The 491,056-nt window shown below is 40.9% G+C and overlaps 5 protein-coding genes across 6 annotated transcripts; 2 read left to right on the top strand and 3 right to left on the bottom strand.

Moving 5' to 3' along the window:
* Positions 1-8,282: 8,282 nt before the first annotated feature.
* On the bottom strand, positions 8,283-22,001 carry LTV1 (LTV1 ribosome biogenesis factor). The gene is made up of 11 exons (XM_087425171.1): positions 21,839-22,001; positions 20,683-20,814; positions 19,362-19,532; positions 14,675-14,762; positions 13,067-13,205; positions 12,445-12,703; positions 11,092-11,219; positions 10,016-10,155; positions 9,686-9,738; positions 9,292-9,492; positions 8,283-9,174 (listed from the first exon to the last, which is right to left on the bottom strand). The coding sequence occupies exons 1-11, from the start codon at positions 21,839-21,841 to the stop codon at positions 9,064-9,066; spliced, it is 1,425 nt and encodes a 474-aa protein (XP_087281297.1). The 5' UTR covers positions 21,842-22,001; the 3' UTR covers positions 8,283-9,063.
* A 12,614-nt stretch (positions 22,002-34,615) lies between these two features.
* Positions 34,616-294,661, bottom strand: PHACTR2 (phosphatase and actin regulator 2). The gene is made up of 14 exons (XM_087424964.1): positions 294,558-294,661; positions 292,605-293,266; positions 127,520-127,687; positions 98,564-98,644; positions 93,449-93,607; positions 87,472-87,711; positions 83,152-83,686; positions 77,555-77,760; positions 75,693-75,849; positions 71,858-71,913; positions 66,433-66,494; positions 63,632-63,769; positions 52,291-52,367; positions 34,616-41,533 (listed from the first exon to the last, which is right to left on the bottom strand). The coding sequence occupies exons 1-14, from the start codon at positions 294,659-294,661 to the stop codon at positions 41,518-41,520; spliced, it is 2,661 nt and encodes an 886-aa protein (XP_087281090.1). The 3' UTR covers positions 34,616-41,517.
* A 17,481-nt stretch (positions 294,662-312,142) lies between these two features.
* FUCA2 (alpha-L-fucosidase 2) lies at positions 312,143-331,834 on the top strand. Of its 2 annotated transcripts, none has more exons than XM_004440969.3 (7): positions 312,143-312,380; positions 316,905-317,092; positions 320,350-320,689; positions 322,767-322,977; positions 323,206-323,396; positions 328,567-328,675; positions 330,487-331,834. In XM_004440969.3, the coding sequence occupies exons 1-7, from the start codon at positions 312,169-312,171 to the stop codon at positions 330,625-330,627; spliced, it is 1,392 nt and encodes a 463-aa protein (XP_004441026.1). In that variant the 5' UTR covers positions 312,143-312,168; the 3' UTR covers positions 330,628-331,834. The 2 variants fall into 2 exon arrangements, with proteins under 2 accessions (XP_004441026.1, XP_087281296.1); XM_087425170.1 differs by lacking the exon at positions 312,143-312,380 and adding an exon at positions 312,420-312,550.
* Positions 331,835-335,327: 3,493 nt separating this feature from the next.
* Positions 335,328-376,165, bottom strand: PEX3 (peroxisomal biogenesis factor 3). Its single transcript, XM_004440970.3, has 12 exons — positions 375,954-376,165; positions 367,481-367,612; positions 363,166-363,247; positions 358,133-358,176; positions 356,733-356,857; positions 356,227-356,293; positions 356,066-356,120; positions 355,305-355,473; positions 353,600-353,670; positions 351,361-351,483; positions 338,794-338,890; positions 335,328-336,164 (listed from the first exon to the last, which is right to left on the bottom strand). The coding sequence occupies exons 1-12, from the start codon at positions 376,024-376,026 to the stop codon at positions 336,081-336,083; spliced, it is 1,122 nt and encodes a 373-aa protein (XP_004441027.1). The 5' UTR covers positions 376,027-376,165; the 3' UTR covers positions 335,328-336,080.
* Positions 376,166-376,325: 160 nt separating this feature from the next.
* On the top strand, positions 376,326-407,747 carry ADAT2 (adenosine deaminase tRNA specific 2). Its single transcript, XM_004440971.3, has 6 exons — positions 376,326-376,421; positions 397,360-397,464; positions 400,030-400,180; positions 401,411-401,517; positions 405,972-406,044; positions 406,159-407,747. Exons 1-6 carry the CDS (start codon positions 376,338-376,340, stop codon positions 406,200-406,202), a joined length of 564 nt encoding a protein of 187 aa, XP_004441028.1. The 5' UTR covers positions 376,326-376,337; the 3' UTR covers positions 406,203-407,747.
* The last annotated feature ends 83,309 nt before the right edge of the window (positions 407,748-491,056 follow it).

The raw sequence follows: 491,056 nt of genomic DNA, 5'->3' as shown, positions 1-491,056 counted from the left end.
GAGCGCCCCCGCTGTGGGCATTTTGTGGACCCAGCACAATCGACACCAGTGGCATAATATCTGACCTTGCCTGCTACTAAAGCATTGGGGAGCACCCCCAGAAAACCCGGTTCACAAAGAAACTAAAACTGGCTCTTAAAGGGCCCGCACAAACTCATCCGTTCCAGAAAGCATCCTAAAATCACCAGAAAGAAAGGTGCACACTGCTTTGGTGACAAGAGACTCACCTAATAGGCCCTGAGTGCATCTCGGTGAGGGGTGAGACCTCTCCAGGGACTGGGACATTGGCGGCGGCCATTGTTGTGGCCTGGTGTGAGCGTGCTGACACAGACGCCATTGGAGTTTTCCCTGAGACCTGCTAGCCCAGGGTCTGCTCCACCCGCTAGAGCACCGATTTAATCCAGCTCAGCCATGGCAGGCAGCCCACCCTAGAGACTGGCCCCACCTAACAACAAGCCCTCAGGCAACGTGTGGACCTGCATAGATTGGTGACTGGATTTTCTGCAGCCAGGCAACTGAGCTGACTTGAGCGGGGCAGGGTGTGCACAAGGAGCGGGTGGAGAGTGTGGGGTGGTGGCGGAGTGTGTGGGGCTCCCGCCGTGGAGAGACTGGGTCCGCTTGGGGAGGTCGGGGCGCTCACACGGGGCAGGACTGTGTTGACTGTGTGTGTGGACCTCTGGGCGGCAGGGCTTGTCAGCTGCAGAAGACTTGTGCTTCTCAAAGACCCACATAGGAGGTTTGCCCCACCTTCCAAAGCCTGAAACAATTGGGTGCTCCTGTGCCTGAGGCCAGCCCCACCCAGCTGCAATCCTCAGAGAGCTAACAAGAGACCTAATAGGCTAGAGGTTTACAGCAATTCTAAGGCCCTGAGCCTAACAACCTGCCACACAGGGGGCCTACTCACTTAAAAGAAATACTGCAACACAAATGTGGTATTAGAACTTACAGCCAACTGTGCTGGGGCTCCCCACACCTGATAAAGAGACTGAAGGGCCAACAACAACTACAAGCAGCTGAGCATTACAACAGCTGGCCAGGAGCATAACTCAGCCTCCCTGGGCGCCTATAGGGAGAGCTAACAGGCCACAATAGAAGGACACACGTAGCCCACATAGGGGCCACCCCTGGAACATTGAGAACTGAGGGAAGCACACTGGAAGCCTCCTAAGCCATCACTTACATAAGGTCACCTATCCAAGAGCAGGAGACGTAGCTGACCTACCTAATACGTAGACACAAGCACAGGGAAAGAGGCAAAATGAGGAGGCAAAAGAATACATTCCAAGTAAGGGAACAGGACAAAACCCCAGAAAAGGAACTAAGTGAAACAGAAATGAGCAACCTACCTGACAGAGAGTTCAAACTAAGAGTGTTAAGGATGCTCACTGATCTGGGGAGAAGAATAGATGAACTCAGTGAGAATGTCAACAAAGAAATGGAAGATATAAAAAAGAACCAATCAGAAATGAAGAATACAATACTGGAAATGAAAAACTCATTAGAGGGACTCAAAAGCAGAGTAGAGGATACAGAAGAACGGATCAGTGAGCTGGAAGAAAGACTAGAAGAAATTACCCAAGGTGAACAGGTAAAAGAGAAAAGAATTAAAAAGAGTGAGGACAGTCTAAGGGACCTCTGGGACAACATCAAGCGCACTAACATCCGTGTTATAGGTGTCCCGGAAGGAGAAGAGCGAGACAAGGGGGCAGAGAATCTATTTCAAGAAATAATAGATGAAAACTTCCCTAACCTAAGGAAGGAAACAGACATCCAGGTACAGGAGGCACAGAGAGCCCCAAACAAGATAAACCCAAAGAGGCCGACACCAAGACACATCATAATCAAAATGTCCAGAATTAAAGATAAAGAGAGAATCCTAAAAGCCGCAAGAGAATGTCAAGTTACATACAAAGGAAACCCCATAAGGCTATCAGCTGACTTCTCAGCAGAAACCTTACAGGCTAGAAGAGAATGGCACGATATATTTAAAGTGCTAAAAGGAAAAAACTTACAGCCAAGAATACTCTACCCAGCAAGGTTATCGTTCAAAATGGAAGGAGAGATCAAAATTTTCCCAGATAAGCAAAAATTAAAGGAGTTTGTCACCAAGAAACCAGTGTTACAAGAAATGTTAAAGGGACTGATTTAAGGGGAAAAGAGAAGACCACAAATAGGAAAAATTATCTATTTCCACGATTAGAACGTAATGGATACAAATGCACAAAAAGAGGTTAGATATGATATCAAAAACATAAAAGGAGGGAGGAGGGTAGTTAAAGAGTACAGCTTTCAGACAGAGGTCAAACTAAAGTGACCATCAATTCTGTATAGAAGAAGTAAGAAACAGAGAAGGACTACTTAAACACTGAGGAAAAAAAAAAAAATAAAAAGTTAAAAAATGGCAGTAAGTACATACTTATCAATAGCTACTTTAAACGTCAATGGACTAAATGCCCCAAGTAAAAGGCATAGGGTGGCTGACTGGATAAAAACAAGACCCATATATATGCTGCATACAAGAGACACACTTCAGACCTAAAGACACTCACAAACTGAAAGTGAAGGGATGGAAAAAGATACTCCACGCAAATGGCAATGAAAAGAAAGCTGGGGTAGCAGTACTCATATCAGACAAAATAGACTTTAAAACAAAAACTGTAAAAAGAGACAAAGAAGGGCATTACATAATGATCAAGGGAACAATCCAACAAGAGGATATAACACTTGTAAATATCTACGCACTCCAATGTAGGTGCACCTAAATATATAAAGCAATTATTAACAGACATAAAAACAGAAATAGACAGTAACACAATAATAGTAGGGGACTTTAACACTCCACTTACACCAACAGATAGATCATCCAAACAGAAGATCAATAAGGAAACATTGGCCTTAAACGACACCTTAGAACAGATGGACCTAGTAGATATATACAGAGCATTCCATCCAAAAACCGAAGAATACACGTTCTTTTCAAATGCACATGGAACATTCTCCAAGATTGATCACATATTAGGCCACAAAACAAGTCTCCATAAATTTAAGAAGATTGAAATAATACCAAGCATCTTTTCTGACCACAACGGTTTGAAACTAGAAATCAACTATAGGAAGAAAATCAGAAAAGCCACAAATACATGGAGATTAAACAAAATGCTACTGAACAACGACTGGGTTAACGAAGAAATCAAAGAAGAAATCAAAAAATACCTGGAGACAAATGAAAATGAAAATACGACATGCCAGAATTTATGGGATACAGCAAAAGTGGTTCTAAGAGGGAAGTTTATAGCAATACAGGCCTATCTCAACAAACAAGAAAAATCTCAAATAAACAATCTAAAAATGCACCTAAAGGAACTGGAAAAAGAAGAACAAACAAAGCCCAAAATCAGTAGAAGAAGGGAAATAATAAAAATCAGAGCAGAAATAAATGAAATAGAGACCAAAAAACAATAGAAAAAATTAATAAAACCAAGAGCTGGTTCTTTGAAAAGATCAACAAAATAGACAAACCTTTAGCTAGACTCACCAAGAAAAAAGAGAGAAGGCACAAATAAGTAAAATCAGAAATGAAAGAGGAGAGGTTACAACAGACACCTCAGAAATACAAAAGATTATAAGAGAATACTATGAAAAACTATATGCCAACCAATTCGACAATCTGGAAGAAATGGATAAATTCTTAGAATCATACAACCTTCCAAAACTGGAGCAAGAAGAAGTGGAGAATTTGAATAGACCAATCACCAGTAAGGAGATCGAAACAGTAATCAAAAACCTCCCCAAAAATAAAAGTCCAGGACCAGACGGCTTCCCTGGTGAATTCTACCAAACATTCAAAGAAGACTTAATACCTATCCTTCTCAAACTCTTCCAAAAATTGAGGGGGGGAAGCTCCCTAACTCATTCTACGAAGCTGACATTACCCTGATACCAAAACCAGACAAGGACAACACAAAAAAAGAAAATTACAGGCCAATATCACTGATGAACATAGATGCGAAAATCCTCAACAAAATACTAGCAAATCGCATACAACAATACGTTAAAAAGATTATACACCACGATCAAGTGGGATTTATTCCAGGTATGCAGGGATGGTTTAACATTCGCAAATCAATCAACGTAATACAGCACATTAATAAAATGAAGAACAAAAATCACATGATCATCTCAATAGATGCAGAGAAAGCATTTGACAAGATCCAGCATCCATTTATGATAAAAACTCTGAATAAAATGGGTATAGAAGGAAAGTACCTCAACATAATAAAGACCATATATGAGAAACCCACAGCTAATATCATCCTCAATGGTGAAAAACTGAAAGCTATCCCTCTAAGAACAGGAACCAGACAAGGATGCCCACTCTCACCACTCCTATTTAACATAGTACTGGAAGTCCTAGCCAGAGCAATCAGGCAAGAGAAAGAAATAAAAGGGATCCAACTTGGAAAGGAAGAAGTGAAACTGTCACTATTTGCAGATGACATGATTTTATATATAGAAAACCCTAAAGAATCCACCAGAAAACTTTTAGAAGTAATAAACGAATATGGTAAAGTTGCAGGATACAAAATCAACATACAAAAATCAGTTGCATTTCTGTACACTAACAACGAAGTAGCAGAAAGAGAAATTAAGAATACCATCCCATTTACAATTGCAACAAAAAGAATAAAATACCTAGGAATAAATTTAACCAAAGAGGTGAAAAATCTGTACACCGAAAACTATAAAACATTTCTGAAAGAAATTGAAGAAGACACAAAGAAATGGAAAGATATTCCGTGCTCTTGGATTGGAAGAATTAACATAGTTAAGATGTCCATACTTCCTAAAGCCATCTATAGATTCAATGCAATCCCTATCAAAGTTCCAACAACATTTTTCACAGAAATAGAACAAAGAATCCTAAAATTCATATGGAACAACAAAAGACCCCGAATAGCTAAAGGAATCCTGAGAAAAAAGAACAAAGCTGGAGGTATCACACTCCCTGATATCAAAATATACTACAAAGCTATAGTAACGAAAACAGCATGGTACTGGCACAAAAACAGACACACAGATCAATGGAATAGAATCGAAAGCCCAGAAATAAACCCACACATCTATGGACAGCTAATCTTTGACAAAGGAGCCAAGAACATACAATGGGGAAAAGAAAGTCTCTTCAACAAATGGTGTTGGGAAAACTGGATAGCCATATGCAAAAATGAAAGTAGACCCTTACCTTACACCATACACAAAAATTAACTCCAAATGGATTAAAGACTTGAATGTAAGACCTGAAACTGTGAAAGTTCTAGAAGAAAACATAGGCAGTACGCTCTTCGACATCGGTCTTAGCAACATCTTTTCTAACACCACATCTGACCGGGCAAGAGAAACAATAGAAAAAATAAACAAATGGGACTACATCAAACTAAAAGCTTCTGCACAGCAAAGGAAACCATCAACAAAACGAAAAGACAACCTAACAATTGGGAGAAGATATTTTCAAACCATACGTCTGATAAGGGCTTAATCTCCAAAATATATAAAGAACTCATGCATCTCAACAACAAAAAAACTACCAACCCAATTAAAAAATGGGCAAAAGACCTGAACAGACATTTCTCCAAAGAAGATATACGGATGGCCAACAGACACATGAAAAGATGTTCAAAATCACTAACTATCAGGGAAATGCAAATCAAAACTACAATGAGATATCACCTCACGCCTGTCAGAATGGCTATAATTAACAAGACAGGAAACAACATGTGTTGGACAGGATGTGGAGAGAAGGGAACTCTCATACACTGCTGGTGGGAGTGCAAACTGGTGCAGCCACTATGGAAAACAGTATGGAGATTCCTCAAAAAATCAAGGATAGAACTACCATATGATCCAGCTATTCCACTGTTGGGTATTTATCCAAAGAACTTGAAAACACCAATTTGCAAAGGTACATGCACCCCTGTGTTCATTGCAGCCTTATTCACAATAGCCAAGACTTGGAAGCAACCTAAGTGCCCATCAAGGGACGAATGGATAAAGAAGCTGTGGTATATATACACAATGGAATACTACTCAGCCATAAGAAACGCATTTAAATCCAGCCATTTGTGACAACATGGATGGACATTGAGGGTATAATGCAAAGTGAAATAAGTCAGAGGGAGAAGGCCAAATACCGTATGATTCCCTTCATTAAGTAGTAGATAATAACAACAATAAACAAACACATAGGGACAGAGATTGGATTGGTGGTTACCAGAGGGGAAGGGGGGAGGGTGGAGGGTGAAAGGGATAATTCGGTACATGTGTGTGGTGATGGGTTGTAATTAGTATTTTGGTGGTGAACATGATGTAGTCCATGCAGAAATAGAAGTACAATGATGTACACCTGAAATTTTTGCAATGTTATAAACCAATGTTACTGCAATAAAAAAAAAAAAAAAAAGAAAAGAATTTTTACCTTCTCCTGACCTTTAACTGAACAAACAAGCTGGGTAAAATATACTAATATCAACACACAGGAAGAAGTAACACAAAAGTACTGATGATGTAACAGTCAAGTTATAAGATAGCTAGAGTTCTGCCCTTCACCTGAGCTGATCTGATGACATCACAATGGAGGTGTGGATACAATGCGTCACAGATAATATACACAAATGGTAATAGCTTTTGATACTTAGTTTGACCGGTAAAATGACAGCAGTTCCAAAATATCTGAAAAAGTGATGTTCTACCAACCATGGACAGTGCTTAAACTAAACAGGTCCTTAAGATACAACAGGCACATTCTTCATGATTTTGCCTCCTACCTGGGATGCCTTGGGCCTTCTTTCTCCTTGCTAACATTGAGTCTAGGTCATGTTGTTCCCTCCAAGTTTAAGCAATTCTTTTCTGAAATGTTTTCCCCAACTACCTATGCATTTATTGACTACTTACTGATCATTTAACAAATGCCAGGCACTGTTCTAGACCCTGGGGATAAAGCAATGAACAAAAGTTCCCTGCCCTGTTTATTCTAGTGAGAGGAGACTGAAAACAAGATCTATCTCAGATGCCAGTAGGTGCTATGGAGAACATAAAGCAGGAAGGGAGCATAAAGAATGCAGGGGAGGGATGTGTGTGCTACTTTTAAATGTATGGTCAGGGAATAGTTTATGGGGGAAGTGACAATTGAGAACCAACCCTGAGGAAGGTTTATTTGCAGTAAGAGTACTTCAGGGGGAACAGCAAGTACCAAGATCCTCATTTCAAGTGGTACTTATCACAGTGACTTGGCGTTGCTAGTTATATTTTGCTGCACACATCCAGCCTCCTCAGATGATGCAGCCCTTGAAGGCAAAAACCTCCTGTCGCCTTGGAGTCTCAACCTTAGCATGGAACTTATGTTACGTTCTCAACTATTATTTAGAGATGACTCCAATCATAAATATTCCAAAATGGCATGAAATAATTCAAAATATTGTGTAAAACTTTGGATAATCAGCCTAAATCACCATATGCTTCACCAAGACTTGTGCCTTATAGTCACATTCTCTTAACTGCAAAATACATAATGTGCTGATTTAAACCCTCTGGGTTAGGTGCAGTAAAATTAGAAGCTCATAAAACGGAATTTGAATAGTACCAAGTCAAAGTAATATTCCATGTCTATAAGATCCTTGCTGGTTTTGAGAACCTTCAATTGAGAAAGCTACCAAAATAAATGGTCAATCCTTTCAGGATTTAGTACCTTCCCAATACTAGCCTAAGCCATCAACCTGACCCTTTGCTTCTGTGGGTTGGCATTTAAATATACACTCTCCAGTCTTCTACTCTGTAACAACAAGCTCTTCATCAACTTTTTTGATGAACGTTGGTAGAGTACCTAATACTATTGTTATTCACAACTCTTTTAAAAACCTTACAATAACTATTTAGATTTAGAATTGATAACACAGAATAAGATAACATCTACCAGCTCTGGAAAAGCCATAATCAAATTAATTACAGATAAAGACATTTTCTAGTAATTTAGATATCAAATGCAGCTCACCTGCCAAAAATGGTTCTGCCCCAGCCATTCTGTTCCCCTCAGACCCACAGTATCCACAGATTTTTTTTTTTCCAGAACAGTCTAGATAACACACTAGTCATGGACACATGAAGAAGGGTCACTAACAACTTGTTTGTTGCAAGGAAGTCACAGTTTACCAAATAATTAACAATTGTGATGGTGTCACTGCCTGAGCCTTGAAAAAGTTTAAAGAAAAAGGACAAAACTCATCAAAAAATAGGGAAAGTTTTCAACTATGTATTTTAATCAAGTATGAACAGTTCCAAGCATTAAATAATGTTGAAAAGACAAACTTTCTAGTTTAAACTGAAGTAAATATTTCTGATTTTGAGCCAGGTACTCGCTGAAGCCAAGGAAGTTTTCTTGATTATTTCTTCTGTTTCCTGTCTTCACTGTTCCTAAATTCCAAAAGCAAGTCACCCAGTAATTGAGTCCCAACAACCTTAATACTCAGTTTTACCATCCTTTTTAAATAACTTTGCATACAGCAAGGGGAAACTTAGCTTCCTACCAGTGGAACCTTCTCAGGAAAACTCTTGTTACCACTCAGCATTTCAAAATCGAGTTTAACTGGGTCATACATACAGTAAATTAAACCTCTTAATCCCTGAAAAAGCATGGAGAGCTTTCAAAGAAATATTTGTGAACATCTGCAAAAGACAACTGGGACAACCATACAAATAAAGAAGAACACAACAATTCCATTTAAGTCATGAAGACATTTTCCTTTAATTTATCCAAACATTTCATCTTCATGAAGTCACTGATTTCAGAGCAAATCTAAGCTTATAATATTAAGTTTAAAAATATTACAATATTTACAAGACGGTGGACAGAGAAAACTTGCTGGTATAAATGACAAATATTGTACTGTTCTCTTTGCAATACCTGCCGGTAAAAATGGCAGATCAACCAGTTTGTCTCTGTGAAGACCCTTGTTCATTAGTGAACCTCATGGGGGCCCGACAGGGAAGGGGCGTTATCCTAAATGTTCACTGTCATAGCTTTAGACCCTCGACATTCCTCTTCAGGTTCAGCAGCTCCTTTTCCTGCCTTCTCTTCTCCAGTCTGAAGGCTAATCTGTTAGCTTTCTTCTCCGCTCTCCGTTCCTGTACAAGAACACACTGGTGTTATTCAAGTCTTCAAACTGGTGCAGACCACCCTTACAGCAGGAAAATCCTCCCGGCAGCTCTCTGGGAGGCTCCCATCTGAGGAACGTACTTTACCTTGCGCTCTTCTCTGACAGCTCGCTTTCTCGCTCTCTTATCTTCTTTGCTTTCATTTTCACAACGCGGTTGGGGTGGCACCTTAGGCAGATCGCCGCCATCAATCAGCTGCATTCGCTCCACTTGCCTTGCTGTGAGCCCCTTCTTAGGTAAGACATTGAGAGGCATCCCTGTTTTAGAAGACAGTCGGATTTGTTTGGGCTGAAATGAAGATACAATGGCATTAGGCTTATTTCCCATGCCTATTAAAAAATAGCTCAATAACGCCACGTTGTTCTTGCTTTTCCTAATGGTGTTGCCAGCCACAAAAGGACACAGTTACTGTGAGAAAATAATTTGCACACTCCATTTCCTGCAGTGCATATTTCAAATAGCTCAGGACACTAGGATTTACCTTTGGTTGATACTTGATAAGGTGCGGATGGTTATATAAATTTGAGTATGTACCTGAAAAAAAAAAAATCACGTATCAATAAGTATACTTTCAGTTCGGCAAAACATTATTGAGTTCCAACAATATCCCAAAATTTGGTGTTTTCACAGTTCAAAATAACACTGGAGTCTCTCTTATAAATGTTTTTAAATTGTTATAATTTGGTAATAGAAATATTACTGTTTCTAAATCATTTTCACAAAATATGTACTTTTCCAAAAAGCTGATGTACTTAATACTTTAAAATTACTAAAATACTTTTAGCAGTAAAATAGACATTAAGATACTTACTACAAATGGATTCACAATCCCACTTCTCTTTGGCTTCTTCAAGAACTACAGTAACAATCTCTTCTTCCTCAGACCCATCAAGTTCATTCATTGGCAGCTCCTGATCCTCGAAGGATTCAAGAGTATTCAATTTTACACAACTTTTGGTCGAGTTTTCAAAAATGAAGACAGAAGAGGGGGAAAAAACACCACCACACATTATTATACTATATGTTACTAAAACTGCACTTAGCTATGAAAACAACAGCATTTTTAAAAATCCACATACTCATGTGCCCTGTCTATTACTTGCTGTCAAAGTGAGTTCTACCCAGCCCTGCCTCTCCCCTCCCGATTTTGGACATTCTGTTGAGAGGAAGGAAAGATCTACCTGCATCTTTGCAAGGTTATAAATTAAACAAGATGGCAGCTTTCCTAAAACATGGTGTTTTTTAAAGCCTTAAAAAGCATTATTAGTCCATGTGTCTCTCCAAAGTACTTAAATAATTCACTCAAAGTATGCAGCCCTTGACCTGCTGTAGGATCTGCATACGATAGTGATCATGGAACATCAGACCTTTCTAGCAAATGTAAACACCTCATTAGTTTCTCTCAGACAAATCACCTTGATACGAATGCTGATTCACCAAATATTTGGCTGGAAAGTTACGCTAATCCATCTGTAGAGACAAATTCTTATCTTTCCATAAGCCATAAATATCTACTTCTCAGAATACCTGGCATTTCAGGAAGATGAAAAGAAGGGCGTATATACTTAGAAGTCAGAATAATTGCTCAGCCAAAGAGGCTCAAGGCACCACCTCATTCTCCAAGTGGAATGTGACCTTGTACTTCCCAGTCTAACCCTCACTTATTCCATCATGACTCTTAGGTCAAAGCTACAGTAGTTCTCAGTATGTTCCCACTACTGTTACCTTCAGCTTCAGAACTCTTAATATCAAGATGTGAGCCAAAGGTCACAGAAAACATACCATTTTCTTCACATGGATTCTGACTGGGTGCTTTTCTAGATTCAGCCGTACAACTACAGACTTTATTTAAAATGAAAAAAGCAGGTAAACAGGAAGTCACCATACTTCTCTGCCTTCTCTTTATAGTAGTCGTTCAAAACTTCCTCTAAGCGACTGCTGTCCACTTGAATGGAACCTTCCAATTCAGCATTATCCAGAGCTCCAATTTCATCATCATCATATTGCTCATAAAACTTGAATATAAAGAGAGGGGATACCATGAAAACTGAATGTATTAAGACTATAGCATTTAAACATTTCTACATTAAATTTTTTTGTGTGTGTGAGGCAGATTAGCCCTGAGCTAACATCTGATGCCAATCTCCTCTTTTTTGCTAAAGACTGGTCTTGGGCTAACATCCGTGCCCATCTTCCTCTACTTTATATGGGACGCTGCCACAGCATGGCTTGACAAGCGGTGTGTCGGTGCACACCTGGGATCCGAACCTGCAAACCCTGGGCCGCTACAGCAGAGCATGCACACTTAACTGCTGCACCACCAGGCCGGCCCCCTCTACATTAATTTGATTCCTACACAATATTTTAGCACTACCATGGGGTCACAACTACTGTTACAATGTTAGCAGGGACTCAGCACCATAACAATGTGATGTGGAAGATATTCTACCCAACACTTGAAGACTTACATTTAGACTGAAATGGGCTGCCATTTAACACGACAGTGAAAGGCAGTTACTCTGTTCAGCTTGGAGAGCAAAATGCTAGGCAGAAATCTTTACCTCAGAATATTTTACAGATACTTTCAAATTCACTGATTATACAAACCGAAAGGTCAGGTCACTAAACAGCCTCCTTTTAATGTTCAAATTTCATTCTCCTTTAGATGATGTTTACTGTATTATTCAAATGCTGTTAGGCTCTGTAGAAGGGTAAGCCGGGGGTGATATAACTCCTGCACAGTGAAGTTATGTGTGGTAACGGTTTGCCTATCTCTTGGAGAGAAGAGGGAAATAGTACCTAGTGAAAAGGCAGTGAAGTGAGAACCTTCATCTTAGATTCACCGTGAAGGAAACCATTCATTCATCCACTCATCATTTACTGAACAGTGTGAACTCCTACCACATGCCAGATACCACTTTAGGCCTTGGGATACATGAATGAGCAAAACACAAAAAAACTCTGAGAGAATTTTGTTTACGTTCAGGCCAATGCTTGAGGACAATAGCATGACTTTGGAGACTGTGGTCGGGAGGCTCAGAATCAAAATCTAGGTGTGATCAGCCATCTTGGGACCTGTATGCATTCTTTACAGAATTAAAACTAGGGTGGCTTTATGGGCTGTTTTAATAAAAGACATAGAGGCTCTTTCTAATGCTGAAAGTGCTAGTTTTGGGATTCAACGTCATATAAAATTTACCATGGACTAGTATTAAAAAGCCTCTCATTTGGGAACCTCACCTTCTCAAATCTCTCATCGTGTAGGGTCAGCTGCTCATTTCTCCTCATGACTGAAGATGTCATAGAATAATCAGTAAAGCGACTCTTTGTTTCCTCTTCCCAGAAGAAGTGGTTTTCTCTAGCCCCAGGAGGTTTTCCAGGAGCAGACACAGCCTCATCTGATAATGAGCCCGCAGAGTCAGAGTAATCCTCATCACTACCTCCTTCCTTCTCATCATCCACATCTTCCCACTCACTGCCATCTTCAGCCTCAGATTTCCTAAAATCAGAGCCATAAATTAACTGTCAAAACAACTTGAAAAACAACAGAACCAAATGCCTTCACACAAGTAAAAGCCGAGGGTCTTTCCGGGAGCATTCTCGTTTGGGCAGGAACAGCTGTGCTGCTTGACCCGTCTGGCTCGGCTGGGAAAGCGAGGAAGCAGCCTCAGGCAACCTGGACTTTAGCCCCACCTATCGATGGCTTCTACAGCCCTCAAGTCTCACATTTTCTGCTCTGAAATACAGCAGTCTCAGACTACACCCTCTCAAAGGTCTCTTCCATCTAGAACATTCCACGGTTACCACCCTACTGAGGAAGCAGGAGAGAGGCCATCCCTGCTTCAAAACAAACCACACATACCGTACGTCCATTCCCTCCTCCTCTGTCGGCTTATTGGCCTGAAGAATAAAGTCATCTTCAAGCAGATTATCCGGATTATCAAAGTCAAAATCATCATCAAGAGCTGCAGCAATGTCAGGATCAAAGTCCAGCCGAGGTCCTAGAAGAAACACAAAAACTGAGCAATAACTCCCAAGAAAGCAGGATTCCTTCACCTACTAACATAATCTGAGTACTTCCTATTTGCCAGATTCTATCTATGTACTGAGGATAAAAGGATGATTAAGAACTTGAAGAAGTTCAGTCTAATGGTGAATAGAGAGGGATGACTGCAAGAAAGTGAAAAAGGGAAAAACAATCCCTCTGGTTTCAATACGCACTGGTAAAAACTCTTCCATTACAGATCTACAACATTAAACTGTGTCTATCTAGCAAAATGCAAAGCTCTCACCTGCGGAAAGAAACTGGGTAAATTCATCTGTTAGATGGAACTCAAATTAAGCATTTGTAGCCTCTTAAACTTTGTTTTCAGACTGAGATTTTAATAAATTCCAAAGCTGTTTCTTAGCTATGTTCTTCTATATGTAAAAATACCACTTAAAAAAAAAACGTTCAAGCTCACACTGGTAAACTGACATGGCTTCCAACACTCTTCACAGATGGCCACTGCTCGACCCTCCAGGCTCATTTCATATTAATCCTTACCTGTCGTTCCAGGCATGCTAAAACGTGTGTGGTGTCCTATATCCATGTGTTCTTGCTTTTGCACACACAGTTTCCTCTGTCTGGAATATCCTCTCCTCCCCATCCCACCCTCCTTCATCCACCTGCCTAACTTCTACCTAAGAAATCAACCTAGACATCATTTCTTCTATGATGCCTTGCCCAACTCTCCAAGGCTGGAGACATTTATTCATTTGTACTGTAATTGTAATTTCCCATTTATGGTCTATCTTTCCAAACGGATGGTAAATTCCTTGAGGTGAGGGATTATGCTTCATTCTGATTTAACCCAAGACCCTGTCACATATTGGCAACTCAAAAACCTATAGAATGATTAATGAATGAATGCTACACAGCAAGTGTCAGTCAATAATTAAGGCAATTTAGGCAAAAATACCGAACACCACTTCTGTGGACTTCTGTGTTTTATCTAAAAATACAATGTTGGTACTGCAAAAAAACCAAACATTATGATAATTTCTCAGTGTATCCGGAATAAATGGTAAAATGGACTTCTATAAAATACTTCTATACTCTTGGGAGAAATTCTGAAAGTTAACAGATTAAGTATTTTCAAGACTGCATTATATGTATGTAAGGCTAACTGAATATCACCGTTCCCTTTGTAATATGTTAGGTCAAGGTTAAAATTCCTCTACTAGATCACCAAAAATAACTTTCCCACTTTCCTCTCCAAATAGAAACTTCAAAGACAAGGAATTTGATGGCAATACAAGAAAAGGACACTGATCACATTCATCTCTCCCTAATGATCTCTAATCTGAACGTGGACACATCTCAATTATTTCAACACTTTATTAGGGACACAAAATCTATCATTACTATATGTTTCTTCTTGTAAAACACAGCTCTAGCCATTTGAAAAGTTAAAAAAATTAAACACACCTGAAACAGGAGCGGCTTTATTTAACAATCCAACGTCTTCCTCAAACTCTGATGCAAATACTGATGAAGGCAACTGAATTCCAGTGGTCTTGGGAAAGAAATTACACCATGGTTAGGTTTGTTTAGAAATACCTCTGAACTACCACACTGGGTTGACAAGTGTCACCCCAAAATTCACGTCCACCCAGCTCAGAATGTGACCTTATTTTAAAACAGGATCCTTGCAGATGTAATTAGTTAAGAAGAGGCGATAGTGGATTACGGTGGGCCTTAGTCCAATGGCTGGTGTCTTGATAAGAAGGCCACGTGAAGACACGCCGGGGAGAATGCCACGTGAAGACGGAGGAAGGCTGGAGCGATGCATCTACCAGCCAAGGACCACTAGGGACTGCCGCGACCCCCAGAAGCTAGGAGATACGCAGGGAACAGATTCTTCCTGAGCCCGCAAGAAGGAACCAGCCCTGCCGAAAGCGTGATTTTAGCCCTCCGGCCTCCAGAACCGTGAGAATCAACTTCTGCTGTTCTCAGCCCGAGTGGTAAACGGTGGTAGTTTGTTACGGCTGTGCTAGGAAACTAAGACACCCACACTCTGCGTTCTCTCTCTCTCGTGCTCCAGTTATCTATTTTAAACATGTATATTCCGTCGTCATCTCAAAGCAACTTCCCAGCAGTACTTCACAGAGCTTTCTCCAGGATGTGATTCCACTTAATCCTCACAACCCCGCGAGGTTATCAGCGTGTTTTAGTGAACAAAAGCTAAGCAAGGTTCAATGGCACGCCTGCCTGCAACCGGCTGTTAAATTCTGGGACTCAAATCCAAGTCTGGTGACTCCACTCTCCATAAGTTTCAAAACGAAATTAATCTTTTTCCTCTTAAACCAGAGATAATGTTCCAATCTCTAGTAATGGCTCTGCCTTTCTCTGAACTGGCTGTCTTAAAGCCTAGGATGGTCATAAATCTTTTCTATCCCGAGATCCCTTTGGACTCTCCTGTGTACAGTGACTTCACACCCATGTTCTGGGCACCATCTTACTCACGGTTCACCAACAGAGAGATCACTGCAACTGGTGCTTCGCTGGTCTACACCTGCTCCAACCTTTACATCACTGCCAAATGCAACTCCTGTAACGTTTCATCATGTGACCTTCCTAAGCTTATAATAGGTTTTGATTTTTCACGCCTGATCTTCAAGGCTCTGTCAAAGCAAAGCCTACTCTATGTATCAACATTTCTTACTGTTACTCAATAATATGACTTCCATGTAAATCCTCACATCGTGGAACAATTCAAAGTAATTTATGGAGCACACATGGGCTGGACGTTATGATCCACGATACTACTTTATGTCCCTTCTTTCTGACTGGAATGTTCCTCCCTCTCTCAATAAAACTGACCTTTAGTGGCCAGCTCACTTCCTCCCTCCTCCAGGAAGCCCTCCTTGATTACTGTCCTAGAACTTTCCTGTGTGTGAAATCCCCTCATTCTTCACACCATACAATCTACTTCAACACACGTTGGCACATATTTCCTGACTGGTCCTTCTGCTTTAGTGTCATCTTTTCAACCAAGCGGTTAATAATGGGAGGGTCACCACCACGTTATCTCCCTTTCTGTGCCTCACCACCCACCCTGTCCTCAGCCTGGTAGCAGGCACGAGGCTGAGATATACATCCTCACTGGCTCACAGATAGAGCACAGTGAACTAGAAGCCTCCAAGGAGCAGGACTGAAGTCTACATACAGTAGTGCACAGCTAGCAAGCTGTTACAGCTTCCAAAATCAGTTTCTCAGCGGCATAAACATGGGCAAAGATCTGAGTTCCTGCTGTAGAGTCTTTTTTTTTTTTTTTTGTGAGGAAGATCGGCCCTGGGCTAACATCTGTGCCCATCTTCCTCTATTTTGTATGTGGGACACCACCACAGCAGGGCTTGATGAGTGGTGTGTAGGTGCATGCCCAGGAACCGGGCCTGTGAACGCTGGGACGCTGAAGCAGAGCACACGAACTTAACCACTACGCCCCCTGGCCAGCCCCTATAGAGTCATCTTTTTAAAACTGCTTTACTGAGATACAATTCACATACCATACAATTCAGCCACTTAAAGTGCACAATTTAATGACTTTTGGTATATTACATCAACTTTTAAAAATTGTGGTAAAATATATATGTGGGTTTTTTTTTTTGTTTTTTTTGTTTTTTTTTTTTGGTAAGGAAGATGGGCCCTGGGCTCACATTTGTTGCCAATCCTCCTCTTTTTGCTGAGGAAAATTAGCCCTAAGCTAACATCCATGCCCATCCTCCTCTATTTTGTATGTGGGATGCCACCACAGCATGGCTTGATGAGCAGTGAGTAGGTCCACGCCCGGGATCCAAACCTGCAAACCCCGGGACGCCAAAGCGGAGCACGTGAACTTAACCACCATGCCACCAGGCCAGCCCTTATATGTGGTATTTTTCCTAAAAAATATACTCTTGTGATTATGTATCTTTGGAATTAGGGGTTTAAAAAAAGGAAGATCAGCTTGTGTTGGGGCCGGGCCAGTGGCATAGTGGTTAAGTTTGTGCACTCCGCTTCAGTGGCCTGGGGTTCACAGGTTGAAATCTCAGGTGAGGACCTATGCAATGCTTATCAAGCCATGCTGTGGCGGCTTCCGACACATAAAGCAGAGGAAGATGGGCACAGATGTTAGCCTGGGGCCAATCTTCTTCAGCAAAAAAGAGGAGGACTGCAACAGATGTTACCTCAGGGCTGATCTTCCTCAAAAAAAAAAAAGGAAGATCAGCTTGTGTTCAGTGAATTTACCTTTCAAGATATTTTTCAAATCTTGAAAAACAGTCAAAGAATCATATATACAATCACAATTTATTTGGTGATTACTGTTTTTTAGAGGTGTGTAATTGTTTATTGGTTGCAGTGGGTCCCAGCTACACCAAGTCCCACCATGACAGCACCTGCTTTCCTTCCTGTGAGAATCAGGGGCTGCTCCAGCATCACTGATGTCTGTATTGCCGCTCTGCACTGCCTTACTTTGTTTTTTAGGGCTTACTCAGCATTTCTGGTTTATTCAATTTTGGTGGTTTGTTACAAATTACTTTAAAGTCAAAAAAAGTACACACGACTCATCCGTAACTTTGCTACAGAAAACCAACGGCACTTTTGTTTTAAACATAATTCAGTTATCCTTGTAAACATCACTGAAGCGTCCACTGAAAAGCCTTATTCTGTTAAAAGCCAATTAGATAGTGATTACTTTTACCCCAAGTGAATCAAAGATTAAAAGCTAACCTTATACTGGTCAATACAATTCTGCCAGAAGACTGTTAGGACTTTATTAAAACTTTTCCCCATCAATAAAATGAAGAAGTTGAGCCACTAGCGGAGCCCGCTCTCCTCCCTCAAAGGGTCACAGAAGGAAGAGAGCCGGGCCGGCCCTGTGGCTTGGTGGTTAAGTGCGCGCGCTGCAATGCTGGTGGCCCAGGTTCGGATCCCGGGTGCGCATCGAGGCACCACTTCTCCGTCCATCCTGAGGCCAAGTCCCACATACAGCAACTAGAAGGATGTGCAGCTATGACATACAACTGTCTACTGGGGCTTTGGGGGGAAAAAATAAAAAAATAAATAAATAAAATCTTTAAAAAAAAAAAAGAAGGAAGAGAGCCAATAAGAGAAGTACCCTACTACTGATATACCAGCCTTGGGGGAGGAGGAGGAGAGAAGTCGGTTCTGTTATGATAGAGATGTGGCAGAGGGGTGTGCGGCCTCACAAGAGACCTCCAACCTAGCGAGTGAATGAAGAGCTGCGTTATTACCTCTTTCTCTGGGATGATACCCTGAAACCTAACCCACTGCGACTCTCCTTAAGCAGCAAGCTATGGACTGGAGGAGCTACGATCACATCTTCCCTGAGGAAAAGAATACCTAGACCATGACAGGGTTAGAGGATGAGAAGCAGGGGAAATTGGTGCTCTTTTTATCACTTCCCTTTTGTCCATAAACCCAATAAATGAATGTCTCTTTTTAACTGCCAAGTGACATAAAAGTTTCACAGAGAAATTTATAATAAAACTAAATAAAAAATAACAAAAGCATGCAACATGGGCATCCTTAACATAAACAAGGGGAAAAACTGAACCTAAACTAGTAGCACTAATTTCATATAAATATGTGCTCTCATTTGTATTTAAAAGATAAAGTACTAAACTGGACTGCATTTTTGTTGAAAAGACTAACAGGAATTTCATTACAATCTATTGCCTCTATTCTTTCTTACGGTTAGCCTATAGTTTTTTACAAGTGCGAAAGATCTGAACGTTCCATGAGAGTTAAGTTCTATCTTAGAACACAGTTTATGATGCTGTAACACTTAAGTTGTTAACATATAGAACGTCAGCTGGTTTTCTTCTATTAAAAGTGCTAACATGCCCATGTCTATCAATCAAAAGTTCTAACTCTGTCAAAGGCTGTTACTTTTGACAGCTGCCACCAGAGAACAGGCGGGCTACTCTGTCCTCAAAGTCCACATGTGCACACACACATACACAATTTTAAGTGAGGGCACGGCTTGTCTTTGTGCTCTTCAGACTGACACCACTTCTTGCCCCAAACAGTTATCTTGATTTAAAAATGGTGGTTTCTTCACTCACCCCCACTCTCTCTCTCTCACACTTAAATTGCTGAAAAGTCTTACGGAAATTACTGAAGTGTCTTCTTCGTCTCTCCTGTTGCGTGCACTGGAGGCACTTGTGGGAATCAGCTCTGAGGGCCCAGACGGTTCCTTCAGATGCTGCAGGTAGTCGTAGTCATCATCAAAGAACACGCCGTACTTCCTCTGTTCTGCTCGCCTTTCCTCATCATTTATCTAGCGTAACAAACAAAATGGAGTTAGCACCTCTTCCAAGGGTAAGGCATAGGAACCTTCCAATGAGCACAGCTTTCAGACTAGGAGGCAGATGGCACACGAACACTTTGGCTGAAAGAAATGAGACAAAGAATTCTGGACAAACTCAGGAAACACAAAGCTTCTAAACGCGAGTGCCATATAAAATTAAAATGGAATGAAAACAATCCTCCTTCCACTAGACAGTTCTCTGCAACAATTCAAGCTAAGAAACACACACACTCTTTGTTTTATCATGTACTTGGGGGGTTAGAAGACTAGAGGGCCTTGAAATGTAAGTACAATTTCTTATAATTATATGCCAAGAAGCTTCTCAACATACACCACAAACTGGCTTTACTGAAAAGCTAAATAGCCCAACGTTTCCCAACACTGCCCTTCACATTACCCACACTTAACAAGTATACTCTAGAGCTGGCCCTGTGCCGTAACGGTTATGTGCATGCGCTCCATTACTGGCAGCCCGGGTTCAGATCCCGGGTGTGCACCGATGTGCCACTTGTCAAGCCATGCTGTGGCGGCGTCCCATATAAAGTGGAGGAAGATGGGCACAGATGTTAGCCCACGGCCACTCTTCCTCAGCAAAAAAAGAAGGATTGGCATGGATGTTAGCTCAGAGCTGGTCTTCCTCACAAGAAAAAAAAACAAACAAGTATACTCTGACTGATAATTACCAAATCAACCTTTTAAAGGCTCCCCGGCATTTTCTAAAGCTAACTCATGAGTTTCGATGTTGTACATTTCAGGAAATGGGCGACCAGGAGGCAAAGTGCAGTTTGTGGTTACGAAATGGCAGGATCTTAGAGAAAGCAGAGACTGAACACATTTGTGCCCTAAATAACACCATGCAGCATTGTAGCTGATGGTTTAGTAAATATTTACCATTACTTTATAAGATTTGTTCATTTAAACATCTCAAATAAAGATGTTTTATCCTCTCAACCAAAAAAAAAATGCATCCTGTAAAAATCAGCAAGTTTACCGAAAATTAAGTCATAGATTTGCTTCCCGGAAGATCACAGGTATCTGAGAAGAGCAGCTGGCTAACATAATTTATTAAAAATCACCAACAGTCCACCTACAGACTTTTTGGCTAAAACACAGGCCTTACTTTCTGTGTCGGCAACAGAACCCTCTGAGGTGCAGTCTCATCCGCCGCTAAAGGATCACGTTGGCTCCGGTGCACCAGGTGAAAAGACACAGCTTTCTTCTTTTCTATGAAGGGCTTTTTCTTTCTGTGAGGCTTCAAAGGAACAGAATCAGAACAAGCCATTAAAACAAAACAAAACAAAACAAAACAGTGAACAGTATCATAGTCCAAATAGGTGTCTTTAATAAGTAAAGGATCAACAGATTTTTTAAAACTTCACTTCTAGAGCAGACAACATCACCTATGTTCTACAAAAACTATACTTACCTTCCTTCCACAAACATTTGTGGGCACCTACTCTGTGCCAGACCTTGTTACGGGTGCTGGGAATACAGCGATGGGAAAGTCAGACCAAGTCCCCATTCTTAGCAAGCAAATGGTCAAGAAAATGATTTCAGATAAAGAGAAAAACACAAAACAGTGACGTGCAAATGACTTAGGAGCTACTTTAGACTGGGTGCTCAGAGCAGGGTCCCTGACAGGTTGAACCAGAATGACAAGGAGGCTGCCACAAGAAAATCTGGGGACGACAGGTCCAAGCAGGGTACGCACTTCAAGTACCAACTGTCAAATGAAACCAGGACACAAGAGCTAAAGCTCGGTAAGACTCATCAGCCCCGTCTACGTTCTTATTTCGCTACGCAATGCTGCTCTCCTAAACTGAGAAAGCATCGTCCCAGCGGAGGAAGCCATCTTGCTTTGGGACCAACCTGAGACTCTCCCCCAAGTTTCCTTTCCCCGGAGCAAAGGGACGGGCAGACACCTGTCACTCCCAGGTCTGGAGAGACCATTAACTCCCTCTCCACCCGACCCAATGAAGCACAGGGGGGCGTGTCTGTGTCCCATGTCACAGGTTGTCAGGCCCCTCGAGCAAAGGGGAGGCCATCCTCTTCTGCCCACTACCCAGAGAGGCTTGTCCGTGGGAGACCCACTCTGAACCGCAGTCCTCCCGGGGTGCGAGGGTGACCCACACGGGGACACTGTGCCGCAGGCCGCCCCCCGCGCCCCCGGACAGCCCCCCCAGGCCCAGGCGGCAGAGGCCAGCGGCGCCGGCGGAACCAGCATGGCCTCTGCCAAACCCGAGCGCCCCGCCCCCGCGACAACGACACTTGCTCACCATGCTGCAGCCGCACGGCGCTCACCCCACAGAAGGGCCACCACTGCACCCTCCGAGTCCCGGGAGAAGCCACACGCACGTCCCGGACGCCGCCGACACCCAGCTCGCAGCCCCCGGTCTGCAGGCCTCTCCACACGTGCAACCCCGGAAGCCGGACCGGAAGTCCCGCAGCAGGCCGCGGAAATGGACCAATCGCCGAAGAGCCGGGGCGTCGCGGCCGGAAGTTACGCATAGCTCGCTCCGTCGCGACGATCGCGAGAAGCTATGAGGAGGTGGGGCCGTTCCTACCCCGGGGGGGCGGGGCTTTCTCGGCCGGAATTCAGTTCGCGCGGGAAGCGAGTCGCCGACGCCGTGGTGGCGGTGAGGGCGCAAGGCGGATGCTGTTTAAGCGCGAGCTGGCTTTTCTGGCGCCCTCTACCGGTTACACAGGGGACGAATGTAGCAGCCCCGTGGACATGTGTGTTCACTGCGCGTTCCCCACCGTGGAAAACAAAACAAACCCGTGTTCACGGAAGGAAGGTGGCCGCCCTCCCGGGGACCGAGGTTTCAGGTTCCCTCTCCGCTGGCCGGCGTCCAGTCGGTTGCCTTAGCAACGGAGGATCGCGGCCTCGCTACTCCGGGCTGAGCCGGGCCTTGCTTTTCCATCGTTTAATGGACCGCGTTCAAAGGTCCAGTTAGCAAAACCCCCGCGACTCTGTTGACAGCAGAGGCATTTGAGCTAATCACATAGGCGATCTCTTTGGTGTTTGCATACCTTATAAGGGGGGAACTACTGTTTATTCCCTTCCAGGTCGTTCCTCAAGTGTGTTAACGTGCTTTAAGCAAACAGGCTATAAGCATCCCTTCTTAGGAAGGTTTCAGGCGGGTGCCGGCGCCCTCTCGTAGCTTTTCCCGGGCGCGAGAAGGTGGGAATGCCTTCCAAGTGTTATCAGCCGACCTTTTCTCAAATTCGTGTTTCCCCCTCCCCATTTCTGGTGTCTTGCCAACGTCTGAGTTATCTTGGATTGTATCTTTAGGTCCCAGCTATTACCACTATAAATATTTATGGAAAATTATTCTTTTACTACGATAAAAATTATAGAAACAATTTAAACTAGGGCCAGAGAACTCGTCTTGGGATCGTGCTTTGTAACAGAGGTAATACATAACACAACACTGCTATGTGCCAGGCATTCATTATAATTAAGCTCCGGGAGGGTAGGTTTTGTTTCGTTTTGATCTGTTTTATTTACTATTGTGTCTTTGCTCAGGGCCTAGAATAGTGCCTGGCACCTATACCCAATAAATGTTTGTTTATATGAATTAATGTTCTGGCACTTTACCTGAATTATCTCGTATCTTCCTTACCATTAACACTATGAGACAGGTGCTATTATCTTCTACTATCTTACAAATTCTAAACTGAGGCCTAGGAAAGTTAAGTAGCTTTCTCAAGGTGACACAGCCAGTACATGGCCGAGCAGGGATTTTAAACTGGAGTCTGACTAGAGCCTCACAACTTAACCACATTACTTGCTTTTTTTTCTTTTGAGTAATAGTCTGTTACTTTATATATTTACTGGGCTAACGCTAACACTAAACACACTGTGCTACCCAATTTATATGCATTATATCATTGAATTCCTTCGATAAGCCTGTAAAGTACACTTAGATAACACCAAGCTAATCTTATAGAAGGAGAGCTTGAGGTTCAGAGAACTGAAGTGACTCGCCTAAGTCACACAGTAAATGGAAGGGCTTAAATATGTAGCCCATCAGTCTGGTTAGGAAGGCCACACCTTTAACCGTATGCTAGACTATCTTGGGAAGGCAGCCAGCCAGCAAATTCTGTCCATTCTATCTTCTATATATCCAAATGTATCACCTCATTACCCCTTTTATCAAATTTATCATTTTTAATACTCTAGTCCAATCATGTCATTTTTCTGTATAAAACCTTTCAGTGTCTACCCTCCAGCCTCAGCATAAAGTCCACTCTTTTGCATGGCAGCCAAGACTTTATATTATCTGGTTTCTACCCATCAATTTAGCATCATGTCCCCTCAATCCCTGACATACCACTCTATGACCCAGCTCTATCAAACTGTTTGTGGTTCCCAAAGACACCTAAAAGAGATTGGCTTTCTCATGCCCAGCTAAAAGGCTCTTCCTCTCTTCTCCCTGTTCTTCAAATGTTAGCTTAGCCATTTCTGCCTCTAGGAAGTCTTACAGTCTTCAAAATTAGGGTCCATCCCACATGTGTTCACTGTATCCTATGATTATACTGTTCTACCACTTACACTAAAATTGTAACCCCTTATTATTTTTGTTACCGCACAAAGGGCACGATCTGCTCGCTGTGAGACAAAAGACAATGATCAAGAGGCAAGATGGTGGCAGAGAAAGGGTAGTTTATTACAGCTTGCTAGCAAGGGGGAAGAGGGCCGACTAATGTCTCAAAGAACCATCTTACAGAACAAAGACTACAGGCCAGTTATATACAGGGCTGGTCTCCAAGTAGGGGAGGCATCTGATCCCAGGGTGGGGGCTCAGGAGTCATCACGTTCCTCAGGAACTCAAAAGAACAAAGTTATCAACTTATAGAGGCTGGGAGGGGCCATGAAATCCAGAGTAAGTCAGAGGTCATTCTAAGCTACAATATGGTTTCTTTTCTACAATATGGCTTCCCTTATGTCAACCTTATATTGAATCGGTATCATTTTCATCTGTCTTTATAGAACCAGACTGCAGTAACCCACTCGAGGGCAAGGGTTTTTGTCACGCCAACTTTACCTCCCCAGGGCATAGCGTCGTTAGGACTCAATAATAATTGCACTGTTCAAATCGAAGCACTTTACATATATTTACTCATTAAATTTTTACAAAAGGATTTAAGGAGATATACTATTATCTTTTTTTTTTTCTTTCTTTACATTAGAGATTGAGGAACAAAAAGTAAGTGACTTTTGCCTAAGGGCACGAAGCCATAAGTGATGAAGCCAAAATGCAAACCCAGGTGTAGCTTGAGAGTCACACCCTTAACCATTACAATGTAGCCTATTTCAAAAAGCCAATACATGTGCTGAGCTTCCATGTGTCAGAGACTGTTCTGGGTGCAGTATATATATTAGCTCATTTAATATTTGTTGAATACGATACCTAGCACAATGCATTCATTAAAATGGTACATAAACAAAACGCTGGCTTGTTCTAACACAGAAAAATGTTATTTCCTACCATTAAAATCACCCATAATTGAAATATTATAGTAATGATAATAAATCCAAACCATACTTCTCTTACCCCCTTATTAGTATGCTCTGAATAATGGCATCCATTTCAAAATGATTAAACAGAATTTCTGGTTTAGTCTAGGCCTTGGAAAAATTCTTATTTTTTCATGTGAAATTAACTTGCCTACTGAAATTGTGTTTATCAACTTAGCCCCATTTACATCACATTCAGCAGTGGTTTTCCATCAGCATAACCCAAGGATCCCCAAGCACTAGGAAACTAATGTACACAAAGCGGGGAGAACTTGCTTGAGTATAGCCAAACTACCTAGACACTCAAGCAGTAACTTTAGAAATTATAAATTACATGCTTGATAATATTAACAGAGCTTATGGAGGTACTTAACTTATAAAAAGGGAAGTGCATCAAGATGGATGTACCAGGGCCAGCCCCGTGGCTTAGCAGTTAAGTGCACGTGCTCCGCTACTGCCGGCCCGGGGTTCGGATCCTGGGCGCGCACCGACGCACCCCTTGTCCAGCCATGCTGAGGCCACGTCCCACATACAGCAACTAGAAGGATGTGCAACTATGACATACAACTATCTACTGGGGCTTTGGGGAAGAAAAAAAGGAGGAGGATTGGCAATAGATGTTAGCTCAGAGCCGGTCTTCCTCAGCAAAAAGAGGACGATTAGCACAGATGTTAGCTCAGGGCTGATCTCACACACACACACACACACACACACACACACACAAAAAGATGGATGTACCATATTCAATGTCATTCCTATCAAAATTTCAATGGCATTTTTCACAGAACTAGAAAAAATAATTCTAAAATTTGTATGGAACCACAAAAAATCCCAAATAGCCAAAGCAATCTTAAGAAAGAAGAACAAAGCTGGAGATATCATGCTCCCTGATTTCAAACTATACTACAAAAGTATAGTAATCAAAACAGTATGGCATTGGCATAAAAACAGACATACAGATCAATGGAATAGAATAGAGAGCCCAGAAATAAACACACGCATATAGAGACAATTAATTTATGACAAAGGAGCCAAGAACATACAACGGGGAAAGGGCAGTCTCTTCAATAAATGGTGTTGAGAAAACTGGACAGCCACATGTGAAAGAATTAAAATAGACCACTATCTTTCACCATACAGAAAAATTAACTCAAAATAGATTAAAGACTTGAATGTAAGGCCTGAAACATAAAATTCCTAGAAAACATAAAGGGTAAGCTGCTTGACGTCAGTCTTAGCAATGTTTTCTTTGATCTGAATCCAAAGGCAAGGGAAACAAAAGCCAAAATGAACAATGGGGATTACATTGAACTAAAAAGCTTCTGCACAGCGAAGGAAACCATCATCAAAACAAAAAGGCAACCTACTTTGGGAATGGGAGAAGATATTTGCAAATCATAAATCCGATAAGGGATTAACATCCAAAATATATAAAGAACTCACACAACTCAACAAAAAAAACCAAACACCCCAATTAAAAAATGGTCAGAGGATCTGAATAGACATTTTTCCGAAGACATACAAATGGCACATGAAAAATGTTGAACATCACTAATTATCATAAAAATGCAAATCCAAACCACAGTGAGATACCACCTCTGTTATCACACGTGTTAGAATGTGTATTATCAAAAAGAGAAAAAATAATAAGTGTTGGAGAGGATATGGAGAAAAAGGAACCCTCATACACTGTTGGTGGGAATGTAAACTGGTGCAGCCACTATGGAAGACAGTATGGAGATCCCTCAAAAAATTAAGATTAGAAGTACCATATGATCCAGCTATTCTACTGCTAGGTATTTATCCAAAGAACACAAAAACACTAATTTGAAAAATTATGTGAACCCCTATGTTCATTGCAGCATTATTTACAATAGCCAAGATATGGCAACAACCTATGTGTCCATCAATGGATGAATGGATAACGAAGATGTGGAATACTACCCAACCATAAAAAAAGAAGAAAATCTTGCCATTTATGACAACATGGATGGAACTTGAGAGTATTATGCTAAGTGAAAAAAGTCAGACAAAGTCAAATACCATATGATCTCACTTATATGCGGAATCTAAAAAACAAAACAACAGAACAAACAAAACAAAACAAAAACAAACTCATAGATACAGAGAACAGATTGGTGGTTACCAGAGGGCAAGGGGGTTGGAGGGAAGGTGAAATGGGTGAAGGGGATCAATTGTATGGTGATAGATGGTAACTAGACTTAAGGTGGTGATCACTTTGTAGTGTATACAAGGATTGAATTATAATATTGTACACCAGAAAGCTATGTAATGTTAAATACCAAGTTTATCTCAACAACAGCAAAAAAAGATGGATGTACCAGGATGTTCACTGGAGCACTATTTGTAATAGAGAAAAATAAAACAACTAAAATTCCATTAGTAAAGGATTAACTGAAAAAAAAAACCAACATTCATACCATGGTCCATTGTGGAAGAGGCAAATCGACAAGGACAGCCACTTATTCAGTCTGAAAAATGCAGATTGCAAAACACCATGGTAGATGGCAATTTTTGTTAAAAAATTATAAATAGAAAAACATTTTACACAGAAATATCAAAGCGCAAAGCATAGGAAAACATCTCGTTGACTATGCATCAGACTGCCCACAGCAACGGTCCGTGAGGAGCTGAAACTGCAGGGAACTTTCAATTTCTATTTTAGATATTTCTTCATTGTTTACATGTTTGCCGTGAGGATTTAAAGTATTACAGGTGGTGTATAAAAAAAGTAAAAAGACATTTAAAAATAAAAACCAAAGCGGGGGAAGGTTGGATACCAATATAATCTGGTTCAATAAATATTGTCAAAGGATAACTTTTTTAATGGTAAAATCATGACTCTCATACATATATATAAAGTGAAGACATGTTAAAGACTTTATATAACACATTGTTGATGAGGGAACCGGTAAGATGTTACAGTTAGTTCAGAGGACGATCCAAAGAACAGAAACATTTATAGAGCAGGAATATGGAGAAGAATGTGCAAATGGAGACAAAACCGGCTTCCTCCCCAGCGGCCTAGGGAAGACAGTGGCACCTCCACTGGACAGAATTTATATACGTGTCTAGGGACAAGAATTATTCTATGTTATTGTCAGCTTTCTACAAAGTTGTAAAACAGCTCAAAGGAAAAGAGCAATGTGAACCCCACATAATGTCAGAATAGGAAGGGTGTGCTTGTCTAAGAAATGCATCACTTTCCACTGAAGCACAAATTTTTCCCCAGAATATTAAAGGATAACAGTGGCCTGCTTGGTATACTAGCTGAAATTAGTTTCTGGTCTTTGTTTCACTCTTACTGTGTAACCTGGGGCAAGTGGGCTTCCGTTTACTCACCTGAATGTAAAATAGGAGTGATGATGTTATTAATACTTACCTCACTGAGATGTTGGATTGCATAGAAACTGCGGGTTAAACGCTTGGACCTGTGCCTGGCTTGTGAGCAGTGCATGAGGGTGAGCACTGTCTTCTTCTCAGTTGAGTATAGTTATCCACCTAACTTCGTCGCTGCACAGGATGGCCATCTCCTGAAGCCGGGGCCTCCAGCCTCTGGGATTTGTCAGGGAACACGTGCTTTGCCTCAAATCAGATCCACATCATGGGACTCTGTTAGCTGGCATCTTGACCCAACTTGTCAGCTTCCCCAGATCCTAATCCTTTCACTTTCCCTCAATTTCTGGTACCTTTCAGGTCCTTTATATTACATACTTCGACTCTTTTACTTGTTGCTGGTCCCTAGTAATTGTTTGTTCTTTAAAATTCATTTTAACTGCACCAACTCTTGATATTCCATGGCTTTCTGTTTCCTGACTCCTGTTTTTAGAGTCAAAAATACATACATTTCATTCATTGGTGAATACACGTTGCAAATATTAATCCAAATTAATTTTCTTTACTGTGCCTTTCTAATTGTAAAATGAATTTTGAGTTTTCTTTGGTATGTTTTGGTTGTGCTCATTCAGGCTCTAGGCTGTATAAAGCTCACACATCATTATTAGTCCCTTTTTTTTGAGTGACAAAGACACTATTGAAACTGATGAAAACTTTCTAAAATTATGGGGTAATTAGATCAGGCATGCATTTAACTTATGAATTTAATTCTATGCTTTCAGCAAATGAGCCAGAAATAAGATTACCATCGTTACTCTTGAGTGATTCTGCCTGTCCCCATCAATGAGCACGTACTCGGAATGCAGGCAAACTGAGACATTTACCTACTTTTCCTCCATCGTTCTGTTCGTTGTGCTTATAGTGTGAGCATCTCACTGGGCTGTGTGTAATTCTTATGCTTAAAGGTAATAAGATTTTTTTTTTTAACACAATATAGCACCTAAATATAAACTAATCCCTTCATCTGTGGCTGAAGTAAAGAACCAGCCACACGTTCCAATGTTGAAGTAAAAATAGGCTGTCTTGGACTTACTGAGATAGTATGTCTGTATATTGTATTGGATGCAATATAAGATATTTTCAAATGTAATTTTTGCTTTTCAACTTAACTCCCTGTGTAAGTGCTACTCCATTTTATTTAAAATTAAGCTAACCAGTTAAACCTAGTTAAATTAAAAAAATATATCATCCAAAGCACTCAAGTGATGTATAAATGAAATGATTTTATGTATGGTCTTGGAGACAAAGTCAGGCAATGAAAAAATAGTTTATTAAATTTTCATTGTAGTAGTTTCTTCACAGTCTTAAGCTACATTGCCTGTTGCAGAGGTTTATCTGTTTCCACAGCTTCTATTACATTTGCTGTTGATTTTCAACTTCCTCTCTGTAGCCCAGACCTTTTCCCTGACCTTCAGACTCATATATCCAATTGGCTACTGTACATCCATACACAGAGCATATCATATGAAACACTGGGCTGGATACAGACGAAGGAGGAGTGAAAATTGGTAGAAGAAACATCAACCGTCTAAGACATTCAGATGACACCATCTTACTGGCAGAAAGGAGCAATGACTTGAAAATACTTCTGATGAAAGTGGAAAAAGAAAAGTGCCAAAGCAGGGCTGCATTTGAACATCAAGAAGCAAAAATCATGACCACAGAAGAACTACCCAACTTGAATGCAAGAATAAACTAGACATTGAAATTGTTAAAGATTTGGTTTACCTTGGTTCAGTTGTCAACTTAAATGGAGACTGCAGCCAAGAAATCAAGAGAAGACTGAGACTTGGAAGGGCAGCAATGAAAGAATTAAGAAAGATCATTGAGTGTAAGGAAGGGTCATGAGAGAATAAAGCCGAGATCATCTACACCCTCGTATTCCCAATTACTACGTATGGGTGTTAAAGCTGGACCGTGAAGGAGACTGACAGGGAAAAAACTGATTCATTTGAAATATGGTGTTGGACGAGAGCTCTACAGACACCCTCGAATACCAGAAAGAGGAACAAGTGGGTCCCAGAGCAAATTAAGCCTGAACGATCGCTGGAGGCAGAAATGATAAAACTGAGGCTGTCCTACTTTGGGCAAAGCATGAGAAGGCGGGATTCTTGGGAAAAGACAATAATGCTGGAGAAAGTAGAAGGAAAAGGGGAAGACCAACTATGACATGGATTGACTCCAAAAGGGAAGCCACAGGCCTGAGTCTACAGGAGCTGAGCACGGCTGTTGAGGACAGGACATCGTGGACACCGCTCATTCATAGGGTCACCAGCAGTCAGAGCCCACTTGACAGCACGTAACAACAACTATACATCCATCCACATGTGGATGTCCCAACAGGCAGGCAATTCAAACAAATTGAATTTTGCGTCCAAAATTGAATGCCTCACCTCTCCATACTTCCTACCCTCTCTTCCTCCTCTCCCTGCCCCCCACTCCAATCTTACAACAGCCTTACTTTTTTTGTGTGTGTGTGTGAGGAAGATCAGCCCTGAGCTAACATCCGTGCTAATCCTCCTCTTTTTGCTGAGGAAGACCGGCTCTGAGCTAACATCTATTGCCAATCCTCCTCCTTTTTTTTCCCCAAAGCCCCAGTAGATAGTTGTATGTCATAGTTGCCCATCCTTCTAGTTGCTGTATGTGGGACGTGGCCTCAGCATGGCCGGAGAAGCGGTGCATCTGTGCACACCCGGGACCCGAACACCGGCCGCCAGTAGTGGAGCGTGTGCACTTAACCGCTAAGCCACGGGGCCAGCCCGACAACAGCCTTACTTCTGCTGTTTTCTGTTTCAGCCAATGGCATCACCACTACCCACCTAGTTGCCTAAGCCAGAAACATAGCTATAGTCTACTTTTCCCTCTCCCTCATTTCCCGTTGCAAAAATCACTTCTACCTCTCAACTGTCCTCTGAATTCGTTATGTCTCTTCATTCCAGTAGTTAATACCTTGATTGAGGCCACTACCAGCTCCCAACCAGATTATGGCACTAGTAACGCTCTCCATGCTTCCCACATTGCCTCCTCTAACCCAGTCTCTCCATTGCGGCCAGTGTGATTAGGGAGAATCTGAGGATGTATTACCCCCCAGCCCCCGGCTTAAAATACTTTAGTGGAACCCTCTTGTCTTAAGGATAAATTCCATACTCCTTTAGGTTTACAAGGACTTTCCAGATTTAACCATTTTTAAGCTCTTTAGTCTTCCATCCCTTTAGCTTCCATCTTCAGCTCAGTTCTCATGCTTAATTGCACCATCCTGAGTACAGCTATAGAGTTCTGGCCTCAGGGACAAACTAGATGTTGGTATGGGACGAATGCAGAATCTAATTGGATGTCATTAAATGAGTTGTGTCTAGTGAGAGAAAAAAACTGCAAAATTTCAAGCAGGACAGTAAAAGATTATGGAAGAGAATTAACTGGAACTCAGGAGTACAGACTTCCTTCTACCCATCACACCAAAGAATTATTAGGATGTAGTTTGAATCTGGTTTAACAAAGCCAATCCTTTCTAAAGGCTGTGGATTTGGAGACCCCTAAAGTTATAGGGATTAAAAAATGGTTCTGAATATGTCTCTGTGGTTCAAGTAGATTCTCACCAGAAGTATGAAGCCCCTAGGATACATTTCTCAGTCATAATTTTTTGACCATTAAGCAAACAACAAATCATCAGTACAGTAATTTCAGCTTGCCTAAGGTTTATAAACCTGCTTTTCTGAGTGTCTAAGTGTTTCTACAAGCCTAGGAAGGTTTAGAATTAAATGTGGACATTAAATCAAAGCCAAAAGTAGTATTTTTTTGTTACATTTATGTTTGATAATTATTGGGACAATGTAGTATATGTACTTGGTATTAAAGTATTTGTAATTTTTTAAAAAAATTGAAATATTGTAGAATCGCCATGCAATTCCAACTTAAACTATACAGCTAATTTTAGACTTGTAAAGTTGAAAAGTATAAGAATATTTTTACATTTGTAAATAATACTGGAATGTTTAAGAAAATTTGATTTACTACATTTATAAACAATGTATTAGATTTGAAAGTGTTGTTAAAACGCTTATTATCACCACATTTGGGCATTTGAAGTGCTTATAAAGAAAATTGAATCTGTAAACGTATATATGCTGTTTAACACTTTGAAGAAACTATAATGCAATAGTTGGAGAAGACATTTGAATCTTCCTAGAAGGATGGGTGACATGTTACTAAGTAGAAGAGAATTCTAGTTGGAGGGAATGGTGTAAACAAAGTTGTGATCCTGGAAGAATGTATGACGTATTTGGGGAACAATGAGTTTCATTCGATTTGGCCCAAGTGAGGAATATAAGGAGAGTAATCTGGAACTGTGGTCTGCGGTGAAACTACAGAAGGTTTGAGGGCTAGATTAAGTACCTGGGAGTTATTCAGTAGGCAGAGGGGACTCACTGGAAAATTCTGAGTAGGAATAATACAAGAGCTGTTCTTTAAGAAGACTAATGTGGTAGCAGGATTAAGAATGGATTGGTTGTGGAAGACTTAGGTAATGACCAAGATTTCAGAGGTAATCAGGGTACCAGACTTAAACTGACTATGGGAAAAGATGACTTATAGCTTACATTTGAACTGCTGAGTACACCTACGTGAACACTTAGACGCAAATACTTCCCAGTGTGGAGCGCTCCCCACTCCAGATTGTCTGATCTGGGCCAACGAAGGTCAAAAGTCCATCCAGGAACAAATCCTCGGGTCAACAAGCACTGAAAATGCCAGTTCCCTTCTCTTCAGGATATTTATCTAATTATGAAAAGTTAGCACCTACAGCTTCTTTTCCTTAAAATCTCTAGAAATGGTACCTGTTTTTAGCAAAAGAGCAAAAAACATTCACACAAACTTTAAGTTCTTGGCCTTTCCCTAGAGTTTTATGTATTCTACTCTTAATGACCACCTCTTAAAGGGCAAAGAGTTCAACACTCATAAACCGAGCAATGACTTGGCTTGTCTGTCGACGGCACTGCAGTAGCAGCAACTCTGTACAGATGTCTGAGTTGAGGTGCACTGAGGAGTTCAATCACAATAAATCCGATGACATCAAAGCATTGTGTAAAATGAAAAAGTTGTCCATTTCTTACCTCCCTTGGGTTTTAGAAAGTAATGTTTCAATGTAGAACCTGCTTTACTGTGAGAAAAAGGGAAGTAGTTGTTGAACTATTACATCTACCTTGGCGATGTACCGCTAATTTTTAATAGCATTTAACAATTTTCTTTTCTTTTTTTTTTTTTTGTGAAGAAGACTAGCCTTGAGCTAACATCCATTACCAATCCTCCTCTTTTTTGCTGAGGAAGATTGGCCCTGGGCTGACAACCGTGCCTATCCTCCTCTACCCTCTATGTGGGAGGCCGCCACAGCATGGCTTGGTAAATGGTGCATAGGTCCGCGCCCGGGATCTGAACCCACGAACCTCAGGCCACCGAAGCAGAGCATGTGAACTTAACCACTATGCCACCAGGCCGTCCCCAGCATTTAATAATTTTTAACTGGGGCCAATTATTCAAACCTTTTTAATTTTTTGGCCCCAATCTTCTGTCTTATACATCTTCTGTCTGGGATAGTGGTACACAAACTGCTTTTCCACTTTCTTCTCATATGTTTGCCCTTGTTCTGGGGTTAAGGGAGGCTAAGTTACAATTTGTAACCACTGCCGGAAAACATGAAAAGTATATTCCAATTCCTTTTCTGTTCAAAATGTGTTCCCAACCTCTCTCCTTGCTTGTAATACATTAAATAATAAGCATAATGAGGAAGTTTATTCTCTATATTATAAACTCTAAAGGGACTATCTTTTATTTTTACATATTATCATGTCAATAAAAACATCCATATCAAATATCCTCAAATATAAAAAGACAGCAAGTTTTAAAAACATACTGTAACTTGCTGCTTAAAGCAGTAATTCTTTAGACAGATACTTTAAATAAAAAGCACAAATCATGAGGCCTTACATAAAAAAATTTTAAGTTAGGTGCAGTTGAAATAACAGGCAATTAGAAAAGGTTTACAGGTGAGGACTCGGTGAGCTTTTGATTTTAAAAGACTGAGAACTCTCTGAATACAATAGAAATTGGAACCAACTAAAGCTGGGGTTTTCCCAATGATTTTATTGAGGTCACTTTTCCCAATTTTATACATATATGCATTTATATATACTTAAGAAAGCTAAACAATGTTCTAAGGCACTTAGAATTGTGCACGGCAACGTATCCTATAATATGATACAACTAAATAGAGCATAATTCTGCTTTTTAAATAACACAAACACCAGTACGGAATAAACAAAGATAACACATAGTCTTTCAGGTTACAGTAGTGGAATACATATACATATGTGTGTATACCTGTAGATGTTTATACCCACGTACTATAATACAGTACAGACCAAGAGCAACGAAAAGAGAGACTGTCACGTTAATCAGTGCCCAATGCCAGTTATTTACACTCACAGATATTATACCTGTGGAATATGCAGAATTAGATCACTCACTGGAAATCAGAAATCATTCAGTCTGATAACGATCACAGCTTACCACTCTTATCACTTTCGCCAAAGCTTGAAATAACAAAAGAATGCCTATGGTTCTTTATTTAAAAATCACTGTTACACAGAAAAAAAAAAAACGACTCGCTTGAGTTTTTGGTAGGTACTCAATCTGGTGAAATTGGTGCAGAATGTTTTTAGCACCTTGGCACATTTCTAAGCCACAGAAGAAATATTTAAAAAAATAAAAATAAAAATTAGTGCCTATATTTTAAGTAATGAAAGTGGTTTGATCCGAGATTCATTCCAGTTGTGTTCAAACGCTAGTTAACATTGCAATGGCGACTTCTCCTTGTGGAAGCTCTCTAAGCAATGTAATGATACAAACTATAACAAAAGCATCCAGTAAGGGAAAAGCCCCCCAAATTAGCAAGTGGCACAAATATTATTGGCATTTTAATACACCATAAAATTCACCTGAGGGTGGAGTGGCATTCTGCTTCATTTACTCCCTTCAATTTACTCTTAAAAAATATATACTGGTATTTAACAAGATGAGAATTCTTAAGCACCATCTAAAAGTTCACAATATAATCACCTTGATCGACTTTGAATAGCTCTGTCTCAAAAAAGATATTTAGAAACTTTAATATTTTAAAAAATTTTGGTGGCTAAATTAATTGCATCCTATTAGCCAGCATTCTTCCAAATCATTTCAAGACATATTTAGCATTCAGTTTGGGTGACAAAAAAGCAACAAAGAGAATGAGTATGTTTATGTATTGTTAGCATAGTTTAATGTTTCACCTAGGTAAATCTCATCTTCTTTTGTGTATGACCATCACTGAAGAATGAACAATATGCATGCAATCCACAGTTAATCCACGTTTCCTTCATAATGCAGTACGCACAAATCTTGGAAAAGATGAACCACATGACTATATTTACACAGGGGGAATTTAAGCATTTGCATGTGGATTAAATGCTTTTTTAACAGGATAAACAAGTGATTGTTTTGGAACTCATGGGATGCAGCTCACCAGGTGGAATCTAATGGTGGTTTTCACAGACTACCGGTTTTGTTGATGTGGGTTGTTAGTCGCTGTGCTTACGGTTAAGCCATGCAACAATCCTCATAACACTAATGATTATGACCCACAGTGTAGTTCTGAAGTATAATTGTGAGGTTTAAAAAAAAAGGAAAAGTCTGTTTCACGTGAAATCTCTCCTTTAAGTACTTACAGGGTCTAACCAAGTGACTATGCCCACTAGAACTACCAAAGCTGCCCAGTAATGTCCTCTCTGAAGAACTGGCCGATTAAAGCTGCATCGAAACAGAAGCATGGAAAAATGAAGGGGGAAGAAACTATTCAGAGCCCAAAGAAATACAAGGCAGTCGAGCTGATGTTTTGAGATAGGCACTTTTTCCCGTGTGTCCTCAAATTGCAGTAGACAGTGGTAGTCAAGGGAGGTGGTACCGTACCATCCTCCTTGGAGGGCATGTGAACATGGGGGAGAGCTTTTTACTTTTGTTTTTTACAAAGACTGGGCACGCCACTGCCATTTAGTCAGCAGGGGCCTGGGATACTAAACATCTTGCAATGTGTGGGACATTTCTGTACAACAAAGACTGCACAGCTCCATATGCCAATAGGACCCCCACTGAGAAACATTGATCAACAGTGCTTTGCTCATATGTGTTGCTGTGCTAGCAATGTGACAAGCTAAATGACATTTTTGTGCAGCAAATCCTAGCATGGCTAAAAACAATCTATGCCTGTAGGGTTTGCTTTTGGCGGGAACAGCTGCCACAGAATTTTCCATTTTTTTTCCAGAATTTTTTTTTTTTTTTGTGAGGAAGATCAGCCCTGTGCTAACATCTGCCAATCCTCCTTTTTTTTTTTTTTTTTTTTGCTGAGGAAGACTGGCCCTGGGCTAACATCCGTGCCCATCTTCCATCCACTTTATATGGGACGCCGCCACAGCATGGCTTGCCAAGCGGTGCGTCGGTGTGTGCCCTGGATCCAAACTGGCGAATCCTGGGCCGCCGCAGCAGAGCGCGCGCACTTAACCACTTGCACCGCCGGGCCGGCCCCTTTGCCAGAAATCTTATAGCATATACAATGGGATTTCTTAATTTGGAATGAAAAAGCATAAATGGACTATGTTTTGGTTGTTGTCTATAAATGCTAATGGTGGTTCGCATTTCCATACAGAGCTTAAGCTTAATGATTACAAAGAAAAAAAAGAGAGAACGGTTTGGGAGCATTCAACCTTCGTCCCCACCACCCTTTGGTCACTGCCAAATTATAGCAGAGCCTCATGAGCCTCTTTGAAACTTGGGTTTGAACCAGCTAGAGTTATGCTTTCTCTCAGACTGATAGTCCTATTAATTTGATGATTACTTTTGCCATTGCATTCCCCTCTAGGACATATTTCAGTTCTAGAAGTTCATTCTGCTCTGCCAAGTAAAACAATGTAATACAGCCTACCAATAAGTAGAGAGCAAATATTCAATAGTGGAATAGTGGGATAGCTGAAGCTATTTCAAGACGCCAAGGGATAACTTTGTCAATAAATTGCATCTTAGCGGTTCTTTGGTTCTCACAACATACTCTAACGATGTGAAGAAATTAATTCTTGTCTCAAAGCATATACTTTTACTAGTCAGGTTAGACTTAATAATATGACTGGAATTTAGGAATGTTTCAGCTACCACAGTGATGAAATGACATAGATTTATGTATCTCGTTCTAGCGTGATTCCATTTCACTTGCTCCGAGGGAGATTTCTCACTCTGTGTGAAATGTTCTGCTGGGACCACTTACAAAGTAATAAGACACTGAGGAAATTTTTGAGCAAGAAAGGAGGAAAAGAAAGCTTTCACTGTTTACATATGGATATACTACTACATGCTAGTCAAGACTGCCTTTTTCTGATGTGAACACAGTATAATTTTTGAAAGTTGCGTCTTCCTGATCCTATTAAGAAAAAATACATCTGTTAGGTGTTGGACATGCAGTGTTAATGCAGATTTTTTTCTCTTTTAAGTGTAAGCTACTGCATTTTTCAAAAGTATCAATGCAGCACTGAATTGCAGGGTTTTAAGGAATTCTCTCTCATTTTCAACATTTGATGATTTTTGAAGGACGTGTGCAATCCCTGAACTTCCTTAAACAGATTTTCACTTACATTTCAGACCTTTCTGTGAACAGAATATATTTACTAACATGAGAGAAAGATAAGTGACTACAATCGCTATGCTAACAAAGGATACGAAATGAAACCAGGAAGTCAGTTTTTCCGGGTAAATCAGAGAGATACATGAGTTTGCTTTTTCCTCTATTTAAAGTAGCTATTCAAATACCCAAAATTGTTCTCTGAATATTATAATTTCATTTAAATAATTTAAGGAATTAACATAAAGGGAAACTACATGAAACATAAGAAATGCAAGACACTTCACATACACAGGAAATTATCAGGCAGGGCTGCCTTAAATTAACGCTGATCACCAGAGAACTAATTTTGTCAGACTGATTGGTAGGGCCCTGAAGACGCTGGATCAAGCCATAGCATCCTCTTACCACCTTAATGTTAAGGTTCTTTTTCTCTATTTTAAGAAAGATGAAAATGGCCACTTTGGTTTTTACAGTCTGTCTAGTTCTTTCCTGCCTGGCCCTTCCTGGAGATGGGTTTGTTTTCTTCCTTAATCATATCCTGGGGACTCAGGAAAACCCACTCATTTCCTCTATGTCGGCCTAATGTTTAAATAGGGAAAACCTGGTGGTATGTTACAAAACCCAATTCACATACACATTTATTTTTGTTATAGAATTGCAGCTTATTGCATGGACTGCAGAAATGCTGGCATTGGGCAGAGGCCTAATTATATGGAAGGTGGTCCACACCTTTGCATTCTTTTAGGGCAGCCAGGCAAGAAACCTCTGGATGGGCTGCTGGTGTGGACAGGCATTGTTTCTGCCTTTTAAAATGAGCTATTAAAATAGAGCCTTATTCTGCAAAATATCGCTTAGCTCATAATCCTTTGATTCTTTCCACAGCTTTTTACTTAGAGAATCATTCTAATGAAATAATTGGTGGGTCCGATTCTTAAATATTAGACTGGCGGTGGTTAATTTTTTTGACTTTTTAACTTTCTCTAACTTTTAAACTTTTCTCTAAACATGTCATCAGTAGGAAGAGAAAGTGTGGGTAGTTCACACATCGGACATCTCATACAAGGTAAACACTATATTGAGGTACCAGACTCTCATTTTTGTAGTAGGCATATCTCATTGTAGGGAATAAAAACTGTATCACATCTACCACGAGTGGGAAAAAATTGTTCCTTTTATCAACCAAATAGACTTTCTAAGACATGTATCTTGAATGATAAAATGGTGATAATGTCTTATATTTACCATTTTTAGAGAGGCCTTGTGATTAGAAATTAAGACAATGTTTAACGATTGTAAGTATATAAAATTAAAATAACATTACATTCCTTGGTATTATTCCCAAGGCACTAAAATGATACTAAACTATGATAAGAAAAAGGGTGACTTCAGCCAAAAAATTACAACAAAGTTAACGTCTATGGCTGGATTTAAACACGAAGAGATGGATAGAACCTCAGCCAGAAAAAGACACTTGGATGTGCAGAAAAATTTTTTCAAAACAAAAACACGTCTTATCCTATTAATGAAATGACAACAGTGCAGAAATCTAGGTTTATTTTATTAATGCACATAGTTGAGTTCAGCAAGAGGTGTAACAACGCTGGTTACTTTTCTTAGTTATAAAATGGTCCTGGCTTTTTGTAATAGGCCGACTGAGGGCAAAATTTTTTATTTTTAAGCAAAATCTTCCAATTTCAAGTGGTTCTTTAAAATATAAATGAATGGCAGGATCCACATTTATCCACCAGATTAAATACTTGCTTTTTGGTTGAAATAAAAAATTACAGTCTTCCATATTATGAAGCAGAATCATTTCAGAAAATTCTAGTCCGAGCTCTGAGAATAAAATAAAGTCTATTTAGGTCTTGTCTTGTTATCATACATCTCATGTGTTTTTAATAAAAGGGGCAAAAAACAATCGTGAAGGAACAATTAAATGCCAGGTAGTATCTATACAGGGTCATTTGTATTTGGGAGCAGAAGCCATGCTGTGCACGTGATTCCATGGAAAATAGCAAGATGGCAATAGAGGTCTCTTAATGTAAACAATACTGACTGTAAGCTCATAGGGAAACCTAATCTCACTGATTGTTTTGCACTGAACGTCAACGCTATATTTATGGATGCAATCTGTAGACCTGAAACACAAAATGAGGTTCTCCTCACTTGCAACCTAACAGAAATTTTCTGTGTTCTTTTAAGCCATTGGGTGAGTATTTTTTTGATCCGTGAGCTTTATTTTTTCAATAGCAGCAATCCAACTTAATGCAGCACTGAAAAGAAGTAGTCCTTTGCATCCCCAGTCAGAGCTAACTGCTGGCAGAACACTTGCATTTTGCTTCAGGTTTAACTTTGGATTGGGATTTTTTTTTTAAAGGTATAGTGACTGTCGATATTATCTTCCTTAGATCAAGTAAGGTGATTTCGACTTTGGAGATAATCAAGCTAGGGAAAAGCCAAAAGATTTATTTCTAAAGCTTGCTACAGATTTATAGGGTCATATTACATCTGACTTTATTCCCAGTCCTGTTATCCTTGTGGACGGATGGTATGTTAGGTAAGGAGTATTAAAAAAACGTAAAGAGTGTATAGCTATGCTACTTAAAGCATGCAACAAAATTCAGGTAAGCATGCTCGTTAAGAGTCAGTGAAAGCCTCTTGCATTTAAGAAAAAGATGCATGAAAACAGACTTACTTCTGGCAATTGGATTCACTGGCACGACATAAAATAATGGTACTACACTGTACCAACATAATGGTCAAACAAGAATATTCTTGTAGCATCAGTCCTTTAAGGAATCCACGTTGGGTGATTAGATTCCCAAATTCATTAATAAGTTCTCAGCTACCAAAAGCCTGCTTGAAAAATACATTTATGCTTCAATTTTCTCTTTTCTTCATTAACATAATGAAATATTTCTCTTTCTTTCTGATTTTCAACCCCCACCCCTTTCCAGGGCCCAGCAATTGCGTTCCCCATTTTTCTTTTACCCGCGCTCTAAAATGTGGCTTTCTGGTAACAGGGAGTCAGCGATTATCTTCTGCTCATCTTCTTTGATGAACACTCCTGATAAACAGTAACTGGCATAACCATGGTGTCCCTTACCATCAATACACGTGCTGGACAGCAAGGTCACTGCACCCTTCCCTTTGCTTGTGGCCCAGCTGGGCTGTCCAGATGAGGAGCACTTTCCATACGCTTCCTTCACCATGAGTCCAACGGAAACACACACATTCAAATCCCAGTGCAATATCAGGTTTTCAGGAAGCGAGGCTTCCCCCAAAGATGATCAGTCTATGTTTCCAATGAGTCTTGCACTTCATTATGGACGATGAAACCTGAAAGAAGACACAGGAACGCTGTGAGTCTGTGGTACAGAAGCACAGTCTGCATTCGGTGAACTGAGTAAGGTATGGTCATGTTTATGATTAAAGGCAGCGCTAGTCACCCCCCAACTGAATGACTGTTATCAACTCCTGTCACAACAGAATACTGTTATAAATCTTATGTTAAAGTAGAGACAGCCCCGATGCAGAAGATGCTGGTTCTAGCATCCAGGATATAGAGCAATCAATACACAAAACATCACTCTTCTTGAGGGTCATGTTCTGACCTGCATTGAGCAGAGTGAGATATTTCACAAAGGATTTGCTTTCACCTGGTTTGTAGTTATTAAAGGAAAACATCAGCAAATAGTCACTATTTCATTAGCTTCAGCCTCTCATCACCTCTGCTGATGAATCCAAATCTACTTTCTACGCCTGAATTTCCAAATGCCTGCCGGGCTTTTCCTTCCAAATGTTCCACAGGCTACACACTAGCATGTGCACAACAATATAAATAATCTTTTCTTGTAAACCTGTCCTTGTACTTTCTATCTTGTTAAACGTTCTAGGTTTTTAGTCTAGAAACCTCAGATTTGCAGCTCATTTCTCTCCTTCACCCTCCATATCCCATTAGTCACCAAGCCCTGCCTCGGTTGTCTGTCTTTGAATTTGTTAAAGCCCTCACCATCTTTTGCTGACACTACTTTAACAGCATGCTAGCCAGGTAGCTGGCTTCATATCCCCCCATGTGAGTTCTGGAACATTCCTTGGGTTTTTGTAGCCCTGTGCTTTTGAACATGCTGTACCTTAATAACTGCAATCCCCTTTCTTCATTTTCCATCAATTTCCTTGAATTTTCATATTCAAGATCACGGTCAGGAGCCATCTTCCCCACTGAGCCTTATCTGACCCACCTCTTCAGCCTACTTCTGTGATGTCACCTTCATGTTCCATCCAGCATTTCATGTGTCTCGTATAATCTAATGTTCATCTGCCCTAGGAAACCAGTCTTCCAATTAGTTTCCCTGTCCCTGTCATAGATCTGGCAATCAAATCTATGCTCCACACTGTCGCTAGCATCATCATCATAAAATACGGATCTGATCATTCCAGTTCTTCGTTAACATTGTATTGTTCCCCATTCCCTACAAAATAAAATTTAAATTTCTTAGAGTGGCGACTGAGACTTCTCAGGATGTGGCCCAACCCACGTTTCAAGCTATATCTCCATCACTACTCCCCAAATGCTGTAAGTTCCAATCATTCGCCCCAAAATGCTCTCCATTTTTGTGCTCATGCTCTTTCCTTCGTCCTTATCTTCCTCCAGCTCCTACAATCTCATTCTGTGAGCTCCCCAAAGTCCCCTTTCTCCACCTCTCAGGGAAGCAATAATTGCCTTCTCTTCTGTGTTCACATAACACTTGGTTTGTACCAGTTATTTATCACAGTATGCAATCTTTGTACAGGTGGCGTCTGCTCTTAGCTCGTGAGACATTGACGAAAGATTCGTGCTTATTCACTTTTATATACTCAGAGAATGCAATATCCGGCACATGGTATTACTTGATAAATGTTGTTGTGTGGAATCAAAGCACTAAAATGGAAAATTAAAGACATAAGAACGATGAACAAGATGAGCCGTAAGTTGATAACTGGAGAAGCTGCGTGATGGATGTGTGGGGCTTCTTACATTACTTCTGCATGTTTGACTTTCCAAAAGTGAAAATAAAAATCAGACATACCAAGCTTTCCAAACATGCTGCGAGTAAAGTAGGCATGTGTCTTTGAGTTCAATTCTTAACTCTACCCTTGACCGTAATCTTGGGCAGGTACGTGAACTTCCAGGCTCTACGTTCGTTGTACAGAGGTAATATGACTGTTTCAGTCACTTGGGCCGTCTTTCTGCCCTCTGATCATGCATAATTCTTTCTCAGCTCAGGCCCTTTGCACTAGCTCTTCCCTCCACATTAACTGACCCTCTGCAGGCGTGGAATGTTTTCCTCTTTCCCGACAACGTTTTTGATAGCTCCCTTTTTTCATTTAAATCACAGAATAAGTTTTATTTCCTCGAGACCCCTTTCCTGGCCATCCTATCTATACCTACCCTTGTCCCTCCCACCGCATCCTGTTATAGTTTCCTTAAGGTACTTGGCACGATCTGAAATTATCATGTTTATTTATTTGTTTACTTGCTAATGGTTTGTCTCCCTCATTAGAACATAACCGTGTGACAGCGAGGACCTTCTCTGTCATGTTCTAAATTCCCAGGGTCCAGAACAGAGTCTGGCTCACCCTATGAGCTCAATAAAAATTTGTTGAATGCACAAACAACTGAATATATATATACAGGGGCACTTAGAAGTCTATTTGATGGGGCCAGTCTGGTGGCTTAGCGGTTAAGTTCCCACGCTCCACTTCAGCGGCCCCAGGTTTGCTGGTTCGGATCCTGGGCGCAGGCCTACTTACTGCTCATCGAGCCATGCTGAGGCGGCGTCCCATATAGAAGAGTTACAACCCTACAACTATGATACACAACTACGTACTGGGGCTTTGGGGAGAAAAATGAAAAAGAAGAAGATTGGCAACAGATGCTAGTGCAGGGCCAATCTTCCTCAAAAAAAAAAATTAATTAATTAAAAAAAGAAGGCTATTTGATGACTCTTTCTATAAATAATTCTATGTAACTGAAGAGCCCAAACATGAGACCCCTAAAATTAATTACAATTAAATGTATACTAGACTATGATAACCCATCTGATAGGACATTCCATCATGCTTTCTAGGAAGAGTCAACTATAACCTGAAGAAAAATATGAAAAGTCTATAAAAATATTTCAAAGGGGTAATTGAAAACCTCTTTAATCAAACTTTTTACATAAAATGTGAAAGAAAGAGAGGCAGATAATAATGATAGCTAACATATACTAAATTTTACCATGTGTCTGGCACAAGTCCACATGCTATACATATATTACTTCATTTAATCCTCAAAACAAGCCTATGAGGTAGGAACTCCTGTATCCCTTTTGTACTGATGTGGAAACTGAGGCACAGGGATTCTAAGTCAGGGACTCAAGGCAGAGAGCTGGTAAGTGGAGACTCCAGGCTTCAGACTCTGTATTCCTAACCCACACTGGACTATGAGACCAAAACATGCCTTCATTCATACTTTCATCCAGATGGTTTTTTTGGTGCCTTCTGGGTAGAATGGAATGGAAAAGGTGATCAGTTGGATTTCTACGTCTGTGAGTTAGTGTTGAGATCAATTTTGACCAGAGAAAAGTCCTGTTCCACATCCCCCGGCTATACTTTGATGGCTACAGTTGCCTCCAAAACACCTGCCTTTTCCCACAAAGGGAACTAGATGAGAACGGGCTCAGCAGCAAACTTTTTGCAATTACTAGCAAAGCGAGTTCAGTGATGTCTTTGGGGTGGAAACGAGCAGCATCGCCTCCCTCTGGGCAGGATATACGAGAACCATCCACACCACACGGAGGGAGCAGGAGCCCTGGAGGCCCTGACAATACAGACTAATAGATTGCACCTGCAGAATCTTCACACCGTGAGCTACCAAAGGTCCCTCTCTGTTCTCGTCTTCTCTAGGAATTAAATTCAAACTCATCTAGTTTAGCAATCTTTTAGACCTCTCCAAATTTGCTAGGCTTTGCACACCAAACATTCCATAATGTCTCAATCTTCATTTGATCCTGGAATCAAAGGATAAGTGTGGGGACACCTGACATGGGAGCTTTGTCCTCCCATCAGTAACACCTGTGGGATGAAGAAGGTAAATTAAGAATTGAATTGGGCAATAAAGTGAGTAGTCAGTGGACCAGAAGAGATTTGGAACCTTCAAAAGCCCAGCATTTTCCTGGAAAGCGTCCTGCTTTTAATTTCCTAAAATTAGTGGGACACTGTAAGATTTTTTTTTTTAAGGTGAGGAAGATTGACCCTGAGCTAACATCTGTTGCCAATCTTCCTCTTTTTTTTTTTGCTTGAGGAAGATTGTTCCTGAGCTCACATCTGTGCCAATCTTCCTCTATTTTGTATGTGGGACGCCACCATAGCACCGCTTGATGAGCGGTGTGTAGGTTTGCGCCCAGGATCTGAACCTCTGAACCCCAGGCCGCCCACAGCAGACGGTGTGCAAATTTAACCATTACACCACCGGGCCAGCCCCAACGGTAAGATTTTTTAATTTTTTTTCTGCGGACACTATTTGCTCACGAATCCCATCAGAGAGTGAGTTCTACAGTCTGGATTGTGTTGGAAGGTCAGGCCATCAGCGCAGCTTCAAAGGCCACTAAGAGAAGAAAGTGATCAACTGATACTGTGAATGTAATCATATGCCGACAAAGCCAGGGGTCAGACATGTAACCTCTCTTCATATGGACTCCCAGATCCAGCAAAAAAAAACCCCATATATTTTCGTGCGCTATCCAATCAGAAAAGGACATTTATATCCTGTTTAAATTGGGCACCTTATCTTCAAATTCAGCTCTAAAATTTTATGGTTAGAGGTACTGAAAATGCAAACAGTTCTTAAGTTTGTTAGTACTCAGCGGTTTGCATTCATTTTGAAACAGGAGAAGTTCAGCTTTACCTCCTGAGAAGTCTGCCTACCTGACAGAATGACAGTTTTGGCTTTAGGCTTCAAGTTGATAGAGCAATAAATAGATTTACTGTGCGCTAAGGATACTTAAGCTTTTCATCCACCCTTTTCTTCAGAACTTTCCTGAGGCTCAAATTTGAAGTTATTTATATTTTCTTCCTCTTGTTAAAACCGCAATAAATTTTTCTTATTTTCATACCGTTGAGAGGGAGTGAATAGGGGAAAAAGCTATTTTTAAGTCATGGAATTCAGGTAAAGATCATTCTTTTCCATAAAGATGGTTCCTCTACAAATTAATATACAAAAATTTACTCACCTTCCTGTAAATTCCTTCAGATAAGATAAAACATAAAATTACTCACAAATGTGAAATGTTATTTCCTATACTTCCCTATTTGATATATACAGAAATCCAGAATAATACATTTCTCCTTTATTTAAAAGGGTTTAATTGTCACGGCATATACACCTATGTTAAACAAATAGGAGAGTCTCTTAAACCACAGCTCCTTGTTCTACCTGAGAAGCCAGACCACAGGGTGGACAGGACTTTATTATTTCCCATACTGAGCCACGCTTTCAACTCTAGTGGTGAAAGTAGCATTTTGCAACTCTTTTTTGTTTCTGTCCAGTTGTCCAGTAAACGGAGCACCCGTGAAAGAGAATGCCACCGCAAAAGCGGCCTTCCCATTCCTCCGTGGAGGACCCTTGATTTATTTTTATTGCGATCCCACGTGTAGTTCCTGCCATGTCACATCGTGATAAGCAAATCTAGAAGCTGAAAAAGTGGTTTACTTTATCTGTAAATCCACATAGGAGAGTAAAACCTCACGATGGTATAGAATGAGATAATTGCTTTAAATACACACCCACACACACATAAACACACACTTTTCAACATAACCACACTATGAAAATTTGAAAAATAGAGAAAAGAAAAAAAACTATAACCGCACTCTATAACAAACTATTAAGAGTTTTTTGATGCTATTTCCTAATCTTTTTTTCTATGCATCTGAATTTTACATAAAACATACCACTGCCATATATATCTTTAGTCAGTATCCTGCTTTTTCCACTTAACATTATGCTAGTGATCTCAAGGCCCATTTTGAGCGTCAATTCAATGATTCTGTGCTTAATATAATAAGCCAACAATCTATAAACTAATAAAGTTAGATATATGAAAGTACTACGTTGCACATGCCAAAAGATGTTATTTACAAAATTCAAAGTTTATTTTTTAAAAGTAATATTCTCTCTTGATTATAAATCTGATAACGTGCTGACACTTAAAAAAAATTTTGGAAAACAGAAGAAGATTACAATTACCCATAATTTTACCACTCCACTGTAAACCCATTTTAAAGTTTAGTTTTTAAATAAAATCTGACCCTTCGTACAATTTGTCTTTATAATTTAGAGAATTATTTTGTAGAAACCCCATTTACTCTGGAAAAGGACATGGCTTTTCTTGGCCATGGTGATCTTGTTCCAAATGCAACGATCCTATTTAATAATACACCGCCCTTCAAGTGGTCTTTTGGGTTTTGAACAGCAGGCTGGGTCCGCAGCTGCTGGGAGCAGAGAACGCAGCATGTGGCCGGACAAGCAGGAAGTGTCCAAAAGAACCGAGGTTAGAGCTCGGTACCTCTCAGGCCACAGGATGAATTCTCCTGGGGACCCTTTGGCCTCACCCTTCTTATGTGGCCCAGGAATATATTCCAATTCCAGAGAGCTATCTGGAAAATACCCAAGAAACTGGGGGAAGTAGACGAGAGGGTGGGTCACCACAATTCTTCCCCATCACAGATCAAACACGTCACAGAATGTATCCTGTGATGGAGGGTCCAGAGGTGTCTTCTTGCTACACCAAGAGCAAAGTGTCACCGTTCATACCAGTGCCAGCACATTCTTCAAGAAAAGCCATCATGATGGACTCTTCATTTACAGCAAGAGGACTTAGGGAATGAATCCTTTGTTTTTTCTTGTAAATGTGTGTTTTTGACATATTTATAAGGTTAAAAATTCTCATGTTTCAAAAATCCCAAAGGTTCAAAAGGGTGAGAAGTACAAAGTCCCCCTCCCATGCCGGCCCCTGGCCACCAATTCCCCCGCCCCCCAGAGGCAACCAATGTTGTCAGCTTTTTGTAGATCTCTGCAGAGATACAGAAGCAAAGGAAGCTATATTTGGGAATGGATCCTTCCAGTGTTGCCTGATCCATCACTGTAGGGGAGATTATCTCTGGACAAAGAGGAGCCTGGGCAGAGGGAGCAGGGCTGTCTCAGCCCTGTTATTAACCATTCCAAATCCGCAGGGAGTTAACAGATTTAGGTTTTGAAGGGAAGGCTTACCTGATATAAGGAGATAACGTCTGGTGCTAAGAAGAAGAGCTAATAAGTGAGCTGCTCTATACCTAGATTGCATTTAAAGGGCTGGGTAACGATCCACAGCATGTTTATTTTCTCCAAGGGTGGCTGGTGCCAAGGGCACTACTATCTTCTACATGAGCAATTTTCTAAATGTATAACATTATCATATTTTTGTTTAATTTGATTAGTCTCAGTGTGTTTACTAAACCTTTTTCCTCTTAAAAGAAATACTGAAAACAATTTGAAAATCATAAGCATGATTTTTATCAGTCTCAGAGCCAAAATATTTCTCTTCTGGAACACAACTCTAATGATGTAATACAAATTAATGGAAAAATAGCAGGAGACATTTGCTTTCCCGCCAAGTTTTAAAGAATACTTCAGCAAGACATATTTATCTTAGTGACATGAATATTTCATTTTTCCTTATCTGGAAAGACATTTTAAAGAGTGTTAATCAATATAGTTTTTGGAAAACTTTTAAAGCTCACCCTTGATATCAGCTGTTACCCACCTCCCCCCCAAAAAGCCTATAATTTTCTCTTGAAATGCAGCTCATCCCCATTTGCATCTACTGATATTTACTTAAACAATGAAGATATCAATAGACTAGTTTATGGAATACAACAAGCATACTCTAAATTTCTGTAGATGGGTAAACATAGAAAAATAGCCAATAGAATTTTGAAGGTGAAAAAAATACCCCATCAGATATGAAAACATACTACAAATCTATTCTAATTAAACATTGTGACACAGAGTAAGGATAGATAACAGCTCATAATTAAGAATCCAGAAAGTGACCCATGTGTATATTAAAAGAAGAATTTCACCTCGAGGAGAAATAAATGGGATTGGGACAATTGACTATTGATTCAGAAGAATGCAAATTTAGTTTAGTCTCTTGAATCACACACGTAGATAAATGCCCAACGGATGAAAGATCTGTGTGTAAAAAAAGAAAAGCATATATAAAAATTGAGGATGATAGTTTTATAATCTTGGCCTTCCTCCATAAGACACAAAACAATGAGGTAAAAAAGTATAATATAGACAAATTTGAATATGCAAAAATTTAAACAAAAGACCATAAAAAAGTTTAAAAGGTTAACAAAAGATTGGGGGAAAGTATTGTGACACTTGTCATAAAGGGCCAATGTCCACCATACCTAAGGAGTTTTTACTAATCCATATGAAAATGACAAACAACTCAAAAAAAAAATTGGTCAAAGCAAATCAAAGAATAAAAAATAAATGGTCAATAAAGATATATGTAAAGACATCCAACCTCATATAAATAAAGGAAATAGGATATTATTTTTCATTCTTAAGAATATAGGCTCCTTACTACCACCACCCCCCTGTCCCCACCAAATGCTGATGAGGGCAGGTAGACCAGGCAAGCTCATAAACTGTAGATCAGAGAATAATATCTTTCAAAATGTAAAAAATACATACCCAGTGACCTAGCAAATCCACTTATGGGACTACTACAGAAATTCTGGTATGTGTGCACAAAGATATATTTATAAAGAAAGTCAAGGCAGCATTGTTTTAATAATGAAAAACTGAAAATTCCATAAGCACTAATAAATAGAATAATTGATCAATAACTTATGGTATATTATCTATGAAATGCCATAGTCATTCAAATGAATGATATATATACTAACTTGGAAAGATTTTCTAGATGTTGTTTTGTGTGTGACTGAGAGGGTATACATAAAGGCATGTGTACATATATACATATATCATACACATATATATATGCATGTTTGTAAATGCATAGACAAATGTCTAGAAGGACCTACACCGAACTTTTACCAGTGGTTACCTGTGAGAACGGGAATGAAGTCGAGGAAGGAGCGAGGGGAGTTTTCATTTTTACTCGACAGATTTTTGTACTGTTTGAGCATTTAATTAGAATATTTTATTTGTGTACATAAAAAATAGATAGATAAAAAAGAAACAACCTTACTTCTCTCTGCATCCTACTTTTTCTTTACTTGGTCATAATGTACAACAGAAGAGAAAGAATTTCTTTCAGTATAAAGGTTTATTATTTATTTATTTATTTATTTTAATAATTTTTTATTTATTTATTTTTCCCCCAAAGCCCCAGTAGATAGTTGTATGTCATAGCTGCACATCCTTCTAGTTGCTGTGTGTGGGACGCGGCCGGAGAAGCGGTGCGGCGGCGTGCACTGGGGATCCGAACCCTGGGCCACTAGTAGCGGAGCGTGCGCACTTAACTGCTAAGCCACGGGGCCAGCCCCCTATATATATAAAGGTTTATTTTTCATAAAATGAGAACTCCCATAAAAACACATTTTTAAAATTTATTTTCTATTGTAGTTTATTCTTCATATAATGCTACCGAATGAAAATGAGGTTATCACATACTATGATTTCTAGAAAACTATCTGAATGATAATGACTGGGTTGAGCGTAGTCACTACATCTCAGGGGTCAGGACTCAACGGCACAAACACATGTCATCTTCCCAGTTGCTCCCGGGTCAGTTGCCCAGAGGGCCCAGCCAGCTCGATGTCAACATAAATATCCAGCCACCTTATTATGATCAACTCTATTGGAGAAGTATGACCTCAGGTGTCAGATATTCACATGAACTTTTCCTGACCCCAGAAGTAGAAGCGAGACAAGGAGGAGACAAATAGGTCTGGCTCGATGTGGGCATGGGACGGGTCTAAGAGTAGATTAGGATAAGATAAAGCCTTCAAATAGAGAAAAATCCTATACATTCAGGATGTCTGAAAGTCCTACATGCATTTACAAATAAACATGATATAGGAGGCAACAAAGCAAAGAAAGAAGAGATATCCCCAGGAGAAAGGGGAGTTTCTTCTGCATACCAGACATTATGATAGGAACAACAGCTACAGAGCAAGTCAGGTCCCCATGAACTTCTGGGAAGGGGTTTGCCATTAAATTATGAGGTTATACCACTGCTTCCTTTATCATGTGACCTGCTCCCCAGCATGGAACACCACCACCAACAGGAACCACTGCAGAAACAGTAGCACCATGATGTGTGGCTGCCCTGCAGAGGCTGTTTCTAGCCTAAGGGATGAGTATTTGTTTTCCGGAAAGACCTGCTGTGGTCTTCTTCATGTAATCTTCTGTGCTGGTATGTTTTTTAAGAATTCAATTTTTAAAGATTTGATTGGCATGTAAATTTTTAGGAACACATCTGTTATATAAAGCAAAGCACGTCAACCCACGAGAGAGAAATTAACAGAACACCTGTGAAGTGTGCGGTCAGATCACATGATCACTCAGGTCCCTTCCGGTGCTGGCAGCCTATGAAACTGAAGGGTGTTGGGAGGAAAATGGTAGTACTGTAGCGATCTTCTGTGGCATCAGTAAAAATTGGATTCCTATTCTAAGTTATGTCTTCTGAAAATCGAGTTTCTATCCTAAGTTATGTCTACTGAGAGCCCAAAGCAGATACATATGTGCCCACACTGGCTCTCACCAGCATCTGTTTTGGGCATAAAACCTCAACTGAGTCTCTTTAAGAGCAGAATAAATGACGCTTATCCCTGGCCCAGAAAATAAAACCAAGAAAGAAACCAAAACGTAGTCCTTTAGAATGATTCAGACTTCTTTGAAAGAAAAAAAAGGACTTAATTTTAGAAATGTTCATTAGATGTTGTTACATTAAACTGTATTTTAAAAAAATGTTAATTGTGGTAAAATACACATAACATACAATTTACCATCTTGGTCATTTTAATATGCTAATTGCATTTTTTCTACCTACCTTGTAAACTGTCGACTTTCTTCATGAACTTCCATTTCCGTGCTTTTAAATTCATTTAGTTCTTTCCTTATTGCTGCCTAAATAGGAAAAAACAGATGAACAGAATTGTTACTTAGGCCACATATTTCCTCAGCATAGACAGCATCAACAAAGCAGACATCCTTTTAAGAAACGTCGGGCTGGGCCCCGTGGCTGAATGGTTCAAGCTCCGCGTGCTCTGCTTCAGCGGCCCGGGTTTGCGGGTTTGGATCCCGGGTGCAGACCTACTCCACTCACCAGCCACACTGTGGCGGAGACCCACACACAAACTAGAGGAAGACTGGCACGGATGTTAGCTCAGGGCTAATCTTCCTCAAAAAAAAAAAAGAAATGTCTTAGAGAAAGGGATTCCTAGTTTCTCTGATAAAGGTACCATGTGGTGGTCTAGTGGTTAAGATTCGGCACTCTCATTGCCATGGCCCAGGTTCGTTTCCCAGCCAGGGAACCACACCACCTGTCTGTTGGTTGTCATATTGTGACAGCTGTGTGTTGCTGTGATGCTGAAAGCTATGCTACCAGTATTTCAAATACCAGCAGGGTCACCCATGGTGGACAGGTTTCAGCGGAGCTTCCAGACTAAGACAGACTAGGAAGAAGGACCTGGCCACCCACTTCTGAAAAAAATGGTCATGAAAACCCCATCTATAGCAGTGGAGCATTGTCTGTTACAGCACCGGAAGATGAGAGGATGGTGTAAAAAGACCAGGCAGGGTTCCGCTCTGCTGTCCACAGGGTCACTGGGAGTTGGAATTGACTTGATGGCACTAATAACAAAAGGTGTGATAAATGTAATATCATACTAGAGCTAAACTAAAACCAGAATAGATTCCCTTCAAGTGTCATTGACAAGGCAGAGAAGCAGGGGGCTTTCTAAACGCCTCCTGGGACCTGATCTACGGGTCACATAGGACATCTCCCACTTTAGATGACCACAAGGTCATGACCACAGGTCATGAGATTTTCTGAGAAAAAACATCATTTTCCTGTGAAAGTTCTGCATTCAAGACTACCCACAACAACACGGCTTTGACTAGCTGCCACGGAGCTCCTGAGAAGGCATTTGCTATTTATTCTTTAATATTGAAAGTTTAGGCAAATAGAATTAAAAATTTAAGCACAGCACTTAAAGCCACTCAAAAAAAAAATCAAATAGAATGCTATTACTATTACTATTTAAAGAACACTTAATCCACGCCATGTAAATGTTGGGGTTTGACAAGATGATTACGTCATTCAGGTTGAAAAGCTGAGATACTCATCAAAATGTTAACATGAGTTATCTGTTAACCACAGTGGGTGGATCATGGAGGGTTTCTGGTTTCAACTTTGTGCTTCTCTTTATTTCCTAATTTTTCTACAAAGAACATTTTCCTCATGCAAATAAAAAAATACTAATAAAAACATCCCCATAACCTCTGTGAAAAATCAACTCTTCAGTTAAAACATACAATGACATTACAAAAAAAGAAGAAAACCCTGAGGCCTCTTTGGCTTTCTCCCATCACTAACTGTCACTCTGCAATATACAAGCTTTTCCCCCACTGCCCCTTTCAATGCTATATTTAAATCCTGTTGTCACAGATTGTCTCATCTTCTCGAATATACTCCTCAGCCCCTGTAGTTTCTATGGGGAGCCTGTGGCTGGGAACTGTGGCAATAATTCTTGCTACTCATTTTTGGAAAGGATGAAGCAAGCAGAGAGATATCTGTGAGCCTGAGTCCCCTGTGATAAGACTATACAGCTTGGCTCACAATGAGACGAAGAATGAAGATATCTTGTTTACTCACTGTAAAAATTGATATCTAGAACCAGGAGATGAAATAGTGAAGGTGCTCTATACTATGCCAATGAACATCTATCAAAAAGTCTTCCTTGAAAGGAGATAATTTAATATGGATAGTGGCAGAGAATCCTGCCTCTAAGTTCATTTTGAATTTCTCCTTTAAAGGTCAGGTTTCAGTAGAGGAAGTGGAAAGTAGTACACCGCGGTCAGAAGTCACGCACTCTAGTCTTATCTTTGCCTTCTATAGCAGGGGACCCTCAGCAAGTGACTTTGCTCCAAAACCTATTTTCCCATCTGGAAAAGGAGGATGAGAATTCCTCACAATATTATGAGAACTAATTAAGAGTGTATTTGAAAGTGCTTTGTACACTGTAAGTACTCAATAAAATGTCATTATTGTGAGGCTTTTGGAAAATGAATTAAATTTTAATTTGTGATTGTAACCATTCTTTCATTGTTATTCATAGAGAGTATACTATGGGCAAGAAGATAATGTCACTGAGGAAGACTCGAAGACGAATAAGGCAAAGTCCTTATTCTCAATAGTAGGTTGGCTACTGATCTGAGTCTGGCAAAAATCAATGAAAGCATCCTTTGAGAATCAATTGGGATATGGAATCGACAAAAAAAACTACTCTACTGTTTATTTTTAATTGTAACTTGTGTGCTACACCTCCTTTATATTAGTAACATTTATAATTTATTTATGACCATACGCACACTTTTTTTTCTGAGAGACCCAGTTCAGTATTAATGGGCATATCCCACACGCCCATCTGCAACGTGACCTTGCCATTCCCACATCAAGAGGTGGAGTCTCTCTCCAGCCTTGAATCTGGGTGAGTCCTGTAACTGCTTTGAACAACAGAACCCAGCAGACGTGAGGCTGTGCCAGTCTGGGATGTAGCCCGTAACCGGCCAGGCATCTTTTGCTTCCTTCTTCTTGGAAGTCAGCTGCCATGTAAAAAATGTGACTGCTCTCAGGAAACCACACTGTGAGCAACCCAAGGTACAAGCAGAGGTCCTGGGGGATGAGATGCCAAGACAGACAGATAAGAGAGGCCAAGGGGCAAGAAGGCACAGATGTGTTAGTGAAGAAGCCCTCTTGGAAGTGGCAAGCAAAATAAGATGGTTGTTTTAAGTCACTAAGTTTTGGGGTGGTTTGTTACAAAGTAGTTGATAACCCAAATGCTATTCCAAGACTTTCCTCATACAGATGATAAAATGGAGGCCAAGAGAGGCTGAGTGGCTTGCTAGATATCAAACTGGCATTAAGGGACAAAGATGGGGCTCATATGTAGGCCTTCTTATTTCAAGTCCCACACTCCTTCCAACAAAATGAGCTTCAGAGCCTAAGTCATCCAGATAATTGCCTGGATGGGCTCCATGTTGTGTGGGCTGGTTTGTAATTAGACATGATGAGTCAGTTATAGGCAATGAATGTGATGTGAAATTATAGGGACTGGTGGTTTGAAATATCTATCAGCAAGATGTGACTACAGGCAATTAAGAAATGCAGTACTCATTTAAAAAATTTACTGAAGGGGCCGGCCCCGTGGCTTAGCGGTTAAGTGCGTGCGCTCTGATGCAGGCTGCCCGGGTTCGGGTCCCGGGCGCGCACAGACGCACTGCTTCTCCGGCCATGCTGAGGCCGCGTCCCACATACAGCAACTAGAAGAATGTGCAACTATGACATACAACTATCGCCTGGGGCTTTAGGGGAAAAAAAAAAAAAAAATTTACTGAAGAATGACCACAGTTTTATTCCAAGAGTTACTTCCTCTTACTATTTAAAGAGAAGGTTTCCTGAGAGGGTTATGAGGGGGAAAAAAGTAATTAAAGACTCTTTATGTTAGGGAAAGACATGTGCAATAATCTTAACTCCCTTCTATGCAAATAAGATCAGAGTTTAGGCCTAATAACTCTTCACATAAGTGTAAATGGGACTGATTTTGTTGAAAGGTATGGGATAGAAAGAGGCAGGCTGATGTAGAGGGATTTGGAGCCCAAATGGTGCCGAGTTGGATCAACAATGGGAAGTCACTGAGCTGAAACTAGGTATTCCTAAGATTGAAACAAAACAAGCCCCCAGGAGATGGCACTGAGACCAAGTATGTAGTACAATCATGTGTTGCATAATGATGGGGATATGTTCTAAGAAATGCATCATTAGGTGATTTCATTGTGTGAACATCATAGAACGTACTTACACAAACCTAGCCTACTACACACCTAGGCTATATGGTACTAATCTTATGGGACCACCATCGTATATGCAGTCCGTCATTGACCGAAACGTCATTATGAATTTTGGTCAAAATAACCAAAAATGACTGAAACTAAGTTTAAAATTGACTAGTGATGACTGGTGATGGAAGGTCTGTCAATCTCTCCCAGTCAGCTCAGGCGTCAGCTTGGCCAGAAGCAACAGGTGATCTGCTGAAAATATGGACCCTGTTGCCTTCCCAAGATTAACTAGAACTCCCATCATTTTGATGTCTTTTGCTTATTTCTTTGATAAAAATCTGCTATGGAGCATGGAGGAGATTTCTTGACTACTCATCAAGCTCAATGCCTTGGGTAGGTAAGTATGCTCTCCTATGCTGCCAGGGCAGCGATGGACAGGGCAAAGGATATCTCAGCCTTTCCTAGGACCTGTTTACACAGTGCATTCCTGGAAGGATAGTATGTTCAATTCATCTTTACATCCCCAGTATCTAGGACAATACTTAATATATTGTAAGAGTTTTAATAAATGATTACCGAGTAACTTGTTAAACAAATCCACGTATCTGAAAAATTTCGGATTCTTTTTCACTGGATAACTTTAAACTAGATTGTAAATTGAGGCTTCAATGAATGTGAAAATGTCACCAGTGGGGAACAAAGCTTAGATTATCAAGCCTGATCGTGAATGTAATACTGGTAAGAGCTGTCACTTATTGATGAGCTGGAACTCTATAGATATTCTACCTGATTCTCAAGACGGATAAAATTGGCTCTACTTGACAAGTGAGGAAACCCAAGTTAAATGACATGGCCAAGGTGAAACATTGACCAAGTGGCCAGGTCAGAAATCAAACCCATAAGTGCCCAGCTCTTCCCAGCCTGCCTCCCCTGTCTGCCATGGAGCGTCCATAGCCCACCCCAGGGACATGGCAACTGCCATGTGAGCCTTGGTCTTCAAGTCAACTTGGGGGCCTTCTCTGTCTCTACTGCTCATCTTACAGCTCCTTTATCCACTTTGGCACAGATATAGATATAGGCTATCCATAGCTGACTGCAGGCCTATCTGTTTCTAGAGCTCTACCCAAGCACATATACCGTAAAATTGAAAATTTTATTTTAGAGGTGGATTAAGCTCAATCAAGTTCACAATTAATAAGGCATTTCTCCCACCACTTCTCTTTCCCAATTTGGGCAGCTTAACGAGACTACCAGATTAGTGAATTTCCCTACTACTCCCAGCACGGTGTTTTCACAGAATGGGCATCGACTGGTTATTGACCGATTGGCTACTGATCCCTTTTCATTTTTTTTTTTTTTTTTTTGTGAGGAAGATCAGCCCTGAGCTAACATCCATGCCAATCCTCCTCTTTTTCCCTGGGCTAACATCTGTTGCCAATCCTCCTCTTTTCGCTGAGGAAGACTGGCCCTGGGCTAGCATCGGTGCCTATCTTCCTGCTAACATCTGTGCCCATCTTCCTCCACTTTATATGAGACGCCACCACAGCATGGCCTCACAAGCGGTGCATCAGTGCGCACCCGGGATCCCAACCAGGGCCGCCAGCAGCAGAGTGAGCGCACTTAACCACTACGCCATGGGGCCGGCCCCCTGATCCCTTTTCTTTATACTTGAAGTTCAAAGATTTTTTAAAATGCAAAGCTGTATCTTAGTGGGTCTAAGAGAATGGTACTAAGAAAAGAGAGAGAAGGGATGGCTCCTTTAGGCTGGCAAGAAGTTCAGTGTTTGTTTTGAGAGCAGAGGTGGAAATATTTACTTTCATATATTTTTTTTTCTTTAAATGGGATACATAGTTCAAAAGTTAAAAAAGTAAAACTCTTTTTTAATATGAAAGTTAAATTACAGATTTTTTTATACCAATTAACTTGTTGAATAAAATACATTATTTTTAATCTGATCGTTATATATTATGAAGTGTTTTATTTTAAGATAAAAAGCAACAGAAATCCAGAAGTGCTTATTACAATAATGATGATCAGCATGTGTTATTTTCATTCTAAAATAAAATATACACTAAGGCCATTAATAGTTTTAGTATCTCTGGGCAATAAGTAACATTTCATTACACTCATCTCAACATCTAGAGGAAACAAGTAACTTTATTTTTTTCAGTGTAGGTAGAAAACAATATTATTAGAAATTCTTAAAAATACCATGCATTGATGTGCATTATAACTGTTATTTCTTCTTTTTTGTATTTTTGAATATTCTGATTTTTGCCAGTGAACACAAGTCACTTGTGTATACACAACATAATATACATTAACGGCATTTTAAATTGTTGCATTTTTTCTATTTTCTATCTTTAAAAAGTACATATTTTTTTCTATCTAAAAGAAATCATTCTTACTTTTTTCCGAGGGGAAAAAAAAACTACAATACAAACCCAGTTCTAAAAACGCTGTCCGTTAGACCTTCAAAATTCTCGGAAGAAATGAGAGTGATAATGTCAGAGGGAGAGAATGAGCCTCACATGTGAGTAGAGAGGACCTCTGGCTGTGCTCTGGGGCTCAAAGTTCGATCTGCAGGGGAGATGCGAAAGTCATGTGCCTTCAAAGGACTTGTGCACAGACACTGACCCTGCAAAAGAAAACCTGACCAAGTACATCTCCCCTGCTGCCTGGAAGTCCAGCACAAAAATCTATTCTTGCTTCAACACAAAATCAAAAAGAAAAGTCCTCTCTGTTATAGCTAAAGATGGACGAGTTTTACCTTCCAACAACAGACGAGAGTTAGAAAGGACTATATCTAGGGAATGAAAAATTTAGTTTCCACACGAGGGTGGTTAATTATTTAGACTCTCACTGCTTGCACACTTTGCACCTGCTGTGATTTTTACGCATTTACCTGGCCACCCCCACCTGCCTTTCTGAAATTCAGCATTTGAGTAATAACATAGCTGGGGATGGTGGATGTGGCCAACTGTATTTTCCAAAGATGGCGGCAATAATACCTCCAGCCTACATGTTCTTCTGCAATATGACTTTACCACTGTCCCATTGAGAAGTAGAGCTAATTCCCCTCTCCTTGAATCTGTGCTGACCTTTTGATCTGCCTGTAACTAATAGGACATGGTGGAAGTGAGGCTGGGTGCCTTCTAAAGCTGGGTCAGATAATGCCATGCAGCGTCTACCTGGTTCTCTTGGGACACTTGCTCTGGGGAAAGCTGGCCACCATGTAAAAAATCTGACAACTCGAGGCAACTATGCTGAAGAGGCCACATGTACGTGCTTTGGTGGACGGCCCCAGCTGAGCCCAGCCTTGAAGCCATCCTCACCAAGACACCAGGCATGTAAAGGACCCATCTTGGACCCTCCAGAGCAGCCCACCTGTCAGCTGAGTAACACTGAGTGACCTGAATCAACCTCATGAAGAGCAGAAGAATCAGCCAGCTGAGCTCTGACTAAATCCCCAACCTACAAAATCTGTCAGATATAACAAAAGAGTTGTGGTTTTCAGCCACTAAGTTTTGGGATAGTTCATTGCACAGAAATGGTGACTGGAACAGAGTCAACTAGGAATCACTAAATGAGAGGCGAGTGACTAAAAGCCCATAACTAAAAGGAGAGGAGAACGGAAGAAAACTTGTCAAAGGTGTATACCATTTCTTGCAAAACAACGGTCCAGGTGCCTTGACTAGCCCTTCTATCGAAAAACAACTAAAATGCTGAACATAACATTTATTTATTTTTTTTGTGAGGAAGATCAGCCCTGAGCTAACATCCATGCCAATCCTCCTCTTTTTGCTGAGGAAGACCAGCTCTGAGCTAACATCTATCGCCAATCTTTTTCTCCCCAAAGCCCCAGTAGATAGTTGTATGTCATAGTTGCACATGCTGTATGTGGGACGCCGTCTCAGCATGGCCGGAGAAGCGGTGTGTCGGTGCGCGCCCGGGATCCGAACCCGGGCTGCCAGAGGCGCAGCGCGCGCACTTAACCGCTAAGCCACGGGGCCGGCCCCTGAACATAACATTTAAAAATTATCTTCAATGTACCGATTAGCTGGTAAGAGAGTAGAAAATACTTTTTAAGATGAAGGCTGGGGAAATGAGGTGAGCAGGGCACTGAAACTGGCTTTGACCTCGAGGGCATTTGCTATGTTAAATCTGGTGACTTCGAGCAGTCATTTTCATAGCCTGGCGAGATGTTGAAGACCAGAGATGAAACCCGCCCAAGGTGGCGAGTCTGATAAATGATCCTCCTGCCATAAAGTGGGGCCCATGTGGCATTCCCTCCATGTGAGGGTGAACTAGAATTTCTGACTCCCAGAGAGCAGCTAGTGAAGTTTCATGTTGGTGCTTAGTGGGTGAGGCAGGGAGGACGAAATCATAGACTACAGCTTGTAAACCTAAAATCTGGAAACTAACTAATCCTCAACAATTGAATGAATAATTACTTTGTGACTTATACATACAACAAAACACTATATTTCCGTGCAAGAGAATGAACTATCACCAATGCACCAACCCAGATTCTCTGGTGTTGACTGAATGATGCCAATACCCAGAAGAATGTTGTATGATTCCAATCACGTAGACTCCCAAACCGGCAAAACCAAGAAATATGTATGTATTGTTTAGGGATTTATACAAAGGTGGTTAAACTACTGGAAAAAAAAAAAAAAAAAAAGAAAGGGAATGATTAACACAAAAGTCAGGGTGGTGGCTGTTTCTTTACAGATGGAAGGGGAGTGCAATTGAGGAGGAGCATGCAGGGGCCCGTTCAGGTCCTAGTAATGCCTTAGTAAAGTTCTTAACCTGGGAGGTAGGGATTAATTAAACAGCTGTCTTCTTTTTATTATTTACATGGTACATTTGTTTCACACATTCTTTGCCATATATGATATAATTCACAACTAAAAAAATAAAAGAAAACAAATGCCAGAAGAATGTATAAGACAAGACCCGAGACAGGGTTAGTGTTGAGAAAGAAATGTTACCCATTGTTAACACTCATCGTAGAGACTGCATCTGACCTAAAGCCTTGTGTTTCTTTGTGGGGTGTCAGATACCACGTGGGATCATAAGAAAGTCTATTGCTGCTGAACAGTGAGGAGAAAGTGCAGGAAGGAATGGCAATAAAGCAGTGGAAACCACTCACAATTAAGTGTGAGGTAGGAAAGGGAAAAGCAGAGGGCTGCTGGTCGAGGGTTGTGATTAAGACAAAATACACTCAAGGCTCTTAGCTGTGTTTCACTCAGCCCGAGAGAGGGCTCCCAGAGGGAGACATGTTTTCACACCCCATGACTAGCTGCTGGAGACCTGGGTGGGCAGAGGGGAGCGGTGGGTGCAGGCGGCTTCTGCAGTCCACGCGTCCTTAATGAGATGACTTCGAGGGTGGGAGGGCTTGCCTCAAAATCCTCCCCCTCCACACTCACTCTCCATACACTCGGTCACTCATTGCATTTGTGTACATGACTACGTCCTCTGACCAGACCACAGGGCCCTCAAGGTAGGCACTCCTCCTCTTCGTAACCCAGGGAATGGCACGGGGCTGGACTTTACACGGGGAGCTGCAGGCATGAGGCAAGAAACCACAGTAAGTAGTTTCCAGGCAATTCTTGGTGACCCATAAACTTGACATTTCCTTCAGGAAACATGGCATCAATTGACGGGGAGCTTGATACAGGACCTGAGTATCAGAGTCTTCTTTATGGCTGCCCTCAATCTGGGTGATTTTACCTGCCTGGGGAAGCCTCCTCCTTTTGGGCACATTCCTCAGCCCGTGCTGTCCGTCTCATCCTCACGGGTCTCCTCCTCACCTTTTCTGTATCAGCATTGACCAGCTGCTCCATTAATCACGCCCTACTCTGTCAGTTACTGCCTTTTTCTCCTATACAGTCAACCTTTCCCTTTCTTTCGGCTCCTTCCTCATGGCATAAAAGATTGCTCAGGTATTTCCCATATATTTAAAAAAAATCACTCCCTTGATACTCTTACTTTCCAAATCTACTCACCTAAGCCTGCAACCTCCACAATCATCACCCCGCAAGTGGCTACCTCATCGTACCTCTTCTCCTTCACAGCCAACACTCTTGGGGTTGTGTTTTATTCTCATTGCCTGCACCACAGTCAGGCTTCCACCCATCTGTCCACTAAAATGCCCCCTCTTGCCACGTTGCTGACCACCATGACCTGACACTCTTTCCTAGGCTTCCGGGCTATATCTTCTCCTCTTTCCCCACATCGTTCCTTCTCCGTGTTCTTCTGCTGCCTCTTCATAAACGTTGGTCCCGTGGGTGCTATTCTCAGCCTCCTTCTATTCTTATTTGGAACATTCTTCCTTTGTGATCTCTTACTCCTTCCTAGTTTTCATTTCTCCTTATGCGCTAATGACTTCTGAATCTATATCTCCAATACATGCTTGACGCATAGTGGGTACTTGACAGAATGAAAGCTCCTATTAAAAAGCATCATCACAGAGTGTAATTAAATATCTAGTTTTAGCATTAAGACTGAGTATGGCGAGAGTTTATTCAATACCAAATTTTGCTTACAGACAAAAGTTAGAAATCATTATTCAGGATATTAAGCAAATCCTAAAGTGAAGAATTTAAAAACAAATGGTTGGCAGAGTTTTTTGGCTATGGAATCACAGTACTCATAAAATAATAAGTCTTTCTCCACGATGGAATCCTTTACATATTTCAGTATTTCTGAACTGTGAGCCATAGTACAGATTAGGGGTTGGTAAACCATGGCCCGCAGGCCAAATCTGGCCCACCATCTGTTTTTGTAAATAAAGTTTTATTGGAACATACATACATCTACTAACTTACCTATTGTCTACAGCTGCTTTCTTGCTATAATAGCAGAGCTGAGCCATTGCAACAAAGACTGGATGGCCCCCCAAGCCTAAAATATTTACTCTCTGGCCGTTTATAGAAAAAGTGTGCCAGCCTTGACATAGATCAGTATCTTTTCCACTGTTAACACAACCCTTTAAAACGATAATTTGTATAAGTTATATTTTCTAAGACTAAGGATTAGTCACGGCTGTGGGAAAGGCTGCCCCATCCCGGTTTGAAAGCAGGCAAGTTCCAGGGTAACTAAGAACTAGTTTTTTCTGAGACTTAGTTGAAAGAACTACATTGACGTTACTAAGTATATCACCTAAGTGGCTTAAATAATCAAAGGCAGAAAATTGTTAGGATATTTGGTAATATCTAGCCTTCTAGGATGATTAACTGGGGGTAAGTGGGCTTTGGACCTTTTAGAAAAGCAATAAAATCATAAATAAATAAAATCATGGCTAAAGCCACTGAGGTTCTTGCCTTGTCTGCAGGTGTCAACCTGGCCCAGGGCTTGTCTGCCCGGCGATCATAGTCAGGAGAATCGGTGACTTCGACATACTCATTAAACCGCAGGATCCTTCGAGCTTGTAGCTCTGCCACTGTGGGTCTCAGGCTGAGCTGCAGGAGGACAGGGAAAAAAGGACGAGTTCGGTAAACCATTTATAGCCTCACGGTGGCGAGTTTTCTATAAAGAACTTCAAAGTTATGGTTAAATAAGGTCACTTTCAGATATCCAACAAAAAAAAAGACAGCAGCATCTTGGGAATTTCTAATGAGAACTAGAAAGCAGTGTGCCCTAATTTTTGAGACTATAAAAATCATCACTGTCAGAGAGGTCACAGTCGTCAGCAGCCATCTGCCTTATGCTACTTTCCCCAACTTGCCTGGCACTGTGATAAAGGCACCTGTCATCCCTGCCACAAGGAACATGGAGCGACACAGACGCATCAGTAACCCAGCTACGGGATGGCTGGTTTGAGGGCTGGATTATCAAGACAAAAGCCCTGCAGCTTTTAGAAATGAGAATAAAAATCTCTGTTCCTATTCTAGCAACCTTATCTACTCAGAAATGCACAAAGTTACGACCAAGAAATGGTGCAGTGAAGGGTGTGCCTATGGCAGTGTTCTGTGACAGACTAGGGACCCAGGCTCCGATCCGACATTTACCCTCGGCCAGAAGAGCAGATGTGCAGGAACGAGGGTGGGTGGGGGGGTCACTGGAGAGCTGACTTCAGTGGGGCCATGACTGCTTAAACCAGCTGCAGCCCTTAAGACACTTCTAATAACTTGGATTCCAAATTGTGGTCTGTGTCAAATTCAAATTTACAGTTATATTTAATCTATCCAGTCCTGTGTGGATCTGCTTTCCTCTCTTGGTCCTTTCTCAAGCCCAAGAATAAGAAAGAAATGGTTCTGACAGACTAAAGAAACCTGGCAGCCAGGCTGACATTATCTGCTCTCTGCTATTGAGGTTCATGCTTTCGTGGTCTTTCTCAGTTGGACAGGTAGACTCGGGCCCGTTTTACCCACGGGGTCCATTTTCAGTACGTTTCTCTCTTACATGTCATCCATATATTATGGCCGGACTATCCATTGTCTAAGTGGTCCTCTTTGGAGGTCTTCTTTATTTGCATAGGCTCAATTTTTGGAAAAATTAAGCACTATCATAAAAAAAAGTTAATGTTCTTTGTGGTCAAAAACATCTCCTTAGGGTCTTGGTTTCCTCTTGAGTAAAACCTGAGGCTGAACTAAGTCAATGCTCTAATATTCAGGGCATTCAAGGACTCTTAGAAGGTCTGGGTCTACATCCTGAGCCCACTTGAGCTGGGATATGGTAACTGCAGCTCTTTCTATCTTCCTCACGCCCTGGTAGACAATGGAAAAGGAAGGAATAATCTAAGTGGTTCTGTTATACTCTCACTTGCTGTCCAATCTGTATTGCTAGCTCCTTACTGCCTCTCCAGGGTGGATGGGTTAAGAAGGTAGAGAAACCCTTGCCTCTGGAGACTGCCCAAAAGGCAAGGGACCAGTGGCCACACAGGTCAGAAAGTGTCCATCCAGTCTTGCCCTTCAGGACTGTGCCAGTCTTGGGGTAGCTATGAGTGCTACGGGCTGTCCTGCACCTACGGCAGGGAGCTCTGCATGGTGGAGGCAACTGGGGGCAAAGCAGGTAGGCGCTGGCTCTGTTGCCTCCTGGAAGGGCCCAAGTGGACTGAGAAAAGACCATATGCATGGCAGGGGTGAGCCTGGAGCAATGAGGAAGCGCTGTTACTTATCTGTAGTTGGTAACTTAACAGCCACTAAATGCCGTAAGAGCCATCTCTAGAAATTCAGTTTACAGAGTCTTTTTCAGCTTGATCATGATTTGACATTTAGGGTCTTTGAGAAAAAAAAGTGATGAATTAAGGATCTTCTTCCCTAAAAACAAAAACTCTCAAAGTACTGTCTATAACTTTTCCATGGGAAGAGCGTTTCTTCTACCTGCCTTAGAATGCTTTTGCTGCGGACTCCCCAGCCAGCCCAGATAAATGTGGGTCAGGTCACAGACTTCACTGCCTTATCAGCACTATTCATCCTGCCTTTCCAGGTGTGAAAGGTACAGCTGAAGAATTACTGAACAAGGATTTATAATGAAATATAAACTCTGATAGTGCTTAATTTTTCCAAAGACTATTATTATTTTAATACTTACAGAAAAAAGCGATGGCCCTGGTATCAGATTTATATTTTCATAAATGGGTGGAAACAATTCTCTGAGTTTTGAAGGTAAGCCATTTGTCAGTTTGGGGGAACACTGCAGCAGGCAGGCTGGATGATCGAGTTCATTTAATAAATTACCCAGCTCAGATCTGGAATAGTGGCAAATTTTCCATAGTAACAAAATATTTGCTTAATATTTCCAAGACTACACGGAAAGTGTGAGCATTTTTTAAAACTATACATTGAAATGGGTTGTCTCTGAACGGAAGACTTTTGTGTGATTTTCTTTTCTTTTTTGCATTTAAAAAATTTTCACACAGGTATGTTATTTTTATAATCAATAAATGCAATTTAACATTGTTGACTGTTGACCTTTCGAAATTAACATATCATGGTATTATCAATATAAAACAATTCACATTGAATGCACTACATTGATTTTCACGTCCATGATCAGTTAGTAGGCTAACAGGAACAAATATTCCTAAATATCAGATTTATATGTGGAGAGCTGATTTGTATTTCAAAAATGAAATAGATCTCAAAACACACGTGCTCATTAACAGTCACGGTTTCCTCACCTTTCTGCTGAGTCTGCGTTTAAGTTCCATTTTTGCTTCTTGCTCTTCCTCTTCATTTTTTTCTGTTTATTAAGGGGAGGGGAAGGCATGAAGACTTAGTTACTATAAATGATTTTATAATGAGAAAAGTAGATTAGGTCACAATTATTTGACTCTAACAGATATTGCTCAAACACTCCATTAACACTTCTAAAAAGCTGTGAAAAGATTTTGCAGAAAGATCAATCATTAATTTACATATATATATATATTTTTCCTTCTAGGACTGGTTTATTTACTATTTGTAAACCTTTTTGCTTCCTGCCTTCTTGTTCCATTCTAAAAAAAAACCACAAGAGTTCCCATACTTTGGTGAAGGCCTTTCATTGTTGATCATCTCATGGGCTTATAAGCACAATTTATCAGAATTCAGATAAAAATTTACTTCTGGATCTGGCCTTCACGTGAAAATCTAAGACACATCAAAAGAACGAATTAGAACCATCTGATGAATATACGAATTGCTAATTTCCATTCAAATCCAACCAAAAGACTTGATTTATTTGCTTTGTTCTCCATAGAAGCAGAATGTAATCATTTCTTCAGACTTTGCTTTCACACCAGAATGTTCTGAATATGGTTATGGTGTACTGTTGATGGAGATGATTTATTTTCCTGGGACTTGGACTTTCCAAAGCCTTGTCTTTCTCTAGTGTTTCACCAAGTAGTACAATTTTATGGCCAACTTAAACGAATGCTGTTCAAGAGATGGGATTAAGGGGAAAATGTCTAGAATTTTAAAAGAAATAAATACCCTTCAGGTTTTAATAGTTGCTTATTTGATGAACTTCTCTCTGTTGCTTCCTGTAGCTCCTCATTTGTTTGATAAGTGAGCACAGATTTTACTCATTGGGTACCAATGCTTACGAAAGATTATCTTTTAGAAAGTGCTGATATGAACTCTATTGAAGGAAAATCACACTGTATAAAGGCTCAACCAAAAGGTTGAAAAAGAAAAGTCTCCTCTGTGAAAAGATAATTATATTTATTTTTAAAATTCAAATAGACTTCTTACCACTAAGATTATTTTTATCATGAATAAAATATCAGCATTCAATATTTGCAACATCTGTATTTGTTAGCTGAACATGCTAAATCTCTATTAATTTTCCCTATCTGGACAAGGAAAAGTTTCTACATTCTTCTGAAATACTAATTTTAATTCACAAGAAAGAGGACGATCAGTCTTGTTATTTACACAAAGAGTGAACATAGACTGAAATCATCCTGCAAGACAAGAAACGACTAGTCAGGATGCTTTCTGTAAGTGCCTATGTGTGTCAAACAAATTTGGTTATAATTCAGCTCTCTTCCTATGAAAATGCTACAGGTTTTTCTAATTGCTTCGAAAAATTATATCCTTTGATATCTTAAAACACATCTTTGGGGTCCCATAATTATCTTATATAAGTCAGATAAGGCATGTGGATTGTAAATTATACATAATATACAAACGCCAAACCTGTGGCTCATGGGATTCAAACTAGGGCTTCCCAAGGTCAGGCTTTTGATGATATGATTAATAAAAAGAAAAATATAATCCTTAAAACATTTCAGTCAATTCTTCCTGTCTAGTGATTTGCTACATTTTTAAATCTCCTTTTTATTTTATTATTATTATTATTATTATTATTTTTGTGAGGAAGATTGGCCCTGAGCTAACATCTGCCAATCCTCCTCTTTTTGCTGAGGAAGACTGGCCCTGGGCTAACATCCATGCCCATCTTCCTCCACTTTATATGGGACTCCGCCACAGCATGGCTTGACAAGCAGTGCGTCGGTGCGCACCCGGGATCCGAACTGGCAAACCCTGGGCTGCCACAGCGGAGCGCGTGCACTTAACTGCTTGTGCCACTGGGCCGGCCCCTAAAGGTCCTTTTTAAAGACAAACAGTTGGATATCTAATATGACTCAAAGCTAACAAATACTCCAATTTTCATGAAATACACAAAATGTCATTTCCTTGAGGGGAATATTAGATAATTTTGCCTTACTAAGCATATTGTACATCTAGATGACTGCCAGTAATGTTTAAAAAAGGAAGAGCCAATTGCAGTAGATAAAAAACCAGGATTCTGCGGAATTGTTTTTTAACACCAGGAACTGACTTCCTTATATTTCCCATATTTGACATCATGTTTCTAAAGAAGTTTGAGGAAGAGGGTAAGAGGCGGAGGGAAGCCAGGGTGACCATTCTGCTGAACCTCATTAAATAGTCATTGTAAAATCCCTTACAAAGAGTCAAGGTGAAAACTTAAACTTAGTTTTAAAAAATTCACCGAGCTTTTTGAATGGTTCCTTCTTTTTTTTGATTTATTAGAGGGCTAATTATAAAGTAGGATGTAAACCTTTCTGGTCACTTTAAACAGAGTGCAGGAATATTCATGAAGGAAGTGACATGGCTCATTGACAAATCTTGCCCTGGGTAACTCTTTCAGAGCAGAGAGGGGTGGATATTTCAGAACAGCCACAGGAAGCCTTTGCCATAAACACATTAACAATACACGTGGTTTAACAGCGGTGGGCACTACAGGAAACCCGCCTGGCTGGCAAGTGTTGCCCAGAACATCTTGCCGATGAGCTAAAAGGAGAAGAAAAAAAGGCACTGAAATATCAGCAACTGGAGTATAATATTCTTGGGTCATCAATTCAAATAAAATGGGTTAAAAAAAGCCAAACATTTTTTTGTGGGTTTGTTTCTCTTCTTGTTGGTTTACATGTTTCTATATGGGTGTTTTTGATAAAGGAAAATAACATTTATAAACCTACTTTGAAATGCATCAAAAAAAAAAATAAGATGGATCAATGGATGAACAGATACATGATAAAGCAAAATGTGATAAAGTAAGATGTTAATGGTAAAATAGATATGGGTGTTTACTGTAAAATTCTTCCAACGTTTCTGTATGGTTAAAAAATTTCATAATAAAATGTTGGGGAAAAATGCATGCAGAACTCAGTGGCCTAATACATTTTTTCCCTATAGAAGGTACAGCTGGAATTATAGTCACAGCTAAATAGTAGGAGAGGATCTGTATCTTTTATTTTTGCCCTGAGAAAGTTGTTCCAAATATGTCACTTTTCCTGATAAGCAAAAGTCGACCTTTCAAGCACCAAAACTTACTCTCTATTTTAACAATTTTAAGGAACTGGTTCTAAAATGTACAACTAAATATGACTTAATATATATATGTTTTAAAACCCTAGATGCACTAAAAGAGGAAAGAAATTAAATAAGGTGTGATCCTGGGAATGATACTAAGAAATAAAATTTGTCCTGTGGTCTCCAGTTAAAGCTATCAGCAGTGACTGCCGTCTGACTCCTGTTTATTAAACTAGTGATGCGCTTGGATTTAAGAACTGCTGAATGTTTCATGCTGTGAATTAGTTCCCTAATCTGTCAAGAAAAAATGACCTGGTTAAAATAAGTGTCCTTCAGAACCACACCACGTCATACAGAGACTTTTCTTCAAATAGACAATCATATTGCCTTTGAGCAAAAGCTGGAAATGGAACAAAACAACAAGAGCAATCTATGTGGAAGAATCCAGAGGCAAACAGAGGCTGAATAAAGTGACATAAGCTGTGCCATTCAGTTCCCTGGGAATGCTCAGCGGAATGTTCTGGATGACCTCCACCAGTTCTCTTTTCTGCTTCGCTTGGCCATATGATATTATGTCAGGAGATCCTAAGCCAGTTATCAGCCTCTCCAGACTGGAAACGTGTCTTTTGTTTCCAGAATAAGTATGCTTAGACCAACCAAGAAGAAGTAAGAAAGTGCTGGACTCAAATCTAAAGTTGACTTTGGCGTCTCCCTCTTTCCCGAACATCCAGGAAAATGGGGTATAAAAGCCAACACAGCACCTAAGATCAACGTGCGATAAACTTCTAGATCTATGAAACAGTTCCTCAAACAACCAAACACCAACGTGGTTTGGCACTACTTGTCACACAGGAGCAGGAAAGAATTACCCAGAATTCGCTCTTCATTTTTTTCTAGGTATCGCGTCAGGCAGCCAATAATAAATAATCTGTGTTTTAGGAGCTTATGGTCTGCATTTGAGCTTATCTGAAATTTAGGGCAACAACTATTTTCCAGGAACCTATAATCAAAAGCCATGAGCCTTTTTGGTTTGGTTTTGTTGTCAAAATTGGATGCTGCTTTCGTCCTTCCTCAGGAAGCTAAAACACAATTTTTTTTCTTTTCTAGCCATGACTTTTTCCTTCTCCAAACTGGCTCTTGTGCACACTGATGGTCACTTAAATCCTTTCTTGGGTTTCTATTCCAGTTCCACTCACAAACAGCCAGAAAAAAACATTCCAAGCAAAAAATCCCATAGACTGGCAATTCTCTCACTGCTCAGTCTTCTTTGTTGGGTTGTCTTAGTAATAGCAACCGTAGTATAAATATGCTATTAAAATCTTTCTTTCCTTCAGGAAAGAAAACAACTCAGATTGGAGACTGGGGACCATCCAGACAGGCCAACTTGATCCTAAAAGCCTGGTTGAAAAAGATTTCCCGCACGCCAGCGGCTCATTACCATTGTAGTACTGTCTGGAGGCTTGCCCATCCCTGCACTTTGCTATTTCGTAAAATAAAAAGCTCTTTGGAAACTGGGTTAGTAATATATAAAACTACAGTTAGGCTCAATTTAAAAATATCCATTACTTAACTCTCTGCGGTTAGACACTACATTGATGCACTAGACCATGACAAACTACAATTCTATTTGGTTTTTTAGCTTTAACACGCAAACTCCAGTAACTTAAATACTACTGGACGGGGGAGTAAAAAGTAAAGTCAAAGAAAATAGAGAGGAGAATGGGAAAATAAAACAGGAAAATGAATGAAGAACTCCTTAAGTGCTGAGAAGTTATAAATAAGAGGGAAACAGAGTTGTCATAACAAAGGAAAATGAAATAGGTTGAAAAATCCCTTTTACCATAATTCTGTTTTAAATTGAGTCATTTGTTAAACCTGGCAACAAACTGTGTTATTCATAATAATATAGGAATGTTTGATTTATTTCCTTGTGAAGTCTTTGGCCTTTTCTTTGACATTTATTTGCAAGCCCACTAGAGTATTTTCTTCTATTTAATATTTGGGTGAAAAAATACATGGAATATATTTCATCTTTCTTAAAAACAATTGTCGCAACCATGACTGCTCTGGGGGATATTAAGCGTAAAGCCATAAAATGAAATGCAAACTTCAAGAAATTATTTTTTTAATTATATAAACAATTATATAAAAATGTGATATAAGTGGGCCATTTCAATCATTTGTGAATAAAATATTAAGGTTTCCTATCGATAAATGGACTGTCTCTAGAGGGAGGTTTTTAACGGGTACAAAAAGAATCACCGTATCATACAGAATACTCACGTTTTAGGATATTTCTTTGCTCTAATTCCTCAGTTGTGGGCCTCTGGCTAAGTCTCCTACGATGACAAAAAGGATATATCGCAGATTACAAACAAGGGCCCCTGAGCGGGAGACGCAAAATAAAACAAACGACAAAGCTCTATTTTTTCCTGTTTTGAGAAACAAAAATCCATTATTAAACCTATGAAATAAAAATCTCCTTTCCGTTAGTTTGGAGACTAGAGATTGTGGCTAAGACTACTCACAACCTCCCATTCTCCATTCTCCCTTCTTCCCTTTAGAAACAGAACCCTCTGAATTTGAGCTGTAGCCCCTAGTGGAATCCTGCCCCCTGGCAGCGAGTCCTTGCAATGGGATGTGAGCAGAAGCGGTGTTTATAACATCTGCTTTTCACCCTTAAAATGACGAGGTGTGTGCTCCCTTCTCTCTTTTCCTTCTTCCACAGACTAGAACTTAACCATGGTTGTGTGAGCCAGCTTGGACCACGCCGATAAGAATATCTATGCGGATGGAAGAACAAGACAGAAGGAAGCTGGGTGCCTGGCTGACTTCAAGGAGCAGAGCTACCCACGCTGGACCACCCACTACCTCTGGACTATTATGTAAAAAAGAAATAAACATGCGAAAATGCGTTATTTGGACCATTGTACTTTTTGGTCTCTGTTGGAGCAGCTTAGCCTCTGCCCTAATTAATAGACAGACCATCAGGATCTAAGCGAGCCTGCTGCTCATGAGTTCATACCAACTCAGGAGATGCTCAATCTACACCGCACAGTGTTTTAAGTGAAATGCTGCTCTCATGACCTCAAGTGGATTCACAATACATATAAAGTTGTCTTGAGATATAGAGTCCCTCTCATCTGCTTTCAAGGAAAACCAGGCTCATTTGAGATTAGTAGCAAACTATTTGTACACAAGAGCTGAATGTCCTAATAACCCCTTATAACTTTGTTCTTGGTCTTATTTATATTATTAATTTGTTGTTAATCACAGAAAAAAACTTCCTCTGGATGTAGGTTGAGTTTGTGCAAATTGAACTAATATACATAAAAGGTAATCTTAATATAAAATACTATCAATTCTAAATGTTTATGGCTATGACAGAAATGGCATGAAGAAGTGAAATCAATGATATTTTGAATATCTCATTAAAAATTTTAATATTTACTCTTCATTATAGAAACCTTGAAATTAACTAAATTAACTTAAGTAATTGAGCCTATAAAAGAACGCAGTGAACATCTATGTCAGCCAGATTTTGTGCCATCCGCGTACCCATGGATCCTGTACTACATATCTGTCCCACAGCATCCCCCAAGGACATCATCCTTCTTCTGTTTATGGAGTGTCCTCCTTCTGGAATGCCCTTCTCTCCTCTATCTACTGAAATCTTATATATGATTAAAATAGTTCCTTGAAGGTGGGTGTTTGATCTGTCCTGCCAGTAAGAATTAAAAGCTCCTGGTTCTTTGCCCCTATGCAGTGGTCATACACAGATTATACATCTATTAAAGCACTTTCTCATACAAATAATAACAAAGATAAAATAATAATCATAGCTCTCATTAGTTCATACTTTTAAAGTCCCAGGTGCTAGGTGCTTAACTTACATTATCTTGAATCCTCAAAATAATTCAGCAAGGTAGCAGCCAGTTTCCATTTTACAAATGAGGAAATGAGAGATCAATTCACTTGCCTAAGATGAGATACTAGTGAATGTTAGAGCCAGGACTCATACCTGGTCTTCTTGATTTAGATGTTTGTGCTTTTCACATGACCCCATCATGCAATATATAACTCTGTCTCTTTCACTACACATGGAGTTCCCTAAGGTAGGAACTATGGGTGATTTTTATTTGAACAAGAGTGGTTAGATGTGCTGTCCTCATAGAAAAACAATTCTGTAAAATTTACACATTTATAACACTAAGAACCCTACTCTGATAAAATTTTTTATAGATATGGTCTATGTGTGTAATTACAGAGGCTTGCAAACTTTTGGGGGTTGGGGTGGAATCCTTATATAAAACAGACACAAAAGGTGCTGTTCTGTTGGACAGTTAAACCTGGGATGAAGGAGTCCCCTCCCATCCCACCCCAAAACACACCCAATACTTCCATGGCTCCCCACACAGAAGCCTGAGTATCCTTTGGAGTATTCTCTCCAAGAACTCTTGATGAAACAGAAAACCACTGTTCTATGGTTATTTCTCAGTGTCAACTTCTCACAATGTTCTTCATCAGTCCTGTTTTTGAGCATTTGGTTTAATTTGTCACTACTGTAAATAGCCTTGAAATAAACATATTTGTAAAATATAGGTTTCTTTTTCCCTTCTGAATTATTACTTTCTTGTATAGTCTCCCAAATGGAATTACCATGTAAAGAAACAGACTGCTTTATAATTCTTTTTTCATTTTGTTAAGTTGTTCTTCAAAGTACTGAACAAGAGCGATATACATAGCATTTTCTCATAAAGTTGCCAACAGTGAGTTTAATTTTTAAAAGTATTTTACTAATTTAAGAGATATATAATAATTTAAATTAATAATAAAAAACATTTGATTTTATTAAGTGCTTGCTATGCTCCAGGCACTAAAGTGCCTTCAATGTATCATCTTGTTTAATCTTTACAAGCCCTCCTTGGCCCCAGCTGTAAAACAGATAATGGCCTCCGGAAACCCCAAATGCCAACCCTGGAGGTATACTGCAGTTATAGAAGTCTCCCACTTCCAAGCAAGGAGAGGAATTTCCTCTCACCTCCAAATCCTGCTCTGGTATTCCAGACTGTTCCCTTCTCCAAATTTATGCACCCTGTTGTTTATACAGAGTGAGACAAGTCAGCAAAATAACTAATACTTAAATATTCTTAAAGTGATAATAAAAAGTGAGAACCTTAGAGGCCGGCCCAGTGGCGTAGTGGTTAGGTTCGCGAGCTCCACTTTGGTGGCCCAGGGTTCCTGGGTTTGGATCCCGGGCATGGACCTACACACCACTTATGAAGCCATGCTGTGGCAGCCATCCCACATATAAAGTAGAGGAAGATGGGCATGGATGTTAGCCCAGGGCCAATCTTCCTCAGCAAAAAGAGGAGAATTGGCAATAGATGTTAGCTCAGGGCTAATCTTCCTCAAAAAACAAAAAAAAAGTGAGAAGTTCAGCACTCCACTTCTATTAAAACTGCCAGTTACATGGAATTCCAAAGCTACTAGGGCAAAAGTGGAAATCCTACAACAACTGGAGACAGGAAAAGTCAGACGATCATTTACTTGAAGTCGAAAGGCGGAAGTTTAGATGTGGGGGCTACGGTTACCAGACTTGGATGGAGCTAGCCATTGAGGCTAACTAGTATTTTTACAGTCTCATAGTCCACAGGGAAGAACTTCACGGCCATCACAAGAATGCTGGTGAGTCCATGAGTTAGGCCCCCTGCCTGTGCTGGTGAATAAAGTTTTATTGGAACACAGCCGCACGCGTTTGTTTACGTGTTGTCTATGGCTGCTTTCGTGCTACAATAGCACAGCTGAGCCGCTGCAACAGAGACCTTGCGGTCAGCAAAGCCTAAAGCATTGACTCTTTACAGAAGAGTCCATCGGCTCTTGATAGCAAAAGTCTGTCAACCCTTGGATCAAGCTTTGGTGACCTCAAAGCCACAGACTAGCTGGACCCAAGGGCAGGTTCTCTGAGTGGTTCACCATCCAGGACCAACTCTAAAAGACCAGACGGGCCAGGCATGCCGTGACACAAGGAATTCACCACGATCTCAGTTAGGCAGGAAACTGCAGGAGGGAGAAAAGGATGAGTTAGGCAGGGCTGTACTAAAATTTCAGCAATTACCTGACCAGCTTGGTTCCAATCTGTTGCCGGATTTCCTGTCTCTCTTCTTCAGACGTTCGCTGCAAGATGTTTTTGTCCTCTAATTCTTTCTTAGATGGTCTGTTGCCAAGTTTGATAGCAAGAGTATCCCTTCGTCGTATTTTACTTGCCAAAGCACCTGAGGTTTGCAAAAGGCGGAAACGCAAAGAAAGAGGCTTTCAGCAAATGGCACTCAGGTTACACGTGGCATGGACTTTAAACACAGTCCAGACCAAACTTTTTTTTTGTTAAGTTCTAATATTTTATTTATACCAAAACCAGAATTTATTATACTTTAGCTTTCCTGGCTTTAAAAAAGCTAACTTGGGCCGGCCCGGTGGCATAGCGGTTAAGTTTGTGTGCTCTGCTGCAGCGGCCCAGGGTTCGCAGGTTCGGATCCCGGGCATGGACCAATGCACCACTTGTCAAGCCATGTGTGGCGGCGTCCCATATAAAGTAGAGGAAGATGGGCACGGATGTTAGCCCAGGGCCAATCTTCCTCAGCAAAAAAGAGGAGGATTGTCAACAGATGTTAGCTCAGGGCTAATCTTCCTCAAAAAAAAGCTAACATCAATAATATTTTAATATACTCTTTTTAGCTTATCTCATTTTCTATTCTTTTTCTTTTTGTTGAGGTAACATTGTGTACAGGGACTGATGGAAACTAGACTTTTGGTGGTGAAGACGATGCAGTCTATCCAGACCAAATTCTTTATCCACACGCAAGAGTGGAATTTTAACTAACCTCAGGAAAAAAAAAGTTTTGAGTTGGATATAGTCCATTTTGGAAAACTGAAGAACTATTTTTAAAAATGTTCTGAAAAATCTTGGGGCACCATGAAAAACCTTGCAAGTATCACCTCATCATTTGGAAAGTGATATTTGAAGTTCATTTTGTTGAGATGGCATATCACGGAAATTACTGATTGCATAATGCCTTTTCTTTTTCAAGTCTTAAAAATGGAGCCCCTTTACTTATTCTGTATAGTCAATCCTCGTCTTCCCTTTTCTTCTACTCAGAAACCACACTGAAGTCTACCTTTGATATCAGTGTTTTAATCCTAAATTATCCAGAAATCGCTATCGCAACAGAGGATAGTTAATACCAGAGGGATAACAATGATTTTTGTCGTTGTTCAGTACAAACTAGAAGGAATTTGACAAACTGCTGTTTTAACCATTAATATACTATTAGCTCTTCATAATCTGTAAATTCAATTCCATAGTGAATCCCTCCCAAGTCATCCTGCTCAGAAGTTTAAGAAAAAAATAGCACTTTCCAGTTCCCTACATTATACATACATGGTTGGCTTTACCCACTTTACTATCATTCCTTCTTAGAAGGCATACTATCCTACTCGTTGTGGATGAGTGTTTTTAATTCTTAAAAGGTATTTGTCATTTTTGACTCCTTCCTCCCTCCCCTCTCATTAAACCCCAGTATAAAACTGAGTGAAACTCTCCAACACCTCCAATGAGTAATCCAGTGAATCCTGCATTGATGCTCTTTATTCAAGAAAGGTCCCAGGCTGGCAGGGCCATCTTGTGATAGATCTGAGAAAGGCCTCTGTCATTAGAAAGCTTTGACTCTTTGTACAAATACAAAGATGCGTATCTGCCTCATAGACAAGGGCCTGACCCCCGCCATCATGAAGTCAGCTTCCAGAAAGCCCTGTCATCAAAAGCTAAACCTTAGAATACACACATTTCTAATTTGAGAAAGGAAGATAAGAGGAAAGAAAACATCAAGTGTCTCGTTCCCGATGAGGCCTTTGTTCTTTACAAAACACAGCTGCTTCTGTCCACCATCCATTTTCCTCCCTATCTCATGAAAAGAATCTTACTTTCTCCACTGCCATCCTCATCCTCATCCTCTTCATCATCATCGTCATCGGTGTACAAGACAGGCCCATCAGAGTCAGAGTCATTGGCCTGGTATTCCCTGTGGCCTTCATCTTCTGGGGCACTGAAGGATTCTGAGGATTCTCCCATCAGCCCAGGAGTCAGTAGCTGAGGTGCTGCCTTTCCCAGCTCGTCTTTGGTCGTGAAACTGTTAAAGGCACAAAAACACAGGGGTGGTGTGAAGCTCAGAGCAACCCTCATGGATGATGCCAACACCATTGAGAAGGAACTCTGGTCTCACGAGCATCCTTCAGGCTGGTGAAAAGAGAAGGCAGACACAGGCTGGCTCTTGCTGAAGGCAAGAGCAGTACTGTATTACTCAATTCTCAAGGTTTTAGACTCTTCATCTGTAAAATGAAATGGAGTGACTAGATGGTGTCCAATATATTTAGTACATAAATATGGTAAAACTCTACTTTGCAAATTTATTTTTCCCTAGCAATGGGGGTTCAGTGGAAATAGGCTAGAAGCTCCTGGATATTTGACTTTGTCCCTACTTTTTCTTTGACCTGTAACATCTACTTATCCTTCAAGTCTCAGTTAAAGCCTCAGCAACTTCAGGAATCTGTCATTGGCCTTCAGTGGAGTTCCTTGGCCTGCCTCCCTGCTCCCAGGGTGACCTGAAGACACCCCCACCGGCACACTTAGCAAGCTACACCTCAACCACCATCTACTTGTTTACCTTTCTAACCCCCAAAGTTCCTTGACAACTGGGACTCATACTGTTCTGCAGCCCAGTACCTAGAAGGATAGTGACATAGAAAAGTACATCTTCTTGAATTGACATATGACTTAATCCTCTTTTCATCACAGCCAGTGTGTCAACAGTCAAAAATCATGCATCCTCTCTGTGCTTTAGTTTCTCCATTTATAAAACTGCCTCTCATAGGACTAAACTAATAATGTGAGATGGAAAATGTGCAAGTTAAATGGACTCTTTAGAAGAAAGGTGGTAAGGATGCAATAATTTTCTATTATTTAGCTTGGTAAGAGTCTCTGGTTTAAAGTTATTGTAAATATACAGAGCTTGCCAATTTCAGAGACTAGAATAAAAAAATATAATTTCACATCAAAAACATATACCAAAAACAATGGAATCTTCATTTTAAGATACAGAAGATCCCCAAATTGCTTTCTGATATAAATAGAAGAATCCAAATTTGGATGTCACATTTCTCAAAGACCGTTTAGTGCAAAACATGTGCTTGCTGCTCTCACTAACTAAAAAAACCAAAAAACAGGTCTTTGAATAAAAAAACAGGTAAACTTTGTCAGAATCTGAGGAATTGAAAATTCTACTTTGTGGTTATAAGCCTAAACGTTCTCAAAATTCTCTATTTTTTTCACTTACTAGAAAAATCCAACAGCCAAAATTCTTGTTTTCAAAGGGGGAAATACAAAATTTCATTTTTTTATTTTGTAAAATATACATAACATAAAATTTACCATTTGAGCGTTTTTTAAGTGTACAGTTCAGTGGAATTAAGTACATTCACATTGTTGGGCAACCATCACCACCATCTATCTTCAGAACTTTTCATCTTCCCAAACTGAAACTCTGTACCATTAAACACGAACTCCCCGACCCTCCTCCCCTAGCCCCTGACAACCATCTTTTTACTTTCTGTCTCTATGAATTTTATTATTGTAGGTGCTTCATATAAGTGAAATTATTTGTCCTTTTGTGTCTGACTCACTCCACTTAGCATGTCTTCAAGGTTCATCCATGTTGTAGCACATGTCAGAATTTCCTTCCTTTTTAAGGCTGAACACTATTCCATTGTATATATATGCCACATTTTGTGGATCTGTTCATCAGTCGATGGACATTTGGGTTGTTTCTACCTTTCGGTTGTTGTGGCTACTGCTGCTCTAGATGCTGGTGTACAAACATCTGTTCAAGGACTTGCTTTCCTTATTTTTGGCTACACACACAGAAGTGGAATAGCTGGATCATATGGTAATTCTGTATTTAATTTTTTGAGGAACCACTATACTGTTTCTACAGGATGAAATCTCATTTTAAATAAGAGAAGATCTGTTTTATGGGAAAACTTCTCCACAGTCTGGATTTCTAGTTGATTGCCACTGGAGGCCATTCTTGTTGAACAGTCTGCCACTGTGGATGACCACATGACGTTTAAAAGATACACCAATTAATTACATTCTGAAGAGGAGAACGAAAGATACTTCAGGATGGAGCACTGGTATCATGGTTCACGTCATTGTTCACTAATTTTTCACGATATCAGTTTGTATTTTATAACGTTTTGCAGTTTTCAAAGACTTCTGCGTACATTTACAGCTTACAACTGTTCTATAGTATAATGAGGGCAGATAATTTATAGCTCATGGAACCCAGGAAGGCCATGAGTGACTTGCCCAATCAAGGTAGCAAGTCCAGTCTAGAACTCAGACTTAAGACTCTTAGTCTACCTATTAAATGTTATGTTATATTGTAAGATACAAGTTATACTGACATTGTTATAGATTACATTGAATGTTAAATATTATACTCTAAATTTGTATCAATCAATTCATGATGCGGCTCTCATTTTATCCCCTAAGGTTCCTGGGCACGTTGGACAATGCAGTGTACTTTATAAAGGTTTGTGGAAATAGACTAAACATAGTCAGGTCCCTTTTGGATATGAGTCCAGATGGGCTTATCAGTTTATGCCTTAAATTATACCAGACATGTATGTTACTGATGAACCTGACAATGAATAGAAATCTACAAGATCGTTACTACTCCATAATATGTGAATAGAGGTGGATATTTTTACATATGGCCACTTATCTTCTTTAAAGCTTTGATATTTGTGTTCCAAACAGAAGCCTCTTCATAAGATGACAGGATTTTCACACATTCGTTGACTAAACATAACCGAGGGCGAGTTCTAAGTAAAGCAAGTGACTAAGAGCCAGAAATTCTAATTTAAATACCCACTTAAGAACGGAAGACAGAATTTGGAAGGAAATTTGAGAGATTACTTATTCCAGGCTCATTAACTCAAGAGCAAACACAAACACCTGTGGGATAAATTGTAATTCACATTTTTAACTTTGAAGAATATACAGAGAAGAACATCTCTATGCCCTCTTCTAGGAAAGCATTATAGTTACCCTGAATACAGGAAAATCCATTATAAATACCTCAATAGTCTAATGATGTCCTGAGTTCACTCTCTCTGATCGTAGTCTCAGTGGAAATGGAGCACAGACACTCACCTCTTTTGTCTGACAATCCCGCACATATTTGGGCTGAAGAGTGATATTAAGCCCCCAGCACGCAGTGTGGCACCTAGCACAATATAGCACTCTCCCTAAATGTTTGTGGAAGTGGACTGGGCAGAGCGTCACCTTTGGATATGGGTTCTCTGGGTGCTTATGACTATCTAAGGAATCACTTTATACGTTACACCTTATTTTTCAGTGTATTGAATAATAACCCATATACTCAATCTATTTTCCTAAATTCAGAACTTGTCTTAAACATTTATACTTCCTGGCCCTCTTGGATGTTATTTTGGTAAAAACTAATCCTGGGGGCCGCCCAATGGCGTAGCAGGTAAGTTCGCGCACTCCACTTTGGCGGCCTGGGGTTCGCAGGTTCGGATCCCAGATGCAAACCTAATGTACTGCTTATCAAGCCATGCTGTGGTGGCATCCCATATAAAGGAGAGGAAGATGGGCATGGATGTTAGTCCAGGGCCAGTCTTCCTCAGCAAAAAGAGGAGGATTGGCAACAGTTGTTAGCTCAGGGCTAATCTTCCTCACACACAAAAAAACCAAAAGACAAACTAATCCTAACTATAATGTCTTGCTCACTTTGTATCTTTGGTGATTAGTACACTGCCCAGCACATAGAAGGTAGGCAAAAAATATACACTGAAAGAAGACTGTTCAGGTGTAAAGGTTGGAATTGACTGCGATGATGGAAAACATTCACTATAATTAAATGAAGATATTGGCTGTGTGCTGGAAGTATTAAGGATACCACAACCATTCATCTCAATATCTTCTTTTCCCATATCGTTTATTAAAATGTCAAACAAATGAAATAAACTAATTTGCAATTTAACTTTTATTTATCTTTCCTTGGCTTTCCTTCGAACAATGGTGCTCAAGATGATAAAAATAAACAAAAAACGAGAAATAAACACAAAATAAATAGCATTAAGAGGTAGAAGCAACTGCTTTGGAAACGTATAAACTTACTTAAGAGCACGGAATTTGGTGTGCAACCCTGTCTTGCATTCCGGCTCTGCCACTTACACACGGGGTAACCTTGGGCAAGCTATTTCACCTCCCTCAGCATCTGTTTTCTCATCTACTAAACAGAAATATTTCAGGGAAGACTTCTGTGAATTAAATAACTGACAGTTCCTGACATTAAATAAGTATTCAATAAATTAAGGTTATTATTATCAGCAATTGAATAATTAAAGTTGATATTTTAGTCTCTTGATCCAAATCAACTTAAAAAATATACTCAATTTTTTTTAAGTCCAACATGCCAAAGATTTTTTTGAAAGAGGCAATATTAAATTAAATGATTTGAAGAGTGAGCTTTCGTTTTATTCTTAGAAACCGGAGAGAAGAGGCTGGATTTAAGACTGCTAAGCCTTCCCTAGACAGAACTGGTCATGGCATCTACTATACCCTGACAGCCCTCCCTTCACACCTGGGGGACAGCAGAGCTAACATGTCCTCTTTACCCTTAGGTAGAACATTTATAGGACTTTTCAAGTGATTAGATGCAGGGAACGAAGGAGAATGAGGACCCTAGGATGCTAGGGACCCTAGGAAGTCCACGTTTCTGGCTTGGGCAACTAGATGATAGCACACCTATGGTATACCAGATTCTGTAGTGATTGCTGTGGATGTAGAGGTAAATAGACCTGTTGGTTAGTTTGGTCCCATAGGTAAGCAAAAAGGCTGTCAGAGCGTAGTAGAGACAATAACCAATTCTGTCTAGAGGAGTATTGAAAGGCTTCACAGAGGAAAAAACATTTGAGCTGGGTAGCAAATTGAGGATCAAGAAACGGAGCCACTCCAAGATTGGGGGAAAAGGAGTTGGAATTTGAAAGGGTGCTTTCCTGATGCTCTTTATTTTCTTGGAGAGGATAAGACTAAATAACTTGTTGAAATGAAGGTAGGCAGGAGTGGGTGAGCAACGGTCAAGATTTAAAATAACCACTGTAAGGAAAGAGAAGGAACTGTCTAGGGAAAAGAAAAAGGATGGCTGAGCAGTGATGAAGCAGGTTCTAAGATGACTTGAAAGCCACAGGTCTGAAGCCGTATCGGTCTGCAGGACCAAGCTCATTTTCTTCAGCATTCCTGGCATTCCTGGGGCAGGGCTATGAAAAACCAATGGCTGGGTTACATGTGTGTTTACGTAATATTCACTAGATTAAATGATAAAAGAAAACAAAATAGGCTCCTTTCACTTCAACAGAGTGGTTCAGTGATCCTTAGGATTCAGCTTCACAGGGAAAGCACATGGAATATGGGGTTGGTGCCCGCCCCGACTCACCATTTTGCATTTTCTCTGCTAACACTTAAGCCAGTGCCTGAGTGGACAGTGGTTCTGTTTGTTGCCTCTTCAGTCCAGAGAAGCTGACTTGGGTCTAAGGCAGGGACGGGCAGGTCGGCTCCATTGCTGATCAGGACAATAGGAGTGTCCGAGGCAACGATGCACTGCTCCTCCAGAGGAAGAGGAGGGGCTGGAGGAGGCGGCGGTGGAGCCCCAGGGGGTGGAGGGACTGCAGACTTGGCTTTGCCTGTGGTCTGCTCCTCGGTCCCAGGGACAGTCTGCTCGGGTTTGAGACTCTCCACCCTGGTCTCCGAAGGCTCTCCTTTAAGATCGGACGTGCCAGAAGTGTCTGCATCTGAGGACGGTCGAGACGTTGGCTGCTTGCCAGTTTTTTCCTTGCCTTTTGTGACTCCCACTGTCCCTGTCTTGCTGGAAACTGTCTGCTTTGAAGCTTTGGGACGAGATGAGGTGGAGGAAGTAGATGGTGAAGCTGACGTTTTGGAGCCAGTTGTTTTTTTTGAATGAGAGGAACCAGCTAAAATAGAGAGATTTTGCATTAAAAGTCAAAGACGACAAGGCTTTTTAAATAAACTAACCGGGTTGCAATTGTCAACGGCAATGGTTCCCTTTAAAATTATTTGTCAAATAAACGAATAAAAGAAAATAGGCTAATGATGATAATGGTTTTGTTTTCTGTCCCTCCCTGTCTCCAGTCTAGGAGGGAGCAAGTGATGCTTGAGGCAAAACCCTAAGGGACAGGAGTCCTCTGTCCTCTTCCTCATCTAGTCTTTAGCTGGCCAGCCAAGGGGAAATCCTCAGCTCCTTGTCCCGTGGGTTACCTGAAAAAGTCCCTGTATGCTCCAAAGAAGGGACATTATGGAGTGTAGAGGACAGACACCAGCAGCTGTCTGGGTATAAGACAAGGTTGGGCTCAGCACAAATTATACATGTTCTCCAATGTCTTTCTGGGAATGGAGTGGCCTTCTCAGAAGAAGCTGGGTATATACCACCAGCTCCTTTCCGGGCCAGAAACAAATTTACTCATCTTATTGCTAAAAGATGAACTCCAAACCAGCTATCTCCATGGCTCAGAGAGAGAAGCCTGCTAGACTCGCCAGTATCCCCATCTGCAGTGGCAACAGGGCAGAGTGAAAACGCACGGCCACATATGAAAGACTAGTTGCCTTCAAAACATCAAAAGGCAGAAAAAATAATTTTTTACAAAAAGTGTCTAAATGGGTAGTGTTTGAATAATTTGAAGGGAAAGAGTATCATTCTCAGATCTTCTGACAACTGCTTATGCTCCCAGAGGGTCTTCATCAGAGGACGGCTGTGGCGTATTTGCCTACTTCTGGATAGGACTGCCTTCAACCAAACCACTTTCAGGAAAAAAACGCTAACTCTCCTTGACTTTATATCATCTTAGGAGATACATTTTAACTCCTGTGAGAATAATCTTTTGTTTCATGAACTTTATGATCTATAAATTTCTCCCAATTGCTTCTTGTTATAATGTAATATGTTCCTTCTTTTTCATAGGGAGTTAAACTATTCCACAGAACTATTAAAAATATCTTGTTAGTATTGTGGAGCCAACCCACACTACATACAGGCATGACTGTAACTTACCTCTGGTTATAACTTTACTGGAGTCAATGGGGAGGGTCAGGAGATGAAGAACAAATAAAGAACAATGAGACGTAAGACTCACCAACTCTGATATGCTGAAAAGAGCCAGTCTCACTTGGTGACAAGATCTAGGCTTAAAAGAGGTCTCTATGGCTTGGGGGCTTCATTAGTTTAGATATACATAATAACTAGAATTCCCCTCCCCCAAATCTGGGCCTGCGAATACTACTTCTTTCAAGTTAAAAACCTTCGCTTGCTTATAAGACAAATATATTACGAATACTCCTACAATCTAACTCCCTTCTAAATTTATTTTTCCCAACAAAGATGCTAAGAATTAGCTGTCTAAACATGTCCAATTATTTTCTTAGGTATTTTCTTATTTCTTAGGTAAGTTGAACAGAATCCCTTCCACATATCAATTCTAATAATTCTTTTTTAGAAAATTCTTTCTTTTCTAACGGCAAAGTTAACTGTAGCCTGGCTTAAGGAAAAAGACAACTTTTTTCAATGCCTGCCATGCAAATTCAAGCCATGTTATCCTATTTGTCTTTAAGTATCTTCTAAAATGACAGGACTGAGCTGAAATCAACCATGTCGCTTAAGGTACCTTGAATTTAGGCCATGACTAAAAAAGAAATGCCACCTCTCTTCAGTTAAGTACTTTTCTTGTTAATACAGTGTGCAACAATGACAAAGAAAAAACATGGGAGACTTCACCTTACTTCACTGGCAAAGCAGCTGAATGAGCTAAGCCCGCATCTGGTTATCTGGAGAGCTATGCTAACTGAGAGAGGAAGAATCTTAACTGATAGCTTTCTTAAGAGCTTAAAACATCTGACTGAAGATCAAGAGCTGCATTTGAAGTAACTTTTCCAGAAGGTCAGCATTATTCAAATAAAGCAAGGGCACCGTGTAGGAAGTTCTACATGGTTACAAATGGAATATGAGCAGGATGCTGAAGGAGTACTATCAATATGTGATAAAGGGATCCTTGCACGATGGGCTTGCTCGTCTACTTCAATGCGACTCCTGCTTCTTTGTGACAGACCTGAGACTAGCAACATTCTTATTTACACTAAGGGCCAGTGGTGCCTCTTTTAATACAATGGAGAACGTGACTATAGTTTCCTCTTAGCAACATCATGAGTCCATAAATAAATCTTCAAGTAGAATATCTGGAAATAACTCAGAATCTCTCATGAAAGCTGTCCCCTGCTCTGACATTAATCACCAGCTTTCTTCTGAGAGAAGTAAGAGAGAGTCAAGTCCAGTCAACAGTGAGCTGCTGCCATTGGGGCAGAGGAAGTGGGAAAGTCTGTGCAAGGCAGGGTCTTAATTCCCAAGGAAGGGCGATCGTTTGGGGCTTTTCTTTAAGAAGTGGATCAGCGTCTGCCTCACTTCAAGACCTGTTCCCAGGGTGTGCCAGGCAGTCTGGGAAACACACAGATGCCAACAAGAAAGGACGCTGAGGCGTGAGGGCAGCTGGTCCCTGAGGAATTGGTCCACAGGCACTGTTGGCACACATTCTGAGACACTGCACTTGAGAGGTTATTAGAAGAGACTCAGACACTCGATGCCAAAGGCAAGGAGAGGAGCACGGGGAAAGAGACATCCATTTGCATTTGGAGGTCTGCTACACTGTCAACTAAGCCATTCTCTGAATTTGAGCATTATGGGTATAAATTACAAGGGGAAAAAGATCAATACCAGAGCAAATCCTGGTAGCCAACTGCAAGACAGTTGCTGCTGATTTTAAGGAAAATAAGGTTTGCTTTAGCACAGGAGAATTTTTATGCACGTGTTAATAGGAAAAAGCCACTCAGCCTGTGTACTTTGATTAATGTCCTTTTAAAAGCTGGATGACAGGACAGGCTTCTTTATTCCACTTCACTAGAAGAACGGGAGCCCCACCTTGCATTAAGCATATCCGATTTGAAAGGGAAGCTGGATACACATTACCTGAAGTTATTGTAGGTCACCAAAACATCCTCTGCTGATGTGCAATAGTGACTTAGTAACCACACTATGAGGATGCTTTTCCTTAAAACACACTGAAGTCTAATGGGGGTGGGCTGGGGGCAGAAGCACTGAGCACGTAACTTTCAACTCTGCCCAAGTAGTTGCGACTCCAGGCAAGAGTGGTGGGGTGGAGCTGAACCGAGTGACATGAACACTTTGTCATTTATCAGGAGAGAAAGGACTATGTGTGCAGAAAGATTTAAGACATTAAGATTCAGCAAATATGTCAAAGACCCAAGCGTCATGTTTTTATGTGCAAACTTAAGATATTTTGAAAGAAAACCCAAGCCACAAAGCCACCCATAAATTCAAATAGGCAGAAGGCCAGTCGATGTCTAACTAATGTCATATCAGAGCACCACCATTCACCAGGCACACCACTCCCTGTCTCCTTCACTGGGTCTCAGGCAGATAGTGGATACTCAGGATGAGAGAGGTCTATTCACCCAAACACTAATGAGATCAACTATCACCTGGTTGACTTTCCTTTAGTAGAGATACCAACAAAGGAATCTCCTGGGCATTCTGTGTCAAAGCTGAATCCACTGGTGTTGTATCCTAAGCCAAAAATGCCATCCTTCCCAGAAGAAGTGACTGGCCCACCCCAGAGCAGAGCACTCTAGACTCAACCCCACCAGGGTCATACTTGTTACCAGGTAACATACTCACCAGCCTCTCGGGTCGTGTTTCGGCTCGTTGGCTTGGGTGGAGGGACGGGGGCCTGCTTACCAGGAACCTTGGTATTTTTTTTAACAGGAGGGACTTCATCACCCTTGGGGCTGGCCCCAGCAGTGCCCCCTTTCGGAGGCCCAGGTGGTTTTTTGGGTTTAGGTTTGGATTTAGGCTTAGGAAGAGCTGGAGGAGGTAGAGCAGGAGCTGCCGGTGTTTCAAAGTGGTTTTCAGTGTTCTCTACAAATGAAAGAGTGAACAGAAGCAGACTGATACAGACACACTCCACATAAACAGCAGGAGCAAGACATGCGGCGACAGGGATACAAACAGTGTGCGGCTGCTTGGCCCTTGGGAACCAGTGTGGAGGTCTGCACGAGAAGGAGCCACGTTTGGGGTAAAAAGGATCCACAGGGCAAACTGGGGTGTGTTCCCCAGGTGCATTAATCACTCCTGTGATAAACAGGGTTGCACAAGTCACTTTGATGAAGTGATATTGAGGACGAGTGTAAATGTCACCGTCAGGGGCCGACACCAGCCTTGAAGCGGCGGTTGCTGAATGATGATGTGGGCACGGGTGCTAAATTTAAATGTAACAAAACTGAAGAGCCCCCGAGAGTGGCAGATCAGCAAGTTACACACACCACCATGCCGGGAGGACCGACCGTGTGGCAATGACTAGACTCTCAGTTACCTTCGTCCTCCCCTCTAAGGGACTTTCTCTCTCTTAGGAGAACTCAAGCCCCATCAACCTGAAAGAGATGTGGGCTCTGTCTCATTGTGGTCAAAAATCAATTATTTTCTAAGCTAAGGGAGACTCTGTAGAATCTTTCACAGGAAGCACAATGCACTGATGAATAAACTATTTTCTACTCTTAAAATTTTCTCAAGCTCTCCCAGTGCACTGGGGCAGCTTCCTGTTTTACAATAACTTCCTCTGACCTTTTTAGTGTCTCAACTATAGGTACAGAGGGTGCCTAACCCAAAGAAGTATCAAATTTGTCTTGCAATGTAAATACTAATGATTATTTTGAAAAGACAGAGGTTAAAATTCATTAAAAAAAAATCATAGCTAAGAACAGAAGCTTCTCACAGGTTGTGCATAACTGGAGGAGAAACGGTATTAGCCTCTCATTATTGAAAGTGGAGATGCTGAACATTCATTCATACATTCATATCCATGTTTTTTCTAATAATGACTGATTGAAATGAAAATAAATTAAAATACAGTTCTGGTCCAAAGAGCTAAGCAGCATTTCTTTAAGAATGGAGAACAATAAAAAATGTAAGAGAGTGTGAAGACAAGACTGAGCCTTTACTGAATTTGTCCTCCCACAGTTGAATGACCAAGAAATGGTTTTAATATTGGAATGTATCACACTTTATTATTATTTCTTCTGTTTCATTTCTCATCATAGAGAGTGGGAAGTGAGGACATCGCATCTTTTTTAAACTACCATAAAAATGAGTTTAAGTTATGGTAGGTAACCAATAAAACTTTTCTTTAATCCTCTCTCAGCCATGAAACCCACCCCCATCACTGCAGCTGAAATGGACTCTCCTGCCTCTGAGCTTAATCGTACTTATTGTCTGAGCTATTGATTCAACATTTATCAGAGGCTACTTTCTGTTTACACAGCTTGTCTCCTCAACTAAGCTGCTTATCTCTAATACAGCAGGGGCTCCCCTAACCTACCTGGTCTGAACCAGGAGCCCACTTCATCACAAAAGTCAGTCAGGGTTGAGAACAATACAAAACATTTTATTTTAACGTACAACAGAAATATACCTTGACTCACCAGTCTTTTGAAGTAGGGCAGAGGCCTATTCTTTAAACACAGCTTTGTAACCTAGCCCCTAGCATAACACCATGCATGGAGATCATGCCCAGGTACAGTGTCCATGGCGAGAGCCAGTCAAACTGATCTGCATCACTTGGTTATCTTCATTCTCTTTCACACTACAAACCCTCACACGTCTCATCCTCTGCCTTCATGGCATATCACTGAGGGATCTTTTTTCTTTCTGCCTCAGGTTTTAAATTCTAAAGTTATACCCCAAAGAATCTGGGTTCTGGGTTTGAGAAGGAGGAGCCGGTTTGCTCTCTGACAGTTGGGAAGCACAATCCCTACTTGGGTTGAAAATGAACACACTACACACAGACTCACGCTGGGTCTTGCAGAAGTGCGGTCCACTCCTTCCTCTGCGAACTGCACCAGCTATCTGCGTGTGTCTGCCATATGGCCGATGGCTACGTTTACTCCGGGGTGATGCCTAAGGGGTGTGTGCGTGCATATGCCCATGTATGCACGCACACACAGACACTTTTCTGATCACATTATGAACTCCTTTTGTCTGAAGTTTTACATCCCGTCAAACACAATGCTCTAAACATGATGTCTATTCAATGAACGTGACTGATTGGCTGACAGTCATCAACACATGTTAGTAGAAAACAATCTCTTGTATCTGGGAGATAATGAATTGAGTCAAGTTGCCTTTTTTACAATGACCACGTGATCTGAAGACATGATATAAATTGATGGAGTAGAGGATTATCTTCTCAAGAGGAGATTAAGAAAGGGCTGCCTATTCACTCTGGCTTGATAACGATTCTTTGTTCCACAGTAGTCTGGAGGATGGCTGTTTACTACCCTTCCAGGTTTGGCCCCTTCCACGACATGGAGCATTTAGTTCAACAACACTTAGAGCAAACCTGAGAACCGCATGCGTCTTGATCTTGCCTACAATGCACTTCTGCCCCCATTCCCCTCCTTCACCTGGCCGCCTCCTTCTTGTCCCCTTCAGGCCCCAGTCTGGAAATATCTTCCTCTAAGAACCAATTTTGGCCCCCATTGCAAGCTCCCTGGCCTGCACTCAGGCCTTCCAGAGGATTCTGCATCTTGTATTGCAATTCTCATCCACCACCCCCAGTCGAGTCTTACCTACGGTAGACCGTCATTAGTATGTGTGGAACAAATTCATATAAGTCACTTGTTACTTCACTGAAAGCCCTCTATAATAACTCAACAGAAATAATATCAAATACTTTCCAGATTTCACATATTGAATATCAAGCTATAGTTAACAGATTGCAGATCAGTTTTTCTGCCTCTTACATATTAAAGGATACTTACTGAGACAGAATAATGGGAGACTAAGAGCCCTAAAGGCCTTAAAGGAAAAGTCTCCCATGTTAGGCAGTGGAGACCCAAGACCACTGTACCAACTCTAGAATCAGGTGCCTTCCGAAGCCCCAGGAACACCCACACATTCTAAGTGGAACCTACCCACAGGGAGGTGCGAAGGCCACTTACCATTTGTTTTGTTTTCTTTGACACTGATGTTTCAAATATTAAAGTACTGACATATTGTCTTGAAAAGAGATACAAGCATCTGGGACTTTAAAGGCATGTGATGTGGTTTTGCAAATATAACCAATTAATAGATAAAATAATGCTCTTGGATAAGTTGGCTTAATGCAAAAGAGAAGGGAGCATTGCACCCCAAAATAAGGGTGAATTAAGAATATGGGATGGTGGGGGCCAGCCTGGCGGCATAGTGGTTAAGTTCGTGCACTCCTTTTCGGTGGCCCGGGGTTCGCAGGTTTGGATCCTGGGTGTGGACCTACACACCGCTCTTCAAGCCGTGCTGTGGCAGGCGTCCCACATATAAAGTAGAGGAGATGGGCACGGATGTTAGCCCAGGGCCGACCTTCCTCAGCAAAAAGAGGAGGATTGGCAATGGATGTTAGCTCAGAGCTAATCCTCCTCACCAAAAAAAAAAAAAAACAAAAAAATAGAATATGGGATGGTGAATTTGCATAGCAGTGAGCTCAAACAAGAAGTGAGATCAGAAGAGGAGCAGAGGTCAAGGTGGATCTTGGGCAGTGTTTTAGAATTAAACAGTGTCTTTCCACAGAAATGGAAGGGATGGTTACCTTTGCTTATAAGGTGTTTTCTATTTAACGTAATACTATGTGATGTTACTTATGAGGGACATTCTTTTTACTCTCAGGAAGTGGCTTCCATACTTCCATACCGAATGCTTCCCCTCACTCTCAGTGTGGCTCTGGTCGGTGCACCATCCACAAAGCGAGAAAGGTGTTACTCTGTCTTATTAGTGGTGTGGCAGCACGTCCAGCATTTCCATTTCCTTATGTACAGACTGGCCAAGCACGATGCTATCTTGGACCTTATTTGACCAAAAAGAACCGAATGTTCTAATTCCAAGTAAAGAAGAAGAAAACAAAAACATCTCTCAAATATCCATGGACCTATGAGGTCTGTCATCCTCTTTTTAGAACATCAAGGCCTGCTGGCTTAATTAACATAAAACTGTCAGCAACTTTTATTAGGTTGATGAGGGAAACACTTCCTTTGAAGTCTGGCCAGTCCACTGACTGACACCCCACATGGACCAGGCAAGCACGAGAGATGGCACTGTTACATAACGAAGGATGTGATTCTTGAATGGGAAAAGGCAATACCAGGGACAAACCACAGATGGGTTTGAAATTTAACAGTCTGGTGAGACAGGACAGTTGGACTAAAAAAATAAAAATAAAAAAAGAAATCACTGCTAGCATTAATACTTTCAATTGAATCCCCTTGAAATCTATTTAGATCTGTTTTCTCTTTATGTTCCAGGAAAATTATCATTCAAAATAGTCAATTTTTCAAAATCATTATTTATAAGCTTAATCAGAGTCCTTCAATGGAACAAGACTAAGTAAAGCCCCATGAATACTATACTTCATACTGAATAAAGCAAAATAATAAATTTGCAACAGATTATTAGTAGAGGCTTCTAAAATTTTTAAAGGCTAATTTATATGCAAATAATAAGGGATTATGGACTTCCAGAGAAGATGATTTTAAGTTGCAATGTTTGTCAAATGCTCTTTTGTTCCCATTGGAGGATGCTCTTTGGAGGATCTGGGTCAAGAATAGAGGAAGAGAAGTTTGCTTCCAGCAGTTTCTAAGAGTTCTCAAAATGCCTATGGAACCCAAACTAGATTTGACAAATTTTTGCCATCCAACTCAGTGGCAGACATTATAGAACAGGAAATAGCCTATTTCCTGAAGATTCATTTCTATGCTGCAGAGAATCATCTAGAATCTCCCAACATAGCCTTATCTTGTAGGAGTTTCAGTTCAGGTTTGCATAAGTATGAGGTTTGGAGTTTCCTGCATATGACAGCAGTGGTATTGGGGATGTAATCAATCAGTGACCAGGAACTTGTGAATGTTCCGGGGGGTTCTTAAGAGACATGAATTTTGCAGTTATGCAATCTACCATAGCTTATTTGCTCTAGAAACCAAGGTTTCTAAAGAAGCCTTCAGGGAACGGCATAATTGGCTCTGGCATATTTTGAAATTTCCATTTGCACAAGACAAATCATGGGGCAGAGCCTATGGCCAGGATAGCAACCAAAATCCCTGGCATGTCTGGGAATTATTTCCAAGTCTCTCTCAGAAATGTATAGGACCTAAACTAGAGCCTACAATTTTGGGTGTGTGGATGCCAAGCTCCCACTACTGGAGAGACAGTACTGGGCTGAAGGAGCCACCCTGTTTTGATTCCTCCATGCTGAGCTGCTCACAGGGGCCAGTTCTAAGCAACAGAGAAAGATGTTCAGACTGCTGGCATGTTTTATTAAAGAAGATACTGAGAAAAAGCTCCTGAGGAAAGGATAATATTCCCAGACATCTCTAATGATTGAAGAGCCCACCCCTTCTGATTCTTACTGCTAATTAGCCCTCTTTCATAAAAAATTAAATGATGTGCTTATAAAACGGATGCATCTACCTACGGAAATCATCCAATTTCTCTTTGCGGATTATCATTTCTCTCCTCTTTGTATTTGCAAACCTCCTCTCTACTGGTCTTAGGTCCCTTTTTGGAGTCGAAGACCTGATTCTCGACATTGAGCTGTAGTGAAGTAAAAAAAATATGGGGTTTCTCTTGATTTTACCTTTCTTATCTTCCGCCTTTTCCTCCAGAGGTGGCGCTTTTTCAGCTACAAGGTCATTACCTTCTTCAGATTTTACTACATTTTCCTCTCGGGTAGGCTCCTCTCCGATGGGTATCATGTGCCCGTTTGAATTTTCAAAGTTAACTGTTACATCTCCATCTAAAATGGGGAAAGAAACACCTAGATGTCTAACTTGATGGCTTTCTTAAAACCCAGTTTTCCACTTACTAGGACTGTAGGGTTCAGGTTCAGCTTTCAGGCCCTGGGCACCAAATACATCCTGTTCTGTTTCACCAAGTTAAAGGAAAGCGCTGGAAAATCCTTAGTCTTGGGGGACAGCAGCTATGGAGGGAATTTCCAGGTGCTAATTCAAGACGGTAGGAACAATTATCCTAATTATAAAACATGCCCGGGCAGCAGAGTCCCTCTCTTCTTGTGCTTAGGTTTCCTTGAAGTCAATACTTAAGAGTTTCTTTGCCTTTCAGAAACTGAACGGTAAAAGGAGTAATCTGAAAAATGGAATAAACATTTTAACAAGCACCAAAGACACAGGTGAATGCAAATACACAGCTAACATGAAATGGAATTACACACAAACAATTAGTGGGAGAATATGAAAATTTCCAAGTACCACTATCTCCGGAATATTAAAGCTATGATAAGTCAACGTCACACAGTAAGATAACAGCTACTCTATATTCAGCGAAAGATAGTAAGGCTAACTGTATTTTCATTTTCTTATTTATGGAAATATTAAAAGGTACTCAGGCAATTGTTATGTATAACTAACCAAAAAATCTTCAAGTTGGCTTAATAATAATTTGAAAACATTAGGGAAAAAAAACACGTAGGAAAAAAGTAATTTCAGAGGATTTTTTAAAAATCACAACCGAGGGGCCAGCCCCATGGCATAGTGGTTAGGTGCGCGCACTCTGCTGCTGGCGGCCCGGGTTCGGATCCCCGGGCGCGCACTGACGCACCGCTTGTCAGGCCATGCAGTGGTGGTGTCCCATATAAAGTGGAGGAAGATGGGCACGGATGTTAGCCCAGGGCCAGTCTTCCTCAGCAAAAAGAGGAGGATTGGCATGGATGTTAGCTCAGGGCTGATCTTCCTCATCAAAAAAAAAAAAAAAAATCACAACAAAATAAAATTTCTAATGTTATCTAAATCATAAATAACTAATTTTAACCCCTGAACTTTCATAATTCCTAGGAGTTTCTGAAGTGAAAGAGATTTTGCAGAAACTCTTAATTCAGTGATGCTTGAAAAGATTAACTCTAGTTCATATCTGGCAAATTTTAAGAAACTTTGCTACAATTGTAAAAAAAAATTAATGAATTGAAGATTTTTACTTAGCAAACTTGAAGAAATGCAAGATTAGAGCTGTTTTTGTGCAATTTTTGATTAACCTTAGTTTGACAATCATTATAAAACAGAGACCATCTCCCAAATTCTCATTAAATATGATTGAATTGCTTGGGCTCAACAATAAAATCCACTGGTTTTCTTGACAAAAACAAGCATAACGTTTTAATACATAAAACACATAACATGGAATTATGTCATGCTCAAAATGAAAAAACAATTGTTGCTTAGTCATATAACTTCCAAGTATCTATAATCTGATTTCCGTATAAAACTAAAAGAGACAAGAACTGAAGGCAATACCATTGCAAGTAAATCTTAACTATTTCGATAAAATTAAGGTGATAATTTTCTAAAGAGTATATGTCAAACCAAAAAGAAACCAAAAGATTCTTAGTTCTTATTACTGAATCTCAAGAAATTTGCTATTAAAAAAAGAGGAGAGACCCAATATAATGTCCAGATATTAGACTCAGGAAAAATAAAAACTAATGTAAGAATGGAAAATTCTAAACAAAATAAAAAACCTCTTCTTTATATAAAAATTCTCAGTTTTTAGGTCTCCCAAATATGTTTATCTTTGTTTTCTATGACTTTAGTTGGTAATAAAAACACGTTGAAGTCATGTTGATGACAATTTAATTCTATTTTAACCATTATTATATTAAAATTCTTTAGTAGGTTAAATAACTGATTTTTAAAATTCAGACCAAAAAAGCTAGAGAGAAAATTAAATAGTTGTAGTACAAGAAGAAACTGGATTATCACATGATAGAGAGAAATAATCAACAATGTGGAAAGATACTTACTTTGAGGTATGAAATAAAGCGAGTGCATATGAAAATAACTGTAGAAAAAGGAGACATGTTTGTAATAAACACAGAATTCAAGGATAATACAAAGGAGAAGTGAAGTTATTAATAATCAGTGTGCGTATTGAAAAGGTTTTCTTGCTTTGTGTATTATTTTAGAATTAACATAAGTTAATTCCTTGATATAGTTTATGTAGGTAAGTAAAATAGAAGCTTGGTGAAGGAAGGCAAGAGCAGATGCTGAGCCAGACCGCAGGTTACAGTAAGAGGCTCACGCCAAGTCTCATAGGACCATCTGTATGCAAAAGAAAGAGAGAATTCAGAACAAGAGTCATAAGCTTCAAGTAAACCAAGAGATAAAGCGCACACAGAAAGAAGCAGTTAAATAAGGAACATGAGAGCGTTTGCAGAGTTTCCCTCTTTCTGGTGTTTAGGTGTATTTGGGGTATAGTTAAAAGGGGAACAGAGGCGAGGAAAAAATCATGTTTGAACAAAAGGTGAGAGACTCATTAGAAGGTTAAAAAGTACACCACGGGAGAAAGAAAGGAGCTGCCAGTACAGGCCCTCGTGTTAGAGCTAAGGGAAAAGATGGAAGGACAGAACCGGAAGACAAGGACTGAGCTTTGCACTGGACCATGCACTTCTCAGGGAGAGAAGACCACTTGCTGCACTTTTAGATTGAAGTTAGATCTTAGTGTAAAAAAAGATAATTTAAGAGGAATAATAATAGTTGGGAGTGAGGGTATGGGGTGGGATGGGATGAGGTCAAACCCAGGGTAGCTGGAGGGATTTAAAAAGTCTATGGGGCTCGCTAAATATAGGGCATAGTTGACAAGCTAAGGCAAAGTCAAGATCAAGGCAAAGAATGAACCTTCATCAGCAGAAGACAGGAGGTTGTCCCCAAGCACACCAGCTTCCAGTCTCTGGCTAGGGCTGAAAACAGACTGCAATTCTCAAGATAATTGTTTTTGGAAAAATGACAGAAAACTATTTTCTCCAGCCCTTGGCTGAAAAAGAGGAAGGAGTCTATTTACAATAGGCATCATCAGGAACTTCCAAGTATTAGGGAATTTCTAGAGTTCTATATGGGGACTATGCAAAAGGTGGAAAGTAAAACTCAGTAATTTATGACTTCCTAAACATTCAACCTATTACTTTATGTTTAGCTTAAAAATTGTTTTGTTCTTTTACATTCTAAAACTTTTCAATGTTCAGTCTACAAAAGTTAAATAAAAAGGTCAAATAGAGTCAGATTTCTGGGAAATAAGTATATGAAATTGTAATTCACCATGCAAACAGTTTAACAGATCAGGCAGAATTAAAACCAAGCAATACTAAGCATTTCTTTGAATTGACCATTGATACTTTTTTTAGAAAAACTCCTTTCTAGCCATAACTGGATAAAAAAGAGGCCTTTAATCTATATCTTTAATACTTATTAACAGTTTCAGTCATGAATTTTTCCACCTTTTTTCTTTCTTTAAGATATTTCCAAAAGATAATATAAAAGTGCATTGGCCCACCCCCCACAGGTGATTGCCCTGTGTTCAGTTTTCAGTGGACGTGTAATTACTCTACTGCCTCCAGAGAGATTAGACAGGAGACAAATTTTGATACTGCAAGTCCACCTTCAAGTAAAAAAAAGTTAGAGATGTGCATTTTTTTATTGTTAAAAGTCCCAGACAGGAAATAAACGGCCTCAAGGTAACAGAAAAATTAGGGAAGACATAAAGTTCACTCATAAAATGGAGTGAGAAAAGTATAATAGGCCAGAAATTGAAGTAAAGTACCTAAAACTGTGGGAGCTCAAGAAAAATGATATTATTCACTCCAGACTTCTCTATTTTCTTGGAAGCAGGAGTAAAATAGTAAAGCATTTCCTAGCCCCATTCTGGAATTATTCAGATGTTGGAAAAAAGTGTCATTTGGATTTATAGACAGCAATGGCCAAAAGATGTTTAGTTCTTTGCAAGGAACATATATCAGGAAAAAAGAAGTATTTTATTATTTCAATTCCAAATTAATAGTATTTCATTTGTTCCCATAAAAGTATAACAATAATACTTTTCCCCAGTAAACGTTTGGGGGTGGGCTGGGGGAAGGCAAGAATAAATCAACAATGTTGCAACAAAAATTTCTTTTATTTTTAATAGTAGTGGAAGCAATGAAAATTATTCAGTAGTATTTATTTGGAGAAATAGCCAATTTTGGTGTTTTTTTTTGAGAGTCTTTCTCAGTTTCTATCTAATCCTTGTCTTTTTGAGTAAGATTCTCCCTCAGGAGGATAGAGAAAAAAAAAGGGAAGAAGATTAGGAAAAGAAATGCTTGGAAATAATTGTTAGTGATTCAAAGATTCAAAGAAATGAAAAGAGAATAATCCTGGGAAACTTGCTGGAGAGATCGTGTAAAGCAGATTAATCTAATTTGCCCATTCATGCCTTATTGATTGCACATCTGAGTGTGTTATAGAGTAGAAAGGACAAGAGGTACATTTATCATCTCTTTTCTCTCTCTTTTCTTTTACTGGTTGACTTAAGAAACCAAAAGGCATGAGCCAAGCTGAAACTCTGCATTTATTCCAACAATTGAGTTAACTTGTATAGAAAGACTGAAGTTCAAGAACAGAGAAGAGAAGGAGTCATATAAGCATTTGTATCTTATCTGTATCTCCAGCCACAGTGTACCTTTGTGGAGATTTAGGTTTAGAGTGACATATGGCGAAGGACTCACCAAAGAGGTCATTGAATTTCTTTTCTAGAATACCTTAGATTCTCTGCAGCCCACAAAGGCATTGTGAATTAAAGCAAGATTCTCAGGTGTGGTACTCACTGCTTTCTCCTCCAAAGACCAGGATCATCTTAAATTTCAAAAGAAAATGAAAGAAAGGCCAAAGAAGGAAGGATCAAATTATTTTAAAGGTATCATTAATTTCCTCACCTTGATCAGGCAATTCCTTAAGAACTCCCCTTCTTATCAGCTCCTCTCTACTTTGTCTTGTGGATATCTTCCTTTCTAATACTTTTAAAAAGAATAAGCACAAGTAAGAATCAAGTCATTGCTTACAATAATTTTGAAAAACATTCCAAGTAGAATTAAGCACATTAATTCTGTTCATTTGAGGGCTCAAACCCCAGTTTTTCAAGGTGCCTAGCAAAATATGTGACTGGAGTCAACATAATTCAGATGAGAGCAATGACTCCAGCCCATGATCTGAAACCCAGCCACTGTGCCTGGTCTTTGCAACGATGATGTTTGGCCAAGAATCCAGACACATTATTTCACATCAACTATAGAGCACAAAGGCTACGTCTCACTTTGAAATATTCCTTTCTTTAGTCATGATGCATTCTAAAACATAGGCTTCTATGAATATGCAGTGTATGTGGAGGATATGTATGCTTACATTAAAAACAAACGAACTTTCAGTAAATATTCAGGTAACTCATCCAAATCCCAGAGGGAAGGGACTCTTTTTCCAGTGTTTTCTCTCTCACACCATCCATTACAAAAGTCCAACATATCAGATTTCTGTAACTCTTTTCCTTGCCATACTCAAAAGTTCTAGAGTGTTCTAGCATATTCCTTGACAAAACCCAAGTCCTAGGAGGATGGAGTCAATTCATACTTTCACAGGCACGTAAAGGGATGGGAATTAAATCTCAACACTGCTTCTTCCTTCTTCCGGAAGAATCTAAATTCCTGGTACAACTTTAGAATGGAGTTTAGGAGCTCAGGGTGGGACCTCAATAGTATTTACCATAGATGTGTATAATATTCGTTCCTGAATCCTACACGTCTATGTAACTGCTAACTTCATTCCCCACTTTCAGGGCACAAGAAGGTGTGTAAAATTAATACAGGGTCATCATGTCATCTACTAATCCTTTGGGCCAACATTCCCCAAAGTGTGTTCTGCACAACTCTCTTCCCTCGGACGCCCTATTCCAAAAAGCACCTTGACACAGCAAAAAAGGGCCAGAGAAGGGGCCTAGGGTTCTTTGGGGAAAAAGAAAGGTACAGTGGTGGAGACTGGGTAGCCACAGCAGAAGTCGCTTCTGACCCTCCCCAAAATTCCTATTCCTGACCTCATCATCTGTAAATCCTAGAGCCACCCTGGACAACATAATTTTGAGACCTAAACTAAACCCCATTACCCAAAGCCATGCCTTGACACATACAAACAGAGCTCATGATAACTAAAAACACGTTTTTGGGGGGTGTTCCAGGTGGTCTGGAGCAAAGACACTTTGAAGAGAGGGCGGGAGGGAGGGGCATGCCTCTGGGCGGGGAGCTTTGTATTAAGCACCTGCAAGTCCTCACTAAGTGCTTAGGAGCGGCATGAGCCCCAGAATAGCAACACTTTGTCTCTCTTGAAGAAACTGGAATTCTTTTCCTTTTCTGAGAACTAGGAATCGTGTGCTCCTTTTTTATCCTGGTTAAGGTCAGAGTAAAACTTGATATTTAACACAGATTTCATATGACAATTCATGGATGAAATCTGTTTCCTCCTTCTCAGCGACCTGACTTCATTTATATTTTATTTATAGCACGTGTGCTCTTTGTTCTAGGTTTTATCAAATGTTTTTTTGGGATACGATCAGAATGTAAACAAACAAGAAAACGAATGAATGGTCAAAAGAGTGATAATTAACGTCTTGTTGGTCCAAATCAGGACGCACACAGAACCCTCCCCATTTCCCTTAGATTACCCACTCATCCCCACCCCCCATCCTCCTTTCCAGAAGCAAATATCAACAGCCCACTTAAATGTTGGTGATTTCAATGGACCAAGTTAACTGGGTGTAGGCGCCAGCAGGAGCTGTTCTTTTACGGGGGTTCTTTTACGTAAAAAGAGGGCTGTTATTTAAATACAGCTTCGATTTGTTCAGGCTTTTGTCAAAGAGAAGAGAACGCCTGTCGGCACAGGAAGCCAACCACCACCACAATGACACTGGGGGACACTGCTGAGATTCTGCAGGCGGTTGAGAAGGACCCTGACCACTGCCATCTCCCAAGGATTGTACAAACCCACTCAGGCTTGACTGGGGCTCTGAGGGGAGCCAGGCCCCTGAAGACCTCTTGCAGACTCCTGTGGGTGGGCCCAGAGGTTCCAGGCTGTGCTGCACGAAGCTTGAGGATGCAGGTGAGAACCGCAGGAACAAGTGCCACTGGGCCCGGGGATCAGGCCACATTCTGGGAAACCAAACGCACTGTCGATTCAGAGTACAGTCACCGTGGCTGTGTGCCCTGGCCCTTAGGAAGCAGAACTTTTAATTGTTTGCTGCTTCTGCAAAGGGCCTAAAACACAAAATGATTGTCAAGAGTCCTGGATTCTAGTCTCAGATCTTCCACACTGACTTGTGTAATGTTGGGCAGGCTTTTTAAGTTCCAGGGCCTCTGATCCGTTATCTGTAAATTGAGGGATGAGATTCCACAATCGCTAAATGACATCTCGTCCAGCTCAAATGTTGTGTGATCCTAGATCATTAATCAAGGCCATTCTTTTTTTTTTTTTTTTTTTTTTTACTTTTTTTGTTTGAGGAAGATGAGCCCTGAGCTAACATCTGTGCCAGTCTTCCTCCACTTTGTATGTGGGTCGCCACCACAGCATGGCTGACGAGTGGTGTAGGTCCACACCCGGGATCTGAACCCACGAACCCGGGCCGCCAAAGCGGTGCGCACTGAACTTAACCCCTCGGCCACGGGGCCGGCCCCTAATCAAGGCCATTCTGCAATCTCCGCTTTAGGTGCCTTTAAAATCTTTCATTCTTGCACTTAAATCTCACCTGAGAGCCCAGAACATATCCCGCTTTTGTTTCTGCCTTTCCATTTCGGATCCCAGAGTATGCTTTACATATTAGTTTTTAAGTTTTCTGTTGCTTTAATTCTAACAAATCTCGGCTAAAAATCCCTCCTTATAAATTCTGGAGCTTTGAAGCAGCAGCATGGCTTCCTGCCAAGAATCAAAACTGACAGCTTTGTTCTTTGGCTCTACCTCCAAAAACGGGCCCTGATAGGAAAATGCCTTTGGCTATTTGTTTGGTCTCTGGCCGAGCGCATTTTTAACACATAATGCAGATAACTGCGTATGGGGCCAATGAGAACCAACTGCAGGCGACCGAGTGCGGAAGGTATGTCACTGGGGCACAAAGTTCCGACCACTGCTCTCCCAGAAGAACAAGTATCTCACTCTTCATCTTCAAAAATATGCGCCTCGTGTTTATATAGCGTCCGTATGTTTGCAGAGCACATTCACTGGACACTTTTCCACAGGTTCAGAGTGTTTTGCATCGGAACGCCTCTGAGAGGTCATTCTAGTCCAACGTGCCGCCCAGAGCAGGCGTTATTTCTAGAACATTCCGGAGATATGCTCACCTGCCTGAAAACCTTCAGAGGCAGGATGGTCCCTTTATGGCAGAGACCACCTCGTGATCCATCCCCCTCATTTTTAGGAAGGTATTCCTCCTAAGGAGTCAAAACCACACTCCTGTAACTTTGGCACCAACACACGCTCCCCGCAGCTCTAGACTAGAGCTGGTCATTTGTGAGTGGAAAATAGCATGAGTTAGCGCTGCGTTCATTGACCGCAAAGTGGGTTATTGACACCTCCTAGAATCTGATCCCAAGCATCCCCCCAGCTGCTCCACTCATCTGTGCAACAACTGCAGTAATGTTGGGGGCCTTACTCCCAGCTGTGGCATAACCAAAATATTGCCAGGGAAGAGACTCCGCAGGGCACAGATCACTGGATGTAGTAGCTAGGTCTCTCCAAGCAAAGTATGGTCACCAGTTGAGTAAATGGCTCGTGGTTATTCACTTTCATCTCGATTGAAAAAGCCTGAGAGATTTTTACACCAAGATCAAGCAAACCGTGCTTCCTGTTTCACTCCCTGCACTGGGTGAGTTAACGTTCCTCTAGGCTGGGCCTCCCCCCATCTGATCCTCCCCTAACACCCCCTCCTGCTTCTCTCTGCTCCAGCCCCTCCAGCCCCTGCTGGTTCTCCCCTGAGGCAGGTCCCTGCATGGTGGCCTCTGTCCTTCTGGGAGGAGATTTCCCCAGACCCCCACCTGGCTCATTCCCTCACTTCCTTCAAGTCTTTGCTCAAAGGTCACCTTATTAGAAATCCCTTCCCTGCACACCCGATGTAGAATAGCTGTTTCCCCTTCCCATCTTTATCCATCTTCCTACTCTGCAAAATATGTCACCACCTCCTGACATGGGACATGGGACCTACTACTTTGTCTAAGTGTAGTCTCGACGAGAGCTGACACTGTTTTGTTTACTGCTGTATCCTCGACAACGCCTTGCAGCTTGTTGGCACTCAGAAAATCTGGGTATTGGTTGAATAAATGAATAAAAGAAAATAGGCTAATAATGATAATGGTCTTGTTTTCTGCTCCTTCCCCACCTCCCATCTAAGAGAAAGCAAGTGGCTTCTGGCGAAACTCTAAGAACAAGAGTCTTCTGTCTTCTCCCCTCTCTACCGCTTGGCTGGACCAGCCAAAGGGAAAATCCTCAGCTCTCTGTCTGACGGCTCATCTGAAAAAGTCACTGTATGCTCTGAAGAAAGGAGGTCATAGTGTATAGAGGACAGACAGCAGCGAACTAGCTGGGTGTAGCACACGACTGGGCTCATCGTAAATTATAGGTGATTTATGATGTCCTTCTGGGCATGGAGCTTGCATGCAGGGGAGGAGGCTGGGGCACATGCCACCAGCTCCTTTCTACAAATGCCTGGCCAGGATTTTGTATTACTCTGGAAGTATCTGGGAGAGTAAATGTTGCAATCAACAGGCCACTTGTGTTTTCTTTTGGCGAGGAAAGAGAGTCCTAATTCTCAATTCTAATGCCGTTTAATGATGCAACAAAATAGAAAAGCACATAGACTATTAAATAAGTGTACCATGTTATCGTCTTGGTTCTGAGCACTGAATGGCCTTACTGTAAAACGGTGACAGAAACAAAGAATTCCCTGTCTTGTGCTGAAAGTGTTCTATAAGAGGCTGGCGTTACTTTATCTCTCTCCTCAATAGTAGTTACAGAAAACAGAATGTTAAGAAATGGTGTCCTTTTTAAAAGACCCTTGACTCCGGCGTAGCTAAGTCATTGAAAGAAACAAGCACCCAAATGCCACTCAACAGGACATTTCCAAAACCTCCCAAAACATCTCAAGAATGTCAGGCAGAGAAATAAAGGCAGCACCCCCACCTAAAAACACTCAGGGGTCTGGCCACGTTCCTGTTGATCCATCCCACTCCCCTACTCAAAAATCCTACAGACTACAGAACGAGTCGAACTCCTCAGAACAGCAGCCAAGCTTTAGAACTGGTCCCAATGAACCATTCTTCTTGTTTTTTCATCCCACTTTTTCACAAGCTTGTGCAAGTCAAACTTGACTTCTTGCCATTTCCTAAACACTTCCTGCACCTCCTCAGCTCCGTTCCTTCATGGGTTTCTTCCTCCTAGAGTCAGACTCATTCCCTGACCCTTTCTGGTGAAATCCTCCTAGAATTTTAAGTCGTCTTCAAACAGCACCCCCTGCACGGCGATCTCACTATTCTGGCTGGCTAGAATTAATACCACCACTCAATGCTCCTAAAGCGCTTGAAGGAATTTCTCTGTGCGTCAGGTTTCTCATCTACAGAATGGGATAGCAGCTGCTACCTTTCTGGTTCTTTTGGAGATTAAATGAGTTAAAACAAGTGAAGTGCTTAGGTCAGTACCTAGAATGTAGAAAGCACTGAGTAAATGTTGGCTGTTACTACGATTTCTGTTATGGCACTTACTACCTGTGTACATGGCTGCATATTCCATGACTCTGTGTAAGCCCTATGAGGAATGTCTTGTTTATCATTTCATCCCCATAATGCCAAAAATAATACTGCATAGAGCAGATATTGTGCACTTAAGTTTTTGTTTTTTGTTTTGTTTTGCAAGGAGGGAGGGAAGGCATAGCTACACCCTTTTCCACTTACTTTAGAAACAGCCCTCCTGATATTCAGCCTTTGAGGAACCACCCTCTCCCTCTCTTCATCCATGTTATTTGTGTGAGTCTAACCCCATCCCTGGGCTTTAGGGCTCCCAAGCTTATCCACTCAGAACCCAGGATCTTCCTGGCATTGATGAATGGTTCAGAGAGGGGCTGTGCCCAAGTTGCACCACTGAGATCCAGGCCCAAGAATTTTGCTGGCACAACAAGAAAGGAAGGCTTTCTCTTTTCTTCCAGATCTGTTAAAACTAGCTGAACAGGAGCCTAGAGCTGCTAGTAGACACTTTGCCTCCACAAAAGGAGAGCCTAACTGGAAAAAAAAAGAAAGCCAGTACAGAGAAACATAGACTCAAAAGAAGGAGACAGATTTCTAATCTTAGCTTCTAAGCACCTGGATCGAACCATGCCTGAAGATTGATTGCCCCTGGGCTTTTCAGTTACATGAACCAATAATTACCCTGTTTGCTTAAGCCTGTTATTATTCATTAGCAGTGAAGAGCTCTGACTAATCAAGAATGGTATTAAATAGATGCTTTTTTCAATTGAATTTTCTTCCAGCAGAGGCCAAAGATTCTCTAGGTTTTCAAGGCAGAAATACAAAAGAAGAACTACACAGACTCTCTTTTTGCCCCTCACAGGTTTGAAACTTGACCAGGCCTTAAGAAAGAGGAAGATGGGGAGATCTATGTCCCTTCCTCCTCTTGGGAAATCAGTGTCACAACTTCCTCCAGAAATCCGATAGTAATCATCCATTTATTTGGTGCTTAGATAGCATTTTTATATGTATTTTCTCATCAATCCTCCCAGTATTCCTGAAAGACAGGCTAAGTAAGCAATTATTTTTATTTTCCTCGAATAGATAAGGATATCGAACAGATAAAGAGGCTAAACACATTTTCCAGTCACAGACTTAGAATCTGGTTGAACCAAAAGTCCACTGCATGCATTCTCCAATCTGAGTTGATAATTACAAAGATTTCAACTTTCTCATGAGAAGTACATTGCTTTCCAATCTTCCTTCAGGACGTGAGACAGAAAAACAATTTTTTTCTTTATGAGGAAGATTGGCCCTGGGCTAACATCCGTGCCCATCCTCCTCTTTTTGCCAAGGAAGACTGGCCCTGGGCTGACATCCGTGCCCATCTTCCTCCACTTTGTATGGGACGCCTCCACAGCATGGCTTGATAAGTGGTGCCTAGGTCTGCGCCCAGGATCGGAACCGGTGAAACCCGGGCCACCGAAGGGACTGGGCAAACTTAACGGCTATGCCACCAGGCTGGCCCCAAAAAACAATTTTTTAAAGTTAATAGTAAACAGGCAAATTTTAGATGGCAGTACCTTCTCATAACTCAAATTATAAAAGGATACAGTAAAAATTTTCACTCTCACCCTGCCCCCACCTATCCAAATTGAACCCCGCCCTCACTCCACAAGCAAATAACCACTTTTAAGCATCTTGCGTATCCTTCCAGACCTTCTTAGGCAAATTTAAATATTCATTTCAATTTTTCCTTTTTTTACATAAAGGGTAGGATGTTTTACAAACCGTTCAGCCTCATGCTTTTCATTGAACAATGTATGTAGTACTTTTAAACTTTCAGGTGACGGAAAAAGTTGACGTGGGAGGAGAAAAGAGGTGATGGTCTTTGCCCCGTGCAAAGAGCAGCAGCTGGAGTCACTGCTGTTTCCAGAAAGGGGGAGCCGGGAACAGCCACGCAGATCAACCCAAGGAGACTCATGGTTTTTATTCCCAAGGGATAAAGGTTCAGGACTAGAACAATGAGCAAAGCCCTCGCTCGCAGATGGGCCAGGAAGTACAAGTACTCTCAGGAGGGTAATCAGAGGCCGGGATTTGGGAGCTACGCGAAACACAGCTTGTCCTTCCTCTTGCAGTCTGACTCTCACGAACGCCTGAGAAACACAAATGCATAAGGCAGGTGTTTTTGGATGCACTGAGTTCAACGAAAAATTCGTGTGTTTCCATTTCTTGTTTCTTCACGTAAAACAACAGTAAACCCAAGACGCAGTGAGACCACAAAATGGAGAGATGATTGAAATAAGGATAATGATAATCATCCCCAGAATAATTAAATTTTAACTTCACACTAAGAAGAACAAGCTAGAGAACTGATATAAAAATGAATCTCAGGGCCGGCCCAGTGGCGTAATGGTTAAGTTCGTGCGCTCCGCTTCGGCAGCCTGGGTCCGTGGGTTTGGATCCCAGGTGCGGACCTACACACGGCTCATCAAGCTATGCTGTGGAGGCATCTCATATACAAAATAGAGGAAGATGGGCATGGATGTTAGCTCAGGGACAATCTTCTTTACCAACATCAATCAATCAATCAATCTTAGCTCTAAATGGTGAAGAGGTTTTTCAAACTAGAAGATCAGAAACAATATCCATAGCAAAGAGGCTCCTAGGGAGCCTGAACTTACTAGTTCCAATATTCTTCCCCTTCATCTGCTCCAGGACAGTCTACACATTTCAGGGACTCAACAACTTTAATTGAGATGGGATAATGTCTCATTTTGCCATTTATCAGGCAAGCAAGAGGGACAGGAAAGAGATCTTAGTGATACTAAACATCCTAAATTAAGACATTCCTGCTAGTTTAAACATCTAATTCTATTGCTCAGGATTAAAGACATCTGCAAGTATTCATATCTAGGGCCAAATGTTTTTGAGAAGGTTAACACATAATCCTTAACAGCCTGTTTTTATTTAGTTAATCTATGAACAATACATATTAAAACATCAACTCAAACTAATAGGTGTATAACCAGCCTAAGTAAGAAGATTGAGTAGGAATTCTCCAAAATCCATATTTATTATTTTCATATACATATCTAATCGGATCAGGTTTCTTTAGAGGATTAAAAGATTGTTTACTTGAGCACCTTAAACATTGCCTTCCTCTACCTACCATCTTGCCAACACAACAGAATGTACAGTATGTGTAAAAAACAGTATTTCTTTGGCAAAACTGGTCCAGGACTAGACTAAACCAGGAGAAATGAATGACACCTGATTCTTGCTCGACTCTGCAGTGACAGGACCAAGGGTAACTTCAACTCAAGTTTTTATTTTCCAAGACAAAACACCAAAAAATGTTTGGGGAAATGTACCTTTTCACTGCAGCTGAAACTATAATGTTTCAAGTTTGATAGCAATTCTAATTTTCCACTTTGACACAATGCTTCCTTCCAGTAGTCTCCCTTTCCACCCTCTGCTTCAAAATTTCTGATTATTAAGGTGATACAGATTAATTATTCTCATCATTCTTGAAGACTGAAAAAGCTAGAAAATAGAAATTGGACCAGGAAGTATACATTCTAGCCCTTTTAAGAATATATCTTGGGGGCAGGCCCAGTGGTGTAGCAGTTAAGTTCATGCATTTCACTCTGGTGGCCTGGGGTTCGCTGGTTTGGACCCTGGGCATGGACCTACTCACAGCTCATCAAGCCATGCTGAGGCGGCATCCCATATAGAAGAGCTACAACCCTACAACTATGATACACAATCACGTACTGGGGCTTTGGGGAGAAAAAAAAAGGAGGAAAATTGGCAACAGATGTTAGCACAGGCCAATCTTCCTCAAAAATAAAAAATTAAAAAGAAAAAGAATACACCTTGAGTTCAAACACAGACCTTGCAACTTATTAGCAGGTGATCACGGGCAAGCTTCTAAACTACTCCATGCCTTTGTTTCTGCATATGAAAACAGAGGGGGTAAAACCAAGCTGGATGGACATTAGGATGATTAACACACCTTGTGAAGTGTTTGATACAAAGTAGGGACCAGGTAGATATTGGTTTTTTCCTCCCTTACTTTCTATTTCTCCTGTATACATATGTATATCCCTTTGATAATATTCCACTGATATTTTTACCTTGATACGCTTATTGATCTAGAATGCAGCATAGTACAAGGGTTAAGAATGAAGACTCAAGCCAGGCTTCTGAGGTTCCAATACGGGCTAGGCTACTCACAAGCCCTTGAATCCAAGGCAAGTTATTTAACTTCCCCGTGCCTCAGTTTATCCATTAGTGAAATGGGGATTATAATAGCAACCTACCTCATAGAGTAATTGGGAAGATGACAAGTATTTAAAACAGCATCTGGCACACAGTAAAAACTCGCCAAGGGTTAGTTATCATTACTATTAATATTCAATATCTTGTTTCTACTTTAATACCAAACAAAACTTCAAATAAGTAACAGAAATGAAAGTATTTTTACTTAGTTTTTAAAAAAACACTTTACTTCAGATGCTGCACATGTAACAAATTATAGAAATTATTCAAAGGGAATATTTTTCAAACCTCATGGGAGAGTAACTAAATTGAACTTTTAACATTGAATTGAGAAACTCAGCAAAAAGAAAGGACTACATAATGCCAGCAATATATCAACATCAGATTTAAATAGGTGGTTAAGTTTTAGTCGGTGTCACTAATGTTTTAAACTTGATTCATCTAAGGTTTTCTTTAAAAACAAATTACAGGGACTGGTGGGGAGGGGAAATGGGGAACTGTTGTTTAATAGGTAGAGAGAGAGTTGAAGTTTTGCAAGATGGAAAAGTTCTGGAGATCTGTTGCATAACAATGTAACTACACTTGACACTACTGAACTGTACACTTAAAAATGGTTAAGGTGGTAAATTTTTATGTTATGTGTTTCCTACCACAATTTAAAAAATAAATTAAATTGTGAGACATTTTTGGACTACATTAATGTTGAGAACCATATATCTGAGAAGAAAAGTGGATCACAAGGAATTCTCAAAGAATTTTAACCACGCTGATGTATAATGTGTTTGCTGTTTTCCAGTATCCAATCTTCTCTCCAATCTCGCTTCTTATTCTTACATTTCTCGCATAGCCTCTCATGCCCTGTCTTATAATATATACTAAGTAAACACTTATATGTTGGAATAAAGAAAACTTCAAGAGGATCCATTTCAAAACCTAGAGAGTCTGGGTTTGGGAAATCAGTTGAAGAAAACTCAGAAAAAAAATGTTATAAGCCTAGATGAGCAAACTCCTTTCACCTAACAAAAAGAAATAAGAATTAAAGCTACAATTTATATTCCAAGTGGGAAACAAATCAGGAAAACATATAAGCCAAAAAACAGTCACTTTCCAGGACTTAGCCCTTAGTGATAAAGACCAGATTCGTATCACAGGATGAAAAAAAAAACAAAACAAAACCACAAAGGGAAATAATATGCAAAGGAAATAAAATAATGGACTTTCCTGACATGAGTTCTCTAAGCCACGCCAGAGGAGTTCTGTAGTACCTCTAAAAGTATTTAAAAGTGGCACCACTCCAAAGGAAAATGAAATTAGGAAATTATCCACCCAAGTAAGGCATATAAACAATCAGATCCTCCCTTAAAACAATAGAAACTCACTATGTCTCATCCTAATGGAAGCCTTTTTTATTAAGAGATGGATGAGAACATCGCTCCTTTCCTCCACATCCCCCTTAGGAATTAAACGTGGCAAAGAGAAAAATAAATGCAAGTTAACAATTCTACGTTGCACTTTAGTGGGCGTGATTCTTTAGAAAATGTCCTTTATACTCAGAAATCAACAATATATGTAGCATCCACGGCTCCTTGGAGAATGTTTTCACAGAATTAAATGCTTTGCTTATCTGAATTCACTTGCCCTAGAGGAACTTAACTCCCCTTGGGAAAAACTGGAGGCCTGAGATACTAGTCAGCTCTATGGCTCAACAAATTTAAACCTAAAGCTCAGCGTGGGTTATATCAACAATATCACATCTTGTAGAACGTACAGGAAGCAAGGGAGTTTCCTCAACTCCATTTAGAAATAAGATTTTATGGTTTATATTTATCTGTAGAACATGCGCCCTGATGGTTTAGCGATTCATTGTGCAGCTGGCTACTTTAAATCCACGATGGAAGGTTTTCCTATTTATGGAACCACAAATTTCACTTATGACAAATATACCTAATGTTAGCACTCATGTTATATTACTCTTTCCCATAAACGGGTTTTACCCCTAGAATAGACCTATAATGAATAATAAATGCTCCATAAATAAAAAGGCGGGGCTATAATGATTCTTTCCATCCACTTATGTGTAAAAAGACTGAACCAGGAAAAAATTCATTCTACTGGGAGAAAAAAATGAAGAGGAATATTTAGTCTCCTTCAGATCACATGTAATAGATACAGAGAAAAATTTGTTTGAATATCATCATATATCTTTAGGAAATCAGAATAAAAAAATTTCAAGAAAGTATGTATGGTAAAATTATTATATGTGGTCTCTCTTATCCACAGAATTTCTAACGCTCATTGGGTCTGATTAGGTTCAGTTATAAAATACACAAGTACACAGGGGCCAGCTGGGGTTCGCCTGTTCAGATCCCGGGCGCGCACCCACGCAGTGCTTGTCAGGCCATTCTGTGGTGGCGTCCCATATAAAGTGGAGGAAGATGGGCATAGATGTTAGCCCAGGGCCAGTCTTCCTCAGCAAAAAAAGAGGAGGATTGGCAGATGTTAGCACAGGGCTGATCTCCTCACAAAATAAATAAATAAATAAATAATAAATAAATAAAAATACACAAGGACACAAATGGTTGAACTAAAGCACTACCCCCACCTCACTTTTTTATGTCATTGATGCCCCCACCATGACCTTTAACAGGCTGCTGACACACAGAGCAGATGGTAACAGTTACATAAGGCCATTATCCATTCATGAGGGAATGGGCCCCCACTGGGTCCATTAAATTGGGTGAAATATTCATTTTGTTTATTTTGGTTTTTCAAGACTCCTTAAGGTGCTTACACAGCTCTCAATGATGTGAACACTAAGGAAGAGCTGAAAATAGGTATAATTCCCCCCAAATTCCAGCAACTTCCAAATCACAAACATTCACTTACAAACACCTCATATATGGGACGGGATAAGGCCCATCCAGAGCCTTTCATTCATTCATTCATTCATTCAACAAACATTTACTAAATGCTTAACATAAGCCAGGTACTATTCTAGTTGCTTTGGGATTTTATCAGAGAAGAAAATAAAAATCCCCATCCTTATGGACTTTATTATCCAGTGGGAAGGGGGACAGATAATAAACAATAGAAGTAATTTATAAATGTTAGAAGGTAAAATGTGCTATGGAAAATGAAAAGAGAGGCAGAAAAAGAGGAACCAAGAGTGCCAGGGGCCCTAGTTTACACCCACCAGGACAGCAATAATAAAGAGAGAGATAATAACAAATGTTGCCCAGAGTGTGGAGAGATGGGAACCCTCACACACTGCTGGCAGGAATGTAAAACGGAGCAGCTGCTTTGGAAAACAGTCTTGGCAGTTCCTCAAAATGTTAAACATTGAATTACCATATGACTCAGCAATTCCATTTCTAGGTATATAACCAAGTGAAGGGAAAACATGTGTCCACACAAAAACTTGTACCCAAATGCTCATAGCAGCATTATTCATAATAGCCCAAAGTAGAAACAACTCATATATGTCCATTAATTGATGGATGGATAAATAAAGTGTAGTACATTCATACAATGGAATATTATTTGACTATAAAAAGAAATCAAGTACTGATACATGTTACAACATGGATGAACCTTGAAAACATTATGCTAAGGGAAAGGAGCCAGTCACAAAAGACCACATATTTTTTATATGATTCCGTTTATATGAAACATCAAGAATAGGCAAACCTATAGAGACAGAAAATACAGCTGAGGGTTTTGGGGGAAAATGGGGAGTGACTGCTAATGGGATGGGGTTTCTTTTTAGGATGATGAAAATGTTTAAAGTTGATTGTGGTGATGGTTTCATAGCTTGTGAATATTACTTAAAACCATTGAATTACACACATTAAGTGAGTGAATTGTACGGTAGATGAATTATATGTTAACAAAGCTGTCAAAAAAAGAGTGCTGGGGAAGAAGAGAGATTCAATATAGGATGATCAAGATAGACTTCACTGAGAAGTCAGCATTTAAACCTCATAGAAGGTGATGAGGTGGTTGGTTAACCATAAAGAAATTTGGAAGAAGAGTCTCTTCGTTTTCCATTTCAAAGCACCAGTGGTCCTACAAAAGTCACCCAAGATAAAAGAGATAGCCTGAATGGTCCTATAACTGTTAAAGAAATAATCTGCAGTTTAAAATCCTTTTAAAAAAGAAATCTTCAGGCCCAGATGGTTTCACTGGTAAATTCCATCAAACATTCAAAGAAGAAATAGCACTAATTCTACACAATCTTTTCCAGGAATAGAAGAAGAGGGAACACTTCTCAACTCATTTTATGGGACCAGCATTACCCTGATACCAAAACAAGACAAAGATAGTACAAGAAAAGAAAACTACAGAGCAATATTACGAATCTTCAACAAAATAGTACAAAAAATATCCAGCAACATATAAAAAGCATAATACACCACAACTCAGTGGGGTTTATCCCAAGAATGCAAAATTGGCTCATTATGCAAAAATCTATCAGTGTAATCAATCATAATGATAATCTAAAGAAGAAAAACCACATGATCCTATCAATTGATACAGAAAAACCATTTGAGAAATTCGACACCTATTCAAATAAATACTCTCAGAAAATCAGGAGTAAAAGGGAACCTTCAATCCAATAAAGTGCATCTACAAAAACCCTTCAGCTAACATCACACCTAATGAATGCTTTCTCCTAAGAATGGGAACAAGGCAAGGATGTCCCCTTTTACCACTTCTATTTACTATTGTACTGGAAGTCCTAGCTGGTGCAAAAAGGCAAGAAAAGAAATAAAACGCATACAGACTGGAAAGGAAGAAAGAAAACCATCCCTATTCACAGACCATATAATTGTCTACATAGAAAATCCTAAGGAGTCTTCACTAGAACTACTAAAACTTATAAGTAAGTTTAGCAAGGTAGCATGATACAATTGTATCTCTATAAACTGGCCATGAACAATTGAAGAAAGAAATTTTTAAAAATATATATCATTTGCAATAGTCAAAAAAAAAAAAAAAAGAAACAAAGACTAGGAAAGAAATACTTAGGAACAAACCTAATACTATTTTCTAAAAACTTCAAAAAACTAATGAAAGAAACAGAAGAGCTAATTAAATGGAGAGATATACCAGTTCATAGATTAGAAGATTCAACATAGTAAAGACATCAATTCTACCCAAACTGTAGTATAGATTTAATGTAATTCCAATAAAAATCCCAGCAGAAAATTTTTGAGAATATAAATAAGCAGATTCTAAAGTTCATCCAAGGCAAAGAAACTAGATTAGTTAAAAAAATTTTAAAAACGAAGAATAAAGTTGGAGAAATCACAGTATCTAATTTCCAGACTTATAAAGCTATAGTAATCAGTTCAGCATGGTATTAGCAAAGGAATAGACACACAAATTAGGAGAACAGAATCATGAGTCCAGAAATAGACCCACACAAATATGGATCCTAATATTTGATAAAGATCATGTGGCCAATTAATTTTTGATAAAGATGCAAAGGCAATTCAATGGAGAAAGGATAGTCTTTTCAATAAATGCTCTTGAGAGTTCTTACACATGACACCAAAAGTACAATCCTAAAAGAAAGAAGTGATAAATTGTACTTCATCAAAATTAAGACTTTTGCTCTGTAAAAGACACTATTAAAGAATGAAAAGACAAGCTACAGTCTGGGAGAAAATATCCTTAACAATATGTCTGACAAAGGCATTGCATCTCGACTATATACAGTACTCTCAACACTCAACATTAAGAAAATAAAAAACCCAATAAAAATTTGTCAGAAGACTTGAACAGACCTTTACCAAAGAGGAGTATATAGAAGAAAAATATGCTTATTAATTTCTAAAGTGGTGCAAAGGCAATTTAATAGGGAAAGGATAGTCTTTTCAACAAATGTTATTGAAATAACTGAACATTTATACACAAAAAAAATGAACCTTAAACTAAACCCCACACTTTAATATTTTTATTAGTACTCTGGGTTAATAAAAACTAACCCAAAATTGATCATTTACTTATAAATGTAAAACATACAACTCTAAAACATTTAGAAGAAAATATAGGAGAAAATCTTTGTGATGTGGGGTTAGGCAAAGAATTTGAGACACCACATGAAAAATATGATCTATAACAAAAAAATTGACAAAGTGAACTTCATCAAAATTAAAAAGTTTTGCTCTGCAAAAGACATTGTTAAGAGAATTGAAGATAAGCTACAAACTGGGAGAAAATATTTGCAAATGACTTATGTAACAAACAACTTGTGTCCAGCATATATAAAGAACTCTTAAAATTCAATAGGAAGAAAGCAAATAATCCAATTAAAAATTAGGCAAAACACTTGAACAGTGCGCCAGCCCTGACAGCCTAGTGGTTAAAGCTTGGCACGCTCCACTTCGGCGGCCCAGGTTCATTTCCTGGGCACAGAACCACACCACTTGTCTGTCAGTAGCCATGCTGTGGTAGCGGCTCACACAGAAGAACTAGAAAGACTTACAACGGGAATATACAACTATGTACTGGGGCTTTGGGGAGGAAAAACAAAGAGGAAGATTGGCAACAGATGTTAGCTCAGAGCCAATCTTTCCCAGAAAAAACAACAAAAACAAACAAAAAAAACACTTGAACAGAAACTTCACCAGAGAGGAAATATGGATGGCAGATAAGTACATGAAAAGTAGAACATTACTAGCCATTAGGGAAATGCAAATTAAAACTATGACAAAATACCAGTACATATGTACTAGAATAACGAAAATAAAAAATAATAACACATTCATGTTCACAGTAGCACCACCCACAACATTCAAGAGGTGGAAACAACCCAAATGTCCACTGAAAGATGAATGGATGAACAAAATGTGACATTTACATACAATAGAATACCATGCAATCTTAAAAAGGAAGGAAATGCCGTCACACGCTTCAACATGAATGAATCTTGAGGCTATTACACTAAGTGAAATAAACCAGTCATAATAGGGCAACTACTGCAGTATCTAAAATAGACAAATGCGGGGCCGGCCCCGTGGCTTAGTGGTTAAGTGCGCGCGCTCCGCTACTGGCAGCCCGGGGTTCGGATCCCGGGCGCGCACCGACGCACCGCTTCTCCGGCCGTGCTGAGGCCACGTCCCACGTACAGCAACTAGAAGGATGTACAGCTATGACATACAACTATCTACTGGGGCTTTGGTGGAAAAATAAATAAATAAAATTAAAAAATAAAATAAAATAAAATAGACAAATGCATAAAGACAAAAAGTAGAATGGTGATTACCAGGGGTTGGAGAGAGGGGTAAAGGGGAGTTGTTTAATAGGTATAGAGTTTCAGTTCTGCAAGAGAAAAAAGTTCCGGAGATCTGTTCCACAACAATGTAAGTATACTTTACCCTACTGACCTGTACATTTAAATATGGTTAAGACAGTAAATTTTATGATTTCTGCCTCCCACATAAGCCAACCACAGCTATTTCTAAGAAAATTCCAGGAATCCACCATCAGAGTTGTCAGGAAGAATAAGTATATCTTCCTGTGGACTACAGGCTCATTGGCCCAGGGCCACAGTCAGAAAGAGAGGTAAGCCAGGGAAAAGTCTTCAAAAAATCAAAAACCTATTTGTGTCTCCTGAAAGGGCTCAGGTTTGACACAGCAGCACAAACCAGTGCAGTGAAAGCGTCATGCCTAGGGGCCCAGTTTGCTGGGGGAAGTTTACAGGAAATGGTTCCAAGAGGGGCTGCCAACAACTATAGGTAACCTTGAGACCCCGAGGTCTGGACGGTCAGAAGCCATCCCACTGGTCTCTCAGCTGACCTCTGCTTTTCTTCTTTGGAGAGGAGCCACCAATAGGCTAGTAAGAAATATAAACCAGTTTTCACACTAAAAGGGAAGACAAAAGAAGATGGAGAACATCTCCCTTTGCTCTGGTCTGGAAAAGGTGAAAGATGCCTAGAAGGAATGGAAAAATAATACCATTAAGGAAGTTACAAAGAGAAATGTTTTGAGGAAGAAAGGAGGAATCAAAACTACAGTTAAGAGGTTGACAGGAGGAAAAAGGTGACACAAAAAAGAGGGGAAAAGCTGATGCGCTGTATGGATCTGGAGCTGGACAACAGGTAAGACAGACAGGTGAGAACAGTGGTCCACCAGAGATACCAACAAAAGAGCAAGGACAAAGTTCATGATGGGCTGGCCTGGCGGCATAGCAGTTAAGTTCGCACACTCTGCTTCAGCAGCCCAGCGTTCGTGGGTTTGGATCCCGGGCACACACCTACACATCACTCATCAAGCCATGCTGTGGCGGCATCCCACATACAAAATAGAGGAAGGCTGGCACAGATGTTAGCTCAGGCACCATCTTCCTCATCAAAAAAAAAAAGGTTCATGAGCTGGGGAACTTTCCCCCTTTGTTATCTACTGTATCCCTTATGCCTGGAACAGATGTGGGCTCATGGTAGGAGATCAGTGAACATTTGCTGTATGAATGAACAACAAGTAAGATTCTTCAGAGCCAGCAGGAAGAGTCAAACAGTGGTCACCGAAGAGCTTTTATTGATGTGTGTGACTTGTATGGGTCATCAGAAGGAATGCCATCTTCTCATAATGTGTTTCTTAGGACATGAAGGAGGACACAACAAGTCACCTCAAACTCTCCTCTATGGATTGTTTTTTTGTGTGTGTGAGAAAGATTAGCCCTGAGCTAACATCTGTTGCCAATCCTCCTGTTTTTTGCTGAGCAAGATTGGCTCTGAGCTAACATCCGTGACCATCTTTCTCTATTTTGTATATGGGTCGCTGCCACAGCATGGCTTGATGAGCAGTGTGTAGGTCTGCGCCCAGGATCTGAACCTTGGAACCCTGGGCTGCCAAAGTGGAGCACACGAACTTAACCACTATGCCACCGGGCCAGCTCCTCTACTGATTTTTTTTAAAACAGGAGTAATTGTCTTCCCTCGAAGCAGCCAGACAGCCCACCCAGTCAGCAGCCCTGAGTAGGAAACAGAAAGGCGTGGAAGGGTGGGTGTAGTTTTCTTCTCTTCTCGCTGAAGATCATGATACCCAAAAAGAGTAGAAAAAGAAAGTGAATAACTGTTTGAACTGATGGTGCCAAAGACAAGGTCTGATTTTCTGGACCACCACATTTGTACAATCATGCTCAGCCTGTCAAGACATGGGGTCTCTTCCATGAAAATAGAAATGATATGCTGGGTGGAGACTGGCTGAATTGGCCTATTGAAGAGAACCTTAAAGTTGAATTAAGGAGGGAGGAAAACACCCAATAATAATATAAAATCAGGTATCACGGAGGATAGCAGCTAGAACAGAAAAAACAGCAGTGAAGATTTCTGGTGCTTTCGGAGAAAACACATCCAAGAAGTGCGGGCGCAATATGATCGGGTGCAGAAACAGAAGAAGAAGAAATAAACGAGATCTGAGGTGTCAACACAAGAAAGTAACTCGTTGAGACATGGTGGGACAGTTTCCTGACAACTCAGAAGAGACACACCTGATACAAAGGGGAAGTCTAATGTTGGGAGGGAGCATGCCTGGCTGGACACTACCAGGAAGGCACATGCCTGCAGGAGAACGCAGATCTGAGGCAGGACACATGCTAGACAATATTTAGAAGCCAGTACATAGAAAGAACACACAACATATTATCATAAAGGGTAAAACCAATCACCGAGCTGGGGGGTTTGGGTGATGTCTTTCTATATATAGAACGTTAAATGAGCAGAAATGTAATATAGACGGTCAATGGAGAACTCTCAATTCCCTAGACATTTACAAGATACTTAATTCTTACCGATAAATTATTTTAATAACAAGATGATGTGATTTTTTTTTTTTGTGAGGGAGATCAGGCCTGAGCTAACATCCATGCTAATCCTCCTCTTTTTGCTGAGGAAGACTGGCTCTGAGCTAACATCTATTGCCAATCCTCCTCTTTTTTTCCCCAAAGCCACAGTAGATAGTTGTATGTCATAGCTGCACATCCTTCTAGTTGCTGTATGTGGGACGCGGCCTCAGCATGGCCAGAGAAGCGGTGCGTCAGTGTGCGCCCGGGATCCGAACCTGGGCCGCCAGTAGCACAGTGTGCGTACTTAACCCCTAAGCCACGGGGCTGGCCCTGGATGTGATTCTAAATAGTAAAAATGTGGTTGGTGAAGTGCAATAATAAGAATTTTTGAGAAAGTCACCTTGTTCTCTTTGCATTAAAAATAGCCAAGAAAGGGAACATGAAGTATAGCCAGTCCCACGGGCTACCCTGTGACTCCATGAGAGCAGAGACCTTGTCAGGCTTATTCATCACTGTGTCCCCAGCACACGCTGCCTTGGGCCTGATACTCAATAAAAACTAACTGAATAATCTAGACAATTTATTATGCTCCCATGATGAGAAACTCTGAATTGAAAATAGATCAAGAACTTTAAGAAAAGATGGAAGGATCATGATGTAACAATGTGATTAGGAGATAACTATCTACCTATCTATATATATGGATTAGTGCCAGGGGATAGTTAGAAATAATTGGAAAGAATTTGTTTCAGGTCCGTATAAAAGGAAATTTCCACAATAATTAGAGCTCCAAATTAGGAGCTCAGGAAGAAGCTAAATGACTATATGGAGACGGAGGAGATTCTTGCCCTGGAGACAGAACTAGATGACTGGTTAGGTCCTGTACAACCCTAAAATTCTCAATTTCAATTGAAAACTCAGAAAGTGTTTTAGCATAGTCATAATAAATAGTGTTTAGCTGTATTTGGACGAGTCTTAACGAGGCTTCAGGTGTATCGGGGATTAAACTGAATTTTGTAAATTAACTTGGGAACATACTAGTCATTCCAAGAATTCTACCAAAGCAGTATTGGGAACACCACTAGCATGGAAGTCAGGGACCGTGAGAAGACAGAGGCAATAATGCACTCTTATTTCAACCTACACAGGCATTCATTCTCTTTAAGACGATACTGGGATCCACCTAAAAACACCAACATATGAGGGCTTCTAAACTTGGGCTCCATGAGGCTGGCTTTCTGACGGCCTGTCAGAATCTGGCTCTTGGATTTGAATTTAAGCAAGGAAGCCATAACAGAATGTTTGTATTACAGAGTTTAATCCCTTCCCTGGATCCCTGCTCCTCTTCTTGTAGAACTGTATAGGGGAAAATGACGTGGTCTGTTAGGAGCCAGGGTGCCCACAACAGTTACCAAGATTCACAACCACCAAGTCCATGACTGTGAGGCATTTTAATTGTTAAATAACTGGATAGAGTAGAAGTTTATAATGGACTGCACTCACGGTGTATTAACACCATCAATAGAGAGAAGGAAATGCATGCTGTCTCTAACTCACATGATTACTTAACAGGATTTCTGAGAGCTCTTCCTTCCCTTCTTCTCTTTGCTCAAACGTTGCCTTCCCGATAAAGTTTCCCTGACCACCGTATTTCAAACTGTTACTTCTGTGCCGGCCCTGTGGCTTAGTGGTTAAGGGCGCGTGCCCCGCTACTGGCGGCCCGGGTTTGGATCCCGGGCGCGCACCAACATGCCGCTTCTCCGGCCATGCTGAGGCCGCATCCCACATACAGCAACTAGAAGGATGTGCAACTATGACATACAGCTACCTACTGGGGCTTTGGGGGAAAAAATTTAAAAAAAAACAATTAAACTGTTACTTCCTTCCCACATTCCCTATGCCTTGCTTTATTTTTTCTTGTCTCACTTTCTAATATATTCTCTAACTTATTGGGTTTACTTTCTATCTCCTACCCCTACCCTCTACCCCACCTACCCCTATCAGAACGCAAGCTCCATACGGGAGGTCAGTTTTGTTTCTTTTGTTCCCTGCTGTATCTCTAGAGTCTATAAAAGAGCCTGACATACTGTAGATGTCGATGCTCAATAAACACTTGAGAGAGCAAATGAGTGTTGTCTAACATAGAAGCAAGGAGCCCTCTGTGGCCCTGGATGTGTTGTGTGGCCTTTGGCTGGTTATGTATCTTCTCTCTGCTACATAAATTGGGGAAAGGGAGAGATTCTCTTCTCTTCCTCCAATATGGTGTGAGGGTGAATGATACATGAAAGCATTTCCATCTTCTTAGTGGAACAAGAGAAATAAAATCAAAATGATGTCATTTATTAATGCAACCAGACCAGTCCTTAACAAATATTATCCTGGGTGAATCCTCTAACTCTCCTATACTTTCTAAATATACAAAATAAACAAAAGCAGCAATATTATGCCTCTATGGTTACATCGAACAGTATCTTTAATAAGACCAAACGTAACTGTCATCCTCGCCAACCATTTTCCTAAGTGTACACTGATGAAGCCAGGCCAGTCAAGTAGAACCAAAATAATTCTTCAGACCAAATCTTTCTTACAGCAAAAATTCTAGTATATGAAGCAAACTCATGTATTAGGGTCACCTTTCAACGTTCAGTCCTTACTGATCTGGGTATGAAGTTATCTTCCAGAGATGCAACATAATGTAGGGGTCAAAAGTATTGGCTATGGCGCCATATTGCTTGGGTTCAAATATTGCCTTTGTCTCTTACCAGGTATATTTCCTCAGGCAAGGCGTTTGAATTTTCTGGCCTTAGTATCTTCATGAGTAAAAACTGGGATAACAGTACGACTTAAACTTCATATGCTTTGATGATTAAATAAGTAAAGGAGAATCAAGCTCTTGGAGCAGGACCTGGCACATAATAGCATTCAATAAAAATAGCCATTATTATGAGCAGGGAATGCAGAGTACCTTCAGTAAATTAGTGTTTACCAGATTACTCTCGACAAGCTACTCTGATTCCTAGAATGCTGATAACTTATAACAATGTTATCTAAAAATCTCAACAGGCATTCCTTCCCCATTACTAACAAAACAAAACAAAGTCACCATCTTAATGAAGAAAGCTGTCTTGATTTTCTTTATTTAGGAGTATAACTTACTTTGAAAATAAAAGCAAAAGATAGGAAAGAGAAATTTTCCCTAATTATTTTATTGGCTTCTTAACAGTTGTACATGGTTGTAATTGTGAGTATAGATGTTTTTGGTTAGTATTTTAATTTACAATCTTTCTCTTCTCCATTATGATTTTTCAATCTTCAATTTCTTTGATAAAGTCCTAAAGCACGCAGTGCTGTATTTTTAGTTATAGTGGAGATTCAATAATTTTATTTATTTATTTTCTCCCCCAAAGCCCCAGTAGATAGTTGTATGTCATAGCTGCACATCCTTCTAGTTGCTGTATGTGGGACGCGGCCTCAGCATGGCCGGAGAAGTGGTGCGCCGGTGCGCGCCCGGGATCCGAACCCCAGGACGCCAGCAGCGGAGCGTGCGCACCTAACCGCTAAGCCACTGGGCCGGCCCTGGAGATTCAATAAATAAGCAATTCAAGGCACATTTGAGAGTACATACCAGGTACAAATTACTAAAAAAGCACCTGACGTGGGCAAAGATGAGCGAGAGAGTCTCTGCCCTTCAGTACTTTACATAGTGAATTAGGAGCGGACACACAAACCAGAAAAGAAGTCAAAATATTCATGTCGTCACAAGAGTACAGGCAAAGGAGGGAGCTTCCTGCTCAGCTGATATAGAGTCAAGGGCGGGCATATCTTCAGGAAAGAAGAGACACGTGATGACCCTTGCGTGACTGATGGTATTCCACCAGGTGTAGCTGTGGGGAGAAGATGCTCAGAGGAAGAGGGACGAGCAAGAGGACAGGCCTGGGGCGAGAAGGCTTGGAGCATGCTCAGTGAGTGACTTTCTGTGACTGAAGTCCAAGGCATGTGACTAATAAGATCAGACATGAGAAGTCAGTTTGGGTTACACTGAGGAGAGCCGAGGGGTCAGGAATTCATCGAGGACACAACGTGAGGTCGGTCACACTTTGTGAGCAAGGAGCGACAGGACCAAAGTTCCGCCTGTGGAAGATTCCCTCTTGGCGGTATCCGGGATGATCTGGAGGGGAGCGGGTACAGAGCGGTGCTCTGCCCACCTATTTCCCCAAATCCACAATGACCCCTGCTCTCTCCAGCCACCCGGCTTTTGGGCTGTGCCATTGTAGCAACAGCAGCTCCAGCACCTGAGGTCTGGGGTCTGAGGAGGCCACTCCCCAAAACGCATCCCCTGTGTTCCACTTTATACAGCGAGTTTCTGCCCTGAATCCTTTGGTAACTTCCTGTCCTAGTTACCAGCTCTATTCCCTGGTTCCTTAAAAAAAGGCTGGGGGGCCTGTTTGAGTCTTTCTGATTTCCTAAACTAGGCCCCATCTGCCCATGAATACTACCACCTAAGTAAAGAACGTCCTGGCTACTAAGGCCTGCCTGGATTTCCCAATCTCTCTTCACCTGGATGCTCTGTTATTCTACCCTACAGTGGAACATATGCCATTTTGGTGTAAAGTACCCATTGCTCCACTGGCCTAGCCTGAGAGTTGGAATGTTGTTATCTTTGTTACTCTGGGGTTCCTGACAGCCCGTGCCATCCTGAACCTTCTCTGTCAGCCTCATCAGCTCAGTCAGGTTCCCCTCGTAGGCAGGCTCACAGCCAGAACCCAGCCTCTCTCTGCCTTCTCTAACATTCTCTAGCTTTCTATTGCTAGTACCGCTAATACCTAAGTATAGCAGAGAGGCTACCTGCAAATATCAAGACATAGACTGATAAGGACCAGACAATGGAGACAGAGAGGAAAGGCTGATGCTAGAGACCTGGCACCAGGAGGAGATAAATGAAAGGTTTAGGAACTAGCAGAATGTAGAAGATGGTAAAAGGCAAGGAAGAGTCAAATAACTCCATGGTTCAAAGTCTGGAGGCCAAAGAAAGCCATGACCACAACAGCAAGGGAAACTGGGGTTGACCAGGGATCTGTTTTGGTTTGGAACGTATTTATACATAGTACCTTCCCACTCCCACTTTCCTCACTCTCTGTGCTCATTCACAGCCTTTATCAGTACCTTACCTCTCTAGAATGAAGCCTCCACGAGGGGCAGGAACATTGCTTGCTTATTCCCTGCAGAATCTCAGGCTCTAGAACAGTGCCTGGCATGCACCACGTTTTCCATGCAGATACATGTAGACCATATGAATAGATTCTGAGTTAACATGCAGTCCTCAGGAAGTGCTGCCCTTCAGATGCTTGGGCAGAAGCACTTGGGTCTTGGTTGGAGCCTGGCTTTGAGGATGTGGGTACTGAGAAGAGAGGATGTGATGAGGAAGGGCATGTTCAAAGAAAGGGAAGGGTTGAGACACGTAGCAAACCTCCCTCAAAAGTTTAGGGAGATGAGAAGTGGAAGAGAGGGGAAGAAAGAGAGGAAGAAAGTCAAAGATAACCAAGACAACAACGCCTTCTGTAAATCAAGGAAGGACTAATCGGTAACGGCAAATGTTGTAAAGGTTGCCATGGATGAAAATGAGAGAGTAACTCTCGATTTCATGATCAGGAGGCTTGGCGTAGCCTCAGTGGAGTGTTGGATGCAGGGGATTGCAATGGGAAACGGATGAGTGTGGAGGGAACATGGAAGCATCAGATCCAGGCTGGATTTAAGACGTTTGGTCTTCATTGTAACAGGCTGTGCAGAAGTCAGAGGAACAACTGTGTTCAGATAGGCTGTTCGTATTCTTAGCTTTGGGGAGACAAAAGCATATTTAAAGACCTAGAGGGAGGAACCTTAGCCACCGCTCCCCCTAAAAAAAAACAAAAAAAAACAAGAAAAAATGATATATAGGAAAAAAAGTGTAAATGACATTTTGAGTTCTAAAGATAGGGAAAGGAGAGAATCCAGAGCTTAGGTGGGACCAAAGGAGGCCCTTCTCACTCAGGAGATGAAAAGTGAAGGAGAGAGGCATCTGGGAAAGTAAATGGAAAAGAGGGCTCTTCTCCTGCCCTAGCACCTAACAGCTTATGGACCAGTCTAAATAGACTTCAAGATACAGGTAACTTTCTGCTTTAAAACAACACGTTTCTGCAGAGAACGTGAAGTCAGGGCACAGGCCCTGCCTGCCCTACAGGACAAGATGGGCTTCCAAAACACAGGGACTCAAGGACCACCAAAGCAGGCAGGACCCTTCTCAATTCCCACCACCACAGTCAACTTGTGATTACAACGGCAGTATTACAAGGGCATTAATAAATCCGTGTTGCATCCTATCTGCCATCAATTAAAAATTCCTACAACAGAAACCCAGACCAGGAAAAACGATATTAATCACGGTGGAGGGGAACACAGAAAGATTCACGTCCATGTGTATACGAAGCCAGGAGTTTAAGAGAAGGAAAAACAGAGAAGAGTTACTCTTCTTGGAAGGAATTCATCTTCTTTCATACCCCAAGATACTGTGGGCCTTGCCTAAGGTCTACCTTACAGTTTGCCAGACTGCACACGGCCTTGGTCATATCCAAACAGCTAGTTTTCCCTGTTTCTGACATAATTTATTAAAGAAGAAAACACCTTTCTCTTGGTTATTTCCAACTGCTTTTCCTCTGGATGTGACATCTTTCCTCAGTGTGAAAAGAAACATGATCTACGATTCTGTGCTTCCCTGTATTTCAGGCTTCACTGATACATTCCACAGAATGTATGCATACAATCAGCAGAAATTTAAGCCTTAAAATAAACATACGTAGAAGGTAACAATAAAATACTTGATAATGGGACACTTGATAACATCTTCTGAAACTCAAGTAAAACATTACTAATAATATGGGTTTAAAAAGAAATCAGGCAAGTAAACGCAGCAGACAAATGCGCAAAGAATTGTTAACACATCTACTTGGCTTTTTATTCTATTATGTTACAATTTTGATGCCAAAAAAAAAAAAAAAACCACCCAATGAAGTATCTAATAACTTTTTCAGGTTTCTAATGTGGTTTGGTAGTCTTTAGGAACCAGGAATATAGCATCTACAAACAACTTCTTGGAGCTAAACTTATATAAAATCCCGTGTGAATCTGGAAAGGAAATAGAGAATACAAACACAGTCAGGCTATCCTCAGTAAATATGGGATGACATAAAATAACACAATGCTGTTTTAAATGACTTCTCTTAACTATTCAGGGTTGATGGAAATGTTACAGCCTCCCTGCTATTAAAATAATTAAAAATAGGTGACAAGGAAAGACCAAGGAGAAGTTCTTTGTAGCTGTCTCTTCTACTTTAGGGGAAGAGAAGTCAGTAGCCAGATTCAGGCAACAGGCAAGAGAGAGACTTCCATACTCTCTTCTCAATATCTTCTTAATGCTACTGTCTGGAGCCCTACTTCCATCTTGGGTAGCCATGGCAACCTGAAGAGCCAGATTCTCCCAGTGCTTAGGGAAAGGTGAGAGTGAGGCCCTTAAGAAGGCCAGTGTAGTTCCAGTCACAGCTGAATAGCAGGGGAGAAGAAGGCGCCCAGCAGGGGTTGGAAGGAGTCAAGGACTGAGAACAGAACTGAAAACACCTTAGAATTCAACCCATTCAGCTCCAATCTGACTCACTCAAGGTCACACAGCACCGTGGTGGCAAGGATACTACTAGAACCCAGGTGTCCTCAACCAGCACAGCACTCTGCCCATCACCTCCCACTGCCTCCTAATCCAAGAAGCCAATTGGGAACTAAAGAGGATTCAATAACCAAGCTATCTTTATTTCCCCCCAAGCCAAGGCTCTAATCTTTTTCTATCTTTTTATTATGGAAAATTTCCAATATCTACAAGTAGGGAGATGAGAATAATAAACCCCATGTACCCATTGCCCAGCTTAAACCATTACCAACTCATGGCCAATCTTCTTTCATCTATACTCACTCCTCCTCCAGGATTATAATGAAACCAATCCCAGATAGTGTATCATTAGTTCTTTTTAAATATTAAATGCTCAAAGAAATTATATAGCTGCAAATGCATTAGAGATGATTTTCTTTAGGGAGTTTGGTGTCCCTATTCCATATCCTTGTGCTATGTGGGGCATTTTCTATTTTATTTCACAGCTCTTATCCCAGCACAGATCAGGAAGATAAGCTCTGTGACTGCGAACATACACTGACAATATTAGACTGGGGTACAATGAGGAGTTTTGATGAAGGGATTGTTTTGGACAATAACATGGAGAAAGACGAACCTATATCAAGAGATACACACCTTTCTACCTTAAACAAAACTCCATCAATACTGGACACCTGTTTAAATCAGGCTTAATTCTGAGATTTAAAGCCAACTTCCCCCATGAGTCCATATGAAAGGTACTAAATAATGGAATTCTCAAGCTTCAACAAATCCACAGAATAAAATAATAATAAAAAATTTTCATACCAATAAGGTTCTGACTCCCCTAGGATAGAGTCTATTCATTTGTCCTAAGGACATGATGGAAATTTAAAATTAAACAAGAAATACAGCAACACTTTTCTTTCATACAGCCATTTACATTTTGCCCACAGAAAAAATACATTCAAAAAAACATTTACAAAATTTTAAATTACCAAACAGGATTGTGCTACTGGAACTAAGTAGATACATAACAGAGAATGTGAGTGTGTTTGTGTGTGTGTGTGTGTGTGTGTGTGTGTGTATCAATGGATACTTGCAGCTACAATGCAGACAAATAACCTTTTCACCTCTAATTTTCCATTTCACCTCTCCCTTCCTATACGTCAGCTTTTTATATGAATTTTACAAGTATATATTTAAAAACAAGAATATAGGAAAGCCAAAGTGAGTAGAAAAAGAAGGCAAATGAGAATTCTAAGTTGTTTCATCCTTAAATGAAATAATTTCATTTCAAATATGGATTAATTTTTCTGTAAAAAACACCCTGCAAGACACAATTTTAGACCTTTTGAAAAATTTAAATTTGTCTTCTCTTCTAACAAAGTTATGATATTCATACCTGCTGAGGTTTCTCTAAATTTGTCACTGGTCTTCTTTTTCCTCCATTTCCAAGGCTTAAAGATTTTACCGATGGTGGAGAGTTTCCCCTTTCTCTTGAAGGGAGGTGTCTGGGAACCTGCTGTGGGGCCATCTGAGTTTGCTATAGAAGCTTTGTCCAGTCCATCAACTGTATAAAGAAAAATAAAGTCAGAGCAAGGCTGTAATAAAAGTTTTAAACAACATCATGTATTTCTCCCTGTGCTGTTGATACGAATCATGCCCACTTTAATTGGAATCTCACATAATGTTTATTTTGCCCCATTTCCCAGCTGGCAGAACTCCCCTGATTATCAGTCAGTAAATCAATCCATCAGAAATTATAGTCCCCTTAGATAACCATTTTGGGGAAACAGAAAAGCAGCAAGCAACTTACATAATAGGTAGGGCCAGACAAATAAGATCTGTGAAACATAGCTGAATGCATCTGCAGCAACTACATCAATATTTTGTGCAGGAATAGAGTATTCTAAGTATTTCTAAAATAGGATCTTCCTCCAGAGGCTAGCTTGGCATTCTCAGTAATGAATATTACAGCTATGGTGTAGTTAAAAGCATGGTTTCTCCTTCACAAAATAAAATTCAGTGCCAAGAAGCTAAATTCTAATTTTTACAATACTTAAAACTACCTTTTGCTTCTATTACAAAAACAGTTTTCAGCTTCAAAGAAACTGATAACTATCACTAACATCAAGAAATTGGTGGAAAACATGGGATTGTGTGTGATAAAACATATCTTTATGTGCCTTAAACATTTTATTAATCAGAAGAAGTGTCTAAAACTTTAAGTTGCCTTGCAATATGTTCATAACAGAAGGAACACAGTGATGACTTACATTATCCCAACTATCAAATTTTAATGGGAAAAACTGGAAACAGTCCAGAATGGATAAACTATAGTATTATTCATACAATAAAAAAAAATGAGCCATTGATATATACAACATGAATGCACGTCAAGAATATTGGATATATATAGGTTAATATCCAAAATATATAAAGAACTCATACAACTCAACAACAACAAAAAAAGCCAAACAACTCAATTAAAAAATGGGCAGAAGATCTGAACAGACATCTTTCCAAAGAAGATACACAGATGGCCAACAAGCACATGAAAACATGTTCCACATCACTAATTATTAGGGAAATGCAAATCAAAACTACAATGAAATATCGCCTCACGCCCATCAGAATGGCTATTACTAAAAAGACAAGAAATAACAAGTGTGGGAGAGGATGTGGAGAAAAGGGAACCCTCGTACACTGTTGGTGGGAAAGTAAATTGATGCAGCCACTATGGAAAATAGTATGGAGATTCCTCAAAAAATTAAGACTATAACTACCATATGATCCAGCTATTCTACTTCTGGGTATTTATTCAAAGAACACAAAAACACTAATTTGAAAAGATATTTCCAGCCCTATGTTCATTGCAGCATTATTCATAGCAGCCAGGACTTGCAGACAACCTAAGTGCCCATCAGTGGATGAATGGATAGGGAATATGTGGTGTGTGTATATATACACTTATCTAATGGAATATTACTCAGCCATAAAAGATGAAATCTTGTCATTTGCAACAACACGGATGGACCTTGAGGTTATTATGCTAAGTGAAATAAGCCAGACGGAGAAAGTCAAATACCATATGATTTCACTCATATGTGGAAGATAAACACAACAACAACAAACACACAGATACAGAGAATAGACTGGTGGTTACCAGAGGGGAAGGGTGAAGGGGTAAAAGGGCACATGTGTACAGTGATGGATGGAAACTAGACTTTGGGTGGTGAACACAATGTAATCTACACAGAAGTCAAAATATAATGATGTACACCTGAAATTTATATAATGCTATAAACCAATGTACCTCAAAAAAAAATTGTGCTAAAAAAAGTGACACACAAAGGAGCACATACTGTGTGTTTTTATTTATATGAAGTTCTAAAAGAGGCAAAACAAATTTATGGCAAAAAAAAAAAAGGGGGGCTGGCCCCGTGGCTTAGCGGTTAAGTGCGCGTGCTCCGCTACTGGTGGCCTGGGTTCGGATCCCGGGCGCGCACCAACGCATCGCTTGTCCAGCCATGCTGAGGTGGTGTCCCACATACAGCAACTAGTGGATGTGCAACTATACATACAACTATCTACTGGGGCTTTGGGGAGAAAAAGGGGAAAAAAGGAGGAGGATTGGCAATAGATGTTAGCTCAGAGCCGGTCTTCCTCAGCAAAAAGAGGAGGATTGGCATGGATGTTAGCTCAGGGCTGATCTTCCTCACAAGAAAAATAAAGAAAGAAAGAAAGAAAGAAAGAAGAAAGAAGGAAAATCAGAACAGTAGTTGCTTCTTTGAGTGAGATGGAGGTAGGAATTAACTGAGAAAAGTCTCAAGGGAACTTCCTGGGGTGACGGAAATTATCTCAATAAGGGATGGATTATACAAAACGCATCAAATGGTATTTATGATTGTGCACATCAGTTTATGTAAAATTTACCTTTAAAAAAACCCTAAATAAATAATGAAGTCCAATTAATGATATGCATGCTGTCGTGTTTAGAGGTAAAGTATATTAATGTCCATCAAAAATAATAAATAGATAAATAGATAGAATGGACAGAGGGATAAATATACAATAAAGGAAAATATAGCAAAATGTTAAGGGTGGAATCTAGGTGGTGGGTAAGCAGTGGTTAAATGTATAATTCTTTCATCTTCAAAACTTTCATAACAAAATATCAGGAAAAACAAAACAAATAAAACAAAAATTGAATGGCAAAGACTTCTGCTTCCAGGAAGATGGAGTAGATTACTTTTTCCTATTCCTCCTGCTAAGTACAACTAAAAAAACCCCAAATATTATATATAAAACAAACATAAGAAGACTCTGCAAGGTGAAAATAAAGTAGACCAGCCTGGGACCTCAGGACCCAAGAAACAACATGAAGGTAAGATCTCTGGGTTTTCTTTTTGTCTCTCACATACCAGACTTGCAGCCGAAGCAGTCACCAACCTGGAAACACCAATGGGCACAGACCAAAAAAGCCTCAACAAAAGCCTGCTCTCTTTAGCCAACGAAGCAGGAAAGGGACAGCCTAGCAAGACAGAAAACTTTTAACAACTGCTCTACTCCAGCTAAACACCACAGAAGAAACTGTGACCATCCATGTTAGCAAAGGCTGAGTGGGGAGACTAGACTTCTACCTTTACGAAGCTCTAACAAGAGCCCCGACATCCCTGTCAGAGGGGCGTCAGAGAAGACCAAGCAGGGAGCCAGGACCTTCATGCCTGCCAGCTGGTAATGAAGCATCCTCTACAGTGTCAGTGGAGACCATGTGGGAGCCTGGACTGCCACCCCTACCTAGCAGTAACGAAGTGTCTCTCCTCCTGCCTCCCCCCAATATTGGGGTGATTTCGAACCATTGCCCAGTGGGAACAAGACCACCCCCACCCACTATGGTGTCAGTGGAGGACGTGAGGATCTGGAAATCCCACCATGCCCAACAGTAATGAGGATCCTCCCCCCCCGCAATTGCTGCCATCAGTTATCAACAGAGGATAAGTGGAGAACCTGGATTTTTACCCCTACCTAGCAGTAAATGAGACAGCACCCCTGGTTTACCTTGCTGGAGAGGTGTCAGACAAAGGTAGTTAAAACAAAAGGTTTCAATAAGATTTAGAGTCTTGGGGCTGGCCCCACGGCCTAGTGGTTAAGTTTGGCGTGCTCCACGTCAGCGGCCTGGGTTCGGTTCCCGGGCATGGACCTACACCACTCATCAGCAGCCATGCTGTGGCAGCAACCCACATACAAAATAGAGGAAGACCGGCACAGATGTTAGCTCAGGGTGAATCTTCGTCAGGGAGAAAAAAAAAAAAAACTCAACCAAAGATTTAGAGCCTTATTACATAATACAAAAATGTCTAAGTTTCAATCAAAAATCACTTGACATACCAAAAACCAGGAAAATCTTAAACTGAATGAAAAAAGACAATCAATACATGCCAACACCTAAATCCTAATGAGTTCTCCTTCCAAACAAGAATGATAAATCCCATTCTTCCCCTTCATGAAGTCTCCTCTAGTTTCAGGGAGAAATGCAAGTCCTACAGTGACTGATTCTTCTGCGCATGGTTCCTAACCCTACTTTACCCACCTATGTTGGCCATAGTGCAATAGGCAGAAACAGATATGGAATAAGACTGACTTTGAAATTAAGTTCGAGTCAAACAGTAAAATCCTTATTTCACTTTCACTCCTGTCCAATTGCCTTCCTTGAACTAGGGGCAAAGCCAAGGAGGAACTGAGTGTGTGGTATTTCTTCTTCTTTGACGCTTTATGCTGAAGGGCTTAATTTTGAACAATTGAAATGTTGTGAAATATAAAAGGAAAGGCTATTGCAAACACAGGAACTTAAGTTTCCCTCTCAAATTCACCTCTGTGGCTACAGACACATCTCCTTCTCATTTTCTCTCAACCCAGACATCCAGTTTCTTGACACTCCATAAAAATTCTGCTTTTGATCTGAACCACTGAACAATAGTCTATTTTTTCTCCTGAAAACAAAAGTAAACAAAAACAAAAATGAAATAATTTCCTAGGTGACAGAACCTGATAGAGAAGGAGACTGAGTGAGTGAGGTAGTTGAGTGAAAAACGAAAGTCTTAATGTCAATGTCATAGCTGCTTAAGAAATTAACTGCCATTATCTTTCTTTTTTATGCATTTACAGTTCTGGTCTTAATCTCTACTCTGGAAGGGGCCTGGGCCAGTGTCAATGACCACACCAGTGCAAACACACACATACCTTTTTCCTGATTGAATGAATCCACCTGTAATTTTGTAATTGTTGGGCTATTACAGTCAACCCACACTTGCAATTAGGAATCATCCATCGGCACAGTTGGCCACACTGCCATTGTACTTTTCTTAAATCACAAACACGAAGGGGATTGTCACCTTCTTTTGAGAGTTATGAACAGAACATGAACTCTCTTCTTTCCTCCAAACACCTAGGATACTCAGTGCCATTGATGTTTCTATAATTTTTCTTTTGGACCAATATATCAATAAAATCAATTTGAAACTTCCTAAAAATTTTTTCACAACAGACCTAGTGAATTTTGCATTTACACACAGATAAGAACAAATTGCCAGGTAAATCCCAGATGAATGTCTGAATTTCCTGTTCTAAATGTTCATTTTGATCCACTTTCATGTTATGAAGACTGGCCTGTCATTCAACAGAACTTTCTTTTTCACACTTGAGATCAACATTTTAAAATATTTTACATACTACTTACATATTTAAATATTTCAAAATACAGTCAGCTGTTCGAATGCAGACATTTGAAATGATGCAGCTCAGTCCTATCTTCCCATGGAAACAAGCTCACACCTAACAGGACGTCCCCACCCCACCAACTGGTAAGAATTCAGAGAATGCATGCAGGTTTTATTTTTCATTTAAACAGAAATTTATCAACTGGGCAGTCCCAGTGCAAATGTGACCTTGGAAGCCAAAAATAAATGAGGCTAGATAATTATCAGATAAAATAAATGATAGGTTTGGATAGCCTTCCCTTTGAGATCTGAGAACTGAATGACAAGGATTCTTAGAAAAACTAAATCTAATTAATGTTAGAGTTTGCAGTATTTTTATCATATTGAGTAGTTATGTGCTATTCTAAATATTTAAAATTTTTCTCCACTCGTAATTATTTTAGTCACTAAGAAAGTGAAACAGAGGTGGCAGAATATTCCACCTCGCAAATTTTGTAGGTGAAAGACCATTTAGAAAGAACCTCAATAAAAGAACTGGTACCGGGCCGGCTCCGTGGCTTAGCGGTTAAGTGCGCGCGCTCTGATGCTGGCGGCCCGGGTTCGGATCCCGGGCGCGCCCCGAGGCACCGCTTCTCCGTCCAACGTGAGGCCGGGTCCCACGTACAGCAACTAGAAGGATGTGAACCTATGACATACAACTGTCTACTGGGGCTTTGGGGGGAAAAACTGAATAAAAAAAAAAAAAAAAAAAAAATCTTTAAAAGAACTGGTACCGATTCTGCAGAAACTGATACCCACTCTGTGAAAAAAAGGAGGCAGCAAAGATGGCCTCAATTTTCCTCTAAATATCCTAACTATCTGAAGGTTAATGAAAATACATTTCTGAAGCCCAATAATAACAAAAACAACTAAAGAAAAATCATATGTGGTAAAAAAAAAAAATGCTTTGATAAAACTCTGCTGTACTAAGTACACGCTTACAATATTACTCATAGTGATTTTATTGTACCAAAGAATATGCTGATTAAAAGGGCATCGTACAAAAACATCTGACATTTAAAAACCAAGAACTGAAAGGAAGTAAAAAACCAAGCAAACCAATCTTTACTTCCTTAAAATATGGTTTCTAGACTATTTTCTTTGTGCCTGTATAATTTATTATGTTTACATAATATTGTCACTATATTTTTTTATTTCTATTACAGTTTTTAAATGTTTCCATGATTATTCCACCACTGTTCTCTTTAAAGGCCACAGAACATATGGCAAAGAAACATTAGAGCAGCATTCAGGGAAGATTTAACTTTATTTCCTACACCTGCGTGAGGTCTCTCCCTTAACTGAAACAGTCACTGAGAATATGTGCTGTCATACACAGGGACTGGCACACAATTTCTGGGCACAGAACCAAGTAGACAACAAGGTCAGAGTGAACTGTGCCATGAGCCACCGCAGATGAGACCGCATAATGGTTTCCAGGAAGCCAAGTGGCTATCCTTGTCTTGAGTTGTGTAAAGGAGAGCCTTACCTTCTTGCTCATCAGAGTTTACACTGGGCTGGACTAACTCTCTTCCTTTTCGGGAGTAAGATGAATGACCAGTGGAAGGGAATTGAAAAGGAACAGAAGAATTTAAACGCGTGACATTACATGGGGGTATGAGTTAACAATTCTGAAACTGCTATCCACGTATACCGGGATGGAACAAACAAGTAAGTAGAAGACGGATGTTGGGAGCCAGGTTTCTCACTGTTGGAAGGGGAGGTTACAGATAAGCAAAGGCAGAAGCTGGAATGATCCATGTGGCACTGGATTAGAGTCGGGGACATCAGAATGAACTCATGTTTGGCCAGACAGATAGATAAATAGATGATAGAAGGATAGATAAATAGACAGAGAAATAACAGATATGTGTGTATATATGGCTTAGTATACACACATGTATTTCCTGCTCTATTCATTCATAGGGCCTAGAAGCAACGATACCCCAATGAGCACACCGAGCACTCAAGTCTTCATTTCTAATAGCACCCTCCAATAAAATGAATCAGATCTCTTTACAGAAATGGCTGCTTTCAGGGCTAGGACAAGGACAATACTAGATGAGCCTGGAGCATCTTAAGAGCACCAGAAAGTAAGCAAGTGCTCAAAAAACATACTGATGGGAGCATGTTAAAGTCACACAGGAGCCAACTGAAGAGTCCCAAAGGCCAAAGGACAATTTGAGCAACAAATTAAATAATGTAGTATTATAGTCCAAAGTATAAAACAAATATCCATGAGTCCATACTGATATAGATAAATACTGAATACAGGGCCGGCTCTGTGGCTTAGCGGTTAAGTGCGCGCGCTCTGATGCTGGCGGCCCGGGTTCGGATCCCGGGAGCGCCCGGAGGCACCACTTCTCCGTCCAACGCGAGGCCGAGTCCCGCGTACAGCAACTAGAAGGATGTGAACCTATGACATACAACTATCTACTGGGGCTTTGGGGGGAAAAAAGCTGAATAAATAAAATCTTTAAAAAAAAAAATACTGAATACATAAATAAATGTGGGAGAACAGACAAATCTGTACAGAAGAATGACAAATAATTTACATAAACATTCCCCTCTCAAGGAGGTGGATCTTATCCCCCCACTCCTTAAATGTGGGCTACACACAGTGACTTCCTTCCAGAGACTGCAGTATGGAACGAGGGGAAAGGAGTGACTTTACAGTAGAGATACCTGACAAACAGGACCTCAGCTAAGTGATGGATGGTAACTTCATCAGTGATATATGTTGATAGCATGGACTCTTGAGATGATGGATGAGAATCATATTCAAACCCCAAAACTGTAACCATGAGAAAAAACATCAGACAAACCAAACTGAGGGGCATTTACAAAATACCTGACCAATACACCTCAAAATTGTCATTAAAGGAAAGGTCATTAAAGACCAGGAAAGTCTGGGAAACTGTCACAGACCAGAGGAGGCCTAGGAGACATGATGAATAAGTGTAATGTTGTATCCTGGATGGAATCTTGGAACAAAAAAAGGACATTAGGGAAAAACTGGTACAATCCCAATAAACTGTGGAGTTGAGTTAATATAATAGTAAGGCACCAATGCTCTGTTCCTTGGTTGTAACACATGTATCATCCTCACATAAGAGAGGATCACCAGAAGAAACTAAGTTGGGGGTATATGAGAACTGTCTGGGCTATCTTTGCAACTTTTCTGCAAATCTAAAATTATTCTAAAATAAAGGTTCATTTTTAAAAGTGTGATATTAGCTAACATGGAGGTAAATGAGGATGAGGATTTAGGAGATTCTTAGGGGAGAGGATCTCAGCAATAAAGAGATCTCAGGGGATACTGTCATCTACCAATAGTAAAGATATCTGCTCCAACAAGTTTTAGGAAGTAATAAGCTTTAGAATTGCCCATCTTTCTCTCCCAAATCTCTCTTTATGAATATTTTCAATTCCCAGTATTTTATCACTGAGAGAATATGTACAGGTCATCAAATTGCTGTTTCAACACTTTTTAGCACATGATGAACCAACTAAGGAAGTGGTATTCAACATTTTGCAAAAGGGTAGACAATGGGCCCAGTTACAGAATGGAGGCAGAAAGTACTTATCGACAATTACTGTGAAACCACAGAAAGAGGAGATCTAAATGTACCCCCAACACACACACACACACACACACACACACACACACACTATATTGGGATCAGTATCATGTACTGCTAACATAGAATGACAAATCTGGGAATAATATAGAATGACAAATCTGGAAATAAAAATTAAAGTTCCCTGTGCTTTATTTTTAAATCATTGAAGCTGAACTGTTTTCAATAAGAAAATTTTATTTGAGAATCAAAAGTAAATTTAAAGGACTGAAATTGATTTCATGACAATTGAGGATACATTTTCTAGCTCATCAATTTTTTCCCTGGACCCACGGGGATAGAAGAGCGGCACAATTCAGCAACAGAAACCCCACAGCTCATGCTGGTGTGAGAAGTCTGATGGGCAGCAGTCACCAATAAACTAGCCACTGATCCATCCTGGGATGCATTCTCTTCTGAAAGTGGAAATTAGTGAGCACTTCATTGATGGCAGAATTAATAATCACTAACATTTATTGAGTCTTTACTGTGTGCCAGGCACTGTGCTAAGTACTTTACCTGCATTAGCTCATGCTAATTCTCCCAATAGCTCGTAGTCGCATTTTTGTGATGAAAAAATAAGATTCACAAAGACTAAGCGTCTGGTTCAGTATTGGGGATACTGTGTGTGTGTGTGTTTATATTCATATAGAGAAAGGTTAAGTGAAGACTGATGGACTAAATTATATGACTAGATATTGAGTAAATAGGTATCTTCCTCAAGTGACACACTGAGTAGGTGGCAGAGCTTAGATTAGAAGTCAGGTCTGTCTGCCTCCAGAGATGGCCTTCTTTTTTTTTTTGTGAGGAAGATCAGCCCTGAGCTAACATCTGCCAATCTTCCTCTTTTTTTTGCTGAGGAAGACTGGACCTGGGCTAACATCCATGCCCATCTTCCTCCACTTTATATGGGACGCCGCCACAGCATGGCTTGCCAAGCAGTGTGTCGGTGCGCGCCCGGGATCCGAACCGGCGAACCCTGGGGCCACCGCAGCGGAGCTCGCGCACTTAACCACCCGCGCCACCGGGCCAGCCCCGAGATGGCCTTCTTAACCATGGTCCCAGAAGGCCTGCTTTAACTCGGTGCCATGAACTCACCCTGTAATGTCCAGGGTGACCACAGAGAGCAGGACAGCATTCTTGCTCATAATGAGCTTGTAGTATAGCTGGGGAAACAGACATGATCAGAGGTGAATGATGCCAGCCAACTGGGGAGGTGCTGGAACGGAAGTGTGAACCAGAGAGGCCCAGGGAAGGGGACAGAAAACTGACCGGGTAACTTGGGACTATTCCACAGGGAGTGGGAGACTTGAACTGGGACCACAAAGACGAGTACCCCGTCTGGTGGAAACCAAGGAGGAAATGGCCTGAAAGAGAACAAATCAAGGATGGCTGACCTTTGAAAGTAATGCCAAGAAAAACGTTCTCATTACACAATGCCGTGCTTGTAATAGACGTAGGATACATATTTATGGAAAAAAATAAAACCAAATTTATGAAGCCATGTCCTTGAACATGTAAAATGGTTAAATGTGAAATTTTTAAAAAGGAATTAAAGAATCTTTGAACTTTCTATATACAAACGTATACACTTAAAAATGTATATACTTTCTCTATATAAATGTACTACTTCAAAATCTGAGAATAGAATTTTAGAGTTAGAAAAGATCTTAGTTGGCGCAGAAGAAAATTGCTTTTCATCAGCTGATAGTTCCTTGAAAAAATAATCAGCATTAAGGTAATAATCATGGCTAAAAATATTTTGAAAATTATTTAGTAACACTCTTTTTAAATCCAGCAAGAGTAAAAAGAAAAGAATGTAAACAAGAAATTAAACTTAAAGAAAGAAAATAGGATGTGAAAAACATTGCTATATTAGAGTAAAATGAAGGAATTTTAGTCCCCCGGGAGGAAGACTGCTCTTATAACTTGTCTTCAAATTTGCCAATTTCCATTCCTCTGTCACTTGAAACAAACTATACAGTTATCTAAAGGGACTTGGGATAAGATCAGTATTTCCATTGTCATTTAAATTAATACTATGCAGTTTTTTCAAGATAATTTTTGAGGTATAACATATACACAGAAAGTAAATGATTTTGTACATGCAATCACCTTCCAGGTCTAGATCATTTCCAGGCCCACAAAGCTTCCCGGTGCGTCTTCCCAGTCAACATCCATCCTCTCTCACCCATTCTCCCAAACAACCGCTGTTTTGACTCGCATCACCAGTGATTTGTTTTACCTTTTCTTGAACTTCAACTTAGTAGAATTATACAGCATACTGTTTTGTGTCTGTCCTCTTTTACTGATCATTATGTTTGTGAGATTCATCTGAATACATGAGCACTGCAAAGCAAAGCTACCTAATTACAAGATAGAAAAAATACGCTATCTTAGCAAGACCTCAGATGATAGAGTACTTAAAAATGATGAGCCTTATGCACAGCTTGTCTTTCTAGAAAGGATATCATTACGACTTTCTTTATCTGGAAAATGTAAATAATCTCCTTTTTCCCATACTAGGTTTCTGGTATCTACCTCATCTACCTTTCTACCATCTTTTGAGGTTGCTCGGAAGCTGTGCTAAATTAAAAGATCATGTAAGCAAGTTCACAGGTAGGGAAGCAGTTTATTTTCTGTAAATAATGACGGCTTTATGCATATTAAAGCAGGCAGCAGTTCTGAGCAATGCAATTCACAGAACCACCGAGGACAACATTATCCACGACGGGAACAACAACCATGTTTAATACAGGAGTTCTACATAATCCTACATATATTAAAGCTGAATCTACGAGGAAACTGAGACCCAAGAAGACTACGTGGTTTCCCAAATAGTTAAGTAGTGGCAGAGACATAGTCGGGTCATCCGATTCCTGATCAGAGCTTTCTTCCCACTCTACGAGGCTGTTCTCATTGGAATATGATAACTAAACTCATGGCGCCTCCTCATATCTCTAAGAGTGCTCCTTTAGAGATATGAGGAGGCGCCATTGTAGGGCAAAAAGCAAAGACGACATTGCACAATCAGGAGAGGCAATAAATCTCAGTTCATGTTCTGGGTTTTGACCACCCAAGTGGGATGGTTCACTGTAAGCCATGAAGACGGCTGAGTCCCAGACCAACTCTGCTACTTAACTAGCCCTGTGACCTTGAGCCAAGACCTCAATATTTCATTGCTGAAATTAGGAGCCTAGGTTAAAGGATCTCTAGCCTCCTTTCCAACGGAAAAAATTCTTTGATTCTCATACTGCTTTGTGTTGAGTCCATCATCTTAGAGATCACATAAAGACCTGTTCTAAGCGCTTTATGAATATCGCCTCGTTAACCAACACAACCCTATGAAGTAGGTGCTATTAGTGTTCCCGTTTTATAAATGAGGAAGTTGAAGCCCAGAGAGACCAAGCAACTTGCCCAAGGGCACACAGCTGGTAAGTGGGATTTAAACTCAATAGTTTGCCTCCTGAGTGTTCTTTGTATAAAATGGGTCAGAGGGTTGTTGGCGGGAATAGGGCTCTATTTTAAGAGAAGGCAAGACATAAACCCTAATGAATAAAAACTCAATTCTATCCCCAACCACTTCCTTGGACTAATCCAAAGAGTTAGGGCAGGTACTGTTTTGCTCTCTAAAACAATGCCCAGGGTCATCACCGTTAAGTTCATGCTGGTTACAGCTAGAGTGTCCTCTTCACTTATATTAACTATGGTCATTTGATTGCACAGAATCCTTATTTACCATGGTATTAATTTTAGAAATTTGATACCATCAGTTTTTTAACTTGTTTTTCTAATGGAGGCAGCCATTATTTTTAAACCCCCAAAGGGAAAAGCTGCTAAAGATTTCCATCTGTCTGCAGCAATGACAGAGAATTTCAAAGTTTAAACTTGTGGCCGATAGGCCTGCAGAAGGACTATGTTTGTGCAGCTGTATGACATCCTGATGCACTGACATGAACAATATCCCCTAGACTTGCTGCAGGATATTTAGCAGATTAAATAATGTCACTCTTATTTCGGGTTTAAAGAAACTCTGACTGCGTAGGAAAAGAGTCGCTTTGCAAAAGGAAAATCAATTTTAATGTAAACAAAGGCATTTTAAGTTTTGAATTACTTATCACTATAAGCAAAGGGTTCTATGAACAGATATGATGGCTGTGCTTAGAAACAGCAAGAAGTTTGCTACAGAGATGAAAAATAAGAACGGAAACAACCAACTTTCTACCTTCCTTCCCTTACGTAACAAGCAATCTCCTACAATAATTCCCAGAGTCTAGGGTGGGAGCAGGTCATGGTGCATGGAGGGTGTGCTGAGTTTATGAAAAGGAAGAAAACGTCGACACATTTCCAGTGGACAAACTACCAAGTGAGAGAGAATTTCACCTCCTCTATGTTAGGATAATGACCACTTGGTTTATGCTGAGCATATGCATTGGGATGAAATTTTAGGGGAGAAGCTGGCAGACCTTATATATAAACTGTAAAATAAAATCAGGGCCGGCCCTGTGGCTTGGTGGTTAAGTGCGCGCGCTGCGATGCTGGTGGCCCGGGTTCGGATCCCGGGTGTGCATCGAGGCACCACTTCTCCGTCCATCCTGAGGCCGAGTCCCACATACAGCAACTAGAAGGATGTGCAGCTATGACATACAACTATCTACTGGGGCTTTGGGGGGAAAAAATAAAATAAATAAAATCTTAAAAAAAAAAAAATAAATAAAATAAAATAAAATAAAATGAAGTTTCAGATTGTTAAGTGGCTAAATTTTGCCTCAGACAAAATTATGAAAAATCTCCCATAGAGGATGAATGTAACAGAAGCATTATTAGAATAACACATTACATCTGGACCAATATCTTTACATCAAAAGGCTGATGGATAAATAAGATCCCGAGAAGCTACATATAATGTGACTCTAGTCCAACAGCTCCCTGGCAGTCACAGCAAGATCTATGAAGAGACTGGGGGCCACACGTAGAATTCTGGACTATCTACACAAAGCAGAAATGAAACCTACAGGCTTACGCAATGGAAAGCAAGACACTGGGAGATGCATGCTCCAGCCTTATACAACGGAAAACAGGATGCTGAGAGGAGAATTTATGTCAACTCATCATAGAGTCCCCAAGGCACTCAGTTTTATATCCTTGTCGGTCCGTTAAGAGGCGACTGCAAAAACTCAGGCATCTGAACTTGGACAGGAGCACTGAAAACGGATTGGAAATGATGAATGGATCCAAGGGACATTGAGGAGGGAGAAGCGAGGAGGCTGAGGAACTGCCTGGAGAAGTCACAGAAAACTCCATGGCCAGAATCTCTCTGAGGACATGGGATGTCAAGGGGAGAAAAAGACTTGGAGAAAAGACCTATGGCTTGTGTTCAGGTACCATGAACTTCAGGTGCTGGAAGGACATCCAGGGGAAGATGTCCAGCAGAGAGTCAGAAATGCGTTATTGGCACACTAGCAAGAAGTCAACATTGAAATTATTTGGAAGAGTCTTCCAAACAACAGTGGCAGTTGAGGCCAACGGTACACTCTTAGGGAATGATTACCTTTAGGAGGCAGTAGCTTGACGCAATAAAGAACTCGGGACTTCTTTTGTACTGAGAACCTTCAGGTAGAGGAACAAGTTTCATTTATTTATTTGTTTTAAAGTCACAAAGTGTGGGGGATACTCAAGGGCTGAGGGGAGAGAGCCTGAAGGGAGGGAGAGAGTGAAGATCCAAGAGAGAACAGACTAGCCACGTGGAGACTGAATTTCCTTAGGATAACAGCAAGATTTCGAGTGCAGAAGGAGAGCCTGAACTTCATCTGGTGAATATGAGGAAGGGACCAGGTAATCAGGAGATGATGACAGCAGCAAAGAGATGTGAAGAGAAACTCAGGAGCATGGCATGTACTTCAAATGAGAATACACACAATACTGGAACAATATAGGCAGGAATGGCCATGGGGAGTGGATTGAATGTCAACAATGAGGGGTCAAGGAGAAGGGAGCTACCAATACAGAGAGTCACCAGGGAAGAGTTGCCAAGGAGAGGTGGGTTCCAGACAAAATGAAGAACAGGAGGAAGGAGAAGTCCACAAAAAAATGAGGATGTAGAAAATCTATTTATGGTGGAATGGAGCCATTCATTCCTAATTAATTTACTGAGCAACTATTATACACAAGGTAATTTACTGAGCAACTATTATACACAAGGTAATGCCATAATGGTGAGCACAAATGGATTGGATCTCTGCCCATAGGTGGCTTACAGTCTATGAGGGAGACTGACATTATTCAAGCAACCATCCATTCCAATACAGAAATACAGCATGTAGTGCGAGCACAGGGGGCCTGGGGGTCTGGCGGGCTCTCATGGTGGCAGTTGAGTATTAGTTCCAGTGACAGGCATGGCATGAAATGGTCTCCGAGTTCTGAGTTGAAATTCAGGGTAAAATTGTTTGAGTGTTACAGAGGTTTAGTCTAGTTTCATAACGTTGCTTAAAAGGTAGAAATACCCTGTCCAAATGAAGCAGGAAACCACTTAAAAGTCACTGAAAAGCAATGGATTAACATTCCTTAGTTTGTACACTTAATTCTCTAGAGAGAGAGGGAGGGAGGGAGGGAGAGGGCGAGAGAGAGAGAAACAATTCCATTAGTTGTTTTTAAAAAAAATAATTTTATAATAATGATGCCTTTAGGGTTGATTTTAATTTTTTTCTCCAATATAGTCACTAAGGATATCCCACTTACAAGATGTTCTATTTTGATTTCTTTCTTTAAAATGGCAAGTGTGTTAGGCAAGCATTCCAGAGAACGAGTTGTACCAGCAGGACTTGGGTATAAGACCACACAGAAGCCTCTGAATCCAATTAGTGCTCCATCAAACCAACCAGATTATTCCAAAATTCTTTCCTGATATAATTTTTATTAAGATTTTCAATACTAGCCTGAAGGAATGTTGAATGTGTACTAGAATGATGAAAAAAGTCCATAGCTTGAACTTCAGAAGTAACTAGTTGCAATTCACTGATTTTTCCAGAAGTCATAAAATAATTTTTAATTGTTGTGATTAAGTGAGTAGGGAAAGAAAAAGATTGCCTTTTCAAGGGGCAAGTATATGAAGGAAAAGTAATATTCCGTCCTTCTAGATCAGGAGTCCATAAGGACAAGGGCCAAAAGGGTTTTATTCTTGGTGGTGCCCCCACCTTGTGCCTAGGCCACTGAAGGTACTTAGTAAATATTCACAAAATGAACAACTAAATCATGGACAAATGTTTGGCAATAATGTACAAGGCCTGGCCTAACTAGGCTATGATTTATTTTAGCAGGTCTTTAGATTTTTTCACACAGAGGAAATTGTTTCCAACAGTGCCTTCCTGTAGAATTCCAAATATTTTGAAAGATAATATAACAAATGCTAAAGTTTGAAATTGAGAAAATAGCAAAGCCAGCAGGAAGGATGATTAACACTCATAAGAATGGTACAGACATAGCTGACAAATTTTTCAGGTGAACAAAGGCTTAATTGCTGCTTACTATGTAATTTTAAAAAGACAATCCATCAGAGACAAGTTGGAATAATTTATATGTGAAGTAATCCGTTAAGAACTTTCTATTTTCACACAGTGATGAGTGGTGAGAATTCATTTTTTCAAGAGCTACCCCTCCACGCACCCCACATGGACATTCCCTTCTTCCTTCTCTGAACACTCTACACACATTAGGCATCTCAGAGTTTTCTTCAGTCTTGACCTTCTGTGTCCTAACTGGGGAAGTCAGGAAGGCAATTTCCTGTCATAGTAAAGAAACTAGGTGACGTAAATCATCTAACTCAATTGGAACTGAATCCACATTGCTTTGGTTTTTCCATTCTTTTTAGGCATTACACGTGAGAATTTGAATCTCTTGGAAAACTATAAAACCGTATTTTTAGGAAATCCAATTCTTTCATAATATAACATTATTATGGATATTTAGCTCCGTATTGATGCTTTAGACTTCTGCTTCACTAAATACATAGAAACTGGTAGAATTACAAGGCCCTTTACACAGTGGTCCAGTGTCATGGTGGCAAATATCTGACTATATAATGTGACATGCTCAATTATTAGGCATCATTCTTTAAGACTGGCAACGAGCAGCAAGTTTTTGCTTCAATCTAAACAGAAAACATCTCCTCTCCTATCTCAACACTCAACTGAGAATCGAGTATCTCCCTTTATACCAGTATCTTAAGGGGAGTAAACACAGAGGGAGAGATGATTGACACTTGCGTTGCTCTATATTAAAACTTCCAGAGAAGAAAGAAAATGTTTTGTTTTGTTTAATTCTTTAGCTTATTTGGCACCTTGGTAACACTCTGTATATGCTTAAAAAAACAGAAAAAATTAGTCATTTTAAGTGTAAACACAGACCTGTGAGTACCGTAGAGGAGAAACACATGCTTTGGGGCCAGAAAGACTTGAATTTAATAATCTCTTCCTCCACATCCTAGCTGGTAACCTTGGGCAAGTCATTCAACCTTTTGGAGTCTTTTCCTCATCCGTAGAACGGAACAGTCTAACTTAGCATTTGGGTTGTTGCTAGGGTTAACAGAGATGACGTACGTAAAGGGTCATACTGCCCACCAACATTCAAGAAAGGTCAATTCTTTCCACTTCTACTCCCCACCCATGCAAGCGCAAAGGGGGCTGTTAAGAGGTTTAGAAAGTAATAAATGATAGAAGTGGATTATTTATGATCTGGAGCAACTGGGGCAGTGAAATTTCTTTGAAAGGTATTTCCCTGGTCTTCTAGAGGTCTCACGAAAACAAAAACACAGCACCCCCCAAGGTAGACTCTTGCACAGAGCCAACTGTGTTCTCCACTGGTCTCAAGACAATTGCTGGGAGCTGCTGAGACCAAGTAGCACTCCAGGGAAATCTCCATTATCCTATAGCAGAAATGCCCTGGGCTAAGGAAAGGAACAAAGCAAGCAGGCTGACATCACCTACAAGAATAGGAGAGAGTAGCTAGAACCGGACATGGCTCTCTTTTGCACCAGCTGGAAAGTCGCACAATTTATTTTTACACTTGCACCCACAAAAAATAAAAAAATTAAGTAAAAAAAAACAACAACTATTTTATTCAAAAGATTGGTTGCTTACTTGGTTAACGCAACACTTAGTGAATCATGTTGAAAATCCAGTTATGGAACTGTCTACTTCTAGTTGGGCTATAAGTTGTTGCTTTAGGTTTTTAGAAAAGCCTGAACTCTATGCGTTGCCATAGCTGCCAAACACAGGAAGTTGCATTTTACCCGTTTCCAAATATGCTTAATGTCAAAATCTAAAGAAAAAATAGTTCCGTTTCATGATTCAGTTAACTTTAGAGCCTTTATAGTTACGGCCATCTTTAAATTCAAAGTAAATACCTGAGTCCTGAAGGACTCCTATTTACTGAGAATTGTTATCTGCTAGACTGCCTAAGAAATCATTATAGACGGGGCCTCTGTTTATTCTGCACCATCACTTTTTGAGATCTAACGGGAACTTTGCACTCTTTCTCTTTGCCCCCAGAACTGGAGTACCCAGCAATAAAAATAAGGTTGGACTGGCACTGAAAAATGACAATTATTAATTAAATCCTTATCAGTTATTTCCATTGTACATAGTAAGACTTCATTTTCAGACCTTAGGAAATCGAATTTTGAATCTGAAATATCAAAGTTGGATCCAAGTCAAGCGCCATCACTGGAAAGAACACCAATGTTCTGTGACTTATAACCCTCCTTGGTTTACGTGTTCAGCAGATTCTACGCTGCAAAATGCCTTAAAAGACTAAAGTGACAGAGTCACCACTAATGGGTGTGGAGGCTTGGCTAAGAGTTCCTGCACGCCGCCCCTGCCCACCCCATCACTATTTGGATTCAGATCAGGGCCCAGAAGAACTGGGTCTTGCATATGCAGCTTTTTGGCAATGTTTTCTATCTCAGCCATCTTCAGATCTAACTTACTTCTAGGAAACTCCTGGTCCAAAAGATGCCTAATAAATTACATAATTTCTGAGGTTACTGGGAAGTTTTAAATCCTCTTAAAAGAGGCTACAGGGGCCAGCCCAGTGGTGTAGAGGTGAAGTTGGCGCACTCCGCTTTGGCGGCCTGGGGTTTGCAGGTTCGAATCCTTGGCGCGCACGTACTCACTGCTCATCAAGCCATGTGTGGTGCCGTCCCGTATACAAAATAGAGGAAGATGGGCACAGATGTTAGCTCAAGGCTAATCTTCCTCACAAAAAAAAAGAAAAGAAAAAAAGAGGATACAGGATTGCTAGATTCTGACACACCCAAATCTTACTTGTGTGCTTAAATGGCTTGAGGGACCTGTTCCATTTAAACAAAGAAATTTTGAGCCTCAAAGAGGTGAGTGTGTTTCTGAAGCACTATCTTCATGTCCTGTGAGAGGATGAGCAAGTCCATCCAAACTGTCCATCCCAGTGAAGAGTTTCCTGTGAAATTTAACACGAGGTAGGAAGGCATCATCGAAAGCCGGCTAGGTGTTTTGCAATGTGTATAGGATAAAATACAAATGTGTTTAGTTACACATGAATCATCTTTGAATTAACAGCCTGATTCATCAAGAGCTGCTGTATTTTCTGGCAAGAACATGCGTGTTCTGGCTTTACTTTGACAGGTATTTAAATACTATCTTTCTTTAGCATCTCTATTCATTTTCTTTCTTCTCTTACCAGCTTTTTGTGAAGAGACAAGTCACTCTGCTGAATATCAAACACATCTCATACAATGAAAGCATACAGAGTAAGGAAAATCAAACACAGAAAAGAAAAAATATCTATGTGGTGACATTTGGGAACAAAACATTTCTCTAAATAGAATGCTTCATATGCAGCGACCTCAAAGATTTTAAAACCAGTCAGGTGATACATATACAGTTGCTGACTACACTGGGATTAGAATCTGGCTAAGCAGTTTTGAATTTGTTTTTCTCAGAATTACTCAATCAATATGGTGCTCCGATCACAAGATCCTGGTGATTATTTCTTACACAATTATGGCAAAAATATAATGATCACACAGACCATTTCCTACCGTTACCCCATATACTCTTTACATTCTATGCTTCACCTCTTAAGTGGCGCTGCCTAGTAACATCGGTTGATTCCCATTACTGAAAACCACCTTCAGTGCATCATCTTACTCGAGAGGAATATGCAGCATTGTTGGAGGTGAGCAGGGAAGGGGCTGTAACCTGTTAAGGCGTGGAATTCAAAAAACCAGAAAAAGACAACGGACTCAATGTGTTTATGGGCCATTGTGAATGGATCCCAGTTTGTAAACTGGTTTTAAGGACGTTGTTATGGGCTGAACCGTGTCCCTCAAAATTCATATGTTGAAGTCTTAACCCCAAGTACCTCAGAATGTGACTGTATTTGGATATAAGGCCCGTAAAGAGGTAATGAAGGTAAAATGAGGTCATACAGATGGGCTTTAATCCACTACAACTGGTGTCCCCTCATAAGAAGATAAAGTTTGGACACAGACACATGCGTGCACAGGGGAAAGACCATATGAGGACACAGGCGACAGGCAGCCATCTGCAAATCACGGACAGAGGCCTCTGAAAAAAATCAAAGCTTAATCTTGGACTTCTAAATTCTAAGTCCTAAGTTCTTGGACTCCAAAACTGTGAGAAAATAAATTTTTGTTGTTTAAGCCATCCAGTCTGTGGTAATTTCTTATGGTAGCCCCAGCCAACTAATATAGACATTTACCATTGTCTGGAAAGCTATTTGCTCCTACATTGAAGGTAGACTGAACATGTCACCTGGTTTTCAGCCTCACTTCCACCTATCTCCACCAAAAAGAGGGGAAAACAAGGGTTCTTTAAAGCTTCTGGCATGATTACTTGATAATAGCTTTATAAATTAAAACATCATCGTTTGAAAAATGAGGTATACGTGTGTTCTGACACTCTGTGGTTGGACGAGTCAAGAGGATTCAGTTGTTAAAAAGTGTACAGTTCTAGATTTTTTTTTTTAATTTCAAGTTTGATTTTATTCTTTTCATGTTTTCTTTAAAAAATTGGCAGCCAAGTACTTTCCAAGCGACGGAACACGAGCGGTGCACATATGTATACAATTCCGTTTTAGAAGACTTTAGGAAAATGAAACACAGCTCAGTTAGGCCCACAGGAACATTTGACATGAGCTCAGTTTTAACTCCTTCTAGCTTATTCCAAGTTTCCATCCACAGCCAGCCCGGCAGGTCAGCGCAAGTGAACTTACAGAGGTAGGAGAAATTTTGCAAAAACACAAAATCCCTTTAAATAGATGAAATGGGCAAGAGCAATTCTGAATCACGCTGTCAGGTTGCCCTTCTCAGTCCTGTGGGTTTCCCAGCTGTTGTCAGAAACGTTTTTATTCTGGAAGGAAGGTCCAAGGCAATGCTCAGCAGGCCCTCCTCAGAACACCTTAGACAAACAACAGCGGCCTTCCTCCAGAGGCTCAGAAACTCCTTAGAAAAAGCTTTTAAGAGATCCCAATTAAGACTGACTGGAATTTACTTCACATTGGGCAATGCAAAGTACTACAAATAGGCACCATGCTAAAACGAAAGACCCCTGAAGGACAGAGGCAAAAATAAAAAGCCAAACGTTTCCAAAAAGGAACATAGCACAAGAATTTTTATGTAAATGATTGCTTCCCTTTGGAGTTTTCAGAATTCACTGCCCACATTTCTAAAAGAGAAAAGGGCTCGGCCTGCTGTTTAGAAATACATTTTATTAAAATCTTTCTTGCAGTCCCTCCCACTCATTATTAAACAGCTGTTTTCATCAGCGCCCTGTTCTTTGACTTTGGTTCCTAGTGAAGTAATTAGCAGGCGGCTACCTCAGATGAAGTTCCCAGGGGTCTTCCTGAAAAGCACAGAGTTGAAATTCTGTGTTCTTTCTTTAAACAGTAATTGCCATGCTGCTGATAACCTCTTTCCCTTCTAAGGTAACTACATTTAGCTCAAATCTGACTATTGTGGGAAATGAATTTTTTTGCAGCTTATACTAACAAAATGTACGTAAGAGCAAAAAAATTGCTGGCAATGAGATTTTGCCAAAATTGTACATGACAATAGGAACACTTGCTCATGAATAGGACATATTCCTGACCAAATTCATCCAGGCACTGGGTACAGAACATCAGTTTTTTTGAACTGGACATTTTGTAACTCCTACCTCAAGCCAAGAGAAGAGATACATTGTCAGTGAAGAGAAATTTTCATCTGAAGCCCCCTTTTAGATACTACTGCTAATCTCCAAAGGACGCCTTGCACCTTAAGAATCTTCTGGAATGTCTATTGAAAACCTAGATTCTGAGACCCTTCTCCAAAAGATTATGATTTTGCTGGCCTAGAATATGGAGCCCAGAAATTAGTATTTTTACCAAGCATAATAGGTAATTCTCACAATCGAGCAAGTCTGTGAAATACCAACCTTCAGTTTGTAATACCCTAGCATTTTGTCAGGACTAGTACCCACAAAGGATGATGCATCCTTAAAACAAAACACACAAAAATACAGGAAAACTACAATTATTCTATATAGACCTCAAATGTGAATCTTTTCAAAAATATAGCAGATTATTATCATAGTAAACATATTTCTAAATTAGTCAACTCAGCTATAAAACTTTTAAACTTTCATAAAATATTTTTTAGACCATCACCACAAAAGCAGGTGGAAGGTAAGTTCTTATGTGACAAGCATCCAACAAAGTCATTGAAATTAATTAAAAGCCATATGCTAAAGACTAAGAATTAGTCTTCTACATAAAGGGAAATGTTCATTGTGATTTATTATAAGTGATGGTGGTGTTTGTGCCTATTACAGCAAGTGTGCTTTACTATCTTATGATCCAGCCAAATTATCAACCAAGTAGGAAGCCAGAATAAAAACCCTTTCTAATACAGGGTCTCAAAACATGCTCCATAAGCTCTTCTCAAGAAGCTATCTGTGTGCTTTGCCAAAATAAAGAAACAGATCCAGAAAAAAATAAGACGTGGATCCAGCTGTCTGGAAATCCAACACAAGAGGGAAGTGGAAGGAGTCCCTGGGATGATGAGAGAGATCCCAGGGTAACGGCTGGGCAGTAGGCTTAGAGGAAACCCAGTCCAAATTGGAGTAGGGCAAAGACTACAGACAGACGTCTTAGAGACGAGCTTGAAAAATAACGAAAGTGTTTGAACATATTGAGAAGAGATTTACACGACTAGGGAAAGGTTTGGGCATGAAGATATAGGACCCTTAGCAAGCAAACAGAAACAGAAGGAACAAGTAATCATGGTTTACCACAAGGCTTAGCTGTTGTTAGCTTTTACGTAGTTGTACGGAATACTGATGGAATCAGAAGCACCAAAGACGAATGCTGGAAAGATGAGAACACTGGAGGATGGGAAATGTGTGATGGGGCAGGGGCAGGGCTCTGAGGGGGTCTCAAAAGGGAGCTATATCTTCAATTTCCATACTGTGGGGTCAGTAATAATGTGTCAAGCTGAACAACCAACAAATAGCCATGTTTTGTTGTTAGTGCCGTCCAGTGGATTCTGACTCCTAGCGCCCTGTGGACAGCAGAGCAGAACCCTGCCCGGTCTTTTTGCACCATCTTCTCCCCTTCCAGCACTCTATCAGACAATAATTACCAAAGTCAGTACGCTATTCGGAGACTGGAAGTAAATATTAAAGAATCAGTTTAAACAACTCTAGGTTTCTTGGATGCCACTTAACTTTCCACTCAGTTCCTATGGCTCTACTAATACGCAACCTGGCCAAACAGAGCTATTCATCGTTTTGACAAATAGTTTTTGTGTCAGGCATATATCTAGGAAGAAGACAGTGGGGAACAAGACAGATAAGTCCCTTAGCTCCCGGAGCTCAGGTTCTAGTGAAGGGAGACAATGAACAAACAAAACGAACAAGATAATCTGAGTGATCAGGACAAGGGAAGAGCAGAGAACTGACTGAGGGGTGGGCAGACTATTCTGGAGAGGGGTGGGCAGGAAAGGTCTCTGGGAACGGGTGATGCTGGGGCTGAAACACGGAGCCAGCTTTGTAATGAGCCGGGGGAGAGTGTCCCAGAGGTCCTGGAGAAACAGGGAGCACAACTGCCAAGGTCACAGGTAAGAGTGAGCCTTGTGAGATGACTGAAGAAGGCAGCGAAGCCGTGGCATGGGGGTGGGGGCGGGTTGAGGGAAAGAGGTGGGAGATCAAGTCAGAGAGGTGGGCAGGGATCAGGAACCAACCACACAGGATCACGTACGCCTCGAGGACCGTAGTGTGAAATCTGCATTTCATTCTAAATGCAATGGGAAGACATAGGAAGGTTTTGAGTAGGGAAGCAACTTGATTTATGTTTGTAAAAATGACTTCAGGAGGCCAGCCCAGTAGCACAGTGCTTAAGTTTGCACGCTCTGCTTCACTGGCTCAGGGTTTGCAGGTTCGGATCCCGGGCGTGGACCTACACCACTCATCAAGCCTTGCTGTGGTGGCGTCCTGCATACGAAATAGAGGAAGACTGGCACAGATGTTGGCTCAGGGCGAGTCTTCCTGAAGCAAAAAGAGGAAGACTGGCAACAGGTGTTAGCTCAGGGCTGATCTTCCTCACCAAAAAAAAAAAAAAAAGACTTTAGCTGTTGCATGGAAAATGAATTGCAGAAGGTTGATAACAGAAGCTGGACACCAGCTCGAGTCCACTGCAGCTGTCCATGCGATGGACGGCCAGGGCTTGGATGGTGGCAGTAGGGAGGGAGAGGAATGAGTGGACTTGAGATACATTTTGAAAGAAAAAAGGAAAGGGGATGCTGATGGATCAATGTGGAGAGGAAAGGGAAAACCGAAGGATGACTCCTAGATTCTGGCTAGAATGAGTGAGTGGTTGGAGGTATCATTTGGTGAAATGTAGAAAGTCAAGGGAAGAACCGGTTTGGAGGGCAAAGTCAGCCTTCTGTGTAGACCTGCTTCCTGTGCTATACGTGATACATATTTGAGCCCGGAGCATGAGGAGAGGCAGAGATGCAGATACAAATTTGGGTATCGCCCTCCTCCCATTTCTCCAGCCACCCCCCAGGTCAGGCGTTCACTTCACCTTGCTGGATTACTGAGCCTACCTCTTGGTCCCACCTTCAGTCTCCCCCACGAAGTCAATACTGCAGGCAGCAGGCAGATTTACCCCATCGAAGCAAAGCTCTATCATTTCTCTCATTTGATAAAGAACCTTCAGTGGTTCCCACCACCTGTGTCTTGCAGTCTTGCCTTCCACCCGTCTCCATCTCAGCCTGAATTCTGGTCCCCCTTCTGTACTTTTCAGTCTTCCTAACTTGCCCTCTCATTTCTCTGGGGGTCCCTTCTTTCCCCCCCTCATTTCTGTACATCTCCACTAAGTACGCTCTACCTAGGCTCGGACCCTTGTGGGCAGGGTCTGTATACGATTTATCTTTGAATCTTCCCCCTACAGCCTTACACAGTGCCTGACACACAATTACTTCAGTTCAGGAACTGTTTATGAGATGCAAGTGCTACTCTTTTCTCCTTAATATCTCCTCACAGAATGAGCTGATCTGCCAGAATATACCTGCCAAGCACACACAAGCACAGCTTTCTAGGATCTTCTTAAACAAAATACCTCTTCAGTCCTTCCTTTGTCAACCTGAGTGTTAAGTGTTGGAATGTTATACTTGCCAGAAGGTTTATATGCATAAAAACATCCAGCCCCTTGAAATGAAAATAAATGGAGAAGTAGTTTACAACTATAAATAATAATGGTTGGACCCAACTTTTAAGCAATGTTATTTGCCCATTCCCTTCTGAGGAACAAAAACTGTTGTTTTTGGGTTTTGTTGGCCTGCTTCAGATGGGAGTGGGGGGGGGGGGAAGCAAGAAATATTTATTTTCTTAAGACTCTTTCAACCTCAATATTACTTTACATAAGTTTTACTTGAGTCCTCACTAATACGAATCTTTACTCCCAAGAATAGAGACTCACAGCCTGTTACACTAAAGTCCCCCAAGACAAGAAAACACCATGTTGGAACTTTTCTTCTATTCAAATTAAAGAGGCTTAATTAGAGAATCAACAATCCCAGTTGCTTATCTCCTTCCCTTCTGCAGTAAGTAGGCAAAAGGTGAAGTCTGACTCGCCCATTGGTGGTGAACCTTTCAGACTGCTGAAGAGAAAATAAATTTAAGCTAAAAATGTTTGGGATCTTACTCATTGACCGACCTGAGGAGCTATGGACCAAAGAGAAGTAGTTGAGGTTTGAACTTTTGCTCATTTTCTTTCTCTCCAAGTGAGTGACATTTGCATCGATCAAACAGACTAAGAAGAAAGTTAAACCTCAAAGAAGATGGCTACATCAGGACCTACATTTTTGCTTTCATCATTGAAGTCACAAGGAAAAAAAATAAAACTGGTTGAAAAACAGCCATTGAAATTAAAGCTGAGTCAGAGTCCACGACAGCTAGAGAAAAACTAATGCAGTTGTGGGTCAGCTCACGGCTTTAACTCTGGTGGCGGTCCAGGTGGACACTGGATATGGAACCCCGGGCTCTGATCAGGTCCAAAGCAGGGGACAGCTGTGACGTCCACACTACGTGAATTTCCTCTCTCTCTCTGTCCACATAGATTTTTCTTTATGTACTTTTTTTTTGGTGAGGAAGATTAGCCTTGAGCTAACATCTGTTACCAACCCTCCTCTTTTTTGCTGAGGAAGATTGGCCCTGGGCTAACATCCATGCCCATCTTCCTCTACTTTATATGGGACACCGCCACGGCATGGCATGATGAGCGTTGTGTAGGTCCACACCCAGGATCCGAACCTGCGAATCCCAGGCCGCCAAAGTGGAGCTCAAGAACTTCACCACCACGCCACCGGGCTGGCTCCTTTATGCACAAATTTTAAAAATAGAATCATATTACTTTAAAGCCTGCCTTTTCCCATTTTTTATTTACTATGAAAATCACTTTTCAAAAATGTTTTTACATAATTTTTAAATGGCTTATTCTATTATATGCCTATATCCCAATTAACTCAACAAATCTCTTTGTTGTTTAACTATTAGTCATTTCCAACTTTTGGCTTTGATAAACATTGCTCCAGTGAGCAAGTAATTGTTTCCTTTACAATACACTTCCAGAAGTGAATCTGCTGGGTCTGACTGTATGCACCTTTAAAAATTTTTTTTTTTAATTTTTTTCTTTTTTCATGAGGAAGATAGGTCCTGAGCTAACATCTGTTGCCAATCTTCCTCTTTTTGCTTGAGGAAGATTGTCCCTTGACTTAACACCCGTGCTGATCTTCCTCTATTTTGTATGTGGGACACCACCACAGCATGGCATGAGCAATGCATAGGTCCACACCTGGGATCCAAATACAGGAACCTGGGCCGCCAAAGTGGAGTCCACGAACTTGACCACTACACCACCAGGCTGGCTCCTGTATGCCCATTTCAAGGTTTTTAGTACATACATTACCAAGTTGCTTGCCTGTAAATTGTACCAATTTCAACTACCACAAGACAATCATTTCCTGGGAATCATTCTTTTTAATGTTTGTTAAATTCACAGGTGAGCAATGGCATTCATTTTTTTTTCCATTTAATTGCTTCAACTTTATTTCATACACCGATAGGTCCGTCACTTAACATTTCTTCTTTAGTCAAGTAACGTGGGCAAGTTACTTAATTCTTGGGCTTCAGTTTTCCTTATCTGTAAAATGCGGATATTAACAGTAGTTGCCCTATATGGGTGTTGTGAGGATTAAAAAGTTAATTCAGGGCCAGCCTGTTGGCGTAGCGGTTAAGTGCACGCACTCCACTTTGGCAGCCAGGGGTTCGCAGGTTCGGATCCCGGGCGCAGACCAATGCACCACTTGTCAAGCCATGCTGTGGCGGCGTCCTATATAAAGTAGAGGAAGATGGGCACAGATGTTAGCTCAAGACCAAGCTTCCTCAGCAAAAAGAGGAAGATTGGCATCAGATGTTAGCTCAGGGCGGATCTACCTCATAAAAAATAAAAGAAAAATTAATTCAAGCAAAGCACTTAGAACAGTTCCTGACCCGTAGTGAGTTCACAATTATAGCCATTAGATATTTTGAAAAATGCCTGTTCATATTCTTTGCTCATTTTTTAATTTGAGCGTTTACCTTTCTCTTATTGATTTCTTTTTCTTACTGATTTTTAAAAGGTCTTAGTACATTAAGATACTAATCATTTTCCATAAACAATGCAAATGTTTTGTCAACTTTATGATTTCCTTTTGCAATTTGCTGATGATGGATTTTTTGCTAAGCAGAAGTTTAAAACTTTAATATCATTAAATTGTTCACTTTAAATCAGAATAAATTACAGAGATCAAACATTCAAATACGAGAAAAACAGCAAAGGAAAGCATGCTTCTTAATAACTCTAGTTTGTCACAAAGAAAAAGATTGATAGATTTGACTCCATAAAAATGTAGAGTTTTTATATTAAAAAACCATAAATAAACAGAAGAGGTAAGAAAAACACAGATAAATATTTACAATATATGATAGACATAAGGCTCATCTCCTTAACATACAAATCTGTAAGAAAAGAAAACATAAAATAACAAAAGGCTATAAATAGGTAATTCAGAGAAAAAGAAATTCAAATGGCCTACTTTATTCATAATCAAAATGAGATTACGTTTTTACAAATAGATTTACAAAGGTTTTTAAAAGTTAATTACACACAACATTGTGGTCATGTACAGTTATGCAGAGTGTTCACTGCACAAGGACATCTAGGCAAAGGAGAGTTGGGACTCAATTCCTGCTAATATTCCATTTGTTAAACCATGTGCCTGCAGGGCTGCCTCACCCAGAGAGAGGAACTTGTGTTTCTCACAAAACATGATATGGTCTAAGAGAGACCCTGATACGCAGTGTTGGTCAGAGAGCATAGAAAAAGGAATTCTCATATAGTGAGCAGATATACTGATACAGCCTCTCTGAGAGTAATTTAAGCCTATCAAAATAAAATATACAAATCTTTTGATCCAGCAATTCCACTGCTAGGATTTTACTGGTACATGTAGTTCAGGATGTTTAGATAAGGATGTTCATTTCAGCATTGTTCATAATAGCACACACACAAAAAGAACCCAGAAACAATATAAAAATACAAACATAAAATACAAAAACATAATAGATTCTTTTAAAGGAAATTATGATATATCTACATATTATAATATTGTTTATAGGATTAAAGAGATCAACACAGAATATTTTCAAGTTATATTACACGAAAAACTCAAAGTCTAGAGCAGAAAGTATAATATCTCTTGCTTGTGTTTTGATAAAGATATATATATGAATGAAAACTGGTGTGAAAAAAAAATTGTTCATGCTGGGTTATAATTGGGAAGGGACTGGGGGTCTGGGAGGGAGTAAAACTCACTTTTATCCTGAACTATCTTATAAAGTTTGACTTTTGACCATGAGCATATTATTTTCATTAAGGAAAATAAACTCTATCCATTTCCACTTTTATATATTTCTTCTTATACTGGATTTACAAGGAAATGGGTCAATATCCAAGGCAGGACAAATCTAAGGCCCTGACCAAAATGTGGAAACCCAGAAACACACATAGATGCAGGTTCTATCATGGCCCAGGTGTGATTCTGCATACTTTATTCACTTGCTCCCTTGTCTCCCAGAAAATGAGAGGAGTGGCTTTGTCTGCCCTTTGTCTACTAAGGCAAAGCAGCCACGAGCTGGTCTGTGGCACAGTGGAGGTGGGGTGCGGCTGAAGAAGACTGGAAGAAATAGCTACTAGATTCAGATACCACCCTTCAGACAACAGAGCCAAAGTAACATGCAATTCTTGAAGTAAAAAAGAATAAAAATAATATATATCTCTCATTCATATAATCACTGGCTTAAAGTGATCAGGCTGTTCATTGAGAATATTTGTTGATTCACTCATTTGGTCAACAAACATTTATTGTGCCCAATCTACCATTCCCTGTACCTGGCAATGGGAATATTAGAAGTCTCAAGCCTTCTCGGGCATGATGCCAGAAGCAGTGAAACAACTCTATTTGGGGTTTTACCTGTTTAGCCTGTGCTTAGAAATAATGGATCTAATCCTCAACAAAATACTAGCAAACCAAATCCAGCAACGTATAAAAGGATTCTACACTATACCCAAGTAGGCTTTATCCCAGGAATGCAAGGTTGGTTTAACATCCAAAATCAATTAATGTAATATGCCACATTAAGGGAAAGAAGGACAAACCATATGATCATCTCATGGAGGGAAAAAAGCCTTTGACAAAATCCAACATGCTTTCATGATAAAGACGTTCACAAACTAGGAAGAGAAGAGAACTTTTTGATAAATGGCACCTATGAAAAACTCACAGCTAATATGACACTTAATGGTGAAAGACTGATTGCTTTCCCACTTAGATCAGGAACAAGACAAGAATGTTCACTCTTGCCACTTCTATTTAACATTATACTGTATAAGGAGTGAGGGCAACTAGACAAGGAAAAGAAATAACAGGCATTCAGATTGGAAAAGAAGCAAAATTATCTCTATTTGCACATGACCTTGTATACAGTACGATCCTATATACAGAAATCCTAAAGAATCCACTAAAAATAACCAGGACTAAAAAGTGAGTTCAGCAAGTTTTCAGGGCAAGACCAATATACAAAAATCAATTTATATATATCTATACACTAGCAAAGGACATTCTGAAAATGAAATAAGAATACAATTTGACTTACAATAGCATCAAAAATAACAAAATATTAGGGATAAGCTTAACAAAGGAAGAGCAAGACATACACTGAAAACTACAAAACATTGTGGAAAGAAATCAAGGAAGATCTAAATAAATGGAAAGATAATTGTGTTTATGGAGTGAAAGACTTCCTATTGTTAAGAGAGCAATATTATTCAAATTGATCTACAAGTTCAACACAGTCCCTATCAAAGTCCCAGCTGGCTTTTTTGCTGAAATTGACAAGCTTATTGTGAAATTCATATGAAAATTCATGGGGACCAGAATAGCCAAAAGATTCTTGGAAAAGAAGAACGAAGTTAGAAGACTCACACTTTTCTGTTTCAAAACGTACTACAGAGGTACAGTAATCCAGCCAGTGTGGCATATAATAGACATATAGATCAATGGAACAGAATTGAGAGTTCAGAAATAAACCCTTATATATACAGTCAATTGACTTTTGACAAGGGCACCAAGACAATTCGATAGTGAAAGAATCATCTTTTCAACAAATGGTATTGGACAATTGGATATCTACCTGCAAAAGAATGAAATAGGAATCCTATATCACACTGTGCATAAAAATTAATTTAAAATGTATGGCAGACCTAAATGTAAGAGCTAAAACTATAAAACTCTTAGAAGAAAACATAGGTGTAAATCTTCTTGATGTGGGTTAGGCAATGGGTTTCTTAGATATGACACCAAAAATACAAACAAAAGAAAAAAATAGATAAACTAGAAATAATCAAAATTTTAAAATTCTGAGTTGCAAACCATAATATCAAGAAAGTGAAAAGACAATCCAGAGAACGGCAGAAGTATTTGCAAATCATGTATCTGATAAGGGTCTTATATCCAGTACATAAAGAACTCTTATAACCCAATAATAGAAAGTCAAATTACCCAGTTAAAATTGGGCAAAGGATCTGAAGAGACAATTCTCCAAAGAAGTCATACAAATGGCCAATAAGCACATGAAAAGATGCTCAATGTCCTCAGTAACTAGGGAAATGGAAATCAAAACTACCATGAGATACAACTTCACATTTACTAGGATGGCTATAATCAAAAACATAATAATAAGTGTTGATGAGGATGTGGAGAAACTGGAATCTTTACACATTGCTGGAGGGAATGCAAAATGGTATAGCAGCTTTGGAAAACTGTTTGGCAGTTGCTGAAAACATAATATAATATCAACACAGAGTTACCATATGTCCCAGCAATTCCACCTCTAGATACATACTCAAGAGGAATGAAAACATATGTTCACCAATGACTTGTATGTTAAGTTCATAGCAGCACTATTCATAAAGCCAAAAAGCAGAAATAACCCAAATGTCCATCAACTGATGGATGGATAAATAAAATGTGGTATATTCATACAACAGAACATTCTTTGCAAATACAAAGAAACAAAATATCATGCTACATGCTATAAGATACATGCTACAACGTGGATGACCCTTGAAAACATTATGCTAAGTGAAAAAAGCCAGTCACAAAAGGCCATGTGTTGTATGATTCCATTTATATGAAATGTTCATGATAAGCCAATCTACAGAGACAGAGAGTAGATCAGTGGTTAATTGGGGCTGAGGGAGGGGATTGAGAAGGATGGGACTAGGGACTGATGGTGGCACAACACTGTGAATATACTAAAAAACAATGAATTGTACACTTTCCATGGGTGAATTTCATGGCATGTTAATTATTTGTCAATAAAGCTGATTTAAAATATAGAAAAAATGGGTCGGACTGCATGTTTTCAGAAATAATTACTGTCTTCCTAGAGCCCAGAGAAATAGACGCAGCCCTAAGCTGAAAGGTTCAAAAGAACCTGAAATCAAGAGAGTGAAAAGCAAGCTAACTGGTCGTCTATAATGATGATTTTTACAAAAGCCCAACTTGAGTCATGAGTATGAACTATTAAACTCTGTGCTATTGATTTCTTAGACTCAAACAGATTGTCTCCCACTAAGCATTGGATGAGAATGATCTTCCTCACTGTAATCCCTAGCAGCTACTCGAGGCTTCAACAACTAGTAGATGGCTGAGATCAAACAGAACAAGGATCTTCACACCATCTGTAAAGCCCGAGTTAAACAGTTAACAAGGAGGGAGCAGAGGGCTTGACCTTCTCAGATTCCAACGTGAGTCTAAAACTTAGATATGACAACCAAATGTTCTTTTGCTGTCTTTTTCATTTTCATTTAGACTCTGGTGGCAAAACTTCAGGAAAACGGAGTAATGGTAACAGACTTAGAGAACCTAAGTGGACATCACGAGAAAATTGCTCCACTCTTAGAATCCCAAACCTTCAGTCATAACCACTACCATCCCTGAACCGACAAAACAAAACCGAAAAACCCTTTACTCATGGTGTCTGCACTGGTTGCTTCAGTATATACAAACTTTTAATCAACTAAACAGAGGGCCTGCAATTTAAGTATAACACCATGCCACGAGATATTTCTTGGAAATATCTTTCATGGTCAAGCATAACTTTTTGTTTAAATTATTTTGTATAAATAAACTGCACAATATCTCGACACATTCATTTTATTAGGAATTATAGCAATCCGGGTATTTTCTGCTGTACCGGCTAAGAGCCAGGACAGTCACATTTTAGGATTCTATTCTGCCTCTTAGTCATCATTTATGTAATATTCCTCGATATTTACAAAGGAAAATTTCACTTTTCTAATAGTAACCCTAATAATATTTTGTGGCAAAACGACTAAATGCAGGGTAGTACTTTCTGTATACCTGTTGTATTGGAGTATTGACTTAATGCTATGCTTTGCCAGTGCAGAAATTTGAAAATATAACTCTTCCTTGGAATGAAAGGAAAGAAGTCACACTGCTCTAAAGTAAAACAAAGGAAACTAAACCATATTTGCACAAAATAGTTTACTAAATATAAGATCCTAATCAACACCCCCCCAAAATCCCCAAAAAGCCACCAACTTGAAGTCTCTATGTTCTAGAGCTCTGTTCAACCTTGCCATTAACAGAAAGGGAAGGTGTGAATTTTTTTGGATTCTCATTTCTCTCCTTTGCAGAGAGTTCATTCTCCTGGGGCATTCACATAAGCCCCAGCAAAGGTTATGATATTTCAGGGAGTGAAGCTCTGCAATATCAACAAACCCATGTGGGGGGAGGTGGGAAGGAGAGAATGCTATCTAGCTGGAGACATCCTGGAGCTGATTAAAAAAACCTTCATCTGTGCCCTGTCATTTCCTTTCAGCAAGATCCTGTTGATGTTTACACAATTTAAGAAGTGTATCGAATATCTCAAGGAATAACGTAAACAGCCCCCTTGAGGTTTTTTTTAATTGTGGATGGAAAAATATCAAAATGGTACCTTTTTAAGTTTATTTCATTATCCAATCACAAGTAACACCACCAAAAAGTTGTTTATCCCTACACTGCTGGAGAAATGCCAGACGGACCTTCCTTCCCTTTTTTTAAGAAAATGGAAAAAAGAAACTTTAAAACAGGGTATTATGACTCAGAAACGTTACACATGTTTCCATAAAACGAGCTTTAGCCCTCAACAACTGAGTTCATGAGACATATTTCCTTAAATTTTATAGCTTATGTGTCTAACATAAACAAGACAAGTATCCTTTGAAACAATTACGCATATATATATATATTTTTTTTTTTTTTTGGTTAGTTATTAAGTATTCAGCATTCTGCCAGGATAAGAGAAAGCAATCAGCACTTCTACTCCGAAAAAACAAACCATAAATCAGTTGATGACAAGCTTGAAAGAATTCAGTTGTAGTCTGTTCGGAAGCCAAGCGTAAATACAGAAAAACCTGTTGGCGCGTGTATCTTGCTCTCTAAGTTTCGCGTTGTGAAAACACAGTAAATACACGCGAATGGCGTTTCTCGTCAATTTCAGGCTCAGAAGTAATTCCGATCAACACCCCCGCGAGGCATCTCGTCCAGAAAATGGAGCCTGTGCCTTTAAGGTGAAGTCGGCTGGATCCCAAAAGGCATTCCACTACTCCCCGACAAAGAGTTCGGGGGAGCGCCACCTCTCGGGTTCCTCCGAGGGACTGGCGGGGTCGGGGAGCCCGACTGGTCGGGGAGCCCCGGGCTGTCCGGCTGCCCCGGGCAAGCCCCGCGCCCGGCGCGCGGCGGGAGCGCACCGCGCGCGCCCCGGACTCACCGCTGCTAGGCTGCGGGGACAGCGTGGACACCGAGGTCTGGCCCATGTCTGGGGTCGCAGGGCCAGCTCCGGCGATCACGCGGCTCTCCTGCTCCTTCGAGCATGGATCCGCTCGCAGACACTCTTCCCAGCGCTCATTTCCCGGCCTGTGCGCAGCGGCCCGCCGGGTCCCCTCTCCTTCTCCCCCGCGCGGGTCTCCCAGCCCGGCCGGCCGCAGCCGGCGCGGCGGAGCCTGCCCAGCGGATGCCTGTCATTCCTCTATGCAGATTAGCTGGGGTCAGGGGTCACGGGGGCGGCGGGAGGGGGAGAGGGCGAGAGGGAGGGGAGGAGGGGGATGGGGGTGGGGGGCGCAGAGGTGGGGAGGGGAGAGGCCCGGGCTGGTCCAGCCGCGTCCGCGGGGGCTGTGAGACCTGCACCCCCCCAGCGTAGTAGAGAGTTCAGGCGACTCCCGACTCCCGTTCAATTTAAAAGGTTCAATGTCAAATGATCCTTTAGGACTGGAAGAAAAGAAATTAAAGTACTTAGTCACGGTACTTAATTTAAGAAAATTTGTGTCTTTAAAGTTACTGCCTCACATTCTATTGGCAGTATTGCGGCACTCTTAGATGTCTGTTATGGGTGCATTTTTTCTCGTTTGAAAAATTACCTTCCTTGTAACACACAAATCGAAATACAATGATGTACACCTGAAATGTACATAATGTTATAAACCAGTGTTTCCTCAATTAAAAAAAGTTATCTTTCTTTTCACAAATATAATTAAAAAAAAAAAGTAGTGGCCGCAGTCAGGTTGGACAATAAATCTGAATGATGGATATCTGTGTGAGATCAACAAAGTATCCACTTTGCTCTCTACCACCTCAAACTCTAGGATGCTCATCTCCTATATTTCAAAACAATCACTGTGAATACTATGAATGGTAAGGTGTTTAAAATATACAAAAGGTGAAAACAACAGTAATTTATTTTAGAAGCTAATATTCCCTAAAAGTTGAATTAAATTCTACTATAATATCCTATTAAATCTGTCTTCTTAAAAATATGAATAGAAATAAATACTCGGTATTTACAATTGGTGATTAGTACGATGAATAATCTAGATTTATATATTGCATTAGACTGGATGTTGGTTACATAAATGTGTTCACTTTATGAAAATTCATTGAGCTGAATACTCTGCACTTTTCTGAATGTATATATTTCATTAAACAGTAAAAAAAAAAAGTGCAATATATTTAGGTCACTTGCCACAGCTTTCACTTTCTAGGTTATCCTAGACATTCGACTCTAAACTATTAAAAAGCTATATAGTATATATATTTTATAAAATAATAATCTAAGTTATTTAATACTTTAAACATGAAAGTCTTTTTTTCCTAAAGTTTGTATTATTAAGAACATGCAGAGGCTTGCTTTATTTTTTGAAGGACGTTGGCTTGTCTGTTTCATCATAGTTAAGTAAATTGCCCTATTTATTCACATCCAAATAGCTCACCCTCTATCGTAGAGAAGATGTTTTTCCCTAGAATAGTGGGAACAATTATCTACTTCCCTTTGCCCAATTCACTCTTAAGAAACCCTGATCTTTTAATGAAATTGAGGATACACCAAGATGTGAATTCTAATTAGGACAGTGAAATTAATCCTAACTAAATTTCCTTGAAAGTGCAAAAATATTGTGTTTTGGGAACACATCCCACCTGGGAGGGATTCAGCAGTGAGAGTAACCAATTATAATGGCTTTTCCATTTCTTTGCTTTAAGTCGCCTTAAAACAACCACCACAAAAAACCCCAGGTTGTGTTCTCTCAACCTAAATTGAGAAGGGAACTTCTCACTCTTCTCCATTGATAGAGTCTAATTGATAAGGGAGGTCACTGATTAGAGGAAATACACGGTAAATTTTGCACGTTAAAAATATGCAACTGTAATGATTTTTAAAAACTGACAAAAGTTAAACTTTGAGGTACAATATTTTTGCTATCATTACGTCTTTTCCTCAAGAAACAGCAATGTGTTTCTTTTTATTTCTTCTACAAATTCTTATTTCAAACATCAAAGGGGTACTCGCTAGTTCTAGTCTTTCAGGATTTGCTTAATCCATCTATATTTACCTTATTCAAAACCATTCATGATTTGCTAGTTAATATAATCTTAGCCTAGTCTGGGATTGCTATAATCCCCGGATCAGGTTACACACTTTTCTCTGAAATTTTTCCTGTTCCATTACATTATCCTTGAAGCATGTCAACCAAAACTGCAGCAAGTGTGTACTAGGTTTCTTTATAAGGGTGGGACAGTTATTCTATTTCATTTCCAGAGCTTCTGATGGGTCTCGGCATTTGAGTGGCCTTTTTATCACAGCTAACAAATTATACTAATGAACATGGAAAAAAGACTACAGAAATCCCTCAATTTCATTTCTAGGTCATAACATAAAAGTTAGAATGTACCATCTAACAAGGGTATTTTAAGATAATTTCCCCCCCAAATTGCCTTCCTCTTGTCTTATTAGGGCTCATCTGCTGTTATTCAGTCAACTCACAGTTTTTGAAGAGTTCCAGCTATTAATCCAACTGGTTTATAGTTTAACTGTAGAAACATTTAATGTCATCTGAAAATATGGACATTTATCTCTCTGTTACCTCTTTCCAGGGAATTTATGAAAATGCTAAGCAAGATTAGTGCCAACATCTAACTCTGAGGAAGCCATCTATTTATAATTCTTCAGCATGTATCCCATTGGTCCTGCTCTTTGGTCTATATTTCTAAACCACTCTCTTATCCCGTGATGTCCTGTTAAATGCTTCACTGCTTTTGTCTGGGGCTGGGGGACAAGGCTGATTTGTGATTTGTAGTGTTTGCTGGTTTCCATAATGTAAATACTCTTACAATGGCCACTTCAACAAGCGGTCGACTGGCCAGCAAAATTTATGTCAACTGGTTCGCAAAATTCCTGGAAATTTAACAACTGGTTTGTATGAGCTGCCTTCAGCATACTGTTACTTTCATCTTTTATAATATGCTGTCATCAAATCATAACATGACTGAATTTGAGGAATAATTTATGTTAAACCTTCCTAAAAATATAGAGTGATGGCACCTACTGATTTATCATACAGTCTAAATATTTTTCGTCCCCTGAAAGAACCTCTGTGATTTATTTATTTCCTTCCAGAAAGAAATTAAATTGAGTAGATTAGTTAGAATTTCCCGTTCCTGAAACTGGTTTGCCTTTTGACAAAGAGGTTGTACTTATTGAGATTTTTCAAGCATTCTACCCTATAACACAGATTTCACTGGCTTGTATGATGTAGGACTTATTAAGCTCACCCATCTGGGCTACCCAAAGTTACACTTGCACTCCTAACGGATGGAAATCACTGTATCTATTAGATGGAAGTTAAAAGTAGACATAAACGTAAACTTTGGCATCTTTTGTGGGAAACTCCTTTCCTACTAGGTCAAAGTCCAAATGGCAGCCAAATCATTTGGTGACTAGAGAAGATGGTTTACAATACTACAGTCACCACTACTAAATCCTATAACTTTGGTCACTACCAGCCAGATTTTTCTAGGTGGCCAAATCTAAGCTCAGAGTGGGAGAAAGAGTGAGATCTTCCTTCCTCAGAGCACAGTGCTATGAATACACAGCCTGCTTTGTCCAGATGCCACCAGCTATGCCGGGACCCATGTTGAGATACCAGCAGTTGGGAGAGAGAGAAGGTTAGGTAGAGTCCCAGGAGATGAGATGGTTGATCAGAGCCGTGGTGGCCACGGAAGCAACAGTGGCTGGTGGTGGCCATGTACAAGTAGATGAAGATTCTCTTAATTGGCACCCTTATTCCTGGACTTGGCCATGAAGATCCCGAGAATTACTGGCATTTCTGTGAGTAGTGGGAATTGTAGTCACAGAAAACCCTTTCTTAGTGGGAAGGAAATGAGACTTAGTACTAAAACTTACCAGTTTTCCAAATAGGATTTTTAAAAACGTATTTGTTTTCTAGATACAATGGTCAGAAGAAACAACAGAAACTCACAGATCATCTAAAAGCATTGTTTTAGCCAATTATTTTCTTTCTACCTACCATTATCAGATTTATTAAAAAGCAGAAAACTGTCTTTTCTCCCTTCCTCTGATGGAGGTGCTAGAGGGCAATTTTTCAAGTTAGAAGGCTATTTTAACACAAGAGCTTCTAAAAATCAGGTAAAAGACTATATAACTCAGAAACTAAAAACTGATATGCAAAAATTTTTAAGTATTAAGGTAGTTTTTTACTGGAATATCTGCTGGTTTTTAAAAACTTTGTGTTACTCTAAAACTTGGCTACATTTGTGAAAGGCAGCTTACTTAGAAAAATATAACTACTAAAAAGCAAATAAAAGTTTTACTGAGTCTTATAATTTCAGTGAAACTATGTGTATGTAACTGTTTACTTATTAAAATGTTATTCTATAGCAATTGCAACCAAATGCTTCCTATGCTTTTTATTTTGACAATTCTGAGAGTTTTAGTTTTAACATGATAATATAAACAGACAAAGGAGACTTTTGGTCGAGAAAAGAGTTACAGCTTTGGACATTCTAGTTATATTCAGTAGGAGAGAAAAACCACATTCCACAAGTATTAGAACAGGAAACAAACCTGTAAGACAGGCTTTTCTTTCCTATTGTTCTCATATTTTTATATGATTTATTTCCTGAGTTTTCCTTCCACTGCTTGCTCAAGCTAAAAGGATTAACAAAATACCTTGCCCCCGCCTTGCCCTGTGTGTGTTCTGCAGAAGGCGTAGTGGGGCTCACGTGAGCTCAGTTAGTGATTGAGCTGGTCAGTTGGAAGATTTACTCTGGAAAATAAAGACCTCAGTGGTGCAGGAATTTCCTTTTCCAAAAACATTCCCCCACCCCAGGAGAAAAAGTGTGTAATTTGCTGTACTTCGTTTCATAAGAAAAGCAAATTACTCATCCACGGTATTTAAAACTCTGACAACTGCTATAAAAATTAATAATCTTTAATTTACTGACCCAAATCTAAAACACTGCCCAAATTACACAAAATAATTGCTTAAAGTAAGGTCCAAATCATGGCTTTATTAACCATCACAGCCATCCCTAAAATCTAAGAAAATGTCTGGCAGATAGAGGGCATTTAATACAAATGTGATAAATAAAAGAATAAACATTTATGTTATTTCCTTAACTATAGCAATTTGAAGTATGGATGGAAAAAAAGTCCATCTAGGAATATATGTATGCAGTAATAATATGCAGACTCCACCGCAAGATAATACCAAGTCTGTCAATGACTGTAAATTTCCTTTCATATGCCATTCTATTAATGATCATCTAGTCATTCAACCAGCATTGACTGAGGACTTCCCATGGGCCCAGCACCTCTAGTGCATGGGACATGAGGATAAATGAGGAACAGACCCTACCCTGGTGGAATTCATAGTATATACATGGTGGAGGGGGGTGTTGTGGCTTACAGATAAATGATTGTAACAGTGACTACTGTGATAAAGGTTTGTTCCACCAAGAGGTAAGGATGAACAATGGGCTGCTACAGGGAAGGCTTTGAACTTTATAAATTGCTAAATCCACATCTTTCCAACACAGAGTCAGTATTTCATTCTGGAATGTTTCAAGATTGTGAAATGCTTCCTAAATCAAAGAAAGATTAAATTCTGATAGTATGTGGTTAGTATTAACCACATTTGTTTGTTTATTCATTGCTCACAGCTTTTTGAGGAATAATTTACAAACCCTAAAATCTACCATTTTAAAGTAAACAGTTGAATGAGTTTTGGTAAATTTGTAGTGCAACCACTACCACAATCAAGTCTTGGAAAACTGTGAGAACCATAAAGAGTTCCATCAGGTCTTCTGTAGTTAATCCCTGTCCGACTCCTGGCATCAGGCAACTGCTGACCTACTTTCCATCCCTATCGTTTTGACTTTCCTAAAATTTCATATAAATGGAATAACACCATATGCAGTTTTTTTTTTTATATGTGGCTTCTCTCACTTAATGTTTTTGATATTCATCCATGTTGTTGTACGTATCGGTATTTTGTTCCCTTTTGTTCTGAGTACTGTTCCATTGTATGGCTATCCCAAAGTTTGTTTATCCATTCACCAGTTAATGAGCATTTGGGTTGTGACTGTATTTCATTGTATTCCTATTCTATGAAAATACATAAGATCTATATTATATCATTCATATGATAGTTCTGTATAAATAAGAATTCATTTATTAGTTCATCATTCAACCAACAAATATTTATCATTCATCTTCTTTGTACCAGGCTCTGTTCTAGGTACTTGACATAGAGAATTAAACAAAAAGTAAAAATACCTGCACTCATAGAGCTTACATTTTAGTGAAACGATGGAAAATAGGTAATGAAAATAATAAATCAGTAAATTTTGTAGCACTTTAGAAGATGAAAAGTGCTATGAAATAAATATAGAAAGGTAGGAGAGACTGGATTGGCGTCTGATGGTCACAGTAGTCCTCACTGAAAAGGTGACACCTGAGCACAGACTCAAAGGAGGTGATGGAGTTAGCCACATGGTTATCTGGGGAGGAGTGTTCCAGGCAGAAAGACCAGTTAACATAAAGATATGAGCATGTTCTATTTTCAAGGAACAGTAAGGGGCCAGTGTGGTTGGAGCAGAGTAAGGGAGGGGGAGATGAGAAGGGGATTAGAAGCCATGTAGGTCCACAGTTGACCATAAGGACTTGGCTTTTACTACTAGTGAGATGGGGAAGGAATGACATGATCTGTCATATTTTAAGATCACTATGGCTTCTGAATAAAGGATAGAGGAGACAAGGTTGGAAGCAGAGAGACCAGGAGAGACAACAGGAATAATCCAGGCTAGAAATGATAGTGGCTTAGACAGTGGCAGCAGTGGGAATGGTGAAATGGCTCTGGATTCTGGATACATTTTAAGGTAGAATCAAATTTCTTCATGAGTTGAATGTGGGGTGTGGGAGAAAAGCGATGAACCAAGGATGACCTCAAAATTTTGTCTGAGCATGGGAAGCATGGAGTTGTCATTCATTAAAACTGGGACAACAGTGAGTGGAGTGAATTTGGAGTGGAAAATTAGAAGTTGAATTTTGAGATCTTCAGTAGACACCCAAGTGGAGAATGAAAACAATCCTATGTGTCGCTAAGGAAAAAAATCAATCTATTCCTAGATACATCCCAGTGAAATTGAGTATCAATTGAATATCAAGAATAAAGAGAAAATCAAAAAAGGAGTAGAAAAGACAGATGCTACTTTAAGGAATCACAATAGATCTAAGAAGACAATACAATTATATTTTCTTGATGTTATGGGGAAATAATGGTCAACTTAGAATTCTATACCCAAGTCAATAATCATCCACTAAACCAAACAGTCACTCACTAAAAGTGGTTAATCCCTAAAGGAACTTCTCCAGAATATTCCTCAGCAAGAAGGAAAATGAACACAGATTAAGGGTGGAATGCAAGAAATAACAGTGAGCACAGAAACTGATAAAATGATGGTGAATTTAATAAACTATTAGTGGTGCAAAATGGAGAGATGGTCAGTGAATTTTTAACATATATTAAGGTCGTGACTTTGACAAGAAGGAGGATAAACAACCTAAGTAAATTTTGACTTTGTTAAAAAATTTATTGTTTTAAATGGTAAGAAAAATATAATAAGCTTCCAAGTCAGTAAATAAAAGAAAAAGGGATTTAAAAAGTTTCATTAATCCAAATAATTAGAAAATAAAGTGACAGCAAAAATTGAAAAAGAACATGATAAAAAAGATGACAGAGATTAAGATGGTCAATGTAGGTTGAAATCAGTAATTGCAATACATATGAAAGGAATATTCTTATCTAACGACAGGGACTAAAAGATTGGAGGGAGCAGAAATACGATACATCTCCCTATCTGCCAATTTAGGAGATAGACCCAAAACAGCAAAAGCTGAAAATGAAAGTATGAAAAATACATATCAAGCAAACACTTTCCAAAGGGAAATTGGTATATCAATATTAATAATAGATGAATTAAAATGGAAGTCACAAAACAACATAGAGGAACATATTATATAATGATAAAAAGAATAATCTAACAATTAGATAGAGGCACAGGGCCGGCCCCATGGCTTAGCGGTTAAGTGTGCATGCTCCGCTACTGGCGGCCGGGGTTCGGATCCCGGGCGCGCACCAATGCACCACTTCTCTGGCCATGCTGAGGCCGCGTCCCGCATATAGCAACTAGAAGGATGTGCAACTATGACATACAACTATCTACTGGGCTTTGGGGGGAAAAAAGGAGGAAGATCGGCAATAGATGTTAGCTCAGAGCTGGTCTTCCTCAGCAAAAAAAGAGGAGGATTAGCACAGATGTTAGCTCAGGGCTGATCTTCCTCACCAAAAAAATAAAAATAAATATAAAGATAGAGGCACAAATTATCAGTTTGTATGCCCCTACCATCAGAACCTTGAAATATAAAAAGCAAAAACTAACAGAATTACCAGAATAAACTGATAAAGCCACAATAATATGGAGAGATTTTAACATATCATCAAAAAGTAAAAAGATCAAGCAGACAAAACATCTTTAAGCTTATGGATTTGGACAATCCAATTGATTAGCTTGATATAATACATACATATAGAGACCTGCACTCGAGAAACAGCAACTATCCATTGAGTAAACACTGGATCATATGAGAAATCTCAATAAATTTTAAAGAATTCGTATTATATAATCTACAGTCTCTGACCATACTGTGATTAAACATATTGATTTCTAAGAAATCAGTAAGAAAAACAGTTAAAAAAAGAAACAAAATGTATTGATTTCTTAGAAATCAATAAGAAAAACACTTAAAAAAAAGAAAGGGTTCCCACACACTTCTGGAAACTAAAACAAAATGCACTCCTAAGTAACACATGGAAATCATATTGTAACTTATAAAACGTTTAGAACTAAACCACAATGAAGTACTACAGAACGTGTGGGATGATGCTAATGTGGTAATGAGAGGTATATTTAAAGCTTTAATTGCATTTATTAAAAAAACAATAAAATGAGGGGCCGGCCCAGTGGCATAGTGGTTAAGTTCGCGTGCTCTGCTTTGGCGGCCCAGTGTTCACCGGTTCGGATCCCAGACGCAGACCTACACACTGCTTATCAAGCCATGCTGTGGCAGGTGTCCCACATATAAAGTAGAGGAAGATGGGCACGGATGTTAGCCCAGGACCAATCTTCCTCAGCAAAAAGAGGAGGATTGGCAACAGATGTTAGCTCAGGGCTAATCTTCCTCACCAAAAATAATAATAATAATAAAGAAAGATTTATTCAGGGAGAAATAATATACTCACACAAATAAATATTAGGTAAGTATTAAACTGATGAAGCTAAAAAAGAAAAGAACAGAGTGAGAAAGGGAATAACAAAAATAAAGTTGCAAATGAAATAACTAAAAATCAGGAAAAGTGATTCACTGCTTTGGTATATCAGTATCTTCATTCATCCATGTGAAAAGCAGGGATTGACCCAATAAATTAAGAGAATGCTCTGCATTTTTGCATGGAAAAAGTAATTGGAAGGTAGGTGAAGACAATTCAAGATGAAAAACAACTACCTGTTGGTTACAAGAACTGAAACATCACTAGTAGGAAGGTGAATTTAAAACTTAAACCATTTTGCGTTCAGGGAAAAATACATTTTTAGTGTTATTTAAACCACTTCCATTATTAAATAGCTCAGCATTCTATAACTAAAAACAGATGAAGAACTCCTGTCCACTGCTTATGTTTGTTTCCTTAGAGTAAATATCTCTGTAATATTTTTCATTTGTAGTACAATGGTTACTTTTAACTCCAAATGACAACTTTAGGGAATCACAAAATAAGTAGTTTCCCATATTTAACAGGCTTAGCTTCAACTGTTTACTTTTATGCTTCTGGTATTTTAAAACAGAAAAAACAAAAAGCTGTAAGGTTAGTTCCTAAAAATATATTTATCTTTATTAGAACGTAAATCCGTTTAGATATGCCTCCAAGTAAAACAGCCCTCCAGGGAAAGTTGTACATATTGAAGAGGCTTTATAATATAAAATAGGCTTCAGTAACTGCAAATTACTTCTCAATTAAGGAAAGTTGATGCATTTCTCCAAACAGGTGCTAAAGATGGGGGCCGGGAACAGGGACGAGGCCACTTGCAGGTGTTGAGACTTAATCTTCCATCAAAACAAGACTTATTCAGGGAGAAATCATATAATCACACAATTAAGAAGCAGACATACAAAATGGGCTTGGAATATTGCCATTTTAAATCTATACACCGCTCTCCAAAGCAATGAGGCTCTTTTGCTGAAGGGTTTTCGTTGCTCATCTTCTCTAAGCAGAGAGCTTTCAATTATGAGAATGCACAAGGGGAATTTTTACAAGGGAGAGATGGGCCCAACAGACAATGAGAAGCAATCTTTACCTAAAGATTTATTGTTATACTTTAAAAGAGTATTGTTATACTTTATATATGTATATATACATATTTACTTAGCAGGAGAAAATGCTGTGGATTTTACTTTGCCATATAAATATTTCAAAACCCACATAAAGCCCCAAAGATTTCAGTTTCTTCAGATTATTTGATTTCTTCTTTATAGATGGGTATATAGTATTGTTTTGTGAACCAATGACACATACAGTGATTTGTTTCTGTGAACCAATGGTGAATATAATATTCTGCTGCATTTATTAATAAAAGAGTCAACATTAATATATATTTCCCACTTGAGTCTGTGATTTTTAGGGTGATAATTTTTGCTTTGTTTCCAAGTTAAATATTATCCTATTTCACCTAGAGTTTTTCATTTTATGCAAAAGCACTATGAATATTTAGTTGTATCCCATTGTTTATGTCAATATAGAAATATCTAATACCTTATTCTGAAAACTGATATTACCATCTAAAGAGTGAGACTTTCTTTCACAGCCTGCCAACACTGCAGTTACTAAATATTCATGGCTTATTTTCTTCCCATCTTCTTTCTAGGTTTACCTAAAGCCTTGGTTCTCAAACTTCTGATATTAATATCTAGAGAACTCATCCTCCCTCAGGTTTAGTTTTTCTATGTCTGCTTGGGTTGATTGATTCTCAATATCTGGCCTCCAATTCTCCTATAATTTTATGTTCTAAGACACATGTTGGCTTAGATGTCAAATCCTCTGGGACCTTAATCTATATATTTCCATAGCAACCTCCCCCATGGAATTTATCCCAAGCCTGTCTCCTGCACAGGACTGAGTGTCATTTGGAGGCCATATCTTGTTACCGTTATAATACCAGCACAGAGCCAGCACATGGGTAAATGCTCAGTGAGTATGTATTTTTTATATATATATATATAAATATATATATATACACACATGAATAAATGAATGAATCTGATCTGTATCAACACCATTTAGATCTGTGGGTACCAGGGGCAATAGGAAAAGGAAATTGAGGATGCAGTAAAAGTATTGTGGGGTTTACTGTCAGGACCAGCAGTAAACAGTAGTGTCAACAGAATACCATTTACAGATGAGTATTTATGTTTTTTGATTCAGTAACTGAGAAAACATAGAACCTGCATATTGCCATAATCACATTAACATGCATCTATTAAATACATACATTTACATTTTCAATATCCTCAATTAAAGCTTTGTTCCATTTCTCCTCTAAGATTACTGGCCTACGTATTGTTAAAAATTGATTTGGTTGAAATATAGCAGTGCTAAAGCTAAACAGGAATGTTCATTAACTCACAAATCACTGTATACAAGTTAATGAACTGGAGAGAGGGTTCTAGTTTACTCTGCTCGTGCAGGAAGGAAACATTCGACTGAGGTAATACAAGAAATGTTGCTTAACATTGGGGGTGTGGTGGACAGACACTACAGTGGCCCTCTGGTACTCACACCATTGTGTAAGCCCCTTCCCTTGAGGGTGGACGGGATCTGTGACTTTCTTCTAACCAATAGACTTTGGCAAGGATGCATGCAATTATGCGTGTGTGATTACGTTATGTAAGATTGTAACATTGGTCTTGCTAGGAGTCACTCACTTCCTGGCTTTGAAGAAGCAAGATGCCATGTGGAGAGGGCCATGAGAGAAGAAGCAGAGGGCAATCTCTGGTTCACAGCCAGCAAGAAACTGAGGCCCTCAGTCTGGCATTCTGCAAGGAATGGAATGCTGCCAGCAGCCACATGAGCTTGGAAGTACATCCTTCCCCAGTCGAGCCTTAGATGAGACCACAGCCCTGGCTGACACCTTGATCGCAGCTTTGTCAGATTCTGAGACTCTAAGGAGAGGACCCCGTTAAGCTGTGTCCTAACTCCTGAAACACAAAAACTGAGAGATGATATGTGTTGTTTTAAGATGCTCTATTTGTGGCAATATTGTTATGCAGCAATAGATAACTAACACGGGTATGAATACAGATTACTTTGAAAGGAAGATCTATTCAGTATAAATGGAGCACAAGAAGAAGTAGGATATATGAGAAGTTTAATTGGGGAGAGAGGTGTATGGAATAGGAAAAAGAGACCTTAGCAGCTGAGAAAGGCAGATGTTAAGCTAACACATTCCCTTCTGATGAGTTCAGACAGGGCCAGAGGCAGAAAAATGGACCATAGATAATAGTTGAGGCGAAATGTAGTTTGTATATCAAAATATGTGGCTTTTATGAACCTAGATCATATTTCATTCAAAAATATTATATGGGCGTAGCTGACCTGTCCACCCCACCCAGCATATCCGGATTGCAGAAGCAATTCCTAGGAAGTTACTTAAATCAGTTACAGCCCAAAGAGTCAGTCTAAGCCCCAAGGACTGTGACCTGTGGTCCATTCTCGACCCTCAAACAATTATCTGGACCCATATCTGCAACTCTTAGACATCCAGCTGTGGATGTCTACTGTGTAGTATGATGTATAGTAATATAATAATATAGTGTAATGTAGACAGTATACATTATATCATTCTTTCTAACTACTATGCCAAATAAAAAATATGGACTGAAAGCCCAAGAAGAGTAAAACTGCTCATATTATCTATCTAACATCTATCATCTATCTATCTATCTATCTATCTATCATCTATCTATCTATCTATCTATCTATCTATCTATCTATCTATCTATCATCTCCTACTATTGGAATATAAGCTCCTTTGTTGTTTAATACCTTATCCCCTTGCATGTTAGTGGCAATCAATAAATATTCGTTGAATGAATGAAGCAGCTCCATCTTTCCCTATCATTTCTTCATTTGTAAAATGGGGGTGATAATGATAGTACCTACCCGAATCAATTGTAGGGATTAACTGATGTAACACACGTGAAATGATTAGAGCATAGCCCTGCATGTAGTAACTGATCAGTAAAACTTTGTTACTATTAAAGCACATTATCTAAATATATTTTATTGAAGGAACCCGTTAGGAGAAAGAACCTGAGAGCTGTAATTTGTTTTCAAATACAGGAGAACCTTACCATGAAGGAGGTTCAATTCCAGGTTAAGTTTTCAGTTCACACTTAAGTTTAACCTGAACTTCAATAATTTAAAGTAATTTTGAAATAAATTTGGATATGACAGTACACCTCCAAAAATAACAAAAGAGTTGAAGTTAACAGGTTAAATGTGATTTTTTGCTACAGAAATGTATATGAAATTGTGCTTTTCATATATCATATATTCAGAATCTGTCTAGTCCAAACTCTAACCCAAGCAGAAATCCCTTCTGACATTCCCATCTAAGTGACTGGGAAACTTTTCAAGTCTTTCCTACAATTAAAAAGACTGGCCATACCAAGTGCTGGTGACAATATATATAGCAACTGGATTTTCATACATTGTTGGTGGAAGTGTAAAATGATAATTTGGGATTTGGAAATTCAGTCTGGCAGTTTCTATAAAGTTAAACATACACCTATCCTATGGTGTATGGCTCAGAAATTCTACTTCTAGGCATTTATCCAAGAGGAATGAAAACATATCCATGAAAGAGACCTGTTCAAGAATGTTCATAGCAGCTTTATTCATAATAGCCCAAAACTAGAACAAGTCAAAGGTCCATCAACAGGAGAAGGGGTAAGTATATTGTGGTATATCCATCACTGGAATACTACTCAGCAAAGAACGCTGTGACATGCTGCCTAGAACCCCCCTCAGAAATGAAGGATTTCTTCCCCGTCCGCTGAGAGTCTTGCTGGAAGACAGCCCTCAGCAGTCAGCCCTCTCTTGGAGGGATTTCTTTGGCTGAAACAAACAGCCTTGCCCAAAGTACCTTCTTCCCGGAGGAGCAGCCCACATCCAATGCCTGATCAACATGGGGGTGGGCAGAACTTGCTGCAACTTGAGATTACTCTGACAGGCCATCCAGCTCCAGAGCTCCCACGGACAGGCAAGAATTCTGCCACTGAACCACCAAGGCACAGATGGTGGCTGTCATCCAGAGCTCCCCTTGGGATCAGCAGAGTCTGGTGTTGGGGCTGGCTCATAGCTCCACTTCTCCTTCTGCTCAATCCTGCTTCTCTCCCCTCCCCGCCAAAGTGTAGATCCCAAGAGGCCTCCTTAACAAATGCCCTGCATGCTAATCTTTGTCTCTTTCCAGGGAATCCAACCTGGGAGAAACTACTGATAAACCCAACAAAATGGATGACCCTCAAAACCATTTCACTGAGTGAAAGAAACCAGACACAAAAGAGTACATAATGTATGATTGCATTGATAGAGTTCTAGGACTGGAAAAACTAATGGATGGTGAAAGAAATCAGAACCGTGTTTGCCTCTGGGTAGAGACTGACTGGAAAGGTGCATGAAGGATCTTTTTGTGGGGATGGGAATATTCTATATCTTGATAGGGGTGTGGGTTGCATGGATGTATGCAACTGTCAAAAGTCATTGAACTGTTCTCTTAAAATCTGTGCATTTCACTGTATGTAAATTATATCCCAATCAGAAAAAAAGTTTAAAAAAACAAATAACTACATTAAACTTGAACTTATGGTCATCCGACATTCAAAATATTTAGTTTCACTATGGTCAATCAAGCCTCTGTTCATTTGGAAACTGGCCCTTAGTTTTTTGAACCTAAGTTTGAGAATTAACACATCTGTTGCGCTCATCTTTTTGTGGATTGGAAAACTAACAGACATGCCCTTTCTGTTTGAGTCATTGATTAAAAATGCTGTGCTAATCAGTTATAGCTCCAGAGACCTGTGAAAATTCATGAAATTGCTTCTTCTATGATGACATTTATTCATTAATCAAAACATTGACTACAATATTCATTCAACAACAGAGTCATCTACCTGTATGCTGAGTTAGTGTTGATGTCTCAGAGAATTCTAGATCAGATGATGAAATCATAAAATCGTAGACTTTTAGGGCTGGGAAAGACTTCAGATCTCTCAGTTTGCAGACGAGGAAGCACAGGCTCACAGGAGATGACTGAGTTGCCAAGGTCAGTTGTCCTGGTCTGGGTGGGAGCAGACGCCACCCCAGGGCACATCCCATCAGGCACCCTGCCCCCTTCTCTGTGGTCTTCTCCACTTGGAGAAGAAAACCAAAGAATGTGTTTTATCCCGTGATTTCCTCTTCCTTCCACTGATGGTTCTTACTTTAAAATAGTTCCTCCTGTAATCAGCTCAGGATAAGAAGTTCAATTGGTGGAATAAAGGACTCCTCTTTGATCTTGATAGAGATCTAATTTTTGCCAGAAAGCAGGAGAAAACAGCATATCTGCTGCCTCTCTGCTTTCTTCTCCCTCTCATGTGGCAATTTGTTGGAAGCAAGTGTGGTGAAAAGTAAACTGTATTTGATTCTCAGAACAGGTTTGACCAAGAAACTAAGGACATTTTTATTAAAAAGTCCAAAGACCTTCCATCTCTATGGAAAGATAATAGCTAGTATGTGGTAATAGGTGCAAAGAGGTAAGTCTGAAACATGAACAAAAAGTAAATCATAAATGTAAACACTCTATTGCAGTCATCTCTCTCTAGCTTTGTCTCACAAATTCTGTGGCTTCCATACAATGAGCTGTAAATCTTTGCTTCAAATGTTTGCTAAGAAACACCTGGGAAAGCAGATGAAGGCCAAGAGAGGAGAATGAAAAATACAGAAAAATCCTGCAATTCATGACATAGTCCACCCTCTCTACCCATCTATTTTTTATGGTTGTTTTAGTATAACATCTTAATTGAAATATAAGTCCCATAGCATACAATTCACCCATTTAAAATATACAATTGTGCTTCAAAGGACAATTCACAGAGTTGTGTGACCATCACCACAATCAATTTTAGAATATTTTCATCACCCCAATAAGAAACTCTGTACCCACTAGCATCACTCTCCATTTCCCCACAATCCCCCCAGCCCCAGGCAACCACTAATGTACTTTCTGTCTCTAGGAATTTGCCTATTCTGGACATTTCATATAAATGGAATTATATAACATGTGGCCCTCTTTCACTAAGTATAATGTTTTCAAGGGCCATCCACGTTGCAGCATCTATCAGTACTTCATTTCTTTTTATTGCCAAATAATATTCCATTGTATGTATATACTACATTTTATTTATCCACTCATCAGTCTGATGGACGTTTGAGTTGTTTCCAGTTTGGGGCTATTATGAATAATGCTGCTATGAAATTCACAGACACGTCGTTGGTGAACACATGTTTTCAGTTCTCTTGTGTGTATACCTAGGAGTGGAATTGCTGATAACTCTATGATTAATTGTTTGAGGAACTGCCAGCCTGTTTTCCAAAGTGCGTGCACCATTTTACATTCCCATCAGCAGTGTATGAGGGTTCCAATTTCTCTACATCCTTGCCAACACTAGTTATTACCTGTCTCTTTGATGATGGCCATTCTAGTGACAGTGAAGTTGTATCCTATTATGCCTTAGATTTGCATTTTTCTGATGGTTAATGATGTTGAGCATCTTTTCATTTGTTTATTGGCAATTTTTATATCTTCTTTGGAGAAATGTCTATTCAGATCTTTTGTTCATTTTCAATTTGCTTTTCCTTTTACTATTATAATGTAATACTTCTTTATATATAATCCACATATAAGTCACTCATCAGATAAATGATTTACAAAATCTTCTTCCCATTCTCTGGGCTGTCTTTTCACTTTCTTCATGGTGTCCTTTGAAGCACAAGTTTTTAGTTTGATGATGTCCAAATTATCTACTTTTTCTTTTGTTTCTTATCCTTTTAGTGTCATATTTAAGAAACCATTGCCTAATCCAAGATCATGAAGATTTACACCTACGTTTTCTTCTAAGAGTGTTACAGTTTTAGCTCTTACATTTAGATCTTTGGTCAATTTCAAGTTAATTTTTTTGCATATGGTGTGAGATTGGGTTCCCACGTCATTCTTTGGCTTGTGGATATGCAGTCACCCCAGCACCATTTGCTGAAAAGACGGTTCTTTCCCCCATTAAATTGTCTTGGCAATCAATTTATCCTTGTTGAAAAATCAATTTTCCATAAAGATGAGGATTTATTTCTGGACTTGCAATATTCTTCCATTTATTCCATATATGAATACTCCCCCCTAATAAACTTGACATGTGGAAAGCTGCATTCACTCTTGCAGGCCATTAGAAAACTAGGTCCTCAAAGCACTATAACAAATAGCCTGGAGATTTCACCTTCACTGTTTACACAGTCTATTAAGGGAAGGAGGTCAGCAACAGCAGTGTAGACACATCCTATTGTCTCCTTCCAGGCAAGAAGGTGGAGTTCACAGACAGTAGGAGTCAGAGCAGCCTTCATTATACGAAGGTGGAAAGACCAATTCCTTTTATAACAACTTTACCAACATCCAGAGCAACCTCAACAGCCCGAGTTTCTAAGCACGAGTCAGCTTCCTGATGTGACTGGCCTTGTCTCCAAAAGGGCTGAAGTTTAATTAGATGGCACTCCTCTGAGACAGCTGGGGCCAGAGGCATCCAGGACGAATGCTCCTGTAGTGAGTCAAGAATCACACGTGTGCAACCGCGGGCGCCTCTCCTGCTTTGGGAAACTTGCCAATCACAACTTTTAAGGGAAAAGAAGGAGACTGCTGCTGGGAACACCTGGGGTTTTTCTCTTGTCTGCCAGAAGCTTCCGGCCGAAAGCTGGCGGGCAATAACATGTATGTTTCTGAGATGGGCCTGGGGCCCCACCCAGGGCTCATGAATTATCCTACTTAGAGTGGCTGCTAGAAAGCAACTATTTCCATAGTGCCATGAAACTGTTATAAAACACACACACACACACACACACACCGTCTACCAGAGCCCACAAGCAGTCCAGGTGTGACAGCCCTGGCGTAGCTCCAGGTGGGTGTTCATCCTTATTTCAGCCCCAGGGGTGAATGTCACTGTTCCTGGTAAAACCATCGTCAGCTCTGTTGACCTCACAGGCGATTCAGGAATTGTGAGGGCTGCTCCCCTTCATCAACAGGAATTAGCAATCTTGCTGGATTCCAGAAACTCGGAGCTTTGTAATAAGAACTGAAAACTGACCCAGCTTAGAGGGAATCTATCTGATGGGGAAACAAAAGCAGAGCACACCTGTGCACTCACAATATCAACAGGCAATGTGCAGACCCCACAGGGAAAGACGCGGCCTGAGTCACTTGAAGAGATTTTCATTCGAGAAATGCTGGCGCAAATGCCCTTCAGCTAAAAGAATCGAGCAGATTCAGGAAGACAAGCAGGAGCTGAGGCACCCTGGTTTAGCTCAAGGATGCTATCTGATGAAAAGTAAAGTTTCTCTTCCTTGGAAGAACTTAAAAAATTTGCGGGGGAGGCGGGATTTTACATTTAAGCACCAAAAAACCCAACAAACCCATTTGGACTTGATTACTACATGTCGAGACATGGGCACATCAGGCAGTGGCTTTCACTTCTTTTTGGTCCAACATCCTGAGATTCTCTTGTAAACTCTTGGACCCGCAAACACACACACACACACACACACACACACAACCTCTTTAAGTGTGAACGAGAATCAACAGAGTTTACCAAGATTTTAAAGCCGAGGCAAAACCTCATTCTTGTACCTCTTAAATTTTCTTCGATTCCAGCCCATTCATACCCTCCTTACCCCCTCCATCCTTATCCTTCGGGCTTGAAAGTCACAGTTTATAAACATACACAAAAAGAAAGAAAAAAGGAAGGAAAAGCTGTTGACTGGATGGTGGTTGGCTGAGCACAAGCCATTTGGAAGTCACGAGGGGAGGCAAGATCTAATGGCTTTATTTAGCCAACACGCGCACACACACACACACACACACACGTGCATGCACACATATGCACACGAACAGATTCTGGGGAGGAGAAGCAGTTGTAGGAATGAAGAGTGGATCCCCCGTCTGCCTACCTCAGGAAAATGAGGAGCTGGCTTACATCTTGCACTAGGCTAGCATGCCACAATACAGAATGTTAGTGCTTCAGGGCCCTTAAAAAAGACTACAGTCCCAGTGAGTGAGTTCACATTTCTTTACCCCTCTGCATCTCGTCTTTCTTTAGCCACCCACTGATCACAGCCTTCCCTCTTGCTTTTTTTTTTTTTGAGGAAGATTGGCCCTGAGCTAACATCTGTTGCCAATCTTCCTCCTTTTTTTCTCTTTTCTCCTCAAAGCCCCAGTAGATAGTTGTATGTCATAGTTGTACATCCTTCTAGTTGCTCTATGTGGGATGCCGCCTCAGCATGGCTTGATGAGCGGTGAGTAGGTCCGCGCCCAGGATCCAAACCAGCGAAGCCTGGGCCGCCGAAGCAGAACACGCGAACTGAACTGCTACGCCACCAGGCTGGCCCCACAGCTTTCCCTCTAAATCAGCCCTGCTTTGCTTTTTCTGTGCCTCACCTTCCTCCCCTCCAATTATTCCCAATTTACAGACCATCAGATCCATTTACTACCCTTTTTTCCTTTGGATTTAATTCTTTGGGGAACTCTATGTAGAATTATGATGAAATCCTACTAATAAGGCAAATCGATGACTAAACGAGCTCGCAGGGAAATGCACACAAGGTTCTCACAACCTTCCCCCATCTCAGAATACCCACTGTTGTCACCAGCTGCCTTCCCCAAACAATATGCAGGACAGAGATGGAGGAATTTGCAGCTAACAATGCCACTTCTTAATCAGACATTGTCTTTATTGTTCCACTGTTCTGTTATGAGTTTTGTTCATGTTCCCAACTAGATAATAAATCTCCTGAATTCTCAAAATAGACCCCCAATACAACCACTCACCAGTCCCCCCACTGTGGCTGCTGTCTCTAAGACACCACATCTCTCTGGGGGCACGGCAGCATCCTCTTGACTGCACTCTATTTCCCCTAGGCTCCTCTGCAGTCTATTCTCCATACACCCAGGGTCAATGAGACCCAGTCTCTTCACTAAGCCGCACCCTTCATTGAGTTCCTATCACACATTTTTAAAAAAATTGCAAATCCTTACGATGGCCTACAAAGCCTCCCTGAGCTGACCCTGGCTGGCTCTCCATCCTCATTTCCCCTCATACTCTCCTTCTCTCTCCCCTCTCCAGCCACACTGGCCTTCCTCATAGTCCTCAAACACATATTCCTGCCCCAGGGCCTTTACATTTGCTGTTCCTTCAGCGTGGAATGTTCTTCTCCCTAAATATCTGCATGGCTTCCTCCTCCCTCATTTCATCCAAGGTCTCCCTTCAGCTAATAAATTCTCAGGAAGGTGTTCCCTGCCTCTATATATAAAGTTGTCCCTCCCATGACTCTCTGCCTCTCTATTTTCCTTTATTTTGTCCCCCACCTCGCTTCACTAATATTAAGCATTTATCTGATTCAATCAAACACATGCCCAGGAGAGCAGGGACCTCGCCAGTCTTTATCACTGCATCCCTAGAGACTAGACTAGGGCCCAGCACACTGTAGGCGTGAATGAATGGACACGTGTGAAATTGTCTCCATTTATTGCAGGAATTTTGAGAGGGAAAAATGGTCATTGGTAACAGTAGGGTTTGGAGTTGGGTTGTTCTGGGTTTGAATCTCGCTCTGTGACCTTAGTGAGCTTTTTAACCTCTCTGAATCTGTTTCTCATCTGCCAAGTGGAAATAATATCACCTATGTGAAAGAAAAGGATGTGAAGTGCATATTACAACAGACATCACTTAGTACTTGTTCAATTAGTTGTAATATTTCCAATTATCAATATCGGTCACCACCAAGCAGTCACCATAGAATGTTCTACATTTTAACGGGACCTAGAATAATTCCGCGTTTTGTGCTCTTTACTCAGAAAAAAAATGTAACTGTTGACAGCATGGTAAAGACTCAATCTTTAGAGCCTTACTAAAAACACATTTTAAAATTCTTGAGAAGCAAGCCTTACCCCACTGTAGGCACTTAAGAAATGTTGACTATAGAGAAGAATAAAAATAATCACAAGACTGTTATTTTAGCACAAACATTACAGAGAATGGGAAAATGTTGTTCTTTGCTGTTCTGAAACTAAGCTCTGGAGTGAGAGTTGGCGTGTCGAGCATCACTTCACGTCAAGAGAGAACAAAGCTTTTCCTGCATATTTTTGCAGGCTACTTAGATATTCGTCCTTGGGGGAAATTCCTCAAGAAGCATGTTGATTGGCCTCAAATCCTCCTATATACTTGGTGAAATGTAAAGCTGATGTCCGAGTGCATCTGCCCTTCTTGACATTTCAAGAAAAGTGGAACTGTAGTTATCTCCTCTGTTCCATGAACACAGGAGAGGAAGCTGCGGTCGGATGATAAACGATGCAAAGTGGGACACTTTTTCAGTTGTATTGGAAGGATTGGGTTCTGTCTAAGAAGTGACTGTAATATATTAAAATACATGCATATGTGTTTGCATGTGTCTGCCAAATGATGTTAATTAGATCTTAGAGGTCTGTCACTCATTATACTATGAATATTTGGAAGCTACTTAATTTAGTTATTTAAAAAATTTAATAAACTATAAGGAGCTATGTTATGATATTAATGGTAGATAATGCCTTCTCTATTTCGAGGCTTTAAAGTGGGATATAGTCTTATAATTTTAAAATAACAATTTACTGACATAGACACTCCAACAATGGAAACGAAACTCTAGATTTGGGGCTCTTTGAAGACGAGTCTAATCTATATCTCTCTTGTACCTAGTTTATGACTTCAAAGTAGATGCTCATTTAAACACCTGTTAAAGGGCTGGTTATTTTAACATACAAAGTTTAAAAAAGCATTTATGCCATTTTTTCTTTTTTTAATTTTTATTTATTTATTTTTCCCCCAAAGCCCCAGTAGATGGTTGTATGTCATAGCTGCACATCCTTCTAGTTGCTGTATGTGGGACGCGGCCTCAGCATGGCCAGAGGAGCGGTGCGTCGGTGTGCGACCGGGATCCGAACCGGGGCCGCCAGCAGCGGAGCATGCGCACTTAACCGCTAAGCCACGGGGCCGGCCCTATGCCATTTTTTCTGACATGTGTATCTCTCCATAAATATTTTCCCCCAATTTTTAAAATTTTTATTTTCTTATAGAGTATTATTTTACATTTATAGGTACTCAAACCTTTCAATCATTTCTTTTATGATTTCTGATACTAGTGTTGCCTTCAGGAAAAACTTTCATACTCTAATGGTACAAAAATACATTTTTTCCCCTATTTTCTCCTGGTAATTTTTATTTTTTACATGTAAATCTTTAATTCATCTGTAATTTATTTTTGTGTATTGTGTGAGGTAAGATATATATGGTCTCCTTCAAATTGTTAATAATAACGCCAAACACTACTTATCAAAATTTATTTGTTCTCTATGGATTTAAAGGACGGTACCATAAAACAAAAATGTGATCATATGTCATATATCTATATTCTTAAAAACGAGAAAGGTGGAGCATTAGAAATGCCAGCACAATCATTCTTAATACATTCACCAGAAGGTTTTCCCCTCCTATGAGAAATTCACCCTCTGTAATACAAACTTGCAAAATGCCTCCACGGCATTCACACCTTTCTTTTAGCGTGGGGATGCTGGACCTGTAACATAAAATTAGAAACAGCACTTTCCAACACCGAGTCTGACTTCAAAGAAACAACCCATACCTCCTATTATGAAAACAAAAGCTAAACTATTCAAGAGTCCAAGTAAACGTCATTAAAAGTCATTTGGGTCTAAATATGATATAATGAAACAGACTGATAACTGCACTATCTGCAAAATTTCAGTGTGTTTTAAGCATTCCTCAGCAAAGAAGTTGACCTTCACTTTCAGTACAATGGAAAAAGTGTGAACGTTTAATAGCTTGAAGTATCAGCTATTAAACATTTAAGGAACAATAGTTCCTTAAAATGGCATTTTATTTAGACCTCTGAGTTACTTTTCTTTAATGAGAAGTTTTTTTTTTTTTAATTTGAAAACCCTGGGGCGGGTAGATGCTTATTCTTTGATCTGAGATCATGCTGCCTCTAATCTCTCTCGATATCCAGCAAGCAACTTGGCATGAGGTGCATATAGGGGCTTGCACAAAGGAGAAACAAGTAGTAATAAATTACTTTTTTCTAGTGCTTTATTTAATATAAATGCATCATGGAAACAGAACGCTTAATTGCTGCTGGTAAGCTGAATGTACATTTCCAGTAAAACATTTAACATTCTAAAGAGCTAGATGAAAGACACCTAGAGTCTGATTTTAAATGGTAAGCTAAAGTGGAAAATAAGCATCATTATCAAAATCTGAACACTTAAGAGCTGCATACATAGTGAGTTTTATACTTGTACCTCTGTTTACCTCTAGTAATATTACCTCTTGGTGGAATTAAATTTCAAAGTTCACTGAAGGTCCGTTATCCTGCCTCAATGTCCATGACTTAGATACAGATGAATGAAACAATGCATCATAATCAATTGTTATAATCAATTGATAGAACACTGTTACAATCAATAACTTGACTCCACAAAGGAATGTTGCCAAAATTTATTGAATTCCAAACTGAGCTAAACCCAAATGTTGACTATTTTTGAACTATAAATCAACCAATTTTCATAAGTAACCCATTCACAATATGATTATCATCTATTGAGTTTTTAAAATATTTCTCAGTTGGGCCACTAAAATATTCTCCAAATAGAAGTGAAGTTAAGTTTGGTTTGAGATTATATCTATTCCAACACAATTCTGAAGCCAATCAAGGAGGCAATGGGTAGACTATTTGTGAACTATTTTGCCCTACAGAAAGACCTGTTTAAGCAGAAATTTGTATAAATTGCTCACCAATGATGTGCCTGTAAAATAATGATGTATTCAAACTCATTATTATATATGCAATATACCATATTGTTAATATAGTTAATTCTAAAATAATTTAATATGAGATCGCCTGAAACATAATATAAATTGAGTCTTTTCCTTTCTATTGTCATGAGCTGCAATGGTGCTCATAATCAATTCCCAGGCAAATTAACAGTAACAGACAAACTGTGCTAGTTTGATAGGACTGCTGTAAAAAAGTATCACAAATGGAGTGGCTTAAACAACATAAATTTACTGTCTCAAAATTCTGGAGGCTGGAAGCCCAAGAACAAGGGGTCCTGTGAGGCAGAATCACTTCCACACCTCTCCCTTAGCTTCTGGTGGTTTGCCGGCAATCTTGGGCATCCCCTAGCTTGTAGAAGCATCACTTGATCTCTGTCTCTATCTTCACATGGTGTTCTCCCTGTGTCCATGTCTCTGTGTCCAATTTCCCCTTTCATAAAGATATCAGTCATACTGGATTAGGGCCCACCCTAACGACCTCATCTTCACTAATGACGTCTACAAGGACCCTATTCCAAATGAGGACACATTCTGAGGTACGAGGGGGTAGGACTTCAACCTACGAACGTTGAAGAGACACAAGTCAATCCCTAACACCAACAATCAAACCAGCCATGCCCAAGCCAGAACCTCAGATTGCAGTTCTAAGAGTTGTGAAGATAAGAATGTTCAAACTGTTGACTCAGATGAAATGTTTGTTTTATTCATGAGTTTTATTTACTTGTGTTAACATAGTTGTTCATTGCTCTGACCAACCAATCACTTTTTTTCGGTTCTCAGGGTGCTTCCAAAAGCAAGACTATTTGCCATCCAGACATTAAAGAAATGCTCCCTAATAACAATGTATTGTAGAAATTGGTCTTTAAAAATAAGGACCTTGATTGAAATACTATTTATTGTATAACAGAATCAGTACAACGCCAGTGTATCTGACCTCTCCTGGGTGTGAGGATGTAGTATGTGAAATGGAAAGGACATTCTGAATCAAGGATCTTGTGACAGAAGGATGCTACAGTGCACCTGACCCCAGAGCAGCCATATGCAACTTGCCTTTATGGAGCTCTGGCCACACACGGGTGGGAAAAACACTATTACCTAGTCATATGCATAAACATATAGGCCTTCTTTGGTATTGCAAGAAGAAAACATAGAAATAAATTTCATGGAAGCAACTTGTATTAGTTTTCTGTGGCTGTTGTAACAAACGATCACAAACTTGGTGACTCAAAACGGCAGAAATGTATTCTCGCACAATTCTGGAGGCCAGAAATCCAAAATCAAGGTGTGGGCAGGGCAGTACTCCTCCTGCAGGCTCGAGGGGAGACTCTTTCCTTGTCTCTTCCAGCTTCTGGTGGCTCCAGGTGGTCCCTGGTTTGTGGCTGGATAACTCCAAACTCTGCGTCCGTCTTCACAGGCCTTCTCCTCTGTGTGTCTGTCTTCTCCTCTTCTCTCTCTTATAAGGACACTTATCATTGGATTTAGGCCCCACCTGGGTAATCCAGGAGGATCTCATCTCAAGATCCTTAACTTAATTATACCTGCAATGACCCTTTTACCAAATAAGGTCACATTCACAGGTTCTGGGGGTTAGGACATGGACATATCTTTTGGGGGTCCCGCCATTCAACCCACTGAACAATTGTCCAAGAATGTCTCTTGTATTTTAAAAATACCTTAAATATTTTTCAAATTAAGCTGTCATATATTAGTATATTAGTAGTAGCATGTTAGTTGACAGAAAACAGAAATGGGAAGTGTTTGTTCTGTGGTTAAAGTAGGAGGAATACAAAATCCGGTAAGCTTCTATAGGCTTTGACCAGTTCTATTAGGTCTGCTTTACCCTCCAGCCTCATGTCCTGGCTCATTTCTCGTCCATCTTTCTACTTCAACCAGACAGCAAGTTGCTCTCCTTACGTCTCTCTTCAGGGCTATTGCCTGAGGATCTTATTCTGTCGTGTTAGATTCTGAATCTCCTGGTAAACTTTGCTCATCTGTCTATCCTTTGGATTTCAGCCCGAGTCCCTTTTCTAGAAAGTGTTCCTGACCCAACAAATCCATGTTAGAGGTCTTTCCTATGGGAATTCATAGCACCATGTACTAATCTATCCATATAGACAAATATAAAATGAAAATCAATGGAGAAAAATGAGGATATTAATAACAAGTTGTCATCCAGTCTAGGAACCAGAACACACTATCTTTAGGGTAGCCAGGTTGACTTCTAATTTAATTGCATTGTAGTCCGAGAATGTTTTCTGCATCAAATCAATCTTCCGAAGTTCTTAAAATTTCTTTTGTGACTTGGTAAATAATCATTGTTTGTATATATTCCATGTGTGCTTAAAAAAATTTTATATATATCTGTTTGATCAATTAGATCAAGCTTGTCAATCATGTCACTCAACTCACCTCTATCCTTATTCATGGAGCTGGAGTATTCTCCAACCATCATCTGATGGAGATTCTCCATCCTTCATCTGATGGAGATTTAGTAATCTTTCTCATTATGATTCAGGTTTTATCACCCCAAAACTCAAAGACTTTTTCCCCAGAACAATTTGATTCTTTTTGAAGGGGCCAAATATCATTTAGATATCAAAAGTAGAAATAGGTGATCTACATGAACGTAAAGCAGAGTGTGAATTCAAGATAATTCTCATTTCCTTGTCACTTCAACAGTGGCACTGAATACATTTTTACTTAGTAGTTTTTTAAATATTTGAGAAACAGTGACCCTGTTGGCATAAATATAAACTCCCAGTGTGATGAAGCACAAGATTAAAGCTCTTTTGACTGCATAAAGTTCTGCTTTATGTCTGTTTGTTTCGCAATGTTACAATTACTATGGGCACATCTCATCCATTAATTTGTTTTGCAAAGACAGATGGTACTTCAGAGAACTTTGCAGCAACAGTCATTTGATGAGGCCCATCTCCAGTGACTCACAAAAGCAGAAAGACATAATGATTCAAAAATTATTCCGTTAAAGAGCGGACACTGTTTAAAAAGCCATTCATAATTATGTAGATTCAAGAGACTTTACCAGCCCTTGGATGAGGCTTTTGATGGTACACAGAATAATTTTATTTCTTGATACCTAGGCAAAGAGAAAATTCTAATGAATGAGATAATGTATTCATAGTTGTTGGGGAAACCACAAACTATCTAAATTACAATTTTGGAACAGAATAAATTATGTAAACTACTGATTATTAAGGACAAATGCACAACTGAACAAGAAAATGGACAGAGTAGAACAAAGGGATTTATCCAAGCTACTAGAAAGAGCGCTGTACAATAAATGCTTGTCCTTCCCACATGCAAAGACATTGTCTGCGGCTTGAGTAGTCTTAATATATTTGAAGAAAAAGTGTGGTGAATCGCCTGCTAAGTAAATATTCATCTTCTAATTTGTCTGTCATTTTTGTAAAATATATATTTTGTATTTTTTCTTAAGCTAATATATATTTGAGAGGATTACTACTTAATTGAAAAATTAACTCAAAATTGGTATAATTATCTTAATCATAGTTTTATTTCTAGCATTTGAAACAGGGACCAAAGTATCATATATGGCACCCAGATGCCCTGATGCGTAGTCTATTAGTTTTATGTAAGAATCTATTATAAAGGTACCCTATAATCTGGGAATCCTTTTTTTGTTTCTGTCACTTATTATTGTCAGAACTCTTACAGAAACACCTTATCAAAACATTGCAATGACTTTCCAATCTACTCAGAGTCAAAGCCAAAGTTTTTTCCAATGATTACAGGTCTTACGTGAACCTCCAACCTCCATCTTCTCATCCTCAGGTCTCTGTTCCAGGTTCAGAGGCCTCTGTTCCTCAAAGTATGCTTTCTTCATTCAGAGACTTTCCACTTGCTATTCTATCTGGAATGCTCTTTAAATTAATGAATCACCAGCGTCATCATCATCGTCATCAGCGATAGGAAAGACCTTTTCAGAAATATCCACCTTGATCAGTATAACCAGATTGATGTAGTTGAGCAATTGGTCAGGTTACACATTCAGTAGTTTCCTTAATCTCTGTTTCTACTTGGTTTGCAAATCCAAGCTCACAGATATAGGTCACGGGAATGGCAGCAAGTCTTTTAGGGCTCTGCCAGATGGTACTAGGTATTCAAAACAATCACAGAGCCAGCAATTTTGAGATTCAACCTCTATACCAAAGGACTGTCATTTGATAATTTTGATAAAGAGATTTTTAAAATGGCTTTTTCTGCTTCCCTTGTTTTACCATGTAAAATGTTTATTATTTCTTTAACGACCCTTTTTATGAGTCATTATTCCTAGTATTCTTTTTTCTCTGCTTCTTTTCAAACCATAGTAGTGGCTACTGAATTTGTGACTGGTTATCAAGCTCTCAGACATATTATGACTTATGTCTTCTCTTGCTACAAGGAGGGCTTCAGTACTTGTGGTTTTTTTCTCTATCTTTACTGAAACAATTCTTCAACTCTATATTGAAAATACTGTTTTGACCTTGTTCTGGAAACATATGATTGTTTTCTCAGAAATATCATTGTCTTTGTTTGAAACTGACATGAAAGCTTTGCAGATTCGCAATGCCTGTGGCAGACAGACGCTAAGGGGGTCCCCACGATGGCTGCCTCCTGCTGTTCACACTCTTGTGTTATCTCCTTGAGTATGAGTGGGACCAGTGACTTGTTTCTAATCAATTGAACATGGCGAAGATGACTGGATTCACTCCCGTGACATGTTACCTTCTATGGCAAAGATGATGGAATGATTTGCATTAGCATCTTGCTCCCCTCGCTGGCTTGGAAGAAGCAAGCTACCATGAGTCCTACAGCTGCATAAGCTGAATTCTTCCAATAACCTGAGTGCGCTTGGGAGCAGACCCTTCCCTAGTTGAGCCTCCAGATGCAAACTCAGCCCTGGCCGACACCTTGATTGCAGCCTTGCAGAGGACCCAACTAAGTTGTGCCTGGACTCTTGATGCACGAAAACTGTGAGATAATTAACTTGTGTTGTTTTCAGTTGCTAAGTTTGTGGTCATTTGTTACACAGTGTATAAAACAAATATACTACTATTCGGCAAAAATTTATCACTGAGAACATATTGAAGTCTAGGAGTAGATGGGCTACCAGCCTGAGAAAATCTGAATGTCATTGTTATGTTTCCTATGCCCTTTCCTTTTTTTCTCTCTCTTTCTCTTTTCGGCTGCAAATAACAAAAATGGTTAACTTAAACAGCAACACAATTAGTTGAAGGGATATTGGGTAGCTCACGGGTCAAGGTTAGGGCAAGAACAAGGGAACAAGACACAGCAAGGAGCCCTCAGAAGAACCACCTGCTTAGGACACTGCCCCGTGCAATGCCATCAGAGGACACTGCACTGGTCAGTCATGCTGCTGAACTCCGCAGCCCGTGGACCCTCCCCACCCATCACTGGATGCTCAACCCTGTCTCTGCCACCATGAAAAATCTCTAACAGACCCGTCCCTTTATGGCAACCCCCAGGATTGAAAACTTGAAGCCAGAGCATCTGATGGTGACACCTCGGCCACGTGCCCAGGTGCTGACTGCCAGGAGATGGCAGAGGGAGACTCCATTTTCAGCTGTAATCATATCCCCCCAAACAAGAAAGGCACTAAGATATGAGACAGCCAGAAAGACTCGACATTTACACTTTGATACTTGGGAGCCCTTCATCTATTTTTGTGAATTGAGAACACATCATAGCTCAATAGAAATAAGAAAAGAAGCAAATTTCAAAATGAAAATAATAATACACAAATGACCTGCAAATTCATTGTTTATGACAAAATAAACCCTGTTAAATATGTGTTAGTCAAAATGAGCTGATACATGGGCAACGTTTAAAGACATGACAACGATTAAGAAAGAAATGGGATTTCTGTGAAAATCATAATTAATCTTATATTTTAAATTTATGAGTCAAATGGTATAATCACACTTTTCTTGGAAATTGACTGCATGCAGACTGCCTGATAGACCAGAGACAACCTTAAGTGATGGATTGACTGCTGTCTGAGAAATACTGACATAAAACATTCAGAAATAGGTCACAACATATATGGCAAGTAATATATAATAAAGGTGATAGTTCAAACAAATCAGAAAATTAATTCGTGTGTAGATGTACATTGGCAAAGAAAATAAATAGGGACCCCTACCTCACACCTGACATAAAAATACATTTAATATATATAACAAAATACATATATTTCATATTTAAAGAAAAATATATAGAACATTTCATACATATAACAAAAGAGAATCATAAAAGCATCAGAGAAAAACATGATTCAATTTTTTAAAAATAAATTAGGAATGAGGAGAGCTTTTCTAAATGGGATCTAAAACCCAGAAGCCTTAAACAAAAAGCTTTATAAAGGTGATTACATAGAAATAAAAAAAGTTCCAACTTTCCATCATTTATGAAAAGGCATAACATCCCTAATATAAAGAGCCATTGGAAATCAATAAGAGAACTCTAGAGTAAAATGGGCAAAAGCCAAGAGTGATAAAGAGATCAGCTACAGAAAAAAAGTACATGTGACCAGCACTAAACAAAAACAAATTCAAACAATAATTAGAAATGATTTTTCACCTTTAAAGTTTGATAACATTAATTGTTGCTGAGGGTGGGGAAAAAAGACTCTCGTATATTGTTTGCAGGAGTATAAATTGATAGAAATCTTTAGAAGGACAACTTGGCAGTATCTAATCAAAATTTTAAAAGCACGTACCTTTTGATCCCACAATTTCACTTTGAGGAATTTGTCCTGCAGACATATTTAAGTGAATGAAAATTTCTGAATATGTGTGCTTCGTGTGGCATTTTTGTAATACAAAACACACACACACACACACACACACACACAGAAACATCCTAAATGCTCTCCAACAAAAATGGACTGGTTAAATGCATTTAGGTCTGTCCATATAATAGGATAGTATTTGAAATATCCATACATATCAATATGAGATAGCCAACGGATATTGTTAAGTTAAAAATTATTGTTACATAACAATACATATAATCCAATTTGGGCTAAAAAAAAAATATACTATATGAAGTGAGGTGACACTTGCTGTCTGCAAATAACAAGAAAGTGAAGAGGATAAATGTCATACATTTGAACATATAAGGACTGTTTGTCCACCATCTTAATGATGATAACAAACCTGAGAAAGGTTCAGTTTCCTTAGAGGAGACAAAAGTTGTGTGCACAGAAATTACTTCAGTTTCTAGGATCATCTAAATTAGCTTGTCCTTCCAAAAAAAAAAAAAATGAGAAAAAGATTTAAAATATTGATGCCGATTTTTAAATTTGTAATGACCCGTTAATTTGTGACTACGAGATCCCATGGGGACGAGGCCATTGTTCTATCTGCTGCACTATCTGTTTCCTTTGCCAGCCAGAGCCAATGAGCAAATATTTGTGGCATGCAAATCACCCCAGATTCGCCTGCAGCAATCAGCACCCACCCAGCTGCACAGTCATCAGCTTGACACCTTACAACACAGATGCTGCTGGCCTTTATCGTCTTTGGCATGAATCCAAAGCTCACTCTCCAATGGAATAGACAAGAGATAAATCATCTCACTGGCTGGGCCTCGCTATCATCAGACTCCTCTGTTGTGAACACATCATACAATGAACACAAACTGATCAGTAGCATGAGTCACAGCTGGCCCCAAGACCTCAATTTAAAAATCAGACCAGCTCTTCTTCAATAGCCTCTGAGTATATAAATACCATCTTCAAATATACAGAATATTCTATATCCAAATTAAAAAAAAATGCAAGTTTCATCTTCAGCAAAACTGCCCTCTCACTGAATCAACAGGACTAAGTGTTTCCATTCTGGCAGGATCAGACAGCAGGAAAATATATTTGTTTAATGACAGCCTTTGAAGAGAATGGTACATTCTTAGGCTGCGACTTTCTAGAGGAGAACTTAGAACATACATTAAGACCCTCCTTGAAAGGGGTTGCGATTCAGTAACTGTATTGTTATTGTTGGATTATCTGCAAGAAAAAAAAGAAACACTGATCCTAAAATTATCACTTAGAATAAGGTGAACATGAGACTTGCAGCTTAAAATTTTCTAGGCCATTATCTACACAAGATTGCTTTCCTAGGGAAGACCTGGTGGAGTACAGTAAGAATGAGGTCCCTAGACACATCCACACTGACTAGTGTTCTTTAAGAGTAGAATGAAATATAATGGTCATAGTCATTTCATGATACTGCCTGGATAGGTAAAATATTTGCTTCTAAACCAAGACCGTTTCTACTTCAATCTTAAACCTATATTTCATCTTAAAAAGAAAAACTGAACATCCATATGCAAAAAAAAAAAATGAATCTAGACACAGATCTTACATCGTTCACAAAAATTAACTCAAAATGGACCTAAATGTAAAACACAAAGAGAGAGAAAACTCATAGAAGATAACACAGGAGATAATCTAGGTAACCTTGGGTATGGTGATGACTTGTTAGATAAAGCACCAAAAATAGGTTCCAAAAAAGAAATAATTGATAAGCTAGATTTCATTAAAATTAAAAACTTCTGCTCTGTGAAAGAAAATGTCAAGAGAACGAGAAGACAAGCCACAGCCTGGGAGAAAATATTTGCAAAAGATACATCTGTTATCCAAAATATACAAAGAACACTTAAAACTTAATAATAAGAAAATGAACAACACGATTGAAAAAATGGGCAAAAGATCTGAATAGACACCTCTCCAGAGAAGATATACAGAGGCAAGTAAGCATCTGAAAAGATGTTCAACATCATATTTCATTAGGGAATTGCAAATTAAAACAATGAGATACCCTACACACCTATGAGAATGGCCCCAAGTCCAAACAGTGACAACACCCAAAGCTAGGCGGGAACAACAGGAGCTCTCATTCATTGCTGGTGGGAATGCAAAATGGTACGACCACTGCGGAAGACAGTTTGGCAGTTTTTTACAAAACTAAACATACTCTTATCATGCAATCCAGCAATTATGCTCCATGGTATTTACCCAAATGAATTGAAAACTTATGTCCACACAAAAGCCTGCACATAGATGTTTATAGCAGCTTTATTCATAATTGTCAAAACCTGGAAGCAACCAAGATATTCTCAATAGGTGAACGGGTAAATAAACTGTGGTATATCCAGACACTGAAATATTATTCAGCGCTAAAAAGAAATGAGCTATCAAGCCATGAAAAGACACGGAGGAAACTTAAATGCACATTACTAAGTTAAAGAAGCCAATCTGAAAAGACTACATACTGTATGATTCCAATTATATGACATTCTGGAAAAGGCAAAACTACGGAGACAGTAAAAAGATCCGTGGTGGCCAGGAGTTAGAGGGAAGAGAGGGATGAATAGGCAGAGCACAGAGGATTTTTAGGGCAGTGGAACTATTCTGTATGACACTATAATGGTGGATACATATCATTACACATTCGTCAAAACCCATAGAATGTACAACAGCAAGAGTGAACCCTAATGTAAACTATAGACTGGGTGATAATAACGTGTTAACATAGGTTCATCTGTAGTAACAAATGTACACTTTGCTGCAGGATACCGATAGTGGGTATAGCTGTGCATGTGTGGAGACAGGAGTACATGGGAACTCTGCACTTTCAGCTCAATTTTGTTGTGAACCTAAAACCATTCTAAAAACTAAAGTTTATTAATTAAAAAGAGTCAAACATTCAAAATTATTTATTTGCTAATATTTATTTCTAGCTAAATTATTTTAGTAAATTGGGGGGTCTAAACAGTTTTTTTTAAAGATAACAAATATTTAGGTAAAATAGAGATACCCAGGATAAGGTATAAAAACATACTTATTGTCCCCAAAATAGAAGCAGTCTAAAGAACAGCACTATGCAGATCTCAAAGAGGTAGCCGTCTCTAGGAGAGTTTTAGCCAGTGCTTGAGGTGGGGGAAAGGAAAGAGTTTAAGTTTCTCCTTTTGGTGGTTAATAGACTTGTGCTTCTCCAATTCTGGAAGAATGCTCATTGAGCATCTGCTTAGCTTCAGGTCAAGCTGGATTAGGCTGTGGTGGTTGGGGACGGGGGGCAGGCCCGGGAAGTGAACCATCTCAGTTCCTTTCCTGGACTTCAAAGGCCAATCTACGCCAGTATCTTTCCAGCTTAGTTCCACCATTACTTCTTTTCACATATGCATTTCAATTTTCCAGCATAAATGGCATTGTACCACAACAGAGACAGATTCATAACTCTAGAAACGGACCAGATTTGATCAAAAATGGCACTGCAGAATAAAGAAAGAATCTTAGAGCTTCCATCATTGTTGCCTTTTTCGACTCCCTCTGTCCCCTAATGATGCTTTTTAGAGTGTGTGGACTTTATGAGAAGCTCAACATTTCTAAGATGTACAGAGAGGCCCAAGAACCAGGCTGCGAACTTGCCTTTGTTGATGAGACCCTGTTTGTGGGATTTGGAAATGAAGCCCGACATTATAGGTCAAGAACCCAGCTAGATCCCTGGCCTTGTCTTTTTGCTATTACAGTGAGAAAGTCTTCAATTCAGTTGAGTACATGCTCAACGGGTGTACCACAGGCTCACTGTAGGTGATGTGAATGGAGCCAGGAAGGGGTCTGAGAACCTCTTTCCTCGTAGAAGCTTAAATCTCCTTGAAGTGATGCCATACGTGGAGAGTTAGATACTACATAAAACCCCCGTTTATTAAAGCCTAACGTGTGTGTTCAGTTTTTGTATGAAGCGCTTTAATCCCCTGTTTCATGACTCTCAGCAAGGAAGGCTGGTGTTGAAGGGAGAGAAGAAAGGATCTGGGAATAATGCATTGCTATAGCTTGTGTTGCTTCCAGTAACCATCACAAACATGATTTGCATGAGGCATTGGTTATGTCAACTGAAATTGAGTCTGGGTATACGTTAACTAAAGGAGTTTATTCGATAATCAAAGTGAGGTATTCAAATCCCGGGGAACAGCCCAACAGAGTATTCTGAGGAACTGCTCCGAGGTCTACAGATCTGAGTGCAGTTTATATACTTTTTAACAAAGCAGTGTACCTGCAGGAAGTGCTTATACATCTAATAGTCGTCTACGTCAAAGATAAGAAGAATTTTTTGGTTACCCGTCAGCCAAGGCTTGTGATGTTGGTGTTGCCTATGTGTGGAGAGAGGAAACGACCGGGGTTGTCACTTTTTCCCTCTGTCTCTAAGAAATGCAGCTGGGAAATGTGAGAGCCAGGTACCCATCACCCCTTCCTGTTGCAGATTCATCTTGTTGTTGTCTTCAGTCATGAGACGAGGGGTTGCAAGGTCGTTTAGACACTGACTTATGAGGCCTGCATGGCTGCTCCACAGGACAGCGGGGTTTTTATTGTACTGGCTTTAAGCCTGTGCAGCTTGCCTGCTGGACTTGCCTGTTAGACCAGGGAGAGGGGCCCCAGTTTCATTCACAATTATTAAGAACACCTATGAGCAACTTATTGTGAGAGAGACATAGAGTGCAAAAGACACCTTCATTGCCGCTCCAAGTGAATTAAGTATGATACAGATCTGCTCTATTTGTTTCAGTTAAACAAAGGAATTTACTTTGCCTTACCAAGAGTGTTGTGTAAGTGGAATTCATTCTCATAGTCTTCATTCATTTTATAAATAATGTGTCAGGAACCTATGTAACAACCTCATGAAAGGTTAATGATAGTTGTTTACCGAGTCAATACTAGTTATTGCAAAATTTTTAATTTATTTTTGAGCCATGAGGGGATAGATGTTTCAGATTAGTAATAAAATTTGGGTAAAATTAGTCGGAACTGAATGTACAGGATTTACAGAGATCCTACCACTGTAATTAATTTAAATATCTCACCAAATCAAATATTTGATATACTAACATATATTCCTTAAATTTCCTCTAAAAGTAGACAGTTAATATGCCTGGCTGTGGCTTCCTAGGCATACTTCATTTCCTGAATGTTTGCCTCCATTCAAAATAAGAGAATTTTTTTTGTGTGTGAGGAAGATCAGCCCTGAGCTAACATCCATGCCAATCCTCCTCTTTTTGCCGAGGAAGACTGGCCCTGAGCTAACATCCATGCCCATCTTCCTCCACTTTATGTGGGATACTGCCACAGCATGGCCTGACAAGCGGTGCATCAGTGCATGCCTGGGATCCGAACCCGGGCCGCCAGCAGTGGAGCGCGCACTTAACTGCTGCGAGAATTTTTTAAATGATAGTAAAATAAAGACTTTTGATTATTTAATCTTAAATAAAGAATATTTATAAATACTCATCTTAATATTATAAGAAAGAAAGACGCAAATTCCAATATTGAAGTTATTTTGGTCACATATCCAAGATTTTCATCTTCCTCTTGCCACAGAGATTACCTTAATAGGAAACGCAAACCACAAGCAAGTGAAAATATACAAGCAGCAATGCTGTTGATTGCTTTTCAGAGGTGAGCCCAGCTCATGCCGTCTGCTCCCTCACAAGGTCGAGGATGCCATTGCAGATGGCACATTTTACAGGTTGTTCCCAGCGATGAATAACACATTACAGAGAACACTCCAGATGAATCTGAGCAGCCGCCTGAACGTTCCTTGAATTTGAATTTCATTATCTCAAGGCTGCGAAATCTCATCTTGGAAGAGCACACTGCACTGTTTTGGGCTCCCTTTCAGTAAGAGTCTCCTCGGAATTTTTTCCTCCTCTTGGCAGCACACTCGACAAGTAAACAACTCCACAGTACTTACTGCAGTGACAACACTTCAAGCGAAGGGCCACCTACACGGTGAAGCCAACTCATGCTCCATAAAGTGGCTAGTAAATCTTCAGCCTCCTCAGACCCACAGCGCTCACTCATTTCTATCACCTTCCATCCCAACACTCAAGGACATCGTGTGCAGGTACCATGATGATGCCAAACTGTATTTCTCCATCACAAAGAGGAACTGGTTACTTTGGAATAAAGCCCAAATTACCTAATTTAATATTTAGCTGACTCCTTGCCAAAAGTAGGGCTTGATATAAATTCAAATGCTGAAACTTCACTTATGTTAAAAAATACCAGCGAAAAGAAAATACAGACTGGGTACCAGAAATATGTTCTGCTCTTTCTGAGATGGTAAAATTCTGTTCCTCTCAGCAGACCAGGATGGTTACCTTCTAGCTTTTTTTTTTCTTTCCTCTAGAGAGATATCTAAGGAGAAGACTTATGATCAACATAATTTTCATATAATATACCTGTATTCATACTTGGAATTAGAGACTCTTATTTCTATGGGCATCTTTAAGAAAACTTATAAAATTACCCCCTCCCTCACTTCCTAATGTGACCATGGCCTCCTATATTGGCTGAGCATGTGCTTTGAGCTCTGTTAGGCTCTGGGGGTGAAGAGCTGAATGAGGCCATCTTTGCCCTCACGGATTTGCGATCCAACAAAATCCTTATGCGTTTAAACTTTTATCTCCTTTCCCGCTGACCAGAAAGTGAAGGGAAAACACCTGAAAAACGAGACCTTCAATAATCAAAATACAGCCTGGTGAGGGTGGGACTGGCAGTGCTATAGAAATCAGACTTTGCTCAAGCAAGAAAGACCACTGTGGTAGGCTGAGTAATGCTGCCCCCACCCTCACCCCCATCCATCCCCAGATACCCACACGCTAATTCCTAGAACCTGTGACTACGTCACCTGGTATGGCAGAGGAGACTGCACATGTGATTAAATTAAGGCTCTTGAGATGAGATTATCCTGGATTATCTGGATGGGCCCGATCTAATCACAAGAGTCCTTATAAGAGGGAGGCCAGAGGGGCGGAATCGGAGGGAGAAGATGCCAGGACAGGAGCAGATGTTAGAGACGTGAACATGCTCGCCTGCTGGCTTTGAAGATGGGGAAAGGAACCATGTGCCAAGGCATGTGAGTGACCTCTACATGGCAGCAAGGGCAAGGAAATGGATTCTCCCCTAGAGTTTCCAAAGGTATGCAGCCCTGCTGACACACTGTAGCTTTCTGACCTCCAGAACTATAAGGCAGTAAATGTCTATTATCTTAAGCCACTAAGTTTGTAGCATTTGTTACAGCAACACTAGGAAACTAATATAGACTCTCTTTACCAAACCAGAAGCTAGAACTCCTTCCCAGCACAAGGACAGATAAACTGGATCCTTGTAATTCCAAGTAGGTGTTCAGCACTGGTCTATTTCAAATTGGCTATTTCTTTGAACTTATCTCCTATGAAGAGATAATGCCACTTCAGCCATATTGGCCTCCAAGCTGTCCCTCAAATGGGGGAAGCCTGCTCCATCACATTTTGTTCCCTTCCCCTGATACCCACACAGTTTCTTCATGTATTTGCACTTCCTCAGAAAGGCCCTCCTTGATGACCCTGTCTTCAACAGCAGCCCTGCTGTGCCCCTTACATCTCGTTTTATTTTGCTTCAGAACACCTACAACTACCTCACATATTCGCTCATTATCCATCACCCCTGGTAGAATGGAAGCTCTGTGTTTTGTTCACTGCTGTATTCCCAGAGCCTAGATAATTCCTGCAACATTGTGGGTGCTCAGTACAAAAGTTTTGGATACATGAAAGTACTAGGGGGGGTGGGTATTGGTTGCTATAGCAAATAGTGTTGGGGTCGTCTCTCTCTCTCTCTCTCTGGATACAGAACATTAGCTCTAGGCCTTTCCTTGTCCTGAGTGTCTAATCTTTGTATTTCTATGGAGTTATAAGGAAAAATGAGTGGCAACTTCCACTGGAAATATTAAGAAAGGTGTCTTTCACTTTCTAGAGAATTTTATTTCTGGTCAGGCAATAGAATAAATATACTATATTGAAATAATTGTTGAGTTGAATTGTTGAAATCGAAGTTCAATATCCCTCCTAGTCCTAAGACACTCTCTCTCTCTGTATATATATGTACCTGGTCTAATAAATTCTGTACTAGCCAAATATATACTTTCTTTTTTTTTCCCCCAAAGCCCCAGTAGATGGCTGTATGTCATAGTTGCACATCCTTCTAGTTGCTGTATGTGGGACGAGGCCTCAGCATGGCCGGAGAAGCGGTGCGTCGGTGCACGCCCGGGATGCGAACCCGGGCCGCCAGTAGCAGAGTGCGCGCGCTTAACTGCTAAGCCACGGGACCGGCCCCCAAATATATACTTTATATAGCAAAAAATACATATGTGGCAAGTATAGAGTTTATGGAACTTTATCCCATAGGCAAAAACTATAACAACATCTCAAAATGCTATGAAGAAACGGGCTGATCATAGATCTGGCTCAAACTGAGTCACTTCCTACAAGACGTGAGCCATTGCAGAGGATAAGCGAATGCTTACCATTGAGAAGACACCCACAAGTTTATACTTTAACAAATGTAACAATAGTTGTGTATAATATAATAATAAATATAAAATAATAAGATTGGTTTTTAAATGATCACACCATAATTTACAAAGCCAAATGAATATGGTCTGCCTAAAACCAGTCTTCTTGTGAGGGGTTTCTTCCCTTATTCTAATAAGGCTATCATTGCTCAGGACATTTTTATAACTCCTTTTGTTTGGAATGGCCATCAAGGAATGGGGGAAAGAAGATATACAAATGGCTAAGAAGCAAAAGAAAGAAAGCTCAACATCACTAGTCAGAAGGGAAATACAAATCAAAACCACAAGGAGATAATACTTCACATCCACTAGAATGGCTATTATTGAAAAAAGAGAAAGTACCAAGCGCTGGTGAGGATGTACATAAATTGGAACCCTCGGATATTGCTGGCGGGGATGGAAAATGGTGCAGCCACTGTGGAAAACAGTTTGGCTGTTCCTCAAAAAGTTAAACGTAGTAACACTACATGATCCAGCAATTCTACTTCTAGGTGTATACCCCAAAGAATTGAAAACAGGTACTCAAGCAAATACATACAAACCACACAAATGTTCATAGTAGTACTATTCACAAAAGCTAAATGGTTGGAACAACCCAAATATCCATCAGTGGATGAATGGATAAACAAATTGTGGTAGAATGGAATATTATTCAGCCATAAAAAGGAACAAAGTATTGATACATTCTACAATGTGGATGAACCTTGAAAACATTATGCTAAGTAAAAGAAGTCAGACACGAAAGGGCATGCATTGTATGACTCCATTTATATGAAATATCCAGAATAGGTAAATCTGCAGGGACAGAAAGCAGATTTGTGTTTGTAAGAAGCTGGGGGAAAGGGGAAATAGTGAATGACTGAATGATGGGTACAGAGTTTTCTTTTGGGTGATGAAAATATTTTGGAACTAGATAGAGGTGCTGATTATACAACAAATGGATGTGTTGTATAGTTCTGTTGTATAATGTGTGAAGTATTGTGAATGTACTAAATACCACCGAATTGTACATTTTAAAATGGTTAATTTTATGTTATATGAATTTCACCTGAATAAAAAAATATATTTTTAAAATCTGGAGAGACTCTTGAATTCTCCAAGGCTACCTACAAAGTGGCATATAGCATGTTGCTCACGGTTAGGTGCTCAATAAATACTTATGAAATGGAATGGTAGAAAATATTCATGTCCTGCAAGGAAATTTATTTTTTGGAATTAGTCAAGATCATTTTCTAGGCCAAGTCAGCTGAATAAGATAGTTTCTCAAATTGAGTCATGCCATCTCAGTTTTGAACATAATCATGTGGAGCTACAAAGTAGGAGACTGCTGCCGGAAACTCACATTTCCCTCTACCTCACAAACTTGAACCTGTTCTTCCAACACTCCAGCCCAATGTCACCTCCTCTTGGAGTTTCCCCTCCCTTGACAGGCAGAGCGTCCCTCCTGGTCCTTCCACATTGTACCGTTCATAGCAACCTAAGCGCTTCCAGGTCTATAACTTATCCGTCTCCCCACAACAGTGTCGGCTCGAAGGAAAGCAATGGCTTTAATTGACTGACATACACTTAGCAACAAGCACCATGTGGGCAGACAGAAGGTTTCACAACTGTTTACTGACAGAATGAATGAACTCATGGACAACTGACTGAATCAAGTTTTGGTCTGGCTTATAAATAGGCTCAAAACAGAATTTTAAAATCAGGATTCCATATTTGTTTTGAGTAATATCAACATTCTGAAGTGAAGGTATAACCATCCAATGGGATTTTTGAAAGAAACTCTCTTTGGCTGTTTAAATTCTAATGTCTTTGCTAAAATCCATCCCTTTCCTTCTTTTTGGTTTTTTTTTTGGTGAGGAAGATTAGCCCTGAGCTAACATCTGTTGCCAATCCTCCTCTTTTTGCTGAGGAAGATTGGCCCTGAGCTAACATCCATGCCCATCTTCCTCTACTTTATACGTGCGACACCTGCCACAGCATGGCTTGATAAGCGGTGCGTAGGTCTGTGCCTGGGATCTGAACCTGCAAACTCCCAGCCACCGCAGCAGAGTGCGTGTACTTAACCTGTATGCCACTGGGCCGGCTGCCATCATGTCCTTCTTAACTGACATGCCTTATATGTTCTCCCTGGGGTGACTGGTGTGCACAGCATAGTCAGGCAGATACTCTTAAGACCAAAGTTTTTCAGAATAAACACGTGCTAACTTGTTTCCTATAAGGGTAAACAACGGGTCTTTGTCATTAAGGAAGAAATATTTTAATATTTTTGTAATCAAGCTGCCACTACAATTCTGCCAGGCCTTTCTTATCTCCTGGGAACATCCTCTGATAACAATGAGGACCTGTGCTAAATTTCAAACAAATCTGGGCCACTGCGGGTCTGCCAGGGGTAGGGCCGGTCACGTAATTATGTGCCTTCATTCTGTTGTCACACAAAACAAGATGAAATTCTTAGCATTTTTCTTTGACCTTGGGACACGTCTCGAAACTTGAACCAGCACGAAACTTAAAGGATTCCAGCAGACTGAAATAAGAAAAAATAGGGTTCACTTGAAACTACACCCAGCTTATAAAGAAGATTTTAAAAAGCTAGGCTTACAAATCTCCCAGGTCTTGTAACTCAGTTCCACTTAGAGGGCCCATCATTGGGATGAAATTCACGCTACTTGATCAGCTCTGCTCAAACACTCTGCTTTACTTTTCTTGGTGGTTCTTATCATTCACCTGGCATTATATCATATATTTATTTATCTATTTATTGTCTGCTTGTCTCAATAGAGTGTGAGCTCCATGGTAGCAGGCTCTGGCTGTTGTCTCCTCACTGCTGTGTTCTCTGCAGCTAGAAGAGTGCCCGACACGTAGATACGCCATTCATATTGGTTGACTATGTCTCTTAACTACATTATATTCTAAATTTGTGATAATTCAAGGAAATAAGAAAGAAGTATTTCAAAGTAACACAAAACAACACTTTTTTCAGTTTTTAACAACTGCAAAATTCACACACTCACTAGTAAAACTAAATCTACTGGAGACACACTGATGTGATACACAGGAAGACATAAAACACAAGGTGAAGTTGAAATCAATATGTAGCACAAATTTATTTGATGTTATCACATATTATTTGAATGAACTGTCAAGGTAGCAGTATAGTGTAAATTCTGAGCCATCAAGCAAAACTTTGATATATCTCAAAATAAATACAGTTCTGGCACAGAAATGATTCCATTCTATTGTATATCTGTGACCATATTTTTAACATGAGACAAACAATGCCCTCAGCAAGTATTCATAGTGGGAGAGCAGAGTGATAATCCCAGATCTGCTCCCACTGTGTTCCTTGACTCCTGGTTTATTATGATCTTTTATTTCAGCTCTTTCCTGTGGTCTCCATCTCTCACTTCTGCCACTGCTCTCAACTCTTAGACCCAATGACAAACTCAATTTTGCCTCCCTGGCTGTACCTTTGCACACTCACCTCTGGCTTCCAGGCTCAGCCCCTCTAGGAAGCACCTCACCTAAGCCCATCACCCCTAGGGTCCTACCTTCTAGCCTGGAGCTCCTCAAGGGCAGTCTGAACACAATGCCCCCACCCAACCGGCACAGGGTGGAGTTTACCCATCTGAACACAACTACATACTGTGAAAATAAACTGCTTCCTACAACATTAAAAACGAATGATGATGGGGCCGGCCTGGTGGCGTACTGGTTAAGTTCACGTACTCCGCTTCAGCGGCCCGGGTTCGCAGGTTTGGATTCTGGGCATGGACCTACACACTGTTTATCGAGCCATGCTGTGGCAGGCATCCCACATATAAAGTAGAGGAAGTTGGGCACAGATGTTAGCCCAGGGCCAATCTTGCTCATCAAAAAGAGGAGGATTGGCAACGGATCTTAGCTCAGGGCTAATCTTCCTCACCAAAAAAAAAAAAAAAAAAAAAAGATTGGTGATATATTCCCAAATTGCTGGTTTTACTCAAACATTAAGTCCACTCTCAATACAGGAAGACGAAGGAAATCCAGTTAAAATATTCTCATTGTGGTAATATTGCTTGCGAGTTAATCACTATGACCAAGACTTGGTCATGAGAATTAACAGGATTTCACAGCTAGTGCTGATCAATAAAAGAACAAATTCAATAATAGCTTGTGTTGGGGCAGGGTGGGGGGTGGGGAATGGGTGGGGAGGCAGAACCTTCAAACCATTCATCCCATGTTCCTGTGGGGTTGGGACCCAGGTCATTAACATCTGAGGTGTACCCAGGATATGATGCGTCCCACACAGTAAGGCAGTGTGACATGTGTGGCTTTCCAGTTACCTGGTTAACACGTAATTTATTGACTTTTAAACATTTCTAGAAGCAGGACATGCTTATTGTAAAAGAAAAACCCAAAAGTCCTCAAACAAAATAGAAAAGTATGAAATAAAATAGAGACGTTCCCCATTCATTCCCCAGGGATTAAGAACTGCTAATAGCTTGGGATGTACTCTTTCCAGACACTGCTCATGCACACACAAACTATCTTCATAAACACAGACCAACTTTATATGCCATAATCACATTAACTTATTTCCAACAATAGTTCAGAATCATTTCTCTCTCATCTGGATATTATGACTAAGTTTTTATTTCCCCCTTCACATATTAGAAGCAAGGGATAATTTACGCATAATGATCCATTTTAGGTATTTTGAAAAAGAATTTCTCTTTCTAGAGAAGGTAATTGGAAATGTTCAAAGAAAATGGATGAAAAGCGTCACTAGGCTGAGCTGTTTTCAGGGTGAAGGCTCGTTCCTTTTACCCCCTATTTATAGCCTCGTTTTGCAGGCCACATTCCTTTGACATAATCAAATCCCCCTCGAGAAAAAAAATTTCCTTTAGGTATATGCTCCTTCCTTCTTCACGAGATACGAAATTCCATACACTTGTTTCTATAATTATTACATGTTCCATCTTCCCCTACAAGGACTCCCTACAAAAAAATATGTTTTAAAATTCTAAATTTGGTTTAATGTAGTCAAACAGAAAAAAAAAAAATCAAGGTTCTCATGAACTATTTCCAGATATATAAGGATGTTACCAACATCATCAAGCAGACAGCTGTGTTTTGTATTTTCGCATCCAACTGCATTTCCTTCAAACTATCCTTTTCTCCTTAAACTTTTAAAAATTTATATAATGAGAAGGTATAAACACACCTTTGTGCCACAGAGAGCATTTTGCAGCTTGGTAACAATGGCACAAGCAGTGACAGCCGGCATATATGAACTACCTACTGTATACCACAAACCGAGCTAGGCCTTAAGGAAACCAAGGAGACGATCAGTGCCCTTGAGCAGTTCCCTGGCCAGTGGGGAGGGGGGATGCGAAGGGCCATTGACGACACAATGGTATGTCTGCCAGCTCAGCTCAGGGAGTAACCAACCCTGCACTGGAATGGAGAAGGATTTCCAGACGGTGACAGATGAGCCACATGTCGTGAAAGACAAACAGGAATTCACCAGGTGAAGAATGGGGTCAGGAGAAGAGCACACAGGAAAGCAGAGAGGTAAGAACACATTGTATTGGGCATGAGACGCCGAGTGTGCGGTGCCGGGGCCCAGGGCGGCAGGACAAGAGGTGGTGACGGTGCTGGTGACACAGGTGGGGGCCGAGCAGACGAGAGCTTTGGGTGAGATCTTGAGTTTTAATCTTACGCTGAAGCCATGGACAGGCTCACTGAAGATTTTGTCAAGAACTAGGAAATAAACTGAACCGCCACTTAGCCCAAGGAAAGGCAAAAGATCCATAAACTCAGCCCATACACGTGAACTGCAGGAAAACTACTCAGGCCCTCGTTAGGGTCTGCGTCCTATTATTTTGGACAAAAGGATAACGATCTTGATTATCTGGTTTCCCAGACCCAAAAGAAACAGCACATATACACATTTTTTTTTTGTAGCAGTGTGAGATGACGGATGTTAACTAAAATTATTGTGGTAATCGTTTCACAATATATATAAGTCAGGTCATTATGCTGTACACCTGAAACTTATATGGTGCAGTATAGCAATTATATCTCATTAAAACTGAAAGAAAAAAAGAAGAGACAGCACATGAAAAGAGAGGGTCATGGGAGAGGGACATGGCAGCAAGTGCGCTGACAATGGCAAAGAGGTGGAGCTGAGGGTCTGAAGACACCAGGTAAGAATGCAGGGGAGCCAGGGCCAGCTGAGGGGTGCCCTCACGACCACCCGTGAGGTAGCCGTGAGGATTAAGTGAGTTAACACTTGTAAAGATTTAAAATTCATGGAGGCACTAAATGAGTCTGCTGTTATGCTATACTTCCACCAGAGCCAAGCATAAGCAACCCTATACTTAGATGAGGAAAGTGAGGCCCATGGACACGTCCAAGTCCCCATGCCAAGTGGAAGAGGCTCAGGCAGGAAAAGTATCCTCCTTTTCTGGCCCTGAGACTTGTTTCTTTGCACTATTCCAAATGTTGGAGTACGTTCAGTTTGAGAGGGCAGGTAAATGTGACAGGACACAAGCAAGAGTTGCAACTGAAGAATGATTCTCAGGCAACATAGAAATGAAAACAAAGTATTGGTGGCTGAAGTGAGCTTCCTCATAGTTGCTGGCTTCCTGAGTCCTGTGCTGTTGCAGACAGAGAGGCTGGAACTGTGGCCACAAGCCGCCCTTCCGCATTGAGGGGGCCTGAGAAGGATCACGGCAGAGGAACTCATCCCTCATCTCCCAAGTTTTCTTTGTTTCCAGCTCACACCAAATCGAATAAGCCAGAATAAAACCCATGCAACCCTCCCCACATCTTCCGTTGACTTGTTTCATAAACTAGCATCTACCTTGGTCTCTCTCTCTCTAATTTGTCCAAACTCCTACCCAATACTCCAGTCCCTACTCGAACTGGATCTCCTCACTCCACCTCTGAGGGAAAATGTTAGGGCTGCTTTAATCCCCTTACTCTTGTCCTTCCCCTGGAGGTTTCTAGTGTACCCCCATCCGCTGCCCACCTGCCATATAAACATATGCCCTTTGTATGCTTGGTCCCCTAATTAATGAGCCTCTATTGGAATTTCCAGCCCCTGATCACCTGACTGCATATCCTAGTACAGACAGCTTCAAGATAACGGATTGGGACCACTGTGTTTCATGGACACTGTGACCAAAGCCATTTGGCTGTCCTCCCCAGAAACAGCCTGTGTGGCCAGGACAAATATAAGCACATTTCCCTGAAAAACAATATTGCATGCAACCCAAAGGGTAAATTGTGTTTGGCTTTCTTTCTGCAGAAAAGTCAATGGGAATCCGATTTGCCATGGCCCATGCCTCATGAATTGGCAAATGGCCAAGCATATACTCAACCAGACATGCTTTTTATATGTCAGTGCAACATTTTCCATGTGCAGTTAAGCTGTGCATGAGGCTGCTCTCTGAGAATAAATATCCTTCTTTGCCTTCATTTCATATCTGTAAAAGCAGGACTGATCATTGGACCTGTTAACATAATTCACTGGAGAACTGTGAGAAATGAACTATTCTGATAAGCATTTTTGAAGATGAAAGGGATATTATGGAAGTAAGTATAACATTCTAAAAAAAAAAAAAATCAGTTCTTTCTAGTCCTCCATTTAAAACATAGTTTTGTGGAACTTGATTTTGTGTTAAAATAACCCAGGCACCCAAAAGTACATTAGGAGTTTCGATAGTTTTGAGGTTCCATGAAAATATTCCCTAAAACTGCTGAGGACAAAGCCCATATCTGTTGGCATCAGAGACACCTTGTATATAGAATGTTCGGGTTGTGACAAAAACTGACACAAGCCAGGAAATTTTCAAGTTAATGGTCGTGCTTTGTTCTCAATGTAGGCTACAGGGCTCCTGGTTTTCCACTAAGTCTGGATTTTAAAGACAAAGTTGGCTTTAATTTCCAACTCTCTGGCTTTTTTCAACCAGTCATAGTCACCCAGTTAGTTAAACAAATGTCTTTGAACTTCCTTAATTTAAAGAAGAGACCTTTAGGTTAATGAAGGTCTTAAAATGCATATTGTTGGATCTCCTGACGTGTGCTCTGTAAGAACCACAGACACACATGCTGGGCGCAGTGAAGACTGAAGTCTCACTCAGGAAACCTAAGATACTTTCGCTCTTACACCATGCTGACTGTTTTCAAAGGCCGGGACTGGCCATCTTTCCTTTCATCCCTTTATTAAAAATGCCCTAAGTTAAGCTACTTGTAAAAACGAATGGTTGCCAACCATCCATTACTAAGAAAATAACACCCAAGTACATGAGATGCAAACAGAGGCATGCAATAGGCGACAAATTAAAGGTAAGTTGGGTGGATGAAGCTTTAAGCAAGTCTCAGTTAATGATCTGGAACCTCGTGATGCCTCTCCACAGTAAGTGGGTGAGGAGAACAGAGCATCCACCACTACTCTAGGCAGCCATCATCACTGAGGATGCTTCCTCGTTACAGGTCAATGCGGGCCTCCAGTGGGACATATCAGAGCATTTTTGTAAATGGCACGAGATCTTGATGGTTCCAATAATAATGTGCTTTCATTTGGGCAACAATCAATTATCTTAATAACACACAAAGCAGTAGAAATCAGCTTTGTCTGAGTGGCTTCATTATATGTCCCTTAGATCGACAATGGGTCTCACCAGGGGTGTGCAGTGGAATCACCCAGGAAACATTTTTTAAAAAACACAGCTGTCTCTTTTCCCCTATGGGAGATTCTGAATTAGTAGGTCTGGTGTGGGGCTGGGATGGCGAATAGATAGTTTAGATAGACAGATAGATGATAGATAGATAGATAGATAGATAGATAGATAGATAGATAGATAGATAGATTAGATAGATAGATGATAGACAGACAGACAGACATAAATAGACAGGGAGATACATAGATGATAGATAGATGGACAAATAGACAGATAGATTTTAATTCCACAAGTGATTCCGAGGGGCTCCCCACTGCTCATCTCAAGTGGTATATCCCACATCATTCCATTGGCAATTAAAAATTAATTCATAGTTTCCATGTAAGTTATTAGCGCACAATAAAGATACACCTCAGGCTTTATCTCAGCCAGTTTATTCCTTTGCCCTCTTAGTGAACACACATCTTCCGCCAGGAGCTGCACCAGGCGATAAATTTATGAAGAACACGTGGCCCCGTCTGTGAGGAGTATGCGGCCTAGTGGAAGAGGCAGACGTGAAATGTGCTGTAACGGGGAGAGGAGAGTATCTGTGGGAGTAGAGGAGAGAGAACGCTAATTCTGGCCAGAGGAATTGCAGAAGGTTCCACAGAGTGGCGGACACTTGAGCTGAGTCTTATTCAAGGAGGAGGCTTTTCAAGGCGGCCATGGGGGATGCGGAGCAGCCAGAGCCTTCCATGTACACGGATCAGCAGGTTTCAATGACGTGTGCTTCTGGGGTGTATTGAGAAGTGCAGGGTGGCCAGATCACAGTGGGTGTGAGTGAGGGGGTGGGGAGGAGGGGTGGGAGGTGGAGCAGGAGGGGTGGATGAGGGTCCCCTGGAAGCCCCCTTTGTAATCACTGGAGGCTCCGCCCAATCCTGGATGCTTCATATGCACAAACATTTAGAGTTAAAACCCCTCTGTCACTTATGTTTTCAAGTGATCCTTGCAACCATGTGATGTAGTTCAGTAAAATATCACAAAAGATGGTTTTATTGAATTTTATTGTTTCCATTAAAAAGTGTATAAGCCTAGTGTGAAAAGCATCATTTACAAAAATACTCAGAACAGCAAGTTATCAAATCATCCCTATGCTTTAATATTTAAGGTCACTGTCAGTCCAAAACGATTTGAAACTCATTCTGTGATGTTGTGCGTGTGTGTGTGTGTGTGTGTGTGTGTGTGTGTTTGGAGGGGGGAAGAATGAGGTGGAACAGGACCTATTTCTCCATCACTAAAAAGCAGGACTCGGGCCGGCCCGGTGGCACAGGCGGTTAAGTGCACGCGCTCCGCTGCAGCGGCCCGGGGTTCGCCGGTTCAGATCCCCAGCACGCACAGACGCACCGCTTATCAGGCCATGCTGTGGTGGCATCCCATATAAAGTAGAGGAAGATGGGCACGGATGTTTGCCCAGGGCCAGTCTTCCTCAGCAAAAAAAAAAAAAGAAAAAAGAGGAGGACTGGCATCAGATGTTAGCTCAGGGCTAGTCTTCCTCACACACACACAAAAAAAGCAGGATGCCTCTGGAGGGTCACATGGATACAGCAAATATAGCATCAGTGTCTAATAGTGCCTCTCATCCAGCCACTTGGCACAGATACACAGTTAGTTGTGATTAAATCATAGCAGTGCTATTTGGGGTCCAATAACGTACCTCTTCTATTATATAAAACTTGCCAAGGGATGTTTAGCATCGCTTATTAGTTAAAGCTCACATGTAAAGTCTCACCAGAAATGGTTTTTGCTACTGCGGGGAATCTTCACTCAATATTTAATTTGCTTGGGAGACATGGGAGTACAAAACAACCTTCCTGATTGGGAAGTAGGTGACCAAGTCTCTCCATGACTGCCTCCTTTGACCAGGTCCACATAATCCAAAAGGATGGAGTCCAGACAGCCTGGGTCTAGTTTTCTTTGGCCCTATCCTGGTATGTCATCCAGAAGTGTTCTTTTGCCTCTGCTCTTTGCTTTCAGCTATTTCCTTGGAGGTCTCATTCACTCTCACAGTCTCACGTTCCACCTGGAAGCAGATAATCCCCAGGCACAAATTCTCAGCTAGATTGGCCTGCTCAGGGAGACGGGGCGGGAGAGAGAGGGGGAGAGGGAGAGGGAGAGAAGCTGACTGCTTCCTTCTACTAGAGAGCTATTTCTGAGTGTCTGCAACAGTGGTTCTCACCCTGGTGGCCCATTAGAATATCCTGGGGAGATTTTAAACAAATACCAATGTCCTGACCCCACTCCAGGGACTCTGATCTAATCTGTCTGGGGTGGATCCCAAAGACTGGTACATTTTAAAGATCTCCAGTAGCTCTAATGGATGGCTGGAATTGAGAACCACCATTCTTACTCTTTGGAGGACACAACAGATGTCTATGATGTGCCACCTGCCCTCAAGATGCTTAAAATGGGGTGGGGAAGAAAAGACTAAAGTGGAGGGTAATCTCAGATAGACTACCATGAAGTACAGAACCGAGTGGGCAGTTCTGTTAGTGCCCTGAGAAAAGACAGGGCTTCGAGACCAGTCGGGAAGATGTCATGACGATGGATATGTACTGGGCCTGGAAACAGGGCCGGGATTTCCTTAAGTTCGCTCTTCCCATCCTCACTGTCACCACACCAATCAAGAGCCTTCTGGGTGGATTTCATTCTTAGGAGCTTCCGTTCCTGCCTCTCTCCTGTCCGTTCTGCCCAGGGTTATGCCTTAAGATCAGCAGTCTTGTCATGTCACGCCTCTGCCTAAAACCCCTCGAAGGCTCCCAAGAGCTCTTAGATCAGAAACCAGACCTCAGGCCCTTTGTGAGCGGCCTGAGGCCCTTTCCCATGTCTGGTGCCCTCTCTCATCCCTGTCGCCACCTCCTAGCAATGCTGCCCTTGCTTTTTGTTCCTCAAGTGTCCCAATCCCTTTCCTGCCTGGGGGCATCTGTGTTTGCCGGTCACTCTGCCTGGGACACTTTTCCCCTGGCTCTCACATGGCTGATTCCTTTTGATTCCCTGAGTCTCAGTCTGCATCCACCTTCTCACGGAGGCTGTCTCTGAGAACCCAGTCTAGAGCAGCATTCACCCCAAAGTCACTCTCTCCCAGTTGTCAGCTTATGAACTTCACAGCCCTAATCACAGCCCACGTATTTTGTTCATTCATCGTTAACTTTCGCTTTTTCTGCCACAGTGAACTTCCACGATGACGAGCTCTGTCTCATTTACTCGTAGCCACACTAACCACCACAGCGCCTGGCACAGAGTAAGGGACCAGGAAACACTGACTGGATATACGGATCAAGGAAGGACTGACGGGTGAGGAGGGAAAGGCATTCCGGGGGGGGAAGAACAGCAAGAATGGAGGCAAGGAAGGGGAACACACATGTGTTTGTGCCTATAGATCAGAGAGTAGAACAGACTGGCGGAAGAACAGGATGCATGGGAAATAAGTGACGATAAGTATGAGCAAGTCACCTATAGTCAATTACTAATAGCAACAAGTGTCAGGATTTGAACTTCACACCCGTTAAGGTGTCAACACTGCACCAGTCCTGAATGATTCAAGTCTAAGAAAGGAAATCATGTTTCTAAAGCCCAAAAAGTAATGAAGCATAATTTTAGTCACTATACATAATTAGAAGATTAAATATTTGGAAAAAATTGGTTTATGTGAAGAAATGCAAAATGTAATTGTGAGGGGATAGAAAGCTGGATGTAAGGGAATCATCTCCTATAAAAATTATTCAGGGGCTGGCCTGGTGGTGTAGTGGTTCAGTCTGCGCGCTCCGCTTGGGTGGCCCGGGGTTCACAGTTTCGGATCCCGGGTTCAGACCTACGTACCACTTATCAGGCCATGCTGTGGTAGCGTCCCGTATATAAAATAGAGGAAGATGGGCACAGGTGTTAGCTCAGGGCCAATCTTCCTCAGCCAAAAAAAAAAATTATTCAGAGCTACCCATCAAAAAAATTCTGCAGATACTTTATAGCAAACAGTAGGAAAACCTGCTAATCTCTCTGAAAGTATGGCTTCTCTTGACATAAATATCAAAATTTAAATACACGAGAGTATTATTTCACAGCATGTTTTTCAAGTCTGTAGTGGTTCACAGAGTGATACAGAGTTTGAAAAGAGGTCACGTGGAATGTAACATGTTAGCATTACTGGTGAAAGATCTAGCCAGGAGCAGCCGTGGTGGAAGAGACAAAATCAACGTTACTCTGTGATCTTCCCTCTAACCACGACCTCAGAAGGAAAATGAGAAAAAAGCGTAAAATGCTCCCATATTCCAGAAAAATGTGTCTGCATTTTATTTAAATACCATTTAAAAATTCTTTTGTCCTTTTCATAATTTCTGTTAATGATCCTAATATTGTCCATCCTTAAAATGAAAAATTTGAATCATTTTTTAATAGCAGTAACAAATTTCACAGGCAGACTCTATCAAAAAGGATTCTATTTTACAAATTGTCATAAATGTATGAATGCTTATCAAAGAAACACTTCACAACTACAGTTTTTCTTATCCATGTACTGACTTCTATCTAATAGGGTATTCAGATATGTGATATGGTCATCTTTGACCCTGACATTTAAAAATATATTTCCCAGGGGCCAGCCTGGTGGCGTAGTGGTTAACTTCATGCACTTCATTTCGGCAGCCCAGGGTTCACAGGTTGAGATCCTGGGCACGGACCTATGCATTGCTTATCAAGCCATGCTGTGGCAGGCATCCCACATATAAAGTAGAGGAAGATGGTCATGGATGTTAACCCAGGGACAATCTTCCTCACCAAAAAAAAAAAAAAAAAAGAATTTCCTTTAGGAAAAATTGCTCTGAACTAATTAAATGGCATATTCAATTTAATTTTAAAACATTTATTATATGTTTTCTAGATCCCAGGCACCGTACTTGATGCTATGGAAGATACAAAGAGGAAGAATTCCCACTCTCAAAGCAATATGACAACACGAGAAATGCTGGGTTGAATTTTGCTATTGTCAAAAAGAGCTGAATTCTTGTTTACAAATTACCCACTTATTTGTTGAATGAGCTCTTACTTAGCCTCCACTTCCTCATGTGTAACTTGGGGAAAATAACATTTATTTACAGAGCGATTGCAAATACTGATGATGCAACATACGTAAAATACCTAAGTTGGTGTCTAGGACATAATGAGCATTTAAAGAAAGTAAGCTTCCTTCCTTTCAAGACATTTAACATTTAGTTAAATATGGGGGCCGGGCCAGTGGCGTAGTGGTTAAATTCGCACGCTCTGCTTCGGCGGCGCGGGGCTCACAAGTTTGTATCCCACGAGCGGACATATCCACCGCTTATCAAGCCATGCTGTGGTGGGGTCCCCATATACAAAGTGGAGGAAGATGGGCACAGATGTTAGCTCAGAGCTAATCTTCCTCAGCAAAAAGAGGAGGATTGGCAATGGATGTTGGCTCAGAGCTGGTCTTCCTCGCAAAAAACAAAAACAACAAAAAAATTGTTGGTCTAAATATGATTTGCCTTTGTTATATATGTTCTTGATGCATGATTCACAAAATAGAACTTTGAGATTAACTTTCTACACATAAAATCTCGTATCATCAATTTTTAATAATTCATGTGAAATAGTTTGGATAAATAAAATCTGCACATTATTTCTAATCTCACAGATGTAGTTGAATTCCACTCATTTCTAAAGCAGGTTTAAGTCCTAGCTCCCTTTCCCTCTCTGACGGGGATGCTAATGAGCAATGAAATGTGCCAAAGGCTAGAAAGAAGGAACATGAAGAGAAATCCTGGACATAGATGACACAAATATTTAATTTCTAAAGAATCAAGCACTGATATTTATACAAGTGAATGGTTTGCTAGTCCCCCCAAGCGGCTTCTATTTTAAGAAACAGGAAGTTGAGAAGAATTCAGGAGAGGATGAATAAGGTGAAAATGGAAAGAAAAAAAGAGAAAGAAGGGATTTTAACAGTAATTCCCAAATTTGAGTTATACACTCTGTAACTAGGCATCCCCTGGAAAGCCTGTGATTAACGTGACTAGGAAATGCTTCATTCTGTATTGCATCTGGGGAATTCACAACAAATATTAGCACAGGCAAAGATTATATGCTAATTCTATTAGCATGTTAGAAAACCTGTTTAACACTGTGGAATTCAGCAATTCCCAAAATTGCCTGAATATTAAATTCTGTGTGTGTGTGTGTGTGTGTGTGTGTGTGTGTTTGTCAGGGGAGGGGATGAGACTTAATTAATATCCTATGGAATTAATGTGTAATGGTATATACTTCAGAAAATGTTGGGTATTGATTTCCCTTCTCTGCCACCAAAATGCATTCTGGCTGATTCTCTGTATCTTTTTAATGGTTCTTCTTGAACCAAGCATGCCCATTTGACAAAAACTCCTCATGTATCTTATGGATATAGAAAAATCAGAATTCATTTTGCCTTTGGAAAGATGAGTGGTTACAAAGAAAAAAACACAGAACTAATTCCAATGATCTGAAAAAAAAAAAACAAACCCCAAACTTTGTTTTAGAAACAAAGACTTTGCTTTGCTCTGCTTCGGCACACTCTTAAGGCCGTCAGTTTCTTCGCAGGAGGTCAAAGTCGCTCTACAATTAGAATAAGAACTAGTAAGAAAATTTAGTGCCACTTTTAGAGGACTTTCATGTACAAGAACCTATTTTTCCTTTTGACATTTTTGTGAAAGACAGTGATTTCTATAATAATAATGGCATTTTGAAAAGAGATGTTCCACAAAGCAGATTATTTATCAACTTTTAATCTCTCTCTGAGAAAAATATCTTTACATGAATCTTGGGTGCTCTTAGAAATACTTCTTTTTTTTTAATCTTTTGTTTATTGCAGTAACATTGGTTTATAACATTGTATAACTTTCAGGTGTACATCATTATACTTCTATTTCTGCATAGATTACATCATGTTCACCACCCAAATACTAATTACAACCTATCACCACACACATGTGCCGAATTATCCCTTTTGCCCTCTTCCCTCCCACCTTCCCCTCTGGTAACCACCAATCCAATCTCTGTCTTTATGTGTGTGTTTATTGTTGTTATTATCTACTTTTTTGAGGAACCATAAAACGCTAAAACAGCACAATGGGCTTCACAATCAATTCAAAGGAAAATACTGTAATTACTTGTTTTACAGCTAACAAAATGTTCAATCATAAATATTTTTACAATATAAGGGACATGTCAGAGAATAAGAAGAAATTTCTTTTTCACTTAAAATCTGTTCTAAATTTTTATTAAGTTTGTTAGAAGAGCTAGCAACATTATATTCCCCTACATCAAGGCTGATAATACCCCAGCCAAAAAATGCACGCGTAAGTACACGTATAAAGTACATGTTATATATATGCAAATGTACGCAAATATATTATGTATCTATGTATGCGTATATAACATTATGATGTTTTTAAAAAGTATCATCGTTAACAAAATTATAGATAGCAAGACCAAGATATCATGGATTTAGGGGATTAGAGGAAAAAAATTTAAATTGCACCAAATATAGTTTTCAAATATAGTTAAATGTCCTAGAAAGCATTTATTTCCAAAACAAATTGTTTCACATAAAAAATCTGCTCCATTAGGTAACCTTCTCCTGAATCACCCTCTTCAGTTCCTCAGGAACTTTGCTATGGCAGCCTGAGCTGCTAAGGTGGATTCGATTCTCCTATTAAAGTTTTGAACCACTTTGAAATGAAATCTTTGCGCTTGCATTTTCTTATATAACAGTCAAGCCTTTACTCAAATTATTTCAGTGCTTAGGGGCATGTTTCTCTGGGCCTGGTCTTATCTCCATCCGTGTTGAAAAGATTTTCAAGAAGAATTGGAAAGTCTCCTTTCTCTATACCACGCCATAGGATCTCCCACAGGCTGGGGGGAGAGGGGGCAGGGAAAGCATCATCTGTTGGGTTTCACTGGGCTGAACTAAACAAAGCATATGTAAAATAGAAAAGATCTTAAATTGGGAGTAAAAACCAAACAACCAACCCTGCATTATCTCAAATCCACGGTTAGTAAGGAATTTCATGCATGCATGTGCGCCCGTGCCTCTGTGTGTGTGTGTATACACACCTTTTAGTGGATTAAAAGGTCATCACTGAACAGCTACGAAGGCTAGTGGGTAACACAGAGGTATTTCAAACCCAACAATTCCAAAACGGAACTCATTGTTCTTCCCTTAAAACTCCTCTTATGTTCCGAAGTACAGGACTGTTCTCTTAGATTCTCAAACTTGAAACTTCAAAGGTCTGCTTTGACTGGTCCGCTTTCCCCCGCCTCCTTATCCACTCCTCATGCTCTGCTGATCCACATCCAATGCATTCCTCAATCCCACCCCCGCTGCACCACCCACATCAATTTCCAATTACACTCTTGGGACGGCCACCTGACTGGTCTCCGCGTACTACTGCGTACCTTTCCACACCATCATCACACTGCTAGAGCCACCCTGGCAGAGCATATATTTGTTCATAAAGCAATCCTGCTTCAATTTTTTGATAGTTCTTTAAACAGCCAACATGCATTGAGAATATACCAGCCATTGGATCAAAAGCTTTACATGCAGTGTCTTATTTTCTCCTCATAATTATCCTATGAGATGGGTACAATTATCGTTGGCACTTACAGGTGAGAAAATAAGTGCATACAGAGTTTATATAGCTTATTCACGGTCACTGGGATGGCAGGTGGCAGAGGCCGTGTTCATCTCAGATTATCTCATGCTATTGACTGCTCCTTTATAAACCTTTCCTCAGTCTGGTTCCCAAATAACCCTTCAGTCTGTCTTGCAAGGAGCTCATAGACTGTGAACTTCTCAAAGTCAGTGATTGTATGTCAAGGGTCAAAAGTCTTTAAGCCACTGGGATAGAATGTAAGGTGAGGACACAGTGGCTCTCATAGCTGCCATCTCCCTCCAACTGAGGGTGCCTCTTTGTTTCCTAAGGAAGATTCACCCTGAGCTAACATCAGTGCCAGTCTTTCTCTATTTTGTATGTGGGTCACCACCCCAGCATGGCTGACGAGTGGTGTAGGTCTGTGCCTGGGATCTGAACCTGCAAACCCAGGCCGCCGAAGCAGAGCACGCCGAACTTAACCACTACGCCACTGGGCCGCCCCTTGAGGGTTCCTCTGATGACCCACACAGGGTAACTGAAATATCTTGACCTCAAGCAAGGAAAAATTAGCCCAACAATGCTGCAGAAATTTTTATAATACTCTGCCCTTGTAGAATATAGAATTACATCTCAAAACATTGTTTTCCAGATATTAATCACATACTGCTAATCAGCTTTGTCTCAGCATCTCTCTCCACAACTCACTCATGAGAACTACTTGATGAAGGCTAGATGGAGAAGTAGTAAAGGGAAACAAATGCAGGGACAGAACAAGTTGGACCGCAGTTGTAATCATAGACTTGTTTTATAAAGGACCATCCATCTGAGTTGATATAGAACTTATAAGAAGAAATAGTCACGTGAAAAAAAAAGGAGAAAAGGTTAGATATTGCTAAAACATATTCTACACACACTGTTTGATAAATATTTTATCGTTATTCCAGGAAAAGCTTTTAAAGGAATACATAAGCCAGCAATTATGGGGAAGGGATGTCTCCTTCTCAGAGATAGCCCGAATGTCAGCTCTTTGCTGCTAAGGGGGTGAGGGGACAGACTCACAGTGGCACGCTGCTGAAATGTACACATACACACCGAAAGAGCCAGAGTCCCAGGCAGCAACTCTTCCTTATTTGTTAACAACAGAAAACACACACAAAGATTTCCGATGCAGCCTTTCATGTGGTTTGAATAAATCAGAGGTTCCTGGCTTGTGTGTACCCATTGTTGCATTTCTGCCTACAATTATCCAAACCTCGACACAGAAAGCTCTGCTGGAAGAAAGGCCTGGCCCCTCGAAACTGATGGGTCACCTGAGAGGACTGGTGCTCAGCTCTACGCTGCTAGCCTCTGACCGCCAGGGCCTAAACTTATTTCTGACTGGGAGAATTAAGGCAGATGCTCAACATCATCATCACGTTTGAATTAAATTGGAGAAATTACAGTGCTCCAAGTTAATTGGGTGTCTTGGTATAATGTTAAAGATATTTTGGGTTTTTTTTTTTTTTTTGGCCACTTACCAGTATTATCTTAAATGCCTTCCTTAGTCAATACAATTTATTGAAGAGTGTGTGTGTGTGTGTGTGTACGTGTGTGATGTTTACATTTCCCTGCTATAGGAGAGGCTGCTTACATCACCAAAAACTTACCAAGAAAAGTGATCACTGACAGCCAATTAACCATTATAAGAAAGACAGTATTTCTGAAATATTCAAATAATGTAATTTAAAAGCCTGTTATTCCATTCAAAGGTATACATACTTATATTTGGGATTTCATCTAAAATTCGAAATGATATAGAAATTGCTGCTTTAAAAGCCACTTGACAGTGCAGAAATATTCTTAAAGGTGTCAGGAGCAGAGGTATTTTATTAATGGTATTTAAAAGCATAAACAAATAGTACGAATTGTGAAAACGACCCCCTAAGCTATAGTTAGACAAAAAGTCAATCATAACCCGTGGCATTTTTCAAACCTTCAAAAAGGCTGCTACAGTAGTTTCTTTCCTTTTCTTAAATGACCTTTAAATAAATATATGAGTCAGCTAAGAAAGGCATTTACTTGAATTAAAGTAATAATTTAGCCAGGATGTCAATCTAATTAATTGTGGGTGGCAGAAGTTTTAAATGAGGTTAAATTAAGGATTCTAGTTTATTTATTTATTTTTTACTCACTCTACTGTAATTAGAAAAGGTTTTGGTTCATCTTGAAATTGTGCCTTGTCATGGAATATCGTACCTACATACTTTTATGACAAGTCCTATGGCATATTTTTTTAATGACCAAAATGGGAGGTGTAAGGCATATGCATCAACGCACCCTCCTTCCTACTACACACACACACACACACTCCCTTATACTTGTTCTGTTTTTTACAACCCTGAAATTCTCATCCCTAAGAGTGCACTGTTCCAATTTATTTCAATGCCTTCAATATCAAATACAAAGTTATTTTAGTCACAGAGTTTTATTTCTGGTAAGCTACAGGAACTCAGAACGCTCTGCCTTCAAAATCTCTGCTTCCCCATGCTACCTGTGCGAGGACTGAAATAGCGACATTTCATAAACAAATATGTTTTACTAAAAATGGGTGGTCTTATTGTGGAGAAGGTGTTCTAAATGACGCACCCTCTTAGTGGAGCTAACTGTGTTTCCAGGAGCTGGGGGGCATCGCTATGAAACCGACACCAGCACAGTAACTGAACTGATGAGTTTCAGGAGACAGAGAATCCACAATACATTCAGGAGAATCTGCATTTAGTGTCGATAACACCAACATGGGCAGGAATCCCATGGTGTGTATCTTTTAAAAGTTCCATACAGCAAAGAAAAAAAAAGTTCGACATAAGAAGTAATTGTATTCTAATCATTTAATTGACATTAGAATATTTCAACAGTTATGTTTGTCTAGCTGGCAAGTAAAGACACGAAAAACAAATACAGTTTTAAAAGGTACATGATTGGCCACTAATGCTTCTACTCTGAAATTAAAACATCAGAAGATATTGAGACATTTTCTACGTTTCATCCTGACATGAAGACTAAGCATCAGATCCAAGAATTCGTCTATTACACTGTGCATATGGTAATATTGAAAAATCTTTTTGTTCGGCTTATTAACTCCGTCTACCTTTTACCACCCCCTTCAGTAACAGTTTTCTGCTTAACTATAGGCATTTTTCACCCACTGTTCTGAGCACAAAAGGATCAAACAGCACACTTCCTGCAGACTAAATAAAATAACAGTGTCATCCTCAAAAAGGTAAAGGTGGAATTAGACTCCGCATCCCCATTCCTGAACTTCAAAGCAGACACTGATTGCCTTGTGGACAGTGCGGCAGGGTTAACACATTCCATTTCTCCCGGTCTTGAACATTTAAGCACAGAACAGACCCACGAACAGGCAAACCTCTGCAGCAAAGGATGCAGACCGCAAACAAGCCCAGAGGCTACGCAGAATTCGTGCTGGCTTTACCTACCGGCATTGTCCATCTCTCAGGAGTGGATCTCTCAGGAGTGGCGAGGCGAGTTCTGTAAGCCAGGCAGCCGGGAAGCCCGCTCTTCCCCTGGCTAACGAAGCACCCTGCCCTTCTGCTGATTATCAGCCCTTGCTGGCACACACAGTATACTTCATGCACTGCCTGCAGGAGACACCGCCGGGAAATTTATATCTCCAAGGATGACAAACAGCCATTAGCTCCATTACAGCCTCATTAAGAGAGACTGAGCCTATCAAGTGGATACTTGAATCCACTGGGGTTTTCACCTCTGTTCTCAGCAAAGGAGAAAAAAAAAAATCCCTGCCATGTTGAGTGTACTGCACATTTCAGGAAAGAAGTACACAGGCTATGCAGAACACAGTGCTTTTCCAAAAGATGCCAGAGCAGACATGAGCAGGAAGAGGCTCAGACAATTAAAAGGTAAAAAGGAATCTTTAAAAATAGAATCAGTTACTCTTTCTTTGGGACTAGTCTAAATGTGGTCCAGACTTTATCACTCACATCACTGAAATGACTGGGCAACTTTTCAGTTCAGAATTTTAAAGTTTTTGTTGTTGTTGTTGTTGGGGGTGGGCAAGGAATAGCAGATAAAACATTTACAAATAAAGGCTACCATCTTTAATATTTCTGCTCTAAATAAATGCTAAGAGGCTGAGTATTGTCATTCCACTTTGGTTATATTTTCCGCATGACTAGTGTTCCTATTTCTGGTCAGAATTTCTGTCCACCCATCCTCAGAGAGAAATTCACAGGAATTTTACTAGATATCATTAATAACACAAGAAATAATTGTCAAAAGAGGTCAGGGGACTCTACAGTATATTACAGTCCACAGCCAACTAAGTAACAAATCTGAGGACCAAGAAAAATATATTTACTAACAGGAAAACGCACTTCGCCTCTTTTCTTTAATTTAGCTATGTAAAGATGACCCTCACAGACGCCTAAAACCGCTTACAATATCAAGGCATAAGTAAGGACAGGCAGAGAGCTGAAGAAATCACGTGCCATGCCCTGTGGCTGTTACGACATTAGAATCTGGGGACAGCACCACTTTACGTTTTCTGCATTTTCTCAGATATAGTAAAAAAAATTTACAATGGCCTCATTTGACCTATTATGACACAATGAACCCACAGTACAGTAAGGGTCGACAGGTTTTTTATTTTGACAGGACTTTAAAACTTCTTAGTTGCTAAAGAACTTTTAGCAGGGTTGCTAAATTTGAAAAGCAATTCCCTTATTTAACATTTCTTTATGCCACTGGAATTCCTAGTGACAAACCACTTGCAAATTACTTATAATCGAGTATTACTTCCATTTCAACAGCTTCTAAGCGCTTTTGTTTTTGATGTAACTTTAGGTTTTCCCATAGATTTGAGGTTCCTTTATTGTTTGAGCAATCTACTTCATTTATGTTATCAGTGCCAGTACAGAAATAGTTTTCCTCAAAGAAAAGTTGAATTTCTCAGTGATTTTGCCCCAAGATTTTTATCCCCGTTATTTTAATTCTGTGACAAAATTTTGAGGATATATCACTCCATTAATTTTTTAAAAAACCACATCCTTCCCATGTTTTTAAAAATTCCCTGGATCCCCAAAGACCAAACTCACCGTGGTTTCCATACCTCATCTACTTGTCCTGATTAAGACTGTCAAGTACCCAGAGTGAGTGTGATCCATAGAAAATCTAGGGCAAACTAACTATCTTTTAGAAAAAAAGAGGAGTTAACAAAGAAAGACGAAAGATGAGAGAGAGAAAATATGTCACGAAGTCTGAGATTCAGGTAAGGAGTGCCTGTGAAGTGTCATCTATTCACAGTGTGTACTGACTAATATGGATATATTTATATTCGCTTTGTACACAGTTCAAAATGTGATTCTTGATTCTTTTATTAATACAGTCAGTCCTGAAATTACAAATGGATTGTGCTCCAAAAGTTTGTTTTGTTGGTCATTTGAAAAACACTTTTTCTCCTAAACATTGATTGGGTTCCAAGGACAGACCATTAAACACTGCTTAACTCAGGATGCGATTTACAGAAGATCCACAGTCTCATACACAATTCTAAAACCCAGAAAGTTCTAAAAATCTTATAGTTTTTTTTTTTTAAGTTTGGCTCCCAAACGCACTTGGTGTCGCAACCTGACTTGAGGTGATGTGAGGCTATTTCAAATCTTTACTTATCTCACTTAGAGGGAATAACATGTTTGGTTACAGATTTTTTTTTTTTTTTTTGGTGAGGAAGATTAGCCCTGAGCTAACATCCGTTACCAATCCTCCTCTTTTTGCTGAGGAAGATTGGCCCTGAGCTAACATCTGTGCCCATCTTCCATTATTTTATCTGTGGGACCCCTGCCTCAGCATGGCTTGATAAGCGGTGTGTAGCTCCGCGCCTGGGATCCGAACCTGCGAACCCTGGGCAGCCAAAGCGGAGTGCACAAACTTAACCACTACACCACTGGGCTGACCGTGCCCGCAGAAATTTTAATGTTATAGGTTATGGGAATCTGTGAAGCCCCTGCTGGGGATGATACATGATATATAGGATATGTATTATATTACCTTTCCGAAATGCAAAAATTCTGAATTCGGAAATACACCTGACTCCCAGGGTTTCAGATGAGAGACTACAGTCCTTCGGTACATTGTTGCAATTTAAAAGGGTAGAAAATAATCTTTTCTACTGTTTTGCCATAGGATCCCCTTCCTTATTTGGGAACTCACTATCTCCCTCCCAAACCTCTGTAACTTCTGATGACGTAAGAGATGACAAGGGATGGGCAACATACAAAGATGTCTAGATATAGTGAAATTAATGCTGAATACCTATTAAGAATCGGGCTATTTAAAAACTGCCTAAATTCTCAAGAACACAGCTGCTTTGTGTCTCCCTGCTTTGGCCACCTGCCCCACCACTGCCCCTCCTCTGCCCCTACGGGGCATCAGAAGAAGGCAATGCGGCAATGAAAAGGCGCAATGAGTGGAACATTTCCTCAAGCTCCTGGGAGAATCCACTCCCTCCCTTGATTTAATTCAGACTCAGGATTAACATGCTCCGGTCGGGAAGGCCTGCATATAAAATGTTCACCAGGCCCTTTCCAGTTGTCTCGGAGACGCTGTACGGCATAGCAGCAGCAGCAGTAAGCCTAATGTTCCACATCACATTTTAAATACGGGTTTAGTTCCCGTTTTTATTAACCTTCCCATATGTATATTCCTCAGCTGCCTTAGGGTCAGACTAATTTGTCTGAGGCCAGTGGTAATTTGGAACACCAGCATCCAGAACACACGACAGGCTCCAACCTGTCGCCGCCCGGGGTTTTTTAAGGACTGTTTGCCTGCGGTTGGATGTAAGGTGCTTGTGACGCCAGGTCTGACCAGCTGAGGTAGCAAGAACACGGTTACCGGTGGCGTCCGGTGCCTTCAAATGAGTCACCAAGCGCCTGGTGATAATCTGGCCATTATCACATCTTCCTCCAAAAAGCTCTATCAGCAACGTTCTCGCTCAATCTCAAAGAAGAAGAGAACGTCTTGGCTTGCTAGAAAAGTTCTGCTTATTTCACATTATTTCTTAACTTTCCTATGAGAGAGACTTTCATGTGTCGGGGGCACGAGGAAGAGCTGGTGGCAGTCATGCTTTGCCTTTTCTGCCTGGAATCCGAGCCTGAATGGACCAAGAGCTGTTTGAATGGATGCTCTAGGCAACAAGAGGCAGCAATACTTTTCCAAGAGGTGTAGCAACTCCAGAATCATAGGCTAAAAATATCACGGTTTCAGCGGACTGATCGGGATCCTTCTCTACAAAGTTAGACTGTTCCTTAGAGTGGAAAAATCAAGAGAATGAATCGTCCACAGAATTCTATTGCTTGGCCCAGCAGATCCCTTGAACATCCACATGACCTATCAGACCTTCTTGACCTTTTCACTTTCTGATTCATCCAAAGAAATAAAGAAGTGCCAGAATACCGACTATGGATTAGGAAGCAGTCAAGCTTGCTCCCAACTCCTTTGGGAATAGATTCTACTGGAAATCTGTTCTGAAAAGTTTTCAGCCTCTGCTTTTACAAGAGCAGCTATTGTATACAGATAGTTCCGATGAGCAAAGTGCTTAGATTTATAACTCTCCTAAGTACTAAACCAAATCCCCGAACTATTAAAAAAAAAAAAGTTCACGGGAGGAAGTTTTGCAATAGATAGTATTTCCAGGAAGATCAGGGCAAGAAAACATTAGACATTTATCTAATGTTCTATTATCTGGATTTTAGTTTGATACTTACTTGACATGCCTATGTTTTCGGTTATTCCTAACCATTCTCCTTTTGAGATTTCTCTTCTGTTGTAAGTGGGGGGAGGGTCTCCTGAATTACTGGTTAATGTTTGCTTCTTTTCCCTTATCTCTTCCCTTACACACAGTCCTTAGATTATGCCTTCTATTCACACAGACTCAAAGAACATCTCAGTGCAGAGGCCATGAAACTTTTCAGCATACTCAGATCTTTGCCTGGTATCTAGACTTTAATGAAGCTAAAGCCATCAGACATGGTCTTCTGACATCTTGGGACTTTTGGTCAGGGTGGTTTGGTGAGTCCATGCTCGGACACCACCCTTCTGATCCAAACACACAGTAATGAGGGATAAAATATTAAATAGGTAAGTCACAGCTAGGCTCAAAAAGCAGATAACCACTTCCATGAATTAGAGAGGAGCCGAAAGCTCAAAGCAATGTTGAGGCTTCTGTTGAGGCCTGCTGTGCTCAAGGAGGAAAAACAGAGGCTGGAGGCCGGATGCTCAGCTCTCGCGAGCTGATGGAGCTCCACGCGAGAAAGGAGGGCTCAGAGCCAGGCTCTGCTTGAACGGGGCTCCCTGGCCAAAGAAAGGACGTTGAAAAAAAAAAATGACAGTTGACCTTCTTCCAGAAGCCATGGCTTTAGAAAGCCTAGATGGGCAAGGTAAAGATACATCCTCATAACCAAGAATGAAACAAGCTTCCCTCTGGCTCCCTCTAAACTACAGGGGTGATAGATATCCCCTCAAAATAGAGCAGGAGCCCCAAAAGGTCATTAGAAGACCTGACTCTAAACTGGAAGACCAGAGGACAAGGTGGAGGCAACTCCAAACCATAAAACCACAGGGAGGGAGAGAGGAAGACAGTCAAAGCCAAAACAAAGAGGCAAACAAAACAATTCATTCTCAGAATGAACGTACAAGCTGAATTCCAAAGTTGTTTAAGATTGCTAATGTCTAAAAAGCAAGTAACCAGCGGGGCCAGCCCCAGTGGCATAGTGGTTAAGTGCGCGCACTCCGCTGCAGCGGCCTGGGGTTCGCAGGTTCGGATCCAGGGCGTGCACTGATGCACCGCTGTGTCAAGCCATGCTGTGGCGGTGTGCCATATAAAGTAGAGGAAGATGGGCACAGATGTTAGCCCAGGGCCAATCTTCTTTGGCAAAAAGAGGAGGATTGGCATCGCATGTTAGCTCAGGGCTGATCTTCCTTACCAAAAAAAAAAAAGCAAGTAACTAAAATAACCAATAAAACATGATTTCAATCTTGGCAATACCAACGTTATGGAAGAGTCTCATAAAGTTGTTTTTTTTTTTTGAGAAAGATTAGCCCTGAGCTAACATCTGTTGCCAATCCTCCTCTTTTTTGCTGAGGAAGATTGGCCCTAGGCTAACATCCATGCCCATCATCCTCTACTTTATATGGGACGCCGCCACAGCATGGCTTGACAAGTGGTGTGTAGGTCTGTGCCCGGGATCCGAACCCACGAACCCCAGGCCACTGAAGCAGAGCGTGCAAACTTAACCACTACACCACTGGGCCAGCCTCTCATAAAGATTTTTTAATAGCTATGTTTATCAAAGAGATAAGTGAAGGCATGATATCTATCAAAAAGAAATAGAAAAATATGAAATAAAAACAGGTGGATATGAGACAAGAGTAGATGGATGTGGAAAATAACTTGAAGGAAATCTTGGAAATGAAAGAGGCATGACTTTAGATCAACCATAGATTTCTCATTAGCAATCATAGATGCCTGAAAACAAGATGCTTAAAGAAAATAACTGTCAACCTTCAATTTTATATTCAGCTAATTCATAAGCAAAACATTGACACTTTGACAGATACAGATACAGAGACTGAAAATTACTAAAGGATGCACTTCAGTAAGATGAAAAGTAAACCCAGAGAGAAGGCACAAGATAAAAAATACTGGGTAAGAAGCTGATAAAATATATTAGTATGTTTAAATAACTATTGCTTATGAAATAATAATTTCATAACTAGCAGAAATATTTACAAAAAGAGCTCAAACTGGATAACCAAAACAAAATATGGGGGTGGGCGTTCAATGAGAATTTAAAGAGTGAAAAGAGAAGAGAAACACTGAATAACTTGAGCTTTAGATTCAGACACAATGAATAGTTTCAGATTTTAAATTAGTAAATAAAGTTTTGTTATACATTTTTTTAATTGAGAACAGCCATTAGAAGAATAGAAATAATTTGGTTACTTACACTAATTGTCTCTAAAATGGATTAAATGCACACCAAGGAAGTGCAAAGTGACCCACTGTTGTGAGGGAAGGCAATATTAGAACTTCTACTAACACTTATTTTTGTATAAAAGATAAATTATTAAGCTATAAAAATACTTAATATACATATTTCCATGGCACATTCACTTTTTCCATATGTCAGACTTGAAACATATAGTAAATAGTTCTAAAGCAGGGAGTTGACACCAATTAGGAAATTGAATTCTTAATTTGGTTTTAAAAGCTTCAAAATGAAGAGTTTCAGTGGATTTTCAACATATTTGCTAAAATCCAAAGACACAACACATGTTGATTGGTTTTCAAGAATAACCAATGCCAACAGGGGAGAAAGGCATTTACTAGGCGAATTTCAACAAAGAATTTTGCATGAAAGGTTGATGGGATTGAATTACAATTTAGCAAACTCAGCCAATGATGCACTTCCTCAAAGAGATATCTTTTTAACTTTGATTGTCATTAAAACCATGTATCAGCACCAGCCCCGTGGCCTAGTGGTTACGTTTGGCATGCTCCACTTAGGTGGCCCGGGTTTGGTTCCCAGGTGTGGACCTACACCCCTCGTCAGTGGCCATGCTGTGGCAGCGACCTACATGCAAAATAGAGGAAGACTGGCACAGATGTTAGCTCAGGGTGAATCTTTCTCAGCAAAAAAAAACCCCAAAAACAAAAAAAACAACCGTGTATCAAAATAAACTCATTGTGGGGCTGGCCCAGTGGCATAGCAGTTAGGTTCACGCGCTCCACTTCGGTGGCCTGGGGTTCGCAGGTTCGGATCCGGGGTGCAGACCGACACACTACTTGTCAAGACATGCTGTGGTGGCGTCCCACATAAAGTAGAGGAAGATGGGCACAGATGTTAGCCCAGGGCCAATCTTCCTCAACAAAAAAAAAAGGGTGGGGGGAGGATTGGCAACAGATGTTAGCTCAGGGCTAATCTTGCTCACAAATAAATAAATAAATAAATAAACTCATTGAGAACCAAATCATGGACTTGCTATTTCTCAAAACATTAGACCGAAATTTTAAAAAATAATGCATACTCACAGTCATTAAAAAATTAATAACTTTTGCCCATAGGAATTTTGTCTTATTGGTATAATAAACTTCTGTTGTTTTTGAAATATTGCTTATTTCACCTTGATCTTGGCCTTGAAAGAGTTCGTTCTTATGCTGCATAATATACATGATATATTACTACAATAGTCCATGTATATAATTTCTAAATTACTAAAAATACATGGATTGAGAGAACATGCCAGTTTTTTTTTTGATTTAGATTACTGCAGCGCAAACTCCTTCCATGCAAATTCCATTTGCTCTCCTGACTCCTCCGTCATCTTTTTTTAGGGCCTGTTGCTGTTACCACAGATGAGGTCTATACGTCCTTCTCTCTCTGCTAGTCACTGAACTCTCAGGCAGACTTACTCTCCCACCCAATCACTAGATCACTATCCTTCCCTCATTCAAGAGATTACATCATTCTCCCCTTGTCTGTGAAAACTTCCCCAACAAACTAGAAGCACATGAAACTTCCATTACTCTATTTTCACTCACTACCACACAAAAGAGAATTACTATTTGTTCAGACTAACATTCTACATATGTTTTAGCTCATTGTGAGTCAAGTTCTTTGTGTTGATTATTATAGCTTTTCTAGATTATACAGACCCAAAGGCTGGCATTATCTTTATGATTCTAGAGCATGGGAAGAAGGTGTCAGATGATCTGGGTTAGAATCCTAATTTTACTCACAAGCTGGGTGTCTTTGTGCAAGTTTTTAAACGCCCAAAGGCAACTGGCACCATGGTAAATCTGGGGTAACCAATCTCAGGTTTGTCATCGACGCACTTCACCATCCTTGATATGTCCTCTCCCAAGTCCCTCCTGGAGAAGTCCCTCCCCTTCTCTTCCCAATCTTTCTCCTTCATTCATTCGTTCCCCTTCCAACTACTCCCCTTAAATCTCAGCAGATCCTCTGTTTCCATTTCTCAGAAGAGAGACCATGGGTGTGGATTCCTTCTCTTTCATAAACGCTTACCTCTTAATGTGCTCTACCAAGAGTTTCCCAAACTTACTTCACCTAGCTTCCCTCACCCCCACTCTTTATGGTATAACTCAATAATTCTGTTAAATCTGATGTTCATTCAACCACATTTTGGGAAAAGTTGATTTAAAAAAATGGGCATTTAGTACATGTTTTTTTTCCTTGAACATTTCAGGTACTTAATGTCTGTTGCAGTTATGACTATTATAGCATGAAGAAGACAGGTTTCTAAGTGCATGCCCAGGGAGGAACTCCTGAACAGAGAAATCCCTCTTTAGTCACAACAATGAAAACCCAGGAATGTATTTCTCTTACAGTAACAATGCAAATGAGTAAGAGAGAATAAAGGATCATCCGGGACCCAGGAGGACATGTTGGCAGAACATACTCGACAGTGAACCTCAAAATGAATGCACTGGTGGCTAGAAAGCTAAAACGAACCACCAGCCCATCTCAGTGGAAGAAATAAAAAGAAACGTGACAAAGACGTAGAGAGATGGCTCCCTGATATATAAGGTATATTTAGTTTTTCTAATAAAACCAATAAACCTGGGGGTGCCCTAAGAAGCAAATTGTAACATCTAAAGGGATTTCTTGGGTGTTAAGTCTAGTGGGCCTTACCCCCAGAATTGCAGCTGGACACAAAATCAAAAGCAGACCTCTGAGACAGAAGTTCAGCATCAGCCTGGCCCTGCAAAAACATGTCAGGGGAAGTTCTGGGGGTCACAGTGAAACCCCCAGAACTAGCCATCACCTAGTTTGACTAGCAACCTGTCCTTAACTAAGGTCCCAAGAAGGCCTTTCCCTATATGATTCTGACTTAGGGGCACTCTGATGGGCTTTCTTTTTCTTCCAGACATGTAACCCAGAACTGACACCTCTATCTGAGTCTCAGGCTATTCACCAAAATAGGAGCTCACATATATTGAGTGTTGACTATTTTCCAGGCACTGTGCCTAATTCTTTTCTTATGCATTATCTCATTTAAGTGTAACAAGATTGAGTTTAGTAGTATTATTATTATTCCCATTTTATAGATGGAAAAACTAAGGCTTGGAGAAGTTAAGGAACTTGCCTTAGGTTGCACAAATGGTAGATCTGGATTCAAACTCTGGTCTTTTTTATCGCAGCATCTTCATTTATAGTCTCTACATTCTACAGTATTTATCAGGAATGGCAAGGCTCAATGGATGGGCCCAACTTCTTTTTAAAAAACGTGATTTTGTTGAACATCCCATTTTTTTCTATTGATGTCTTAATAGTTTATAACATTGTGAGATTTTAGTTGTACATTATGGTTTTTCAGTCACTATATAAATGAATCCCTTTACCCACTGTGCCCACCTCCCAATCCCCTTGCCCCTGGTAACCACCAAACTATTCTCTCTGTCCGTGTGTTAGTTTATCTTCAACATATGAGTGAACTCATGTGGAGTTCGTCTTTATGTTGCTTATTTCCTTAACATGATACCCTCCAGGTCCATCCATGTTGTTGCAAATGGGATGATTTTGTCCTTTTATGGCTGAGTAGTATTCCATTGTATATATATACCACATCTTCTTGATCCAATCATCAGTTGAGGGACACTTGGGTTGCTTCCACTTCTTGGTGAATAATGCTGTGATGAACATAGGGGTACATAAGCCTCTTTGGATTGTTGATTTCAGGTCATTTGAAAGATACCTAGTAGTGGGATAGCTGGATCATAATGTATTTCTATTATTAATTTTTCGAGGTCTCTCCATACTGTTTTCCATAGAGGCTGCACCAGTTTGCATTCCCACCAGCAGTGAATTAGGGTTCCTATTTCTCCACAACCTCTCCAACATTTGTTGTTTTTTGTCTTGGTGATTATAGCCATTCTAACAGGTGTTAAGGTGGTATCTTAGTGTAGTTGTGATTTGCATTTCCCTGATGATTAGTGATGTAGATCTTTTCATGTGCCTATTGGCCATCTGTATATCTTCCTTGGGAAAGTATCTTGAACACCCAATTTTAATATCAAAGAATAATTTCTTTTATTGCTGCAGGTTTCTGTCTCAATTTGACTAATAAAATGTTTAAAGCTAATCTTTTGTGCCCTAGCGAAAAAGAAATCTCTTGGTCTTCCATAGTACCCAATAGTGTTGGTATGAAAATAAATATGGTAGAATTTCTGCCTGTAAAGAGATACAAGCCTCTTTCTAAATTCCAGGAGATAGTTGCATTTAAAAATTATTTCTGAAGGGAGACTAAATTATAAATCTATAAATCAAAGCAGAATGATATATGCTTACCATTAGCCAGATCAATTTATTTATCACTTCAAGGATTTTTAAAAATAGTTTTCAGGAACTTTACATACACTTTACTATGGCCAATGTGCTCAAAAAATTATTGAGTCGGCAACAATACAACCGGGTCTCTGGAATGTAGAGGAAGGCGTCTATGCCTGATTCGGTGTGGAGCAAAAGAGAGCTCTTGACTCTATCCATCAGCCGAAAGGGTGGCCTGTTGCTTAAAGGGCAGTTACGGCTGCTTGTGGGTGAGTCTGCCATTATAAAACTAGAAAACAAAGGGAAACACAGGAATACACAGCCTGAACTAGTTCTCTCCACAGCCCATCACTTAGCTGAAAGCATGATGGGGGTCCACTCCAGCCAGATACCAAGTTCGCCTCAATGGACAGATGGCTGGCAGGTGCACGCTGGCTGACTGCAGGCAGCCTGCCACCCAGACTCACAAAGATGATTGTCTTTAGCAGGCTTTAAGAAAGGGTCAGACTACTGTTTTCTCAGAAGAACAATCAAGGGCTGCCAACTGGCAGTCTAATCAAATCTGGCCCACTAACATGATCATTTGGCCAGGCCAGACCTTGAAAGCTTTAAGCAAGGCATATGTTCTCAGTTTGCCAAAGTCCCCACCACTCCCTATTGTATTACACTGAGCTGCAACCTACAGGACCTACCTGGCTCCTGAAAGCATTTGTGCCCAAGTCAGCAGAATGGACTGGTGACCTCTCAAATCCCTTCCTGACTCATAGTTCTATAAAGGAAGGTGGGATATTTTAATTACGTGTACAGCTTGGAAAGATGGAAAGGTTTAGGCTGGATCTTAACGAGCTGTTCCTACAGGCTGGCAAGGGAAACACCACTTTGCAACCAAAAAAAGTTTCTTCGTGGGATACCTCCTTGGTATTCATCAAACAAGGTATCCTGGGCTCTGAGTGACTTACATCTAAATGGCTAAACATTTCTTTAGTAACAAGAAGTTTCCCAACTTGGATAATTTCTTATCAAACATGTATTGTTTACCTCTACTCCCAGATAGTCCATGAAAGTAGGGACCTAATCAGTCTTCTGTATAGCTCCAAGAACAGTACTAAGTGCTCGGCAACTGTTTGTAGAATGAATACATGACAAGATAAGTGATGGATGGACAAACAAACATTGTGGTTCAGGCAAGGCCCTTCTCACTTTCAGCCATTTCACATTTCACCAACAGAATCCCACCATGCCTAGAAAGGACTGGTCACTTTTTTTCACTCATTCATCAATTTCTCCCTGATCTCCGTAAATAGCCCAACGAAAATTTAGTTTCCCCCTACAAAAGTATACTTTGCCATCTATTAGTAAAAAATGAGCAAGAACTAATACTTACTTAGCCTTCAGATTAATTGGAGAAATGAAGAAATTCTTCCCTCGTTGAAGAAAGAAGCAGACTATCTGAATTTTTCGTAGCAACCCAGGACACCTTGAACAAAGTGCTGAGTACACAGAAGGTAATCAATGAATGCCTGGCTGATTTAACTGGGGACTAAGTTCTTAGACTTTTCCCACTAAGACCATTGTTCTAAGGAGACTGAGGGATAAGATCCTATCTAAGTTTAATTACTAGGGACTAATCTCACCTGCTTGCTACTCACACCATTGAACTTGGCACACGGAACAGTGAGCACCAACATTAGCCATCTAAATGGTTCTAGAAGAACTTGTTAGGACCACAGCAAACGTCTAGCTACAGTCTTTGAGGAACGTAAGGCCTAGTGATTCCTCCAGATGGTTGTAGAAAAGTTCCTGAGAGCTATGGGTAAAAAAGATGTAAACATTTGTCTCTGATACAAGAGACAAGGCAAAGAAAGGCAGTGGATACCATCAGGGTTTAACCCACGTATAACATAACAGTAGGGAAATGGGCCAGGGTGAGGGCCCGAGTGGTTGTTCGAGAGAAGTCATTAGCCATCCGATGATTGCTCCCTCTACCTGATTCACAGTTCTGCTTTCAATGTGCTTCTCCACTGTCTTTTCATTCATATTAGTTTCCTGTTGCCACTGTAATAAATTACCACCAATTTAGTGGCTTCTAACAATCTAAATTTATTCTTACAGCTCTGGAGGTCAGAAGTCTGAAATGAGTTTCATGGGGCTAAAATTAAGGCGTCAGTATAGCTGATTCCTTCTGGAGGCTCCAGAGGAGAATCCATTCCTTGTCTCTTCCAGCTTCTAGAAGCTGTGGGCATTCCTTGGCTTATGCCTGCATCACTCCGATCTCTATTTCTGCTGTCACATTGCCTTCTCCTCTTTTGACCTTCTTGCCTTCCTCTTATAAGGACCCTTGTAATTACATTGAGCTCAACTGAATAATCCAGGATAATTTCCCCAACTCAAGATCCTTAACTTAATCACATCTGCAAAGTCCCCTTTGCCTTGTAATGTAATGTATTCACAGGTTCTAAAGATTAGGATGTGAACCTCTTTGGGGAGCCATTATTCAGCCTATTACCACATCAAAGTCTTAACAAACTACATGTCATCAAGCAAGTCATCTTAATAAAAGTGCTTTCTCGGGGGGTGGCCCCATGGCGTAGTGGTTAAGTGCACGCGCTCCGCTGCTGGCGGCCCAGGTTCGGATCCCCGGCGTGCACCAACGTACCGCTTGTTGGGCCATGCTGTGGCAGCATCCCATATAAAGTGGAGGAAGATGGGCACAGATGTTAGCTCAGGGCCAGTCTTCCTCAGCAAAAAGAGGAGGATTGGCGTGGATGTTAGCTCAGGGCTGATCTTCCTCACACACACACACACACACGCGCGCGCACTAAATTAATTAATTTTAAAAAAAAAGAAATATCAGAAAAGACACATTTAAAAAAAAAAAAAATCCTTTCTCCCTGGGAACTGCTCCAAGACAGCCAAAGTCCTCCCTGCTGGCCCCTAGATGTACCTGAGGTCTTGAGTATTGGGTAAAAGGTCGAGAATATGGTAGGTGGTGGGAGGATAACTAGAAACGGCACAGCAGAGGGATTTGAGCAGGTAATGAAAGAGTGTTTAGCAGGAGAAAAGAGTAGAGGAATTATAAAGAAGAACGTCAATATAATGGACTTGGGAGACTTTCAAGAATCTATCTCCATACGGCATTCAAAAAACTGGATCTGGGGGGGCCGGCCTAGTGGTGTAGTGGTTAAGTTCGCGCGCTCCACTTCGCCGGCCCGGGGTTCGCAGGTTCGAATCCCAGGCGTGGACCTCTGCACCACTCATCAAGCCACGCTGTGGTGACATCCTATATACAAAATAGACGAAGGTGGGTACAGATGTTATCTCAGGGCTAATCTTCCTCAGCAAAAACAGGAAGATTGGCAAGGGATGTTAGCTCAGGCCCAATCTCCCTCACCAAAAAAATAAATAAATAAATCGAATCCAGGATGCCCAGAGGCTAACACCAAAAGCGTTTCAAGCCAATGCTGGATTAAGGATTTAAAAATCTTTTCGGGGCCAGCCGGGCGGCGTAGCGGTTAAGCGCACACGCTCCGCTACAGCGGCCCAGGGTTTGGATCCCAGGCGCACACCAACGCACTGCTTGTCAAGCCATGCTGGGGCGACATCCCATACAAAAAAAAAAGTGGAGGAAGATGGGCACGGATGTTAGCCCAGGGCCAGTCTTCCTCAGCAAAAGGAGGAGGATTGGCAGATGTTAGCTCAGGGCTAATCTTCCTCACACACACCCAAAAAATAATAAAAACCTTTTAGCAAGAGCACAGTTGAAACTATGTATTCTGTGAGGGAGGATGGGGTAATCGAATCTCCCAACCCCTTTATTACTGGGTCCTCATCAGGAAATACAGAGAGCAGAAGAGAAATCCAAGAGTCAGAACTCGGCAAAGATAACATACACAATACATCTTCTTCTGGATTTGTAGGGATTTGAATTTCATTTTATTTTTAGGACGATCTATGGGTAAAGGTTTGGATACTACTGTTCAAGGTGAACAAGCAAAGCCACTGAGATACCCTCAACCTCCCCAGCATTCCCCACAGGAGGTAAGAGTGATCAGCTCACCAGTGGCATTTCTTTCATCTCTCGGAGGCCAGGGTGAGTGACTGTCTTCCTGGAGGTGGTTCCTGCTCCTCCCCTACAATAGGTTTTCCCAAGATAAAAATGCATGGGCTTGTCCACAGTATGGAGAGTAAGAACGCTGAAGGGGAAAACATACGCCAAGAGCAGAAAGAAAGATCCAGAGGATGGAACAGAATGATGTAGCCTTGATATGGATGCTGGGAGCAGAGTCAGGAGTGAGGGCAGTGCTGACGGCATTGGGACTTGTTGGCTCAGGACACAAGGCAGAGATGGGGGTGTGGGGGGCTGGGGCACAGCCCAGTGAGTTCCTAGGACCTGGCACCAAGTGCTGCAGAGCCCTGGAAACAGCCACATCGTCGGACGCTGTGATTCTTACAGGGAGATGTGGTATTTCTATAGCAAAACCCATTCACTTGCTGAAAACCTACTACATTATCCACTCAGAAACGTTTGCTGTAAACATTTATTACTGACACCATGTGACAAACATAAATGAGACAGTCTCTTTGCTGGTGACGCTCAGGTAAGTGGGAACCTCTGCAACAAGAACCACCGCCAGGAGGTACACCTTCTGAGAAAGGGGGAGCAGCTTAGTCTCCCACCCTCAACTTGGAAAATGGAACACGTGCTAGAAAGACACGGTACCCAGACTACAGCAGACGAGGAATAGAGCGATACGCAGATCTGGCTTGCTGGAGACAAGGAAGGAATTTCCCATGCCGGTTTTGCAGGGTGGATTAACAAGATTCAACTACCATTTGCGTAGTGCGATAAAATATTTGTCATTCATTTGAAGTGGTTAAATTAAATTACCTAATAAGTTTGATGGTTAGTAAACTGCCTAACTTTATAGAATCTCTGCAAACTGGATAATTCTCAAATATGCTCTTAAGCTTTAAAGTAGTATTTTAAGAGCCCCCAGGAGCTATTGCTCCTATTAGAAATAGTTCGGACCATGGGAAATTTACAAGGAGTCTGACAGGAGCAAACTCTTCCCTAAGTGAGTCTACCTATAACCCACCTACTCAGGAGACAGGAAGGAAGTAGGAAAAGGTTACAGAATTTATGTTAAAATAGTAACAACAGCATGCAATGATTCACCAGCGTGTTTATCTTTAAAGGGCTAAATTAAGTAGAACATTCTGGCAACATTCTTTTTCTTTATTCTAACAGCATTCTGTCTCTCTCTAAAAACAACAACAAAATAAACTCGAGTCCTCTTCATGAAAGCCTTCACTGGGGACTAGAACCAATGCAGGGGTCTGTTTCCTTGAAATCTGAATAAAGTTTGAAATTTATAATTTAAACTGTGAACGTCAAAATAAAATACATGGCGTGGAACTTCCAGTTAGCATCACTTCATCAAGGCATTCTACAACGTGTGCTTCGGACACACTTTACAGCTTGCTCTGTGAAAGTCTGAATTAAAAATATGTTAACTCATCAGTCATTGGAGTCTGGAAACATTTAAATAACTAAGCTCCAAACCCAGTCAGCACCATCAAATGCCACGACCCTGGAGATGTCCTGGGCCCTGTCCGCTCTGCCTCCACAGATCGAAAAACTCCCCCAGAGCCAAGTAAATGTGGCACAAAACCCCTCACCTGGTAAATATAGCACAAACCCCTCCATTTTAGTTTTATGCCGGAATAATCTAGACTATCAGAAACCTATCTCCTACACTCCTGCCTTTACTTAATTATCCTTTAGTGTGTCATCTGACATACTTACCTGAGTTCATATATATTTTAGTGACCATCATCTAACTGGACTTATTCATGAGCAACGTCATTCCTTGTCCATCTATATTCTGCATCAAATGCGTCACACCTTAGGAAGGTTTCTAAATTTGTTCTTACTACAAGAATCTAAAATTGGCTTGCTTCTAAAACCCGATTTGAAAACGTAACAGAAAAAGACGGATTTGAGGAGCAGTATGTTATTCATCAAATCGTTACGTAATAGTCTTCATTTCAGAACTTCTTCCCTCAGCTGATGTGTTTGCAAAGAAGCTCTACCAAAACAAGCTGATTGGAAGAAGAGAGGCCCTACGATGTCAGATGGCCCCACAGACCCGAGAGCCTGGTCAATGAGAGCCGAGCAGGGCCAAGTACTTCGTGGTGGCTCCGGCACGGTCTCCATGCACAAGGGCAGGAGCCAAGCCTGCTTGCCCAGAAGCGCAGGCTGTGGCCTCCAGACCAATTGATGGCAAGTGCTCGAGGAAGCCCACCTGCCGGCCAACTTGGTCTAGCCAAGGCCAGCACTGAGGCAGAAGCCCGGGTTTGCTCCCTGGACCATAATCAAGTCAAGGGCTCTTCCTACTTTACTTCCCCGGAGCTAGCAGCGACCCCGTCTTCAGTTAGAAGAGAGTTAGAGGTGTCTGATCCATGCCAGCCCCTGTGTATCATTTCCAAATTCCCCCAGAATATTTTCATTGGTTCTAAACACAGGTAGTTATCCTTTAATGGGTTTTCGGGTGAACAGCTGTCAAAAACACACATTTATTTTACAAACTCATTCAAGCAACACTCACTGAGCCCCGTCATAGGCCGAGCATCGACCAGGGCGATGGGGACTCAACAGGGAACAGGCCGCGGCTCTGAGAAGTCACAGTGGATGGAGAGATGAGACAGATGCACGTGTACAAATGGAAGTTCACATCCCATATGCCTACATATTTAGAAGTTATCATGTCAAGCTAACAAACTGTTAATTAAAGAATGTTCTATCTTTCAGCTTTAACAAATCCCTTCATAGTGACCGGGAACATGGCTGCACGGAGGCCCACCTCTCTCTGCCCATGCCCAGGTTTGTCCCACACTGAGAGCTGCATGCTCTACCCATATCCACTCATATGGAACTTTCTGTCAACACACCCCAAACAGCCACCCTGAGGCCACCCCTCTGTCTAGGGGAACCAACACCAGCAGCACAGTCTGCCTTCAGCTCACGAAGATGGGTCCGGGGCAGCAGCCCAGGCAGGCCCTGGAAGTGGGTTGAGGCTGTTTGGACCAGGAATTCCAGGACCCCAGGTGCCCAAGGCATGGCCTAGGAAAGGGGGTCTGGGCTCCAGGCAGCTCATTCCCTGCTGTGCAAGAGAGAGGCAAGTGGAGGAGGCCACAGTGGGACACAGAGCAGGCTCCTCGTGCGAGAGTCTTAAGGGCAGCACTGGGGTCACCATCTGTCTACACTCGCATCCTCTGGGACGTCCTTAATCCTTTGGCCTTCACTGGCCTTAGGCCAGAGGCCCATGGAGGTCACTGCTGTGTCCTGCCGGCTTCCTGGACTTACAGCCTCCTCAGGTCTGCGGCCTCTCTCGGCCACATTTTGCTGCTCTTGGAAACCTGCTGCTGCTCTCACATAGCTCTGTGCTGGGGAAGGGCTGCCTCCGTGCCCTCCTGATCTCACAAGCTCATTCTCCGCTCTTGTGCCACACGGTGGGGCAGGGAACCTGGTGACACTCTCAGGCACCCGGCCTAGAACACCACACAGATGTTCCTTTTTCTCAACGTGCTTGATGCGGGGTCCCTCCAGAGTGTCCTAGATGTGTCTGGGTCTATCTGCCTCCGTGATTCTCCTCAAGGAGCTCTTTCCAGTCGTTTAGCTTGTGCCAGGCCTAGGCTTTGGAAACTCAAAAGTCAAGAGATGGCTCCACTGTTCTCTGCGTCAGCTCTGTCACCCTTTCCTAGGGAAGTGAATGCAGAATGCCCCAGCTGCCTGGGCTAAGGAGCTGTCACAAGGCACAAAGAAATACCGACAAGAATTTGTTAATATTCCAAAATATTGTCTCAAAAATTTACATAAAATTATTGAGAGACATGCTATCCTGGATATACAATTATAATTACACTGGCCCACTGTTAACAGGATATAAATGTTGAGTTTTTCTGGCAATGAGTATGGATTTATTCCACTTCATCCACGGTCTCAACCAATCCACCTAGTGAGAGGCACATGCATTGGCAAGATGGCCATCTGGGCTTGGGGGACACGATGAGGCCACACAAGAGATCAGATTAATCCATCCACACGAAGACGTCATAATAGACCATTCTTGTGACCACAGTAACCTCAGCCAGTAAGATATAAGGCTTTTTCTTTCGTAGATCTTCAGATATAACATATAAGACAGCTTGTCTCTGTTATTAAATCAATAAATAAGGAAATAAATAGAAATTTGTTGAACTCCTGGACTGATATTTAAACCTAAAAAGTTGACTGAATGGTCTTTGCTTGGCCGTATTTTCTTCCTTTCTCTTCTTCAATAGCACCCACTCGCGATCACAAGTGCCTATTGACGGCACGATCCAGAATACTGCAATTAGCTTTCTAACACCAATTTTATATTAAGGCACACAAATAACATGAGGGAGGTGAAATGCTATGTTCCTCTTGATTAGTGTCTTACAATAACAGATGTAAGCAGCCGCACACTGATAGATATCTGCTCCAAAAGTACATTTAAAGTCAGAGACTGGCATTCTCCTCTCAACAATCCACCCAGAAGCTCATTTAGGACTTGCGTGAAAACTAGGATGTTTTTATGAATGTGGATCCTTCAGCTTCGTGGTGGTGAGTTCCTGAAAGGCATCTGCAGCAAATGAAACATTTTTTAACAAATGTAGGACCAAATACAGGGAAGAGACCACAGTAAAAATCAGTTTTATAAAAAAATCCGTAGATTTTAATGAGTGAAAGACCATGTAAAATTCCAATTCTTAGGTAAATCAAATTTACTTTCAAATAAGTACATTTTCTTTAATCACTAAGTGCCAGTAAACTAATCAATTTTTTGTGTGTGTGTGAGGAAGATTAACCCTGAGCTAACATCTGTTGCCAATCCTCTTTTTGCTGAGGAAGATTGGCCCTGGGCTAACATCTGTGCCCATCTTCCTCTACTTTATATGTGGGACGCCTGCCACAGCATGGCTTGATGAGTGGTGCGTAGGTCCGCACCTGGGATCCGAACCTGCGAACCCTGGGCCGGTGAAGCGAACTTAACCACTATGCCACCAGGCTGGCCCCTAAACTAATCAATTTTAAACTCTGCTACCATGAATTTTAATTGCTGAGCATAGAGTTTTAGTGACTATAATATTCTGAAATAAACTCAACTTGGGCATAATTATTATTTTTTTAAATACATTGTTGGATTAAGTTACAAATACTTTACTTAGGAATTTCCCATCTACTTTAATGAGTGAGATTCATCTGTCATTTTCCCTTCTGGCTTTAGAATGAGCTGAGATGTGTTTCGTTATTTTCTGTAATATGAAACAGTTTGTGTAGGATTAGTGTTAGAGCTGAATTGTGTTCCCCAAATTCACATTTTGCAGTTCTAACCCCCAGTACCTCGGAATATGACTGTATTTGGAGACAGGACCTTTAAAGAGGTGATTAAGTAAAAATGAGGCCTGAAGGGTGGGCCCTAATCCAATCTGACTGGTGTCCTTATAAGAGAAATTTGGACACACAGAGACACTAGAGATGCTCACACATACAGGAAAGAGCTTGTGAGGACACAGCAAGAAGGCAGCCATCTACAAGCCATGGAGAGAGGCCTTGGAAGAAACCAGACCTGCCAACACCTTGATCTTGGACTTCCAGCCTCCAGAAGTGTGAGAAATAAATTTCTGTTGTTTAAGCCACCCAGTCTGTAATAATTTGTTATCGCAGCCCTAGCAAATTAATACAATTAGAATGACTTGTTCCTTGAATGCCAAGTTGAATTCACTTGTAAAATCTTTTGGGTCTGGTGAAACATTTTGATCATTGGTTCAAATTAGTTAATAATTATAGGACTTTTCAATTTTCTATTTCTTCATGAGCCAGTTTTGGTAAACTAGATTTTTTAGGAACACGTACATTTTATTTGTTTTCAAGGTTATAGAAATCAGATTGTTTATAATATCCTCTTGCTATCTTTTAGTCCCTGCAACCTCTATAAGTGTGTTCCTTTTCCATCTTAATAATATTGTTAATTTGCACTTTTCTTCTCTGTCTCATGGTATTTCCAAGTGTGTCATTTCCATTAATCTTTTCATCAAACCAACATTTGGCTTTGTTGATCCCCATATTTTGTCTTCTGTTTCATTAATTCTTACATTTATCTTTATTATTCCCTTCTTTCTGCTTTCTTTGGGTTGATTCTTGGAAAACCTCACTACTCTCAGGACTAACATTTGAGACATCTAGTGTAAATTAGTGGTTTTCAAATTCTGCTCTTCAAAACCCTATGATATTCTTTGGTGGCATCCACAGGTTGCCATGGAGGGTCACACTCCCACCAAGAAAGCTCATCCGTTTTCATCAAAACAGTGCTACTTTGAACAGTTTTACATGTAGGACTTCCATAAAATTTGGAAAAAATGGTTGCATTTTCTAAAAAAACTGTTTTTAAAAATTTGAAGACTACTGAAGGACTGGGCTAATGAGGTCTATTTCTCCCATATCATAACTTTTAGTACTTATAGATACACATACTTCTATTGACAATGTACTAAGCTACTAAGTACCAATTTATGATTAGGGAAATCGCTCCACATTTGTCAATGCCAGACCCTTCTAAATTGGGATCCTGTAATTCTATCTACTTATATAAGATCAATGATCTTAAGTATAAAAGGCTTTAGAAGATCTTTCACTGCCAGTAATATTTGGAATTTGTGCTGAGTATTGGACTAATTTTTTACTCTAAATAACCCTTCAGGTAGAGTTCCTATGCGATGGATGAAAGAACACTATTTCTCAATTTCAAAACAGACAACTCTCTTGCTTTCAAATATCTCATTAGGTTGTTGCATATGTCCGTGAAAAAGTATCCCAGCCTTTTTCTCAACAGACTCCAGACTGAATCTTTTAACTTAATCTTGCATGAGTTGCTCACAGGCTTTTGGTATAATTACTCCATTATAAATCACTGCCATAAACCTTTCCATGTTACTGAGAGATGAGTTAAGAATAACTCAGATTGTATTTGCTAGTATAAAACTTTGAATAACATTAATTCATCTAACATACTCCTTTGATTCCATGGACAGAAATAATTTATGGACTTATCTATATGATTTGTCATAGATAGTCTACAAATGTTTCTTGAATGTCTGTATCATATTTCATCGCCAAAAATTAGTGTGATGGTTTCTTAGAAAAATAAATTAAAAACTCAAATGCTGTCAAACAGGACTGAGTCTTAGTTGCAACTCTCTCTTTTTTTATGCTTGCAGCTAAGTAATTTAATTTAAAATTTATAACAATTATCATGTTTTTCCACCATGGCAAATAGATGATTATCTGTCTTCATGCAGATAACGTGGATTTCACAAACCAGGAGCAATAATTAGCAGAACCTGCCAGCTAATTACCAACAGAAAAAAAATGGCTCAACAAAAACAAAAATCTCAATAGCTGCTTTAGATAATCTTTAATATTGTAACACACGGTGCTAAGCATCACTGAATATGTGCATACTTTCAGAACCTTCGAGAAAGATATATTTCAGCCGATGCAGTGTCACGGACCTGTGTCAAGTCTACTCACAATTAGACACCCCACGGTTCCTTTGAGCTGTGTGGCCAGTTGGTACTATTTGCCCTTAAAATGATCCAAAATAAAAACTTCCCTTCCATTTTAATTGATGCAGAAGGCCCAGGTTTCATCCAAGCACATGATAATGTGTTTCCAAGGTTTATGTCTTATTTTCAAGAAAAAAGAATTTGTCCTTTCCATGAAGCACTAGCAACTCCAGCTCAAAATCCCACCCTCCTGGAATCATCCACTCCCATTTAAACACTCAGGACAACACTAATTCCCTGGCCGAATCTAATCAGAAACAAATTACCTAAGAAATCCCATTCTTCGACATCCTTTTGAGGGGTTTGGGGGACAGAGTCTCTCACATAGTTCATTCACTCACAAACGGTTTTTGAGCAACTCTCAGGTGCCGAGCCTGGTGATAACCGGGGAAGATCCCTGGTTTCACGGAGCTTGCTTTCTCCTCCTGGTTAGTCTTTTTCAGAACTCAGTATTCCCAAGATGACGCCATCAGCCTCCCGTACTGCTCCCTGAGCTGCAGGGCGCCCGCCCCTTGGCACATCCTGCTTGGTGGGAGGCTCTATCGACTCTGCTGCTGAATCCAATCCCCCACTCCATAAGCCCTAGGTTAACAGTCTACCCGGTTCCCATTTCTGATGTGTTGTCCTTGTCCTTGTCCTGTCTGCTATCTCAGTTTCTACTCTGAACAGACATTTTGCCTGGGTTCAATCAATCTTACCCCGAGACCGAAGGTCGGCTTCCAACTCCTTCCTGTGGCTGGAATCCTGCTCCAATGGACCGATCTGATTCCTGAAAGTGACACTTAGCTGGGTTTCCAGTTTCCTCCCCCACCAGAATCCCTTTCACGGTGCTCCAGCTGCATCTTGTAGATGCCGTTCCCACCCAGCGGAGCCCCCATCTCAGGCTCTGCAGCCCATTAAACTCTTCACTGCTTCCCCTCGGTGTGCAGGTCTGGTGCCAGGTCCTGGTCCTGCCCATCAACCACATCATAACTTCTGATTAAATAATCACGTCGTTTCCCCGACATGAGCTACAACAGGGATGCCTAGAGAGGTGGGGGCTTCCTAAGCCAGGCAAGGCAGATCAGGCTCTTGATGTTTAGAGGAGAGTGCCAGCATCTCCCTCTCCATCTCCTAGCTCTACAGTCTTCTCTCTCCTGGTGTCTGGGTCCCAGTCTTTATCACCTGCCCATTACTGTCATCCCAAAGAAGGAAACTTCTGCCCCCAACTCAGCCACTCCCTTTCACCCTATCCTTGTTCCCCCATGAGGGCAGTGACAAATACGATCGTCCGGTCTGACAGTCACTGGGCCAGGCTTTGTTAGTGAAGAGGTCACTGTGATGACAGATACTGCACATTTGCTCATTTCTTAGGTCATGTCATAGAAATTGGCCAAGGTTTGTTGAATAATTACATCAAACCTACACATCCTTTGAACCTCCTGAGGTCTTCCGGGCCAGATGAAACTCTGCCTTAGGGTCTCCAGGGAATGCCATCAAGTCAAGCTGGCCTCTTCTGCTGCCATGACAGAGGTAATGTGAGGCCTTACCTGAATCAGACACTGCTTGTTCCTCTCTTTAACCTTCCTTCCTCCAGAACCGAGGCCACTTGATCTTCCCTTGAAGTGGTGACTGGGACCAATCCTTGCTGCACAAGGCAGAGATTCAGATGCCCAGTCCAACACTCAGATTCAACATCAGGTCACTTTTCCATTGGTCTCTGTTCATATCTAGATGTTCAATTTTCAGGTCCCAGGTCTCATTACTTAACTGCTTTGATCCCAAGAACTGATCCATCTGGACCCCAATTCCAACAATTTGCTCTTGAAGTCAAATTCCTTTGTTGATTACCTGCCTAATACTGTAATTTCCAGAACTGGCAGTTCAATTTTGTCAGTTCCCCACCCAAAGGCTTTGAACCTTAGTCTGGAAGCATATGTACTTAGCACATGTTAGATGCAAAACAATCATTGATTGATTGATTGATTGATTGAAAAATACCTGGACCATTGTAACAGGTGGAAGCTGTCATACCCAGAGAGGGACTGAGAGTAACCAGAATTCATTCAAATGAGGACTTCCAGGGTTCTGAGGGTCTAGAAGGCAGGGCCTGATCATTGATCACTTCATCTCTGCTAGCACCATGCCACCCAGGATATTCTTAATAAAAATTTGATAAAGGAATGGATTTACAAATGGCAGCTGGGGCTCTTTTACACACTGGCAGACTATCTCCTGGCAGGGTCTATCTGCCTGCCTATTAGCTCTGAGTACCTCCTATACCAGGATTTCCCACTGCTGTGCTGTGCCAGACTGCTCTGACCTATCACCACCTCCCTTGAGAGGTGTTCTCTTTACCATCCATCCTTCTAAAGATGTTAACTGTGCAGCAGAACCACTCCCTGTAGTTGTGGTCATGACCTTTGGAGGCTGTGTGCTGTCAGCAGCTCCATCATAGCATGTCTGCCCTCCTACCCTCTACCCCCACCATGTTGTCCCACCACAGATAACTGGGCTGAGTCAAACTGTGTGCAACTGGTTGGCACCAATAGCAATTCGACAATGCCCTCCCATCACGAGTATCTTCTCTAGTCTCCATGTCCTGTATTTCTTCAACTGATCCTCATGGGACACAATTTCAAAAGGCTTCAGGATTCTAATTCGCATCGTCTACACATGACATTCATAAGGTATCATATCCCAAACGGGATGTGCCAGCTATGATTTTGTTTTTGTAACAACCATCAATCTTCATCCACAATTATGTATCAAGACCCTGCTAGGATCCAGGTGCTGTGACAGCCCAACAGGTAATAAACTTCTTGTTAGCAAAGACAGTTTTTTACTACTTTTATATCCACCTCACATCTATTATAGTGCTGGGCTGTTGACTGTAATCACCGTTACACTGAACTAAGGAACACACAAGACAAGCGAGGGTCTTTTTGTTTCCAAACACACAGCAGGAGTTCCAGACAGGTGTGATGGGGCTACCTACCAAACAGATGTCACTGTTTCTAGAGCTGGCACTGGAAGGTCACTCTGGGTCAGGTTAAGGGGTAATAAGAGGCCCTAGACCCATCAAGCTGTTTGAGGAAGCCCATCTCTACTATAAATTCCTGTGTAAAGTGGGTCCAGGGAATTTTCTGCAACTCAAAACTCAAGCCTTCTATGGCAACAATCTGATCACCAAATAAGCCAACTGGAGATGATAATTTCCCCTCAGCTCTCATCCTGAGCCACCACCAGAGCTTCCATGGGCTCCAGAGAGCCTGGCTCTGCCAGCAACAGTCCCCCTACAACTGTCCCTGCAGTCAGGAGCACTGATGAGAGACCTCCAGGCTGAATGCTGCTCTTGAAGGTTCAAGCTACAAAATCGGCAAGGGTCAAAATCTAAATTTGCAGGAGAAAAAAATCCAAAATGACCCATCACCTTGTCTGATTATAACCAATAGTATATAATAGCTTAACTAAATCACTGTTCACTAAAAAGGATTCAACCTTCTTGACACATAGAGATGGATGGATTATGGAGGAATGCTCTTTACTGCTACTGTGAGTCATGGTGAAATCATCAGTACCTAAGTGGCCCATATCCTGGCTCTTCTGGCATAAATGGTTGATACATAATTACATTCAAAGACAGGAACAGGAACTTACCAATTCCTAAATTTTCTGAGAAGTTTTCATATCCAATGCCTCAGTATGGCGTTTCTAATTCAAGTATATGGATGTTGACTGCATGTTTTAAGTGTATCAGAGTTTGAAATTAAATTCTATCTGTGCAAACTATTATTTATATATTTTTTTACAGTTAAATTTTTGGTAGACTTTTCTCTTTCAATACGGTTGAACCCTTTAACAAAATCTTGGCAAGGCCATCAATTTTCCTATGCCCTTTCTGCCTCTGCTGAACACATCAAATACCTATTAAAAGAGAATGAAATATTTTTGTTTAGCTAAATAATTTGGGGAGCTGAACATTGCCATATTTAACAGGCAATTTTTGATCTTGTTCTTATTCCTTAATATTATCTTGTAAGCACATTCCCATGTCATTAAAACTGTTCATAAATATGAATAATACTTTACAATTTTGGTCACTGACTCATTACCCTATTCTTGGATATGAAGAGTGTTAAGTTTTTTTTAACTATTATAAATAACACTGTGATGAATATCATTATATGTCTATATCTGACCATTCTTCATCAAAAATTTGCAGGAATCAAATTGCTAAATAAAAGAGAATGAACGTTTTCAAGGTTTTTGATTAAACAGCCAAATTGTGTTCCAGATACCTAACATCGAATCAAATTACCTGTCTCTTCCCATCCTGCTGGTATCCATTGTCTGTACCTGAGAATTTGGAATCTAATTTTCTGTTATCCTATTTTCCCCCGATTCCCTCTCCTGTGGCTTGGTTCCCAGCGTGGTTTGTAATTTTGGTTTATGAGCTCATTCAGTTGAGCATCGTGTGGGAATGGCGTGAAGCCTGGGCTGAGGTTCCACTTCTGGAAGGGATTTGTTCTGGATTGTGCCAGGTGCCCGTGGTGCTCCAATCCAGAACTGCCTTAAGTTATTTGGTTTGGCATTTACAGAACTAAACAAACAGCTCGACCTGCATGACAGTGGACCTATGGTTACACATTTTTATGGGAGGTCTTTTTCCATCCACAGCCTAGGAGAAAACAGCTAAGTTTCTTTATCTCCCTCTAATGACAGATGTTTTTCTAGCTTTCCTATTTCCTAAGGATACAGCCCTTCATCCAGGGTTTATGTGGCACACTTAGGCACTAAAACCCAAGGCCCTGGTACCAATGCCCAGGAGGCTGCCTTGCTGTCTCCATGTCTAATTGCAGAGACAAACTGCATTCACTGAAAGAAGACTCTGCTGTCAGGCAGATGAGGGGAGAATGGTTTGTTGTAGTCCCATCTTCACACCTCCCACCCCTCCTTTTCAGGTCAATTTGAGACATCTACAGGGTTGATGCCATAGTCAATAGAGAGGAACAAGATGACCTCTCTGATTTATAGGTGTTCTATAATGGAAGAGTTTTTCAGGTTATCCAGTTGCTGTTTTGCCAGAGGGGTCCCATCTGTAATCTCTACACCTCCTGTCACTCTCCCTGGGTCCCCAGAAGTGTTGGAACCCAGCTCACAGTTTTACCTCCAATCTAAGTCCTCTCATCACTCTGGGCCATTTCAACATTTATACAGGTGACCCGTCCAACATCTCAGCCTCTCAATTATTTGAACTTTTAGTGACCTTTGTCTTCACATTCCTTTAGCCAGCCACACTATGGGTCTTTCCACCACATCAATGGCACTACCATAAAAAAATTTTAATTCCATCATGTCACTCTTGGACCACAATCTCTTATATTTCCAATTCTATTATTCGATTACCTCTTTGATATCTCCAGCCTCGTGATTCCGTCACCTCCAGTCTTCCCTTTCCTCCTCGTCCAGTTCACATCCTAGAGTCCATACTTCACCACTTGCCATCCCCACCCACCATGACCTACTGCCCTTCGGTTGTACGTGCCTGAGCAAAAAAGCCACACTCTGTGAATCCAACAGTCTACCTTTTTCCCAGCCTGAGCTGCTGGGAAAATCCACACAATCCATGTGGACTGTGCCTCTTATATTCAAGCTCTGTATCCGGTTGATCTCAATTGCTTAGCAATTCTCATAAGTCTCCATAGTTAATTCTGTCTTCCATGATACACAATGATCATCTCAAACTTTCTCCAAGAAACTGGGACTCTCTCCACAGCCCTTAACAAAAGAATTGTCCTCCTACCTCACAGAAGAAATGGAAGCCATTGGCGAACTCCTTTCCTGTCACCAAATTTCAACCTAACCACACTGGTAGGCAGCCCTTTAAGATGGTCCCTAATGATCCCCACTTCCTGGTATTCACCGTTCTATGTAATTCCCTCCCTTGGAGCATGGACTGGACCAAGTGTCTCCCTTCTAATGAAGAGAGTCCAGCAAAAGTGACAGGATATCACTTCCGAGATTAGGTTACACAAAGACTATGACTTCCATCTTGCTTGCCCTCTCTTGCTTTCTCTCTAGCTCACTCTGCCATGTTGTGAGCTCCCCTAGAGAGAGACCCAAGTAGAAAGAAACTGAGGGTAGCCTACTGGACAGCTGCCAGTGAGGAACTGAGGTCCTCAGTCCAACAGTTCACAAAAAAACAGCGGAATCCTGCCAACAACCTTGAGAGTCAGCTTGGAAGCAGATCCTTCCCGAGTTGAGTGTGGAGATGACTACAGACCTGGCACATACCTTGACTGTAATCTGTGAAAGATTCTGAGCCAGAGGACCCAGCTAAAATATGCCTGGATTCCTGACTCACAGAAATAATAAAAGTGTTGTTTTAAGCAGCTACATGTTGGGATAACTTGTTACACAGCAATAGGTAATGAATACACACACCCACTCATCCTTCCTGCCATTCTTCTTGTTGCAATGGAAGAGGAGCTTCTCCTCCAGTCTAAAGCAGATTCACCATCCGTGGAAGAGGTCCCTTCCCTTCTCATCCTCCCAGGTCTTATCGTGTTCCCCACATACAAGCTTCTCCTCCGAGATCTTGCCTGACTTGGGGGTTCCTTACGTTTTCTCATCACACTTATCCACTCGCCTCTTTCCTCGTCTCTCTTTGCCCCCAGGGGATAAAGTAAATGAAGACAGAAGCCATCATAATCAGTTCATTGTTTTATCCCCAGTTCCTACCATCATTCTTTGAACATAGAAGCCCCTTGATAACAATATGTTGAATGAATAGATCATAAAAGGATATTAAAAAACTTTTTTGGAGATGGTCTAATAAAATTTCTTTGGTGTTGGTTAGCATGACCATATCAGCTGTTTTAAACCTTAAGTACGAAAATCTAGTTAAAAACTATACACATGGAGTAATTTGCTGAAATTGGTGTTTTTGCTGGGTTTTTGTTGTTGTTTTCTACTAAAGACTCACTCTCCCCTCAAATGAAAATATTTTCCTTCCTTCAACCAGGACCTGCCTCAGCCAATAAGGCTCCTTTATGCAAGATTTTTAAAAGGGTGCCTTTTCCTCTTGGCAGCGTGCCCAGCTTGGCAAGCAGTGTACAGGTTGGATTTCACACTCTCGCCCATGGCCAATGCTCTTGTGCAATGAACAACCTCCACAGCCTTACACTGCTACCCTGCTCAACCCTTCTCAAGGGAAAGCCTAGAGCCACATATTTGCTCTCTTAAGTTCTGGGCTCCCTGGCCTCGCTGAGGAAAGTCAAGAGCCAACAAGAGATGAATTAAACTAGATCATCCAAGAAGGGGGAAGATGGAGGATGATGCTTTGCATTGGAGAGGGGGAACAGGTGAATCTGGCTATGACTTCCCTACCCTAGACTGTGAGGATGGCAGGTCTTGGGGCCCATCTCCAGCTGCCATGGAGTCCACAGATGCTGCAATGGGGGGTGAAGGAGCAACAGAGGATGAGGCTCCTTCCCCACTGTGCTTACACGGCCCCTGATGTAACCCGCAAGAAGGAAGGGGGCCTGGCAAGTACAGTGTTGTGGAAGTCTCACCAGGGTTGGCAAATAAATGGGGATGGGGTGTCTTGGACCAGACTTAGATTCATTTAGAAAGATACACAATGAGACCTTACCTGCGCAGTATGTTATAACATCATATCTGTATCCACATCTCCCTCACCAAGCCTCACACGTGTCCCTTGTTCCCACTTGCCCTCCCGATACCTTTGCTGAGGTTCTGATATCTCCTCTTTAAGCAACTCCAATAGGCATTTCAGAAACGGCTCTCCCGGCATCCCCCTTCTCTCCTTTCTTTTTTCCATCTATTGTATGATTACCAGATCACTCTCTTTTAAGCATGAGTTGGAGGATATCACTCTGGTGTCCACACATTTTCAACTGCCCCCCCTCTGATCAGAAGCCATAGTTCCCTGTCTCAGCCTATGGCTCCAGGTCTTGCACAATCAGGTCTCAATACATCTCTTCACCTTCATCTCCCTTCCCGCAACCCGTGATTGCAGCCACACTGAAAATCCACCTGGAGCCTTCTCATCTCAATGCCTCTGCCAATCCCATTGCTCTCGGTTGGGGTTTTCCCCACATCTTCCTCTCTTTCAATCAAAATCTTACACAACCTTCAACACATTAACGATTTACACATTAACATGAAAACTTTCTCTTCTCCCAACGCCTTTCCTGACTCCTTTAACCCCTAGAGTCCTTTTCTCATCTTCTATATTGTTGATGATCATAAATTAATTTCTCTCTGTTACGTAATATTTTATTTTAAAATGCTGTAGCCCTTGACTGGAAATTCCTAGGGGCAGGGACCAGATCAAATTGTCTACCTTCTTGTTCTACGTTGCCTAGCCTGGGGTTTTGCACAAAAATGACAAAAAAAAAAAAAAAAAAGATTGATTGTTTCTTCCTTTGACCAGAAGATCCACCATAACAAAAGTCTTGGTAGACTTACATTCCATTCAACTTCTCAAAAAAAAATTTCACTTAACTAAAAAGTTTAATTACAAACTCTGAAATGTACAGCTTATCAAAATTAAAGGACATGAATATATAATCTGATATAGAAGTTGTTTGTGGTTTTGTGTGTGTGTGTGTGTGTGTGTAGATTTTTAAGTAAAATCTACCTACAATATAAGCTATGTCATAGAAAACTTGGCCTTCTTCAAAGAATTTTATGTTATTAACTTTAAAAAGAACAAATATTACCTCTTTCAACTTATGTTTTAAAACTGAAAAGCTAAATATCAGAAATAAGCCTTTAACTTGAAGCCATTTAGATAGTAATAAACACTATTCTAAAAGTTAATAAATTTACAATCTGTTGAACATTTGGTTTTCTTGTATTTTTAAGCACAATTCCTTTTTTTTGTTTTTTGGTGAAGAAGATTAGCCCTGAGCTAACCTCTGTTGCAAATCCTCCTTTTTTGGCTGAGGAAGACTGGCCCTGGGCTAACATCTGTACCCACCTTCCTCTACTTTATATGTGGGATGCCGCCACAGCATGGCTTGATGAGCAGTGTGTAGGTCCACGCCCGGGATCCAAATCCACGAACCTTGGGCTGCCGAAGCAGAGCCTGGGAACTCAGCCACTATGCCACCAGGTCAGTCCCAGCACAGTTCCTTTTTGAATGAATGCAATTCAGCAAACTTCCTTTTATAGGAATAGAAAATTACCTGTGACTTGTAAAATACATAATCTAGAAGATGCAAGAGAAGAGGGACCTTCCAAAGCCATGTCTTTGGAGCCTAGTGTCACATGGCCCCATCTGTCACTTCTCACGGCCTGGGCATTGTATGACTCAAAGGAACTAAGAGATTCAGGCTTGGGTCACAAACCCTGTCACACAAAGAGTAATCCAATGTGAAGACACCAAGTTTGGAGATGCTTGAAATTTCTGGCCAACATAAAGAAAACTCCTACAGATATATATATTATAACGTCTACATTACATAGATGTAACAGATATATATACATATAATAATATCTACGTTAGTCTGTTTGACATCAATTTAAAAGAGATTCAGTTTAGCCAAGGGCATTGGCTTTCTCTGACATAATCTTATTCCAGAAATGTAATTACACCCTAATTAGCTGAAACAGCGACTCTTAAAAAGTTTCTAAAAACTTTTAAAACATTTGTTCACAGACTATTTTTTTCCAAATTGAAAACAAATGTCCACTTAATGTACTTAACAATCAATTGTATTCTGAAAACAATTTACCCCAGGAGAGACTGGATTTTTATTTAACACGATAGTCCAATAATGGTTTTAACACATTGGAAGGTAAACTTTAAGTAGTTAAAAACAAAGTGATTCATCTACTATTGCTTCTCAAGGGCTATAGCACTTCATGAAAGAAAAAAATTCAACAACACATTTACAGGTACGTTTGTCTTTTGAATAGAAGCTGTTAAGTGCAAATAGCAAGTCTCCTGTGTCTCCGAGACAGTACATGTGCGGGATCAGTATAACCACTCCGCCATCTAGTGCCCAAACTGTAAACAGCAGCTAGGGAGAGATTTCTCTCCAAGTCCATCTCTCTGAATGCCATTTTGTAAATCGGTGTTTTGAAAGCAGTTTATTACCAAGAACATAAAGGACAGATTGTTTATATATAAGCTATTTAGCACTATAACATTTCCCGGGGCACTAGGAAATTAACACCTAGCGCCTATAAAATACCATACAAACTATATAAAAAAAATTTTATTAAACACAGGTAAAGATGGAAAAAAGTTAACCAACTTATTTTTTTTAAAGGCTTTTTATAAAAGAGAAAAGTAAGATATCTCACTGAATCATGAACTGTGGCTAGGAATCATGACATTCATTGACTATACAAACAAAATGGGGAGAAATAATTAGCAGATATAAAATCAAACACAAAAATATGAAAATATACGCAAGAAAAGAACTTATTGACTGGAAATGTTTTTAGAGTTATTGATGATTATTTGTTTATTTGCCTAATTATAGCTCTTAATTATGTTCCAAATGAATATTTTGTTGTAATTAACTAGCCAAGTAAATACTGAAAAATCTAATCTGAGAGTCACATCTAGCTATTCTGTATAGAAAAACTTGGCTAAATTTCACAAGTCCCTATTAACAGTGTTAATTTTTGCATTTGGGGAAGTTTTCTTTTAACATCATTCTATTAGTGAAAAAACAAACCACAGAAGGCCAGCTGTTAGATTTAGAACTGAAATAAACTATCTATAGGAGACAATGCATCATCTTTTGGGTTTCTTTTCAATATTGCTATTGAGTACTGGTTTGTTTGCAAAATATTTACATCAAATTTCCAATGCAACCAACTCTAGGAGTTGTTGCTTTTTTAAATGTCATCAAAAGTACATAAAAGTATTTTGAAAATTTAAACATGTCCCAAGAATCATTTCATGAGTATTTGTAAAATGACTCAACCTCAAGAAAATACAGGTGATCAGAAAAAGAAATGTCAAGTAAAGTCAATGTCTCTCCTGAGTATAAAAATAAATGTAGCTGTACTTTTAAGAATCAAATTGAATTCTACAGGAGCTAGGAGGTTGAGAGATGTAAAACCTACTTAGGGAGATAAAATTAGATACTTTAAACATAAACATTTAAGGCAGTGTGGAGGAGAAACCAACCATGACTTCCCATCTCCTGATACCTTTGTGTTGTCTCCTATCCTTGAGGGCGAATGGGACTTGTGACTTGCTTTTAGCCAAGAGAATATGGCAAAGTGGATGGAATGTCACTCTGCAATTACGTTACATTATATAAGAGTCTGTTTCAGCAGACTAAAGCAAGAGATTCTCTTTTCTGGAGAATCAAGGAAGTGAGCAGCCATGTTGAAAGAGCCCAGTAAAAAGCTGGGGCCCTCAGCCATACGGCCCCAGGAAATGAATTCTGCCAACAAGCTGAATGAGCTTAGAGGTAGACTCTGCCCCAGTCAAGCCTCCAGGGGAGAACACAGCCCGGCTGACACCACGATTGCAGCCTGCGAGACCCTGAGCAGAGAATGCAGTTGAATTGTGCCCAGGCTCCTGACCCATGGAAACCGTGACTTGTTTCTGCCACTAAGTTTTTGGTAATTTGTTATGCAGCAATAGAAAACTAATACAGTAGTTTGTTAAATAAAATTCACAATTCACAAATGGAAAACTATATCCAGCTCTGGGCCTGGAAGAGAGTAGGCCAAATGGATGTGCTTTGTCCTGTACAAAGATCAGAAAGGCAGGTAAGAGTTTAGCACACTTCTAAGGACTTCATAATCTATTTGAGGAAAAACAGACAAATATTTAACTAGGATGAGTGACTAAAATAAACGCTAACACAGGTACAAGGAACATAACTGGATGTACAGAAAAGGGTCCATTTCAACAGAAATCTTTGCAAGCTGCAGAAAACCCAAATCAAAAATACTTAGCAAAAAAAAAAGGAGCGGGGAGGAATTCATTGATTCACAAAACTGAAGCCTGGAGGTAAGGCCAGCCTCAGGCATAGTTATATCCATCCTCAAGGCTCAGAAATTCTCTGGGCTCTTCTCACAAAGTGTGTAACTTTCACACTTGGGCTGGCTCCACCAGGTTGACAAATATGACTGCAGGGGTCACAGTATATCATCCAGGGGCTTCCACAGAACAGAGAAGAAACTTCACTTCCATAAGCCCCAGTGAAAGTCTCCATGCATCTCACTGGCCTGAATTGGAGCATGCATACATCTTTCAACAACGCCCCACACCAAAGCTGGCTGGGCAAAGCCAATTAGAGCCCAGCCCTGGGGCAAAGAATGGGTCATTCTCTCTAAGCCACACCGATGATAATGCCACGATGATAATGCCACGATGATAATGCCACGTAGAGGTGGTTTTCCCACAGGAAAATCTGAGGGTAATTGGTGAAAGTCAAGAGAAATCAATGCTAAATTGGTTACCAAGAAATGCTGACTATATGGCCCTACTAATTCTGAGTGGGAAGATTCTAGATGTAACATAGGATGAAATACAGTGTATACGGAAATTATGCGTACACCTGAGTGAAGGGGATATGAGGGTGTATGTACTAGTTTCACAACAGTTTTGTAAGGATAGGATTAATTCAAATTAGAAAGTTAAAAACATTTCATTTCTTATTCTGGATTAGATGACGACCAAACTTCCACAGATTAAAGGAATTAGGTTTTTAAAATTTGATAATAAAAAATAGATTTGTATTGGCAAAATCTGTGAATTTCAAAAGAAAATAAACCACTGTTTGTTAGTTTTTGAGCCTGAAATCCATCTCTATAAAAAAACCATCCTCCCCGCCCACACACACACATTTGATGGAGGCATTTAGAAGCTCTAGTTTTGGGCCAAGAAACTTTCTGCTCCACCTTCAGTATTAAGCTGTACATATTGATTGAATTGACTAGAAAATTGGCATGAGGATCAGAGAAACAGAGATGCTATACCAGGAATTCAGCAAAGAGCGGAGGTGTCGTGATGAAATATGAGGAGAGAAGAGTTAAGGCCAGTAAGGAGCTAAATTGCAGAAGAGGAATGTCAGAGAAAATTTATATGAAGGAGAAAAGCATTTTTTAGCAACGACAAAGTCCAAAAGCAAGGAGAAGTCTAAAAGATATTGACTCTGTGGTTAGATGCAAAAGAGAAATGCACAACGAAGAAAGAGCATAGCAGATCTTTTGGTGAAAAACCCCAATTGTGTGACTTCCCTTTTTTTTTTTTTTTACCATATGCTACAAAATAGAATATGCTTTTTGTATCTGATGTATTAGCAGACCAATGTTTCATAATTAACCAAGTACTGTAGATGGCAGGAAAATATCTAATATCTCCTATATAAAGATCTCCCACAAGGCAAATATTAATTTTCAAAGAACGTGATTAGAATGTTATAAATGTAGTATTAAAATAATACTGAAACGAGCGCTCTTAGGAGAAATGGCTGATTTCAGGGTGGGGGCACAAGATAAGCTTGGAGCATCTTACGGTGCCAGAAAATAAGGAAGTGCTTTAAAAAAATGATGGGGACAGGTCAAAAAGATATATGAGCCAAATTGAATGAGCTCTCAATAGCCATATAAGCAATTATTTGAGCAACAAAATAAGCTATGACAGTAATGGATTATAACAGATAGAATAAATAAATATCAATGAGTCCATACTGATACAAATAAATAATTGCACGAATAATAAATAGCTCAGAAGAGACAGCTCTTCCTTATAGTGGAATTCCAATGAATAAATGTAGAAGGAATGACAGAAATAGAAAATCACCATTTGGCAAGTGCCACGATAATCATTGCTGCAGGCAAGAATTACCGACAGCCAGTAGCCGGATGATTGACTAGATTTGAATAAGATCTTTAGATTAGTTAGTAGTATTTTATCAATGTTCATTTCCTGGTTTCAGAAATTGGACTATGGTTTTGTAAGATGTTATCTGGGGAAGCCAAATGAGGGGTTTATGAGAACTATGTATTAGTTGCACAACAGTTTCATGAGGCTAAAATTATTTTGAATTAGAAAGTTTTAAAAATGTCATGAAAAAAACATGAACGTAATTTGCCTCTTCAGGTCTCAGAGTCATTATGATAAATGTCAATCACCACTTTCAGAGCCATCTTAGGTCAGGAAAAGGAGGGTGATCATCCTCCACCTGAATTTTGGAGGAAGGGGAGGAGGAGAGGGGAGGGATTGGTGGTTGAGCAGAGACTCAGAAAGACACGCAGCACAGTGATTAAGCTGACTGTCGGCTTCTAGAAGTATTTGAAATGACACATGCTCAGTCTAGCAGAGCAAGTGGATGATCCGCTGACTGTTCTGTTTGCACACACACCTCTCTCTGGCCACCATTTTGTGGATTCTTTTTCCATTGTAGATGTCTCTAAAGCTGCTAAATTGGTTAACCTCCATACCAATGTGCGGGTCTCAGGGAGGGGGAGCCAAGGGGGAGAGGGAGAGAGAAGAGAGTAGGGAGGAGGCTCGCACACCTAGTGTGAGACAGGGTCACCTCCTCAGGAACAGCTCTGGCAGCTGTACTGAAAAAGCATAAAAACACCAATCAATAGAAAGCTATTGATAGAACATCTTCTTGTCTACATTTGAAATGAAATATATGATGTTCCCACACAAGAATGATGTTTATTGCTCATGTCACTGATAAGTATGTTACTCCTCATCTAGCACAGCGAAAGAAGTCAAAGTACCACACTAGACGGTATGACTATGCATACAAAGCCATTTGTGGTTAGGGTCCAGAGGATGGAGAAAAGGCAGAACCAACGAGGCTACGCTCATGACTTCTGTCAGACCAAGAGCAACACGCATTCTGAATATAAGCCCAACAAATCGTCATTTTAAAATTGTCAACTATGCTCACGTTTAAAATTCTTAAATGTCATAATGCCATGAATGCTAATCTTTGGTCAAATCTGATTTGAGCCTAATATACTTACTGCAAAGAGAACCTCTGAAGAACGAGAAAAACACGGCAACTGACCTCAAAGGATTGGCTTGGGGCTTCCATTGTTTAAGTTCCTGGATAAAAAATTTATAAAAATATCCACTCATTCATAAACATTTACTGAATAACACTGAGCGCTGGGTATCAAAAATGAAAGTCTCCCTGACTGGTGGAGATCTTCTTTAATAGACATTCCACCAAATAATTTACCATATACAGCATGTTCCAACTCTCGAGTCATCTGAATACCACCTCTCTGATTTTGCCATATCTGCAAGCCAATTTTACTTTTATCTACTGGGTATTTCTCTTTCAATCACTTCATTTTCTCCCAAGTTATTTTAAAAGAAATATTTCTGTAACTACTATGAATGGAAAATGAGAATCACTTGCCATAAATAGAAGCAAATTATAAATGTAAATAAATATCTAAAATACAAACAAGGCTATCTATGTCCCACATAAAACTATCTCACATACCGCTAGCGGTATGCATACTACAGTTTGGAAAATACTTCTATATCATCTAAAAAAATGTAGATATATCAAATTTTTAAGGATTTACCATCCACATACAGGAAAGGCTTAAAAATCGATGAATAGGTTGAGGCAATTTTAGAGATGGAATGTGCAGGAATCAGGATAGATTAGATTGTGCCACAGCAACAAGAAATACCCAGATATCATTGGCTTGATGCCACCAAAATTTATTTCTCAATCACACAAAGGCCACTGTGGGGCCAGGTAACTTGTCAAGGAAATTGTCCTCATGTGGTGATTCAAGGTTGAGGTTGATGGAGGCTTTACCATCACGTAGCTGCAATATCCTGAACTTGTGGCCGCCCAGTTGATGAAGTGAGGAAAGTAAGCCTGGAGAATTATGCACAAGCTTCTCACTGCCTCAGCCCACAAGTGACACACATCTTTCCCTCACAGCCCACTGGCCAGAATTAGTCACACAGTCCTGCCCAAACGCAAGCGGGGCAGGAAAGTGCAATCCTTTCTCACGGACATGAGTGAGCTCTACAAGACTCTACCAAATATGGGTTGGGGAGATTACGAGACTAGTCCAGAAGGAAACAATCTCCAGGGAGAAATGTATCTGGGAACAGGAATAGAGAAAACAGCCGAGGGAACAGAACTGAATGGATAAGAGGTATGGTCAGACCACATCTGCAGCTCTGATGGATAAAATCCAAAATGTGCCTGTTGACCTACTCTACTGTAGAAATGCTGTAATCACCTCTTCGATGATAAGAGAAGTATAAATAATTATATTTGCATGCACAATTCTCCTCTGCTTATATCTTCATTCAGGCCACACAACGCTGAGCTCCAACCACATTCATTCTAAAATATAAAAATAAAATGGCATGCAAAGAATGTGAGGATTTCACAAATCTTCATGAAAATATCAGAAATATTTGAGATTCTCAGCTCCATTTATAAAGAAATCAGAGTAGTAATTCTTGCAGTATTCGTTGTGTTCTGGATTTAACACTTCATTTAGGCTTTAGCAATTCCCCTCTGCTTATACATGGGAGGGAGGGGATGAGGACAAGAGTTCCTCTTCCAGAAAGCACTGCTCCACAGCTCTTTACTGAGCCCCGACTCTGAGCCAACAACTGAGCACGGTCTGAACAAACACGTTCTCTCTCCTTAATGGTCAGGTTCTGCTTCCAAGGACTGAGCACCTTTGAGCCACAGAGGGAATGACAGTTTCTACAACTTCACTTACTGCATCTAAACATAGATAGCAGCACATGATTTCTAACATTCAAGTTTACAAGGGCCCTAAACCTTCATTATTTCATTTCATCTCTGTAACAATCCTGTGAAGTAAGAAATATTGTCCTTGGGGGCTGGCCCAGTGGCATAGGGGTTAATTCTGCTCGGCTGGGGGAGGGACTGGGGTTCGTGGTTTCAGATCCTGGGCGCGGACCTACTCACCGCTCATCAAGCCATGCTGAGGCGGCGTCCCGCATCGAACAGCTACAACTCTACCACTATGATACACAACTATGTACTGGGGCTTTGTGGAGAAAAAAGAAAAAAGAGGAAGATTGGCAACAGATGTTAGCGCAGGACAAATCTTCCTCAAAAAAAAAAACAAAAAGAAAGAAAGAATTCCTTGGATATTATGGATCTTTAAAAATTTACAGTAAAGGAAAATATGTAATAACAGAAAAGAAGTGTTTATGACATCACGGTGAAGGAAAAAGAGTAAAATTGTATATGTGATTAAAATTAAGTGAAAAAATGCACGGTGACGACAGCAAAATTCTCTGGATTCCACCAAGAGAGCAGTGGGATTGCTGAGCCTTTCTAAAGGTAAGGTGCGACCCTTGGTGCCTCTCTGTTCATATTTCTGAGGCCCCCTTCCTGCTCTCCACCCCTCCCCCCAGAGCCTACCTTAACCTCAAGGCTCTGGGGACAGACGCACCGACAGGTCAAGAGTCTGACACGCAAACCACAGAGAAGGAAGTTCATTCCTCAACTCAGCAACTCGTCTGTCTAAGCAAGGTCCAGGTGGATCAACTTCTTGAAGGTTCTGCCTGAAGCAAACGGGCACTTGAACATATAGGACAAAAGCCTATATGGAGAGAATGAGGAGGAGGAATTATCTCTGTTTTCGTCTCCAAATGGGGGAACATAGGAGGAGGGGATGCATGACTGTAATGCTATATGTCTAGAACTTTGGGGGTTTTCGAAAACCAGACTCACCTAACCACATCTGCTGTTTTCAGCATGGCTCCAGGATACTTTCTGCGTTAAAGCCACTTTGGTGCTTAGAGGCAGTGAATTAAAGAAGTGAAAGTGTCCTAGCGACAAGAGAAAGGCCACCGACCTGGTGGTAGAGAGAGAGTAATGAGCACAAGGTCTGGATTATGAGGAACCCGGAACAGAGTGTGTGTTTGCTGATGGCTCTAGATAGATGATCTACAGATATATTTCCAAAGGAAACTCTGAACCAAATGGAAGGGATCAACCTTATTTGGATCCTATCCCAAGCCATCATTTATGAGACAATTGGGGAAATTTGAACACTGACTGAATAGTTAATGATATTAATGTTAGACTTTTTTTAGTGCGATAACGGTATGTGGTTTTATTTTTTTAAAAGAGTCCTTATTCTTTAGTGTTATATACCGAAACATTTACAGGAAAAATGATACGATGTCTGGAATTTACTTTACAATAGTCTGAAGTGGGGGAGAGGAGGAGACAGGCATGTAGAACAAGTTGGTTTCAGAGTAACTGTTGAAGTTCAGGAGAGGGTACATGAGAGATCATTAGACTATTCTATCTACTTTTCATTATATTTAAATTTTTCTAAAAAATAAGCTTAAAAATAAAAGTGTGCAGCATTTTTAGTGTAGCTATAGATTTTGTTTCACCAACATCCCTCCCTCCTTTCTAGAAAGAGCCTCCTCCCTCTTGACTCTGGGGAACCGCCCTTCCTCTGATTCTATTTGGTTCTCTTGGGACCAACAATTACCTTCCACATGGGTGACACCAGCAGCCCATCCAACTAGCCGTGAGACTTCCTCAGGCCCCCTCAGGGCCCTGTGGGATTTTATATGTGGATCCACAGGAGAGAAATTCTATCTTTTCTCTGGGGTTTCTCACTAAGACAATTTAAACCTAGGGTTGCTGGCAACCATATGTGATCCCGCAGTAGGAGAGAAGGAATCCATTCTAGACACCCACAGCCAAGCGAGTTGGGACGGGAGAGGGGAACAGGGGAAAAAGAGAGAGAGAATAAGAGATATGATGACAACTTTTCTATCCCAAGATCCAGTGTCCCGTTCCACCCCATCCTACATCATGGGAGCCACTACATTCCCCCATAAGGGCTTTAAATGCCAGACGTTTATTTCAGCCTAGATCGCTTACCAGAACTCCAGACTCAAATAACTTTACAGATGTGATTAACTTAAGGATCTTGGGATGGGAAGAGTATCCTGGATTGTCCGGGTGGGCCCAATATAATCATGAGTGTCCTTATAAAAGGAAGGCAAGAGGGTCAGGGAAGGGCATGTGGCAATGGACCAGAGGCTGGAGTGATGGCCTCTGAAGAAGGAGGAAGGCGGCCTCTAGAAGCTGGAAAAGGCAAGAAAACAGATTCCCCCTAGAGCTTCCAGAAGGAACACAGCCCTGCCAACACCTTGATTTTAGGACTTCTGATCTCCAAAATTGTAAGATAATAAACCTGTGTTGTTTTAAGCAACTATATTTATGGTAATTTCACAGCAGGAATAGGACATGAATACACCGATTGTCTACTCAACATCTCCCCTTGGATGTCTAATAGATATCTCAAACTCCTCACGTCCAAATGAACCCCTGATCTCCACCCCAAATCTGTTAACACCCACAGCCTTCCCTCCTTCAGCCTGGGGCAACTCCATCCCTAATCTGTTAACACCCACAGCCTTCCCTCCTTCAGCCTGGGGCAACTCCATCCCTCCACCGTTTAGGGCCAACCCCTCGGAGCCGTCCTGGACCCCTCTCAAACACCACATCACCTCCATCAGAAATCACACTGATTCCACCTTCAAAATATATCCAGATCGGGCCCCTTTCTCAGTACACGTCCTGCACCAGCCTGTTCTGAGCCACCATCCTGTCTCCCCTGGAGGGTACCAATAACCTCCTCCCAAGTCTTACTTCCACCCTGGACCTCTGGAGTCTGTTCTCAACACAGCAGCAGAGAGAACCCTTGTAAAACCTAAATCAGGCCAGGTCACCCCTCTGCTCAGAACCTGCACCCAAGGCGAAAGCCCACAAGGCCCCTCCCTCCTGCCATTCTCCCCAGCTCAGCCATGCAGCAACCACACTGGCCGGGAAGCAGCAGGGCATGCTCCTGCCCTGAGGCCTTCACACCTCCCTTGCCTGGAATGTTCTTCCCCCAGCATCGGCTAACTCCTGGCTCCAAGCCTTTGTCCATGTATCACTGTCTCCATAGAGCTTATGCTGATCACGCTAATGCCGCCCCTGCCCCCACGCTCACCTCCCTTTGGCACTCTTGAATTTCCTCTTTCAGCTCTACTTTTGCCTTTTTCTGTACCACTTAGCACTTTCTAACATATTATATAATATGCTTATGGATAATGTTTATTCCTTACTGTCTGTCTCCCTCTGCTAGAACATTAACTTCACGAGGGCAGAGAACTCGGTGTTGATTTGATTCACTGAGATAGTCCAAGTACCTAGAACAATGCCTGGGATATAGTAGTTGCTCATTAAATACGAGTAGAAGGAAAGAACAAATGCATGAAAGGTGATTTTAGTTCCATTCCAGCCACTTGCAACCAGAAAACTCCAGACACATCTGTTGACTTGAGTTGTCATTCTTGCTAGAAGACTCTACTGATGGTGACCGATGCTTCACCTCACCCTCCTTGGGAGAAAAGGTGAGCATCTCTCCTTGTGACCACTATTCATGCATCTGGACAAAAATGCCAATCGATACGGTTCCCATTATGCTTCCCACATATAAGGGCCTGCATTTTGCTGGGGTTGCAATTATTATTTTTAGGGCTTGGTACTGTTTGTGACTGTGCCATTTGGATTCTGCCAAAACCTCTGCTTCTGATCAGCAGCCCTTATGAGAACTGCCATCTGATCAGCTGGCGGCATTTATCAGGCTCCTTCTCTGGGCATTGCGTCCCTTTGTGATTCGAAACAAGGCCCAGGCCTCGTCATCCAGTCTGTCGTGCCTCCTCATGTCTCACATTATGTACCTCTTTTCTCTTTCATGGAGGGAAATTTTAAACACAGGCGTCCCCCTCTAATGTGTTCCCATAAATGAGCATGAGAGCTAACAATACAAAATCCAAGCAAAAGATTTATCTGACAGAACAGAGGGCTCTCATCTCAGGAAAATAAAAATATATAAAACCACTAATCATGTTATAACTGCTTATTTAATTTTCACCCTTTAATATTATTTGCATATATGTACTACTAAAACATAGATTAAAAACTAACATTAACCAAGAAAATTAATCTTCTAAGGTATTTCAATACTCCAAGTTTGAGTTCTCTTAGCTTACTTGCAATAGAATTTCGTACACAGAAGTAGCTTAATTTAGTGTTAGGAAAAAGTAGTTGCTGCTGCTGATTTTGCAGAAGAAAAAGAATATGATGCTGACTTTGATAAAATCTTACTGACTTCCCTAAAAATAGTGTCAAGAGAAATAACACAGGTTTTCTTCGCTTAATAAAGAGTCCGTAGGGAGTTGCATACTATTAACTGGTCTACGTACTTTTGACCTGCTCTGTGTCATTGGAACATTTTACTGCTAATTCTTTCATTTATTTCTTCTCTACTCATTGCCTTTGTTTTAACTGTGGCAAAAGACACACAACATAAAATTTACCATTGTAACCATTTTTACATGTATATCAGTGGCATTAAGTACATTCACCACAACTTCCAGAATTTTTCATCATCTCAAATGGAAACTCTGTACCTGTTTGTTGGTACAATAACTCCTTTCCCCTCCGTCCCCCTAGCCTCTGGCAACCTTAATCTACTTTCTGTCTCTATGAATTTGCCTCTTCTAGGTATCTCTTATAAGTGAAATCAAACAATATTTGTCCTTCTGCGTCTGGCTTATTTCACTTAGCATAGTGTTTTCAAGGTTCATCCATATTGTAGTATGTCTCAGAACTTTATTCCTTTTAATGGATGAATAATATTCCATTGTATGCATATATCACTTTTTGTTTATCCAGCTACTCACTGCCTTTTAAAAAAAATTGCGGATGATCTGTTTTTAACACTCTGGACATGTTCTTTAATTTTGTTTTTTTTCTTTCATAACCAGATATTGTGACATGAAGAGAAGGTAATGGAAATTTTAAGACAGGTTTATTACCCTTGGAAAAGTCACACTGGAGAGATAGTCACATAAACAAATTATTCCAACACAATGCAGAGGCACTGTGATGAGGCTATGAGACCACAATGGAGAGAGCAGGTAACTCTGGTCAGAGGAGCTAAGAAAGTTTCCAGTGACACAGCAGCATCTGACCAGGGTTTGAAGGACAAGTAGAAGCTCTACAAGAGAGAAAGAAGAGACAGGAGGCACTCAAAGCACAGGGAATCACACACATCAAGACATGGGAAGAAAAGAGAGGGCATGTTTGGAGAACAGGGCATAATTGAGAGACCAGGATCTATACCATGGAGACATCAAAGGAAGAGAAAATATGCTCCTGAACCTCAGCCAATTTTAGTTTTGATGGAGGTTCACATCCAAAGCAACCTAAATTTCCTCAGACTTCCTGAGCCAGTGGTTAAAGGTGAGATCACGTGAGCAGTAGTAACCCAGCTCTCTATTGATGCTGGGCTTCTGGTCCCCAGGAAAGCTGCCCATGAGTCTGGGAGCCTCCTTTCCGTTCTTCCACTCCCCTCAGATGTGTTGCCTTCACGGTGACTTGATGAGATGTCCCACCACCACCATGTGGGAATGCAGAGGCCATGCCTGAGGTTGGCAGATGCTACACCCGCTGTAGACCCTACTGTGTGGGCTACACCAAGTACCCACCAGAGCAGGGACTGTGCATTGCTCTTGCACTCTGGGCCCACAGCAGCCCCTGTAAATCCCGCCCATTTCAGCCTTCCAGCTCCTTTCTCCAAAAGGCTGGGACCTAAACCGTGGAGGCTGATTGGTGCCCCTCATAAAACATCTTCCAGAATGTTCTTCTCCAACAACCTCCCCTCATTCAGTTATTCATTCCACAAATATGAATTGAACTATCCAATATTCGAGGCACTGAAGATAGAGGTAAAAGAAGACGGCAGGTCCCTGTTCTCGTGAAGCTTCTTTTCCAGCGTGTGTGTGTGTGTGGGGGGGGGATACAAACAAGAATCAGCAAGGTAATTTTAGCGAGGGATACACTTCATTACATACTGGGAACAACACAGCAGCGTGGAGGAGTGTGACTGCCGTGTGTTAAATGGCTGGCCAGAGAAGGCGGGTCGGAACTGGCCTCAGGTGCTCAGGTGGGGTGTAGCCAGGCCCTCCTGCAAGATCACTCAGAACAGAAACCCTACATTCTCACCATCCACCCCCCCACCAAATTCACAACACGTGGCCTCATTTCACGTGCACAATTGTGTCTTTTGACCAGAACTTCCACAAAAACCGTGAGTGGATGGAGGGCAACTCAACATTTCATTTGTTTGAACAGCCTATAAATGTCACTTTCTCAGAATTACTCTCAGAGTGGGGTTATGAAACTCCTTTTACTATTTTTTTAATTTTTTAAATTTTTTGGTGAGGAAGATTAGCCCTGAGCTAATATCTTCCTCTATTTTATATGTGGGACGCCTGCCACAGCATGGCTTGATGAGCAGTGTGTAGGTCCATGCCTGGGATCCAAACCTGCGAACCCTGGGCCGCCAAAGCAGAGTGTGTGAACTTAACCACTACACCACCGGGCCGGCCCGTGAAACTCCTTTTAAATAGTAACTGGAGGGCCGGCTCCGTGGCTTAGCGGTTAAGTGCGCGCGCTCTGATGCTGGCGGCCCGGGTTCGGATCCCGGGCGCGCCCCGAGGCACCGCTTCTCCGTCCAACGTGAGGCCGGGTCCCACGTACAGCAACTAGAAGGATGTGAACCTATGACATACAACTGTCTACTGGGGCTTTGGGGGGAAAAACTGAATAAATAAAATCTTTAAAAAAAAAAAAAATAAATAAAAAAAAATAAATAAAATAAATAGTAACTGGTATTAAAAAAAAAAAAAAAAAGACATGCTATATACTAATAACATTTCACATTCAAATTAGATAACATTTTTTTCCACATTCATTTTTATCTCCACATGTCATAAAAGCTATAATACGTAAATGATAGAAGGAAAAACTTGTGCTTAGTCATTTTCTTTCACGGTAATTCTTTCCTTCCTATCTGGTCTATGTCTGATGGGAGGTCACCACGTCTTTCTGGGTGAGGCCCTGTTGTGGAGTGGACAGCTGAAGAAGGGGATTATAGCCTTCACAGTATCTTGGATATTCTAGAATCCTCTGCTGATGTTGGAGGGTCTGAGGGTCTTCATGCCCACCAAGCTCAGAGAGTTTGTAAGCACCATATGGATGCCCTGGTTGAACAGCACTAGATGGGCCCCCATTACTGACAAGTCATGGCTTCCCTAAGCTACCCCAGTTGTCACACGGATGGGAAACTGTGCTCAGATGGCCAGAACCTCCCGAAAGAGGCAGAATGGCTCACCAGCAGCAGGCGCATCATGCCAAGGTCAGAAGGAGGTCAATCCTACCGCAGCTCCTCCTCCTCCAATCCTTCATGTGTTTGAGGTGTGCTGGGCCTGGCCTAGGCTGGCTGCCAACTGAGCCTCACTGGGCCCAAGACTGATTAACCCAGCCTGGCAGCCAGGGTCGGGAGTCTCGCCAGATCATCACTTAAAGCTCCTCCGAGTCCTTACTGGTCCTAAGGTCCTCATCACTCCTATCAACTCTTGACATCACCCTCCTCCCACTCCTCAGCCCTGGTCTTTCTCTCTTTCTCTCTCTCAGACACACACACACACACACACACACACATACACACGGTCGTCCCTTGCATTTTATATTCCAACCATGCAGAGTTTTCTACTATTTCCCATGGTCCCTACACTCCCTCTCATCTGTGTACCTTCTCATCTGCTCCTCTTGTCTGGAATGACCTCTTCTCCCTCACCTGGAGAGTGTCCACTTAATCCTTCACGACGCAGCTCAGGTATCCATCACCTCCTCTGGGTGACTTCTGACGATTCCAGTCCAGGGCAGATCTCTCCCCTATGGCAGCCCATGTTACACTATGTGGAAAGGTGATGGAAGTGAACGAGGCAGAAGTCTGTTTATGCCACAGAAATAAGCTCCTAGATACAGGGACGAATGATGTCTTACTCATTTTTGTGCCTCTGGCGCCTTCCACATCATAGATGCTCAATCAGAGTTGATCAAATGAATACATGAATACACGGTAGAATCAAAGTGAGAGAGCTCAAGACAGTTGCCCCAAACTGGGTTGGATTTCTTGTCATTTTTAATTGGCTACGAGTCGCACGGTTTATGGATGAATTAACCTGATTTAAGATGCAGAATTGAACACTTGCTTCAGTTTCTAATCAATTAATCGATTGATTAGATCAATTGGAACTACAGGGCTCTTTTTATAAAGACAGAAATTCTGCAACATACTTTTCCCCAAAATCTCTCTCCATGAGTAGAGTTATTTAATTAAGGGATTGATTTTAGTTTTAAAAAACCAATGAACTATATTTTAATAAATAATACTATATAATAATTACTAGAAAGGTTAACAAATACCAAGTATTTATTTTCTTCAAACAATTCCCATAGGTACAAGAACTCTACGTTTTGATCATGTTTTCTTAACAATCCTCATAATCCCTGCTCTAAATATTTTTTAGGTATTGGAAAATAACTAGTAACATTTGCTATGTTGCAAAGTAGGAGAGGGAAGAGGAGACGGGGTCATCTTACACGCTCATGAATGAATTATATTCAGGTCGTTCCTCCACTGTCTCTTCCCACCACAAACCCAGGAAGAATGAGGGGCGGAAGTGGGGGAACAACGTCAGGATTGAGTTACCAGTGATAGACACAGTATCCCAAACTAATAAATAACTCATCAACCTTCCGCTTCTCCCTCTCCTTCCTCTCTTGGGACATTTCTTCAGTAGGATCAGTGATCATTTCGAAATGGGCTGGTCTCACATTAGATCCAGGGGCTTCTGACTCTGAATTCATAACGGCCCGAGAGACGTGGTTGGAGCTGATTCACTTGATCTGATGCCAATAAAAAGCAGAAGCCTACAATGAGAATGTTTCAGCCAAGATCCAAAGCTACCCCAAAGGAGTAGAGCACAGGGACACCTGCTCCATGGGAACAGGCAGCTAAATATTACAGCGGAGGAAAGCCTTGATCCATTCCAGGAAATCTTAACAGACCATTAAAGACTAGGTTGTTCCTTGTTTGGCCCAGCACCCCTCCACTCACCCCACATGTGGGAGAGGCCAAAGATGGGCTGGAGGGTGCTGAAGCCTACTCTAATCTGCTTCTGACTGCCAGCTGTCCTGTGCAACCCTTTCTTTCCCTGGACTTTGTAAGAGACCTCCCCTCCTCCCAGAAGTGAGGGAGAGAGAAGCCTACATATGCTATACCCATGCATTTCAGCTGCTCAACCATCAGGGAGCAGCTTACGCACCATCAAGCTACCTGGTCACCACCACTGGTCCACAGTTTGCAGCAAGGTCCTGAAATTGTCCTCAAAGGTCTAACAATTTAAACGTATCTGTCTACTCAAAAGCCAGTTCGGAAACAAACAGCATTAGCTAGATTTTGTAAGAAGATGTCGACCTCTTCACCTTGTAAAAACAGCACGAATCAACTTTGCCGCTGCAGAATTCACTTACACATCCTCTTTACTTTCCTCTGCCCAGAATAGTACTAAGAAAAATGACAAAGATGATAAAAACAAGGAAAACGGTGAGCTTCCTGGTCTCTCCACTGTGCGGCCTAAATAGTGAAAATGAACATGGAAACATTTAATTTGGTCTTTATAATAGATCTGACACTCATGGCTTATTTTTTAAAAACCTAGTCCTATTACTCTATATGAATTTAGAAATTTAATATTTCTAATGCAGATAGAACATGTTTATATGGTAAAGGGAAGAAGGTAGGTGAGAAGAAGATTCAAACCTTTTGGAGAAAAAAGGGTGTTTTCTTTCCTCCCCATGATACTGTTATATGTGAATAGAGGGAGACTCATTTTTTTAAAAACCTTACAACAATAGCATTTCACACCTAAAAACAATTAACATTAATTCCTTAATATCACCAAATATGCAGTGCAACTTTTTTGTACAGTTTGAATAGAAATCCAAATAAAGCCCATACAATTTGATTGTACAATGTTTCTCTTAATTCTCTTTTAATCTATAGGTCCCTGAACTGCGGCAAAAATGCAGACATGGGACATGAGTAAGAAGGAAGAAGCAGCAGACGCAGTTCGGTGGATGGACCCAACGGGAGGTTCACAGGGAAAGAGCTTGTGCTGGTGGGTCTCCTGGCGTAGGTGAGGCTGACCGCACATGAAGGACTCTATCCACCCTTCAGGAGTGTTTCTGAGGAAGGAATGAGAAAACTAAAAGCAGCTCTGGGGAAGGGTGATCCTGGCAGCAATGTGAAGATTGCACTCACGGATGGAAGATGGTTCCGGTTGATTCCATGGACCATGGGCCTAAATTTGACCTGTTCGAGAACATGACTTGACTTATGTTTCCACTCACAAGTTGTCACCTTTATGTTCCTTTCAGAGTCCAGGCAAAAGAAACCGTATGTCTATGTTTCCACAGTGGCAGCAAGCTAACCCAGAGGGACGGAATATGCAAGGAATTGGTGCCTCCAGGCCCGAGACGAGACCATCTGGAAAGAGAAGTTGGCCAAGGTAGAACAACTAGAGTCTGGAGGAGCTGGACGAGGCCTGCGTGGCCAGGTCAGCTCCTTGAACATGGAGACCCTGAGCAGTGACCCTGAGCAGTGAGAGTGAGCCCTCTCACCATCAGGCGGCATCTCCCACTGCCCACACTGCCTCTGACCCTTCCATACCCGTCTCTTTCCTCCTCCCCCATTCCCAACCACAGCGCCTATTCCCACAGACATGGGAGTGCATTCATCTGATTATCTGGGGTGGTGGCAGCAGCCCTAAACTGGGAATCAGCAGATCTGGGTTTGAATTCTGCTTGGCATTCCCTGGCTGTATGACCCAAAGCTATTCACCTCCCTCTCACTTCCCTCGTCCATGGACATGGGGTAAATAAGAGTCAAACTGGATTCCTGAGGTTCTGAGGATGAAATCTGTTAACAGTGAACTTCTCTACAATACTATCCTTATAATGGTGATGATGACTAAAGTAATTGACACACACACGAAGGTGAACGCCCATTAAACGGCCTTTATCCTTCAGCTCATGTTTAGTCTTTAAAAGGGAAAGTTTGCCAAATCCAAAGAATCTCTTATTGGTGAAGTCTGCGGAAAGTGGACTTTTGGGAGAGATGCTGGCCACTTGCTCTGGCCCCTTTAAGTGAGGCTGGGGCTAGCGAAGCCCTTTCGCTCTGGCCTCATTTTTATGTCAAAGACAAATGTGGTTTCCAGGAGGGAGGAGAACAGGCAAGCAGCACGTCTTCCCACGTCTTTGGGCATCATCTCCATTGGCTCCCGGCCCACTCTTTACACCTGGCACCCTGGAGCACTGGAAATGCCAAGAGCAAAAGTCCACACTTAATGTCTTGAAGTAAATACATTTAAGGACTGAAGTCCAGAATAAACTGGGGTTGGTTTATGTAGTACCTGGTGTCACAAAATACTGTGTTGAAAAATTCTTATCAAAGCTGGGGAATTTGGTAATTGTCTACAGAGAACAGAAACCTGCCTAAGGGCCTTGAAATACGTTCCTGCATCCATCAATTTCTTAAACAATTTGAGTTTTCACCGTCCCTTCCACTGACTTCAACATAACACTGCAAATAGATTAATAACTAAGAGTCAAAGGGTTGGTTTCTTTTCTTTTCTTTCTTTCTTCCTTTTATTCCGTCTTTTCTTTTTCTTTTTTATTAGTCGTGAAATATCAGCTTAAAAACATCAGTTTAAAAAACAGTTAAGAAAAAAAACCCTAAATGTCAAAGTGCCCTAAATTCTTTAGTGCCTGTGACTACATTGTATGACAAGAAACCATCCTGAGGTGATAATTAGATTTTATCTGCAAATGGAGGTGGGAGGATGGAGTAGATGGTAGTGACAATATTTCACCAAAACAACAAGGCAATTCACATGATCAGTCAGGGAAAAAAATTACTCACACAGGTGGCACGGGTTACTATTTGATCGAGTAAATTCTGACACTCCAGTGAGGTGGTTGTACATTTTTTGGGTTTTTTTGTTGTTGTTTTTTTGTGAGGAAGATCAGCCCTGAGCTAACATCCATGCCAATCCTCCTCTTTTTGCTGAGGAAGACCGGCTCTGAGCTAACATCCGCGCCCATCTTGCTCTACTTTATATGGGATGCCGCCACAGCATGGCTTGACAAGCAGTGTGTCAGGGTGCACCTGGGATCGAACTGGCAAACCCTGGGCCGCCATAGCGGCCGCGCTCGCTCTTAACCGCTTGCGCCACCAGGCTGACCCCGAGGTGATTGTACATTTTATTTGCCTCTCTATGGCCAGAAATTTAGGCATGCAAACTGGGGCAGGAGGAAAAGTAGAAAATAAACTGATAAATGAAATATAAAATATCTCTGTTGATGATCATCATGGTAGAGGACAGAACAGACCAGAAAGAACCCCCTTCCATTTTCCCACAAGTTTTCACAGATGGTTTTATTCGTTGTTTCAGAACTAATTCAAAGGATTGAAGGTTGGAGGCAATGAAATTTAGCAGCAGGGCTGGTGTGAAAGTGACAAAGCTTTTGGCTCCACGTGACACCTTCCAATCTGCACAACTACAACAATAGAAATTCACTGGAGGAGGGGTGGTGTCCCACATTTTAATTTACCCCCGAGAAAAGATCCTGAATTTCACAGATGTTCACAGTAATCTGACCTGATTGTAAATACCATCTCTTCTCTATTTCCCCCAGCTGGTTAAATGAAGTTATGCAGACCCAAGGCAAAGGCACAGACAAGAGCAAAGCAGGAAACCTCCCACACTAGAAAGGAAGATAAGCATCACAGAAGCCGGAATGGCTTTTATTGAAGGGCATTTCAAAGCAAATATCGACATATATGGCATATTTGTAATTCCTCCGTACGTGGATGTACCTTCACACATCAAAACTGGATTTGAGCCTGAGCAACGACAAGAAGGTACTGAAAACAAGGCAAAAGCAACTGAATAGCAGAAAATACTTGGAACATGTACAACAAAGGAGGATTACTCTTAACACACCAAGAGCTAAAAGTCATGAAACAGAAAAATGGACAGAAGAGAAGCACAGGAAGACTAGGGAGGAAAAAAATACCAATGGCTAATAACATAAAAATATAAAATAATATAAAAACATAAAATATTCCCAAGTTCAATAGTGACCAGAGAAATGTACAGTTAGAGACACAATTTATACCTCTTAGACCAGCAGAAGCCAAAAAATGTTAATATTTTCCAGTCCTGGCGAGGATGTGGGGAAACAGACACTCTCACACTTTGCTGAGGGTGTAAATTTGTAGACTTTTAGAGGAAAATATGGCAATGTCTATTAGATTTTAAAAACTGATAACCTTTGATTTGGGAATCTTCTCATGGAAGTACGCAGAAAGATATCTATGTCCAAGGTTCACCAAACATTGTAATATCAAAAAAGTAGGAAAAAAATGGGATGTTTATCAACAGGAAAGTGTTTATACCAAATATGATACATCTAGACGATAAAATTTTCAGCAGCCTTTAAAATGAATGAAGTAGAGTCATGTATATTGACATGAAAGAATGTTCAAGAAAATTTTGAGAAAAAAGGTAGTTTGCATGGATGGACCTCGAGGGTATCATGCTAAGCGGAATAAGTTAGACAGAGAAAGACAAATACTGTATGATTTCACTCATACGTGGAAGATAAACAAACACATAGATACGGAGAACAGATTGGTGGTTACCAGACTGGGGGGAGCGAGTAGGGAAGGGCGAAAGGGGTAAAGGGGCATATGTGTACAGCGATGGATGGAAACTAGACTTTTGATGATGAACAGGATACAGAAGTGGAAATATAACGAAATTTATATAATGTTATAAACCAATGTTATCTCAATAAAAATAAATAGTATAATTTCCAAAGAGCATGCATAGCATAATCCCAAATTTGTGAAAAAATTATTCCTTATATATTTATGTGTGTTTCCACAGAAGCAGTCTCAAAGGACACAGGCTGAAGATATGTGAGGTTGGAGGAATGTGAGAGCAATTACACTTTTTCTTTCATGCACATCTGTATCTGTTGAACTTTTTACATTAAGAATGTATTATTTTAATGATGGAAAAACTATAAACGGAGTTTGCTGAGGTTGGAAAAGTGGAAAATTGTTGTTTCAGTTACTCTTCAATCTCAAGGCAACTTGTTGGAGGTTAGATGAAGAGTTTCTGAAGGTTGTCTATTAGATGAGGTACTTCCACATCATGTTAACCTTAGAGCTAATAGTTAACTCATGTGCTAATTACTGTCTATTAACTAAAGGGAGTGGGGAAGAAGAGGCAGACACCACAGCCCTGTCATACCTGTGGATTCACTTCAGTTGAAGTTGATATGAATGAAACCGTTACCTCCGCAACTTTGCTTTCCACAGTAACGTCATCAAAGGACATGACAGCCCTCCACCCAAACCCCTCCACTGACTTCCCACCTCACTCAGAAGAAGTCAACATCACTACAAGGGTCTACAGAGGCCCAGGGCCTCCTCGCCTCTCTGAGCTCACACCCTACTGCTCTTTCCCAACACACTCCACCCTTCAGGCCTCTTCTGTTCCTCAGACACAGAAAACATCCCTGCCTCCGCGCCTTTGCCCATGCTCTTCTCTGCCTGGAAGGCTCTTCCCTCAGCTATCCATGCCCAAGGCTCTCTCGGCCACTTCTCTCAGGTGGAACTCAAATGTCATCTTCTGGGTGAGGCCTGCTTGGCCACCATATTTCAAGCTGCAATCTCCACACCTCCACCCCAACAGTCCCTCTTGCCCTCCTCGACTTTATTATCACCATCTAATATTCTTTATTTATATTGTTGATTGTCTCTCTCCCCTGACAAACAATCTCTCCATGACCAAACTCGAGCCAGGCTCCTCTGAGCCCTCTTCTTGACTAGGCCTCAACCTTGGTCTCTAAATGTCTGAACAAACACTAACATAGTTTCTAAGAGCTCAAGGCCACATCCCTAGGATGACCCTAGCCCCCTCTTAAAGTGCCTGCCTAAGAAAACTCAAGGCAGCCAAAAGAATTTACTATTGGTTCCAACCAACACCTGAAGATAGGGCCCCTGTCTCCCAGCCTCTGTGGGAGGGGAGGAGCCTAAAGTTAACAAACCCAGACGAGTTTCACGTGGACCAACCTCCTTCCCATTCTTTTGTAATTTTGCACTTCCCTGACTCTACTAAGCCCCTGCTCACTCCCCTCCCCGCTCCTTCATTTTCCTTTTAAAAGGCCCAGTCACCGCTCTACAAATCAAAGTTGAGTTCAGTTCACACTGGACTCTCTTCCCCATTGCAGTAGTTATTACTGGTTAAAATCTGACCTTTCCACTTCAACTAGCTTTGTCTACCTTGCACATTCCTCACTATAACGTAGGCTCCGTGGGCTGGATTCTGTTTTTTCACTGGCCTATAGTAGAGACTCAGTGAATACTCAGTAAATACTTGTTGATCACTGATGGATCAACAATTGTCTATGGCTTTTAGTTCCTGAGCCACACTTCTGGGCTAGGATAAGCATGTTTAAGCTTTTGGATGAAATATCATTGCTCACTTCGCTCCTTAAATACCTGGCAAATGACAGGAGGCTGAACATCCCAGATCGTGCCAGTCTTCCTAAACTCATCTTCAATTTGTTTTTAATCCTGATGGAGTACCATCAGCTACATGCTTAATATCATTCATAAACATACTCCACCAAGCACAGAATGCCACGCACAGGAAAGATCACTGAAAGGTGCTGTACGAATAGTATTTGCTTCCCAGGAAGACTTTTATTATTGGTTGTGATTGCCCCCCCTGCTTTATTTCCATTTGTGGTCCTGGTCCTGAAACTTCCCTTCAACTCTAACTCCCCTAGCGATTCCCTGGGTTTCCATTCCCAGAACTTCATGGAAAGTGCTTTGGCTGTGCATTCCAGCAACTTCCTTCAGATGCAATCCAAAGATGTCTTTTCAGCAATTATTTTTGAGGGTCTCTTAGGTGATTTGAGTGCTGCTAACCTCCCTCACCATACTCTTTCTCCTTTATTTTCATTTTTCTTTCAGCTGTTGCTGCTCACCATTTTTCGGTGACTACAAATAGTCCCGATATTATCAGTCATTTCCAACAAATGCTTTATAAGCAACACTATGGGTGAAGCACGATGGAGATTACAAAAGTCTAATACTCGAATGCCACCCCAAAGCCAGAGGAGACAGTCTATACTCACATGAAAAGTTAAAGTTTCCTGCATAGTGGACGCTTAGTAATTGTTTGTTGAATGAAGTGGCTACATAGGAAAATTCTAGTAATATCCAAGGCAATAATAAACTGCCATGACTGACACAATCAATAAGTCAAAGTTCTCCATTTAGAGCTGGAGCCTCTCCCCATAGTTACAGTTCTCTCCTCTACAGGTATTTCCCCTGGGTATTGTAACATCAACCATGGTTGACAAAACTAACATATCTTCTCATTGCATCCTCAAACCTGACTATTTTCTGACATCCTCATAATTATTAGGGGCACCACCAACATTCTGATACTCAGGTGCATCTTAGCATCTTCAGGCTCTTTAGAAGGAGATCCATGCCCATCCATCATGGCAGTAGCTCCTGAGGGATCCTGGCCCTGATCTGGGCATCAATAACCTCAACTCCAGTCTCTATCAGACTGTCCTTCTTCTACTCAACAAAAGCCATCACAGACACTGAGAAGTAAAGAATTAAAAATGCTCCACAATCCTAAAACTTTCCAAAAGAGTATATTCATCTTTCACTCTTGTCTTTTCATGTTTTGGGTAATGCCATCTTAAAAGATGGATTTGGGGGGGCCAGCCCAGTGGCGTAGTGGTTAAGTTCACACACTCCACTTTGGCGGCCCCGGGATCGCAGGTTTGGATCCCGGGCATGGACCTATGCACCGCTCATCAAGCCACGCTGTGGTGGCATCCCACATACAAAACAGAGAAAGATGGGCACAGATGTTAGCTCACAGCTAATCTTCCTCAGCCAAAAGAGGAAGATTGACAGGGGTTAGCTCAGGGCCAATCTTCCTCAGGAAAAAAAAAAAAAAGATGGATTTAGGTTTTGAGTTTCCAGTGAATAAAATCTTTTAATCTTTAGTAAAACAAATTCTCCTTCTACCTCTTAATCCTGCTATCTGAAAACCCTCTAGATACTAGACACTAGAGGGCTCACAGATAAGTCCCAGGAACCAATCCACATGGGCGCTCTTGAAGCGAAACGTCCTGCATAGGTGGAAGATCTAAAGCTCCCCCTCTCCAAATCTTTCAGAGCTTCCATCTACTATAAATAATATATAGTAAGGTTTACCAAACAGGAAAGCAAGAGTAGAATTTCAAGCACTATGGAAGTTTCCATGGATGGAATTTTAAGGTCCATTAGTGCTAGAAGGAATCTATCCTTCAAATAGTTGACCAGCCCAATAAAAGCCATCCACAGTGGTTTGCTCCTCAAAGTGTGGTTCATGGACCAGCAGTATCAGCAAAACTTAGAGGGCTATTAGAAAATGCAGAAGCCCCATCTCCACCCCAAACCTACTGAATTTCAACAAGATCCCCAGTACTGTGATTCATAACCATAGTAACATTTGAGAAATACTACATTAGATAATATAAATCTGTCACCTAAATCAGATATGAACTCCGTGAGAGGTCTGGGCAACAGGCCATTACAGTTGATTTGAGTTGTCCACTGACGCATTGAAACATCACCCCAATAGCCATCTAGAAGGAAATGGTAGACTCGCTGCTTTCTGGTGTGGCTGACTATCTGTGGCTGCCTCTGTTGCCTGTTGACTATTAACAGAGCAGCAAGATGATAATGGCAGAAAACCACAGCCCGGGATTAAGGGCTTCCTTGATGGGGCACAGGGACCAGCTGAATCATATCGAGACACCTCCACCCCCAGTCCTCGTAATACTTTAGCACAGGTGAGGGCTTGCAAAAATGAACATCAAGGGAAGCCTTAGAGGAAGAGGGCTCAAAGAGCAACAGTTCAAGTAGATGTGTGCAGAGGGGGAGGGAGGGGTGGCAGCCAGGCAGCCTGAAGGGGGAGTGGGGCAGGGACATTTGTACACAGATTTTGATGGACAAGGCGAGTTTTTCAGCACCAGAAAGTTCAAAACACCTTTTTGCTTTTGCAGATGCTTGGCAGCTGCCCAGTCCCTCCGGTGTGTTCCTGGGCCTGAGCAAACACTCCCATCTTCCCAATGCCTGAGGTCAAAGATTCCTATCAGGTGCCAGCCCTCTGGGAATTTGTCAGCTGCCTCAAGAGCAGTCATCCCAGCGAAAAACTACCAATCTTGATCTGGATAATCACATGGGACCTCATGCCAACTCTAAACCCTTGCTAAGAAACGTTTAATCAGATCAGGCCAGAGGAATGCCATCCCATACCCCAAACAAGCCCCAGAAGCGAAGGTCACCGTCTGGGAGAACGTAATCCCCAGAGAGCCAGGGTCTGAATCAGCCTCACTAGCACAGGGTTCCACGTGGAAAGAGGTCCAGGTCTGATCTGCCGTGTGAGGCCCACTAGTAATGTTCCTACAGGAAGGGGGAGGTCTGGAAAAAGAGCACTGAGGGCGGAATGGAAATAAAAGGGGCCCAGAGGGCACCACGGTGATGTGCCCCCTACAGCCGGTGTGGTGGCTGTGGGGAGGATATCAGGTATCCTGTCAGTGGGGCGAGAGAGAAGAATGTCTGTCTTCATGGCCTCGCTTCTCCCCTATCTTCTTTACATATATTCCTCCAGCCATGAGATCTGCTCCCTCGTGACCCACCCTCCAACAGGTACCCCACCTGCGCCCCAGCCAACGACCTCCATCATCCTTGCTCCTCTTCTCTTGTTCCCTAGGAAAACCCCTCCTTCTTGCTTCCTTCCCCATAACTCCAAACAACCCCCTGAGCCACTTCATTGTAGATGAATATTTTCTTATTCTACATAATTTTCTCACCTTGCCCTTTTTCTTCTTTCTTACCTTAACAGCCATTTGGCTTTTCTCAGTGATACTTTTGCTTCCCAGAAGCCCAGGAAGTCCTCACCTCGCCAGTCCTCTGGTACCCTGAGGTGATGGTTACTTCTGGTGTGTCTTCCCAGTCCCCCTCATCTCTTATCTAAGAACTATCCTCTCCACACCTCCAAGAGTACATTCCAGTGCCTCACCTGTCCCACATGACGGACATAGCTGGTTACGGGGATGGCTACCTGGCCCAGGCTGGGCGTTTGGAATTGGGATCCAAGGCACTGAGGAGTCTCTCTGTCAGCTTGAACTGAAGATGTGTAAATTTGGGAACTCTGAGGTAAACGTGCTCATAGCAGCAGAGAAATATGGTACGGGTGAATGGGTGGGTGGATGGGTGGGTGGATGGATGGATGGATGGATGGATGGATGGATGGATGGACGGATGGACGGACGGACGGACGGATGGATGGACAGATGGACGGATGGATGAATGGATAGATGGATGGATGGAAAGATAAAAGGATGGATGGGTAAATGCACTGATGGATAGAAAGATAGATGACAGATAGATAGATCGATCCCTAGAAAGAAAAAGTGATGGAGAGATGGAGAAAGAATGCCCTCCTCAGCTACAGGCAACTTATTGGTTCCTGGTTCTAGGCCCTCATGATACTCAACTCTACTTCCAGGTTTTGGGATGCTTTTATATCCTTATTAAACAAACAAACAAACAAACAAACAAAAAACTCTCTTCTTTTGCTCAAACAAGGGAGTATCTATTACTGGCTATGGAAATGTGTTCATTTTGATGAAATCTTTGCTATGACTTAGTAATTCTCTTATTCATATCTTATTGAGTCCCTCCCACAAATGTCACAGTGGCCTTTGTACTTTCTTAATCTCATAGTCACTATGTTAACAGTCCAAACTGACCCACTTGGTTAGCATATGCTACCTTGCATAGTTACATATTTTGGGGGTATGAAGTATTACTATAAAGTAACGACTTAGGGGCCGGCCCCGTGGCTTAGTGGTTAAGTGCGTGCGCTCCACTACTGGTGGCCCGGGTTCGGATCCAGGGCACGCACCGACGCACCGCTTCTCCGGCCATGCTGAGGCCGCGTCCCACAAACAGCAACTAGAAGGATGTGCAGCTATGACATACAGCTATCTACTGGGGCTTTGGGGAAAGAAAAGGAGGAGATTGACAATAGATGTTAGCTCAGAGCCAGTCTTCCTCAGCAAAAAAAAAAAAAAAGAGGAGGATTAGCATGGATGTTAGCTCAGGGCTGATCTTCTTCACAAAAAAATAAATAAATAAATAAAATTAAAAAAAATAAAGTAATGACTTAGATGTCCAAATGCTTGTTATTCCCACCAAAATAATCATACTGGGAGACAATAAATGTATTCCTACAATGTGGCCACTATCTCGGCCATTTCTGGAATGCCACTTTAAATCCTCCCCGATAACAGTAAATCTGTGTCTCTGAAAGGCAGACTTGATTTTTAGAAAGAGCTACAATTGTGCTGTAATCAGGGCAAGTGGATAAAGGAGGGATCAAACATTTTAGTCATAAAACTTTTGTTAAACACTGTTTTACCTGGTAAAATCATAATTAGAATAAGCATATACTTTCCAATATGCCAACCATAAAAGATAACATTCATTTGAAGACATAAGTTCTATTACATTTGTTTAATTTTTTTATGCTGAGGAAGATTTGCCCTGAGCTAACAGCTGTGCCAATCTTCCTCTATTTTGTATGTGGGTCGTGGCCACAGCATGGCCACCAATGAGTGGTGTAGGTCTGCGCCTGGGAACCGAACCCAGGCTGCTGAAGCCGTGCATGCCAAACTTAACCACTAGGCCACAGGGCTGGCCCCACACATTTATTAAATATAAATCACATTCTTTTTTTGGTGAGGAAGACTGGCCCTGAGCTAACATGTGATAAATCACATTCTTTACCATTATCACATCTTTCTGTCATCTTCATCCAGGCAGGTGGGGCAGAAATAAAAGAATTATAATGCTCAGTAGGCTGGAGAAGAAGGGTTTAATATATGTTTGTTATCAATGTTTAGGGTACTTTATTATTATTTAGTAGAAATTATACCTCTAAAGAAGATAGACCAAACATTCAGGTAGGTTAAAATATCCGTGAAGACAAACGCAGTTTACAGACCAACACTGATGACCTGAATCATGGGCACAAATTACAGGTCATGCACCTAAAATATGGGAGCTGCTGATCCAAAATTGAAGCATCACCCCTATGATATGCCTTCCCTAGTCGCAGTCCTGAGCCCTGGATAGGGCTAAGGTCCTCTTCTTTAAGTCACAAGTTTCTTCCTGTTATGAGGCATAAGCAGTAGCTACTTTTTCTCAAGCCTTCACAGAGGCATCGAGAAACTGCAACGTAAGGTATATAAATGTCAAGTTTTAGCCAATAGGTCATAAAGTGAGCTAGATCTCAGAAACCTTTCGAAGGCAAGCTGGTGCAACCTACTTCTTTGTGCAAATTTCAGCTAGTGTGATCAAAGACAATGAGTCACCTGGGATGGTATTTTAAAAACACTGAAGCTGCTTCAGTGTCTTTTTTTTCCTGAGCTTCGCTGTAACTGAAACTACACTTGTACTTTGAGACAAGGTATGGTCTTGTGCGTGAATTAGGCACGACTCTGAGATTGGGTAGTTTTAGGTCAAAAGAATGCCCCAAAGTAATGATCGTTGAAGGGTGCTAGCCTGTAAATACTGGATCCCAGAATCCCATCACAATTAATCCAAATTTGCTGTTGACACTAGAAATTGTAAGTGTTGGGGGTACCTTAAAATGGACAGACAGTTGGTTGGGGCTTTTGATAGAAGTAGATGTCTATTCTGATGCTGTTTCTCATAATGGTATTTGTAGAATAAAAAATGGTGCAATTTCCACCCTGTTGGGCGGATATGTAGGAGTTGTTTGCTATGAGGGAGGATGGATATACACCAAGGGGGCATGCCGTAAGGAAGAGAGTCTGGGCGTGGAAGTCATAAAGATTTGAGTATTGGTTCTGACTTTCCTGCTACCTGTGGGACTTAGGGGATTACTCCATCTTTCTGAAGCCAAGCTCCTTATCTGAAAAATGGAGCCGATACATAGTTATGTCCCAGGGTTGCTATAAAGATGGCATGTGATAGCGTGTGTAAATAACACAGGACTGGATTAGCATGAGAGTTCACTTCCTTCTAACCTCTCTTGCCAACACTCCTGCATCCAACGTCCAGCTGTGCTCTCCCAGGAGGCTGCAGAACCCCCGTTACTCAGACTCCATCACGGCCACCCTCAGCCTGGACTGACAGTCACGACTTCCCTTTCGCAAACTTCTTCTATCGACGTTGCAAAGTAAGGTTTGCACAATACGCCCAAGGAAGCCCTAATTATCTGGTGAGTGGCTCTTCAAAAATACCCTGGTTAGTTATTTTTTTAATTTCAAAACATTTGGAAATCATAGCTTTTACCCAATCTTCTATTTATTTTTTTATCATTTTTGCCTAGTTTTCAATTGAGAGATCCTTGACGTCAAAAGAACTGACTTTTAGGTAATTCATGCATTAACTCTGTAAATATCTAGTAAGCACCTAGTATATACCAACCCTCTGTGAGGCACTGAGGATGAGAAATAAATAAAACATACATTTTGTTGTCAATGATTCTACAGTATGAGACAGGAGACAAATCCATGCATAATTTTAATATACTCTAGGAAGTCCCATAACAGAAGGATGTAAAGGGTACCACCCTTTACATGGTGCTTTAAAGATCAAAAGCGCTTTTCACACATTGCAGCCTCACCAGAATCCTATGAGCTAAGTGTCACTGTTAGTAATCATTTCCAGGTCAGACATCAGGAAGCCAAGCAGAGAGAGGGGAAGTAAGCTGACCAAGATCACACAGATAGTAACCAGAATTCTGGGTCTCAGATCTGGCTGTCTCTGTCCTTTCCACCACTATCCCTCAGTGTTCACATCAGAATACACTCAGAACATACCCCCATCAAGCTTGCAAAAGCCTTACCAATGTCACCTAAATGGTGTCTCCCAGGAAATACTCGACACAGGAACCTCTCATTCTCTGGCCATGACCTAGCACCCTAGTCTCCCCTCTTTCCCCTCTCCCACAGGAACCCTACTGAGACCCAAAGGAACTGCTGAGGGTTTTCGGATGATGTTGGGCTGTTTCAGGCCTTGATGCTTTTGCGAACACTGTTTCCTCTCCCCAAACCCTCCTCCTCCACCCTACCCAACTCCATCTTCCTGTTCCTCCTCTTGCATGGAGATCGCACAGGTTTCACCTCTTCCGGGAAGCCCTTCCTGATTACCCTCCCCCAAGCCATTTCCTCAAGCTGAGCCTCCTGTGTTCTCCCCCAGGCTCAAGACAGGGCACAGTCATAGCTCACACTTGACTGTATTGCAGCTGTGGGTTTATTTGCCTGTCTTCCCCCCCACTAGACTGTGAGTTCCTTAAGGATGTCTTTGCAGCTTCTGTGTTTAGCCCATTAGCTATTTGTTGATTGAATGAATGAGTGAAAAATCAAGATATGCTCCCCTGTCTAGCATTCCCCTGCAGTAGCTGGAACTCAAAATAAATCCACAGCTTGGCCGTCAGTCTCAGAGCTACCATTGAACTACCGAGGCAAACTAAAGCTTGCCCAGTTGAGGTATAATTAGCTCTTCATGCATCCTCTGAAAACAAGAACAGAAGGAATCATCATTATCACCATCAGTCATTCTTTTGAGCATAATCATGGCAAATAACAGTAGCTTAGATCACCAGACATGCTGCTGTATCTGGCCTGCCACTCTTTCTGCTTTCAATCTTACCCCCAAAATTGCAGAACCACGTCTGTTCACCTCTGTACAGCCAGTGTCTAGAACAGTGACTGGCACATAGCAGCCCTCGCCTCAATAAATATTAGTTGAATGAATGAATGAATGAATGGATGAATGGAAACTGCCCAGGCTCGGTTCTTTCTAAGTGGCCATATTGGCCCTCAGTGATGACTTCACCCTCCAGACCACAACTGGTTTGAGTTGGGGTGAGTATTGGATCAAAGACAGACAATCCATAGGCTTCTCTGTGACCTATGACCTATGGCCTGCTCTGAAAAGGTGGCTACAAATCGTAGATCTCTTCTAAGGGAATTTGAACTAAGAAATACAAAGAAATTTTTCTGGGTAAACACAGGGATGAGAGCTAAGAGGAAGCAAAGGGAAGCTTGCTGTAGGGTAGGGTGGAAGCCATGATGTGGGCTTTGTAAGTAGATGGATGAGGAGGCACCTGCGAAGGAGAAGCTGTTCCCATTAGAGAGTAAGAACACTGGCCAGCAGAGAGCAAAGAGAAGCTCAATGTCAGGTGGGACGGCGCCATCCTTGAGAAAGTGCTGGAGAGGGAAAGAGGAACTGGGCCCTCGGGTTGCCTCAGCTCCTGACAACTTTCAGGTCTCAGCTCCAGGTCAAGTGCAACCTCACTTAAGTGGTACGTCCTTACTCAACAGGGGAAGATGATTTTTAGTGTTCCACCCTCTGCTACAGGTAACAGGTGAGGCTGAATTTTAAAATGTGCCAACCGCGGAGACAGGGCCATCACCAGCTTACCTGGCGCCTTTGTGAGAAACGGATAAAAGGCGCCCCTTCTGGGATGAAGCCTGACCGATGGTCAGCTCCTAGCTGGAAGAGAAGACTGTGGCCTTTGCAAAAAGAAAAAGGTTCCCTCCTTGGGGGAGGGGGAGGGGCGCAAGTCTACACCAGGCTGCACGGCTTGACCAAGGCAGGGCACAGGCTGGATCATAGCCCCTTTGTCCGCTCTGCCCCACACCCTTTTTCACTGCCCGGGCTGCCCCACCTTTCCGGGCAGGGCAGCCTGGCTCTTCTCTGAGAAGGCAGAAACAGAAAATAAACTTAGAGCCAGATGGTCTTTGTGTGGTCAAAAACCACTCTGAGTTATGCAAATGGAGAGTGAGCAGGCATCCATTGTTCCCGGCGTAGGGGAGTTCCCACCCAGCTGTGACTGGGGCCCAGAAGCCCTTGGGACCCAGCCACCCTGACACAGCATGATGCTTCGGGAACAGTGGAGGAACAGGCAAGCATCAACTGGAAGGGCTGTAACCTTGGCGGTCACTGAGAGGTGTGAATAGGCAAGGACTTCCCCCAGTGGAACAGGTAACCATCAACTGTAGACCGGGTCGGGACAGCAGCGCCTCATGGCAGTGGCCAGGCAGCAGTGGGTCTGGACTGACGGAACATCCAGGTTTGCCAAATTTCTCCCTCCACTCAGCACTCAACACACCAAGGATGAAAGACGCAAGAATAAGATACTGGATTTGCCATTACCTATCACCTACACATACCAGGGCAAAGGGATGCTGGAGAGATGAGTCAGGGTACCAGAGAGATGAGACCAGGTCTGTCCACGAAGCTCATTAAGTGGTCCACTTTCTCCTGCCTCCTTTGTTGAGTCGGCTCAAATGGTTCTCCATTCTGCGCAGCCCTACGGGCAAGACTGAGTCATCGCTTAAAGGCAGCAAACACCTCTCGGCCCTCCCTGCAGCCCAACAGGTCTGGCATGGTGCCTGGCACACGGCAGGTCCACAGTCAGTACTTACTGAGAGCTTACAATAGGAGTAAGTCCTGGCCTGTGTTCTAAGGTTCTTTACTCACTAAACATTCGGCTTATCAGAAGAGTACATCAGAACACACTGAATACATTAACGTTCCTAAGGCGGAAAAAGGTTGGTCTGAAAATTAAGAGAACACCTGTCCATATACCATGAAAACCTTGTTTCAGAATTTTATTTTTTTAGTGGCTAAAACATCACTTTATTTACAAAGAAATACTAGATTTTAAAAATCCAGAACTCTTGTTGGATTCCAGAACCGTGAATTCCAAAACCATAAAACTCAATAAAAGGGCTTAGGCATCAATTCCAATGTTATTTGTTATATTTTTAAAATGTGGGCCGGCCCTGTGGCTTAGCGGTTAAGTGCGTGCGCTCTGCTGCTGGCGACCCGGGTTCGGATCCCGGGCGCACACTGACGCACTGCTTCTCTGGCCATGCTGGGGCCGTGTCCCACATGCAGCAACTAGGAGGATGTGCGACCATGACATGCAACTATCTACCGGAGCTTTGGGGGAAATAAAAAAAAAAAAAAAAATGTACTTATTTGAAAATATATGGCTTTCTTCACATTTTTGGTATGGATTTTAAAATATAAAACTATGGTTTTTGCTGACAAAGCACATGCACTTTTATCATGTGAGAAATTACCTGTTCAAATCACAAGTTAAATAAAAGCTGTTGAAGCCTGAGATGCTTTTCTTGACAAAAATCTAGTAATAAAGCACAGACAGGGTTGGAGCGGGCCTGGTGGTGTAGTGGTTAAGTTCACTTGCTCCACTTCGGCAGCCCGGGGTTCACAGGTTCAGATCCCAGGCACAGACATACACACCGCTTATCAAGCCATGCTGTGGCAGGCGTCCCACATATAAAGTAGAGAAAAGATGGGCACACATGTTAGCCCAAGACCAATCTTCCTCAGCAAAAAGAGGAGGATTGGCAACAGATGTTAGCTCAGGGCTGCTCTTCCTCACCAAAAAAACAAACAGCACAGACAGGGAAATGGATGCTCTCGTGACGTCCCCACAGCATCAACACAGTGTCTTCTAAAAATATGTTTTGTATTAGACTGTCTCTTACTGGCACAGTAGGCAAAATTTTTGAGGCCGAGTTTCAAGTTTTTATTATCCTTTCACGGAGAGAACGGTGGAGAGGAAGCCGGTGGGAGGTGGAGTGACAGACGGGGGTAGCCAGGAGTGGGCGGTTCTTTGGGAATGAGGCTCTTCTCCGATAACTTTTGGGAAACACCTTCCAGTCTTCTCTTCCTTCCCCTCCTCGGCTCCCTCCCAGCCACACATCCTTGCAAAATGTGATGTCTACTCCCCCATCAACACTCCCCCAAGGACTCACCCTGAACAGTTAACTCATTATTAGAAATTAACCCTTACAGGGACTTATTGACAACCAGCTGGAATCAAGAAAGGGAGTGAGAAAAGCCGCTTGGGAGGTGGCGGTGGGAGAGGAGAATACCAACAGGGATGTAAGGAGATACTAAACCAAATTCTTCAAACTCAACACTTGCCCAGGCCAACCCTGGTCACCGTATCACAGTCCATGTGGCAGCCAGCCATGTTGATATAGATGCCATAGGGCAGTGGTTCTCAAACTTTGCTGCACATTAGAATCACCTAATGCCCAGGCTGCACCTGATGCCAATTAAATCAGAATCCCTGGGGGTGGGACCCAGCCATAAGGTGTTTGGTTGTGGTTTGGTGGCAGTGGATTTTTTAAGTCCCCAAATGGCTCCTGGTGTAACCAACTCTGAAAACCAGTGTCAGAGGGTAATGCTTCTCAAATGTTAGAGTGCCTAAGAATGACCTGGGTATCCTGTGAAATGCAGACTGAGATTAAGTAGGTCTGGGGTGGGGTCTGAGATGCTGAGATGAGGCTGGTGCGGTATGTCTGGGGCGGGTCTGACAAGGCCACATACGATCCGGCTCTGGAGACTGCCTACACGTGTGCCCAGAGCTTCGGGGAGGGCCTGGAAATTGGGCTACCCTACTCCAGGCCAAGGAATGCTTTCACAAGGTGGTGTGCCTTCCTATGCAGCCTCTCAGACAATCTCGTTATCCCAGCCCAGCCATCTGGCTGGATCCATCCGGCATGGCTGCAGAGGCTGCAGGATTCTGGGGAAATACTCTGTGTCAGTGAGGGACCAGCTCATTCTCTTTCTCTCTGACTCTAAGAAACGCAGGGAGCTCCTGGTCACATTTAGCCTGCTCTTAATCCAAGGCTCAGTTCTGAAAATGGAATACAGTCACATGGAAGACATTCACTCTTTGCAAGTGGGTCAGCATCGCAGGGTTCAGGGGACACCTCAGCTGAAAGTTTTCACTTCCTAACATCCTTTAACAGCACACAGAAGCCACAGAGTTCTTAGAAGTAAAATAACTTTATAAATTGAAGTCTGCAGTTCACATGGTGTAAACTTTGCACACTCACATTTAAAAGGTCTTTACTGCCCTTTTTCTGCATATGGGCCTTAATTTCTATCTACAAAAATGAAAAATGGTGATGTAAGCTATGCTTATTTTATCTACAGTCACCAACTGGACTCATATTCAGTTGTGTCTTTAGAGTCATCTGAACCGTTAATCTTTGTAAAAATCAGTCAAGGTCATCCATGGGTCAAGTTCAGTTTGGCCAAGACATAAAAATCAAAAGTTAAAATACATTCAACTCAGGGGCCGGCCCCGTGGCTTAGCTGTTAAGTGCGCGTGCTCTGCTACTGGCGGCCAGGGTTCAGATCCCGGGCGCAGACCGATGCACCACTTGTTAAGCCATGCTGTGGCGGCCTCCCACATACAGCAACTAGAAGGATGTGCAACAATGACATACAACTATCTACTGGGGCATGGGGGTGGGGGGAGAAAAAGGGAAAAAAAAAAGGAGGAGGATTGGCAATAGATGTTAGCTCAGGGCCGGTCTTCCTCAGCAAAAACAGGAGGATTGGCATGGATGTTAGCTCAGGGCTGATCTTCCTCACAAAAAAAATAAATAAATAAAATAAAAATAAAAAAATAAAATGCATTCAACTCAATGATTTTCACAATATGAATTCAGCAGAAGAATCTTGACACAAATCCTGTGACCCACGTCCCACTACCTATATTTAACAATTCTGACCAGATTTATTAATGATCTGCAAAGTCAGATCAACAATACCTTTGAGGTTTTCTAAGCATACTCATTGTGTGGCAAAAATAATATTACAAGAATAAGAAAAGAGAGGGCTTTGATGGAAAACAGAGTGGAGTCAGAGACAGGGAAATGCGCCTTTTTTGAACGGGAAACTCGGCTTCAGGTAGAAGCGAGGTTGACCCCAGAGCACAGAGCCTGAAAGGGGTCATGGTGGAGGTCATGTGCACCATTGCAAGGGCCCTCGGCTGCTGTTGGTAGTCTTGATATTAGCTTCATTTCCAGCTTCCGAGCTCCCATGCATCTTCCCTAGATTGCACATCAGAAAACAGTCTGTGGAACCTTAACAAATCTGCTGGACTTTTAAAAACAGTTCTACAGTTCTTAGAATAATGCTTTGTTCAAAAGCATTTAAAAATGATTAATTATTTAATCCCCATAACATCCCCCTGTGGTATTTCCACATTCTCGTTTCCACTTTAAACACCGAGATAGGAGAGGCAAGGTGAAGCGATTTAAGCCGCGTTACACAGCACGGCGCTGGCAGCACCAGCCCTCAGCAGAACCTCAGCGGGTCCCGGTGCACAGAGCAGCCCCCGGGCAGGACCGCCGTGCACCCCGCGCGGAGGGGAGCCAGGGCGCCAGGCAAGGGCCAGCAGGCCGGTGCAACGGCAGGGCTGCCGGCTCCGGGCTTTGTCACATAACCATGATCACCACCACCTGCGTGGGTTTTGCAGCGAGGACACACTCATATCCCGGGTCCTCTGACCGGCAAGCCCCAAAGAAGGCTTGATTTCAGAAGCATGAGCAGCTGGGAGGGTTTCCAGGCCCTGCACTGGCCACAGCCTCTGAAGTGAGAGGACCGCGCCCTTCCGAGGGACCCAAGTCACGCTGAAGACCGAGAGAAGGTTCCTCTTCCTGACGGGCAAGCCTCAGAACCGCAGCAGCCGGTGCTCCCGGCGCCGCAGACCGCGCGGGAGCGCTCGCTCACCGGCGGGGCCGCACGCTCGCCCCGGAGCAGCGCGCCCACCCCGCGCGCCGGCCGTGCTGGCTGGAGCATCCCCGGCCCAGGGGACCGCGCCGCAGGCAGCCGGGGAGGAGGGGGCGCGGGGGGAGCGCGGCTTCGCCCTCCCCCTCGCCCCCCAGCCCCTCCTCTCTGCCACCAGCCTGCGGAGCCAGTGCCGTCGCCGCCGCCGCCACCTGCCGGCGCTGGCCCTCCCCGGCCCCCGGCCGCGCCCCGCGCCGCCCTTACCTGAGCCGGAGATGTGGACCCGGAGCGGCCGGCCCCTGCTCGAGCACGACGACAGGTCGCTCTGGGAGCGGCCGCGGGGACTCGGGTCCCCGGGCAGCCTGCGCACGGCGGCCGGCGGGGCGGGCGCCGCGGGCTCGGGGGCTGCGGCCGCCGGCGGCCCGGCCGGCTCTCCCGGGGGCTCCGCGGGCCGCCTGCCCGCCTCGGCCATGGGCTCCCGCAGCGGCCGGCCCGGAGCGCGCGGTGGGGCCGGCGCCCAGGGTGCGCTGCCGGGCGCGGCGACCCCGAGGCAGCGCGCGGGGCGGGGAGGCTGGACGCCGGGCGCAGAGAGCCGGCGGGGAGGGCGGGAGGAGGAAGAGGCCAGAAAAGTTTGCACAGGAAGGAGCCGCCTACAGCCGGCTCTCGCTCCCGCGGGCGAAAGCCGCAGGGCTCGGAGCCGGGCCGCCCTCGGTGCCCGCCACTCTGCCCCACCGCTCCTCCCCCAAGGCCCGAGCACCGCCCTTTGCGGGATGGCAACAGTAGGGTCCCCTCTGGCCGTCACCCGGCAAGCAGCCTCGGATAAGTGGAGCTTGGACTGCAGGAGCTGGGGTGCATGGCTACGGTTAATACCATTTCCATGTTTGGGGGGACGGGGGGCACTGCCAGGTACACACACTTGAGCCGCCCTGTGATGGGACAGAAATGATCAGACCCAGTTTACAGATACCAAACTGCAGCGCCAAAGGGCAGGGACTTGGCGGTGGGTGAGCGGCAGATCTCGGATCCCTTCAGTCAAGTCCGATGACCTTCCCCTGCACCCCTGCCCTCAAAGCCTTCTCTACCTCTCAGGGTTGCCCACATTCCTGGGCGTCTGTCTGCTGGGTGGACTCAAAGGTCTTGTTTAAAAGACTAGTCTTCCGAGACCTGAGTAAATAACACAGATTTGACGTTTGAGTCAATGCTTTCTAACGGAAAGACAGGTTCCCCTGCTCCGTTGATTGGAACTATCTCCGTTAACACCATGCCTTGTAGGATTTTGCAAAATCGACAGTGGAGATTTTGCTGGTTCAGCTGGTGATTTCACAGCCTAAGCTTTATCAGTTTCACTATTAGGTCCCCAGCTTGTGACTTGCCTGGAATAGAAAGGCTGTAAATCAGGCCCAGGAATCACCATTCCTGAAAGCTCAGAGCAAGGGAGGAATGCCCCTGGGTTCACCCACAGGCCGTAGATAGGCAGGGGGAAGAGGGGATATGCGGGAGGGAGGGCAGGGTTAGCAGTTGAGTTGATTGACACACAGGCCCATATTCCAAGTGCTGTGTCACTTTACACATATTATCTCTTTTAATAAGAAAACCAACCCAAGCAGAGAAGGCAAGAGACAGGAGGGGCAAAAATGAGGAGTGCAAGCTAGACAGGCACATGAATACCCGCAAAGGCCTTAGTAGCAACGAGACGATAATAACAGCTCACTCTTGATGGTTTAAAAGGACTTTTATGGGCCTCACCCAGCTTTGACTCTCCCCGTGCTTACAACGTGAGGACTCCCACCATCCTTCCAGGCCACCTGTTTCTCCCTGCTCTGGTTTATCCTCTATGGCCTCTCTTCTGAAGATAAATAAATGAGTAATTAAAACTTCAGAACACATGAAGTCTTCCCTGCCCAGTTCCCCAGTTACGCGGCAATGTATCATTTCAACTTGTATTCAGTCAACATGTACTTGCGTGCCTTTTGTGGGCCAGGCGCAGTGCTAGGCGCTCCATGCCCTCAAGGAAGCCCTCGACCCTGTACTCCTCCACAGATTTTCCCGTCACAGTCAAGCATCTGGAGGGAGGAGCACCTGCTTGCTGGTCCCCTGTTCCTCTAGGCTCCCTTCCCCATTCATTCCTTTGCCCTCTGCAGCATGACTTCTGTCCCCACTATCTCATGGAGCTGCTTTGGCCAAGATCTCTTCTGAGCACCTAGTTGCCAAATGTACCGGGGACCTCTCAGGTCAGACTTAATCCGACCCCTGCTGCAGCTTTTGACACTCTGAACTCCTTGCTCCTTTTCTGGACCCTGCTTCCCTGGTTTCTGGGACATTCATGTCCCAGAATGTTCCTTGTTACCCTCTTCTCGGGATCTCTTTTTCCCATCTGTTCTCACCTAATGTTCCCCAGGGGTCCAGCATCAGCCCTCTTCTCTTCACACGTGACATATGTTTTCCTGGGAGATCTCACCTTCAGCTTTGAACTATACACGGATGCCTGCCAGATTGCTCCTTCCAGCCCAGACTTCTCTCCCGGCCTCCAGACCCCCAATGTCCAGCTCCCTACTGGGCTTCTCTTCCTGATGTGTCCTTGACACTCAGCCGTCAGCATTCCCAGAGCTGAACTCCTCCTCCTCCACAAACCTGTCATGTCTAGTCTCCATTTAAGTCTATTTCCTCTTAGGGGCCAGCCCTGCGGCATAGTGGTTAAGTCTGGTGCACTCTGCTTTGGCAGTGCGGGTTCGTGGGTTTGTGGGTTTGTGGGTTTGCAGGTTCGGTTCCCAGGCGTGGACCTACACCACTCAGTGGCCATGCTGTGGCGGTGACCCACATATAAAAGAGAGGAAGACTGGCACAGATGTTAGCTCAGGGTGAACCTTCCTCAGAAAAACAGAAACAAAACTATTTCCTCTTAAACGGAAGGACTATCTGCCGTTAGGCTCACTTCCTTCCACTCTGCCCTCTCTCTCATTCCTAGAATGATCTTTCAAAAACGCTCACACAACTTTGCTGCTCTGCCACTCACATCCCTTCAGGACAAGTAGCCGTGATACATATTCAACTGGATACCGCACAGCCTGGCAGAGCAGGACTCTGGACCTGCCCCAAACTCTTTCCTTGCCTTTCTCTGCTCTCTAGCGTGCAGACATGTTTGTAGGTCCCTGTTCCTCTCCTGACGTTTCCTTTGCACCCCTCATTTCCTCTGGCTAAAGTGTCATTCCCCACGTTCCCTAACTTGCCTAACTGACCAACCATCACTCATCCTCTGAGCCTCAGGTTAAGTGTCTCCCCATCCATGAAGCTTTTCTGACACCTCTCCAGCCTCCAAACCAGGTGAGGGCCCCTCCTGAACAGACCATAATGTCCCAGGTGCATCTCTGTTACATCACTTTTCACACAGGATTGTAGCTGTTGGGGGCGCTAATCAGTCTCCCCTACTCCCTGTGGGCTACCTCAGGGCAGGAAGTACTAAGACTTGACTTTGTTCTCCCAACACTGCTGTGTGTTGAATGAATGAATCAATGAATGAAGTCTGTTTGGGAAGACAGATGTTAATAAATAATTACCTGGCAATTCATGCAAGTGACAAAACTGAGATGTACGTGGAAGGTGCTATAGAAATCAGAGGAGCAGGCATCTAACCTCTCTGAGGTGGGGGATCAGGGAAGGCTTCCCAGAGGAAGTGGCACCTAAGATGCAAAGGCACTCCAGGATGAGGGAGGGCACCTGCCAGGACCCAGAAGCTTGAGGAAGTGGGGATCCTCATGACGCTGTAATGTATGGCTGGAGAACAGGAAGTCCATGGGGAGGAGCTAAATTTGAGCCTGAAAAGGTGAACAAGAAGTGGATTAGGATTCACTTTTCAAATACCGTTATGTCTGCGCAATCCTAAAATGATCAGACATCATATTTATTTGGGGTTTGTTTATTTCCAGTTTTGTTTGTCCTGTCTCACCCCTGCTGTAAGATTTCTATTTCCTTAGCAAAGTCCCTTGGCACCTAGGACAATATTTTGCCCAGCACTTCATAAATGTAAACTATTTGACAGACTGATAAAAAGAGAGGCAGAAGACTCAGTTTTTCAAGCAAAATGTTCCTAAATGTTATTAGTTTGTTTGTTCAGCTATTTTTATGAAATATCATTTCTGAAAGGTTCGAAATAAAAACGGAAGAGGAAAAAGGAGTTACTTTTAATTACAGTGTTGTGATAGTGATTTCATATACCAAAAATATAATCTCATTGTTTTACCGTTTTCTTTAAAATTATGATTTATATAAGATTATAAAAGACATAAGTGAAAATTTATCAACTAGTTTGATCCACCCATGGGGGCTTAGCACGCTCTGCTTTCAACAGGAGCACATGGATGTGGAACCCATCTCCTCCGTGGCCAGTGTCTTCCTCCCGTCTCACTGGGCCAGGCGGGCCCCTCCTAAAGCCAAAACTGACGTCATGGGCTCTTTGTATATTACAGTTTCACATGGAAGGAGGAATTTTTATGTAAAGACTTTAATAGTAGTGAAACGTACCAACATTTAGACACGCTAGGGAGCCGAAGGATATTTTGTAACTGATCGGTATTTCATAGTAGGGTAGTTTTTAGCTATGAATGGTATGCACCCAGTTGTGCTGCTCAGGTTAAAATCAAACTTCCTGAAGACATTTCTTGAAGGCAATACCAATCTCCTTCTTGGATTAATTTTACAATTGAAATTTTATTTTGCTGTCTTTCCCCCCTCACATATATACAAAGTTCCATTTACTTGTAAAACATGCACACAAAAATACAGTATGAGTGTTTTCTTGGGAAATACTATTCCAAAATTAGAAATGAGTGTCTTTCATGGACAGTATTGTTTCCTTAATACAGGTAGATAAAATCGCCATGAGTGAAAGAAGAGGGAACAAAGTAATATCTGAAAAGAAGTGGCAGAGATCAGAATGGCTGATACACAATCAAAATGAAATAACAGAAAGGCGAGGACTCCAGGTAATAAACAGAGCTTGGTAACGAAGGAAATGAAGATAAAAGACCATAATATAGTGAAAGTAGGCCTGCATTGAAGGTCACATTAAAAAAAGAAAAGAAAAGCAAGAAATAGGAAATATTTTGATGACCTCTACGGTTTCTTCTGGTCTGAGAATTGATGGTTCTATGAAAATTTTTCTTTGTATTCATTTTAAAATAGAAGATGAGATTGTATTATGAGAGAGGCCAAAGCTAGTTCATGGTTTTGAGCCCAAACTACCATTTCTTTCTATGGTACTAGGCTGCAAAAGTAAACATCTTCCTCCCTTTCTCCTTGCCCCTCTTTCTTTCTCCCTTCCTTCCTTCCTTCTTCTTGTCTAAATACAGCTACTCTGTCCTACGATGCCCAGGCTCTGTGCTAGGCACAGAGGTCAAAGGATCTCTGTAACCTCAGACTAACAGCCAAGGAGACGGGGAAGTTCAAGCTACAGCGGAGAGACAATGGAGGGAAAGCTTCACCAGAGAGAACATAAGAAGGGGGTCATTAAAAAACTGAGTAGGGATGAAAAAGAGGAAGAGGCAGAGAGTGCCTGCCAGGCAGAGGGAATACCACATGTAGGGGCCCAGGGTGGAAACAGCAGAGAGGATTAGGGAGGCGAGGCTGGCTGGAGCCTTGGAGGAAAGCGTGGAAATGGTGGGATATGAAACAGAGAGGGCTGTCAAAGTATTTGAGCAGAGTAGTAACATGATCAGATTCATTATGTCATGCTTCAATTTTGATACCTAAATTTGATACCTAAGTGATGCATATGCTTAATTTGTTGGGTTGTTTTAAGAATTGAAAGTAATGTATGTAAAGTGCTGAGTGTAATGACTGGCGTATACTGGGAGCTTAATACAATGTTCTAAGACATATCTTTATTTCTATAAATTGTACCCAGCTCAGTTCCATCTACAAAGACATTTTTGCCCAAAAGGCATTTTTCAGAATTCTTTCTGTCTCCTTGGATCAAATAAGAACTTTAGTGCTTATAGCTTTAGGAAGATAGGAGGGGACTGTCCTGATCCTTAGTCCAGTGGTTGCCAAACAACAGGGGTCCTTCCAAGACATCAGCAAGTAATGTCCAGGACACCCAGTCAACACAGAAGTCACCCCTTCCGTGTCCTGACTCCTCAGAGACTTTCTGTTCGAGGGAGTGCTAAGGTAGCCATCATTCAGATGTCAAAAGTCTCAACCCCACTCCCAGCTGGGGGTAGAAGTGTCCAAGGTACCTGGGGATTGGGTCCTCAATTCAACCCTCAAAACACTAAAATCAGTTGTTGGTGGGAATGCAAAATGGCACAGTCACTTTGGAAACTAGTTTTGCAGTTTTTTATAAGTGAAATGTATACTTACTCTGTGACTCAGCAATCTCGTTCATAGGTATTTATCCAAGGGAAATGAAAACTTATGTTCACTCAAAAATCTGAAAGCAAGTGTTTATAGCAGCTTTATTCATAATCTCCAAAACCTGAAAACAACCCAAATAAGCACATCCATACAATGGAATACTACTCAACAATATAGAGGTATGAACTACTGATATCTACAATGTGGGAGAATCTTGAATGCATTATGCTAAGTAAAAGAAGCCAGACTCAAATGGCTTCCTACAGTATTGTTCCGCTCCAATGACATTCTGGAAAAGGCAAAACTAAAGGGACAGAAAACAGAGCAGCAGTTTCCAGTTGCTGAGAGAAGAGAGAGGGGATGACATTTTGGGGCTAATGGAACTGTTCTGTGTCTTGATTATGGAGATGATGACAAAACTGTATTTGTCAAAAGTTATAGAATTGTATGCCAAAAAGAGTGAAATTTACTGTGTATAAATTATATCTCAAGGAAAAAAAAATCCCCACCAAGTTGCCTTCCTCTTCCTTCCCTTTGGAGACAATCCAGCCTAATTCCTTCTACTGGCCAAGACTTTCAACAAACAGAGGCCTGCTTAGAGGTTGTTCTGTGCTCAGAAACTTCTCTGATTTGGAGGCCTTGTACTCACATATAAAAACATTAAAAATACTAAAATGCTGTTATATGGCTCCCAGGAAGCAAAGGCCTACCCTTCTGGAAGAAAGACAAAATTGTCTTTTGTCCCTTCTTGATGCGTCTCTAGCTGCTTGCCGGGAGGGCAAACAAAACAAAAAACAGAGGTCAGTTTAGGGGTTGTTTTTAGTACTTGACAATTTCTGCTTTGTTTGTTTTTAAACTGGAACTCCCAGAAGGGGTAGGGGTAGATAAAAATTACTCTTAGTTCCTTGATGAAATAGAACAATGTAACTTCTTGATTAGTTTTCTGCTACATTCTATCTCAGAATAGCATCCCACCCCAAGATTGGCTCTGAAGGCTGCAGTCTGTTGCAGTCAGCCAGCAAGAGGTAGGCTGAAGGGAGCTCACAGAGAAAGAGGGGGTGCAGCAGGGGGGCCTGAAAAAAATAAACAGATAAACGAGGTCATTTCTCATAGGTACAATACTTTGACGGAAATAAATAGGATGATCCGACAGGAAGCAGCTGGAAGGGGTCCTCTAGGTAGGATGGTCAGGGAAGACCTTGCTGAAGGTGTGACCTTTGCACAGACCTAAAAGATGAGGCATCATAGTTCCCAAGAGCACAGAGGGCACGTTTCAGGCTGAGGGATGGGCAGATATGAAAACTCTGCTGAAATAACAGCCACAGAAAGGCAGCCAGCGAGGCTGGGATGTAACGAGCAAGGGGAGGGGGGCAAGGGGGTGTAGATGACACAGAGAGGTAAGGAGGGAGGGCGGGTCCAGATGCTCCAAACTAATCCAAGTGGAAGGAGGTTGATGAAAGGTTTTAAACAGGAGAGTGACATGATCTGAATTAACATTAAAAAAATCATTCTGGATTTTTATTTTTTTTATGAGGAATATTAGCCCCGAGCTAACATCTGTTGCCAATCCTCCTCTTTTTGCTGAGGAAGATTGGCTCAGGGCTAACATCCATGCCCATCTTCCTCTACTTTGTATGGGACGCCGCCAAAGCATGGCTTGACGGGTGGTGCATATGTTCGAGCCCAGGATCAGAACCTGCGAACCCCGGGCCACCGAAGCAGAGCACGCGAATTTAACCACCACGTCTCCTGGCCGGGCCTGGATTTTTTTTTTTTAATGTGAGTGCTGATGCATTGGAGGGGGGTATGAGGGAAAGCTATGAATCAGGAATCTTTCCAAGATTTCGGGCTCAAAAATAAGTGGAAAAATAAGCTGTAAAATTAGCTAATTTTCTAAAGAAATAGAAATGAGGAAGACTTGTTTTAGTCAATATTTTAAAAATAAGACAGGTGCTGGCATATTAATAATTATTAAGACTTATTTAACATGTACAATGTACCAAAGCACTAATGCATTTAATCCTCCCAAAAACCCGGACAGGGACTCAATAGCACTATTTTAAGAAGGAGAAACAAAGGCACAGGAAAAATAAGTAAAATGTCCCAAGTCCCAAAGTTCACAGTAGCCTGGTTCCAGAGACCTTGCTTTAACCACACACCACATTACCCTGGCTAGGCCAATGGAACAGACTACGGACTCCTAAAAAGTCTCAAAAATATCTAAATCTTTGTCTGTCATAAAGGCACCATCAGAAATTAACAGGAATTTTGTCTGTCATAAACGAACCATCACAAATCAATAGGAATTAATAAAAAGTGTTTGAAACTCTTCCAAAGTACTTGGAAACTATTTTTTAAATCTTCCTTAACACATTCACTAATAAAGATACATTAAATAAACATGGATTAAAGAGTTAAATGTAAAAAAACCCCCCACAAACCATAAAAAAGTTAGGAAAAAACACAAGAGTGAAAAGCACTTTCTAGAAATGAAAGTAATGGAAGAAATTGCAAAGAAAAAAATCACTAGGTTTGACTTCATAAAAATTAAAAACTATAATATAAAACAATTCAGAAAGAAAATGAAAAGTAAATTGCTTTCCAGAAATATTGTATCCAATTTACATTATGGTTCACAAAATTGTATCAATTTATACACTTCCTTGCAGTATTTGAGAGTACCCATCATATTTTGCCAGAATTGGCCATAAAAATTTTTAAAGCATTTTCTAAATTGACAAGACAGAAAATAGTAAGCTTCTGTTGTTATCATTAGCATTTAAAAGTCTGGTGGCCTTTTTTGTTTGTTTGTTTTTTTGGTGAGGAAGATTATCCCTGAGCTAACAACCGTGCCCATCTTCCTCTACTTTATATGTGGGATGCCTGCCACAGCATGGCTTGATGAGTCGTGTGCAGGTCCGCACCCAGGACATGGGCCTGTGAACTCGGGGCTGCTGAAGCAGAGCGTGCAAACTTAACCACTACGGCCATCGGGCTGGCCTCAAAAGTCTGGCAACTTTTAACACCTGTTTGCTTTCTTTATTGACCATTTATATTTCCTGTTTGTGAAGTGGTTGTTCATGATGCCCTATGTCTGATTATAAGGGATTTTAGCCTTATTGATTTGTAAGAGCACTTTATAGATCAAGAACAGCACAATTTTCTTCATATTTGTAGAAAATGTATTTGCCCAGTTCATTGTTTACCTTTTAGTTTCTATTTTACATTCTTTTGTTGCTGTTGTTAATGGAATATTTTTTTCTTTTTCAAGCCAGTTGTTGTGTATACAGGAAAGCTATTGATTTTTATATCTCTGTAACCTAGTACCTTATTGAACTCTTTTTAGCTCTAAGAGTCTTCAGTTGATTCTCTCTTGGGTTTTTTGGGTCTATAATAATATTGACAAAAAGGAGGGAGGGATGGAGCAAGGAAAGAGGGGACAGAGGTAGAGGTGGGGGATATTTTCTCCTCCTTGCTAATAACAAAACTCTTATTTAGGCTTGAGAGTTATTTTTTTAGCCAGAATTTCCAGAAAGTTGAGGGAAAATAAATATCATAGTTTTTCCTTATTCTAATGGGAACGTTCCTAGAATTAATTAATTTTTTTGCTGAGGAAGATTAGCCCTGAGCTAACACCTGTTGCCAATGTTCCTCTATTTTGTATGTGGGACACCACCACAGCATGGCTGGTGAGTGGTGTAGGTCCACACCCAGGATCCAAACCCGAGAACCCAGGCCGCTGAAGCAGAGCACGCAGAACTTTAACCACTTGGCCATGGGACTGGGCCCTCTCTTTCCCATTTAAAGACCTTTGTGATTACTTTGGGCTCACCCAGATAATCCAAGCTAATCTCTTTATTTCTTTTTCTTTTTTTTTTTTTTTTGTGGGGAAGATCAGCCCTGAGCTAACATCTGCCAATCCTCCTCTTTTTGCTGAGGAAGACTGGCCTTGGGCTAACATCCGTGCCTATCTTCCTCCACTTTATGTGGGATGCGGCCTCAGCATGGCCTTACAAGCAGTGCGTCGGTGCGCGCCCAGGATCTGAACCCAGGCTGCCAGCAGCAGAGCGCGTGCACTTAACCACTACGCCACGGGGGCCGGCCCCTAGTCTCTTTATTTCAAGGTCAGCATGTTAGCAACCTCAATTCCACCTGCAATCTACATTCCCCTTTGCCATGTAACATAACATATTCACAGATTCCGAGGATTAGGAATGGACATCCTTGGGGGGTCATTATTTTGCCCTGCACAGTGAGTGAACTGAAAGGCTGACAACAGAGAGCTACCGTTTTGAGATCTCCCATACAGGCATCCTAGGCATGCAAGAGATGGCCATCCATGTGAATTCAGTGAGGTAACCATGGAGAGCTGACCATCATCAGAATCCGTGCACAGTCACCCTGGGCACTCAGGGAGATGGCCATGTGGGGGAAGTAAAGAGTTTGGAGCATCATCCTTTGAAGTACCCAGGGGCCCACACCCAAACGTGCCACAGCACAGAACCAGGAGGGTTTGTTGAACGCCCTAGGGCAGCTTACGACAAATTTCACAACCAGCTTGGGGACCAGCCAGATTCGGAGCAACTGCGGATGGTCCAACCCCAGTGCTCTCTCCACTGGGACATGGAAGTTGGACCTACTTCCTTTTGATGTCATGAGCCCCTACAACAACTCGTGTGGGAAGGGGCAGATATTAAGCTTCCTGCCAAGAAGATAAGTGGATACTTGAGACAGAATTAATGAAAATAAACAAAACACAATGAACAAAATATCAAAATTTTAAATAAAGACAGATCCAATCCTGCACTTCAGGAAAAAAACAGTAAATGAAAAAATCCTGTTATCCTGAGCATTTCAAAAGCTATTACGAAATAGATAAATCAAGTATAGAAATTCTAGTGTTGTTCTTCACGAATCCATCCACGTAAGATCACATTCTGGCGTTTTGGACAAAAATAAAGCAGTCCTGGGTGTTCCTCCTTTGTTGTGATGCTCAGTAGCTGATACAGAAGGATTCAGATATGGATCTCACCTTCAAAAATAAGCAAGAAGGTTTCGTAGCAGTTTCTGAAAAACTGTAATGAATGTTTCATTTTTATAATCTCACTTGATGAATAACTACATGGTTTAAATTTTAAATTATAAATTTTCTGCGAAGAAAACTGGGAAAACATAAAACATAGAGAATAAATCTTATATGGATATGCGAGGGAGTCTTTTTAGAACGAACATCTGAGCAGTTCTGTGGTCAGATAATAATACAGGCTTTACCGATCTTCACAGAACGAAGTTCTTTCTGATAAATTCTCAAAGTATCAATATCCATGGGTAAGAGGATGTGTTATGAAGGGAATTGGAACGCAGCCCCCCTCTGGAGACTTCAAGGGATTGCAGTTCTGTGTATTAAACATGCCGCCATCTTTATTCCTCAACAAGAGTTTCTACTGATAATACTAAGAGAAGGGGGTCTCTGCTTGGTGCCAGACCATAGGGCACAGCGTCTTTTCAGTTGAGCCAGCCATCCCCTCACCCCTGCACCCACTTGCTTCTCTATTTTGCCCCACTTGTCATTATATAATCTTTGATGGCTCTACAGGACTCAACTATTATAGCCTCACGTGGGGCTCTGGTCATCTTATGAGAAGATCATAGTAAGTTCTTTTGTGTAAGACTGCGCAGAACTGACTCTTGATATCCCTAACGTCTTCAGCTTCTCCGGTACACAGCCCTCAGCTCTACAATGGAGAGCATTCTCCCGGTACTCTCCCTCCCATTACTCAGATGATCCACCTATCTGTCTCAGCAGCGCGTCATCATTGCTTATTTCTATAGATTCCTTCTCTCACGCTGGACTTGGGTTCTTCAGGGAACCAGAGTTCTTGGAAGTTTCTTGAGAGCTGGTTTTATACCATGGGCACCTGACCCACGCTGTTGGCTCTGCCTGGAACACATTTGCTCCCACTATCTGTCTACCTAATTAACTTACTCATCCTTGAGACCTCAGTTTGAATTTTAATTCCCTGGGGAAGCCTTCTCTGACTTCCAGACTAGATTGGAGTTCCATGCCATATGCTTTCATCGCATTCTGTACTTTATAGCACATCCTCCAGTTTGCAATATTATATTTGGGTGGTCATTTGTTTAATGCCCATATTTCCCACTAGGGAGTAAGCCACATACGTGATAGGACGGGGTCTGTTTCCTTGCCATTGCAACTGCCGGGCCCAGCTCAGTGCCTGGCCCAGAGTAGGGGCTGAATAAATATATTTTGACTTAATGAAACAAAGGAGTAATGACTAAATGAATGAATGAGTGAATACAGTATATAAATTCATGTATATGAATTTTCATATACATATGAAAATATGTATATTTTCATTCACATAATAACCAGAGTCCAGGCCGCTCTCCTCAGGTTAGCAGGATGGTCAAAAACATGGGCCCTCATCTATTGGGGCAAGTTATGCGCTCTCTGTGCTCCTCGTCCTCATCTGTACAATGGGGATAATAAAAGGGCCTCATCAGATTTAATGAAACTTCATAGATATCCCAAACACTTAGAAGAGTGCTGGCATACAGTAAGCACTAAACAATAAACGCCAGCACCTTAAAGAACCACCGCTGTGTAACCATGGAACCCTCATGAGCACCACACTCAATCGTTGCTGTTCCCATACGCTTACCCTGGCTCACATTAATATAAATATTTCATCTAATCTCTTTGTTTATTTTTAGTGCTTATTATCCTGTGTCTCCAGGGCTGCCGGTGTAGTAGGAAGAAAACCCAGGGCCCACAATTCTTGTAGAGCCCCACAAAAATGGTTTCATCTAAAATTTGAAGGGAAAAAAAGAACTTTTAGGTTAAAGAAAACGTTTTAATATATAATATGAATATATTTGCCTTTATACCAACATAGTCCTAAAATTATCATATATATATATATATATATATTTTTTTTTTTTTTTTTGGAGGAGGAGGAAAGGGCCCAGGAAGGCAACAGTGCCCAGTGTCCACGAAAGTCAGGGTGCCACGTGGAGGTTCCCAGCCCAACGCTCTGCATCAGAGCCTTCACTGTCCAGTTAACAGAAATGAGAACTAAGCACCGTGGCGGCGTCACCCTTCCGTGCACCATCTGAATGGTGTAAGGCAAGGGCGGGCTGCTCCTGGAGGAAGGCCATCCCAGGAGTAGGTCATCTTTCTATCCGCTTCTACCCTCTGGAGACGCGTGCGCTGAGCCAGAGCCGGGCTGCAGCGAGGACCCGGCTGCCCCCTCTCTGCCATCACCTGCTCTCTGCCGCTGGTCCCGCATCTCGTCCCCACACTCACCTCCTGCCCCACGCGCCCCTGTTTACTCCGCCGTGCACTCTCCTCCGCCCGGCTCAGCTCGCAGGCGTGCGACGCTGAGCTCTGAGCCTCGTCTCAGCCCTCAGCCTGCTTCCCCTAGCCGCGGTCCCCTGCCCCCCTAATTCAGCCTTTCCTTCGGATCCCTCCACCTCCCCGCTCCTGTCTTCCTTCTCTTCACTCATTATCTTGCACATTGTCTGCTTTTCTTTGCATTGTAGTTTTTTTTTTAATTCCAATTTCAGGCAGGCTCTGTTTCTCCTACTTTTTAATTTTTGTTAATAGCTCCATGCTCTTGTGCTGAGTTCGTGTTGTTTTTTTTTTTAATTTTTATGTTATTTTATTTTTTCACATCTCCTTTCTCCTTCTTGCCCAGCCCCTTTCCACTGTTAGTTCCTTTTCCTTTTTTTTTTTTTTGCTTCCTCTTCCTCCCAGGACCTGGCCCCTTCCCTCCCACTCCTCGCTGGGGCTGTGCAAACTCTGTCCTCTGCTCCAGCCGGCACATTCTGATGCTTGGCTGCCTATCAGGGTCATAAAATTACCCTGGGCCACCTACTGATGTGCAGAGAAAATGCGGCTTCTTTGTTCTGTTTATAGTCAACCTGCCTTTGCAGACCAGCATATCGCCACTCTCCGCCATACACACGCCAGCTGGTTGGTGGGCAAAATTAATTATTCAATCAGGACTACGTGTAGACAAATCCTATAAATTAAACAGCCTCTTTAGCAAATATTTAGGCTCTCCTTTGGGTAAAATGCTCAGTCTCAGACACTTCCTCATCCCTTGCTTCTCCCTAAGGTGGCGAGGGGTTGGAGGCAGGGAAGCTTGGGTGCTGTTCTCCAGGTGCTGGGAAGCAGCATGGTGCCCCTGCCTCCTCTGGTCCCTGGGTGCCGACACTTGTCCTGTTGGTGGTCCCAGACGAAGCCTGAAGCTGCTGTAATTCATGATCTGGTCTCTGTCGGGCCCACCGCACTTTCACTGGCATGCTGGAGCCCTCTGAGGTATGGCTGCCAGCCCCACAGCCTTGGCACAGCGGCCTGGCCACAGGGAACCATCTGGGCCAGATTTCCTGTTAGGTTCTTGGGTACCTCTGCCTCCTGTCTGTATCACTCGAGTATCAAGGTCACCCAGGAAAGCTAAAAAGCAATCTCTTCCTTCCCTAACAACACGGCTCCACCTACTTAAATTTGCCTATCACCTTGAGAGGCTTCCTCTAGAGTCCTAAATGGGAATCTGGACAGAAATACCCCTTCCTTTGGTCTTCCCCTTATTTATCTCACACACACAATAATACCAGTCTATATTTAGATGAGGCTTAATATGTGCTTTGCAGGATTTAATTCTCACAACAACCCTGTGAGGAAGATGTACTGTTATCATTCACATCTAATTGGTGTGGGAACTGAGGCACAGAGAGGTTGAATGATTCACCCAGGATCACACAGCCCTGTGGGAAAGGGGGGAGCTGGTATGGGAACCTTAGTGGCCTGGCTGCAGAATCTGTGCTCTCAGACTGCGCTCTGCTGCTACCCTGCCTCCTCTGATCCCTTTGGCCTCCTCCCCTCATTCCTCCTTCTACTCCCACCCCCAAGCCAGAAAAAGGCGGGATGTTATTTCCCCCGTGGCATATGCTATCTCTACCATGAAGCTGGTTTATTTACCTTATAAAGGAGGGACTGGGTTCAGTTTGTTTTGAACGCTTTTCTTCTGCATTTCCAGAAAGAGACTGTGCGTTGATGTCAGCTGTGAGGCAATGTTTCACTTCTTCCGTTGTCCACTCCAGGGGAATTCAGGGAACTGCTGAGACTGGTTGGTGGCTGTCATCCAGCTCCGTATGGAGATCCTCAAGAGCCTCTCTCAGATATTAGCTCCACCCTCGGCATCGGCAGCGTGATTACTTCTGGCAACCACAAAGACGTTGGCCAGGGCTGGCCTCCCGCCCTCCCCCGTCCAGATCAGGAGCAGTGACCAAGGTAAGTACTCCATGTACCTGTGGCTGCACAGCATGGGGCTGCTGGCTGTGGTGGCTCCCCACTGGGGTCCACCTGTTGCTACAGGGAAAAGACCTTATCCTACTCTCTTCATCTGGCACCTCCGTGGGATCAGGGCTCCTTGCCAGTGTTCCCCATTGAGGCCCAAGGCCCCCCAAAAAGCCTTATCAATGAGCACGTGCACCTGGAGAATCTGCTGTTTCTCAGATACCTGGATCCTCCATCAAAACTTTTAAATACGTAGTTGAAGCCTTAGTGTGGTGTGGTTCTACTGAGCAATTAGCAGTAGCTTTAAGTGCAAAGACTGTAGCTTTGTAAAGCATTATCTTATGAAATGTGAAGTGCAATCTATTACATGCAGGTCTCTCCAGAAGTGATCATGTTCTGAAATATTTCATAGATTTCATTCTTTCAGTCATTTAACAAGTCTATTTTGAGGAGACTCTCTTCTCCCTCTTCATTTCCAAATAAATCTGTTTCCTACTGATTCCAAATCCTACATCAGTGGGTCCCCATCTGGTAGCCTAGGATTCTTATGTGTCCTCAAGGGCACCAAGGGAGGCTTTTCATCTATTTTCAGTATTTCCTACAGAAATTGTACTTTTATGATAAGGTTGTACTTACTAACTAAAAAAAATTGCTTTGCCTTCCACTGGAGTGGTAAATGACCCAAGTGGCATTTATGTGGATCAGAAAGTTTGATTAGCCCTCTTTAACTGAAATATATGGAAATTTAAATAATTTATTACATGATAAAAAAATTTGTTTGGAAGATGGAAACGTTCTAAGCGTGAGGTTCACATGGGCAAATGATGCTTGATGAAAAGAGAGGGCCCCACTGCTGCATTGTCACCATGGCTATGTCTACTGTCCCTTTGAGAGTTCACAATCTCATCCTCACTGTGAAAAATGTCTTTTGCACTTATTATGCAAATCTGTTTCAAGGGATGTCAAGGTGCAGTGGCCATGAGGTCCTAGATCATTCTAGAATCAAAGACTAGATAATAAAAACTGTCACCGCACTTTATCACTGACTGGGGCTATTGCAATTGGTAGTGTGTTCAGCAGATTCCCTGATCCCTCTCTTCCAGGAGACCCTCACCCTGGGAAGGCTGGGGGCCCTTATGGTGCAGCTGTGGTCCTGGGGAGCCATCGACACTGCATCAAGGTGAGCCCTTATACCTGAGATGACAGTGGCTGCTGCTGCTCCCATGTCTTTGCAGAGATAGGAGAATGAGGGCAACAGCTGCATAGTGTTGTTTCCTCATGGAAATTAATAAAAGAAATCTTAACTAAATTAGAATAGAGAAGGCCTATAGGGGGAGCTCTCAGGCCCTGTCATACACGGTCAATTACACCAAACAGGAAGAAAGGGATGCTTACATCTTGGACAGGAATAAAATTACTTTGTTACTGAAGGAAGATTTCTCTCCCCACCTGGCAACAGCCCTGCCAATGAGAAATACCCCAGCTCAGCCAATGAGAAGCCAGTTGCCACCTTGAACTGTTACTTTCCCCAATGGACTCTAGTTTAGAACAGCCCCTGCCCCACTCCTCCTTTTTCTCAATGAAGGCAGCTCCCCTCCTTCATTTGCTGGATTTGCCTACAGTTTGCCATAGCATGCACATCTCGAATTGCAATTCTTTTGGCCATTCCCAAATAAACTCGTTTTGAAGCTTTTCAAGTCAACATCCTTCTTTGTTCTTTCATAATGCTCAATAATTAGAACCCCAGTTTATTGAAAGACTTCAACAAACATGCTTTGCATGCTGCTCCCTGCAAGGCTCTGCTTTAAAATCAGGGACTACAGAAATGAAGGTCCTATCCCTGCCCTCAGGAAGCTCACAGCCTAATGGGAAATGAGGTCTGTATCCACCTAACTACCAACCATCCATGGAATCCTATATTAGTGGTTGGGATAAGATTAATGGGAACACACAGGAGGGAGTAAAACATCTAGGAGGGAAGGTGGTGACAGAAAGCTGGGAGGAGGTGACATTTGAACTGGCCCATTGAAAGATGAGAGGCGTTTTGCAAGAGCAGAAGAGGTGGGGATTCTGGCTTTACTCTGAAAGCATTTAAGAGGGGGAGAGGTGAGTTTCTGATGATGTCCCTTGATTAATCATTCCAAGTTTCTGGCTTCTTTTTCCAAGCCTGCAGATTCTTAAACATTCATGCCACTGATTTCACTTGTCTTACATCACTTTGTTTTCTAATGCAGTGGTTCTCAAAGTTTGGTGCCCAGACCAGTAACATCAGCATCACCTAGGACTTGCTTAGAAATGCATATCCTTGAGGCCAGCTCCGTGTCCTAGTGGTTAAGTTCAGCATGCTCCATTTCAGAGGCCCAGGTTCAGTTCCCCTGGTGTGGACCTATACCACTTGTCAGCCATGCTGTGGCAGTGACCCACATACAAAATAGGGAAATATTGGCACGGATGTTAGCTCAGGGCAAATCTTCCTCAAGCAAAAAGAGGAGGATTGGCAACAGATATTAGCTCAGGGCCAATCTTCCTCAGCAAAAAAAAAAAAAGAAAGAAAGAAATGCACATCTTTGTTACGGAACCAGGTTCGTTTTAGCCTGTCGCCCAGAAAACTAATCACCAAGATGATGCGATAGCAGCAGAGAGAGGGTTTTAATCACGAGGCTGCCAAGAGAGGAAGCCCAAGAACGAATCTCAAATCTGCCTTCTCCAAAATGGGCGCTCAGGGATATTTACGGGGTAGGAGGGCAAAGTGCTCTGAAATGTGGAGATAGATGATTGGAGGTGAGGAGAGGTGCGGTAACTGATGATCTGCACAAGCGTAGTCAAACTTCATGCCTCTTCATAAGACACATGTTTACAAAATGGCCACGACCTCATGATCTGAGGGGGGCAGTTTTAGCACCTTGATGTCAAAAAGATCACTTGTTGAGTATTTGCGCAGGCCCAGTTGATGGGCTGGTGGTCTCAACCAGCCTGAACTGGACAAGGGGTCCTAATTCCTGAAAAACAGCTCAAACATCCACCACCATGGTGACCCAGGTGTCAGGAAGATGTCATCTACAGCAACCTAGTGGGAGTCGGATAGCACATTGCCTGAGAAGCACAGCTAACATCGGGAGGGTGAACAACTGAAAGCTATAATTAGTAACTGCAAAAAGAACTTTAGTTACTAGCTACCTAATCCTCAGTGGCTAACTGTTTAGCGGTTTCATCCCGGGGCCCCAACCTGAACTGGAAACTCTGGGAATTTCACCTTGTAGGGGAGGACAGGAGAAAATCAAACCAAGCTTTATAACATGAGTACATGGGAGAGACCCAGGAAAACTGAGTGGCTCACCAGAATGGCTGAAGCTGCCAGTTTAAATATCATCTTCAGCTAAAGACAAAGGAGGATGTTGGGGGTAGTGGTTTGGGACTTCAAAGGGAAGGAAGGCAATTCACCTGGAGATGGACAAGCAAATGTTTGGTAGATAAGAATGGGCTTAGCAAGGACCCTCACAGTCTACCCATACCCAGAGTTATCTGTGGTGCTGGCCTGTCCTGGGGACAGGTCTTTTTATCTTAAATTCTTTTAGGCAGTTAGTGGGAAGGTCAAAGTTTCTTTCAGTCTTTTATTCTATCAAGGCAAAGAGACACATTTTGGGGTGGCCAATTTTGATCCCCCACAATCTGATACGGACTCAAGATTGAACAGCCACAGGTCTAACACAGAAGCTTCTGGGAGAAAATGCAGAGGCTAGGAATGATCTAGGTTGTTTCCAATCCTCCAGCCTGGGAAGGACTGGATGACCCGGGAAAGGGTCCGCCTTGGCCTCCGGGAGGTTTCTGTAGGGGTCGTGCGTCTGGAGTGGAAAGGCGCTCCCACAGGTGGCTGACCCAGGCTGATTTGTCTCCCCAAAGCGCACAGATTGGGAGCTTTAGCTAAGCATCCTCGGGGTTGCTTTGGGGTAAGGCTGGCCTCCTTAGTCATGCAGCTGAGCGTGCAGCCCTCCTGGGGTCAGCCGGCTGCGGCGCCCGGGACAGCGGCCGCTCCCGCCCCCGCGGGGAAGGGGGCGTGCTGCGCGGACTGGACCGCTCGGTCAGGTGACAGCGGGGACGCGGAAGGCCGGGCGCCCGGGAGGCGGCGCGAGCGCGCGGACGGACCGAGGGCGCGGGGACATGCGGCCCCCGGGGCGGCCCGCGCTGGCGCTCCCGCTCCCCCTGCTGCTGCTGCCGCTGCTGCCCGCGCCGCGCCCCGCCGCGCGCTTCCACCCCACCTGGGAGTCGCTGGACGCGCGCCCGCTGCCCGCCTGGTTCGACCAGGCCAAGGTCGGCATCTTCGTGCACTGGGGCGTGTTCTCCGTGCCCAGTTTCGGGAGCGAATGGTTCTGGTGAGCGCGCCCCTCTCCGTCTCCTCTGACCCCGCTTCTGTCCCCGGCCTCCAGCCACCCACCACCCAGCCCGTCGCCTGTGCCTCGTAGTTTTGGCCCCTGGTCAGTTTCGCCGCCGGCTGTGTGAGCCGGGTGGAGCATTTCCGGGAGTGAAGCGTGTAGTTGGCTGTGTAAGTGGTTCGTCCTGGAAGAACACTGAACTTTTCTTCTGTGTGACTGCGGTGGTTGTCAGACACTTAAGGCGGCTCTGGCTTCTCAGCGTCTTGATAGTGGCACGTATCAAGTTGTAGTTATCACACTGTAACCACTGAGTCACTAAAACGGCAGAAATTAATCGACTTGTGCGGGGTCATGTGATGGGCGCTGAAGCCTGGGCCTAAACTGTCCCAGGAGACCAGCCCCGATGTCCCCTGGCTGCTCTGCTGCTGTCTGCCAATTTTCAGTTGTCTTGCATGCAGTACAGTTAAAACATAAACTTATGGGTATGTGAAACGTCTGTTCATTTGAGCATGCATTGGCTTTTTTTTTTTTTTTTTTTTTTTGGCGAGGAAGATCATCCCTGAGCTAACACCTGTTGCCAATCATCCTCTTTTTTGCTGAGGAAGATTGGCCCTGGGCTAGCATCCGTGCCCATCTTCTTCTACTTTATATGGGACCCTGACACAGCGTGGCTTGATGAGCTGTGCATGGGTCCACACCTGGATCCGAACCTGCGAACCCCAGGCCACCGAGGCAGAGCGTGCAAACTTAACCACTGTGCCACTGGCTGGCCCCTGCATTGGCTTTTTAATGTTAAAATGTTGCCATGTGAGGCTCTAGGAATTAAAAGAGGGTTCTAGAATGTTACCCTAAAAAATAAAACCCTAAATATTAATAGACTACTGTACGAAAGTGCTACACAAAAAAATTGCTCTTTAGGTTTTGCCTTGAGATCTCTGTAAAAATGTGCATGGTATCTCTTACAACTTTGAACTGTTTCACATACTTTTCCTGATTAAATATTTCAGGTATTCAGTTCTTCAAGATAGAAGTGTTATCAAATACGTATATATATGTTGATGCAAATAATTCATAATCAATCTATAAATCAAAATTGGGGTGAGTTTATTTTGAGCCAACCCTAAGGACCCAGGAGAGTACCTTCATAAAGGAAGGAAGCACTCCAAAGAAGCGGAGTGTACAGACGGGTTATACACCATCTTCGAACAAAGAACATACATCACATATGACAGGAATGTCCCTTTTACAATAGTCATGACGTTGCTTTGCTGGCACAGCAGGTGGGTGGTCACGAGGTGAGCACAGCAGGTTGGTAATTATCCTCAAGGGAACGCCAATATGGGGGAAGACGCATCCCCATCTTTAAGGGCATCATTGTGGTCTTTGGGACATTGTAAATGTTTAAAGCAGATGTCAATGCATGCTCAACAGGCCACATAAGACCTTTTGGAAAAACAAGATCAGGATGAATTAGTTTTAAACCAAATGACTTCCTCATATATTCCAATATATCCTATTGCTTGTCATTTATTCATCTCATATATATGTGTATATATATACATATATAATATGTATATTTATACACACATATATTTCTAAGTACAATAAGAAAATAAGCAATGAGTATTTGTACTTAAATCTACTTTATACTATATACATAGTGTACATCAAATTTAATATATACAATATATAGTACATACAATACAGAGTATAAACTATATATTGTATTAACATTATATTGTATACACTGTACCACTTTCTACAAAGAGATTGACTTTCTTATTAAGTTAGACCAGTTCATGTAAAAGAACTGTGTAAGCTATGGAGTACTAGTCATATACTCTTTTGAAATCAACTTGTAAAACAAGGGACTCTTTCTTTATCGTGTATTATCAAACATACTTTCTTCAGGATGTTATAAATCTTTATTTGCAAGTTTTGTGTTGTAAGGCATTTTGAGTTTGTTTTTGAAATGTTTCAGATTAGCTAGGTACGTAAATGAACAGATTTTCGTCTGTTTATATTAAGATATAATAAATTATACTTTGTTATTTTGTTCAACCATAAAGATTAGGTAAATATTCATTTGTGCTGGAAGAGGATTTGATGTTTGTTAATTGAGAGCCGTGCTCTGCCAAAAACAGCTAGTTTTGAGTCATTTTATTTGCAATGGTTAGCTTTTCATTTTCTACAAATGAACACAAGGTTGTGCTGTGACCTAGAACAATAAAGATACTTAAAACAAAAGAGAGAGCCAGCCCTAGTGCCCCTAAAGTTCAGTGCACTCCACTTTGGCAGCCCAGGTTTGGTTCCTGGGCATGGAACCATGCCACTCATCTGTCAGTAGCCATGCTGTGGTCGTGGCTCACACAGAAGAACTAGAAGGACCTACAACTAGAATATACAACTATGTACTGCAGCTTTGGGGAGGAAAAAAAAAAGAGAGGAAGATTGGCAACAGATGTTAGCTCTAGCCCAATCTTTAAAAAAAACCCAAAAAACAAAATAGAGTATATTTTTGATGGTCTGGAAGTGCATTAACCCTGTAGAAGATTCTTTAATTATCTATAGTTTCCCTTTGTGTCCCCTCTAAACCTCTGCTCCCCACCCCAGTTTGACTCAGGACAGATAACAGTAGAGATGATTATATCCAACTGTCCTTAATGGCAATTCAAAACCAAATAAAATGATGGGCTGTTTACTGTAAGTGCCTCTTTTCATTTCTATTAATATAAAATTTGAGAAGTGACTCTAGATCATAGTAGAGAATAAAAGTTCAAATAGACTATGGTAGGGGCCGGCCCCGTGGCGTAGCGGTTAAGTGCATGTGCTCTGCTGTGGCGGCCCAGGGTTCGCTGGTTCGGATGCCAGGCGTGCACCGACGCACCGCTTGTCAGGCCGTGCTGTGGCCTCGTGCCACATAAAGTGGAGGAAGATGGGCACAGATGTCAGCCCAAGGCCAGTCTTCCTAAGCAAAAAGAGGAGGATTGGCATGGATGTTAGCTCAGGGCTGAACTTCCTCACACACACACAAAACAAAATAATAGACTGTGGTAGGAGAAAATAAGAGAAATCCCTTATTCTATTCAACTTTCTGACTGTCCCCATTTCTTTTTTGTGGTTCAATTTAAAAGGTAAAAAAACATCATGGATCAATTAGGATTCACTTTAAGGTGTAGAAAACCCAAATAAAAGGCGTAATAATAGGGGCTTGTTATCATACACAACAAGAAATTTAAAGGTAGTTGGCTAATGATGAAATCAAAGACCTAGGCTCTTTCTGTCGTCCTCAGCCTATTGACTTGTCCCTTCATGGTTACATAATGGTGGCCAGGCATCACTTTACACAGCCTTGTCCAAAGGCAGGAAGGCCGGTTTCTTTTTCATTAGGGAGGATACTGTTTCCAGAATCTCCCAAGTTGGCTTCCCCCTTGGCCAGCTTGGGTCATGTGTCCATGTTGGAGCTGCGATGGAGGCTGGGAAGGTCTGTACCTGACTTTTGGGCAGGCAAACCATAGTGCCTGTGACATATGTCCTTCAGTGACGTCTTCTCAGCAGGAAGAACCTTCTCTTCATCTTTGGGAATGGAGTGCTGATTATGGATTTGCTCATCCTGTAGAAACACTCTTAGGAAAGAAGTGATGCAAAAAAGTGGAAGACAGGTCAGAGATGAGGCTTGTGTCTATTTCATGAGGATAGTTACGCTATGTTTCTCTAAAATGTATAATTATGTTTTAGATATGGCTTTCCTCATGAAGATTTGCTTAGGCAGTTTAGGCCCCATTGCCCAGAATAAATACAGATAACAAGTAATCCTTGAAGGTTGTGTCCATATATTAAAATAACAGCATCTTCTTAATTTTACTGTTGCCTTCTCCCCCACTTGTTCTCTGCTAATGAATATAATAGGTGCAGGCTATATTTTAGACATGTAGCCTTCCTTTTGAAGACTTCCTCACCTATATTACAAAGGACTAGCTATGTCAAGATACATACTACACGTTGCAATTTAAAAGTGAAGAATTAATGGTCCGTCCCGGTGGTGTAGTGGTTAAGTGCGCGCGCTCCCCTTCAGTGGCCTGGGGTTCGCAGGTTCAGATCCTGGGCACGCATTGATGCACCGCTTGTCAAGCCATTCTGTGGCGGTGGCCCATATAAAATAGAGGAAGATGGGCAAGGATTTAGCCCAGGGCCAATCTTCCTCAGCAAAGAGAGGAGGATTGGCATCAGATGTTAGCTCAGGGATAATCTTCCTCACAAATAAAATTAAATAAAAGTGAAGAATTAAGAGTGAATGGGTGGCTGGGTTGTCTAGAATGTTCTAGTGTATAAGCTGAGTGGATTTCGCAGAGGGATAAATGGAAAACGAGGGAAGTTTGGGTTTAAGCTTTCTTTAAGGCAAAGTCATACCAATGGGGAAGGGAGAAAGAGAATCTGGGTCACATTTGAGTAAGGGGAATTAGTAAAAGGAGCTGGAGCAATTATTTCAAATGTTCACGTGCTGTCTCCGTTTCTCTCCTTTAGGTGGTATTGGCAACAGGAAAAGATACCAAAGTTTGTGGATTTTATGAAAAATAATTACCCTCCTGATTTCAAATATGGCGATTTTGGACCACTATTTACAGCAAAATTTTTTAATGCAAGCCAGTGGGCAGATATTTTTCAGGCTTCTGGTGCCAAATACGTTGTCTTAACATCCAAACATCATGAAGGTAAGTAAGTGCAACATTTTCAAACCCTGATAATGGTTACGAAACATAAAGTAGTTTTTTTGGAGAAGACACTAAAGCAAGTTGATCCACCTGAAATCAGAGTGTTTTCTTGGGAGCAAACATAAGTGGCTACTGACATTTGCTTATAATTTAAGGGACCACGTGTTCCTCCCAATTAAGAAGAGAGAAAGATCATACCTTCCACACCACAGAGAAAAAATGAAAAATGATCACATTTTGTTATAGGCATCTTTAACAATATTTCCAAGATTTGATTAAAGTTATTTGAAGTGGGATGTGGGTTGCAGGTCAAACTTTATGATTGGAATTGTTCTCTTTCCTTTCATTCCACCTCTGTCATGCATTCTGGGAAGGCACCATGGGGGTTGTGCCACTGTAGTCTTGCGTCGTTACCAACATACCTGGCTGCGCTTTTGGCCAACTCTTAGATGGCCAAATGGTGGACAATTTGCTAGTGATGAAGGTGACACAGATCACCTGGAAGGAAAAGGATTATGGAACTGGAATGGTGCCCAGAAATATCAGAGATGGTGGAAGAATATCTAAAAGGAAACACAGTGGTCGTATTAGGGTTCTCCAGAGAAACAGAACCCATAGGAAGTAGAGTATATATAAAGAGGTTTATTATAAGAAATTGGCTCATGCAATTATGGAGGCTGAGAAGTCAGGAGAACCTATGGTGCAGGTCCAGTCTAAGTCCAAAGGCCTGAGAACCGGGAGAGTGGATGGTGTAGGTTCTAGTCTGAGTCCCAAGGCAGGAGAAGACCGATGTCTCAGCTCAAAGACAGGCAGAGAGAAAGAATTCTTTCTTACTCAGCCTTTTATTCTATTTAGGTCTTCAACAGATTGGATGAGGCCCACCCACATTGGGGAGGGCAGTCTGCTTGATGCAGTCTACCTAATCAAATGTTAATCTCATGTAGAAACACCCTTATGGACACACCCAGAAGAACGATTAACCAAATATCTGGGCACCTCATGGCCCAGTCAAGATGACACATAGAATTAACCATCACAGTGCTCGGACATGAATAGGATGGCTTGCACCCATTACCATTCCAGTACCTATAAGATCAAGAAGGCATCAACAAATTCTTATTGTTCCAAATTCACCTTAATTCACTGGACAGTTTTCTTTGTGTGACCATCTTTGCCTTGATATAAGAAACTTTGCCACATTATTTTCTCCAGGGATGAGGGGGAGAGCAGGGGTAGGGAGGGGAGTAGGAGGGAAGAATCAGAACCAAAAATCTGGAATTATCTTAGAATATTTTTCCCTTTGGCCACATTCTAGTGGCTTAATGATTTTCTCCTATAGATGTTTCTCCTGCTGAGATGGATATTTATAGTGTATTTGCGTGCGAACATGTGGATATCCTGATGTCTAGGAACTTCTCCAAGCTGGCACAAAGTATTACATAGTGAGCTTATTTAAAAAAAAAAAAACATAACAACTCTTAGTCATACTGTGAGGACAGATGATGTAGCCCACATTTATAAACTTTCCAGGACCCATGTTGTCTGATGTTTTCATTGCTTATGGAAAAGACCCCGTTGACCTCGGTTAGGCAGGAAGAACACTGTGAGCTTATAGGAGTGCTCTGAACCGAAGACCCATGTGATTTTGCGCTGCCTGACATTAGGGCCTGTCAAGTTGAAACATTTTGAATAGGACTAAATATCAACAGTGCTCTGAAGCTTACCACAAACATCTTTGGAACAAGCGTGAGCTGTTTTAAAAGCTTCTTAAAAAATGAATCTAAAGAGTGTGTCCACCTTAGACTTGTCCTAATTTACAAGAGTAAAGTGTTTCACCAAAAGCACCTTAAATATGTCTGTTCTCAAAGATTCTTTTGGATTTTGGTAGGACAGTCACAATATACAGTCATGCTCTGCACGACGACATTTCGGTCAATGATGGACCGCATATACGACGGCGGTCCCATAAAATTAGCACCATATAGCCTAGGTGTGTAGTAAGCTATACCATCTAGGTTAGTGTAAATATACTCTATGATGTTCGCACAACGACAAAATTGCCTAAGGATGCATGTCTCTGAACGTATCCCCGTCCTTAAGTGACGCACAAACTGTACTTATGTTCCTAGGCACTAACTAAAATTTTGAGGCTTTTATATTATTTCTTAAGTATTTCAGTTTATATATCACTTCTAATATCTTTATATAGAACAACCAGCAATCTAAATGCAAATTCCTTTTAAAATGAATTATTTCACGGCTGGCCCGGTGGCTTAGCGGTTAAGTGCGCGCGCTCCACTACTGGCGGCCTGGGTTCGGATCCCGGGCGCGCACCAACGCACCACTTCTCCGGCCATGCTGAGGCTGCGTCCCACATACAGCAACTAGAAGGATGTGCAGCTATGACATACAACTATCCACTGGGGCTTTGGGGAAGGAAAAAAAAAAGGAGGAGGATTGGCAATAGACGTTAGCTCAGAGCCGGTCTTCCTCAGCAAAAAGAGGATTAGCACGGTTGTTAGCTCAGGGCTGATCTCCCTCACACACACACACACAAAAGAATAAAATGAATTATTTCAAAGTGGTTGTATAATGGCAGACATTTTTCTTACCCATTTAATTGGTAGATAATTCACTTTTAGGTAATTTAAAGAGCAACATCCAAGCTTATGACAGTAGAGTAGGGTGAGATTACAAATGGTGGGTGTATTTTAAAGTACAGAACCTCTAGGGAATAGTGCCCTTCCCCCCTGGTTAAATGAATAGTGAGGCTAAAGGAGATTTCCTACTATACATGGATCGCCAGTGTTCTAAAAATTACACTCTAATAAAATAAGTAATCCTAAAACCAAGGACTGTACTGTAATCTTAGCTGTGATCTGCTAATGTTGATTGTCGATTTTGTGCTAGACTCTGCACTAGCAGTTGGGTGGGGATATAGCAGAGACCTCTGCAGACGTGATGCTGTCCCTCAAGGAGCTTATAGTCTCAGAAGGAAATAGGAGATAGATCGGACTATACAGACCTTATGGGTACCTTGCGAGTTACTTTTAAAAATCTTGGTTCCACCTTGTTTAAATTCTCATTTGCTTCTCCTATCAAAGCGGAATATATACCATGAAGACGACTGTCATAAAGCAGTTGTGTGTAGCAGCAATTATCATGTGTACTCTCTGATTTGTGTTGGTGTTTGCATAGGTGGAAACTGACTAGAATAAAATTGACATGCTTACATGGTTTTTCATATGATGGCACAGGCTTTACCCTGTGGGGCTCGGAGTATTCGTGGAACTGGAATGCTGTAGACGAGGGGCCTAAGAGGGACATCGTCAAGGAACTAGAGTTGGCTGTTAGGAACAGGACTAACCTGCGTTTTGGACTCTACTATTCCCTTTTTGAATGGTTTCACCCACTCTTCCTGAAGGATAAATTCAGTTCATTCCACAAGCGACAATTTCCAGTTTCTAAGACCCTGCCTGAGCTCTACGAGTTAGTGAATGAGTATCGGCCCGAGGTCGTGTGGTCGGATGGCGATGGAGGGGCCCCAGATGCCTACTGGAACAGCACGGGCTTCTTAGCCTGGTTGTATAATGAAAGGTGTGTGCGCTATTCCATTGCTGGGGTAACCTTACACGTTCCTAATACATGTGTAACATTTTAATTCCCTTGCTTCTTGAAAGATTTCCCTTCAGGCTCATTTGTGGTATGGGGGAGGCAATTATTATAAATCATGCTTATTAGATATATCAATATTTACTCACAATAATCAAGTTACAAATCAGTATTCAAATACAACTCAATAGTCTGATTTTAAAATCAGACTAAAAATCACGGAATCAAGGACTTTGAAGACGTTAATTTTGTGGGTCCCCCATTTTCATTTCCTATTTGGGGACCACTCTGTTTTTTCATCACTGTTTCTGATTACGTGCTTTTCAATTCCTCTAACTGCTTCTTTTTATCCTCTGACCCTTTGATAATCTTTGCTGCTCAGTCATGTCACCCTTGTCTGTCTTTCCTTCACGGTCAGCATTCTTAGCTCTTCCTGTTTTTTCCTATTGCTTTCTAGCATGTTCCAGGTTGCCCCATTAGAACAGGGAGTTCTGACTGAGCTCCTCTCTTAGGCTTCAACTGTATGGACCAAATTTACATTTGGAACTAGAAGGTACTCGGTTTTGTGCTATGAAGTCGGGGCATTCTGCTTGTGTTCCCTGGGCCCACAGAGGGCACACATACAAATATGGTCATGAACCACATGATGATGTTTCAGTCAACGACAGACCCTGTAGATGATGGCGGTCCCATAAGATTAGTACCATATAGCCTAGGTGTGTAGTAGGCTATACCATCTAGGTTTCCGTAAGTACACTCTGTGATGTTCGTACAATGACGACATCACCTAAGGATGCATTCCTCAGAACATGTCCCTGTGATTAAGCAACACATGACTGTACTCTGGAGAGCTCTTTTTTTTTTTTTTTTGGTGAGGAAGATTAGCCCTGAGCTAACATCTGTTGCCAACCCTCCTCTTTTTGCTGAGGAAGACTGGCCCTGGGCTAACATCCGTGCCCATCTTCCTCTACTTTATATGGGACGCCGCCTCAGCATGGCTTGATAAATATTGTGTAGGTCCTCGCCAGGGATCCGTACCTGTGAACTTCGGGCCGCTGAAGCACAAAGCACAAACTTAACCACTACACCACCGGGGCTGCCCCTGGAGAGCTCTTGATACTTAAAACAGCAGCTTCTCCAGGTACTCCTTCCAACGGGAAAGACTGGGAGCCGTCCACTTCAATTTGTGAATCAAAACTGTCCCCTCTAAGTGGAGAGGGGCAGGAGGTGCCACCTGCTGTGATAAATAATGTTGTGGGGATATTTCAAGCCACAGTGAATTAATTCCATGATGACAGCAGTCGACTTGGCTGAGATTATTCTATATTAGGCACAACTGTAAGGGAAAGAGAAAGGCTAGAATATGTCTGAGATTATTCAGTCATGGGCGAGAAAAATGTCTTGAGTGTACATTCAGTTTTGGCTGTCACTCACAATATGGGGAGAAGCTTCAAATAACAGTATAATACTCTTCTAAGTGCTATCTGTGCTGGGCACTGGGCTGGGTGTTTTACATAAATTATTTCTGTTCTAATAATAGATGAGGAAATTGGTTATTCAGAGGAGTTAGGTCACTTGCTCTAGGACAGGGAGCTTAGAAAGTGACAGAGCCACAACTGCAATCATCCTGGGTCTATTTGATGTGAAAACCATGGGCTTTGCGTTACATTCTGCTATGGTTATTTTTCAGCAGCGGATTTCAGTCAGACCTCTTTTCAGTCAGACCTCTTCAGTCAGACCTGTCAAATGTTTTTTGACATTTCGTTTTACGTCAAACAAGTCTTACTTTCTGTTTAAAAAAATTATACTTTTGGGGCTGGCCCCATGGCATAGTGGTTAAGTGCTTGCGCTCCGCTGCTGGTGGCCCAGGTTCGGATCCCGGGCACGCACTGATGCACCGCTTGTCAGGCCATGCTGTCCCATATAAAGTGGAGGAAGATGGGCATGAATGTTAGCCCAGGGCCAGTCTTCCTCAGCAAAAAAAAGAGGAGGATTGGCATGGATGTTAGCTCAGGGCTGATCTTCCTCATAAAAAAAAAAAAAATTATACTTTTCATTTCAGCCCTGTTCGGGACACAGTCGTCACCAATGACCGCTGGGGAGCTGGTACCATCTGTAAGCACGGTGGCTACTATACCTGCAGTGACCGTTACAACCCAGGACATCTTTTGCCACATAAATGGGAAAACTGTATGACAATAGACAAGTTTTCCTGGGGCTACAGGAGGGATGCTGGGATCAGTGACTATTTTACCATCGAAGAATTGGTGAAGGTACGTAAAATGCCTTGTGACCATTGTGGTAACATTCTTAATAGTGTACGTGTGTGAGAATTATTTGTTATAATGTATATAGCTCAGTGGCCTGTGAACACGGGACATTATTCTATCGTCTATGTTGGTTCTCCTGGATAGTGACTATATATGCGTGTATAAGTCCATAAATACGACGTATTAACACATTCACGATGGAATTGTTTTCTCTCTCTAAAAACTATATAGCAACTTGTAGAAACAGTTTCATGTGGAGGAAATCTTTTGATGAATATTGGGCCCACACGAGATGGCACCATTTCTGCAGTTTTTGAGGAGCGATTAAGGCAAATGGGGACCTGGCTAAAGGTGAATGGAGAGGCCATTTATGAAACCCACACTTGGAGATCCCAGAATGACACTATCACCCCGGATGTGTGGTAAGTTATTCTTGTCACCAAGTACTGTTTCACAGGGGAAGGTGTTCAGAATTTCTCACAGATATAAAGAGAAAAGTAGGATAAAAATGAAATTGGATGAATGCCTACCTCTATAAAACACTTTCCAAACTTTATTTACTGTAAAGAGAGGGAAGGGGAAGAGACTCATGTGGTTTTGAACACTTATTGTTTATCCAGTTGAGCTTAAATCATCTCTAGATGCCTCCTAATGGCAGACAAATTTTAGTGAAAAGTAGTCAGCTCTTATAAAAATTGTAAGCCATTGAGAAACATGAAAAATGCTGAGTGGTTAATTCAAAAGAGAGACTTCTGTTTAGTCAGTTAAGTAAGTTTTAACTTTTGCCCATGTTACATCACATCAAATTACCAGAGAAGAGGTGCCGAAGGGCAGAAAAAAATATTAAAAATGAGCCCAAATAATGGCATTAATTAATTGATTAAAAAATTTGTAACTTGTTCATATGATTCAAATAAACTAAACCTGAAGTTTCTTTAAAATTAGCTTGCTAATTTCTTTTCTAACTAGAATCTTCTTTAAAAGCCTTGTCTCAGGCTTCTGTCTGAGCTGTGAAAGGTTCCGTGTGCCAATGAGCATCTGAACCAAACTGCAGATATGATGGTTTCTGATGTGGGGTCTCAACATACATAAATAAGAGGATTATGAGTGAAACTCGAGAAATTCACCTTCTGTGGCCACCAATATGAGTACAGCCTGCTCAAGTATCAATCAAGAGGTTGGACTGAAGGTTGTTCTTTGATCTTACTTGACTTATAACTTGAAAATTGTCCGCTCATTGAAGAAAATAAAGTAAAGCAATCTAGACAGAAGCAACTAGTTGAAGAATTTCAGAATGTTGGGTCTGGGAGAAGCCATGATGAGAACCCAGCCCCAATCCTTCATTTCACAGAGGCTAGTTTAAATCTGGTTTCGGAATTTGCTTCCTGGTTTATATGTGACTATGAGGGTGTCTGATTTCATAATCACTGCAAAATGATGAGGGACCTCTCAATCATTAACTGTTATTCCATGAAGTTTTCTTTCAGTAAGTAAAGATAAAAGCCAAGATACTGAAGTGATTTTTTTTTTTTTTTTGGTGAGGAAGATTAGCCTTGAGCTAACATCTGTTGCCAATCCTCCTCTTTTTGCTGAGGAAGACTGGCCCTGGGCTACCATCTTCCTCTGCTTTATATATGGGACGCTGCCACAGCATGGCTTGATAAGTGGTGCGTAGGTTGGTGCCCGGGATCCGAACCCAAGAACCCTGGGCCGCCGAAGCAGGGCGCTCGAACTTAACCACTACGCCACTGGCCTGGCCCCCAGATACTTAAGTGATTTAAATGTCCGTATTCACAGTTCTTCTAATTCGCTGGCCCCTCAGTTCCCGTCCCTCCTCTCTTCTGGGCATCTCATCCACTCTGCTTCGCTGCCCTCTTTCTTGGTCATAACCTTAGACTTTGCCTCACCAATAAAGGCACCTCTTCCATGATCTCAATCTGAAGCATTCTGCCGTCTAACCACCACCTCTTCTATTTCAGCTCACTCCACACAGCACTTCAGCCTCTGCTGCGATCTGTAATCCACTGATCACACCATCTTTGTTCCTATCACTCTGTCTCTCCCTGAGCCCTCTCATGTCTTCCTCTTCTTTATCCAGGTCAGATTCTGTAGCCTGTCACTCCATTGCATACGCCCTCTCCCTCTGTCGTACTCACAGGACTTTGATTAAAACCTTAACTTTGATGAAATTCAGCTCTACTGGGGCTGGCCCAGCGGTGTAGTGGTTGAGTTCACGTGCTCCGCTTCACCGGCCCAGGGTTCGCTGGTTCGGATCCTGGGCGCAGACCTACGCACCGCTCATCAAGCCATGCTGAGGCGGCGTCCCACGTAGAACTAGAAGGACCTACAACTAGGATACACAACTATGTACTGGGGCTTTGGGGAGAAAAAAGAAAAAGAGGAAGATTGATAACAGATGTTAGCTCAGGGCCAATCTTCCTCAAAAAAAAAAAAAAAGACTTGGTCTTTAGTGCTTTAAATAAAAAAAGTTCAGCTCTACTTTATTTCATGCCTGCCCCTGGGCAGCTAAATGTGACTAGAAATACACACATACACACACACACACACAATGTCAAATGATCTCACTTTTGGCGGTCAAGGCCAACCCCTGTGTCCTGGATCCCATCCCAATATCCACCCGAGGATATCGTTCTAGCAATTCTCTCCTTTTGCTCCTCATCTTCAATTTTCCCTCTTTATTAGATCCTTTCCCATCAGCATGCAAACATGGTATTTCTTGCATCTTAAAGCAAGTACTCTTTCCATCCTAACTTTGATTTCCAGCCACCTTCCCACTTCTCTCCTTTCCTTTATAGTCAGACATGTTGAAAGATTTGTTTTTACTTGCTATCTCCAATTTCCTGCTGTGGTTTTTCTCTTGAACCCCCTCTGGTCAGGCGTCCGCGCCACACTCCACAAAGTCCACTATCGAGGCCCACAGTAACCTCTCCCTCGCCAAGCCCAGGGTCAGTTCCCAGCCCGTTGTCTGAGCTTTCGGCGGCATCAGCCCCAGTTGATCGCTGTCTCTCTCTGTCTTCACTGTGCCTGTTGGCTGCCCTCCTGTTTCCTTTGCTGGTTCCACTCCAGGTTCCCAACCACTAAACCCTGAAGTGCCCAGAGGCTTAGTCCTTGGAGTTCTATTCTCCGTTTACCTTACTTCCCTAGGTGATCTCGTCCATTTTCATGGCTTCAGATGCCATACTGATGACCTCTAGGGTGCAGACCTCTTTTCTTGAACTCCAGACTCCTATGTTCAGCTTCCTAGTCAACATCTCCACTTGGAAGTATAAGCGTCTTAAACCTGTTGTGTTCAAAACTTAGGTCCTAATTTTTAAATTTTGCTCTAAAAATTAGCTCCACCCACAGTCTTCCCCATCCTCACTTAACCGCAGATTCATCCTTTCAGGGGGTTGTCAGGCCAAAGACCTTGGGTCCTTCACTCCCCTCTCGTTTCCATCCCACAGCCAATCCATCAGCAAATAACATCTTTATCTTTGAAATATATCCAGAATCTGACCACTTCTCATCCTCTCTCTGGCAACCCTCATCCTTTTAGTCTCCATGGTCTCTCCCCTGGATTGTTTCAGTAGCTTCTTGACTGTTGTGTTTCCATCCTTGACCCTTTAATCCCTCTGTCCCAAAACCTTTGAAATAATAAGTCAGGTTATGGCACTCCCAGGCTCACATTTTTCCAGTGGCTTCCAGTCTTAGAGAAAAGGCCAGGCCTTATAGATGCTTACAAGGTCCCCTAAAAACTGGCTCCTTGTTGTCTCTGTGATCTCGTCTGCTCTCCTGCTCTCCCTCACTTTCTTTCTCTGCCCTCCATGCTGGTGTATCAGCAGGCCAAGCACACTCTTGCGTTGGGACATCTGTGCCTGTGGTTCTCTCTTGCTCCAGATACCCAGGTGGCTCTCCCTCACATTCTTCAGGTCTCCTCAAAGAGGTCTTCCCTGACTGTTCTATTTAAAATAAAACCAGGTCCCTCCTTTCAATCTAGCATGTTCTCTCTCCTCCTTACCTGGCTTCAGTTTTCTCCATAGCACGTCATCAGCACCTGACATATATTTATTTGCTCATTCTAATTTCTCCCACTGCAGTGTGAGCTCCATGCGGACAGGGACTGTGTTCAATACTACATCTCCAGCTCTAACACGGGGATTCGCATTTCAAGACTTCAATAAATATTTGTCAAATAATTGAGTGAAAATGAACGAATTCTGTTTTCTTTGTCTACAGCTTACTCTTATCTTTTTTTCTCATTCATCCTTTAAGTCTCAGATTAAATGTCATTTTCTTGGAGAGGCATCTTGTTGATGTCTACTCTAAAGAGATCCCTTTGTTATAATGTCTCAATTTCCTTTTCTTTCATAGTGCTTAGCAAAGTCACACTTTATATTATTTGTGTGATTTTTGAATGTCTGTCTTCCTCACTCTAGTCTAAGCTCCCTAAGAATAAGAACTAAGTGTGCTTGTTTTCTGTCGTATCCCTAACACTGAGCATGGTACTCAGCCCAGCGTTGACATACAGATCTGTGGAATGAAGGAATATGAAGATTTGAATCCGCAGGTGGAAAGCCAGCTACTCTTGATTCTTACCCTCTTCGCTCAATTCCTCTGCCTATTTCCAGCTCCATGAGAACAGTTTGGTGAAGAGTAGTACTAGAAAAATCTTTGTTCCAAGAACTTCCTTTTAGTTTTGGGGAAGTAGGGGAGGGAGGTGCTGTGATATTGTGATTTATAATAAGAAATATATATTTGGTCTTCAACCCTGTTTCTGGCACAGAGCTCTTAAAACTCTTAGAATTTCTTAAGAGATGAGAGCCATAAAGGTGTCTTTTGTTATGTTAATGAGGTGACTTGTGGACCCCACCTAAGGATGGGGCTGGTTGCCAGGAGTCTCAACCATGTGATTAGAAGGTTGGAACTTTCAGTCCCACCCTCAACCTCCAGGGTGATGAGAAGGGCTGGAGGTTGAACCAATCTTCAATGGCCAATGATTTAATTTATCAGACCTATGTAATGAAGCCTCCATAAAACCCCAAAAGGACGGGGTTTGGAGTGGAGGTGCTGGGAGAGTGCCATGCCCGACAGGCCATGGAAGCTCCATGCCCTTCCCACACACCTTGCAAGTAAAATGCTTCTGTGGGTTTTGTGAGCCACTCTGGCAAATTAGTCAAACCCAAGAGGGATTCTCCCATCTAGAGCCCGTGGGTCAGAAGCCCAGGTGACAACCTGGACTTGTGTGATTGGCGTCTGAATTAGGGGGGGCAGTCTTGTAGGACTGAACCCTCAACTTGTGGAATCTGACACCATGTCTGGGTACGTAGTGTCAGAATTGACTTGAATTATAGGACACTGAGCTGGTGTCTGAGAATTGCTTGGTGGTATGGGGAAATCCTCCCCTTAACACACATTGGAATTGGGATTAGAACCCTTTTAGGTGCTTTTTATGCTACCATGGGACTATTTTTCCTTCCCTCTATTAAAGAAGCCATTGGTAAATATTTACTAAATGGAAGTATCTCTATAAAATAATTCCAGACCTGACCCATAATGAGAAATATTACTGTACTTTTTTTCCCTTTTAACCAGGTACACATCCAAACCTAAAGAAAACTTGGTCTATGCCATGTTTCTCAAATGGCCCACATCCAGACAGCTGTTTCTTGGCCAACCCAAAGCTACTCTGGGGGCAACAGAGGTAAGAGGGGATCTTATCTTTATTGTTCCTTTAAATTGCTAACTAGTATATCCTGATGAAAACATAACTTTTAACTTCAAGGAGAGCCTTATATGTGCTCCTCTTATACCTCATAGGAATAATTTTAACGTTTGGCCAAAATTTTTGAAAATTTTCTTTTATTTCCCAGAAAACTAAACTTATAAAACAGCTGCATTATCTCCATGAATATCAGTGTAAAACAGATATTATCCTTCACAGTCATTCTATGTTGTTCACGTTCACTGCATGCATCCAAAATGATTCTTTTCATAAAACTGGAATCTAGATTCTTTCCTTGACATCCAACCCCAGAACACATAAAAAAATTTGGAGAAAGTGAAAGGTTATCTAACACTTGTAACCATCAGATCCGGCATTGAGTTTCTTTTGACATATTCTATAGCTTATTTTTAAGAAATTGTCCATTTCCTTGGATGTGAATTTTCCATATGCTTTTCCTTGTATCATCTTTCCATATTTCATTTCTAACACTGTGGTTGATCAGGCAGAAAAGAAGATGGAGTTTAATTCCAGCTTAGTGGCCTGGGTATGACATTATCTTTTTATTTTATCTAGGTTCTCTTTGGCCCCATTAATATTGTTACTTAAAAGTTCATTATTTTTTATTTTTTTGTGAGGAAGATCAGCCCTGAGCTAACATCCATGCCAATCCTCCTCTTTTTGCTGAGGAAGACCGGCTCTGAGCTAACATCTATTGCCAATCCTCCTCCTTTTTTTCCCCTTTTTCTCCCCAAGTCCCCAGTAGATAGTTGTATGTCATAGTTACACATCCTTCTAGTTGCTGTATGTGGGACACCGCCTCAGCATGCCTGGACAAGCGGTGCGTCGGTGCGTGCCTGGGATCCGAACCCGGGCCGCCAGTAGCAGAGCGTGGGCACCCAACCACTAAGCCACGGGGCCGGCCCCTCGTGGGTTTTGTTTTTGTGTTGCTCTACTTATAAGCAAAGTTTTTTGGTTCAAAATAACTGTAAACATGTAGAAAACTGCTTATTTAAATTCACTTAGGGCCAGCCCCGTGGCTTAGCGGTTAAGTGCGCGCGCTCCGCTACTGGCGGCCAGGGTTCGGGTCCCGGGCGCACACCGACGCACCGCTTCTCCGGCCATGCTGAGGCCATGTCCCACATATAGCAACTAGAAAGATGTGCAACTATGACATACAACTATCTACTGGGGCTTTGGGGGAAAAAAAAAAGGAGGAGGATTGGCAATAGATGTTAGCTCAGAGCCAGTCTTCCTCAGCAAAAAGAGGAGGATTAGCATGGATGTTAGCTCAGGGCTGATCTTCCTCACAAAAAAAAAAAAATTCACTTAGCATAGTACTAAGGATAGAAAACAATTACAGTAATAATTGATCACACTTGTGTTGTTGATTAGTGGTTGTTATTGGAAAATCTGGGAAGAGTGGCTGGCTGAGGGAGGGGAGCCTTTCTCCAAACATGCTGTGTAGGAACTGGGCAGGCCTAGTTGGGCAGACTAGTTCCAGAGTCGTTTCCCTACTCTGACACTCCATGCAACCTTTCCAATTCTTCCCCAACTCCTGCACACTTTTGAGAGTAATTTAGAAGCAAGAATACAAGAGCAAGACAGATGTATGATTCATTTGGATCAAGGGTTAAAACAGCTTGTGAACCACTAAATAAAAGTAAAAAATGAGTCTCCTGTGTATAGTGCTTTTTAAGAAATACCAACCATTCTTTCCCCAAAAATAGTAAGCGAGTGAGTCAAAGAGATACGTTTGGAGACATCTGTGTATATGTTTTTAATTTCAGGTTAAACTACTGGGACATGGAGAGCCACTTAACTGGATTCCTTGCAAGCAAAATGGCATGATGGTAGAATTGCCACGTCTAACCTTTAGTCAGATGCCCTGCAAGTGGGGCTGGACTCTAGCACTCACGAATGTGACCTAATCTGCAGCCGAGTGGTTCACGCTGCAGTCACAGCCAAGACCAGGAAATATCAGGTTTCTAGAATTGTAGCACAGGGAGAAAGCAAATGTAAAATTGGTCAGGAAAAATCAAGTAATTACTTAGGCAATTCAGCCCTTTTTCCCTCTTACTCCCTCAATTTTTTCTTTTCTTTTCTTTTTTGTGAGGAAGATCGGCCCTGAGCTAACATCTGCCAATCCTCCTCTTTTTGCTGAGGATGACTGGCCCTGGGCTAACATCCATGCCCATCTTCCTCCACTTTATATGGGACGCCGCCACAGCATGGCTTGACAAGTGGTGCGTCGGTGCGCGCCCGGGATCCAAACCGGCAAACCCTGGGCCGCCACAGCAGAGCACGTGCACTTAACCACTTGCGCCACCAGGCCGGCCCCCCCTCAATTTTTTCTTGAATTACCCCTGTGACTGTTCTAACTCTCTTGTGTGCTTTGCTGTCGAAGTCTTTTCACATTGAGCTTATTTCCACGTGTGATTCACAAGTGGAGGTTTTTGTTTTAGAGAAGCCAGGAGTTGGTGGTGTTAAGGACTGAATTGTGTCTCCAAATGCATATGTTGAAGCCCTCACCCCCAATATGACTGTATTTGGAGATAGGGCCTTTAAAGAGGTCATTAAGGTAAGTGTGGGACCCAAATCCAGTACGACTGGTGTCCTTATAAGAAGAGGAGACGCAAGGGATGTGAGCACAGAGGAAAGACCATGTGAGGACACAGTGAGAAGGTGGCCTTCTGGAGAGGAGAGAGGAGAGGAGGAGAGAGGAGAGGAAGAGAGGAGAGGAGGAGAGAGGAGAGGAGAGGAGGAGAGAGGAGAGGAGGAGAGAGGAGAGGAGGAGAGAGGAGAAGAGGAGAGAGGAGAGGAGAGGAGGAGAGAGGAGAGGAGGAGAGAGGAGAGGAGGAGAGAGGCCTCAAGAGAAACCACACCTGCCGACACCCTGCGCTTCCCACCTCCAGAACTGAGAGAAGACACATGACTGTTGTTTAAGCCCCCCAGTCTGGCCTTTTGTTATGGCAGCCCTAGCAGGCTAAGACAGGTGCTATATTTCCAATGCTTACAGTAATTGTCTTTTTATAAAAAAATTTTGTCTTTTTCCTTTTGGTAATAAAACTGATATATGTTCACTGTAGATATTTTAAAACACACAGAAACACTCAAAAGTAAAAATCACTGCTCAGACCACTGTTCACATTTTAGTGTATATTCTTCCAGCTGTTTTGGGGGAGGTGGGGTGTGGGGTTGGAGCTGTGGGCCTATTTTTGTAGATGGGCTAATTTGAAGTCCAGTTTAAATTAATAAATTTGCTTCTATTTGCCTTAGAGCAAATTGAAGTTGAAAACCTAGTTAAAATTTAGGAAGTCTATTCAGATCTCCCCTAAGAATGAAGCAAAATAATGAAGCAAAAATACACTGATTTTGGTGTAAATATAAAGAAATGCTGATTAAAGAACTCACTTCCCTCAACTAAAGATGCTCAATATGGCCAGACCTTTCTTTGAAGTGCCACAGGTCCAGTTTCCACATTAACCAAAAGCAGACATCTCACTGTTTCCAAAAAATGTTTCAAATAGAGAAATAAAACACTATTCATATTTATTTCCTAAAATCATGCTAAAGTTGAAAAATTAAAAAAAAATTACTCATGTTGAAGTTCCTACAACTACCAAAATTTTGAAACCATGCAAAATATTTACAAGAACAAAAACTTTAATAGTTCTAAATCCCAATTAACATTTTATTAGAGATCCAGTGTGGACAGATTTACATGATCCCACACACTAGATAAGAAAAAACAAAAAAGGGAAAAAAACCCAAACAAACCCAAATAAACAGTGATACAGGAATCTTATCATAAAAGTAGGGTCATCTGTTGGAAGAAAGTATTTTTGAGACTAAAGCCTGTCAACCACTTAAATTCTTACCCTTTCTTTACCTTTACAAATTGAGAATAAAGGGGAAAAATGGAAACATTTAAGCAACTTATAGTTAGATATAGGGTTTACTTAATGAGTAGCTATGAGGGGCCTAGATGACAAATACAGCTCGGCACTCAGAGGTGCTGATAAAATGCTTTGCTAATAACCGGACACTATATGAAAAAGTATGAGACCCCAAATTTAAATTTAAGATATTATCTTGCTTATATGTGAAATGTACTACAACTAAATCTCATAGCAAGGATTTAAAAATATTCCAGCAAATTCTTAGTATTATCTGTGGTATGGAGGGCAAGAATTATAGTAACGATAATTTAAAATCAGATTTCTCCTTACTTATTTCAAGTCAATAGTTTTTATCCTCCAACCAATTAGTCCTTTACCCAGAGTTATTAATAGGTATAAAATTGCCTTGTTTAAATTTCAGCAACTTTTGATTTTTCTTAATGACTAGAGAACAGTTGAAGGCAAACCAAACTAGATTATTAGTCTGAATAATCTAGACATTGATATCATTTTAAATATGGACATCACCTTTAATAAGATTCTATCTCATTTTCTTATGAATGCCATATTGGAGCCACACAATTACGCTAAAAGGTCAGGCTATCCAAATCAACAGGAATTAGGACAACAGAAAACAAGACAGATGTTTTGCCTTCTGTTCATTTCAATTTTGTAAGGAAGAGATGTGACTAGATAAAAATCTTCCTGCCTAACTTCAGAACTAGTAAATGAAATGCTCGTAGCAAATTTTTATATATACACAGCAACAAACACATTTACACAAGTTTGAAGGAAAAAAAGTAGAAGCTGTTTTCAGTAATCTCCGTTTAACCAACTCACCAGATGGACTGATGCGCTCCGTTTCCTTGGGGAAGCGTACTGACTGACGCCCAGGGCAGGCTGCAGGTTTTCAGTGAGTAGGTATCTGTCTGGCACACCCTTCACTTCAATTTCCACTTGCTGCAACGGAGGTTTACCCAGGGTGCACTGAGTGACTGCAGTAGGTTGAATAGTATTCCCCAAGACTTCACGTCCACTAGGAAGCTCAGAATGCGGTCTTACTTGGAAACAATGTCTTTGCAGATGTAAGTAGTGAGATAAGTACATAGTGGATGTGGGTGGTATATACTGGATGTGGGTGGGTCCTAAATGAGGGTATCCTTATCAGAGACAGAAGAGAACACGGACACAGAGAAGATGGCCAAGTGGAGCCAGAGGCAGAGGTTGGAGTTCTGCTGCTACAAGCCGGGGAACCCCTGGAGCCACCAGAAGCTGGAAGAGTCAGGGACGGATCGGAGGGATTCTTCCCTAGAGCCGTCACAGGGAGCGTGGCCACGGAGTCACCTTAATTTTGGACTTGTAAGCACCAGAATGGTGAGAGAATAAATTTCTGTTTTAAGCCACCCAGTCAGTGGTCATTTGTTAGGGCAGCTCCAGGAAGTGAATACAGTTACCAAACTGATGATGCCAGTCGAACTTTTGATCATGATTACAGAAGCTGATGACACGAGTGTGAAAAGTTGTAGTTTCTGTGAAAACCAAGTTGAGTACTTTGGAAAGACTAGATAAAAGTGTGTCGCTTTTTTTAAGGTATTGGTTAGCTAATTGTGGGCAAAACAGTTCTAAGAGATTGAGAGAAAATACAGTAAAAATCTACAAGCATTCTGTACCTCTGGTTCACAACTATGTCACGTAATGCACGTGCTGTGAACGAGAAAGGCAATTAGAGAAAGCCCACCTATACCAAAAAAGTAGAAAAGGCCTGGGTCCTACGTTAAATAACTGGCAAATGAAGAATATTTATATTTTAAGTTAAAATATTTCAGAATACATTTGTTATTTTTTTTGATACCCTGCTTTAAATGACTTTTTGGATTAACCAAACAACTAAGAGTTCCAGACAAGAGGGCTCCTACTGCACTATTAGAAGACAAATTTGTGATGTCTAAGGCCAATTAGCTTCACGTACATGTGGTTTTTACCTTGTCATCTCCTCAACTGCCACAACTCTACAGACGCAGATGATTCCAGGTGATAATTTTCAGCTGACCGGCGTTCTGTCTTACAAGGTCACACCTGTTCAGTCTCAGAATTTCCTTGGATGAAATCCTGGGTTAATATTGCTGGAAGAAAAGCATGCCCTATTACACACACATTCACTAATTTTCCAAAATGCAGTTTTTCCATCACTCTATTTGAAATAACATCACTATCTTCTGTCAAAAGAAGCATTTGCCCTCCTCCCCATCTTTACATCTGGGGTGTGTGTGTGTGCGTGTGTATGTGCGTGTGTGTGTGTGTTTAACATTCTAGACATAGACTCCTTAGCAGTTGGCTTCGGGCCTAGCCTGGCCTTAGAAGAGACGTCACAATTCATTTTCTACCTTCTACTATTTAGCTATATGTTATGCTGGAGGAACAGAAAATGATGTTACTGAAAATATTCTTATATTACTGAAAATATATCTAATATCCTGATGATACATAATGATTCATTTATTTCTGCCCTAATCACCTTTATAAATACAGAACTATAGATTTACTAGACACAAGGAATTATTTCTTTTCAGAAGAAAATGCTATTTATTTTTTTCTAAGGAAATTAAAAGAAAGCATCAATTACCAGTTAAAATGAAACTTGAAAACTAGCGTACTCTCCTAAAATAACAGCAAAAAATGCTATGAAACAAATAAATTAATGGTTGTAAAGTATTAACTCAACAAAACCATATTTTACTAAAATATTTTATTGCAATAAGATATTCACTGTGCTCAAAATCAATACAAAGTAAGTTATTAAAATTATTTACATACAAACGAATGAAACTATGTAATAATAGCTGTGAGTAAACGGTAACACAACTTCAGCCTCTAAATCAACATGTAACTGTCTAAGGATTGTTAACAATAGGAAAGAAAAAACTGGCTGATCGTGGTTGTTAAAATCACTGATTTCCATAAAAAGAAAAGTCCTCCATCAGGTATATTTAAGACAGATAATTTATTCCTTTGACGAGTAACTGGAGGAAAGTCCGATCCACTCCCGTAAACTGCAGTCCAGGGAACTTGACGATTAGTTAAATAGCGTATTTTCCAAACTTCACATCTATTTCCCAAACAGATTTTCACTCAGTATCAATGTCAAAGTATACGGCATTTCATATGATATAAAAAAAAAGTATCTACATTAGTTTTTAGTCAGTTTGGAAACCAATATCCATGGTGTAACAAATTATTAACAATTCTGATATGCACACTGTGTGCACTCAGATACGCCCACAAAAAGTAGTCTGTTGATGACTTTAAAAAAATATATTAAGATGCCAAATAAATCTATTTTATTATGAAATGAAGACTTTGATTAAGAATATATTCTTATTAGGCATTTCGGTAACAAATCATTACCCTACATACAGTTGATTTATTCAGTATATTTTTAAAAGTAAATGAATTCCACCGTAGTGTTTCCCGAAGGAAAAAAATCATTTCTCCAGTTGTTGAGGAGTACTAAAAGCTTCGTACACATTAGCAGCAAAGTCTTTTACTTGCTCCATCATCAACAGGTCCTGGCAAAGACAACAATAAACATTACTGTTTGTAAAAGGTATAGATAATTTGAATTCATTTCTGCAATCAAGCAACAAATTTAGCTCTAAGTTTTGATGCGTTAAGGCCGAGAAAACCATTTAATGAAAGTACTTTTTTCTTATAATAAATTCCAGGAGATATTTATCGTTTAGGTTCTTGTATGAGGGATGGTGAATATGCTAAGTATTCAAGTATGACTTTGAGAAGAAGCCAAAATAGTCTTCAAATGGATTTTTGTGTGTCATGTGCTAGATAAGTATCTGTTGAATAAATGATTATAATACTAGAGATACAAGTCTAAAGGGAGTTTTGCTGGAAGCTGACATGGTTGAGGTATATTACTTTCTAGATCTAATATAGGATATATGTAGTATGTCATATATTATATACACACACATACAAAAACCACACATATACACTTGAGAACAAGGATTCTTAAGGGATTTGTGAAAGTAAAGATAAGGAAAAAATTACATCTTTATTTTCATTAACCTTTAACTAAAATTTAGCACTTTTTTCAATTATGAATGTAGGCAACAAACTGTGATACTATTAGCAGACCCTGTGAATTTGTCTTAATAGAAATTAGACACTTACATATATGATAATTGTGGAAGTTATATGAACTGCCATCACATCTTGTTATTTAATACATGACAAAGAAGCAATACTGCCACATCATAAATTTGATTTTAAAACTATTTTGAAAACTGTCTAATTGGTTTTCCTTAAAACCTATGTATTTTACAATATGCATTTATAGACATTCTTCTGAGAAGGGGTCCATGGGCTTCACCAGACTGTGAAAGGATCCACGACACATAAGCAGTTAGGTGCCCCTGGGAGCGTCAGAGAACAGGAAGTGAACTCGTCCCTTGTGTTCACTTTTTTTTAAGTATCAGAAAACCCACGTGAACTTCAGGCAAGTCTTGATCTCAACAAATTCATGGTTAAATTCTCTGAAGACCACTTTGTACTTTAATTTATAGAGACTGTAGTTAAAAAAGTTGGTGGAAGTCTTCTCAATTAATGGTCTAGTATATAAATTTAATCTACATCCAGCCACACTAAAAACTTTATTAAACATCAGTATCAATGGTGTTTTTACTAGGTTGCAATCTTTTGTTTTCCTTATCAATGATACCAACTTTAATTAATGCAGCACATAAATGACTCAAGCACTACAGCTGGGTTGTTATTACGCTTCCTTGTGTTACCACTTGTCTGTAAGATGAACAGCCTATCATGAAGCCAGAGACTCTCATGCAAGTGGAAAAGGTAAAGTTACAGTTTAAATGCCAGAAGTTACAACTTTTATTCTCACACTGATACACATGTGGAAATTAAAATTTAATTAAAAATTTAAAACTAAGTTTTCTTTCTTTTTTTTTGTGAGGAAGATTAGCCCTCAGCTAACATCCGTTGCCAATCTTCCTCTTTTTGCTTAGGAAGATTGGCCCTGGGCTAATATCCGTGCCCATCTTCCTCTACTTTATATGGGACGCCACCACACATGGCTTGACAAGTGGTGCGTCGGTCCATGCCCGGGATCCGAACCTGCGAACCCCAGGCCACCGCAGCGGAGTGCGCACACTTAACTGCTGTGTCACCGGGCCGGCCCCTAAAACTAAGTGTTTTTAATTAAAAAAAATCTAGCTTAAATTAAGCTTGAAATTAAGTGAAATGAGATCAGTCTTATTCACTCTTCCTTCTGCAACATGAATGCCTGACGCTCATGGGTGAGGAGGACGACACAGAAGACTGAAGAGAACACTGAGGGAAATAAGCATGTGAGGGACAAGCTGACGACACTAAACAGAGAAAGGAAGAAACACAACCGCAGTCTCAGTGCTCTTCACGTTGCTGAGCAGAAAATCCAGAGAAGATCTTCTCACTTGTCTGAGACAAACGGCACTAAGACGACACCACCCCTCCGCTGAGGCTTTAGGGTCTCTTCTCACTACACATTATTGCAGTAGTTTGGAAGTGAAGCGTATTGCAAGTAATTTTTTCCCAAGTTTGCAAATGCCTCAGGAAAAAAAACTATGTGAATTCAAAGTTATCCTTTTAATAACATCAGTCTTAGTGCATTCTAAAATGCTGTCCTAAGAAGGAAGATGGAGTTATAGGTAGTCTAGTGAAATATTTACACCATCTACTGTCTATGCAGCTTTTAGTGAGCAGACTATTGGTGCACTATTAATAGTTATATTTATTATTAAAATGCTTTATTTCCCCACAAAAATTTTTTAGTTTTCCTCAAAACTTGAGAAACTGGATCACTGATCTGCTCAAGGCTCAATCTTCTAACTAGCACAGTTTAACGCAAAACATTACCTCTGTAAAGTCAACTGACCACTGGAATGTACCTGGACTAACATGCAGTCTAACAGGCGTGGGACTATAACATGCAGAAAGGTGCTCCCCACCTCATAAATGTGCCATTTACTCTCACGGGGCATTCTATCACACTGTACATGTGGTTTCAAGTTTTTGGTTTCTTTGAACAAATATCACAGAAGAGAAATGTAATTTTATGTTAGGCAAACAGGACCACAACCAAAAATACAATCTGTTTTTAAGAATACCCCCAAGCTTTCTTCTTACCTGAACAAAATGACTAGGCGTTTCACTGCAAACTGAATGGATCTGTCCATTTACTATTGGAATGATCTTAGCTAAGGGCAGGCTGACACTGGAGAGACTGGAAAATCATCACAGTAATAATTATTTTCTGAAATTATCTTAAAGGAATTTAACATTTTAATTATAAAAGTAATAAATGGTCATTGAAAAATACTTACAAAAATGTATTAATAAGAAAATACAAATCACACAATTCTACCACCTAGAAATAACTGTAATTATCATGGTTAATTTCTTCCAGTAATTTTTATACATATCTATGTTTTTGTGTTTTTTAACATACAACTATAACCTCCCAAGCAATACTGTTTTGCATTTTTATTCACATGTTATAGGCATTTTTCCACCTTATTACAAGTTCTTCCAAAGTTTTTGCCTGTTTTAATGATTATAGTAATCCATTCTCCAGCTGTGATAATTTACATCATCAGCTCCCTAGAGTTGGGCATTAAGTTTTTGCCTAATTTTCCTTAATATAAATAACTCTTTGTATTAATATGGAATTACTGGGTCAAAGGGTATGAATGTTTTTTAGGTATAAGATGTATATTGCCAAATGCCGTCTGCTTCTCCAGCAGTGTGTGAGAATGCCTTCTTTCTACGTCAAGCATTATCTTTTTCTTTAATCTCCGTATGTCTGGCTGCTAAACAGTAACACAGTTTTAGTCTGTATTTCTCTTAATCACTTGCGATGCTGAATGTTGTTTCCTCTCCTCCAGTGAACTGTACTATCAGCTTCCTCTCCTCCAGTGAACTGTACTATTATCCATCTGCCTGTGTAAGCAGGAAACCTGGGCATTATCCTTGGCACTTTCTTCTCCTGCCTATATCCAATCTCTCCACAATCCTGAATATTTCTTAAATGTGTCTACTTTTCCCCACTGGCAAACCTAGTCCAAGCTAAGCATTATTTCTTGTCTGAACTACAGCAATGACCTTCTAACTTGTAAGCGCTCAATAAACATGTGCTGGATGAATAAAGGAATAAATGTTATGTGTGATTATGTATGATATAATGACTGTTAAATGATGAAAATAATTTGTGTGTGGGTTATAGGCTTATTTATGACATTAAATATCATACTTCATAGATTTAAACCCGGAGCTACACTAGAAATTTCCTTTTAAATATCACGTAAATGCTGAAGCTACGGTGTCTAACCAGTATGCTATGCTGAGATCTGAGGGAATGCTTAAAAAGGAAAAAGGAAGTGGGGAGATTATGTATGTCTGAAGAAATCAGGCATTATTCTCCTTCATAGTACCTTTGTAGCATTTTTCAAAATCTGTCATGAATTTTGTTTACTTGTTGGATGTCTCTCTTTATATATTAGTGAATCCGTCTTCGACAGAAATTGAAGACCACCACCATATAAGGTCCGTGAGGTTAGGTACCACGTCTTCCTTACTCACTGTACTATCCTAGCACTTGGTAAAGGGCCTGGTTGGTGCACAGAGCGTGCTCAATACACACCTGTTGACTCGACTAGTAAAAGTTTTCATTCATCCACTGCTATGTCCCACCCCAACTTCCACTTTCCCAATCCCTTCTCCACAAAGCAATCAAAGTGACCCCATAATGTAAATCCCATCAAGTCCCTCTCCTGTCACTTCTCTAGGGGCTCCCCAGCACTCTCAAGCTGACAACCATAACCTGTATGTGCTGAATTGTCCAACTTCATCTCCCACCATTCTTTTCCTGTTTCCATCCACTTGGTCCTCCAGTCTTCAAAGTCTTTGCCCTGTGGCTTCTGCCCTGAATGTCAATCCCTCACTCCAGTCCAAGGCCGCATTTAATAGTTGCTTATCTTTTAGTTCTCAGTTCAAATTACTTTCTCAGGGAAACTCTGCTTGACTTTCCATGTTTCTTCAAATACTTCGATTGTATGTTCAATGTTCTTTTCCTTTATAACACTTATAGTTTGTACAATTATGTTTACCACCTGTTTCTCCTACTAGATTCTAAGACCCATAAGGACAGAGACCCAGCACACTGCCTGATACCTAGCAGGTGTTCAATAAACAGATGTTAGATGAACAGACAAATTGGCAATTTCTATCTGCTCTTGTGTGAATTATCTGCTTGTGTCTACGATCATATCTTTCTCTGAGTGTTTCTTTCCTTAACCAATGTGTCTATAATGCTATTAACCTCCTTGTATGACATACATAGTTTGCAAACATTCTTCCCAACATATGATTTGCATTTAATATTGATTATAAAGTTAATAAAACTTGTTTGATCTCTAAGTTTTAAATTTTAAAGTCAAACCTATTTTATTTATATAAAATTCTTTACTTTCATTCTTAGAAAGACTTGCTCCATCTTGAGATCAGACAAATATTCACCTGTTTTCTATCAGTTCATTTATGTTTTTATTGTTTAAAAACAGTACAGAAAGGCTCTAACATTATTATTTTACAATTAGTCATTGTAAAACTAAATATTTGTCTTATCATTTACTAAGTAATGTATCTCTTCCTCACTTTCATCATATACTAATATGCTGTATATTTTAGAGCCTGTTTCTGGATTTTATATCTTATTCCATTGATTTATCTATTCTTTTATGAGTAACATATTATTCTAATAACTGCACCTTATATGTTCTATACAGAAAGCACCTTCATTGCTCTACTTTTTCAATAATTTCTTGAATATTCTCAGCCCTTTATTCTTCCAGATCACCTTTACTATCAATTTTTCAGGTTCAAAAATAACCAGGCAACCACCCTCTAATTCCCAATGGGATTTTAATGGTACTTAGACAACATTTATAGATTAATTTTGGGAGGCTAACTTTACAATTTTTAGTTGATTATTTTGGGTTTCTAAGCATAAAATCATAACACCTTCATATTAACAATAACTTTTCCTCTCCTATTCCAAAACTGATATTTTCTGAAGATAAGAATTTAACTTAGAAAATCAACAGTCTACTAACAGTTTATTATATAGTAATAATACTTACTTATTAATAATTAATATTAACTTAATTACTTAATATTAATAACTAATTGTTAATAAGTAATAATACAACTACTGTTCAGTAAGTTGTCTATTTGCAAGATAAAATATATAAAAATTAATGGCGTCCCTGAACTTCATTCTCAAAACTGGTCTTTTCAACTAGCCTTACTGCATTGGTTAGAATAACAGAAGGATGATGAATAACTATGAAAAAAAATTATATAAATAGTGACCATCTTCATATTGTTTTTGAATTGAACAGAAATAATTCTAGTTTTTTTTCCATTAAGTACAATATTTGCCTTTTTAAAAAAAATTTTTGTTTACTGCAGTAACATTGGTTTATAACATTGTATAAATTTCAGGTGTACATCATTATACTTCTATTTCTGCATAGATTACATCATATTTACCACCCAAACACTAATTACAACCCATCACCACACACACGTGGCGAATTATCCCTTTCGCCCTTCTCCCTCCCCCCTTCCCCTCTGGTAACCACCAATCCAATCTCTGTCTCTATGTCTTTGTTTATTGTTGTTATTATCTACTACTTAATGAAGGAAATCATATGGTATTTGACCTTCTCCCTCTGACTTATTTCACTTTGCATAATACCCTCAATGTCCATCCATGTTGTCATAAATGCCTGGATTTCATCGTTTCTTATGGCTGAGTAGTATTCCATCGTGTATATATACCACAGCTTCTTTATCCATTCGTCCTTTGATGGGTACTTAGGTTGCTTCCAAGTCTTGGCTATTGTGAATAACGCTGCAATGAACACGGGGGTGCATGTATTTTTACACAATGGTGTTTTCAAGTTCTTTGGATAAATACCCAGCAGTGGAATAGCTGGATCATATGGTAGTTCTATCCTCGATTTTTTGAGGAATCTCCATACTGTCTTCCATAGTGGCTGCACTAGTTTGCACTCCCACCAGCAGTGTATGAGAGTTCCCTTCTCTCCACATCCTCTCCAACACTTGTTGTTTTCTGTCTTGTTAATTATAGCCGTTCTGATGGGCGTGAGGTGATATCTCACTGTAGTTTTGATTTGCATTTCCCTGATAGTTAATGATTTTGAACATCTTTTCATGTGTCTGTTGGCCATCTGTATATCTTCTTTGGAGAAATGTCTGTTCAGGTCTTTTGCCCATTTTTTAATTGGGTTGGTAGTTTTTTTGTTGTTGAGATGCATGAGTTCTTCATATATTTTGGAGATTAGCCCCTTATCAGATGTATGGTTTGCAAATATGTTCTCCCAATTGTTAGGTTGTCTTTTCGTTTTGTTGATGGTTTCCTTCGCTGTGCAGAAGCTTTTCCGTTTGATGTAGTCCCATTTGTTTATTTTTTCTATTGTTTCTCTTGCCCGGTCAGACATGGTGCTTGAAAATATGTTGCTAAGACTGATGTCGAAGAACTATGTTTTCTTCAAGAAGTTTCATAGTTTCAGGTCTTACATTCAAGTCTTTAATCCATTTGGAGTTAATTTTTGTGTATGGTGTAAGGTAAGGGTCTACTTTCATTTTTTTGCATGTGGCTATCCAGTTTTCCAAACACCATTTGTTGAAGAGACTTTCTTTTCTCCATTGTATGTTCTTGGCTCCTTTGTCAAAGATTAGCTGTCCATAGATGTGTGGGTTTATTTCCGGGCTTTCGATTCTATTCCATTGATCTGTGTGTCTGTTTTTGTGCCAGTACCATGTTGTTTTGGTTACTATAGTTTTGTAGTATATTTTGAAATCAGGGAGAGTGATACCTCCAGCTTTGTTCTTTTTTCTCAGGATTCCTTTAGCTATTTGGGGTCTTTTGTTGTTCCATATAAATTTTAGGATTCTTTGTTCTATTTCTGTGAAAAATATTGTTGGAACTTTGATAGGGATTGCACTGAATCTATAGATTGCTTTAGGAAGTATGGACATCTTAACTATGTTAACTCTTCCAATCCAAGAGCATGGAATATCTTTCCATTTCTTTGTGTCTTCTTCAATTTCTTTCAGCAATGTTTTATAGTTTTCGATGTACAGATCTTTCACCTCTTTGGTTAAGTTTATTCCTAGGTATTTTATTCTTTTTGTTGTAATTGTAAATGGGATTGTCTTCTTAATTTCTCTTTCTGCTACTTAGTTGTTAGTGTATAGAAATGCAACTGATTTTTGTATGTTGAATTTGTATCCTGCAACTTTACCGTATTTGTTTATTACTTCTAACAGTTTTCTGGTGGATTCTTTAGGGTTTTCTATATATAAAATCATGCATCTGCAAATATGACAGTTTCACCTTTCCTTTCCAATTTGGATCACCTTTATTTCTTTTTCTTGCCTGATTGCTCTGGCTAGGACTTCCAGTACTATGTTAAATAGGAGTGGTGACAGTGGGCATCCTTGTCTGGTTTCTGTTCTTAGAGGGATAGCTTTCAGTTTTTCACCATTGAGGATGATATTAGCTGTGGGTTTCTCATATATGGTCTTTATTATGTTGAGGTACTTTCCTTCTATCCCCATTTTATTCAGAGTTTTTATCCTAAACGGATGCTGTATCTTGTCAAATGTTTTCTCTGCATCTATTGAGATGATCATGTGATTTTTATTCTTCATTTTATTAATGTGGTGTATTACGTTGATTGATTTGCGAATGTTGAACCATCCCTGCATACCTGGAATAAATCCCACTTGATCATGGTGTATAATCTTTTTAACGTATTGTTGTATGCGATTTGCTAGTATTTTGTTGAGGATTTTCGCATCGATGTTCATCAGTGATATTGGCCTGTAATTTTCTTTTTTTGTGTTGTCCTTGTCTGGTTTTGGTATCAGGGTAATGTCAGCTTCGTAGAATGAGTTAGGGAGCTTCCCCCCCTCCTCAATTTTTTGGAAGAGTTTGAGAAGGAGAGGTATTAAGTCTTCTTTGAATGTTTGGTAGAATTCACCAGGGAAGCCGTCTGGTCCTGGACTTTTATTTTTGGGGAGGTTTTTGATTACTGTTTCAATCTCCTTACTGGTGATTGGTCTATTCAAATTCTCTACTTCTTCTTGATCCCGTTTTGGAAGGTTGTATGATTCTAAGAATTTATCCATCTCTTCCAGATTGTCGAATTGGTTGGCATATAGCTTTTCATAGTATTCTCTTATAATCTTTTGTATTTCTGAGGTGTCTGTTGTAATTTCTCCTCTTTCATTTCTGATTTTACTTATTTGTACCTTCTCTCTTTTTTTCTTGGTGAGTCAAGCTAAAGGTTTGTCAATTTTGTTTATCTTTTCAAAGAACCAGCTCTTGGTTTTATTAATTTTTTCTATTGTTTTTTTAGTCTCTATTTCATTTATTTCTGCTCTGATTTTTATTATTTCCCTTCTTCTACTGATTTTGGGCTTTGTTTGTTCTTCTCTTTCCAGTTCCTTTAGGTGTATTGTTAGATTGTTTATTTGAGGTTTTTCTTGTTGGTTGAGATAGGCCTGTACTGCTATAAACTTCCCTCTTAGAACCACTTTTGCTGTATCCCATAAATTCTGGCATGTTGTATTTTCATTTTCATTTGTCTTCAGGTATTTTTTGATTTCTTCTTTGATTTCTTCATTGACTCAGTCGTCGTTCAGTACCATTTTGTTTAATCTCCACGTATTTGTGGCTTTTCTCATTTTCTTCCTATAGTTGATTTGCAGTTTCATACCGTTGTGGTCAGAAAAGATGCTTGGTATTATTTCAATCTTCTTAAATTTATGGAGACTTGTTTTGTGGCCTAACATGTGATCAATCCTGGAGAATGTTCCATGTGCACTTGAAAAGAACGTGTATTCTTCGGCTTTTGGATGGAATGCTCTGTATATATCTACTAGGTCCATCTGTTCTAGTGTGTCGTTTAAGGCCAATGTTTCCTTATTGATCTTCTGTTTGGATGATCTATCCGTTGGTGCAAGTGGAGTGTTAAAGTCCCCTACTATTATTGTGTTACTGTCTATTTTTCTTTTTATGTCTGTTAATAATTGCTTTATATATTTAGATGCACCTACATTGGGTGCATAGATATTTACAAGTGTTATATCCTCTTGTTGGATTGTTCCCTTGATCATTATGTAATGCCCTTCTTTGTCTCTTTTTACAGTTTTTGTTTTAAAGTCTATTTTGTCTGATATGAGTACTGCTACCCCAGCTTTCTTTTCATTGCCGTTTGCGTGGAGTATCTTTTTCCATCCCTTCACTTTCAGTTTGTGAGTGTCTTTAGGTCTGAAGTGTGTCTCTTGTATGCAGCATATATATGGGTCTTGTTGTTTTATCCAATCAGCCACCCTACGCCTTTTAATTGGAGCATTTAGTCCATTGATGTTTAAAGTAGCTATTGATAAGTATGAACTTACTGCTATTTTTTAACTTTTTTTTCTCAGTGTTTTAGTAGTCCTTCTCTGTTCCTTTCTTCTTCTATACAGAATTGATGGTCACTTTAGTTTGACCTCTGACTGAAAGCTCTACTCTTTAACTCCCCTCCTGCCTCCTTTTATGTTTTTGATATCACATCTAACCTCTTTTTTGTGCATTTGTATCCATTACCCTCTTATCATGGAAATAGATAATTTTTCCTATTTGTGGTCTTCTCTTTTCCCCTTAAATCAGTCCCTTTAACATTTCTTGTAGCACTGGTTTCTTGGTGACAAACTCCTTTAATTTTTGCTTGTCTGGGAAATTTTTGATCTCTCCTTCCATTTTGAACGATAACCTTGCTGGGTAGAGTATTCTTGGCTGTAAGTTTTTTCCTTTTAGCACTTCAAATATATCGTGCCACTCTCTTCTAGCCTGTAAGGTTTCTGCTGAGAAGTCAGCTGATAGCCTTATGGGGTTTCCTTTGTATGTAACTTGACATTCTCTTGTGGCTTTTAGGATTCTCTCTTTATCTTTAATTCTGGATATTTTGATTATGATGTGTCTTGGTGTGGACCTCTTTGGGTTTATCTTATTTGGGGCTCTCTGTGCTTCCTGTACCTGGATGTCTGTTTCTTTCCTTAGGTTAGGGAAGTTTTCATCTATTATTTCTTGAAATAGATTCTCTGCCCCTTTGTCTCGCTCTTCTCCTTCCGGGACACCTATAACACGGATGTTAGTGCGCTTGACGTTGTCCCAGAGGTCCCTTAGACTGTCCTCACTTTTTATAATTCTTTTCTCTTTTACCTTTCAGCTTGGGTAATTTCTTCTGGTCTTTCGTCCAGCTCGCAGATCTGTTCTTCTGTATCCTGTACTCTGCTTTTGAGTCCCTCTAGTGAATTTTTCATTTCCAGTATCGTATTCTTCATTTCTGATTGGTTCTTTTTTATATCTTCCATTTCTTTGTTGACATTCTCACTGAGTTCATCTATTCTTCTCCTCAGATCAGTGAGCATCCTTAACACTCTTAGTTTGAACTCTCTGTCAGGTAGGTTGCTCATTTCTGTTTCACTTAGTTCCTTTTCTGGGGTTTTGTCCTGTTCTCTTACTTGGAATGTATTCCTTTGCCTCCTCATTTTGCCTCTTTCCCTGTGCTTGTGTCTATGTATTAGGTAGGTCAGCTACGTCTCCTGCTCTTGGATAGGTGACCTTATGTAAGTGATGGCTTAGGGGGCCTGCAGTGTGCTTCCCTCAGTTCTCAATGTTCCAGGGGTGACCCCTATGTGGGCTACGTGTATCCTTCTGTTGTGGCCTGTTTGCTCTCCCTGTAGGCGCCCAGGGAGGCCGCGTTATGCTCCTGGTCAGCTGTTGTAATGCTCCACTGTTTGTAGTTGTTATGGGTCCCTCAGTCTCTTTATCAGGTGTGGGGAGCCCCAGCACAGTTGGCTGCAAGTTCTAATACCACATTTGTGTTGCAGTATTTCTTTTAAGTGAGTAGACCCCCAGCATGGCAGGTTTTTAGGCTCAGGGCCTTACAATTGCTATAAGCCTCCAGCCTTCAGGTCTCTTGTCAGCTCTCTGAGGATTGCAGCTGGGTGGGGCTGGCCTCAGGCACGGGAGCACCCATTTGTTTCAGGCTTTGGAAGGTGGGGCAAACCCCCACGTGTGTCTTTGAGAAGCACAAGTCTTCTGCAGCTGACAAGCCCTGCCGCCCACAGGTCCACACACACAGTCAACACAGTCCTGCCCCGTGTGCACGCCCCGACCTCCCCAAGCAGACCCAGTCTCTCCACGGTGGGAGCCCCACACACTCCACCATCGCCCCACACTCTCCACCCGCTCCTTGTGCATGCCCTGCCCCACTGAAGTGGGCTCAGTCACCAGGCTGCAGAGAATCCAGTCACCAATCTATGCAGGCACACAAGTTGCCTGAGGGCTTGTTGTTGGGTGGGGCCAGTCTCTAGGGTGGGCTGCCTGCCCTGGCTGAGCTGGATTAAATTAGTTCTCTAGCGGGTGGGGCAGACCCTGGGCTAGCAGGCCCCAGGGAGAACTCCAATGGCGTCTGTGTCAGCACGCCCACACCAGGCCACAACAATGGCCGCCGCCAATGTCCCAGTCCCTGGAGAGGTCTCACCCCTCACCGAGATGCACTCAGGGCCTATCAGGTGAGTCTCTTTTCACCAAAGCACTGTGCACCTTTCTTTCTGGTGATTTTAGGTTGCTTTCTGAAACGGGTGAGTTTGCGCGTGGGCCCTTTAAGAGCCGGTTTTAATTTCTTTTTGAACCAGCTTTTCTGGGGGTACTCCCCAAAGTTTTGGTAGCAGGCAAAGTCAGATATTATGCCACTCGTCTCGATTGTGCTGGGTCCACAAAATGCCCACAGTGGGAGCACTCCCCGGCTCAGGGCCCCACTCCTCCAGGGAGGGCTGCGGACCTGTGGGCTGCTCCCGGGCGGCCGTGAAATATTTGCTTTTGATTCAAATATTCTTTATTATATAAAAAAGTATTTTTTATTTCTAGAAGAGGTTTTTTTTTTTTTTTTTTTTTTGCTGAGGAAGATTAGCTCTGAGCTAACATCTGTGCCAATCTTCCTCTATTCTGCATGTGGGTCGCTGCCACAGCATGGTTGACGAGTGATGTAGATCTGCACCCAGGATCTGAACCCGCGAATCTGGCCTGCCAAAGCAGAGTGTGCCGAACTTAACCACTATGCCATGGGGCCGGCCTCTAGAAGGGGTTCTGTCAATAACAAATGTTAAGTTTTATTGAATTCTTTTTCAGCAACACTGAAGATGATGTTTGCGTTTTGTCCTATTAACTTATTAATGTTATGGATTACTGTAACAGTTTTCTTAATAGTTTAACCTTCCTTGCATTCTTAAAATGAACCCTAATTCGTCACAGTGTTAGAGAAAAATTAAAAATCCCAGGCTCTGATGTGAGGTTGAAGTGACTGAACATCTGGCTTTACTACTTGCAGTTGCTTGACCTCAGGTTATTTGATTTTTCTCTGTCTTAGTGTCCTCATCTGTAAAAAGTAAAATTCTAGTACTTACTTCCTAGAGTTGTTTTCAGAATTCAATGAGATAATGTTCTGAAAAATACCCATCATCATACTTGCACATGGAAGAAGGAAGTATTGGTTGCTATTACTGTTGCTACAGATTTCTGCATTTCATTTGCTTATATTTTATTTAGGACTCTTACATCTGTAGCCATACTTCAAGTCTGTACAGTTTTCCTTTTAAGTTGCATCCTTTATCCATTATATTTTCTATTGGGTTATTACTAGTGATAGGAAACCTTTTGATTTTTAAATACTTATTATACATATATTAATATATATACATATATGCATATGTTATATATAGTATATACATAAATATAACATATAATACACACCTATATATATAATTTGAGCTTTTATTAGTTTGCATCACTTTTCAGTTGATTCTCTTGAAGGTTCTGGATTATTAATTGTAGTATACATAATTAATGATATTTTGTCTCTTTGCTAATACTTAAAAATCTTTTTTCTTGACTTATTGTGATGGCTAGAACTTCCACAACATGTTAAACTATAGGAATGACAATAGGCATAATGGGAATGTTTCTAGTATTGAACCATGGATCATGAAGTTGGTTATCGACATGAAAGGGAACAACTTAGATAGGAAATATCTACCGAGTACCTAGTGTGTGTAATGGAATATGAAAGGGCATAAGATAGTCTCTGACTTTGGGAGGAGGCTTAAAATATAACTGAGGAATAAGACTCTAGTTCATGGTGAAACACGTAAGTTGTACACGGAAGTATAGATAGTAAGTACTACAGGAGCTCAGAGAAGGAAGACTGTCAATGGTTGATGTGGTTGCAAAGGAATTTTTATAATTCTTCAGTGTATAAGATCAAGTATTTGTTCTATGTTAAAGCAACTATTACAACTCTTAGCACCACTCAGGAAATAACTAATACCTTGGTAGGTAGAGATTACAGTGAAATTTTATTAATTGGAGTGCTTTGATTTAGGGAGCATACAGGGGCTAAAATTTATTTTTGTATAATTTAGAGAATTACTTAAAAAGATTTTAGGATGATATTTAAGTTGCTTCAGAAAATAAATTTTATGGCTCTAAGCATTCCAAATCCTCAATGTTAATTACAAATTATTATTTTTTTGTACAATAAAGAAGGGTCCCAGAGAATTGAGCAAATAATCTCTTGCCCCATGTATTTAAGAATTAAGCTGGATATTGTACACACATACTGCATATCAGTTACTGTTTCCTCTTATTGTTTTAAATTTTTTTATTTTATTGAGGTCGTATTGGCTTATAATATGTGTAAATTTCAGGAGTACATTATTATATTTCAGTTTCTGTATAGACTGTATCATGTTCACCACCAATAGTCTAGTTTTTATCTGTCACCATACATCTGTTTCCCCTTATTTTAATGGATGAGTTTATAGTCAGTTAACATTGATTCTGGTACCTATTCTTTTCTGAGTTTAATATAAAAACTGCGAAACAGAAGTTATTAAAGAGTGTAAATTCTAACAGGCGAGCCAGGGTTCTCATGTTGAGATGACAAGGATATAAAACCATAAGATACTTTTTGGCAGCATGAATCCATGACTTAGTAATAGTTATGATTAAAATTACTAACAATTGCACTAACTAAATATTCCCAATCCTACTTTAAGGGCTGAAAATGAAATATTTACGTAGGTGTAGAACTAGGAGATCATTCATCAAATGGAAATACACAACAAGAATGCCTGGCTATTATAATGACTGAAGTGTTGAATTAGGTGCTACAGGCCAGTGAAGGCTTGAGGTACTGGAGTAATCACAGAGAACACATTGAAACTTAAATACATTTTCAGTTTTGTATTCTAAAGAGTTAAAAAGAAAGAGCCCGATACTTGGAATTTGGCCTACACAAAGGTGGTTTCACGACTTACGTACTTCTATACAGTGGCAAAATTTTTGGAAGAAATCAAAGTTTGCATATTGAATCCAGAAGGAACTTTTAATAATGAAAAAGTCATTGGCTTAACAGAGTGTAATTTGTTGAAAAATGAGCGTTCAAATTTATCCTTTATGATTTTTTTGTTACCTGGAACAAACAATCAACACATCCAAAGCACTACTCTATCAGGGCATCCATCAGACTGGCAACACTCTTGTCGCCGTACCTGTTCACGGAGTCGCCGCGCTGCAGGTCCTGCTCAGTGGGTCGGAAGAACTCAGACATGTTGTCCAGCAGTCCACTGAAACCTCGGCTTAAGCAGGTATTCAAAACGGCGCTGAAATCCGGACTACACAAAACAAGGGGGGTGAGCTACCTTTTAGATGCTCCACGGAAAAGGAAATAAACTCAGTCACTTTGTGGTTGCCATTGGCAGCCACCAGCATTTCTGGTCACGATCCAGTTTTTACAGCCTAAAACACTACAGAAACATATGAAGGAGGCAACCTTTCCAAATTAAGCATAAAAACTGAGCTTATCATTTAGCACAACACAGTGAGAATATTCATCCATTCCGCTAGATTTTCTTACGTCAGTCAGCACTTTGTACAACATACTTTTAAAAATATCAATAATCGTATTACTTCTCTTGATGAAACTCTTGAAGAGGAACCCTCTTCAAGTCACAGATTACTGGTTTGCTTTACATACTCTGCCATGAAATCCTAGTGAAACAGACAATTTTCTTATCATGTTCAGGTGAGGACCTGGATACTTGAGGGATGAAGGAATTTGTCCAAAGGTATATAAGTAGTAAATGGGGGAACTAGCATTTGAACCCAGGCCCTTTTGACCTTAAAGTTCAAGCTCTTCTCATCATACCATGTTAGTACCTCACAAAAACTCTTTGATATAAAGAACAATATATGTGTGCTATGAAAAGTTAGAACATGCCTAGTTGAACAGATTAGTTCTATCTTGGATATGTAGAAATCTCAATCCAGACCAACTCATGGGAGTGGAGGGCTAGTGCTATAAATTTGGGAATTATTAGCATACAGACAGTAGTTAAAGCAATCGGGGAATATAAAACTGCTTGGGGCAGTTGAGGATGAAATAAGAAAAAGCATCTGGGAAACACTAACATTTAAAGGAAATACAGACATAGAGGAACCTAAGAAGAAATGATCTGAGAATGGGGGAAAAAATTGGGAGATTACGTCTCCCATAACATCTTCCACTGTCATGGAAGCCATATGAGAAAAGAATTTCAAGAAAGCCTTGATCAACAGTGCCAATTATCAGAGAAAGGCCGAGTAAGATGAATATTACAAGTTGACTGAATCTGGCAAAAGATCACTGATGACCTTTTCTAGAGCTTCATGGAGTGATTTGCTGGAAACCTGAATAAGAAAAAATGTGGAGATTGCTACTGTAGAAAGTCAAGAGACTAGAACTTGAGGAATTCAGAGAGTAGATTCAGTGGCCAAGTTAACTTAAAAATTTGCTCATTTAAGATCATGAAAAAATATTATAAGCAGAAGATATAACTCCTCAGAAAACAGAACTAGAGAATATGGTCTTAAATGAAAAGAAACTTTGATATTTTAATCACTTAAGATAAAATGGGTAGGACTGATATTACCACTCAGATTTTACAATGATAAAACTACCTCAAAGAGTTTAAGTGGCTCAACTAAGGTTGAACAGCTAATAAACAGGAGAGCCATCCTTGAATCTAGGTCTTCTGGTCTAATGCAGTCTGGTGCTTTTTCCATTTTTAACATGCTGGTTCTTTTCTGGGTGGTTTAAAATAGTAATACCAATTTAGGGAAGGGAAGATGTAAAAATTTTACCACTCAAAGTTTTAGGAACATTATAGTCTATTTTGAAAAGGTTACGGGGAGTAGTTCTTAAAATTGAGTGTGTGTGTGTGTACACACATTAGCATGTGTGCACATGTACGTATACATGAGGATCAGCAGTAGGTGGCCAGCTCTGGCTTGAAAGAGCATCTTTTCTCAACTCCTCAAGTCAGCACTGAGTGACTTCAAGTTGGCAGTCAGAACTGCTGCAGCTACAATGTCAGTTTCTGTTTTTTTTTTTTTAACAAGGAACATTTACTAGTATACACGAGGTATACCAGAATCACTCTTGAAAGCTTTTTTTCAAAATGTAAATGCTAACTATAGTCTAGTCCCTCAACTAGTACATCAGAATCTCTAGGCTAGGGAAGTAGGTGGGCAAGTCATGGGTATCTTGAAAAAAGTCTCTGCTTCCCTCCCCACCCTAATAAGAGAAACACTAGTTTAGGTAGGAAATCCTACCTAAAGGTAGAGGAACAGATTCCAAATTTAATTTTAACAAATTATTATGTTGAATAAGTAGTTCAGGAAAACTAAAAAATGGTCATAAGTACATTCAAAATAGAAACACATGTTTTCTGTTACATGCAGTATACATACCTTTCCAACATGTCTCTAGTTTCATTGAGTAGTTTAATAGTGGTGACATCTCTAGGAGAGAGCCCAGAGGCCTGTGAAATGAAAAGGCCATACTTCAGGGTTTCAAACATTAGCACAGGGTTATGTGAAACTAATCATATTAATAAACTCAAGAGTTCAGGAAATCTAAAAGTCTTTTTTCTATCAACAATCAAAAAATGTTAAATTCAAAAAAACTCTAAATGTTCACATGTAAGTAGTATTTAAAACATTAGTTAGAATAAAAGTATACTTTGTGAGACCTTTGTTTACCTGGCCGCTCTTGGACACATTTCTAGAATATATTTACAACGAAAAAAACAGTCTTTGAGGTTGCAGAGGCCTGGGATTTTTTTTTTTTTTCTTTTATTGGTAAGACGTTTTATCAAGATATGTATGTGTCTTTTTAAAATCAATCTAGTCTAGTCTGGGGCTCTGTGTGTCCTTTCAACCTGAAGTTTCAGGTTTTAATTCAGTTCAGGTAAGATTTAGTCCATTATTCCTCTCTTCACCTCATCATTCATTCTCTTTGATTTGTTTTCTTTTTTAGTTCCACTGTTGAATTTTAGAATTTGGAAATTGTTCTAACCTTCCAGAAGGCTTTTTAATACTTGTATTGCATCTCCTTGAGGTTCTAATTTGCAAGTAAGTTTTCTCCTGTTTCTTTCACGAATTCTGTCCCATCTGTTCTGCTTGTTCGGTTTAGCCTCCATCCTCCAGGTCACAGGGTTCCCTTAAATGGGTACCACTTTTTCTTGGCCTACTCATGCATGTCGGGTCTCTCAGCACTCAACAGGTCTATTTTTGGGGTCTCTAGGGGAGGGGAAATCCTGTGGACAATGAAGAACATGGCAGTCTTTATTCTAATGAGGCCTCCCTGCTGAGATATGGCCTAGGGCCTCTCCAGGCTAAGGCTTCTCCAGTTTTCAAGTGAGAGACATTCTTCTCTCAAAGCAAAGAATGGGTGCAGTCTACTTACATATGAAAAAAACCAAACATTATTTTAAAATGACATATGTAATCTGCAATCTCTGGCATTTTTATTATTCTTAATCAATGAATAACTTAAATCACAGCTGCCCAGGACACACCAGTGTGTAGCAACACCATGGCTGACAATTGTTAGATTAGGCCTTGTTTCTCAACTGGATGACTACAACTTCTGTCAGTCCATTTTGATACTGCCATCACTGATTTATTTTAAAAAGCAAATGCCCTTGTGGCACTAGCCTGATTAAAATTATCCTTCTTTGTCCATAAACTGAAGTTCAGACTCTTTACCTTGGCATACAAACCTCTTCACGACTTTGCCTCAACTATCAGCTCTGTCTTCTGCTACCTCATCTCATACAATTATGCTCTAGCCACATGAACTGAATTTGTCTCCTGAGTTCCCCAAGTGTAATGAACAGGTCTTACTCATTTTACATTCCAATCACAGTGTCTGTCACATAATACTCAATAAAAATTGGCTGAATATCTAAAATTATAAATGTTTCTAACTAGAAATCAGTCATATTTGCAGTCTGTTTTCTAAATTAATGAGGTTTTATTTAAATTATTGAAATATATGTCTTTAAATTGCTTACCTTTCAAGAGACTCAGAAATCTAAATTTCAAGAGATAGTAAAAAAAAATTTCAGAATATAGAGTAACTGGTTTGGCTAAATGGCTATGAATTAAGCACCTGAACTGCTAATGGTGTTTCTTCATCTGGCATCATATAATGGCATAATAAAGATCTGGATCCATCTTTATTAATCCAAGAAGAAGATTTATGCTGCTCAACGAGATTTCTGATTTCTTTTAGTTTTTGCTCCAAGTCCAAAAGGGACAAAGAATGTTTAAGAGAAACACTAGAAACAGAGAAAAGAGAATTGGGATAAACTGAAACTGTACAACACATCCTATACACACTCGAAACTGTACAACACATCCTATACACACTCTTTTCCTAACAGGTTACTATCTGAGATTCTGTTTCATCCAGTCAAACCTGAAACTGCTGACCGTGAAATCACTCGAGTTGATTAAGAAACCAGCCATCAGTTAAGGGCATTATTACAGAGCCAACAAAAATCTTGCTGCAGATTTCACAAGAAAATTCCCACTGTAATGATAGATATTACTACTATAAACAGGAGAAAAAAGCCTCAGATGCAGATTTTACAGTAGGTCTTTTATCTCATGACCCAAATATTTCTGGTTTGTTTGGAAATCAATCAACAGACAATGAAGCATCAAAACTTTTCCCTTAGTACCAAAAGGTTGACACCGATGAAGAAAATGGAATCCACACGGCAATACCCCAGGGCTGTGTCTGTGTCAGCTTACAAAGAATTTCACACACCACCATTTGTCACGCCACCAGCTTCAGTAGAACAATTCCAGTTTTTCTTTTATCCATCAGGATCAGAAAGTCAGAAAAACCAAATCAAAATGCCTCACCTTCCTAAAATCTTCCGCACAGCTTGTTTAATGACAGTGATCAATTCTGTCAGGCCTGTTACAGGAGAAACAAACATAACAGGCTTGCTCACTTCTTAAATTCCTCAATAATACACATGAATGAGTTAAAATTAGTTTATAGGTCACAAATAAAATCCTACCATCTCCCAGGAGGTGTTGAATACTTGATAAATACTGCTGCTGGACATCCGGGGGAGCAAGAACTGTCTGTACAAAATAGAAATAAGGTTAAATTACCTAATACTATTAGTAAATAAATAATATTTCAATGTAACTTGAACTGAGATTTCAGGACCTAGAGTGATAGGAAAAATAATATTCTTTTTTCTAAAAACTGTTTTATTGAGGTCACACTGGTTCATAACACTGTAAATTACAGGTGTACATCATTATATTTTGGCTTCTGTATAGACTGCATCGTGTTCACTACCAAAGTCTAGTTTCTATCTGTCATCATACAAAAAATAATATTCTTCAATATAGCAAAAAGTCTAGTTTCAAAATAGGAAAAATAATAATGGTAAAATTTTATAATCACATGAAATATAAAGAAATTTATTTTATAGAAATTATCAGGATAAGTAATATTCTGTTAAATTTCGAACCTCTCGAAAGAAAGGGCACCATCTAAGTCTATTAAACTTACGGTGCCATTTTTGCCAACTGCTGCATTATCCAGGTAAATATATCCACCAATTATGTTTAACTGGACTCGCAAAAGAACCACCAGCATACAAGTACTGTATACAGCTACGATACTTCTTGTGAAACCTGCACGGAGAAAAGAAAACCACTTGGTACTGTTGTTAAAACACAGACAAATAAGTAAAATCACGAACCATCCCTATGGTTATTTTTTCATAAGATGACTTTAAAAATACATTTGTAACTGTTTCAAGTACAAAAATATACCAATTCAAAATATTTCAGTCTATCTCCTTATAACTTGTTTAATGTAAATTAGGTATGATCTCTTGATTGAAACAATAACCAATAATAACGAGGACGAATATATTGAGTGAAGGGTTATATATTATTAGCTCAGAAAGGAAAACAAGAAAGGACTGGGAAGTACTCCCAGTTGCAGCCTCAGAATTCGGAGCTGTCCAGGAGCTGGTTCAGAGCGAGAGAAGAGGGCGGAGCATGGACAAACTCCAGCCTTCACTGGCAGGTAAAGGAGGATGAGCCCATTAAAGGGCTGGAGGCAGATACAAAAAGATAGGGGACACCTGGAGACTAGGCATCACAGCAATCTAGGACAGAGTGTTCAAAAGAGAGGAGACAGCAAAGGTGTTGACTGCTGCCAAGAGGTCTAGCAGGAGGAAAACGTCCAGTGGATTTAGCAACACAGAAGTCACTACTGATGTTTGCGAGATCTGCTCGGGTGGAGGCATAGGAGTGGAAGCCAGTCTGTCAAAGAGTGAGTGGGAGTGAAGAAAAGGGAATGCAGAAATCTTTGGTATTGAGTAAGGGGCGTAAGAAAGTACAATAGCTGAAAGGAAGTACAGGGTGCTACAAAGGTTTAATTTACTTTCAAATAGGCAAAGCTTAAGCATGATTCAGTTGATAAGGATTAGGTGAATGGATGGGAAAATGTAGGAATAATTGATAGTATGAAGTTCTGAGACATGGGTGCGTGTAAATGTATATATATACGCACACACACATAGATACACCCCAGGGCAGCTCTTCGTTTCAAATTTTTATCACTAATGAAAGTTTGCACACAATATCAAAGTAAAGTTACTATCTGGGTTTGAGTAAAAACTTCCCTTGAAGTATAATATTGCAGATATCAGTCCCTAATATAGGCACATGTAGTCTAGGACAGATTTACATATTATCATAACAATAATAATACCACCACAACCACTAATATTTACTGAGCACTTTCTATGACTAGACATTGATCTACTTGCTATAGGAGAACTATTTAATCCTGACAACTCTATGAGGTAAAGAAAAGTCATTCATACAATAGAGTACAAAAATTTCCCTTTATAAATATTTTAAGGATGTGCTGTGACACAAATTATGTAGGCTTACTTATTATCTTCAGATCCTCCCATATTTCTAGCTTGTTTGAAGGCCTAAAGAAAAAAATCAGAAAATATGAAAATAACAACCAGGTAACATAACAGAAAACTATGAACTTTATACCTCTATATTTAATTATATTATATTACAGGATAACTGCCAAAAACAAAGCCCACAAAATATAGTAAAAAACAACTGCAATTTCAGTAACCAATGATAATAGCGATTTTCACTAGTACATTGGTAGATCATTCCAGTCTTTTTCCTCCTTCAGAGCATATGCATATATGTATTATAAAATCATACAGAAAAAGCAGGAAAAATGTTTCTTTCTTTCCCTCATTTACCTTTTTAAAAATAATGAAGCAGGTCCTATAATCCTTCAAAGGTAGATGATGAAGTATTTTTTGTTTTAAAGTATCATTACAAACACATGAATTTAAATTATATATATTCAATGTGTTTCAACCTACTGTAGTTATTATTCTTATTGATGTTCAGTATCTTATTGATACTATTCTTATTGATGATCCATTGCCCATCTTTGACTATTGTGGGGACTATTCGGTTGGTTTTTGAATCCTTTTGACATGACCCCATTAGTCTTTGAGAGCTTCCTTGCTTACTGACATGAAAAGTTCTTCTGGGTTCATCCTGTTCAATTCTTGCCGCAGACCTGAAATCATTACCCGTCCAAGAGTCCTGGTTCCTTGTAGTGGGATGTGGTAGTCTGAGACTGCAACCTTTGATTAAAGATATTCATTGCTACTGGGTAGGTCATTATTTCTAAGCCTTTTAGGTAGACTAAGCTACTAAATATGTGTGCGTGTATTTATTTATATGAACATATATTCAAAGAGATAAAATACACCATGAATTCATACTGACACTTCTAATTCAAAATTAGGACCACAGCAGGGCTGGCCCGGTGGCTCAAGTGTTTAAATGCACGCGCTCCGCTGCGGCGGCCCGGGGTTCGCCGGTTCGGATCCCGGGCGCGCACGGATGCACTGCTTGTCAGGCCATGCTGTGGCGGCGTCCCATATAAAGTGGAGGAGGATGGGCACGGATGTTAGCTCAGGGCCAAGCTTCCTCAGAAAGAGGACGATTGGCATCAGATGTTAGCTCAGGGCTGATCTTCCTCAAAAAAAAAAAAAAAAAAAAATAGGACCACAGGGTTTTCAACTTCATCTTGTTGATCTTACATCTGTATTTCTTTTTGTCCACACTAGAAATCAGTGAAACCAACATAATTACTAACCTGTTTCATCCCTCACTCTATGCACAACAGTCTCAGAACAGCAACAGCAATATTGAAAGAGTTTAAAGTTTTTGTTTTTTCAATTCTGTGTGCTCTAACAGTATATATCCCACTAAGAATATACAGTCAAATTGCTGCTTTAAAAGTCACCTGGCCTAGTTTCTGTCTTTGTGGTTATACCACTAACTAGATACACATTTAGGTTAATTTGATTTATTTTGCTATCACTTTTTAGACATTGCTTTTTAAACGCTAAATACAGTTTTATAAATATGTAAAATATTTATATGGTTCCAAAGTCAAATTTATACAACGCAGTATATTCAAAGAAGTCTGTTCCTATCCTCCTTCATTCTCTCCCCTTTTCACAGGTGACTATTAAAAAAATATACTTTAATTTGCCATCGTTTTGCTTTACATAAACAGATATGTGTGTATATTCATAACTGCCTCCTTAGATCAATGGTAGCATACTATACACATTTTTCTTTACCTTTTAAAAAAATATAACAATATATCCTGGAGATCATTCCACAGAAGTAGAAAGATGATAGTCACCTTTTTTTTTTTTTTAACCACAGCATAGTACTCCACTGTGTGGATGTATTATGTTGATGGAGTTCAGTGTTTTTCAGACCACCTATGTGGAAGGAACAGGTTTTTTTTTTTCTTTCTAATTTCCAATATGTCACCGACCAATACTTTTGTAAAATGCAATGAAAATAAATTATTAGAAAAATGAAATAAAAAACCACAAAGATATATAAAATACAAGCCCATATTCTTTATTATATTCAGACATAAATTTACACTTCAATAAGTTACCATTACAATTGTGGGATATTACTAGTTTCTTATCTTTCTTTGTCACTGAACAGACTCTCCAGCTTCAGTTATCGCTTTCCTAGATGGCACACGTTCAGAAGATATACGGAGTCAGGCCTGCAAGGTACTGCTGCAACCTTTAGCTAATGTTCAAGCCTCGTGGTGGAATGCCATACTTATTCTGATTAGATTGGGAATCAACCGAAATTCAAGGGTTAGATATTTTAATGCAAGTAAATCACATTTTCTTTTGAATGTTGCCCCAGAAAAACTTCAAAGTGCTTTTTACAGAAATCTAAGGTACTTAGTAGCAGCAGTCTGTGGAACGGCAATTAGAGTGTGTGCCTTGAAACTGTATTTCTTTGGGGTGACTTCAGTGGGAAAGGACAGAGTTATGGCCACCTAAGACATTTCTTTATGTTGACATTTACCATTTTTAGACCTTAAAAGTAGATTTAAAGTTATAAGATGAATAAGTTCTGGAGATCTAATGCACAGCATGATTAGTACTGTTAATAATAATGCATTGTATACTTGAAATTTGCTCAGAGAGTAAATCTTAAGTGTTCTCACCACACACACACACACAAAGGGTAACTATATGAGGTGATGGATATGTTAATTAGCTTGATTGTGGTAATCATTTCACAATGTACGCCTTTTCAAAAAACGAAAAAGAATTCACCTTACTATCTTTTTTAAAGATTCCGATTTCAAATTTATGTAGAACAAAGTAATTTTTAAGCAAAGATTCCTCTCAAATGATTTGTCTGATGGAAATGGATAACTCCAAGTTAAATATGAGACTCTTTAATGTCACTAAAACATCTGTTTAAGAATTAAACTAATCCTTTCACAATGTTATACCTCTCTTGTCATGGAGGATGTTTAAGATTCTTTGCCACTGAAAATTCACTGCCATTATCAATCTTCAATAAGTGTGTGGATTTTTAGTTGCTATTACAAAACTAATAAAACTATCAAATCTTTTATTTATTTCTGATTAGTTATTATCATAATTAGCTTAAAGAGAAAATTAACTTGCTTGACAGGCTTATATGAGACCGGAGTTGACTGAAAACTAATACAAAAGCAATCATAAGATTGGAGGCTTTATTTAATCACACTTTGTAAGGGCTCAAGCCCCACTTTAAGCAAATATTTTTCAAATGGACCCTTTTACTCCCAAATAGCAAACAGTAATTTCAAATCAAAAGAAAGGCGAGAAAAAATAACATTGAAATATTTAAAGAGGAAACAGCGAATAAGAACTGTTGCCCATCTTAAACTCTGAGGAATTTAAGAAATTCTCCTCTCTGTGTACTGAGTCAGGAAAGAGGAATGACAGCTTTTCTTTAAAGCTGTCCACGGTTATCCATCAAAACTAATCCCTTTCTTCTCTGGCCTCCCACATTTTCTCCCCATATTTTCCTTTTACTGTTTTACCACAGACTAAACATAATATGCCTTGAATATGATCATTTATTTCATCTACTTCCTCCTTTGGATGACAAGGTCTTAACAGGAAAGAGGCCTTATCTTAACTATCTTGAATCCCCCAAAGCACAGGGAACACAGGGCCTTGTAGGCAAGACACTCACCAGGAAGGAAGAGTGCCACTATGTTTACTGTGTCTCTTATGTTGCTTTTATAAAAGTGCTCTTCGCTTAGTTCATTTGTCCTGCCCCCCCAATAAGACTAAAACTGAAGGCAATTAAAATCTATTTCTTTTCTTTATCTCCTACTGATGTACATATTTCTTTATACTCTACTATGTACATACTGGTGGTAATTAAACATTTATCTGACTGAGAGTAATCTGCCTATATGCTTCTTCTTCATATAATTATATGAACTAATTTATAAATTAAACCTTACATCTGTAAGTAGTGATGAAAGTGTGTCAATCTTTAAGAATGATGAAATTTAGGGGGAAACCCCGTATCACTAGCATTATACTTTAATCAGATTAAAAAAAAATCCCAAGTATACAAATCTATTGCTATTTTGGGAGGTATTTTCTGACTATAGAAAATGTTTTCAAAGAAATTTCCCAGCTTGTTATTTAACCTGTTATTTCCTATCTGCAAAATGGAGATGATAATATCTGCTTCACAAGGATACTGTGAAAATTAAATGGGCGCATGTATGTAAAGTGTCTAGCACTGGCCTGGCACAGAGAGATTCTCCAGAAATAGCACTTCCTTCTCTCTGGCTATTGGAGGGGGAATACAAGGAAAGTGACTATTTCAGTAAATTTTCAGTGATGAAAATTTATTTAGTGAAACCATTTCCCCTCACGTTGTTCATTAAACTAATAACCCATCCTTCCAGAAGTCTTTTCAAAAGAACACAGCATCACACTACATTACAATTCCCGGACACATACTGCACTCCATACACAAGGTCATATGTGTGAAAGCGCTTTGTACACAGTAAACTGTCACGGTAAGGTGAACTGTCATTACGGTATGTTCATGTTACATTTGTACTTCACTTTGTTAATAACATAAAATGTAACTTCACATGCCTTAGTATCTAAAATGGACGTTCACATGCTTTACCTATTACACTGTAAACTCTTTAAGAAGCACAATGTTTGACATAACTTAGCTTCACATCATCTGGTTCAGGAACACTTGCAATAAGCATTCAATAACTAAATTTCTGAACAATGTTGAAATGACATCTTAGATCTATTTATATGAAACCAGAACACATACAAATACTGTTGACCTAAATGCTTTGTGGATCAAGGTAGAGCATAAATAAATGGACAAAATAAAATACGAATTCAATGATATAGTTAGTAAATATTTTTTCTAAATCAGCTTATACATTATATGCTTTAATTATAAAGAAAAATAAGGAAACAAAGATGTCTGAAAAGTATTTCAGTTCACTAGATAAACTTTAAGGTAGTGTATAAATGAAAAATGCTGTCACTTGCACTCACCTGTTTTTCAGCAGGGCTGTGAGGCTCTCAGAATTGAGCTGCTGCATTAAGGCCTCTCTCAGCGTTGGAAGCATGGACAGCACTGTGATACGAACAGAAAACACAAAGGTCACAAGTGATATGACTGCCCTCATTGAGAAATGCAGACTGTTTAGGCTACAGCACAGGACTAGCAGCTAGCAAGGGTTGGGAGGGAAGGTCAGAGCTAGAGTTTTCAAATTATCATGATTAATAATAATAAAAACTGATTATATACTAATGCGTCATTTATCTGCTTACGTGAAGTGGACAAACTTATACATGTACTATGATCACGGCAATGTGAACAAGGACACATAGAAGAAAGAATGGGAGCCATTATTCCTAGATGTTAACAGTGGTGGTCTTGGCAGCATGGATTATGGACAATTCTTTGTTTTTCTCTTCTTTTCTGTACTCCTCAATTGTTTTTACAATAAATGTTTATTTCTGATATAATAAAATGATTAAAAACATTTTTATCTTTAGCTATACTTTTTGCTTCATATTTTATTTCTAATTTTAGAAAAAAAGTTTATTAAATACTACAAAGCAAAAAGCATTTATAATCTCGACAAAAGAGTGTCAGGCTAGGAATTAAGAGCTGCGGAACCGCAGTTTTGGTTTTGCCAACAGCTACTGCCTGTAACTACCAAGAATAACAGAAAGATAAAATAAGATACAGAACTCTATGGGGAAAAGATTGCATGTAATTTATGGGAGTTGCTTTATTTATGGCTCCACACATGGTATAAGAAATGCTGGAGAAATCTACATGAATAAATTTAAAATGAGTTTCTAACACTAAGTATGTAATGAAAACAAAATGAAAAACTATCAAGAGCATCATAAGTGCCACATTCTAAAAGGAAAAACTTTAGTGCATGATTTTTTACTTCTTGACTAGGCAAGACATAGTAATTACAAAATCCATATTATTTTTTCTATAGAAAATTCAGCTGTTAACCTAGTCTAGACATTTATTTCAGCGCAGCACCATGTAGCTTCAGCATATTTCCTCCAGCTGTACCATTAAATCCCCAAGTCATGTAGACCATTAACTGAAGCAGTAGCTCAGGGCTAATGTAAGTGGTGGCTCATCTCTTAGTGTACGTGGTCTATATAACTAGCCCAAGCATGCTGTGTCACCTTACCCAAGAAAAAGCAAGGCTTTTCAGAAATATGTTCAGAAAATAGGGTAAGTAGGGAATTCGTTTAAAGATTATGTGGTATAACAACATGATTTGAGAGGAGTCTCTCCAACAATTCTCCTGAGACAGAAGAGCTTTTTACTTCCCACTTCAGCCTATTCATCCAAAAACAAGTCTGTTCTTCTAACCATCTGTATTAACACTGAACAAATATGTTTCTGTATCCAGCTGAATACAGCATTCATGACTTCCTGCAGCCATCTGCTCTCCAGGGTAAACATCCCCAGCCCAACCACAAATCACAAGCCGACCCTTCGCCAGCTGTGTGACCCTGAACAAATTACTGGACCTCTCTGTGCCTCAGTTCCCTCCTCTGTAAACTGAGGATAACACTGGATCTACCTTATAGGACTGTTGTAAGATTAATTGAGACACAGAAAGCATTTAGAATAGTGCTTCTTTGCACATGGCGAAGTTCAGTGAGTGTTAGCTCTCCTTCTTATCATCCTTATTTGGCTTCTTCTGACACATTCCAGTTTGTATCTTCTTAACACGTGAGAGGCAGAAATGGACCTGTACTCTGACTTTGATCTGAACCACACACTCTTTATTACTGTAGTCTAAGATTAAATTAGTATTTCTAGAAATCACATCATACTGTTTGTTCAAAACAGGCTTATGCTTAGCTAGAATTCCCAATCCTTACCCATCAATCCAAGCGGTAATTCTGTATTTGTACCACTGACTTTTAAAGCAAAACAATTCATTTATTCCAGTCTCGCACTTAAAAGGGACAAGACTATTTTGCATCCTGAAACTTCACTTGTGGTGTCAGCTATGTGTCCAAGCATTGTGGCGTGTGTAAATTTAATAAGCACTCCTCCCAAATCTTTAGTAAAATCATGAGGAAGATAAAGCCAATGGGCAGGGCACAGAAGCGTTCCATTAGACAGATGCTTTCAAATTGGAACCAACTACCCAGGTAAAAAACTAGTTATATTTACTGAAAAGTACTAAATTTTTTTTAGTATATCCATTACATCTTATTCAAAAGGATAGAAATTTAATCATATGATTGTAAGCCCATTTCCAACGCATACCAGAAGGCTAATTTGGAAAGGTTTTCAGTGAACCTGTATTTTGGCTCCTACTGATCACCATATTTTATTTTCAGTCGTCTATAGTCAGCTATTTATTCATCTGAGCATTGTGGTGGTCATGGAAATGTGCCACCCACGTCTTCCGTGGGGAGGAGCACAGTTAACTGACAGCCTCAGCAGCCATCCCTCTGGATCCATTATGGCGTCTGCACCGCTCCCAGCCAATGACAGTGCTTGGTGGGGATACCGACACAGGCCCATTCCTGCGGGACCCCTCTACCAGGGAACTCTGGCTTGGGGATTCCCTATTGGCCTGCCAAAACTTTCTTGGAACTGTGCTGTAGTGGGAGACTCTTCTTACCTAATGTTCCTTCCCTCTCTGTTTCCATTCATGGGTCAGACCTGCACTTTCCATGCCCACTGCTGCTCCCTCCCCCTTATGATTCACAGGTGTTTCCCCCAGTAAGTCTAGTCCCATCTTAGCATCTGCTTCCCAGAGGACCCAAAGTGACCACAGGTCCCTGTCAATATGAGATGTATTTTGAGATCCCAGGACCCACCTTTTTCTATTTTCTGAAAATTTGAGTAATAACCAGAAATGGACTGTTCTTATGCCCTAAAAATTCACTAAAATGTCCTTGGCAGCACCACATTAAATGCTAAATATCAATTTAAAGAATTACGCAATTTTTAAAAAGTTATCATTTACTGAGTATTTATTATGTACCAAGCACTTTATATGCATTATCTCATCACATTCTCACAAAACACGTATGAACTGGGTTTTATGATGATCATTTTCTAGAGGACACAGAATGAGATTCAGATTTGCCCAACACACACAGATGTTACAAGGCAACACTGGGAACTGACCCAGATCTGCCTTTCCCTCGAGCCTGTGCTCTTACTCACCAGGCCTTATCGAGTTGTCATTACATACAGTATTTACGATTACTACTTGCTTTATAGAATGAAGTATTATTACTTCAAATATTAAAAATCATATCCCAGCTGTAACTTTGGATGTGTCTCTCAACCTTAACCTCAGCTTTTCTATCTGTCAAATGAGACTGAACTAATAATAAAGTCATTTCCACTCTGAAAAAAATTTTACTTTCAAAATTGAACAAAGAGAACCCACCTTCAAAAGTTTTTTCCTAAATTAATTGTTCTTGAAAGAAATGTTAAAGGATTAAGCTTTTTTAAACAATAAAAAAGAAAAACAGGTTTGACGTGGATCTGAGAACTAACTCTTCAAGGAGTTATGTCCGTTATAACATAACACCTTGTTCTCTTCAAATATGGGCAGCTGATTTTGCGGTGGCAGCCGCCCAGGAGGTTTACCATTAATTAACATGGACTGAGTGTAGTACTGCACTGGACTTACAGGTCTGCAGCTGTCTACCGTAAATTTAACACACTCATGACTCTCTACTATGACACAGAAGGCCCAACGGGATGAGCCCACCCCTGTAGCCTGACCTCCTAGCACTCTCCCATTGCTCATTCTGTTCTAGCTACACAGCCTTTTTGCTGTTTCTTGGACGTGCCAAACTTGTTCCCACCTCAGACATTTTGCATGGCTCCCTCCACTGTACGGTCAGGTTTCTCCTCAAATAGGCCTGATCTGCTGACTACCCTGTCTTTGCTCCACTCCTCACACAGCTTTATTCTCCTTATAGCAGCCATCATTGCCTATAGTTATTTATTTGCTGTTTATCATCTTTTTCTCTCACTAGCATATGAACTCTGAAGGTCAGGGATTTTTTTTTTTATTGTTCACCTTCTATCTCCCCAGTGCTGGGTAACCGAAGTATTTACCTAATGAATAAATAAAATGAATGAACAGGCATTTATAGTGTATATTGATTTACAGTGATTTTTAAAATCCACATTAAATGATGTATTTCAGTTAAATCATGTAAATACTTGCTAGATTTATCGTTCTTCCTTTGTCTTTTCCTCTAACTTTGGTCCTGACATATGCAAATTAACACAAATCATCAAGTAGCTTTATACAGGTACAAATATTTCTCTTTGCCTTACCTGTCATATTGCAAGTCCTCTGGTTACTTTCAAAATGATACTGTCGTCGGGCCTGGGCAATGTATTCTGCAGCCTCCCTTTCTTGTATTTCTCTGATTTTCTTCTGCCCATATTTCCCCAGGATATATACTCCTAAAATTATTTTTTTTAAAACAAGCTAGTATATTAATTCAGTTAATTAGAGTATTAAAAATTCCAAACAGTATTTTTAACCAGCTTTATCCAAACAGAAGGCTTATATTAGTGACAAGCTAAAAATTACAACTTTTAAAAACCTAAATTAAAGAATTGTGACCTAAAGAGAAGGAAAAAGAGATTGTCATTTTAATAGCCAAGGGCAGATGGGTACAGAAGGACCAGGTCTGGAGAAACATAAAGGAATTAAGTCTACAAAGTCTGGCCATGCCCTTAATAGTGAACTGGAGATATTCTAAATGTCCAGCAATGGGGAATTGTTTAAACAAATTATGTTTTATCCAGACAATGGAATCTTACATAGCTATTAAAAACTACATTGTCAATAGTTAATGACTCAAGGAAATATCCATATTATATTGTTAGATGATAAAATAAGATCCTGGAAGTTTTGCTTTTAACAAATGTAAGTAGATGCACAGAAAAACATGGGTTTTAATTTCTAACATATAATCAACAATGATTATTGTTGAGCAGTGGGATAGCAGGTGATTTTTTCCCTCTGTTTGATTCTCTATATTTTCCATATAGTCTTCAAACAACATATAATACTTTTTAAAAATATAAGATAATTTTAAAAGGAAGAACAAAAGAAAGATAGGTAGTCAGGCAGACATCTAAAATTAGTAACTTAAGTGAAAAAGGGAGGGAGAAGAGGCTACAAAAATTCCTAAATTATAACACTGTAGTATAAAAATACAGGTGGGGTCATGTGGCCTGCAAGTTACTTTCACACATTTCAGCACGGACAGTATGATATAAATGCGCATATTTTGGTCCATACCCTAGGGGCAGTCAGCTGTCCAGCTGGGAATTTGAACACTCCAGAGTGGTCAGTTAGCATGTGATCGAAAGCCAAACTCCAAGGTTTAAGCACTTCAACTAACTTTTAGCTAGCATAATGAATACTGGAAACAGATTTTCATTAGTAGTGTTTAAGATACTGGATTAGCCAAAACATTTTAGTACTACTCACTTGAAAAAGAATATACGAATCTAGCAAGTCCTTCCCCCTTAGGAATAGCTTAGCCTCGAATCCTCAGCTGCTAGTCTGGAGAATTCTCAGTCAAAGGAGTTAACCAAAAGGCCAGCAGAGTCCTCTACAGCTAGAACGCTGCTGCTTCTGCTTCAGGTAAATCCTTTATGCATGGTTCTGTTGTAGCACCAAAAAAAGACACTGGGACTTCAATAGGTTTACTCAACAAGTTATGATACAGTTTATCTCTGCTTGCTAATAGATGTTTGCATGTGTGCCAGAATTCGTTTCATTATAACCTGGCAACAAGGTTGCAGGGCAGTAACTAATCCTCACCTGCCTCCAGCTGTCTGTGGCCCCCAATATCTACCAAAAAGAACCTTAGTACTGTGCATGACCTAAATAATTGGATTTGATCTGTTTGTCACAGTTTGGGAAGGAGGCAGCCCTCTAGGAACTGCAAACACATATTCTGAATTATTTCACCAATATAAGCATTACACATGAACTGATAACATGCTATATGTTCTTAAAAATAATAGTTCAGGGGCTGGCCCACTGGCGCAAGCGGTTAAGTGTGCGCGCTCCGCTGCGGTGGCCCGGGGTCCGCCGGTTCGGATCCCAGGCGCGCACCGGCACACTGCTTGTTAGGCCATGCTGTGGCGGCGTCCCATATAAAGTGGAGGAAGACAAGCATGGATGTTAGTCCAGGGCCAGTATTCCTCAGCAAAAAAGAGGATTGGCAGATGTTAGCTCAGGGCCGATCTTCCTCACACACACACACACAAATAATAGTTCAGTAAAAGGGTATGTGCAACAAATAATTAGACAGAAATAAAGTATGATTGCTATGTTTGTACAAATAAATATTATAATCATGCTTAAAGAACAAATAAAAGTTCATATAAGTGGCTTCACAGACACCTTTCTTATAATCCATCCTTAATCAATTGGTGACAATGTCACAATACGAACAGAATGAAGAAACTACTTATGTTTTACAAAGTAACCCTTTGACGGGCAACTCTATTTACATACCAACTACTTCTCAAAGAATTGCTTGAATTTAATTTGCACAACAGAATGCTAAAAGTTATGTATAAAATGATTATTATTTCTCAAATAATTGTAATAGTATAAAATGAAATGTTGTAATGACACTCTTTGTATAGCTAAGAATTTCCTGGAATAACAGTAAATTTGACTGGTATATGTGTTTTCCTGGGGAGAAGGTCCATTGCGTTCATTAGATTCTCAACAGGGTTTGATAAAAATTTTTCAGGCTACCATATTTGTTTGATAAATGCAGTATATTCTAACTAAAGCTGAAAGAAGAAAATGAATTGTTATGGGTTGAAGTGTGTCATCCCCCAAAATTCATATTTGAAGCCCCAGTACTTCAGAATGTGACCTTAATTGGAGACAGGGCCTTTACAGAGGTAATCTAGTTAAAAGGTCATTAGGGTGGGCCCTAATCCATTATGACTGGTGTTCCTATAAGAAGAGGAAACTTGGATACAGACATGTATAGTGAAGATGATGTAAAGACAGAGGGAGGAGATGGCCATCTAGAAGCTAACAATATGGACCTGGAACAGATCTTTCTCTCACAGCCCTCAGAAGGAACAAATCCTGCCAGCACACTTCTGGCTTCCAGAATTGTGAGTCAGTAAATTTCTATTGCTTTAAGCCACTCAGTTTGTGGTACTTTGTTATGGCAGCGCTAGCAAACTAATAAATGGAATTAGGCTAAAATCCCTCAATCCATTATTTTTCTTGACTTAGCAGTGAAGTAAGTACATACACAAGGTCTAATTTACCCAGGCTCTCTTTCTCAAAATTCATAGATTCTGATTCTGTCAGATTTGTCTCCCTAGGAAAATAGGAATGAAGGTAGAGAATTCATTAGCTAAAATATGGAGCTCAGGATCAACTATACACTGGGCTGGCTGCCTGAATTCTGGCTTGGAAGATAGTAGATATTGATGGCTGTGGGACCAACGAGGTAGGGAACTTGGAGCCAGTCCCGTCTTCTCTTTTGGTCTAAATTTCGTTCTTTGTTTTTTCTTAAATTATTATTATTATTTTTTTAATTTTTTCATATTAGACTTTATTTTTATTTATTTATTTTTTGGAAGGAAGATTAGCCCTGAGCTAACATCTGTCATCAGTCCTCCTCTTTTTGCTGAGGAAGCCTGGCCGTGGGCTAGCATCCGTGCCCATCTTCCTCTACTTTATATGGGACGCCGCCACAGCATGGCTTGACAAGCGGTGTGTTGGTAAGCGCCCGGGATCCGAACCTGCGAACCCTGGGCCGCCGCAGCAGAGTGCACGCACTTAACTGCTGCACCACCAGGCCAGCCCCCTAAATTTCTTCATTCATAAAATTTCATTACAGAATTATATGGGATTTATATGATTATATTGATGTGACTATATGATTATATGAGCTTTCAAGTTTCTTCTGTAGCTATGACTTTATGGATAATGAAAACATTCACCAAATACCTCAAAAAAATAAACGTAAAATGTTTTGAGGTTTCCTTTCAGAACACTGCTGGTAAAGCAAAATATCTTCTAGTTTTTCCATATAATAAATATGGGTTTTCAAAACCATCTCAATCTTCTCTTCCTGGATGAAAATCTCTGCAATACAACTATTTTACTAGATTAATAATTTCAATAAGAGTTCGAAAATAATCTGTTAACATCGTTCTCAAACCAACAGACCTGCCATTCTGATTCTATTTCAGAAATATTTTCTAAATCTTGCCACTGTACTCCAACTCCCTCATCACTGTCTTCATTCAGACCCTGAATATTAACGCTCTTGAACAGGTTTGACAGCTTCCTAACTTTCCTCTTTTGTTTCTGGTCTCACACCTTTCCAATCCATCTTTTATATGCAAAGCGATTTTCTGAAACTTAAATCTGACATTCTTGTGTTTAAATTGCTTCAACACCCTGCCATCACTTCTTAACAGGCATTCTCTGTTCCACTCAGAATTGGTTGGGGGTACTTGTCAAAAATGTAGTCTTTAAGGAAGTTCCTCGAAAACATCCCCAAATGTCTTGTCTTATACGATGCTGCACCCCCAATACATAATATTGGTACAAATCGGAGCTCAATAAATATTTGCTGAATGAATTAACGAATTAATGAACTGCACTCCGGACCTAAAGAATTAGAATCTGGGCAAAAGGATTCTATATATTTTTTTTTTTTTAAAGATTTTATTTATTTTATTTTTCCCCCCAAAGCCCCAGTGGATAGTTGTGTGTCGTAGCTGCACATCCTTCTAGTTGCTGTATGTGGGACTCGGCCTCAGGATGAACGGAGAAGTGGTGCCTCGATGCGCACCCGGGATCCGAACCCGGGCCACCAGTATCGCAGCGCGCGCACTTAACCACCAAGCCACAGGGCCGGCCCATGGATTCTATATTTTTATTAAGCCCCGTAAGTGACTGTTGTCCGTACTAAAGTCTGAGAAGCACTGATACACAGGATAACGTCCAAATTCAGAAGAACGGCACAATAAGGAAGGCCTTCACAATTTGCACTCAGCTAGTTCTCCAAATTCATCTTGTGCCACTCCCCATTTGCTCCCTGTGCTTAGCTGTAGTGAGATACACTTGGATTCATCAAAAGCGATGTCTCTGTATCTGCTGGACATCCCTCTTTCCTGCTTGGCCCCTTCTCCTCTGTTAGCTGTACAACTTCACTCAAGTGGAGTCTTGAGTGAAGCTTGCCAGACATCTTCCCATTTCTCTCTCCTTGATACTCCCACAGCACCCGGCTCTGTTATGGTACTATAATTCTATCACTGTACCACTTCTGTTTATTTCCATTTCTGCTTTCCAGACTGCACTGTGAGTTCCTCAATGTCAAGAACTGTGACTTCTTCCTTTGTGTTTCCAGAGCCCGATGTAGTGAGAGTAGGCTCTTACTCTCAGTCAAATGTTTATTGAATGAAAGAATGAATGAATGAATAAATGAAAAACTGAAAAGACCAGAAATTACAGGGATTACGATATAAAATATAAACCAATGCTCTGGGATTTTTGGAAATCAGTAAGCCAATAAATATGAATCTGGTTGTTCTCTGTTCTGCAACACTTTCTCTAGTGTAGTGGTTTTCAAAGCGTGGCTTGGAAACTCCTGAGGTGTTTAATACCCTCCCAGGGGATCTGTGCATCAAAACTATTTTCGTAATTACACTAAAATGCTATTTGCCTTTTTCATTTTCATTCTCCCATGATTGTACAGTGGAGTATTCTAGAGGCTACATAACACGTCGTATCACAACTGACTGAATGCATGAAGAGATATGAGAACCCAGCTTTCTTCAATTAAGCCAGACAGTAAAGAGATTTTCAAAAATGTAAAATAATGCCACTCTTCTCACTATTTTTTTTTGAAAATATTTATGTTAAGAAGTAATGGGTTTGCTATTGTTATTTTAAAATTAATTAATATTTAAAAAATTTCTTGGTTTTAATTTCTAAAATGGCAACTATTAATAGATACAAATTTTAAAAAGCTCTTTAGAGCCCTTCATTTTTAAAAGTGTAAAGTAAACCTCAGGCCAAAAAGTTTGAGAACCACTGCTCTAGTCTTTTCATAAATTGGTCAAATTGTACCAATTGGTCTAAAGCAGTTACTATCCAAAATGCAGGAAATTCCTACTTAAGAAGGCCTGTTACTCAAAGTTTTTACTTAGGTTTTTTCCCACTGAAGGGCCAAACTTCTTTGAGCAGGCATGTTGGTATCTTACCTAGCTTTCAGGCCTGTCAAAATGTACCTCTTCTTCCCTTTAGTCCTTTCCTAATGTTTTACAATTGCACGTGCTATCTGCCGGTTTAATCTGTAGGGCATTTTTTTCAGCTCTCTTATTGTTTTGTATTTTAATTATTTGTATACCTGTTGCTATGGTCTGAACGTTTGTGTTCCCTCAAAATCCATATGTTGAAATCCTAATGCCTGATGGGATGGTATTAGGAAGTGGGGTCTTTGGGGGTGATTAGATCACGAGGGTGGAGCCCTCATGAAGGGGATTAGCGTTCTTATAAAAGGGACTTCACAGAGATCCCTAGCCCTTCTGCCACATGGGGATACAACAAGAAGTCTGCAACTTGCAAGTGGGCCCTCGTCTAACCATGCTGGCACCCTGATCTTGGACTTCCTGTCTCCAGAACTGTAAGAAATACATTCCTGTTGTTTATAAGCCACCAAGTCTGTGTATTTTGTTATAGCAGCCTGAATGGACTAAGACACTTGTTTTTCATCCCTATCAGACCATGAAATCCATGAAGGCAAAGTGGTCCAGTGTGGAAAGAGAATGTAGGATCTCTTGGGGATCTAATACACCTGGGTCTGAATTCTAGCTTCCTTGTTACTAGCTCTGAGACCCTGGGCAAGTTTCTTAAGTTCTTAGTGCTCTAGTTCCCATATTTTTGAATGAGGATAACAATAACTACCCTAGTTGTCATCCATACCGAATAGAAGAACTCAGCACAGTGGCCACAGTGCCCCCAATAAATGGCAGCTATTACTATTAAACATCTCTGTAAATCTTGTAATTCCAATCATATTACCTTCAACACTACAGGCACTCGATAAATATTTCTTAAATTAGATTAACTGAAATGTAACACGTTATAGGACCTTTCCCCTGAAGCAGAAAGAATATGAGGCTCAAATAAATGCCAATCTACAGTCATCTACTCTTTTTTCTTTTTAGATTGATCTCCTTTTTTGTTTTAAAACACTAGCATTATTTTCTCTTTCTGTCCCTCTGAACCTTTTTCTTTCTTTTTCATTCCTCTTAATCTGTAACTATGAAGCTCTCAATAGGTTTTTGAAAAAATCTATAACTATTTCTTAAGTATTATACTCTTTTGCTTCCCCTACGATTATTTCTAATCCACCATTACGTTGTTCTACAAGTCTGATGGGGTACGCTATTCTTTCTGAGATTGCTAAAGACAGATTATTTTCCTTCCTTGAGTAGTGGTAAAAATATTTCATTTATACTTCTTCCGTCACACATATATCTTTAGCTTCTACAAATAAAATGGATTCAGTAGTCTTAGCATAATTTAAATACACATTAAATGTCAGTGGCTGACGATACTGGAAAATACATTTTATCTATAAAGGATTTCTCAAAGAATGTGATAAAAATTTACATTTGCTCATTATCGATTTATGATAGACCTCAGAGACAAGGAAAAGACTCTCCTTGCCTAATCAACAGGAAGCCTTTTTCAAACTTTCAAGAATCAATAGATCTGAATTATTGATGCTAAAAGTATTGCTAATTTCAAATTGTTTAGGCGCAACGGAATATAATCTACTTGTAAAAGAAAAGCAATCAAATTCTTTGGGAAACTTCTGTTCTTGTTTTTTATTTACTTCTGTTTTTTAAGTACCTCTGTAACAAAAGCATGTAGTTAGTGATAAGGTCTCTCGAAAAACTCAAATTCTAAAAATTCCCTCTTAATTCCCACATTTCCTTCTCCTACACCTCACGAGGCTTTTTATTCTCTCCTTCAAATCTCTGCATATTACGACATGACCATTATATGAGGAAATGGCTCTCAAGATTGTTATTTTATCTGTTTCTAAACGTCAGCCTGTGCAACCCAGTTATGACAGCTGGGTGGGCTTTGATCCCAACCTTGAAGAGCCTGAGAAAGATTGCACAACATCCCGCAAGCGCTTTCCTACTGCATAATTTACTGCATAGTTTACATTCTAAAATAGCAGAAACAGACCCAAAATATCGGTTTGTGTCTCTCTTGTCTAGTATATATTTTCCAGCCCGTCAGCACAACCGTGCTGTTTTCAAAAATTCAGATGAACTTGAAACAACGCTCCAAGTGCAGGCTTAGGTAACTCTCCTGGATTATTATGAAACTTCTGCCAAGAGTGCAAGCCAAACAAAGGACCCAGAGTGCCAAACAGAAAGAAACAAAGAATCTCACAAGGAACCAACAGAAGAGAAGGAAGAAACATGTGTCTGTAAGAGAAGGGTGCCTTGAAACAGAAACTTCATGGTGGTGGGTTCTCCACACGCCCATAAGAAAGGACAGGCGAGAAGCAGAGGAAGGGGCAGCGTGCGGGCAAAGGGCAGATTCCCAGGTGCAGAGACGGACAGGACCTTGGTCTGTCCCCCGGCTCCCCACCCGATGGCTGAATGAATCCCCTCTCCATCCCCCGCATTATGGTCGCCTGTCTCTATTTCAGAAGTCACCTTTCTCCCACCCCTGCTCCCCCTTTCCAAGAAGGCTGTCACCCACCTCCGAGGACCGTGCCCAGGAAGATGCACTTCTTTTTGTGACGTTTCAGAAAATTCCACGTAGACCTCAGCATCCTCAGGCCCCGGGGGCGCGGGCTGCCTAGGGCTGGTGGGGGGTCACCGGAAGGCCGTTTCCTCGCCCCCCGGCCGCGAGGACCCTGCAGGACCGCCGCCGTCGGCGCGCTCAGAAGCCGCCAACGCGACTTCCCGCAGAGCCCGGCGCCGGGGCGGGCAGGGGGCGTGGCCTCGAGGCGCCGCCGCCGCCGCTCATTGGGCAGGGGCGCCCGGGTCCGCCCGGAATGCGCTCCCCGGTGCGTCTCCGGTCGGCTCCCCCGGAAACCGGAGCCCGCACCCTCCGCGTTCCGTGGCGGCGGCCCCCGTCGGGATGGAGGCGGCGGCGGCGGCGTCCAGCGCGAGCTCGGTGTCGCCGGAGGAGACCGAGAAGTGGATGGAGGAGGCCATGCAGATGGTGAGGAGCCGGGAGGGGAGGCCGCGGGCGGGGGCGTTCTCCGCGCCTCCCCGGCCCGCGCGCTCGGGCAGACGGCCCGGGGGCGCCTGCTCGTCGCGCTGGTCTCCGTGGCGTCGCGGGCTCTGGGTGGACGCCGGCTCTCCCGGGCTGGAGGTGTCCTGAGCCCGCTCTCTCGGGGGCTCGGGGGAGGCAGAGAGGAGACACACAAGTCTTGCTCTGTCACGCGCGTGGAGTGTGCGCCACGCTTACCCCTGTGCCGCTGCTGCGGCCCGTGCGTGTGGACACGCCCGCCCACCCGCGCAGTCACCTCGTTTATGACCCCTGGAACCCACCCAGGGGAAGGCAGGAGCCCGAGGCTGTCTCTGGTAGAGAGCAGGGTGAAGCCACGACCCTGTGCAGGCAGGTTTTGCCATTCATTCACTCATTCACTCATCCATTCAGCCAGCCATCCACTGTCCATCCATCGTCCATCCATTCATTCATTCACTCATCTATCCATCCATCCACCGTCCATCCATCATCCATCCATTCATCCATTCATTCATTCATTCATTCACTTATCCGTCCACAGTCCATCCATCCATTCATTCACTCATCCATCCATCCATCTACCGTCTGTCCATCCATCCATCCGTCCGTCCATCCATCCACCCAGCCCCCCACCCACCCACCCACCCATCCATCCATCCATCCATCCACCCACGTCCATCCATCCACCATCCATCCATTCATTCATTCACTCATCCATCCATCCATCCATCCACCCGTCCATCCATACATCCATTCATCCACCCACCCATCCTATGCCGTCTGTCCTGATACTTCTTCCCTTAGCAAGATAAAGCAAAGTCCTGTACAGACGGATTTTGCCATTCATTCATTCACTCATTGATTCATCCATCCGTCCACCCGTCCACCCATCCATCCATCCACACACCCACCCATCCATCCACCCCCCACCCACCCATTCATCCATCCATCCACCTACTCACTCACCCACTCACCCACCCGTCCACCCACCCATCCACCCATCCATCCATCCATCCACCCACCCACCCATTCATCCATTCATCCATCCCCCCACCCACCCACCCACTCCATCCATCCATCCATCCATCCATCCATCCATCTATCCACCCGTCCATCCATCCTATGCCCTCTGTTCTTATACTTTCTCCCTTCACAAGATAAAGCCAAGTCCCTGTACAGACAGATTTTGCCATTCATTCATTCATTCACTTACTCATCTATTCATCCATCCATCCATCCATCCATCCATTCATCCACCCGTCCATCCATCCATCCATCCATCCATCCATCCATCCATCCATCCACCCATTCTTCCATCCGTCCATCCATCCATCCATCCTATGCCCTCTGTCCTTATATTTCCTCCCTTCACAAGATAAAGCCAAGTCCCTGTACAAACAGATTCTGCTATTCATCCATTCATCCATCCATTTATCCATCCATCCACCCATTCTTCCATCCATCTATCCATCCATCGCCCTCTGTCCTTATGCTTCCTCCCTTTGCTCCCTTCAGGACTGCTGATTAGGAGGGCTCTAATCAGATTTGTGTATAATCCAAGCTTTACCCATGCTTATATGTGCCATAATAGTGTGTTTGGCATATATATATATGTATATAAATATATGTCCACACTCACATAAATACGTATATGAAATGCTCTTCAGTTTTACATTTCTCTAAAGCTGCTATAAAGGAAATCTTCTTCATACATGTGTTTGATTATATTCCTCCTATCCTTAGTGGCCTGGCCTCTGGTCCTATAGTTAATTAATTCCATAATTATGTATTATTCACTCCACAAATGTTTATTGAGTGCACTGAGCTCGGCATTGGGGATTCAGCACTGAAACTGATTTGGGTATATTCTTCTCTGTTCTCTTCTCACCTTATTTCCCCTGCATTCTTTCACTATTACAGCCAAATATTTTTCTCTAAGCCGTGATACATTAGAGCATCTGTGCGTTTGTTTCTGTTACTTGCATAATGTTCTTTTAAACTTGTTTCTCATACTTTTTTTGAAAGTGACTCAGTTAAAAAAATCTATTTTGTATTATAACCCAGTAAACACACACATAGCTGTAATTGAGATAAAATTCACAGAATAATATTTAACCTTCCCATGTACAGTTTTCCTGGTATTTCTCTTTTATTGCATTTTGAAAAAAAGTGCTGGTTGTGACCCACTAACTTGATTTCATGACTCATTCTTTAAGCCCACTTCAAAATTTATTTCCTACATTAAACTTACAGGATACATAACCTTCTATCTGATACTTTATAAAAAATGTTCACATATGTGTTAAAAAATTGATTTTTTATTTGTGACATGGATTTGTTTGTCCTTTTACGTTACTAGATTCTCCAAGTTGAATTCAAAGAGTTTGCACCTGATATCAAAATCTCACTCTTCCTCCCAGGACTCATTTCAATAATATCATATGTCAGGCAGCTTCTTAACAAATAGGATGATAAACTAATAAAGGTGTGTGAAACCTAAAATATCATGGAGTAAGCTGCTTTTGTATCCTTCTGTGGGTGAGAGATCTGGAGGGCAATTGACGCCTGAATGCTGGGAAGTCAGAATTTCTGGTCTCTTCCATTTGTTTTCATTTGCTTCAGGAGCCCTCCTCAGAGTAAATTTTTTTTTTTTTTTTTTTTTTTTTGCTGAGGAAGATTGGCCCTGGGCTAACATCTGTTGCCAATCTTCCTTTTTTTGCTTGGGGAAGATTTGCCCTGAGCTAACATCTGTGCCAATCTTCCTCTGTTTTGTATGTGTGCTGCCACAGCATGGCTGCTGACGAGTGGTGTAGGTCCACGCCCAGGAACCGAACCCGGGCCACCGAAGCGGAGTGCGCCGAACTTAATCACTAGGCCACTGGATGTTTATGTGTAGAGCTTGCTTAGATGAAATTTTTCGAGTTGCTGCCTAGGAGACTCATCGTGGTTTCAGAAACAGCTAAGTTTAATCAGTCATTGAGTTTTTCCACCTTGCAAATCAGAACTATGTCTTCTTTCCATCCTTTTATATTTTGGGTCTTTATTTCCATTAAGCATCTTTTGGTCTTAATGTCTTGGAATATTTCATCTACTTGCCTCTGCACCACTCTTTAGACTTCTGGGCCAAACACTTAAGTACTTTTTCTACATTTTGTTGTGACTTTGGGCAAGTCGCTTTATCCTCCTAAGGTTTTGCTTCCTATTCTATAAAATGAGGTGGTTGAAATCCCAACAAGAGTCTGAGATCTCTCTGGCCTTGACATTTTAGTCTCTTAATTGGGTTATAAACACCAAGGGGTGTGATTACGTAGTTTACGTCCTCCTACACAAGGTGAAGGAGGCCCTTACTTCGAGCTGATTTTTTGATTTCGGCCTGTATGTACATGTTTCTTTCAGGCCTTAAATGAAGGGAGAAAAGTGCTTGTCATAAATCTTGTGCTTTGTTCAACCATCCCCTCCACACCAGAGAAACTTCAAATCCTAAATTATTGCAAAGAATTGTTGAAGTAGTTGAAAGTGTTCTGTGTACTTCTGAGTTTAAGATTGGACCAGAAGCATAGCTAGTGGCAGATCTGGAGGCAGCAAGTTAATCTCTGGTTACTGTATACCGAGGGATTTGGAAGTGAAATGTCCAGTATATATATAATAGGGACGATACTAGCATCCTCATACCATTAGTACAGAGGAGACATGTTTATATGGCCAGTACAAGTAACCAGAATGTCTGGCTCTGATGCAACCAGACAGGTGAACACAGCCAAGTCATATAATTTCTGGACCTCACTTTCTTCGTGTTTAAAATAAAGGGGTTGCGCTAGAAAATTTCTATCCTGGTCTATGATTTTAATATAGAAACTTAAGCTTGGGTTATAAAAGGAAAGAAAACAGTTTTTGAGAAAGCTTAAAATCTGTTTTTTTAAAATGTCATCTAAAGTTAGTGAGGCTATACAAAGATCGATACAACCCTACCAGTCTAATAGATACAACATTTTTGGAAGGCAACCTGGCATAGTATAATTAACAGTCACAAAAAATGCTCATTTCATTTGACCCAGTAATATGGTTCTGTGGCATTTATCTTAAGGAAATAATTTAGAAAGATAAAAACAATCATTGTCATTTCAGTTATATGTAACAGTGAAAAACTAGGAAACATTTCAAACTTCTGATAAAGGGAAATGGTTAATTGAATTGTGGTGTATTACTGTGTGGTATAATGTGCTATTATTAAAATGGTTATGGATATTAGATACAAACATAAAGTTAGCTGTCACAACTACATGTGATATTAAACAATTATTAACAATAAATATTAAACAAGCAGAATATAAATTATTTTATACTATACATATAAGTTTAGAGGTTAGACAGGCCTGTGTTCAAACTCCAGAATGGCTACTGACAGCAAACTAACCTTGACAAGTTCTTAACCTTTAAGCCTCAGTGTCCTCTCCTGTAAAATGGGTATATAATATCTATCTCACAGGGTTGTATAGATTAAAAGATAGTGTTTCTAAAGCACCTGATATGATATGCTCAGTAAATAGAAGCTGTTGTTTTTATCAAATAAACAAAGACTAGAGGAGAACACACTAAAATAATTAGTTAACATGGTAAAGTTATGGGTCATTTTAAAGCGTATCAATATATTTTTGTAGTAAAAATGTGAAAATCTCATTGAAGACATAGAATTAAAATAATAAAAACAGAAAAGAACCAGTAGTAAATAAGTTTAGTATTTATTGGGAGAAGGCCTGGAGGACTTGGAATGGAGATGGACTCTTTAAAGTATACCACCAAAGGCAGAAAACATAAAAGAAAAAGTGATAGGTTTTAATTACATAAACATTGAAAACGTCTGCTTATTGAAAAGCAAGATACAAAGTAACAAAGCAAATGACAAAGCAGGAACATATTTGCAACATACATAAACGGACAGGTTTGATAACCTTAATATATAAAGAATCTTTACAAACTAATAAGAAAAGATGTGTACCCTAATAATGAAAAAGTCAAAAGGATATGAACATGATATTTCTAAAAGAAAGTAAACAAAAGTGCAATTTCACTAGTAATAAATAAAATTTGAATTAAAAAGAGAATTTTTCACCTGTTAAGTTGGCAAAGGTGAAAAAAATTATAATGCTTGGTGTTGGTAAGGGTATGTGTGTATGAGGAGTTGGCTAGTTGGTTGCTGTAATTGGGGCACCCTTTCTAGAAGGCAGTTTGGCTATGTAGATATAAAAAAAGCCTTAAAACTGGGTTTATCCTTTGATCCAGTAATGCCCTCTATGGTATATATTTTTTCCAAATGAGAATATTTTAATGTTTTCTTTTTCTGATTTTACAAATAATTGATAGCCATAAGAAGTTCAAGCTATAAAAAAGATTTTAGATAAGTAATAATTACCTGAAAATCCTACCATCAGAGATAACGTTATAAACATTTTGGGAGTATCCTTCTATATATTGCTGTGTCTATATGTTAACAGACATGAATACCTTTTTTAAATGTTAAAACCTTGTGGTGGGTTTTTTAAAATTTATCTTTTGACGTGTATTTTCACGTTAGTGGAATTATATATTCTCTTTTAAATTATGAACTGCTTTTTTTTTTCTTAGCCATAAATATTTTCATTTTGGTTTATCTTCCCCTCACCCCCACCCCATGGTACTTTTATTGCTGTGGAATAGACTACCAATAGTGGTTCAAAGGATGTCTGTGTTTTTTTGAAACCATATAGATATTGTTAGATTGCCTTCTAGAACTGTGCTGCCCAATATAGTAGCGGCTAGCACATATGGCTATTTAAATTTAAATTAAGGTGAAATAGAATTAAATATTCAGTTCCTCAGTCTCATTAGCCACATTTCAAGTACTCAGTAGCCACAAGGGGCCAGTGGCTACCATACTGGACAGCACAGATCAAAGGATGTTTCCACTACTATGAGAGGTTCTGTTGGATAGCACTGGTCTGAAATGGTCCCAGTTCCATCACCAGTGTATAAGAATGTCCTGTCCCATCTCTATTCCCACTGGCTCTGGAATTATCACTCTTTAACATTTGGCAGTTATAGGTGAGAAGTAACATCTGTGTTACTTTTGTTGTTGTTCTTTGATAAAGTTATCAAACTTTAAAGTCATCTGCTTTATTATTGTTTTGTAAAATCACTGTTTTTCATGACAGTTTCTTTTGGAGAGCTAAACGTATAATAAAGGTTATTGTTTTAATCATCACAGCGTGTAATTCTAAGGGTCTAGGCTTGGAAACAAATATAAGAATAAGTAACAGTGTTGCGCACTCATTGTGTTCTAGACTCAGTGCTTTGCAGTGTTTCCTGTGGGCTGTAATGTATAAGCCCGCAGTAGCCCTTGGAAGTGGGTGTTATTACTGTCCTCATTTTCAGATGGGGACGTTGAGGTTTAGAGAGTTAGGTAAATTCCCCAGAGTTAGAGAGCTGGTCAGGATAGAGCTGTGATTTGAGCCCAGCTGTGTGTGTTCACCATCGGCTGTGTTTGGTTGCTTACTGCTCTCGGACACACTACTGGATCTCTCTGCCTCTTCAGTTTCATTCCCGTGACTACCGTGTATTGAGCATCCTAATAGACATTTGGATTTTTTTTCTTCTGTGAATTGCCTAGAACATTTTCTGCCCAATTTTATTCTTAGTTTTATTTTTAAAATCACATTGTAGGAGCCGTAGAATTATTTCTAGGAATAATTCACAACGAAGTGATGGAGATATATAGGGAAGTTCTTCACTCGTTTATAGTGTTGAAGAATTTGAAACAATGTAAATGTCAAACAGTAGGGGACCAGCAAAATGAATCATAAATATTCATGTAGAGGAACACTATGCAACGTTAGAAAAATCATGTGCTGAAAAAATATTACCCAACGTAGGGAAATGTTTATAATATATTTCTAAATAAAAAGGCAGACTGCTGAATTATATGTATAGAATAAATCTATTTGATGTTTTTTAAAACTACAAATATGTATATGCAGGCATAGAAAAAAAACCCTGAAAAACTTCTGTCACAGAATAATAACATTGATCATATTTTGGGGTGTTGGGATTGTGAGTGGTTTTTATTTATTTATTTTGTGAGGAAGATCAGCCCTGAGCTAACATCCATGCCAATCCTCCTCTTTTTGCTGAGGAAGATTGGCCCCGGGCTAACATCTATTGCCGATCCGCCTCTTTTTTTTTCCCTTTTTCTCCCCAAAGCCCCAGTAGATAGTTGTATGTCATAGTTGCACGTCCTGCTACTTGCAGTGGGACGCCACTTCAGCATGGCCCGACAAGCAGTGCATTGGTGTGCGCCCGGGATCCGAACCCGGGCCACCAGTAGCGGAGCGCGCACTTAACTGCTAAGCCATGGGGCCGGCCCCGGGTTTTTATTGTTTGATAGGTGGATTTCTTACCTCCAAGTTTTCCACCTGGAATCTGTCTCTCTTTATAATTAGAAGAAAAGAAAGATTGAGTGTGTGTCTATCTGTCTGTCTGTCTGCCTATCTATCTATCTATCTATCTAACGAGAGAGGAGAGGGAGAGAGAGAAAAATTGCACGTTTTCTGGAATAAATCAATTGTATATTATTGTAGTACACATTTTCTGGGTGCCCAGCATTAGTATAACACTGTGCTAGTCCTGAGGGAAATTCAAAAAGAAGTCAAGCACAGACACTTATGCATTTCAACAAATGTGGAGTGACGAAGTGTTGCCTGTGATTCAGGCCTTGTGCTGGTGCCAGGGCTGCAGAGCTGAGCGAGACAGGCTTGCCAGCGCCTGGATCCAGTGCTTGCCTCCTGGGGCATGGTGCTTGGAATGAAGCCATGCACAAATGAAATAGTTAAGTAACATGTCCACGGTACAAAATAAGAGACAGATATAAAGTGCTATCAGGTAATAGGCGACAATGTCCTGAGCAAGTCAGTTGAGATAAATTACAGGACACTTTCTGCATTTTAAAAGGAAAAAGGGATGTGGGTTGGTGGAAAGGAAGGGAAAGGTTGATAGAGCAGACAAACTGTCAAGTACAAAGAAATGAGGACTTTGTCTTGGGTTAGAAGTGATCCAGTTGGCTGTTGAGAACAGGGCTCCCTAACCTGGGGCCCAGGTTTTAGGGGAATCTATAACCTCTGATACTATATAGACAAATATTATGTACATGTGCCTTTTTCACTTGAGAGTCCATAACTCTCCTCAGATTCTCAAAGTGGGTTTTGACTCTGAAAAGGTTAAGACCGAAGGACTTAGAAGAAGAAAGAAAAGTTTGGCTGGTTCAGCTGGCTGTTGGGGAGGTTGAGTGGAAGTTGAGAGGCTCTCAAGGAAAACAGCTTCTGAGGGTCATAAGGAGTCACAGTTGTGGTGTAGTTTAACCTTTTGGATACTGTTATTTTCTACCTAAGAGTTGTTCTGGCTAAATTGTCTTTTCCCCTAATTTTTTTTTTCTTTGCTAGGAAATATATCTGGGGACTCATCAAGAGGCTGTGCAAACTGCAGTGTGTCCCCACTCTTCCCGCCTTTTACCACCGCATCACTAGAAAGTCGTTTATAGGAGTGATGGCTTCAGAGACCCTACAAAGCCTCTTTCATCGTGGAGTTGTCATTATCCGTATTGACAGGCCCAGACTAGAGCAAAAGAAACGGCATTTAAAGAGAAAGTGGAGACCAGTTTTGGGCTGGGAAGAAGGGAGATTGCATTCTTCGGTTTTGAAAGTTGATACTTTGTTAATTTCTGAAAGACCAAGTTGCCCTTTTCAGTAGTAACTGCGTCTTGGCCTCTTTCCAGAAAGATGAGATAGTTAAAAACTTAGCTGCACACATTTGAGACCCCTTTTGCCTGAGCTCTTTTGCATTCATAAAGAAATGATCAGACTTGACAGAAGAGTTGGTGGGAGCATTGGAGATGGGGCGGATTGAAAATTATTTCCAGCTTAATGAAATCTGTTTTGAACTTGCTAGCAAAGCAAATATATACATTTTATATATACATACATGCACATATATTTTATGTACATATATATACACACACATTTTTTTTTATTGAAAAAGATTTTACCTAAACTCACCTCTGTGGGCTGTTGGGTTGTTCTCACTACCTCCTCCCTAACTCAGCGTTCCAATTGCTCCCCCACTCACCCTCAGCGTGGCAGGCTAGGCCATCCCTCATCAGAAACGTTATTTGCCCTTTTTAAATACTCCCATTACATGTATTTTTCTCTCTAATTTAGCAGTCAAAGGCATTTCACAAATACCAAGTTACTTTAAGTAAATAGGAAGATAAGATTGAGAGGTGGGAAATAGAGTAAAAGGAGATCCATTTGCCGGAAGGAACAAGAGAAAATCTAAAGGGAAGAATGAAAGGCACAAGCCCAGTCACCTGGAGGCCTGAGTGGGGAGAGGCTGCGGCTGCCTCTGCAGCATGGCCCAGCCGTCTTCCGGGTGAACGGGTCAGGGCAGGGACCCCACTGGGCAACGTGGTTCTCCCTCCCCCCTGCCCCCTAGTTTCTTTCCTCTTGGTCTTGGAGTCTCTTTTACATGCATAGAGTTCTTCAGGAGATAGTTTTATAGAACATCCTTTCGCATGGCCTCCCCATTTGTTTATTCTCTTGCAGTGTTTTTATCCTTAAACTTACAGTGGCTCACTCTCTTGCTAAGTGTTCCTGCTCCTTTTGTCCCTTGAACTTGACCTACTTCGAACCCAAACACTGATAAAGTAGCTGATCAGTGGTGACTGGAGTAGAAATTAGAGGCAGAGCAGTGGCAGAGCGCCCAGGAACCTGGCACCTGGTAGGTGCCCCACAAATATTTGTTGAACAAATGATTAAATGGAGCCAGATGCCTGGGCTTCAGTCCCAGCCTCTCACGTGGGCAAATTCCAAAACCTCCCCGTGTCTCCATCTCCTCGTAAGTAATATGGGGAAGATCACTGAGCCTATCTCAGAGGGTGTGAACTAGATGAGTTAATACTTATAGAGGGATAAAATGGTTCTGGGGCAAAGTAAGGTTTTTAAAATTTATTTAATTATTTTATTGAGGTCATATTGGCTTATAACATTGTGTAATTTCAGTTGTGCATTATTATATATCAGTTTCTGTATAGACTGTATTGTGCTCACCACCAGTAGTCTAGTTTTTATCCGTCACCATAAATATGTGCCCCTTTACTCCTTTTGCCCTCCCCCCCGCCCCCTTCCCCTCTAGTAACCAATAATCTGTTCTCGTTATCCATGTATTTATCTTCCACATAGGAGTGAAATCTACAGTGTTTGTCTTTCTCTGTCTGACTTATTTCGCTTAGCATAATATCCTCAGAGTCCATCCATGTTATCGCAGATGGCATGATTTTGTTGTTTTTTACGGCTGAGTAGTAGTCCGTTGTATATATATACCACATCTTCTTTATCCATTCATCTGTTGATGGGCACTTGGGTTGCTTCCACATCTTGGCTATTGTGAATAAGGCTGCAATGAACATAGGGGTGCATAAATCTCTTTGAAGTGTTGATTTCGTGTTCTTTGGATAAATACCCAGTAGTGGAATAGCTGGATCATATGGTATTTCAATTTTTAATTTTTTGAGAAATCTCCATACTGTTTTCCATAATGGCTGCAACAGTTTGCATTCCTACCAGCAGTGTATGAGGGTTCCCTTTTCTCCACATCCTCTCCAACATTTGTTATTTCTTGTTAATTATAGCCATTCTAATGGGTGTAAGGTGATATCTCATTGTAATTTTGATTTGCATTTCCCTAATAATTAGTGATGTAGAACATCTTTTCATTTGCCTGTAGGCCATCTGTATTTCTTCTTTGGGAAGATGTCTGTTCATATCCTCTGCCCATTTTTTTTTTTTTTTGTGAGGAGATCAGCCCTATGCTAACATCTGCCAATCCTCCTCTTTTTTTTGTTGAGGAAGACTGGCCCTGGGCTAACATCCGTGCCCATCTTCCTCCACTTTTATATGGGACGCCGCCACAGCATGGCTTGACAAGCAGTGTGTCGGTGCGCGCCTGGGATCTGAACCGGTGAACTCCGGGCTGCCGCAGCAGAGCGTGCGCACTTAACCTCTTGCACCACTGGGCTGGCCCTCCTCTGCCCATTTTTTGATTAGGTTTTTTGTTTTTTCGTGGTTGAGTTGTATAAGTTCTTTATATATTTTGGAAATTAACCACTTATTGGATATATGATTTGTAAATATTTTCTCCCAGTTGGTGGTTTGTCGTGTTGTTTTGTTCATGGTTTCCTTTGCCTTGCAGAACCTTTTTTAGTCTGATGTAGTCCCATTTGTTTAATTTTTCTTTTGTTTCCCTTGCCTGAGTAGACATGGTATTCAAAAAGATACTGCTAAGACCGATGTCAAAGAGTGTACTGCCTATATTTTCTTATAGTTTTATGGCTTCAGGTCTTACATTCACGTCTTTAATCCATTTTGAGTTAATTTTTGTGTGTGATATAAGACAATGGTCTGCTTTTGTTCTTTGGCACACGGCTGTCCGGTTTTCCCAATACCATTTATTGAAGAGACTTTCCTTTCGCCATAGTATGTTCTTGGCTTCTTTGTTGAAGATTAGCTGTCCGTAGATGTGTAGTTTTATTTCTGGGCTTTTGATTCTGTTCCATTGATCTGTGTGTCTGTTTTTGTGCCAGTACCATGCTGTTTTGATTACTATAGCTTTGTAGTATGTTTTGAAGTCAGGGATTGTGATGCCTCCAGCTTTGTTCTTTTTTCTCAGGATTGCTTTGGCTATTTGGGGTCTTTTGTTGCCCCATATAAATTTTAGGATTCTTTGTTCTATTTACATGAAGAATGTCATTGGGATTCTGATTGAGATTGCATTGAATCTGCAGATTGCTTTAGTAATATGGACATTTTAACTATGTTTATTCTTCCCATCCATGAGCATAGAATATCTTTCCATTTCTTTCAATAATTCTTTGATTTCTTTCAATAATGTCTTATAGTTTTCAGTGTATAGGTCTTTAACCTCCTTGTTTAAATTTATTCCTAGATATTTTATTCTTTTTGTTGTGAGTGTAAATGGGATTTCACTTCTCTTTCTCCTAGTTCATTATTAGTATCTACAAATGCAACTGATTTTTGTATGTTGATTTTGTATCCTGCAACTTTGCTGTAGTTTTTGATTGTTTCTAATAGTTTTCTGGTGGATTCTTTAGGGTTTGCTATGTATAGAATCATGTCATCTGCAAGCAATGAGAGTTTTACATCTTTCTTTCCAATTTGGATCCCTTTTATTTCTTTTTCTTACCTAATTGCTCTGGCCAAAACTTCTAGTACTACGTTGAATAAGAGTGGCGAGAGTGGATACCCTTTTCTTGTTCCTGTTCTCAGAGGGATGACTTTCAGTTTTTCACTGTTAAGTGTGTTGTTGGCTGTGGGTTTGTCATAGATGGCCTTTATTATGTTGAGTTGCTTTCCTTCTATACCCATTTTATTGAGAGTTTTTATCATAAATGGATGTTGGATCTTGTCAAATTCTTTCTCTGCATCTATTGAGTTGATCATGTGATATTTATTTCTCATTTTGTTAATGTGGTGTATCACGTTGATTGATTTGTGGATGTTGAGCCATCCCTGCATCCCTGAAATAAATCCCACTTGATCATGGTGTATGATCCTTTTAATGTATTGCTGTATTTGATTTGCCGATATTTTGTTGAGGACTGTTGCATCTATATTCATCAGCGATATTGGCCTGCAATTTTCCTGCTTTGTGTTGTCCTTGTCTCATTTTGGTATCAGGATAATTTTGGCCCCGTAGAATGAGTTAGGAAGCATCCCAACCTCAATGTATCAGAATAATTTGAGAAGGATAGGTATTAAATCTTTGAATCTTTGGTAGAATTCTCCAGAGAAGTCATCTGGTCCTAGATTTTTGTTTTTTGGGAGTTTTTCAATTACTGTTTCAATCTCTTTACTTGTGATTTTTCTATTCAGGTTCTCTATTTCTTCTTCTTCTTCTTCTTCTTTTTTTTTTGCTAAGGAAGATTAGCCCTGATCTAACATCTGTTGCCAGTCTTCCCCCCTTTTTTTTAATGTGAGCCGCCACCACAGCATGGCCACTGACAGGTGAGTGGTAGGTCCACGCCCAGGAACCAAACCTGGGCTGCCAAAGCAGAGCATGCCGAACTTAACCACTAGGCCACCAGAGCTGGCCCTCTCTTTCTTCTTGATTCAGTTTTGGGAGGTTGAATGATTCCAAGAATTTATCTGTTTCTTCTTGGTTATCCAATTTGTTGGCATATAGTTTTTTATAGTATTCTCTTATAATCCTTTGTATTTCTGTAGAATCCATTGTAATTTCTCCACTTTCATTTCTAATTTTATTTATTTGAGGCTTTTCTCTTTTTTTAGTGAGTCTGGCTAAAGGTTTGTCAATTTTGTTTATCTTCTCAAAGAATCAACTCTTTAGTTTCATTGATCCTTTCTATTGTTTTTTTAGTCTCTATTTCATTTATTTCTGCTCTAATTTTTATTATTCGCCTCCTGCTGACTTTGGGCTTTGTTTGTTCTTCTTTTCCTAGTTCTGTTAGGCATAGTTTAAGATTACTTATTTGAGATTTTTCTTGTTAGTTGAGGTAGGCCTGTACTGCTATAAATTTCCCTCTTAGAACCGCTTTTGCTGCATCCCATGAGAGTTGGTATGTTGTGTTTTCATTTTCATTTGTCTCCAGGTATTTTTTGATTTCTCCTTTGATTTCTTCATTGATCTAATGGTTGTTCAGTAGCATACTGTTTAGTCATCACATCTTTGTCACTTTCCCAGCTTTTTTCTTGTAGTTGATTTCTAGTTTCATAGCATTGTGGTCAGAAAAGATGCTTGTTATGATTTCAATCTTCTTAAATTTATTGAGGCTTGCCTTGTTTCCCAACATATGGTCTATCCTTGAGAATGTTCCATGTGCCCTTGAGAAGAATGTATGTTCTGGTGTTTTGGGATGTGGAATGTTCTATATATATCTATTAAGTCCATCTGGTCTGGTGTTTCATTTAAGGCCATTGTTTCCTTGTTGACTTTCTGTCTGGATGATTTATCCATTGATGACAGTGGGGTGTTAAAGTCCCCTACTATTATTGTGTTGTTGTTAATATCTCCTTTTAGGTTTCTTAATAGTTGCCTTAGGTACTTTGGTGCTCCTGTGTTAGGTGCATATATATTCATAAGTGTTATGTCCTCTTGGTGGAATGTCCCTCATTATATACTGTCCCTCTTTGTCTCTTATTATCTTTTTTATCTTGAAATCTGCTTTGTCTGATGTAAGTATGGCTACACCTGCTTTCTTTGCTTGCCATTTGCTTGAAGTATCATCTTCCATCCTTTCACTCTGAGCCTATGTTTGTGTTTAGAGCTGAGATGTGTTTCCTGGAGGCAGCATACTGTTGGGTCTTGCTTTTTAATCCATCCAGCCACTCTGTGTCTTTTGATTGGAGAATTCAATCCATTTACATTTAGAGTGGTTACTGATATATGAGGGCTTAATACTGCCATTTCATCTCTTGTTTTCCAGTTGTTCTACATTTCCATTGTTTCCTTTCCCTTATATTTCTGACTGGCATTTCAGTTTGGTGGTTGTCTGTGCTGATTTTCTCTTTATATATGATTTGTGACTCTGCTCTGATTTTTTGTTTAGTGGTTACCATGAGGTTTGTAGAAAATATCCTGATAAGATAGTCCATTTTCTGATAGCCTCTTATCTCCATTAGCCTAAGCAGGTTCCATCCCTTTCCTCTTCCCCTTCTGTGTTACTGCTGTCACAAATTATTCTTTTTTTGTGTTATGTGTTTGTGACTAAATTGAAGGGTTTATATTTATTTTTGATGCTTTCTTTCCCTGTATCTTTTATGTTATAATTCTTTGCAAACCTATTCTGATAGAGAGCTGCAATTTTCAGATTTTGTCTGTATATTTATCTCCTTGCTGAAAGCTTTGTACATCTTAACCTTTTTGTTTCAGGTAGGAGAGCTCGCTTCATCACTTCTTGTAAGGGAGGCCTAGTGGTGATGAACTCCCTGAGCTTTTGTTTATCTGGGAAAGCTTTTATTTCTCCGTCATCTCTGAAGAATAATTTTGCTCATTAGAGTATTCTTGGCTGATAATTTTTGTCTTTCAGTAGTTTTAATATATCATTCCATTCTCTCCTAGCCTTTAAAGTTTCTTTAAAGAAATCTGCTGAAAGCCTGGTAGGAGTTCCTTTGTAGTTTATTTCCTTCTATCTTGCTGCCCGTAATATTTTTTCTTTGTCATTGACCTTTACCAGTTTTAATACTAGATGCCTTAGAAAAGGTCTTTTTGCATTGGTGTAATTAAGAATTCTGTTGGCTTCATGTACTTGCATGTCCAGTTCTTTCCCCAGATTTGGGAAGTTCTCAGCTATTATTTCTTTGAACAAGCTCTCGGCTCCTTTCTCCCTGTCTTCTCCCTCTGGGATACCTATAATCCTTATGTTACTTTTCCTAACTGAGTCAGATATTTCTTGAAGACTTTCTTCATTTTTTAAAAAAATCTTAGTTCCCTCTCCTCCTCCACCTGAAGCATTTCTCGATTTCTATCTTCCAGGTCGCTAATTCTCTCCTGCATAAGATCTGCTCTATTTTTTATGCTTTCTACATTATTTTTTATCTCATTAATTGTGTTCTTCATATCCAGAATATATGTATGGCTTTTTTCAGGGCTTCAGTCTCTTTGGTGAAGTACTCCTTCTGTTCATTAATTTTATTCCTAAGCATATTGAACTTTCTGTGTTTTCTTGTACCTTGTTGAGTTTCTTTATGATGGCTATTTTGAATTCTCTGTCATTTAGATTGTAATCTTCTGTGACTTCTGGTTTGGTTTCTGGAGAGTTGCCATTTTCCTTCTGTTCTGCAGTGTTACTGTAGTTCTTCCTGGTGTTTGATGAATTGATCCTCTGCCAGTATGTTTGTGGTAGTATCTGGTCCCAGATTCCACCTGCCACCTCTGGGGGCGTGGGCAGGGACTGTATTTTCTGTTCTCACCCCGTCTACTCGTCACCGTGCTAGTTGAGCCACTCTGCATTCATTCAGGCTCGTGGCAGCTGCTTCGCAAGTCATGTTGGCACAGGTGGGGCCACTGGGCTAGGTGGGCAGGTCGCAGTTGTGCTGCTGCACTCACTGGGTGGGTTCTGCTTGTGCAGGTGGGGCATCTTCATGTGGGCCAGGTGCTGCGCTTGGTGGGTTGGTCTGGCTGGGCTGCTCTGCTAGGCAGGTGGAGTGTCTTTGCACAGGCTGAGCCACCGCCACTTGGTGGGGAGCGTTCGTGTGGGCAGGGCCGCTGCGGTAGGTGGGAGCACCCATGGGCCAGGCTACCACTCTGAAAGCTTTCTTGTGTGAGCTGGGCTGCCCCTGCCTCCACTCACAGTCACCCAGCCACTGTGTGAGGATCTGAGACCTGTATTGTTGCTGCCAGGGAGGAGGAGGGGTTCCTCCCTTAGTTCTGCTGCTTCCCAGGGGTCTGGTCCACCCACCTTCAGATGTATAGCTACATGGATCTCTCAGGCATCCTGTTGTGTTGTGTAGGGAATCCTCTGTTGGTTAATAGATGTCATTAGTTGTAGCTTAGAGGGGAGAGACAAAGGGAACATCTCACTCCGCCATGATGCTGACATCACTCCTTCAAAGCAAGTTTTCCAGTAAGTTGTAAGCTTTTATTATTTGCAAGCTCAGAATCAGAACACTTGAGTTGTGGACATAACAGTCTGTTGTAATAGGTAGAAACAAGAAATTTGCCCTATAGATAAGGCACTCTTTAAGCCACTGGTTTTCATTTCTACCATTCCACCCAAATTGCCTCTGCATCACTGACCCTTCTTTCTTGGCCCAGTATTTTTCTCAAGTTTTCCATAACACCAGACACTCTTGGTTTTCCTCCTACCTCAATAGACATCTCTTTTTAATCTCCATCGTAAGATACTTCTTGTTTACAACACCTTTATGTTTTTTTAACTTTTCATTTGAAATAATTATAGATTCTAGGAAGTTCCAAAAAAGTATACAGGAAGGCCCATATACCCTTCACCCAGTTTCCTCTAACGCTAACATCTTATGTAACTATAGTGAAGTATCAAAACCGGGAAAATGACATTGATGCAATCTGCAGAGCTTATTCAGGTCTCAGCAGCTGTATATGCACTTGTGTGTGTGTGCATGTGTGTGTGTGTATGTGTAGTTCTATGCAGTTTTGTCACATGTTTAGTTTTGTTTCATCACCACCAGAACTGCTCCATCACCACAAGGCTCTCTTACGCTACCCCTTCATAGCCACCATCCTCTGCCAAACCGTAAACCCTGGCAGCCACTAATCTGCTTTCCATACCTTTAATTTTGTCATTCAGGCATGTTACATACGTGAACACATAACCTTTTGGGATTGTTTTTCTTTCATTCAATGTAATTCCCTGGAGATCCATCAAAGTGGTTGAGTCAGTCAATTGTTCATTCTTTTTGCTGCTGTGTAGTTTTCCATGGCATGGATGTACTACAGTTTGTGTAACCATTCACCTGTTGAAGGACATTTGGGTCATTTCCAGTTTTTGGCTATTATGACTAAAACTCCTGTGAACATTTGTGTCTTTATATGAACTTATGTATTGTATGAGCATAAGTTTTCATTTTCCTGGGTAAATGCCCAAGAGTACAATTGCTGGGTCATATGTTAACTGCATGTTTAGCTTTTTAAGAAACTATTTTCCAGAGAGGCTGTACCATTTTACATTCCTACCAGCAGTGTATAAGTGATCCTGTTTCCCCTCAGCCTTGCCAGCATTTGGTGTTTTTACTTCTTTTTTAGCCATTCTGATAGGTGTGTAGTGATAACTCATTGTGGTTTTAATTTGCATTTCCCTAATGACTAATGATGTGTATATCCTTTCTTGTACTTATTTGCCATCTGTATGTCCCCTTTGGTGAAATGTCTGTTCATATCTTTTGCCCATTTTCTAATGGGATTGTTTGGTTTTTTTGCTGTTGAGCTTTGAGAGTTCTTTATATAGTCTAGATTCCAGACTTTTGTTGGATGTGTGGTTTGCAAATATTTTTTTCCAGTTATAGCTTATCTTTTCTTCCTCTTTACAAGGTGTATTAATTTCCTATGGCTTCTGTAACAAATTAGCACAAACTTGGTGGCTTAAAACAGTACAGGTTGGACCGGTCTGGTGGCTTAGCGGTTAAGTGCGTGTGCTCCGCTACTGGCGGCCCTGGTTCGAATCCCGGGCGCGCACCGACACACTGCTTCTCCGGCCATGCTGAGGCCGCATCCCACATACAGCAACTGGAAGGATGTGCAGCTGTGACATGCAACTGTCTGCTGGGGCTTTGAGGCAAAAAATAAATAAAAAATTATAAAAACAAAACAAAACAAAACAAAACAAAACAAAAAAAAAAAAAAACCCAAAAAACAGCACAGGTTTATCCTCTTAAGAGTTCTGGCGGCCAGGAGTCTCAAATCAGTTTCACTTGGCCAGAAACAATGTCAGCAGGGCTGTGCGCCCTCTGGAGGCTCTAGAGGAGACTACATTTCCTTGCCTTTTCCAGCTTCTAGAGCAACATTCCTTGCTTGGCTCATGGCCCCTTCCTCCATCTTCAAAGCCAACAGTGTAGCATCTTCAAAACTCTCTCTCTGCCTCTCTCTTATAAGGACACTTGTGGTTGCAATTAGGGCCACCTGAATAATCTAAGATAATTTCCCTATCTCAAGATCCTCGACAAATATTTGTTGGATGAATAAATGATTTATCTCTTGTGTGTCCCTGGGGTTGTATATAATCCTAAGCTTGTTTTAAATAACCTTCTTAGTGTGATGATTGCCTTAACTGCACTGGTACTTAGCATCGCCATCCTTCCCGGCTGTCTGTCCTCCTGGTTTTCTTTTCCATAGTAGCTTATGGTACATTTGTATATTTATTTGTATATATTCACGAAACGTTGGAACTCTTCTTTTGAACTGTGCATAAACTGGGCGTGCTTTAACCATTTTTACAGAACTCAGACAGAACTCGCCTATGGGTAGTTCATGACACGGGCCTGAAGAATGCAGTCTTATTGCTTCAGATACTGTCTCCTCAGATCTCCCCATGCCCAGCTCTATCCCACCACCCGGAGGAGAAAGGAGAGGTGCAGTTGGCTACCACTACGTGCTTCTCCATTCACCTCTATTGGCTACGTGAGAAGTTAAGTGTCCGTTGAGCATGGTTCAAGTAGCTAAGGAACCTGTGTTAGCATTATGGTAGGAAGTTATTGCTGCTATAAATACGGTGTTGCTGGGAGTAAGAGGCTGTGCAGGGGATGGAGCACAGTGTTTTCAGCAGTGCCTTCAACTTTGCACTCTGTATGCCCTGTGGTGTGTGTAAATACCTAAATGGGAATGTAGTCTTCCAGAGTGTCTTCAGGCCTGCCGAAATAAGACATGCCGTGTCTGTCTAGAGACAGCTGTACTTGGACTGCTGTGAGATGGAAATGATCATATACTAGTCCAATGGCTGCGTGCTTCCTTTCCTTTCTCTCAGCGGCAGGGTCAGGGAGCACCCAGATATAGCCTCCTGCTTCTGCTCCCCGCCCGAAGGAGTGTTCTTTAACCATCCTGGGCCCCAGAGCTGCTGGGGTTCACTCAGCCACAGGGCTAGAAGAAAAATGGACAGCTGGTGATAGAGGGGAGGCTCTGTGAATATAATAATTGATTTGCCATTCCTGGGACGGTGGTGGTGGAAGTGTTCCTAAACTTATTTTTCTCCTTTATATTTTCCAGTTCAAGTATACTTTCCACACAGTGTCAAGCACAGGTCTTAAATACAACGTTCATTCAGTTTTGAATGATGCAAACGTCTGTGTAACCAGCACCCTTTTCAAGATAAAGTTTTCATCACCCCAGAAAATTTCCTTGTTCCTTTTCCAATCAATCTACACATCCCCTTCCACAAAGCAACCACTGTTCCAGTTTCTATCATTGTAGTTTAGTTTTGTCTATTCTGGGACTTCCCATGAAGGGGATCACATAGGATGTGACTTCCTTTACCCAGCGTGTCTGAGATTCTTCCATGCTGTGTGTGTATAAGTATTATGTTCCTTTTTATTGCTGAGTAGTATTCCACTTGTGAATATGCCACAGTTTGTTTATCCATTCTTTTGTTGATGGACACCTGTGCTGTTTCCAGATTTTGACTATTATGAACATTCTTTTTCAAGGTTTTTTTAATGGACATATATTCCCTGCTGTTAAATAGATGCTTAGGAGTAGAATTTATGCATAGGCTATATATATGTTTACTTTTTAAAGAAACTTCCAACATGTTCTTCAACGTGGTGGTGCCATTTTTATATAGAGTGCTCCTAAACTTTTATTCTGTCACTTAGAGTGGGAATTTGGGGCACAGGGAGACATCCAGTCTGGTCACCTTTGTGCTGTTGGAACTGTGGAGGGATGTTTCCTATCATTTTTAGAGAAACAAAAAAAATTTAAGCAAATAGAATTTCCACAAGGAAAGAATTTTAATAAAGAACTTATAAATGTTATTTATTCTGCCTCTTTGCAGGTGTATATACTCTCTGAAAAGGTCCATAGACCCTGACAGTTTAGGAACAAGAGTCAATAACAGTCTTTTGATCGCCTCTGCTTCCGATGAGAAGAAGAAATCAGGGGGCTCAGGACGTACTCAAGGGGATTTGTTCCTGAGTCTCCCTCAATATGGACACGACAGAGAACAAGGCACTAACCATTGAACTGTATTTGAGAAAAGGGAAAGCTTAGCTGCATTTCTTTGTTCTGGTGTTTACACATGTCTAGCCTGCTGATGCTGCATCCGTTTCTTTCCTATGTAGTCTTTTCAAGGACTGAACATATGTCTTCGACTTTCTATGTCTTTCAGGCCAAAGAAGCCTTAGAAAATACTGAAGTTCCTGTTGGCTGCCTTATGGTCTACAACAATGAAGTTGTGGGGAAGGGAAGAAATGAAGTTAATCAAACCAAAAATGTATGTGAGTCGAATAGTATAATTGCAAACATCGGCAGTGATGGTGGGCGTGGAGTGAATTTACCACAGAAGATGGGTCTGTGTCGAGGCCCGTAGGTATCAATGGAAAGGTAGTTTCCCTAAACATCTCTTTTTTTGAATGCCTTCTTTTCTGATTATAAAAGTGATACGTGTTGATTTTTTTTTAATTTGGAAAATTCAGAAAAATTTAATGAAGCAATAAAGTCTTTGGGGCTAATTTTCTATTTCATGGAGTTTCACTTTAACACTTGAGTAAAACCCAAGAGGGGATTTTATTACATCAGAGTGTCAGTATGGAACAACTGAGTCTATCTCCATTATAAGCAAATCTAGTATATGAAAATTCCACTTTATAAAACACGTCAATTTAACTTGTATGGCATTCTTTACTACCTTTAAATAGTATGTTCCTCCTAGTAAATTAAAAAATCACCCTCAATTTATAATTTTGGAGATATAAAAGGATTGTATAAAGGAAACTATTCCTATATCAGATAATTCAATGGAATAAAGTCTCCACCTCCTGCTACCTCTGTACTTACGTGTAGTATGTACACTTTAGTAGCTTGTGTGACTTTTAATTTATTGTGGTTAGATTGAGAAGTTCGTGAATTAAGGCAACACTTCTTAAACATGGTGTCACAACAGTGTGTCACAGTAAGTGTAAACGAAGTATCAAATTTTGTGGTTCTCAGAAGCACTAGGTGGCCTCAAGGATAGCTTATAACCGAAACACCACTCACACAGACTTGGGTCTTATCATGCGATCTTGGGAGCCAGAGAACAAGCTGGTGTTGGGCTGGTGCTGTGTGGACTTAAAAGTTCATCCATCACATCTATCAAAAAGAAGACTGAGATTTAGGGAAGAACATGCAAAGTAGGAACCCAGATTCACAAAGCCATTATTATGTGGATATCAAAAAACTTGTGAGATAAGTAATCAGCATAATACGGCAATTAGTGAATATACAGATACTTATTTGGGAGTGGAATTCTGTGTTTTAAGTAATTGTCATATCTCCTATTTGTATTTTGTGGCCTGGTGCGGTATCTTTGATGTGAGAACTTTGAACGTCCTAACAACATCCATCTAACCTCCCAGTGATCTGGGTTTCTTTTCTACCTTGAAATTAACCTGGATTGATTTTGATATTCTGTGTCCTATAGCAGATTACCCCATAAACATGGTATAGAAAGACTCTTGACTCCACATGAAGCTCCCTGAGTCCTGTTTTTGGCTCTGAAACCACCCTCACCCCCTGTCATCACCACCATCACCTCTCCCAGCTGTGTGTCTTTAATACGTCCTGACTTGTCTTAGCTTCTGGTTCTCAGCGGTAAAAGAGGAAGCTGATTGAGATGATTCACTTCAACAATTATTTATTGAGAACTATGGGGAGATTTGATTCAGGAATTCTGAATCTGATTTTTTAAAAGCACTCAAGTTGGGGGAACTTTTTTTCTTTAAGCTCCGCAGTTGGTTCTGGAATGCAGCCAGGGTTGGGAACCTCTTCTCTAAAGTACCTTCCAGCTCTGAGTTTATAATTCTGGAGCATCGCCTCCACCTGGCTCTGGATTCCATGGCACCTTGGGTCGCTGTGCCAGCACTTTTCACACTCTGCTCTGTCACAGGTAAAGGAACACCTTTCTGTTTGCCCCACCAGATTTGATGTGTGTTGAGAACAGAGACTTCTTATCCCACATGGAATTTAGCACAGTGGCTTGTACATAGCCCTCAGTGTAAATTTGTTGACGAATGTGATTATCATGGATATCATAAATAGTTATCGCATAGCAGAGTACATGTATAGCATTATGTGGTGTGATGCTTCATGTGATTCAGATTGCTTTGAGATGTAGATTCCACTCAATCCCATTTTACATACATGTGGGGAAATCAAGGCTTGGAGAAGTTATGTAACTTGCCCAAGTCACATAATTAGGAATGTCGTTGTCAGGATTCAAATATAAGTGGTTGATTCCAAATACTGTGTGATTTCTCCTATGCTCTGCTGCCTCCCAGGAGGTCTCTGAGACCCACACCGAATCTCTGCTTCTCTCTCTAGGGTCTGCCGGTATATAAAATCTTGTCCCAAAGAAAGTGTAAGTGATGACATTCTGGTAAACTAAAGACAGATTTGCCAAGAGTGAGGTCAGTGATGGCCTTGAAAACACATTAGAAACTGGAGCACAGGCTTATGGAAATTTCAAGCCTCCCCTAAAATATTCAGAAACATAGATTCACGTTTTTTTTTTTGCAAGACTTGTCTTCTCTATGGCATTTTAATTGAGAGAGTATCCCCTATGGTCCTTAGCTGAAAATATAGGATAATTCTTATGGCATCTCAGATTAGGTGTCTTTCATTGGTAAAGTTATGGTACTTGAATTGGGAAATACCTTGTCAGTTGCTAAGGGTGAAGCCTTTACTCGTTGAAATGTTGGCAGGAACTATAGGCCCATGAAAAAAATACATATTTTTCATATTTGTAAAATGCAGTTACATGTAGCAAACAATGTCACTGTGAGCACCTCTCTCTTTTCAGGCTACTCGACATGCAGAAATGGTGGCCATCGATCAGGCCCTAGATTGGTGTCATCGGAGTGGCAAGAGTCCTTCTGAAGTGTTTGAGCACACTGTGCTGTACGTCACCGTGGAGCCCTGTGTCATGTGCGCGGCTGCTCTCCGCCTGATGAGTATCCTTTGGCTTCCTAGGCTAACGTCCTGTACCCTTCCCATGGACGCGAACATGGCCCAACACGTGACCTGTTTCTAATATATGAAAACAGAGATTTATGAAACAAATTATAGGAGGTCCACGTTATAAAATACAGTATCCCATGGCCAAAAAAATTTTTAGGAAAGATTTTTGAATAATTAAATTACTTTATTTTTATTCAACAAACATATAACTATTAAACAAATAAGCTAGAGAAAGAAAAGCTGAGAACTAACTTAAACTGTTCTTTAAAGCAAAATCGTAAATGAAGTTAAAGTAGGTTATAAAACAGTGTACATAGGAAAAGATCTGAAGACTGTGCACCCCAGTTTTGCCTTTGGATAATAGATTATAGGTGATTTAAAAATTTTCTTTCTCTGTTTTTGTGTTTTTATTTGTTTATTTTTGCTATGAACATCTATGGTAATGTAGGAAAAATTTTAAGTCAGGAGTAAATACAAAGTAAGCAAATAATTTATAATATTATCATTGTAAATAAATGGGAAATTGACTAAGTTACAGCTCTCTGAATTGTGTCTTTCAGAGTAAGTGACACAGTGAGTGCAGCAAGTTAGTTTCTAAAGATCTTTCATTTGATAATTCAAAAACTCAGTTTCGTAGTTGCATATTTTCTATGTACTTATTTTGCTGTGTATGTGTGAATAGTTTTATCACTTTAAAAATAAGACAGGGGATTTTGAGTATAACATATACGCTCTATAAAGAAGGGAGTTATGGTCGACTTAGAATTCTCTCCCTTCCTGCCTAACAGAGTGGCTCAGTTTTAGTGTGTTTTGTGTTGGGCCACAGGTTATACTTGATTTGGGGAAAGAACAGGGAACAATCTGTTATTATGAAAAGATGAAAATTCATGGATTAAATTCCTGCCTTTTTTCTGGCTCCAATTCTCTAACAATTCCAAAAAAATGATTTAGGAAAGACCAGAGTGAGCAAACAGTGAACATTTACCAACTACATATTCACTTTTTATTCTCCTTGCAATTGTGAGATGTTAATTTCTAAATCCTTTAAACCTCTTTCTTTTGTGTAACTGGGTTGTATGATTTTTAGGACTAAGCCTAAGCTTAATTATTTTTAAGAGTATCATGAGTTTTTTCTCCAGGATGGCTGGTATAAACTTACCCTGGTTTTGTCACAATACACACTGGAACGGCACGTTCTCTGCGGGACCTTAATTCTTTCTTATAAATTCCACTGGTTGTATATGGCTGTCAGAATGAACGATTTGGTGGTTGTGGCTCTGTTCTAAACATCGCCTCTGCTGACTTACCGAATACTGGGAGACCTTTTCAGGTAATGTGACCAGCGTATGCTTTTTCTTTCTTTCTAATTACTTCAATCTCATTATGGGCTTGGGAAGAGTTAGCATGTGCTCAGTATACCAAAAAGCCGTGCTAGAACCAGACAGACCCTCATATCCTCTGGTCGGGTTCATTTATGCTGCAGTAGAAGACGACAGGGAATCATTTCCAGGTGGAAATGAACAGACTCTCTCCTGAAGGAGAGTCCCTAGCTTTCCGAGGTATCTGCTGACAGTCTTCACCCACGGCTTCAGATATGTTTGAAGACACTACCGCTCTTGGTGTTTCCACTCAATGAGTGTCCCCTGCTGCATGCTGTACCAATTTCGTGTGAAGCCTGGCCTCTGTCAGTGACAGTAGATGCTATTTATGGTGAACACATTATTTTTGCACACATTCAATCATTTTGCTTAATTGCCATGTACTGTTTTTGTTGTCTAGCAACCAATACCTGTATTTTCATTAATTTTTTCCTTCCTTTTTAATGTTGAAATTTCCCGCAGACCCAAAGATCCACATTTCTTTCATGTTCTCTTAGAAATTCTACTTTCCCTTTAATCTTGCCACTTCTCCCAAAGTTTTTATGTTTAAGGCTATGAGCCGTAGAAATTTATATTTCAGAGTTTGGCCAGTAGACTCATACCAGTTTTCATAAACCAGTTCGATTGTTTTTCTCTCCAAGATGTAAGGTTAATCCTAAAAGTATTATGCTTTAAAAAGAAAAGGATTTAACAAATGCTGGAAGTGGTGGGCAGTTAGCTTCAGAGACCTCGGATATTCTTAGGAGAATATTCACTACCTATGAAGGGCTAAATTTGGCTGAATCCCACTGAGAACAAGTTTTGGAAAACATTCTATTTTGAGTTTTCCCAGCTGAACATTGGCTTTCCTCACAACTCCTGTACATTTGAGAATAGATGACCTTTAACATCACATCAGAAAGGAAATTGTAGTAGAGTGATGGAGAGTCAACGATACACTTAGCTTGATCATTAAAAAACCTGCAAAGTGATTTGACTTTTCCAATCCCTTCTATTAGTGGCTTAAATTTTACTTTCATAACTCTTTGCAAGTGAATTGCTGACTCTGTACTTCATTTATGAGAAAGACCTAAAGAATTTCTCAAAACTTCTGGGCAGAACAAAGACGAGGCCTGGGCTACAGACATGGGTGGAACATTCCTTTCCAACATGTCAGTGACATTGAGTGCACAAACACAGCCCTCTCCTGCACATCCCTGCACAGAGTTGATCTGGCTGAACCAAAATGTGAGTTCATTTGCAGTGTGTCTACCTGGCTCCATTGGCTCCATTGATATGAATGGCCATGGTTTGAAGCCATATCTCCAGACTTGATGCCAAATTGTTTTTTAAGTGTTTTGTGATTCTAAAGAAAACATTGATACCCCAGGCTTCCGGATGCTGTGTTTTCTTCCTTTGTTTGGCTGGGTCGGGTAGGGGTTTGTAGGAGGTGGGAGGCTGTTTTCGTATTGCAGAATTACAGATTCTTTTAATACTATATTATAAGCAGCATGAAAGTTTACAGAGGAGACCTACAGAACTATTCTTTTCAAAGAAGATGGTGATTAATGTATAATACTTACCTGCTCTGTGTTTTAAAATTTATTTTAATAAGAATGTGTGCTTTTTATTAAAACCACAAATTTGTAGCTGTGATGAATACTTGAGAAGATTATCCTGGTATCTTAGAGAGATGAAGTTTCCATCTCCACCTGTAAGTCAGTGGTTCTCATCCCTGAGAGTTAGAATCATCTGGAGAGCCTTTATGAATGCCTGTGCTCAGTCTCCAACCTAGACCAACCGAATCAGAAGGCAGTCGGGGTGGGACGGGAACATTAGTATTTTTCTAGAGAGCTCCCAAGTGATTCTACTGATCAACCAAGGCTGAGAACCGTGGTTCTAACTCCACATGAGAGGAGAGCACTTCGTGCACATGGGTACTTGTGAGAGAGCCAGAGGAGAGGTGGGGTCCCTGGGGAACAGGAACATTAACACAGCAGGAAGAGAAGGGGAGTGACCAACGTTGGTTAGCACGCTGAAGTATTGAGAAGCCAAGGGAGGAGAGAGTTCTGAAGAGAAGCACGTAGAGTCAGCAGTCTCCGCGGCTGCAGAGCTGAGGAGGACAGAGAGGAGACCAGTGTTTGGTCGACAGGGGCCCTTGGGGTGTCTGAGAGGGCAGCTTCCCTGGAGTCCTGGGAGCACAAGCCAGCGAGGATGGGGTTAAGAAGGAAATGAGAGCAACAGAAGTGACGGCCATGATTCTGGAATGTTCTCACGGAGAAGCAGGGGAGCAGCTTGCCTGGGGGGCAGGGTAGAAGGAAGGTTATTGTTTTGTTTTCCCAGCTTTATTGAGATATAATTGACGTAGAACACTGTGTAAGTTTAAGGTGTACAACGTGATGATTTGATACTCGTATATATTGTGAAATGTTTACCAAAATAAGGTTATTTAACACATCCTTCACCTCACATAATTACCATTGTGGTGGTGGTGGTGTTATGGTGAGAATATTTAAGCTCTACTCTCATAGCGACTTTCAAGTGTACAATACGATATTATTAACTGTCGTCACCATGCTGTACCTTAGATTCCTGGAACTTATTCCTCTTATAACTAAAAGTTTGTACCCTTTGGCCAGTGTCTCCCCATTTCCCCCCCGCCGCCTCCACCCCTGGCAGCCACCATTCTACTCTCCACTTCTATAAGGAAAATTTGGTATGTACACACACAGTGGAATATTGTTCGGCCGTAAAAAAAGGAAATCCTGGCATTTGTGACAACATGGATGGACCTTGACGGCATTATGCCAAGTGTAATAAGTCAGAGAAAGACAAATACTGTATGATCTCACTTATATGTGGAACCTAAAAACATCAAACTCGTAGAAGGTTATTTGTTTTGATGGGGAAGGTTTATGCAGGCTTTGTAGGCCTAGGCAAGGGCCCAGTGGGGGCACAAGAGAAAGGAGACTCGCTCTGAGCAGCGGCCCAGAGTGGCCAGTTCACCAGGCCCCTGAGGTGGTGCTCGCTGACTCCTTCCTCTCCTGTGCCCTGCTTCTGGACGTGCTTCCCTGGATTCTCCGTTCATTGCATCATTTCACGCACCTCAGAAGGGTGCAGTGTTTCAAGTCCAAACTCCTGTGACAAGCCTTCAGAGCCCTAGATATTTGACTTCATTTTCTCTCTTTAATTTCTTTCCTTAGACTCTCTTAATAATCACCCGCCCCCGAGCTTACGCACAACCCAAGCCTATTCTTACTTGTTCCCTGAAACGCTCTGCTCAGTCTCTCAGTATTCTCTATCATTAAGGCAAGGTCAAGTTTCATCTCCTTACTGTTATCACAATTTCTTATTCTTTCATGTGTTGATCTCTTCTTTCCAGTTAGATACCAAAGATAGAACAAACTGAACACTTACAAAAAAATTCTCTATAGTAAGAATCGACAAATTTTTTCTGAAAAGAGCCTGATACTACATGTTTTAGCCTTTGTGAGCCATTCATGTCTCTGTCGCATATTCTTCTTTTTTTTTTTTTCTTTTTTTTTAATAGCTCTACCAAACTCCCAGCAGTTACTTTTTTTTTTTTTTTGTGAGGAAGATCAGCCCTGAGCTAACATCCATGCTAATCCTCCTCTTTTTGCTGAGGAAGACTGGCTCTGAGCTAACATCTATTGCCAATCCTCCTCCTTTTTTTTCCCCCAAAGCCCCAGTAGATAGCTGTATGTCGTAGTTGCACATCCTTCTAGTTGCTGTATGTGGGACGCGGCCTCAGCATGGCCGGAGAAGCGGTGTGTTGGTGCGCGCCCGGGATCCGAACCTGGGCCGCCAGTAGCGGAGCGTGCGCACTTAACCGCTAAGCCACGGGGCCGGCCCCTCTTCTTTTTTCTTTAACAATCCTTTAGAAATAGAAAAACCATTCTCAGCTGACCATTTGTGGCTGTGGACTGCCAACCCTAGCTCTAGAGCATTAGACACCCAGTGGGCCATCAGAAAATAACAGCTGGTAAAAAGAGCTAATGCTTAATGAGCACTTATGATGTCAGGTACTGAACAGATGTTATTTTATTTAATCTCGTTTAATCCTCACAAAATCCTTCTGGGTTATTTGCTATAATTACCTACATTTTACAAATGAGGAGGCTCAGGCATAGAGAGTTTAACTATCTTACCCAAGATCACGTAGCTAGTAACTTCAGTAGTAGTTGATTGAGAAATCATAATTAGTTGATTGAGATTGATGTCCGATTGAGGCCATACTTCTGTTCGTTTGGCAGTATACTACCTTACCCACGTTATTAATATGCACAAAGTGTATTAAAGGTATCTGAGATATGTTTACATAATTATGTGTGTATTGCTGTTTTTATGGGATACAACACACATTTTCATAGGCCTGTGTTCATTCTCCACTTTCTCATTTCATCAGTGCGTTCCTGGATATCGGGCCGAGGAAGCAGTGGAGATGTTAAAGACCTTCTACAAACAGGAAAATCCAAACGGTCAGTTTCCCCTACTGTATACAGTGCACGTCACTTAAAACAAGTCAGTAGGAAGAGAGTCTGACATGGGCTTAGCTCTTCATTTTCTCCTTTTCTTTTCTCTTCTTTTCACAGCACCAAAATCAAAAGTTCGGAAAAAGGAATGTCAGAAATCCTGAACTTGTTCTGATGAAAGTCTGATGCCCCTGGACGACATTCTTGGACTGAAAGCTGTTGACGTTGTTGAATCACATGTTTCTATATTGTCCTTAACCCATGGGAAAATGGTCTCTCATCATTTGCTCTGTTAAGAGTACAAATTAGCACTTTTTAAAAAGTCTGACAGTTGTAAAAAACTATGAGCTTTTCCACACACTGAAAGAACATTTTAAGAATGGGAAAAATTAAAGATTGAGGTTTTAGAAATTAGTAAGCTGTGCATGCACTTCCTGCCAAAACCATTATGCCCAGTGCAGGAAAGTGCTGGCTTTCAGAGAAGGTGCCCCCAGACCCAGTTACCTGGCGTGTGTCTGGGCTGGAGTGTGGCACGCTGCAGACACCTGCTCCCGGCCTGGTATTTCAGAATCGAATTCTTCATTCTTTGCAGCCACTGTGTTCTTCGGGGTGTTGGGGGCCTGTGACTTCCTTGGAAGTTGTATATGAATTATATACATACAGACCATGATTACATGGTTCTTAGAACAGACTTTTTGCTTTTATAAAGCATTTAGAGAAAATGCATACTTTTAAAACAAGTGCTTAAGTGCCATTTTTAAATTACAGCATATTGCTATAATAAAATTTATTTATGCCTTCTTTGAAGACAAATAGTCTTGAAAATAAAAGATAAAAGCATAAATGGGACAATTCCTTCTATGTTAGTGAGTATGCTGTGCCAGGCTCTGCTTGTTCATCAAATCAGTGAACAAAACAAAGAATCCTGCAGTAGTGGAGCTTCTGTCCTAGCAGGGGAGACCGATAATAAACAAAATAGATTACACAGTGTGTCAGAGCGTGGTGAGAATTATGGCAAAAGGAAAGAACAGGGCAAAGGGTGGTGGGAATGCTGGTTGCAGAATTAAATAGGATGGTTAGTTTAATCTGGAATCAAATACAGTTATTTATTTTTATAAAAATCCAGGTTTAGAATTTAAAATCTAAAATTTAAAAATGTGAATGCAACCCTGGAAAGGGTATCCACAGCAGGGAGTCCCAGATACTCCTGCTTACTGACGGCAGAAAGGGTTAGTTAGCTCTGAGCAAAGTGCTGCTTTGCAGAGCCGTGCTGGGTGCACCGCGTCTGCCCAGAAGGGGGCCTCGCCGTTCCACCAGAAGCCCAGCTCCGGGCCCAGGAGGGCAGCTCCTTCTCCGTTGCATTTCTTCAGTGGATTCATTTGCTTGATGCAAAGCATCTGTATTTGTTGATTCTGCTGTTTGAGCGATGTCTCTGACTTGTTTGTTTTGAATTACATTACAGGCTGGAATGTAATTGTGGTGAAAGTATTTTTATATTGCTGAGAGTAGCAGCTAATCACAGTTACATGCTTCAGAGGGTTTGTAATTGCTGGGTTTTGTACGTGTGTTTTTAAGTGCATTTGAGAAGTTTTATGGAGAAGAACGTGCATGATTTTAAATCTATAATAATGTTAACGTGTACCTTCTCTTCGATTTCACCTACTTTCAAAATTATCTTCTCATTAAATTTTAGTGCTTTGACTAGTTTATTCCTTTTTCAGTTGATCATAATTCATTTCTGACTCCTTATGCTTTTCTGCAAGCAGACTTCATTGCACTCATTGTCCTCAGATCATTTTCTCGGGGATTATTTGTAGACAAGGTACCTGGAATCCTGATCCTCTGCAGAGTACCCCCCAGGAAGGCTGGCTAAGCATCTTATGCCAAGTAGGTTTTTGATAAATGTTTGTTAAGTAAAATTATTGATTGAAATTTGGAGAAAAGTGAATAATAAGGAGAATATCTAGGATAAAAAGCCAAAGCCAACAATAGTTATATGTATTTTAACCCAGCAATAGTCACTACTAAAAGGATCAAGAAAATAATAAAACTATAAATAGAGAAGAATATAAAACTATAAATAGAAAAGACTTATCAATATACATATGTTCTGGGCCGGCCCCGTGGCTTAGCGGTTGGGTGCGTGCGCTCTGCTGCTGACGGCTCGGGTTCGGATCCCGGGCGAGCACCGATGCACTACTTCTCCGGCCATGCTGGGGCCGCGTCCCACATACAGCAACTAGAAGGATGTGCAGCTATGACAGACACTATCTACTGGGGCTTTGGGGGAAAATAAATAAATAAATAAAATTAAAAAATATATATATATACATATGTTCTGTCTTGGCTGTGTTTTGGAGAATGGCTAAGTATTTCCTAATTCCTAAGCATGGCTGAAAATTTTAATTTTGGTTATGACCTTTTTGATTTTCTGTCCAGTGATTGACTTACAGAAAAGTCTCTTCTAAATTTTTGGTCTTGGGCACGGTTCCCTCCATTGCTTTGGGGGAAAATCAGTTTAGACAGAGTATTGCAAGCTGGAGCTCAGCCCCTCCAGGGCTGATACACGACCATTGTGGGGTCATAGACATTAAGGCTGTGGGATTCTGACAGCAGTTTCGAAGTAGTGGCGAGAGTTGTGGACATATGATGAGGTGATCTTGCTTCCTGAGGACCATATTCTCCAATTACTGAGACATGGCTTAAAATATTAAGATGCTCCAGTTCAAAACATTGAATCCAATTGATTGATACTAGTAGTGCCTAAGAGACTGGCTGAGAGACTTGTTTTGTGTATGAGATAATTCTGCAAGTTGTGAGATGCAAACAGGTTTTAGAATCACAGCCCTGTTTAGAGAAGTTAGTGGGAAGTCATTGCATCTAAGTTGCATCCAGTGTTTGCTGGTTTTTGCAACGGTCTCTGCTGAGAATGGGTGGTATGTTACGCTTTGGCAGCCTTCAATCACTGATAAAAGATCATGTTAAAATATCTTTGCACTTTTTTGTTACTTGGCACAAGCATCTCTTCCTGTGTTGTATTTGGAATATCATAGAGAGAAAATAGGGCCAAGAACTCCAATGTAGGCAAGAACTGTTAATTTTTCTTTAAACTCTATTTGGAGATAATTTCAGACTTACAGAAAAGTTGCAAAAATACCCGTATATCCCTTATTTGTTAAACCTACTGTTAACATTTTACGCCTTTAGCTTTATCATTTGCTCTCTCTTTATTATCTTCTCTCTGTCTGTCTGTCTCTCTCTATATAATTGTTTTTCTGAACCATTTGGTGGAAAGTTACATACATCATGGCCCTTTACCCTGAAATGTTTCAGTATTTCCTAAGCATAGGATATTCTTTTATATGATTGCAGTGTGGTTATTGACTGCAGTAAATGTAGCATGGACACAGTACTTTTGTCTAATATGCCATTCGTATTCCCGTTTTGTCAGTTGACCCCATAATGTCCTTTAGAGAATTTCCTCCACCCCCCTGGCAATACTGGATCCATCCTAGGGCCAGGTATCGCATTTAGTTGTGGGGTATCTTTAGCTTCTTTTAATCTAGACTATTTCTACAGCTTTTCTTTGTCTTTTATGACATTGACATTTTTAAAAATAATACAGTCCTTCTGCCCCTCCTGCCCTACTTTTTCGTTGTCTTTTTTTTTTTTTGTGATGGTGTTTTCTCATGATTAGATTCAGGTTTTGTATTCTAGGTGGTGTTATGTTCTTCTTGGACTATACATCTGGAGGTGTCCAAAGGCCGTCTGTCCCTCACTGGTGATGTTAATTTTGGTCACCTGGTCAAGGTGTTATCTGATTTCTGCACTATATAATTGTTATATTTTTCTCCCTTGCAACAAATAAGCAGTCTGGGGAGAGGAACCATTATATATTTTTTTTTTGCTGAGGAAGATTGGCCCTGAGCTAACATCTGTGCCCATCTTCCTCTATTTTGTATGTGGGACGCCGCCACAGCATGGCTTGATGAGCGTTGCATTGGCTGGGATTTGAACCTGCGAACTCCAGGCCGCCAAAGCAGAGAGCACAGACTTAACCACTGTGCCACTAGGCCGGCTCTGAACCATTACATTTTTAAAAGAAAATGTATTTGACGTTGATAGAAAGGAGGGGAAGAAAACTAGTGATATAAATTTCAAAGCAACTGTTAAATTATTTGATTGCATTCTTCCTCTTTTATTACGTCAGCCAAAATTTACAAATTTCTTTTCCTAATAAGAATATTTTAAATAGGGATATCTTAATAAATATTAAAGGAAGCCTCAGAAATAAGTTCTCTCCTGATCTTTTCCTCAGCAAAACCAATGATTATATCAATCTAATTATATCTGATAAGATAGAGTTTTGGAAAAATAGGTCTAAGATGTTTCTGGTATCACAGATAGCCTATAGTGATCCACTAGGAGGTATAACTCTTGGTAGGTAGTCATTTGGCTGTAAAATATGGGTTCTTTTGGGTTTCCATAGAGATATCGAGACTTGAAATGTTTTAAGCACTGCTGCTTTCAAAATGAGTGTCAGTAAAAATAGCAAAAGCCAAGACTCTTTTAAAAAAAAAAAATCATTAAATTTTTTTTAAAGTAGTGAGGTTCCTGGTTAAGAATCCATGTTGAAGCCAAAGCTTGTCCTTCCCAGTCATTCTGCATCAACTGGCCTTAAATAGCCCCCTGAGAAGAGACATCAAGAACTGGTTTCCCTGCCTTTTGGCTAAGGAAGGAGACTATGTTGAGTTCATCTATGAAGACAACCGCCAGCTATTTTCTTAGTCCATAAATTGTTAATTGTGTGTGGCGAGGAAAGGGGTGATGGGTGACGTTATTTTTATGGGTCAGGCTGGCCTAAGTTCTGGTGAAAGTTTGACATCTTTAGGACCTTTTGTTTTTTCAAGTTGAGCTAATAAAAAGAGGCTCATGGGATTATTTCTCACCTGATTTTAAGTGAGTATTGGGATCACCCCCACGTGTGCGTGACCATTAGGAAGACTTTGTGGTGTGGTTGAAGAAGCATGAACTTGGGCGTCAGAGCACGAGTCAGCTAACTACGGCCCATGGGCCAAACCCAGCCTGCTGCCTGTTTTGGTATCACTCACAAATTAAACATGGTTTTACATTTTTAAATAGTTGAAAAAAATCAAAAGAAGAATTTATTAACCCATGGATATGGTATGAAATTCACATTTCAGTGTCTATAAGTTGTTCTGTTGGCACACAGCCACGCCCATTTGTTTTCCTATCGCCCATGGCTGCTTTGTGCTACGATGGCGGAGTCGTGGTGACTGAGACCTGTAGCCACTAAAAATATTTAGTGTCTGGTGCTTTAAGAGAACTTTTGCTGTCCCCCCCCCACCCGCCGGTCTAGAGAATATCAGATGTTGAGGTTGGATCTCTAAGGTGCTTGTTCCAGTTCTGACTTTGGATCTGAATAATGTGGCTTGTTGTGCAGCTATGATGATTGCTTCAATACTATGATTTTTTTTTTCTTTTTGAGGAAAGTTAGCCCTGAGCTAACACCTGTGCCAGTCTTGCTCTACTTTATATGTGGATCCCCGCCACAGCATGGCTTGATGAGTGGTGTAGGTCTGTGCCCAGGATCTGAACCTGGGCCACCGAAGTGGAATGTGCCAAACTTAACCACTACGCCACAGGGCCGGCCCCTTGGGTTTTTTTTTTTACCCAGCACTGAGCTCAAGAGAGAGCCTTATTATGTGTGATAGACAAATCCTAGGTCTAAATTCTGAATTGCATAGTAATGGAGTATTTAGGGAGACTTCATGAGGAAGGGGGGCCACCAGTTGTGCCCTGAAAGGCAAGTAGGATTTGGGGAGGTACGGAAGAGGGTGAGGGCAGCATGTGCTATATTACGGAAGAGGGAAGGACAGTGACGTGAAGACACTGGCAAGGGACGCTCAGCCATATCATCACAGTTAAGATCCCTTGCTTCTTTCTGAGAAGGGTCAACTTTTTTTTTTTTCTTTGTGAGGAAGATTAGCCAACATTCGGATGCCAATCCTCCTCTTTTTGCAGAGGAAAACTGGTCCTGGGCTAATATCCATGCCCATCTTCCTCTGCTTTATATGGGATGCCTGCCACGGCATGGCTTGCCAAGCGGTGCATCAGTTCGCACCCGGGATCTGAACCTGTGAACCCTGGGCCGCCGTAGCGGAGCATGTGAACTTAATTGCTACGCCACCGGGCCGGCCCCGAGAAGGGTCACTTTTTCATTCTCTTTCTGCTGGATGATTCCTGGAGTATGTGTGGTTTAGGGTGAGGGGTTGCCAGGGACAGAGGTTCTCACGCTACAGTCACTGAAGTAAGGAGACTGGGATTACACATCACTAGGCAAGATCTGAGCTGTGGGGAGGGAGCGTGTCAATAAGAGAAACTCATAGTGACGTAGAACCTACTGTGCACCAGGCTCTTTTCATATGTTACCTCGTTAATTCTTATGACAACCCTCTGAGCTAGTGTTGTCATTATGTCCATTTTACATCAAGGAAACTGAGGTACAAGGAAATTAAGTCACTTGCCTAGGGTCACTGAGTACTAAGTGATGGTGTCAGTTAGAATGGGCTAGGTTATGTCAGGGTGACAATCTTCAAGTCTTAATGGCCTAGAACAAAGGTCTAATTCTCTCATCTTCACTTCTTGTCCATGGCAGGTCAGGCGGGGGGCCAAGGCTAAAGGAGACGCCACCCTCTGGAACATCATCAGTCACTATGGCAGGGAAACAGAAGATGGCGAGTAATGCTCTGTGTCTTCAAGCAGGGCCTCACAATCCTGAATGCGCACATGCATCGCCTGGGGGGCTTGTTAAATGCACCTTCTGATTCAGGAGGTCTGGGATGGGCCTGAGATTCTGCATTTCTAGCAAGCTTCCAGGGGATTCCTATACTGCTGGACCATGGACCACACGAGTAAGGAGAGCTTACTGGCTTTTGCCCAGAAGTGACACATCACTTCTGCTCATGTAAGAATTAAAGCAAGTCACAGAGCCATGCCCAAGTTCAAGGTGGCGGGGAGTGTCATCCACCATTTACCTCAGCGGGAGAAGAACTAGAATATTTGTGAACAGCCTCAGTGAAGAGCAAAAAATGTGAAGCTAAGATTTGAATTCAGGCAGGCTGTCCCCAGAGTGTGTGCTCTTAATCATCACTTCATACGGTCCTAGGTGGTGGTCCATTCTCTGTCAAGAAATGGCACCATGATGGCACCCACCTGCTTTGTCAGCAGCCAATTGGGGTAGTGCTCGAGACTGACCAGATGCAACTGATGTCCCAGGCAGCTTAGTGTCAATGGCACCAGTGCTCAACATGGTGTTGCAACTCTGAAATGTTTCAATTCATTGTTTTCTTAATAATGTGCTGACATCTCTGACATTTATTTTTGTTCACAGCGTACCTTAGCATGGATTCAACCCTTTCCCTATTACGTTTTCTCTCATCTAATATCTGCCATGCTTTCTTGCTTTGGAGAAGGGTTGGGGTTAAAGCCAGCATTCAGGGAATTGTGCATGATCCTGGGCACGCCCATGGGTGTGTGTCCACACATGCACACCATTCATCATGGATCTTTGCTGTAAAGGGCTGGAGTTGCTGATCTGGAAGAGTCCTTGCTTGTGGTTGGCCCAACAAACTCGATTCCCAGATGGTGATGGCTGAGAAGCAGCTTCTCTGAGCCTGCAGCCTGTACCCATAACTGGGAACTTCTGATACAGTCTTAAAACTGAGAATTGTGGGAGTGAGTGGTGAATTCCAGGCCCACGTTAGGGTCTTTAAATGGAGGAAAGTGGACTGGATTATTTACAGTGCCGAGAGAACATCGCACCTCCCTTGACTGACCTTCAGTGCCCATACAAAGCCCTGCCTTGTTCCCACTGCAGCCCCCTTTGCTGTTGTTTCCCAGGCTGAAGCGGAGACAAACTATCCAGAAACATCAGTATAAGCAAGGCCCCTGTCCGCCTTATGGAAACCTGATCTGCAAATGATACTTGGAATGAAGTAAGCTTGTTCTTCCTCCACTAAAAAAAAATCCCGCCCAAAGGGAGATAGAGGTACATTTCAACTTGACATAATAATTAGAGATAAGTTTTCAGAATTAACCCACTACACCAGTTGATTCAGTCAGCAATTGAGCTAAACATGAGGGAGAAAATGGGCCTTGACGGCTTTTCTTTTGGATAATCAAGTTTGCTCTGTTGAAAAATGCCTTCCCTCCTGCCCACCTGTCTGTCATTAATCATGGGACGTGCTGGATAAACCTGATTGTCCCTCCAGAGACTCTTCTGTCACGTAAGGCACGTAGTTCAATTAAAATCTGCAGACGAATGCAAAGTTAATACCTAAGGGAAAATAACAAAACAAAGTATTGCTATTTTCGTTAATTACTTAGACTGAAACCTACAGTATGACTTTTTTAAATTAATGGGACAGAATTCTGCTTGATCATTCCAATCCTAACCCTTAGGATCTTTCTCGGCTGTCAGTGCCCTTTGGAAAAAGACTTATCCCTGCCCCAGTATCCTGACTTCAGATGAAAGAACTTTCAGCTTCTAATCTAGCCTCTTCTGGAACTGACAGAACGTCATTTCTTTCGCTGACATTTCTATATTAGAGGCCTACATAAGTTAAGGATGTCAGCTTGGTTTTTATGTCGGCAACATGACCCTCCTGATTCAAATGCTGAACCATTTCAAGAAGGATTAAATTTCTTCTTGACCTAAGAGGAATCCCATTTTCTTAGTGACCAGCTACCCTGGCAGGATGCCAAGGGGAACTCCTCCACAGGTAAGCCCAGTACACCTGTGTTCTTTTATGCTGAGCACATTTTATCAGTTTCATACACCTCAAGCGTTACTGTACTTTTCAAAGTCCTGCGATTTCTATGACATCTTTTCCAACGACTCCAGCCTACAACAATCATTTTCTTCAAACTCCTACTTATTGTCACCTAGTTGCATACTCGATTGGTCTCTAATTATAGTATAATTAGGTTGTATGCGCCTCCAAAGCAAGCACTTAGCCCAGTGCTAGGCCCAGAGGCAGTTTCAGTAAATGCTTGCTGAGTGATGGATTTGCAGTTCTGGATGGTTTCCAGTGAGCAGGACAAACCGGTGAATTAGCACCTTGGAGGGAATGCCGTCTCGGCTTACCGAGCAGGCCCTAAGTCTCCAGGCGTTTCTGGAAGGCCATCGCCGCCAGACAGCTGGACAGCCGAGGCAGATGACCTAGACCCCTGACCCTTTCCTCCAGCTCCTCTCTTCTCATTTGGAAACCTACATTTTTGGACTTGGGCTTGCAATCTCCCATTTTCAGGTTTGAGAAGTCAGGAAAAACAAGCAGTAGAGGGGCAGAGAGGTGAAAGTTTTATGTCTGCTTTGATAGCACCTAACTTTCCCGTGGAGGCATAACACACATAAGGGAGGACATGTTGCATGTTTCAGAGCAAGTAAAATGCTGTGTGGAGATTGATTTATAAGTTTTTTGCGAGATTAGTTCAGAAGCTGGATTAATATTTTAATCAGATTCTCTTGAGAGGAAAAGGCAGCTGGTGAAATTGTTGGAGGTGACATGCCAATCTACATAGAAACCAAGTGTGGTTTGGAGACCACCATGGAAATAATAACTTCAGTCATTAAGTGGAGAATGAAAGGAGGAAAGAAACCAGATAAGTTTTCCAGGATCAAGAAGTTATTTTTATTATAAACTAACCATAGGGAGACCATAGGCTTTATTATTATTTTAACATTTAAATTCAAATACTGATGGCTTTATCTTTTCACTGCTGACTACTCTTGGCAACAGCAGAGTTAGCAAGGAGTGCATTAGAACATCCTTCATTTTTTTATTTTTCAGTTGCCATTTTAATTGTGCAGATAAGCTCCGTGGTGTAGGCAAAGCATGGCAAAGAGCACAGTGGCACAATTCATATCTTGATGCGGGATTTCTCTCCCTGTGAACTTGATTTCCCAAGGCCTGAATTCTAACAGTTGGCACAAATTCACTGGCATCCTGAAATCTCAAGGAGGAGGGCTTTCTCGTGTTTTGTTTCCTTGCAGACCTGGACAACACCAAATCTGTACAATGCTCTGTAGCTGGCACTAGCAATAAGCATCTGGAAGATAACGTGTTGGGCTCTGGGAAATGCTGTCTTTTGCTTGGGGACTGCCCTCAGATGGAAATTGATGTTTAGATTATTACTGGGAATTTGTGCTTCTGAATTTTTTGAGAATAAGGCTGATGCTATGATATTCTCTTGTGTTCTGTTGACCCTTAGGTATTTTAGAAAAGAGGGAAAAGAGAGTCTTAGGGTTGAAATAATCAAACTTTGGAGAATGTGAAGGCTCTACTCCAATTATATTGGCAGATGGCTCAGGGTGCAGCTGCCAATGAAGGATCCCAGATTCCACTCGAAGGCCCAAATACCATCCTCTTCTGCCTGGAACTGAGTCAGTAAAAGGAAATAAGGTAGGGCAGAATTTTGGACTGAAATTTCTCTGTGGGAGCAACAGATTGAACTGATAATGGGAGAAAGTTTGTATTGTTAACTTTTATAAGGTGGCGGTAAATTTCAGGAATTTTATAGTGCTGGCACATTATTTGGGCCATATTTTCATCTGGGGCTCATTGTTCACCCTGCTTGATTGGGTAGCATAACTGAGCAGGATCCAAGATGAGAAAGAGAATTGGGGCTGACTGTGGCCTTGGGGCTAATGTAATAAATGTCCTGACCTGATTCCGTAGCTTCTGGGGGCCACAACAAAGAGCCATTCATAAAGGCTCTGAGGGGATTAAATAGCCCTGTCTTGAACACCAGGAGGATATGGAGGAAGAGAGGTAAGGATTGAGGAAGTGGCTCCATGAAGGAGAGGGTAAGATATTCTTGGCTTCTTACCTGAGCTCCTTTTCTGAGGAAGACAGCAATATTGGGAGTAGACTGTGGCTCCGATAATTAATTTCACTGGATTAATAAGAGAAATAGCCAAAAAAGGAAGAGTATTAGTGTCTAAAGGAGGGAGAGTCACTTCTCTATTCATGCTATTGTTGGTTACGTGAAGGGCATCTGATAAATCTCTGTGCTCATGGATAGAACTACAGTGCAAAGTAAGGAGTCCCTTTGGACTCTCCTAAGAGGCTAGGTGAGGTAGCTTGAGAACAGCTGAGAAACGTCCCTCTTGGCATTCATCCAAACTCTATTCTTCTCTCTCATGAGTGTGGCTTTTCCTCACTGGAGTGTAAAATCTGAGATTCGGTTTTTTGTGTGTGTGTGTGTGTAAGATTAGCCCTGACCTAACACCTGTTGCCAATCCTCCTCTTTTTTGCTGAGGAAGATTGGCCCTGGGCTAACATCCGTGCCCATCTTCCTCTACTTTATGTGGGACGCCTGCCACAGTGTGACTTGATCAGCGGTGCATAGGTCTGTGCCTGGGATCCAAACCTGCGAACCCCAGGCCGCCAGAAGTGGACTTAACCACTATGCCACTGGGCCGGCCCCCAGTTTTTGGTCTGTACTTAGGGTGGATATGGGTAGTTCTATAGTAACGGGCTGTTTTGAATCAAGGCCTGCTAGGCTCACCTTACTTAGATAGTGGTCTTCTCTACAATCTAGCCTAGTTAGAAATGGAGCTAATGGAACACAGACTCATTCGTTAGAATAACTCGTAATAGCTAGTATTTATTGACTGTTTATTGTGTGCTGGGCACAGCTGTAAAAACTTTGCCACTGTTACGTGATCCTTGCAGCAACCTTAGGAGGTTACTGTTCTTTTTCCCCCTTAAAGAGTCAGTTACTAGAGGTTTATAGAGTTGCTCAAGATCACAGAGCTAGTAAGGGGCAGCACCAGAATTTAAACTCTAGAGCTCACATTTCTTAACTATCGTCCTAAATTATTTTAAGAAGATTACCCAAATAGGAAAAGAACAAAAAGGATGGAGATTGTTGTTGCCTGCCCAGCCCTGCACTGGAACAACCCCATAACTCGGGTTTATTCTTGAGGCGGGCCGTTGGCTTCTTTTAGTAGGTCATGAATTTGAATGTCTTTCTCTACTCTGTGTGTGTGGTTTTTTGTTTTGTTTTGTATTTTTTAAAATTTTAACAAAGTAAATCTTCTAGAAGGAAAAGAACTGTTTTACTTATGAGAACAGATCCCAGGATACTTACAAGCTTAAAAAATACAATTAGACTATCAGCTTGGTTCTTGACAAAAACTGGAAGTAAAATTGCATGATTTTGTAAAAAATTTTCAACGAGACAGGTCTTGTTCAGGATCCACAGATGAGCTGCCAATACCTTTGCATATTCTGTAATTGTTTCTCCAAGACAATAGCACGTATTATCATTGTTATTGTTATCACTAGGTACTGTACTAAGTGATTTACATGTATATTCTCAGTTATATTGATATGTACATGAAGGGTACTACTGCCATGTATCAGTTATCTATTGTTACAGCAATGCCATGTAACAAAAACCCACAAAATCTCAGTGGCATACAACAATAACTATTTATTGCTTATGCATCTAGGGTCACTGGCTAAACAGATCTGCCAATCTTGGCTGGACTGGCTTACAACATGTAGGGTTTGGCTCACTGAAGACTGATCTAGCCTAGCCTTGGTTGGGATGAAGGGGGCAATTCAGCTCCTCCATTTGTCTCTCTTCCTCTAATAGGCTGGGCAGGGCATGTTCTGTTGGTGACTGCAGAGCTGTAAGCTCTAAACAAGCCTAATTGCATAAGTCCATTTCAACCTTCTGCTTGCAGTGTCTCTGTTAATATCTCGTTGGTCAAAGCAAGTCACAGAGCTAAATGTAAGGATGTGGAATTATGTATTCCATCCCTTGGGAGGGCATTGGAAAATAGCATGGCAAAATGCACGGATATAGGAAATGCTGAACAATTGGACCCATTTTTGTAATCTATCACCTATTCTCTCTCTTTTGTTTTTTTTTGGTGAGGAAGATTCACCATGAGCTAACATCTGCACCAGTCTTCCTCTATTTTGTATGTGGGCTGCTGCCCTGGCATGGCTGATGAGTGGTGTATGTCCACACCCGGGATCCGAACCCACAAACCCTGGGCCGCCGAAGGATAGCGAACCAAACTTAACCACTACGCCATGGAGCCGGCCCCACATATTCTCTTTTTATAGATGGAGAACCTGAGACTTAGGGAGTAAGTGGCTTGCCTAGGATCATGTAGGTATTAAGTGACCAAGCTTGAATTAGAACCTGGGTTTGTCTTTTCTCAAAGCCGGAGCTCTTAATGATGCACCATAAATACAAGATTTAGAAACTAGCTCTGCCTCCAGCTCCTTTCCAGACCTGAGCAATCTTTTAACTCCCTTTTTATGCATCTTCACCAACAAAGACAAATGGACAATGTTGATATTATATAATGAGAATGCTGTGAGGAGTAGTGTTAGCAAATTCTCTGAAAAAGTGCTAGGGATTATGATCAAAGAAATACACAGACTTTTAACTCACTGCCTGACCTCATTTTACATTTTTGTAGTCTTTCAGATCTCGCTCACTGCCATAGTTTAGGAATGTACTGAGTATAAGATTTCTTAATACTCTCACTCTTCTTCTCCTCATCCCAGCAATGCCCCAATCTGCGTATATTAGCAGTAATTATAAATAAAAAGAATACCCTGTACAAATTCCTTTTTCAAAAATGCCAGTAACATCTTTAAGACTGTCCAGAAAGTTGTACATTTTTTTATTGATGTCAATCGTTTATAACATTGTGAAATTTCAGTTGTGCGTTATTATTTGTCAGTTACCATATAAATGTGCCCCTTCACTCCTTGTGCCCACCCCCCAAGCTCCTTCCCCTCTGGTAACCACTAAACTGTTATCTTTGTCCGTGTGTTAGTTTATTTTCCACATATAAGTCAAATCCTACGGTGTTTGTCTTTCTCTGTCTGGCTTAATTCACTTAACATAATACCCTCAAGGTCCATCCATGTTGTTGCAAATGGGACGATTTTGTCCTTTTATGGCTGAGTACTATTCCATTGTATATATATACCACATCTTCTTTATCCAATCATCAGTCAATGGTCACTTGGGCTGCTTCCACTTCTTGGCTATAGTGGATAATTCTGCAATGAACATAGGGACGCATAAGTCTCTTTGAATTGTTGATTTCAAGTTCCTTGGATAGATATGCAGTAGTGGGATAGCTGGGTCATATGGTATTTCTATTTTTAATTTTTTGAGAAATCTCCATGCTGTTTTCCATAGTGGCTGCACCACTTTGCAGTCCCACCAGCAGTGTATGAGGGTTCTCTTTTCTCCACATCCTCTCCAACATTTGTTATTTTTTGCCCTGGTGATTATAGACATTCTAACAGGTGTAAGGTGATATCTCATTGTAGTTTTGATTTGCATTTCCCTGATGTTTAGTGATGTAGAACATCTTTTCATGTGCCTATTGGCCATCTATATATCTTCTTTGGAAAAATGTCTGTTCATATCCTCTGCCCATTTTTTGATCGGGTTGTTTGTTTTTTTGTTGTTGAGTTGTATGAATTCTTTATATATTTTGGAGGTTAACCGTCAGATATATGAATTGCAAATATTTTCTCCCAGTTCATGGGTTGTCTTTTTGTTTTGTTCATAGTTTCCTTTGCCTTGCAGAAGCTTTTTAGTCTGATGTAGTCCCACATGTTTATTTTTTCTTTTTCTTGTTTCCCCTGTCTGAGTAGACACGGTATTTGAAAAGATCCTTCTAAGACCAATGTCAAAGAGTGTACTGCCTATATATTCTTCCAGGAGTTTTATGGTTTCAGGTCTTACATTCAAGTCTTTGATCCATTTTGAGTTAATTTTTGTGTATGGTGTAAGATAATGGTCTACTTTCATTCTTTTGCATGTGGCTGTCCAGTTTTCCCGGCACCATTTATTGAAGAGACTTTCCTTTCTCCATTGTATATTCTTAGCTCCTTTGTTGAAGATTAGCTGTCTGTAGATGTGTAGTTTTATTTCTGGGGTTTCAATTCTGTTCCGTTGATCTGTGTGTCTGTTTTTGTACCAGTACCGTGCTGTTTTGATTACTATAGCTTTGTAGTATATTTTGAAGTCAGGGGTTGTGATGCCTCCAGCTTTGTTCTTTTTTCTCAGGATTGCTTTAGCTATTTGGGGTCTTTTGTTGCCCCATATGAATTTTAGGATTCTTTGTTCTATTTCCGTGAAGAATGTCATTGGGATTCTGATTGGGATTGCATTGAATCTGTAGATTGCTTTAGATAATATGGACATTTTAACTATATTTAATCTTCCAGTCCATGTGCATAGAATATCTTTCTATTTCTTTATGTCATCATCAATTTCTTTCAATAATGTCTTGTAGTTTTCATTGTATAAGTCTTTCACCTCCTTGGTTAAATTTATTCCTAGATATTTTATTCTTTTTGTTGCAGTTGTAAATGGGATTGTCTTCTTGAGTTCTCTTTCTGTTAGTTTGTTATTAGAGTTTAGAAATGCAACTGATTTTTGTAAATTGATTTTGTACCCTGCCACTTCGCTGTAGTTGTTGATTATTTCTAATAGTTTTCTGATGGATTCTTTAGGGTTTTCTATATATAAAACGATGTTGTCTGCAAACAGTGAGAATGTCACTTCTTCATTGCCTATCTGGACTCCTTTTATTCCTTTTTCTTGCCTAATTGCTCTGGCCAAAACCTCCAGTACTATGTTGAATAAGAGTGGCGAGAGTGGGCACCCTTGTCGTGTTCCTATTCTCAGAGGGATGGCTTTCTGTTTTTCCCTGTTGAGTATGATGTTGGCTGTGGGTTTGTCATAAATAGCTTTTATTATCTTGAGGTATTTTCCTCCTATACCCATTTTATTGAGAGTTTTTATCATAAATGGATGTTGGATCTTGTCAAATGCTTTCTCTGCATCTATTGAGATATCATGTGGTTTTTTTTCTTCATTTTGTTAATGTGGTGTATCACATTGATTTGTGGATGTTGAACCATCCCTGCATCCCTGGAATAAATCCCACTTGATCATGGTGTATGATCCTTTTAATGTATTGCTGTATTCGGTTTGCCAATATTTTGTTGAGTATTTTTGCATCTATGTTCATCAGTGATATTGGCCTGTAATTTTCCTTCTTTGTGTTGTCCTTGTCTGGCTTTGGTATCAGGGAGATGTTGGCCTCATAGAATGTGTTAGGAAGTGTTCCGTCTTCCTCAATTTTTTGAAATAGTTTGAGAAGGATGGGTCTTAAATCTTCTTTGAATTGTAGAATTCTCCAGAGAAGCCATCTGGTCCTGGACTTTTATTTTTTGGGAGGTTTTTGATTACTGTTTCAATCTCTTTACTTGTGATTGGTCTATTCAGGTTCTCTATTTCTTCTTGGTGCAGTTTTGGGAGGTTGTATGAGTCTAAGAATTTATCCATTCTTTCTATATTGTCCAATTTGTTGGCATATAGTTTTTCATAGTATTCTCTTGTAATCCTTTTTATTTCTGTGGTATCCATTGTAATTTCTCCTCTTTCATTTATTTTATTTATTTGAGCCTTCTCTCTTTTTTTCTTAGTGAGTCTGGCTAAGGGTTTGTGAATTTTGTTTATCTTCTCAAAGAATCAGCTCTTTGTTTCATTGATCCTTTCCACTGTTTTTTTGGTTTCAATTTCATTTATTTCTGCTGTAATTTTTATTACTTCCCTCCTTCTACTGACTTTGGGCTTTGTTTATTCTTCTTTTTCTCATTCTGTTAAGTATAGTTTAAGATTGCTTATTTGAGATTTTTCTTGCTTGTTAAGGTGGGCTGTATTGCTATGAATTTCCCTCTTAGGACCTCTTTTGCTGCATCCCATATGAGTTGAAATGGTGTATTTTCATTCTCATTTGTCTCCAGATATTTTTTGATTTCTTCTTTAATTTCTTCAGTGATCCATTGGTTGTTCAGTAGCGTGTTGTTTAGTCGCCACTTATTTGTCACTTTCCCAGCTTTTTTCTTGTAGTTGATTTCTAGTTACATAGCATTATGGTTGGAAAAGGTGCCTGATGTGATTTCAGTCTTCTTAAATTTACTGAGACTTGCTTTGTTTCCCAAGATATAGTGTATCCTTGAGAATGTTCCTTGTACACTTGAAAAGAATGTGTATACTGCTGTTTTTGGATGGAGTGTTCTATATATATCTATTAAGTCCATCTGGTCTAGTTTTTCATTTAAATCCACTGTTTCCTTGTTGACTTTCTGTCTGCTTGTTGACTTTCTGTCGGGATGATCTATCTATTGATGTAAGGGGTGTGTTAAGATCCCCTACTATTATTGTGTTGTTGTTAATATCTCCTTTTGGGTTTGTTAATAGTTACCTTAGGTACTTTGGTGCTCCTGTGTTGGGTGCATATATATTTATAAGTGTTATGTCTTCTTGGCGGAGTGTCCCTTTTATCATTATATACTGCCCCTCTTTGTCTCTCAGTACCTGTTTTGTCTTGAAGTCTACTTTGTCTGATATAAGTATGGCAACACCTGCTTTCTTTTGTTTGCCATTAGCTTAGAGTATCATCTTCCATCCTTTCACTCTGAGCCTGTGTTTGTCTTTAGAGCTGAGATGTGTTTCCTGGAGGCAGCATATTATTGGGTCTTGTTTTTCAATCCATCCTGCCACTCTGTGTCTTTTGATTGGAGAATTCAATCCATTTATGTTTAAAGTGATTAATGACATATGAGGGCCGAATGCTGCCATTTTATTGCTCGTTTTCCGGGTCTTCTGCATTTCCCTTGTTTCTCGTCCCATGTATTTCGGACTACCAATTGAGTATGGTAGTTCTCTATGATGTTTTCCTTAGTATTCTCTTTATTTATCATTCGTGTCTCTGTTCTGATTATTTGTTCAGTGGTTACCATGAGGTTTGTATAAAAAATCTCGTAGATGAGATAGTCCATTTTCTGATAGCCTCTTATTTCCTTAGACTAAGCCAATTCCATCCCTTTCCTCTTCCCCTTCTAGGTTATTGTCACAGCTTCCTCTGTTGGTATATGAATGTCCTTTTCATTGTATCTTATGGGGGAAAATCTAAGGGAAGAGCTCACTCCGTCATGATGATGATGTCACTCCAGAAAGTTGTCCATTTTAACAATTGACAAATGTGGACTCTTAGCTGATAGAAAAATTCAGTCTTTCTATCAACTGCCCTTTCAGCACATGTGTCCTAGCCTAGTTTTGCTCTGTAACTTGCTGCTACTGTTGTTATTCATTTTATTAAGTCAATTACATAGCATATGTTTTGAAGAAGGGTTGAAAAGTTTTATATACTTCTGTTGACCCTAGAAGCAAAACAGCAGAAGGGCACATTCAGACATGCTGCTTGCCAAAAATGCATTCCTAAAGAAGAGATTCCATGGTGTACCCTTTGGCTCTTGACCCTCTGGTCCTGTCTTATACCATTGACAATATAAGAGAGACAACTTTCTGCTTCTTGGGAAGGAAAACTTTTTATAGAGCTCTGAGGACCACTGTGGGTCCATCAGGGTCTTTGTGAATTCCCTGTGGATCAGAAAGGTGTTGGGGATTGCCTTAGAAATATGGAATTAATAAGGGAGACTATAAAGAAGAAAGGGGAAAATTTGGAGAGAGGTGATACTGTGAAGATGAAGGGACATTGGCTCTGGAAAGAGGGGGAAGAACAAGGCTGATAAGTTTCAGTCAAGATACAAATGATTAGAGGAGACTAAGAAATTCAATTCAGATTCTTTCTGAACATAAGAATTTTGGGAACCTACATGCTGTATCTCCTCATCCTAACACTTACCATGTAAGTGGCACTCACCTGCTCTCCCACAAGACCATAAACTCAATGAGCACAGGGACTGTGTTTGTCTTGACTGGTGTTATCGTCACAGGATAGCCCAATGTGCTGCACATAGCATGCACTCCATAAATATTTGTTACTCGAATGTCCCAGAACAAGCTAGTACTTCTGTTGTTTTCCTCTAGCAAAAACTCAGAAACTGCCTTTTATCTTGTGCAAGAAAAGAATAACCCGTGAGTTGGATGTAATGTGGGAATTAAATAAAATATAATACCAGTATTTAATTGTGTCCTGAAGGAGATGTTTCTCATTGTGGTAGAGAGGGAATAAACATCACTGTAAATCTAAGGACTTGTCTTCTTGTTGTAGCTCTGGTTTTGATCTTGGTCACATGATGCAACAGCAGCTTTCTCACGTGTACAATGGGAATAACAAATGATGCGTTATATTTGAAAATGCCTCAGCAGTAAAAGCGCCAAATTAATACTAGGTACTATTCTCATGTAAGACACAAGTTAAACTGGAAAAAGGAACTCCAGATACAGGAGCAAAGGCAGGTACCATGACTTTTGTCTTATTTATCCTGTACTCAACTCCAGTGCCTAACTTAGGTCAATTGTTGGCACTTAGAATGTGTTTATGGAATTAATAAATGATCCTCCACTGCAATACAGAATTATAAAGATGATCTCAGATGGTTATTCTTGTCTCTTTGTTTATAGATGAAGATTTTCATAGATGATTAATATCATGCCATCGAATTGTTAAAAATTTATGTAAGATATACAGAGTCATAAGACAGAGTTTCTGCCCTCAAGAAATTTTCTGTCTCATTGGTTCACAAGACTTAATTAGCTCTTCTCTCCTCAACTTAAACAGTAGTAAAAGGTAATAGGAGAGCCCTAGTTAAGTTTATTTGGATGTAAGGGGGAAATATTTACTCCGGCCAGCTTAAGGGGGGAAAAAACTATGGCTCACAGAAACGAAGGATATGTGAAGAGCCAAGTCCAGGAAGACCAGATCTGTTCCTCTGAGGATCTAGGCAGTGGGACTCGGACACAGGCTCACCAGGACACTGCAGGCTGGTTGGTTTAGCTCCATCCATTTTCTTCTTTGGTCATTCCATTCAAGATTCATATTCCTGGGAGAGAGAGTCCAGTTGGCATGACTCACATACATGCTCACTCCTTGGCCAAGAAAGAGCAGCTAGGCAAGACTGTATGAAGTGAAGACTGTGTAGGTCCCCAAAGCACTATCTGGGTGCACCTCTGAAATGCAGTGGGTTCTATTGACAGTACTACAAGAGTTCAGAGAGGGGACATTCTGGGGAGACTTCACAGATGAAAAGGGGCTCAGGCTGCACCTTGAAGGATAGGTAGAAATGAGAAATGAAGAAGAGGGAAGATCTCAGGTGGGGCCACAAGACCGGCAAAGATTTAGAGTCAGGATTGAGTCCAGTGTGTTCACTGAAGTCAGAAGCAGCAGGCAGAGAAGATAGGTCTTAATAAAGGTCCTTGGATTTGTTTCAGTACAGAGGTGAGGATAGATGCCAGGTTTAAAGGATAAACTGATGATTTGGGCGGGGAAACAGTAAGTGTAGAACTAATTGAATAGAAAATATTCAGGGAAAGCATGAGGGAATCCTATGTATTTTTGAAAGAAAATCAGAAAAGTAAAGGATACATTGGAGGAAGCTTCTAGGTATGAGATTGAGAACCCAAGGGAAGAGGTGAGTCTTGAAGAAAGAAGGAGTTGCCGCTTGTTCAGAGGCTGGAGGATAGGATGGGGGCTAGATGAGGGTGGAGATATCAGCACGATGATTTAGATGACGCTTGTTCTAAATATACCAGATCTTAGCAACACAAGATAGAAGTCACTGCAGAGGGAAGGGAGCAGTGTTAGATGAAGACTCAAAGATGACGATGCTTCAGAAGATCCACTGTGGCCAGAGTGTTTAGGAATCAACCAGAGGTCAGTACAAGTATTCAAAGCAACATCTCTGCCTCGGTTCAAGTCAGCATGAATTTGAGTTGTGTTTCAAATGACTGGATGGAAACTCTCTTTGGTTAATATTCCAAAACTAGGGTTTCCAAAACTTGGGAGCAGATTTTAAAGATAAGAGAATTTATTCAAGAATTTAACTTTTGTTCCTGGACTTAAAGGATTATTGGAAATATTTGGAAAACAGCAGATTGGCGTATTTCGTTTGTGATGGTTTGCACCCTTGATTTTTATATGGAGCAGTTGCCACCCAAAGTCTCTTGATCTTATATCCTTTTCATAAAATAAATGTAGTACTAGAAACACCAGACATTTTAGTGTTTGACTTAGCACTGAAATAGCACTGAATAGAATATGTTTAGCCATTTTCCACCTTCTTCTGTGCTTGCCCATTATTTATGCTGGAGTTATCTCAAAAATGGATTAAAGGAGAAAGCTTGAGGCTACAAGCAATCCTTAACCTCAAATATTTGATCTATGTCATCACGTTTAAGTAGTTCAGAATCTGCTTAGAAAAGACAAACCCGGGAGTTTGGCTTCTCTTTCCCCCTCAGAAAGAGTCAGCACAGCTGTCAGTCACATAGGTGCGCCAGACTCTCCCCACGCCTAAGTCACCCTCTTGTGGCCCTTTCTCAGTCTGCTTAAGGCAGTGCACAAATAATTGCTTTGCGTCATAGATCTGTTTCTGCAAAATTAAAAGTAAACCAAATGCTATTTGCTCTAAAAGAGGCCCAGGAATCGTTTTAATTAAAAAAAAAAATCACTTATTATGTATCTGTTTTGTAAGTCTGAAATTTCATGTATTGGATTTACTTACAGTGAGATACATCAAAACTTTAGAAACATAATACCAGCCTGGTCTTAAAGGGGCCCTTTAGTGCACAGTGTGTAATTGTTCCCAAGGAATAACCTAGTCATCGATGTGGCTCATCGTAACAACCACAGTAACAACTACTGAGAATTCTATTGGTTGAGTTTGTACTAAGTTCCTTACAGTATTGTCTATTGAATATAGATAATCATAATCAATCACATGTAGTAGGTATTATTATGATGACTCATTTTACACATGAGGAAACTGAGGCTTAGGAAGATGGGGTAACTAGCCTGGCATCACAGGATTAGTAAGTAACAAGACCAGAGTTGAGCCCACATCTGGATGGTTCCATAGCCCCTGCTTTCACTGTGCATTATCGTTTCCTGACTTAATAAATGCTCCCATATGTGACATTATGCTACGGTCTTGACCAGAAACCTGAACCTTTACTTGTTGTATCTTTGATATTTTTTTAATTAAAAACTTTTAAACTTTTCATTTTAAATTAATTTTAAACGTAAACATGTTGTACAAACAGTATGAAAAATTCCTGTATTTTCAGATTTCTCAAATGTTAATCTTAATTATGGTACAATGATCCAAATCAGGAAATTAATATCGATACAATTCTATTACGTAATCTACAGAGCTTATTCACATTTCACCAGTTTCCTGACTAGTGTCCAGGATCCAAACGAGGATGAGGTTGCATTTAGTTGCATTTAGTTGTCACGTCTCCTTGGTTTCCTTCAGGGCCAATTTGACACTCACATGACCCTGAGAGAGAGGGCCTCCTCCAGTGTTGCACTCCACCTGCTTTGCTTGCGTCATCTCAATCTCTTTACTCTAGAACAGTTCCTCAGCCTTTCTTTGTCTTTTGTAACCTTAACACTTTAAAAAAGGTACTGGCCCGTTATTTTTGTAGAATGTTCCTCACTTTGGATTTGTGGGAGGTTTCTTGGTGAATAAATTTGGGCAGTTTATTTTTGGTAAAAATGCTATAGAACTTTTATTGTGTCCTTCTCGGTACACCATACCGAGAGGCACACGATGTCGATTTGTCCCCTCACCCGTGATGTTAACTTTGATCATGTGGTTAAGGTGGTATCTGCTGGATTTTCCCCACTGCAAAGTAGCTATTTTTCTTTTTTAATTAATAAGTATTTTGTATGGGACTGTAAATATCCTATTTCTCATGATACTTTTGCCACTAATTTTATCATTCATTGATAATTCTTGCATTAAATGATTATACTATGGTATTTGAAAATGGTGCCATTCTTTTTCCATCATTACTTCTCCATTTATTAATGGGAATTTTGTTGTAGGGAAGAGCTTTCTCTTCTTCCCTATTTTTTTTTTAATAATTTTATTTATTTATTTTTTTCCCCCAAAGCCCCAGTAGATAGTTGTATGTTATAGCTGCACATCCTTCTAGTTGGTGTACATGGGACCCGGCCTCAGCATGGCCAGAGAAGCGGTGCATCGGTGCGCGCCCGGGATCCGAACCCGGGCCGCCAGTAGCGGAGCACGCGCACTTAACCGCTAAGCCACGGGACTGGCCCACTTCTTCCCTATTTATTTATTTATTCAATTATTTACTTGTATCAGTATGGACTCATGGATTCTTATTATAGTCTATCAGTTATAATCTATTACTATCATTATTTATTTTGTTTGTTCAAACTGTCCCGTATTTGGCCAAAAGAGCCCCTTCAAGTTGGTTCCTGTATCTTTTTGACATGTTCCCATCATTTTGTTTTAAAACACTTACTTTCTGTCACCGTAAGATGTTCCAGGCTCATCTTATACTTTCCCTGCACAACCTTGGTATGAACCATTTCTCCAAGGAGCCATGGGTCCTTTGGTTGGAGAATGGTATTCAGAAACCAAGATCTGGGCACCAGGTGTACTTATTGCTACTGGAGTATCATTGCTTCTAGTTTCTGTCAGTGGAGAGAGCTAGAAATATATGTGAGTATATGCACACTTCTATATCTATCTGTATATCTTTCTTTCTGTACATATAATAAAAATCATTGCTTCATAGTGATACCTCCAATTCCAATTGAACACTACAAGGCTTATTCTGAACTCTTTATTCATAACTCCTTTCTCTAACAATGATAAAACTGGCTCTCATAAGCTACGGTATATTCACGTATTTGCTCAATACTAGATTCACAGAAAGTGAATTCTCACGCCCCCATAAGTACTTTTGTGTGTGGTTCATTTTATCTTTTAGTGTGTACAGTAAAAATAATGTTTTTCAAAGTAACTTAGGTTAGTTCCTTTTTCTCCTTCCCTTTCTGTGTGGTTGTGTTATTCTTTTGTCATTATGCAGTTTATTATATAGGTTTATTTGTTTGTTTGCATTCTCTGCACCACTTATCAATTTATTGCCCCTTATCTCCAAATTGACCCTTCGTTACCTGTTCTGCAATAATAGAGCTGGATCCTTTAAGTGTTTCTCCTTTGTAGGAAGCATGATGTTGTGATGTGTCAGGGGAGGGCACTGGGGGACATTGTAGGAGAAAGGGGCTTCTCTTCCTGGTTCTTGTGTGCTGCTGTTTTGTTATCTCCTCACTCCTATCACATGGCTGCCAGTGGAGTGTGGAAAAATCCAGTGCTGCTCTACCCCAGCTGCTTGTCCAGACCACATAGTCCCTTGGTGAGCCCTGGCCTGGCCCAGTGACCACCTCACTGTGGCCCTCTCAGCGTGGACATCACACACTCCAGGCCTCATGCTGCTCTGCTGGTGAGCAGGCTTCCAATGTCCCAACTACCCTTGTGTGCCTATCTGCTAAAGGGAGTGCTTTTGGCTCTCTGGTCCTGGCTGCAATTCCTTCCTTCCAGCTTCAGCCTGCCTGCACCGAGAAGGGTCTTTCCTGCGTGTCTGGTGACTGTGGAGCAGCTCTGGCCCAGGCAACCCACTAATTTTTAGTCTTCACTGACTGTCTCCAACTACCACACCGTCCCCAGTGAGGACTAAATCTCATCCTTGGCGAGGGCCCCTTCCAAGTTTGTTCATTCCTTAGGCTCTCTCTCTGCCCTAGAGTATTCTTTAGAGTTCCCTTTACACCTTTATGGTTATTCTCTTGTTATAGTTTATATTAAATTTCCCTGGTCAGATCACTGCATGATTTCTGCTCCTGATTGGACTCTGACTAATATATATTCCCATTCTTGTTGATTTTATCTATCTATATATCTTGACTAAGTGAATCACTACTATGGTTTCCAAAAGTCAGAACTATATAAAAAGGCTTACTCAGAAGAGTCACTCCCTGCCCCACCATCCGTTCTATCCTGTTCTCATATCCCCATCCTTTCCAACCCATTCCTGCATGCTCCTTGATTCTACCTCACTTGTTTCTAGTTTATCCTTTCTCTGTTTCTTTTTAAACTATTGAGCAGACACATGTATAATTTATTTATTTCCTTTTTCACAGAGGGTAGCATCCCACTGATATTCTTTTACACTTTGCTTTTTTCACCTAACAATATATCCTAGTAAGCGCATCATACCAGTTCATAGAAATCTTTCTCATTTATCATCTTTTTTACAGCTGCCTAGTGCTCCGTTGTCTGGATGTACTATCGTTTATTCAGCCATTCTCTTAAGTATGTGTATTTAAGCTGTTTCTACACAGTACTGCAATGAATAACTTGTGCATGTATATTTTTGTATTTTTGGAGACGTATCTTCAGGGTAGATTGCTAAAAGTGGGATTGCTCAGTTGAGCGGTAAGTGCATGAATTGTTTTGTTAGTCATTGCCAAGTTCCTCTCTCAAAGGGCTGTGCCAATTTGTATTCCCACCAGCAATGCATGAGAGTGCCTGTTTCTCCCTAGCTTTGCCAACAGGATGTGTTGTCATACTTTTTAATTTTTGCTTATCTGATAGGTGAGAACTAGTATAGTTCTAACTTGCATTTCTTTAATTATAAGTTATTTGAATATGTCTTCATATGTTTAAATGCCATATATATGTTTAAAACAAATTTCATATTCATGTCTTTTTCCTATTTTTCTGTTGATTTTGGTCATTTCTCCCTCTTTAAGAATTCTCTAAATATTGAGGCTATTAGCCCCATGTCTGTGGTATAAGTCATCAACATTTTCCCCAGTGTGTCAATTGTCTTTTGACTTTGTATATGGTGCTTTTGCCATGCAAGTGTTTTTATAATTTTATGGAGCCACATTTATCAGTCTATTCTTTTATTTTTTCTGGATTATGAGTCATGGTTAGAAATGCTTTCCCTCTAACAAGGTTAAAGAGGAATTCACCCATGTTTCTTCTCCTACTTGTATATTACATTCAGATTCCCTACCGTTTGAAGTTTATTCTTGTGTGTGGTGCAAGATACAAATTTTGTTTTTTCCAGTCCTCAGTTTTCCCTATCTTTGCCCCAGCCGTCTGAGCTGCCCCCTTTGTCACACACTGAATGTCCATGTGTACTTCTCTTTGGGGGCTTTTTATTTCCATCCCTCTGGTCTGTTTGCCTGTTCAGGTGCCTGTACTTATACCTGTACAGGCTCCATAGCGGGCTTGAGGGTTTGGAACAGCTGGTTTCCCCTCATCATTGTTCTTTTTAATTGATTTCCTGGCTGTTCTTGCATGTTTATTTTTCCATACTAACGTTGATAACAACTTGTCTTTGATGGTTAATATGATTCCATTACATGATGACAAGTTGAAAAAGCAATTGAGGAAGCAATTCAGGAGCCCATTTGCATTAACAGTTAATAATTCAGCCATGGGAGTCCATGGCAGAAACTTGGGCACTGGAAGAAGATTAAGGACCAAGTATAAGGAGCCCAGATGGGGTCAAGAAAGTCATAGAGGTGGGAGGCAAACCCCAGGGAAGAGCCAGATCCTGGAAGTCATGGTTGGCTAGAGCCTCAAATCAGAAGGCCAGAAGCAGTGGCCAGGCCCAGACGAGCTCGAGCGGTCGTGACCTTACACAATGGTGGTAGAGTCAGCAGGTTCCAGGCAGGAGCCCACGAGGTCTGAGTCTGCAGGTTAAGTAAACTTATATTATCCATTTGGTAGGAAAATTATGAACTCTCTATTCAAATAGCCAACAATCTGCCTTTAAAGAGTTTTGTGTTTAAATGTATTTATGCCTGACATATTTCTGGAGTAAACTTTGTTTCATTTTGTTCCTGGGAAATCTAAAGTTCCTTCTTTCAGAGTTCAATAATTTGAAACTAAAAGTTTTAAATGCATTTTAAACAGCCACTTTCCCTCCCCTACCCACACATTTACCAAAATAAACAGGGCCACCCTGCAAGCCACTCTCTGATTTGCATAGCAGCAAGAGCTGATGCAAATTCTCACATTCGGGGCTATTTCAGAGTTTGTGGAGATGGCAAAGGGTTCCTTTCCTTAAATAGTCTTGAGCTGGGTGCCCTTGGACGGCTGCTTTCTAAAACACTGTCACTGTAAAGTGAAAATACTTGAGGAAATAAATGCTAATGATAAAAGAAAAATTTTAGATGGTGTCAGGTTTGATTTTTACAGTAAGAAAACATCAGAGCCCTGAGTGGAGAGTTAGAACTGGCAGCCTGGCTGCCGGCTCTGGCTCCGACCTCACTCGCACCCCGCTCCCTGCCCCGTGGGGCTGCAGCATCCTGCCCTCCACGCACGCATTTCACTTCTTCCCTCCCACACAAAAGCACGACCTGAAGCCCCTTGGTACCCCTCCCAAGTCTGTTCTCCTTAAAAGCATATGGATGCTGCATGCCGTGTTTCTCCTTTTCCTAAAGTAAGTTCAGGGGCTTTGTGTTTCCAGTTTAGCGTTTGTCTGGAAAACAGCACAGCATCTGCTTATAAGCAGGTGTACCAGAGACCCTGGTTTCTCGCACCTGGTGATAAGACCGTGAAGTGAGCACAGTGTGTCGTGTCCTCACCCCTTTCTCCCGGGGCACCATCTCATCCTGCCCCACTGCCTGGAGCAGCCCAGCATCCTCGGTTCTGTGGTCCAATTCATGATCATTGTCAGGCTAACAAGGATGGATGGCAAATTAACTGTTAAAGGGAATTAGAGGAAAGAGGAAGGGAATTAATATCCACAGAGCACCCACTTTGTCCAAGACAAAAACACTTTGAATACCTTGATTCATCTGATTATCTGGGCATTTTTGTCCCCATTTTTCACTGTGTCATCAGTGAGCCAGATTTTCTCTCACTCCTGCCTGACCCAGAGCCCACGCTGACTTACGGTGCCTTTTGATTTACTCAGTGTCCCTGACGGTGTCCAGCACATAGTAGCTGCTCAGGAGTCTTGTGGTTATTTGTGGCTTAATCATGGACTTTCAAAGATTCACAGCCTGACTCCCAAATAATTACTTTCAAAGTTTCGGGCGCTAGAAAGGATACTTGGTTAGATGAAGGCCTTTTCATTATTCCTCTTTATTCCAGTCACACAGCTTAGCAACTGCCTTGTCTGACCCTGAATAAGACGTCTCTGACTTCTCCCATTCTGTTTTTTCTCTTGTCTGTGCCTTTGGCTGACCCCAACTTTTAGAAAAACCTCACAGCATAATTCGGCCCTCTAGATTTTCTCAAAAGTAAGTCTGTCCCTGATGCCTGAGCTGAGTCTACGCTGCTAAAATTCCAGCAAAGTCTGACCTCAAAAGTACTGAGTCTGCTTCTTCCCAATTGAGGACGTCATTCACATTTCTTTTAAGGATTCCTCCCAGCACAGGAGGATACTTCTAGATGCGGCCAAATAACAAATGACTGGTAAATACATGTACACATGCTTAACCTCACTCATCACCAGGGAAATGCTCATTAGAATTAAGAGAAGCCATTTTTTTCATCCCACAGATTACCCCAGATTTAAAAGATTGATTATATCCAAAGTCAACATGGATGTGGGAAAACTCACATATATTTTGATGAGAGTGAATATTGATGAACATCTTCAGATGCCCAATGAACAGTGCTGATCAAATTTGAAATGTGCATATATGCTAGTTTACTTTTGGTTGTTTTCTAATCATTGTTTGAATTTTTGTAGCTTTTCCTTCTTTCTGTATTAGTCAGGGTTCTACAGAACCAACAGGATATATACAGATACATAGAAGAGGAGATTTATTATAGGAATTGGCTCATGTGATTACGGAGGCCAAGAAGTCCTATGATCTGCTGTCTGCAAACTGGAGAACCAGCAAACCCAGTGATGTAATTCAGCCAAGTCCAAAGGCCTGAGAACTAGGGGCCAGCGAGGTAAGTCCTGGTCAGAGTCTGAAGACACCAGGAGCTCTGATGTCTGAGGGCAGGTGAAGATGGGCATCCCAGCTCTAGCAAAAAAAGCAGATTCCTCCTGCGTCTTCCTGCTTGTCCTATTCAGGCTCTCAGGGGATTGGATGAGGCCCACCCACATTGGTGAGGGCGACCTGCTTTACTCAGTCTACTGATTCGGATGCTAATCTCTTCCAGAAACTCCCTCACAGACACACCAGGAAATAATATTTTATCACCTATCTGGGCATCCGTTAGTCCTTCACATTGACACATGAAATTAACCATCACCCTTTCTTTCTTTTCTGTTTTTATATTTAAAATCTTGCTGGCTGACATTGTTTCCTTAGGAGGGTCTTCTCGTGATGCATGTCCTTCGTCTGCTTTCCCCTGTGTTCCTTCTAGGCTTGCTTGCTTAATTAGAGACAGGGAAGCACCTATAACCAGGTTATTTTTATTTAAGGGACTTTGCTGAAAGCCAGCCTCATTCTTGGAGGCTGAAAATAAATGGGAGATATATCTCCAAGGAAAGGAATTAGTATATATAAGGCTATACCTCAGGTACGGCTGACTCCATGCCATGCTAGGAGGTGGAACTGGGTTCTACTCTGACCTTTTCCTCTTCCTCCGTGGCCTGTCTGGCTCCGGGATCTCCTCTCTCTGACTGAAGACCCAGGGCTGTCACTAGCCCACTCGGGGCTTTGTGTGAATTACAAGAAGGCGTCACCTTTGGGTGAAAGCAACCCCATTTTTGATTTGGGGAAAGGAGTTAGCTCTACTTACAGAGCCGAGCAGGGGCTTGACTCCAGCCTCCCTCTGCACACCCTCTGGGCCAGGCATCCTTTCACAGGGCACTGCCTGCACAGCCTTACCTGAGTCCTGCAAAGGATGCTGGATTTGCCTTTCAGGTCTGACATCTGGGAAACTGGGGTTTTGCCTGAGCTCCAGGGATGTGGTCCTCAGCCTCCTTCCCCGCTCAGCCCAGGCTCTAGAGTCTTTGGTGGTATGTTTGGTAGCTTTGTTTGGGGCATGGCCATTTTGCTGTTTTGTTGAGTCTTCTTCAGTGAGTTTTAAGAGAGAAGAGTAAAGTAAAATCCCGGCTTCCTCTACCACGTTTAACCAGAAGTTTAATTTCAAGAAACGTAACATTAGAACTTTTTTGAAGTTGTCTTTCATTTGACACTTCTTTTCCACACTCACTCACTCGCAGTTGGCTTGTGTTCGTCATGTACACGCTCCAGAGTGAATATGTACTTAGATGGCTCAAGTTACATGGTATCGTTCAAAAACACTATTTTCTTGACTTTTGTGTCAGGAAAATGTTTCCCAGTCATCTTCTGTTCTTGTGCTCTCTTCTTCTGTGTTCTTTTGCAATTCTCCCAAGAACACAGCTGTCTGGGGAGGCATACTAAAGGGGTCAACACCAGATCATGGATTAATTCACCCATTTCCAAGAAACAGCACCAAATCGTGCATTGCTTGGTTTCAGAATTCCAGTTAACTACAATGACTGTTTAGCTAAACTCTCGCCAGTGTCAGGATTGGTGGAGTGGTCTGAGTTAGGCTGTGGCTATTTGTATGTACACATGGGGAGGGTGGGGGGTGGGCAGAGAAACAAGTACTCAATAAAGAAAGGCTAGTTCTGTTGAGGATTTTTTTTTTTTTTGGCTTGTTTTTAATTTTCATTTTCCTGGGTTATTCACTCCAGCTAGAAAAAGACCAGTTTATAGTTGGCCAGGTAGGTAAAGAGTTGAGTGTGGAAATTCAAATTAATTGGTGCCATAATTTTTTCTAATTTATTCTGATATCTTGTGGATTGCCACGCTGGGAAACTGGTTTTATTTGTAGGCAGCCACTTGCGAAGAGAGCTCTTGAGCATCTTTTTTCCCCAAAGGCTGTGCCTTCGACCTAAGAACAATTACCGATGCATTCACGACCACCCTAGTGGGCCGGGACCGTGGCTCCTTGTCCTGTGCGCAGAAGCATCTCCTACATGCTTAGACTTTGTGACCGAGACTCCGGGGTTTGAAGAACAGCCCTGGTTGTAAATAGCTTCAAGAGAACACCTCAGTGTCCCCAGGGTTATAGCGAGCCATTTCTTCCTGTCTTGTACCGTTGGTGAGGGGAGGCTCAACATTTTCCGTAAGAGAGAGTCTTATCTTTTAAAGTGTCTTTATTTTAAAAATAGCATTCTTTGGTTTCCGAGTTACTCTTTATGAGGAGAAACCATAAAAACATATTCGTTTATAAGGAGGAGAGGGGTAAAGAGAGCATAAAGTAGTGCATACTTGAACAAAATAGCTGTGACAATGCCTTGGTCTAACCAGCATGGTCCAGGACATTGTAAAAAAAAAAAGTCTCAGTCTCAGACAAATCACTCTTCACGGGGAGGAGGTTGAGAGCGGTGTGTGCAGGAGGTGTCCAGTTAGGTGGAAAATGTAAAAGAATCAACCTGCCCCCTCACGGTTTGGCTGAATGTGGTGGATAGAGCCAGGACTGCAATGAGCATCACCTCAAAAATGCTCGCAGTCCAAGTCGTTTGTAATTTGCCTTGAGGTGTAATTGAAGCTGTTTTCCAAAACAATCGACATTTCCTCAGCATAAAAATCAGGGGGTCAGCACATGACCTTCTTGGCCAGCTGGGTCTGGATGCTCAGGGGAGGCTGAAGAGGAGAGAACCTAGTGTCAGAGGCAGCTGAACCCTGGGAAGCCCTGGGGATTTTACAGCTGAGGAGTTTCGCATGTTTGTGTGTTTCCACTGTTCAAGCAATACAATCTTCACAGTTATTGCCGCTATAAATAATATTCTCACCAGTCTTGCTAAGATGTATCACACTTCTCTGTCTCTTCAAAGCATGGTGAACAAAATAAAGCCTTTTCTTGATGTTTACATCAGGGATAGCTTTAAAAGCATCCATGGCTGTACCGGGCTGCTGGTAGAGTTTGTTCCAGGGCCCGTGGAGGTTTGGGAGACAGCCTGGAGACCATCCCTTTGAACAGTGTCTGCTTTTTGTGTTTTCTTGGTTGTGTTTCCTGCCTTGTTGTCTGGGACTCCTTCTCAGTGCTCTCAAGCTCTGGCCCGTGGCTCCTGGAGGACCCTAGAGGAGCTTCTCTTCTCTCTATTTCCTTGCTGTTCCCAGTCTTCTGGGAGCTTGACAACCCTTAAAGAAGCTTGTTAAGGTTATTAAACTGGACTCCAAGACCCCAACAAAGGCCTGAGGGGACTCCCCCCATCTTTCGTTGGACTACAAGAGAGCAATTTTTGCCTTATAGATGCCTTTCTTGCTTACTTCTTGATTTCTGGCTGTGTTTTGTGTAGTTGAGGATTTTGGGGTAGTATAATTTAAGATAGATAAGGAATCACCAGAATTTGAAGGAAGAGGATGGATAAAACTATGGTAAAGGCGATATCGTACTTGGAATTTGTGGTCCACTCTGACTACAGACGCGCGTCACTTAACAACGGAGATACGTTCTGAGCACTGCGTCATTGGGAGATTTTGTCCTTGAGTGAACGTCGTAGAATGTACTTACACAAACCTAGATGGTATAGCCTACCACACACCTAGGCCATATGGTTCTAACCTTATGGGACCACCGTCACATATGTAGTCTGTTGTCGACCAAAACATTAAGTGGCCTGTGCTTGTACATTAAGGGAGAACCCCTATGCTGCTTTAATGCCGAGTGGCTGAGCATTAGGAGCTGTCAGCAAGCCTAGATGGTTGGGGGATTGTATAACAGAGCCAGTTTGGGTGTCTTTGGGTGAATTAGGCAGAAGAAAACATGACTTCCTCTCCTGGTTCTGCTGCTATCTCGAAAAATTAGCCATTCACCATGGATCTGTTTCCTTAATTGTAAGTTGAAAGATTTGAAACAGAAAATAAGATTCTTCAGCTTAACATTTTGAGTTGTGTGTGTGTGTTTCTATTTAAAGTCCTTTAAAATACAGGACTTATGGCAGATGGCCAAATGGTAAGTACCAGATCTAGTGCCATCCTGAGATCAGATATCAAGATGAGCAACAGAACAAATTACCTGGGCCTCTCTCATAGCCCTGACTTGATGGAACAAGGCAGGCAAGGTTAGAGATGGGTACCACTTTTCTGCATGGTAACATTTTAACCAGCATCCATTCGAATGACAATGGAGAATGGTATGGCTTCTCTGCTGGGGCCCAGGAGCCATCGAAACTGATGAATAAGAATAATTACAACACACTCTTGGTTGGTGTTTGCAGGGCTGCCTGAATTTTATAATGCTTTTTCTTGTTCTAAAAACGTTAAGTCTCATTCTGTATGTTCCAAGATGATCTACATTTAATATGTTTTTGCCCCTTTTGGTCTTGCCATCTGCATGCTGATGTGTGAAGGGATATCTCATTCCGAAAATCTCAAGCAACTTTTATTTTAATAAAACTGCAAAATTCATAAATTTTAAAAGGAAGGAGGAGGAGTGGGGAGGCACATTTCACTTTCAACATGTTGTCAGAAATGAGTGAGCTACAGTCTGGAGACAAAATCTTGGCCATGGAATGGTGACTTGGTACCCATGTTTCTGATCTGTCACAGTGATGAGAACAGACAGATTGGTTCTTCCCGAGGGTCCTGGGGGCTTCCTGAGGATGGCAGCTTGTTTGGAATGGGAGCTGAGATTTCCCTCTCTCCCTCTCAGACTGTGTTCACAGCATGCTCGCCAGACACGGAGTCTTAGAAGAGCCACTGAGAACACTAAATGCAATCTGTAGAATTCATTGTATTTTAAATTTGGATATAATTCACGACCACACACATGCTTAGGAAATGGAGTATACATATGTTATTTGGAGGTTCATGGCACAGTACGTATACTTGTGAAAATATATCTGGGTAAGGTATTAGAGTCTCTTACAAGGTCCAAAAATTCCTGTGTAGATCTGTCCACCTTATAGATCCCAGGTACACATCTGATCGCTAGTCAGTGGTCATCCATTCACTCATGTCCCAGGTGCTCTGAGAGCTGGGATTGCCTGCTAGGGTCTAATTCAGACACTGCATTCACATGTTGAATTATAAGCCTACTCTACCTGTAGAGTAGTTAAGTAATAGTTAAGTTAACTAATAATAATAATTAGTTAAGTTAACTAATAATAGTTAAGTCAAATTCTTGCTATGAGTTACAAGGTTCTCTCTGATCTGAGCCCCGCCTCACCTGTCACCTTGTCTCCTATCTCTCTCTCTCCCAATCACCCTCCTTCTCGCCCGCCCTGGCCGCCTTCCTGTTCCTAGCACACATCTTTCCTCAGGGCCTTTGCCCTTTCTGTTCCATCTACCTGGAATGCATGTCTCACTATGCAAGATGCGCTACTTCTTGTCACTTAGGTCTCTACCCAAATGTCACGACCTCAGAGAGGTCTTTTCGTACCGCCCTATGGAATGCTACTCCCTGCCCATCACTTCATCACATGAATGTTTTATTTTTCTTGAAACACAGCACTCTGAAAACTAATCTCTGTCTATTGCTCTGACATTTGCCGGTCTCCCGGCAGTGGGGGCTCCTGGGCAGTCAGGACATTGCCAGTGTTGTTCAAGGCCCTAGGCCAGCTCCTGGAAGAGGACCTGGCACTGAGGGCTGGCTGGACACACATGTGTGGACCGAACAGCCACACATGCACCAGCTGCAAAGTGAGTTTCATGTTTTGAGAGTCAGAACAACAACAACAAACTAAACTAAAAAAAAATTCTACTGAATAATCATCCCTACCATGTCATAAATCTGCGTTTCCTGGTGGATTCACATCACTTGCTTTTGGAGAGATGAAAAAGTAAAATTCTGTTATCCCGTAGACTTTTCTGCATCTACTTGCTTGCTTCCAGCCTTGTCCCTTTGTAGCTCGCTCTCTCTGCCCGCCGTGCCCCTCCGCCCCCTCTGAAGCCAGGTTCAGACCTCCTTCCCCGAGGAAGCCCTTCTCCCCAGCCTCGCCCTCATGTCTCCTGCCTCGCTTCACGTTCAGATGGCATCCTGTGTGTGAACTTGCATTTGCCGATATCCATTTCTAGAAGAGTTCCTTTATCCTTTAGATTGTGAGGTGGCCAGAAGACAGGCAAGAGCATTTCCTAATGTTTTCAGGTATTTTCAAGTAAAGCTTTGTGATTTTTTATCAAAATTTTTCTTACTCTATTAAGTGATATAAGAAGCCACCTGGATCTTCCATGAAATGGGCCTAGTGTCCTCTTCAGAAAAATAATTCATTGCCTGAGAGAAACAACAAAGTCATATTTGTCTACTGCCTAAAATTTAAAATACCCAACACGAATGTATCCATTGAGAATGGTCTCATCCTTTCCAGTAATGACCACATGCAATTCCGTGGTCCTTGACAGCGGAGCATCATAAAGGGCACTTACTCCTGTGAGTCACAGGGTTGAAGGACTTTGGAGGTCATCTCTGCCAGCCCCCCACCCCAGCCATTCAGCACTGCAGCAGAATCAAAGGGTAATAGGGTTAGTCATCTAGTCCTTTCCCCTGCCTCAGGACAGGAACAAAGCTAACCCACCCTAGTCAAATAGAGAGCTTTTACGAGATCTCTGCACACTCTCTCTTTGGCATTTCCAAAGGCAAAAACTGGTGTGGTGGTGTGAAGTGACAACACAGGAAGTCGGTTGTGGAGCCAAGCCAACCAGGATGCTCAGTTCTCTCTTCCAGACTCGGAGACCAGCCCACATTCCTGTGGTTTCCATGGAACCAAAACGTTTGTGTGGGTTTAGTAGTCTCCAAGAGGCTGGTCATGAGGTGACAGCCTCATCCCTCACTGTGCCAGGGCGATGAACCCGGTGACTTCATACGGCAGGCGTTTCCCCCACATCCTCGACCTGATTTTCTGAAACTTGAGGTTTCATAACTCAGCCCGACTCAGAGTGCAGTGTTATTTAATTACACGATAAAACAAGGTTATATATTTTGCTGTGTTCACACCTGTGGGATTTGGAACTACAAAGAGCAGGAAAGGAGAACGAGCAGAGCCCAATGAAACCCTATAAATCATTTTCATTTCTCACCACCCCTCTTTCTGATACCCAGGCATCTCAATCTTCTACTGTTTTCTCCTCGCAGCTCAAGTAGGAAACAAACAAGGAAAAGAACTAACAGGCATGAGCAAGGAAGAACATTTATGGGGAGGTAGGGAGCTAGACGGGTTCAGACCTCCTGTTTGTCCCACTGGGGCTTCACTGCTTCAGTCCAGTGGGCATAACTGAGCACGGGCCAGCTGCTCACATCCAGGCTGAGCGAGCCCCTCACTCAGTGCATCCATTGATCTATGCACGTGCACGCACGTGCGTGTGTGTTTGTGCAGGGAGGAGGCCCACGGGATGGGGAGGATATGAAAAAGCCTCAAGTCAACCTGCAAAGAGGATGTCTTATTTTTTTAAATTTTTTTATTGAGGTAACCTTGGTTTATAACATGATATAAGTTTCAGGTATACATCATTATATTTCGGTTTCTGTGTAGACTGCATCATGTTCACTACCCAAAGACTAATTACCATCCATCACCATACACGTGTGCCCTGTCACCTCTTTCACCCTCTTCCCTCTGCCCCCCTCTCCCCTCTGGTAATCACCAATCTAATCCAAAGAAGAGGTTTTAATTCAAGAAGGTGCTCACCAAAAAAACTCTAGTACAAAACTGGAGACAAATGCTTCCCTTTGTCAAAAGATGTTGCCAAGAAGCATGTCAAATACTTGTGCTTTTCATTCAAATGTAGAGTTAAGTCAGAGTTAACGCGCTCAATGAGACTGTAAAATAAAAATTGCAGCCAGAATAGAATTATCTAGCGCTCCACGAGAAATCTGCCGTGTGCTGGCTGTCACTGGCTTTTAGATGCCTGGTTCTGCTGATGTCACCGTGTCCCGGGGGTCTCTCCGAACTGGTTACAGCCCATGTTTACACTGCCTCTCCACCCCCACCCCCACCCCTAAACCCTAATAAAAATCCTTTTTTTGAGCAATTGCTCATGTGTCTCTTTCTTTCAAACAAAAAAGACGGAGTTATCAGCAGAGCCCTCTGATGGAGTGTCGCAGAATCATGGCTTGACATCTAAATAGCAGCACTGCATGACGGAGCCAGAGTCGTCCCTGCTTTGCTAAATGACAGGTCAGATGGAGCACAAAAATGGCTCTCTCCACTTCCAGCTGTTCTGTACTTTAATGCATTTTCAGTCAGATTACACAGAGTTATTAACATTTTATGGCACATTGGAAAAGTGATTTCCAGGTCATTTTCTAAAGCCTGAGTCTTCCTGCATTTTATCTCCAGCTCAGCTGTTGACCCTGTGGTATAGAACCCTCTCAGCTTTCCCATTTAAGAAGAGGGCTAGGTAAAATAGGCCTTCGGTGCGCTTTCAAGAGGACATGATTTTTAGAGTCATTTTGAATGATTTAGAAATGAGCACACTTGCTGTGTCTGTCCCTCGGCTGGTTAATAAGAGAATGGGGTTTCTCAGGCTAAAATGGGAACTTCTGGAGGAGTCGCGAGTTCTGTGGCTCTGGATGTCTCCCAGCTGATTTTAACGGGCAACTCAGGTCGGGGGTGGGATGGATGTCCAAGCCCCAGCTTAAATCCAATGTGGGTGGGGTGGGAACTCAAATATTATAAATTAATATCATTCTGGATCTTAATGATAAATAACGTCATTATGTTATCAGTGGGGATAACAAGAGTAGCCACGTCATAGGATTATTGTTTGGGTTAAATGAGCCCATCCATTCTGGTTGTCATTCTCATGTATAGTAACTGTAGGGCAGAGAGAAGAGATTTATTAGTCACTGAGAGATTGGGAGGAGGAAAATTTAAAGAGATTCAAAACTATCGGAAGAGGGCAGTAACTTTGTGGAATTAACGTCATATTTTATTTGTATTTTACAAAAGGCCTCTGGGGTTCTTGTATATGTAGACGTGTCTCGCTTTCCCCACCGCCCCTGACTGACACTTTAGGCGAGACCAAGGTGGCCTCCCCAGGGACTGCACTGTGTCATTTTAAAGTTGGTTGGAGGGGGTGACATTCACCACAGTTAAAACAAACTTGGCCCATTTTTGAGTTCTGGGATTACACTTAAGTATTTTCAAAATTCTCACCCAAATCACCCTGGTGAATTCTCAAATTACAGAAATTTCTTCCAAAGCACATCCAAAGAACCAATTATACAAATGGTCCGTCACAAGATGAACGAGGGCTGAGGATCTAATGTAAACGTGGTGACTATAATTGAAAATACCGTTTTATATCATTGAAATTTGCTAAGAGAGTAGAATTTAAATGTTCTCAGCAAAAAGAAAAAAAAGGAAGTAAATATGTGAGGTGATGGATGTGTTAATTAACTCGAGGGGGGGAATATTTTCGCAATGTCTATGTATCAAATCAACGATGTTGTACACTTTAAATATCTTACAATTTCATTTGTCAATTAAATCTCAATAAAGCTGGGAAAATAAAAAAATAAATAGGAACAAATGGTTCCACCTCATCGCAAATGGAGAAAGGTCTTTTGGGGCCAAGAGGAGAGAATTTCTTTTCCTCACTTCTCTCCCCAACTCTCAATGCAACCCCAAATCAAAGTGATTTGAATTCTCAAATTTTCCTCACGGAGTGGCCTCCCAGCGCCATAACCAGCCATGTTGCCATGTTTAAACACAGTCAACACTCTCTCTTCACCTGTGACTGAGCTTCTTCCCCCTCAATTCCTTTCAAGAAATAGAAATCAAGTGGGGAGCAAAGTACCTGCCTGTGAGCTCTCCCTGGGCCCAAGGTCGGGAGAGGGATGGAAATTCGAATGAGGTTCTGCCCCATGAGGCAAAGATGTGAATGTCTCATCGCCACCAGCTTGTTGGAGGGAGGTGTCCAGCCCAGAAGGGCCAGAGGCTGCTGTTGGCACCTTTTCCTGGTCTTGGGATCAGGGGAGTGGCCTCTGGGGCCAGTGCTTCGTGCCTGCGTCACCACACAGGCTCCACATGGCAGGCCTGGGCCGTGGTAACAACCCTTCCTCCAAGTCCTCCTCCTCATCCTTCCCCCCTCACCTGGGCTGCTTGGCATTTCCCCCACATGTCTCCTTCTGCCCACTGGGGACCTTTCTCTCCACCCTTAGTGGCTCTGCAGGAGCCACACCAGGCCTAGTGGTGGGGGTGAACTCAGGACAGGCTTCTCACCATAATTCTGAATTTCCTAGGTTTTGTCAGTGTAAGCCAGACTCTTAATGCTATTTTAATGCCGTTGTTTTGTGTGTGAATAATATGTCCCTCTTGCCAAACCTCAAGCCCTGGAACTAAGATCTCATAAAAATGCCTGTAGTCCAAAGCTAATAGCTGTTATTCAGCTGTTATGGGGTAAGACCTAAAAAGTTTCAGACTGATGTTGTTCTCACCAGGGCAACGGGCGACATGCAACTGTTGAGGGGTGGCCGAGACTCCAGATGTCTGAGACGTAGGAAGAGATGTGCCCCATCTTGCTGTTCCAGTTGCTCTACCACGTGGAGGTCCTTGGTGTAGATTTTCAAAGTTCACTCCCTTCTCAGCCCCTGGTAACAGCTTCCTCTTATGTGATCCTCAGCTTAGTGAATAGCCTTACCTCCCGCCATTTTCTGGAATGTTCTAGAAGTCATCTTGGCCCCCCCCCCCCAACCTCCATCCCCCCACCATTTTCACCATACACATCCGATCATCACCAACATTCATTTGACAAGTATTTATTGAGGGTCAGTTACACACCAGGTGCTCTGCTGGGTGTGGTGATAAAATGGCAGCCTGTTTGTGGGAGAGATGTAGGGTCATGGTTAAGAGTGTGGACTCTGAAGCCAAGGGTCACATGCTGGCTCTGCCACCTGTTAGCTCTGTGACCTTGGGCAAGGTCTTCGTGTCTCCCTGTGGACAATGGGGATAACAATAGCACCCGCTTCATAGTTACTTTTTGACACCTAAGTGAGTTAAAATTTCTAATGCACTCAGTGCCTTGCATGTGGTAAATACCATGTAAGTGTTTGAAAGTAAAATAGTGGGGGAGAGGAGATAGAAATGAAGCCTTCACACAAACATGTGACGTGGCTGCTGGGCAAGGGCGTGGCCTGTGGCATCTGAAGACCCTGGGCTGGGATGTGATGGACCAGCGGGCAATGAGGTCCTGGGGGCTCCATCTCCCATCCCTCTCCTAGTCCAAGCGATGGTGACCTCTCATCTGGACCCCAGAAATGTCCCTCTGAGTGGCCTTCCTTTCTGTTCCCCTCCTCTCCAGATGCAGCCAGTGTGGTTTTTCTGAATCTTAAATCTGATTGAGTTCTTTCCTAAATGGCATTCTTCTGTGGTTCCCAAGTACCCTCAGGTCATGACCAAACTCCTTAGTGGGCTTACAAAGCCCTGCATCATTTTTCTTCCAGCATCGTCCCTGTCTCCCCTTTCCTTGTCTCCTTAACACCTAGGACACATCCTCACACACTATACTCCAACCCCATGGAATTTCATTTAGTTCTCTCTGCATGCCTCGGTCTTTCTCCCCTCTGGGCCCTTGCTCTCTTTGTCACTTCCACCTGGAATATCTCTCTGCTCCACCCCACCTCTTCCCTAGCAGGCTTCTGTCATCCTTCAGACCTCAGCCTCACCCTCACTTCCTCGGGGCAGCCTTCCCTGGCTCCACGGCTAGGATGGGTGCTCCTCGTCTGTTCTCCCAGAGCCCCTCCTAAGGGCCCTGTTGCAGCATTGATCACTTTACTTCATTGTGTGATTTTGCTGTTTACTCTCTGTACCCACCCCCCCATCTCTGGGACGGTAGAAACTGCCTTTGTTGTTCAAGAGTGTATCCCCAGGGGCCAGCCCAATGGCGTAGTGGTTAAGTTTGCGAGCTTCGCTTCGGCAGCCCGGAGTTTGCAGGTTTGGATCCCAGGTGCGGACCTACTCATTGTTCATCAAGCCGTGCTGTGGCAGGCATCCCACATATAAAGTAGAGGAAGATGGGCACAGATGTTAGCCCAGGGCCAATCTTCCTCAGCAAAAAGAGGAGGATTGGCAACAGATGTTAGCTTAGGGCTAATCTTCCTCACCACAAAATAAATAAAATAAAAACTAAACACAAAAAAAGAATGTATCCCCAGAATTCAGCAGAGTGCCTGGCACACGTAGGCTCACAATACATGTTATGCATTGAATTGTATCCCCTCAAAATTCCTGTGTTGAAGCCCTAACCTTCAGTACCTCAGAATGTGACCTCATTTGGAGATAGGGTGGCTGCAGATGCAATTAGTTAAGTTAAGAAGAGGTTATATTGGGGTAGGGTGGGCCCCTAATCCAATGTGACTGGTGTCCTGATAAAAAGAACACCATGTGAAGAGAAAGACACACGCTTAGAGGGAAGACAATGTGAAGATAATACGGGGAGAAGATGGTCGTCTACGAGCCCCAGAGAGAAGCCTGGAACAGATCCTTCCCCCACAGCCCTCAGAAGGACCAATCCTGCCCGCACCTTGATCTTGGATTTCTAGGCTCCAGAACTGTGAGACAATAAATTTCTGTCATTTATGCCACCCAGTCTGTGCCATTTTGCGATGGCAGCCCTAGAAAACGAATACCAACATATTTCTTCACAGATTGGGTTCCCAACTCTTTTAAATGTGCTCCTATAAGTAAAGACTTTGTGTGTGCACAGATATGCCCTAAACAGCTCCCTCTTCCACAAATAGACAGAGCTACAAGGATGGCAGCCCCAGGTGGCTGTTAGTGTTAGTCATCACAGCAAGCAGCCAATTTTAGCTTTGAACGACCCCCTCTCCCTGGGTATTCCAAGACCTTCGCCCAAGTGGGCAGGGGAGGCGCCCCTCTCGGCAAGCCCCCACAGCAGGGGCCCTGAAGGCTGATGGGCAAGCAGGTGCTTGTTTTTCTCTCAAAGCCAGGAGAAGCAGCTGAGAGGGAACCAGGGGAGGTGGGGGTGAGGCAGAGCAAAGCGCAGAGAAGAAGAGGAGGAATGTGGAGCCAGAGCCACGTTCATTCTGGCCTCTAGAACTGCACCACAGAACTGCACCGCAGGCTGTACAGGAGCCAAGATGTCAGGGAGGAATTTCCCCCATCTTAAAAAAAAGTTCTTCTTCTCCATTTGATTGCAGCCTCTAATAAGCAACTCTTCCAAATTTCTTCTGACTTAAGAAGTTCGGAGTATATTGAGCTAAAGAAACACCAGGATCGTAATTACGGTTATTATAGGGAGTTGTAGTGTGCCCATCACCACAGCATCTGGCTGTAATCACATGCTTAATGGAATGCAAGATGATCCACTGCTCGTAATGGGCACTTTCCAAGCCAGGCAGCCACTGAGTGCCCACCCTCCCACTTGGAGGCCCAACAGAACAGATGTTTGTGGAAAGAGAAGATGCTCGTGCCTGTCTGGAGGGCCAGCGACCTCGAGACAGGGCTCAGGGATGTCAGTTCCATAACCAGGTCTTGGAGCTTGTTTGGTTCCAACCAGCCAGCAAGGGCAGGAAGTGGACTCTTTGCCAACTTTGGGTAGAGGGGAGGGTTTGGGGGCGTCCCAGTGCTCACCTCTGATCACACTGCACGTCACAGATGGTGAAGAGGAGAGGTGTGACTGTGGGATGTGGACCTGTATTTGCTCCTGGGAACCCCAAGCTCCTGGCTCCATTCTTCAGCAACTAGGACATCCCAACACACTAAAAAGGCAGAATGAAAATCCCTCTAGTCAAACAATTCCCCTGGAGCATAATTGTCTTAGTCTGCTCAGGCTGTCATACCAAACCACCATAGACTGGGAGGCTTAAACAACAACGTTTATTTCTTACAGTCCTGGAGGTTGGGAAATCCAGGATCAAGGCACCCACAGATTTGTTTCTTGGTGATGGGGCTTCTTCCTGGCTTACAAACGGCCGCCTTTGCCTTCTCACTGTCCTCACATGGTGGGGAAAGAAGACTGTGTTGTCTCTTCCTCCTCTTGTAAGGGCACTAATCCCATCATGGAGGCTCCATCCTCATGACCTCATCTAAACCTAATCACCTCCCAAAGGTCCCACCTCCTGATACATCACTTTAAGGCTTCAACATATGAATTTCAGGGGGAACACAAATATTCTGTTCATAACAATAATTAAACTTGCTCTATTTTTTCTTGTGACACCCATTTTGTTCTTCATACCTCAGTTTTGAGAGCTGAGAAATCCAGAGTCACAGTTGCTTGAACAGGCCTTACCCCCTAGAGACAGGGCCTCTGACTCCTTCGGCCTCACCCTGCCCAGCCTAAAGACCCCAGTGCTTACCCAGTGCCCAGTGCTGGCTGCACCAAGTTTTGACTATAGTGGCGTCTGAGCTCATGCCTTCAGCCACTTGGTTCCACTGTGCCACACATTCCAGGAATCTTCATTAACTTCCCCAAACATAAAACCCTACAGTCATCTAACCTCTCCTGTATTGTCAGGCTCAGTCTCTATGCTTCTTCTCTTTTATTCTAGTTTTCCGCTTCTGTCTTCCCTCCGTGGTTCCAATGTAAATAAACTCTCCTGAACCAATTGCATCTCCAAAAATCTTCTGTGTGCCCCCATAGGCTTTTCAGACTCAAACATGGCCAACAATGAACTTTTAATATCCCTGTGCCTACCCTACCCCCAGTAAACCTATGTCTCTGCCATTGACTAGTTCAGTTGGTAATAATACCACCCATCCAACCGACTTATCCTTCTTCACCCAACATCCTGTGTATCAAATCTTGCAAGGTGTGCTCTCAAAATACTACACATGTCAGAACAGAAGGAATGGACATTTAGAGTAGATCTTCCTGGTTTTTTCAGCCGGAAGATTGTCCCCCTAACACTCAACCATTTTTTGAGGGGGGCTAATTTAGCAGATAAGTATTCAAAAGTCTATGTTTAATTTAGCTACACATGCCTATTTAAAATAACATAAAATACAAGATATTAATTTAAAATTAATATCCTCATTCATATTTCTTGAAACAGTTTTATTCAAACTCCTCACGTGCAATTTTGACATTGGGGTCTTTGTCATCGTGGGACCCACCTGTAGAATTAATATGGTTTTCTAGAGCAAATCATGGTCGATTCTGCGGTGTTTGAGACACAGTATTTTTAGAATCCAGATGTGATTCCATTTCCTAAGATCACAAGAACCCAGGAAACAGCTGGTTTTGTGTATTGCACTCCTCCTACGTAATCGCTTACTATATTCGTTTTAAAGTAACCTTTCAAACGCTTGTTTATAACACCATTAAACACATGGGATTGTGACATCATAATCCCAGGAAAAAATGCTGCAGCTCTATTAACTGACTTTATTATTATTTTTTAATAACTGAATCAGTCAGGAGATCTCTCTAACACCCCAAACTAGCATTGATTCAAGCCATTTCAGGCAAATGTGTGTCCTCCAAACATAGGGCGACCATATGTACAATCAGCTGGGGAAAGTCCTGGTTTAATGTGTTGTCCCTGTGTAATTACCAATAGGACCGTCTCAGAAGTGTCCCAGTTTAGATGGATGATCGTATCATCAAATACCAGTTGTTTGTTGTTCCAACTAAAGTAATCGAGAGGACTCCCATCATAAGGATTTGGATACAAGGCTCCCCTTTTCTGAGGGATTATGTGGGCTGGGGAGGCAGTTTGTCTTATATTTAGACCTAAACAGTGTTTCTTTTTTTTTTTTTTTTTTAAAGATTTTATTTATTTATTTTTCCCCCAAAGCCCCAGCAGATAGTTGTCTGTCATAGCTGCACATCTTTCTAGTTGCCGTGTGTGGGACGCGGCCTCAGCATGGCCCAAGGAGCGGTGCGTCAGTGCGCGCCCGGGATCCGAACCCGGGCCGCCGGCAGCACAGTGCGCGCACTTAACCGCCAAGCCACGGGGCCGGCCCTAAACAGTGTTTCTTGTTAACTCCCACAGTAGCCTCCTCAGTGGTTTCTCTGCTTCCAGTGTGTCCTCCTCTGTCCAGTTCTGCTGTCCTGTCTCTCCTGCTTATGACATTTCAATGGTTCCCCACGACTACTGGGTTATCCAAGCTCCTACTGTGGCTTACAATGCCCTCTTTTTCTGGATTCCTTTTTACTTCCTAAAACTCGTTTCATGCCATCCACTATGTGAAAGGCTGAATCATATCTTCCCCAATATGTCCTTGTCCTAATCCCTGGTACCTATGAATATTATCTTATGAAGAGGGACCTTGCAGACATGATTAAGTTAAGGATCTTGAGATGGGAAGACTGTCCTATGTACTACATCACTGATGTAGTTGCAATGGTCCTTATGAAAGGGAGGCAGGAGGGTCACTGAGGAATCAGGAAATGGGAGGGAAGTCAGAGCCAGAGGAAAAGCCGATGTGATAACAGCCGGAGAGATTGGAGTCATTCCCTTTGAAGATCAAGAATCGAGCCCCAAGCCAAGGAATGCAGACCAACAGCAGAAATGGAAAAGGCAAGGAAACGGATTCTCCCATCAGAGCCCCTAGAAGGAACCAGGTCTGCCAACACCTTGACTTTAGCCCAGTGAACCTGAGTTCAGACTTCTCACCTCCAGCACCGTGAAGAGAATTAACTTACATTGTTTTAAGCCACTACGTTTGTGGTGCTGTGTTATAGCCGCCATAGGAAATACTATGACCTACTCAGGGCTTTCTATCCCAGTGACCCCAGTCTGTCTGCCGCTCACCACCCACACCGTGCTCTCTTCTGCCTCTGCTATTTCGCTGCTGTCCCTGCTGCCTAGAATGCCCTTTCCCTCCCGCCCACCTTCCTTTCTCCCTCCAACCCCCATTTGCTTGGCCAAATCCTATAGACCTCTATGACTCAGCTTGGGCACTTATCACCGCAGGAAAGAATTCACTGACCTCCACACCTACATCCACCTAGGTGGGGTCAGTACCCTCCCTCTGGCTCCCACGACCCCATTTCATCATTTCTTTTACTATAGTTTACTAAAGTTGTCTATCTGATTGTCATCTCCAATAGTCCAAGAAGGGACTATGTGAAGGCACACTGTGTTTTATTTGTTTTTCTGTCTCCATATTCAGTAGGTGCTCAATAACTCCTTGTTGAATGATTGAAAAAAATTAAATAACTTAATTAACATATATTTCTTGAATGAGAAATATCAGGTTATTCCTTGCCCATTTCCAAGTGATTTGAGGAAGAGCCACCTATGTTAGACATTCTATTATGTGTCATCCTAGAAGAAACTGTGATTTGCTGCCAATCAGAGAGGTCCTGGGAATTAAAATGGAAGAGTTCCGGTCTCTTTCAGCCCCTACAGAGAGGGATTTCTGGAATCCTGGCCCAGGGATTGTTGTTTAGTATATCAGAGGAAGATTTCCCCTCGGAGGAACTCAGTCACCAAGGTCCAGGGCTCTAAGCTCCGTTGGGTAAGGGGTGCCTAACTTCAAAATCACTGTGTGCCAGGAATGTCTCATCCCACACATCTGCCCAACTGAACTGTGCTTCTCCTCAGACAGGTCTTCCTGTCTTGACATCTTCGCTCGTCTTTTTCCTCCTCCTAGAATGCTGTTCTCACTCATCCTCCATGTTTTCATATTTGAACCTACTCATCCACTGAGGTTCAGCTTCTAAAACTATCCCAAATCCTGGTTGGCCATTTCAGAGTTTGGATGAGAGGATATGAATGATTCAGCCCAATTCATCGCTACCATAAGAGCAGCTGAAGATCAAGTTCCTCCGAGACGGAGCCAACATCTTTCTCCACCAAGGACAGCACCTTTTCAGAGGAAAGCAAGCGCATCTTTACAACGGTGGTGAAATCCGCCGTAGAGGCCTCTGAGCACTCTCTTGTGTATATTCTGTGGCCCATTATGGTAATTTCCCCTCCTCTTTACCTTCTTTGTAACTGGGTGATTATACTGCTGATCCCTGGGTACGATAATTTGCATTGCAATATGAGGCTCCATTTGAAGCTTGCGAAATATGGGCGCAGGGCTGAAGCTCTGATGTGGGAGTTGCTTCACAGAAGTTAGAAGAAGTTACATATACATCAGTGCAGCTCCGGGAGCAAAGAACCTCTTTTCATAATCACAACTTACTATTTAAAAATAAAATCTCAGTTACAGAAAAGTAATAGGAGCAGGCCCACCATAAAAGGAAGAGGAGGACTGAAATGAAGTGCTCTCATAAGTTTCATAAACTTGAGAGAAATGCCGTAAAATTTCTACACTGGAAGACACAATGTTCCTTCCATCTTCTTTCCTGTTCATCAAGGCTTTGTTCTGAATTCTCAAGTCCCTACAGGTGAGTGTTCACAGGCATTGTGGCACTTCAGAGGAAAGAAGCTACAATCAATGGACTGGAAGATGAAGAAAGAGAAATGAGCTCCATCTAGGGAAATCATGGGGTATTGGTATCAGAGGACAAGGATTTTCATATAGATGCACTCTTCCTAATTCAGGTTTTACAAGGATACATGGTTTTTGTTGATCTTGAATCAGGAAGAAGCATGGTGTGTTGCAGAAGGACAGTTTCCCTAGAGGTAAGAAGACCTGAGTTCTAATCTCCTTTCACCTCCTAATTACCTAGTAACCAAGACTTTGATTTCTTCATTTATTTATCACGGAGGTTGAATGAAGATTTCTTGAAGATCCCTTCTACTGTAAAGTTCTAGTTCTGTTACCCAGTGCTAACTGGTGTGTGAGGACTAGTTTCATCAGGGTCACAGTCTATAGCCACCAAGGCAAAATCTTTCCCTGGAGATATTTTTCCAGCATCGATCTACATAAAGGAGTTAGTGAGACACCCAATAGAGAGCCAGGTAGTTGGTCCACCTCTGTTTTGTTGGTCTGGGCAAAATCATTCCATTCTGCTGCCAAAATCTTCCATAGAGTCAATTTCTCTGTAGAAGACATGCGCACGTGTGTGTGTGTGTGTGTGTGTGTGTAAGAGACAGAGAGAGAGACAGAGAGAGACAGAGGGAGAGTTATGCTCTGAGAAGGACAGTGTTGAAATTCATGGAATTGATAAGACCAAGGGCAGAGAGGTGAAAATGGGGAAGTGCTGAGCCAGAGTCTGTTAGCAGAAAAATAGCAACAGACAAGTACCCATAATTGTAAACAATACTACAATAACACTCTTTCTCTGCACTTTAACTATAGGTCTGTGTTTAAATAAGATTTCTATGGAGTAAAGCAATTTCAGGCCTAAGCAATTCATTAAAAGATATTATTTGTTTATTTAAAAATTATACATGATAAAATCCTTTCATTTTTAATTGTTTACTTATTTCAAAAAATATCCACTATAATAAATTATGATACAAATTCCAAGGCTACTGCCCTATAACAAAATGGCACAGAGGTTCTCTTGAATTTTATTATTATGAAATTTGATCCACATGGAATTTTGAATAAAATAAACTGGTAGGAACAATCTACACTGGCAGTTCTGAACTTAAATATTCTTTTTCTAGTCTTTTGACCTATTTGGAGGCAGCGTGGTAGAAGGCAGACTTCAAGGTTTGGAGTCAGGCAATCCTGGGCTCAATCCTGGGCATTGCCACCTCTGTGTGACCGTGGGTGAGTTCTGTAACCTGTCTAAACTTCAGGTTCCTCACCAATCAAATAAAGATAGTGTCTAAGGGGATGGTTGTGAAAATTGGAGATAATATATTTAAGGACACAGTGAATAGCGCTTGATAGGAACTTGATAATGGTAGCTGTTGTTACTCCATTCAGTTGACTGGCCTGTTGCAACGCTCCCAGCTACACATCTACTTGTAGGATGAGAAACCACCTGTATATTCTGGATGTAGAATGACAGCAGGCTCTCCCCTCGTTGAGCTAAAGGGTCATGGAGGAAGTCCTGCTAATATGCACACACATGAAAACTACTCTCTGGCATCACACCCTGATTCTTCGTGGTCACAGGTGACAGGGATGGGGTGGGCTCCCTCACTCCCATCCTAGCCACACCGTCATTGTTAACGCCCCTCTCCCCCACAACTTTTTGTGCCCTCATTGGAGGGTCTAATGAACACTTTTGAGGGAGGTTCTTACCTGCGTGATGTGGGAAGCTGGGCTGGAGCTGTCTAGGATGGCTTCAATCAACACACAGAATTTACAGAGAACCCAGCCTGGAAGAAACGCTAATGAAATGTGCGAACACAAAAGCCCTGGCAGTGGAAGAGAGGTCCCATCACCGCCTGCTCAGAACGCTCCAACAGCCTCTCTTCGTTTAAAAAAGCAACAAAACAAACAAACAAGCAGGGAGAGAAATGAAAATGCCTTGGTATGTCTACACAGTCCGAGAGGATCTAGCCCCTGCCTACAGCGTTTCCCACCATTCCCTCCTCATTCTGCTTTGCCTACACTGGTCTCGCTTCAGGCCTTCGCACTCCTGTTCCTTCTGCTTGGAAAGCCCTTCTCTGGATCTCTGCATGGCTCCCTCCCTCCCTACGTTCAAGCATCTGCTCAAAGAGAGCTTCCTGGGCCACTCTGGGTAAAAGAGGTCCCCACCCTTCCTCTCTTCCTCCTTCCCTCCTTCTCTACCTTCTTTCCTTCCCCTCCTCTCCCCATCTCCTACTCTGCTTTTTTTTTCCTCTTCTTTGCACTTACCACTACTGGAAATTTATTTATTTACTCTTTCTTCTTTTCTTTTAATTGTCTTTCCTGCCCACTAGAATTCAAGCATCATGAGCGAGAGGGATTTGTGTGTCTTGTTTGTCGCTGTATCTCGAGCGCTTGCAACGGTGCCTGGTAATAGATGCCCGGTCGATATCTGCCACATGAATGAATAAATAAACAAGGAGCAAGAGAAGCAGGAGGCTAGATTTTCTCTCATAAGAGATCGTGACTTTCCAACTCGAGGATGCTGCGAGTATTTTCCAAACGCAATTAGGTTTGGAGTTTTAATAAATTTCTATTTTCAGTTTACACAAGGACGTGACTACTTAAACCAGTCTCTTTTTAGAAGCTATGCAGTATTCCATGAAGCAGTATTATGTTTTCTTCTAATTCAAGTTACTCTAGTCTTAAAGCAAGTGTCTGTTTAGGTTGGTGGTGACGTCGCCCATACAGGTCTCTTTGTATATTCTCTTCTGTATATTCTGTGACCATTATGGTAACTTTTTCTCTTTCCTTTCTTTGGACCTGGGTGAGTCTTAAAACTACAGAAGTACTTGGGTTCTCTACTACAATGAAACCAGCAGCACTGTTTATAAGGGATGTTTCAGCGTGAGACAATAAGCTCAAGGATGGCAGGAACCATGTCTGTCTCTCTCACTGTTTTATACCCAGCACCTAGCACAGTGCTTGGCACATAATTTGTTGAGGAGCTTAACACATGTCATTAAATAAATAGGCATGTAACTCTTGTTTCTCCTGGCTACATTAGCATTACAGACAACTAATGAGACGATTGATTGTTCCCTTACCTTTGCGTGTAAGTACCCACCCAATAAAGTTATTGGGGCAGTGGCTCCCCATTGTCCTCTCTCCTTCCCTTGATGAGATGGATCCCCATTCTCCTTGGTAGTCATTGAAATTTTCCTGCTGTCTTGGAGCTTGGTGACTTCATGCAGTGGATATTGCTTCTATAGCTACCTCTGTTTGTGTCTTTGTCCCCATCTGTTGCTACATTGTGCTTGATGTTTGCCTCTAGTCACCACAAGGATCTCTGAAGATGGAGTATGGTTAGGTCTCAACTCACATAATAGGCTTTCTCAGCCCAACCCTAGATGACACTGCCTCACAGTAAGCTGAGATCTTTGCCAAGTGTCAAACATGTAGTCTGAACCTTCAATGTGAAAGCACTCCCTTGAGGACCTCAGAACAACTTACCCAAGACTTTACCAGAAGATGAATGAAAGACACCACATGACTCATCCTCACCCCAATAGAGAATCCCCAATACCTTATGTCTTTTGATTCTCTCCTACCTTAGGGTGATTTCAGTATCTCCCCAACCTGGGACATCCTTGTCCTGCCCATAGATGCTAGGCAATCCTCATCCCCCCTCCTGGCCTAAGAAGTGCTTTTTAACATCTATTTCTAATGCCCTAATGCCATGTAAGTAGGTCTGGAGTTACTGGCAGGTGTAGATTAATTCCCTACTTAGATTTTTGTTATGAACTCTAATTTGTTGACCAATATCCAAATAGGAAAAAATGGAGAACTTCATTACAATTCTCTTCCAAATCTTTCTAACTTAATATTTACTTATTTAAAAGTACTTTCAGGATCTCCTCTCCTTAAAGGATTGACAAGCCAAGGTAAATTTTGGTTTACTGCCATTTGCTTTATATATCATCAAAACTCTGAAATTCAGTGAAGCATCTTGATTTTTACTTAGTTTCATTTTTTACTTTTTAGAACAAGAGTCCAATGACTTCCTGAATTATATTCCACAATAACCATATTCCTGACTCAAGTGCCTCTCTGAGGGTAGGAATTTCCATCTCCACTCCAAAAAGTCAATCTCAGTTAAGGACATCTCTATCCACCAACAGACATCCATCCATCAGCAGAAGACCCAAGTTCTTTACAGAATATGGGCTTTTAACTCATCTTTTTATTATGCAGGACCAAATAGAATATTTTAATATTAACACATAAGCTACATTTTTTCCAGCCCAGGATAAACAATGGACCTCATGGGAAAAAATAGAGCATTATGACCCCTAAAATGTTTTAATGGGAAAATATTTGCTTATTGAGTGCCTACTATGTGCCAGAGAATATGCTGTGTTGCTGATGCAAAGAAAATTAGCCATGTCCTGTGCTCTTAAGGAGTGTGGAGTCTAGTGGAACAGATAGGCTGAATTATGTTAGGATTAAAGAAATAGTCATTGTGCTGGATGTCATTGATATATTTTGGACCTGTAATGGAACTGAGAGGATGGAAGCATCTCCTAGCCTGCTCTAGTCTGTGGTTTGGCTAAGGGAGATGGATCAGACACTGAGAATCAAGAGAGGGAATTTTCTTTTCCTCCCTCCCTCCCTCCCACCTACCTTCCTTCCTTCCTTCTTTCCTCCCTCCCTCCCTTCCTTCCTCTCACCTTCCTTCCTTCCTCCCTCCCTCCCACCCTCCCCCCTTCTTGCTTCCTTCCTTCCTTCTTCCCTTCTTTCCTTTTTTCTTCCTTCCCTTTCTTCCTTTTTTCTTCCTTCCTTCTTTCCTTCCTCTCAAAACCCCTCTTCTGCTATCTGCCAACCTTTTCTTCTCATCTCCCCACCAATGTCTGCTCTTCATTTTCTTTCACAACCCAGAGGTCTAAGTGAGGAAAGACACTTCTTTGAATTTCTTTTTCCAAAATGGAAAAAATAATGCCCAAGTCTCTCAGTCTCTTTAAGGTATTTGGTCTCAAAAGCATTTTTACAACAGCCTTTCTAAGAGCCACTCACCTGTCTCAGTTTCTTAACGTACAAGAAACCTGATAAGACCATCTATACTGTACTAGGGGCAATGCTAACTATTTATACCTCCAAATTACCTATCCTTTAAAATAAAATGGCTGGTTTTATTCTGGCTAATTAAGTCACATCTCCACCAGGAAAAAGGCAAAACAATTTTTTACTAGTTCTCTGATCTCTTTTTGCATAGTTTGACTCGAAATATGATAGTTTTAGATTTTTATATATTTATACAAAGTAATTTAAAATTATAACTGACATTTATGTTAATAATATCAACTGTATACTGAATTCCTGGTTTCATCCATTAGTACATTCTATATACATCACTGTCATTTTATCCCCATAATTTCCATTTCAAACTCCAACCATGCAAGATAGTAGTATTTTTCCTATTTATCAAATGAAAAAAAAACTGGTCAGCAGAAAACTTAGGTATCTTTTCCAAAACCATACAGCTAATACATGCCAAAGCCAAGATTTAAGCATAGATGTGTATATTAACACTATCATATGTATATATTTATTTATGTCATGTAAATCATATGATAAATCATCTTCATATTTTTTTATTTTCAAGAATGGTTGTAATTAAAATATAATCTTTTTCTTTTCCACATAAAAAGCTGGCTTTTGGGAGAGGAGATAACAATAAATGACAGATGTCAACAAATTTTTAGAACTAAAAAAGGAGATTTTATTTGTCTTAAAATGTAAACACCAAATATTTATTTAATAACAGTTTAATAAACTATATTAAGATGATAGGAGAGGGAAAATGTCTAGGGGGGCAGGAGCTAGAAGTGTAAAAGGCCTAATGCCTCCTTTTCCATGGTAGGATGTCAATAGAAAAAAATGGGAATATTGAGAAAAAAAGTTTAAACCTGTGTTAAAAACATGAAGATAAATATCGGAAGATACAGTGAAAAGGATTGAAAGTAGTCACTCATGCAGATGGACTTGAGGATGGGGAGGACTGGAGCCTTGTAGTACACTTGAATTTTAAAACTAAACTTGAGTATTATCCTGATGCAAAATAAAATAAAACAGGGGCTGGCCCTGTGGCGGAGCGGTTAAGTTCACGCGTTCCACTTCAGTGGCCCGGGGTTCGTTGGTTGGGATCCTGGGCGCGGACCCACTCACCACTCATCAAGCCATGCTGAGGCGGCCTCCCCCATAGAAGAACTACAACTCTACAACTATGATACACAACTATGTACTGGGGCTTTGGGGAGAAAAAAGAAAAAGAGGAAGACTGGCAACAGATGTTAGCTCAGGGCCAATCTTCCTCAAAAAATAAAAAATAATAATAATAACTAAAACAAATGCATGCATGTTGTAGATAACTTAGAAAATACAGATTAGTATAGGAAGAGCAAAGATCGTCTCTGAATAATTCTACCACCCAAATTTAGCCATAATTAATATTTTTGTGTGTTTTCCTCCAATAAATGTTTTTCATTACAAACTATATTTATACATGTTTACATACATATTAAAAAGGATTCTCTTTTTTAAATATTTAATATCATAGGCATTCTCTTATGGGATTAAGACCTTTTCCTAATTTTTTGCCTGATATTTAGCTGTATGGATATTATTTAGCCATTTTCCTACTGTTGGGAATTTAACTTTTAAAATGTATTACTTCATGTAGTCATTATAATAGCATTATGAGTTACTTATTATAATTCTCTTTTTTAAAAAAGGAATCTTGAAAAGGTTACATAATGTGCTGTTATGGGCTGAGTTCTGTCCCCCGCCTAAATTCGTATGTTGGAGTCCTAACCCCAAGGACCTCAGAATGTATTTGGAGATGGGGACTTTAGTGAGGTAATTAAGTTAAAATGAGGTCATTAGGGTGGGCCCTTGTCCAGTGTGACTGCTGCCTTTATAAGAGGAGGAAATTAGGACACAGATATGTACAGATGGAAGACCGCATGAAGACCTAGGCGGAAGAATAATGGTCATCTACAAGGCCTCGAAAGAACCAACCCTGCTCACACTTTGATCTTGCACTTCTAGCCTCCAGAACTGTGAGAAAATAAATTTCTGTTGGTTTAGCCACTCAGTCTGTGGTACTTTATTTTGGCAGCCCTGGCAAGCTAATACGTGTGCCTATGGTCTCGTCACCAGTGAAGGCTAAATCTGGGTACAAAATACAAGTTTTTTGAATCCAGATTTCAGATCCTGAGCTCCTTCCCTGATACTATGCTGTCTTTACACACACACACATGCACGCACACACACATTCAGCTTCCCTGAAAGTCACGATCTGTCTTATTGTCCACAAGTTGATACTCTCACCTTCTCTCTTTGCTTTTATTTCCACTCTTCTCTTTATCTCTTCTTATAATGTTTCCAAATTCCTTCTACTTCTTTCCTTTCTGCTATTCTTTCCATGGAAAAGCTTTGGCAGTTTTCCTCACCACAAACAACTGTTTGGGAATACCCACAGATCTACTTTTTGTATCCTGACTTGTAGGTCTGTAACCATCCTATGTTCTGTCTTCTCAATTTGTTCTTCAAGGAACATCTGGTTAAGAACATGATATCACCCAGGGCTCTTGGGTGCTAACTGGGATTAATAGAGCAAACCACAGTGTGATGTAATTTGTAATGTGAATTGAGAATGTGATCAAAGAAGAACAAAGAATACAGTCATTGGCCTGGGATGTTCTTGATTTGTAACTATCATAGTTTTAGATGGTTTCTTTTTGTCATAGTCTCAGGGCATTATTTTTTCCCCCAACAAAATCCCACCTTCTTCTCCAGGATCTACTTCTCCATGATGAACAAAAATAAGTAACACTCTTTTTTGGAGCAATTCTTGCCTTTATTTAAGCAGGTGCTAAATAATCATAGACATACTTAGCATTTAAAGAGTGTGTTCCCTTTTAATTCCTTAAAGCACACGTTCACATTCATGTTTCCAACGTAAAAACAAATTTCAAAGAGAAGAAATAAAGAGAACAATAAAAATTTGAAAATCTCAAATCTCGACTAGTTCTGGTAGAGAGAAATGGGACAGCTGGTTCCACCTTCCTGAAATCAACATTTTATTCTAAAGAGAATGGAAGTCACTCTGGCTTAGCACCTTTTTAGAAATGATGAGAGCTTTGAATTCTTCTTTCTTAAAGTGCAGATGTGAGTTACGTATACTTTCTAGAGAGTCACACACAATTGGCAGACATGTTGACACTCAGAGATTAGTTGTGTCATACATCTATTTTCCAGGCTCACAGATTTAAAATATCTTGACAATGACAATGAGAGTTGACGTTGAGGGTTGCTAGACACTGAAGATTTTTTTGGAGTTGTTGTTCTTATGTCCTGGAGTCGACTTTTTTGAAAGTCTTCAAAGATTTGATAGTGATACTGGCTCAAGACAAGGTTGACATAAGGGAAGCCATATTGTAGAAAAGAAAAACTCTATTGTAACTTTGAATGACCTCTGACAAACTACCCCAGCTAGATACGCACCCTCCAGGAGATCTAACTGCTCTGTAGATTTTACGACCCCTGCTTGTGCGTATACCTCCATGTACCTCCCAACTGTGATAAGATGATAACTTCGTTTTTTTGAGTTCCTTAGGAATGTGATGACCCCCGAACAGAGAATCTATGCTGATAGCCATCATCACTGAAAACTGAAAGATCTGGTGTGGCACTCCCAGTCTGTAACACCAGAAGGTCCACATTCCTAACCCCCTACCCAATAACACAATGGCCTATATAACTGTAAGCTGTAAGATTTGTGCCCCTTTAAGATGGTTCTTTTGGACCTGAGTCGGCCATCTTCCCTCTTGCTAGCAAGATGTAATAAAAAAGTCCTTTTTCTCCTACCACCTTGCCCCTTGACTATTGGCATGTCTTGTGGCGAGCAGAAGGCCCCACACTGGGTGGTAAAAATAGCATCTCGTATTTATCTAGTGATTCAGCCTAAAGGCAGAGAAGTGGATTTAAATGGCCTCTCAAGACCCCTTTGAGCCCTAATGAGTGAGTTTGCCACCTGTCCTGCAGGCCACCAGATGATAACCGTTAACCACAGGAAGTTCTATGGCCTCATGAAAGTAGTAATGAATGAGAGGCATACCCAAAGTTGTTAGGGGACCCATTCACCTTTTTCTCCTCAGATGCCTTAAATGTGTTAGAATTAAGTTGATGGATGTCTGTACCATCCAGAGAATGGATTTTCAAAAGGACTAATTAAAGAGGATGTCACTTTTCTTTTATCTTTTCAGTTGTACAGTTTCTAATGAAGGTTAAGTCTGTGAAGATTCATTGATGCATTAGGAACTTAAACCTCTTCCATTTGGAATTTGAGTTAAAACCACCACCAGATTAGGAGAGTGACAATTCTTCTTTGAACTGTGTAGACGAAACTTAATCCCAGTAGAGTTTTTCTTAGAACCCATCCAGATGCCCAGGAAAAGTAATAAGAAGTGTCCAAAATGTGCTTGGGTATATAAAATAATGAGTATGTTTTGATGTGTTTCAACTCAGTGAAAAATGGTCACTCCATAGGTATGGAAGTAAGCTTTGACCTGGAAAATATTTCTGGATTGTATTAGGACTGCTTTTTTTTTTTTTCTTCCCTCTAATCAAGCTATATCTTTAAAAATTGCAATTATATGAAGATACAGAGAGTTGAAACTTGCATTGCGGTACAATCTGTGCAATTGTATAATTAAACAGTTTCCTTCTTTAGGGACATGTGAATAATAACAATAGCCCCAGAACCACTTGATGTCATCTTCCTTCATTCAGACATTCACGCAACACTTCTTTCTCGTCGTTGAGCTTGCTTTGTTAATGGATTATTTATGTTATCCTAATTTTACTTTTACCTTTAGATTCTGAGTATTATAAGCACAATGAATTGCTTATGAAAGTACTATTTGTGAAATTTAAAGCAAACATCTCTCTTTTCTAGCATTTTTTTTTAGAAAGCACAAAGTTTTAATATTTTTATATTTACTCTCCTTGTTGTTTTGTTTGCTGTCATTTTTATCCACGTGACGTCAAGTCCGTATTTTGTGGGTAAAAGAGAATTCAACATCCTTGGACATTCTCTTTGTGCTCAGCTTTATGTTAGTGTGCCTAGGGGGGAGACAGATATGTTTAAAGCCCTCTAGTGCTTACAAGTTGGCCAAAATTAATTTTATTTGGTATGTTTCTGGTTTGAGTATATTGAGTTTTCAGGGGACAAAAAAGTGTTGGTAATACTCAAGGTTCTGTATTTTCCTTTCTAGGTTGGTCCCATTTAGGAAATGGAATCCTCTCAAGTCATAAATGGAGAGGCAAAAATCTTCAGTTGCTTCTATGTAACCGAAACCTTGAGGAAAAACATCACATAACTTGGCCCTTGATTATGTTCTCTTAAACCCTTCTGTTTGATGTGTATTAAGTCTTGTCCTTCCCATAACACTTGAGCTTTCGAGATCAGCGTTGTGCCTCGTGTTTCTTTTGTATTCTTTTATCTGGGTCAATAATAGATATTCAATGAACTCTTGTTTTAGTGAAATGAACTGTTAGTGTTTGATGGCAATTACTATTGCCAGACAGTTTGGTATTAAAGTTAGTGTCCTCGGGTTATCCTGACAATCTGTATTTCCCCAAAGCAATCCCTAAACCCTAGTGAATGACTCTATTTGGGAAGGTAATTCATTCAATTACTTTCAAGCAGTTCACTTTTAGTTTTCTTGATTCAAGTAGAACTCTATAGTGGTCTTACTTTCTTCATGTCCACAATTCTTCCCAAACTTCTATATCCCAAACTTCTCTATCTTCCCAAACATCTGAACCTTTGACCTTCAGAGGGATTTGCCATCATTCCTCCAAAACAGTTGCTGGGAGTTGTGCCCTCAGTTTCCTGGAGCTCCTGACCACAATGAAGCCTCTTGTGTTTGTTTTGGAGGCATGGCTGCCCAGACCTACATGATGACTATATTTATTCCCAGCCAAGCATACTTTGGGGGGTTAGTGGGAATTGGGGAACCATGTCAATCCTCATGTGTATTCAGTTAAGTCAGAGGAATCACTCTTGAACTTGGTCTAACAAAAAAGATGAAATTATTGGACAGACATGGGGTGGCTCTCAGAGAAGACGAACCGTGTAACCCGGGAGTCTGATTAGCTCCAGAAGTGTTAGGTCTAGAACCAGGGGCTCAGTAACCATCAGGTCTACCTGCTCTCTCCTTCCTGCAGCTCTTTTCTCCACTTCCTTCTCTGGGTCAGTTTAGTTCTCTCCTACTACATACAGGCTTTCTACATATATTAAAAACATGTAGTAAAAATAGGGCTGTTCTAGATTCTATAAATTAAAAGGCAAAACCCTATTTAAAAAAAAGTTAAAACCTGGGGAGGAGGACTCTAATGGCTAAACTTGACTTATTTGTTCATCTGTGGATCTGTAACAGAGTCAGAAGGATGGATTACTAGGATAGGCCCTGCCTTGGTCACACGCCCATCCATATGGCCAGGAGGTGGGGCAGCACTATATAGGCAGACCCCACCAGAACCACAAGGTGAGAGTGACGGAGCAGTTCTCCCCCCAGACAAAGATTAAAGTTAAGTATTATAGACTGAATTGTGTCTGTCGTCCACCCCCCCTTCCATATGTTGAAGCCCTAACCCCCAAAGTGACTGTATCTGGAGATAGGGCATTTAAGGAGGTGGTTAAGGTTAAATGAGGTTATAAGGTGAGGCCCTAATCCAATATGACTGGTGTCCTTATAAGAAGAGAGAAGGAAACACTAGGAATGTACACACACAGAAGGAAGACCATGTGAAGACACAGTGAGAAGGTGGCCATCTGCAAGCCAAGGGGAGAGGCCTCAGAAGAAGCCAACCCTGCTGATGCCTTGATCTTGGACTTCTAGCATCCAGAAGTATGAAAGAATAAATTTCTGATGTTTGATTTCTGTTGTCACCTGTGGTATTTTGTTATGGCAGCCCTAGCGGACAAGTACACTGTCTTAGGTATGCCAACAGCAACCACTGCGTGGTACCTGCCACACCCAGCTCCATCTTGCTTTCGGAAACTGTTGCACAAATTCTGAAACTGTCTTACAAAAGGAAGTTCTGGACTCAGGAAATTAGCTAGCTATCTTTGCAAAGAGATGCTCACAGACTGGAGAGGGAGTCACCTGACCCAAGAGCAGCCCAGTTATAGGCTGGGTGGGAACCCAGTGTGTGTGTGTGTGTGTGTGTGTGTGTGTGTGTGGGAGGGGGGAAGTAAAGGTTATTAGCTGAATCATTCAGATTAGCTCCTCCTAGGATTTAGATGAGGGAAGACTGGTTCATTCCTACCAAGAAGAGAACAGAGAAAATTCTTCCGAAGAGGAAGAATTGCCATGAAAGAGAGACAAATGGAAAGTAACAAATTCCTACTGTGATCTCAGATCCTGACAGCTTTCCATTGGAGGTGACCAGCTTGTCCCAGTATTCCTGGGACTTTCCTGGTTTTGGCTTTGAAAGTCCCATGTCCTGGCTGGTTTTCCAGTTTCTTAAGGTGGCTAGTCAATCTCTGTCCTTTTAACCCTGAGTCTAATTATGACTACCTCCGTTATAATTTTTTCTGACTCTCTTATCCTGGGGGATAGGTTATATTCTAAGTTGTGTTTTTGTTTTTAACAAAATAGTGCTCTCTTTAGTGAGTGAACTTGATATCTAGCTCTGGAGAAGAGAAGAGAGGAGAGAGAGGTGGAGAGAGAGAGAGAGGGAGGGAGGAAGAGGGTGTGAACGTGTGGCCGGGTATGGTAGGGGTGGGGGTGGGGTGAGGTTTTTGCAGTGGGGGGAGGTTAGAGAGGGAACAGGAGTTGGTGATGTAGAGGGAGATGTGATCAGAGAGAATAAGTAAAATGAAATCAGAGGGCAAAATGAGCTCTTAGAACATCTACCCCAGAGTTCAGTGCCTGTGGGTCCACATGGAGGCCAGCGTGCTGTGGCCGTGGAACAGAGCTTGCTGCAGAATTCCACTTTGCCTCTCCTTCCCTTGGGAGCATGGTCGCCATCACTTTATTCAAAAGGAAATTCAGCTTTAATGAAATCGTCGTCTATGGATGTCCACGTCTCTCTTTGGAAAAGTTTCTTCTATCACCCTGTGTTTCTGTTTTGCTAAACCTTTTGTCTTTAAAAGGTGTCTATTTTTGTTCCACTTATTCAAAAGAAAACATCATCTACTTCTTAACTCTCTTCAGTCTAGCTTCTACCTTCATCACGCCTCTGAAATCATCTTGTCAACCTTGACAATGTCCTCCTAATTACTCATTTTTATGGTTCCTTCTCCAGCTGATCCTCCTTATCCTTTCTAAGATTGGACACTGCTATTTCCACATTTTTGAAATTCGCTCTGCCTTTAGCTTCCAGGATACCACTTTCTTGTGGTTCTTTCTCTGTGTGCCTTTGCTGACTCCTTTTTCCTCTGTTTCCTGTAACAGAGGAATTGCCAAGGGTCTTCTCGATCTTTTTCTTTTGACATTCCCTAGAATGTGTTTGGATGAATTCATCTTTACTCCTACGTAATGATGATTTCCAAGTATTTACCTCTAGGGCATTTCTTGCTCCTGCTCCTCAGACTTGTTTTCTCAGCAACCATTGGACAACTCCATTTTTATAGTCTCCAAACCCCTGAAACTCAGCCTGAGTAAAGCAAGTTTTTTCTCTTTGTCTCCACTTCTTCCTTCTCTCCATCTGGTTCACTGATAACATCATCCAACAATCAGCTAGGGCAGAGCTGCTGTTGTTTCCTAATATCTATTCACCCCTCTTTCCGTAGTAATACATTCCACATTTTTAGCTGGAGTAATGGCCACCCAGAATAAAGGCTACTTTCTCAATCACTGTGTGGCTTAGATTTGGCCAGAGGAATGCAAATAGATGTGTCATGTGGTAGCTTTTGAAAACCTTTAAAATATTGCTAGCATCTTTCCTTTGCCCTTATTTTCTTTCCTTTGCCCTCCATCCTGCTGCCTGGGATGGGAATGATGACAGGAGCTTGAGCTGTGACCTTGGACCACAAGACTGAGGCTACACCTTAGGAATATTGAATTTTGTGTGGGAAGGAGCCTGGGTCTCTGAGGGCTTCAAGGAGCAGAGCTGTTCTAATCCTACATTGCCGACTTCTGGACTTACACACAAGAGATAATAAGCATTAATCTTCTCTAGCCTTTGCTAAGTTTTGTCTTCGTTGCTCCCAGCCAAACCTAATCCTAACTGATGTATCAGCCAAACCAAAATCCTAAAGTTTTGCTAGACAATTCCCTCTCTTCCAAGACTCACATCCAATTAGTCATCAAGTCCTATTGAGTCTATCAGTCTGGATCTTTCTCTCCTCTTTTAAGCCTTTATTTTTCCAATCCTAGCTTTCAGTGTCATTTTTTTCCAATATATGCTCCACACTGCCACCAGAATGACCTTCTAAAATGGATTAAATTCCTGTTTAATCTCCTGCAATTCTTCCCTCCTATCTACAATTCTTAGTATGGAAAACTCTTCGTGATCTGTCTGTGTCTCGTAATTCATCTCCCTCCACTTGGCCATATTCATGACTCTCCAAACTATTTGTAGTTCTGTACCCCGCCCCCCCATTTCATTTCTCTCTGCTTTGCATGTGCTGGTCGTACCATTTGGCATGCCCAGTCCTTTTTCTTCCTCAACATTCATCTAGAACCTTTATGGAAAACTTTCCTAATTCCCAAAGAGAGAAGGGGACTGATAACTTCTCCCTTTGTGGCAGGAATGAACCTTACACGTACCTCTGTATTGCAGTTTTTGCTCTGTTCTTATTATATGTCCGTCTCTCTCTTTTAGACTGTGTGCTTTTTGATGATAGGAACCATATCTTTTCTCTTTTTATCATCAGCATCTAACCTAGTGTCTGGCATACGTTTAGGACACAGTGACCTAACTGTCTCTCTGCTTTCACTTTTGCACCCCACTTGTAGAACTTTCTTATCGCTGCTGTCATAAAGTATCACAAGCTTAGTGGCTTCAAACAAAACAAATTTATCATCTTACAGTGCTGGAGATGAGAAGTCTAAAAGATGTTGGCAGGCTGCATTCCTCTAGGGGAGAATCCCTTTCCTTGTCCTTTCCAGCTTCTAGAGGCTGACCACATTTCTTGGCTTATGGCCCCTTCTGTCTTCAAAGCCAGCAATGACCGTCAAGTCATTCACCCTCTGCATCACTCTGACTCTGGCTCTCCTGTCTCTCTCTTTCACTTATAAAGACCCTTGTGGTTACACTGGGCCCACCCAGATAATCCAGGATAATCTCCCCATCTCTCCTCATCTAATTAGCAACCTCAATTCCCTTTGCAACCTTAGTTCCCCTTTCTCAGGTGACATAGCATATTCAGAGGTTCCAAGGATTAGGACGCAGACATTATTCTGCCTACCACACCATGTCAAGTCTATTCTTGCCATAGTAGCCTCAGAATGCTCCATTAAAAACATATGTTAAATAACATCTCAGCTCTGCTTGAAACCTGCCAAAAACTTCTGATTTCAGGTAGGGTAAAAGTCCGTCCTTTGATAACACTTCCTGCGCCTTACGCAGTCTGATCTTTTTCTTTCTCCCTGGTCTCTGACTTGCTCTGCCCCAGCTAATCCCAAACACACCAAGGCAAATCTTGTTTCAAGGTCTTTTCCTCAGACATCCCCATGGCTCAACTCCCCATAAGTTGCAGAAATATGATCAAATGCCAACTTATCAGTGAATTTCTTGATGAAATTATATAAAATAGCAACTCTCATTCCTCCGACAGTTCTTCTTACCTTATTCTATTTTCCCTATGGTCCTTATCTTTATACGACCTACTGTACACCTACTGTTGTTGTTTTAAATTTTCTGCCTAACCCACGTCAGCTAGGATGAGAGTAGGATTTTTGGTTGTTGCTGTTCACTGTTGTATCTCCAGTTCTTAGAGAAGAGCCTGGCACATAGAAAACTTCCAATTAATATTTAGTGAATGAAGTAAATGGATGGACGCATCCATGCATGAGGCACTGGTGCTCTGTCCAGGGCTGGAGGGAGTTTATGAGTTGAAGGAAAATGGAAGGCTAGTGTTAAGTAGAGTGCCTGGCTTTATCACCAATCCATTTCTTAATAAAAGGAATTCTTTCATCTTTATCATTAAATGAAGAGGCCCATATCAGCCTCTAAGGAGAGTTTATAAGTCAACAGGACTAATTTTTCGAAGAGTCATAGGAATGTGCTTTAAAAATACGTCAGGAGGTGGGGAGATTGCCCAGTAGCACGAAGGTCCCATGGCAGATGCCCTGCAGAGCCGGCTCCCAGGGAGCTCCTGCAGACGCCATCTGTGAGCCTCCGAATCAAGACAAAAAAAGGAGTGTGTCTTGAGATGGATGTTTGGTTTTTTTTGGTGAGGAAGATTGGCCCTGAGCCAACATCTCTTGCCAATCCTCCTCTTTTTGCTGAGGAAGATTGGCCCTGGGCTAACATCTGTGCCCATCTTCCTCTACTTTATATGTGGGACGCCTGCCACAGCATGGCTTGATGAGCGGTGCATCGGTTCGAGCCTGGGATTCGCACATGTGAGCCCCAGGCAGCCAACGCAGAGCATGGGAACTTAACCACTGTGCCACCAGGCAAGCCCCTGAGATTAACGTGTCTTAAAATTTTTTTTAATTCTTCATTTAGAAAAGTGAAAATCCTCCCCCATTAACTTTCTTTCAAATTGGTTTTGTTATGTTTCCCAGATACGTTGAAAATAGCTAACTCCCCAGGATTAGCACATATTGGTTCCTGACAGTAATCCTATGCTATGCAAATGTTTAAGTGATAAAACCTATAAAATGAAAAAAAAAATCTCCACAGAAAACAATGTATTCAGAAAATCTTAAATCTCGGAGTGAAATTTCTGGGGACAATAGAATTCTCCAAATGTAGGCCTAATGGTAATTTATTGAAAGTAGTCCAAATTTCATGCAAAAAGTGTTCCAGTAATGGTTGACAGCTCCGCCCTGAGACAGAGTGAAGCACCCTGGCGCGGATACCACTGCATGCTTTTCTGTGCCCCAAATCACCTTCTGTGTCTGAATCTATTTCTTACTTCCATCATGCTCCAGAACTTTCGCCTTAGCTGTAAGATTCTTTATATAATGTGGAAATTGGAAAAAAAAAAAAAAAAACGAAAACCAAAAAAAGGCTTAAGGTTACTTTTTGCTGTGTTTTTATCCTTAAAGCAGAAAAAATACAGCTGATAAAATTTGGTGTTTATCCAGCATCTCTTTTTCAGATGCATTAATTTTCTTTTTTTGTCTTCTTTTTTGTGAGGAAGAGTGGCCCTGAGCTAACATCTGTGGCCATCCTCCTCCGTTTTGCATGTGGGAGGCCATCACAGCATGGCTGATGAATGATGTATGTCTGCTCCCAGGATCGGAACCTGTGAACCTGGGTCGCCGAAGCAGAGAGCACTGAACTTAACCACCATGCCGTTGGGCCAGCCCCTCAGATGCATTAATTTTCTATATAACTTTCAGGGTGATGGATATGTGCACTGTCTTGATTGGGGTCATGGTTTTATGGTATATGCATATGTCAAAACTTGGAAATGTGCACTTTAAACATGTGCAATTTATTTTTTGCCAATGTACCTCTATAAAGATATTTAAAAAAATTTTAGACGCATGTATACACATGGAGTTTTACCTTCTAAATCTCCGCTGTCCCATATACCCCTGCAGCTATTTAAGTTAATTAAAATTAAAGAAAATTAGAAATTCAATTCCTTAGTTGCACTAGACACATTTCAATATCCCATATGGCTAGTAGCTCCCATATTAGACAGTGCAGACATAGAACATTTGCATCAAGTTCTGTTGGGCAGCATTGTTGTAAATAATTCTCCCATTCGCCCCTCATTCTCATTTCCATGCCCTACCTTATGGCCTTACCAAAGCAGAGGTCCTGCTTTCAGCCTCCACATTGAAACTAGGATGATCTCCCTAAAATGCAAATCTGCTCGTCGGTCACTCTCCTGCTCAGAATCCCACACAAGATGCCATCCAGCTTCCTGCAACTGGAAGCTAAGGAAAGACGCCTCCATCCTCATTTCCCGCCCTCTCTCTCTCCCTCACTCTCCATGCACCTGTTCTCTAGAAACATTGGTTCATTCAATCCCTTTGTCTAGAAAGTTCTCCACTTATATCTCTTCTTGGTATACTTATGCTTATGATTTTAAATTCATAAAATGATCTTATCTGTGAATTCTTCCAGCTCAATTGGACAATTAAGTAGCTATTATCTTTTGCCCCCTGGCCGATTTGTTTTAGAGATTTATTGAGATTTTCTTTGTAGATTAATAGATAGCTATTTCTATCAGTGTTCTAGGCAGACCTGAAAAAGAAGGTACAATCTCTGTTTATGGAGTAGGAAGTTTGATATGTGTATTTTATATGAGCTTCACTGGTGGCATTTTGCAATATGAACTGTATTTTCTCTGCTCTTACCTAGTCTAGACTATAATTATATTTAATTAAAAATACAGTCATATTGTGGAGAGAAGGGAACTCTCATCACTGCTGGTGAGAGTGCAAACTGGTGCAGCCACTATGGAAAACAGTATGGAGATTCCTCAAAAAATCAAGGATAGAACTACCATATGATCCAGCTATTCCACTGCTGGGTATTTATCCAAAGAACTTGAAAACACCAATTTGTAAAGGTACATGCACCCCTGTGTTCATTGCAGCGTTATTCACAATAGTCAAAACTTGGAAGCAACCTAAGTGCCCATCAAGGGACGAATGGATAAAGAAGATGTGGTATATATACACAATGGAATACTTCTCAGCCATAAGAAACGATGAAATCCAGCCATTTGTGACAACATGGATGGACATTGAGGGTATAATGCTTATATGTTACTGCATATAAGTGAAATAAGTCAGAGGGAGAAAGACAAATACCGTATGATTTCCTTCACTAGGTAGTAGATAATAACAACAATAAACAAACACATAGGGACAGAGATTGGATTGGTGGTTACCAGAGGGGAAGCGGGGAGGGAGGAGGGTGAAAGGGATAATTCGGTACATGTGTGTGGTGATGGGTAGTAATTAGTATTTTGGTGGTGAACATGATGTAATCTATGCAGAAATAGAAGTATAATGATGTACACCTGAAATTTTTACAATGTTATAAACCAATGTTACTGCAATAAACAAAAATTAAAAAAAAATCTCATCAAAAAAAATACAGTCATGTATTTAATAAAAGTTGTTTTTTTAAAGGCTTTAAACCTAAATTTCTTTGGCTGTCATAATAAATTGTATATTTGAATCCCTTCAATTGGAGACAAAAAATTTAATACAGTTTTAAGTCTCTCATTCTCACCCAACATTTCACCATTTTTTAATCTTAGGCTTCAGGTCAGGTAATTATGTGATTTGTTTTCTCCTTCTCCTTTCTTTCTGTATCTGTATGTGTGTGTGTAGAGTATCTCTATCTATCGATCTATTGATCTATTGATCTATCGATCTACCTATCTATCTGTCTATCTGTCTATCTATCATCTATCTATCTATCTATCTATCTATCTATCTATCTATCGATTTATCTATCAATCTATCTATATTATCATCTATCTATATTATCATCTATCTATATCTTTTTGTTTCTCTATCATGGGGTGGAGCCCTCATGAATGAGATTAGTGCCCTTATAAGAAGAGACATGAGAGCTTATTCACACTGCTCCCCACCATGTGAGGATACAAGAAGAAGATGGCCTTCTGCAAGCCAGGAAGTGTGCCTTTATCAGACACTGGATGTGCCAGCACCTTGATCTTTGATTTCCCAGCTTCCAGAACTGTGAGAAATAAATGCTTGTGGTTTAAGCCACCCAGCCTATGGTATTTGTTAGAGCAGCCTGAGCTGACTAAAACAGTATATCTATGTATACACACACACAAACACAAACATATACCTACACACAGAACTAAATCTTGAATGCTGAGACACCCCTCCCCCATTTCTCTTCTCTCTTTGACTCCCAGAGCCCTGGCTGGTAGATCTTGGACCCTCCAAGCCTCAGACCCTCCAGGCCTCCAGGCAAGAGTTTGAAAGCATCTTCTTAGGGCATCTGAGAAGTCAAAGAAGAAAGACCTACAGAGAGTGAAATTGGATGACATCAAACTGTCCAGACAAATACTCTAATGTGAAGTGTTTGGTTGATAATCCCTTCCACCTGCTTAGAGATACAAATTGGGTTTTTAGTCTCCCCCTCTTAAACATGAACGGGCAACCAAGAACTCTCTCACTTCTGAGAAAAGTCACTAAAATGAGAGACAAATAGGCTAGCAGTAAAATGAACCTGTAGTAAACAAAAACTATACAGAAAGGAAGAATACATTAAAAATGTTATCAATATCCTCAGGAAATAAGAGATTGCATCCAGAAAATAAGAACAGGATGCTATAAAATTTGAACATTCAGGAAACACAAAAAGAGGTTTTGGAAGTTAAAAACATGTTAGCAGTTGAAAAGTTCAGTTGAAGGATTGGCAGGTAAAATAAATTCCCAAGAATGTAGAGAAAAAAGACAATGAGATAAAAGGTTAGAGGAAAGACTGAAGAATTAGAGGACTAGTTCAGGCTGTCTAACATCTGAAAAATAGGATTTCCAGACACAAAGAACAGAGAAAAATGAAGGGAAGAAATTACCAATAAATCAAAATATTTTCTAGACCTGAAAGACATCAGTCTCTTGATTAAAAGGGATTTGAAGGGGATCTCTGCCCAGCATCATAAATGAAAAAAATGCATTCCGAGACACATCACCATGGAATTTGGGAATATTGGGGATGAAAAGAAGATTCTAAAAACAGAGAGAGAGAGAGAATCTCTGATATGTATCAGACACATGCAAAGTATCAGGAGTCAGAATGATTTTAGATTTCTCAAAGCAACACTGAGGCTAACAGATAATAGAGCTGGAAGATAACAAAGTTCTGAAGGAAAACTCTGTCTGACCCAGAATTTGATGCTGATTCAAACTATTCCTTCAAATGTGAAGGTAAAATAAATTATCTGTCTGCAAGGTCTCAAAACATTTCCATTTATCTTTTCTTATGAAGCTACTAGAAGATACACCAAGTACAAAATGGGAGCAAACCAAGAAAGAGGAGCCATGGGATTTGATAGAAGAAACAGAAGATCCACCTCTGGACGGAGGTGGGAGGAATCTCAGTACTGCCGGCGAGGGTGCAACCAGTGTGTCAGGAGACAGGCATGTTAAGGTGACCATCACCATGACACCTTCGACCATTGTCTGCATGCTTGACCTGGCAATGCCAGAGTGTGCCTGCCTGGATTCTGATCTGCATTTGGCTTGTCTGAACCACGAGCTGATGAGTTCCTTCTCTTCTTTCCAGGCTCTGCTGCTGGATCAGCTGAGGATTCTCATTCCTCTCCTTTGACTTATTCCTGAGAGCTAGAGATGGGCTATGGTAGAAGCAGAGAATACAGACAGCCCAAGCATCTTGTCTACGCTAGACCCCTGTCAGACACGCTGAGTGTGGTGAGCCTCGTTTTTCTAGAACTTACTAATGGCTTTGCCCACTGAGTGCCCCATAAGGGCCTCTTCCAATGGCTCAGTGAAGCTGACATCTGACTATGACCTAGAGACTGTTGAGCCTTTCCTCTTACGGTGCAACATAATTGGCTTTTTCCTTACATAGCTAAGTTTGTACTTGCTGCTCTTTTTTATTAATCAAAGTTTGCATTTATTAATATGTAAAATTATTAATAATAAAATATTTGAGGGAAAAATAATTTTTTCATCTTTTGACCTTGATCAGTCCTTGTAGATAACACAAGAATTGAGTGCATGGCTGTATGGGCATGTTGGAAAGATGGCCTTGACCTGTGGGTGATTAGACCGAAGACCACCTAGAAGAGATGGGTACTAGGAGCTGATATGATCAGTGCTCGACCATCCCTGTAAGTTGTCAAAGATCGTGGCGCAGAGGCGAGCAACCCCATGACCTGCTCCACAATTATCTTATTAAAAGCTTATTCCAATTTTCCCTTTTGATAGGCCTTCCATAGCCAATAGGGCAAAACGTTAAGACTCAGGCCAATTTCAATATGTGTAGTCACAGACTTTGTCCTCCAAAATCATGTGTAATTTTGCACTGTCTTTGAACTTTAAGGATGATGAAGACAGTAGAGGAATTGCTGTACATTAAACATTACTGATTTCTTAAAGTTAAACAAAAGTTCTGTGACTTTTATAGCATCTTCACCCCCTTCCTCGTATTCACAAATTTCTCTTGTCTCGGAACTCCTATGATGGCTATTGTCTATAACACTGACTTTTTCCTGAATTACATTATTTATCCTTTCTTTGTGTTTTGCTTCTCCCGTTAAATTGTGAGCTCCTGAAGGGCAGCAAATACCTTCTACTTCTAATTTGTCCTGTAGCTCCTCCCACGTTGCATTGAAAACGTAGTAATGGCTACCATCTCTTGAGTTCTTATTATTAGCTTGCTCAAGCACTTTATAGTTGGCTCGCTGCATGTCTACAGCAGCTCTGGGAGGAAGGGAATGTCATTATCTCCACTTTCTGGGTGAGAAGACTGAGGCTTAGCAGGGTAATCCCGAGGTCACTCAGCCAGTGAATGGCAGAGCTGGGAATCAAAGCCGAGCCCTCTGATTCTGCCCCTGGCACTCCTGAGCGCTATGCTGTTGGAGCTCACTATTCATTTCCTTTTTGTTCTAGATAGAATAGTTGTCTTTCAGCTTTAGGAAGGTAAACTTGGGAATTTGTCACAAAAGGCAATGAACGTTGTCATTCTGTTCATTTCTGCCTTTTCTTGTCTCAGCTTTCTATCATGGTTGTTCCTTTTCACTAACTGAAGGGGCCAGGGCTGGGACAATGACAGAACTGAGGGGATGCTGAAGGATCTTGGGGAGATCCAGAGTTTGGGGGTCTGTGGCAACAATCAGTATGATAATCACCCGACAATCCTCAAACAATTTAACAGTAATACTTCCAGGGTCCTGGGACCGATACTTTCCATTTCTATTCCCATGTGGTGGGGGACACAAAGGAACACTGTTCAGGTCAGCGGGGGCCCTGGCGGAGTTCCAGCTCCACTCTGTCCCCACACCCACACCCTTGCCTTGGCCCCCTCGCCTGCCGTTTCTCCAGATAAAAGGGATCAAGCCTCACAGCAGTGGGGAGGAGTGCTCATCGCTCCCACTGCTTTTAGATTATAAAACCCACTGTCTCAAAGAAGGAGAAAGAATGAAAATTGTTGGTGGGGTGCGATACGGACAGGAATAAAGAGAAGGGGATGAAGGCTGATAAATGGGCAAAAATAATGAGTTGAGAAACTGCCTTGCTAGAAAATGGCCAGAAATCTGTGAGAGGGAGGAGATGGGGTCCCTGTGGAGAATGCGGATGGGGCACGAGAAAGGAGAGTGGGCCAATCGTGCACAGCCACCAACGCAGGATCCATGCCAGGGCCGTCCCCAGATTATTTTTCCTGCATTGTCTTTTTAAGATTTTTTTATTTATTTTATTTTTTCCCCCCAAAGCCCCAGCAGATAGTTGCATGTCATAGCTGCACATCCTTCTAGTTGCTGTATGTGGGACTCGGCCTCAGGATGGACGGAGAAGTGGTGCCTCGATGCGCACCCGGGATCCGAACCCGGGCCGCCAGCATTGCAGCGCGCGCACTTAACCACCAAGCCACAGGGCCGGCCCCTGCATTGTCTTTTTAAATGTAATATTTGATATTTACAAAATCATATGTATACGTCACAGGTTATTTTTAAGCCGTTAGAATTTTCTGTCTGAATAAAGTGTGAGAAAGCACACAGTAGGTCACACAGGGTCTATTCCTGGGGGACAATGTGAGAAAGAGACATACCTCTTTACCTGAAGTGTGTCATGGAACATTTCCCCCTTTACTCCTTCAAAGAGTATACTGAAGCTTAAAAAAATTACTTTTAGGGAAGTGAACAGCTTCCCCCACGTTTCAGGGTTTATATCCACATCCCCTGCATAGCTAAGTTGGAGAAATGCTTTACACTCAGGCCCTCCTGCAGGGAAACAGTCTTTTCTCCTGGTCGTTGTCTTAATTGATGTGAAAATAATAGAGCACTATGTGCTCCAAATAACTCTTTTTAAAATTGGATTGTTTAGCAAGAGGTTAAGTTAGGGAATGTTATTTGCAAAAGTCAAATAACTCCAAAACTTTAAAGGGCATCTGTCAAGAGCGATCTGCCTGAAAAGGAACCTGCCTAGGAATTTGGTCACCACAGGGTAGTGGCATCCCAGGGATGACAACCCGGGTGTTTCCTGCTGTTATTTGTTGAATTTCTTCCCTTATTCTCTGGGTCTCTTTGTCCTAGCTCAAATAACAAGGATGGAAGTGCACAGGAACCTGAGAACAAGAATGTCAAATTCTTGTCCTCTATGTGAAAAATCCTCAGCCCAAACACGAGACAAGAGAGGTTCGGGGGAAAGATGCAATTGACCATCACTGGTCCCTGTCATGAACCTCTAAGCTGGAGAAGGGGAGAGAGCTGGAGAAGGACTGAGAGAATTAGATTCCAGAACAGGGGGCCGTGCAATCCGCTCCTCAGGTTGAGCCAAGTCATTGGTGGGATAGAGAAGGATGAGAGAAACGCCACATAATTCGGAGGTCGCTCAAGTAGAGGCACTCCATGCCTTGCTTTTGGTCTGAAATTCTCTTCTGTAGGAATAGCATTGATAACGCAGTGTATTTGAATATAAACACAGCATTTGTTTTCCTTTTCAGTGGGAACTGAGGAAATAGAATTTGTAAGGGCTTCTGTGTTCATAGGGCACAAATCATACAAACAGACAGTACATTTGTGTGCGAAGTTGCATGTTTTATGAATCCTGATTAATAATAATAATAACACATTTGACTATGCTAGAGAAAAAAGTAAATTATCTTTCTAGTCTCTCTGTTTTAAGTCATATCATGAAAACAACGTACGAGTCAAAAAAGGCAGGAAAAAGTAGCATAGAGGTGAGGTGGGCTATTAATGATTAAGAATATTTGTTATTTTCCATTTGTGGTATTTATCAGCTTTGTAAAATTAGTGTTTTGTTGTGAATAAACGTTCATGTTTGTACTTAATTTTTGTCTGTAATTTTGTATTGCATTCTTTTTCTTAAAGAAGGCCTCCAAAATGGTTTAATCTGCTGTCCCACATAACTGTATTTGCTTCTGATTCAGTGATAGAAAAAAAAAAAGAATAACAATCTTTGCACATTGAATTTTGAGACATGAGTCTCAAAAATATACTCGTGAACATCTCAATATGCATAATAAATGTTATTTTGTTGTTAGTGGAAATAGTTTTGAATTTTTTAAATTTTAAATTTAATTTTTAAAAATTTAAATTCAATTTTAAAATTTAAATTAATTAAAATTTTTTTTTTAATTTCAAATTTTAAATTTGAATTTAAATTTTTTCTAATTTTTTCCTAACAGTACTAAATGCAGCTTCTTTCAAGGAAATTAGCTATTTTTTTATAGGAGACACTGTGGTGTGGGGAAAGAGATGTGGTCTAGAGACAGAGAGGAAAACATTTACATTGTAGTGCTTCCACTGACCAGACGTGGGCCCTTGAGAACGTTACTGGTCTTCCCTGAGCCTCAATTCCCTTCAGTTCTGGAATGATGCATAAGGATGTCACATGAATCAGTCCACCACCAAGATCAAGCCTCTCTCTGTGGCCCGGGCCCTTCTACCAGCCACAAAATGCTTTCATGAACAGATATTTGATTTTGTTAAATAAGCATATTTCCTGCATCTATTGACATTATCATACGGTTTTCTCTTCTATTTGGCTAATATGGAGAATTGATGGATTTTATAATGTTAAATAAACTTTGTATTACTGGGATAAACTCCACTTGTTTGTGGTGCATTATCCTTTCTATCTATTGCTGGGTTCAAATCACTAATGTTTTGTTAAGATTTTTTGTGTTTATGATCTTGAGGAATACTGGTCTATAGGTTTCTTTTCTGTGTGATGTGTTTGGTTTTGATCTTAGCTGGAGTGCCACTGTTGTGTCTGGGGCTCCAGGCAAATATCTTTTGCCAGGGCTTTTGTCTATGTAAATAATTTGATTAAAAGTGCATTACAAAATTCATGGGCCTCTGTGAGGTATAGTGAAGATTTAGAAAAATAGGTGAAAAGAGGTACTTATGTATTTACTGTCTGATCAGTGCACATGGAGTTTCTTTGTAATATCCATCTCTTCCCATTTAGGTCCAGGAACCATCTCTTCCAGTTCTTGATCATCAAACGCATCGCTTCTGGCTTATTTCCTATCTCCCATCTGGAGAAAATGTAGCAATGTTGTTATTAATCACAAAGCCAGAAGCTGTTTGCGTGGAAACAACGCCGATCCTCTTATCCCTGCAACTCTCTACTACCATTTATTTAATGTTGATTACATTATTACTCGGGATGCCGCATCACCCATCTGCCACCCATGAGTACTGGCTTCCAATAAGACATAGGAAAAGTTGTTACTATACTTTGTTGATGATGACCACAAATGAGGGGCTTACCCAAAGTGTATGGGAAAATGTGAATGACATTTTATTTTCTGGTCATGTTAAATTTTCTGTTTGGAATTTTATAGCATTAATGTAAAACTCTTTAGACTATAATCAGTGCATTTCTAGAATGTGATCTTTCTCAATGTTGACACACTATTGCTTTCCACACACTGCCGCTGGCAGAGAGAAGATGTGAGAGGCCTTGGATAGAGCAAGGAGAGAGGTCTCATTTGTGCAAGGAACGTCCCCTGCTCATCTGGCATGACTGACACCATCCTGGGAGAGCACGACCACACCAATCAGAGGCAAGAGAGAACATCATTCAGAAGGGCAATGAGTGATGCAGAGCAACCATGTCAAAAGCCCCCAGAGAAGACAGGCACATCCACTTCCAGATGAATGCCTGGCATGTTGTATGGAGCCTGGAGAAGGGATTGGGTGATCAACCTGGGTGTCAGAAGTGGGCTGTGCGCAGGGTAAAGCATTCCTGCCACCATGAGTAAAAGACATCTCCTGCCTTTAGGAGCTGAGTTCGTGGGCAGGACTGCAGTGAGAATGTAGATGGGTGACAGTCAAGGCATGGGTCCAAATATGTGACTCAAACCCAAGGGTTGGCAGTGAACTCTTGGTAGATCAGAGACCTAAACTTGCTGTGATGAAGGAAAAAAATGTGTCTAACATAAGTGAGAGTCACTCAGAATCACTGTATCAGCACCATTCTGGAGGCACAAATTTTCATGATGCCACAAAAGTAATATTGTGCTAGCCAGCGGGAGCAATCTGCTTGCCAGGGCGCCTTCCTGGAACTAGAACCTTGCCACGGGGTCCTGGGATGACCCCATAGGTATGAGTCCCTGAGTAAATTGAGGTTGATCCCATGTGAAAGACAGAGGGTCAGAAAAGGGAAAATATGTGACCAGGACTCATGAGAGACCCAGTCCAACCTCAAGGCATCCCACCAGATGGCACTGCTAGCCTCAACCCATCCCAGGCACCAGAGGGAGACTTAGGTAATCTTGAGGAGGGCACTCCAAAGTATGGGGCTCCCTGAAGCATAAAAGCCCAGAGCAAGGACCTTGCTTGCTTGGGTTTAAGGGCAGTACTGGTGATGTTGTAGGGTGATGTTGGCATAGAAAGAGTTGGGATGTGTTCCTCCCTCCTCTATAGTCTATACGTGTTTGTGCAGGATTGGTATTATTTCTTCTTTAAATATTTTATGGAATTTACCGGTGAAGCCGTCTGGGCCTGGAATCCTCTTTGTAGGAATTGAATTAGGAATTACATTTATTCAATTTATATAGGGTATTCGGGTTTTCTATTTCTTCTTGAGTCCATTTTGGTAATTTTTACTTTTCAAGGAATTTGTCTATTTCATCTAAATTTAAATTATTGGCATAAATTTATTCATAATATTCTCTTATTACCCTTTCTATTATAGTATGGGATTTCCCTTATTATTGGTAAATATTTTATTTCTGATATTAGTAAATATTTGTTCTCTTTTCTTCTTGATCAGTTTAGCTAGAAGCTTATCAATTTTATTCATATTTTCAAAAAACCAGCTTTTGGTTTCATTGATTTTCTGTATTGTTTGTTCATTTTTCTATTTCATTAATATCTGTGATTTTCCTAAATATTTCTTTCCATCTTTGACTTCAGATTTGTTTTAATTTCTCATTCTACTTTCTTAAGGTGGAAGACTACAGCATTTATTTCAGAACTTCTTTTCTAAAATAGTACCTATAGCTATCCATTTCCTTCTAAGATTTATTTTAGTTGCAGCACATACGCTTTGATATGTTGAATTTTCAGTTTCACTTAGTTCAGTTTAATCCCATTGTGGCTGAAGAATATGCTTAGTATGATTTCAATCCTTTTAAATATTTGACATCTGTTTTATGCCTCAGTATATGGTCTCCCTTGATGAGTGTCCCATGCGCACTTGAAAAGAATATGTGTTCTGCAGTCATTAGCCGGAAGGGTCTATAAATGTCAATTGGGATAAGTTGGTTGATAGTGTTATTTAAGTTTCCTATGTCTCTACTATCTTGTCTAATTGTTCTGTCAATTACCGAGAGAGGAGTGTTGAAATATCCAATTACAATGAGAGATCTGTCTACTTCTCTTTCAAAGCTAGTAGTTTTTTTCTCATATATTTTGAAACCAGCACACACGTTTAGGATTGTTATGTCTTTTTTGATGAATTAAGTCTTTTATAACATGTTCTTCTTTATTCTTGGTTATATTCTTTGTTTTGAAGTTTACTTTGTTATTAATACAGTCATGTGCCAGATAATGATGTTTCGGTCAACAATGAACTGCATATACGACGGTGGGCCCATAAGATTGGCACCATATAGCCTAGGTGTATAGTAGGCTATACGATCCATGTTTGTGTAAGTACACACTATGATGTTTGCATGATGACGAAATCGCATAATGACACATTTGTCAGAATGTGTTCCCTTCGTCAAGTGACACATGACAGTGTAGCTATTCCAGTTTTCTTATGACTCATGGTGCATGATATATATTTTCAATTCTTTTCCTTTTAACCTGTGTCTTTATTTTTAAAATAAATTTCTTGTAGGCAGAATATGGTTTGGTCTTGCCTTTTTATTCAGTCAGAAGATTCCTGCCTCTTATTAAGTATTATTTAGATTATTTACCTTTAATGTAATTATTGAATGGTTGGGTTTAAATCTAAACTCTTATGATTTATTTTCTATTTGTCCCATCTGTTTTATGCTTCTTTTCCCCTTTTGTCTTGCTTTCCATTAGATTATTTTTTATTAACTTTACTGAGAAGTAATTCATGTACAATAAACTGCATTCTCTTGAAGTGGACAATTTGATGGGTTTTGACAGTTGTATATGCTCATGGAATCACCACCACAATCAAAATATGGAGCACTTCAAAAATGGGCATTTTTAGTATGCCATTTTATCTCCACTATCGGTTTGTTAGCTATATCGCCCTGTTTTAGTAGCTGCCTTAGAATTTACAAATTGAATCTTTAATTTTTGACAGTTTACCTTCAAAAATATTATACCAATTTATGCAATATGGAAGAACCTCACAAAATTTCCTCCTCCCACTCTTTGTGCTATAAAGTTTTCATATATTTTACTCCTACATGTATTTTAAACCCCACAATATATTGTTCTACTTTTCCTTTGAATGTTCATTATCTTTTAAAGAAATTATAATATGAGAAAAATGACTTTTATGTTTACCCACAAATTTGCCACTTTTAATGGTCTTCATTCTGTGTGGAGAGACAATTTCCCATCTGGTATATTCTGCCTGTAGTGCAGGTGTGCTGATGACAGATTTTCTCAATTTTTGTTTGTCTGAAAAAAATCTTTATTTTGCCTTAATTTTTGAAATATATTTCTCTGGATATGTAACTCTAGGTTGACAGTTATTTTCTTTCAGCACTTTAAAAATATCATTCCATTTCTTTGGGCTTGCATAATTTCCAAGAAGAAATCTTTTTTTTTTTTTTTTGGTGAGGAAGATCAGCCCTGAGCTAACATCCACGCTAATCCTCCTCTTTTTGCTGAGGAAGACCGGCTCTGAGCTAACATCCACTGCCAATCCTCCTCCTTTTTTCCCCCAAAGCCCCAGTAGATAGTTGTATGTCACAGTTGCACATCTTTCTAGTTGCTGTATGTGGGACGCAGCCTCAGCATGGCCGGAGAAGCGGTGCATGGGTGTGCGCCCGGGATCCAAACCCGGGCCGCCAGTAGCAGAGCACCCGCACTTAACAGCTAAGCCACAGGCCGGCCCCCAAGAAGAAATCTTTGATTCTTATCTTTGTTTTTGTCTATATAATGTAACTTTTTTCTATGGATATTTTTAAGATTTTCTTTTTGTCACTTGTTTTCAGTAATATGATTATTATTTCTCTTGGTGTGATTTTCTTTGTTTTTATCCTGCATGGGATTTTTTGAGCTTAGATTTGTGGATTTATAGTTTTCAACAAATTTGGAAAAATTTCTGCCTCATTTATTCAAATATTATTTTCTGCCTCCCCCGTCTCTTCTTTTTTTATAGGATTCTAACTGTATACATATATGTTGTTCCACAGGTCACTGAGGCTGTGATCATTTTTTTTCAGTCTTTTTATTCTCTGTGCATCAGTTGGATAGTTTCTATTGCAATGTCTTCAGATTCACTGATTCTTTTTTTCCCTGTAGTCTCTAATCTTCTGTTAATCCCATTCAGTGTATTTTTCATATCTTAAGGTCTTATTTGCATTTTTTATATCTTCCATTTGTCTCACAGTCATGTTAATTTTCCCTCCGCCTTCTTAACATATGGAGTATATTTGTAATGGTTGTTTTAATGTCCCTGTCTGTCACTTTCATCTCTTTATCAATTCTGAGTCTGTTTCTGTTGACTGACTTTTCCCCTAGTTTTGGGTCAAGTTCTCCTGCATCTTGACAAGTCTGGAAATTCTGATTGGATGCCAGGCATGATAAATTTTGTCTTGAGTACTGGATTTTTTTTTTTTTTTTTGGTCTTCCTTAAAGAGTGTTGTGCTTTATTCTGGAAGACAGTTAAGTTTCTGAGGATCTGTTTAACAATTTTGAAGCTTCTTTTAAAGCTTTTAAAGAGTGGGTTTTGAGTAACCTTCACTTAAGAACTGTGACTAATACCTGACCCTTCTGAATGCCATCTGTCCAATGAGGCCTCTTACTCTGGCTAGTGGGAACATGAATTTTTTCTGGTCTTATGTAAGCTCTTAGATTTATTCAGCTTAAAGCTCCTCAATAACAGTTCTTTTCCCCAAATTGTAGAGCTTCACCCTATTCACGTAGGATTGACACTTGGCCAAAGACTGGAGGGGACTCCATGCTGATTTCTAGAGTTCTTTCTCTTCATAGCTCCCTCACATCCAGTACTCTGCTCCACAAATCCTAGTCTCCCTGAACTCTGGTCTCCGTCACTCAGCGAGACCACTGGGTTTTGTTTGGGATTCCCCTCCCAGGGCTATGATCTGGAAATTGCCTGTCGGCAGAAAGCCAGGGTGATCATAGGGCACACATAATTTATTTCCCTTTCTTCAGGGAGCATAGTCCTGAGCAACTCTGTTGACCAAAGTCTGGAAATTAGTGTTTTTATCATCTTTTACCAATCTTTTCTAGTGTACAGTTGTCGGGGAGATAATTCCAGAGGGTATCACTTCTTCATGGCAGGAAGCAGAAATTCCCCAAACACAATATACTTTCAACTTTGCCTTAATCCTCTACTTTGAGTTCAGAATAATTGCTGCTGATTGCTAGGCTCTCTCACAAATGCAAACTCTGTCTATCCTTGGACTTCCTCCCCTCATCCCTACTACCCTGTCTTCTCAGAAGCTTTTATCCTAGAGTTTCAACTGGACTCTTGAAATCAATATAGTGACTTCCTGAATTATAACTGAAATAGTGTCAAGATTATAGTCTCAAATTGAGCCAGTTTAAATAGAAATCTCATTTCTTAGAGGCACAAGGTTATTGGGGATCTGTCTTTGGAAAACCGTTTTATAATATAAAAATTCCAAAATTAATGATGGCTGTAATACAAAATTTGTATGGAAAGAAACGGTAGTAAAGTGATGACGAGGGACATCTGTGCTTCCCTGGTACTGCCAGCTACAGTCCATGGTTCAGGATAGAACTTGCCAAGTGTCTCACCTTTGAAGTTCAGAGAAATAAATGCCCTCTTGATGCCCGTCCCACTCTGTGAGATTTGCTAACAGAAGGCATCCAGCAAAACCAGTTTCTTAAACCCCACTCCTTTGGTCTTTGAAGAATAAAGGACACAGATGGGGCAAGTATATTAGATCTTTGAAGGAAGGTTCATGAAGTATTAATACCTTTTACCTCCCCTTCCCTTGCTGGAGAGCCTGGGAGGCAGGGAGCAGGGAAGTTTCCATATGTTCCACCCTCTTCTGTTGATGTCTTTGTTTCTCAAGGTCCCTCCACCCCCAGTAAGAATTGTCGGATGGGGGTAGGGTTGTGTGCCACTGAGCTGACAGAGCATTTGGGGCTGCTGTGGATGAAGCTGGTAAGAGAGAGCGCCCCAGGGCAGCCTGCGTTCTCACCCTTGGCTTGGCAAACATTGATGAGAGCATTCCATGGAAGGTAGCTGGGGCTTTGCCAGAAGCAGAGACTTTTGGGTGGATTGCTTGTTGCCTTAGTAATAGAGGAAAAGAGGATGGGGAACTGTGCAAGGGTGGGCCCTTGTGGAGCTCCCTAAAGAGCTAACAATTTCAGCCCCACTCAAAAGCCAGAGCCAACACTTGATTCCAGCTCCTCAGTGTTGGACTGGGAGGAAAAGAAGGGACTGGCCAGCTCTGATGTCATGTGCTATGTAAGCATCGATCATTCCCCCTCTTCCCTAGGCACAAGTAAGAGAAGGGAGAGGGCGTTTTGACAGTTTGGATTTCAAAAAGCACAAAGTTAAATATTAAACCTGAATGGGATGAAGAAATAAGATGTTTGGTCTAGGCAGGATGTAGGTTGAGGGCCCAGAACATTTAGTTCTGCTTGAAAATGATGAATTTCGCTCTTGCATATACCTACGTTAAGACTATTCTATCCAACTAATTAACATGCTTGTGCATGTGTGTAAAACCAGACATAGCATTAAAAAAAACTTTTATATTGTGTTTGAGTTTACATGCTTGTAGAATTCCCTTGAGAGAATTTTATTGCATGGATTGATGTGACTGGCTTTAAAAATATATATTTTCAATAGAGCTTGGACATAAGATGCCTACGTCTCTACCCGGCAAATCTCTCTGTAGCAAGCATAGGCGTTTGTTATTATTCCAAAATCCTTTGAATTGTACTGGAAATTAGGGTCATCTGTCTCAAAAAATTTCATGAGTACACATGAAAGTATCCAAATATCTTTTAAATGTTTCCATGGCGACTTCTTCAGTGATCTTCAGCATTTCCATTTCAATAAATCAGATGAGTTTGAATGACTTGGACCGGCTTGTCAGCACTGGATAATTGGTTTCACTCTGTGAGGGACAACAATGTTGGCCACTCAATTATTAGCAAGTCACAAATATGAGTTTTAGATATTACCAGATGGCTGTTACTCTGTGTGTGTGTGGGTGTTTGTTTTTTAGCATAGTAGAATAGCCCATGTAAATATGTAAAATGCTTAGTGATAACATATGTATCAGTTTCCCATTGCTGCTGTAAAATTATTACCACAAACTTAGTGGTTTAAAACTCAAATTGATTACCTAACAGTTCTGAGGTCAGAGGTCCTAAAATCAAGGTGTCAATAGGGTAATATTCCTTTTGAGGTTATAGGAGAGAATCTGTTTCCTTGCTTATTCGAGCTTCTAGAGGTTACCTGCAATCTTTGGCTCATAGCCCCTTCCTTGCATCACTCCAATTTCTGCTTCCATGGTCACATTTCTTTCCTTCACTGTGACCATCCTGCCCCCCTCTCTAAGGACCCTTGTAATTATATTGGGTGCACTGGATAATCCAGGGAGACCCCACATCTCAAAATCCTTAACTTAATCACACCTCCAAGTCCCTTTTGCCATGAAAGAAAACATACTTAAAGGTTCTGGTGATTAGGCCATTACTACCACATCAGATGAACTGAAAAAGCAAAAAATAGTATGATCTCATGCACTTCTAAGATGTTAAACTCCAACTGTTAATTTCTGATCATGACTTCTATTGCCCTCATTTCCTTGATGGATCTGTTTTCCAACCTTGTTGAGACTGCCGATTTCTGGACCATCATATTGTGTTCCAACGTTGGTCCTCTGTCATCCTTTCTTCTTCAGTTCCTTCTAGATGTCATGACTCATTCTTCCACCCACTCCTGCTAATACCCCCAACTCTCACCTGCTTGTCCTCTTGGGGCACTTACTGTTCTAAACCAAACCTTCCACTTCTTTACTCTGCCTGCCCATTGAGGTCTCTTGCAGGAAATCCCGAAATGGTCTTTGTTATCACCAAGATAAGTTCATTGTCTTCAACCCTCTCCCGGGTCCTCCATTTGGGCTGGAAAGCCTTCCGTTTGCAGTCTATGCTGCTCTTCTTCTCAGGGTGTATTACAGACTCCAGTCCCATCTCTGTCATCTCACTCTCTCCAGACAGTTCTTTGAGGAAAAACCTACAGCCATCAAAGCCATCAAAAAAAGTCCATAAACTTTGTCTTTTGTCCTGCAGACTCATTTCCAAGGACATTTGTCTCTTTCTCCTTCTTTCCTCTGACAGTGGGAGATCTGTTCCCTCCTAAGTCTAACCCAGAATAGTCATAAACCAAGAATATCTGCATTCAACTCATACTCTCCTCATAGCCTGTGTTCTGTAGCTCTAAGTTCTGTTTTTGAAGGTGTATTCTGTAATTGCTATCTCTACTTCTCTACCATACACTAATGCCAATAGCTCTTTACTTCCCTGGAATCTAGATTCTGCCCCTTCAATTTCACTGAAATAGCCCTTGACCTACATACAGAAAAATCCAAAGTCAAGTTCATCATCAAACCCCAACCCAGGATGGTTCTCTTCCAGGTTTCTTATTTAAGGCAATGGTGCTAAGATTGTCTTGAACACATCTTAGATGTTTTTCCCTCAATTACCCCACAATATATCAGCTATCAGACCTGTAGATCCAATTTCCTAATATATATATTGTATTCAATTTCCTCATATACATTATACATAATATTCAATTTCGTAATGTATATTATGCATATATATGTAGAAATTATATACATATGTCTATACATATATTTATGTATTTTATATATATGTTTCTTCATATCTCTATTATAGAATATTTATCTATATTTTCTTACATTTCTTTTATACCTTTTTTTTCATTTCATTAACCTATCTGAAATTGTATGTGTGTACATTGTGTGTGTGTATGTGTGTTTTAAGGGAGGAATCTAGCTTTTTCTTTTTTACCAAATAGTTATTCATTTGTTATAGCACTACTCATTCAATCATTGATTATACTCTTACTGGTTTGAAATGCCATCTTTATTATTTATGAAATTTTTGCATATACTAGGGCCTGTTTCTGGGTTTGCTTTCTATTTTGTTGATTTTTCTCTCTATTCTTGATCCATACCACACTATTTTAATTATTGAACTTTATATAATATGTTTTAACAGCACAGGTACGTTTTGATTACTTGTCCTATTCAGGATTTTTCCGTTGTTTTCACTTGTTTATTCTTCTGTTAAATTAAAAGAAAAAACTTTGGCAATTTTAGAATAGAGTTATATAGTACTTATAATTTTTTGTAGGAAGAAATGACATCTTTAAGAACGGAGTCTTCTTTTCTAGAATCTAGTATATCTTTCCATTTTATTTGTCTTTTTAAAGAGTCCTGCAGGAGAAAAATATACATTATTTGGTCATGAAAAATTATTTTATTGTAGTATTAGATTTATGTTGCTAGTATTTTATCTATGATAAGTACAATTTTGTGCTCTTTTGGTTTTATTTTGAGGTGTATACCAAGTCTGAAAAATAATTTAAGAAGCTTTTCATTGTTCTGCATTTTTGGTACAATTTCCTGTTAAATGTTCATCTATTAATTTGCACTAGTTAATTATTAATTTTCTCGTTCAAGAAATTGTTCTTGTTCTAGAAGCCCATTCCCCTCTGAGATTGTGGATGGTGGATTGGTCTTTACACACACACACACACACCCACACACACACACTCACACACACACACTCACACACACAGAGAAGAGGATAAAGCAGGAACATCCTTCTGAGAACTGGTGGGGGAAACTGGGAGGTTCTAAGCCAAAGGGAGAAATTGCTGGTAGTTTTTTCTCACCACTCAGTGATTACAGAGCAGGAGGTAGAGTCATCCCGATGGATTCTGCTCCAGGGCAAGCAGAGTCTCTGTGATGGGTCAGTGGGTGCGCCAGCAGCACCTGGGCTCAGTTGGTATGTCTTAGTGCAGTCCACACACCTGGAAAGACAGCCCTGGGCATCCTGCAGGAAGTGTGGCCAGGGTTCAGGGGCTGCGGTTCCCAAAGCAAAAATGACCCACTGCAAGAAAACCAAACCAAACCAAACCCACATTTGATCACATAATTGCATCTCAAACACAACAGTAATGCATGCATCCAACCTGCTGCACTGTAAGTTCAATCAGCTTTACATCTAAAGCCCACAGGCGTCAACTTCTTTAGGTGTCAGTTTGGTGGCTAAAATAGCTATGTGCTATTTGCTGGAGGAGAGGGGTAGTCTCAGGGTCCCAGAGGAATTGTTCCAGGAAGTCCTCAAAAATTTCCCCCTCCTTGAGGTTTCCTCTTCTGAGAGTCGTCTGGAGAAATGGTTTCCTTTTAAATGGTGATTTTGCTCCATTTCTGCTTTTTCTTACAATATTTAATTTTCTTTTCCATTAATAATATCAATTCTATAGTTACATAAAACTTTTTTTTTTAACATAAAACTTTTTCATTCCAGGTCAAAATATAACTTGTTTGATGCTAGACCTAACATTCCAAAACAGCTCAGAAAAATAACACAGTTGTGGACATCTTTATCATGTTTCTGACCTTAAAAGGGAATGCCTTTTGTGTTTGAGATGTGTATTCCTTCTCATGATATGGGATATTTTTATGTTACTAATGGTATTATCAAAGATAAATGTTAAAATTTTTCAAATGCCTTAGAGCAACTATGGAGAGAATCATATGATTTTTTTGTGTGTGTATTAATGAGACAATGTTTTTAAGAAAAATCCTAGTATCAAGCCATCCTTGAAGTTTTAGAATAAACCTTATTTAGTTTTGAAAATTTATTCATATAGTGTTAGATTTATGTTACTAATATTTTAGTTAAAGCAAGTGAGAAATTTTTTTTTTTTTTGCTATATTAGCCTTATTTTGAAGGTTATATTAACCGAAAAAGAATTTGAGAAGTGTTTCATCATTCTGTAACCTTGGAACAATTGAAATAACGTGAGAATTGTGACTTGAAAGTTTTCAAGGACTTGCTCATAAAACACTCTGGACTCAACTCTTTTATTGGAGATAGATAATTGAATATTCAAAAATGTCTTCCATAAATGCCAGTCAATTACAGGTTTATAATTCTTATTGAATCCATGTTCCTTGAAAATTGCACTTTTCATTGGGTTCTAGGAATTTGTTGCCATAGAGCAATACAACATATTTTTATAAT

The sequence above is a fragment of the Ceratotherium simum genome, chromosome 38, assembly GCF_057802395.1.
Source record: "Ceratotherium simum simum isolate JZ-2026a chromosome 38, ASM5780239v1, whole genome shotgun sequence".
NCBI lineage: Eukaryota > Metazoa > Chordata > Mammalia > Perissodactyla > Rhinocerotidae > Ceratotherium > Ceratotherium simum.
The sequence above is the reverse complement of the archived record's forward strand: the minus strand, read 5'-3'. Positions and strand labels throughout refer to the sequence as shown.

Excerpts from the sequence above, each read along its gene's own strand:
- PEX3 (XM_004440970.3), bottom strand. The coding sequence starts at position 376,026 with ATGCTGAGGTCTACGTGGAATTTTCTGAAACGTCACAAAAAGAAGTGC. Across the intron at positions 356,121-356,226 it reads TCAACACCTCCTGGGAGATG|GCCTGACAGAATTGATCACT; the intron begins GTAGGATTTTAT and ends CTCCTGTAACAG. Across the intron at positions 338,891-351,360 it reads CGCGGCGACTCCGTGAACAG|TCTCTCCAGTGTCAGCCTGC; the intron begins GTACGGCGACAA and ends ATGATTTTCCAG.
- ADAT2 (XM_004440971.3), top strand. The coding sequence starts at position 376,338 with ATGGAGGCGGCGGCGGCGGCGTCCAGCGCGAGCTCGGTGTCGCCGGAG. Across the intron at positions 401,518-405,971 it reads ATACTGGGAGACCTTTTCAG|TGCGTTCCTGGATATCGGGC; the intron begins GTAATGTGACCA and ends TCATTTCATCAG. Across the intron at positions 406,045-406,158 it reads CAAACAGGAAAATCCAAACG|CACCAAAATCAAAAGTTCGG; the intron begins GTCAGTTTCCCC and ends TTCTTTTCACAG.
- PHACTR2 (XM_087424964.1), bottom strand. The coding sequence starts at position 294,661 with ATGTCCCAGAAACCAGGGAAGCAGGGTCCAGAAAAGGAGCAAGGAGTT. Across the intron at positions 83,687-87,471 it reads AAACACGACCCGAGAGGCTG|CTGGTTCCTCTCATTCAAAA; the intron begins GTGAGTATGTTA and ends TCTCTATTTTAG. Across the intron at positions 66,495-71,857 it reads GCAAAGAAATATCCTAAAAC|AAAAAAATGAAGAGGAAGAG; the intron begins GTGAGTATTCTG and ends CTTAATAAACAG.
- LTV1 (XM_087425171.1), bottom strand. Across the intron at positions 14,763-19,361 it reads AAGACACTTCAGTAATTTCC|ACCACTGGAATTCAGTTGCC; the intron begins GTAAGACTTTTC and ends TTCTTTCCCAAG. Across the intron at positions 12,704-13,066 it reads GAGGAGGGAATGGACGTACG|GAAATCTGAGGCTGAAGATG; the intron begins GTATGTGTGGTT and ends CTCTGATTTTAG.
- FUCA2 (XM_004440969.3), top strand. The coding sequence starts at position 312,169 with ATGCGGCCCCCGGGGCGGCCCGCGCTGGCGCTCCCGCTCCCCCTGCTG. Across the intron at positions 317,093-320,349 it reads AACATCCAAACATCATGAAG|GCTTTACCCTGTGGGGCTCG; the intron begins GTAAGTAAGTGC and ends ATGATGGCACAG. Across the intron at positions 320,690-322,766 it reads GCCTGGTTGTATAATGAAAG|CCCTGTTCGGGACACAGTCG; the intron begins GTGTGTGCGCTA and ends TTTTCATTTCAG.